The 517,083-nt window shown below is 32.5% G+C and overlaps 6 protein-coding genes across 7 annotated transcripts; 3 read left to right on the top strand and 3 right to left on the bottom strand.

Annotated features, from left to right (window-relative positions):
* Positions 1 to 7,730: 7,730 nt before the first annotated feature.
* On the top strand, positions 7,731 to 45,978 carry LOC140443841 (chitinase-like protein Idgf4). 2 transcript variants are annotated; one of them, XM_072535318.1, is made up of 8 exons: positions 7,731 to 7,939; positions 28,422 to 28,681; positions 31,577 to 31,709; positions 31,788 to 31,958; positions 32,021 to 32,189; positions 35,649 to 35,911; positions 36,908 to 36,949; positions 45,662 to 45,978. In XM_072535318.1, the coding sequence occupies exons 1-8, from the start codon at positions 7,828 to 7,830 to the stop codon at positions 45,868 to 45,870; spliced, it is 1,359 nt and encodes a 452-aa protein (XP_072391419.1). In that variant the 5' UTR covers positions 7,731 to 7,827; the 3' UTR covers positions 45,871 to 45,978. The 2 variants fall into 2 exon arrangements, with proteins under 2 accessions (XP_072391419.1, XP_072391420.1); XM_072535319.1 differs by lacking the exon at positions 36,908 to 36,949 and having other exon boundaries at positions 7,741 to 7,939.
* A 5,882-nt stretch (positions 45,979 to 51,860) lies between these two features.
* Positions 51,861 to 83,559, top strand: LOC140443842 (chitinase-like protein Idgf4). The gene is made up of 7 exons (XM_072535320.1): positions 51,861 to 52,053; positions 75,108 to 75,367; positions 77,777 to 77,909; positions 77,975 to 78,145; positions 79,375 to 79,543; positions 81,881 to 82,128; positions 83,302 to 83,559. The coding sequence occupies exons 1-7, from the start codon at positions 51,948 to 51,950 to the stop codon at positions 83,517 to 83,519; spliced, it is 1,305 nt and encodes a 434-aa protein (XP_072391421.1). The 5' UTR covers positions 51,861 to 51,947; the 3' UTR covers positions 83,520 to 83,559.
* A 12,068-nt stretch (positions 83,560 to 95,627) lies between these two features.
* On the bottom strand, positions 95,628 to 104,710 carry LOC140443828 (DCN1-like protein 2). Its single transcript, XM_072535301.1, has 3 exons — positions 104,552 to 104,710; positions 101,353 to 101,946; positions 95,628 to 96,022 (listed from the first exon to the last, which is right to left on the bottom strand). The coding sequence occupies exons 1-3, from the start codon at positions 104,657 to 104,659 to the stop codon at positions 95,834 to 95,836; spliced, it is 891 nt and encodes a 296-aa protein (XP_072391402.1). The 5' UTR covers positions 104,660 to 104,710; the 3' UTR covers positions 95,628 to 95,833.
* Positions 104,711 to 106,186: 1,476 nt separating this feature from the next.
* On the top strand, positions 106,187 to 123,493 carry GluRS-m (putative glutamate--tRNA ligase, mitochondrial). Its single transcript, XM_072535300.1, has 8 exons — positions 106,187 to 106,420; positions 107,594 to 107,828; positions 108,322 to 108,517; positions 111,858 to 112,072; positions 113,017 to 113,248; positions 114,537 to 114,697; positions 117,242 to 117,551; positions 123,326 to 123,493. Exons 1-8 carry the CDS (start codon positions 106,309 to 106,311, stop codon positions 123,422 to 123,424), a joined length of 1,560 nt encoding a protein of 519 aa, XP_072391401.1. The 5' UTR covers positions 106,187 to 106,308; the 3' UTR covers positions 123,425 to 123,493.
* Positions 123,494 to 168,476: 44,983 nt separating this feature from the next.
* Positions 168,477 to 445,269, bottom strand: LOC140444605 (diacylglycerol kinase eta; the record flags this gene model as incomplete). The annotated part of the gene is made up of 21 exons (XM_072536367.1): positions 168,477 to 168,542; positions 169,375 to 169,680; positions 174,481 to 174,965; positions 175,857 to 176,044; positions 180,598 to 180,970; positions 182,577 to 183,012; positions 187,557 to 187,771; positions 187,830 to 188,048; positions 204,236 to 204,720; positions 208,417 to 208,609; positions 210,538 to 210,686; positions 214,797 to 215,037; positions 222,269 to 222,504; positions 234,842 to 234,987; positions 302,556 to 302,752; positions 317,906 to 318,108; positions 338,685 to 338,776; positions 386,041 to 386,236; positions 423,198 to 423,340; positions 433,543 to 433,623; positions 445,231 to 445,269. Coding segments are annotated over 21 exons (4,689 nt in total), but the record flags the coding sequence as incomplete, so codon positions are not given.
* Positions 401,091 to 412,770, bottom strand: LOC140443825 (uncharacterized). Its single transcript, XM_072535295.1, has 2 exons — positions 412,364 to 412,770; positions 401,091 to 402,515 (listed from the first exon to the last, which is right to left on the bottom strand). Exons 1-2 carry the CDS (start codon positions 412,679 to 412,681, stop codon positions 401,151 to 401,153), a joined length of 1,683 nt encoding a protein of 560 aa, XP_072391396.1. The 5' UTR covers positions 412,682 to 412,770; the 3' UTR covers positions 401,091 to 401,150.
* Positions 445,270 to 517,083: the final 71,814 nt, after the last annotated feature.

Below are 517,083 nucleotides of genomic sequence, written 5' to 3'. Positions count from 1 at the left end.
TTTACCTGGAGTAGTATCAGCTCCCTGAAGTTATCCGTTATCGGGTTGAACTTTAATATCTAATTTTCCGTCCACTGTATGCTACAGCACCTCTTGACTTATTGGTGTTCTCATCTACTATGTTCTTGTACACAAGGCACTTATCTGAGTCTGTCCTGTGGCCCTTATTACATATAACGCAATGCGATGTGTTTTCGCACTATCTAACATCGTTTCTCTTTTGTCAGCATCTGGGAACAATAACAGTACAGGTTATTATTCCTACCATGATCCATTTTTTCCTTGACAGAGTCTCTGCTGCATTAATGTTAGCTGTGTTGACAATTATGTGTCCATCATTTAAGCCCCCCTTTTGTTTATGCTACCAGCCTCCTTTTTTCTCACCGATCTCTTGTGTATATCCATAACTTCGTTCGATGCCATAGTTTTGTCGACATCATTTATAATTATTAGTGTCTGCTCTGGCAGGAGTTTACCTCTAGGCCAGTTTTTGTAGCGATCTCTACCGATAGACCCTTTAGGTTTTCTCTCTCTCCTGACGATTCTAATTTTTTAGTCCCCTGTGCTGGTCTTCTTCAATTTCCTTATGTCAACCCCGCTATTTTTGACGTCAATTTGCTTCCTGATCTCCAGGACAAGCTCTGCGTATGTTCCCGTCTCCCTTTTATAAATGTATTTCCCTTATCTGTCATTCTTTTGGAGTTTGGAATCACCAGTGTTATGTTAATTTTTGAATTCCTTAGGGAGTACTCTAGTGCATTTCTGTATTTGTCCCATGCCAAGTTTTCTCCTATAACGCATATTGGTTTTTGGTCCTCCTGCTCTTTCTCCGTTACAGGACTTTCAGGCTCTTAATGCCTCCCTCCCCGATTGGAGATTGACGTAGTCTGAAGTTGCTTGTTTATATATTTTCCATGAGTTTATCTAGGCCTGTGTGCCCATTTACCCATTGCGTGACACAATTATCTTCTGTGAGCTCATTTGTTTTGTCTTGGGCTATGATCGCGTTATTTTCCCCTGTTGGGTTGTTTCCCTTCTTTATGAAAGCTAGGTTGCTTTAGAGCTTGCTTCTGGCCACTTCTCGTCTTCGTATTTGACGAACTCTTCGTCTGCCATGCCCTTTTCCAGGGAGGAGATGATCTCACGCTCTATTTTATCTGTCTTATTTCCATGTCTTTCTCGAGGTCTTCTATGTTTGCCTGTGTTCCGAGGTGTCTTTTCGTTGACGGTGTCGAATATCGTGTCATCCTGGGTGTCTGACAGCATGTCCTCCTTTTTTTTTAAATTTATTTGTCTTCTAGTTGAGTAAAGCTGATCCTGCTGTACTGCAAAACAAGGTTTGCACTTCCACGGGTCTTTCAGGCCGTGTTTTACTTGTCTTTTTTAAGATGTCACGGTTTGGAAACTCAAAATTTCACTAAAAGATTCATTTATTTTTATTTGAAAAGATGCTCCTTTATTGAACCTCAACCACCGTATCTTAAGGTATCTTAACCCTAGAACCACAAGGTGGAATTTGCGGAACGTTAGCAACAAGGTGGCGTCATATAAGACCGATAAACTCGCTCTTTATGTTTCAATCCCTGCTATTTATAACTTTAGTTGTTACGGTAAAAAGTGTGTTTAATAGGTATTAATTAACATTAGATATTGAATTTAAGATTTATCAACACCAAAGTTATAACAGTTATTAGAAAATTTAAAAATATACCGTATTCGTAACTTAAACTATAAAACTAAAGAAAACATTGCGTCACCAAACGTTTTTATCAAAAAGTGTGTTAAAACTGGTAAAATAAAAAAGATGATAGAGTTTTTACAAAAAAAAGTCATTTACAATCTACACAAATGCTAAGGCGATGTTCGGCGCATACACTTTTATGGCAATGTTCACATTTATTTCGAGCCTTTCTGTTCTTTTTTGGGGGACAGTCACATCGGCCTAATAAATCATTTGTCTTTCTAATTTCTCTTGGAAGGCGTGTATTGGTCATTCTTTGTTTCAAATAATCTTCTACAAGGGAATATGATAAATCTTTCAGAAAAGCGGACCGTTTCTGTAATTTTGTTTTGCAGTTACATTTGTATATCACATAGGAATTGAATCCAGCATATCATAGCATACAAAACGAAGTGGCCACATGTGAGTTTTCCTCGAGACTGTCGTTAGATGACAAAGTTGATCAAAAATATCAAGGCCGCCTTTTGTTTCATTGTAGAACAAAATTATTTCACGCTTCTTTGTTTTTTCTTCAATATCTGCTGTCGTGTGCATAGTTGATAACAGTATAACAGTCTTGTTTTTCTTAGGCACGTAAGAAACTGACGTGCTGTTTCCTTAAAAAAAAAACAAAGATGAATCAATATGTTTTCCGTTTGTTTCCACTAATTGCTTTGGAATATCAGGTTTTTTTTTTCTGATTGTTCCTACTAGCGTTAAATTCTTTTCCTGTAATTTTTCTGAGGCTTCGTACGAGGTAAACAAATTGTCCGTAGTGCAATTTCTATTTGTCCCATGAATATCTGTTGTAAGCTCAAGCACGTATTGTGTTAGAATCGAACATTGACTTTTTCTTTCCTCCTTTCCAATATAAGGTTTAGCAGAGCACATATAATATGTTTTCGCATCACACATCGTAACGAGTTTGAGACCATATTTATCGGGCTTATTTGGGATATACACCTTGAAGGGACAACGGCCCCTAAATCCTAAAGGCGTCTCATCAATTGTTACATATTCCGATGGAGTGTACATTTGTCTACAGGATTTCTCGAACATATCCCAAATATCCCTGATAGCTGCAAATTTATCAATCTTTCTTCTGTCTTCTCTCGTTTCCCTATTATCAAACCGGAAACAGTTGATCAGAAGTTCATTGTACCATTGCTCGCTCTTATATCTAATTTTCTTTCTTTCGATTTCCTCATTAGTGTACTTTACAATTATATCCACCATCACCTACGCCCATTTTTAGCATATATAACACTTTTTGTTTTGGACTTATTTGTACTTCCTACTGCAATTTCCTGAGAGACATCAGGATTTTCTAGAATTAAGGCATCAAATTCATCATCCTACGTATCCTCTATATCTATGTTGTCTTCAGTTTCGCTCTTATCGCTTTCTATAAACTCATCTGAGTCTCTACAACCTTCGTTCGCCAATTGTTCTAACTCTAATTGCGTTAAAGGTCGTCTTCTCTTATAGCCATTGCTGCAACCGGGTATAGCTACATCTAATTTAGGCCTCTTTGACTCCATCCTTATAGTAAACACTCTGCAACAATTGTAAGAAATAAATAATTTCAACAAAACCTTCATATTTACCGTCGTAAAATTCCAAACGTAAATAACAAGGTGGCGTCGTATGCGACCACTATCGTAAATCTCAAAACTGACAGAAACTGGTGCACTAACCTACTCCACGCGACGATCAACTGGTAATTAAAAATGCGAAAGGTGTAGATAGATGCTAAGCTGCGCCCGGATAATGAAATCAGTTTAAGAGCGGATAGTAGGATTCGCCGGTCGCGGGCGACGCCACCTTGTGGTTCTAGGGTTAAGTCAATTGATTTGCCTACCTTCAGTGTCCTTTTTCCTGTTTGTGATTGAATCTTCGAGGGATTCTGTGCTCAAAAACTCTTCTCGTTGTAGTTTTACAACGTCAAACTGAGGCTTTTTCACTTTTGCAGTTTTAATGATGTACCAGTCATCAGGCACATTGATGGTCCTATGTTTCTTCGCTGCACTCTCTATTATACCGAATTCAGTATCATTGAAAAGGAATGAGTGGCCTGGTATCATACATTTTAAATCAATTGTTTTCACATTCGATAGAGGGTCTTAAACAAGTTCAATGGAGTAAGGCTAGTTTTTATATTCCTATTTTGCCTAGTGCATGACTCAAAAAACATAACAACGTGTTTGAATGTCCTGGCATGTTTATACAAATGTTTCCTAAGGCATGAAACTAGATGTCAAGAACCTCTTCCACAATTAGTCTTATCCCAGAGGTGCATATAGGCAGTGTTGTTATTAAACAATTAATGCCAAAGTTGTAGACATAAAGCTTAAAGTAGGCGAGTGCAGTTGTGATTTTGGGAAAAGACAATGCCTTTTGAAGGTTAAATGCGCAAACGTATTTATCCTGCGAGGCTTCCGCGGCATCTTTTTCAGTTCTGCTCACTTTTGTTCTGCTCGCCTTAAGTGCAGTTCTCTTTCTGTCTTTAAGTCAGTTGTTTTTTTCTTATCAGTTTCAGCACGGATTTTTTGAAATAAATTGTCACAGTTGCTGCAAGTGTCCTATGAAGGAGGTTTAAAGTGCGAGTTAAATTTTTGGCTGAAGACTTGATAGTAATATTTTTCTTTTCCAGGATTTGTGTTCTCACTTTCACATTTCTTTTTGTATAAATCATACATTTTTTTTAATATTTAATTCTGGATTTAAGTATCTTTTGTTCTCATTGTTCTTTCTTGTATAGTGGCTTTGGTAGCAGGGAAATGACTTTATATGGTCAACAACATCTGAGTCCTCAATTTTACGTGATGAAACACTCGGATGATTATTATATTCATCTGGAATAACGTACTGATACATCTTTGATTTTGCTTTTTTTGATGATCCGCCTCTTGTCCGATGCCCACTGACAGTTAAGACAATAACTAAGCCCCGCAAAAATAGTTTTGTTTTAAGTAGTCTACCAGTTATGGTAGTCTAGGAATGCAAGGTTATGGCACACGAAATGAAAGAGGAGAAAAATTTATGCCATGAACACACTCTTCAAGAAACCAGCAAACCGAAAGTGGATGTAGATATCTCCCGATAAAAAGACGAAAAACGAGATCGATTACTTCTTTTGTGGGAACAAAGACATTTTTGAAGATGTAACTGCTCTTAATCGATTCACAACTGGCAGCGATCATCGTATTTTAAGCGCAAGGACGATTTTTATTAAACAGACGTTTAATAGCAGCGTTTTATTAAACAGACGAAAACCAGTAGAAACACGTCACATAATTATTGTAATCAGATAGATCAAACTAAAATAAGACAGAAGGGAGATGAGTACAGAGAAGTCTTAAGAAAAGAATTTGTAGAACATTATCAACAAGAATATTCCGACATTAACACAATTAATAAAGAAATGCAACAAAAGCTCTTAAAACCAAAGAAAACGAAAAATAAAGAAGACCGAATAAGTAAAGGAATAAAAAGAGACGCACGTTTCTAAGCGAAAGAAAGCGAAACACCAATGGTTTCAAAGAATTGAATAAACAAATAAAGAAGGGAGTAAATGCAGATTTAAGTATCTATAATCAAAACAATGTAGAAAAAATAATAGAAAAGAACCGAGGCCTAAAATGCTTAAAATCAAACTTAGGAAAGCCTATAATAATCTCATTGAAGGATAAAGATGAAAAATAAATAAGAGAAAAGAACGAAATCCTAAAAGTTACTCAAACATTTTACCGTGATTTATATGCCTCAAACAAGAACCCAGATAACACTGCAAAGGAAGATCTCAAGAGAAAGATAATGAATGTCAACTCAGAAATACTCCCTAACATAGAATCCTTCGAAAAAAAAACAAACTATGGCACAACTAAAGAACAATAAAACTCCGGGCCCAGATGGAATACTTGTAGAAATGTTGAAGGGGGGGAGTGAAATTATTATTCTCGAAGAATTGAAAAATTTTTTAACGAATTTCTTCACAGAGGAGAAGTCCCAGAAAATTGGAATGAAAGTTTGACAATACTTCTCTTCAAAAAGGGAGACAGGGGAGATCTGAAGAACTATAGGCTAATCTCCCTGCTGTTCCAAATGTACAAACTGTTTATGAGAGTAATAACTAACAGGTTAACGTCGAAGCTCGATAGCTATCAACCGATAGAGCAAGCAGGATTCCGAAAGGGTTACAGTACAGCGGATCATCTTCTTACAGTCAGAACTCTAGTAGATAACGCCAATGAATATCACTTGAACTTATACATTGGCTTCATTGATTATGAAAAGGCATTCGACTCCATAGAACTTTGAGCAATAGAGAGAGCTATGAAGAACTGCAGGATAGACTCCCGATACACAATGCTCATACATAATATTTACAAGAAAACTACAATGAAAATACAAATAGATGCAAAAACCAAAGCTATACCAATCAACAGAGGAGTTCGCCAGGGAGATGTTATCTCACCAAAGCTATTTACACTTGGACCGGAAGACGTGTTTAAAGACATTCACTGGGCAGATAAAGGAATAAATGTTAATGGAAGAAAACTGAGTCATTTAAGATACGCTGATGACATTGTAATATTCGATAGAAGTTTCGAAGAACTACAGACCATGATGACGCAACTATTTCAAGCTTCGGAAAAAGTTGTCTTATGCTGAATTTGGAAAAAAACAAAAATAATGACAAATACACCGAACATTAGAGAAATAACGTTGAACGACAGAAATTTAGAAACAGTAAGCAAATACATCTACCTGGGACAGATAATGAAAGTTAACAAAGAAAATCAAACTGCCGAAATTACCAGAAGAATAAGGTTAGCGTGAGCAGGATTTGGAAAACTGAGTTGGATCTTGAAAAGCACTAAAATAGAACAATATTTGAAAACCAGAATTTACGATCAGTGTATCCTCCCTATACTCACGTATGGTTCACAGACGTGGACACTCACCACGTCTAATATGGATAAAATAGTAAAAGCACAAAGAGCGATGGAAAGATCAATGCTCGGGGTGAGACTTATAGACAAAAAAACAAACAAGTAGATTAGAAGCAAAACCAAAGTAAAAGACGCAGGAGAACATGCTGCCAAATTAAAATGGAGCTTCGCAGGACACAATGCCCGACTGAAGGATAAGAGATAGAACCACGCAATACAACCATGGGGACCATGGTTAGGAAACAGAAGCAGATGAAGACCACAAAATAGATGGGTTGATGATATTAAGAAGATCGAAGGACATAACTGGAAGCAAGTGGCGCAGAATAGAAGACACTGGATTGATTTGGGGGAGGCCTATGTCCAAAGTTGGATTACTTAAGGCTGAAAAAGAAGAAGAAGTCTGCCAGTTTCCAAAATATATTAATAAATGATGTATCTCTAGAAGAGAACTTCCCACAGTACTTTTTGGGGCATTTACAGTCATATCAAAAAGGGAATATCTTCGCTTGCATTACTGCGAGATGTGTACTCTTTACTGCTGTTACGATTGAACTTCCTTTTGTTAACTTTCCTGTTTTTAAAGTTTCTCAGGCGCTTTCTGAATAAAAAGTTCAGAATTAACTTCTGGTTCACTTCTATTCTGAACCCTCCACTTAATACTCTTAGTGTATAAATTAGCTCTTTCAAAATAGTTTGTATTTTGCATTATTGCTAAGCTAGTAATATTCTTATTGTTAAGTGTAGCATCGAAATGTTAATGTGACCTTTTGTTATCGCTAAAACTTTTCCCCTTTGTACTATCAACATTGTCATATAAACAGTATTATAACCTAAAGTATAAACTATTTATGTACTAGAATATTTGAGATAAATTTATTAATTTATGTGATCTTTTAACACCAGTTCGATAAACAGTAAATACCCATATTCTGGAAACTGATACGGCGGTACCAGTTAATAAATAAAAAAATGTATAAATAATACCTAGAAAAGTAATATACTTTTTCTCAACAGCAATAACATTTTGCTTAAAAGTCCCCTCCTAAATTTGAATACTTGTTGGCGCGCAAGTCCACATTTCGAAGACATTCGAATCAAATGTTCTTGAGGTCGTTTTAGTTTTAGTTGGATAAAGACTGACCAGTAGCAATGGCTGCCGGTTTCAAGATATTTTTGCTTGTGCTCTTCTCGTACGTCTGTTATACACAGGCCAATCCTAAGGTGGTTTGCTACTATGACGAAAAAGGCAACTCCCGACAAGGTAATTTTTTCCCAGAGTATCCATAATGTGCTTTATTTAATTTGCAATCTTAGTTTTTGTATATATATATATATATATATATATATATATATATATACATAATGTAGAATTGATAGTAGGTATAAATTATTAAGGATTAAATAATGTCACAACCTTTTAGAAATCACAAATTAGATAATGGTACATAAAAGTTTGTTATTAACATATTAGGTCTATTGTTATATTGATCATTGTCATGTGCTCACATTAAACGTAAGAAAATTATTTCGAAGAAACCTATTTCGCAGAATAATTATTATTATGTAATTTATATGACAATTATTTTGCAATAATTCATTTTAATGAATTTTTGGTGGATTTAAGTTGAAATATTATAGAAAATATTTTATACTTTATCTTTAAGTTTTTATGCCTATACAATAGTTTTAAAAACTTGACATTTTTTTAAAGTCTAAGTACTACATGTCGTATGTTTTATCAACTAATTTATTGAAATACATATTAATTTTAATTGCCATTCTCTTGTAGTAGTCCCTTGTGTCGATTTGCATAGACTCGATTTTATTCTTATTCATTATCGCTCCACTCTCCTTTCCACTTTTTGAGGGGGAAGGAGGGTATGTAGGGTTTATTTTCAAAATTTTAAACTTATTTAATTTTATTATTAATTTAATTTTTTTTAATAAATAATTTTTAATAAATTTATTTATAAGATCTAATTTATTTATTAGAACATTATAGTACATTTAAAGAGTATTATCTGAAATTTTGTTACAAAAATATTAAAAATTAGGAAAATGACAGTTAATTGTCAAAGATGAAAAAAAAAAAGATATTTTGGGGTGTTCATCGTAATTTATAACTGGATCATCTGTTGACAAAAAACCAAAAAGATTTAGTTAGAATATGAGTTTCCCTAGGTCGCAACGCCGAGATTTTGTTCGTTTTATCTTCTTTATGTGCCGTGTTCTACCGAAGGTTGGCGACCATCAAACGATAGGTTTCTCTGTTTTGTGCCGCATGTATTATGTTCGCAGCTTCTGGTAATTAAAACCATTCTCTCAAGTTTCTCAGCCAGGATTTCTTCTTTCTGCCCAAACCTCTTCTACCTTCAATCTTGCCTTCCACGACAAGCTGCAGCAGACTGTACTTATCATTACGGAACACATGGCCCAGGTATGACGCTTTCCTCCTTTTAACAGTTGTTAACAATTCCACCTCTTTACCCATTCGTCTTAATACCTCTGTGTTGGTCACTCTGTCCGTCCAAGGTATTCTCAGTATGCGTCGATACAGCCACATTTCTAAAGCCGCTAACTTCTTTATAGTTGCTGCTGTTAAAGTCCACCCTTCAACTCCGTAAAGTAGCGTAGAGAGTACGTAGCATTTCGTGGCGCGCCATCGGAGGTTAATGCTTAGGTGGCGGTTGCTTAAGAGCTTTCTCATTTTGATGAATTTGGATCTTGCTATTTCAATTCGTTTCATTTCAATTCATATACAGATATTTAAATCGGTGTACTCTTTCAACACGTTCGGCTTCAATATTCAGGTCGATATGTTGAATGTTCTTTTTACTGATCACCATAAATTTAGTTTTCTTTCTATTAATCTTCAGTCCAAATTGGTTGTCAGTTGTATTTACTCTATTTAGCATCATCTGTAAATCTTTGATGTTATCGGCCAGTATCATCATCTGCATATCGAAAATTCGTTCGTTCGTTTTATCGTTTTTTCAAATTTTAAAAGTAAAAAAGACAAAATATTTGAATTTTTAAAAATTTTTTGTTAAAATTTAACAAATTTGATGTTGTAAATTAATTATAACAACAAAATGGACAATATATCGAAACTTGAAAAACTTGAAAAAAATTATTCCGAGAAAAACGCTGTTAAAAAAAAGCTTATTTTTTTTATACTCACACAGTATAGTCTATTCCTTGCCCATAGAGCGACATGATTCCTGCTAAAATATCTAGAGCATTTTTTGCTTTCGACGAACTCTGCCTTTTTTTGTTGCGTCTGCAGCCATTTAATCCGCTCTAGTAATTCGATATCGATTGTTATATTATGCCGCGTGTGTATAATTATGAAAACTTGACACTGTACTTATTCCAATTTTTATGTGAGTGCTCACTGACCTTACTCACTCATCTCACTAACACACCAAGTTCACTAACGTTACTCACTCACCTCACTCATTCACGTCACTCAGTCACTCACCTCAATCACTTACCTCACTCACTCCCCTTACTCACGCAGCTCACTCACTCACTCACTTACCTCGATCATTCACCTCACCCACTGACCTCACTTACTCGCCTCATTTACTCACCTCACTCACTCACTTGACTCACCTCACTAACTTAACTTGCTCACTCTTAAATGCCTATAACTCCATCAATTTTGCTCCGAACACTCTGAAATTTTAGCTGGATATTCAAAAAAAAAACGGAAAAATACCCTACCCCCCCCCCTAAGTAAAACTCTTTTACTGTGATATGTATTTTTAACTCATTTTCAATAATGTGAGAAATTTGTTGCATATATCTGTAGTAACTGTCAAATTGTAAAAAGGTTAATTAAAATCTAGCTTATAATTTTTATATAATACATAAATACCTATACAATTCAATCCTTACTCTATGGTTTAGCTCATGAATGTTTCGATTAGCCATATTTTCCATCGTTTAGGGTCGATTGCTAGATTTTCTGCCGTTTGCCAATATGGGCATTCCATGTTTTTCAATACCCATTTCACTTTGTTAATCCATGCATACCTCACTCGTTTTACTTTCCTGTAAATACCTGTTTTAAAATTTTTTTAATTTGTGTTGTATTGGTCATACGTTTGTCTTTCTTGGATTATTGCTGTAATGTATCTTATTTTTTTAAGGTGAATTTTACTTTTAGAGTATATCATTTAGAGTTATAGCCTAGCAGTAGCAGTCATATAAGATCGGTAGGTATACAGTACTTAATATTTTAACTTTTGTTTCTAGGAGGATTTCTTTTACCTTATACTCCAGTCGTCAGAGACGAAAATGCCACTGAACCTCTAAAAATCATACGAATAAGCTGAATTTTGCCATAAATATTAATTTTAGGACCCCAAAAAAGATGCAAACAAGCTTACGACTTTTACCCCCGGGCTTCCCCCTAAAACTCCCCTCGCAGGGGGTAAAAACGCAAAAAAATCGATTTACCAAGAATCTGTACACCGTAAAAAAAATGTTTCAAATAAAAAAATGTAGTAATTTTAAACAAAAATGTTTATAAGCATTTTTTGTGTAGAATAAACCGCTCTCTTAGAAACAACGCTTGAAACAACTGTCGATTTTGCATGTCAGTTACGCGCGAAATCAATGTTCAATAAAATTTGTATCAGCTGGACGTAAAAATTCGATATCTTTTGATTCAAGTGACCTATCGACAAAGATCAAGATGCGTTTTAAAGGTAAATAGTTCAGCTTTCGTATGCAGTTTTCGTATTTTGCCTCAAAGAAATTCAGATTTTATACAGGTGTTAAATAAATAAACGTGGCGCGATTTTTGCCTTTTTTTATGATTCTCACGAGATTTATACAATCTATCCCTTTCATTGACCAACTACTATGAAATTTCTATGACTAGAGCATAACCCTTAAAACCTATAACATGACATTTTAGTTTTGAGTTTTGGCAACAAATGTAAGGCATTTGAAATATGTTTAAAAAACGCTGGATTTAAACTTTCACACAAAAAACAATCTAAAACATTTAAAACTTTTTTTTAAAATTGCACTAGTACGTTTTTCATAAGAACAAAACTTCTGCAATAAACTACACCCAAAACCGGCTTCTAAAATGCATTTCCCGTGACCTGTGATCGTTTATAATGTAAAACATTAAATTCTGCGTTTTTTGTTCATATTTCAAATACCTCGTATTTGTTACTACAACTCAAAATTGTAATTTGATGTCATAGGTTTTAAAGATATATCTCTAAGAATGTAAATTTTACTACAATTGGTCAATGAAAGTGATCAATTTCATTCTCACGAAAATCATAAAAATGGCAAAAATCGCTCCACATTAATTTATTTAACATCTTTTTAAAAACTGAGTTTATTCTCGGCAAAATACAAAAACCGTATACGAAAGCTGCACTCTTTGCCTTCAAAGCACTTCTTGATTTTTGTCGATAGGAGATTTGGATCAAATGATATCTAATTTTTACCGTCGAGCTGTTACACATTTTGTTGAACATTGATTTCGCGCGCTAACTGATATGCAACATCGACGGTCACTTCAAACGTGGTTTCATTTAATTTTTCGAAACTTACAGTCCTTTGAAACGAAGGTCCTTTCGAAAGATCGACATAGGAAATTGGAGGAGATAATTGTTTCAGTTCCGTTTTTTTTTCGAGATCGGAACTTCAAATTGAAACAAATAGGAAAAATTTACATTATCTCTGTTTCCATTGCAGCTAGAAGCCTCTTTTTTTTAATCTGGGATAGCTCGTCGAAATATGAATAACTACATAGTTTTCACTGGCCGGGAAATATGGAAAACCTCGGAAAAATTGAGTCCATTTAAAATTCACCGTAAAAACTTACTTTTTTTTTAATTTGGCTGGAATAGAATGTTAATACTGCGAATATCGCAGTATTAATAATGATGACATAATTTGCACCCCACCGAAAATCTCGGAAAATCCCAGAAAATCAACATATATGTATTTTTTCTTTTTATATCAATGATGTAATAATACTTATATATTTTATAAATTAAATTTCAGGTAATTTTTTACACATTATATTATTATATTCCTTATATTAATTATAATACTGCGATAGACTATTCCAGCCAAATTAAAAAACAGTAAGTTTTTACGGTTAATTTCAAATGGACTCAATTTTTCCGAGGTTTCCCATATTTCCCGGCCAGTAAAAACTATGTAGTAATTCATATTTCGACGAGCTACACCAGATTAAAAAAAAGAGGCTTTTAGCTGCAATGGAAACAGAGATAATATACATTTTTCCTACGTGTTTCAATTTGAAGTTCCGATCTCGAAAAAAAAAAAAAAAACGGAGCTGAAACAGTTATCCCCTCCACTTTCCTATGTCGATCTTTCGAAAGTACCTTCATTTCGAAGGGCTGTAAGTTTCGAAAAATTGGATGAAATTTACAGCTATAAGTTTCATTATAAGGTTTAGATTTTCATTCAAAATTTGTGCAAATTTTACTTCTTAATGTTTATACAGTCTTAACAATGGAGATATGATTTTTTAAAAAATAGTCCCTAACTTCGTTCCTATTGATCATAGAAGGTTTTTTTAAAATGTGAGTTTTTTTACCATCCATCCAATGGTTGTACGTACAAGTCTGTAGCATAAAAAATATAGAAGTTATTACAATTGTTTAAAAGTAAAAAAACATACCCCTTTTTCAAACGTTTATTTTGTAAATAATTTCGATGAAAACGCAATATGCATTTAACTTCTGAGATAGGTTAAGTCTTAAAGAATCATATGAAGTTTGCTTAATGTGTCTAGCATCATTAATAGAGCAAGTTCAATAGTTTAAATATTTAGCCTCAGGGATAAATAAATTAAATAACTTTTTGACCAATCGGGGGAAAATTTCGCACAAATTTAAAAGACGGTAATTCCTCGATGTTCAAATGTATTAATAACATTTTATTTTGTTAATAAAAAAATTAATAAAATTTATAATTAGTGCAAAAAACTGCTTTTTTTTTATCAAATGCAAACTGCAAATTATTTATCAATTTTAATTTAAAAAACGGGAAAATAAAGATATTCTTGATATAAAAAAATGATAGAAATATTGTTTATGTAAAATATAAGGGGAAAAACTTATAGACAAAAAATCAAATTGTGATCAAAAATTATTGTTTAAAAAAACGCAAGGTAAAAATACGAGTACTTTTTCATCTATTCGTCATCTAGTAACCACCATCTATGTCTTAAAAGCTTCAGATATCTGCGAAAAATTTTCAACTTTTTTTTAACCGGACTGGGCTATTTGGTCTTTTCTTCATTTATGTATATCCCTTTCTTTCTCGCTTTCGCTTCTAGTCTTTTTAGTATTTGTTTTAATCCTTGTTTACTTCTGGCTATCAGTGCTGTGTCATCAGTGAATGCTAGGCATTGGTGATTCCGTTGAGATCCAAGTCCTGTCATGCTTATTTCCGGCTTCTTTGACGACAATTTTAAGAAGAATACTGAACAACAATGATGACAGTGTTTATCTTTGTCGCACCCCCTCTATGACTTATCTGTTTCTTTTTAATTAATTTAACCTTATTCTCTGTTTTTATGAGTGTTACTTTTATCATTCTTACTAATTTTTTACTAATTCTCATTTCACGTAGTGCCTTGTATATTTCTTTTTGTTTTACTCTGCCAAAGGCTTGTTTAAAGCCGATGAATACGGCCACTGTAATCTCGTTAACTTTCCGCTTGTATTTCACGCAGCAAGAAAATTTGATCTACTGTGCCGCACTCTTCTTCTTCATGTGCCGAGCTCGATTATCGAGCGTTGGCTATCAAATTAGCTATAGTAATTTTGTTGACGGCAGCTCGGAAAGAGAGATGCAGAGGATCTGTTAAACCAATCTCTCAGGTTTCTAAGCCATGACGTTCTTCTTCGACCTGGCCCCTTCTTCAGTCTACCTTGCCTTGTATTATTAAATGGAGAATATTATATCTCTCTGGGTGGCGCATAACATGGCCAAAATATTCAAGTTTGCGGTTTTTAACTGTTTTGACGACTTCCGTAACTTTTCCCATCCGATGCCAAACAACTTCGTTACGAACTCTATCCACTCAACTTATTCGTAGGATTCTCCGATACAACCAGATTTCAAAGGCTTCCAGTTTCTTGAGAAGTGTATCCGTCAAAGTCCAACCTTCGACACCATACAAAAGAGTAGAGAACACATAACATCTCACTAATCTAATTTTCAGACTTAAAGTAATATTATTTCCACATAACAGTTTCTTCATCTTAAAGAATGTAGCTCTGGCCTTCTCTATCCGTATTCTAATTTCTTTGCTCATGTCCCAGTTCTCATTTAGATTACAACCAAGATAAGTGATACTGTTAGTTCTCTCCAGTTGTTCACCATAAGCTGTTACCACTTCCGGTTGTATTGGCGTTTTACTGACGACCATCACCTTTGTCTTTGCGGTGTTTAGCTTAATGCCATATTCATCACACTTTGTGGTAATCTTATTAATTAGATGTTGAAGTTCTTCGTAATTGCTTGCAATTAACACTGTGTCATCATTATATCTCAAATTATTAATATTGACGCCATTCATTTTTATACCACATTGAACATTATCCACTGCTTTATTGAAAACGAACTCAGAATAGCCCTGCCTTACTCCTCTTCGTATTTGAAGCTCTTCAGAAGTGTCCCGGCCAATCCTGATGTTTGCACGTTGATGCCAGTAAAGATTTTTAATAATGCGTAGGTCTTTATCATCAATACCTACCTGCTGAAGAATGGTTATCATTTCAGTATGTTTTACTCGATCAAAGGCCTTCTCAAAGTCAATAAAACACATATAAACTGGATGTTCGACAACTCTGCATCTCTGTACCATAATCTGAATACTAAATAGTGCTTCTCTTGTTCCAAGGTTATTGCGGAATCCAAACTGTGTGTCACCAAGTTGTTGTTCTATTTTTGGTACATTCTAGAGTGCAAAATTCGTAGAAATATCTTTAAAACATGACTCATCAAGCTGATGGTTCGGTAGTCACTACATCTTTTTGCATTTGCTTTTTTAGGTATCATCACAAAAGTCGACAGCCGCCAATCCGTTGGCATATAGCCAGTTTCATAAATTTTATTTAACAGATGAAGGAGAGATATTTTACCTAAACTTTCGAAGAGCTTTATTATTTCACTCGGTATTTCATCTGGTCCCGTCGCTTTTCGGGTCTTTGCTAATCGTATTGCTCGTTCAATTTCGTCCATAGTTATGTCAGGTCCTGTAACTACTTCGTTAATTTCAAGCTCGGGCCTTTCATCACTAAACAGTTCCTCAATATACTCTTTCCATCTGTCTATTTTATGCAAATTAGTGATAATTAGTTTTCCGTCTCTATCAACGATGTTATTTGCTTGTTTTTTGTTCTGACCTGTCAGTTCTTTTATTTTTTATACATAATAAATTAATCATGTTTTCCCTGCAATTCTTCAATTTCTAAACATTTGTTTTCGAAGTATGTTTGTTTTGCAGCTCTTATTTTAGTCCTTATCTCTTTATTAATTACTTTATACATTTCGACGTTTTGGTTCTTGAAATTGCGTCTTTTTTCCATCAAGTTCAAAATCTCATCGTTCATCCACTGTTGCTTTTTTTTGACTGCTCTATTTTAAGTTTGGAGTTGAGTTGCTTATTAATGTTACTTTGTCTGCCTTTTCCTATCTTAGCATTAAGGTCACCCATCAGAATGGTAAGATCTCTAGTCTTGAGTTGGTCAGTAATAGTCTTTACATCGACGTAGAACTTTTCAAGTTCTTCTAGTTCACTTTCCGCTGTCGGTGCATACACTTGTATTAAATTTATATTTCTGGGTTTCGCGTTCAACTGAATCATTATGACCCGTTCAGATACCTGACATATCGCCCTGACACATTTGCTAACCTCCTTTGAGACTATGAATCCTACACCATTACGATGATAATTACTGCCTTCTCCTGCTTAATACACTTCATGATCATCCACATGACATTGGCCAGATCCGGGCTATCGCATTTCACTAATACCCAGAATTGATATTTGCAGTCTTCCCATCTCGTTTATGGCATTGTGTGTTTTTCCAGGTTCATATAAACTCCGCACATTCAATGTGCCTATTCTACAGCTTTTTTCGATATCAAATTTGACCAAGCGGGAGATTCTTCGCACCTCTGCCTCATTTAAGAGGCGCCCGTACTCGGGGCCATCGTTTAATTCCTCAGCCATATTGATAAACCTGGGAAAAATAGTGTAGTAGTCATTCCTTTGGCTTTCTATACCGCTGTGTATACGCTGTTTAAGTGGTTACCACCGCACCGGGTTCTGTTATGTATTGACCGTTCTGGCCTACATGACTTCCGCTCAATACAAATACTGAAAGACCAGCTGCCGCTTTCCAGGTTCGATTTTATATAAACCCTAAAACCATGGAGCTCCACCTCCGCCCTCCAGTCCGTTGTGAAGCCCTTCACCCTGGATGCCGTTGTGGTCTTCATCCATGACCCTGGACAAGGGACCCTTAACAGGTACTAGTTTCCCGGGCCAGGAAACACCTGGAATCTGCGGAAGGCAGGGATTGATTCACTTTCCATGATAGGACTGTCCAAAAAGGAGTTCCTACTCGCTACCCTAAGTTCCTACTCGCTACCCTATTCTGAATGTGCCGCACCCTCTACTGAATCTATATTGATATTCTTTTATATCATTATCTATTTTTTGTGATATCTTATCTGACATGAACTTTATATTTGTATTATTTTTTGTTGTCAAGACAATGCACTAATGTTTTAATCTTGAAGATGTAAAAAAGCTTTAATCTATTCTTGTAATGTTTAATGGAATTTCCAGAAAATGTTATAATCCATTTAATTGAGAATCTTTTGTACTGTTAATTAGCGCCAGTCAACAGGTCAAGTACTAACTTAAAAATAATTATAGCAATCAATTGATATTATTTTTAATTAAATCTTTCCGTACAATAAATAAGGTGATAACTTAGATGACCTTATTTCTAGAAGATGTTTTTAACAAGGATAAAAATAAAATTGGAAGATATGTGATTATCATGCTTTATAATTATAAAGAGTAGGTATAGAAGAAAGTTACATAGATTACATACAAGTTACGGCATAAGATTTTAAAATTTTAAACGTATATTTTCACATATTTTCATCATCTTTGTTTCATCGTAAATATATTGTCCCTTTTGCCCTATTCATAAAAAGTCTTTTAATGTGTACAGTTTAAAAGAGTTCTTCAAAATTGCGCAATGTTTATTTATTTAACAGTTTTATAGAAACTGACTTTAATTGCAGCAAAATACAAAAATTGTATAAGAAAGCTGCACTCTTTACCTTTGAAATGCCTTTTGATTTTTGTCGATAAGACGCTCTGTTCAAAAGATATCGAATTTTTACCGTCGAATTGATTCAAATTTGATTTAAAATTGATTTCGCGCTCGTAACCGCGTCGCTTCAAGCGATATTTTTGAGAAAACGGTTTATTTTACACAAAAAGTGCTAATGAACATTTCTGTTCAAAATTGTTTTAGCTACATTTTTTATTTGGAATATTTTTTTCCACGATGCACAGATTCTTGGTAAATCAATTTTTTCGTTTTTTCCCTACTGGGGGTGGTGGTTTTAGGGAGAAGCCGGGAAATAGAAATAGGAAACTTTTTTGCATATTTTGTAACTCAAAATTAACATTCTCAGAATAATTCAACTTGTACGAATGATTTTTAGAGGTTCAGTTGCATTTTCGTCTGTGATGACTGGGGTATAAATTAATTTATTTATAACAAAACTAAGTCTCTGGCATTTCATAGCGTCGTCTACTTCGTTCCTCCAGGATCTTCGGGGCCGTCCTCTTTTCCTCCTTCCTATGGGGCTCTATTCGGTTAATCTTTTTATCAATCTGCTGTCGCTAGTTCTTCTTACATGTCCATTCCACTTTAGTCTTTTTTATTCTAGATATGTCGGATTCCTGTTCTTGTTTGTCCTAATCTTTGCTTAATTTCTTCCTCTGTTGTTGCCTTTTTCGTGATTATAAACCCCAAGTATTTGAATTTCCCGTCTACTTCGTTCCCGTCCTCTTTTCCTCCTTCCTATGGGGCTCTATTCGGTTAATATTTTTATCAATCTGCTGTCGCTAGTTCTTCTTACATATCCATTCCACTTTAGTCTTTTTTATTCTAGATATGTCGGATTCCTGTTCTTGTTTGTCCTAATCTTTGCTTAATTTCTTTCTCTGTTGTTGCCTTTTTCGTGATTATAAACCCCAAGTATTTGAATTTCCCGTCTACTACTACTACTTCGTTCCTGTCCTCTTTTCCTCCTTCCTATGGGGCTCTATTCGGTTAATCTTTTTATCAATCTGCTGTCGCTAGTTCTTCTTACATATCCATTCCACTTTAGTCTTTTTTATTCTAGATATGTCGGATTCCTGTTCTTGTTTGTCCTAATCTTTGCTTAATTTCTTCCTCTGTTGTTGCCTTTTTCGTGATTATAAACCCCAAGTATTTGAATTTATCCTTTCCTTTGATTTTTACGTTGTCGCCAATCTGTAGATCTTCTATATCTTCTTCACTTGTAAATAGATACTCTGTTTTCGCGAGGTTAATATCTAGGCCAACCTTGGTATATTCTTCTTGTAGTTTCTTCATTATGTAACTGAGGTCTTGTTGGTGTTGTGCAATCACTACTTGATCGTCTGCAAAGCTTAACTTATATAGGTATTCGTTTCGTACCGGTACTCCTATGCCTTCGCATTTTCTTTTCCATGTAGTCAAGGCTTTCTCTAAGTATATTTTGAATAGGGTTGAAGATGTGGAACAGCCCTGCAGGAGCCCTTTTGTTGTGGTGAAGTCTCCTATGAATCTTGTTCCCATTTTGATGGACACTTTATTTCCTTTCTACAGAGCTTTTGTAGCTTCTATGAGTTCCGTCTGTATTTCTAATTTATACATTGCCTCTCATAGTTCTCACCTTGGTACAGAGTCATACGCCTTTCTCAGGTCCACAAATGCCAAATGTATATTTCTATTTTTTGCTTTTTTCTTTTTCAACAGTTGTTCTAGTGTGTATATGTGGTCTATGCATGATCTTCTTGCCATGAAGCCTGCCTGATCCTCTCCGATTTTGTCTTTTATCGCTTGCTCTATCTTTATTCGCAGTATCTTCCCATATAATCTTCCTATTGATGATATTACGCTTATTCCTCTATAGTTTTCGCATCGTTTTCTATCTCCTTTCTTAAATATATATATATGTCATATATGCCTCCGTCCATTCCTTTGGGAGCTGTTCTCCATTTATGGCTTTCTGAAATATCCATTTTATAATCCGGTATATTTTTTTTGATCCGTACTTTATAAGCTCAGGTGAGATGACTCCAGGTCGTGGTGCTTTCTTATTTTTGATTGCTTTGATAGCCTTTTTCATTTCCCTATCTGTTATTTCTATTTCTTGTTGTGGGGATCTGCTTCGTCTTCGCCTATTTTCTTTTCCAATGAATTGTGGTCTTTGTTCTGTTAACACTATATATATATATATATATATATATATATATATATATATATATATATATATATATATATATGTGATATAAATATCTTAAAGATATGAAAATTTTTATCGAGAAAGAACTCCAAAATAAAAATATAATGGTTTAAAGATCCTATTGTTTATAACTTCGTCGCATATGCCGGTTAACTTTTGACCTGTTGTATCTCAGAAACCACTACTCGTAATTTTTTAAAAACTTTTTTCTTTTATATTATCGGATGCCATCGCTGCCTCGGGATTTGTGGTTCCTTAGTTTTTCTATAGATATTTTCACTTCATCTACCGAGGGGTGTTCCATAAGTTCCTCATTTCGGTATTCCAGCTCTATATTGTTAGTAGGTTCCCCCTCCAGCAACTCTAGAAAGTGCTCTACCCGTCGTAACAGGATATCCTCTTTGTTGGTAAGTAAGTTACCTTCTTTACCATTACAATAGTTGATTCTCGGTTTGAATTCTTTTCTAATAATATTTATTTGATGATAGAACTTTCTTGTTTCTCCGTGACTCATATGGCTTTCGAGTCGTTCTAATATGTCATTTTCTGAGTCTCGTTTCTTTTTTTTGGTGTATGCGTTTTCCCTCTCTCCTTAAGTTTTTGTATCTATCTATTGTTGTCCTAGTTTTCCGTTGTTGCATGGTCCTAAATGCCTCGTTCTTCTTATCTGTTATTTTTTTGCAGTCTTGGTCGAACCAGTCATTTCTTTCTTGGGTTCGGGATATTCCCAATGTGCTTTCGGCTGCTAATTTCAGAGCCTCCTTGCAGTTGTTTCACATTTCCGTGCTTGACTGGTCGACTGCCCAGGTGTGTTCTAGGGTTTCTTTTATATGTTACTGGAACTGTTACTCTTTGTTTTCATTTTTTAGCATATGTAAATTATATTTTACTTGTCTAGTGCCCCTTTCTTTCTTGGCATTGGAAATTCTTTGTCGTAACTTGGCCCCTACCATGAAGTGGCCTGAGTCAATATTTGCTCCTCTGTAACTTCTGACGTCCATTAGGTTTGTAAAGTGCCTTCTGTCAATTATAACATGGTCAATTTGATTTGTTGTGTGTCCATTTGGTGATATCCAAGTTGCTTTATGAATATTCTTATGATTAAAACATGTACTTCCCACAATTAAATCTTTGGAAGCTGCCATACTAATAAGCCTTAAACCATTGTCATTAGCAACGTCGTGAAGACTGTGTTTACCAATATAATCTTGGTAGCATATCTCTTTTCCTATCTGGGCGTTCATGTCTTCAATGATTATTATCATATGCTCTTTCGAGGTCTTCGTAGAATAGATCTTTAATTTCTTCGTCTTTTGCCTCAGTTGGCGCGTGCACGTTGATCAGGCATATGTTGAAAAATTTTCCTTTTATTCGAAGAATGCATAACCGATCATTTATGGCTTTAAAATCAATAATAAATTTTTTTATTTTCTTTGATACTAGGAACGCGGTTCCGAACTCATGTCGGTTCGAGTTGCAGCTGTAATATCATTCATTATGGGTCCATTCCCAATATGGAACAATAAAACTCCTCTAACGTTGTAGTTCCTTTTAGCCCTCTTCTTTTTTGGACAGAATCAATAGCCTACAAATTGTATTGGTTCATTTAGTTACAAACGTAGCATTGAAAAAAACTTCATTCTTTAATTAATCTATTTTTAATATAAAATAATAACAAAGACGACATTACTTTCTTGTGAATCCTGTATAGATATTTATTGCATTAATTTAATTAAATCTATTTTGGGATTTACTACAGTGTTCAATAACTTTTATTGTGATAAATGTATCAATGTCACATTTAAATGTTATCAAGGTAAGCAAGTTATTAAAAAATTTGAAGAGTTCAATGTTAATATTTATGTAAAAGACATTATAATAATTATTCTGCGGTTTTTTAGAATTATTTTTTATTGTAGTTATATAAGCAGCAACGTTTTTAAGTAAGATAATTTACTTGGATAGTCATTTAAAGTACAAAAAAAAACAAATATTTAGGATTCGTTCAGAATTATTGTTGAAACGCGAAAGAAGTAAAAATACTAACTTAAACAATTTATATAAAGTTTTTTTAGCAAAAAAAGGTTGACTTCAATTAGTGCGGTCGTAAATATTATTAAATTTATCTGACTTGGCCTATTGTTAAGACCGATCCGAAGCGATAAGCAAACGAAGTAGACAGAGTTGGTCTTTTGACAATTAACACTGACTAGACGGTACTCCTATAATAAAGCAAAGGATCCACAAAATTTACAATAATTACGACGACAAAAACAAAAAAAACGGATGTAAAATATATTGCATTGCCTTATATACCCGAAAATTAATGTTTTCAAATGAGTTTTAAAGTAAATTAAATCTATTTTAATTGATAAAATTATAGAAAAACAAACATTAATAATAATTTTTGGTTCTGAAAAGAACCGTTTTTTTTTAAATCGTAACATTTGTAGATTTACTTTGATCAGATAAAAGGCATATATCGAGCACAGTTTAATTAAATCTTGCCCAAGTACTTTCGATCCCTAGATCATCTTCAGGGGCATCTGAAATAAGCCAAGAAACGTTTTTTTTATAACCAAAGAAATTGAATAACTTCGATAAAAACTCGAAGTTTTATGGTTGAAAAAAGGTTTTTTATATGATTAACGTTTATAGACTTACTTCGTCAATTGTGGCCTATCCGGCAAGAACAAGATGTCATAAACATAAAATTGTACATTACACTACACTACAAATAGACAAACAAACACTTTAAAATAATTTAAGGGAGGCTACATTGCTTGAAGAAGTCGGAGACAGAATGGCTCCTGATCTAACGGAAATGTTGGGGTGACATATGACAAATGACAACTTGGATGAGCAGTCACAATCATAGATATGTGATCTGCACCTTTTACAATTCTATGAAACTAAGTATTGACCAAAAGTCCAACTGACACTACTATAGGAGATCACTGATGAAATATAAAATTATATAGAATATTTTTAAGTAAATTGAATAATCCAGATCTCACACTCAAACATGTCTGTAATAATTAAGGTGTTAGTTTGAGAGCAACTGAAATAGACGAAAAGTAAGAATGCAAGAAGCGGACTAAACAATATGTTAAACAGTGGGTGGTTGACTACAATAAAATGGTCTACCAAGCACTATCTGTAATATAGAAAGGAAGAGATCTGACTATGTAATTAAAATACTAATAATTGAAAATCAAAATGGAAAGCAAAATATATAAATGGGGTGTAATCCAAGTAGTTCAGTTGAACCCACAGTCAATGGTATAACTATAAAATTACTATGGATGTGCTCAGTGCAGGAAGTCTAAACAGTCGAGCTGGGTCCCCTACGAGGTGAAGCTGTAATAAAGTTTTTAAAAATAGGTTTAAATTTAGTACAATTTAAATTAATTTGAGTATTAAGACAGTGAGAGTTTTCATTCGTTTCCCTTGTAATTTCCAAATCTTCCAATAAATCCAACTCCATATAGTTTTTCTTTCTACTAATGTCATGTAAGATATTTATTTATTTGTAGATTTGATGACAGTATCATTCCACACATAGTTCTGTTTCGCTATCGCTATTCTCATCTAAATTAATTATGATCGGTTCAATTATATTATAATCTACATGAACATATGAATTTTCTTTACTTATTACGTGTTTTACTGAATTTCTCCAACTACTTGGAAGAATATCATTGACATATTTTCTTATTAACTCTACTACAGTACTACTTAACGTTGGAGAAATATTTTGTGACTACGTTAGACTTCAATTCGTGCCACATAATATGTTCTATCGGATTAAACATACAATAATAGGGTGGAAGCCGCAGCACTGTATGTCCCATTTCCTCTGCCAATGTATAACAAACATATACTTTTTTTATCGAAAATGCCTTTATAACTTCTAAAAGCTCTTGCTTGGTGTAAAATTCTTCAAAATACATATCATTCGTCTCCATATAATTTTGAATTTCCAATTTAGTATTATTCAAGTTTGGAACCTTACTTAGTTGGCGACTGTGATAGCTTGCATTGTCCATTACTATCACGCTATTCTAAGGAATATTTGTCATAATATTATTTTTGAACCATTCTTCAAAAAGTTCTGCCGTTGTATCTTCATGATTGTCGACGCAGGAGTCTTTAATATTCTTTGCAGAAGGCCACAGGGCATTTGGAACTCAACCATTTTCTGATCCAGCATGTAAAATCGTTATTCTTTTCCTTTTATTTGACGGAGCTTTTGTATTACATTTACCGGAGGAATCGGCAAATCCTTTAGGTTGCGTTGAATGTGTGTCAAACCATGTTATCGAAGTTATATACTCATAACGACGTTTTTGTAATCTATGAGATTCCATAATTACTTGTCTTTTGTCAATTATACGATATCGAAAGCCCATAATTTTCAACATTTTCCATAAGCTGGTGAGGCTACAGCTTATTTGGGTTTTATCAACATTGGGCCGTTGCTTCAGACCTCTTAATGTAGGTATGCATTGCTCTTCGTACATGGTATACACTTTTTGACGTATCAAGTCCTTCTCAGCTTCGTCCATACATTTGGTGGAACTGGAATCTTTACGTTTTTTTTTGTTTCTATGGAATTGGATGTAATTTTTTTTACTGTGGTCAGAGATATTTTCGTCAAATCGCATATTTCACTCGTAGCGGAAGTTTTGTCAAGTCCTCTTTTAAGTAAGGTACTTACTGTATATAGTTTTTACAATCACTATCCTACTAGAAGAAGCCCCATTATTATTATCCCATGGATGCCACATAATGATAGAAAACGTAATGAATAAAATGAGTAATACTACTTAACACTTCCCGTGATACATAAAGACAAACAAATTTGATCAAGAACTCGTATTTAAATACTGGTTGGTGTTCAGTTCCATAAACTTATTATATAAATACCTGAAAACCACTTAACAGGTGAATAGCAAACCCTTCGCGCACTATCATCGAATTCCAAAAACCCTCTTATCAGTACAGTTTCGTCAATATAAGCTTTATCTGTATTAATGAAATTATAATGAGTTTGAATTATTGTACTTAATTAAATCAACATTAAGAAATGAAGATTGACAAATTTTACCAGAAAACATTTAAATTTTACCTGAAACCGGGCTTTTTATACTATTATCGGTTAACCCAGGATGTTTATAGTAGGTACTAATTGAAGTCAACCATTTACTGCTAAACAAACTTTACATGCCACACCGCATAAACCGAATAAACCGTAATAAGTTTAAAACCATAACATTTTTCTACACTACATGATCTTTCCACACTATTACCCATGTGATTCGCACATTGTTCATCACTAATCCTCTCCAGTTCTATCCATTGCTTTCTTTTTCAAGTTTGGCGGTTAGACTTCTAGTCCAACCGTCAGTGCAATTCTAGTTTAAGTAGCAGACTATTTAGACTGCATGGTATACTGTTATGTTAGCCTTTTTGCTTTCTGGCCAGGATTTGAACCATTTTGCAGAAAATCAGTATCGCTGCCAATGTGGGCGACAATAATTAGACGCTGTCCCTTACCTGTCGGTGCTCGCAACCCTGTCGATAACCCTTCAACAATGGTTTGCGGTGTATTTGTTACAGTTGTATCTTGCCAAACTTTGGCGACTGTATGTTCTGCGTTAACGCAAGTCTTGTCAAGGTAAAAAATGTTTCGTTTTGCCGCATAATATTCACGAATTGAGCGTAGATAATTACGTCTCCATGATTATTATTTCCTCCTTATCTGGGAAAATGGAATTCCGGCATCGTTTTATAATATATCGAAAGTTAAGATCTTGTAATGTTCTTCGAAATAATTCACGGGTCATTTTAGGAAAATTATAGATTTCTCCTATTTGACTTAATACATATTTCAGAGATGGAGTCCCATTTTCAAAAAAAAAAAAAATAGCGTCTAGTTCTGTGAACGCTATTTTTTTGGGCTTCATCCAACGTAACAGATTTTCGTCCGCGGTGATTTATATACAGGGGTTTAAAACCATGTGTAAGTTTTTTTGTGCACAATACGTTCAACGGTTACCACTGATACTCCTGTTAAAAAAGAACAGCGACTAACAGACTAAATCATCTAACATATTTAACTTTGTTATAAGGTTCGCGTGGTTCCGTGTTGTTCACATGCTCTTTAACTTCATCGCATACTCGTTTTTCAGCCCCATTTTCACATCCATTGTTGGATATAGGCCTCCTCCAAACGTCTCCAGTTCTCTCTATCTCTAGCTGCTGCAATCCAGTTTGTTTCTATTCTCCTTAGGTCGTCGGTCCATCGGGTGGGTGGTCTGCCTCGACTTCGCTTGTCGGCTCTTGGTCTCCACTCCAATAATCTCTTCGTCCATCTTCCGTCTTCCATTCTAGCAACATGTCCAGCCCACCTCCACTTTTGTTTATTGATTCGCAGTATAATATCGTCTACGCCAGTTCGTCGGCGTATCTCCTCATTTCTCACGCGATCTTTCAAGGTCAGGCCCAGCATTGATCTCTCCATTCGCCTTTGTGTTACCCTCAGTTTTTCGGCAGTAGCTTTCGTTAAAGTTAGGGTCTCTGCTCCGTAGGTCAAGACTGGTAAGATGCATTGGTTAAATGCCTTCCTTTTCAGGTGAATTGGGGTATTTGTTTTAAAAATATCTCTCATCCTTCCATATGCCGCCCATCCCAACGTGATTCGTCTATTTAGCTCGCAGGTTTGGTTGTCTCTGGTTATTCTGATTTCATGACCCAAGTATGTGTATTTATCGATTAATTCTACCTTGTTGTTATTGATCTGTATCTCTTCGCTGGGAACCATATTGGTCATCATTTTGGTTTTCTCGAAATTTATCTCCAGCCCAGTTTCTTGTAGTATGTCATTCAGTTCTTGGAGCATGTCTTTGATTTCTACCAGATTATCTGACAGAAGCACGATATCGTCCGCAAAACGTAGATGGTTTAATCTTTCTCCATCGATGGATATTCCTTTCTGTTGCCATGTTAGTCTTTTAAATGCATACTCAAGAACGGTAATGAACAGCTTTGGTGAGATGGTATCACCTTGCCTGACTCCCCTTTTTATCTTTATTTTATTAGTTGCTGAATGTAGACTTATGGTTATTGTGGCATTTTCATATATATTGCACCCTGCAATCTTGTAGTGCTCTTAAGATGGACGGTAATTCCACTGTATCAAACGCCTTTTTAAAGTTTACAAATATCAATGCCAAGGGACGGTTATATTCGTTAGTTTTTTCTATCAGGGTTTTGAGGCACTGCAGGTGATCGTTTGTGCCGTAATTAGGGCGGAAACCGGCTTGTTCCCGAGGTTGGTAAAAATCCAGCTTTGTCTCTAATCTGTTCGTTATTATTCGGGTGTATAATTTATAAAGATGGTTAAGGAGACTGATTGGTCTGTATCTTTACAGGTCTGCTATATCTCCCTTCTTGTGTAAGAGTACAGTTATTGAATTATTCCACTTTGTTGGGATATTTTGATTCCATAGGCATAGATTAAAGAGCTTTTGAATTTTGGTTATCAGTACTGAGCCTCCTATCTTTATCGCTTCCGTGACGACACCGTCCTCCCCCGGAGCTTTGTTATTCTTCATCTTTTTTAGAGCCTTGTAAATTTCGTCCAAGGAGATTACTGGGATATCTTCGGAACCCTGATTTTGAACCTTCCCCTGCTGATATTCAACTTATCTAATATCTCTTATCTTAATTCTCAATCGATGTAGCCTATGTTGGAAACCAGTTTTATCTGGTGTTAGAAGTCAATGGTTTGGTGTGATCTAATTAACTGCCTTTGGTTTAATGACAAGGCAAGAGCTGCGCAGCTTGTGGTAAAAACCATATACCGCACCCAGTCGCGCACAGTTGTTGGTAACTGATATTCGCTAAAGCGTTCTGATTAGTATATAATATATCTAGTTTTTGTATTAAAAGGATATTAGCTCAGTATTTGAAGAGCTCTGCAGTAATGCCTTCGATTCCACGAATCGGTTATTCGTGAGACGTTTTATTGCATCCCTTACAGCACTAAAGGGAGTTCTATTTTGGGAAGAAGAGAAAACATCAAGAATCAATATTATGCAAACAAAAAAAAAGTAGTCTTACTAATAAACTATTTAAACCAATTTTTGTTTCAGGGCAAGGCAAATTCGATATTGCCTTTTTAGAACCAGCTTTACAATTCTGCACACATTTAATTTATGGGTACGCAGGTATTGACCCAAATACTTACAAAATAAAGCTGCTAAATGAACAGCTAGACCTTAACCAGCACAACTTCAAACAAGTTACTGATCTTAAGAGGAAATTCCCTGGTCTTAGAGTTTTCCTTTCAGTTGGCGGTGATAGGGATGTTAGTGGAGAAGAAAATGAGAAAAATATGGTTTACAGGAATGTGGTGAGTAATTTTTGGTTTTAATATTTTTTAAAAAATAATTTTTTATTACTGGAAGTAATTAACTTGTATCAATAGAAAACAATTGGTAAAATTGGTAAATTTATTTTATCATTTATTTACTATTACTTTTTACTTCTTCGTTATCATACGTTAGGTCTATGACCTGCATTTACTTGAGTAATATTTAGGTTTATTTGTAATTCCGAAGACCAGCTATCATCTCTTTGGTCGTCTTTCTTGGAGCTTTCTTTCGTTTGATTTCCTATTTCTTAAACATTTTTGCAATTCTATATTCTCTTATTTTTTCTCTTCGCCAATTCCTGATTTCTTTATTCCATCGGCCATCCTTAAAACGTTAGTTATGTCCAGCCCATTTCCATTTCAATTTAGCTGCCTGTTCGACAGCATTTTTTACTTTTGTTCTATTACGAATGTCTTCATTGGTTTTATTGCCTTTGAGTGAGATATCCAGCATCTGTCGTTCCAAGGCTCTCGGAGTTTTTCTGATTTTCTCCATGTTTATTTTAGTGAATGTCCAGGTTTGAGCTCCATATGTAAGTACATGTAGGATACAGGAATTAAACACTTTGGTTCATAGTCTTTGAGGTATATTTTTATTTTTAAGTACGTATGAGAGTCTTCCGAATGCTGCCCATCCCATTTTTACCTGTCTGCTTATTCCGGTAGTCTGATTTTCTTTGCTTACCTTGACATTTTGACTCAGATATGTATATTCATCTACGTGTTCTATCTCTGTCCCTTAAATGTTTATCATAGATTTATCATCTTTATTTGACAGTTTAGTTTTGCTGAAATTTATTTTCAGTCCTTTTTTTAGGGATTCTGTGTGTAGCTCCTCAATCATCATATTCAGTGCATTCCATGTGTCGGCTATTAGTACTACATCATCTGCGTATCTAAGATGGTTTAAATATCTTCCGTTAATAGGGATTTCCCTGTTTTCCCAGTCTATTGACTTAGATATCTTCTAGGGCAGCTGTAAATAATTTTGGAGATATTAAAAGACTTCTGTTAGTTTTGATTCTCCCCGACAGCTAGCCAAGATTTCGCGTACAAAAACACAGACGCTGTCGAACAATAAACGGTTATTATACAGTGTTGCAATGAATTGTTCTGTTCATTTATACATTGTATCTTAACAATGAGGCATAGAAAAATGAGTGTTTTTGGGAGCGTAAACTTGGAAAACACAACTCTTGAACTAACCACAGTTTTTCAGTCAGTAACAGAGAGTCGTTCCCTCCACTAGGGGTGGAGGCTGCTAATTCATCGAAAAGACAAGTTCCATCGCCCAAGCAGGACAGTCGTGTCTTAGTAAGGGGTGGAGTTATGCTCCGCAATCAACTGTCAGTCGAAAGGGAGAGTCGTTTCATCCAGTAGGGGTGAAGGCTGCTCCGACATCATCAATACTTTTGTGGTTTCTGTATATCGTAGAAGACGTCGTTTTCGATAGCAGGTGGTCCTATCATTCCATTGGGATAAAGTACAACCTACATAATTTGTTACCAAAACTATTTGCTGCTATGTCCATTACCGTTTACTGGTATATGCATTATTGTTGCTGTTATATTTAAATACGTTCATTCATGAACTCTATTGAATCTTGTGTCGCGACTCGAGAGACATTTTAATTTTTATTATTTGACTCGAGAGACATTTTAATTTTTATTATGTATTTGGAACATTTAAATTTAACTTTCTCAGAATATTTTACGTTAATTTAAACACGTATTTACTATATTTTATAATAGTTGTAGTTTTGTTTTACTATTTGGATCTTTATTATAGCTTATAATATAATATTATTTGTCTTTTATATAAGATCATCCTATTTACGTTACATTGACTAGACAAGCGGTTAGTTTGTGTGATATAGATATTCAAGACATAGACAATTCGTCTCAGAATATTTAGTTTTCAAAGCAGCTGTGTTTTTACGCTAATTCGTTCATCTTTTGTAAAGCAATCTAGGCTTTGAATAACTTCTTTTTTGTATCTTTACCATGCATATTTTAATATGTAAATATTTTTTTAATGGCATAGACATTAGTCATTCGGCCAGAATATGTAAATATAAGGGATTTATGTAATCTTTATGTATATATTTTATTGATTTTAGTAGAGTTTCATATAGTTCTCCTGCTTTTATTTTCTATGGTAATGCGAAAAGGAGAAAATCAGCGAGTTTTAGATCGAACATAGACATTTTCGTCACTTTATGATGGCTTTATATGTTATATAAAGGTCATCGTATGTTCAGAAAGCAACACTCATACTGTTGCTAAACAAATTATGACATCGGCTCGTTTTAGCCCCTTTAAGAACATATTGTAAAAACAAGTCTCATTTTCAGTAAAGATTTTATGTCCCAAAATGTTGCCGCTAGACGTGAATTTGTCAAGGAGCACTCGTTAGGTTTCAATTGTTTAGGGAATATTTGATCCAGTATTAAAACGTGTTTTAACTGTAATCAACGTCATAATTCCGTGCTACATATGGAGATCAGGATCACTCCTCTGCTCACTGTCCACCATCAAGGTCTCTCAATCTTCTCAGGTTCTCCTCAGAATTATATTGCTCATAGCTCTTTATGCGGTTACACTGTCAAACTTCGTTTTAAAAACTTAGAACAATTTAATAGTGTTGTTGAGTCCTGTTGAAGTATATCTCTTTGACAAATATGGCAAACGAATTCATTCAGTTATGGCAGTTGAAATAAATAGTCGGCATCTCCATTTGATGTTTAACTATGAAATACCGATCTGTAGAAAACCAGCTCCACTCATTTCTGTAGATAATGTTTTAGTATTAAATTTAACATCATTACCTCAATTTATAGTTACTTTGAAAATATAATAAATATTTTTCTTGCAGTTAGAAGCAGTAGACCGTAGATTAACTTTCATTAACTCTGCCAAAGATCTAATCAAAAATTATGGATTCGATGGAATTGACCTTGCATGGGAAATGCCAAGAACTAAACCAAAGAAGATTTTCGGAGCTGTTAGTAAGTATATTCTTCATATTGATTACATTCATTTAGAGTCGTGATAAAGTTTAATTATTTCATGAATATAATTTCCAGAAAACTTTTTCGTCGGATTAAAAAGGAAAATAGTTGGTTCCTCAGTTGTCGACGATAAAGCAGATGAACATAAAGAACAGTTTACTGCCTTCATTAGAGAATTTAAAAATGCTCTTCGTCATGATGGATTCTGGTTGACTCTTTCTGTTCTACCTAACGTTAACAGCACAGGTAATACACATAAATTTAAGTTTTATGACTTATTTTAAAAATATAATAATATTGCTTTACAGTTTATTACGATCCTCGTGCATTGGCTCCACATTTGGATTTTGTTACCCTTCAAAACTTCGATTTTTACACTTACGAACGTAACCCCAAAGAAGCAGATTACTCATCTCCATTATACAAAATTTTTGACAGGAAAGATGATGAAAATGGTGACTTTCAAGTTATGTATTGGTAAGTATTAGTTTGTTCTGTTTCATGTAATTCTCAAACACCTGATAAATTTATTTAACTTTATTTACGCTTAGAAGAAAAATAGTATTCATAGAATTTTATGGTATGTGCAATGTATTGCTCAGAAATATAAGATGCTCGTATTCGATATTCTCAAATTTTGGGAATATAATCCAGGTTCAAGTATCTTCTTCTTACTATTCTAACTTGGAATAAAATAGAACACGTAATAGATGTAGTCCTTTTATTATTTATTTCCAAGTAAAGTTATAGAGCGATTAGTATATACAAATGACCTTCGACGGTTCAAAGACAGTGGTGCGAATAAGGAAAGATCTGACCATAGACATATTAAGAATTATGTCTATTGGTCTAATAGAGGCATTTAGTATTTAAAATGAGGTTAGGAAGGGTGATACCAGTAGAAGGGTAGCCACTTAAAGACACTTTGACCTTTGACCTCTGACGTCACAAGCCCCGTCCACATTCATCTCCACTTCACGCTCAAGCCGTTTCGGTCATGACAAATGCTTAAAATTTGTTAAAGTTGTTCAAGACCTATTCAATACCTGATCAAGACCTATTCGAGACCTGATCAAGACCTATTCGAGACCTGATCAAAACCCGTTCGAGACCTGATCAAAACCTGATCAAGACCTGTTCGAGACCTGATCAAGATCTGTTCGAGACCTGATCAAGACCTGTTCGAGACCTGATCAAAACCTGTTCAAGACCTGATCAAAACCTAATCAAGACCTGTTCGAGACCTGATCTAAAACTGTTCAAGGATTGATTGTGTACCTACATTTTACGATGAATAAAGATTTGAAAAGACAACTTATAACGAAACGGAGAAACACCCAAAGTAAATTTTTCTTCTTCTTCAAGTGCCATCTTCGCGACGGAAGTCGGCAATCATCATAGCTATTCGGACTTTTGAGACGGCTACTCTGAAAAGTTCATTTAATGTACATCTGTACCACTCTCTCAGGCTGCGCAGCCATGACATTCTACGCCTCCCTATGTTTGTCTTTCCTTGGATCTTTCCCTGCATAAACAGTTGAAGCAAGGTGTATTTCTCTCCATGTGTAATATGTCTGAGATATTCCAATTTTCTTGTTTTAATTGTATTTAAAATTTCTATTTTTTTATTCATTCTTCTCAGAACCTCTTTGTTTGTGCCGTGTTCTGTCCACGATATTTTCATAATTCTTCTATACACCCACAGCTCGAATGATTCCAGTTTTTTTATTGATATCGTATTCAAGATCCAAGATTCCATTCCATAAATAAAGTCGAAAAAATATAGCACGTCGCCAACCTAACTCTTAGTTCCAATTTAGTAAAGTAAATTGAGACAACTCAAACAAGGACAAATATTTCAAAAATATTTATTCATCTTAAAATGTAGGTATACGATCAATCTTTAAACAGCTTTAAATCAGGTCTCGAACAGGTCTGATGCCTCCAGCTTTCCCTACCTAGGCACAATATTAAATAACAACAACAACGTCAGTCAAGAAATATGAGTAAGGATTCTTAGCAGTAACTGCTGTTATACTTATAAAGATTTCCATCCATCCTATGGCTCTACAGCTCAATTCGAGTCCTGGCCTACCTCAGCTAACCTCTCCATCCATTACGGTCTGTAGTCATTCTCCTCTACAATCAACTGCCAAGAAGATTTCTGGCGTTCTCATCCACATTATTCTTCCATCGTTTTCTTGGTATTCCAACAAGAATGCAATCCACTGCATTCTTGTATTCAGCAGTTTTTTTTGAAGCCTGTTTAATTCCATCCTAAATACATGGCCTGTCCATTGAAGACGCTGTAGCCGGACATGCAGAGATAAGGTGGTTCTTTGTACATATGTATATACATATATATATATATATATATATATATATATATATACATATATATATATATATATATATATATACATATATATATATATATATATATATATATATATATATATATATATATATATATACATATTGTTATGATTTGCTCAAATGCATGTTTTTACAATTTTTTAGATCTTATCTCTACTTGAGCTTACCTTTACAAAACAAATATATTTTTTATAGTTGCCCTTGAGGAAAGAGTAGACAATAGGAAAATAAATTTACAAAAAAAAAACTATAAAATTATATCGCAAGTGTTATATATTTTCAAAATAAATCAAGTAATATAATTTTAGAATATCAATTAAAAAATTTACCATACACGATAATCAGAATAATGAAAAATCAAGCATCCATCAAATTATACACCCAAAATTATCAATAAAAAATTATATAAACTTATATCAAAATCAAAGATCTCTTGTTTTATTCTTTCGTTTACTTTTTTACTAGTAACTAAAAAAATTTATGTTTACTTTAATTTTCAATTAAGAAAAACAAACAATTAAAAATAAATAACTCTAATATAAATAGATGGTCATGGTTGATAGTCTCTGTTAACTAAATGACAAAACTAACCTTTTGTCTTCAAAACGGCTGATTCCACCTTATTCTCCTTCAATTGTGACCTGGCAACCTTGCTTGTACGTCCCAGTTTCTCCAAATACGCCTGCTCTCTCCTCTGCCTATCGTTTTCGATAAAACATTTATACAACTGCATTAATGTTTGCCCAACTCCTCACTTCAACTGCTAACTCTAAAAACAACTCCTTGCCTTCAGACACAAGGATATCTCAGCTGATCGACTTGGTCAAATATAAACTATACATACAGTGGTAAAGTATGGATGCGAATATCAATTGTGAATATTTGGGCGAGAATATTAAGAAAAATATTTGAACCAACCCATTGTATTGGTTTTACAAAGTTGAACTTTGTAAAACATGAACCCAACTTACTCATTGGTGACGCCAATCTACGAACGAAACTATAAAATTCCACATTACTGAAAACATTTATTTGGCTGCAGTGCGTTCTCATAGCAAGACAGAGTCAACCTAATTTTTGCATTAGTAAACTAGTTGTAGTATATTCTTTTTCTTCTAACAGTCCCAAGGAATCCCCAAGGAGATATAACAAGAGAAAGACCCTATAAAAGATGGATCGACGATCTAGAGGAGGACCTTAAAATCATGAATATTAGGCAGTGGAAAACCGTATAGTAACAGTAACAGTAAAACAGTAACCGATAAGGTAGAATGAAGAACATTTTTAAGCAAGCCAAAACTCATAAAGAGTTGTAGCGCTACGAGAAGAAGAAGGAGATTTAAGATTGACCTTTTCAACTTTCCAAATCTAGACTGTCCATCTAGGACTAGAGAACGATAGAACTAACGTGTAATTGAAAATCGTTTGTAGTTGTTTGTTCTGTTGTTAGTAATTTTTTATCAAAATTTTGAATTAGTATCATACTTCTTAATGTGTTCTCTTTGACTAATAACTTAATTGAAGTGAGTAAAACGCATCTTAAGTACATGTTTTGTTTAGGCTCAACAACGGTATGCCAGCCAACAAAATACTTTACGGTATCCGTACCTTCGGTCGCAGCTGGAAAATGACTGATGCGTCTGGTTTAACTGGAGTACCCCCATTAACTATCGAAGAGGCTCCCGGTGAAGCTGGTCCTTACACTCAAGAACCAGGCCTACTTAGCTACAACGAAGTCTGTACCAAAATTGCAAATCCAACCGAAATCAAAGCAGGCTATGTGGGAAAGCTTAGGAAAGTCAATGATCCCACCAAGAGAATGGGTAAGTTTTAATTTATTTAATTCACGGGGATGCACTAAAAAAAGACAATTTGCGCTTAAAATGAAGTTATTAGTGATTGGTCCTAATTTAAACGCCGTCCTAAATAAAAAGAATATTTAAAATGTGTTTTATTTTTTCGATAGTTAGTATCAACAAAAATTCTTTATCCTTTATATATTATCTTAAACGGGGTGTTTAATATGTTCCTTGTATTTGCAGTGTAGCGCTGTCCGTATTGTATGCATCAGAGACTTGTGATTTGCGCAATTTTATGCTTCTTCTTTTAATACAAAGAGTTGTCAAAATCCAAAAATTTCCTAGTTTTCTTTAGTTTTGCTAACTGGGCGAAATTGATTTTTTTTTGTTATTGGAACCAAGGGAGTGGTTTCACTTATTTTCTAACTTTAAACAAATATTTATACAGTTTTTCCGTAAAATACAGTGGTTGGTTAAGATACCTATATTTTTCCAAAGTTGATATTTTTCGGTATAAAAAAATGGTCAAACTAAAAAAAACAGTATTACACATTACACATGGGTCTCGAGTTAGTATCAGACAGTTTGTTAAAAAATAAACATGGTATTTCCTCTAAATTGCTCCGTTTATCAAAAAATTTCATATTTGGAAAAAATTCAACCCATACCATTGAATTCTACGTAAAAAACTGTACAACTAAAAGATTTAAAAAAAAATCCCCTTGGAAATCTAGAAACGATTTACTGTGGTATGGCCAAATTGTATTTGGTGCCAAATCATAATATCCCCTTCCCCTTGGTATATTTATCCCCAATCCCAGGGCCGCATTTACTTGCCCATTCTGTACGTAGTGGAATCGGCGAATATGCGTCGCGTATACACTTATTTATACACAGCAGATATGTAGAAGAGCGATATAATGATGAAATTGGGTATGGTACATTAAGATGTTTTGTATTTTTAGTGCATCCCTTTTTTTTAAACATGCATGGGTGTAAGATGCTAATATTTATTTGCAGAAATTGAGTATTGGAATACTACTGATGTGTCAAAACGTTTTGGTAGGTAAATTTTAAATTTTTCAAAATTGTGTTTTAATACATTTGGCACAGTATAAATATCGCACATGATTGTTAATTATGTTGGAGACATGCGAAAATATGAAAATTTGCTTTTATGAAAATATCATAAAATATCATTATCATCTTATTTTAAAGTTTTTTTTGCAAACGCCCAAATTATCTAGAAATATATTCCTCACATATGCAGATATAATTGCTTAATTACAATATCTAGCTAGTTAACAATTTATTCTAATCAACTATAATAACCATGCATGCTGTACAATTATTGCACGTCTAAAATATCCCTCCCCGACTAAAGAAGTTCGTTCATTTGGCAAGCAGTACCACCTCATTTGAGTCGTTTAGTTTCAAAACCAGATACATCACTATTTTCACGAAATTAAGATTAAGTCGTTTTTGGCAAGTTAAAGGCTACATCCATGTACCTAATAAATCTTACGCTTCAAAAACAGATACTTCTCAATGATTTTATGATGTTATAATAAGTCCCGAAGAGTACACCAAACTGTTTTCCGAATTTGCAACTGTTATACCATTAACAGGAATAAATTTTGATAGGAAATCCACCATTGGAATGTTTCTGCGTCCACCAGGGTCGTGGCATTTTCAATTTAACCCTGCTAAAAGATTCATTTTCAAACGAAATATCAAAAACAATAATATTCTTGTTAAGGGTGAAGTACATTACAGAACGGATTTGGGTAACTACCAATCTGTCTGCAAGAAGGGAAAGAAAATCAAGGATATTACTCCTCCAAATCCTGTTAAAGTTGGAGTAAAAGTATCACCTTTGAAATTACGAGACGTATCTGCCTTACTTACAAAGCATTTTGGAAAGGACTGGCAGAATTTGGTGTCGCTGTGGTACTACAAAAGCATAATAATTCCAGGTCAGGATGAACACGTTGGTCAGCAAGAGAACATAGAAGATGAAAATGAGAATGAACAGTGAATGATGCAGCAGGAAAATATAGGAGATCAACAAGAAAAAGAAGAACAGTGTGAGAATCCTTTGGAAGTTCCCGATCTAATTATTTAGTTTTAACTGTTTCTTTAGTTTATACCCTAGTAGTTATTTGATTGAAAACATTAAACAGAAATATTTTTTATTTGAAATAAGACATTTTTTGATATGTACCAAACATTTTTCTTATTTTTTAAAAGTATTTAAATGTGTATATCTAAAATCTGTATTTAAAGTTTCAAAATAAAAGTTTAAAATAATAATTTAAAAAAACCCTTTAAAAACCAGATGTATCTACAATGTTTGGTTTCAAAACCAGATACATCCATCTAAAACACAGTCATAACTTCTTTCATAGAAACATTTCATGACCCTAAATATGGCAAAATCATACTATCCCCCACCTCTAACTGTTACCAAAATTTAGATGTGGTAATGTTTTATCTTCAAGCCCTAATCAATTTTCGTGTTTCCTGTAAAATTTAAATTTCATGATGTATCTGGTTTTGAAACCAAACGACTCATTTGAAAGCCCGTTTTAAGTTATATTTAACAGTTTTACGGCCATTATCACTCTCAACCCAAAACCCCAATACGCAAAACAATTATTGTTAAGGTGCTTTTAAACGAGCAACATTTTTACTGCAATATGTGGCTCCAATACTGCCAACAGTTTTTATTGCAGCAGATGGCTGGGCAATAAATGTATATTTCAGCAACAGTGTGACCCTTAAAATTCGTAGACGGGCAATACAATCGGGTAATGGATGACAAAATCATACTCAATGGAAAATTTAAAGAAAAAAAAAAGATTGCGAATTTGACCTTATCTGAACAGGAGTGAAACTTTAGATAAGATAAACCTAGAAGTAAATCTTGATAAATTAAAAACTTGTAAAGAATGTCAAATAGAAACAAACGTTATTGCATCGAAAGCAAATCATTTCACTGGTTTACCACTAACACTACCACTTTTAATCTTTTTCCCCTATTTTCTTGCATACGGCCTTAAGATTCTGAATTTTTTGTACGCTTTATCATTTGAAATCTTAATTTTTTTAGAGGCAACAGCCCATCTGTATTTTTTTGCATTTACTTCTTTATATTATATATTCCGATTTTCACATTTTATAACTTATGGCCTAAATTTATTTTAATTTACATTCTGTCTCCGGCTTCTTCAAGTAATGTAGCCTTCCTTAAATTATTTTAAAGTGTTTGTTTGTCTATTTGTAGTGTAGTGTAATGTACAATTATATGTTTATGACATCTTGTTCTTGCCGGATAGGCCACAATTGACGAAATGCCCCTGAAGATGATCTAGGGATCGAAAGTACTTGGGCAAGATTTAATTAAACTGTGCTCGATATATGCCTTTTATCTGATTAAAGTAAATTTATTTTGTTAATCAAATTTATAATCCTTTCATTTTCACAATTGTTAGTCATTTTATTCCACCAAAGTTTCGCAAAACAACAAATAATAACCAAAACAAAGTAAATATTCCAAGTATTTTCGCTCCCCAGCAGCGATCGTTCGTCAATACTATTATTGTAAATAGTCCAGTAACTCGTGTGCAAAATAGGATCTTACCTCCCACTTCTGTCGGACTGCATGGATTTAGCTGAAAATTTGGATTTAAGTTGTCTTACCCTCCTTTGCCAAAGTTATATATGGGAGAAGTGTGCTTTTTGTTTTTAAGGGGTTAAAACTACCCTAAACACGTATTTAAGCGTTTTATGCATTAAAATCTTATTGAATTAAGTAAAATAAACATATTCAATGATGACTTGTACTTTAATACATATTTTTGACCCTTAGAAACCACTGTTTATAACCCAAATAACCTCAAAAAATAATGTTTTACGATGAAAAATGCTTAACTTTTGAATTAAAATCAATAACAATTCATTCATCGCCTGTGAAATATTTCATTGGTTTTAAGTTTTTAAGCCTTATAAGAGGTTAGAAATCATAAATAAGAAAGCATCCCTTTATGCAAAAAAATACTTAAAGAGCCTATTTATAGTTTAAAATGTTTTAATTTTTCATTTAGATCACTAAAAATTCATTCCCCGCCTATGAAACTATATTTCTTTAACAAGGAAAAGACAGTTAAGATTTTATTTCACGTATAGGGAGCTTGCGCATCCGTTTATACGTATTTCAGCCCAATAGGCATCATCAGAACGGCTTTCGCAAGCGCTCTGAACGTGAAATAATTCTTCTCTGTCTTAGGAAGCAACTATAACATGGCTTCGTATAGACGCAATGTAGCGACATCTGATAATAAAATCGTAGACTAATTTTCGAAACCAAATATATTTCTATTCGAAACCATATATATTTCTTTAGTTTTAAAGACGACTAAAAGGTTACAAATAGTTTTGTACACATTAAAATTCTAAACTTATGTATTTAAATCAATAAAAACTTGTTCTTTGCTTATGAAACATTATTTCTTTGGTTGCAACTTTTTTAACCCTTAGAAACTACCGCTATGCCAATAACAGTATGAAGCACTCAATATTATTTGTTGGTGCCGAGATATTTATTTACAAAACTATTATGCTAGTACTTTAGATATGTGAGAGCTCCAAAATATATACATATATTTTTCACGTTCCAAAATTATCTCCCAAAAATATCATTGGGTTTTCTCTAATAAGTCAGTTAATTTTTAAGCTTTAATACATGTATATATAGCCATTTGAAAGGAAGGTAATTTCAAGGGCTACAAGGCTAGGTTCATTAGAAAGCCAAACTATCCTTCAATTTTGAAAAATTTAGGTTTGAAACACTCGAAACAGGCGATGTTCACACCAAGACCTACATTTTAATCGGTGATATCTCCATTGTTTTTTACGGTACAGAAGTTTATAAAAAACGAGAATATTTATTGAAAAAAGAACTATATTTTGTACTGATCATTGTTTACGTATATACCTATTACAGTTTTTAAGTTATTTTGAAAAAAAGAACGATTTTTTAGAAATTTTCAAAATGAACGATAAAATTTAATATAACGTTTTATAAAAAATAATGCATTTTAAACCAGCCAAACTCCTATATCTAATAAAGAACACTAAAATAACATGCATTGTAGAACGAAAACGATTAATTTTGATTTTGGTGGATATTAGGTGAATTCTACTGCCTTTTTTTCCTTAAAATATTCGAAGAGTCCATCTTTAACGAGCTGTACCTTACTCAGTTTACATGCAAATACCTTTTTGTAGTACTTATTTTAAAGGGCTTTTTATGGGCTATAAAAAATTGTCCCGAAAAATTAAACCTTTTCTTACAATTTAACGTTGAGTACATTGATCCAAATATTCGCAAAAAATGTCCCTTTTCGCCGACCATTATCTGTATTATATCTACAATCTCTTTCAAAAATAAATCTCATTCCTCTTTTATAAGCTTCATTTTTTGCATACTTTTTAGATCAAAGACATATTTTTTTTTAACTTTATTATTATTTATTAAGAGCATTATTTAGAGTTATTGATAAAGTTAAAAATGATAAAGTTAATGAACCGTTATAAAACTTTTTTCAATGAAAATTCACTGTTTTCAACCATAAATAGCTCAAACAGTACTGACTTTCTAAAAAGACTCTATGGATCAAAAGTTGCTTAGAATTTAATCCTCTGTCGATTCCCGTGATTATTTTGAGCAAAAAATTTCTACCTCCGAGAAGAGGTCCCCCTGGGACGTAAGCACACATCAGCCTTATACAGTGTGACCCATTTAGTTTGGAAACACCTCTATAAAATTTGAAGTTGTTAACCGATTTTAACCAAATTTTTTTTTAATGTCATGTAATAAAAGGTCTATTGCGGGACAAAATATGAAATATTTAGTTAAATTTTCAGGGCATTCTACGATACTTTTTCTTCGTCGAAAATGGAGAATTTGTATTAGCGATTTTTTTATTAAAAAAATTTCTAAGCCATTGGATTTACAGTGGCTTCAAATAGCTATGACAATCATTTCATTAAAAAATATTTATTAATAACGAAGTTATGACAACTTAAAATTTTAAAACTCACTAAGCTGCGAGTCAAAAAAGAACACCCCGTATCAACAGATAACCATAAAACCATAATAATAAACCACTACTAGACAAAAAAAATTTAAAATAGCATAAAAATTTAATGCAAGTAACGCACTTACATTATTATTAACTTTACATGCTACAACTTAAATCTCAGTTACCATGACAACGATATTACTGTTTGATATTATTTGTGTCATACAAATTTCAGTGCTAGCATAAATTTATGCATAATATCTGCAACAATATTTACTTCAAATTCTTTTAATAATATTTTGTGTCATAGCTGCAAGATTAAGTTTGAGAGAAAAAATTGAAATTATACGTCTTTTGGGAGATAACGTTAGAAGTGCCAGGGAAGTTTGTACAATATTTAATGACAGACATGTCGATCGTCCTAATATTAGCTGCGGTACGGTAAACAAAATAAATAGAATATTTAATGAATATGGTGCAGTATTAAAACTAATTTTAAAAAATAACCCGTTACAAAGAAGAAGAGGAAATGATAAAATCATTTTAGATCATTTCAGAAATAACACTAATGCCAGTTTAAGGAATGCCAGTTTATATTTGAATGTGCCTCGAAAGAGTATTCGACGATGTCTTAAGGTAAATAATATTAAACCTTACAAACCAAAATTCTTACACACATTCCAAGAAGGCGACGAAGCAAAACGTTTAGAATATTGTTTATGTGCCCAAAGGGAATATTTAAACAATACAAATTTTCTAAAAAACGCGTTGTTTACCGACGAAGCCACTTTCACTACAAATAGAGTAGTATCATCACAGAATTGTCGCTATTGGACAGCAGATAATCCCCATTGGGTAATAAACTGTAAAAGCCAGTATTCCCAAAAAATCAATGTCTGGTGTGGTATACTGAACGAGCGAGTTATTGGTCCTTTCTTTTTTGAAGAAAACTTGAACTAACGGAACTTTTTAGAATTTTTAAACACCGGCTTGTGGGATGCTATTCATGAGCTCCCAATTAATGAACGATTAAATTTGTATATCCAGTTAGATGTTAGGTGTTCTGTTCATTACGCCAGAACCGTGAAGCAATGGTTAAATGAAAATTTTCCGAACCGTTGGATAGGCCGGGGTAGTCCGTTGATAGATTGGCCCTCCAGATCTCACAATTTTAGACTTCTTTCTCTGGGGAGTTATCAAACAAAAAGTTTACCAAACCCGTGCAAGAGACGAAAACGAACTTCGTGCAAGAATCCGACAGGCATGTGCAGAAATTACTCCCCAAGAACTAAGAAATGTAATTAGAAATATTCATAAACGCTACGACAAATGTATCCAATTAGATGGTGGATTGGTAGAGGCAACTAGGATTAAACTAAAATCCATGTTTCTGTTAATACTGTTTTTTTAGCGTTAATACAGAGTGTTTTTTTCTTAGTGAGTTTTAAAATTTTAAGTTGTCATAAGTTTGTTATTAATAAATATATCTTAATGAAATTTTTGTCATAGCTATTTGAAGCCACTCTAAATCCAGTGGCGTAGAAATTTTTTTAATAAGGAAATCGCTAATACAAATTCTCCATTTTCGACGAAGAAAAAGTATCGTAGAATGCCCTGAAAATTTAACTAAATATTTTGTATTTTGTCCCCTATTTTGTAATAGACCTTTTATTACATGACATTAAAAAAAAATTTGGTTAAAATCGGTTAACAACTTCAAATTTTATAGAGGTGTTTCCAATCTAAATGGGTCACACTGTATAACTTTTATTATTTGAGTACTTTCCCATCAACTCACCAAATTTCAAGTGAATCGGTTCAGTCCGACAATATTGGGAGGTGGATAGCCCGAGTGACTGGAGTAAAAACAATACTGGCGATAAATGTGTGGTTATTACTGGCTGTACAGCCGAGATACAGCCGAGGTGTTGCAGTAAAAATATTGCTCGTTTAGAGGCACCTTAAGTATTTATAAATTACATTGGCATAGAATATTATATACTTTGAAAGTGCAGTATATAATTATTTACATCTATGTTCGCCAACATAACTTTTGATTTGAACATTTTCATGCTTTTTATTTATAATGGAATTAATTTTATTATGTTATTATGATGAATCACTTTGTACAAAAACGAAATTGTCTGCACGTGCTTTTAAATTAGTCCAAAAAATAGGATACATGACCACGTATAGTCCAAATTTTAAATAGTGTTTACGAGGGCTTTTATAATCTTCATAAAAGTTATGAATGTACATTATAATTTAATTCAGTGACTATTCCACCGCGACCTTTTCAGATCTATTGTGGTCCTCTAGTCCTAGATAACATTCTCTAGCCTGACCCTTTTTAAAAAGTCTAATAGCTTCGAGACTCTACCTTACATGTAGCTAATTGCCGATGGATTTTCTTCTCCTAATGCAAAGAACCGCACATTTGCCAGACTGTCACACTGACATAGAATGTGCTCTGCTGTTTCTTCTTCGAGGTGACAGAATCTGCACAGGTCATCATCTGATAATCCCATTAGCTTCAAGTGCCTATTCAGCTTACAGTGCCCTGTTAGAAGACCTACTATGACTTTGACTGTTTTCCTGTCTTTGCTTATTAGGTCTACCGTAAATTTTGGCGAATGTTCTGTAATGAACTGTTTCGCCTGTCTTTGTCCTGGTGAATTCCTTCACCATTCCAGAGATTTGTAAGCTACCCACTTCCTTGTAGAGATTCTTGTTACTGTCTTTGCAACGCCGCAGAAGGGTTCCGGTCCAATGAATGGCATTGATGCGCCTTGTTTGGTCATTTCATCTGCTTTTTCATTGCCCTTATGACCTCCGTACCCCGGTACCCAGGGTACCGTAACCTTGCTACGGTCTCTGATCTACAGAATTGAGCGCCTTAAGCGCTGCCTGACTATCTGTGAAGATGGCAACTTAACGGAACGTTCTTTCCTGCCGTTCTATTTCTTCCACGCAGTGATGGATTGCCGTTATTTCCGCCTGGAACACTGTCACATCCTTAAATAGACTTACCGGAAAATGTATCCCTTGATTTGTCCCTACTATGCCGGCTCCCACACCCTCCGATGTTTTTGAGCCATCCGTGTACCAGGTAGCAACAGCTTGTATGGGTACACCTTTATTTCAGTCTTCCCTGCCTGGTATCTTAATTGTGAACTTATTGTTAAAGCTATATCTCGTAATGTAAGTTTTATATTATTGTTTTAGCTAATATGTTGAGGAGTGCAGACTCTAGACGCACTTTGTATGATTTACAAGATTGTTATTTTTTATGTAAATAAAATTTACTTGTTTTTATTGTAACCTGCATGGTCATATACAATTAACTTCTAAAGAGTTATTAATAGAACTTAATAGTTTTACTAACATACCCAAAAGTTTATCAAGAATTTTAGTGTCATACTTCAGTATAGTTCAGGGCTGGACTGGTTCAAAAAAAGGCGTTAACCTTAACTCTAAACAAAAGGCGCCAGGTCCCCTCTCCTAAGCTTGTTAAATCAAACTTTTTTAAAATCCTAATGCATGTAAAGTAACAATATATGTATTCCACATAGAACCCTATATTGGAGATTTCATGAATCAATTCAACATTTTCAATGTTTACTTTTGTTGTTATTTACATTTATTTTTTTTTTCATTTTTTCTAATTCATTATTTATATTTTCAACAGGAACTTATGCTTTCCGTGAACCAAAGAACGGCCAAGAAGGTATCTGGGTATCTTTCGAAGACCCCGACACAGCTGGCCAAATCGGTAGCTACGTCAAAGCCAAAGGAATTGGTGGAATTGCCCTAGTAGATTTAACCTTGGACGATTTTCGTGGACTGTGCACTGGAGACAAATATCCAATTTTGAGAGCAGCTAAATTTAGGTTGTAATATGTAGTTTTGTTAGGATGATTTACACATTACTGACGAGATTGTTGATCAAATATTTATGTGAGCTTGTTGATATTTTCTATTAAATAAATTAGTGCCTACACAACATTTGATGGTATTATTTTGAATATTTTTTTATTTCCAGATTAAAAATAAACTTAAAAATTGCTTTCAATAGTGTTCAGAAAAATCCCGTATAAAAAAATCAGGAATCAAAGCCTTCAATCAAAAATTAGATACCAAAAATGCTCTAAGTATATAAAATTCTGCATAACGAAGCCCTTTAACTAGAAGGAACAGTATTTCGAACAGATTCGAGCCACGCAACGAATGAAAATGTTAATAAAAAATACCTTAACCTAATACCTTAATACCTTACCTATTGGGGGTTGAAACCACAGGTTCAACCCACAGGTTTTACCTACAATTTGTCTGCAGTTCTAGAAGAGTCGCGTAGCCATGTTGGTTATGTTATTAATATGAGTGCTCCAATTAAGTTTAGAATCCAGAGTTACCTAGATAGTGGTTATGTTATTAATATGAGTGCTCTAATTGAGTTTAGAATCCAGAGTTACCCCTAGATACTTGATCTCATCGGTTTTTTCCAGTTCCTTTCCAAATAATTTCGGCTCACTCAGTCCAGTAAGTTTCCTTGTATTCGTAAAGACTACTAATTTAGATTTAGAAAGGTTTACAGAAAGGTTTAAAACAATTCCTTATAGATCGAGTCACTAGAGAGTAATAACGGACTAAGCATAAATACATCAAAGACAAAGTTACTTGTGGTTAGTAAACAAGACCTTGGCGCTATACAACTAATTGTCAATAATGAACCGATAACAAAAGTTAACCATTTTAAATACCTAGGACGTTGGATAAACGAGACACTAAATCCGGATGAAGAAATTAAAACTCATCACATCATGAATGTGTTGCTTGTGCGAGTCCATTTCAAAAGGTAAAAGAAAAAATAAATTAGACTTACTCACAATCAATTTAATTTAACTATCCAGACGACCGGTTTCGCTTTCTACAATATGCAAAGCATCTTCAGGTCTCGATACAAAGTTAAATAAATGATGCCGGTACTCTATTAATAATTGATGGTTGAAAGAACATGGTTCAAACTATCCTGTATTGTTGATTGGAGAACTTAAGTCTGCTATTGTAATTGTTTGACAGTAAACGGGGAAGTTCTTGAGGAGACAGATTTTATCCAATGAAGTAGAGATAGGTGTAATGTGATCGTTTGTTTGATGAAAGTAATGTTCTATACCATTGAGTTCTTTAAAAGTTATTTATATTTATTCTAGACATATATTTACGAAATGTGTGTTATTTATTGAGATTTTATTTTATGAAGGTGACAGTTGTAAGACAATGAATGAGATTAGATGTACAAATTGTGTGGGTGTGCAATTCTTTCAACTTGCAATTATCAAATTTCTTTGATAAAGTTCTATTGAAATATATGGCAAATGATTGTAAAGTCAAGTATTTAAAGTTAAAAATTAAAAATTAAGGACAATTTAAGACACACAGAAAACACTTAAAAGGGGGACGAAACAAACATTAAATTTAAAAAGGGGGAGGACTTGAATGCACTACAAAATTAAAACTCATATAGAAATTGCAAGAGGAGGGATTTATAAAACTTAGATCTATTCTGAGCAATTCTCAGCTGAACTTACAACTGAGAATTAATTTCCTAAAATGTTACATGTATCCTGTATTACTGTATGTATGTGAAACCTGGATTATAAAGGTTAACATGATAAACAAGTTAGTAGATTTCGAGACGTGGTTATATCGTAGAATGCTCAGAATATCATGGGTTCAACACATTTCAAACAGAGAAGTCTTGAACAGAGTAGGTCAAGGTGAAGACGACTTAATAAAGATGATAAAAAAGAGAAAACTCGAATATCTGCAACATTTCTGGGAAATTTCCTCCTAGCCTTTCCAATTCTCAGCTGAACTTACAACTGAGAATTAATTTCCTAAAATGTTACATGTATCCTGTATTACTGTATGTATGTGAAACCTGGATTATAAAGGTTAACATGATAAACAAGTTAGTAGATTTCGAGACGTGGTTATATCGTAGAATGCTCAGAATATCATGGGTTCAACACATTTCAAACAGAGAAGTCTTGAACAGAGTAGGTCAAGGTGAAGACGACTTAATAAAGATGATAAAAAAGAGAAAACTCGAATATCTGCAACATTTCTGGGAAATTTCCTCCTAGCCACTATTACAACATCGTCTTTAAAACACTGGACTCAGATGTTTATAAATCAGGCCATCAACGACTATATTTCATAATATCAGTGACAATACACCCCCTTGATGGCACGTTTACTTATTCTCAGATCTATGGCACTCATACGTATCTGTAGATACTATTATGCTCAGAAGCATCTAACTAATCCACTCGCATGTTGTTGTTGATTTTCTTCCGATCAGAGCACTTTGTATTGACTCAATAGAGGTATTATCAAATGCACCTTTTACTCTAAAAATGCAACAAGGGCGACTTCTTTCTGGTGTAAACTCCTTTCGATTTCCGACACCAGATTATGTAGGGTGGCTTTAACTGCTTTCCCTGCGTAATACGTCCATTGCCGCTGGTATAGTGCGTAATCTATTTTTCCTGGTTTTTCTCCAAGCTTTGAGAATGTACCATGGAGTATGGCTACCTCTAAATATTTGAAATAGGGGACATATAATTATTTCCAGTTTCTCTTGTTGGAGTAGCGTGGGATGCTAAAAGAGACACGTAAACTAAAAAATCAAAGTAGCTACTCTCAATCATTCAACACAGGATGAAAAATGAGTTAAGATGATGTTCTGGCATACCAACATTTTAGTTTTGTTGAACTAAACAACTGAGGTACAATATTTAACAAATCGAGCCAAATTGGTCTACGCAGATGATTCAGATTTTGTCAAACATTCTATTAACTACATCCAAGAAGATTTTTCATTCTCTCTTTCAATGCAGTAGAGAATATAATACCTTCATAAAATAAAATCTCAATAAATAAAACACATTTCGTAAATATATGTCTAGAATAAATATAAATAACTTTTAAAGAACTCAATGGTATAGAACATTACTTTCATCAAACAAACAATCACATTACACCTATCTCTACTTCATTGGATAAAATCTGTCTCCTCAAGAACTTCCCCGTTTACTGTCAAACAATTACAATAGCAGACTTAAGTTCTCCAATCAACAATACAGGATAGTTTGAACCATGTTCTTTCAACCATCAATTATTAATAGAGTACCGGCATCATTTATTTAACTTTGTATCGAGACCTGAAGATGCTTTGCATATTGTAGAAAGCGAAACCGGTCGTCTGGATAGTTAAATTAAATTGATTGTGAGTAAGTCTAATTTATTATTTCTTTTACCTTTTGAAATGGACTCGCACAAGCAACACATTCATGATGTGATGAGTTTTAATTTCTTCATCCGGATTTAGTGTCTCGTTTATCCAATGTCCTAGGTATTTAAAATAGTTAACTTTTGTTATCGGTTCATTATTGACAATTAGTTGTATAGCGCCAAGGTCTTGTTTACTAACCACAAGTAACTTTGTCTTTGTTGTATTTATGCTTAGTCCGTTATTACTCTCTAGTGACTCGATCTATAAGGAATTGTTTTAAACCTTTCTGTAAACCTTTCTAAATCTAAATTAGTAGTCTTTACGAATACAAGGAAACTTACTGGACTGAGTGAGCCGAAATTATTTGGAAAGGAACTGGAAAAAACCGATGAGATCAAGTATCTAGGGGTAACTCTGGATTCTAAACTCAATTAGAGCACTCATATTAATAGCATAACCAGTATCTAGGTAACTCTGGATTCTAAACTCAATTGGAGCACTCATATTAATAACATAACCAACATGGCTACGCGACTCTTCTAGAACTGCAGACAAATTGTAGGTAAAACCTGTGGGTCGAACCTGTGGTTTCGACCCCCAATAGGTAAGGTATTAAGGTATTAGGTTAAGGTATTTTTTATTATCATTTTCATTCGTTGCGTGGCTCGAATCTGTTCGAAATACTGTTCCTTCTAGTTAAAGGGCTTCGTTATGCAGAATTTTATATACTTAGAGCATTTTTGGTATCTAATTTTTCTAATCATTAGTGTATTCGTATAGTTCAGTTATAAGCAAAATTAAATGTTGTGGTACGCCTACTTCTTTTAGTATCTGCCATAAGTGTTGCTATTTGGCCCTGTGGATAATGAGCTTTGCGATAATCTATAAATAAATGTATAGTGGGATGTTGAATTCCCTAGATTGTTCTATTATTTGTCTTATATTCAGAAGGTGTTCTCGAGTTCGTCTGTCTCTACCTTTGGTAAATCCAGTTTGCTCTTGGGGTATTTCTCTTTATAGAAACGTTTTCACTCTCTCATTGATTATGTGTAGCATTATTTTGTTGGTATGTGAGTTAAGGCAGATGGTTCTATAGTTGTGGCATTTAGAGAAGCAGTCTTGTTTATGTATTGTGGATATTGTAGATTTTGTCCAGTCGTCAAGCCATTACGTGGAATGTCATATTTTGTTACAGAGCAAGTGAAATAATTTTATTCCATTCTCGTCTGTGGCTTTGAATACTTCTTCTGTTATCACATTTGAACCTAGCGCTTGTTATACTTGTGTTTACTGATCGCCAGTATTATTTCTTAGGGGGTTTATTGAACATGTATCTATCTCTAATCATCTTTATATAGATCCCGGCAATATAATCTCCATATCACTGCTATATCTTCCCTTTTGTTCTTATGGTTTCTGTTGTCAATGATCCAAGTTATGGCTTTAAAGCCTCTTGTTATGTAGCGTGTTTTTTTAAATGGATTTCTCGGCTGATTGTTTTGATCGTGGATCCCAATTTCTTTACATATATTGTGATAGTACTGTTGTTTACCAGCCTTGCATCTTCTTTTCATTTCTTTTTTGAGGTTTCTTAAACTAGCTTTTCCCTTTCTATGTACGCCAGTTTGACAAAAATTTCTTCTATTCTCAATTATTTTAAGGGTTTCGTCTGTTATCCAGTGTTTTTTCTGTTTCACATGATTTTGAGCTTTGGCCGATTAATTCTTTTTTGCACTTCTTGGAGAAGATCATCTTAGCTTCATATATATATACATATATATATATATATATATATATATATATATATATATACACATATATATATATATATATATATATATATATATATATACATATATATATATATATATATATATATATATATATATATATATATATAAATTTACACACAGTAGGACATTGGCACATGGACAGTCTCCGAAAGAGTAGAAGCAATAACCTAAGCACAGAGTTCAGGTATACATATAATAATTATTATAAGACAGGCAATTCGTCTATTGGTTATGCCTTTGAAAATGTTTGGATGTATCTCTCGAAGATTTGGTACACTTATATATGTAGCTTTTTAGCTACATATATAATAGGCTGTTGTATATGCTGTATAGGCTGTTGGTCACGATAACTCAAATATATAGTAACTTGAGTCCTTGAGTTACCGTGACCAACTACCTGTTACCATGCTGTTTCTGAATAAGCTGCATATAAATCTAGCGAAACGTCGCGTCAATGCACATGGTCTTTAAAACAAGACATGATCCAAATATGGGAGAGAACTAATTAATAATTCTGACTCGTGGAAGCCTATCATTTCATTTCAGAATTTAATTTAATGCTCAGGGTTTTAAAAAATATAGAAATAAGGAAACCGGCAGATAAATTTTGAGATTTGTCTTAAGAAAAAATTCAGTAACATATTCTATTGTAACCACAACATTTAAGATAACTTTTATCACAAATTTGAGTGATATTTTTAAATTACATTACCAGTAAACAAAAGTGACCTTATCCTCTCAATGTCACGGCAACAACTCGGATTATTCTGAAATCACCTTAATTTAAAGTCTAGCTGTGATTGGTGAACATATTAAATAAACTGTGTACAAAATCGGAAGCAAAGAAATAGAAGTTGTCAGTTCTATCAAAGAACACTAAGGCGATGGGTTCGTTAACTTTATCAGTGATATTTTTATCGTTAGCGGCTTTTTCAGTCGCTGAAAATATTGTTGTGTGTAACTACGAGTCAAAGTCCCATTTAAGAGATGGTAAGATATAAATTTTGTTTGTATTAGTTATTTTATTTTTAGCACTTACGTATTATGAAGCTTGTTATAAATTCTGTTAATGTCGCAAGTTGTTTTTTACAATTTATTATTGGTTCTAAGAATCGTATAAGCCTTTTAAGAGATCGTTACCTTAAATTCTACGAAATAATTATGTAATATAATCATTTGCATTAAATACGTGTTAAACTTGTTTATATTTACCTTGAATAAATGCAATATTTACTGTGTTCAAATAATTTGTTTCGCACCTCGACCGTGATCTCAATTTTATTTTTTCTTCATCATATTGATACCGTAGAAAACATTTGTCAACAACTAAGACAACTTATCTTAGCTCATTTACCTATTTTACTAATGTGTACTCGATTCTCTATATTCCCTATTTGTTTAGAATGTCAATAATTATCATTATAGCTTGTAACTTGTTGACTGTTGCATAAAGTAGAGATGTATTTTTTCCAATGGTATTACCAGAAAGAGATGTTTATTGCTTTAAAGATTTATTTTTAAACTCAAATAAGCTTACAACTAAAATAGCTTCTTTACTGTAAGGCCCCTCTTCGTACATTTTTGTTTAAAAATACTATCTGGAGCACCCAGCAGTAGTCTGCTATTACTTTTGTGATCCATTATACTTGGAATCTTCTTTGCATCTCTATCTTGATGAAAACGTTCTACTCATTTTTCACTCACATCCCACAACTTCCCAGGAAAATAGTCCCGAAGAAATCGTACCTTTAGACTACCGAGACAACCCAAGTCTTAAAAAGACGTAGGTATTCTTTTGAATATATTTTTGAGGGAACAGGATTTTTAATATTGCCCAAAAATGTCTTCATATCATCCTTAAATGCGAACCATTCTTCTATCTGGAGATCTGTCATTGTATTGGGAAATTCTTAATCCGCTAGAAATCTTCTGTTATCTGGCCCAACAAATATACATTCTTGCAATTTCGCCTCAATGAGACCTGGAAACTTTTTAACAAAGTATTTGCAACATTTTCGTCATTTTTGGGGGAGATTTGACAAATTGTTTCGTAAGAGTTTATATGAAGGGGAGAAAGGAGAATTGTTTTTTCAAACGTAAACGTTCTTAATTCTCCATTGACCAGTTTCGGTCTCGACTGTCCCATAGACATACATAAAAAATAAGAAAATTTAGTGTAACCAGCTTGTTGCTTAGGAAGCATGCACAAGATCTTCAAATCTTCATATTTACGTTGATGAAGAATCATTGTTAAGTTCTCATAGGTCTGTATCAAGAACACAGAACACTGACATTCCGGAAACAAGAGTCGGCTACTTTGGACACAAATATTTATTCATAGAGTCCGTCCTTAGTATGTTACATCGTTGGTACCTCCGCATTTCTGATGAAACTAGCTGTTTGTATGTATATATATATATATATATATATATATATATATATATATATATATATATATATATACACACAAATTAAGGAACACTCGAAGAGTGGTGGGTTTTTCGGTCAAAGTGGAGAAATAAGAGACAAAGAAGGTGGCTACTTCATCTATTTATTGAAGACGTTTCGCTTTCTGATCAGAAATCATCATCAGTTCATCTAAAAAGAACAATATGAAAAACCAAACATCCATGGGAAAGTTATTATAATGGTTATATCTATGGATGTTTGGTTTTTCATATTGTTCTTTTTAGATAAACTTATGATGCTTTCTGATTAGAAAGCGAAACGTCTTCAATAAATAGATGAAGTAGCCAACTTCTTTGTCTTTTATTTCTTCACTTTGACCGAAAAACCCACCACTCTTCGAGTGTTCCTTAATTTGTATTGGATTGACGGTCGTACTCCTTTTCTCGATATACAGGGTGGTCCGTAAGTAATTGTACAAAAAGAAACAGTAGATGCTACACTTTAAAATATTACGATTTAAGCCAAATTGATATAATAAAATGTTGATATTAAGAAAGATACAGGGTGTTAAAGTGCAAATTTAAAATTTAATTTTTCGTTATAACTTTCATGTTTGTATACATTTATGTATAAAAATTTACAACTGGGTACTTTTAAATATGAGAAATTATAATTTGATGCACACTTTGATGTACCTGATAGAGGGCGCCGCATATGCTACATATGTGGTATAAATTTTCACATAACTTTTTTGCTCTTTAAGATACCTGTATTTGGGACAAAAAATATTAAAGATACATTATTTTAACCAAAAAAAAGGTATACCTGTTAATAACTTCAAAACTCAACAGTTTTCGAGATAATCGCATTTTACAAATCAGATGCATAATTCTGATTTAAGGCAATTATTCTAGGCAACGAAGAAAAAATAGACAAAAACATTAATACTTCTGAATTTTGGTATAAAATACCTTTAACTAAAGTTAATAGTTAACGAAATATTAAATAAAATAAATGTATCAGCAGGATAATTAATAATAGGATTTGACAAAACAACAGAATAATAGGATTTTACATAAAACATTTTAGGTTTTATGTTAAATTAAAGTCATAATCAAAACATTTTGTTTACAAACCAAATTAAGAAATAGTTAAACTAAATAAAATAACTTTTTGCCAAAGTAAGTGTTCGATATGTCCACCATTTTCTCTAATTCATTTGTCAATATATTCCATAAAAGATCGTCTCATATTAAATAGCATCATTGGTCCTAAAGAAACTGCTGCAGTATTTATTTTTTCCCATAGTTGGTTGCGAATGTTTATGGGATTCTTATAGACACGTTGTTTTAATGCGCCCCATACACCAAAATCAAGCGGATTATATTCTGGGCTACGTGGTGGCTATAATGTATAATGGATGAATATATTCTTTTGGATACATATCCAAATCTTATGGTATATTATGGAACTACATCTTATTTATCGCAGCGGTTAAATAATGTATTAAACTGTGATATATCTCGTTCATTGGTTACTTATATACACACGGAATAACCTATCGATGACATTACTTATTTATATGATTACGTTACAGCTTACGAGTAACTATAACTACATCTCGAACAAATAGACTATTATGATTTACTAACGAATTAATATTATGCTGAACTAAATTGCCTGTGTGTTTACTATATATACGTAATGAATAATAAATATGCTTTTCGGATTTTTTATGAATTAAATAATTATATCAATATTTCACCACATTGCCAAGGAATATGAGTACCACGACCAATCCAACGTTTAGAAAAGTTGTATTTAAGTATGTTCCAACTGCCTTCTGGTGGTGTACCATCTTGCATAAACCACATATTTTGGGTTTTCAGCATTTTACAATGGAGAAAAAGTAATACAATGCCATTATAAAAACTTAAGAAGCGATAGAAAAGGGAAATTGTAAACATGATGACGGCCAACGTCTGAATACGGAAACGGCACCTAAAGAAGAAGATGAAGAATCTTTTCTCCAATAAGACATTTTGTGATGTTACATTATCATCTTTGAGTTGTTTTAATAAGAATAAACTATGAATTATGCTTATCTACAGGTATTCAGTGCTTTACGGCACAAATATCAAACTAAGAATTATTATGCAGCTGACTTATAAAATGCGATTATCTTGAAAACGGTTGAATTTTCAGGTTACTAACAAGTATACCTTTTCTTTGTAAAAATAATGTATCTTTAATATTTTGTAACACAGATCAAGCTAACTTAAAGAGCAAAAAAGTTAAGCGCAAATTTATGCTACACATGTAGTATATGTAGCGCCCTCTATTAGTTACATTAAAGTGTGTATAAAATTATAATTCATCCTACTGAAAAGCATCCAACTGTAAATTTTTGTCCAAATTATTTACAAACCTAAAATAAAATTTTAAATTTCCACTTTAACACCCTGTATCTTTCTTAATATCAACATTTTGTTAAAGCAAGTTGGCTTAAATCGTAATATTTTAAAGTGCAGAATCTACGTTTTCTGTTTGTACAATTACTTAAGGACCACCCTGTATATATATATATATAAATATATATATATATATATATATATATATATATATATATATATATAAATATATATATATATATATATATATATATATATATATATATATATATTCTGTGGGTATATTTTATGGTATATTTTGTTAAAAATCCTGACGTCCTACACATTTTCTGATAAAATTTTAGTTTTCAGCACATCAAATTACATAATAATTAGTTGAAATTATTCAAACAGCTTTTTTATTGCAGACCTGTGTAATTATTTCTTTGTTAAAGCTTAGAGTGTATATATCAATTTTTCAAAACATTCACCTTACCTATTGCCTATAATAGCTTGTGGGCCTGTACACACGAGGGCGTTAGACTCCGCGTCGAGCGCAAGTTAGAAAAAAGTGGTATCGTACATATAACAGCGCTTAACGCCGCGGTTTACCAGCATGTCTGATCTGACAGCCAGTAGAGTTATGGAGTTAGCATGTATTTGGTCGTTACACTGTAGATTCAGAGCAAGGAAAAGAAGACGAAGAAGATTATGGGTTCACCCTTTAATAAATGATAGATTGGCCATGGGCTATTTTGTGACTATAGTCTATATAAAAATTACCCTAAACATTTTTTTTAACTATTTCCGAATGAGTCTAACATCTTATGATGAACTGGTAACTTTATTAAAGGAATGCTTATCGCCATGTGAAAATTCAGTAAGGGTTGGGATTTCACCCGATGAACAACTCGTTATAACAATAAGTTATTTATTTATATTAATCATTATACATATATATATATATATATATATATATATATATATATATATATATATATATATAATATTATATATACAATATATATAATATTAAATATATATACAAAAGGAACATTTTTATTCTCGAGAGAGGAAGAGAGAGAAAATATATCTTCTGTCTCTCTCTTACTCATTATCTTACATATGTAATGATTTCACCGATTCATTCCCGTACAAATTTCCAAAGTGGAGCGCGCGTATAGAAGTATAACTTCAAAAGTATTTACTTTCTATTCTATTTATCTTTTAAACTATATATTTTTTTGTAATATTCATATTTATCCTAAATTCCTGTTATATATTTTTAATTAGACTAAATATATTTTGTCTACGTTGCTTTAGTTTAATTAATTCGTTATAATTTTCTTCAAGTTTATTTAGAGTATTTTGAAATAAGATGCATACGTCACCATAATATAGAAAAACCCCATCACCACTAAGTAGAACATTTCTGATGAAAAATATTATTAATCAACAACAACAAATAATAAATATTTTGATTATATTTATTAAAATTAGAAAAACTTCGCTTCAAATATTTTGATTATATTTATTAAAATTAGAAAAACTTTACATATTGGTTTGTTTAAGTAAATATTGGACTTTAAACATGTATTTCGCCAGAAATAATAATCAAAAGTCAAATGGATATAAACTTGATATTATAACAAGCAGATTTTACAAGATAAAGATAAAGCGTTAACCATATAGGTTTAGATAAATACTTTTTCGATAAGTACCTAATATAAATAATAACATGCTGTGGAAAATAATAAAAAAGGAACTTAATTGTTCTTGATCTTATTTGTTTGAATCTAATTCTTATTTTCTGAAACTATCTACAGAGTGGACGTATTTGAACCTTGTTTTTCTGACCATCGAGCTCGATTTTTATTTATTGACTCTAAGCATAAAGTTGTTGACACTAATCAAACATTTCAACGGTCTATTACTTCTTCTGGTTTACAGAAGCTTAAACGTCCTCTAACTAGTACCAATATGGACGTTTTCTATAATGATAATGATCCTGATTTTTTTAAAGTCTTTCTTACCGAAACTTATAACAATTTAATATTAAAGCATTTTCCACTAAAAGAAGTACGACAAACTGCTGAAAAAACACCCGTCCAATGGTTTAATATTGAATTAAGGTCTTACAGATCTAATCTTTCTCTTATCAAACACATTATAGATGCCACTAGGGATCTTGATTTGTTCAAAGTATATAATCAACAAAAATTTGAATATAATTGACAATTACAAATTGCTAAAAAGTCACCTTACTATAATTTTATTACTAATTCCAAAAATAAACCTAAAGACTGCTGGAAAATAATATATTTCGAAAGAAACAACACAAGATCCATTTCGGTACAACCTGATCTACCTCCAGACGAAATAAATTAATTTTTTACTACAATTGCAAAGAATATAATTACATCTCTTCCCACTATTAATGTCTATGTTCTTTTCAATTATAGAAATTATCCTTCTCCGAGCAAGTCCTTTTTTTCGTCCCGTTGTGGAAGAAGAGGTCTCACATAATAAAGTCTCTTAGTAATTCTAATTGTAGGGACGTTCACGAAATTAATAGCAACATTTTAAAAGAAACTTACCAAATACTAAAATAATAAAATACTCAAAAGTACTACCAATCTACAAAATAGGTGATTTCTCAAAAACTGACAATTACAGACTAAAACGCATTGTTTCTACTTTTGGGAAAGTGATTGAAAAGGTTATCAAACAACAATTTTATTCCTATTTTGAGTCAAATAATTACTTTAGCAACTCACAATATGGATTCAGAAGTGCTCGTTATACTACGAACGCGGTATTTAATGTTGTGAGCGAGGTTATCGAGGGGCTTGAACGCAGCAATCGCATAGCAATTTTTTTTGCGACTTGACGAAAGCGTTTGATTGCGTTTCACACGACATTTTACTCCATAAATTAAATTACTATGAAATCAAAGATATTCCTTTTAAGCTTATTACTTCTTATCTATGTGGCAGACACCAGGCGGTAGTGTCAAAAGGTCATCTGAGTCATCTCTTCGATTTTATATCCGTAAAACTTGGAGTCCCACAAGGTTCGGTCTTAGGACCTCTTTTATTTATTATTTATGTTAAAGATTTCCCTAAATTCATATTTCCGTACAAAACCATACAATTCGCAGATGATACGACATACGTTATGTCAGAAAAAAATAATTTAAACATGTCTCATCAGGAGGTTTTTACTAAATCTAGCTCATGGTTTGCTGCAAACAAACTAAAATTTAACTTTGATAAAACGCAAAATTTGGTTATATCTGCAAGTAATTTAACAATGATCCAGATAACAAAGATACTGGTAAACTATTGGGAATAACCATAGATAATCGACTCAACTGGTCGGCTCATATCTCACAACTTAAAAAAAGCAATCAAGTTCATTATTTATTATTCGCTAACTAGCAAGGGTTGTCAACTTTGAAATATTATTAATGATATATTTTTCCTTATTTTATTCTCACCTAAACTATGGTGTTATTATATAGGGCAATTCAACAAATGCACTTCAAATTTTTGGAGTACAAAAGAAAGCTGTCAGGAATTTAGCAGTGGTTAGTTATCTAGAACACTGCAGACCTCTTTTTATCAAATTCAAAATTATGCCGCTACTTTCTCTGTTGATATTTTAAGGTCTAACTGAAATTCACAGAAAATTGCCGTAGATCTTCCTGAAAAAAAATTGTCTTAATAATAAGTATTACAATATTTCACAAAAAAGTATTAAACAGCTAAGTTGCAACAGTTTTAATAAAGTTATAAAAAAATATCTTCTAAAACGTTGTTTTTACTGCTCAGAATAATATGTGACTCATTGCAGAACATGCACTGAACTGCTTACCGTAACTTTGCCATAAATCTTTTCTGTTTAATATGTGTTCTTGCTTGTATATATTTAAGTTACGTTTTATATTCCTTTTCTATTTACTATGTATTTTTTTTGACTTGCTACAAACAATATTTGTATCTGTTATATAGTTAAATGAATACTCTACTCTACTCTTCTTTCTTCTTGTGCTCGAGGAAATGTGTACAAAATGACATAAAGTGTTGTTTTTGTATCTTAAACTTTAATCGGTAGTTTACAGTACATCCATAACTTACATTAATAAATGATTTTAGCAAACAATCTGTGAAAAAAAAAATCAACAAATATTTAACTGAGATTAGGTAATCATAATCATAACCATAAACATAATCATAATCATACATATAATAGCTATAAAATTATTGGCATATTCGCAAATGAAACGCTTAGTTCTTCTTGGAACATCAGCGCAAGAAGCGTGAGCCCAAAGCGAACTTTGTAAGCACCAGTCTTCTCCGGGCTTAGATGGTATTAAATAAAGGTCGTTACAGTAAATGAAAGCTCAATTATCTTCATCGTCATAAAAAATATTAGGAAAATCTTCTTCCTCATAATTTTCTTCAAATATTTTTTTGGTGGCTTCTCGTTTTCTTTACATTTTCTTTTCAACATAATAGGGTGTTGTCTTTCAACGGTATGTTTGAGGTTTCAGCGGGCTCGTATATATAATCCGGAAATGTATCATGATTCAGTGGCCATATTCGAGTTCTTTTAAATTCGTGACATGAATTTTGCACATTTAGCTGCCTTCCGTATGCCTCGTTGAACAAGCAGGCGATCTGAAAATGTGTAACGACACGTCCAGGAGGCCTTCAGCTATTTAGCAATTTCTTGGTTATAGTAGGTCTTCAAAGGCCAAAAAAGAGACGTTGAGGTTATTCCTAGCGTCGTATAACAACCTTCAGTAAGAGGCTTAGAATTTGCGGTTCACCCAATTTGATATCAAAGAGAGGTCTCCCGACTTCTTGTTACATCGTATAGATGCCGCTGCTAGCGTACCAGACTGTTATTTTAATTATAATGGCCAAATATACTAGACTGCATTTCATTTCAGTTTGAACTTCCACAACTGTTGCTGATGAGTAGTTCAATAATTCGAAACACGTGTAGAACAATGGTGGAATTCGAATTGAAATGAAATGTTTTACTTTTATTTTAACGTTTTTTCTCTACGCAAAGAACTAAAAAGATAATGTTTTTCAAGCGTGAACCGTAGATGCATGTCGGAGTAAAAGGTTATTTCTAGCGTCGTTTAACAGCCTTCAGTAAGAGGCTTTGAATTTGTTTTGGATTGTTTTGTTTGGAATAATATTCTATTAATCTCGTATTTATCTGATTGTATAAATTCAGTAAATTATGTGAATTTTTTTAAATCCTATTGTTTATTGAATAATGTTATGCCTAGAACCACAAAGAGTTATGCAATCTCTGCTGTTTCCGATTTAATGTATCGATATACCTATTTCTTCGTTCACAAATTTTTGAGAGCACGAAATATGCCTCAAACTCATAAAACGGTCGTAAATCATAGGCGTTCCTAAGGTGTTTATTCATTAAATAATAATATAATGTTTTAATACTGTTATATATAATATTGATAATATTTTAATACTAATATATTTAGCAAAAAAACAATTAAAACTTTCACGACTAATGTTGGTTATTATATTATATGTATTAATAAAAATAAGAATTTAACCATTAACAATTTTGTAAATAAGAATACCTTATCTCTTTGGATATTTCAATACTAATCTTCGCGTTTAATCACTTTACTAGAAAATCCTGGAATTCATATCCGAAGGTACTATTCGTTGCAAGATAATTAAGATGGAATTCCATAGATTTTTAATAATATAATTATATTCGAAACTTAACTTGAAAGGATGAAGTTATTACGAACGAAAACATTTTTTTTGTTTAGTACGTTTTTGATCGCATGTAATTTACGGCTCGTCGGTGTTTCCGCGTCTACGGCAGTAATTAGCGTCTCGAATATTTCTTTTGCGAATTATATACAGTGCGTGAGTGATTTTTTATTCCATATACATACGAACATATACGTACCTTGCGCTCGTGCTCGTTTTGTTGGATTGTTTGTGATGGCTTCATTATCAAGTTTTACACCGGTACTGTTGCGCACAGTCAGTAAGTCTGTCTATTCACCAAGAGAGAAGACTATTGTCCTGAATGTTCGCGATGCTCTGGTTTCTCAGAATCCCACAAACACTGTTCGCAACATAGTCGAAAGTTGTGCCAACATGACTGGCGTAGGAGAGTCAACTTTATATAGGTTCCTATCAGAAAGAAAAAAACACGGTATAGCTAACCCAAACACAAACGAACACTTAAAGAAAGGGAAAAAGCCTATTGAAATTGATGAATTTGCCAAAAATGGTATTCGAAGGAAAATTCATGGATTTTTTTTCAAAAAAGAAATACGAAACCTAAACAAAATTTTACGAGAAGTTAGAGACGACCCGGATTTGCCTCATATCGGACGAACTAAATTGTGGCAAGTTTTAAAAGAATTAAATTTCCGGTGGGAGAAATCAGACCGAAAATCACTTTTGATTGACCGGGAGGAGAAGATGATGTTGGAGAAGAAATTATCTAAGATTCATCCGAAAATTCCGGGCTGAAGAAAGGCCCATCTTCTACCAGGATGAAACGTGGGTAAACTCAGGTCATACTCTAAAAAAAATTTGGTCAGATAAAAATATATTAAGCTCCAGGGAAGCCTTTATGGAAGGTTGGTCTACTGGTATCTCCCCACCTTCTGGTAAAGGCAGTAGATTAATAATTTCTCACATTGGCAGTGAAAAAGGATTTGTTAAGCATGGTTTGTTGGAATTTCATTCCAAAAGCACAAGAGACTATCACGAGGAGATGACAGCTGATGTTTTCGAAGAATATTTTGAGCAAATGATTGAACACATACCACCAAATTCAATTATAGTATTAGATAATGCACCTTATCATTCACGACTAGTAGAAAGACTTCTAACGAATGCATGGAAGAAAGAGGATATTCTTGACTGGCTGTGGAATAAGTATCTGCCTTACGAAGATGGAATGGTAAAAGCAGAACTTTTAAAAATTGCCCGGCAACACAAATCTAAGTTCAAGAAATACGTAGTTGACAAAATGGCGGAAAGGCGAAACATCACAGTCTTTAGACTTCCACCCTACCACTGCGAAATAAATCCAATTGAACTCATTTGGGCACAAATGAAAAGTTATGTGGCTAGAAAAAATACGTCATATAAAATACAAGCTGTACGTGAATTGTTATACGAGTCTTTATAACATATTACAAAACAAAACTGTAAAGATGCAGTAAGACATGTAATAGAAGAAGAACAAAAAATGTGGGATCTTGATAACATAATTGATGCGACCGTAGAGATTATTAACCTAATTATTACCCCTCAAGAAGACTCGGATTCCGAAGTTGATCCTATTTATTTTGAATTTGAATAGTTTTCTAATCGTAATTATATAAGGTAAGTAATAGTAGTTGTAATCGTAAGGTATTAAAGGGGAAAGGCGCAAAATGTCGCCTGTCAAAATGTTCAATGTGTTTTAAATGTATCCATTTTTTTTCAAATCCTGAGAAAGCTAAAAAGCATTTTTGAAAAATTTAAAGGCAGAGTGAAATATTTTTTAGAATAAATAAAAAGTTTCTTTTGCATGCAATATTTTCAATTAAAAATTATACTATATTTTCTCTTTTATTTTCACCCCTGTTACATAACATATTAAAATAAACATTGTAGAAGTTTTCAGGGACTTTCTGTCCTGAGTAATAATGTAATCTTTCATTCTGCGTTTAAATTGTTCAAAAATATTTATTAGTTTTCTCCGGATTCGAAAATAATGGATATATTTAAAACACATTAAAAATTTTGCCAGGCGACATTTGGCGCCTTTTTCCTTAATTAAATAAATGTATCTTTTACAAATGGCAAGAAACTTTTTATTTTTGAATAAAATAAATAAGTTTTATTAAAAAATACAATTTACATAAGTACAATTTAAAAAATATATTTATTTAGTTCAAATAAATGTTTCAATCATATACTCTACGACACTGGTCGTTCATCTCTAACCATTCAAAATACCTCCGTAATAGGATTATAAGGTATTGTATTCCTTCAGATATAAGGTGGGTTAGTCGAAAACGTCTTAAACCGTCAGTTTTAGGTTGGTTTTTACTATTATATCGTATTGCCTATCCTCTCTGTATTTCAGTTTTCTAATTAGGGTTAAACTTGTAGTGAGCTATCAACAAATTGTGAACCGACTTATATTTACTTGTATTCATGGTTCTTCTAAAAACTATTATTAGTTTTTGTTTCTAAATAGTTGAACTTTTATGTTGTTTTGTATAGTATTTTACTGGTATTATTTTATCTACAGCATCTTCTTTAATTTTATAATTTTTAAAAATTTATTTTGCTTCTAGTTTTTTGTTTGAAAATTATTATATTTTTTGGTGGTATGTATATGTGGTGTATGTTTTTTCTTTGTCTATCCCAGGGGTTCCCAAACTTTTGTGTATCACGCCCCCTTTTGTTGAAATGAAAGTTTCTCGTGCCCCCACCCCTTAATAATAAATTGTATGGGCCTAGAAACAAAACAAAAACAATTAAGTATTACATAGAAAACAAAACATTTGTTTATACTGCCATAAGATACAATAATATCAGTTTTTATAAGCCAATATTACTTGGGTACAATGTTTTTTGAAAGCCACGCTTAGTTCATTTTGCTTTTGCTGTTCCAAGAAGGTGATTACTTCATATCGAAGGTTAAATCATCTTGCCAAAATGTTTTCTTTCGAGAGCCATCGTACTTCTGTATGAAATAGCAGTGTTTTGTGATCACTCCCTATATCTTCACAAAGAGCTGTAAATAGTCGAGTATTCAACGCACTGTTTTTTATGTAATTCACTACTTTAATACACAAATTTAAGACAGCATTCAGTTCATTTGAAAGAGTTTTTGCTGAAAAGGCTTTTCGATGTATAACACAATGTATCCCAGTCACATCAGCATTTTTCTCTCTTACTAATTGTACAGATCCTGAGCGCCATTCGTATCTACACCGATCAGTTTTTGCCAAGAGAGTTCATGTTTGTCAAAAAAGTCTAACACTGCTTTCATAACATCAATAGCTTTTGTCGTGGTCTCCAACTCTTTAGAAAAGAGTAGCTCGTCTTTCATTTTTTCGTTTTCAATATACTGAACATAAACAATTAACTAAGAATATTGTGCTATGTCTGTACTATCGTCTTGCTGAATAGCAAAACATGGCGATTGTTTTACTACATCAACTACCTGGTTTTGTATGTTTTCGGCCATATCATCAATGCGACGTTTCACAGTATTGTCAGAAAGAGGTATTTGAGATAACTTTTGCTTACTTTGCGTTCCAAGAATAACATCAGCTGCCTTTAACAAACACGGTTTAACAAGCGTCTCTCCAATAATATGGCTCTTCTTTTCTTTAGCATTCAGAAGTGATAGCTCATATGAAGCTTCAAGCACTTTTTTAGATGACTAAGCCGTAGAACCAGTACTATCCAACTTTAAATTTTAAGATTTTGTAGAAAAAATTTCCTTGGTTTGTCCTTAAAAGAGTTATGTTTGGATGACAAATGTCTTTCAAGACGATTAGGTCTCATTGCATCATTGCTTAATACTTCATAGCAAATTATACACTAAGGATGTTCGACATTATCTTTACGCGTACAAATGAACCCATATTTGATATAATCATCATTATACTTGCGTTTCTTTGCTGAGCTCACCTTGACTACGATAACTTCTCTCACTCAAATCAACGAAATCAATGAAAGTCAACTACGACAATTAAAATTTCACAACACGTACCTACGCTTTTATAATGCAAAAATACGTGGCTAGGCCGTGGTATCTCTCTGGCGGCATGGGGGAAGGAGGGAGGCAGTGTTTGGAAACGCTCGGTTGTCAAATGCCACATTCACAAATGTCAAATTGACACATTGAACGGCTCTCATTCCATTATTTCAAGCATTCGATTTCAAATTTATGTGTAAAGTCAGATGTTACAGTGGTTTGTTTTAATTTTATAAACTTCATGGATAATTTAGAATTTTAGAAAGACTACCTAAATTTAATTTCATTTTCGATTTATCTCGCGCTCCCCTGGCATCTCCTCACGGCCCCCCCCCAGTTTGAGAAACCCTGGTCTATCCTATATCGTAATTTGGTCTTCCTTTCTTCAAGGCCCTAATACTATAACTTTTACCATGGATTCCACCACTTGATTTTGTAATTCTTCCTGGGTTCATCCTGTTGATGTTTTAATACATTATTTGAGTTAGATAAATAAATATCGGTTTTATTTTTGAATTTACATAACAATATCTTATAAATAAAAACAGGTACAGAATCATGTAAAATGTAAGTCATAAACCTTGTATATTTCAAGGTAAATGCTGTTTAACTCTGAATCATAACGATAATTGAATAACTCGTTTGAATGAGTTCAAACATATTAAAATGGAATGATGATTCACAAGTATATATTATAAATGAACACTTTTAGTGACATTGTCTGAAATGGTAATTTATTCTATTCTTTGTTATATAAAGTACAATACCAAATATAGGATAGATAAACAAAAAATGACTCTAAAACACGTTTATAATAATTAAATATATTGCAAATTTTTGTTACTTAGTGAAAAATTCTTCTAATAATTTAATTTTATCTGACTCATTTATATTGACAATTCAGATATTTATTATACATTTTAAAGTAGACGACTTTAAAATGATATTGCCATTATTGTTGAGTTGCGCTCCTGGACGACGAGCAGACAGTTACTGCTACAGCGTTGACTAGGACCTAGGAGGCTGGCAGTTGTTGATGGTACCATAGTTTCACCTGATAAAGTACTCAGAAAATTATTCAAACAAAATTTATCATCTTGTGTACCTACTACGAGCTCTTTATTGGACGCAGCTTATAGAAGACGACGCTTGAAATTCACTCATGCTCAAGAAGGTTTTGATAAGAAAGATTGAAGAAACGTTCTGTTTACAGACGAATCTCGGTTTATGAGACGTTTACCTGATTGTCGTCAAAGAGTGTGGTGATGGCCTGTAGAATGCTATGCCCAATTTTGTTTCTGTCCTAGAGTACAGTTCGGTGGTGGAGGTGTAATGGTATGGGGTGGCATTTCTTTGGGTAGAGGTAGCCTTAATGTTGTTAGTTACAGGTTTCTTATCCACTTGTTACAGGTTTCAATGCCGACACTTACACTTTTCTCACAAACTTGTTTTCATGTTCCCACTCACGTTTTCTTTTGAACTTTCCCAGCCATCTATTACAAGCCCTGAAATAGGCCACTCCCAATGATTTAGAGTATATTTCGGCTTTTTCTTGTAACAGTGGTCCACTTACACGGATATTTTGGCTCCGACACTGCTCAAACGATTTTTATTATTGTTGACATTGACTCATTGGTAGGCCAAATTGTTTAGCAACAAGTTTCTTCTTTTGGGGGCTCTTCACAACTTCAGCTTTTCAGCGCGACTTAAAGTTTTCAGTTTAAGTTTAACAGCACTCATGTTTTAACAAATTTATTTTATAAACTATTGTAAAAATTGATGTGTATTGCGGTAGAACCAAACTACTTTTGAAAATTTTTCAATCTACAACAAATGACTTGCTTCGCTAAAGTTCAAATGAAATCAAAAATAACTAAATTAAACACCTGACATCAAGCAAGCACTTGTTAACGTGAGTCATAAATTCCTTAAGTGGTAATCCTATTTACTGTATACCCGAAATTGCTATCAAAGCAACGGTAAGTAGACCATTGTTGACTATTACAACACCATGGCAACAATAGTGTACTTACATTATCGGCAAATTCTTAAAGTCGGTAACTTATTTTTCTTTAAACTATAGAGTTAATAACTTTGAAATAATCGAGTTGAAAATTTTTAAAATAAAGAGGTCAATTTAATTTTTCGAGTTACAGAGAGAATAGGCACTAAAATAGCTTGCAGGGACTCACGTTAACACAGGAATAGACTAATATAGAGTTGAGATTTTAAGTAAAGGAGATTTTGGGACTTAAAGGGAAGGTAACAAAACATTTTTTCGAGTTTTGGAGGTTTTCGACTTGTCGAGGTTTGATTTAAAGAGGTTCTACTCTACAAGCATTGAAAAGTTGGTGTAGGGCCGAGGTATATCTATGTTATATTCGATAGTTTTTTGTAGAATCTGTTTTACGATAAAGAAATTATCTATAGCTATCCTGGTATCCTCAAATTGCTTGTTTCGCATATATTGTCAGTCTGTTGGAAAATAATTTGTATGTTGTATTCGTATTTAACAATGTAATTGAACGATAGTTTTTGCATTCAAGTTGGTTGCATGGTATTTGCTTATTTTCCCAGATATTGAATAATATTTCATGTATAGTTTTTAATAGTGAATTGTAAATTATTTTTTCTTCAAACGTCAAATAATGATGAAATTACTTATCTAACTTGATCCTGTCAAAGTTTGATGTCTCCACCGGCAGCAGTTTTTTTTCCCATTTCTTTACGGCGGAGGGAAAAATGTTGTCATGGCAACAATATGAAACATGTCACAAAGCAACAATACAAATGTCATTAACAACAATTAAACATCACTTTTATTTATAGTAATATTAAAAGTACAATTAGTTAATGAGGCATTTTCAAAATTGAAACCGTGCAAAAATGTTCCCGACTCTTGATACGCATTGGTAATTGTTGATGATACTGATGGTCGAGAACAACTTTCAGCAATCATTTCCGATGTTGGCGGCTTGCGAACAACAATAAGCTGTCTTTAATAATTGCAAACAACTGTAACCAGGGAGACGCAAATCCCACCGACGACTTAATTATTTTAATTTCTTACATCTAGACGTCTTTGATAGTTGTCACAGTTAATTTCGAGTAAAATAGCGTATGAATTGTACTATTTATGGTTGAAAATTGCTACGTTTGAAGAAAAAATAGTATACTTTATTCGGCAAAGAAGCGACTTTTCTTGACTTGCCCTCTATTACGCGCCGAACGAAGTGAGGCGTCAAGAAAAGTCATGCTTCTCCGCCTCATAAAGTAATATGCTATTATTAGTTCCATAGCGATTTTATCTGAGCTAGGAGACTTATTTTTAAGACTATTGGGTGCTTGTCTATTGAGAGAGCTTCTTCCTCTGGTTCAGGTTTGATACAGTATTATTTAATCCTCATTTGACTTAGGTATATAATTACTGCTAAATCTTTTCTTAAAAAAATTCGGTTCATCTTTTTAAAATATTTATTTGGGCTGTTTCTATTAGATAATTTATATGCTTAGATATACTGGATTAGGGTTAAAAACTAGAAATTAAAATCCAAATATTCATATATCATATTTCTGTAAAGAATATTCTTAGAAAATAATGTAATTTTTTCTCTACACTTTCTACTTGAATTATTTAAAAAATCCGAAACCTTTATTCCGAATTTTATAATATTTATCAGAAATATTAATAAATCTTGTTGCTTTTGTAGACCCTGTAAAATATCCTGTTTTTCTCATTCGAAATTCTGACAAATTGGACAAATAGGTTAATTGACTCATATTGACCTAATTGATATGAAATGATGGTCACGTAATACAAGTAGGAAGTGAATTAAATTGACTTAAGGACTAATTCGATAATTTATGCATTTATAAAATACAAAACAAAATATACGAAGGTCAAGAATAAAGCGAAGATTGAAAAACAAATTAAATTAAGCACTTAAGCGTATTAGGTACCTACAGGACACATTAGTTGGTAGAGAAATGAATAGGACCAAAGATATATTATCGGTTAAAAAAGAAAGAAAACTAGTAATTATCAAAATAAAATTCTTCCAGTGTTGAATTTTTTTTGTTCTAATTTGGAACCAAAATGATAGGACAATTAAATATATTGTTATGTCTTTATTAATTCTAATTTATTGTTCTTATTTTAATTTACTAAAACACGATAATTTATATCAATTTATTAAACCACTGTACAACAATTTATTTGACTAATAATTTACATAATTTACCTATCGGACGTTACATTTGAAACGCGTCGCGATCTTCTTTTCTGACTGCCCGTTTTCTCCAAAAAGGTTCTGTTATATACCCAATACCGTTAGACTAGAAAAGTCGATGGCCTTCTCGACTCGACACAGCGGCGAATGGCTCAAAACTGGTATTTTTATATCGGCTCGTCTCCAGAAAGTTCGATTGTTGTTTTTATAGCGGAGGGAGACCCATCGTGTGTCAGGTAGATATTACCTAGAAAATACGTGAATGAATGAGAATATTAGTAATAAATATGTTTACGGTTTTGGGTCAGAATTTATCGTAATAATATATAGGTACAAGTTGATCCAGCCACGGTTTGTTGTGGCTTGGTTATTATACGACCAATATAATGTTCAATTGAAATTTCTTGAAATTCATGATTTCATCCCTGGTATATCCAGAGAATTTAAAATTCTTTTCGATAATTGACGGCTTCGTCTTCATTAACAATACTGTCGACCGATTTAAAAGACGTCAGATCACCTGGTAACAACTGTTGAATCTGGAAGTTAATTTCGTTAACGTCAACATTTTTCGCCACCAAAACTGCGCGCTCAATGATCCAATTTTAATTCAAGTAATTATTCAGTGTAGCCGAGAAGACATTTACAATTAATTCATGTTCGGTCTCAATAAAATGCTGAAATTATCTAGAAGTTTAATGCATTGTGTATTTGGATGCAGTTTTATTTGACCGTTTCCAATATTTAGCAAATGTTTGGAAAATATTTGCGCTGATAGATCTTTTGCACCTGTCATAATCATCAATCTGTATGCGTCCACTGCTGGACATAGGTCTCCCTCAGCTCTTTCCATCTGTCTCTATCTTGTGCGGCTTGCATCCAGTTATTGCTAACACGCTTTAAGTCATCAGTCCATCTGTTGGGCTTCCTCTGCTCCGTATTGCTTCTTGCCTTAGTCTCCACTCTGAAATACGTTTTGTCCATCGGTTGTCTGATAATCTGGCGACGTGTACTGCCTAATTTCATTTTAACGACGCAATTTTTTCGATAGCGTCTGTTGCTTTTGTTCTACGACGTATTCTCCCAACGACCCAACATCTAGCGCTTCATAGCCATCTGAGTTACGCGAATCTTATTAACTCCTTTTTTTGTGAGTGTTAATGTGTCCGCTCCATAAGTGAGTACAGGTAACATACATTGGTCAAAGATTTTTCTTTTGATGCATATGGGTAGATCCGATTTAAATACATAGTTTATTTACCAAACGCTGCCCAGGCTAATCCTATGCGACGTGGGAGCTCACATGTCTGATTATCTCTGCTCAACTGAATTTCATCTCTTAGGTACTTATACGATGTAGTCTGCACAATATCCCTTCCATCAACAGCAATATTTCGATTAAGTATCAGATTAGTCATTATTTGCGTTCTGTTCATATTATTCTTTAGTCTGACCTCCAAGGAAGCGTGATATAAGTTTTCAAACATTATTATTACATCTTTCATACGATCGGCTATAAGGACGATGTTATCTGCAAATCTTAAATGACTGAGCTTGCACTTGTACTCTTATCTTAATGGTCAATCGAACTGTTTTGACATTCCGCCATTAAAACGATTGCGTTAATAATATATTAATCTCATCCGCATATGGAAAGAGAGGAATAACCGATAATGTCTGTCGGAAGTGACCAGCCACTAGTAATACAGTATCACCGAATAGTTTGTCGTTGCCGTTTAAATCTTGCATACTTCTATGTAATACTTCGAGTCACTCTTTATGAGCCGTAGTACATTTATTCCAGATAATAACTGAACTCTTTTGCATCACAGCAACCATTACACTTCTTTTTTTAAAGGATCAAATTGCATTTGGTTTGCTATCAACGTCTAATGGCAGCTTGAGTGCTGTTCATACACCATCTAACAATTTTCTAAATCAACAACTGTAAGTTGCTTACATTTGGCAACTCAACGACTGTAAATTATCATAAATTACGATTTAAATATATTACGATTACGATAAACATATATATGGAAAATTTTATGGATTTAGTATACTCAATTAGGTTTTTACATTTTTTAACATTCTCAGTATATTTTAAAATTTAAGTTTATTTAGAATCCTTTCATTAAATTTATAATTGTTAAAATGTATTGAACTAATGCACAAACTTATATTTTTAACTTTATTGCAGAGAAAATGCTAAAAAATCGTTTTTTATTGTAAACAAACAATGTTGAACATTTTAAAATTTTTTTTTAATTCTAATCATACATACAGTAAAACCTCCCTTAACCGAAACCTTTTTAACCGAAACCTTTTTAACCGAAACATCGTTTAACCGAAACGGCTGACAGTTTCAATAATTTCGTCAATAAAAAGTAAATGTTTGTCGCAAAACGTAAACAATTCCGTTAATTTCACTCACCAACTGATGTCTATGTGTGTTGGGAAATCACAAAAACCAAGAGCTCTAAAAGATATTTCCGAAAAGGCATTTTAAGCTATAGAAGCCAAAAAAGTTCATGGATGTCGACCACTTTATTTTTAGAATGGTTTGAAAATGAATTCGTCTCAAGTGTAAAATCCTTTTTAAAATCAAAAAACCTTCTCATCAAAGCATTGTTGCTTGTTGACAATGCGCCCTCACCCTAAAAATCTACAAAATGGTGACAATTGTCAGATTTTTGCCACCGAATATCACAAGCTTAATCCAGCCGTTAGACCAGGGAGTCATAGAGACATTCAAGAGACATTATAGAGAAGCATTCTTAAGACATCTGTTATTACAGGAGACGAATTAATCCAAAAGTGTTCCCGAAATTCTCAAATATTTAACAATAAAACATTTTTATTGGTGAGCTGAGTCGTGGGCCAAAATCAAATCTTCAACTTTGGAAAAATGCTGGAACAAACTTTTTGATAAGATTTTGATTGACGATCCTGAAGAAGAAAATGGTAAGAAAACGACAGAAGAAATTAAACCTTTCTTAAAAAATTTGCCGGGACATGACGAAATTAACTAAGAAGAGATACGTGACTGGTTAGCAGCTGATGACTAAGAACGTGAATTCATCGACCAGGACATCATTGATATGGTTCTTTATCAAGACAACCTGAGCATATCAGATGACGACCCAAGAGGCAACAGGCAGCACAAGACCGTCGACGAGATTTTCAATGCTTTAGAGGAAAGCATTTTATACAGTAGGCCTAATTAGTTAGGGACACGACTAGATTCTTAATTTTTGTTGTTTTGTTACATAAAGTTTTGTCCTTTTCAGATTGCTTTACGTTTCGTCGAACAATCGAATGAGGCAAACTCATGACGTTCTGCAAATTAACGATGGAGGGAGAGAGAAACATCGTTGTCAAACGAAAACGCAAAAAAATAGCAGATTTCTTTAAAAAAGCATGTTAAACTTGTTCATTTTCCTTAATTTTATTACTTTATTTTGGATTTACTTATTAGAAAACATTATGAAATCAACTCATAGTATTTTTTAATACCAATACTTTGATCAAGAATATTATAAAAAACAATGTTATTTTTAACCGAAATTCTTGTTATCCGAAACGGCCTCCCCCCCCGATTATTTCGGTTAACGGAGGTTTTACTGTAATTCTGTCAAAAATAAAAATATTTTACTCTAGAGTATAACCATGTTTTTCTAAAACACTTTATATATAACTAATTAAAGTTGGTATCTGATGGTATATGGTATAGATCAGTATATTATAACTGTTTGTATAAGAAAATAAAATGCTTTTACTATTTTCTCAAGTTTATGCGAAATGAAAAAAGTAAATAGACGTAAAGTTACTTTGTTAAATTTGACTTTATGTTTAAATGAACTACCACTGTAGTAGAGATAGAGTCTTATAAAACATTTTTTATAAGGGTATGATGTAACTGTTGTTATGGGAAAATAAATCGTTGTTTCTACTATTCTTATAATTTGATCATATTTTCACACCTATTAGAAGTTCTTAGGACTTCAAATAATTATTTTAAATCAAAAATAAGTCAAATCGATTCAGTCGTTTTCGATTTATTATAAAAAAAGTTATAAAAATATAAAATGACGTTTAACAAACGGATCAAATGAACTAAAACTGTAGAGGCGAAGTCGTATAAAACATTTTGAATTTACAATTAAAAAAAATAGGGGTCATTCATCGAGATAAAAAGTATCCTATCTCTTAAGTTGGACCAACAAATACACTTTTACGCAATTTTATTGCAATCGGTTCGGTGGTTTTTGAATATTAGCTTGGACAAACATCGTGTGATGAGATTTTTGTATATAAAGATATATAATAATATACACCATTTATAACTCAAGAACGTCTCTAAGGATTTTAATGATATTTAGTTTTTTGGATTCTTCTCTCATCCGAAGTGGTACCTAATCATACGGATGTGCTTTTTAGTAAAGCTCTTACTACAGCATTTAAACAAACAATGCATCCGATAAGTGATGAATGCTACTTGCGCTTGTTACTGATGAATGTTCGTGGGTCAATATTATTTCAATACTGTGAACTGTCAAATGTGTAATGTGCCCATCATTTAGTTTTAGTACAGCATGCCAACAGCTCAATTTGTTTGAAAACGGTAATCATTGGGACATGAAAATCGTTGAAGCAATTCCAAGTCAAATACGCTTATTGTTTGCAATCATTATTTCGGCACGCCTCCTATCTAATTCACGTGAACTGTGGAAGAGGTACAAGGATGACATGGCTGAAAACATTTTACATCGAATTTACGTCAGTTCAAGGAGTTCCAATCTAGAGGTGAATGGCGAGATACATAACCAGACTTTCATTTTGATAGAAGACATGTATTATGTTATATGTGGCAGTTTGTTAATCAAATTAGGAATGCATAGCTAAATCTTGAATTGAGTAACGCTTTCGAAGTGCACGAAATTGACCTTTTTACCCACAGCTTGGGCTATTAGAGTAGGATATGAGACAGACATATAACTTCTTCCAGTATACCGCTATGCTTCACACTCAAATTATGGTCTTTATCATTCCCTGAGTAGTTATAAAATATTTTTATGGTTACAATGATTTTGTAAAGCTACTCAAATCTTTTGGATTTGTATTTAAATTTCTTGTTATTTGAACTGACAGGTACTACGATAACATTCATAGAAGAACATAGCAAACACATTTTAAGTTCGATGGTATCTTATATAGTGACTTTTGTTTACAGGAGAAGGAAAATTTGATGTTTCTAATTTAAACGAGGCTTTACGCTATTGTACCCATTTATTATATGGCTACGCTGCAATTGACGACAACACGTACAAGTTAGTTCCAATGAATGAACAATTTGATGTGATTAAAGAAAATTACAGACACATAACCGATTTGAAGAAGACACACCCTAAACTTAAGGTGTTACTTTCTGTGGGAGGAAACGAGGATATCAGTGGCTCAGGTGATGAGAAAAATGAAAAATATAGAAAAATTGTAAGTATATCGTGTTTATATAATCCATGTTTTTAACACGTCTGTGACGACGTGTACCACGGGCTGTGTATCCACCGGCTGTACAAGATGCCTTTCTATTTCTCAACAGTCTGAAATCTCAAATTTAACAGATATATTGTATATATTGAGTACATTTAAAGTATTGTTTCAAACTTATGAGTTCGCCATCGTCTGGATATATTATAATTTGTTAATATTATAAAAGTTTTGAAATAATTTGAATATAATACAAAACTAGGTGTATTTGTGAATTTCGTTAAAGCAAGGATTGCTCATCGTTGGTTTATCCTCAAATGTATCGCAGTATGTACGTAGACATTCTTTTTGTTTTTGTTCGGACTGCCTTTGATCCTTTTGCATCTTAAATTTTCTTATAACACGAAAAGCTTCTTGTTTGTCTAGCACTTCCTTCATATTTCTGTAACTTATGTTCTCCTAAAGCAAATTTTGGTTTTTTCCCTGGACGATTATCTGGTTTACGATGACTTTCTGCGTCTTCACTGTACCTAATAATCCTTCAATAATTTTTTCTCGAATACAAACCTATTTAATGCGTTAAGGTTACTACTATAATTATTTAAAAGAACTCACGTATTTACTATGCATATGCTATTTTGTTTGCCATATATATTATGCCCTATTATCAATTTTTTTTGACACATATTTTTTAATTGAATCTGAGGGTTTCGCAAACATAAGTTTTAGACTGAAGAAGCTTTTACATAAATCTACACTAGTACCTATAATAATTATCAACATATAGTGTCCTTCCTTCATACAGAAGTAATCAAGTAATTCCATGCAAATATTGTATGAATGTCCAAAATCATGTTCAGGTTTATTTGAACCATTTTTGCCTGCTTATATTTCTAGGTTATATGTATAGACTTTGTACAATTTTACATCATAATTATATCTTTTACCTGGTGTGTATTGACGAAGATTTAATTTACCTCTCCAAGGCACCATACTCTCATCAATTACCACATTTTCTTAGCATTTTTGATCAAATTGATGACAATCATATTTACTTTCTTTAGTTTGAATACTCGGTCTTGGCTTTCTGCTTAATTTTCGATATTATTTGCAAAGTGCAAAAATTTCTAAATGCAATCAAACTTGTCTTTCATACTACTTTAAAAAAATTTATTTCCATATATAACATTGTTAACCAGAGCACATATTAGGTAAAGGACATGCCCCCCTTATGAGTAGTATCGCTAAGAACTGCTTCAGCTCACTACGATCTATATTACTCCATTTCTGAACCATAGATTTTAGACAAAGTATGTGTGTCCTGATATATTCAAAAGCGTAACGATCAGTTTCCTCAACTATAACGTCAAGCAATTTATCAGATATAAATTTTCTTATATACTGTATGGATTTGATAAGTCCACGCCATTACATTTTAGCCTACTGCAATTAACCGCCTCATGACTATCGACAGTTTCATTTTCTACTATGGACTTCTCATCTGAATCACTTCTGTATAATAGCTCTTTATATTCATCATTGCTGTCGGAAGATCGATACTTCTCTTTGGAAAATGCAATGCGATCTGATTTTTGTGAATCAGATGAAAAGTAATATGTTTTTGGATCAGTTAATTCCTTAATGAACTGTCTGATTGATTACAAAAAATCGGATTATTGTATTCAACTTCATTTGATAGTGGCGAAGATTCAGGTATTTGAGAATTGCTAAATTGCTAAAATTTTAGGCTGATTTTTAAAAATGGACTCAGTCGAGAATGTACGCCTGAAAAAAAAACCAATACACTAAACTGACTACTTTGATACATTTTTAGCATCAGAAATATTCCTGTGATTTACACATATAATAAATATAATTTCAAAATACTCACCAAACGTTATCATATAATGTAAATAACACAAACTAAAGTTGAACAGGTCCTGTGTATACGTGTACTGTCGCTGTCGTACCGATACCACAGCATAGACACAAATTTGTTCCTTATGCTGTGCCGACACTTTCGTCGAAAAAACCATTACAAATACAACAAAATGTCACGAGACTCACGAGTTCACATCGTGTACGCCGGTGGTACATGATTATTAAATAATTTTCACTCCAGCCACGGGTAGTAAACGCAAAAAAAAGCTTTTAGATAGAAAAAAATTGTTTTAAACTCCTAAAAATATATCTTTCTATAATAGTCAAAATAAAAATCGTTAGTTAAAATATTATATAAAAAAATTACGACTGAAAGGTAAAATCTCGGAATTCTACGTGGTCGCGAACATTTTAATGATAGTATATATACTTTCACTCATTCACTGATAGCAGGAACCATCTTGAAAATATTATTTTCCAGTCACAGTACCTTATAAAAGTGTGTTTACATATTTTCATCAATTTTTTTAGTTGGAATCTACCGCACACCGGTTAAGCTTTGTTAACTCTGCATACACTTTATTAAAAGCTTATGGTTTTGATGGACTTGATTTGGCTTGGGAATTTCCTGAAACTAAACCCAAGAAGATAAAATCAGGAATTAGTAAGTCAATAACATTGTTGTTTCGAATAAGAAATTTTAATTAATTAGCATATTTTTATTTTTAGAAAAACTGTGGAGTTCCATCAAAACAACAATTGCTGGTGAACATGTTGTTGACGAAAATTCCCAACAACATAGAGAACAATTCGTAGCATTAGTTAAAGAACTTAAAAATGCTCTTAAAGCTGATAACATGCAACTGTCTTTGACAGTTTTACCCAACATTAACAGCACAGGTAAGATACGAATTGACATTAGTTTTATTCTAGTCTGATAATTTTTAAACTATCTGCTTTAAGCGTGCTATTTTTTGTTGGGAACCATTTGTTCTACCTCTATTTAACATGTAGTTTTGAAACCATTTGGCAATAATGCTAGCTGTTAATACTCGTAATGCCATGATAAGTAATCTTTTGGATTCTCTTAATATATTGAGTACATAGACATATAATACAAATAGATTGAGCGCTGCTATACAGCCACGTTCCCCCAATGCAACAGACAAAACTGACACAAAGCAATGCCTTCATCTTTTTCTAATTTGCCGGATTTATCGACCACGTAACCTAAATAACCAATGATAAGGTTACGTGGCCGATAAGCCCAGCCCGTTAGAAAGAGATGTAGGGACTGCTTTACGTCAGTTTTCACTGTCGCACTGGGAAATGCGTCTGTCTGTATTGCAGCACTCGAGTATATTTCTATTATATGTCTATGATTAGCATATCATATTTTATTTTAAGGTTATTTTCCCCCTCAATTTTCACGACATCGTTCGCTTGGTTCAGATTCTTTTTGTTCCGCACATCTATATAATTTCCTTGTATTGTTTGTTTGAATTGCTCGTCTCTAACTTTTTGTATATAGATAATATATTTCCCGCTTCTTTCTTCTGCACATTTTTGTTTCCACTCTCATTATATTGTTGTAATATTCCGTGTGATTTCTTGTGTTTTATTCTTGTTTCATCTTCCGGCCTCTTAGTCAATCTGCATTCTCCGTAGAACCATTCTGCGTTGCGTTGTTTGTCCTATTCTCCAATTCCATTGCTACTATTAGTATGCAATTCAATGTTTCTTCAACAACTCTTTCATGTTCTATGTTCCTATCTTTATAACCATAGTCTTCTCCTTGTCATTTTGCATAAGTCGTCTCCGTGATATACACCTGGTATTCTTTTGTTGAACATGCGTCACAAGACAAGCGTTGAACAATTTTATTTTTACAGAAGCTGGATATTAGCCTTCTGCTCAATGCGTTCATTATCAAGACACTTTCTAAGTTTTCATTACGGTTTATTATAGTTTTATTTCCACTAATAAAATATGGATATGTTTTTAAGTAATAAAATATAGTAGGATTATAAAAAAATATAATATCAACGAGAACTTATACCATATAAGATGGAAATTGATATTTGAAAATAATTGTGTAAAAATAATAATTTGAAATATCTTTATTACAGTGTACTATGATCCCAGAAACTTGGCCCCTTATTTGGACTTCATTATTCTTCATGCATTTGACTTCTATACACCTTCACGTAACGAAGAACTGGCCGATTTCCCTGCACCTTTGTACGAATTAATCGACCGTAGAGGTGATGAAAATATTGATGCTTGGGTAAAATACTGGTACGTACTCATAGTTAAATTTACATTATATTTAATGATTTAATTGTTTAATATTATATATACATACATATATATATATATATATATATATATATATATATATATATATATATATATATATATATATATATATATATATATATATACAGGGTGTCCAGAAACTCTCCCTACAAACGAAAACAGGAGATTCCTAACATAATTTTAAGACGAATTAATTTACCTAAGTCTAAGGGAGCTAGAGCTCTTTAAAGATGACGTCTTGTAAGTAGTTTTGTTTTAGTACCTCCAGAACGCTTATATTTAGAAAAATAAAAACTGGTACGATTATTTATTCTCCAGAGTTGAATCAATTCCATTAATTGCGAATTTCTAGTACCGTTTGCTGTGTCCTATGCGGTTATTGATGTTTTAGGGCATAATACCCGATATTAGACAATATTGTTCAAGTTCACCCGTAATTTTTTTTGTTTTTATTGTTGTAATTGTAATTCGTTTCGATATTATACACTTTTTTCTTTTGTAGCCTTCTAATTAAATATTTATGTTAGGGAATCAATCAGTAATGACCATTTTTTGTTTTAAAAATGAAAGATGTTGAGCATGCAATATGAAACAGTGCATAAAGCTTCCAATGAATTTTTATTTTCGGAAATTTATAGGGTGTGCACTTTTTTTGCCGGTCAGTGTATTTACAGTTCCATTTCAAAAACTTCTTTCTCTAATATTGTTCTAAAAATGACCTGGACCTCCTTCCTTGGATCTGCTCCCAAACACTAAATCTCGATCTCTCGTCCTAATCAAAACTCCTATCCCCTCTGGATTCTAAATTCTCCCGATACAAAGAAAAATTTTGTTGTACTTACAAATACTGTTGCCATCAAATGCTCCACTCCTCTGTAGCAACATACAGGGAAAACATTTGTAATAAATAAAAATGACGTTTGGTGTCAGTAATTTGAGAAAAATTGCAATTCTGATAGAAAATTTTTTTTTGCAATTAGAAGTTATCATTTTTAATGACACCTCCCTGTATGTTGATTGAATTCGAAAGAGAAGAAGAATTGTTTTGAATATACGCTGTACAAAAAGCGATAGATGGCGTGAGAATGCGATTTGTCTGACGAAAACCAATCTCATTAATTTGATACATTAACCGTCAAAATAGGTCCAATAACAACGGAGGTATGACAGTACTGCCATCTAAGTATAAGCCATATAAGTCCTTTTGACAATACTGCCATCTTTATTTTTATGTTAACATATTTCCTCTCCCCTTTCATTTGACACCTCGAACGTCACGATCGGAAATAACAACGGAGATACGATGTAATACCATTTTGACGATGTCTTTGCGTTTGTTTTTTGTGATAACATATTTATTAGTCCATCCTCTTTCCTTTACCGCTTCATACGTAGTAATTGAACCAATAACAACATAGATACGATATAGTGTTGTTTGGGCATTGTCTTTGCTTTTGTTTTTTGTCCTAACATATTCATTACCACCTCCTCTTTCCATCGATACCTTGCACATTGTTGAACGTTGAGCAGTTTAGATGTAACAAGCGTAGTGTCCTTTTGGCAATGCCGCCTTCTTTGTTTTCTGTGTTAACATATTCGTTACCCCCTCCCCTTTCAGACGATACCTCACACGTCACGATCGGACAAATCGTCGCGCATCCACCACAAAAAGCGTCAAAAATGACCAGAATGGACCTTAGCGATTTCTTATGGGATTTAACATGGAAAAATACGCCGAACTGTTGCTGCCCTTTTACTTATATAATTGCATATTAAAACATAGTTTTTAATTCTAAACAACTTTTCTTAATAATAACTTCCGATATTGTGAAATATAAAGGTACTTAACTCTTGAGCGAAATTCATATTTTTTAGATACCTCGTATAATATTGATAACATTTGATATCTGATATTTGGATATTAGGTCTTGAGGCACGCAGAGCATTTTATGAAGAATAACTCTTTTTTTAAACTTAGGGATATGTCAAGCTTAGTTTTTCCTTAAATTTTATTGTATATTTGGATTGCGCGTCAAAAATTAAACACTAAACAAACTCTATTACATGGTTCCTGTAGTGGTTCCGAAATATTTTAATTTCTATAATATATTTCCCACGATAACCACACTGAAATAATATTCTTTTTGCACTCAATACTCAAATCGTAATCTTTTTGAAATACTAAAGTACTGGCCGAGGTAATACGGCTATTTTCAATGTATTTACCAGAAACTGGACAAAATATTATTGTATATTATCCTGTCATACCTTTTAAATTCCTTATTACGCTGTATGTCTTATTTTTACTCATTCCAGGTTATCAAACGGAACACCATCAAAAAAACTTCTCCTTGGCATTCCCACTTACGGTAGAACTTGGCATTTGAAAGGCGCTGCAAAAGTAGACGAATTTCCAATAACCGATTTGAATGGACCAGGTGATGCAGGACCTCTTACTAAGGAAGCAGGTCTTCTCAGTTATCCAGAAATCTGTAACAAAGTTACTCCACGAACAAGCACTCCAGGAGGTTTAACCAAGATTCCTGACGGAACTAAGCGAAGAGGTAATTTTTGTTAGATACCTAGTTCTTATAACTCCTTATTTCTAATACTATCCAGTCTTGTTACTCTACAGCTTCTTCTCATGAACTTCATTTTGGTTGCTGTAATTTTGGACCTGTTTCGTTTGTTCATTACCCAATTCTCTGCTCCGAAAGTCATTACTTTAAGTAGCAAGGTGTTAGATATTCTCTTCTTTGTAAGGTCTCAGTGGTTCTATTATTTGAAATTATGAATAATAAGTATTTGAATTGTGTGTCAAATCAGTGTCGTTCCCTATCTTCGTCCATTTCCAAGTTCCTCACTGGTTCTTGTTCTGTTATTAAGTATTCGGTCTTTTCTAGGTTTATTTCCAATCCATTCTCTGTGTATTCCTCTTCTAGTTTTCTAAGCGTCTAGGATAGATCTTCTTCATCTTGAACCGTAACCACTTGGTCATCTGCAAAATTAATATGTACAAGAAGACGTCCCTTATTGATATTCCCATTCCTTCACATTTCCTTTTCCATGGCTTTAATATTTGTTCTAGGAATACCTTTAACAGAGATGTAGAGCATATCTGTAGTAAGCCTTTTGTGGTCTTAAATTCATTGCGAGGACTTGTTGCCGATTTTAACTCTTACCCTGTTGTTGTATAGGTTTTTTTCGGCTTCTATTAACATTTGAGTTATTACGAATTTCTTCATCGATTTCCAAAGTATTTTCTGGGAACGTGTCATACGCGGAGCATGTCATAACCCTTTATTAAATCAATGAAAGCCATGTGTACCGGTCTATTGTTTACTATTCTTTTCTCATTGTATTGTTGGAGTGTATATATATATGGTCTATGGACGACCTGTCTTAAATCCTGTCTGATCATCTCGGATTTTATTTAAGATACAATTTTCCAATTTTTCTTTTAGTATCTGCACATACATCTACTATCACACTCAATGGGCCGGGTTTATCGACCACGTTGCCTTCTCATTGGTCATTTAGATCACGTAGTCGATAAACCTGGCAAATTAGAAAGAGATGCAGGGATTGCTTTGCATCAGTTTTCTCTGTCGCACTGGGGGAACGGGCTGGTATTGGAACGATCAGTTTATCTTGTACTGTATGTCTATGATCACACTATGGTTTAATTATAAAAAATTACGGTCAAATTTTAAAAATTAGTAACTACAAATTTTTAGGAGTATACGCATACCGCTATCCTGACAAGGACGACAAAGGAGGTATCTGGGTAGGATATGAAGATACAGAAACGGCCTCTACCAAAGCACAGTATGCCAAAGCTAAAGGACTTGGAGGTGTTGCTATTGATGATCTAACACTTGATGACTTCAAAGGAGTTTGCGGACACAGTAATAACAAGTTTGCCATATTAAAAGCTGCAGTAGCTGCATTGTAATAACATTTTAATTTGTAATTAAAGGTATAGTTTGTAATAATTTCCTAATTTGTTCATTATTACACAGTTACAGCTAAGCAAACAAAAAAGAAAAACAACAGTAAATCAAATTATAAACAACTCAGACTTCAAAGAAATTATTTCAAGGCAGAATTTTAAAAATAATGATATATTGATCAATCATTATATAAAAAAATATATAAAAGTGAAACCTTTTGCAAATATTAAAAACCAAATGTCGTAATTTGGATCGAGAGAAGAGATATATGGATTTGTTTTCAAGCGCATAACAAGAGTGTTCGTAATAAATAAAAAAAAATGTAATCGAATTCTTTTACTCTTATGGAAACACGTTTGACAGTCTGCCTTCAAAGAACCTCATTATCTTTTAAAAACAATACTGGAAATAATCTCCACAAACAATGATTGTAGAAGTAACTTAATCAAGAAAAATCATTGGATGGAAGAAGACATTTTGAAATTGATGAAACAACGTCGACTTATAAAATCCAATGAAACAGAATATAGACATCTACAGAAAAGAATTAAAAGAGAGATAAAATTAGCCAAAGAAAAATGGATGTGATATCTAGGTACGGATTTTTTAATGTGCACAAAAAAGTAAAAGAAATACGCAACATTTAAAAAACGAGTTACCTCTGTTCTAGTTGAGAATAACAACAAAAATATTGTAAATGAGAACGAAATAAGAAGAGAATGGCAACTGTATATATCAGAGTTGTTTGAAGATGACATAAATAATATTACCAGATTCTACCAAAATTATTGTACTGACGGCCCAGAAATTATGAAATCAGAGGTAAAACACGCTTTAAAAAATGCTAAAATTAGGAAAGCTTGTGGTTCAGATGATACATCAACTGCGTCGCTGAAGCTGAGAGATGTAGACAACATAAGAATACTAGTAAAACTTGTAATGTAATATATAACACTGGAGTGATTCCAGCAAACTGGCTCAAGTCCATCTTTGTTACAGTACCTAAAAAACACAATGCTAAAAAATGCTCAGAATATTGATAAATAAGCATGTTAGTTAGATGTCAATGATTAGCATTACCTTAATCAACAGAAGATGAGAGTGAAGACAACAAAGAGGCTAACTATCTGTTTTAGTGCACCTAAGGCTTCATTCCAAGTATATCCTTCGGTACTTTCTATTTACTATATAGGTTTAATATTATAATTAGATATCAAATTAATCTCCAATATCTCAGTAGCTAAGCCGTTTTAGAGTCTCTGTGGTTCAGTAGTAAGGGCATTATCTTACTGGGCGTAAATACTCGAGGGTTTGTGATTCCGAATCCGGCCAGGGTGGAAATTTCTATAAGAAAATATTTCTACCCGTTCGGATATAACAGGGGACTTTTTGTAAAGACGATGAAGTCAACTTTATTTAGTAACAGGGCATTTAACTAACACATGCGTACACACATACTGCAAATTACAGTACGACAAGCGAGTAGTGAAATAGTAGCCTATAGGGAAAATAAGTTCCCTTATAAATCTAAAAAAACCAGTATCCAAACTAAAAATTTATCAATTTGACTAGGGCTTGTTAAGTCGATCCATTATAAATTTCATTTGGCCAGAATATAGGATTTCGTTGGGAAAAAAACCAAAAATAATAGACACATCCTAATGAAAAGGTACGAAATAAGACTAGATTATCCCAGAAAATTAAATAATTACATGTCATTATTAGATTTTAAAAAATTAAAAGATTGATTTTACAGATGAGACATACTTGCATTCGGATTGCGTAAAAGGATACAATTGGAGTGATAACAGTTGTAGCGTTCTGAGGAAGACAGTTTTCAAAGGACAAAGGTTAATTTAGTATGTAATTTTGAATTTTTGCCTTTTTTCACTATTTTTTTTTAATTTACATTAGATTTGTATACTTTTGTATAATAGGGCGCTAAAATTTGGAATGATCTTCACATATCGGTGAACCCATTATCATCGGCATCATCTAACTGTTTGTGTAACTCAAGTGATATAATGTTATCAGGGGTGGAGTAACGCCTAGGCAACTTAGGCACATGCCTAGGGCCCGTAATTGTTGGGACCCAAAGATTAGGTTTTTACTTTTTAATTTTTATAATTAATTTTGTTTTTATTTAACAGAAAAACGTAATATTCATAATTATTGCGTGAACGTGTCTAAATTATATCGAATCGTTGATTGAGAAAGTCGACAAGGTTGGATAAACATTCCCGTGCTTACATAAAAAATTGTCACAGTATGAAAACTCACTAACTGTCGGGGACAGCGTTATGATAATGCGTTAAATTTGTCAGGTAAATATAAGGGACTCCAATCCAGAATAAAACATTATAATTTTCTGCCCATTTCATACCATGTGCCAATCATTCTTAAATTTAATTGAAAACGCTAATGCCGAAATTTTCATGGTCAATGAAAATATTCACTTTTTTCAATATGGTTCAGGAATTGTACGTATTTTTGTGTTCAAGCTCTACACATAAGTGGAATGCATTACAAAAATTTTGTAAGGGCAAATACTTGAGAATTAACCCTATTTGTGACACCATATTCGTTCCGATGCTGTAAAATCTTTAAAGAAGAATTATGAAGAAATTATACATTGTGTACGTCATTTTTCCTCAAACAAAGATGAAAGACCATTAAAAAGGTCATAAACTTGCCAAATCACACAAAAAACTTTGAGTATGTACTGTTACTTACTATGGGGGAAAATATTTTAGAGAAAATAAATGCCTCAAACAAGACTTCAACAAAAAGACGAATAGCTAAATACAGCAGTTTTAATATATAATTCATTGAGTAAGATTCATTCAAAAGAAGCAGAAAAGGTTAAAGATATTGCATAATGATAAAATGATAAAAAACAGCAGAAAATACGAAAACTAAGTATTTTGTGATGCAATTCCAGAACATGAAATAAGATTAACACCGGGAGGAATTAGACAAGGCGACAGTTTAAGCCCCTTCTTGTTTAACCTACTCATGGGCAAAATTATAAACAAAGTAAGATCTCTCAATCTCGGATACAGAATGGCCAACAAAAGAATTGGTATGGTGTGTTACGCAGATGATGCAGCAATTATTGCCGAATCAGAAGATAATCTTCAGAGACAGCTCTTTCAAATAAGTCGCCACTAAATATGACCATTTCTACCAACAAAACTAAATGTATGACAATAGCAAAAGATTCGCTCAGATGTAAGTTAGTGGTTAAGAACAACCCCATAGAACAGGTGATGCAATTCAGATATCTGGGCATAGATATATCAAGTAGACACGACCCAGTAAAGGACCTAAGGAGTCAGATCAACAAAGCATCCGCATTGTCGGGATGTCTGCGGGAGATAGTCTGGTCAAATCCGTATATGCGCGCAGATAGTAAAATTAGAATCTACAAGACTTGCATACGACCGATCATGACATATGGCATAGAAGTGCGCGAAGATACCAACAAAACGAAACAAGTGCTAAGGGTTGCCGAGATGAAAACCCTAAGAACAATAGTGGGCAAAACAAGAAGAGACAAGGTGAGAAATACAAACGTTAGAGAGCAGTGCAAAATTCAAAATATTGTAAGATAAGGAAGGCAGCGTAAAAGGATGTAGTACAGTCATGTAAGACGAATGGATGAGAATAGACTCCCAAAAATTGACCTAGAAAACAACCCGCCCAATTCAAGACCTCCCGGAAGACCACCTAAAAGATGGAGGGATAGTTGGCAATCTACCTCCCAGGAAATTAACCAGAGGCAGCTTCGGAATTAAACAGATCGAAAGATCTCCAAGAAGTAGAAGAAATAAGATTCAGTGGCAAACAACATCATTAAAGCTAATATTTTTGTTGTTTTGTGTGATTCTTATTAATAGCATAAATATCTGAGCGATATAAAACTATTAACAATAAATTCAAAACAATTTTTCGTGATAGTGATGTTAGAGACTCTTTAATAGAGGATTTAAAAGGACATGAACAAGATTTAAACCAAGCAGAACTGAAAAATTAGGTATATATTACAATTTAGGGCTTTTGAAAAGTAAAGAAAATATTATTTAACCTGTACGAGTATCCATGTAGTCATTTATTCAGGGAAATAATATTATTGCAACATTCCCAAATAGTCATAGTATTTGCATTAGTCAATCAAAGGATATAATTATTCAAGTCTTGTCCTGCTACTTCAACACAATATTCAATACTACTAGAACTGGATTCGTCCGCATAATATATCACGTTTGCTGATCACCATGAATTGTGTTTCCTTAATATTTATTTTAAGACCATAGTTTTGACTTAGGAACTGTAACTCTTTTTCATCATTGGCAAGGGGCACCGTGTCGTCAGCATATCGGATGTTATTAATAGGTTTTCCATTCACCTTTATTCCTATTTTTAAATCTCTTGTCCTCTTATAAAATGGATTCAGAATATAAAATAAACAGGGGTGGCGACAGTATACACCCCGGTTTGACTCCTTTGAGAATTTGAATATCCGATGTCATATTCTGACTTTTATGTGAACTGACTGGTTTCAATACAAGTTCTTGATAATCCTTATGTCTTTAGTATATATCCCAATTTGTTTGAACAGATTTATAAGTTTGTCCTGTTTCACGTTAACGGAGGCCTTCCCTCAATCTATAAAACATGCGAAGACATTCCTCTGCTGCTCGAGAATTTTTTGGATCAATATTTTCATTGTGAAGAAATCATCTCTGGTGCTCATATCATATCAAATCATATGGTGCTCATATCAAATTGGCTTTCACTTATGTTTTCATCTATCTTTTTACAATTAACTTGCTCAAAAACTGCGTTAGTTAATAGTCGGCCCTGGGACCCAATCTACCAAAAAGCCTCGGGCACTGAATAGGTTAATTAGACAATGTCTCCTCTTAGAAAAATAAAAAAAAATATCGGATTCTGTATCTTATCGAAAAATTTTATTTTATCAGATGCTTTTTATACATTTTTAAACACAACTGCTTATTATTTAGTACATTTTAACATATACATATAATATATATGTATAGTACATATTATATACATAGTGATTCATTAAGAAAGGATAATGTTTAAACTGAATACACAACTCTACAAACCGCGATAGTTGGAAAATATGTACACAATCTAAAACAAAGGAATGATGATGAGAGATACTTATACCATAATATACTTGAAAATTTGAATATCATGTTAAATCACGCTTTTTTGTATTTTATTTACGAAATAATTTAACTTGTTAATTTTTCTTTATTAAATCGTGTACTTTTATGCTAAGAAAAGTTTTAAAATGAAAGGAAAACTTCATTTAGGTACGTATAATAATGATCTGTCTTGCATGCCCTTAATTATTTCATCAAGACTAACTGCCCAATAGAGCATAACATTGTACTATAAGACAGCAACCTTCCCATTTTATTATTAAAATATTGGACAGTTACAAACCCCTTTATAATTCGATGACTGGGAAATATTTAAGTCAACTCTCAGTATTTGGGTCAAATCTTTACTAATTTGATATGCAAAAATCAAAACAGTTTTCGAATGTAAAGCCATCGAAAAACCCTAATTAGAGTAAGTCGGAAAATTAAATATGTCATATGTCAAACGTCAACGATGCTCAGCGTATCGCTATATAACTACGTAGAAAAGCCGGTCAGCCGGTGACGATTTCGACTTTCCCAATTTTTGTTGTCGGTTTTTCAACTCACAAATTTTTGTGCCAACAGTGTTTCTATATAAAAAAATATTTTTCTTTATCGCTAATTTCAGTTTTAGTAAATTATATAAATGTTTATTTATACAACTTTAAACCTAAGGCCTGTGAAATCCCAGCCAATTTCGGTACTTCCCAAAATATCACGAATTTGAGTTGTACAATTCATTTCTTTACTTTGTATTTGAACAGTACGCGCGTTTGTGTATATTTTTGATGTACATAAATTATTAAAATGGACGATATTATACCAAGTGGCTTAAATGCAAAAAGAAATTAGGATTAAAAAAAATATTATAAGAAAATTTGAGATTATTAGATGAAAGCGAATTTTCATTCTTATCATGAGTTAGAGAGTAAGTATTTACTAGAATCAGACAATGAAATTGAGAATTACATATCTACATTTACTGAAGATCATCATCATTCTCTTTGCCTCTCAGAATCAGACGATGAAATTGGGAATTACTTATGTACATTTAGTGAAGATCATCATTTTCTTGGACTTATAAGGACACATATTTTGGTTTCTAAACCAGTTGTCTGTGGCCCTGGCCGTAAGAGAAGCCGTTGAATAGAAGACAAGCTGTTGAAAAATATAATTACTGCCAGCATTTAATTTTACAATACTTGGCAGTAGGCTATTTTGAGGCATTTGTTGATATTTCGCAGCATTTACGGTACACTCCGTAAATTAAAAACATCCTAACCCTGAAACTACCAGACAATCGCAAATCATTGTTCATTTAGGAAATTTTAAGGTGCATTTCAAACAGTCTTTATGAAAAGCCTCATGCTTAGTGTGAATAACTCGTGTTGACTTGACTTGACGTGTTTTTGCAGAAAGATATCCAAATCGACCAAATTCAACTGGTGTTAGTTTACGGTCTCCATTACAGATTGTGAGAGGGATCTTACTTTGTCGACGAGAACAATTCATCGCATTTAAAAAACACACAAATGAAAATCATTTTCATATCATTTGTTGCACCACTTATAAGTAAGTGATCTTTCTCGAAGAGTTTCATTCTGTGAATGGTTTTTAATAACGAAAACTTCATAAAAAAAGTTATATGGTCTGATGAAGCAAAGTTTAGCAAAAATGGATTATTTTTTAATCGATATGATTCTCATTTTTGGTTTAATGAAAATTCACATGTTAACAGAGAACGTTATTTTCAAGATAGTTGGAGTTTTAATGTTTTTTGTGCAATAAAAGAAGATATTGCTACCTTTTAGAAGCAGCCATACGACCGGCGTTACAATGAGACATGGAGATGAGACTTCAGATTGGTATCAGCAAGATGGAGCATTTCCTCATAACTTTGAGCCTGACGTTCAGCATCGTTATGACAATGTTTTATGATAGATGGATTGCCAATCAAGGTCCGTTCGGCATTTGGGGTTACATTAAAAATTAGGCATTTTCCCAACCTATTACGACAAAGGAAGAAAAGAACAAAGAGTCTTATTTGCTTTTAGTTCTCTAACATCCGACCATCTTTCTAGAATTACAAAACATAACTTACTGAAAAGGATTGATAAATGTTTAGAAGTAGATGGTGCTAATTTTGTTAACAATTATTATAAAGCTTTATTTGTTTAATATTATATTTAGTTATTGTAGTTTGTAAGTTATCTAATTAAATTAATATAAAATACCTAGTCAACGTTTTTAATGATACAGTAAAACCTCCGTTAACCGAAATAATTGGGGGGAGGCCGTTTCGGATAACAAGAATTTCGGTTAAAAATAACATTGTTTTTTATAATATTCTTGATCAAAGTATTGGTATTAAAAAATACTATGAGTTGATTTCGTAATGTTTTCTAATAAGTAAATCCAAAATAAAGTAATAAAATTAAGGAAAATGAACAAGTTTAACATGCTTTTTTAAAGAAATCTGTTATTTTTTTGCGTTTTAGTTTGACAACGATGTTTCTCTCTCCCTCCATCGTTAATTTGCAGAACGTCATGAGTTTGCCTCATTCGATTGTTCGACGAAACGTAAAGCAATCTGAAAAGGACAACAAAAATTAAGAATCTAGTCGTGTCCCTAACTAATTAGGCCTACTGTATAAAATTATTTCCTCTAAGCATTGAAAATCTCGTCGACGGTCTTGTGCTGCCTGTTGCCTCTTGGGTCGTCATCTGATATGCTCAGGTTGTCTTGATAAAGAACCATATCAATGATGTCCTGGTCGATGAATTCACGTTCTGAGTCATCAGCTGCTAACCAGTCACGTATCTCTTCTTAGTTAATTTCGTCATGTCCCGGTAAATTTTTAATGAAAGGTTTAATTTCTTCTGTCGTTTTCTTACCATTTTCTTCTTTAGGATCGTCAATCAAAATCTTATCAAAAAGTTTGTTCCAGCATTTTCCAAAGTTGAAGATTTGATCTTGGCACACGACTCAGCAACAATGCTTTGATGAGAAGGTTTTTTGATTTTAAAAAGGATTTTACACTTGAGACGAATTCATTTTCAAACCATTCTAAAAATAAAGTGGTCGACATCCATTAACTTTTTTGACTTCTATACCTTAAAATGCCTTTTCGGAAATATCTTTTAGAGCTCTTGGTTTTTGTGATTTCCCAACACATATAGACATCAATTAGTGAGTGAAATTAACGGAATTGTTTACGTTTTGCGACAAACATTTACTTTTTATTGACGAAATTATTGAAACTGTCAGCCGTTTCGGTTAAACGATGTTTCGGTTAAGGGGGGCTTTACTGTATTCACAATTCATTGGTTACTTTTCAGAATTAATAACTTATAAAAAAATAATAAAATATCACCTTCAATAATGAAAATCATGGCCTACCCTTTACTAATTTGAAATAATTAAATGATGTTATGTTTTAACTTACATAATGAAATATCTCAAAAGTGGTTATATTTAGGTATAGGGAATACCCATACCAAACGAATTTGCTTAAAAAAATATAGCGGAAAATGTAATAAAATACAGAGTGTTCTATTTAAAATAAGCAACTTATAAATGATTTAACTTGTGCATGTTTGCGTCTAGTTTAAAACACCCTGTATGAAATATCAATGAGTTGGACATATGGAGTTAAAGGGCACTCGCTTGTTGTTTATTGGTTACAACTTCACGTCACTAGTCTAGTTATTAATGAAGATATCGTTATTCCATATGACCGATATTATAGACCGATTGCTGATACTATAAATCAATCTTTAAAACAGTACGGACGAAAAATAATTAGAAATATATATATATATATATATATATATATATATATATATATATATATATATATATATATATATATATATATATATATATATATGTCTGTAATTCATTTTAAAGAGGAGGATATTTATTTATTTATTTAAAGAGGTATTATGCGCTAGAAAGCATGAATGTCTGCATTTTCTCTCTATAAGTCTGCCTTCGTTCACACTACGACATGACATGTTTCGTCTTTATTGAGAACTCATCAGGTAGAGCTAGAACCGAAGACAGACTGATATAAACAAATAACGGTATGTAAGCAGATTTCAAACTTGACTAGAGTGTACTCTAGTTTAGATTAGTCTAGATTAGATTAGATCTAATTAATATAACAGAAAATATACATTACTCTGTGTCTACGAGCTATGTAGCGTTCGCTTTGATACTTAAAAATACCTCAAGTTCTGTGCAAGTTTAAGTAGCTAAAATCGGAAAAAATGTCAATTTTATTGCACAGACTACTCTAGTTAGGTTTGTTTTTTGATGGCTGATATTTGTAATAAATTAACGAATTTTATTGCATACCCTAATGATCTGGACCTGATTGCTCACACCGAGAGAAAAAGAAGCGATAGCCTCTTTCTTAACAATAGAAACATTGGTCAAGACTTTAGCGTGGAGAATTGAATTTTGAGATTCTAACCATATCCCATATACCTAGTGAAAAGGTGTTACTTTAAATTAAGCAAACACCGAAAGTACTGAAGCTAAAAGCTAAAGTCACTAATTCTATCGGACTGACTTATCGGTCAGAAAAACATCGGTTCAACCATATTGGTACAATATGTAAATAGGATATCAGATAAATGCGAGTCTGTAGCGAATGATAACTATCCTTCCAGATGAATTCTAATGTCGATGCATGTTGGAAATTAATAGACACACACGGGACAGTCCTAGACTGAGTTTGAAGGATGATTGAGGATCTAGGAAGATTGGCGCGACAAACTCGCAATAGTTGATAATGAACGACTGGCGAAACACATTAAGGAAGGTCGAGGTTCAACTAGGGCTGTAGTACTATTAGTCATTTAATGAATATTAAAGTTTGTATTTAAAAATCGTATTATAGTAAAACCGAAGCAAAGTTAAGCGGAAAATAAACATTTGGACAATTAAATATTTTTTTATTAAATACATTCCTAATGTTTGGTGTGCTCTTCCGCACTAATCCTGCGTATATCGTCCTTACCATTTCCACATATCGAATGTGAAAAGTGGTTCTTTTCAGGAGAGGAAGATAACTCTTTTTTAGAGAATCCTACATTAGCGTCTTAACAAATAAAAAATTTTTATATTTTTTATATTTAGTGTTTAATCCTTGTTAGATTCATAAAAAAATTAAACTGCTTATGGTTTTTTTCTTTCCAAAAAATCACATTCGTTACTTTGCTTTTTGTGTTAAGCAATGATTTGTTTTGGTCCAATGTTTCAAAATTGCGAATGTGGCATTTTTGACAGTTCATATTGGTATAATTAAGATTCTTACAAATCATTTAATTAAAAATTGAAGTTGTGGGATAAAACGGAAAAATTATGTTAATATTAGAAATTATTAAAAGTATTTTTATGAAAGTACATATTGCTAGAAAATTAATGTAATTAGAAACGTAAAAACATAAAAGTTAAAAATAATCACAATACATTAATTATGGAACTTCACGTCCTGTAGATACCTCAAGTACTCAGTCATGGCCCTCAATTGTTGTAAAATAATGGCAAATTAAAAGTTTTAAATTTTGAATTAAACGTTATCATTGTCTTGAGTTGCGTCAGGTTCTGGAAGACAATCTCTGGCAGTACTAGATGTTGGTAAAGATTGGTAATATTGGTGGTATGGCCTGGGTATTAAGTTTTTTTTTCGCATCCGTGATTGGGAGCCTTTCTTCGTATGCTTTAACGGAGTTTATACTATTTTGTTTGCCTCTTTTTTTGTTTGGTTTCAAGAGATAAAGAGTTTCCGTCAGCGCTAATCTTCATGAAAAGTTTATTTTCATTTTTCCGATAATGGTACCATATACCAACACTATATTTAAAATTAGTATTTCCATTACTTGTTTACTCTTCATCTTTTACTTCATTTTCTTTTTCATATTGGTTTTGCTTGTTCTTTGGTTTTATTTTATTTTCTAGTGCAGTCACCTTTCTTTGGTTAAAATCTAAGAGTTCGTCATGAAGTAGGTATATCACTTCAAACGGGCATGGGTGTAGGTATCCTTCAAGGGTGTATACAGAGGAATTTTTTAACTTAGATTCAATTTTTGATCGGACAGAATCGCATTCCATTTCTGAGTGACCCGGTAAAAAAACACATGGTCAATTGTTTTTAAATTTGGGTGACAATTAACCACATATTGACACGTAGCAGAAAAATTAAAGTTATTCTGTTGTCCACCTCAAATGTCGGACATCATTTTGACATGTTCAATATCAAGGTAAGACATGATGTATTTAAATATACATGTAGCAGTTTCAGTACTACCGCGTTCTCCCTCGGTTTCATCCCATATGAAACACTGAACGCTTCCGTCTCCTAAATTATAAATGGTCAAATTATAAATGACAAGTTTTCTCATATAAAAAAAGATCCTGCAGCTTCTTTAGGCGTTGACAAAACAGATTGCAGATCGAAATTAAATGCTAATATTTTCATAATCTCCAAAGCCGACTGTTTATCTTCATTCCTTTTTTTATTAACTATCAATTACAACACTGTTGTACAAATATGCCTTTAGTAATATTTATACGAAAGAAAAGTATCGAATATTCCATTTTCGTCAGTTTGCAGTATATTCGATATTTTGACCAAAAAAAAAATGACAAAATGTTCATACTCGATAGTTTTAACAAAATATTTCCCGCGTTCCTTATCAAGCTACAATTTAGATATTTTGCTGCAAGGTGTATCACGTCTAATGCAAGGACAAGGTATCGAATCTGAAAAACCCGATTTTTCACATTCGATAGTTGGAAATGGTAGGGACGAGATGATTGAAAAATTAAAAAAGTAGTCAACGAAGAAACAATTGTAAAAGCAGTTTCGGTCGTTTTTATAAATTCAAAAAGCAAAATTTTCAAACAAGGCAAAATCAAATAAATACACAAAAACTTATTTTACTTTACTTAGTTAAAAATCTTTTCGACTTTATTGACAAAGTACATTCTATCACTAGGTCATACAAGAAAAAAAAAAGAATCTCAAACCCTTTCAACTGTTTTCTTCCAAGATTAGTGCTACCTTTTATCGATTAACAAACTTAACGTCATTTGAATTTTCTTATAAGAAATAAAATTGTTGGTATTTTTACTCCAGTTGACTTGTACTGTGTGGCTGATTTTCCTTAGTTCTTGTTGATGCCCATTCTACGAAATCGTCAATTAACACTGGCCATGCGCCTTCTTCGTCGTAGTTGCTCATATCATCAGCGATCTGCTGAGCAAAATCTAATAGAAGATTCCAAGTATCCTTAGGAATAGATCGTTTATGGTTTTCCTAAAAATATATCATGATCAACATTCAGAAATAAGTAATTAACTTACAGATAAAAAAGGTATTAGGTTTTGTTCGTAAAACTTGATAGAAAATAGGGTCACTTCATCAAAATAATATTTTCGTTGTCATACACACACAAAATTCGCTAAAACAAATCGTTATTAAAAATTTAACTAATGAGATATGTTGTGGAATGCAATTTTAGATTCTCCATTTCTCTAATTACATCTTTATCGACGTCTGTTTTGCCTTGAAATTCTTAGAAGGCACAGATTAAAGCAAAAATCTGAATTTGGTTTCGACAATTAGAAATCTTCGGATTTCGAGTTTCGTGATTTATTATCAGATGTCGCTATTGCGTCCATACCGAAGCCATTTTAGCGTTGCTTCTTTTACGACAGGAAAAATTGTTTTCACGTTCAGAGTATCTGTAAATAGGCGCTCCGAAGATTCCTTTTAGGATGAAATACGTATAAGCGAATATCCAGATGCACTATACGTGAAATCAAATCTTAACTGTCTTTCCTTTTATTTCGATATACTCTTTATGAGTATATCGAAAAAAAAATACAAAAATTACAAAAAAATTACATAAGAAATTTATTTTTTGATGAGAGAGAGAACCAGCCCCCAATACCTACGGAAATAGGACCACCTATACTAGTGGCAGAAATAAGAGCAGCCATAATATCACTAAAAGAAGGTAGAGCTCCAGGACCAGACGGAGTACAATCTGAATTTCTTAAACTTCTTGATGATGAATCTTTAAGAGTACTATGTAAAATCTTCAATAATATCTATGACACAGGCAATATCCCAAAAGATTGGCTACTTTCAGAATTTATTACCTTACCAAAGAAACAGGGAGCAAAAAAGTGCGGAGAATATAGGCTAATAAGTCTAATGAGCCATACATTAAAACTTTTTCTTAAAATTATACATCGTAGAATATACAAGCTATGCGAAGAGAGAATACAAGACACACAGTTTGGATTCATGAAAGGCGTAGGTACAAGAGATGCACTGTTTAGTCTACAAGTATTATTTCAAAGATGCAGAGATATGACTTGCGATATTTACACCTGCTTTGTGGACTACCAAAAAGCATTTGATACAGTTCAACACCAAAAAATGATGGATATTCTAACAAAAGCCCAAATGGATGATAAAGATCGGCGTATAATACAAAATTTATACTGGAACCAATCAGCCACAATAAGAACGAATTTTGGAGGTGAACCAACGGAAATGATCCAGATTCTACGAGGCGTTAGACAAGGTTGTATACTTTCACCTATATTATTTAATCTATATTCAGAGGAAATATTTAGTGAAGCCTTGGAAAAATGCGAACATGGAATACTTCTAAATGGAGAACGCCTAAACAACATCCGTTATGCAGACGACACCGTTATTTTTGCAGACAGTTTGAACAGTTTACAGCAACTAATAAACAAAGTAAATGAAGTAAGTGAAAGATTTGGACTTCAAGTAAATATAACAAAAACTAAATTTATGATCATCAGCAAAAATAAAGTTAGAGACGCTCAACTACTTATCAATAATACACCAGTGGACCGAGTAAAACAGTATAACTATCTTGGAACAACAGTAAATGAACAATGGGATCACTCACAGGAAATAAAATGTAGAATAGAGAAGGCTAGGAGTGCATTCAATAACATGGCCAAACTCTTTAAAAGCCACAATCTTAATCTGGAGATAAAAGTAAGGCTCCTACGATGTTATATCTTCTCAATATTGTATTACGGAGTTGAATCCTGGACACTAACTGAAGCAATGGAGAAAAAACTTGAAGCCTTCGAGATGTGGCTATACAGGCGAATTCTAAGGATATCATGGACAGACAAGATAACCAACGAGACCGTATTACGAAGAGTGGGCAAAGAAAGAGAGGTGATGTATACCATTAAAAGGAGAAAGTTGGAATATCTCGGACATATAATGAGAAACAGCACTAAATACAGATTACTGAAGGTAATCCTACAGGGTAAAGTATTCGGAAAGCGAGGAATTGGGAGAAGGAGAATATCATGGTTGAAGAACCTGAGAAAATGGTTCTCCACAACAACAACGAATCTATTTAAAGCATCAGTCAATAAAATAATTATAGCCAGAATGATTGCCAATATTCGGAACGAATAGGCACTGAAAGAAGAAGAAGACTCTTTATGAGTACTAGAAACCAATTCGCCAGTGATTTTTGCTTAGTTAAGGAGATATGTTGTGGAATGCAATTTTCGATTCCCCATTTCTCTAATTTTCTTCTCTAACTTCTTTATCAACGTCTGTTTTGCCTTGCAATTCTAAAGCTACGGTTTGTTAGAACAGTGCGCAGCGCACAGCATACACGTACAGCAGAATCTGTTGTACTCGACTCACGGCAGTTTTGGGTGAGTCGGTTTGTTAGATTAATTGGCATAAATATTATGTCGCTCTGAAAACAAGTTTAGAAATTAGTTTCACGTTTATTCTCGCAAAGGTTGTACGTTTAAAAAATGAATTCTCGCAAACTTAACGCAATAATTTTATTACTCCAAAAAGAGGAGGAAGAAGAAGAGTTGATAACGTTAAATCTAAATAAAAGAAATAAAAATGTAAACGAAATTTTTTCCTGTCTTAATACAGAAGGTGCTTTTAAATTAACAGTCAAAGAAAGATTGTTTCAAAACGAGGAAAAACTGCGAGAATATTTTACACTTTCCAGGGATATATTTGGAACTATCTTACAATTTGTACTAGATCCACTAGTCTTTCATCTTCCTCGGGAGAAAATTTAGTAGACATCACCTAATTATTACAATAATAATTACTATATAAAAATACAATTATAATTGCGGTATAGATGTGTACGCTGTGTGTGTTCAGCTCAGCTGAAAGTTTGCGTCCAAATCAAATCGCAGTTGATTCCAGCGCACACAATCGACGTACACGGCTATCGCTCTGCAGTGCGCGCAACTCAGCACAACCTAACCTAATCCCATATGTGCTCAATGGGATTCATATCCGGACTCATTGGAGGCCAGTCCATTGTTATATTGGTGTTGGCCAGGTAATCTTTCCTAATCCGCACTGTGTGACATCGAGCGTTATCATGCATTAATATAAAGCCGTCGCCTATGTAGCCGGCCCAAAGAACAACTAAGTCCTTGGTCTTGGAGAATATCCTTAATGTAACGATCAGCTGTAAAACCCCCTCCGCGACCATCGCCCGGCACGAACACAAGCTCTGTTTTTCCTTATAAAGATATACCACCCCAAAACATCACGAAAAACCTCCATAGCTCACTGTTTCGACACTGCAGAACTGAGAAAATCATTCTCCGGGCCTGCGATAGATCCGTCGTCTTCTGTCATTGTTAAACATACAAGCACATTCGACATCAGATAATAAAACTCTGCTCCCTTGGCCAAGGTCCCAATTGACGCGTTCTCGGGTAAAATGTGCGTTCAATTTGGGCCTTATGTTAGCTAGTCTGCGAGTCAAAGTGGCAACCTTAAGTCTTCTGGTAACTGTGCACTGAGTGACGGTGACACCTCGTACATTCCTCAAGGATTTTTGACACATAACCCCTGTCGCGTGTCGATTCCGCAAGGTACTTAGGACAATGAATCGATCGTCCCTCTCTGTCGTTGCACGTCGCCGACCCGAAACTGGTCGTTGACTAGCTACTGGTCTCCTGGTATCGACGGTAAGCCCTTGAAACTGCAGACTGCATCATAAGTAGGCGGCCGGCGACAGTCCTCTAACTATAACCCTCTCGTAATACTGAAATTACCTGGACCGCCTTCACTGGTGAAGTATCCAGTTGTAAAATATTCACTTACTTCAATTTGAAATGTACACGCAGGTCAACGTTTGAAAAGCGACTGAGACGACCTCATAGAGGTCTACATTGGGTAGAACATGCCCGGTACAATGTTTGCTGCATTCTTTGTACCATAAATAAGCAGGCAACTTTTACAACACGTTTTACACGTTTTACAACATAAACTGCGATTTTTTACATAAACTGTTTTACAACATAAATTACTAAGCATAAACTGCGATTGATCAAGTGAATCGATTGTTTGCTCGCAAGTATAGATCAACTATAGTTGCAATGTTCATAGCCAGACAAACTAGAAAACATTGGAATATAACAAACATGCCTCGTGTGTTTTGTAGATCTAACTAAAACCTTTCACTGCGTTAGATTAGAATATAAATGTGACACTGTAAATGTAGCTTAAGTCTACTACTTTTCAACTCCGCAATGGACAAAATCGTAGAAAAAATTAAAAACCCAGAACAGGATACAAGCTAGGTATGACACAAATAAAAATCCTTTGTTAGGCAGATGATGCAATCCTAGATAAAGAAGATAACCTACAGCGCTTGGTACAAACATTTAAAACAACAGCTGAGACATACCCTATGAAAATATCTTTATTTAAGATGAAATTCCTAGTGGTGGCAAGAGAACCCAAACGATGCAAAATTGCAAGTTAAAATTATTATTGACTACACCCGAGCTTGGTTGTATAGAAACTTCCAACTACTTCCAGTTGAAGTCCAAATTTGACCAATATAGCATGTGTAATCCCAAAATTCATCCACGGAATTGATGATATGCCTTATGCTATTCATCATCATTTTGGCTTTACAACCCTGTGTGGGTCCTAGCCTCCCCAAGAATTTTTCTCCAGTCGTCCCTATCCATCGCCTTCCTCCGCCAAGCATGTATTTCCATATTTCTCATGTCTTCATCGATGTTATCTAGGAATCTTGTTCTGGGTCTTCCTCTTCTTCTTTGACCAATAGGTCTATCAAGGAGCGTTTTTCTAGCTGGGTCGGTTTGCTCCATCCGCATTACATGGCCTACCCACCTCAGACGTCCTATCTTTATGTGTTTTACGATATCTGGTTCCTGGTATATCCTATAGAGTTCGAAGTTGTTATGCCTTATGCTATTCACAGCTATTTAAAGTAACGATATTGACGACATCAATGACATTTTTTAAACAATTTGAACTTATCTGAATAGGGAAGTTGAAGGATTACCAATTAAATCAATTCACTATTTAAAACCTTCCAAAATACACAAAATCCTATTCCTAACCTTTTGGTGTTAGAAATATCGGTTTGCTGTGCAAATTATCATTTACTTTTCTACATTTCGATCGCTCTCCTAAATAAAATATTAACAAAAGTGTGCAATTATAAACTGTTTATGTATAAGTGACGTCCATGTGTGTTTACAAAACAAAAATAATGAAAAATATTAAATATTAAGAATTCAAAATAAAAAAAAATAGAATAGTCTTACTTGCAAAAAGGTACACCATAAATTCAAAAATTTGAACTTTCCCTTAAGTACGATATTCCAGTACGCAATTGCCATATCAAGATCTAATCCTTTCTGTCCGGGATTTTTGGCATAATTGAAGGTAAAATGATAAAAGTCCTTAAACTTATAATTATCCCTTAATTCATTTTCTAAACTGGGCAATCGCGCCTTCAATTTGTCTATATTATCACAACCTAATTCTGTCATTCCATTTATAAACTCATCCCTGGTGAACTCGCACTGAGTTGCTGCTTTGAACTTCCAAGCTATGATAAGGACGAGCTTTGATTCGGGCGGGAGACCAAGATCATCTAAGAACTTCATGATACCATCTACTGTGATTTTATCTGGTTCAGTGGGATCTTTGTATCTGTTATATAAAGATTCTAGTTTCTTTTTGTCTACACTCCTCGGTTCTTTGTAATATGCATCAGGATTCTGGAAGTAATTATCACTAGCTAGATCTAGTTTCCAATCATTCTGAGTAAGGCAATATATGGCTGTGTTCTCACCAGTTTGAGTGAAAGATATAAATTTTTTAACTTTTTCTCTCTGTGAAGATTTTAATTTGTGCTGAAAGTCATGTAATGAATTAATACTTTTTTAATAAACATGCAAAGTTAATAACAAATTAAAATACAATAACATTTGAAAAAGTAAAGTTTGATTTTTTTTCAGGCTTCTCTTTAAAAATTTAAAGAAAAAGTTACAAGAAAGGCACATATATCACATTATCACATTACAATTATTAATAATTGTATGATGAAAAGAAATTTCAGTCAAAATTCACATCTGACCCTCTATATTATTAAACAATGGGAGCATACAATTTTAATGGTCTCTTTAATGGGTTTTAATTCCCCATAGGGGCCTCCATATGTCCATATGAGGTAGTATTATTAGTAGTAGTATTATGTACAGTTCCTTATGAGTCATCCTGTATAAAAACAAAACTTGGATGAACTTTTTAAATGGACTTTAATTTCAAACGTAAAACTATATAAGAAAATATATAGAGGAACTGTTTGATGACGAAAGAACAGAAATTCAAATTGAAAATATATCGACTGCTCCAAACATAAGCTTCAATGAACTGGAAACAGCTATACAACTATCAAAGAATAGGAAAGCAACCGGTCCAGATGAAATTCCCAGTGAAATAATGAAACTATTCGATGATAAAGCCAAACGTTCCCTTCTAAACATCGTCAATAAAAAATACCAAACAGGGCATATACCAACCGACTGGCTACCGTCAACATTTGTAATCATAGAAAAAAAAAATAAATGCTAAACAATGTAACAATCATCACACTATCAGTCTGATGAGCCATGTATTGAAACTTTTTCCAAAAATACTGCATTTGAGAGTTTACAACAGAATAGAAGTACAACTGAGCGAACACACAGTTTGGTTTCAGAAACAACATTGGAATTAGAGAAGGATTATTCAGTTTGCAGCTACAGGTTATGGTTTAAAGATGAAGGGATATAGAACAATCAGTGTATATGTGTTTTATCAACTTTAACCATGAAAAGGCCTTTGACCGGGTCACCACGCTAAACTGATCAAACTGAAAAAGAGTACAGAAATAAAAAAACAATAACAATTCGAAACAGGTATAAACATCAGGCATAAACATCCAGACAGGTATAACCTTCTACATCTCATAATCCAGAGCAAGATTGCTGGAAGGAGCAGCAACTAATAAATTAGAAGTAAGGCTGAAACCATATTCTTTAAACTCTTGCAATTCTTGGATCAAAACGCCTCTTAATACATTCATAGTAACTTTTACTATTGACACTAAGTGTCTGCACTGGTCTTTGTAAAAATATAGACAGATGATACCTTTGATACAGAATGTATGATATAGGTCTAGGTCCAGTATTGGGCAAATGATTCTAACAGAGGTATATAACTTAGTAATTTAACAATTAATCAAGCTAGTTTAGAATGGAAATAATAAAATTAACACTATTGATCAGAAATTTATATATGACATTCAATTATTCAAAAAGTTACAAACCTTTAGTTTATACAGGAATTTAACAGTAAAATGATATTCTGTAAACTATTTTCTATAGCAGTTCATATAAATATTTAAATGCAAGAAAAAAACTGGGTCTGAGGAACACACTTGTCTTGGCCTAAAATTTATTGGAAGAATTTCCAATAATTATTATTATACCAATTATTGCAACACAGCTGTATGGTAAGAAATGGTTTTCTCAACAAATCATAAAGAAAAGTTTACTTAAGAAATCTTTATTAAAGTTGAAACAATTACTCCATTTATTGCATCTATTTGTCTCTATTAATTTAATTTCATTTGCCAATTGACATTTTGAAGTTAAGCATTCATGTAAATATATAGCAATATCTAAAGATTTGATAAAAAAAAGAGGACTGAACTTTATAAGTACTTTTATATTGCAAATTACTATTTTTAAATAGATATTTTCAGAAAAATTCAAATCTGAAACCATCCAAATTACAATTTATTTAGAGCAAAGGTTATGTATTCCACTGCAACCATGAAACTTTGGACAACTTTTAATTTAAAATTACTAACAATAATACTATGTCTGAACAAAAGGGAAAAATAACAACTGCCCACAGATACATACAGAGTATACAATAACATGGATACCAAATATACTATGGAAGGTTATCAAGATGTAAAATGCTTCCTTCTTACTCTCTTATGTCAATATATTCTTACATGCACATACATCCTAAAAAGGGGAAGAACAAAGGATGGTTCTAGAATCTATATTAGGTTGACAAAGTACAAATAGGTTTCATGTGTTAATATTCATGAACTAATGACCTAGCATATATCTGATTAACTATATCAAATATTTAGCAACTTCAACTATAAATTTATTGGTTGCAAATCAGGAATACAAATGTACTGCTCAAAATTAAAAAGTTTGTCTGCCAACTACAGAAGTGTTTACTAATTTATGGTAGTACCACTAAACTAGTTATTTGTTTCTACGATGTACTCATACTAAAAATCCATATTTTGTACAAAAACTAATGCCAAAGAATAAAAATATTTAATATTTTTCAATTAAAATAAGGTTAGATTATTTAACTAAACTTTGACAGCTTTTCAAAGGAAGTACATATAAATAGTATTATTTTTAATTATAATTTATATATACTTACCATCGTGAAAAGTAGAGGATTTAATACCAAACTATTGACAAAAAGAAACCATTTGAAGATAATTTTTTTTATTTTTGCAGAATTATGAAAAATAACCTCAAAATGCATAAACAATTCTGCCACAACACCAATGATGCCAGATGCACAAATGTGTGTGTTTTCAAAGCATCAACGCTGTCAGAATTGAAATTTAAGGTGGCGTTATTGGGGATGCGCGGACGTTAAATCTCAAGTTTAAAATTATTTTTACACTTGTGATTAAATTACATTCAAATAATTAATTATGTAAAATTACACATTAAGAGAGAAGATACTAAAACTATATTATTTTACATATATTTAATACCCTGTGGAAAAGTCAAAACGATGTAGATTCGCTTGTAATATACATACATATAATATATAATATTTTATATATTATATAAAATATCACAACATTACATTATTACGTTACATTACAATATTTTAACTATTACAGAAAGACTCCGAGTTACGGAACTATACATATTCAGTTAATGACATCCTGAAGCTAGAGCTAGAGTTAGTTTTAGCAGTAAATTTAGTTAATTAAAGATTTTTGTGGCAAGCAGCGAGTTTTTAATTTCAATTTACAAATACCTGTAACACAGTTTAAATCGGATTAGAATTTCTACTGACAAATTTAATAGTATAGATTAGGTGTTTACTACATAAAAGTACAAATTACAGCTTAAATTTTATGGGCTAAATTGTTATGTAGTAGAACCATGTTTTAAATTATGGTATTATAGTATTATAGAACAATGCGGCGAGAAATCTTCAAATCCCGTAACAATTAGCTCTAACTAAATAATATATTCAACTTCTTGGGAGAAGTAGAACTGCGTGAGCAACTCTAATTACTACCATAACATCATAGAAAGTCAGAAAAGGGGGACAAAGTGCTGCTGAGCTGCTAAGAAGAATAACACTGGGATGGGCAGTATATGCAAGACTGCGTGATATTTTTAAAGGTGATATACCTATCAGCTTAAAAAGAAGAGCCTTTAATCAGTGTGTGCTGCCTGTCCTTACATATGACGCAGAGACACTTACCCTAACAAGGACATCTACACGAAAACTACAAGTGACGCAACGTAGAATGGAAAGATCATTGTTAGGCATAACGTTGCGAGATAGCGTAAGAAACGAAGAAATCCGTAGAAAAAGTGGTGTAGAAGACATTATAAAACACATAGCCAAAATTAAATGGAGGTGGGCAGGACACGTCGCTAGAATTAAGGATAATAGATGGACCAAAAAAATTTTGGAGTAGAGACCGAGAGCGGATACACGAAACTCGGGAAGACCAATCACAAGATGGACAGACGACATAAAGAGGATTTGTAAAAACTGGATTGCAGCAGCGCAAGATATATCAGAATGGAGGTTTTTCGAGGAGGCCTATGTTCAGCAGTGGACGACTATGGGCTGATGATGATGATTTGGGTATATACTCTGATGACAGTGAAAAATCCTTCTATATGAATGAGTCTAGAGTCTATATTCTTTGCCACAAAATCTCTACCACAAATAATGTCATTGAACTTCGAATTAAATTTCAGATGGGGATATTTAGACATAACTTTTAAAAGGCATCAAAAAGAAGACGATGTATACTAACCTGTATATATATATTACTTAACCTCATTCATTATTTTCTGTTTAGATATTTTATAAAATAAGCTGTTTTGTTTGGATAATAAGCTGTTTTTGTTTGGTAATGTTAACCAAATAAAATGTTATTGTCGCTTAAAGGAATAGTTTCTACACAGTTACTTTGTAAATTATGTATGAGAACATATAAAACACAAAGTTCTGTCAGAGTTCGATTTGCTCCTAGTCCCACAGGTAAAGAATAATTTTAATTTATATGTAATATGACAGCCTTTAAATCCTAGAATACTAATTTAAAAAATTACTGATAATCTTGTTGATGCCATTTTGTCGATAGTAGGATAAACTTATTTAGCAATATCTTTATCCCCTTCATTCAGATATGGTGTTCATTAGATATTCACTGTATTAACTTTATTTTTCAGGCAATTTAATAGTTGCCTATTAAGTTGTCTGCAAAACATTTGTACATTTACTGGGTGGGGATGGTTTTCATATAATCAGTTCTCAGGGATAACTCTGGGTTGTCTATCAATGATCTTGGATAATTTATTTCCAATCTTCTGCCTCATTACATAATTTAAGTATATAAGACACACACTTTGTTATAAAAAAACCTGCAAGAGTAAATTTTACAAAATACTGCTTTCATAAGTTGTAGTTTTTCAGTTCTATGAGATAGGTGATCCTTTTTTAGTATAGCGGCATTATTCCTGTTAATTTACGAACATTTATCTTTTTATGGTTCAGAATTAATTTTATTATATAAAAATATAGTATATGGTAGACAATACTGAACACTGTCATATTATTTATATTATTCCGATCCTGTGTTTAGTCAATTGTATTCTGTTTTTATTTATTTATCTCATTATTGGTATTTAGCTTTCTAATTGTTTTCTATATAGTTGAATGCTGCGTAGACTGAGATTTTACTAAGCAAAGTGAAACAAATTGATTTGTGTTTAAAGGAGATACCTAATTTTTCTTCCAATGCTGTTCTCAGTTCTCATAACATGTTAAAGTTTGTTTAATACCTTATTCATGACAAAGAACAGAAAATAATCTGTTATCCAACAAACATTAATTAAAATACTATCTGAATATAAGACCCAAACGGCCCACCTTCAATAGTGTCCTAAACCAATCTAAATGTCTTGATTTCTATTGAGCCAGTCCAGATACTTTTCATGTCATTTTCAAATGTATCATGAATATATATTTAAGGATGATATCAGGATCCAGGCATGATAATTTCTTGACTATCTAGACTTAATCATATTAATACTATCTGTTACATGAGGTTCGTTTAACGGTATACAAATTAATTAATAATATTGTATCTTTTAGCTAAATAACTCAGATTCCTCTTGGCAATCAATTAATAGTATATTTTTAATTTTGTAGGCTTTCTTCACTTAGGAGGATTGAGAACAGCTCTTTATAATTTTTTATTTGCCAAAAAGCACCATGGGAAATTTATTTTAAGAATTGAAGACACTGACCAAACTAGATTAGTTCCAGGAGCAGCTGAGCAATTACAAGAGGACTTAAAATGGTCTGGAATAGACATAGATGAGGGTCCTTTGCAAGGTGGAAATTTCGGTCCATATTTCCAGTCTAAAAGACTAGATATATATAAGTAAGGATCTACCCCAATATTTTAAGTTGAGATTTTTAGTAATTGTGAGGAAGGGAGGAGTATAAATACCAATATAAATTTTTATTTCCCTTTTGTCATATTTCTCTTGTAATATTCTAGACAAATCTAGGAAACTAGAAATATCAATTACTTTCCCAAGTCTAATAAAATATACAATATTAATTTTTAGTTTTTGATTGTTGTTAGTTTTTTAGACTATTTATTTCATTAAATATTAAGTATTAATATATTCTTTAGTTTTTGTATGTGTATTAACCATTTAACTGCCAGACCCAACTAAAAAAAGTTACTCTTAGTTACTTGCAATATGTGTTTATTACAGCATACAAGTTCTTAATGCCTTTTTAACTTATTCATATCATAAGTAGCTCAATGTTTAACTATCTATTTATTTAAGTATATAAACTTTTGTAAAATCATTATCTTCATCCCTTAAATATTACCATTATTTTAACTTTTATGTCTTTTTTAGGGATCAAGTTCAAGTACTTTTAGAAAATGGATCTGCTTATCATTGCTTTTGTACAGATAAGAGATTAGAACTACTAAGGAAGGAAGCACTCAGGAAACAAGAAATCCCCAAGTATGATAACAAGTGTCGACATCTAACAAAAGAAACCTTGAAGAGCCATTTGGATAGTAAAAAACCATATTGCATTAGGTTCAAAGTTGGTAATACTTCAATATAACATTTTTTCTGAATATAAATCACTACTTTTAGTTTTTCTGTTATTTTTTTATACAGATTTCTCACAATTTGTCATCATGTGAATCTAGTTTGTGTCTTTTCAAACTGATATTATGTCAGTACTTAGCAAAAAGTAGTCACTGCCACAGCATACCTCTCTGCATTCTCTCATGTCTTTTTCTTTCAGACAAGTCTTTTGCTTTAATAGTTTGTGATTCACTTTAAATGTTTTGTATCTTGAGTCCACAAATGTTTGTGGATAGTTTTGTTTAGAAAATATATATTCATATAGGTAATGGATTTTGACAAGAGCTATGACCTTGTAAATAACAGGTAAACTTGTGTACTGCATCAGCATGACTCATTGCTCTTGTCAAAATCCATTACCTCTAATTCTAAGTTCATTTTTGTCTCACACATCATTCAATTATTTACAGTGTCTTATCCAAATGTATGTTATTTTTTCAATATTTTTTTTACCTAACCTACTAAGTATTTATATCTTTTTAAATCATCAACTCTTTGGCGTTTCCAAATATTATGACCTTTTTACTTAATTGTTCGAAAAATTGTATAATAGTCATAATACCATCAATTGTTGATTTGTTTTTGGTATGCACTTACAGAATCGTCATTTTATATCTATGATGCTTTCATTTATGTTTTCCCATGATGTTATCTACTCTCGTAAGTGTCGGTGCACTATAACTATGTTTCTTTGTTGGGCTCTGCATTCTTTCGCAATTTCTGTATAGATGGCTTTTTTTTTGGTTTCTTTGATCTCTAAGTCGGCCTTTAATGTTTTTAATTCTACCAGTACTTCCTGGCGTTTTAGAGATTCCTTGGACATTCCATATCACATTCATTAACAGTTTACTTTGCATTTGTCGTGTTACTCCCTGATTCTGACATTGAATTTTAATTGGATTGAATTAAAATTTGTGTCAGGGTTTATTCCCTTAGCAAAAGTGTTCCAGTTCTGTGTCATCAGAAAGACTCTCTTTCTCATATGCTCTATAATACACACTCATTGTATGGAATAGGCACGCAATATACATATCTAGGCACCAATTTAAATAGCCAATGGGACCACTCAACAGAAATTAAACAGCGAATAATAAAAGCAAAAGCAGCATTCGTTAGAATGAGAACTATTTTCAACAGTCGAGACATATCATTAAAAACAAAATGCCGTCTATTGAACTGCTACATATTCACAGTTCTGCTCTACGGAATGGAAGCATGGACACTGACTGTTGCATCTATGAATTGGCTCGAAGCTTTCGAAATATGGTGTTATAGGCGCATCTTACGTATATCCTGGGTTGACAGAGTTACTAATGTGGAGGTCCTGCGTAGAATGGGGAAAGAATGTGAAATTCTCATGACCATCAAAACTAAAAAGTTGGAATATCTAGGTCATGTAATGAGAAATCAAGAACGTTACGGCCTTCTCCAGCTGATTCTCCAAGGGAAAGTAAATGGTAAGAGAGGACCGGGAAGAAGACGCATTTCCTGGCTTCAAAATTTGCGAAAGTGGTATAACACGACTACCACTGAACTGTTCCGCGCTGCAATAAGCAAAGTGAAGATAGCCGTGATGATCGCCAACGTCCGGAACGGATAGGCACTTTAAGAAGAAGAAGTATGGAATAGAAGTTGTAACCCGTTGTAACTTCTTAGTTTTATTACGATTGGTCTTTGTCAACCTTTCTCACTCTCAAGATTTATCTTCTTAAGGCCCCTTATTCATTTACTGAATATTGGCGACAATTCTGGCATACTTATTTAGATCTTGTGTGGTTTGGAAAAGTGCATGGTCTTCGAGGTTTGTCCATTCCTGTATATTCTTTAGCCCCGAGAATTTTTCTCTCGATGGATCTTTTTCATTAAGTTTTCCCCCTCATAATCAATTTTTAAAAATTGGTACCTGGAATTTCTTAATATGTGACCCAGGTGGGCGGCTTTCCTTCATTTCACTATTTCTCTCCCTATTCGGTGCAATATTTCAAAGGCCTCAGTCCTATTCAGGATGTTAGCCTTTATTGTGCAAGTCTTCACCCCATACAGCAGCACTGAGTAAATGCAGCATTCTACAATACAGTACTGTATAGTTAAATTAAGACTCTTATTGCTAAGTAGAGTTTTCATATCCACAAATGTTACTCTTGCCTGTTCAATTCTGCTATGTACTTCTGTGTCTGGCTCAAGATCCTCAGGTATCCATTCTCTATGTCTCTACAGCCCAATTCGAGCCGTGACCTCCCTCATCAAACCTCTCCATCCATTATGGTCTGTAGTATTTCTATTCCATGAATGACTGCCAAGGAGAGGCATGCTCATCCACATAGGTCTCTCAGCTTTCGAGATATGTGAACTTGTAGACTTGACAAATATTATTACCATTCACATTTATCCTTCTGTATTTTGTATCTTGATAACACATTGTATTGGTTTTTAGATGTCAGCTATTATGACTGTGTCATTGGTATAGTTACTAACAAACTTATTCATCTTTATGCCATGCTCAGTATTTCTCAAGTCTCTTTTGAGAATTGCTTTAGAGTAAAGATTGAATGGTAGGGGAGACAAAATGCAACCCTGTCTTAAGCCTTTCTCAATTGGGAAGTTCTGTGTAGTTTCATTCCCCCTTTTACCAATGCTGGTTAATTTAAGTAGAGGTTCTTAATGAATCTTAAAGTCATTATATTCTATTATTTCACTTTATAGCAGTTTTATTAGCTCTGTATCACTGTTAAACTCTTTCCGGTAATCAATGAAGCATAGAAAAATATCTTTGCGCTGATCTTTGCATTTTTGAAGCAATACAGTCAAACGGAAGAGTGCTTTAAGTATGCCGAAGCCTTGCCTGAATCCAAACTGAGTAGACCTAATGTCATTTTACATCTGCTATAAATTATTGTATGTTCTATCTTCAAGAACAGTTTTAGGACTTGACTTATATATAACATATTGATCCTTCAGAACTGGTCACAACTGTTTGTAATAGTTTTTTTCGGAATAGGCACAAAGGTAGACTAGAGCTAGTCCTGCGGTATTTTGCCCTGTCTCAAAGACCTATGTCAGTACTTAATCACTCCTCCATCAAATTATGTGTGAAATAAATAAATTTCCAAACATGGTTATACCGAAGATTATAAGGTTTTGATAATACATATTATTTTATCAATACAGCCAGCCTGGATAAGTTTTTGTAATAAAACTCAACATTTGTTTTCTATAATACTATTACACAAAAGTAATAAACATTTAAGTAATAGGTTCACTTTCCAATAGTTAAAAATAAAATTATTTTTTAGATCAGCGATAAAGAAGAGAGTTTTGATGATATGATTTATGGTAAGATAGCCTATAATATTTCGCTAAATGAAGGTGATCCAGTTATTTTGAAATCCGATGGTTACCCAACTTATCATTTTGCCAATGTAGTTGATGATCATTTTATGGAGATATCACATGTATTGAGAGGCGTTGAATGGCAGATATCTACTACAAAACATATTCTCTTATATAGGTAAAAAGCTTAGAAACAAAACTAACAAAAAGTATAAAATAAATTATTACATTATGTCATTATTATAATAATTATTCAATGAATAGTTCTTTGATTTTTTTTATTTCGACTTGAAAGATATTTTGTTCCAAGACATCTTCATAGAACCTTTAGCTTTAAAGAACACCTACAAAGAACGGCAGCAAAACTAAAAACGCGAAATAATATATAATCCAAAAGCTATGTGGCACCACATGGGGTTCATCAACCTCTGTACTCAGATTATTCACTCTCGGACTTTTATACTCGGCAGCTGAATATGCTTCCCCGGTATAACTTAATAGCAAAAATACTAACATTATTGACACCTAATTAAACTAGAGACAATGCGAATGATATCAGGTACAAACTAGATCCACACCGAACTATTGGCTTCTTATTCTGAGTTCCCACGCGCAGCTCCTACCGCCGAAATTATATCTAGTGCCGATGTCGTTTCTAGAGCCTAGTTGGTTGTCGCTAATTTCATTATTTCAAATCACTTTCTATAAATTCTATTATGGATTATCCTCAAGAACACCTTCAACCCATGGCTCATCAGTGCAATTGTAGGGTGTTTGAACAATCTTTCGCATTATGCTTATTAGGAATTTTTGTGAATGTTGATACTAACTATTTTTTGGTATGGTGCCTGTGCTATAAATATCGTACAGATCTACCAAAATGTCTACCATTTTCTCATAGACAAGTTCTTCGATTCCCGTCGCTTTCTTCACTTTTGTCTGTTTTATTGTATATTTTACTTCTTGTCTTAGAATTTTTGGATCTACGGCCGTCATTCGGTGTGAAAAAACATGATATATATCATATCAAGAATTAGTCATTTTTACGTGTATCAACAAAATAGTCTTTATGTATGTCTATAATATATGTACCATTTAAATTTAACCAGCATTTTGTTTCAGAGCATTTAATTGGGATCCACCACTCTTCGGACATTTGCCGTTATTAATGAATGCGGACGGAACTAAATTAAGTAAACGCCAAGGTGATATTAGAATATCACATTACAAAGATACTGGAGTTTTTCCTCAAGCATTAATTAATCTTATTGTACATTCTGGAGGAGGCTTTTCTAAAGATTCTGAAAGACATTTAAAACCGAAATGTTATAGTATGGATGAATTAACCGAACAGGTAATTTATTGTTATTTCTTCCTTTTCTTATTTCCTTTCAACCTACAACTGACCTTCAAAATCCAATGCATTTTTCTTTTTACTTTATTCATCATCACCATTCTTTATTTACACACAATTTGTTATAATTACACTATAGGACATTATTTAGCGTATGGCTACATCACAGTTAAGTTTTGTGCATAAGTAAAGAGGACAATACACTACAAAGGTAAGATTAGCTATTCTGATAGAAGGAAGAATTCTTCTTGGTAGAAGTGCAAAATGAGGCTGAATTTGCTGTTTGTGCGTACATGGGTTGCTACACCGTAGGCTCTATCGTAGGTAACACCAAGTAGATCATAGCCTCTTGATTTTCCCTCTTGAACTCAATTGGACTTCGTTTTCTGTATGTGTTTCTTGTATTGCGATCAGGTCAATCTCAGTTTGTTTTAAAAATCTGTGTAGAATTTGGCATTTTGCTCTACCTATGCCTCCTATATTAAGTTGACAAACTCGTACAGTTGGTCGTACAATTGGTCTTTAGGTCAGTTTGTTGGCAGTGTCTATGACATATGACTACAGGACATGTCCCAGTGGTCTTCAAGATAAATTTCTTTTTCTTCACATTTAACTATCAATCGTTTATCTCATTCCTAATTAACTTACTTCCTTTTGTTATTATATATTTAATCTCTATCTTTTTCGAACGTCAATTCAAAAAATATAAACAAATAAATAAAAATAATAACTACTGTCTTCATTTTAATAAACTAATCTAATAAAAATTTTATATAGACTTCAACATATGGGTCCTTGACCTGGTTTACTTTTTAAAAACCAACTATCAATCTCGTTCTGAATGTCATTGCCATTGAAAACAGTCAATTATTACTTCTGGAATCTCAGGTTAGTTGGCATTTTCCATTCCGACAGTTTGGTTGTAGAAATAATTTTTTCGAGAAGTGGCTTATGTTCCCGGTTGGTAATCCAATTTCATCGGGATACTGCCGTATAATTTAATACTGTCAAGTATGGTTTCATCAATGTAAACCCAACCATTGTTTGTTTTTGCGGTTATTTAAACCACATCTTTGCATATAACAGTAAAAATTTTACCGTATGTTATATTAATTTAGTGAGATTACTGGCTTTTAGGTTCACTGAAGATGGACTGACTAGTCCGAAAACGTTCTGAACTCTTAATCCATTTGGATTTTTATATTTAATTTTAATTAAATATGCCACTTACAACAGACGGGTTTTACTTCGATGTTCGAGTTTTTTTTAATTAACATTATCTTTTTAGTTTGATGTTTCAAGAATCAACTCACACTCTGGGAAGGTAATGAATGAAAGGCTGTTACAATTTAATAAACTAGAACTGGAAAAGAAAATAAATGATCCTTATGAATTAAATATTTTGGTGGACAAAGTTAAGGAGTTATTAAAAGTTACATTCCCACAAAGGTATTTAACACATTTTTTCAATTCTTTTACTTTTACTAACTTTTTTTTTTGATGGCCTTGGCCGAACCAATCAGCCAGATAAATTGAAAGACAAACAATTTTTACAATCGGAGAAATTTTTCTGTATTTCTGAATTATTTTTTTTTTTAAATAAACATACAATCATCCATACCTTTTTTAATAAATTACAATTACAATTTTTATATATATATATATATATATATATATATATATATATATATATATATATTTTTTTTTTTTTCTGCTATAATTTAATACAATGTCGAAATTGACATTCGACTCAAACACAAAAACGATATTGAAGAAGCTGTAAAATATCTAACGGAACAAATACAACAGGCCGCTTGGAAAGCTACTCTTGTAAAGGAAAAAACCATTGATGAAAGGTATAGTATACCCCTCCACATTAGAACACTAGTAGAAGAGAGAAGAAGAGCCCGTTGCAAATGACAGAGAACAAGAAACGCGATAGATAAATCAAATCTAAACAGGCTCACAGAGACTTCATTCCGCTATCCAAACAGACAAAAACGAATCATTTGAAAGATATGTCACAAACCTTTCTCTTAACGACAACTCTCTTTGGAAAGCCACAAAGAAATTCAAAAAGCCGGTAGTAATGAAATCACCAATTAGGAAAAATAATGGAACCTGGGCTCGATCAGATATAGAAAAATCCAACAGATCTGCAGAACATCTATCAACCGTCTTCTCCACTCCATAGGCCAACGATATTAACGACGAGAAAATTAGAGGCTTCCTTAATGCACTCTGTCAGCTATCATTACCACTAAAATACTTCTCACCAAACGAAGTCCGTAACGAAATCAATCTGCTTAACCCTCATAAAGCTCCAGGATTTGGCCTTATAACTGGCGAAATCTTAAAAAACTCCCAAGAAAAGGTGTCGTCTTAATAACCATTATTTTTAATAGCCTCCTGAGTCTATGCTATTTTCCAGTGCAATGGAAGTATGCACAAATTATAACGATACATAAAACTGGTAAACCTCTAACTGAAGCCAGTTCTTACAGACCAATAAGTCTCCTTCCCACTTTATCAAAAGTCTTCGAACGGTTAATACTTAACAGAATAGAAACAATTATACCTATAGAAAACCTTATCCCAGATCATCAGTTTGGTTTTCGCTCAAATCACTCAACCATACAACAGTGCCATAGATTAGCCAACAAAATAAAAGAGAGCATAGAAGGGAAACAAATCTGTTTATCAGCATTCCTTGATATACGGCAAGCATTTGATAGAGTGTGGCACGAGGGTCTTCTCTTTAAAATAAAAACTCAGCTAACTGACCAAATCTACCTACTCCTTAAATCATACTTGTCCGACAGATACTTCCAAGTTAAATACGAAGGTGATCTATCCAACTACCACCAAATAAAATCCGGAGTACCTCAAGGCAGTGTACTTGGCCCATTCCTTTATCAAATCTTCACTGCTGATATTCCTATTAGCGAAAATACACTAATGACAACATTTGCGGATGACACTGGTATACCAGCATCAGACATCAACGAAATATTATCATTTAACAAATTGCAAAATCATCTCAATTAACTAGAAGACTATCTTAAATGCTGGAAAATAAACGTCAACACAAACAAGTCTTGTCAAGTAAATTTCACAAATCGAAGAATTAGATGTCCACAACTACACCTAAATAATTCACCTATACCAATAAAAACAGAAGTAAAGTACCTGGGCCTTCATCTAGACGAAAAACTTACTTGGAAATCACATATTGCAGCCAAACGACGACACCTCGACCTAAAAGTTAAAAATATGAGCTGGCTAATCAACAGAAGATCGCAACTTTCATTAGAAAACAAACTGACCATCTATAAAACAATACTCAAACCAGTGTGGACATACGGAATTGAGCCGTGGGGCTGTACTAAACCATCCAACACCAAAATACTACAGACATTCCAGTCAAAAACTATTCGTATGTTAGCCAAAGCCCCATGGTATGTGTCAAACCAAACCCTTCATGCAGACCTCAACATCCCCTTCATTAATGATGTGATTGCTGACCACTCCAGAAAATACATAAATCGCAGCGCAGACCATCCAAACCATCTTATAGACGAATTATTCAACCCCCCACTGGTTGACAGACGTCTAAAAAGACTTTGGCCACAAGACCTAGCTGCTAGGTAAACTCCAGAGAGTCGTCAATGGACGACACCTGCCACAAGCCAAGAACATACATCATATTTACTTATTACTGTATTGAAGTAGATTGTAAATTAGCAATAAATAAATAAATAAAAAAAATCTGTTAATTTATTACATGAATATGTATAGCTACAACCAAACTTTAAAATTCTATGCACTTTATGCACACTTTTATAAAAATATGAAAAATTTGACATTTTTGCATTTTTTATGCATAACATGCAAAATATGTATGCAATTTGTATATTTGCCCAACTCTTATCCTAGACTTTTATATGCAACTTCAAAACTTTTTGCTGTACTTTTATAATGTTATTGTTTTAGGATACAGAATAATTCTTTACAAATAAACGATGAACAAATTAAAGATATTTTATGTTGGTCTGCACCTAGAATCAATCAGCTTTCAGACCTTGTGTCCAATAAATTTAAATTTGTTTGGTTTATACCAACACATACTACAGTAATTAATAACGAAGTCGAAATTTTAACACTATTTAAGTCCAAACTTGAAAATCAAAACGATTTGAAAATGGACGAAGTGACTGGTGTGCTGAAAGAATTTTGTCAAGATAATGGCGTTAAATACGGAGAATTTATGCAGATGTTAAGGCATGTTTTAAGTGGTTTGAAGGTAAGAGGAAGTATATTTCTGTAGACTAGAATAAGCTCTGTGCAAGATTTTTCTTCAAATCAGAATATACCGGGTGATTGATTAGTGTGAGGAAGTTCAGTAAATCTGTTATAATAAAAGGTATAAAAAAAGTTATTTACAAAAAATGTAGATAACTTTAAAATCAATATTTTAAAATTAGTTTTAATCTTAAACAATCTTACAGGGTGTTTCAACGGCATGCCAAATCAAAGTTAAATTTTTTAAACGGAACACCCTGTATTTTATTCTAAATTTGAAATGTGTTTCACTTCACCTGAAGTTGTAACCTTTTATATTAGGTATTTAAAAAAAATGTAAGAAATATTACATAAAAATCATATTAAGTTTAACGCTCTGTGTTTGCAATTTGTAGAAAACCAGAAGTTTTCGCTACTTTCTACAATCTTGTCTATACATTTCGGTAGTTCCAACAAACTGCTGACAAGAACGACTGTATTATTAGCATATCTCATATTATTAATTTTTTTGCCGTTTATTATGATTCCTGCTCTATTATCTTTAAGAGTCTCTGCGAAGATGTTTGCTGAGTAGAGATTAAATATAAGTGGGTGCAGTACACATCCCTGTCGTACAACTTTTCTTATGGGTATCTCCTTCGATCTGTTGCCCTCCACCCTTATTTGAGCTATCTGATGACAATACAGTTCTGTAATAATTTGTAAGTGACCCATCTATACCCGTTGTCCTGCTAGTTTGAGTATTTCTGCTAGTTTTTCGCATTGAACGCAATCAACAACATTAGCTCCGTACAACTGAACAGGTGTAGCCCTCTATAGGTTATTATATTATCACCATAAGATTTACACCATTGAAAACATTTATGAATCTGCAGTAATAAAATCAAAATTTTATAATTAATCGTAGTTATTGTCTATAAATTAATTATTTATGTATAACTAGCGTTATCGTAGTATTTATATATTACAAAGAGATTTGTTGAAGTTTAAATTTGGATGATAATTTTAAAAGAACAGTAAGTTAAATTGATAGATTATAAACATTTTACTAGCTTATTATTTATATTTTTGAACAATAATATAATACTAATTTATATATTTTATATTTATATTATACCAATTTATATATTTACAGAGTTTATCTGTTCTAAACGTTGCCGTTATGCTAATTTCAGTACTGATTTCAGTACTAAAAATATTAGTTAGTTGCGCTAGTCGATTTAGTATGAAAAATGTGGGTTTGTGTTTGCAACTCAGTTAATTTTAATTAGCATGTAGGCATGCGCTCAACCAATTTTGTATTGATAATCTAACAATGAAGTTTGTTTTATGCTTAGAGTAAACAAAACACACAGGTAAATAATGATGGTGAAAAAGAAGTTAAAATTATGTGCAGTAGATTTAATTGCAATAATGATGCTTAAGAAAAAAAAAAAATAATAATAAACTTTTAAAAAAAGCTTATGTGGAGTAAAAAATGGATCGAGAGAAAAAGAGGGTTATGCAAAGGAATAGGTATTTAATAAATTGAATGAAGAATTATTAGTAGAAGACCTTTTGGCATATAGAAACTTTTTACGAATGAATAATAATTTGTTTAAAACATTGTTAAAACTAGTTGAGAATAACCCCACTTTTAGTTAATATTTTATCATTTTTAGTAAAAGAAATTAGGACATGCTCTAATTTTTAGTACCTACTGAAACGGCGCGCGCATCTAATTTGTAGATACAATATTTTTAGTACTAAAAATTCAGTACTGAATTTAGCATAATGACAAGCAGACCTAAAAAGAGTTTAAGTAATTATTTGAATAATGATTTTTGAGATCCTAATCCTAACCTTACTTTTTGTACAATTGTAAATACAGATTTACTGTTTTCAATATAGAAATTGAGTAAATTTTTTCTTTTTTCGATTATAATTTAATGTCATTAAGAAATAATATTAAAAACTGAATTTTTCTTTAAATTTTAAGACTAAAAATATGGATGCTGCAATTCCACAGTTTTCATTGATGCTTTTTATAATTTTTACGCGGAAATCGATAAAAAGTTCAACCACGTTTACTATTACTGTAGCAGTTTGCGATGCAACAAATATTGCCTGCCATCGTTTAAAATAATTATATGTATAATATTATAAGTTATAAAAATCTTACGGTGATGATAAATTTGACCGATATGAGCGCTTTAAACGTGATGTATATCTCCTCCCGTCAGCTGCACAGAACGAATAAAGCAGGCGCATATTTCCACATTTATATCACGGACTCTCTGTAAAAGTATATTGAGTGCGAATAAAGCATCACGAGTTCCCACACCGTTTCTGAAGCCCAATTGGGTGTCGTGTCTCTTGTTGCTCGCACTTCTTGTATATACGGACGTATATGACTTTCAAGAACGTTTTTAGTACATGAAACATCAAGCCTATCATGCGACAATCGTCACATTTAAATACATTAGTTTTTTGGGGCAAGATGAGGAAGGTTAATTTCAGCCAATATGAAGGTATTTTTCCAGTTATGTAGATGGTGTTGAACAAATCTGTCAAAAGACATAACACCAAACCGTCTTCGTTTGCCAGGAACTTTGGATTTTTGGCGTGTACCCCATCATGTCCTATGGCTTTACCATCTTTCTGTAGTAGGACGGCATGTTATACCTCTTCTTTAGCGATGACAGGTTTCTTTGTTTCTTTTTATTGATCTCATTGCCATGTGGGGGTCGCTGTAGTCGTTCGTCGTTTCACATATTCATAACATTCAGCGAAAAACAATAATAACGGAATCTGCAGAGGAAACTGTCGGAAAAGCCAAAAAGCAAATAAATGCGGAATGGTATGATGATGAATGCAGTACTGCAGTAGAGGAAAAAAGGCAAGCTATGCTTACCCAACTTCAAAGAAACACAAGAAATAGCCGAGAAATTTATAACGAAAAGAGAATACAAGTGACTAGAATATGCAGAAGAAAAAAAGAGGGACTTAGAAAAAACAAGTACAAGAAATCCTAGAACATAACAGACATGAGAGCAGAAAATGCTATAAAAGAATAAAAGAAAGCACACAGTAATTTAGACCAAAATTGATAATATGCAAAGACAAGGACGGAGAACTACTAACAGAGAAACAAAAAATTATAATGAGATGGAAAGAATACTTTGAATATTTGAATACTTTGAAGAATACAAATACGACATAGAACTATATAATATGTATAAATATAGAGTTTAAACAAGCTTTTGATAGTGTGAAAAGAGACAAAATGCTAGAAGACCTCCGAAATCTAGATATACCAAAAAAATATATCAGCCTCATAAAAATGACGTTGCAGGTTTCAAAGCCGCAGTTAGAGTAGATGGAGAACTGTCTCCCCTGTTTGACATCAACATGGGGATGAGACAGGGACACGCACTTTCAACCATGCTGTTCAACCTAGTTCTTAAAGCAGTCATCAGAAAAACCAATGTAATCGGCCATATAAACACCAAAACATTACAAATTACTGCATATGCAGACGATGTCGCTGTTATTAGTAGAAGCAAGACACGACTAATGGAAACGTTCAAGGAAATTCATCCTGAAGCACAAAAAAGAAGGCTTTAAATTAACCGAAACAAAAACTAGTACATGACCATCAAAAGAACACCTGAGAATGAAAATAATATAGCAATAGACAACTATACTATTGAACGTGTGGATGCCTTCACATATCTGGGCACAGAAATCAATCAGAAGAATTCCGTAAGTAGAGAAATTAATGCACGTATTTCCAGTGGAAATCGTAACTATGCTAATAAAAGATTGATGACATCGAAATTATTAAACAAAAGAACCAAAATGACTCTCTACAGAACTTTGATTAGACCCGTAGTAACATATGGTTGTGAAATCTGGGTAATGACGAAAAAAGAGGAAGCCCAACTCAGGATATTCGAGAGAAAGATACTGAGAAAAGTATATGGTCCGGTGCAAGAGGAAGACGGCACATGGAGAATCAGGAGATACGACGAGGTTAACGAACTGAATGAAGGGTATGACATGTAAGGTTTGTGAAAAGTCAAAGACTGTCATGGCTGGGATATGTTCAGCGACAAGAAGACACGAAAACGATAAAGAAGATGTTACAGTGGAAGCCGGTAGGAAGGCGGAAAAAAGGAAGGCCCAGGACGAGATGGTTGGATGACGTGGAAGACGACCTGAAAACCATGAATATAAGACAATGGAGGAGAAATGTCCAAGAGAGATCTGAATGGAAGGATATAGCCAGACAGGCAAAGACCCATCCAGGGTTATGATGCCAAAAGAAGAAGAAGAATTCTTTCCAGCGAATATTTTCCATCACTTCCTATAAGGATCTGACTGTTATTATTTTTAAATATTCCTCTGGTATTTTTGTAATTCCTGCCTGTTATTTTTGTCGATTTTTTTATGTACGTTTTGTAAGTCGTATTTTTGCTGTAGTTGTTCAATTTCCGCCCATCTCTCTGCCATCCATTGTTTTTTGCTTGTCTACACTTTCAACAAATGATTTTATCTAATTTCCTGTATTTATCAGTATTTTTTACAACTTGTTATAATAAGGGGATAATTCGAAGTCACGTTCAAGTAACTAATACATTTTTTATCTAATTCCAAGCTCTTGCCTTTTCTTTTTAACATGTGCTATCCACCTGAGTCTTGCATCAAGAGTGATACTCCGATATTTTGCAGTATTCTCACGTGGAACCTGGACTGTGATATGAAAAACTGAAATCAGTCTAAATCGATTTGATTTTGTTCACCATGATTCTCCATGATTTAGTCCAATTGTTAATCTGACATAAGGAGTTCTGCAGAGTATCTTGATTACACTCAGAGGTTTGTCTGATGTAATTATTTATTAAAATATAACTCTGTTTAAATTTAGCGGTGTTTTTTTACGCTGAGAAGTTCTCAAATTATCATCTTGCATAAGAACATCTTTTCGGAACTTTTACACTCCTTCAAACAAGTCTCCTTTATAAACATTTATTTAAATATTATATTGACACATTAATAATGCATCGAAATTGTTCAACAATAATAATATTGCAGCTTAATTGGCTGGTAATTTACTAAATGGTTTCTGATACTCCCTCATATTGGTTTTACACACGAATATTATTTCCTTTATGACCAGAAATGATGCTATACTTAAAAATGTGTGCTTCAATTGAAAGAACCACAATAACAAGAAATAGATATGGTTACTGTAATTTGGTGAACAATTCCTCAGTCCTCTCGCATTCTTTTATAGTTCCAATTGAAGTAGTTTTGTTCTAAAATTCAATTTTTAAATCATTAAGGAATATATAGGAACCTTAAGAGTGCAGGCGCAAAATTTCGGGCCATTGCTTTTTAAATGCATTCATTTTTTTCGAATCCTGAGAAAACTAATAAGTATTTTTGAAAAATATAAACGCAGAATGAAATATTACATTATTACTGAGAGCTAAAAGTCGTTTAAAAATTCTATAATATTTATTTTAGTAAGTTACAGGGGTGAAAAAGAAGTGAAAATTAAGTGTGATTTTTAATTTCAAATATCTCATTCAAAAGAAACTTTTTCTTTACTCTAAGGGACTTTGGCCCTCGGCAATAATGTAATCTTTCTTTCTGCGTTTAAATTTTTCAAAAATATTCATTAGTTTTCTCAGGATTCGAAAAAAATGAATGGATTTAAAAATCATTGGCCTGAAATTTTGCGCCTACGCTCTTAAATGAAGGTTAAATTTATCATTTCTTGCTTTTTAGGAAGGACCGAGCATAGCAGAAATGATGGTAATACTAGGCAAGAAAAATGCAATAGATAGATTAAACTTATACATAAATCAAACAAAAAGCGTGAGGTAAATATATACTTTATTGGTGAAGGTATACATTTTGTTACCCAAATTTGAAATAAACAATTTAAATAGAAAATCTTAATAAAAACATTTCTTAAATTCCTTAAGTGCTTTCGCTGTACTTAAACCTTTCCTTCCTTCCACTTATACAGTAAATATTTTCAATGTATATTTCTTTGTTCATGTCAAAGAGAATACGAATTTTCGCAAATATGTTACGAATTAAATAACCAAAAATAAAAAAAATATTTTATTTTAAAAAATAATTTCCAAAGACTGAGGTACCAGGATTTTATAATAAATTACAGATTTATTTACAGATTAAAAAAAAAATGATTACAAAACGAAAACAATCTTTTTATGGACAGATCAAAAATTATTACGCAAATAGTAACTCACAATAATTTGGATAAGAAACATTTTTAACATGGTTGACTATATTTTTAATTCAGTTTTATAAAGAATATAACAACTATAATGAATCTACAATTTTTATTTTGATTTTGGCAATAGCAATATACCAAAAGTCCTCTTTTCTACCCTTTCTTTATTTGTATGTCCTGATTTCTTTTTAACCAAAGTTTGTTCGTTGATTATTTTAATAGCTATTGCATTATCCACGGATTATTTTGGTATTATCACTCCTTTTTACTCACAAAATCATGAAAGTAAGCCGTTTGACTATCTACAATGAATAAATAGATCAAACAAAAACAGCAATATGACGAACGACGATGATTTATAATGGACACTTTCAGTTTTGACAGTGTTTTGTCAGCATGGTTGTGTACAATTATATATAAATATATATATATATATATATATATATATATATATATATATATATATATATATATATATATATATATATTCTCTTTTTTTTTAAAGAGACTTAAGAATAAGTTTACGCTTGCCACTAACCTGAGAAACATTCTGGAGATGTTTGTTGGCTTTGTGTTGGAGTTCGTATTCAGCTATCCGTTACCTGACGGGATCAAAATGAGATCGAAATGATGTCATAGTACGATGCTGTTACCGAATTAAAACACAAAGACTGACAAATCGTACGCAACAGTAGAGATATAATTTCAATCGATATTATAGTAAACCATATTCTTTCGTGAATTAATTGTAGTACTAAAGTAACTGAATTAAACATGTTAATGCACATGAACTGTATATCGCACTTGAAATGTATTTGTCATAAGTGGAAAAAAGACAAAATTATATTTCATAAAATTGATAAAAAACAACAATATCCTAAATAAGATTTATTTTATGGAATAAATTCTTTACAAAACTTAAACTAACTAGAGCAAATTTGTAACTAGAGTATTCTGAGTAAAGTTTAAGTTGCTTGGAAGTATTAAAAAAATTCAAACTGGAAGAGATCATTAAAACACCAAAAATTAAAATATTCGTCCATTATTGAATTTTTGGCGGTTGGCTTACTTAATATATCTTTATTTTGATATATTGATGAAATATTGATGTAAACTATCCTCCAGAGTCTATTATTGGCTTGTCTGTTTTATATTTTAACATGTGATTGAGTATGAATCATACTCATATCATTTATATTTAGTATTTTGTCCGCTCTGTAGGTCAATACTTAGCCCATACTTACTTTTTTTGTCAGCAGTGTAGCCGTATTTAAATTCAACCACACTACGTCCAGAAAATTTTCAAATGCCCTAATATAAAATCTGAAATTTGAATTTGATGGGCATATAGTGAATAGTACTTTGACTGCTTCTGGAAGGCAAGACTCTAGAAAATTAAAACATGTTTATGTAAAATTTATATTTTTCTCTATGGTATAACAGATTGTTCTTATTGCAGATAGATTCTCTCATAAATGGATTCAGACATGGCAGACTTAATAACCTTAATAAATTGGTAATAATCCGAACACCCATTTTTATTGTACTTATTTTATTTCTGTATGTTATGTTAAAATTTATAGACAGGGTGAAATTTTCATCAATATATCACTTACCAGCATATTTGATAGAAAACAAAAATATATACATGTATTTTTAACGATATATCTTTTCGAAATTAGAAATAGCTTAAGGCTTTATAAAGTACATATTTCTGAGCTAGACAAATGTTAATGTTGTTATAGGTTGTATATTTTATATCCAGTGAACTTGAAAGTTCACTGAAATATTAGTTATAAAATTGTATTATTGTTTATGTTCCAATAAATATAATTAAATACCCCAAGGCAGTAATTGAAGCTTTGACCAACCAAGGCATTGACAAACCGTAGATAGAAACTTTAGCAATACCGACAAGCAAAAGCTCAGGTAAAAATGTGTGAAAACGCTCCAGAATTTCCCACTACCAGAGGCGTCCGACAAGGAGACGCAATATTACCAAAGCTCTTCACTGCAGCTCGAGAAAATATATTCAACAAAATGAACTGGTATAACAAACGAATATCCATTTATGGAGAATACCTCAGCCATCTAAGATTTGCCGACGACATCGTTCTGCTTCCCAATAATCCTGCAGAACTACAAGAACTATAAGCGACCTAAATGCAGCTAGCAATGAAATTGGCTAAAAATGAACTTGAGAAAAACAAAAACCGTGTACAACGACCTAGTGGTTGTCCAAGATGTAATAATAAACAACGCTGCAATTGAGACAGTAGACGAATATGTATACCTAGGACAATTAATACATAAATCTGGCTCCTTACTTCCAAAAATCAACAGAAGAATGAAACTAGCTTGGACATCCTTTGGTAGAAATATTCTATAGTAGTTATATTCAAATCGAAGATGCCAATCCACCTGAAGAAAAAAGCATTCGATCAGTGTATACTACCAATCATGACATACGGCTGCAAAACTTGGACACTAAAGAAAGAGATAATATCGAAACTCAAAGGTTAATGGAGCGATGCATGCTAGGTCAAAGAAAGATCGAAAAAGAAGAGAATGGATCAGACAGAAAACCAAGGTTATTGATGTAATCCATAGAATTAAATCTTTAAAATAAGCTGAAATTTGAAATATTTATTTTGTATGACGTTCTGTTCACTTTATAATGCTCTAAAAATGTTGGTTTCTATATTTCAACGCATATTTTTTCGGTAAAAAATGAAGATGTGAAGGAAAAACAAAGATTTATGTCTTCTTTTAAAACTATAACTTTTTTTCTCCGTCGTTTGTTCTGTCCTGCAAAAACCTCGACCCCGAAATCTTTAAATGTTAATGACTATCTCATGCGGGTACTTTTGTACTCTTTAAATTCTTTAGACAACTGAACGATTCTTCTGTGGAACTGCTAGTACACGACATAGTCAAAATCAAACGTCCATCTATAAATCACATTAATGCGTATCCAAGTTGAGTAACAGTCGTATATAAGTTGGATATTCTTTGAACAAATAATGCGTTAGTTAGATATAACGATTACCACTACCTACGATAGACGGCAGTTAGCTTCCGAAGGTAAGTTTAGGTTTATAATGTCAACAACTTAATATAATTTTTTTCAAATCGATTCGGCTTTTAACTAACACTAAATTTGAAAGGATGCACCACTCATATCCATGTACACTATGGTCTTGGACCAAGGTTTCTGTAAGAAATTTACGGATTATAAGTTTTTGTTGCCATTAATACAAATTGCTATACTCGGTTCGCTGATCTCAGTCCCGACTGCTTAGTAAATCTAGTAATTATTTTTTGTTTATATTCTTTAAACGTAAAGAAGTTCGAACATCGTTGTGTCAAGTGTATAGATAATGTGTAATAAACGGCCACTTTATTTAAATTTTCCTTTTTATTTTGTAGGTTAAGTACTTATTGGACCACCCTCGTATATCATACTTTTTTTTTTTATATATTTTTTAATTTTGAATGCCAGTCGGATGGCTTCTTCAGGCTTCGTCAGGCAGAGTCAAGTAGATTGGGGTCGGACAGGAGAAATATTTTAATAGTTCCTGTTTAATGGAGTATTTCTTTGTTTTACATATACAGTGTAAAAAATTACCGGAAAATGGGAACATGCAAACATGAAAGAAGCAACGAAAAAAATAGGAAAGGAAAAACTTGATCAACTCAGTTGCAACAATACGGCAAATAGTACTTCAACAAACTGTTATTTATTTACCTAAAAGAAAGATGCAAATTAAGAAATTAAAAAATAAGAAAAATATTTAATAAACGAATTTAAAAAGAAGGTCTAAGAAAACATAAAATGTTAAAATATTTTTAAATTTGATAAGACCAGCAACCAAAAATAAAGCAAATGTTAAATCGTTAAATAAAATTATTTGAACGTAAAGTTTTCAAGAAGACTAGATTCAGTGTTCTTCATGCCAAGATAGCATGAAAATTGTGCCAACTTAGAGTAGGAGAACCATCAATTTTACATCTCTGATATTTGCACCAAAGTTGACTGATGGATACGTCGACCTAATATGTTAAAAGCCAATTTTAAATACTATTAACCATTGTAATAATTTTGTATTAAAATCACTTCTTTTTTATTATTTGTATCTAGGGTTTTTAATGGGTCCAATACCACTCAATTTTAAAGACCATTAAGCATTGTATTAATTTTGTATTAATTACAATTCGTTCTTTTTATTTGTTGTGTATTGGATTTGTAACAAAAAAAAACATTATTTTGTATTTTTCTCATTATTTGTGCGTGTGTCCAATATCACTTTCCACGTTTTCAAATCAAATTTATATTAAATGATTTAAACATATTTGTATAAATTCTTATTAGGATAATCTATGTTAAAAAAAACTTAAAATGCTATGTACTTTTACCAATTATTATATATAATAAATAAAACATTTATTTTTTAACGCATCGAAGGAAATCTTGTATCTCATGAAAGGTAATGTTTTATGTATCTCGTCTTTGTATGTATCTCGTATATGTGTATATATTTTTATTTTGAATCTCATACTGTATATTCTTAACAAGCTACATCATTGTGCTGTTAATCAAAATACAGGTGCCATTAAATAAATTACTATTTAAAAAAATACATTTCCATTGATGGGATTTGTCGCAAGCTATGTCGCATGTTAACTTAATTTTAATCTATTCTACAAATCAGTCAACATATTGTGGGGTTCAAAATTAGGTCATCCAAAGTTATTATTGGAAAATTTAAACAATTAAACGACTTTATAGTACAATGGTTGATTGTTTCAGGAATAAGTATCAGTATATTTGACCTAGATTCTCAGCCATTTAGTATTAGGTAATTTATTTATCACACGATAGTTAAAATAATCCACAGAAAAGAAGATATCAATTTATTACAAAAGTTCTTAAAAAAAAATCTTAACACAACAATCGCAACATAAAAGTCACAACAACAGTATTAAGTAACCTTGTCTTGTAAACTGCCCTAAACGTTCTTGGGTAATAGCTGCCTTAAAATATTGAATATATGACAAAAATAATGTTTTATTTGTATTTTTTTTATGAAACCGTGAAATATTTTATGGAGGGTTTCGTATTTTGCATCTATAAGACATAAATACATTGCCATTTCTGTCTAAAAGTTCGACGTTTACCTATACTACGCCGTAAAGTATTAAAAACTCTAGCGATTTGTATTTAGTTGATACAGACAAAGTTCTTTCTATGTTTTGTCATTCTTTTATTTATGTAAAAACAGTAGCCAGGATTGAAATAGAGTTGTTATTATTGTAAATAATCTTACATTAAGTCGACCAATAAGACTACCTGTTATCTCCAAAATATTTGAAAGACTGCTACTACAAAGAATAAATGCTGATCCTGATACTCAAGGATGGATAACGTATGGTCCTAAAGTTTTGGGAAAAATTTCAAAAGCATATAACTCTGACCACAATAATCTTATATTTTTATTAAATTATTCAACAATTTAACTTAACTATCCTTATTATAAATCAAAATTCAAATGACAGACAAGGGACCATTATTTTCGATTTGCCTAATAATTCCCCTGACACGCGTCCCTGACGCGTCAATTTCTCTAATTTTTGTATATATGCGGCGTCTTAACTGTTCCTGATTTTGTGCTTCCCATCGGTTATTATAGACTTTCCGACTTAATATTGCCCAGAACTCTTCAATTGGACACGCCTGTTGGGGGGATTGTCTGCTTTCGGTACAAAGGTAATGTTGTTAGTTTTGTACCAGTCCCTTGTGATCCTTGCGTAATGACATGAAGCAAGATCTGGCCAAAAGACTATTTGATCATTTGCACGATGTGTGTTCACAAACTGAAGCAATTTAGAGAGACATCTTTGAATATAAATATTTGCGTTTAAGGCTTCGCCTCGAACAACACCAATGTAGGGCTGTGAGATAAAGCCAGCCTCAGAAATTGCACACCATACCAAAATTTTGTCCTCAAATGTTTTTTTACTTTTGAATTTTATTTCATCAGGTACATTTTCGTAATCGTTCGTGTAAAACCCATCGTTACGCTTCATCTCAGAGTTGGACAAAGTAAAATATTTTTCATCGCCCATCACGATCAACTTGTTGACGAAATGCACTCGCCTTAACGCGCGGCAGCATCTCGGAATTCTCTCTAATTGATCCTCTGTGTATTTTGGAGCTTTCCTTCTTTTCCGGTAGATAATATTGTTACTCGATAGGGTCCTGTATACTGTAGTCTTTCCAACATGAAATCTTCTGGCCAGTTTTCGCTGTGAGACCCCAATTTTGTTCTTAGCTGCTTCAGGCTTGCGTCTCTTATATGGTTCAAAATCCGCGGTCGGCCACTTTTACGCAAAACACATGGTATCCCTTCTTCACATTCTCTGATTGTGCGATAAATTGTCGATTTGCTTATGTTTTGATCTCGATAAATATTAACAATATCTCGTTTCGACATTCGCCCAACCATATTATAAACACCTCGACGAATATCAATTTTATAAGATATTTTGCAGAGCACAAACCAAAATATTCTGCTTTGTTGATTAAATGTCAATAACTGATGACATTTCAATTCCATGGCCTTCTTTGTTAAATGCATTTTGCTTCTCAATTAGACCAGGTGAAATTTTTCCCAAAACTTTAGGACCATACGTTATGAACTCACCAATTTGGCTATAGAGAGAAACACTTAACTGTTAAACAAGTCCACAGAATTATTTATAATATATACCAAGGATTAAAAGACAAACATGCATCACCGTATTTCTAAATGTCAGTAAAGTCTTTGACAAGGTGTGGCACACAGGATTGTTAGTTAAGGTAAAAAAGTATCTTTCCATCTTCTTGTAGTGCTTATCCGTTTCGGATGTTGGCGACCATCATGGCAATCAGGACCATCATGTATTTTGCAAACTGCGGCTCTAACATGATTTGTGGTTGTTGTGTTGAACCAGGTACGTAGATTTTTCAGCAGGAAAATCCTTCGCCTTCCTGGTCCCCGTTTTCCCTCTACTTTTTCTTGAATAATTAATTGCAGCAACCTATATCTTTCGCTGTTCCTTATGATGTGACCGAGGTATTCAATTTGGACTGTTTTTCAAAAATGGTTGCAGAGGACTTGTCGATGGAGAAGGCCTTATCACATGTGCTCTTAAGTCAACAGATTAGTCTATACGATAACATTGTATTCTGATTGTTAATTCTTTACCAAATGAAACTGTATTAATAAGAATAAATAAAGATAACGAAATACTAACAGGCGTTAAAACTAGAAAATTAACGGATTTTTTCGTATATAATGTGATATTTGAAAAGTACGGCTTTTTACATCTAGTGACGTAAGAAAAAATATTCGATAAACGTTCAGGAAGAAGAATATTGGGCTTAGAAACCTCCGACACTGATATGCACGAACAACCTAATCTCTTTTCCGGAGATCAGGTAATGTGAAAAATATGAAAGCTAACGTCAGCTAAATGGATACATCAGTCCAAGAAGAGGTTATCCAAAATAGATGACACCTACCTACTTGTGTTGTATAAATCTGTTGTGTACGCTCCTGCGATGTAAAACATGACTAAATCATTTACTTTTGTATCTTCGCGTTTGTCTTCAATCTACCACTATCTGATAAGGTCCAAGGCGACCTAACATGTTAGTGTGGGTGGAGCACAAGTTTTTAGATAAAAATGATTAGGCTTATGCCTTCTAGATACGTACCTAATACATCGCCCTCTATAAAACTCTTTACAGAAATTGTTTCTGGAACATTTGAGGCATTCAAATAATTTTCTTTATTAAATTGTTACAATATTTAACTAGATGTGAATAATAGTAACTAATATTCCTAGCAGAAAACTGGAATAGTGGAAAAATGTGAATTATATACTGGAAGACAAAATTATTTACCTTACTTATTTTCGGAGTATTGAAAAATAAAATGAACCATTTTTGTGCGATAAATCTTTTTAAATGAATAAAATTTTGTTAAATAAATTCTCTGAAACCATCAAGTATGTACGTCGCAGATTTCGAATCTGTTAAATGGATTACAATAAACTCTAGATAAAATGAGGTTTACATTAAGACAACTAATTAATTTAATAATTATTAATTAATATTAATTATACCTATAAGTCAATTCTAGGTTTTTGTTCAATTCCAAAAGTAAAATAATCTTTCAAACTTTAACCTACCTATAACCTACGTATAACTAAGTTTTATTAAACATGGTTATCGTTAATAGTAACATTTAAAAAAGCATAAAATAATAACAACTTTTTAACGTAAAAGGTTGCGTTTTTCTCTAAGGGATAACATTCTATCAATCTACATAACGTCTAACGGCTATATGTCTAATTAAATGTAAACAGTACAAAGTAAACCTTTCAAGGAAGCATTTTTAGATTATTGATTAATGAAATATGAAAATTATACATATAGAATTATTTTATATAAACTGAAAATATACATCCTCAATGAATAACAGACTTTTATTAAAACATTTTAATCTATTCGGGTTAATTAATCAACGGTAGGTATAGAATACGATAGCTGATAGCCATTTACTTCTGACACTGTAAATTTTACTACAAACATATTTATAGTAAAAACAATCTTGTATTAAAGTTTTTACTTTCTCATCAAAATTCTCTGACAAAATATGTAACAGATGTTAAGAAAACTTTCCTATCCAATTGATTTATCAGAGTTTGTAAAGTATTTAATATTTTTCTAAAAGAAAACAACAAAAATGAAGAGAAATGCAAGAACTTGTACAAACTTGTACAAATTAATACTAATAACGGATCAGAGACGAAAAAATTCTATCAAAAAGTCAAACAAAATACGAAAAGAGTTCTTGGCTAGAATAATAATAAAAGGCCAAGAAGAAATCCTGAAAAGAATTCAATAACGATTAAGTAAGACCAATAACGAGGTTATAATTCCTCCTCAAGTTATAAATGACCACAGAGAAGAAGATACCGCCAGAATCCCACACATTAGATATGCTATAACAGGGGGCTGAACACATGATGAAAGCGACACAAAATGATTACTGAAGTCTGGATTCAGACATAAATATCAGATTAACGCCGTTACGGAGTTATAGTACCGATATAAAAAAAGGAAGTCCAATGGAATGTGATAATTACCGAGGCATTTCCTTGTTACACCCTGCACCACGTGAAATAAGGAATTTAGAGTGAAAATCCAAGGGAATCTAACGTATTCGTTCTCGGCAAACACCGACGCCAGACAAGGGAACTCACTGTCTTGTGTTCAATTCAATTTGGTTTTAGAATACATTGTAAGAGACTCAGTCATAAAATTAAGGGACGCAATAGTAAACAAGATCATACACATTATGGCATATGAAGGTTATGTAACGTCGCACGTAACAACAAATGCTGGAGTCATCCCCCCTGCATAGAAAGATCCGCCATGAAGATGGGACTATACATAAATTTTGATAAAACCAAATACATGCCAATAAATAGTAGGCGAGAAGCCACCCAATTTCAATAATGGTAGAGAAGCATGCACAAGCGTTTCAGAATTTACGTACCTGGGATCCTTAATCTTTACAAGACAAAGACAAAATCTATCTAGCAAATTGAGCGTACAATGAACTTTTGAGATATCTGAAATCAGATATATTCACCAGGGAATCCAAATGTCGGGTCTATAAAACTTTGATCATACCAGTGCTCACCTATTGGATCAGAAACCTGGGTATTGACAAAATGGGACGAATCTCAACTGGCAATATTTGAAAGAAAAGTCCTTCAACATATAGTATGTACATATAGTGTAGTGTACGCGAAAATGTCATTTGGAGAATATAAATTTTTGAATTGTATCAAATCTACAGAGACCCTAATGTGGTAAATCTGATAGAGGTTTGGTAGGCTGAGATTGCTAGTTCATGTGGAGCGCACGGACCCCCTAAACCAGCATAACTCAACAACAAATGGTGGAAAGCGACCCAACAATCAGTTAAAATTATCCAAATAGCTTTTCAAAAGCTTTTTTGCAGACCTATTATGATATTATTATCGCGGCAAAAAACCCTGACAGAAATTTGAAATCAAGAGAGTTAGAACTGCAGACAATCAGATTGGGAAATATAAATCTGAAGTTTAATCACATCTGCTTCACTTATGCCTCAGAAGGTAGTAAAATACACATTACAAATAAATACTTAATGAAATTTTTATATACTCAATATCCGTTATATTGAGTGTATTCATTCTCCGTTAAATATACTAATATCCGTTAACTCAGCATCATTTATGACAATGTTTCTTTTGAGCTTTAATTTCATTATTTTTTTTTTACATTTTTATGTCATGTTTTCAACCCAAATCATGACAACTATTGTGCCTAAAATATTTCTCATAAAATCGATACTTCACTACCGTTCTCTACATATGGCACAAGTGAGAAAATCGTTGCTACACGTAATTTTTTGCAAGAAAAATTTTATTTTCACAAATATGGGCACGAGCCAACTAAAAATTTTGCACAATTTTAGGTCTCCCTAATGTAAATTTTATCCTTCAAACTTTTCTCAGAATCATTCATACAACGGCAGATATTACAAGAATTGCGAATATCAGATAGATAACACGCAGTTCGGATTTAGAAATAGATTGGGGGCCCGAGAAGCTATTTCTCTTTAAACGTACTTACATAACGATGCAGACATGAATGTAGATATATACGAATGTTTTATAGACTATTAAAATGCGTTTGATTGTGTTAACCATCACAAGATGATCGAAATTTTAAGATCAACCGGGATTGACGAACAAGATTTACGCGTTAACATAGAAGTCTACTGGCACCAAACGTTAACAGTCAAATAGAACAAACATCATCGGAAAATATACGAATTAGAAGGGGAGTGGAACAGGGATGTGTCATATTTCCACTGCTGTTTAATCTGTAACTATGATTAACATCACTTATCTCAGTTCAAATATAAATGACAAATACGATATGAGCAAAGCGATAAAAATCCGCATTGAAATGGCCAGAGCTGTGTTCTTCCGAATGAAAAAAGAACTATGTGCACGGAATATTTACAATAACCTGAAAATAAGACTGATCAAATATTATATCTTTGCAACTTTATTGTGTGGAGTTGAAAAATGGACGCTCACTAAATCGCTGCTAAATAAACTTAAAGCTTTCGAAATGTGGGTGTATCATAGCCTACTACGCATAAGCTGGGTTGACAGAGTGACAAACGAATCCGAAAATTTGAGTATTTTGTCCATATCACGCGACACCCAGAACGTTATGGACGCCTGCAGCTTATTATTTAGGGCAAAATATGTGGAAAGAGGGGTCCCAGTCGAATAAAAACATCACGGCTTCCTACGTGAGTGTTTTAATCAGTCTTCCTCGTCCCTCTTCAGAGCTGTGGCAAATAAAATTATGATATCCAACGTTCCGTAATGAATATGGTACGGAAAGAAGAAAAAGAAGAAGATAAATATAAGATACGTGTAACAATAACGTAATAGCAAACAACGTACCAGAGCTCGAAAACATAATAAATTTTTTAGTATCCAAAACCAAAATATAGTCAAAGCGAGGAAAATGTTCATAATAAACATGAAGACATTTTTTATATCAGACCTTAATCTAAAGCTTAAACTCGGACGATTAGATGATACGTAAACAAACAATAAGAAAAGGAAAAATGGTAGGATGTCTAAAGACAATATGGTAAAACAATCATTAACATCAAAAACCAGAAAAATTATACTGCAAATAACCGAAATGAATAAATTTCGTAGGAAAGCTGGAAAATCACTTCTACGACATTGAAAGAAATGAAAGCATGTATATACAAGAATAGAATGCTCAATTAACACATCGGATAGGTGAGAATTGCTCGAGGTAAATCGTCAATGAGATATCGGAGCGTATGCCATCTCGAACGAGGTCAAGCGATCACCCCAGTATCAGAAAGTCAGGTTTATGAAGATTAAATAGGTAATTGGTTTAAAATGAAGAAGTAAGAACAATAATTTCAGTGATACCATTTTATAGGTTCTAGTTTATTGAAAATGACAAAGTTTTAAAGCATTGTAGGATGGTTAAGTAAAATCAAGGTAAGAAATTATTTAATTATTAGCAACAGACAAGGGTAGATACAGAGAATTATTTATTTTTATATTTTGACGATGACTAGTATGCTTGGAAAGTAAAAACTTTAATAAAAATTAGTTTTAAAATTTCAATTCCAAACATTACTCATTTGATGTTATCATTATTTAAAACGTACTCAGGATGACATTTTTATTGAGGTAGAAGTGTACTTTATAAAAATTCATACTTAAAAATTAAGGTAATCACCTACTTGCGTACATTTTTTTATTTTGGAACTTTATAATAAAAATCTATAATTCTAATTATATTAATGTTTTATTTTAAAAATGAACCAGTTAGTGACAAACATTATTAAATAATATCTTAAGTGGTACTCACAATATTTGTGCATTTAACTAGAGAATTATAATTTTAAAATATTTTAAAAACATTTGTACGTGATTGAATTTCATTCGTTGTGCGATATTGTTAACGCAAGTCAACAATTTAATAAAAAATTGGTTCTTAAGGTTGGTCCCTTTTATCAAGACTTATTACCAATAAAATTTTATTCCGTATGGTAGGTGGTGTGCGTAGGTACTTACAAGAAATAAATTGGAACTAATTTCTTGGTGAATATCATAGATTAATTTGATTAATAATACCTATTCAATTATATGCTACAGCTTTTATTTGTTAATATTAGTTTAGTATTTCTGAATTATTGGGGAAAGTTATTCGTATTTTATTTCTTGCTTTTTTTCCTGTCTGGTTTAAAAGTAAAAATTTTAGAAATGTGGACATTAATATATTTCATAAAATCTGTACATAACATAAATAAAACAGAAAAAAAGTTAAGTTTGTTTAAAAATAATTATTGTGTTGTCAAATATTTGTATTACAAAGACTTGTTTTGTTATTGCTTTATTGTTATTCTTTTATTAAACAAAACAAGCCTAATTACTTCTGATCAGATATCTGCCAGAACAGTGAACTTATCCCGGGCCCACCCCCTAAAGCTCATACTATTCAAACTAGCAAGAACTTAACTATTTAAAAGGAAATATGAAACAAAGACCGTCTCTCGTAGAGTTTTAGCATGGAAGAGGTTGAAACGGCAACGACAGATTTAAAAACAAGTGCATCTCCAGGATTTGATGGACTACGTAACGAATTTGTAATTAATATAAGACATAAAGCTGTTTTCAAAAGTTTTCCATAGTAGTAATCTCCACAAGGACTTCCAAATGTCAAAGATAATCACCATTTTACAACCTGACCACTGGTAATGACAAGCTAAAGAATTTCAGACCCATTACGGATCTGTGCCTATAAGCAAGCAAGCAATTTGATTAAACCCAGCCTGAGAGACTTGTTCACCCCTTGAAATGACGTTCGGATGTAACAATTCATTGGAGCGAGGTGTATTAATTCGTGTATAAAACAGGAATCACTCCACCGCGCTCCATTGCTCCAGACCATCCCTTTCTCCCCTATAGAACTCTGATGCGCGATAGGGGCACAGTATCAGCCAAATGATCTTCATGTGGGAGTCCTGGGTATAAGAACTCCAACATGGTTCCCTAACCGAATCAAATGCAGGCTTTATTCCTGCTATCCTCTTGTGTGCCTATCATCATTGAGAGAAACTTATTTATAACAGAACCGCTGGCAGAATCTTACATAAACTACAAGTGTACAGAAATATCTGAAATCACGAAGATCATTCAGGTAGCAAATCAAAAAAAGGGACTTCAATTGTACGCGTTGCTGCAAAGAGTAAACATCCATTTAAAAAGCATTGTATACGAAATCAGGGGTTTTGAGACATTGTTAGATAAAATCGTTGAATAGTTGTTTATTTAGAATACATTTTATATGACAATAAAACACTGAAAACTTTGTTTTCAAAACTTCCCCAAAATTTACTATAATGGTTTATCACTACTGCCGTTTCGGCAGAGTGCCTTTCTCAAGTGATTTACTTTTGGATGTGTTTACAATTTAAAGTCTTTAACGAAATAGGTTGACGAGGAGAGAACTGTTTGTCTCAAGTTGGTCATTCAAAATTATGTATGTGTTTTTTAATTTGTTAATTTCCATATATTCTAATAAAGTTAGCTTAAGGCCTTTATTTTGGATGTGAAGAATTTGACATTCATCATTAAAAGAATGAATATGATCTAGAAGGTGAAGTGCGTATGTAGAATCGGTTTTCTTATTATTGAAAGCCCTTTTATGTTCTGCTATACGTTTGTTAAAAGTTCTACCAGTTTGATCGAGCAGTCGCCACATTTAAGTTTGTATACACCACTGTGGAAGTACTTTGTCTTTTGGCTTTTGTTGTTTTTAATATATTTGTCGGTTGTTGTTTGTTCTAAAAGCTGGTGTTATTCCTTTCTTTTTTTATGTGTTTGGCTATTTTTGTTGTTATTTTGCCTGTATATGTAATCGAGCAGAAGGTACGGGGTTTTTTCTCTGGTGGTGGAAATTTCCATATATAAAGATTTATTGTTGTATAACATGTCAATAATTAAATCAAACACTCATCTTACTGAACAACAGGTTAAAACAGGTTCCAACTATGAAAAAGATTCATCGAAAATTCGTAGAAAAATTAAACTACAAATGTAGCAGAGAAAGTATGATATAGGAATTTTACCAGATTGGGTTTAGTTGAAGAAATACATCAAATAATAGAAAAAGATTGATTGAGAGACGCGACATTAGTCATTTTAGACTGCAGTATCTCAAGAACATTAAGTGTATTATATGATCAATTTTACTATGAAGCAGGTAACAAATAAAACCGAAATACTCTTGAAACCCGATTGTACTGATAACGTTACGTAATCAAAGGTTTCCATCGGTCTGAACTTGGCGATTTCAGATAATTCTGTCGACCTTTACCTGCGGAGTAATCCAGCTTTTAAATCCATTCGAAGCTGTTATGACAAGGTAACAGCACTAATAAACGATACGGGCTTTCAGAATCAATCCGTGGCAATCAAAAACATCCGTGGCAACAGCAGCTTATGATACAGTGTGGAAAGAAGGACCCCGATGCAAGTTCTTAAACGTAATACCTTGCAAAGCAACTGCTCGATTAATCAACCAGATGCCGTGCGACAGAAACGTTATGGATGACAAAATATTTACAGACAGAAAACTGAACAATGTGCTCCTACAGGGCTCAGTCAGCATGTATATTTGGGATCTTCCAGATTATTTCATGTCAATTTTGCTAATGCGGATAAGTTACTACTTGTGACAGAAGAAACCTCGGTTTTAAATAATAAGGAAGAGTGTTTGGAAGAAAAAATGAAGACTGTGCCCTAATGCAAGCGAAGACACTCAAAAATGACCAGTATCCTATGAATTACACTAGACCGTATCCTCTCGTGTAAGAAATATCTACAAAAATCTCTGCAAAATTGAAAACGAGAAATAGTGTTTTTGAAAAACTTTGTGGGACAATTGGAGATCTCCAGCTGATACCGGTGTATTCTGTAGCAAAATATTCTGCTTTTAGATGGACGAACACACGATATGTCGATACCCAACTTGACAGTACTCTTTGAATGATAATTGGATCGTTAAGATGCATCACACTCTAATGGTTTCCGGTTCTATAAAGAATATTTCCAAGGAAGTTATCAATAATCTGTGCTACGCTGATGATACGGTTATAATTGCACATAATTTCAATGATTTACGGAAAATGGTAGAACATCTAAATGACACATCAATATCTATACAATATAGATGACTTAAAAGAAAACAAAATTTATGAAAGTCACTAATCATTCTTGAAACAGCAAGGATGAAGTCTTAACAATCTCTAATACAAAAATAGAAAAAGTGGGACAATTTAAGTATCTTGCCGCATGGCTAACCAAAGACGCAGAGCAAGTAAAAGAGATAAAATCCCGGATAAACATGGCACAAGCCACCCTGTTGAAAATGAATAAGTTACTAACCGATAGAGCTGTATAATTAGAATTAAGAGACTATTAAGATTCCATGTATTCTCCACATTATTGAATGGCCTTGAAGCCTGGACGTTGAAAAGATTAGACCTACATATATTAGAGGTGTTTGAAAGGGGGTGCTACCGTAGAATGTTATGTATAACACGAATAGTTCGTATTACAAGAAGTCTCGTGAAGAATCAACAAAAAAGAAATAATGCCAACAGTGAAATAGAGAAAATTTGAGTATTTTGACCATATAATGAAGGGAAGCAGATATGCAATGCTACGACTGATGGTTTAATACGAGTTCCACTCAATTATTCAGGACAGATGTGAATAAAGTGAAGTAAGCGGTGGATTTCGGAGTAATTTGAGTTTGAAACAAAGAACGTAAAAACAATACTTCCTTAAATTTTTTATCACTTTGTATAAATGTTTATTAATTTTCCCCTAATTTAATTAAAAGGTATTGGAAGCTAATTTTAATTCTTGCTGAGATATTAAAACAAGAAGGTAATAAAGAAATTAGACCACCCAGAGCAAGATTTAAAGACCGAATTGAAGAAAACCTAAGAACATTAGAAGTACGAAACTGGAAAATAAACTAATGCAATGAATAGGAAGGAACTGAATCGATATTGGAACAGACCCTGACCTACAATGGGTTGTAGCGTCAAGAATGATGATGATGATGATGATAACTAGAAAGTTATTGATGTTATTAAACTTTACGCCATATCTCACATATTACATCGATAAACATTTATTTGAATGGAAAGCAAAATTTATAAATCTTAAAGTATCATATTATTATATTGTTACTAAAAGTAATAATATATAGTTTTTTATAACTTTAGGGTTGCATCACAGTTTATACAAACTGACGTCACTTGTAGTTAAAATTTCCATGACATCAACCTTTTGTTTTTGAGTTGAAATATTCTTAAAATATTTTTGATGTGGATGATGAAGTGTAGAAGAACTGATAAAAGAATCTGTAAAAGTAGAAAGTAGAATCCGGATACAAAATGAATTAACGGAAACAATACGCCAGGGAGACGCTCTATCATGCATCTTGTTCAACATCGTACTCGAGAAAATAGTGAGGGACACAACAATCAATACACGAGGAACAATCATTAATAAAAGCGTGCAAATACTAGCATTTGCAGATGATGTTGACATAATCGCAAGATCAAGAAGAGAAATGATAGAGGCATACAACCAAATAGAACGAGCTGCACAAAATAGTGTTCTTAAAATTAATCAGACCAAAACAAAATATATGCAGGTAAGTAAAAACGCAGAAATAAGGCAGCCACAAAATATAGCAATAGGAGAATACAACATAGAGGGGGTAAAAAACTTTATATACTTGGGATCCCTAGTCACGTCTGATAATAACGTTACGGAGGAAGTGAAGAGGCGAATATTTATTGCAAATAAATGTCACCGTGGCTTAATTAGGCAACTAAGATCAGACAACGTCGCAAGAAAAACAAAATGCCAAATATATAAAACCCTAATAAGACCGGTACTCACATATGGCTCAGAAACCTGGACACTCACTAAAAGAGAGGAAACGTTGTTAGCCACCTTCGAAAGAAAAATCTTGCGACACATATAAGGGCACAAAAGAAAACGGAATATGGCGAAGAAGATACAACTCTGAACTATACAAAATATACCAGGATCCGGATATTATAACATTCATTAAAATAGGACGGCTGCGTTGGATAGGACATGTAGAAAGAATGGAAGAAGGCGAAATATCAAACAAAATATTCAAACAGATGCCAGTAGGAAAAAGAACAAGAGGAAGACCGAAACTGAGATACTTAGAACAAATAGAAAATCATATAACAACCTTAAAAATAAAAAACTGGAGAAAAAAAGCACGAAACAGATCAGAATGGAGAAGAATCCTGGAACAGGCCAAGACCCAAAAAGGGTTGTCGAGCCAGTGATGATGATGATGATGAAGTGTAGAAATCTTTTGAAATATATTTTATAGCCGAATTTTCAGATTTTTACACATTCAATCTAAGCTTAAAATAATAGGGTTTAGATTCTTTATATTATGGTTTATTCAATAATTTTTTTATACGTTGTAGCTGTAATAAAAACTTTTATGAAATATCTTAATTTTTTCTTAAGAATATAATTAAAAATATAATAAATACATATTACAAAGTTGTATTAGTAAACTTCCTTAAAAGATTTTAGCGGTACACGCTGCTTACTTAAATTAATATTTTAAAACTGGATTTTATACAGGGTCACTACATTCAGTATATATTTAGAGATTGTCTGCGCTAAAAGTTAAAAGAGCTCTGGGCAGCGTATTTTCCTCAAAAAATTTAAAACAAGAGAGGTTATGTTAATAAATAGTTACTTAATAGATTTTGACATTTTGTTTGTTTTCAATTTTATGTAGTATATCTAACATTTTTAAATTAAAATTTAAGTAGTCATACTTTCAAAGCCTTCAGAATTAAGTTACAAAATTTTTATGGTGAACGAAGTTTTGACGAGAAAACGTGACGTTTTGACGAGAAAACGTGACGTTTTGACGTAAAAACGTGACGGTTTGACGTGAAATGTGACGTTTGGCATTTACGACCGGGGTAGGGACTGTATCAAGTAACTAAAGAGATTCGACATAACAGAACAGAAAAGCCAAATAATTATCAGACAAATCGTATTTTAGTGTAAAATAAGGAATTATGACACCTTGTGAGAAGTGGGGATTTAGGATATGCTAAAATGAACATGAATTCGATATGAAAAAATCAGCGTTTTCAACTAGGATGACAGAATTACGAATTACGTGCTATTTCTAAGAACAAGCAAAATAAGATAAAGAATTTGAATAAAAAAAAATGATTTCAGAGATTACCGAAGATTGCATTTCGCCGTACTGTCTATCCCTTTACGTACATCTTTGATTAGTTTTACGCTAAGGGCAGAAAACAATAAACGATTATTTATCGTTCATGAGTAGATGTGCTTTGTTATGCTGCTATTTAACTGGGAAAGTAAACAGATAGGTGTAGTCGGTCTCTGGATTTGGGTTTGTACACACTGGTGTATGTCTGATGATAGCCAATAAGCTTGAAATCGCGATAACGCACTAATGCTTACGAATTTAAATTAAAAGATGCACAAAGAGCTTTGATCATGAGACATTGCAGTGCTGGAGCTATCAAAAGATAATGCTAAACGTTTCATTATTATTTTAATTTAGAAAAGTCATGTCTTCCTTACGTCATTATACGATATTATATTTTGGTGCCATAATGTTATTTATGGTGTCAAAAATAATTAAAAATAAACGTTAGCTTTATTAATTTTTTCATATCTGTTTATGTGGTATATTTTAATTAATAACATGTGTTTTACTTAATTTTGAGGAAAATCAGCTTTTGTAAATCAAGCAAATGCAAGGTATATGAAAATCTATTCGGAACATTTAAGCGGTATTAAAGTAGAGATAGCCGTTTTACACAAAGTAGTCTTAAATAAGAAGCATTTACCATCAGCTGTTTTCTGTAATTGTATGACGTGTATTAGTAAATTTTCGTATAAAGTTAGATTTGCTTTATAGAACGTAATATAAAATTGGTTATTAATTGAAATAATAATTATAATAATTAAATAATTATAATAATAATTGAAAAATACCAACAATCTAAACCAAAGAGATAATGTTCAAAGGCTTCCAATAACATGAGATGGTGTGTTGTTCCCAACTTTATTTAAATGTCTATCTGGAAATAATATTTAATGAAGCCTTGGAAAATCAATGTGGAGTTCGAATTGGAGGAGAAACTACCAATCATATTAGATATGCGAATGATACAGCGATCAATGTTAGAAGTATCGAAGATCCTCAATTTCTTATATATCGACTGACTAGAGAATGCTCCAATAATCATGCTGTCTAAAAGAGCTACCCGTCAGAAAATGGAGAGGATATTAACTACCTAAAATTTGCCGATAACATCGTTATAATATCTGATCTTCTTCTTAAGGTGCCCTCTCCATTGCTGAACGTTGGCTATAACTACAGCAAATTGTTCTCTTTCTTGAGCTGTTCTTAATATTGAATGTGTGTCCATGTCTGTCCAGTCTCTTACATTTTTCAGCCAGGAGCATTTTCTTCTTCCTTCCACTTTCCCTTCCATTATCAGTCGTAGGAAGTTGTATTTTTCTCCTCTGTAAATATGTCCTAGATAACTCGTTTTTCTGGTTTTTACAATATTTAGGAGTTCTCTCTCAGACGCCATTCTTCTTAGCACCTCGTTGTTGGTCACGTGCTCTGTTCAAGAGATCTTCAGCATCCTTCGAAAACCCCACATCTCAAATGCTTCTACACGTCTCGTATAATATCTGATAGAGTTGATAAAGCTACAAAAATGCTGGAAACGCTTTATGAAGTGTTAAAAATAATTTTTCTTAAAATTAGCACCTCAAAGACAAAATTTATGAGCAAACTTATAGTTAGCGATAAAATTCAGATTGAAATCCATAGCATCGACCAAGTAAAAGTTTACAAATATAGAGGGCATGAGATTCACTTCGGCTGAGATAATCAGATAACTATGGGCTGCCTTGGGTAGCAGCATTTGGGTAACATTTTCAAGTCTAATATTCCAATTTGTTTAGAAAGAAAGGTTTTTAACCAATGTATTTTACCGGTTCTTACATATATGGTGCAGAAACAGTAGAAACACTAACTCTGGCAAAAGGAATAATAAATAAAATAAGAGTTACACAACACGCTCTGGAAAGATTAATGTTACGTATTACCATTAGAGAAAATGGTATATCGAAACACATGATACCACCGACTAGATGGACGGATGACATAAAGGGAATCCCAACAAATTGGATGCAAGAAGCTCAAGGTAGAAATAGGTGGAACATTTTACGGGAGGCCTACGTTGATCAGTGGACAAATATAGGCTGGTTGATGGTAATGATGATTTTTTAAATGTAAATTGCAAAGAATAGTTTTAATTCCATAAAACATACTGTTGGCTTTCTCATTTCTAATACGCATTTCTTTAGTTGCATCCTAAATATGTCAAATTCTGAACTACTGTTAGTTTTACTGTTTATGAAGAAACAGTAATTTACATTATGATTTTAGCTGATTATCATTATTTTATTTATATCTATATTAAGGCACATTCCACAATTTCTGATAAGGTATATATAGGATAATCTCAATTTGATAAGGTTAATTAGACTTTAAAGGCCCTTTGAACTAGATGCAAGTAGGAAAGTATCATCAATGAACCCATAAATACTCCATCCATTCTCAGTTTTTACCATCACTTATCTTAATGTATGTTCAGAGTAGATCATAAACAGTAAGAGTGACAAAATAATTCCCTTCTAAACTTCTATCTGGATCCTTCATTTTAGATGCTGCTGCCTGAAGAGTTCGATAGATAAGTATCTATACGATTCCCGCAAGTTGCACAGTCATGAAATTCTCCTTCCTACAATTTCCCTTACCTGGATTTTTCCTTGCATAATTAACTAAATCTAACCTTAGCTAATCTAACCTAACTCTTAAATGCATCTGAAGATCCCTTGTACAAAGCACCTTACTCAGTTTGTTTAAATGCGGCGTGCTTTTTCTATGCGGACTGTAATTTCTTTGGAGTAATCATTGCTGTAATTAATTATGATGTCAAGATAGTTGTAATTCTCTATAGTTTTTTGCCGTTAACTGTTTACCTTTCATCATTATTTGTTGATGATTTTGAAATCTTCATAAATTTTGTTTTCTTGATATTTATTGAAATGATATTTTCTTTTCCCTGATCAATTATCTTGTTTATCGGTCCCTACAAATCTTCGAAATGTTCTGCCAAAATAATAATATCATCGCATACCTAATGTTGTTAATTGGTGTTCCAGAAATTTATCTTTTAAGAATCCTTCTCCAAATTTCTTCAGAGTATGCATTAAAAAGAAGCGGTGACAGTACACAGCCCAGTCTCACTCATGTTTTAATTTCTGGACAATGAATAGAAATGAATAGTAGTAAAATTGCAAAAATATTTAAATCCAGATGAAAAGAACAAGTGCAACTGCAACTTATCAACACTAAAATTAACGAATAAAAATAAATAAGAAATAAATATCTAGTATTAAAAACAAAAATGCTGCTAAATCAGGAACAGGAAAACAAGATATGTTGAGATACGGAATAATTCATTGTGAGTCTAGGATTACTAGAGTTCGAAAGAAAAACTAGATTTTTAGGTAAATATACAACTTATAGTAAACAAAGTATTAAACATATGTATTAAAATTACTAATAAGGTTTATGAGGTTACCCTATTTTAGATCTATCTTTAAATATTTTAAAACAGTTTGTATGGCAAAATTGGGATTATATATTTCTTCATATTATTTTAAATTACAGAAAACAAGCCTCAGTAAATGCACATTTTGTATAAATCTTATTTAGCGTAAAGTGCTGCATTTATTTTTATCTGACCCTGCAGCTAGAGAAATTTGTAGTAGGTTCAGGATTTTAGCATTGCTTGGCAACCAGGCACTTCTTAAATAGTGTTTAATTCTTATTATATTTGCCCACTTATGTTTGTCTATTTTATTGCATAATATAAAAGTCGTATTATTTCCTGAATTTAATTCTTAGTCGAGTTTCTTCCTATTTTTTTTATATGTCTTAAAAAAGCAAGTTATACCGTTTGTAATTTGCCCTATAATAATTATTGACTTCAACAAAACGTATTGAAAACTTTTTATTAATATTTATATTAGAACACTATTAATAATTGGATACAGAGTTTGTTAAATTGCATCACCAGTTTTTGCAAAGCTGGTTTAAGAGCTGCTAAATATATTCAAGTCAGTTTTTGCCATATACCTACTTTAATTTATATTTTAATGCTTAGCTTGTTGCCAAATTTGTTTTTATTCCATTTAATGCATATAACTCGACATTTTTATTACATTACATTATTAAATGTTATTAATTTTTCCATATTTTTTTATATTACAATTAATATATTTCGTTATATGATCTGTTTTCAACATTTTTTATCGAGGATTATATTCGTCAGTCATATGTTAGGTATGACTACCAATGATAAATTTTATTAACCACAAATAATTTTAAAATAGTAATAGTAAAGATAAAAATGGAGAAGGAAGACCTAAACATCATCGGAGTACCTATACGGACCAGGAAATAACAAGCCTCAAACAACAAGGGAAGCGTTTTATGACCAATTACAAGTAGTAAATCAAGTCAGAGGGAAGATGATAATATTGGGGGATTTTACCGCTCGAATAGACAATCAAGTAATACCCGAAATTAAGCAAAAACATAACGAGGATGTCAAAAACGAAAATGGAGAAAATGTCAAATTAAAAGACGTTATTCACTTACTGTCCGCAAGAGAGATACCTCTAGGAATAATCAAACGATCGAAAATATCTACCAAAACAACACAATAAAAATAAAAGTAGAAGAAGAACTAACGGACCCTATTGAAGCTGGCAATGGGATAAGACAGGGAGATTCCCTGAGTCCTCTATTGTTCAACCTGATTATGGATGAAATAATAAAAAAAGTAAGAACTAAAAAAGGATACCAAATGGGAGAAAAACAACTTAAAATAATCTGCTATGCAGAGACGACGCAATACTACTCTCTTAAAGTGTAGATGATTTACAACGTATGCTGCACCAATTTAATATCACCGCCAGGAAATTTAAGATGTTAATTTCCCCAAAAAAGACAAAATGCATGGTTACAACAGCAAATTTACTAAGACGTAAATTGGAGCTGGAAGGTCAGATAATAGAACAAGTGATGGAGTTTAAATTTCTAGGCATCACATTATCTAGTTATGAAAATCTCGAAACTGAAGTGGAAGATAAAGTGAATAGAGCAAACAAAGCCGCAGGCTGCCTGAATGAAACAATATGGAGAAATAAAAATATCAGGAAAGAAACGAAAGGCAGAATTTACAATACAGTCATCAGACCAATAATGACACACGCGGGAGATGAAAACACTTAGAAAAATTGATGGTAAGATACTATGGGATAGAGCCAGAAGTACAGATATACGTCGTAAGAAACTAGAAAACGAAAGAGTAGAATGGAACGACCATATAAGCCGAATGACAACAAATAGAGTAGTAAAGATGGCAAGAGACGGTTCCCCAATAGGAAGACGATCAGTAGGAAGACCACGAAAACGATGGAACGACAACTTACTGAAAGCATAATGAAAAACAGACAGAGTCATGTCTACATAAAAAGAAGAAGAAGAAGAAGAAGAAGAAGAAGACAAACAATTTTTTCGAGTGACTAACGATACCGTTTCTCCCACGGATAAAAGAACATTGATATAAATCCAAGATCTATCTCTTTTTTCTAACCAGCAACGAAATATGATGAATAAAATGAAATATTAGGTAGGTAGCTAGTGAAGTAAGCTGATCTCATGCAAGGTGCTTAATATCTGGTGTACGAGAGAAGAACTTTCATTAAATCCTAATAAAATGATACTTGTTTCATTTACTAATTAAATTTTTTTTTTTTTACTAAAGACACAGAAGTGTACTTACATTAAAATCTGGTCAGTAAGACCAATTATCAATTTGTTTCTAACTTAAATTAGTAATGAAATAAGATCTGTAATAATAATTAATACACTTTAAGATCTGTAGCACCGTGATGAGGCTCGTGACATTGGAATAAAGACAAAATCTTCTTAAAGCAATCCAAGATAGTGTAAAACTTAAAATCAGATTGCCTATATTTTAAATATAGATATACAAATAACTAAAACTTAAAAAATAATAATATATTTATCACTGAATTACTTTTGATCTGTATCCAGTTATTAAAGTGACACCGAATATAATAAATCCATCAAAGTACGCTATATAGCACATTAACTTACTGGTCCCACGTCTTTGAGATAAAAATATACAATAAAAAGTATACAAAAAATAAAATTTTTATACATATATGCCACATTTTTTGAAGACCAATTGCACTGTCATTTGCTGTAAAAAATAATTAAATAGCTCTTAAAATAGTTTTTGTCTTTAATATTCAAAGGATTTTATAATTATCACTGTTTTCTCTGACCCACTCATAATTTCGAGTCTTTTTTGTACCAGTTTCCTCTTCCTTTATCTTTTTCCTAAGAGAATTCATTTGTTTTATTTATGGATTTGCTTTTGACCGCAATCTAATATGCCTAGATTATTTTTCTTCTTGCATTCTGTGAAAACGATCCCAATTATTTATATATTAGTGTTTAATAGATTATTATTTTAAAGTGCTTCTATTACGAGCACACAAAAAGTTCAATTTGAATCTACTGCTTTTACAGTTGTGCATTTGTATTTTTTCACAGAGACATTGTACCTTGTCGTAACTCATTGTAAAACTAATCAAAATAAGAATTAATCTGTTGATGTATTTAAAGAAAAAAATAAAATCCAGTGAATTCTCTTTTAAACGGACAGCAGTCGTTCTGCTAAAATGTTCGGTCGTTCGTTTCGCAGAAAAGGGAGGCGTTCGTTGAAGAGAGGAAATGAATACTTACTTGAAGACATACAATTAAAAAATATATGTATATGTATATATAGTTTATCTTCTTCTTCAGGTTCCCTGTCCGCTGCGAAAGTTTTCTTTGTTTAATTTTCGTTTCCAATTCTGTGGATTGCCTCTATGTTAGTGACATGTTTGGTCCAGGATATACCAAGAATGTGTCAGTACATCTACATTTATAATGCTTCTAGTTTTTTTATGAGCGTCTTTGTCAGCGTCCAGCCCTCCGCACTATATAGTAAGATCGGGAAAACATTTCACCAGCATTTAACTAGTCAATGTTTTAGAGATAGAGACAAATTCATGTTTATAAGGATCTTTTTCATATTTTTTTGTGCTGCTCGAGCTCGTTCGATTCTCGTCTTTTGATGGCTTGCTCTCATTTTGCATTTACTGCCTTGGTACCACCGGTACCAACGTATACGTAGGGTTGTACATGGTCAATTAGTATGCTGTTTATCCGTAACCGTCGAGCAGGTTATTGCTTTTTGCATATCAGTATCCATTTTGGTATGCCTTCTTTGTGTAGATTATATACGTTGTTGAAAAAAACTGGCGATTTGTTTAAAGCTAGTCAATTTATGTTTTAAAATTTGAGTGTCTACCGAATCTACAAGTTTTGCTAAATTAGAATTTCCCTGTAATACAAAAAATGTTTTATTTCCTAAGATTTCTGTACGCTTCATTAATTTGTTTTATATTCGAACCATTAATTTCTTCATCGTCACTCACTTTGACTTTATAATAACGCTGCAATAATTTCGTTCACCTGAAACTCGCGTATACACTCTTGGATATCAGGAATATCAGGATTTTCAATCAGCAAGGTTCCAACAACTTTCGTGTAACTTAATAAATCTGTGCAAATGTCTTTGTTTATTTTAGACAATTCGAAAAGAGGCAAATCGTCCTCAGAATCTTCTTGTTCAGGTTACATATATATTTGTGTACCGAATCCAGCTTTTAAAAAAGCAATTGTTGATTATAAAAGTAGCTAAAGGACTAAGACAAGGATGCAGTGTATGTCACCCTTACTGTTTAATTTATATATTGAGGCAGCCCTCCAAAATTGGAAAAACCACTGCCAGGGAATGAGAATCCCCATAGGAAATGACGTACTGTTCTCGATGAACTTTGCCTCTCCCTAAAATTTATGATAAAGTGTCTATACAGAAAATATGTAAAATGAGAGTTACAAGCCAGCATGAAGAAAACGGAATATTTTGGTTATCAATTCAAATGCAAGGTTTGAAGTGTTGATAGACGAGGACGTGGAAATCAAACAAGTGGAAACATTTAAATATTTAGGTGCACTCATTGATAAGAACGGCTTGGGAGAAACCCAAATTAAACACCGAATTAATCAGGGTCGTAAAATTGTAGGATGTCTGAACTATTTAAAGTGGGATCGCAACATTTCCAAAAGGAACAAAAAAAGAATAGGGCAAACCATGGTTGAATCAGTTCTTTGTTATGACTCTGAAGTATGAACAATTAAAATGCAGACCTGAAGAGAAGATGGTTGGCAGTTGAAATGGATTATTTGAGAAGTGCTAGAACATCAAGTCTGGAAATTAAGACCAACGAATCTATAAGAAATAACATGAATGCTACAGAAACGGTCATTGACAGAATAGAACGAAAGGGTTTAAAATGGTTTGGACACCTATTGAGAATGCCTGACGAACGTTGGCCCCAAAAACTTCACAGATGGAAGCCCCTTGGAAGAAGAAAAAGAAGTAGACCTCGACGCTCATGAAACGAAGCAATTAGAAGAGCGATGGAATCGAGAGGTTTGGAGGGGGAGCATGCCTTGAACCGGGAGGATTGGCGGAGGAGAACGGGAGTACGGCGATAGCCGTCTCCAAAAAGGTATTGTATTTACAAGTTGGATTCTGTAATATATATATATATATATATATATATATATATATATATATATATATATATATATATATATATAATTGTTGATTGTTTTCGGATGCACTTTCTCTCTACGGTAACAGTCCAAATTAAGGCGTTGGCAATGTTGATAAACTTCTAAACCTCCTTTATAGAATCATGACAGTATCATTCAAATAAAAAACCTAGATTGTGAGTCTATCTTTGAAAAGCTTACCTCCAGTGCACATGGCTCCTATAAGGGTATAAGTTTTGTTGGGTAAAGCTTTAAAAAGTAATTCTGTCTCATTCGATTTAAAAATATCTCGCAGAAAGTATGCTTTCATTAAAGTGACTAGCTTTTAAAATATATAATGGGACCACGACAAAAATACTATTATATCCTTTACATTAATGTTTATAAAAACGAAGACATTATTATAATAGCTATAGAGTTATATAAATCAAGTGCTAAAATGGTATTAATTAAATGCATTTAGTGCGATAAAAAATTTCTTACAGATAAATCAAATTCCTTGATATGAAAAAGATGTGAAATTTATGATCCATAAAAAGTTTTGTATAAAATATACCTTTAGTTACTACTAATCCAAAGTAGCTTTGCCGGTAGGTAGTACGTATTCCGTTCTACGTGTCCGTCTGGCCAAGCTAGCTTGAGAGAGTTGTAGTTTACATTTTTTGTAGTGGTAGGTAAAATGATATAATGGTTTATCATAATGTATATAAATATTATTTCTAATATTGCTTATGTTTTTAAATTGAATAACACTATAGATTTTTAAACAATGCTTTAGAAAGTCAGAAGAGCCTTGTACCAAGTTTAGCTAGGTAGCTAAGAGTGAACAATAGATATATTATATTGCTAAAGGGATAGATAATTGCTTCTCTAATTTAGAATATAAGTTATAAAATACATCTTTATCAAGCGGTTGTGGTCACGTTTTTAGTTTGTTTCTCCGTGGTAAATAGTATTAATAACTACAAACTGTTTTTTATCCGCAAGGAAAATGAATACGAAGAATGTTTGGGCTACATTACAGAACGTTTTTAGAATCACTATTCCATTATCAGTGCTGCTACCTAAGGTTCTTATAAAGACTACGTCTCAGGACCAGTAATCCCAGTTTGGGAATCTTACGTTGTCATGAAGTGAATTCTATTTAAAAATTTAACATTCTATAGCATTATCAGCCAAAATGTAATATTAAACCAATTTAATAACATTTAAAGGGTTTTTACCTATATATTTAGTGGCTTCACATATGTATACCAGTAGCAGCACTGATGATGGAATAGGCATTCCGAAAACGGTCTATGATTAAGCACGAAAGGGTTGTTTTAAATAAATAAACCGTTTTATAAAGGATTTTTTAGTTAAAGTTTTATTTGTTTATTTTTTTAGTTTGATTTTTTTATTAATCTGTGATGCATAGCATTGGTGGTGCATACAACTTGTTCTGTTGGTGGTGTTCTGTTCAGGACATACACAGAATTCTTCTGTAGACCCACATTTCGAAAACTTCGATCTTACTTGTATCAATTTTTTGTGCGTCCATGTTTTATCAGCGTATGTAGCAATGGGAAAAATAACGGCATTGTCCAACCTGAGCTTAGTATTCCTTGTTATTGTTCAGTCTTTCCATATTTTAATTAATTTAGCTTTTAGATTTCTGAGGAGTTATCGCCATTATCGTTATCAGGGAACCCAACTGTACAAATCTGTCTACTACTTCGTAATTCGCCACTAAATTTACGTGGGTTAGATTTTTTTTGCATTATCTACAATCAATATTTTTATTTTTCTGGTGTGGATTTAAAGTTCAAATTCTTTGCTTTTCTGGCTTAGAAGTTAGGTGATGGTAGTAATTTCGACTTCGTTCGCTGCTAGTATAAGTGTGTCATCTGCGTAAGCATGATTTTTCTGCCAACTGCAGTGATTCCTCCATCCCGTTCGTCTACCCCGAATATATTCCGTGTATTTTAAATTTGGCTTAGTTTTCATCTTACAAATTTCTCATTAGGATAACTAGGTATAAGATTAGAAATATTCAGGGTTAAATAATTACAATTGATTCTATTCTAACAGATCCTATGTCAATAACGTCGCCTTTATCCGTTGACAGAATCATTGTCGCAAAAAGGGAATCAGGATTTTTACTTCATTCAAACTTTTGCTTTTTCTTTTAGTTAGGCTCTCCCATATTTTTCATTATATCCCAGACGGGTTCCGTTTTACTAAATCGAAAATCTCAAAGTTTAGCTTTATTTATCTTCTTTAGTAACAGGGTAAGCTCTGTTGTTACTGCAACTCTAACGGCCCTTATTATGTTCCTTCGTATAGTGATAATTCTTGTTGCGTTTATTGATGCGATCAGGGCAGAGTTGAAATATGGAATAAGAATCAGCCTTTCTCTCTGATTATATTCTCGGGATAAAAAAATGGTGTTTCAAATTTCGAAAAAAGAAACTATTTTGACTACAAATCCAGATCAGAAATATACCATTAACCTAACGGAGTCCATACCATACTTTTGGTTTAAAGGGATTTTTTTTCAGAGAGAGGACTTCAAGAATTCCAGGAACATATCAGCAATAGTGAAGATACACTAAATCCCATTAAAATGTCTTGGAGATCGACCGTTATGAGTGAAATCAAGCGAATGAAAATATTGGGGTAGTATATTGGCGAGTTAACAGTATTATTAATAGTGCAAAGAAGTAACTCAATTTTCAGGGACAGATAGAATTCTGGGACAGATAGAAATTTAAAGAATTTTAGACTTTTTAATATCATTATGGAAATTCGATTGTTAAAGGTAAACAAATTTTACTTTTGACTGTAAGGGTTAAATCATCACGATTGATCCTATTGTAACATATCCTGTGTCAATAGAGACGTCTTTATCCGTTGGCAGAATCATTGTCTCAAAAAGAGAATCGAGATTTTATAAACTGCAAATTTATCTGATGATCATTATCAATTGTTGGATGTCATGTTCGCTACCATATTACCATATTCGATATCGTTTAGTAGTTCCAAATAATAGTCGATTTTCCGCAGTACTGTCCTAGATTTTTCAGCGATGATGTTCTTCTACCAGGACCAGGTTAACCTTGGATCTTTTCCTAAATGATCAGATGCAACAGTTCATATTTTTCAGGGTGTCGAATGTGATCGAAGTATTCCATACTGCATCTTTTTATTATATTGACCAGTTATATTCTTTGGTGCAGCCATCTAAGTACCTCCTCATTTCTAACTCTATCAACCCAGGTTATCCATAGTAGTTATTATATATCCACATATTAAAGGCTTCCAAGCGTTTAAGCATGGCTTCATCTAGAGATCTAGAGAAGTGTGTCATTCGAACGCATAGGTGAATATTAAGATCGTGACTGCAAAGTAATGTTAATTTCTACGGTTGGATCCCTGCTCTCATTGATATTACTGCCGAGATACACGAGTTTTTCCACTCTGCTCAGTATGTAATTTTGTTATCATATATTTAGTTTTCATCACTACGGTATTGTCGCCATTCACACTATTACCTTTTGTTGTCTCCATTAAGGCTTCCTTAAATATTTTCTTTACATACAAGTTAAAGAGTAGAGGCGAAAGTATACAGCCTTGTCTCACTCCTCTTTTTATATTGTTTCCTAGCGAATTCACGGCCGGGAATATTAGAACTAGAGGGTTGGACATTCGGCAAAATGAAAACAATCCAGATCAGCTGAAATTGTAGTTTAGTTTAAAATATATGAGTATAACTTATGTGCATTTAACATTTTTTTCTTAAAACGACAATTAGAATTTACGTATTTATAATTAAATAAATAAAAGTAATAAACAACACACACGTTGGAGCCAATATTTGTGCTTTTGACTAGTATTACAAGTTTGTTCACAATTGTCACAAGAAACTTATTAAAGAATTAAAAAAAGATACATGTAATCGACTATTGCTTTATGTGATATATAATTTAAACAAAACTCATAAACACAGGAACTGTGGATTTCAAAAATATCTGCGATTACATGTTGCTTATTGCCAGTTTGTAGATTTTTATTTTCTTTAATTTTAATATACAAAATTTTTTACCACGAAGAGTATTCATTGCCTGTTTCATTACGGCATCATGTATATGTACAAAAATAGAGTATAAAAACGTGACACAATCTGGTACAATTTTGATTTGACAACATTAAAATATATGATTTTTGGTCAACAAACTATTCATTGTCTCATATATATTTGAAACGTTAATATTCTTAATTTTAGAAGTTCTTTAGGAAATTTAGAGGATTGTAAATAAGCGAATAGAGTGAGCACACCCGTTTCGAGATTAAACTTTAGCAGATTTTTAAATGCAGAATAAAATGAAAAGTTGAATTTCTTTTATCGAATTCAAACAAATTGTTCTATTAAATTTTTTTTAACTAAAAAATATTTTTAATGAAATCATTACTTCAATTTCTAATTCTAACTTTTTGTAGTTTCCAAAAAAAGTATACGAAGTGACGTACATCTTTCTTTTGTACTACAGTACTACATAAACGTCACATCTCTATTAATTTATATTTAAATAATTATTTCATTTTAATTTGTTTAATAATTTATTGCTGAAGATCTCTTGGACAGAGCACGTGACCAACAACGAGGTGCTAAGAAGAATGGGTACTGAGAGAGAACTCCTAAATATTGTAAAAAACAGAAAAACGAGTTATCTAGGACATATTTACAGATGAGAAAAATACAACTTCCTACGACTTATAATGGAAGGGAAAGTGGAAGGAAGAAGAGGTCCAGGAAGAAGAAAATGCTCCCGGTTGAAGAATGTAAGAGACTGGACAGGCATGGACACACATTCGATACTAAGAACAGCTCAAGATAGAGAGCAATTTGCTGTAGTTATAGCCAACCTTCAGTAATGGAGAAGGCACCTTAAGAAGAAGAAGATTAATTTATTAATTACTTTAACTTCATTTCTCTTTTTACTATTTTTTATTTAAAAAGTAGTTGGCGCCCTCTGTTTTTCTTTTCTTCCTCTGTCCATGTTGACAAAAGCTACTTCTATCGTATAGGAACGTCCTATGTCATCTGTGTTAACATTTCAATCTCCCACTTAGTTTCTGTCTGTCAACTTCTCTAATGTAGTGGGAATATAATTTTTTGCCTCTTTTTGAAATTTATAAAAGAAGGCAAACATTATTATAAGCCCCATTTTATGGTCTACAAAATTCTTTTGGGTTTATTGGGTTTTTTTGGCGGTTTTATTCACAAGACCATATTTTATTGATAACATTCCAATTTTATTGACAAGACCGTATAAAAATTTATCGACCACATTCGAGTTTATTGGCTGAATCATGAAAATTTATTAACCAGTGGAGGTCTTAACCTAAATTCTTAACACAATATGGAAATTTATTGACCATTAGAGGATCTACAACACACAAGCAGCCCATTGAAGTCATAAGTATCAATAATTATTGTTAAGCTTTGGCAGGGTGGATTATTGTTTGTTTTTTATTCTTTTTAATGAATATGTTTAGTTAAAATATGTCTTATTTGCTATCAGCTAAGAGTTCAGGTTCAATCCCTAGTTTAAGACAAGACGAACTCACACTTGAGATACTGAGCTAAGCAAGGCATAGACGATAAGCTCCCATGGTTGATTGAGGTATTCTTTTTATAATAGTACTTCAATTCTCTTCGGTAGTCTTATCGTTACAATTTTTTGAGTAGTTCAGTAAGGAAGTTCAGAAACAGTTTCGCAGCAGATACAATTATTATTGTATTAATTATGAACAGAGAGCGGCATACCTATATGCAACGTGCATATACATGCATATATTGCATATTTTTGTCCATTTCAAACAACATTGCATATTTAAGCTACACTCGATTCTTCCTGTCTTCCCTTGGTCCCATTACTAACCGAATTTAATAATTATGGGTTTTTCAAAAAAAGGATTATTTTATTAGCGTAGTAAGTCGTAAGTATCTACTTGATTTTACGGGTATAATTATTTTGTGATTTGTCGGTAAACATTTGTTTAAAGTAAATGTTATATCGCGTAAGTGTTTGTATACATTAACTTTAAATTAGATCCCCGTATGAAAATTGTTTTTCTACAGATTTTTTGTGGGAAGAATTTTTCAGTCGACTAACAATTAAAAACTGCGACTCATAAGTTGAAGCTTATGAAAGAACTAAGAACCGTTCAGCAGTCGATTCATACATCTCTTCAAAATGTTCAAGATCAAAATGATTCAAAAAAGAAAAATATTTGTTTAATCAAGACCTATGCAAAGCTCAGGTGGCAGCAAACATTCCGTTAAAAAATTGTAGAATACACATTACAGTTAATTTTTGCAAAAGTCAAAACTCAAGGGCAATGTGAATGCATTGTATGATGGAGTAATTGAGAAAATTAAAGTTTCGTTAAGCGATAACAACTTTTTTAGGGCCACATATCAGATTTTAGTATATTTTTAACAGCTGCATAAAGTTGACGTGTTTGGAAAAATGACACCTCTAGGGAAAAACGATTTTCTTGAAGGAAACAAAAGAAAAGCTGGATAAATATTATGAAATTAGTGCTTCTTCAGGCTACTGTCAAAATTTGGTTCCGAGAATTTCAAGTGGCCGTAATAGGATAAACCACGTAATATGACGGTCCATCGATGCACCGGAAAATGTAAAGAAAGTCGATGAAATGGTTTTAACTCACGTACAGTAAAGGTGCGTGAATTGACAGATGCCACAAGAATTAGTAAAGAGTGCACTAGTTATATTTTGAATGAAGTTTTGAATATGAAAAAAATATTTGACCATTGACTAAAAACATGATCGTATGACAACTTCTCAGCAGTATTTGAACCTTATAAAGCGCAATCCGTCGGAGTTTTCTCATCGATTGACATTCGTTGATAAAACATGGATCCACCACTATATACTAGAGAACAAGATAAGTCGGTAAAAGTGCTCCGAAGCTGCCAAGAGTGACTGAAGGAGTCGAAAAAGATATAGTTACTATATTTTGGGATTGGAAAGTCATAGTTTTAATTGACTATCTTGAAAAAGGTAAATCTATCAATAACCAATATTATTTTGCATCATTGGACACATTGAAACAGGAACTCAGTGATAAACGGCACCATATGTAGAAGAAAACAGTGTTGTTTTTTCAAGACAATGCACAGGCTTACAACAGCGTTCTGACAAAGTCATGTGTTGGACTTCGAATTGTTTCTCATCCGGCTTATTCTCCTGATCTTGCCCTCTTTGATTATCTAGTGTTTGCAAATGTAAAGATTGCTCTTAAACATAAAAAGTTTTTATTAGATGAAGTAGGGCCTTAAATGTAGAATACACAACACACTGAACTCGATTTATCGTTGATATGACTAAATAAGTCAAACTCATGACTTTCTTACTGGTATTGTTATTTTGAAAAGTAAGTTCTTGTACATGTTAAGGCAAGGATACATTTTGTATTCGCTCATCTTTAACCTGTACCCGGAAAAATCTTTAAACAGGCGTTAAATGACGTATAAAATTCAAGCCAATAACAACTTGCAATGCGATACATACGATAAGTGAAGTACGAGTATGCAGTAAAGTTAAACACCAAGAAATGTAAGGATACTTCAAAGACCAGCAACTTACCGTATAAAAATAAACTTCTTCTTCTTCTTCTTCTTTATAAGCAATTCTGCTTGTTTATTGGCGAATTAATACCTCTATGGAAGGTTGTCACTCCATCTTTTGCGCGGTCGTCCGATACTTCTTCTGCCGATTGGTGACTTATCTCTTGATATTTTGTCGATACGGGTCTCCGCCATTCTGCTTATGTGGTTATTCCATTCTTTTTTTATATTTTGTGTTCATTCTTTTATAAACTGTACGTTACATTTTCTTCTAATCTCTTTACTTCTCTTTCCATCTCTTAGCGTATTTCCTGCAATTCTTCTCAGTACTCTCATCTCTGTGTCTGTTTTGCCATATAGTGTTATTAAGGCATCCTTGCCCGTCTGTTTGCTTTTTGTACTTGATCTGTTACTTCTTTGTCCAGGTCTCCATAGCTAGACAGTTTAATTTCCAGATATTTTATTTCCATTACTTGTTCAATACTGATGCCATCAATTTCTATTTTACATCTAGTTGGTTCTTTGCTGACTACTATTGTTTTAGTTTTCTGAAATGAGATTTTCATATTAAAGTCTTTTGTTCTTATGTTAAATCCGTGGACCAGTCTTTGTAGACAATCTTTATCTTGGGCTATCAATATTGCGTCGTCTGCGTAAGAGAGTATTTTTATTTCTTTGTTACCCATTCTGTATCCTATTCCTTTGTTAACGCTTTTGATGATTTCATCCATGATCAAATTAAAGAGCATGGGGCCCAATGAATCTCCTTATCTTATGCCACTGCCTATTTCTATAGGTTCTGTAAGTTGTCCATCTATTCTGACCGCCATTTTGTTGTTTTAGTAGATGTTTTCGATAGTTTTTATAGTATTTAGGGGAACTTCTCTATTATAAAGAAAATGGATTACATCTTTGAGTCTTACTCTGTCAAACGCTTTCTTTAGGTCAATCAGACACAGAAATGCTGGTCTATTATACTCTAGTGATTTCTCAGTAATTTGCTTTCTAACAAATATTGCATGTGTACACGATCTTCCACTTCGAAAACCCTGTTGTTCATCTGCTAAACTTATCCTCTGATTTATTAGCACTTGTAAAATTTTAGTTGTAAGTTTTAGCGTAGTATTTAACAAGTTTATATCTCTGTAGTTTTCTGGCGGTTTTTATCTCTTTTTTTTGAATAGTAGAATTAGTTCGCTCATTATCCATTCTTTCGGTATTTTATTGTGTTTTATAATTTTATTACTTAATATTGTTAATTGTTCCGTCATTGCTGATCCCCAATATTTCAGTAATTCGTTTGGTATCCCGTCTTTACCTGCTGCTTTTCTGTTCTTCAGGTTTTCAAGTATTTTTCGAACTTAATGTACATTTATATTAAGTTCTTCATCTATGGTAATTTCTGGTGTTTCTGGTTCTAGCGTTGTTTGTTATTCCTCTGCATAGAGCTTTTTATGTAGTCAATGTAGTTCTATGTTTTTTGGTTCTATTAGTTCCTTTATCTCCGTTTTTTGATCTTTTATGAAGCGTCATATTTCCTTTTGCATACCGTAAAAATCATGTTCCATTTCTTTAGAAAAGCGTTTCCAGTGATCATTTTTTATTTTTCTTATGTGTTTCGTTTCTAATTTTGTGTAATTATGGTATACCTCTTGTGTTTTGGTTGACATTTTTTATATTTCTTTCACCAAGAACTTCCTTGGCCGAAGCTAAGATATTAGACTTAATTTTTGCTCAGCTTTCTTCGACTCCATCACTTTCCGTGATATATGTGTTTCTGCTTTTTTCAGTTATTCTTTTTTGGAATAGGTACTTTGTGGAGTCATCCTGTAAGCTTTCGACTTTTGTCTTTCTGGTGTATTCTGGTGTTTTGTTATCACATACATGTGTTTTTATTTGGATTCTGCACAATACCAATTTATGATCGCTTACTATTTCTGCTGATGTTAGTGCTCTTACATCCAAGATTTAAGAGGGCTGTAGCTCTCTATTCGACAAAATATAGTCTATCAAAGATCTTTGTCCTCTACTGTTTTCAAAAGTGTATTTGTATTGTTCTTTGTAAAGGAAATATGTATTATTAATACGTATTTCGTTTATGCTGCAGAGGTCCGTCAGAAGGTCTCCGTTTTCATTTCTGATATTTTCATTATATCGCTGTTTTATTACTGGAACTATATCATTGCCAACACGGGCGTTAAAATCACCCATAATGATTAAATATAAAAATAAACGAAAAATAAAAATAGATTGAGACCAATATCTGGAAATTGTTGTCGCATTACAACAACCAAAAAAAGAACTTCTGAACATTTAGTTACCATTGTAAGTTAAATCTGTATTAAATTTAACTCTAGTAGAATTAGACGAAAGATAAAAAAATATTAAAAAAGTAGGTAGAAGACAATACATTGTCAGCACGATATAAATATGAAACTAAAGATGCCATCTATGGTGTAGAAGCGTGAACTACAATGGATGTTAGCTTAAAAACTCGGAAATTTTTGAAAAATAACAGAAAATTATGAGAAAAGAAAAGATTATGTAATTAAACTATGCTAAACAGAATGAACAAGGTAAAGAAATCATATAAACCACTAAACCACAAAATTAATGTCTTTTACGCAAGTAATAAGTCAGAAAAGTATTATAGCTTGGTACATCCAGTGGCATAAAATATTCAAAAGGAGAGGTCCTGATATAAAGTCGTACGTGATGACTTAAAAACTTAAGACTGTGTTATATACAAATAATATACTCCTTTTACAAACTTTAATTATGTTAATTATATATAAACACGACTTTTAATAATTCAATCATTTTGTTACTTTAAAAAGCTGTGCACGTCTCGCATTTCTGGATTCACACAAAGTTCTCTCTTAGTATATTATATTTACTTTTTTATTACTGTTATAAGTGACACTTATCTTGTGATATCTTATGAAGAAATAGAAATTTATAACATGGAACTTGCTAAAGTTTAGATACTCGAAATGTGATGTGCGATATAATAATTTGGTAAACATCTCCAAAAGATGCAAAAGATTTGTTTGGTTGGCAGATACAGTACATTTTTAACATCTACTTAAAAACTAATTTTATTCTAGTCGGAAAATCACAGTAAGTTGTAAAGGTATTACATGACTTACAATATCAGTACATTCATACAGGTATACTTAAAGTTCGCCGTAGGACAATATGTTTCCAATTTAATTACTTCATTTGTAAATATATTTAAGTTATGGCGAGAGTCTACAATATCATTTATAAGAACTAGAAGGCCAGGAAGACAAGTTATTAAAAAATGTTTCAAACTTTAGTTTAAGCATGAGTCAGGTAAGATTCTAATTTTTTTTTATTTAATTTTGGAATATTTTTTGTGCAATAATCACTGACATACTAAATAAAAAACAATCATTAAAATAATTTGGTGGGTGGGGCATAATTTTTAAAAGCGTCGTATATCTACCAGTAGTAGACGGATAGCGATACGGCATAGCAACCATTTCTATGCTTTAGTCTAAAACCTTTGATTGAACATTCAAGCAACGCTAAAACTCGGGATATTTTAGAATCTATAACGTAGCTTTATAACTATTTATATGCAAGTATGCTAACAATGTCCAATAATAATTTGTCATATAGCTGGTTTGAAATGTATAGCTTTCTCTATGCGGTGTCAGGTGAGAATTATTATACAATACACATTCGTCACAAAAAGTACCGTATCATGTTAAAAATGCTGTAAAAATTTAAAAATAAATACTAATGTTAAGTTTACGTTTTAAAGAAATTGGTATATCGCTTTTGCAGATGTCTTTGAGTTTTCCATAGGCTGCCCATGCTAGGTTTATTCTTCTTCGTAGTTCACATGTTTGGTTGTCTCTTGTGATCTATATTTCGTGTCCAAGATATATATATTTTCCACCAGCTCTACTTTGTTGTCTCCAATATTGATATTTTCGCTAGGTACTAGGTTTGTTATAAATTTTGTTTTTATAAATCAAGTTTTTTTCTGAAGACGTTTCGTTACTATTTTTGTAAGGAGTTTGTATAGCTAACTAAGAAGACTTATAGGTCTGTAGTTTTCTAATTCACCGGGATCTCCTTTTTTGTACAATAGAATTACCTCAGCATTGTGCCATTTGTCGGATATATTACTGTCCAAAAAGCAAATGTTAAAAAGGTTTTCTATTTTCTTAAGTAGACATGTGCCTTCGATTTTGATTGCATCAGTAACTACACAATCTTCGCCTGAAGATTTGTTATTCTTAGCTTTTCTTAGGGCTAGTTTTATTTCGGTCTACTGTGATTTCCGGTAGTAGTTCTGATCCTTGGTTGACAATGCTCTTTTTCCTTGTTAATATGTCTGGTACTTGATTTTTTCCGCTGTTTGCTTTGTGTTGGCTTGTGTATAGCAATTTGTAGAAGTCTTCAACTATTTTAAGGGTTATCTCTCTGTTGGTTGTAAGATGATCATTTCTATCTTTAATTTTTATTATCTGCCTTGTCCCCGTTCTTAGTCTTTTTCTCAATACTTTCATACTTCTATTGTTCTCAATGGTATGTCATACCACATACCATCGCGACAATATTTTGTTGAATTCCAGCATTTCTAGATTTTTAAGAAGGTTTAATGGACTTAAGGGTTACAATAGAATGCAATACTAAGACTTCCTAGTTGCACCAACTCAGGATATTGATAAACAGAACCCACCATGGGGCATGTTCAAGACTCGCAAGAGAATATATTATTTGAGATTTTGACGAGGAGCTCCCTTCCGAACGGCGTGAGCCATTGCCGTGTTGGAAACGTTTTTCAAGCTCGTTTATAGTCGGTAGGTTTGGGAAGTAATCACAAAGGAGTGGAGCCTTGTTCAACGGTAAGTTTAGGATATCTTAAACATGAGTACAAGACGATACCCAGGTTTCATTACCTTCTACCAGCACGCGGGACTCTGCTGGGCGTGACTATCCATTTCCTAGCATCTTATAGGATAAAATTGGTCCAATAGAGGTCCAGTGTCCGAGCATGAGGGTTGTAGCTAGAAAAATGTTTGAAGGAAGGCTTATTTCAAAAGTGGCTCGACAATAGAAGCAAAACACTATCAAAAGGCCATAAACATAAATGCAAGCCCATAAAAGATCTATCAAATCGTAGTGTTAAAAAGTCTACGATGCCAAATACCACTTTATATACAATCGAGAAATGACTGGGCTGATATTTCTTTTACAGACAAATCGAGTTCTTAACCACACTATCCCGCAAAATTAACCGGACACTTGAAATTCCAAACTGTTCTTCTTTTACTACTGCATTTTTTAAAAGTTTGTCATTTTTTGTTGTTAAAAATAATGTTTTTGTCAAGGGGCTCCCGATAAATCGAATATTTACTTATAAAATAATGCTTTCTAAGTGGATAGGCGAATGAAACCATAGGTTTCGCAGTCAATATCCCAAGCACGCACACAAATGGATTGTATCCTTTTTTGGTGTATTGCTGGCTGTTTTTTCGGAAAAAAGGTTTTATTAACAAAGAATAATTTACAATGAGACCAGCTTTAACTAACACAAGCTGTAGCATAATGATCAGTGCTCCATTCGATATATCTAAGAAATACTTAGCCTTCCACAACACGTAAAGTATCCGATGCTTTACAAAGATTTCAAGAAACTGGTTCTTACTCAAGAAGGCCTAGACAGGTAAGACCGAGAGCAACAAATGTAGCAGAAGATCGGTCTGTTAGACTACTAGTACTTTGAGAGCGGACAGTTACAGCTACAGCTATGACTAATTGACTTGCAGATGTTCATGGCACAATAATTTCACCTAATATCGTACGTACAAGATGAAAAGAACAAAATTTATCATCAGTACAGCTGCGGTCAGTGAAAAGTTTACACCTTGACTGTACTGTAAAATCTCAGTGTCGTCCAAAATGCCTAAAATACATTTAAACGATACACAAAACTAGATCAATTGCCAAACTCGCAGATGGTTGCTTAATAAGCAAGTTATTGCAGATTTGATCTTAAGCCATATGTGCATACGAAAAATCAAACAAAGATGGGATCATTTTCACTTTAGAGCACGGTTGGATAGTTTAAGAGGGCAGAAGACTCCCACAGAGCAACAAGATGAAGTGTTAGTAGATTATCTAAAAGAAGTTCCTTTTACCACAGCTCGAAAAGCTAGTGGAGAGACATCATTTCGTGGCAGCATTCGCATACGTGTAGAACGATTAAAGCAAGTGAATTGATAATTTGTGCAGCTGCAAGGAAACCTTTTTAACTTAGTATCATAATATTAGACGAGTTGCATTTTGTAATGAATTCATAAACCGTGAAGACAACTTATGGTATAACGTCGTGGCATTTTCCGATGAAAAAGAGTTTCAATCATATAGCAATGGTCGAACAAGATTTTACAGGATGAAAAATGAAAGGTTTGATGAACGGTATACTTATTATTTAAGAAATAATGAAGGATTATCTGTCAACGTATGGGGATAACTAAAGGAGTGCTGAAGGCCCGTGCGTTTGTTTTCATATAGAAGAAAAATTCATAGGAATATATTTCATATTTTTGAGAACATAATGTTGCCATCAGTGATCCAGAGATTTCAAAATAAAAACTTTATCTTCGATGTATCGGTGCATACGAGTAGAAATGTTCGAGAATGGTTAGAAGAAATTCATGTTATCAATGTTCCAGTGGCCTTCCCTGAGTCCAGACCTTAACCCCATCGACAATGAGCAAGCAGAGTTGACAAAGAAATTTAATGAAAAAGAAACCTTAGGCCACAGAATAGAATTAAACTATGGAAAGCAATTAAGCAGAAATGGGAGGAGGAGAAGGAGGAGCATATATTAACCATAACATGAGGAGATTGGTACTATCTATGAACAGAAAATTGCAAAGTTGCATTGACAATAACTTTCACCAAATATTAATTATGTTACTGTTTATCATTATTTAATATAAAATAGATTTAAACTAAAATGGATATTTTTAAACCAGACTTCCTTATTTTCGACATTAAGAACATAATCAATTTTATTCAAAAAAAACTTTTCCAGCTTCCATTTTGTTACATTTTGTAAAATCGATTTTTTTTATTTTGATTTTTTAATTTTAATCAATCTATTCTGGGTCTGCCACTAGTAATTAAGGTCACTTTGACCTAAAATTTGCGTAGCTACCAGATATGTAAAACCTTTGTTAAAAAAACTAAAATAGTACTTTTCGGCAGTCTGTAGAAATACTGCAAGGAAGCTAAACTATCACCAGTAGCAAGATATCGTAATGTTACTTCTACTTTTATTTGATGAGAAATAATACTTCTCATCCATTTTTCAGACTTTGTAAGTTAAGGTTCAACTAGTTTTAAAAGTTCTTAAAACTATAGGTAAGATAACCTCATAGAATTCCTATAAGAATGGAAATCTTCATGCTATATATCTATATCCTTTAACAGTCATTCTGATCCACCCAGAGTAGTTGTTCGCCTTATTGAATCTCCAATACAAACTTGTTTTTCCTGTTTTTCTTGCGTTGTAACATAACTATTAAATTATTGGCAATTTCCCTTGCCAAAACATTGACAGCAGCACGCACTACGGCATTTGGAGACATTTTCTTTTTTAATTACTAGCAAATAAACTTGAAAATATGTAGACGGATACTCACAAGCAAGTTTAGTGGCCTCAAGAACTTTTAACCAGTAAACTTGCCAAGTGTAAATGCAGCTTAAGGGTGTAAACTATTCAATGGACGCAACCGTAAATATGACGTGAAGGTTTCTGAAAGACATACACAATGCATCGCATTCGAAAAGTTTTAAAATTATCTTCGGAGTGTTGTATTTTGTATTGATTACCATGCATGTTTTAATTTTTGTAGGATAACTTTTATTTTTATCATTTTGTCTCTTATTCTTTGGTTATAATTTTAATTAAATAAACTCATTTTAAATATTCATAAGCCTAATTACTTTTCCAAAAAGTTCAAATCGTTTGGGAGTAAAAGTAACAAAAAGAAAAAGAATTATTTACCTATCTAATGTTCATGTAGCTAATTAATTGCTTGTATAATATCAATTATTGTATTTTCTTATATTTAAATTAATATCTTCGCATTGTTCTAAGTTGCAACATATTGTCCGACAACGTCGAGATCAGGGTAAAACATTTATCAGAAACTTACGTGCTAAGTAGGTATTTATAAACCTTGTGTCAAATCCTTAATGGCTTGCAGTATTCTTTTGACGTGACCCACCTTTGTGACTCCCAAGTCCTTGAGATCTCGTCTGGCGAGGGTGAGCAGCTCACGACCGCGAATGTCATTTTTCTCGAAACTCTCCACGTATTCGGAAAGTTGTAACGTTTCCAACCACGTAGCCACTTCCTGAGTGCTCCAGGAGGCGACCTCCCGCTTTTGGGAGGATTGTTGTTGGGAAGACCCGGAACCTTTAGCTCGGAATTTGAGCCAAAATAATCCCTTTCTTTTATGTTCCTATAAATAAATTTAGAGTTAGGTCTCAAGTAAATTTTACAAACCAAGTCGGTATTTGAAACATTCTCTAATCTTCTAACTAAATTAAAATAAATTAAATTATACATTATTATATATAACTGTGAAGGCAAGGGCATTCTACTAAACGACAATAAAACTCTATATACAATGTGCTTCGCAGATCATCAGATGGTAATGGCACAGTACCACCACGACGATCTGTAATACATGACAAGGAAGCTAGTAGAAAAATATAGCAAATGTACCTATACATGTATACATTTATACAGTAATAATACATTTTTCCATTTACAATACTTATTTCATGAAGCTTTGGCGATGATTGAAGACGATTAAATAAGTGGTGAGACAATTACCTTATTACTACCTAACAATGGAGCTGATTACGTAACTGATGAAGATTCGGGCGAAGATAATAAAGTGGATATAAATAATATACCTGCTGCCCAAATGCAAAGCCACGTCGAAATATTCTCAAAACGTAATCAAAATGATTATGATATAGATACACAAGATGATTTGCCTTTATCCCAGCGTAAAGATAACAACAAAAAAAAAAATAAATAAAAAGAAAGAAAAAGAAGAATAGTATAATTATGTAAAAGGAGATATATTATTATTTATTTAAAACCATTTTTAAAAATCCGTTACTTCGTCTAAAAATGCTCTAATGCCTAATGCTAATATTTTTTCCTTATTTTTTGATGACGAATTTATAGAAATGCTTACAGAAGAAACGAATCGAAACGCATCACAGAAGAACCAAAAAATGCGCATCGACTGACTAACATGAGATGTTTTATAGGAGTGTTTTTTTCTCAGTGGTATAATTCAACTTCCTAGAAGGAGAAAGTACTGGCAGCGGTCAAAAGACGTCTACAATGAAATTGTTGCTGAAACCGTTTCTAGAAATAAATTTGAATTTATACAATTTCACATTTATTGCCAAGACAAAAACACATTGGACAAATCAGACATAGCTAAAGTTAGACCAATTTTTACATAACTAAATAAAAGGGAAGACACGGATATAAGCAGTACCTCCATAGTAAACTGATGAGTTATGGATATAAACAGTGGGTTGGTACCACGCGACAAGGCTACATAAATTGGTACGAACCCTACCAGGAAGCTTCCATAAATATTAGCAAGAAATATATAGATTCTTCCGTGCCTCTGCTTGAACATTTAACCGATTAAATTATTTTTGAGAGTGGTAATATAATGGAAGACGGTGATTATAGGAAAGTAGCCGACAGGAACATCATATTCACAAAATGACAAGATAATAATATAGTAACTTTTGGTTCGAATGCTCGTGGAGTAAACAATTTATGTTCAATTAAAATGTACTTTCAAAAAGAAAAGAAAATTATTCAAGTAGACCACTCCCTTATCGTAAAATTGTATAATAAAAGCATGGAAGGGGTCCACCGATCTGATTAGAACATTAGTCTTTATGGTACAGACACAAAAGGTAAAATATGGTATTTTCCTCTAATAGCCCACAGTGTTGATCTGGCAATTCCATAATGCTCGGCAATTATATAAAGACACCGGTGTAACAATGGACCAGCTTTAGTTTAGACGTAATATTGCTAATGTATTACTTGTCCAAAATATTAAGAAATACATTGTTGTTTTTACCTAAATATCAACAAAATTACCACTAAATACTCTAGAATATCTTTGGGTACACCTGAGCTAAATAAAATTTATTACAAATGAAAAAATTACTTGATCTCCTTGAAGAGGCTGTAAGAATACCAAACTGCCCGAAGAAGTATCGTACATTACACATTTTCTCATTTCCAGTTCCGTATTCGCTAAACTAGCGCTCAGTTTGTTTTCGAGATCGTCCCTTAATTTAAGCTTATCTCCTCTATCGTGTAGTAAGCAACAACTTTCTTCATAGAGATGTTTGACAGCTGCTACTAATTTGGTGAATTCTTCTCGCAGCTGCGGCCCTTCAAGTATCTTACCGTTGGGGTGGATTTTCTCCAGGCAGGAATCGACGTTGTTAGCAAAAGAATAAAGGTCGATCTAAAAAAAAATTATATTAATTATAAATACTATAAGCTTATAAAATCAGTAAATATATATTTTTAGCTTTCATAGTACATAGCTTTTCAACTCAAATGGAGAACTCATGGCGAATCTCTGTATTTTTAAAGAACTAAGAATCTATAATACATTTTTCGACCATAAGCTCCAGTATAAATATAGATTTGAAAACTCCAGGGGGCACAAATCTATTATTGACTTTATAGTCACTAATACACAAATCCACCCAAAGCAGATTCTAGATATCCGAACCTTAAACTCAGCTACAGTGAACAAGAAATAATACTAGCAAAAATAAGAATAAAAAAATTACCAAAACATTTTCTACAGGAAATCACCTAGGAAAAATTCAATGTAGAATCACTGTGGAACGACTTTACAAGAGAAATGTACCAAAGGAGGCTAGCACAGAATATACAGCTAAAACAAATAGACGACATCGAAGATATAAACGCGAACTGGGAGAAAATTAAAAACAACATTGAAGAAGCAGCAACAGAAAGAAACAACAACAATACACCATGGTTCAGAAAAGAAATAAAAGAGAAATGTAAAGAGAAACTAGAGGCCTACACGAAGTACAAAACATCAAATATTTCGGAATCCTGAGACACCTATAGAAGAACATAACAGAAAACGAATGGGAAAGATACCCGACGGAACTGTTTAAAGGAAAGGAAAATAATAATCATCACAATAACATACCTGAATTAAGACATGAAAGAGAAATCAGTTTTCAGGAAGTAGAGATAAATTGCTAATAATTGCTACACTCAAAAATAGAAAGTCACCAGGACCAGACGGAATAATCAACGAGCTTCTAAAACACGGAGGAAAAAATATAACCATAGGGATGACAAAACTTATACAAAAACTAATATTGCACTGCAAGATACCAGACGCATGGAGAAACAGCATAATAATACCAATATTTAAGAAAGGAGATAAAGAAGACCCCAATAATTATAGAGGTATAAATCTACTGAACATCGCACTTAAGCTTACCACAAAAGTCCTAACCAACAAAATCAATAAAATAACAACTTTATCAGATGAACAACAAGGATTCAGATCCGAAAGATCCTGAGTAGACGCCGTATTTGTACTAAGACAAATCACAGAAAAGGCCATCGAGTACAATAAACCAGCATATTGTTTTATAGACCTGACAAAGGCTTTCGATCGCATCCAAGTCGAAGACGTCTTACACCTACTGTATAAAAGAAACATACCAATTAATATCATACAAACCATCGAAAACATCTATTTCCATAATCGAATACAGGCAAAGATAAATGGAAAACTAACACAGTGTATACCATTACACAGCGGAGTCAGACAGGGTGACTCGTTGAGCCCACTTCTCTTTAATATAATAATGGACGAAATAATACAAGCAGTACGTAAAGGTCATGGTTACAGAATGCGGAACAAAGAAATCCAAATATTATGTTATGCAGATGACGCCGCATTAATCGCCGAGACAGAAGACGAGCTCCAAATATTAACACATATCTTCAATACAACAGCCAAGAAATACAATATGATAATATCAGCAGAAAAAATCAAATGTATGACAACATCTAAATAACCACTATAATGTAAAATCGAAATTGATGGAAACATAAAGCAGGAAGCAAGGTTTAGATATCTGGGAATAGCCATAACTAGTTACCGAGATGTTGAAGAAGAAGTATGACAATAAAGCTTAAAAACAAGTGAAGTCGTGAGATCTCTTAATGATACAATCTGGAAGAACAAACACCTAAAACAAGATACAAAAACAAGAATCTATAAAGCAGCAATTAGACCTATATTAACATACACGGCGGAGACAAGACCTGACACATCTAAAACGAGACGACTACTAGAAATAACAGAGATGAAAATACTTCGACGTCTATCAGGGAAAAGTCTGTTGGATAGGGAGAGAACCGAAAACATAAGAAGAGCATGCAATATAGAAGACATAAATGGTTGGACAAAAACAAAACGGAAACAGGAGTGGAACGATCACATTAGTAGAATGGCAGAGGATAGGATAGTACGAATAGCACGAGATAAGTCACCAAATGGACGAAGAAGTATTGGCAGACCAAGAAAAAGATGGTGCGATAATTTAAAAAATTTAGGAGGCTAATATTGAAGAAGAAACAGACTTTAAAGCCTACATACAAGAAGGAAGAAGAAACTTTCATAGTTTCATGTAATATTTCTTACGTGATATTCAAATAAACAGTAAAATAGTTTAGAAATGACGTTGGTGAGGTAAGAAATCATTTCTACTTTACAATTTTTGTTTATTTATTAAAATTTGTACGAATCTCTTATCCATTTTAACATATTAATGTTAATATATTTAAAATTATTAACACCTTTATTTTAGGTCGATAGTTATGTAAAAGAGTGAACTCATAGCAAGAGTCTGTTATGAGTTGAGTGATTTATTAGTCACGCTCCTTAATTTCTTGTCAGAATATAGGGTAACTGAATTCTTTAATATAGTGGAACTTGGTTATAGCATTATTGAAGGGTCCAGTAAAAAAATGAGGCTATATCAGAGTAACGTTATAAAAGAAGTAAAAAAAAATGAAATTTTAACGAGGCAAAATTTTATTACAGCATTATTTATTTTATTGTTTACAATAATAAAAAAAAAGAAATAAAACATATCATGCATATGAAACTTACATTTTCTTTTGTATAACCCTTTCCGAAAAATAAAGTTTTTCTGTAGTGTCTTTAATAATCTGAGCTGCTTCTTTGGTAGTTGTGGACTGAACTAATAAAACTAATAAAACCTGAACTAATAAAACCTGGATATGGTCTCACCAGCTCCCATTGCTTCTTGGATTGTAGGACAATCAACGCCGTCTTCTTCTTCTTCTTCATTATCTTCATCAACATCCATTTCCACATTTTGCACTTGTTCCACAATTTTTTTATTACTTAAAGCTTGAAATGTTTTTACCTGATTGGTCTACCGAAATGTAGAAGTCAAGATCAGTTCCAAACTCTCTTTGGTTTACATTAAATTTTTGTACCCACTCTGACAAAGGCATTTCGTCATCCTCGACAACATCCTGAACATTGTGAGAAACTACAATCAGTTTAGCTTGACGAAAGCACTTACAAATTGTCACTGACGTAACCGCAATCCACGCATTGTCTAAAAACTAAACTGCATCAAGGATGGTAATGTTCACGGGTTCTCCATGGCCCATACAAAAAATCATCCTTTTCAAAAGCTGTTTCCGATAATGGCATTTTAAAATTTTTTCGACTCCTTGGTCCATAGGCTGCAAGACACTAGTGCAGTTGGCGGGTAAGAAAACTAGGTTGATACTGGTTAAATTAAGCTTAGGATGGACTGCACAATTGTCAACTAAGAGAAGAATTTTATTTTTTTGAAGAGAGTTCCTTGTCCCACTTTCTCAATTCTTCTTCAAAAATAATAGCAGAAGTCGTCCACGCTTTTTTGTTAGCTATGTAGTTTGCAGGCAGTATTTTTATGTTTTTCAAACATCTAGGATGTAAGCTTTTCCCAATAACCGAAAGCTTTCTTTTCTCTTTACCTGTCATTTTCGCACAAACAAAAGCAGTGACTCTTTGTTTTGAAAGCTTTCCACTGACACATTTTTGATTTTTGAAATTTAGTTGACACATTTAGTTTTGTCTGACGTTAATTTGTAAAAGACACCAGTTTCTTCGCCATTGAAGATATCTTCATCCTTGTACGGTTGCCTTAATTGTGACCATGTGTTTTGTAACCAATTACCTGTCACGTTCTCGTCCACACATTTGGCCTCTCCAACAATTTTCGCGAAGGAGATTGAGTGTCGTGCTTTAAACCGATCTAGCCAGCCGTTAGAGCATGTGAAATCTTCACCAAACAGTTTTCCGAACTCTGCAGCTTTCTCTTTTAAAAGTTACCCGGACACAGGAATATCAGAACTGCGACACTGATGGAACCATTTGAGTAGAGCTGAATCTACATCACCACGAATGCACTGGCTAATATTTTTAACATGTTATCCCTCCTCATTAAATAAAGGCTTTTAAAATTTTGTCCTTGTTTTTTAAGATTGAGCCGGCAGTCGAATTAACAAGTTCAAATTGCCGACATACATCAGAAATTTTTCGACCACTTTCAAATGCTCTTATAAGACGCACTTTATCTTTAATAGGCAAAGCCTTCCTTTTAGTACTACAACTTGCAATATTAAAAAATAAAAAGTTAATTACTAAATTAAAATCTAAAAACAAAACGAACTAAATACAATTTCACTGTGGCGAAAATTTCTTAAACTGACTGTTCTCAAACAGAAAATTTGATTGTTAGGATGGCACTGATAAATGAGAAATCATAGAACTGTCAAGGTCACATAACTGTACACAGAAGGAATAATCGGACTTTCTCACATTCTTGGACGGAACAATGTTGCAAAGCCGGAAACGCATTGCACTTTATAAAATAAAATAAACATAAAATAAATTTAACATAATAAAAAACGATAACCTACTGTAAAATTTTATGACGCTATAGAGGAGGCTTACTTTATTTTTAGCCGATCAAACTGGGTTTTTAATAATGTTATCGAATTGTTTTTGGCCGGACCTATTAAAAATTGACTTTACAACCGAGATGACGTAACTACCGAGGCCGTAATATCCAAGTTCCACAGTATATGGTCTGCACTTAAAATAACTTACTCTCAAAATTAAATTTAACTATAAAATAAACGTAAACAAATTAGTATATAATAATATTATACTTACTTCTAATTGATATCTTATAGCTAGTATTTTTATCCATTTCGTAAGTGTCGTTACGCATTCAATAAAATTGATTAGTAAATAATGTTCTTCCTCACTAAATAGTAAATCGGGCTCAGCTGAATCTATCGGCTTGTCGACAAATGTAACTGTTAATTTTTCCTTTTCGATATGTTGAGTAGGTACAGCTCCACTAAATGAGTGTTGCCGAATTTTTTCGATATTGACACCCAAGAAAGATTTCTCGTGAGCGGGCATAGATTGCCTAGTAAGACTTGAACGCCCTTTGTCGTGTGATATTGATGGGCGAGGTTTAGCCCCTTGAGCTGATAAACTTTGTCGACGTTTCTCTTCCCAGCTTTTTAGTGAGTTTTCAAGGGAACGATTTCTACATAACATTTGCATTCGGTTTTTGTGCAGAATGCGAATGATGCCTGGAGGTTGGATCCAAGCCTCACCGTCCACTTGAATGGGAACACCTTCGTCTCCTGTAAATTTAAAAGGACAATGTAAATCTTTGTCAACAACAAATTATTTTAAACTTAATGTTTTATTTATATAATTTATAAAGTTTTCTTATAAAGTAAATTGTTATTTATACAGCGTTTTTATTTTCAGACATTTTGAAGTTTCCACAAAAGATAAAATAATGCTATATGTTTGGAAAGGTTAGGTAAGGTAAGGTTGATACAAGGGTCTATTATAGACATATAATAAACAGACTGAGAGCTGCAACATAGACCCGTTCCCCCAGTATGACAGAGAAAAATAATGCAAAGCAGTCCCTTCAACTCTTTCCAATGGGTGGGGTTTATTGCCAAAGTGACCTTTCCACTATCAAACACAAGCGAGGTAACAACTTAAATAGAACTTACATATTTGAGTAACAAGTCGAGTAGTAGCTACGCGGTATTGCTTCTGCTTTTGGACCTGAATAATCGGGCTTCGAATCTTCCACGTAAATCTTTCAAATAATAAATGTGTGTATATATCTTTAAAAATAGTTTATTATAATTAGACATTAATAATTAAAAACTTTTTATGTGAGAATGAATATGTTTACAGTAGTGGGAAGATTATGTGGGCAATAAACTCCGCCCATTAGAAATAGATGCAGGGATTGCTTTGCTTAATTTTTCTCTGTTTCACTGGGGGACCGGGTCTATATTGCAACGCTCAGTTGAGGTATTATATGTCTATGGGGTCTATTATAGACACTGGTCTGTAATTGTTTGTTCAGGGAGTGACGGAAACGATAGAAGTTCATATCTATGTCTGCACACAAACATCAGCAACAACCAATTTCACATCATGGCCTATAAACGTCAGCAATAATCTACAGCTTTAATTAAGGTATGATAAAATGTTTATATACATACCTAAAATGTTAATTTGAATGCTTTGACACTGAGCTATTCGGTGATGCTGGAGATTTATTAGCCGAGAAGCTGCCATTTGTACGGATCCAAATACGGCAACAACCTCTAGTATTTTGTCATCGAAAGAAGGCGCCAAAAATATATCACCCTCTTTTGTACCTCCCCAAAAATTTATTCCACCCATAAAACTAGAACAAAATAAATCACTCGTTAATTAATCATTAACTAATTAATCACTTTACTCACATAAATGCATTAAAATTGATCTTTTGTTTTTCATTAAACGTAAAAATTTTAAATTTTTAAAAATGATCTATTTATCAATAGTTTAGGTTGATATATTATTATTTGCTATATTTAATAACCAGAATTTCATGATGTCTCGGTTTCTACTTTAAAAATCATTCTCGAAATAATAATTATAATCCAAAGTGGAAATCGAAACGTCAAAATAAACGTATTTTCAACCAAAATTGAGGTTAATTCTCATTAAAGATAGTAAATAATATTAAATGCCACAAAAATAGCTTTCAAACAATATTTATATATTATATACGAATATAAATTTATTCTCGATATGCAAATGCATGATTTTAGCACAGATTTTATGATAGAAGATTAGAAAGGTTTTAATCGGGACTACTAAAAGCAGAAATATTTCTGTACAATTTTTCACATGCGAAAAACATTATATTTTTCTGTATCAAATCCCAAATTCTTCTTCTTTGCGTGCCATTATCCGAATTATTCGACGTTGGCGATCACCATTGCGAAGGCTTCTCGATCTTCTGCAATATGGAATAATTGTCCTGCATTTGATATCTTTTCTATTCACGAATGTTTTTTAACCAAGACACTTGTTTTCTTCCTACACCTCTACGGCCCTCTATTTTGTCTTTAAGGATCAGTTGTAATATTTTATATCGACTTCCATTTACTATATGTCCCAGATAAGACATTTTTCGATGTTTAACAGTATTTAGCAGTTCTCTATCTTTGTTGACGCTCCTTAGTTTTTCTTCATTAGTTTTCCTTGCTGTCCAAGATATCTTCAGCATTCGTCTATCAACTCACATTTCCAATGCTTCAATTTTTTTCATGATCAATACATTTAGCGTCCACACTTCTGCACTATACAAAAGTACGGACCAAACATAGCACTTAACCATTCTTTGTTTTAGTTCTAAACTGTGATGAATATTGCAAAGAAATGACTTCATTTTTATAAAAGTAGTTTTAGTCATTGCTATTCTACGTTTCATTTTTATGTCTGGATCTAGTTGGTTCGTTATCACAGTTCCCAAATATGTCATTTTGTGAACTTTCTCAACCTGGACTCCGTTTAATTGAAGCTTTGCATCTGGATGTAGGTCACGACTAAACACTAAAAATTTGGTTTTGTTTGAGTTTATTTTAATGCCCATGTCCTCTCCTACTTCGTGAATACGATCAAGCAGAATTTGGAGACCTTCAATATTATCTGACAGAATTACTGTATCGTCTGCATATCTAATCTCATTAAGTAGTTTCCCGTTGATTTTTATTCCATATGGTTGTCTCTCAAGTGCCTTTTTAAATAACTGGTCCGGGGAACCTTTGAACAATGTTGGCTACAAAATGCAACCTTGTCTGACTCCTCGTTGTATGGAGATTTCATCGGTGTAGTTATCTCCAATTTTTACGATAGCAGTTTGATTCCAGTACAAATTTTTAATGACACGAATATCCTTGTCATCTATTTCAATATTTTTCAGTATTTGCATTAATTTTACATGCTGTACTTTATCGAATGCCTTTTTGAAGTTCACGAAACATGCAAATACATTTTTTGTTTGGTCACGGCATTTTTGTAATAGGATGTTAAGCGCAAAAACAATATTATATTTTTCTGTATCAAATCCCACATTACCACCCTCAATTTCAAATCAATACTTAAGCCAACCCTTAGTATTACTTTCTAATACCTATTTGTACCCCTACCCAAGTACAGACATTCTTGGACAATGCAAACGAAAAATCTATCTCGCCCTCTTGACTATTGGCTCCCGTAGACAACAGACGATTTTTTTGCATCTCTTTCTGCTTTTGTCGCCCATAACGAATAGACAACTTTTTCGTCTCTCTCTGATATTGGTTTCCACAGATAACAGACGTCTTTTTCTCGCTCTGTAAGTTTGATTGCCATAACCAATAGACGCTTTTTCCGCCCTCTTAGTGCACGACTACTCACAAAGAAACAATACCGTGTATACAGTGAAAAAATACCGTGAATGCATTATAGACAAACACCGCTAATCTGCTATTATAAGACAATTAAAAGTGGTACGATAATCCACGCCTATGATGACTATCAGCCTAGTGCATATAACTGTAATATTGTTTAGCTTTTTTATAAACTTGATTCAGCTATTGTCTGTATAACATTTAATTACCTCTCCTAATGATAATCTTTTATATGTAAAAAGATTATATAAGTAACGAAATTATTGGTTTACCTATTCAAATTACTGCAACATTCCAGACAAGAGAATTTCAAAAAGGTATGTTAAAAACGGAGCTGTGTCTGACAGCCATACTGCAAATTGTTTTAGTGTCAGCTCTAATTAAATCTAGTTGCAATTTAGTATTACATTCTCAGTTATTTGAAACTCCAAAACATACTTCCTACTGACATGTTTATCTTGATGTTGTTCATTAAATTACTTAGCTGTCATATTGACATAAAATACAACGAAATGATATCTACCCTTTCCGTAATAGAATAAACTATGGTAATAAACTTTCAAATAAATACAATGCTGACAACTTATATTCATAAGAGAATCCTTTAATTTCAGGTTACACATCTATTCACACTATTAAGGACTTAAAACGTCACCTAGAACTATTACATCAAAAATCTTGCGCCTAATGACCATTCGCTAAGACCAACCAAAATAGTCAAACATCACATTGTTACAATACATCTAATTATACAAATTTATGGAACTGGGCCAGGTCCAAACAAAAAAAGGAGAAAGATTATGCAGAGCACCTCGCAAAACGTTTTCACTCCAGTAGACAACCAGGATGATGAAAACATAATTACAACGATGCGCCTTGCCAATTGTCTAAAGGCCATTAAGCAAATATAAGCCAATTGTGACATAATTGTGGGCATTTGAAAAAGCATTTGATAAAAAAAACTGTACAAACATTTAAGTACAAAACACTGAGAATGATGGCAGATGCTCTGCAGATGATGGAACATATCCATGAGCATATGAGAATACCAGTTATAAACAACACACTTACGCAATTAAATACCAAGATAATGGAATACCAACGCACCACTAATAGTACCATGGTCGTCCAGAAAGGAAAGACCGATAGCGCATCACGTGCTGCAACGATCCTCCACCGCCTCGACTTGGTGCGCGCCATTTACCATTGTCTATCGTATCAGTGTGAGCCAATTTATTATTACTGTGTGGTCATGCGTCTTTGTTATATAACATTTTGAAATGACGGCGCCCATTGAAAATCCCTCAGTGAAGTCAGTAGTGTGATTCGGTTTTTGAATGGGCAAAATGTTCGCCCTATCGATATTTATACGCAAATCTTCTTCTTCAAGTGCCATCTCCGCGGCGGAGGTCGGCAATCATCATAGCTATTCGGACTTTTGAGACGGCAGCTCTGAAAAGTTCATTTGATGTACATCCGTACCACTCTCTCAGGTTGCGCAGCCATGACATTCTACGCCTCCCTATGCTTCTCTTTCCTTGGATCTTTCCCTGCATAATCAATTTATAATCCTATATACGCAAATAAAGGCTGCTTATGTAATGAAATGAGTGAATCTTTAATAAGAAAATAGTGTATTTTGTTCAACCAAGGAAGAACCAGTGTGTGCAATGAAGAACGGAGTGGTCAAAGTAGAAAAATCGAATCTGGACACAAGAAAACTGATGGCAACTGTTTTTTATGACAGTACAAGTTTAACTCAGGTAGAGTTTATGACTAGGAGTGAAACAATAAATTCAGAAGCCTATTGCGAATTCTTTCAAAAACTAAAACGTAGAATACCGAATAAACGACGTGATATGTTGTTGACGAAGGTATTTTTGATTCAAGACAATGCTCGACCCCAAGAATCGGTAAGAAATCAGCAAGGTCTTCAACGTCTACAATTGGAAATTTTTAAGCACCCTTCCTACAGCCCAGACTTTGTGCCTTTCGATTTATTATCTGTTCTTGAATCTGAAGAAATTTTTGAGAGAAAAGAAGTTTTTAAACGATAAAGAGCTCAAGGATGAAGTGGTATCCTGGCTCAGATGTTTGGCGTTGGAAGACTACATTACCGTTATCAAAAAACTGATGCTATGATACAATAAATACTTTGACAACCAAGGCAACCACTTTAAAAAAAGCGCCTAAAGTACTGTTACTTTGTAAATACAGTTTTGTGTTAATATCTTTTGTTTTTAACATTTTATGTCAAAACATTCTTTACTTTCTGAACGACCAATGCATAGGACTCAGAACACAGTTGGCTGAAGAGTTAAGTGAAATAAAGTGAACCAGCACTGGGTGTCAACTCTCATACAGTCAACAATATCAGCAAATTCCCTTAATACAAATATATTGTATTCCCTATATACTATTAATCTTTTATTTATTCCTCTTATCAATTAAAAATTATCTTATTAAATCTTATTAAAATGTTTTACAGTGCTAACGAAAAAGGATTAAAATAATTTACCTTGGAATGTTTAGTATTACAATTCCTTGAAGGCTTGGTAACGGTATTCTTTGACCATCGCATTCAAGTTGAACCCTTTGCTCCAAATTTTTGTAAGTTTTCTGCAACCACTGTTTACTACCCAACACCCCATACCACATATAATTTTTAGCTCGTGATCGACATTTCTCGGGATGTTCTTCCCGTTTATGATGAAAATCTAAAGAAATTTTTGCATCGATACCTATTCCAAAGTAATTGTTCATGACGCAACGTTCGTAGAAACCTTCCGAAAGTGTCTCGTCAGGATCGATTAGAGGACTCACAGCTGCACATAATGTATCCGCATTGGCTAGGAGGCACTTGCTGATAAATCCGCCTCCAGTGTTAACATCTAGAACAGATATATAATAATACAAAAAAGTAAGAATTTGATCTCTATATAGATATCGAGCATGTTTTTAAAGAAGACATCTTTTAAAATTTAACCGCAAAAAGCGACGCATTTAGCATTGACAGCATATGCTTTTTTTATACGCTTTAAAGCAAGGCGTATTTCGGAAACATTCTACCATTTACGTTTAATTGTTAGAGGTTAAAATTTCTTTTGCCTTAGATTTTAAAGATTATTGCAATTTAATATAATTTGTTTTCTGTTAAATTTATAAAGCAGGCTTCATCATCATTAAATCAGCTAAATTTGCGGAAAAAAGGTTATGATTTCGAAAATCGCTGTAAAAATGATCATAATGAGAAACAAATTGATGGAAGATTTAGAATACTCTGAGTAAAACTCAATAAAGACAAAAAAGAAAATTACAACCAAACGATTTTCGTATGCTGAAAGACCCTGTTACGAAAATAGAGGTCCAAGCCACGTTAGAAGAGCAAGTCACTGCGATTCGGGGTGAAATGGACAAAGAAAAAATGATCAAACACAAAGAAATAGAGGCAAAGAAAGATGCGAAGAAATTGAGACTCTACAGTTAAAACACGATAGTTACAATATACATAGAAAAGATAAGAACTCACAAGTGGACTGTGGAGACCAAAGGGAAATCTAACTAATTCTGATAGAAACATCATCTTGGACAAAAAGAGTAAAATAAGACCGTAGAAAGAATACTTAGAGAAACTGTTTGAAGACCAAAGAGATACCTAGAGACCACCTTTAACCTAGAAGAGGACATAAATGATGGACCAAGAATATTGCAGCAGGAAGTCCATTCTACAATAAAAATTTATTTTGTCTTTTGCTCTTGATACCGCAATACATTATTCAAATATTGTAAAACATGTTTGTTTGTTGAACGATTAAACTCATGTGTAACCGAACTCAAGATATCATGGAATCATTTGGATAAAATAAGTTCTTTAACCTTTGCATACTTCTAAGATAACGTAGAGTAACTATCACTTTTTTCTGAATTTGAGGTATCTGCTTATTCAGCGCCACATTGATGACGGATGACGGTATATCAACTGCATCCCCGCAGAGCTCATTAAATATGAAGGTCACACCGTTATAAATTAAATTTATGGAATCATTTGTCCACTGCACAAAAAGGAAAATTTGTTGGAATGCAAACATTACAAGGTTATAACCCTTCTGAATACAATATACAAAATATTCTCCAATACCCTATACAACCGTTTAAGTATGTACGTGGAAGAACTCCTTGGTGAATACCGAAGTGATTTTAGGCCAGGTATGTCAGTAATTGACCATATTTTTATGCTACGGAAAATCTTAGAACAAACCAATGAATACTTGATGCTTTTTATCTCTTTGTGATAACGTGCTAAGGGATAAACTATATGAAGTCATAAATAAAAACATTCCCCATAAAGAATAAGACTTGTAAAATCAACATCAGTCAAGCAATTTCCAGAGTTCAGAAGAAGAAGAAGAAATATGCTTTATTGTCACTGAAAATTGTATGTAATCCAATATCACCGTTTGATTTTTTAAAATAATAAAAAAAATTATATATACTTACTTGGCCAAGTTGGTAGCCGTACTAGCGGATTGATGATCGGCAACTTTCTGTTTTCCTTTTCTTCTCTTTTGTCAGGATCCTTCTTTTCTGAAGTCGCCTCGTAGAACTTACTAGTGGCGGCTGCCGCTGCCAAAGCAGCTGCTTCTGCAGGATTCAACATACTGCAGCAGGAAATCCTTCTCGTTGCAGCTGGGGATCTCGTAAGAAAATTCTCAGGACTAATCCCCAAAAGGTTGGAGTTGGAACTGTTGTTACTGGTACTTTTGTCGCTTATTTTGTCGCTCAGTCGGTCAGCCTTAGAACAGAGCAGCTCAAGGTCGGGATCTAGTTCGCCATCGATTTCTACGCGAATATGCTCCAAGCGTTCGGAGCGTATTTGTTCGGTGAGGACGGGAGACGGGGGTTCTACTATTACGCTTACTTGGGGAAATTTACACTGAAAGGGATGCTTTTTTCAGAATATTTGCACTATTATAGCGGGGAGTAGCATGCTTGGTATTTCTAGGTTTATATAAAATATAGATCTGTGATGGAATTTATTTTAAATATTTCATTTATCACAGAAAATTCACTGTAATGGAAAAGTTACTGTATAATTATAAACGAAACCTGAACTTAAAATAAATAAAAATAAACAGCCTACTCACGATACTGTTTTTGGACACGTTGGAAGATTTGCATCATCATTCCCTTTGCTTTTATTCCTATTTGTGTTGGCTTTCATTAACTGCATTTTTAATGAATCTTTAATTTGGGTCATACTAATATCAATTCCCTTTACAGACATGTCTTACCTAAGCGGCTTCCACCAAGCCTTCCGACCATCTTACATTTGATTCCCTCATTTTGGAATCACTTGGCGCCACCTCTACAGTTCCCCTAATACATTAATTCTTAATTTTATACTTTTAGTCACTCCACTCATCTATTTAACCATTCTCATTTTTGTAACATAAGTTCTTTGTTCTTATTTATTTTTAACTACCCAAAATTCAGTTATCTAAATCACAACTCGCAAGTACAATCAATTAGTTAGTACAATCAACAAGTTAGTGATTGCAAGAGCAATCACTAACACGCAAGTACTCCAAACTTTAGACAAAAGATGCGAAATTCTAAATGAGATAAAAACTAGAAAGATGGAATACTTGGGGCATATTGTGAGAGGTGAAAAGTACGAACTTTTAAGAAATATCATGCAGGGCAAAATTAAGGGCAAAAGAAGTGTGGGAAGAAGAAAAATATCGTGGCTTCGTAATCTACGTGAATGGTTCGGGTGTAGTTCGATTGAACTTTTTAGGCGCGCTGCTAACAAAGTCGCAGTGGCCATGATGATTTCCAATCTCCGCTAGGAGTGGCACGAGAAGAAGAAGAAATCACAACTTTACTTACGGCAGATGTTGCTTATAGTTCCATTGCATTTTTTTTGTTACACAACACACAACTCACATCACTCCATTTCATCCATTGACCTTGTCTGTAACATGGATCTCCTCCATTTATTTTTCCATTACTCTGTAATACCAATAATTCTGGTTTTCAATTAAAATTAATAAAATTAATGCAATTTCACTTTACTTCAATTTTATATACTGAGTGGCCCAAAAGTCTGGAAACGGCCAAGTATCTCGTAAATTGCTAGTCATAATTGTACAAAATTTAAGGTAGACCTATTTTGGGATATGAAGATTCCATATTTGATATTTGCAATGTTGCGAGATTTGCCGTTTGTCTTATATTATTAGTAACTTTGATTTTTAAAATTCATCACCCTGTATATTCAGTCACTATTGGAATCTCCTATTCAATACGAGTTCAACCATGTATGTAACACTTGTGATTTTATGTAGTCTGGAAGGTCTTAAATACAAAAAACAGAAGTCTGGCAACGCCTAATTGTCTCAATAAATTTTTTAATACTAACTATTTTTAACTACATTAAAACGTAACAATTGATAGATTACAACATTTTTAACATAATGGTTACTTTATCAAGTATTCAAAAATGTGCTCCATTTGTGAGTTGACAGTACCCTAATCGATGGTAGAATGCGTCTACCACATTTCTCCATAATTTAGATATTTTCGTTAGATAATTCATTGCCTTAGCTCTGCAATCTTTAGGATTGAAATCAGGTGAACGTGGAGGCCATTCAATTCTATCTCATCTAAAAATCCATCGCCCGAGAAATAACTCATCTAAATAACGCCGAACATTTACAAAAAAAGAACTGGAGATCCATCTTGCTGAAACCATATCTGATTAAAATTGGCCCCAAACAAGTTTCTCAGTGTAGATATAATTTCATTTCTAAGTAACATTTCGTAACTATCTGACGTTAAATTTCCTTCGATAAAAAATTACCCCATTTAACTGAGTACCTACTATACGTGACCATAAATTTAATTTTTGTGGTCTTTGAGTATGGTTTTCACGCATCTAGTGTGGATTTACGTCACTACAGTACATTAAATTGTGTCGATTTACACTTCCACATATTCTGTTATCGAAATTTTCATCATTTTCAATTTTATCCATCATTACCTCAGTAAACTCTAATCTACGATCGAAGTGATCTTCACTTAATTCTTGCAATAAGTTAATTTCCAAACATTTCCAACATCCAAAATAAGTTACGCATGATATAATATAATTACTTGAGATATGCGCTAAATGAACATTGATATCGTAGCCTTGAAATAAAATGATGCATTGAGATAGCCAGAAGAGCTTTTAATAAGATGAAAGCAGTATTATGCAATGAAAAACTGGGAATAGAAATTACAACCAGAGTATTGAGATCTTACATATTTATATAGAGTTGAAGCCTGTACAATTACGGACGCAACTGAAAAAGACTTGCCTGCTTTAAGATATAGTGTTATCGAAGAAGGTGGAAAATATTATGGACACAACACGTAACAAATACGAAAACATTAAGAAAGATGAAAAAAGAAAAAAAATACTAAACACTATAAAGAAAAGAAAAATGGGCTACTTTGGTCACGTTTTAAGAAACGAAAAATATGAGTTGATGCGATTGGTTATACAAGGAAAAGTGGAAGGAATAAAAAGGACCAAGGAGACGATGCATGTCCTGGTTAAAAAATTTAAAGCAGTAGAGTGAAAAAAAAAAAAACAGAACTCTTCAGAACTGCTGCAGACAGAGTAAAATGGACCGTAATGATCGCCAATGTCCTTAACACCTTGCCTGCCACGTCACCCAAAATTGACTGACAGAAATTTTTTGCTGTAGGCCATGTCGGTCATATATTAGTGACAACGTTGTTTCACTGGGGGCCACAGGCATTTTCTAATAAAGTTCGTGGGAGGCCATAGCAAAAAAAGAAGATATAGGGAAAGGTTTTTATGTCTAGATTATCATATTTTCAGCAAAAGATTATTGCATTCCCCTGGCACCTAAAATAATGTCTCGAAACAGATGTGATCTGTTGCTGAAGTTTATACATTTTACAGATCCAGAGACACCTACTATAAGTCGTATTTATAAAATCAAATCTTTGGTTGATGTATTGAATACAAAATATCAAAATGTGTACACCCCGAGAACTACAAGCATTTATGAAGGCAAAGCAGAAACATTTGACACAAATTTAGGTTTGGGTCATCATGTGTGTCTAAAATTGTCGCAGGGCCTTCTAAATCAAGGTCGTACGTTATTTGTTGATAACTTCTACACTAGTTACCCCTTGGATTTATCGCTTTTAAATCAAAATACGCATTTAATCGGTACTGTTATGACCTGAAGAAAACATTTTCCAAAAGAAGTTAATGAAAAAGCTGAAGAAAGGTGAATCTGTAAGTAGAGAAGACGAAAATGGAATAGTAATTCTCAAGTGGAGAGACACTTGTGATGTAAAATTACTGTCTACCAAATATGCTCCTGACTTGATCGAGACCTCACAAAATAAATAGAACACAACCACATCGACACCATCAACCAGTAAACAATTTAAGAAAAAGAAGAAAAAGGAAACTAAAATAAAACCAAGTATGGTAGTAGCTTAAAATCGAGGAAAATCTGGCATAGACATATCTGACTAAATGTCTTCTTATGCGACAACTTTACGAAAAGAGGTAAAGTGGTTCAGGAAGCTGGCCATGAAATATCTCCTCGGCATTAATGTTGTCAATGCTTACCTGGTAATGAAAATGGTTTCAAAGAAAAATAAGATGCAAATACGAAGGTTCAGAGAGCAGCTGGTTCAGCAAATATTAGACATAGAACCAAGAGAAGAACCTATAAAAAAAACAGGACGTGCATTGACCAAAGATAAAAAAATTCGTCGTATTGGCAAGCCTTGTTACAGACATTTGATTGGTTCTCTAGGAAGATCGGAAGCCAGAAAGAAAATGAAAAAAGTAATGACTTATTGCTGTGATTGTCCTGATCAAGCTTACATGTGCATGGACTGCTTTAAAAATATTCATACGTAATAAATTTATATTCTACTGTTTTTGTTTCACTTTTGTATGGCAAAAATAAAAACTATTTTTTTCTTTCAATTTTTCATTATTTTTTCTTGGAGTGCCAGCAATGTTTTAATGAAGATCACTGGACACCACAGCAACAAAATTGCATATAAAAGTCCATATATCTTTACGTAATTTTGAGTGATAGAAGGGTATTCAAAAGCTATCGTGTCAGTCATATATGACTGATGTGGCCTCACCGTAAAAATTTCCGTCAGTCATATCTGTCTGTCATGGCCTCCAAAAATTGAACCACTTTTTTGGTGTGGCGCCCCATGAAACTTTATGAGAAATACGTGTGGCAGGCAATGTGTTAAAGGATGGGGCACACGCAGAAGCAAAGTAAAATTTGATTTAGAAAATCTTCTACACTAACGTATTGCTAGTTTTAAAATACTTAAAAATAATTTCGATGGCTAAAAACAGTTTATCACAGATCTATATTCTTATTAAAATTTTAATTCATGCCCGATTTTGAAACTTACCGTCTCGTCCTTATCTTTATCGTCTAGCAATGTTAAACTTTGATTGGATAACTCTTTTTGGAGCTTATTGAGGCTAGTTTGACTAGCTCTTAAACTGGGTGAAACAACTTCAGTCTCCTCTAATAAAGTAGTTTGTCTGGTAACATTAGCTTCAGTCTTAGATATTTTAGTGGAAGATCGATGTCGTTTAAATGACCTCCGGGCGATATCATTACCTAAAATTTAAATGTTATAATTATAGAATAAATAAGGACAGTTTATGTTTACCTTTACCTTCTACAAACTGTGCCAAGCTACAATACCGTTGCTGATCAGGCTCCAATTTATTGTCTATGTAGGAATGTTGTGGCATGAACGCTCTATTTTCAAATCCAAACTGCGTGTCTTCTTCAACGCTTAAAGCACTTTCTAATTTAGATTTCGAAGTACGACGTTTCCTGTCCATGGATTGCTTTCGTTCTAGAGAATCCCTCTTTAAGCTCATTTTACGTTCTTGAAAGTAAAGAAGTTTTATCCAGTTAATAACGCAATATCTTTAGATTTTATTTTTGATTAAATAAAAATTATTAGTTAAGATTTCATTATAATATTTTTATCTAATTTTAATTTTAATTATAGACGAACAAGAACGAATAGCTCATATCGAATCTGTTTACTTGTTTATACAGTGTTGGCCACTCAACATAGTCCACCCTGATATTTGGTAATATTTATTAGATTTTGTCAAAATGCTAAATGTCGATTTCTATTCCAAATGGTATTCCAAAGTGTTTTGATAATATAGATATCTGTTATTTGTCAACTCCCTCCCTTTCTGTACCGAAAACCTTTAATTTTAAATAGGGAATATATATTATATTGGATTGGCACATGATTAGACAGCAATTTCGGTGAATAATTTAGGAATACATAATTTTTTATATCAACTGTTGTTGCGAAAAAGGATCAGTTTATTGAAAGTGTTACATTTCTTAAAAACCAAACGTAACGTCTATATTTTGCTGGTGTTAATTTCATATTTTTCACTTCATGTTACAAACTATATTAAAATGAAATTTGCAACAATAATACAATACAATAATAACTTAATTTTAAATTAGTAAGTTCATACTTCAAAACAGTTTACTCGTCAGCCATAGTTATGTAATTAAATATTCCAATTGGGTCCACCAATGTATCTCTTTCTCTCTATCTTCCTCCCCCATGGCACTACTGCCCAATTCAAGCCTTGGCCTCTTCCAAACTATGTCTCCAACGTAGCTGATCTGCGCCGATTCTTGCCAGTTTCTTATCTCTAGCAAATTTTGCGCATCCGCTGCCACTTAATCCACCTTTTTCGTGCCTTTCTTTTGGTCTCACGCCCTGCACTTTACTATCTAGGGTTTTTTTTTTCTGTCAAAGACTTCCAGCTTTCTTTTTGTGTTTTCTGGAATTAGCCATTTCTCGTATCCATAGCATAATATTGGTCTGATAATAGTTTTGCAGACTCTGATTTTCGACCTCCAGTGTTAGTCCAGGATATGGCGATTTTCTACTCAGAATTCATGAGAAATCTTCAGAGTAAGGTCAGAGTAACTACTGTCTGTGTCAAGTTAAGAATTCATAAAGGAGCCTTATGGGAAGCGGTGATGCCAGAACTACCGATAGACTGAGATAGGCGAGAGTAGTGGAGTTGCAGCGAAAAAGCAGGGCCGAACTGCATGTTATATTGCACATTAGACGTTTTTTCACTTAGGTAACTTTAAATTTTTTTTGTTTTTTTGAAAAATAAAAATTAAAGACATGTCTTTTTCTCACAACAGTTATTTATTAAATTTCGGCTTAGGTCATCATCAGACTCTTAAAAATATTCTTAATTGTTTAATGAACAAATTGAGTGAGTATTGTGGTAGATATTATTAGTGTCAGTAAAAAACATAAAAAAACAATAAAAACTTCTGTATATTTTAAAAAAAATACAACAGAACCATAGAAATGTAACAAATTATTTGGTTTTTTAGTTTGACATTTATATATTTACAATATTACAATTATCAAAAACTATGTACATTCTTCGTCCATATCCAAATCGGAATTGTCACTACTATCATATAAATCTATAACTATGGGAGTTACGTCTTCCATTAGACCGTCCACTTCCCAAAATTTTTTCTCCAGAGTCATTACATGTTGAATATAGTTTTTCCAGTTATCAGACGTAACATTTGAAAACGCTTTTTTTATGAGGTCCTCCATATCCTTCGCTTTGAAGGTGCTGTTATTTACGGCCACATGCCTTTTTACTTGGCTCCATACCATTTCAATTGGATTTAATTCGCAATGGTATGGAGGCAAACGAAGCACTTTGACATTATTTTGTTGTTTACAAAGTTCTTCAATTTTGTAATTATCAAAATTTTGTTTAAATTGCGCGACTACCTCCAAAAGCTCGCACTTCAGATAATTTTCTTCAAAAAATATGTCTTTTTGTCTTAACCAGTCCATAATGTTATTCTTATTCCACGATTGGTTAGGCAACAACTCGGTTTTTACACTATGATATGGAGCATTGTCCATAACAATAACCGTTTTTCGAACTAAGTTGGGCAACAGTTTGTTTTCAAACCAGTTCTCAAAACACGGACCGTCCATTTCGTCGTGATAATCAGCGCTGTTTTTTTTTGCAAGGAAAAACATTTCAGCACCGTTTACAAAACCATTTTCACTTCCGGCATGGACAAGGATGAAACGTGGTCCACGCTGAGTGGGATGCTTTAGTCCAGTACTTAGCCCTTTTATGAACGCATCTCTTGCCGAGGTGACGGTTTTGTCTTTCCATTCTCTGGAAACCGAGTGCCCCACATTGACCCATGACTCATCCAAATACACAATGTCATAGCCCTCAGCCCGATATTGTTTAATGGCCCTTAAATATCCATGCCTCCATGCAATTATATCAGGACGTTCTATTAGCACGGCACTTTTATCACGTTTTGCATAAACAAAGTTCATGTCTTTTAACAACCTGTACATTGTACTGCGGGTAAAATTTGGCAAGTTTTCGTCTTGGTTCACTTTTGGCAGAAGACGATTCAAAGTAGGAGGAATGTTTTCAAAAAAAAAACTATGCACTGTTCGACGAACGCCGATACGAACACCTTCATCGTAAGTATAGTCTCTGGAGTTGTTTCGGCAACGGGTTCTTTTTCTGTTTGTTTTTACCTCAGAAAGCTCACCTTCTTTGTCTTCCTGTACGATTTTTTGAATCGTACGAACTGACACTCCTGTCATCGCGGATACTTTGTCGAATACAATACGTTGACTTTCATCTCGAAGCAAATTAATGTGGTATCTCACTACGTTTAAGATCACTTTTTTAGCACTCAGATGTAAAATTTGACCACTTTTAAACGGCAAAACTGGATCCATTTTAACAATATAATTTTTTACACTTGAGATTTGAGTGCGCGATGGTTATGCCTTAACCCTTGTCCGGGCAGAAGAATTTAAAAACGTAATCGGGCAGTTTGGGCTTATGTATACAGACAAACATATAATCTCCACTTCACCTAATTACACTATTTTGAAAAACATACCGCTCATTTATCTATAACTCATAAATCTGTCTGCTTTCCAAATGTGCTTTCCAAATGACACTATTGTTTGGAATGACTAAGTACATAAAGAGAATTAGAAAACTATTAATAGTCAATTATAAAGTAATCAATATTGTTTACTGTTAGGGCCTGTTAGCCCGGCTTGCCCGATAATGGAAGTTTAAGCACAATATCTTAATTATTATTGCTTTCTATTTATTAACTATTGTGAAAGTAATATTTTATAAATAATTTTGAGAGTTGACACCTAAGCTGTCAGAATTACCTGTGCCATAATAATTAACCAATTGCGTAAAACCTAATATTTTAACCACTAATAAAGACATTTTTCTAATAATCTTTAAAATCACTTCCCTGAAAATGTAACCATATTTATAAGTAATTGTAGTCGTTAAGCTTATTAAATAGATACGTACCTATCTTTTTAAAATAAATTTGATTAACATTGGAAAATATAAATAAAAATTTGAATATAAATAAAGAATGGGTTATTTCGGCCGGCCCTGCATAGTCCCGTGAACTATTGGCAACATACGCCCGTAAGAAATGCACTGGCCTATCTGTTCAGTTGTGAATTCTTAACTTGAAACAGTCTGTAGGAGCTCTGACCTTACTAAGAAAAAACAAATCAAAAAGTTTCAAATTTTGTTAATACTAAAAACCGTAAACAGAAACAAACAAGTTAGTTTATAACTTTTCAAATCTGACATTGGATGAAGCCGCGAATAGTGTTCTCTCAAAAGGTTTCAAGTTTGCTATTACACCTGCACGAATTCCCGTATAAAATATCATCACCGAGCTTGAGACTACTATTACCAATCTCCGAACAGAAACATACGCCAAGATGTATCAAAAATATTAAGAACAGCCAAACCATCAAAAAGTAATTTACCTCACAAAAAAAAAGACGCCTTGCATAATCTGAAGAAAAAGAAAGAAATCATTGTGCTACGGGCTGACAAAAGCAATACGACGGTAGTAATGAATATTCAAGACTACGAAGCAAAAATTAACGACATCCTAAACGATACGACATATCAAAGAATATCGTCGGACCCCACAACATATCTAGAAAAAGTAACAAAAGCCAAGATCAAAGCCTCAAACATCAAGAAACAACGTCAGTAACATCTCATACCTAGAGAGAAGTCGTCAAGATGTCCAAAAATTTACGGCCTACCCAAGGTACATAAGGCAGGATTACCATTGCGACCAATAGTTAGTTCTATCGGATCTCCTCTACAACCACTGGCAAAATTTATGGCTGAACAGCTACAACGATATGCAGAAGAAGGGGATTCTTACGTCGAGAATGCAAGCCCCTTCATCAAACGTATAAAAGATTTGACTCTTGAGCAGGGACATTTGTTACTCAGCTTCGGTGTGGTTTCACTTTTTACGAATGTTCCTATAGATGAATCATTAGAAATTATAAGCAGAAAGTATCCAATACTACAGGATACTCTAAATCTAACAAAGCACTGCTTAAATAACACATATTTTATCTATATGGAGCAAAGATGAAGGAGCACCGATGGATTCACCACTGTCACCGGTAACAGCAAACCTGTTTATGCAAGAAATGGAACAGCGAGCACTAGGAACAGCCAAACACAAACTTAAAATCCAATTTACTATGGAACTGGAAGAAAACGAACAACTACTATTTTTAGATGTGTTAATAATAAAGAAGGAAGATGGGCCCATAGGACACACAGTATACCGAAAACCAACACATACCGATAGATATTTTTATGCCGATTCACATCACCATCCTGCACAATTACATTCAGTCATTAAAACCCTGATGACAAGATCCGAAAGACTGACAGATGAAGAACATATGATGATGTACTAAAAAAACCGCTTTTCAACATATACCATTGAAAATGCTCACAATGCTCAAGTACGAATGAAGGACCCAACAGAAGATGAAAAACCGATTGCAAAAGCCATTCTACCATATGTAAAGGGTACAACAGGGAAAATAGGGAGAGTGCTAAGAAGACACAAAATAGAAACGATATTTAATACCGACAGAAAAATTTCAACCATTTTGTGATTCGCCAAAACAAAAATATCGTTAGAAAATCAAGGAGTTTACGAGATTCTATATGAGGACTGTCACAAATCGTACATCGGACAGACCAACTGAAGAATCAATATTAGACGAGAAGAAAATCGAAATGCCATCGAAAGGAGAGAAAAAACGTCGTCCCTTGCACAACATGCCTCAAACACAGGACATACAATAAACCTGTACCAAACTACGATGCTACCTAACATTGAAATTAAAAGAAAACGCAAAACCAGAGAATTAGAGAAATGGAAAAAAATCTCAACAGTCTAAACCAAAGAGATGATTCTCAAAGGCTTCTAACAACATGGAAAACGGTATTAAAGAAAAAATCAAAAATACATCAGACCACAAGACCGACTAGTAGGACCTCCCCTACCTATACACATAATTTTAAACAAAAATTTCTATTTGCACTTTTTCTGTAGAATTAACTCTGAACCTGAGTATTAAAAGGGCCAAAGTCCATTTTTGCATTTATTGAGTTAGTATCACCACAAAATTATAATATCCAAACTTTCAATACAAAAAGGCCAACCTTCTTGTATGAATGGTTTCCGATTTCTTAATTTTAATTTCGGGCTTATCTTCAAATCAGCTTAAATTAAAACAGCCAAAGTGCACATAGAACTGCTCACTCTACTTAACTAAAGGGTCAATATCTAGTGAGCATTGGACTTTATCTTTTTTATTCTTAAGTCATTGGAGATTGGCCTTTACAAAAACATAACCTAAAAAAAATTGTTGTAATTTTGTAATGACCGGTGAAGCCCTTCTGTATTTTATTTTAAGTGAGTTTACTGCAAGTAAAACAAAAAAATGTATTCAAGCCAAAGTAAAAGGCTCTTGTCTTTAATTAAAGACTCCGGACAAGTTGGTGACAGAAATAGAAACGAAAATGGTAAGAACTAAAATTAAATAGGTATGCAAATTGCATTATTTTATTAATATAAAAAATGGGTTTAGATTACTCTACTGAAGAATCCATATCAACTTCTTTTACCCAGCTTGGATGTAGTAATGCTACTTTTATCGTGGAAATGATCCCACAAGATGTAGACATGTAATTTCGGGCATCTGACAATATTGTGATGGACTCGGCAATGTATCAATTAAGAAACTCTGTAGAAGGTGTAATGGGTACCTAGATACTGATGTCGGTTTTAAAAAATAGGTAGATAATCCTTAAATTATCTAAATTGTTGCAATCTTTAATACCTACTGGTTTAATAATAAAGTTATACGTTTTATTACCTTGCTGTTATATATTTTGTACCCATGTATAACGCTTAGGTGGTTATAGTTTTAAAATGTCGATTCATTTCTTTTAAAATATTCCGCCGTTAAATTCAGTGAGTTTTCTTGAAGAACAACTTAATGAAACGCATGAAAGCAATCAACAAAATGAAAAAGCAAAAAAGCATGAACTTACTTTAAACGTAAGTGCTTCCAACATACTAATTTGTGTCTTTAACATTCTTCAAAAACCTTAAATGACTTTTTTCAAGATCAAGATCTTAATTATATTCCAGATGAAAACGATAGCGAAGAGGATAAGCCTATTTTAACAGTAAGAGTAAAAAAAAATAAATCAAGGAAACGAGTAAAACGTATTCAAAATTGGAAGCAACACAAAAGACAGGAACACAAACGTAAGCCTATGGCTCCACGAGCGACAGATTGTCGCTAGCAGTAGCAGTAAAATGTAGCGTGATAAATGAAAACAACAGCAGTGATACTAAGTAGATTGATACGCTGTAGATTGTCGCTTTGTTTCGAGAACGAGAAGCGTCGTTAAGGTCGTGTCGCGTTCGAATAGGTCCGGACCTATTTTTTAGGAGTAATTTGCAGCGCGTTTGTGCCTCCACTAGCAGTAATTTGTCGCTTGTAGCGGTAATTGCCATTTAATTGGATATTTTTGTTCTTGTTTGTTTATTCGAAAATCAATGGATGTTTTTTTAATCCCAATTAACCTTATCAAACTGTACTTTATAATAGATGCCATTATTAAACAAGAAAAAGTTGAATAGAGATAATAAACAGTTTTTATTGATTTCCCGAAAATCTATTTTTTGGATTTCCTTCTTCGAACTGGTGATTCATTTCTATATAAGTGGTTGTCTAAACATAAATAAAATTTTAATATTTGTTTATAGTAAAATTTTATTACTATTCAGTACTAATGTTTCGTTTTCGATAGCTTGGCGTGATTCATAAATAAAGAAATGTAACAAAGCAGATTTTATGTCGCATCAGAATTTTTTTAATTATTGTAACATAAAAAAGCAATTTAGATATTGGAAAAGAAAAATTTGGTGGTGGCCCCTTTTTATCCTAATGAAAGTTAAATAGTTAAATATTTTGTTTTTTCTTTTTATTTTTAGGTAGATACATGTATAGGATTATAAAATATGTAATTTGAAATCTTACCTTAAGGTAATTGCTAATTTTTTTTCTGGGCTTAGGCTATCACGCATTGATGTATCCTGTTTTCGTATGACATCTTCTATTCCACATAATAAAAAATTAAAAGAAGACACTAACATCCTGTAATATTTAAAAAACTTGTCAGGATATTCTTTTAATTTGTTGTGTAAAAGAACAAATTTTCCCTCTGTCTGTCTAGGCACTAGAATAGGGTGAATCCACCATTTCCGTTGTTTTTTAACCCTACGTCGACGTCACAATGCCAATATTAAAGCAACTTTTTGTTGAAATGATAGATTATCCATACTATATTATTGTATTATCGGTCTGAATTTATATTACTTATTTATTTATTTATTTTATCTGCTATATACACGGACAAGATACCACTGATTGTAGCTGCGTCATATTAACGCTCATGGAGCCACTACAAGACCAAAACGCGGCGATATGCGCGCTGTAAACTGTCGCCCGTGGAGCCGTGATTTTACTGCTTTACTGCCGCCGTAATTTTACTGCTACTGCTTGCGACAATCTTTCCCTCGTGGAGCCATAGCCTAAAGCCGAAGAATATAAAACTAAAGAGGGGAAGGTAAATAAAGCTAAAGTATTACAGTCAACATGCCATTGTAGGCGAAAGTGTTATGATAAAATTGATAATGCTCAATGACAGAATATATTTTTGCGATTTTACCAATTATGTAGATATGTTCGAGATCAAGTGTTAGCGGAAAGTGTGGAAGAAAAACTCAAAGATAGGCAAAAGCTGACACCATAGAAAATGGAAAGCAGGAGATCTTTTTCTAGAAAACATTTTTTAAAAGATTCTACCGGAAATCGAACAGAAGTTTGTCAAAACATGTACCTAAGCATCTATGACATTTCTATTAAAAGGATAAGAGTGATTGTAGAGAAAAAAATGGCCCATTGTGGGGTGTGTCCACCAGAAGGAAGAGGATGCATAAAAACCAAACCATCATTGCTGAACAGTTGAAAGATATTGTTCGCGATCACATAAGAAGTTTTCCATCATATACCACTATTCCCGTGAAAAATCTTCTAGGCATTATCTCAGCCCAAATTTGAATATTTCAAGTATGTGTAGACTTTATACTGAAAACTGCAAAGAAATGAAAGTTGCAGCAATGAAGAATTTCAGTACAGAAAAATATTTAATGAATAATTTAATCTTGATTTTCATCATCCTTCAAATGATACATGTGCGAAGAGTGATCGATTAAATCTTCGCCTTAAGTCATATTAAAATAAAACAAACCTTACAGAAAATGTGGTACACGAAAATATTACAATAAAACAAGATTTAATTAACCATTTGGAAATGGCTTAAAGCTGCTATGAAAATAAGAAGAAAGATAAAGGAATAAGTAAATTAGATCCAAGTTATGTGACTGTGTTGGAAAAATGTTTACCGATCCCCTTCTTGAGAAATGGTGTATCGTTTTACTAAAGATAACTGTGGGTCTACAATCTAACTCTTTATACATAACAGATCATATTGGCAATAAAGGGATTTATTTTTTATTTAACGAAACTATAGCAGGACGTGGTCAAGCAATAGCTTCTTGTTTAAGAAAGTTTGTTTTGAATATTTGTTCAAAAGACATTAAAACTTTTAACTTTGTTCTTTTGTTCTAAATGTTCTTTTAATATTTCTACAGCGATTCATGTTCTGGGCAAAATAGAAACAGTTATGTTGCTACAATGTTCTGCATGATTTTAGAGGAGTTACCAACACAGACTCATTATTTGAGATAAACCACAACTTTATGGAGCTAGGGCATACCCATATAGAGGCAGATACGATATATGCATCCATTGAAAAAGCTAAAAAGCTAAAAAAACTGCCATGGAAATCGAAGTGCCACATGACTGAAAATTTTATTAAAGCAGTTTACAGAAAAACAAACATAGCGTATTTGAAGTTGGCCAAGAAAAATTTTTAAATTATGGAGATGTCTTTTAGTGCACAGAAAAACAAATGAAGAAAGGGATTTGGTACAGTGGATGCAAATCAATAAAATTTCAAAAAAATCTTCCATTAGTTTTTGTATAAAACTGACTTTAATGATGGTGATTTTAATAATGAGGATCTTAGAAGGAGATTCATGTGAAATCGAGAAAGTCTTACATTTTCAGAGTAGGTAAAACCTTTAAAAACTTTTAAATCTTGAACAACTACCAATAGCCAACTGAAATAGCCATAGAAAAAGTTATACTAAACATTTTTGTTTAAAAATATCTCTTGTTTAAAATACATTTTTTTAAGACATACAGGTTCTTGGTATTCCGTGTTTCCCACCTAAGAGGGTGGTTTTAGGGAGAAGTCCGGGGTAGGAGTGGCAAACTTTTTTGCATCTTTTTGGGATCCCAAAATTAATATTCTCAGAAAAATTTAGTACGTTCTCATTTTTAGAGGTCAAATTTCTGAGGACTGGACTATTCGTAGAAAAAATCATGTTTAAAATATAAAAACTTGTTACAAAACGCAACAAAAAAACTACTAGCTTTTGTTACACAAGGAGATACTATTTATTTAATAAATATTTTGACAGATACATTTAATGTTCCTTTGTTTCAAAGCATACCTTCTACGTTCAAAGAATATAGGTACTTACAATAAAGTTTTAACTGATCTTACTCGTCAACTAAAGGAAAGCCATCATATATTCGTTTATTTGCTAAAAATTACTAGGGTACAGATTACGATTGATTTTTGATTTAATTTATTAATTAATTCATGGATATTTATTACTGTTATCGGTATGGTAAACATTATTTTGTAACATGATGAGTTATTAAATTCAACTAATTTTTGATAGCATAGATTTTTCTTTTAGTTTTTGATATGTTAATGTATGGTTATAAAATTAGATTAGAATTCTTATATTTGTTTTTTATTAGACAAAATACAATTGTCTAAAAAACATTTTTTAATAAAAAACCCGTAGAAGCAATCCATAATTCTTTTTGAAATATTTACAAAACGAAGAACGCTAGACATGTATAACTTATACCAAAAGAACGGTTGTAGTATTTTCTACAAAAGACAATGTTAATATGTAAAAGATATTAAGTTTTTTTAAAAAAGACAGAACACTAGAAAAGCCTTGACATGTCATTTACATTTTTAATACTTTAAATTCCGAATATTACCACTTTTTTCAATAAAAGTAAATATTTTGAAAATTAGTAACTTCAAACCTACAAAATCTTGTAAAAACTCTTCATATTTTGAAAATATTTTTCAAAAATTATTTAATATATATAGGGTGTCCCTAGTTTTTTTAAAAATATTTTTTGTATACTCCATAGTTTAGCCATTAAAAAAAAAAGAAAATGAGCGGTTTGGCACACCCTTTATATCTCTATATATCTATAAATAAAAAATAATATATTTTTTTTTAATTTTCACAAAATTATATTCAATTATAATCCGAATATAATTATATATGCAGATTTATCAGAAAAAAATATCATATACATGCTATCCGATTGCCTTTTAATTATCTTATCTTGTGATACCATAACAATGTTAATGATTGTATAGTCATTTTTGTCTTGTAAATAGTACAGCTTATTGCACTCACGATCTAAGCTTTCTAAATCAACGTGCAAGTAATGCTCAGCCAACATGCCACATTAAAACCTAAATGTAAACACTTTAGTCTAGCTAATTATATTTAAAGCATTGGATGTATATATTTATTAAAATTATTATTTTAATTTAAATTTATTATATATAAATAAAATATAATTTATTTAAATTCTTAATTTAATAGTTTCGACAATGATTGCACAACATCTTAGGTTAGTTATACTAATAATGGATAATTTTTTTAATTGATCACCAGCTAACCACTGTAATCCGTTCACAAATTGTTAAGAGCACGAAATGTACCTCAAAGTCATAAAATGGTCATAAAATCGTCATAAAATTTGTATCATCATAGGCGTTCCTGAGGTGTTTATTAATTAAAATTAATGCGTTTTACATTTATTTTCTTTTCCAAAATGTTTATCAATATTAATAATTTTTTAATACTAATATATTTAGCAAAAAACAAAACTTTCACGGCTAATGTTGGTTATTATATTATATTAATAAAAACAAGAATTTAACCATTAACAATTTTGTAAATAAGAATACCTTATCTCTTTTGATATTTCAATACTAATCTTCGCGTTTAATTACTTTACTAGAAAACCTGGAATTCATATCTTCTTCTTCTTCACGTGCCATCTCTGCGACGGAGGTTGGCAATCATCATGGCTATTCTGATCTTAGATGCTGCTGCTCTGAATAGTTCAATTGATGTGCATCCGTACCATTCCCTCAAGTTACGCAACCATGAGATTCTTCTTCTTCCTACACTTCTCTTGTCCTGGATTTTCCCCTTGTATAATCAATTGAAGTAGGTTGTATCTCTCATTACGCATAACATGCCCCAGTATTAATTCATATCCGAAGGTACTATTCGTTGCAAGATAATATATAATGGGTATAAAGATGCCGGCTTTGGCCACGTGTCTCGTCTGTTCAGTTTATATTCGAAACTTAACTTGAAAGGGTGAAGTTATTACGAACGAAAACAATTTTTTTGTTTAGTACGTTTTTGATCGCATGTAATTTACGGCTCGTCGGTGTTTCCGCGTCTATGGCAGTAATTAGCGTCTCTAATATTTCTTTTGCGAATTATATACAGTGCGTGAGTGATTTTACCTTCGAACATATACGTACATTTGGGCACAAATGAAAAGTTATGTGACTAGAAAAAATACGTCATATAAAATACAAGCTGTACGTGAATTGTTATACGAGTCTTTACAACATATAACAGAACAAAACTGGTAAGATGCAGTAAGATATGTAATAGAAGAAGAACAAAAAATGTGGGATCTTGATAACATAATTGATGCGACCGTAGAGACACAACCGCTAATTATTAACCCTCAAGACAACTCCGAAGTTGATCCTATTTATTTTGAATTTGAATAGTTTTCTAATCGTAATTATATAAGGTAAGTAATCGTAAATGTAATCGTGAGGTATTAAAAGGGAAATGAAAAAAATACCTTCGTAATCGGATTATAAGGTTGACTGCTGTATTGTATTCCTTCAGATACAAGGTGGGTTAGTTGAAAACATCTTAAACCGTCAGTTTCAGGTTGGTTTTTACTATTATATCGTATTACTTATACTCTCTGTATTTCAGTTCTCTAATTAGGGTTAAACTTGTAGTGAGCTATCGATAAATTGTGAACCGATTATAGATGAAATATATTGCCATTCAACGTAATCAAAAGTCTAATAGAGATACTGTATTTTATTCAAACTCTTTAAAATTTTTTTATCCAGGGACATTACTTTGCTATTTTATTAATTTTATGCTAATTTTGCTAATTGTGGGTGAATTTGAAATCATTTCTTTTTGCTGAGATCCTCTTCCAACTACCATAACTATAAACAAACAGTTTACTGAATAAATGACTAAAATATTTAATCTTTGTCACGGATAAAACTTCCCTTACTGTTTCTTGTGTTAACTTATTACACAGTAGATACTTTCATATTTATTATTCTGCCGATCATTAATATTTTGAAATGTACCAAAGGACGAACAATTACATGGAAAAAGCAACAATGATGAAAATAGGATACATATTATTGCTGAATAAATAGTTCCTTTTGGTTTACAGAAATCGTAGTTCAAATATTAAAAATCTAATGTTGTAGCCGAACTATTATCAAACCTACATTTTCTGCAAAAATCTGCAACGTGTTATAATACTCTGGGCTGTCGAAATCGTTTGCATATATATATATATATATATATATATATATATATATATATATATATATATAATATATATATATATATATATATATAATATATATATATATATATATATATATATATATATATATATATATAATATGTATATATATATATATATAATACTCCTTACGCTTACAGGATGACTCCACAAGATACCTATTCCAAAAAACAGAATAACCGAAAAAAGCAGAAACACATATATCAGAGAAAGTGATTGAGTCGAAGAAAGCTGGGCAAAAATTAAATCTATAATTGTAACCGTTTCAAAAGATTTAAAAAAAAATCATTATAATTTCGATTATTTTTTTTAAATAAAACTACTAACCCCATCTATCTGTCGAGTACTTGTAGCCGACTCAAGGATTCTTCTGTAATTCCCAAATATATCCGGTAGATGAGCACGTTCATCAACTTGTCACTCACGCCCAGATTCAGAGCGCCAAGAATAGCGTCTCCCTCTTTTCTCTTAAGAACGTCCAACCGTTAAGACGTGTTTCCGAAGTGGGTCTCATTAGAGACCCTTATTGGAGAGGCTAGAATGCTGATATATTTCTAATACATGTCTCAAGATAATATTGGTATGGAGTTATTCCAAATCCTGGTCCAGTAGCCGTATCTCTTTATGGTGTGCCTAAGCCCTCTTATCTCTGATGGTGTGGTGGATTGATACAGGATGGAGCCGTATCAATGGTTTCATTGGATTGATTGATTGATTGATTGACTGATAATTATGAACTCAAAGAATGAAAATATAGTGAAGTGTTTTAATTTTATTTAAAGGTTTAATTTCTCTATTATTCCTAGTTGATAAATAACTATATTATTTTAAATGTAAACAAATTTCGAAATTTGGGGTTAATATATATATATATATATATATATATATATATATATATATATATATATATATATATATTCATTTACTTTATAACTAATTCTTAATTTAATACGATACAAAGTTTTTTTGTTTATGGTAATGTAAACATAAAATGGCATTTTGGTATCCTTTTGGGATGACATAACTTTTAATGTTTTCTTTTTGTTTATTACGAAAAAATAATAAAGTATAGTTTTTTTGTAAACCTTCTATAAATCTTAATTTTTTCTTTGCTCGTCCCCTTCGACGATAAACCACGGGTGGCGTCCAATAATAAATTATAATTTCATATTATCTAATTGTGCTTGGATTTAAGATGGTCCTTTAAGAAAGAGTATTTTAGAAGGTATGGTACTTATAACAAACCAGTACTAATGAATATAGAGGCATCTATATTGGTTTATTAATAGGAAGATCTCCAACACGATGGGAAGAATAGATGAAGATTGCTGAAAAAATCCCTACATCAAGTTATCCATCTGGTACAGGATTACAGCCAATGGAGACAGCAAGCTAGCAGTATTTAGAGTGTCCCCGCCCAGACTCTGATAAGGTCTTAAGGAATGGCGAGGAGGAGGATGTATGTTGGCAATACTTTACCAAAGAAAATTATACAAATAAACCAGTGTCAGGATATCTGTGTTTTATTTTGTTGTTTTCGGGACTTTGGTTTGTTAATGTAATGGAAAAAATATATATTCATAAAATAATAAATAAAAACTTTCCTGTACCATAATTTATACTCTCTGTTTGATATTATGTTATACATTTATATATAAAAATGAGTAAGTGTATACTATATTTTTGGACGGAGAGAATATTTTTTTTGGCATAGAATAAATTTTTATTTTATGACTATATTTATTTTCCATTAAAAGCATACTTTTTGAATTTTGGCGCCTAAAATTCAGAGCATATTTTTTGAATTTGTGGGTAAAATTCAGAACCTACGTTTTGAATTTGCCGCCAAATGAAATTAGTTTCGGCTTTTCCGCATTTGGCGCTAGAAACTCTCTCCCAAAACTTTCTATAGGAGTTACCTTACTAGGGCGATATATACTCTGTTTATCGACTAGACAGTGCAACGTAAGACCCAAAAGTTCGGTTCTGCTTATTAAAAAATCAAAGATATATATTTATTTTGCAACATTTTTTCTACTCTTCGTTCTTTCCTGATTATTACATATATAGCTACAATAAACTGAGGTTATGACTTACTGAATGACACTGAATTATACCTCAACCAACATAAAACATTGATTTAAAGAAATCGATACTACAATTTTTTTATATTTTATATCTTCTTTCTTTACTTTAAACATTTTTATTAAGTTTTTTGTTGTGTCTTAACTATTTATCTATTTTAATTATTCATTTTACGTCTCACCTGAAAATCACCGTTCAAAATAACCTGTATCGATTTCTTTGTGTAACATATAAAACAACTAGACATAAAACATTCAAGCATTATAGAAACGGTCACTCAATGGCATGGCGTTATTGGGGAGCGGTAAAGGTTTCAAATCAGTCATATTCGAAAGATTTTTTACGTTTGGCCAATTATAGAGGTGTAAAAAGTATGGAATCGTAATTATTCATTTTTAACTAAAATATCAGAATCTATTCTCTTATGTTTTGACTACAGTTTGTACGTTTTTCTTCAAAATTTTTAGAACAACAAAAATGTAAAGGCGTTTTTATTATTTTCGGTGTTTGCATTTCTTAATGCAATAATTGTTTTTACATCTCTTTGAAGTTACTAGATTTTAAAAATAACTGCGATTCCATATTTTTTAGAAATTATTAACCTTCCGCGTATGACTAAATAATTTTCTCTTCCTTACCTATATCGCTCGGAAACAACGTCGTGTCGTCAGTATAAGTATTCTCAACACTATCCATTCCGTATCCATACACTTCACCTAACATGGAACTAATATCGTCCATTAAAGACTCACCATGGATCACATCCGATGTGGAATGGTAAGTGTCAGTTTCTGGAGAATCGATGTGGCAAATGTGTCCGTTCATGTCTTCGCCTTCACTATCTTTGCGCGGTATAAATGATTTTTGGTCCAGTATCTCAGACGTAATGCTTACTTCCTCATTAGACATAGCCGACAAAATGCTACTGCATTCTTTTTCGTCATCGACTGCAGCAGCATTTCTTTCAGCGCAATCAACTACATCTGGTTTTGATTTCTGGTGCAAACATCTTTCTTCTCTTTCTTCTTTTTCTTTTTCTTCTTTGATTGTGTTTTGTTCCATTTCCATTTTCATCAAAGTCGTTGCTGTTTCAACGAGTATTTTTTCTGTAGTTGGTTCGTTACTATAAATAAAGAAAAATAGTAAATTGATTTAGGTTAAGTGTGTAGCCAACAACAAATAGTTAATTCAAAACAAGAAACAATCTTATAATTTAAAAGGAAATTCTCAGTGGTTAGCTGTATACCATAGTTTTAAAAAACTTACTATAAAGTAAAAACTTTTTTATAAAATGGAATAACATTTAATAAAATTTTTTAAAAATGATTCAAAATGGATTTATAAATTTTCAGAACGTTTTTAATCCTATCAGATCATCATCACTGAAAAACCTTTATAAATTAATTGGAACTAGCCACATAATGAGGTCAGATGATCGTTCAATTACATAATTAAATGAATGAACTTTGTAATTATTAAGACATTAGGTCGATGATAAGGCATTACATATTTTGAGGGAACGCACAAATTCCTGGCTCTAACAAGACCATCCAATAAATCATAGCCATGAAGTTTTCCTCTAGCAAGAATTTGCTCTTCGTTTTCTACGTTGGTTTGCGACCACTGAATTGCAACCACGTTAATATTATTTTCAGTGAGAACCTTTTGGAGGTACTACTAATACCTTCTATATTTCATTGGCAGATTCGGAAGCTTGATCCGACTCCTTTTGTTACTTTGTCCTGAGAAGGTCTGTTTAAATTGTCCAGAGATTCTAGATTATGTGGCTGCCTATTGTGGCATTGTATATTGAAACTACGGTATTTAGGTATAAGAAATATCCAGTATTTTTAAGGATTTAAAAAGAAGCAAAAAAACTAGGTGATCCATTTAAATAACGAAGTTTATTATTCCTCCACAAAAAAGAAAAATATGACAATAATGTAAATAAGATTGGCCATATTAGAATACCCTCACAAACTTGCCGTTCATAGATCTTTATTGTCTACTAGCGGACCCGATAGACTTCGTTCTTTCAAATAGATTTGGAATGAGCCAGTTTATTTCTTTAATTCTCGTGAACAGAACCGTCACCATGATATAGAGCGGTGTGTCAGGGTCAGCTCGGGTGACCTAAGTATCTTCGTATCCACAAACTTTGGCCACCCTTTTGGACCCACTAAAAACCCCGACTGGGATGTCTGCCAGAGGGCTTTAAACTAAAAGGGGAAATTAAGGTTCAAACCTGATTGAAAAATAATCTAAAGGGATAGTGGGAACCTAAAGGTGACAAATATTTATAAAGTGGGTGCTTCAATGACAAAACATAGAGATAATTAATTATGTATTATTATTATTATTAACATAGGGTTAATAACCGATGTAATAAAAAATAATGAAATAAAACGTATATAAGAATTTTTAAGATGATGACAAATCTTGTAGTCAGCAAAGATATATGCGTAGGAACAAGATCCATAGACCAGGTAATGGCCTATAAATACCTAGGTCATGAGATTCGCATAGGAAAAGATAACCAAACCGTTGAGCTTCTCCGTCGTATAAGACTGACTTGGGCAGCCTTCGGCAAGCTGAACCATATTTTCAAATCGTCTGATGTACCAATATGCCTTAAAAGAAAAACGTTTAATCAGTGTGTTTTGCCAGTGTTAACTTACGGTGCCGAAACGTTGACCATGACAAGGAGAACAGTTCAAAAGATCCGTGTGTGTCAAAGGGCGATGGAGCGTGCTATGTTGGGCATTTCACTACGAGACAAGATCCCAAATCGCCAGCTACGACAAAGAACAGGAGTGGCTGATGCAGTAGAGAGAGTAGCAACACTAAAATGGAACTGGGCAGGTCACGTGGCTCGAATGACAGACAATAGATGGACAAAGCGGATACTGGAATGGAGACCAAGAGATGATGCCTACCGAAGTAGAGGTCGTCCACCAACACGTTGGACTGACGATCTAAAACGTTGTCATAGGAATTAGATGCAAGAGGCACAAGATCGAAATAGATGGAAAATGATGAGGGAGATCTATGTCCAGCAGTGGATAAGCAAAGATTGAATGATTGAATGATGAAGAATTTTTAGTAATCGCTTTATTGTAAATCAACTGAATCATAATTATTAACAAATATCTGTTTTATTTTTATTGTAATGCTTTATGATATACAATGTTTTTTGTTTGATTATCTCGTGACTATACAAACAAATCTGATGGTTTTCCAACACGGGAATAGGCAACATACAATTGACCATGTGAGAAACATGGGTTTTCTAGATTAATACCACAAACACCTAATGATTGCCCTTGGGACTTATTTATGGTCATAGCAAAAGCAAGCCACACTGGAAACTGTAGTCGTTTAAATTCAAATGGTACATCAGTTGGAATCATTGGGATGCGTGGTATCAAAACGTCTTCTTCTTTATACTTTCCTTTCAGTATAGTTGCTTCTATCACATTGTTCAATAATTTTTTTATCACTAATCGTATACCGTTGCAAAGACGCGGTTGGTTGATATTTCTCAACATTATAACTACCGATCCAACCTTTAATTGAAGATTGTGAGGTGGCAATCCTGGTAAATCCAGCGAGTTTTAAATTCAGGCGGATAGTTGACGACATCATCTTGGTTAGTAGCCGAATCAACTGATTTATATATCCTTAATTCGCCTGTAATTTGTTCTTGAATTTTAAAATTAAATTCATTTACATCTATGTTTTTTGGAGCCAATATAGCCCGTTTGCTAAACCAATCATAGTTTCTGTAATTTTGAGCAACATCTGAAAACACCTTTTGAATAAGTTCATCTTTTGATCGAGTTAACTGACAAAAACTTTGAGGAAAGTTAATGCAACCAGTCAAGGTATCTATAGGAAATTTGCCATTACCAATGTCAATGATTTGTTTAAAGAATATGTCTCCAGATTGGTCATTTTGCAATTCGACACGCATATTCTTGCTTAAGTGTATTACCTTGACATGTTTCCACAAATTGGAGGACTTTAAACATGCATTGAGTTCATCAGCTGGCGTTGATCGTGGAATCACTGGCAATATTTAACGAAAATCTATGTAGATCTACTGAAGATCTTGTAAGGTTCTATCTAAAGCCTTCAAAGATTTTTTATGTGCCATCGTGCATTCATCCCAAACAATCAATTCACATTGCTGCAAAACCTTTGCCATTGCAGAGTTCTTCGAAATGTTGCAGCTTGGAGTTTCGTTGCTTTGTATGTTTAATAACAATTTTAGTACTGAATGGGCTGTTCAACCACCTTCAAACAAAGTTGCTGCGATTCCCGACGAAGCGAGTGCAATTTTATCTTGTGAGCGAATTGTTGCTAATATCAATGAAATCAAAAAAGTTTTTCCTGTACCACCAGGTGCATCTAAGAAGTAAATCCCTCCTGTTTTATCATTTGTTACTTTTATAAATGTATCAAATATATACTTCTATTGTTCATTCAACAGTGGAAGATTTGTTTGAATTAATTTTTTCAAAGTGTTCACCGGACCGAACAGACCGCTCCAAAAATATTTGTATGGGAAAAAGAAAAGGTTTGTTTTAGGGTTTTCCTGTAAATTATGCGAATTTTTCTCGCCGTAAAAACCATTCTTAGATGACGTCATCACGACGTCCTAGTGACGTCATAACAGTTGTTATTATTCAAAATAAAAGCCAAAATTCAAAAAATGACTTGTCTCGGCACTTCTTTGTAATATGTCGCATCTCTGAAACATTGAGAGCGGGCCCTTTTCACAGGCACAGTGTATATATTTTACAAATTAGGTACTTACTTTTGATGTTGAACTTGGCTTGCTCTTCGGCTATCTGCGAAACCTTCTGGTACGGGTAGTGTAATTAAATCTGTATCTTCTGCACCAAAAGTGGAATCTCTTCGAACATCAGGCATTGGAGAAATATTGGCCAGTCTTGCCGTTAAAATAGAACTTGTCGGAGAAGGACAAGAACTAACATCAGTACTGCCACCTAAAACAATATATTATATATATATATATATATATATATATATATATATATATATTTATATATATATATATAATATATATATATATTTTATATATATATATATTTATATATATATATATATATATATATATATATATATATATATATATATATTATGGGATTTAGAAACAGACATAGAGCACTTGTAGCTATTTACACAACTTTTCTGAAAATGATTCGAGCTATTTAAACAATATTTAGAAAAGAGGAATGGAATTTAATACAGAGTGGGAAGATAGGAATTTTTGAGTAATTAAGCTAGAACAAGTAGCAAGAGCGATTGGTGCTGCGATAAGGCAATGCTCATTGGAGAGGCCAGCCGAATCCAATTTCTACAATAACTATTTGATTAGACTGAGTGTTGATACGGGTTATATATGTACGTAGTAGGTTTCAATAATATGTGGTGCATATTTAAGATTAGATTTGGTTTAATATATTTTAATGATATACCTAGTAGCGATGAGGATACGCAACTGTATGATTTGTGTAATGCATTCTATAAGACGATCAGTTCATTCAGTACTAGGTGGCTCAGGAAAGGACAATTGGAAAGTAAAGAATATTTATGTCATAAAAGGTTTAAAAGGTTGAAATGAACTACTGGGATATAAAAGAGATGGTCTTTTATTATAATTAAATTATTCGTCTCATGACGTGCATGTTAATGTAATTTACCAAATATTATTTTTGACGTTTCGACTTCCAATGCGGAAATCGTTTTTAAAAATTTCATTAGGTGTTGTCACCAAAGAGAAGTCTTCGACGAACAGCCCCGAGTAAACACTAGCAATACGTTACTTCCTTATATAAGATTAACGAAGTAAGATAGGCGTCTTAGGATTGAATATTGTGCACGATTTTTGGCAATGGTGTACGAAGATCCAGATTTAGTGTGCACTGTCAGGACAAGGTTTGCTAGGTCCGAATATAATTTAGGGTGATAAGGTATACTTCTGACTTGTATAGAGAAATGTTATAGGAAGACGGTAGTTAGGCAGTATATTCAGGATTTGAATAATATGATTAGAAGGTTTTCTCATGCCAGGAATATTCTGATGAAGAGACAATGATTTTAATAAGACAAAGCAACCTGCATCATTGTTCGACCCTGCTGTAACACACTTTTTTTGGCGTATCATTTTCTGTAGGACTTACTTTCTCTACTCATTACATTATTTCAATTTGACAATGCCTGATGCTTACATCTAGGTAGTGGGAAAAAGTTTTTTCCAGCTAGCTAAAACCACCCAAAACTGTGCCTTAAATTGCGCCAGAAAATGGACACGTCTTTTAGGACTTTCAAACAACCCATTTTTCAGGATGTGTGTTAAAATCTGCATAAACATTATAAACATTGTCTACAGCAATGGGTCTTAAAGAAATATATGGAACTAAAATACTAGTCAACTTACAGAACCTATAGAAATAGACAGCGGAATAAGACAGGGGGGGACTCATTACGCCTTATACTCTTTAATTGAATCAGGGATAAAATCATCAAAATGGTTAACAAAGGAAGAGGATACAGAATGGGAAACAAAGAAGTAAAAATACTCTATTACGCAGATGACGCAATAATGATAGCCCAAGATGAAGATAGTCTAGAAAGACTGGTCCACAGATTCAACACAAGAACAAAAGAATTTAATATTACAATCACATCTAAGAAAACTAAAACATTTCATATAAATACAGTTCAATGCTAATAATCGTTTGTGGTTGAAGCGAATTGTAAATATAAAAAAATACTTCCAGTGGAAACCACTACACTTTCATGATATAAGCTTATATTGGAAAAACTATACCTGATTCAATTGTTGGCATTGGTTTTAAGGAATCTCGCTTATTATTAGGCGTCGGTGAATTTACTTTATCCAGATCACTACTGAGGGATATTTTAACTGCAGGTATTGCTACAGATGATTGTCTTGTTTGTTCATCGACCACTTGTTCAGTGTGCTCGACAAGATTTCGGATTGCCCTTTTAAGGCTATTGGCTCGATGAATTAAAGCGTCTTTTTCACGTTCCATAAACCTAGAATATTATACATAATTAATTATATACATAGATAGATACACTGTTTTTATTGTTCTTTAATAAGTATTTATTTGAAAGTTGAAAGAAAACGCGTTGAAAGATGAAACAATTCATTGACCATTCGACCAGTCCATTGTCTAATGTAACGTAATCAGGACAGTTGTTTTCTTCTAATTGATCAGTTAGGACAAAATCTTCGATTTTGCCCTAACTGATCAATCGGAGTAAGTGGTATTTTGGTCCTCCTACTCGTATTATATGATAGAAGTATTGAACATAAGATGTTGATGATGTTGAGTAATTTTGATGATGTTGAATAATTCTCGCTCTTTGGACATGGTACCTAGTACACATTCGTTAGATATGTGTACTGTCTATAGAATTCTTATTATATAATTGTTACATAAATTGTATATTGTTTGCTTTCTGTTTTGTGTGAGTTATTTATTGAATAAAAATAATCTTATACAAAACATATTATCTTAGTAGAAATTTTATGAATGTTGTATTTCATTAAGAAAATATATTTCTATAATATCACATTTATTAATATATTCATTGCATATTGTTATAGTTTATATTTTTTGTTAGTTACTAATTGAATCAAAATAATTTAATATAAAACCCAATACTATAAGTAGCGGGTAGGAACTCCCTTGAACAGTCCTACCAGGGAAAGTGAATCAGTCCTTACCCTCCGCAGATTCCATGAGTTTCCTGATACGGGAAACTAGTACCTGCTTAGGGTCCCTTGTCCAGGGTCACGGATGAAGACCACAACGGTATGCACGGCAGACAAGAACATCTTCTGTATGGTGTGTATGGCGGAAGTGGCAACAGCGCCTGACTAACTCACCAACCCGCCTGGCAAGCGTGGTGTTTTAACTGCCATTACCCCCCCCCCCACTTTTATCATGGCGAATAATAAAACAAAAGGAAATGGTCCCCAGGTGGGTAAGAAAATTTCTGAATCCCACACTTCAAAGGTCTACCTCACGGTATCTGGGGGAGGCAATAATTCGCTTTTGATAGATAAAAACATTTACTAAGAGGAGCACAGCATAATTCAAAAAAATCCATCAACCTGTCAATAGGGACATACAATATTAGATCAATGCCCACGGATGAAAAAGTACATGAACAGAAAGAAGAATTAACAAAAATAAAATGGGATATTATAGGCCTATCAGAAACTCCACGAAAAGAAGAAAACCGAATACAGCTAAAATACGGTAATCTACTGTATTATAAAGAAAATGAAAAGAATAGTAAATTTGAAGTAAGATTTATAATAAATAAAGCTATAAGTAAGCATGTCCAAATTATCAAAGGTATATTAGATCGTGTCGCCTATGTCATACTTAAAATAAGAAGAACATAAATTAAAATTATCCAGATATATGCCCCCACGACAGCTTATGATGACGAAGATATCGAACTATTTTATGAAGATATATCAAAGGCTATGGAAGAACATAAAAATCGTCTTACACTAGTAATTGGAGATTTCAATGCCAAACTGGGTAGAAAACTGAACAAAGAAGAAACTGAAATAGGAGATTTTGGGTATGGTCAGAAAAATGATAGAGGTGCTACTTTGATGAACTACCTAGAAAAAAAAAGCATCTATACGCAATGAACTTCTTTTACAAAAAGAAGCCCCAACGAAAATGGGCATGGATCAGCCCTAATGGATCCACAAAAAATGAGATCGACTTCATACTGTCCACGGAACGATATATCATTAAAGATGTAACAGTTTTTAACAGATTTACAACAGGTAGCGATCACAGGATGGTCAGAGCAAAAATTAGTATTGACGGTAACTATGAAAAGAAAAGAAAAATAATTAGGAACTGGGATCTAGTAGATAGAAACAAACTAGGGTAATATAAAGAGATATACAAAGACTTAAATTAGACAGTGATGATAAATATATAGACGAAATAGACAACATACTTACAGCAACGATGATTACATCAGGAAAAGAAATAGCAAAAAAGGATCTAAAAAAGAACAACTATATATCAACAGATACAAAGAAGCTTATGGATAAAAGAAGCAAGCTGAACGAAGAAGGCAAAAGGAAATCTATAGAATATGTAGAAATCAATAAAACAATAAATGTAATGATAAAAGGAAATAAGAGAAAAGAACAGGAAATAAAAATAGAAGAAGTAATACAGAACAACAAAAATATGAAATGCTTAAAACCGAAATTAGGTAAGTGAGAAATAAACAAAATAAAAGATGTAAACCGAGTAGAAACAAATATTAAAGAAGACATCATAAATATAATCCACCATTTCTACTCAGAATTATATAACACAAAAAAGGAACCACCAGTAGAAATTAAAAACCAACTTAAGGCTAAAATAAAAAATGTCAACTCAGAGCTACAGCCAGAAATAAGCAAATCAGAAATAAAGAAGGCATTGAAAGGAATGAAAAACAACAAATCGCCTGGACAAGATGGAATAACTGCAGATATTCTGAAATATGGCGGAAAAGTGGTAATTAATACACTACATTCTCTTGTTAACAAGGTATTAAAAGAGAAAAGAATCCCAAACAACTGGAAGGAATCCGTAACCATTATCCTACACAAGAAAGGGAATAAAGCAGATATAAAAAACTACCGTCCTATAACACTCCTCAATGTAATGTATAAACTCATAACAAAAATTTTAACCAATAGATTGACGACAAAATTCGACGGATATCAGTCGAAAGAACAAACTAGTTTTAGAAAGGGATTTAGCACAAGTGACCATTTACTAAGTATGAAAATACTTATAGAACGAGCAAATGAATACCACATTCCTCTATATATAGCGTTCATAGATTTCGAACAGGCTTTCGACAGTGTCGAACATTGGGCAGTGAAAAGTTCTTTGATTAACAGCAGAATTGACCACAGATATACGGAACTAATAGCCAATATATATAAGGAAGCCAAAACAACAATTAAAGTATATTAAGGAACAAAATCAATATAAATAAATGGAGGCGTGAGACAGGGTGACACAATATCACCGAAACTTTTCAATCAGGCTCTGGAAGATATTTTTAAAAGATTAGAATGGGAAGAAAACGGTATAAAAATTTGTGAATTATTTGCAATATTGAAAGAACTGGACGTAGAAGTTGGAAAGATAGGCCTTAATATGAATTACAGCAAGACCAAAATCATAACAAATACAGATGAAGACATCACAATGAGGATCGGACAAGATGAAATAGAACAAGTTCAGGATTATATAATATATCTGGATCAAACTATAAAACTTAACAAAGAAAACCAAACAGCAGAGATAAAAAGACGAGTTAGACTGGCATGGACGGCATTTGGCAAACTAAGCTAAAAAGATATCCACAGCATCTTAAGACCAAAGTATACAATCAATGCATACTTCCTGTTCTTACTTATGGTTCCCAAACGGGGATATTTACAAAAGCAAACATGGACAAAATCATAAAAACCCAAAGAGCAATGGAAAGACAAATGTTGCACATAAGACTAATGGATAAAAAGAGAAACGAGTGGATAAGAGAGAAAACAAAAGTGAGGGATGTTAGACAAGAAGTTGCAAAATTGAAATGGAGATTTGCCGGACACAATATAAGACAAAAATAAGACCGATGGAACAAAATTATTATAAGTTAGAGACCGTCGGAATATAAACGAAGCAGAGGAAGGCCCCAAATGAGATGGACAGATGATATCAAGAAGCACGTGGGCTCTAGGTGGATGACTATAGTAACAGACAGAGAAGAATGGAGAAGGATTGGGGAGGCCTATGTCTAAAGATGGACCGAAAAAGGCTAATTGGATTGGACTATAGGAACAAGAATTACGAGAAGAATACAAGTTTGAAAAAATATATGGGGTGTCCCATTTAAAAAATTGAATGTTTGCTATACCATGTAGTTATTAATCACCCTGTAGAATTCCACATATTTTCCAAGTATGGAGAGTATTATTGCCTATATTTTTTCTAAATAAGTTTTTTGGATATTCTATACCATAATGGAATTATCGACCGATGTAGCACTAAAAACGACATTGCGGAACAATATAAATAAAACAACATTAAAAAAAATTACCTAGAAGTTCTTCTATGTTTTCTAAAGTTAAAATTACTTAGGTCCTTTTCGACCTTATCCGTTTTTATTTTGTCGTAAGAAATTTCGCTGTCGGTGTCTTCAGTTCCTCTACTTGTTCCTTGTGAATCGTCGAATGATTGAGTTATATTCGTTGCGTCTATCTGTTCGCTTGTTAGTGTCTTTAATAATAACTCTAGCTTTTGTTGTAAAATATCACACTTTTTGGCTAGTTGGTCATCACCTAAAAAAGTTAAAAGCAAAAAATACATTAATATAAAATTTTTAATTTTTTAAATTAAAATTATTTGACTTTAATTAAATTTTTTTTTACATTTTTGTTTAAAAAGAACAAGACTAATAATAATTAGTCTTGTTTTGTTTCTTTTTTGAGATACCAGGTGACTTATTTTCAGTTTAATCTAAAGGCTCTTATCTCAGAAAACGAGCTAATGTTAGGATCATGTTATGTTTTTTAGAGGCATATTTCAAATGCCACATAATTATTGCCAAAACTCAAAATCGAAATTTTATGTTATAAGCTTTAAATATATTTGATACGATGATGACAATGATAATTCAACAGCGACCGATTATTAAAAGTGATAAATTTTATTGATCTCATGAATATCGTAAAAAAGCCAAAAAAGCGTGACGTTTATTTATTTAACAGCTTTTTAGAAACTGACTTTACTTGTAGACTAGGCGGGATCTGTAGAAATTCAGACCATAATGGACATTTTCCATAGGAAGCTATTTTTTTGCTGGAATCCCTTCAGGATGTGCCCAATATCGATAAGCACGATATGCGCCAGTCGCAAACTCTGTGCTAAATTTTTTATCTAACAAAATCTGAAAACAATTGAAAATTTCTCATTTTTTTGCTCCTATTTTCGTTTTTAATTCGGAAAATATTGTTCCTAGAGAAAAAATTATAAGAAGTTAAAAGTTTCGTTATTTAATTTTACACAATATTTCGTTAGCTGGAAATTGAAAATTTAATGTTTATTGTTGAAAAAATAGCAATATTTGGAAAAAAAGTACCAAAAAATGAATTTAATCCTTTAAATGTTTTCGACTTTCTAAACTTGAGTTACAAGCTTCATATTCCGCCTAGAAAAACTTTCTAATATGTTTAAAACGTGTGCTAAATTTTGTTAAGATCGGTCGGATAGGTTTTGCATAATAATTTTGCAATCCAGCCTACTAAAAAAAATCGCAAATTTTCAAATTTATAGTAGGCCCTAAATAAGGCTCTCAGATAGTTGCAAAATTTTTTACATATAAAGGAAGGCTCAAATTTTCAAACGCTTTTTGTAAAATTCAAATCGGTTCACTAGGAGAGCCTAGAAATTTTTTTAAAGTTTTAAACATTTTTTAGGTTTATAAACAAATTGAATATTTCCATTGCAAATGTAAAAAACTTTGTACAAAAACATGCAGTTGTATTAAACCTGGTCTCAAATATGGATATGGAGTCGATGGATTCCTTAGATTTTCTAGAGGCATAAGATAAAGCTACAGATGAAGGAGAAGAAACATTAAATTTACAGATCGATGATGAAGATATTCAAATGGAAAATGAAGGTTTACCATCACCTCTCATGCATTCCGAGCGACATTTTACGCGAAAACGGTTTTTTATTTGTCTTTTTTATGGATGTTGCCATGAAGCGCATTACGTAAAACTTTTCATATAAAAAGTACTTGACAAGACGAGGGTATTTGTTTAAAAACGAACCCTCTATCACTTATGGTTACACATCAAATGTATGCCAACTTTGACCTTCAATATCTCGGCAACCAGTAAGCCGAATGTATCTTTTTTTTTAAGAAGCAAAGAAGCGTCTTTTAATGTTCTTTAAGTGTATAAATTTTGAAATTGATATGTTTAAAGCTCGTAAAGTTATTCAATTTGTTTATAAGCCTAATATATATAAAAAATGTTTAAAACTTTAAAAAATTTTCTATGCTCTCCTAGAGAACTGATTTGAATTTTGCAAAAAGCGTTTGAAAGTTTGAGCCTTCCTTTATGTGTAAAAAAATTTGCAACTATCTGAAGGCCTTATTTAAGGTCTACTATAAATTTGAAAATTTGCGATTTTTTTCCAGTTGCAAAATGCAAAATGCAAAATTATTATGCAATACCTATCCGACCGATCTTAACAAAATTTAACACACGTTTTAAACATATTAAAAAGTTTTTCTAGGCGGAATATGGAGCTTGTAAGTCAAGGTTAGAAAGTCGAAAACATTTAAAGGATTAACTTCATTTTTTTTGTAGTTTTTTTTCCAATTATTGCTATTTTTCAACAATAAACAATAAATTTTCAATTTCTAGCTAACGAAATATTGTGTAGAACTCTTAACTTCTTGTGACTTTTTCTCTAGGATCAATATTTTCCGAATTATAAATGAAAATAGGAGCAAAAAAATGAGAAATTTTCAATTGTTTTTAGATTTTGTTAAATAAAAAATTTAGCACAGGGTTTGCGACTGGCGCATATCGTGATTATCGATATTGGGCACATCCTGAAGGGATTCCAGCAAAAAAATAGCTTCCTATGGAAAATGTCCAATCCAAAACAGATTCCGCCTAGACTATTGGTGCAAAATGCAAGAAGTAACCGTTGCGTCGCATTGATACAAACTTTATTTAAAAATTTGATTTCGCGCGCGTTATTGACGTTTAAAACTGTCGGTCGCTTCAAGCTTTGTTTCTGAGAGAACGCTTAACTCTACACAAAAAGTACTTCGTTAAATTTTTGTTCAAAATTATCCCAGCTACATTTTTTGTTTAATATATTTTTGTCTACAGCGTACATATTCCTGGTAAATTCATGTTTTCTGTTCCCTGCCCCCCGTATGATTTTTAGAGGTCAAATCTCTGACGACTGCACTAAATGTTTATTTATATTTTTCCATCTATATTTATTCTACTTCTGAATATAACTTAACTTGAGATATATCATACTTTACAGTACTGATCGAAACTTTGTACAATTAGGACGTTAATTTTGCTTCGTTGTAAACAGAACCAACTGGTTTTTCGGCCTACCTGCGATTTTATTTAGGTGTTTGTAAATAAGCATATACATTTAAAGTTATACACTTGTTTCCCTCTAATGGGGGTGTCTAGTGACCCGAGAACTTGTGCGGGTATGTTTTTGATAACGATGAGCTCAATGCAGTTGAAAATCAAATTCATACTAGTAATGTAGAAAGGGACACGGATATAAAGTCATGGCAATCAAAACTCGCCTGTTTTCAATGTTTTCTCATTGTCAAAAAGTGTACATACGGTGTGTGTTGGTTTTAATTTTGATAACGATAATTAAATTAAAGGTTTTGCTGGAGAAATTAGATTGTTTTCGGTTTCGCAAAGATAATCTTTTATCTAAGAAATGGGTACAATTTTGTCGCCGGTCTGACAAATTCAATGTGATCACTGTGAAAATGTAAAAAATAAGAAGATACGGTTACAGCGGGGCAATGAAAAGACTAATCTCTTCGTACTTGAGCAATCGTAGTTTCAGAGTTCGGATAGGATAAGTCCTATCCGAACTCGGGAACCCAAAGGCTGGAGTGCCACAGGGAGCGGTACTGTCACCTCTACTGTACACAATATATACAGCAGACATACATAGAACACCAAGTACAATATTAAGCCTCTATGCCGACGATACAGCGATAGCGACCAAACACACAACGTAGACATAGCGGTAAACAACTTACAAACAGCGCTAGATGACCTAGAAGAATGGAGTTTAAAATGGAAAATCGCTATTAACTCCGAAAAGTCACAGGCTGTACTTTTAAAAAGAGGCACCAACAACCAGAAGAACAAGTGACTGTGCAAAATAATCCCATTGAGTGCAAAAGCGAAGCAAAATACCTCGGAGTAATCATGGACAAAGGCTTAACGTTTAGTAAATACGTAGACGCTACAATACAAAAAGCCAACATGGCAAAAGCATCAATAGGCCTAGCAGGAAGAAAAAGCAAACTTAGAATAAAAACTAAAATAAGATTAATAAATAGTATAATTCTTCCTATACTAACATATGCATCTCTCGCATGGGGACACATATGTAACACAACAAAAAAAAAAAAATACACGCGGCACATAATAGCAGCCTAAGAGAAGCAGTCAATGTACCGAGATACGTTGCAGAAAGATTCCTCTTCAGAGAATTACAACAAATTAGAGTGACTTATATATTGGAAAAAGCAAGGACAAAGTTCACGGAGATAGAGAATCATCCAAGTCACATATTGCGAGAGATCATTAGATCAACAAACAGACGACTAGAGAGAAGACAAAACACCAGAGAGAAAACACTACAAAAAACAACAATAACAACGCACAAATAGGATCGTTCGTAGCTCAAAACACTCGTGGACAATCGCAAAGTACAGCGTGGGCCCAGTTGCCTTAAGTCGACAAACTATATATTGTCATATTGTCACATATTAGCATATATTTTTTAATATTATAGTATAGATATTGTACTAATTATGACTTTTTGGTTCAGGCAACCTACAAAAAAAAATAAATAAAAAAATACACAAAAAACGGCCTCGGCTACCAAAAAAAAATTAAAAAAAAACAATAACAAAAACCGGCGCAAGCCAACAAAAAAAAACTAACATAAACCCCAAAAAACCAAGGCACGTAGGGCCCAACCCCTTGAGCACCAAGTCGCCGAACTGAGCCTAGTTCAGAGCGGAGACTTGAGGCCCAAGTAAGCAATTTTTAGTTCGAGGATAAGCCACAGTAAGATAACAGGATCATAGCGACAACGCTCTGTCCTGAGTTTGATTTGGGTTGGGAAACCATGTTGGAGTTCTATTACACACGACTCCCACATGAAGAACATTTGGCTGATAGTTGTGCCCCTATCGCGCATCAGAGTGTGATAGGGGGGAAAGGGATGGTCTGGAGCATTGGCGCGCGGTGGAGTGACTCCTGTTTTTACTTGAGTTAATACACCTCGCTCCAATGAATTGTTACACCCGAATGTAATTCTTAGGGGTGAACATGTCTCACAGGCTGGGCTTATTTAAATTGCTTGCTTGCTTGACTGTAAAAATGTATTCTGTACATTTTACTAGTGATGATTTTGAACGAGATTTCATTATTTATTATTAGAATATGCCAGTAAGAATAGAGAAATTTTAAAAAAGGATTTAGTACCTTTCCTTTTTGGAAACAGATTAGAGGAACCCTGTGAAGAGTACGTAATGAGTAATAAAGTACGTGTTATTAGAGAAGGAAACAACGTAGGTATTTTGTGTAACAATTTTGTGTTTCTTAATTTTTTCTGAATGTTTTTAGGTGAACTATAGAAGGTGAAATGCCGGGAAATGATTCCCGAAATTGCTGAAAATGTCAATCTGAAAGAAAGTGTCAAATAGCTTCTTTTTGGAAGTCGTTTGTATTTCAGAATTAGAAAATTAAATACTGAGTAGAAAGAGGTTGCCAGGACACGTAAACGAAAATTTAATAAAATAATTTAATGACTACAAAAAACACCAGTGGCCGTTATTTTCTATTCAGATTACAGTTATTTTATTAGACGTTTATTTTAATCATTGATTCTCAGTAGTTTCATCACCGATTAATAATCCAGAATAGTCATCAAGAATTAATTCTTCATTAATTTTAACCGTTTGAAAATATTTTGATATTGAGTTGTTTAAGAGATAATTAATAGTTATTTAACCAACAAGTGTATTAATAAGGGCGATTAACAATTGAGATATTTTAACGCGTGAGCGAAGCGAGCGAGTTAATGTTCGAGATTGTTAATCGCCATTTTAATTCACGAGGTCGTTACAAAACTTTTCCGTTGACCGTACTTTTCAGAAATAAAGAGATCTTAGTTTAAATATTTATTTACTTAACGATAAACAACAATTTTTTCACCTTTCATTGACTTTATTCAAAGTTTCCTTAGTGGTAGTTTTATTATAGTAAACATTAATATTCGAAATGGTACAATTACTGAAATTAAAGAAAGATATTAATAAATGATTATCTGCTGTATAGCATTTTGACAAATTTATATTTAAGTCTTCTTGGACCTCTGTAAATTCTGTGATAGAAGAAGTTAAATTCTGGTGGGGTTAAATTAAACTCTTCGTCAATATCCATCCTTTGATTTTTCAAATACACAGAATTTTAAACAATAAAGTAAATAATGACATACAATGACAGATAGTACTAACAGCGGCTACTTCATTTTAAATTATTTTTTTAGTGGGAATATAAATAGGTATATGTTTGGTCGCCTACACCACAGGTCACTGCCAATCACAGAGCATTTAATTAATTTATGCAAGCAATGTATGTTGTGTTGCCTATAATAAAATCGTTCATTAATAGAAAATCATTCATTAATACGGGTCATTAATCAATGATTTTGAGGGTGTTAATAGTTATTTAACCAACAAGTGTATTAATAAGGGCGATTAACAATTGAGATATACTAACGCGCGAGCGAAGCGAGTGCGGTGATGTTCGAGATTGTTAATCGCCATTTTAATTCACGAGTTCGTTACAAAACGTTTCCGTCGACCGTACTTTTCAGAAATAAAAATATCTTGGTTTAAATTTTTATTTACTTAACGATAAATAATGACATACAATGACAGACAGTACTTACAGCGGCTACTTCATTTTAAATAATTTTTTAGTGGGAATATAAATAGGTATGTTTGGTTGCCTACACCACAGGTAACTGCCAATCACAGAGCGTTAAATGTGGTTAAATTAATTTATACAAGCAATGTATGTTGTATTGCCTATAATGAAATCGTTCATTAACAGAAAATCATTCATTAATAGGGGTCATTAATCAATGATTTTGAGGGTGTTAAAATTAATCATAAATGGACGGTCGACGGAAAAATTGATCATAAATGGACGGTCGACGGAAAAACATTTTAATATTTAAAAAAATAAAATCTTAATGTACCAACTGTACCAACTAAACGATATCATATTCTTAATATGTAATTATTTTAATGCTTAAAATTTGAAATACTACCAAGTTTAAAATTTATATTATTTTTTTATATTATACTAGACAATCTTTATCCTGTTGTTTAGAGATTAATCTTCCTCGTATGTCATTAAATAAAAAAAACTTACTTTAGATTCAATACAACCTAACGATTTTTCCAGTTTAAGTAGTATGGTGTTAAAGATTCATCGTACTATCCCTTTGTGTGTCATAAAATTACATCGAAACATATTTTCGACAAGTAATAAACTGTTTTAAAAGCAGATTGCATTAAAATATAGTATTGGATATATCAGGCGCCGCAAATTTGCATAATCATATGTACCAAGATTAGAAGCGGTTTTTAGCGGTAGCAAAATTGCAGTTCGTTGCTGCCAATTACAAAGTTATTTGGCATAAGCGGCAAGAATTGTCAAACATATTTCAATTTAAATTCAAGGTAATTACCTTGCGTAAGTGAACTTTCCAGCAGTTGTGAAGCAAAATCTTTAACCGTCTCACAGAGACGTTTAGCGGAATTCAAGATAACGGAAGTTTCGTCAGATTGGAGAATATTCTGCAGATGGGTGACCAGTGAGTCCTCGTACTGGCTAATTTGGCTGTGTAATTGACCTTCGGGTATACCAGGGGTTAAGGATAGTTTAGGCATAGCAATTGTTCTTTCAAAAGCCATGATGCTCCACCTAAAAATAGATTAAATTTTATTCATGTAAAAAAGCCTCAGTTCTATCGCAGTAAAATACTTAATCTCATTTTTTTAGTTTTTGTTTGTTTTATCAGAGGGTCTTTATTTTTTTTTCGAACTCTTTTGAATAAATACGAAATTAAATAAAATAAGCAGTCCGAAAGACAAGTACATTTATTAAGAAAATTAGTTTTTTGTCACCGTGTAGATTATATGATAATATATAATTAACAATACACTCTAATATTGTATATTATACAATATTATAATAATATTGTATATTATACAATATTATACCGTAGCAAAAATTTTGCGAAAAATGTTAGGATTTCATACTATTTACCATGGAAATATTCATGATTTCGATGGATTCATATACAAAAGATGTTATTCCCATGTTATTTAAATGAATAAATACTTTATTGACGTGACAACGTCTTAAATTAGGTTGTGGCTCGGTGTCATTCATGAAAAAGTGTAACGCCCGCTCACGTCTGTTACAGTGAGTCACCGAACGAAAGAGAGGCCCGCCGGACCGGCAAATGCCTTGCGTCTCTCTCCCACTCAAACATGATCGGTCCGCTGCGCGCGCAGCACTAGAGAATTAGGCGCGTTGAATCGGTGCGTGCTTCCGTGCTTGTGTCTCTGTCTTTCTCGAGCGTTCTTGGCGTTCAAGACACATTACAGCAGAAACACTTCCTTTCATTTCATATTTCTCCTATCATCGTCCTATCCTCAACAAAATCACTCAAATAGAAATTAGTTAAGTTTAAGTTTACATGTACAATGTTTTAGTAAACAAAATATATTTCTATAGTTAAAATTTGTGTAATTCTTATTTTCATTCAATTCCTTGTTCCTATTGTGCAATTTAATAATATTCATATCAATAAATATTCTACCGAGAAAAAGACGTTGTCACGTAAAATCTTCGCCCGTAAAACCGACTTTACAGGCAACCGATTTTTTTTTATTATATATTAATATTATTATATTATTTTATTATATATTAAAAAACGAACAAATTGATAAACATACTAAATAAGCGAGATTTGATCAACGTACTGTTACGATAGATAATGACGTGTCATATGACTCAAAACTGTAAACATATTTATTACTAATATCCTTCTCATTCAAGTCTTTTCTAGATCATATACCAGCCGGCAGAAGCCGCTATAAAAAACCAGTATGGTGTGACCTTCCAGTCTTTTCACCAAGGGTCAGGAAGGCCGACAAGTTTCTAGACGTATGGGTCCCCCTCCGATATAAAAAAACCTGCTTTGGGTGGAAGGTCATCGATTATTCGCCGTAATTCGAGAATAACTGTTTTATATATATATATATATATATATATATATATATATATATATATATAATATATATATATATATATATATATATATATATATATATATATATATATATATATATATATATATATATATATATATATATATATATATAATATAATATAATATAATATATATATATATATATATATATATATATATATATATATATATATATATATATATATATATATATATATATATATATATATATATTTGGAATATATTCAATGGTTGAATAGCAGAGGTTTTATCGGTCAATAATTGGCAAATAAAAGACGCCAACTACTTTATTGCTTTATTCGAATACGTTTCGCTTTTATTTTTAAAAGCATCATCAGTTCACTACAAATAAAAAAGATTTTAGAATATAAGTAAACAAACCAACAGGGTTCATACTTACAAAAACAATTTGTAGGGTTTTTTTTTTAAAGATGTTATAAAAACTCTACGATAACTTAACATTAAAGATTAAAAACTAAACGGGAGAAACGAAACAAAAAATACAAGTAAAACTGTAAGAACATTAGTTTATTTAATTTTAACCGATGGCTTCATTTGAACGTTGGTTTAAGCTCTTTCGAGGGTCAAACCACACTAATCTTTTCGATTGTTTTGGATCGGCTCTACATAATTTTCACATGTGGCTTGTTATCGTTCATGTGTTTCTTTGGAATGCATGGTGCAGATTACGATTCTTAAGGGAAGTATCAAGCGGAACAGGGACGGACCTTTTTTTTAAAAACGATTCATTAATTCCTTTTTCTTTAAAAAACAAACAAACAAAAAAAAAGAAGAAATTTGGAAAGAAAAATAGGATTGAAGTTACTGTCTTGTAAGGGTTTTTTTTTATTTATTTATTTTGTATGATGAGGGAATGATATATCTGACTCAAGTTGTCGATGTCGGTTCTCTTATTTAGGGAGGATGGATGTTTAAGAATTTGACACATTTCAAGGATGGATCACTTATGATGATTTTGTTGTTTGCACAGTATTTTGGTATTCATGAAGTCGATACTGTGTTTGGTTGAAATGGCATGCTGTGCAAGGGCACAAGATGGTTTAGAAATCCTAATGTCGCTTTTGTGGGACGTTAGTCGACCTTAAAGGGAGCGGCTGGTCTGGCCAATGTAGCAGGAGTTGCACTCTGCACAGGGTACTTGATAGACGACATTAGTTTGTTCTAGAGGGGCCAATGGAGTTTTTGTCTTACCTAAGGTTACCTAAGGTTACAAAATAACTTACCTAAGGTTCTGGTATTTTTTAAGGCTATTTTAACAGGTAAGTTTTTGAAAAGTTTGTTAAGCTTGGTAGTGATTTGTGGGAAGTACGGGAGCGAAGTATATTTAGTGGTTTGTTCAGGAGTTAGGGGGGACTTATTAATCTGTATTTTGTTAGATATGGACGCTAATGTTAGCCCATTGGGTGTTTCGGTAATGGACTGCCCATAGCTTTTGGAATATAGAAATTTATTGATGAAGGATGCCGGATAGGAGTTATCTATGAGAATGGACTTCAGTAGATTAAGAGATTCTTCTTTGTAAAGCGGGTGTGTCAACATTTGTACTCTAAGGCTGAAGGCTTGTACCAGGTTAAGTTTGTATCTGATTGGGTATCCATTCTCATAGATAACTCCTATTCGGCATCCTTCATCAATAAATTTCTATATTCCAAAAGCTATGGGCAGTCCATTACCGAAACACCCAATGGGCTAACAGTAGCGTCCATATCTAACAAAATACAGATTAATAAGTCCCCCCTCACTCCTGAACAAACCACTAAATATACTTCGCTCCCGTACTTCCCACAAATCACTACCAAGCTTAACAAACTTTTCAAAAACTTACCTGTTAAAATAGCCTTAAAAAATACCAGAACCTTAGGTAAGTTATTTTCTAAGACAAAAACTCCATTGGCCCCTCTAGAACAAACTAATGTCGTCTATCAAGTACCCTGTGCAGAGTGCAACTCCTGCTACATTGGCCAGACCAGCCGCTCCCTTCAAGGTCGACTAACGTCCCACAAAAGCGAAATTAGGATTTCTAAACCATCTTGTGCCCTTGCACAGCATGCCATTTCAACCAAACACAGTATCGACTTCACGAATACCAAAATACTGTGCAAACAACAAAATCATCATAAGCGATCCATCCTTGAAATGTGTCAAATTCTTAAACATCCATCCTGCCTAAATAAGAGAACCGACATCGACAACTTGAGTCAGATATATCATATCCTCATCATACAAAATAAATAAATAAAAAAAAACCCTTACAAGACAGTAACTTCAATCCTATTTTTCTTTCCAAATTTCTTCTTTTTTTTTGTTTGTTTGTTTTTTAAAGAAAAAGGAATTAATGAATCGTTTTTAAAAAAAAGGTCCGTCCCTGTTCCGCTTGATACTTCCCTTAAGAATCGTAATCTGCACCATGCATTCCAAAGAAACACATGGACGATAACAAGCCACATGTGAAAATTATGACGAGCCGATCCAAAACAATCGAAAAGATTAGTGTGGTTTGACCCTCGAAAGAGCTTAAACCAACGTTCAAATGAAGCCATCGGTTAAAATTAAATGAACTAATGTTCTTACAGTTTTACTTGTATTTTTTGTTTCGTTTCTCCCGTTTAGTTTTTAATCTTTAATGTTAAGTTATCGTAGAGTTTTTATAACATCTTTAAAAAAAAAACCCTACAAATTGTTTTTGTAAGTATGAACCCTGTTAGTTTGTTTACTTATATTCTAAAATCTTTTTTATTTGTAGTGAACTGATGATGCTTTTAAAAATAAAAGCGAAACGTATTCGAATAAAGCAATAAAGTAATTGACGTCTTTTATTTGCCAATTATTGACCGATAAAACCTCTGCTATTCAACCATTGAATATATTCCAAATTTAATCAACGGTCGTATTTTTTACTATATATATATATATATATATATATATATATATATGTATATATATATATATATATATATATATATATATGAGACATTTTATTTAGAGAAACAGTTAGTTTTTGAACGTCGCGTCGAGTTTTTAAAATGTAACGCACGTATTATAATAAATGTAGATAAATTATATGATTATTAGTTTGAAATAAATTAGTAATAAAGACTTTAATAAATTTGTAAGTGTTATAAATAGAACCTTTAATAATAAATAAAGACAATAAATTAGATTAATAAAAACAGTTCAGTACGAAGAGGGAAATATTGAAGGCAAGAGAGAAGTATGTCGCAAACAAATGTCGTGGCTACGGGACATAAAGAACTGGACAGGCATAAATAACGCTGGCGATCTTTTGCATGCCGCAAAAGACAGACGTCTGGCCTGAAGATAATTTGCCAACGCACTATAGGTGCACGGCACTACAAAAAGAAAAAAAACTAAATAAGTTAACAGCAAAAAGAGTAAAGACATTTAAAATAGAAGCAATTCGTCAAATGAATAAAAAATATGTGCGCTCAAAAATTCCTTTAAATTTAGTTTAAAGGTTGTCGTGCTCTTACACAATTTTACATACACTGGTAATATGTTTTAGTTCCATTATACTAGGAGACCTGAAATATATAGTCCCCTGCACATTGGGACACGTAAGAATATCTTTATATTTAGTATATCAACATAACGAATAAGTCAATCTTAAAGGTGAAGATATTCAGACAACGGTGTTAAACGTTAGGACCAAGAACTATGACCTGGCAGTTATTGGCTTACATAGTCCCTCAAAACACAATATCAAAACTAAAAGATATACAATAAATCTGCTGTTAACTAACACCTTTCCACAACGGAAACCTCAGCTGAATGGACAGTTTTTAGGTTACCGAACATTTTGTATGTGGGTAAATAGGAAGACACCTCCGAACAACGGACCCTCTTCACGACGACTCCGGACAAAGTTTGCCTTTAGGTTTTCTAAGAAATTATTGTAATTTTACCTGCCAACAACAGCTACTCAGGTAAAGGTGATTAAAAGATTAAAATTGGGCTCTAGAAATCCAAATATGTACATAACTTATTGAAGCCATAAAACTAATAATATAAGTAGGTACTTATGGTCATAAAACTAGGTACTTTAGGTACATCGAGTTTATCCTTTGTACACATTTCTAATTTAGTTGCGATATTCTGATCTAAGGGTAACAATGTCTTCGACTAAAAGAAAGTTTTTAAGTTTATAAGATTGGTGATACAAGCATCCCAAAAAAATAATTATAGTGTTCGAGTTTTGGCCGAAAAGTTTCAAATAAGAAACACTTAAGATAGTGACATTTTAAAGAAAAGGGCCGATTTAAAAAAATGGTATAATGAAAGTGGAAATTTTTAACAAAAAAGGAGGATTAAAACTGAAGGTGTTGCCATCGATACTGTAGTGTACGATTGGTTTTATAAAGTGAGAAGTAAGAACATTCCATTATTTGGACCGATAATAAAAGATAGAGCTTTAGAGGCGGCAAAAGAACTCATTTGAGTTTTAAAGCTTCCAATGGTTGGCTTAAAGTTTGTTTAGAAGTAAACGGTAGACTTCAATTAGTACCGAATATAAACATCTTGGGTTAACCGACAATAGTATAAAAAGCGTGGTTTAAGGTAACAATAATTTACCTGAGGTACAAGGTCTTAACAATGGGCCAAGTCAGATAAATTTAATAATATTTACGACCGCACTAATTTAAGTCAACCATTTTCTGCTAAACAAACTTTGGTTAAGACAACATTAAATTTAAAGCAATTTCTTGAGAAGCTGCAAATGTTAAACTTAACGTAGGTATTAACCTAAAGATATTTATAACTGGTCTGTATTATCGAGGCTCCAAGTAAAACTTTTACATTTCGTAATGACAAGTGCACTGGGGGTCAATCTGATAAGGAAAGGTATTATGTGTGCAAATTTAAATGGGAAAAAAGAAAAACCTTTGGTGATTGGTAAAAGTAAAAATCCTTGATGTATTAAAAATTTTCATGTTGATAAACTCCAAGTCGACTGGTACTACAACAAGAAGGCCTGGATGACCGGAGATATCATGACAGATTGGCTGCATAAATTTGACAAATAAATGCAACGTCAAAAAAGAAAAATTCCCTTATTCCTAGACAACGCAACATCCCATCCGGATATTCAGTCAGACTACCATGCTTATAATATTTTTATACTGATCTCGGTCTTGCGCTACGTGTAGCAATTGGTCCGCTGTCAAACCTGTCCACTGCCGTAAATTCCTCAACCAAGAGAGTTTCTTTCGTCCTATCCATTTCTTTCCTTCGATTTTACCGTTGAGAATTAGCCGAAGGAATTCATATCTTGGTCCTCTGATTATATGTCCAAGATATTCTAGTTTACGCCACTTAATAATATTTAATAGAGTTCGTTGATGTCCCATTCTTCGAAGAACTTCTTCGTTTCTAGTTCTGCTAGTCCATGGAATTTTTAGTATCCTTCGATACAACCACATCTCAAACGAAACGCCTCGATTTTATTCATGATATCGGCGTTTAAAGTCCAAGTTTCACATCCATACAAAAGTAGAGACCACACGTAACATCTTGTAAACTTTTCACGGATTTCCAAATTTAATGAATTATTGGATAATAGAGGCTTGAATTTTTAAAATGAGTTTCTTGCCTGTTCAATTCTACATCGAATTTCGAAGGATGGATCTAGATTTTGGGTAATCCAACATCCAAGGTATTTGAATCTCTGAACTCTCTGCAGCGGTTGTTGGTTTAATATCAGTTGGGTTGCGCCGATATCCACTTTACTGGTCACCATGTATTTAGTTTTATCGATATTTATCGACAGTCCCCAATTTGTGCATTCCATGTCAACTCTATTGATTAGCTCCTGCAGATCGTCGATGTTTTCAGCTAGAATCATAGTATCGTCGGCGTACCGTATATTGTTAATTATTTCTCCTCATATGATAATGAAAAACTTTAAATCCCTGTATAGAAAGTTTTTGATGGGAATAATTTTATCATCTATAGAATGTTCATTATCGACGGCTAAAGTGGAGAACTCCATAACGATTGCTAATGCCTTAATTTGGATTGTGGCAGCATGGAGAGAAGTTTCAACCAAAGCAATTATGAAATGTTTCATTAAGTGCGGTTTTTTAAAAAACGATAGTAATGGAGAAGAAGTCACTTATGCAAATGCCTCCTATAAGAAATAAACAAGGAGTTTGGGTGAAAAACAACGAACAAAAAGCATTAGTATTTACAAACCAAACTATCTGGAAAATGTTAACTAGGTCTGGCACGAAGGATTGGGGGATAAGGTAAAAATGGCCCTTACTATCCAATACTCAAAGATCTAAATTTCATATAGAGTATAACAGAGATACTTAAGTATAAAGCAAGAAAATTCTTATTCTGAACTAAGGAAAATTAGTGCAGGGGTACCACAGAGAAGTGTTCTGGGACCAGTCTTATACTTCTGGTACACTAAAGACCAGCTAGTTTCAGAGAAAAATGTTGTAGGTACGGTCTGACACTGGACGCTAAATTGAGATGGAAAACACATGTTAAGAAAAAGCAAGAAGAACTCAAGTTGAAGTACAAAATATTGTATTGGTTATTTGGTCGATATTCAAGCTTATCATTATATAATAAGCTACTGATTTAACAACAAATCGTCAAACCGGTGTGAAATTATGGTATCCAATTATGGGAATAAACCAGTGGAAGCAATGTAAGTGTAAGATTCCAGAACAAAGTACTTCGAGGCATAATGCCCGCTGGTCTGTTCGTAACGATAACCTCCATAAAGACTTAAATGTAGAAACTTTTATTGAGATAATAAAAAATAAGCTAAGGACAATGAAAAAAGGCTTTATCAGCACGTAAATCTAGAAGGTCGTTAACTCTTACACAATACTGACGTAATTAGACGACTTAGATAAACAAAACCACTTGATCTGGCAGAGTAACTGTTAAACTGAAGTGCGAAAAGGTGTTGTGTAAAGTGTACAAGTTAAGGTGGTGTACTAAACTAAGATAGTAAAACTAAGAACGAGCTAAAGAGTGTAACTGACGTTAATAGATTCACTGCATGATACTAAAACAAGGTATGCTCACTTGCCGTTCTAATTTTAATCGACTTTGCGCATAACGTCATAGCGAGATAAAGCCAGGGGACTTGTGTGGATCTTATTTTAACGATGCATCATATGGCAACGTTGTTCCATTACTGTAATGAACAACTTCGAAACTTAAACGTTAACGGTACGTATACCTCGATGCCATATCTTGCACTAAGAAGTCATAACTAGTTACTTTCTGTGAAAACGTGGTTTGAAAATTAATAAGTAATTTGTAAAATTAATTAAAGACATATATGTATCTTCGATTTGATTGTGTGTATTACAAACAAAATAGATATTGGTACAAAACATAAATTAAATATAAAAGGCCGGTAAAATGTAAAGAATTTGAAACATAAGGAAAAGCAGATCATACTTCACAGTTTATGAATATCATTTAGACATTTATTTTACAATCTTCATGATTTTTCTCTTGCGGATATTGTAATTATCTTTAATATTTTTATTAAGAATTAGTATTTTATAATACATTTTACATATAAAAAAAGTAATTTTACATTTTCGCTAACATTTACATATTTTGCAGTTTCTATCAGGTTTTTTAAATAATTTTTAGTTATTTTTAATGCGTTGCCATTATAACTACGAAAAATATGTTCCAGTTCACTACATTTAGTTACAAATTCCAGTGTTGGTTTGAGTAAATCACCCTCAGAAACGTGGTTTATCCAAGTAAACGATTTATCGTTAGCGTCCGTAATATAGTTATCCAAATATTTCTTTTTTTTGTAACTTAAATGCAATGAAACCGGCTAAATTTTCCAATCCATCCCATTCCAGGTCTTTTATATTCGAATTAATAAAATCTTGATGAATGTCAATTAAATCTTCACCACTAGGAAGGTTTAGCGAGGAAAAGATCTCTTCAGTGACAATTTCATAATTATTTATACTATTAGTAGTAATATTCCACTGTTTGTCAGGCAATATAGGGAGGCAATGTCAGGCATAGTTTTTCTTTTAAACAATAATCAGATTCTGTACAATGTTTTGGTCATATTCTCGCGGTTTCTACATTAAATTTGTCTCGCTGAAAATACTTGAAGACCCATACTTTACGCATTTGTTTGTCTCTAGGAAACATAAAAAAACGACACTTCGAAAAAGTTTTACTTTTTTTATTATAATTGTTTAAACAACCCACCACTGCACAATACATGATGGCAACCAAATAATTAGTCTTCTTTATAAAGTAGCTACAGGTAGTTGATAAGAAGTTGCGTACGATAAATAAATTAGGTGATATTAACACAGTAAACTGAATGTTTTGACCACAAAATTTATATAACAATATAATATACAAAGTCTTTACTACATCAATAAATAAATAAAAATCTCATTCACTACGTTTTGAAGCACACATGATAGCAACAGATAGAGCATTTAACTTGGCATCATTAAAGTTGTCTCTGGCTTACGTCACAGGTGTGCGAGAGAGATGTAAGAACATGCGCGTTGACTTGTCTTGTTAGTTATAGTATCATAGATTCACTGTACAAATGTCCACTGTCTCAAATTTTTTAACCAAGAAATCCTTCGTCTGTGGGACGAGAGTTTTCTATGTTTTACTATGCCATCAACACCAGTCTACGTGACGTTAGAGATGTGTCTCTAAACAAAGAATATTAGAATTATCAAGGAATTCTCTGGAGATCGTTTTTAAAGTCATAAAATACCATCAATAGTCATTTATTCAAGTCAAGTCAAATTTATTGATCACATGCGACATTATACAAAGTACATGTATGAGACAAGTCAAAGTTACATTTTAAAAAAGTTATCTTAAAAGTATATAAATTAATAAACACGATAAAACATACTTAAAAGTTATTTTTAGAATATGGCTCTAGCTCACAAATGTATTGATGTACACACCTCCGAAAGTTTGGCTGATGTAAATTCATTCGTATATCTATTGGTAATTTGTTAAAGAAACTTATGGCTGCATAATGTGTGCTACTTTCCAACAAAACAGAACGATGTTGTGAAAGCATAAAGTGATTGTCTCTGAACCTTGTTGAATAAACATGGTTAAATTAAAATTTATTAAATTCATAAAATTTGCTCTGTAAATACATTATACACGAAAATATATACAGACCAGAAATTGTAAAAATATTATTTTGTCTAAAGATGCCTCTACAAGAATCTCTAAATTTCATTTTATACATTATCCTAATAGCTCTTTTCTGAAGTACGAATATCTGCTCTAATTCAGAGGTACAACCCCAGACTTCAATGTCATATTTGGCTATTGAGTAAAAATGGGCAAAGTATACTGTTTTTAATACTGATGTATGAAAGAGACGTGAAAGAATTCTCAATGCATAACATGCGCTCCTTAATCTGGATTTCAAATTAGAAATGTGGTTTGACCATTTACAATTACTGTCTAGAAGTACCCCCAGCAACTTCGTGCAGTCTGTTTTATCTATTGCTGCTTCTATAGTGGCTTGATGATTTAATAAATTATTTGACGTGAAAATCATATACTTTGATTTCTCTTTATTTAAAACTAATTTGTTGGATAAGAAATAACTGTTGATGGTGGATAGTATCTGCGTGGTTTTATTTTGCAAATTTTGATCAGACGTTCCTGTGACTAGAATGTCAGTATCATCCGCATAACTGATGATGTTAACCCTAGTCAGTAAATTAGTTAACAAAGCCATATCATTAATAAATACTATAAAAAGTAGAGGACCCAATACACTACCCTGAGGGATACCATAATGGATATCCAATGTGTTTGATTCGTTTACAAGTTCATTAGATGTTATCTCTACTTTTTGTCTTCTATTCTCTAGGTAGGAAGTAAACCATTTTACGCGTTCATTCTAGTATAAACCAGAGTTTTAATTATCTTTGGAAACACAGATAAGAGACTTATGGGACGATAGTTGTTAAGGTCATCTTTATTACCACTTTTGAATAAAGGGATAACAATAGATAGTTTAAACATACTAGGAAATATTCCTTGTTGAAAAGAGGCATTACAAATATCCGTCAGTGGATCTGCGAGAGCATGAATGCATTGTTTTAATAACTTAGAGGAAATCTGATCAAAACCACAACTGTGTTTGGATTTAAAACTTTCGACTATACTAGTTATTTCCTGTGGATTAGTTGGATATAAAAACATAGAACAACTATTATGGTTTTTTGATGCTGATGTAAACCTAGCTATTTTATTAGGATCCAAAGCGGCAAGTAACTTTGGAGCCATTTCAACAAAATGGTGGTTAAATTTGTCTGCTAAATTACTGTTATCATCACTAGGTACTTTTGAGTTATTTTGTTTCCCGACTGTTAAGTTTACTAAATGCCAAATACATTTCATTTTATTTGATGATTCGTTTAACTGTCTCATGAAGCGACTACTTTTCTCGCGGTTACAATAAATAATTTAAAACACACTAAAATCATGTTAGCCGCCAATATATAAATACCAATCAAAAGGTTTCGTTTTCCGTTTATAACTGGTCATAACATGTTTCTTTCAAGCGTCTAAACTGCTTGCAAATTGTTTGGAACTCTTAAAAGGGCAATAAATATTTTGACTTTATTGTTTTATATTATGCATTTTCTTTGTAAACATAAGACAAAAATGGTTTATTTCTGGAATTATAACCCACTGTTATTATTTCATTTTTCTAATGCCTCACAGGAACCTCACTTTAATGAATAAACTAGCTATTTTTGATATTTCCTACTTAATCACTCATATAAACATATTCTTTAACTTAGACATGTCACAAAAAAACAGTTTCAGAACCTTTTTATATACTTTTACATTGTTTTTTATGTAAACCAAAATTTAAAATGTTTAGTATAAAAATATGCCAAAAGAAAATAGTTCTAAAATAGTTACCTGTCAAGCATTTTTGTACTGGCTTTCTCATACTTTTCCAATAACTGCGGTAGGTGCGTATCGTCGTCACAAGAAGAACCCCAGCCTAGCACTCGGGCTAAGTCGTTGCCTGTTCCCAGGGGTAATACTGCTACTTGGCACTGTTTCTGAAAAAAAAATGTCCTATTAAACTTTTTTTGACAACTTTTAATACGATTATAGATACAGTAAGGTCTCTTTTTATGCGGAATATTTTTATGCGATTGTAAACTTGTGCGATATGTATATGATATAAAAAGAAATGTATTTCATAATATCACGATCACAGGAGAGAGTGATATAGCAGATTAAGCAGCAGCAAAAACATTTCCACAGGAGCTAGCGAAAATTATTGAAGATGGGGACTATTGTGCCAGAAAAGATTAGAAGACCACACAGAAAGGCACTAATTTAGAAAAACTTAGAAACAAAAACATACGACAAGAAACAGGAGAAGAAATAAATAAAAAACTTTGTTTAGTGCAGTAACAAATTAACCATACAAATAACGTTAACCAAAAATTAAAGTACATAAATACAGCCATACAAACAGCAGGAAAGAAACATCTTACAAAAACAACAACAAAGAATAAGGGGTAGATGACACAAGATATACTAGACTTGATGGAACAAAGAAGAAAGATGGAGAATTACCTAGACAAATACAAAGAAATAAACAAACATATAAAAAAGAGAATAAAAGAAGTAAAAGAGGCGTGGATTAAAGAACAGTGTGAAGAAATGGAAACGTATGAGAAAAAGTACGATGCGTTCAATATGTACAAGAAAGTAAAAGAGATAACAGGAAGCATAAAGAAATGCCAAATAGGTAAACTTAAAAAAAAAACGATGGAAATCTTATTGTAGATCTAGAGAATACAATAAAAACATGGACAGAATACCTGAATGAATTATTTGAAGACGATAGAAACAAATTAACTCAGATAATCAATGCAGCAATGGAACAGTAAATGGACCTTTTGAAATTCCTACAGAACTGTTGAAGCTTTTGAATGATAAATCCGTAACCATAATATTACATCTATTCAATACAATATACAGTACTGGTATAATACCTCAAGAATGGTTGCTGTCTACGTTTGTCACCATACCGAAGAAAACTAAGGCAATGCAATGTTCAGATCATCGAATAATCTCCTTGATGAGTCATCTGCTTAAAATATTTCTTAGAGTCATCCACAACCGAATCTATCAAATGTTAGATATCGATATTAACGATACACACATAGGATTCAGAAAAGGATTAGGTACAAGAGAAGCTCTCTTTGCCTTAAACGTCCTAACACAGAGATGTCTAGATGTTAACCACGAGGTACACACCTGTTTTATAGATTTTGAAAAGGCCTTTGACAAAGTACGCCACAATGAACTCAAAGAAATCCTGGAGGGTAAGAACATCGACACCAGAGACATACAAATGATATTAAATCTGTACTGGAATCAGCGAGCTAATTTAAAAATAGAAGACCAAATATCGGACGAAATTGAAATACGTAGAGGAGTACGGCAGGGTTGTATAATGTCACCGCTCTTGTTTAATATCTACAGCGAACAAATATGCCAAGAAGCTCTCTAACATGCAAACGAAGGGATAATAGTCAATGGCGAAGTTATCAATAACATTCGACATGCTGACGATACTGTGATAATGGCAAGAACAGCGGAAGATCTACAACATCTAGTTGAAGGTATGAATGAGATATATAATAACTACGGCATAAGGATGAACGTAAAAAAAACCAAATATATGACCTTCAGTACGAATCCAATACATGACACTAGTATCGCAATAAACGGTGGTACCCAACTCGAAAAAGTAAGCGAATACAAATACTTGGGAACTCTCATAAAAACAGGTAACCAAAATCACGAGACAAAAGGACATATTGAAATTACCAGGTCTACCTTTATAAAACTGAAAAAATTATTTTGTAATCGTGATATTAGTATTCAGCTACGAATTAGAATATTAAAATGCTATGTATTCAGTACTTCGCTTTACGGTGTTAAGGCATGGACTCTCAAACAGAGGAATGTTAAAAATCTTGAAAGCTTTGAGATATGGTGCTACCGCCGTATACTAAAAATAAGTTGGGAGAATAAAATTAGAAATGAAGAGGTAATACGTAGAATAAATAACGATCCAGAAGTTATACTGAATATAAAAAAGAGAAAACTTGAATACTTAGGCCATTTGATGAGAGGACAAAAGTACACATTCCTACAAAATATAATGCAAGGAAAAATCCAAGGACGCAGAAATTCAGGCCGTAGAAGAATGTCCTGAATGAGAAATTTAAAAAAGTGGTTTGGCTGTACCACTAACGAATTATTCAAAACAGCACTAAATAAAATTAGAATCGCCTTAACGATATCCAATCTCCTAGAGGAGAGGCACTCAAAGAAGAAGAAGTGCCGATCAAGTATTTAACGCTGATGAAACGGGACTGTATTGGAAAAAAAGCCTAACCGTATTTACATCGCAAGGATAAAAAAACTGCAAGTGGACATAAAGCAAATAAAGATCGAGTAACATTATTACATACTTTGCAGCAATACATCAGGAGATAGGATGTTGAAACCGCTCTTAATAAATAAATCTTTTAGACCACGTGCTTTAAAAAGCAATGTTTTACTTTACAAGTAAAACAAGAATAAGCAGTTGATGTTAGAAAATTGATAGAAAAACATTATGATTTAAACTGGAAAGAGTATAAAAGAATTAAGCTCTTTTAAATACGGTTTAGAACGACAACTTAGGAAAACATTTACCTTCAGACGAAGTTCATAAATAATTAGTTACTTTCAACAATAATACCAGTAAAATAAACATGTTCCCCTGTTTTCCTGTTTATCGACACGATATTTATAATATAAAAATGAATCGCAAAATGTGTTGGTAAGCGCATAACTCAACAACGCATGGACCGATCTTAACAATTCTTTTTTAAAATGTTCCTTGGAGTCTAAGGATGGTTTTTACGGCAAGAAAAATTCGAATAATATCCGAGAAAACCATGAAACAGCCCTTTTCTTTTTTCTCTATTGTAAAATTCTGAGGCGAGTATTACGGAAGAAGCGCTACGAGAAAGCGTCACGAGCAGCTTCACGAAATAATGGTCTTCATATCGATTTACTAAACTATAATCAAATTTTATTTTTAAACGTCTTATTTATTTTATATAATAATTAAATTTACTACCAAATGAATGATTGAATATCAAATTTATATTTCATTACTAACTTAATATTTAGTCTCACTTTGACGGGTCTGTATTTTATTGATACATTAGCAGGTGGCGCTACTAGCAAACACAATTTATTAAATTATTTTAATATAATATAATTTGTTTAAAATATAAATAATAAATAATAAAATTACTTTATTAAATGTTAATATTAACATTTAAAAATTAAGAAAACATGGTATGAAGATTGGCGCTAGTGAATAAATAGTCACAAAAACGAATAGAAATATGGATAAGTTTTGTCCTGGTATAATACCAAAGTATAACTATTTAACTGGGAATAAGCCACAATTAAAGGTTAAAATACGTTTATTGACGTTTCAATTTCCACTTCGGAAATCGTACTCAAAATACAAACATTAGTATATTGTAGGGCGCCTTTGAATGGTGACAATCTAACTTAATGTTCACAGTAATATGATACTTTCCAAAAATAACAAAAGAAGTCAAATTCTTTGAACTTAAAAACGGGCTAAATGTGGTTAAGCCAGTTTAATAATGATATTTTACTAAATAATAGAAAACAATATATTTTAAAGCAAATGAGTTTGAACATACCATTAAATAAGATCACATTATAGTACAGTAAAAGAAAGTGAAAAAAAATGTAAAATATGAAAATAAATATTAAATAATCATGAATGTGTTGCTTGTGTGAGTCCATTTCAAAAGGTAAAAGAAATAATAAATTAGACTTACTCACAATCAATTTAATTTAACTAATCAGACGACCGGTTTCGCTTTCTACAATATGCAAAGCATCTTCAGGTCACGATACAAAGTTAAATAAATGCTGAAAATAATAAGCCCATATGAGGGTGTTGTCTAATAAAGATAAAACGAAGATAGGTGATATAAATTATATAAATTACAGTAATTATGCCAATATTACATGTCTGTGGTTTTTCAAAATGAATAAAATGTTTAAGCAGACAAGGTAAGACCCACAAATTGGTAAATTAGTCTATTAAACTGTATTGAATTAATAAATAAACAAATAAATAAAACATTACTTACATGCCGGTACTCTATTAATTGATGGTTGAAAGAACATGGTTCAAACTATCTTGTATTGTTGATTGGAGAACTCAAGTTAACTATTGTAATTGTTTAACAGTAAACGGGGAAGTTCTTGAGAAGACAGATTTTATCCAATGAAGTAGAGATAGGTAAATGTAATTGTTTGTTTGATGAAAGTAATGTTCTATACCATTAAGTTCTTTAAAGTTATTTATTTATATTTATTCTGGAGATATATTTATGAAATGTGTGTTATTTATTGAGATTTTTATTTTTGTTTTGGAAGGTGACAGTTGTGAGACAATGAATAAGAATAGATGTACAAATTGTGTGGGTGTGCAATTATATCAGCTTGTAATTATCAAATTTCTTTAATAAAGTTATGTTGCAATATATGGCAAATGGTTGTAAAGTCCAATATATAAAGTTAAAATTAAAATTGAGACACTTTAAGACACACAGAAAACACACAGAAAACACTTAAAAAACGGGGGGACGAAACAGACATTAAATTTAAAAAGGGGAGGATTTTAAAAGAACTACATCTCTTACTTGGAGACAATGAGTTTTTTATGTTATATATCAGATTTTAGAGGTAAACTTGACAAATGTAGGTTAAAGTGTGACAGTTCTTCTTCTATTTTAAATGCTGTAAGTTAAGATGTAAGTTAAGTTATCTAGTTTTATGAAATAAGCTGATATTAATAAATGTCTAAAAATTTTTAATTTTAGATATCAAAGTTATTTGATGTGTTAATATTGGCATACTTTAACAAACTTTAAATAATTAGATTTCAATGTAACAATATAAATAATTGTAATACATCTTCTAAATAACTTTAAAGAACTTAATGGTATAGAACATTACTTTCATCAAACAAACAATTACATTTACCTATCTTTACTTCATTGGATAAAATCTGTCTCCTCAAGAACTTCCCCGTTTACTGTTAAACAATTACAATAGTTGACTTGAGTTCTCCAATCAACAATACAAGATAGTTTGAACCATGTTCTTTCAACCATCAATTAATACAGTACCGGCATGTAAGTAATGTTTTATTTATTTGTTTATTTATTAATTCATTACAGTTTAATAGACTAATTTACCAATTTGTGAGTCTTACCTTGTCTGCTTAAACATCTTATTCATTTTGAAAAACCACAGACATGTAATATTGGCATAATTACTGTAATTTATATAATTTATATCATCTATCTTTGTTTTATCTTTATTAGACAACACCCTAATATGGGTTTATTATTTTCAGCATTTATTTAACTTTGTATCGTGACCTGAAGATGCTTTGCATATTGTAGAAAGCGAAACCAGTCGTCTGATTAGTTAAATTAAATTGATTGTGAGTAAGTCTAATATATTAAATACTTTCTCAAACAATAGTCACACAAAGGAATAGAAATATGGACCAGTTTTTTTAAGCTTTTGTATGAATTTCTTTCAGATCGAAGTAATTTATCATGAAGCCTATTTCTTTTAATTTCTGGAAACCTTTTTGTTTTTGTCTTGGTTTTATATAATTTTAGAAGGCTACGGGATGTATTCCTACTTTTTCAAGGCAAGTAATGTCGTTTTTCATGCAATTTTTTTATACGCGTTTTTCTGTGAAACGTATCTACCGCATAAAACAAGACCTTCTTACTGTACATACATCTGGATAATATCCAACAATATTATATTGTAAGTAATAGCAAGATTCAAAATTATTAAAAATGGTGGACAGACAGATTTAAAAATTATATAAAGGTGCGCATCCGCCACACTTAATTATTAGATTATTGAAGTGAAGAGATTTTTGTTTTAGAGGACAATAAAGCATTGTATTATGACGTAAAAATTGGAGAAAATGATATTACTTATTTTAATATTAAATTATTATTAATAACGAAATATAAATCAATAACCAAATATGTCTTGGCAATTAAAAAAATCTCATATATCCATTATTTCCAGCAATATAAACAATTAATCCAGTAAAATAAGGCAAAAAAGGGGGCAAACCTCGAAATGAAAGATAATAAGCTGAAAATTTGCATACGTCTTTATTTTGATGGTATAAAACTTACCTCAAAAGTCTCATATAATCACGTGTCCGCGACTTGAGATATTAAAGGTCAAAGGTCACGAAAATGAGTTTTCTGCAAATATCTCGTTTCCCTTACACTTTATGACATTTAAGGTGGTAAAAAAAATTGTAGAATGAAAAATTTTCTTCAATTTTTTTCTTAAGTACTTTTATATACCTTCAACCCTTCTTAAGATAGAGCGCAAAGAGTGGGGGACCGCTTACCTGTGTATACGGTAACGCGAAGTCAGCCAGTAGGATTCTATAAATAATAAGTTATATAGTTAATTATTCACTTAAAATACTATTATTATCATTAAATTTTTAGTATTTATTATTTAATAAACTATATTTAGAGATATTAATTATAAAATATATATTTTTTATATAATATTTATTTTATTTTTAACAAACATACAATATTACATAAAATACTTTTCGTCCATATTACTACGAATATTATATCTCGAAATACAAATTTTCTTGTACGGCGGTTGCTGTTTCTGCGAAGCTGTAGCAGATGCTCCTTTGTTATATATGACCTAACCGGTTTTTTTTTAATATGACTTTCTACACACCGTGGCGAATGAGTTTGGGACTTCTATGTATATACGCACAATAGCGGTGGAGGAATATTTCACTTGATGATGGAAATGGTAGGGTAGAGCTATTTCTCTGCGTTAGTATTTCTTTACCGAAAAAAAATTATTTTATCGTTCAGTTGAAAACGACATCTTAGCATCGACAGACGTATAATTTTGAGTGAATATTTTTAATTGCAATGGCTGATTTGTGTTTTATTTGTAACAAGTTAATATCAGAAGGTGTCTCTGTGAGTGTTGTGCATGGCTTACAAACATTAAAAACTGCAAGTATTAAAAGAAATGACGGTCACATAAATTATTTAAATACTACAACATATATTATCGACGGTGGATTTCTTTTGCACCGCGTTGTATGGAATAAAGATGATACTTTCTGTAATATTTTACATAAATACGTCAGATATTTACAAACACATTATGGCTCAAGTATCGTTGTTGTATTTGATGGTTACTCAGACTACACTAAGAACATTAAAGCAATGGAACAACTAAGAAGAACTGCCGGTATTTCAAAATCTTACGAACTACGTTTTGATGAAACAATGAATGTGCCTATCAGCCAAGAACAATTTTTATCGAACACATCTAATAAAAAAATCTTTATAGACATGCTTATCGACAAATTAAAAGCTGCTAATATCACTACAAAACAAGCCAGAGATGATGCTGATGTTCTCATTGTACAAACAGCTATTGCAGAGTCTGAACATGTAGGAAAAACTTCCGTCATTGTAGGAGAAGATATTGTTTTGCTAGTTTTCTTTATAGGACGAGCTCAATCACATCAACAAGAAATTTTTTTTAAAATAATTGGTAAGGGTAATGTGAAGACAAAATAATATTCATCGAAAAGTTTTGATAAATACCCTCATTCTAAGAAACACATCTTATTTTTACACGCGTTTAGTGGATGTGATATGACTTCTGCGATTTATAGGAAAGGTAAAATATCGTTTATTAAAATGTTCGAAAAAAATCACCATTTACATCAGTCACCTCAACTATTTCAACAAAAAAACTGCTCTGTACAAGAATTATTTGAAAATGGAGTACGTATTTTCTTAGCAGCGTATAATGCTCCAACATCAGAAGACGGTATAGACTCTTTTCGATACACCCAGTTCATCAAATCAACAAGACTCAACAAACCAGTGCAGTTATCAAGTCTTCCACCTTCAAGTGCAGCAGCTCGTCAGCATATCATTCGTGTCTATTATCAGACCCAAATGATTTAGAACTCCAAGAATTCGGCTGGGTAATGCAAAATGAATTTCTGAAACCAATAACAACATTATTACCGCCAGCACCAGAAGAACTGCTGAATACAATATTTTACAATTGCAAGAAAGGTTGTGGTTCTAATTGCGGATGCAGGAAATCAGGACTGCAATGTACTTTAATTTGTGGGCAGTGTATTGGACAATCATATCTAAACGCTTCATCAACTTCAGATGATTTCAATGAAAAAAGTGAATATGCACCTGATATTCTTGAATATTTTTATTCTGATATTTTAATAAACGAGAATGATGATGATGAATCCGATATTGAGTAGTCAGAGGAAGAAGAAGAAGAGGAAGAAGAAGAAGAAGACGATGAAGAAGAAAATTAATACAAAAATATTAACCATACATAATAAAAGAATATATATTATATTTGTAATTTTAATAAATCGGTTATTGGATTAATAAATAAATATATAATTTAAAAAAATAATAAATATAATTTTTTCTGTATTTAATTAAATATAAAAATGATTATTGTTGAATTCTGCACTTGACCTTAATTTATCGTATATACAGCTGTTAAAAAAATCATTAAAGCTCATTTGAAATATTTCATTTAATATTGTATGTTTGTTAAAAATAAAATAAATGTTATATAAAAAATATATATTTTATAATTAATATTTATAAATATAGTTGATTAAATAATAAATAATAAAAATTTAATGATAATAATAGTATTTTAAGTGAATAATTAACTATATAACTTATTATTTATTGAATCCTACTGGCTGCCTTCGAGTTACCGTATACACAGGTAAGCGGTCCCCCACTCTTTGCGCTCTATCTTAAGAAGGGTTGAAGGTACATAAAAGTACTTCAGACAAAAATTGAAGTGAATTTTTCATTCTACAATTTTTCTTACCACCTTAAATGTCATAAAGTGTAAGGGAAACGAGATATTTGCAGAAAACTCATTTTCGCGACCTTTGACCTTAAATATCTTAAGTCGCGGACACGTGATTATATGAGACTTTTGAGGTAAGTTTTATACCATCAAAATAAAGACGTATGCAAATTTTCAGCTTATTATCTTTCATTCCGAGGTTGCATCCTTATTTTACCGGACTAAATTTAGTATTCGAAATCGGATTTAATTATTTTATTTGTATTACTATTTACTTAAAAAACGTTGTTCAGCATGCCTAAATCCATCCGATAATTCCTCAGCGATGAATAATTTATAACACTGCATAACCCAAAGCCTATCGATTGCCTTTAATCCTTTTATCTTTAAAACGTTTATCGCTTGTAATTTATACAAAGAAAATACCATTCAGTCAATATTAGAGTAAATAGGATCTAAATTGATGGTTTGATTAATATTGATTTACTATCTTTCCCTTTGGAAACATAGCATTGTAGTAACAACTCAACAAAATTAATTCCATTATAGATAAAACGCATGGAAGTTTCTGATATCAAAAGTTATGATGTCATACGTGGATGTCAAAAAATTACGTAACTTCGTTTTTAACGTAAATACCGTATACTAAATTAATTTTGGGTAGGTGTCAGCTAGATTTAAGTCCTTAGAGATTTGGGTTACTATTAACACGCAATTTTAATTTTTAAGTATTGTCGTTTGTTTTCAGAAAAAATATAGTGTATCTTGTCCTTGCTCTAGATTTGGACTTTTTATAGTTTTTATCTCTTCCTTGTATAAAAAATAAAATTGATCTAATAAATATAATTAAATGTAACTGTAATTTACTACCACTAGATGTTCCATTCATCACCACCTTTATTAATTAATATTTTTGATCGACTGCGATTAAAACACTGTTTATCTGAATTCAGGAGATTTAAAAAGTATCTACTTGTTTTTCATATTGCCAGTGCTTGTTAATTTTTTAAATTTATATCTTCTGCATAATTAATAAATATGATTGATTTACTTTTCAATCTATTTTCCTGTTTTATATAATCTATTACGTGTAAATTTTTATTCTTTGGTTACTTTTCTGTTTTCACGCTTTAGTTAAACTTTAAACTCACTGGACTACACAGATTGAAGTACAGGTTCGCAGTTTTTTTTCAATTTATACGTTTAATATTCATTTTAAAATAGAATGTCTAACAAACATTTGCAATACTTACTTATATTATCACATTTTTCTTTAAATATCCTAAACATTGTATAAACGTTTAAATGAGCTTCTACATATTTTTTCGCTATCCTTCTTTGACTATAATGTAATTCATCACATGAATCAGCCAATATATTCTCAGGAATACTGTCTTTTACCTTAATTTTTACTTTAATAATAAATGACAGCTTTCTTCGTTCGTTTGTCGCATAAGCTGGATTTTCACAGATCCGATATCCGATGACACGAAGTACGAAATTTTTTGTACGAATATATTTGATTGTCGTATCCGAAATTGTTTGACATATATGTCATATATATGTATCATGTAATCATGTGTTAGATTATTGAATGGATTAATATTTATTTCAATTAACTGTTAATACATGTTATTTGTTTTATTTGATTAATATATATATATATATATATATATATATATATATATATATATATATATATATATATATATATATATATATATATATATATATATATATATATATATATTGTTATGATGTGTTTTTTTTTGTTTGAATGATGAGCAATGAGTATTTTTAATAATATAATATATAGGGTTTTTATCGCGGTTCTCAAAGAATTAGCTTGTAAGTACTTTTTTAAATTATCTTTATTATAACTATTATGAAACACACATATATATCTAACCTAGCCAATGTAAATTTAAAATAAACTATCTTTAAATTGATACTCTTATAAAACTAATTAAATTCTATAGACAATGTAAAATTTAAACAAACTATCTTCAAAATTGAAATTGTTATGACACTAACTAAATTATATTAACAAAATTTTGTACCTTTCTTTCACTGAATGCCTAAATGAACTGTTTTCCACTATATATATATTCTAATCACCATTGAAAGTCTTCGTACTTCGGTTATCCTTGTTTTTGTGAAATTTCTTTTTCCAATTATCAGCTTCTACCAATTTAAGATATTATATTTTTCTTCATCAGCATCTATACACCACCAACCAAACCAGCAAACAGCATTTATATTTATTCTTCTTTTCAATATACCAATATCCAATTATTATAAGTTGATTTATACTAATCTCCAACCATAATATAATTTAATTTCTTCCAATATACCTTTTTTTATCTTCAATAATTATTTGTGTATAATTATAAATGTGCATTAAATTATATGCATAATTTTTAATCTTCATTTAACTCACTATATTAAACATTTTGACTATTTGTACTTGATTCACTGACTCCAACTAACTTTCATAATAAACTGCTTGACTTCTGACTAAAAACTTCTAAAAACTAAAAACTGCCCATCTTGAATCCAAATCACGGGTATTTATATGTTTTTGAATTTCTAGAACCATCTCGTAAGATATCATGTTCCAATTTGTTCTATTTAATACTTGTCTGAATTTTCTGGAACAAACCATTTCGCAAACATGGCCATCTCCGGAGATCCAGAGAATTCCATTCTTTTCTATTAATAATTTTGTTTACATTTAGGCTTTTCAGATCAGAATATATAATTAAATTAGTAACTTAACATTCTAATTTAATAAAATACACATTTCAAACAATATATTATTATAACCCACTTTATATTCGTAAATATTCTTAAACGTCACTTCAGAGTATAAATATCTGTCAAATTTCGAGAGTATTTTTGGTTGCCTAGGCACATGGCTCACTTAAATCTATCTACCACATTATAATTACTAAAATACAACTTTTTACACTTAATTATATGCTAATTTATTAAAAATACCCTCACATAAATATATTTTTATTAAATTCTCTAGTATATAACTTATTTAAAACAACCAAATATCTAATATTATGTAGTATATAACTTATAAATTATTTTCTATAAACCGTAATCGTATCAATACCCCAAAATAATATTTAAAATAAATAATTTACTTATTATTTTTTTAAATATTAATTTTCTCATACCTTATTAAATTTAATAAATTAATAATTCAATTTTTTTTTATTATTTAAAGTGTGTTAAATACATCCCTGTTCGCTGTCTATGTCAAAACAGAGAACAACGGATCACAGTTCGGCTATTCTATGGTCAAACTGTCATGTCAAATGGAGAGAATAAAATATAACCTTAATTAAAAATATAATCTATATTGTGTTATGTTTATTTATAGACAAAATCTAGGAATTATTTCCATTCAACAGGCTTTTATCCATATGAATTGGTAAGTTTTACACTTTTTATAAAGACATTTACACAATCAATTCTGTATCTAACCCCAAATTATGATTTTTAGGGTACCAAACAATTTCCATATATACAAAATTCAACAAGTATGATGTCAAATTTATTCACAACAAAGAAATCTACCATCTATCTATGAAATGGATCTATCAGTAAGTTTTTTTTTTTACATTCTTTTCTTTGTTTAGTTGACATATTGGGCATTGGGTAGTAATTTCTTTTGCTATACTTATGTCATTCTTTGCAAAATAATTGTCCCTAAATAGCATCCATAGCTTTCTTGAACCAATATGCATATAATTGTTATGTAAATTTTTCAATATTTTCTTTGCTAAAGTTCTAGTTATTACATATACTTCTATGCCATTTATTATTTTATAATATACTCCATCTTTCCTAAGGACTTTTTGTTTTTCACTCAAATTGATCTGATCTCTTATAATTTCTTCTTTAGAATATAATCCAGTACTTTCTACTAATTGATTTAATCCAATTTTTATTGTTCGCTGCCCTTTTTGTGGTGTATTTTCTAACCTTGATAAAGCATCTGCCACTATATTGGATTTTCCAGAAATGTATTTGATTTCAAAGCAGTATTCACTAAGTATTAGACTCCACCGATGTATTCTACTGTTTCCATATTTGTTATTTAATATAGATGTTAAAGCTTGGTGATCTGTTTCTATTGTAAATTCATTACCCAACAAATAAAATCTTAATTTTGTGACACAGTGTATTATACTTGCTAGTTCTAATTCTGAAACTGAGTAACCCTTTTCATGTGGCTTTGTAATTCTTGAAATGAATTGTATTGGGTATTCGATCCCATCATGTATTTGTAACAATACCCCTGATAATCTCTCTATTGATGCATCTGTTCTTAATATGAATGGCTGTGTGTAGTCAGGATAGTATATTTTCAAATTTGACAGAAAAATGTTTTTAATTTCTTGGAATGCTAGTTCTCTTCTCTGATCCCATCTCCATTTTACACCTTTTCTCAGTAGTTCAAGTAATGGAATTTCTTTTATACTTAGATCTGGTATCATCCTTTTATAATAATTAATTATTCCAATAAATCCTCTTAAAGTTCTTAAATTGTGTGGTGTTTTATATTCCTAAATGACTTGTGTCCGTTCTGGATCCATTTCGATTCCCTTAGTGTTAAGTTTATAACCTAGATATATTACTTCTTTTTGAAAAAATGTACATTTTTCTTGATTTATTTTTAGTCCAACTTTGTCTAATCTATTTATTATAATTTTTAGGTGTTTCTCATGATCTTCAGCCGTTTTAGGAAAAATTAATATATCATCAATGTAGTGAATTACAAAATGTTCATATTGATCCAGAATATCATGAAGACATCTACATAGAGCACTGCAAGATGATTGAAGTCCAAATGGTACTACTTTGAATTGATATACTACTCCATCTATCTGAAATCCTGTATACTGTCTACTTTTTCTTTCTAGAGGTATTAACCAAAAACTATGCTGTAAATCGATTTTAGTGAAAAATGACATTCCTGTAATTCTTCCTAATATTCCATCTATACTCATTGGTGCTTCACATTGCTTTTCAGTAATCTTGTTAATATTCCTTGCATCCAAACATAACCTGATTTCACCTGATCTTTTTCGTACTACTACTATGGGGTTAATAAAACGTGTGTCTGCCTTCTCAATGATCCCATCTTCTAACATATTATTAATTGTTTTGTTTACTTCTTCTCTGTATTTATATGGTATTGGGTATGATTTTGTTTTAAAATCTTTTTCTTCTTTAACTTTTATACTATGGATATAATTTTGTGCAATTCTATTTTCTTTATTGACAAGTCCCTTGTGTTGCTGCAATATGGAAATGACTATTGATTTATATTCTTCAGGGCAATTTAAAACTTTCATCATATCTTCTTCTTTACAAATAACATTATTCTTCATTATGTACTCATTATTCCTTGCTTCCAATTTTACGCACTCCGCCTCGTAGGCATCCATCTGCTTAAAATTTCCATTCCTTAAATATTCACTACAATAATTATTCTTTACATTCTTTTGGGACATATCCCTATCATCAAAATACATTTCTTCTTCATAAACAGCACTATTTTCTTTTAATAATATCCTATCAACTCTTATTCCTTCTTCCACCTCATCTTTCTGCATAAATTTAATTATTTGCCCTTCCAAAGTTACCATTTTTTTTTCAAAATCTATCTTTACTTTCTTCTTTTCCAATTCATCATTTCCCATTAATATATCAACACATAAATCCTTGACAATAAATCCTTGCATATTAATTTCTTTATTAAGAATATTAATTTTAAAATTGGCTAGTTTATCAATTTCACCCAACTTCTTATTATTTGCACCAACAATTTTAATTTTTGGAATCTTTATTATATCTGATAATTTTAATGTATTAAAAATAAAATTCTCCGAGACTAAAGTACTTTCTGAACCAGTATCTATCATAATCTTAATCATTTTATTTTTGGCCAAAGCATTTATATAAATTAAATTAATAGATTCAATAATTTTATCTTCATCTAGAGAAATAAATTCAGAAGGTTTTTCATAATAGCAATGGCCTAACTTGTAATTCAGAAAGTTTACTGCACAAAATTTTGATTATTAGAATTGTCAGATTGTATCTGACCACTTGGATCTGATGTCCTATGTCTTTCCCTACTATGACTTCTACTCACATTTTCCTGACTTGTACTACTTCGTTCCCTGTCTTCGCAGCTTCTATTCCTTCGAACACAATTTACCTGTCTGTTATAGTTAGGTCGCTCTGTATTTCTTCTATTGTTAAAATCTTGTCTATTATTATTAGTACTGTCATTAAAATGTTGTCTATTATAATTAGTATTATTATTAAAATTTTGTCTATTATAACTAGTATTATTATTAAAGTTCTGTCTATTTGGATTACTGTTATTATTATTAAAATTTTGTAAATTATTACCATACCTAGTATTAATGTTATATGATTGTCTATATTGTTGAATATCATTTTTATTATATTGAAAGTTATTATTGTTTTTTCTGTTGTTATTATTACTTGTCATATTGCCTCTTTGTATTCTTTGAATAAAATTAATAAAACTATCTATTGTTTGAATATTTTGTACAGTTACGGTTTGCACAACATCAGCATCAAAATGTCTAGATACATTTAAGACTGTTTCATCCTCTCTAAGTGGTGGTTCTAAATATTTTGCAACTGTTATCAATTTCAATGCATAATCTACCATATTTGATTTTAAATTTTGATTATACTTTCCAAAATATAGAATTTCTCTAAACTTTGCTTGCTCTAATTCACCCCAATAATAATTTAAAAATTTATTTTCAAATGTTTGAAAGTTATCTAAATCATTTTCAATACTAGCAAACCAAGTTGCTGCATTGTCATTTAATGTCATTCTAATATAATCTTTAATATCATTAATATTATTCACAGATCTTAATTTATGTTTTAAACTATTTATGTATACTCTAGGATGCAAATTTTTTATATTACCAGAGAATTTAATCCCAGTCTCATTTGTTAAATTTAAGTAAGGTCTCCCTATGTCTCTCATTTGTGAAATATCATCTATTCTCTGTTCCACATTTCTTATTTGATTACAATTTATTTGGATATTTTGTTGTATATCGTCTAATTTTTCTTCTGTGTTTCTCCTGTCTTCGTTAATTTTTACTTCTAAGTTACATTTCTGTAACTCTATTTTCTGTTCTATATCTATCTTATTATCTTGAATAATCCTCTTTACTTCTGTCCTCTCATTGTCTATCCTTTTCTTGTAGTCATTCCGTATACTTTTTATTTCATTTGCTACTTTTTTCTCTGCAGCTTCAAGTTTTTTATCCATTTGTTTTACAATTTTATTATTATTATCTTCTATTTTCTTTTCTAATTTTCTATAATTCTCTTCCAATTTCTGTTCCATTTTTTTCATGTCTTCTTTGACTTCTTTTGAATTCTCTTCCAATTTTTTCGTATTCTCTTCCATTTTCTGTTCCATTTTTTTCATGTCTTCTTTGATTTCTTTTGAATTCTCTTCCATTGTCTTGTTCATCTGCATCATTAATGACATCAAAGCTGCCATATTGACATTTTCCTCTCTTTCTGGATTCATTTCTGCAGTATCTTGTGGAACTTGAACTAAACTCTCCTCTTGTATAGGTTGTGTTTCTACTTCCACATCTTCTTCATTCTTTTTGCTTCTTGTACCTTTCTTTCCTTGAGACATTTTGAGACTTTACTTGTTCAAATATAATTAAAAATAAAATCTATAATTTTTTCTTTCTACTGATAATTAATTTACTTATATGAGAGCACTTATCTTCCCAAACTAATTCTTTTAAATAGAGAGCCACCGCGTTGGGCGCCAAATTGTTATGATGTGTTTTTTTTTGTTTGAATGATGAGCAATGAGTATTTTTAATAATATAATATATAGGGTTTTTATCGCGGTTCTCAAAGAATTAGCTTGTAAGTACTTTTTTAAATTATCTTTATTATAACTATTATGAAACACACATATATATCTAACCTAGCCAATGTAAATTTAAAATAAACTATCTTTAAATTGATACTCTTATAAAACTAATTAAATTCTATAGACAATGTAAAATTTAAACAAACTATCTTCAAAATTGAAATTGTTATGACACTAACTAAATTATATTAACAAAATTTTGTACCTTTCTTTCACTGAATGCCTAAATGAACTGTTTTCCACTATATATATATTCTAATCACCATTGAAAGTCTTCGTACTTCGGTTATCCTTGTTTTTGTGAAATTTCTTTTTCCAATTATCAGCTTCTACCAATTTAAGATATTATATTTTTCTTCATCAGCATCTATACACCACCAACCAAACCAGCAAACAGCATTTATATTTATTCTTCTTTTCAATATACCAATATCCAATTATTATAAGTTGATTTATACTAATCTCCAACCATAATATAATTTAATTTCTTCCAATATACCTTTTTTTATCTTCAATAATTATTTGTGTATAATTATAAATGTGCATTAAATTATATGCATAATTTTTAATCTTCATTTAACTCACTATATTAAACATTTTGACTATTTGTACTTGATTCACTGACTCCAACTAACTTTCATAATAAACTGCTTGACTTCTGACTAAAAACTTCTAAAAACTAAAAACTGCCCATCTTGAATCCAAATCACGGGTATTTATATGTTTTTGAATTTCTAGAACCATCTCGTAAGATATCATGTTCCAATTTGTTCTATTTAATACTTGTCTGAATTTTCTGGAACAAACCATTTCGCAAACATGGCCATCTCCGGAGATCCAGAGAATTCCATTCTTTTCTATTAATAATTTTGTTTACATTTAGGCTTTTCAGATCAGAATATATAATTAAATTAGTAACTTAACATTCTAATTTAATAAAATACACATTTCAAACAATATATTATTATAACCCACTTTATATTCGTAAATATTCTTAAACGTCACTTCAGAGTATAAATATCTGTCAAATTTCGAGAGTATTTTTGGTTGCCTAGGCACATGGCTCACTTAAATCTATCTACCACATTATAATTACTAAAATACAACTTTTTACACTTAATTATATGCTAATTTATTAAAAATACCCTCACATAAATATATTTTTATTAAATTCTCTAGTATATAACTTATTTAAAACAACCAAATATCTAATATTATGTAGTATATAACTTATAAATTATTTTCTATAAACCGTAATCGTATCAATATATATTATATTGAGCTACGTTCTCGTCATTTTTGCCTCACATAGTATAGAAGATCCAAAAGCAACTCTTTATTCATTGCATTTGTATAATAATAGGTCTTTGTTCCATTTTAAATATATTTCAAATAGTAAATATAAACACTCCACAAAGGTAAGGTTAAGGTTCAAGTTAGAATGTCAACAATGTCAAAATTCATCCGATTTTCGTGCAAAAGTTAAAATATTCTTAACTTCTTCCGACTACTTTTAATTTCGTACGAAAATCCCACCTATCATTTTTCAACCAATGAAATTCGCTGAAATTTATATCGTATCATCGTACCGTCGGATATCGGACCTGTGAAAATCCACCTTAGACAACTCCACGATTCTGACGTTTTTTAAGTGCACATATAGCAAAAGATACAGAAATATCTAGAGTACGCAGAAAGAACATAGTGCAGATTTAAAATATCTCTTTTTTGTTTGTTTGTTTGTTGTTTTACGTTTCTTCAAAACAAAGATAAAAAACTGTGTTTTCTGATTTATGGTTATTTTATGATTCTAAAACTATTGGTGAATTTGTGTTCACCAACCTATAGGTTAGAACCTAAGAATTTCTCGTTGGATTTTAAAGGTTCTCTTACCTTACTTTTCTGCCTACTTTTTAGGGTTCAAAGATTTATATTTTTGGCCTGCTATCCTCTTTGTTTTTTTGTTTATTTTGTTGCCACCTATTTACGTTCCTAACATATTTTTTTCTTTCCTCTAATTGTCAATTTCCAAGAAAGTCGATTTCCATTTTTATTTAGATCTTCACCTTTATTGGTGATTTTAAAATGGTTGTCAGTACTCAAGTTAATACTACCAATAAATGAACTTCTAAACGCATATAGGTATACCATGGAATTCCCATCTTATCATGCACAGAATTGTAAAATGTACAGTTTCGTTAAATTTTGTGAACTGAATACTTTGTCTAAACTGCATTATGTGTGACAATATTTTGCGGGACATTTAGAGATGCATTTCGAGATGCATTAAAGGAAACTAGTATGTTAAACACACAAAATAATCTAGAAAAAATGTGAAAAGGTTTCAAAAATGCCATAGAAACCTCTATAGAAAGAACCAGAACCGAAAAAAAAATCATTAAGACCAAAAAACCACTAAATGACAGACAGAACGCTGCAACTTCTCGAAGAGCAAATGAGAATCAAATTTCTCATATATTAAAACGACAGCAACAAAAACACATAAGCAAGTTTAAATTAAGAAATTAAAAGAGCATGCAGGGATGATAAAAATAAACATATAAATGAAGAATGCAAAAAACTAGAGCGACATGCAAACCGGAATGAATCCCATTAGCTATACAACAAAGTCCAATATCTATCCAGGGAATCTAAAGCAATTACACAAACAATAATGGATCAAAACCAACATATTATAAATGACGAGAAAATGATTGCGGAGGGAGGTATGGAGAAAATATTGTCAAACTCTATATGCAGATGGTCCCCAGAATGCAAATCACGACGAGTTCACTGCAGAGAGAAAACTTAACATTCTAAAGTCAGAGGTAGAAAAACCAATCAATAAGTTAAAAAATAGAAAATCTCCTGGTGCAGACCAGATCACCGCAGAAGTTTTAAAAGAGACTGGAGATGTTGGAGTAAATGTTATGCATATGATTTGCAAAATGATTTGAAACACCGGAGAGTGGCCCAACGACTGGACAACATCCACTTTCATCCTTATATTCAAAAAAGGAACTCCGCTAGATTGCAGCAACTACAGAACGGTAACCCTAATATCCCATGCAAGCAAGGTTCTACTTCATGTAATACATGAAAGACTAAAAGCTTTTCTATTGCCTCAGATATCAGAAGAACAAGCGGGATTTATCCTAGGCAAAGGCACAAACACATCCTTAATGTCAGAGAGCTAATCGAAAAAACTTGTGAATTCAATACTCCTATGCTTATGTGGTTTGTGGATTACACAAAGGCCTCCGATAAGGAGTGCACAGTAAAAATAAACAACACCCATTCCGATCATTTCAGAACAGAGGCAGGTGTTAGGCAGAAATGCATAATCTCGCCAAATCTGTTTAATATCTACAGCGAACACATTATGCGAAAGGTACTAGACGGATTTAAGGGTGGCATATCAGTAGGAGGTCAAAAAATCAGTAACTTGAGATATGCTGATGACACTTTAATAATCGCAGCAAATCAAGAAGAAATGGAAGACATAATGAGATATCTGGAGAAGAAAAGCAAAACATATAAACTAAAGCTAAATAGGAGTAAGACAAAGATCATAATAGTAAACAGAGCTCGAAATAATCTTTAACACATTAAAGAAATTGGGAAGTAAATAGTTTCATATACCTGGGGTCCCTAATAACAAATGGAGGAGGGTGTGACAGAGAGATACGTAGAAGGTTGACTATTGCTAGAACAGCTATATTATAACTGGTAACAATTTGGAAAAATTCTTGCAAAACAATACACACAAAATTAAGGCTGGTAGGGGCACTCATTTTTCCCATAGCCACATATGCATCCGAAACGTGGATATTAAATAAAACGGATAAAAATAAACTAGACGCTTTTGAAATGTGGGTATACCGCCGCATGTTAAAAATATCCTGGATTGATCATCGCACTAACGTATCGATATTAGAACATTTTAAAGTAAAGGATAGATTGCTTAAACAAATGCAACAGAGATATTTGCAGTATTGCTAGAAGAATAGGTACGATGAAAAAACTGATAGTCGAGGGTAGAGTTGAAGGAAAGAGACCTAGGGAAAGATCTCCAAGCTGTTTGGTAGATCAAACAAAAATATTGATTACCCAAGGGTTACATGAAGCCGAACAACTAGCCCAGGACAGAGAAGAATGGAGGAAAATCGTGAAAAAACTGTAAAGGCCTGATGGTGTAACCACATCCCAAAAGGGATTAGGACTGAGGAGGAGGAGAGGGACAATATTGTTTGTTGAACATAATATAGTTTTTCCCTGCAAGATATACACCATTTTGAAACTAATACATTTAAAATACAGAAGATACTGTTTTGACCTAAGCGCAATTTGGACTTAAGCTTCTTAATGACAAGAGGGCGAATTTTCGAGCTAACTTCCTCCTTTTCCGTTAATATTTTTGTTTTTAGTGTACTTACAAGGTTGTCTTCGTAGCACATTTTTTTATAAGCTTAAAAGGCAAGATCTTTTTCGTGAGTAAAATGAATAAACTAATACTGAAAGTGACTGCAAAGTTTGAAATTATTTAAAACTAATAAATGTCATCATTTTTAGAAGAATATAAAAACTGTGTGTAAGTAAACGGGCAGCACGACTACGAGCTCAAAAAAGGACTACTTAGGTGCGGAACATTATTGTTTATGATTGGCATTGTAGCATTAAATGCTTTTGTGATATGGGTTCATCGCAATCCGAAATAAAAATGTCAAGATTTTGATGAAAAGAACATGTTTTTGTTAGACTTAGGCAAAACCTTATAGAGCCACACCTAAAAAAAAAGAATATCCATTCTCGTCTACTCAGCAAAACAAACGAGAGTATTAACTAGAGATTGACAGAACTGAAAGAACATTACAACGTAGAAGAATCCATTGAAAAAGTAAAGAAAGGTGCCAGATTTGCCCAAGGAAGAATTGTAAGCATTAAAGCAAATCTTCTAAATGTAATAATATCGTGTGTCCATCACACAGCAAGAAAGTTAAAATATGTAATAAAAGTAAAAATTGATTTGTTAATTTAAAAATTTTGTATAAAATTATATTTCGCAATGTTTAAATTATTTCTATAATCGAGCATCAAAATTGTAGGCAGTAAGTTCTTAGGAGTAATAGTGAAGTTTCAGTGCTACTGTAGGTCTTGTAATGGCGTACGAAAAATGTCACAAGAAGTTACGACAAAGCTACCTGTATTGAAGAATAAAAATCGGTTGCCTGTAAAGTCGGTTTTACGGGCGAAGATTTTACGTGACAACGTCTTTTTCTCGGTAGAATATTTATTGATATGAATATTATTAAATTGCACAATAGTTGTTTGCAGTTGAAACGCGCTGTTTCTTCTCAATCGACTGAATTACGATTGATTGCAGAGTGATTTAAACTAATAATTTACTTAACACTATCAACATTTGTCAATAGTATGACATAACCTATAAACTCAGTTTCTCAACTTTTGTGTCAATCTAACAATTAATCAATCAATCATAGTTTACGATAATGAAATATTAGTGTACAATTATTTACCTTTATTGTTGTAGTTGTTGTAAATGACGAATCTAAGCACTCCACATTTTCACTACAGACACAGCTGACGATACTTTAACCACACGTGTGAACTTGTATTATGACGCTTTCTCAGTTTTCCAACGCCAAGAACGCTCGAGAAAGACAGAGACACAAGCACGCACCGATTCAACGCGCCTAATTCTCTAGTGCTGCGCGCGCAGCGGACCGATCATGTTTGAGTGGGAGAGAGACGCAAGGCATTCGCCGGTCCGGCGGGCCTCTCTCTCGTTCGGTGACTTATCGTAACAGACGTGAGCGGGCGTTACACTTTTTCATGAGTGACTCCGAGCCACAACCTAATTTAAGACGTTGTCACGTCAAAAACCTATTTATAATATGTGTGACGTGTGTAGAAATATGATTATTATTGACATTTGGGTTAATTACAATAAATAATATTAGGTTAGTAGGTAATAGTTAATTCTCCCTAAAACCCAAGGAATACTGAAAGTCGTAAAATTTTATTACATCTCTGGTATAAGATAAAATTCTGAAATCAGTCTAATTATTTCATTAGATTATCGAAGTAGTGAATACGTACTTTAGTATTGTGAGTAATATGGAAGACGAGAGCAGCAAAGTAAAAGATGCCCAAATTTTTCGATGGGAGAAGAAATTATTATATACAACGTATATTGTAAACTCCGTGAAAGGAATAGAAGTATGTTGGTCAACGATGTAGTTACTCTGTGTAGTGATTTGAATAGATGTCGACGAGAACCGTATACAGAATTCTAAAAAATTTTAAACAAGGTGAAGGCAAGTCGGTTAATGCATCTCTTGAAAACATTAGAACCAGAGGTAGAAAATGCATCGAGTTTAAAGATCACACCAAATTTGCAATTCGAAGGAAACTCCACGCTTTCATGTTTTGGAACGAAATCCCAATCTTAAAAAAGTTAAATAAAATTCGAAATAAATTCCAATGATTCAATATCCAAAATATCACGACGTGTTTTATTGCGCACATTAGTGCAAATAAAAAAGATAACATTAGGGCAAAGTATCGTCGTGAAGTCAGAAAAGTGTACTATTTAGATTAAACTTGCAGAATCAAGATCAGACTGTCTAAAGGTGTGGCAAGATTTTGAAATTAAAAGTAATCAACAATCTTCATTGAACGGTTTTTGAAAGGTTTAAGGTTTACCCATACACCAGTGGGTAAAGGACGAAGGCTTATAATAACACATATAGGCAGCGATTTGGGAATTTTGGACAACGGCTTGTTACTAGTCGAATCCAAGAAAACCAACGATTGCTAGGAGGAAATAAACGCTCAAAGATTCAAAGGTTGGTTTTTAAAGATTATATCTAACCTTGAAGCAAATTCTCTTTGTTGTTATGGCCAGGCAGTTGTTGGAGCCAACACCAACAAGTGTTTGACGAAAAGGTGATCTCCTCAACTGTCTCTCTTAAAAAAATATTCCATTAGTTGACAAAATTTCGAAAATACAATTATTAAATCTTGCAAGGATACATATACCAAAATTCAAGAAATATGCTGTCGACGAAATGGCTCGTGAAAACAACGTAATTGTACATCGCTTTCCTCCGTATCATTATGAGCTGAACTTTATCGAGCTTATATCGGCCCAAACAAAAAAACAAGTGGCAAGAGAAATCTTGGGTTTTAAAATACAGAAGGTGAAAAGCTTATTAGCTATTGCCATAAAAGATGTTTCCACCTAAGTATTAGAAAAATTGTATAAGGCACACTATAAAAGAAGAAGATGGAACGTGAGATTTAGATACAAGAGTGGATATTTCGGTTGACCATTAATTATCAATGTAAATAGTAGTCATCATGATAGCTCTTCATCAGTTGACGAGTTGTCTTCATACGATGATTAATATTTTGACTTCCTGTGGAGGTCGAATTACTTTATCAAGATTACGTTGATATATAAATAAATATATTTTGTTATGTGATATTTTGATATTTTTTAAATTAAAATACTCTTTCTCTAACTCCAATATACTTTACTCTTTTTAAAATGTTAAGTAAGCCTTATATCGTGTCTGCTATTGAATGCTAAACTACGAAATCAATGAACAATGTATCTCTCTCTATTTTATGGCAATGTTGACTACTATTTATTTCTACTAGTACTAAGAACACGACGTTGGTATTTATGACTTTTGCAGCACAGAATAATAAATTATTGCACTTTGAGATGTTTTCTATATATAAATATTGTATATAAATATAATATTACACATATTAAAGATAAATATAAGATTTTATTAAAAATCTTAACCAATACAAAACGATCATTAGTCTATGACAACTTTGCTGCATGTAAAATATAAATTGCTAGAATATCTATCATCACCAGCTGGTAACGATGTCGTCGCTTTATCGCATTCACATTTCTGAGAATCTACTGCCTACAAATTTGAATCTGAACTGTAGTAGTAGTTATTGGTAAAACTTTCTTCAAAATTATAACATTTTAAAATATTACCGCTATATCATTTTAAAAATAATTTTGAATAAATATACTTGTATAAAAAAAACTGGGAGATAATTCAACCCACCTGGTACTAGGTGTTTTAAAATTTAAAATTAAAAGTGAAACTGGAACAAAACCATGAAGTGAAGATATCCAGGAGTGGCTAGTATACCTGTTGAATACAAAGTATGTGGTGTTCGTGTGTATCAAGGTATAAAAAAATGCTTATTAAAAGCTTAAAACTTTTATTTTAAAGAAGATCTTTTGGAAATTGAATCATTCCATCATCGGTTTAATAAAAAGTTGTTAGAAAACATTGTTTGGCCACAGAAAAACACTGGAAGGACATCAGTAACAAGAACAATCCTCATGGAATTTACAAAGGTAAATGCAACGGTCTATTAACGTTAACGGTCTATTGCATTTATCTTTGTAAATTCCATCAGGATTGTTTTTGTTACTGATGTCCTTCCAGTGTTTTTCTGTAGTCAAACAATGTTTTGTACCAACTTTTTATTAAACTGATGATGGAATGATTTAATTCCGAAAAGATCTTCTTTAAAATAAAAGTTTTAAGCTTTTAATAAGCATTTTTTTATACCTTGATACACACGAACACCACATAATTTGTTTTAAAATTTACTTGGTATTAAGAAGGTTAATTCTGTTCATCAAAGGCTAAGTATTTTGGTAGTTTTCCGTTTAAACAGCGCCAATATATACCAGTGCGCAGAATTTTAATCTGGTTAAGCTAAAAAAGTACAAAACTGAAATTTTGGGCTTAATACATTGAGGTACGGATAAAATAATAAGTACACCATCCAAATTTAGTTTCAAAATCACATACTGTTAAAGGTAATGATAAAATCTCCATAAGTGTAATATGCAGGACTTGAAATAATTTTGAAAATTAAGTCACTTAATGGAAAAATGACATGTAATTTCAAAGTGGTATAAATCGATGCTTTTTGGTAGTTTGTAAATACTAATTTTACAAATAAAATTTTTTTAACCAAAAATCTTTCGACTGCAATTAGAGATTTTGTTTTATATTTCCTATTCTACCTCAAATTTATTCGAGATATTAATACCTTATAAAAAACTTAATCTACTCAATCAGATTATACCGGTAAAATCCGACTTAACGCTTTTAAAAGATGAAAATTGCTATCGGATGAAACATCAAACGAACTCGTAATTTATCTGATACTATTGGTTTTCTCTTTAATCCAGTTTCAAAGCCAGAGTTTAGTAAATAAAACGAGTTCTCGAACAAATTTCGCGTTAATCTAGATGTTAAACTATGATAGATTAGCGTGAATTGCAGTTCAGAAATTGTTGAAAATTAATTACAGGTAGTAGGTTTTATGTTATATATATATGTATATACAGTAGACTCCCTCTATCACGAAAACTAAAATGGCAGATGCATTACCTCGTTATAAGCTATGTAGTTTTCTAAAACAATAACTTCCTATAGTGAAGCCATTCGGAGTAATATAAGATACTAAATATTGTTTGAATAGCGTTTTTGACAAAAAGTTGTATACTTTTATTTTCAATGAAATACATTCAAACAAAAAAGAGTTGTTTACCTTTATTGTTAATGATATACGTTAAAACAAAAAATCTGTCCTTGTCAAAAAATCTTTTCCAACTACATCATGAGCGTATTTTCAAGGATAACATAAACTATTCCTTCTGTAATTGAAAGAAGTCTGTCATTTTTGACTGCTTTAAATTGTCCAGTATTATTCTATCTATCAAATTTTCTAAAGATGTGAAACAGTTGTACGCTTCTTCATTTGCGTTTTGTCTTTGGATAAAGTTACAACGTTTAAAACACTTTCCACATCTTGTCTATTAGGACCTTCTTGCGTAGATTCACCGCGATTGTTTTCTCCTTCTTCATCACTTTCGTCACTGACGATAACGCGCTCCGCCGGCGGTTTTATTACTTCCGCGATAATTTCACTATTCGTCGAAAGATTATAAACAATGACGTCATCATCAATAGCAATGAATTTAGTAAACTCGTCATCATTGTTCAGTTGGGTTAGTTCTTGACATTGTTGTTGTAACCTCAACCACTTTGCTACAGGATATTCATGTTATTCGTTTTCTACCTCAGTCTCTGTCAACCCCGCTTAACCGAAACATTTTCTGATGGTTTTTTTATCTACGAGTGTCCATGCTTTGTGGATGAAACTTATGTCATCTAATTTTCACACTAAAACAGGGCATTCACTACGGTTTTCCACATTATTCAGGATCCGCTTAACTAAAAGTTTTCTGTAGTGAACTTTAAGGGACCTTATGATGTTCTGATCCATCGGTTGCAGAACAGATGTGCAATTTGGAGATAAAAAACGAAGTTAAATGTTTTTTAAACCAAGATGAAGTTAAATTTGTCGATAGCAATTAAAGTAAATTGTCTACTCACGCTTAATCAAGCCATTAAGAGCGATGCTGGGAATATTTATATTCCACTATGCATCAACAATTTTCCCATATAAATTACCATCTTTCTTGTACTCATTGCGTCGAGTAACGACGATAAATATACGAAAATGGTTGCGTTTCGATTTAACTTGAGTCTCTTACCACTCCCTAACACGTGTTTCTGAGTCTACCCGTCATCAGAAAGAGTTCTTACAAACTCTCTTACAAAGTCTCCAAATGTTGCAACGAATTAGCCGCAGCTATGTCGGTTCACTCAGCTTGGGAATATTTTAACAGTCATTGTCGGAAACACACAATACAAAAGTTCCTAACACATCTTATTAATAGCGAAAATAAACTTACTGTTCGGGACTTATTACATTGGAATTAGATGAATTATTATGAATATTGGAAGTGTACATTCATTGACTTTGATTAAAGACTTTCTATTTGTAGATACTTATTCATAAACGACTAGAACATTTTAAAAATACATATTTAAACCTTTGTTTTAGTTATTGCAGTTTTATTTTATTAAACTGCATGTACATTTTTGGAAGGATAGCTTTCTTATCGTAGGCTACGGATGGAACGGTGGGTCACACTGAGGTGTGAAAAAAATAAAACTGACACTAAAAACTGTAATAACTGTAACGACACATCGCGCGACCATACACTCCCTGGAGTAGTAAACGCAGTTCCATGCGTGTTTTATAATAAAATAATGCGTCTCTATTAAATAATATTAATAAAATATAATAAAATAAAATTTATCGATTAAACTAAAATCATAGATGATAGAATTACATCAAATATCAAATCGAATCAAATCGATTATCAAAACGAATCGATTATCGAATCAAATTGAATCGATTATTGAATCAAATCATTATAGAATCGATTATCGAATCGAATCATTATAGAATCGAATCGAATACTGAATCGAGTCGAATACTGAATCGAATCGAACCGATTATCGAATCGAATTGATTATCGAATCGAATCGATTATCAAATCGATTATCGAATCAAATTAATTATCGAATCGAATTGAATATCGAATCCAATCGATTATCGAATCAAATCGGTCTCCATTTGGCGATCACAAATGACTTCGATGTACAACGACGCCGTGTCCTGAAGCTTTTGTACAAACCTACTGTGCAACATAGTTGCAAGGAAAATAATAATGTTGTATATGGAAACTACGGGGTGTTTGGGGAGTGGCTCGCCGAACGTCAACAGATACATATTATTATGACTGTTATAATTAAGATGTTACGGATAGGTGTGTCGACAGAAACAAGGGGCCAGCTCCTACAACTTCTTTTTACTATAGTAATGTTAGAGAAAATCAAAAAGCCTTATGTTTCAGCAGAGCAAAGAGAATAAGTAACCGTTAAATTTTTTATAACTCAAATTGCAATCAGGTTTAGCTTGGATTGCTTATTTTATTATATACAAGTAGTAGCTAACTTTTCGTAGATATTACAATAATATAGCATTATCGTAGTTATGTAAGGCACTCTAATAAAAACTAAAAAAGGACTCATATAAAAACTACAGAGGAATTTCATTAATCCATACTATATATTTCCATTCTGCGAAAAAGATTACTACTCGACGCCGAAGAAATAGTTGGGGACCACCACTGTGGCTTTAAGCGTAAAAGGTCAATTGATCAAATATTTACCATTTTACAAATGTTTAAAAAGTGTTGGAGTCTAATCAAGGCGCAGATGCTTTTTGCGTAAGCTCTGGACTATGAAACTAAGGTCCACTGTGCCCATTGTTATTTTACCTAGCATTGGAATATGCCAGTTTATCTGAAGATTCAACCTCATGGACATAGCTGCTCAGAGAGCAAAGATAGTTCTCACCTCTTTTGATTCTGTAGATGAATTAGCACAGTGAATAGTGGAAGATAACAATTTTTACTTAAGTTTTAAATAGGCTGGATTCAATGTCGGTCTAAATATAATAAAAATTTATAAAGCTCCTGTCGTTAGAAGTGACCAATCACGACGCAGATTGTCACTCTGGCCGGCCAATCACAAACAGTTTTATTAACTGCGTTGTCATTGGCCTCCCGGCGGAAGATCGCTGCTAAATTGCAAATACAAGGTGTATTAAAAGGCAGCACATCTTCCGACTGACGTCGAAGTGAAGACGATTCCAAAGCTCTTTAGTGTTTGAATGAATACGAAGCTGTGTGGCTACATCATTCGAACCACAAGAGATACAAGCCTTTTGTCGAGGTGAAGAAAAGTCTGGTAACGGACTTATAATTACCTCGCAGAAGCCGGCTAGCAGCTCGGAAAGAACGTTCCCTGGTCAGATAGACACGATCTTTGAGTTAGGGAAAAGACAGCTATTTCGGATCGTGTCGAACTAACACAGTGTTCCACCAGTCCACTGACGCTCAGAAGTAAATAAAAGCCACAAATGTGCTTGAAATCACTCGGTGGCCGAACTGCGGAAACACTTCGCCGCCAGAAACCTTTACAGAAATAGCAACCGTCCTTACGGGACTACAAATTGTTTCTTGGGAGGTGGCAATACGGAGTGAAGGGCCGTCGAAGAATCAACACTGTCGACGTTCCTGTACCTCTCGAGAAGTGTGAACGTAGCCGCACGGCGAGTTACGAAGTGCCGGCATCTCCGTAAGACTCAAGACATACACTGTGCCCAGAATACTAAGCAAATATTCATGCAAGACAAATTAATGTAAGAAATAAACCTCGAACTGTTAAAGTATTCTGTTGCTGGTGGCACCAGTGGCCAGTTGCTGGTGGCACCTTGTCGACCTCAGAATCCCCGGTAAACTTCTCGCTAAGCGGAAGCCTAGATCACATAAACATCCCAAACACGAGGATAAAGCCGAGAAACTTTCGATCCTCCTCCAGAGCGGCGGTCGTAGACCATCCACAAACCCACCCCGAATACCCTGGGAGGATGCTACGGCCGTACGACACTCCACGGACCTTGAAGGCCTAGGACTGAAAAGTTAATTTTTTTTTACAATTAATATTTGCATTATTTATAGTATTATTTAATATTCCTTCTAGTCTCTCCATACATTTCATTATCACTTCTTTTCATTCATTTCTGCTGAATGCTTTTTTTTATCAAGAATCAAGATGATAAAAATGCTGTGCTCTCCTTTCTCGATCACTCTAGACCGAAACTAAAACTCGTAGCTATACTCACTGGTTTACAGGGGGTATATACTAAGTTTTGCTGTTTTTTTGTGTAAATGGAATAGTCATGCAAGAGATAAACGTTACATAGTAAAAAATTGGCCAAAAAGAAAGTTTAACACCTGGAGTTAAAAATGTATCTCAAAAAGATCTAGTGCCACTAGACTAAAAGTTTTTATGCCCCCACATAATGCTGGGACTCATGAAAAATTTCGTAGAAGCTATGAAGAAAAATGGTAAAGGATTTCAGTACCATAAAACTCAATTTCTCTGAATCAGTGAAGCTAATTTGCAAAAAGGAATTTTTGTTGGTCCGAGAGTTTATACGAGAGGTATGACAGTTGGAGCTTTTAACTTAATGTTAAACAGAGCAGAAAAATGAGCTTGTGCAGCTCTAGTAGAAGTGTATCATACTTTTCGTGACAATAGAGAGCGGACACCTACGGAAAAATCATTCAAGCAATTCTTTTTGTTTTGAAGATCTAGGATGCAAAATGTTAGTCAAGATACATTTTTTAGATTCGTACTCGTAGATTTTTTTCCTGAAATCTTCCTGAAAATCTGGATGCTGCATGAGATGAGAACGGTGAAAGGTTTTTCGAGGATATATTGCACAATAAAAGAGGCTACAATGAAAAATGGCCAACAGAAATGCCGCCGGACTATTTGCTGTTGGTCGATTTACCAAAGAAAATTAAATCAATAATAAAAAAAGAATACTCCAAAATAATTTGGATCACAATGAGATAGATTTGGTGAAATTATCATGACCTATACATAAAAAAATAGTAATTTTACTATAAAACTTGAACATAGTACTTTATAACTCTTTTTATAGTTCTTACGTTAATAATATCGTTTTTTGCTTATATGAAAGGTAAAGTGAAAACCAAAAAGAGGAAAAAAATGGTGGTTCGTCTACTAATGTAAAATTATCTAATACGTATCTACTTTTTTTTAGTAAGTGATGCGAAAGACAACATACATTTCAGGCTTGACTTGTTGACATGTTCTATTCCTATTTGCTAGAAAATGAGTATTTTTTTGTACTAGAGACTACGTTCTTCTAGTATTTTTGATTTCAAAGAATGGCGCTTAGTCGAGTTATTAATAACTCTTTGTGTCAACCTTTAAATACGCTAATTTAACAGCATACAATTTAGGTGAATTTTAAATAAATTTACCTGCTTGTTCCGCATCATCGTCAACCTGTATGCGTCCACTGCTGGACATAGATCTCCCTCAGCTCTTTCCCTCTGTCTCTGTATTGTGCGGCTTGCATCCAGTTATTCTAACATGCTTCAGGTCGTCAGTCCATCCTGTTGGTGGGCGTCCTCTGCTCCATATTGCTTCTTGCCTTGGTCTCCACTCTAAAATACGTTTTGTCCATCGGTTGTCAGATAATCTGGCGACTTGTTCTGCCCAATTCTATTTTTACGACGCGATTTTTTCGATATCGTCTATTGTTTTTGTTCTACGACGTATTTCTTCGTTTGGAATTCGGTCTCTCAGATAAACACCTAATATCTGGCGCTCCATAGCCATCTGAGTCACGCGAATCTTATTAACTACTTTTTTTGTGAGTGTTAATGTTTCCGCTCCATAAGTGAGTACAGGGAACACACATTGGTCAAAGATTTTTCTTTTGAGGCATATGGGTAGATCTGGTTTAAATACATAGTTTAATGCGACGTGGGAGCTCACATGTCTGTTATCTCTGCATAACCGAATTTCATGTCCTACATAGGTACTTATACGATGTAGTCTGCACAATATCCCTTCCAGCAACAGCAATATTTCGATTTAGCACCAGATTAGTCATTGTTTGCGTCTTGTTCATATAAATCTTTAGTCCGACCTCCAAGGAAGCGTGATATAATTTTTCAAACTATATTATTGCATCATTTATACGACCGGCTATAAGAACAATGTCATCTGCAAATCTCAAATGACTGAGCTTCTTTCCATTTATGTTGATACTATGCTCGTTTAGATGTACCTTCTTACAAGTATGTTCTAAAAGCGTCGTGAATAGCTTTGGAGAGACTGGAGAGACTTACGTTAGCTGTGGAATTTTGGTAGATATATTTGATTATGTTAAAGTAGCGATGGTCTATTCGGCATTCTGTCAATGCTTTTAACTTTTTTTGATGACTTATGGTATCAAATGCTTTCTCGTAGTCGGAAAATATCAGTGCCAATGGTTTGTTCTATTCTGCAAACTTCTACAGACTTCTTTATCACTAGTAAGTGGTCGTTAGTGCTGTATCCCGATCTAAATTCAGCTTGTTCTCTAGGCTAATAGAAGTCTAATTTAGCGTTCAGTCTTTTTTTGATAATTTTTGTGAAAAGTTTATTGCTATATCCTCCATTGAGAAGGAGCTTTTTTTTGGTACATGCATTCGGTGAAAAGCTTGGCCAAAGCCTGAATAATTTTATTTCCACCTAGTTTGATCGCTTCAATCACTACTTCGTCATCGCCATTTTAATTTGGTATGGAGTAATTTCTGGCATTAATTCTAATCCCTGGTTTGTGATTTTGGGCAAGGGCTGATCTTGCCTTTCGTCGGTGCTTTCATACATTTGGCGATAAAAGGATTCGACAACCTCAAGGATTTTTGTTCTATCAGTAGTAATGTTTCCATCTTTGTTTTTATTTTGTACATATTTTTGTTGCATATGTTGTTCGTATTTCGCCTCGTGCCTGATAACTTCATTTTAAATCAATTAGATATTGTGATAACGGACATTTTTTATTCGTTATGACATATTTTGTACACCGGTCATTTTAAAATTATATGCAAACATAATTAGTGTACACACATGCATTACTTTATGTAAATATGTATAACAATGTAGGCAATACCTTTAAGCGAAAAATCTCCGATTAAAAGTTCTACAGAGTTGTAAAAACGCGAAGCAACTTTCTTTTTGGGAAAAGTCGAGAGGAAAAAATTAATCGACATTCCTTTTAAGATACGGCATTCCTAAAACTTTTTCTCTCGCACTAAATAAACTCCTTTTTTCTGCTAAATCTCATTATTTCGTCCCTAGCATCTCGAATTTCATACCGTACTTTTTCTAAACGAATCGTGCAGGTATTAAGGTATGTCAGTAATATATAGCATCAGGTTGAATAACAATGCGAATGTAGTGGAAACGCAGAAAGTTTAGGGAGAAATAAAATGGTAGTTTATTGTATAATAGTCCAGAGAGTTATGTACTCGCTTAAATAATGTTGAAAACCGAATAATAATTTTAAACATTTAAAAAAAGGTATACAGGTTGTAAAAGATAGGCAAAAAATCTTTTGAGTCTTTTAAGTCATATAATTTTTGCTATGTGCGCTAGTATATAGTATATTATACTGCATTTCCATAAATTTTGCCTTACTATCATTTAACAATTTAAAGGATCAACGTGTTCAACCCAGATGTAGGGTTCGATGTAGTGAGACGACTCTGTCACGAGTGTAAGACTGTGGCGCAGCCAGTATGATTTTTAGTGTTTCTCCCACCCCATAAAGTAAAAAACAAAGAATATTAGAAAAATGTAACTTTTCTTTCACACATAATACAAAAAATCCGAAACTCCAATTTATTTATTAAATTACCATCAGCAAAGGGAAGAAACACGGACATTACAATTAATTACCACTATGTGTAGGATACGATAATTATTGTATAAATAGACAATCATTATTATCGTGTATTTTTATATTGTCAGAAAAAACGCTTAAGTAATAAGCTTTGGCAATTTTATCAGCCGAATAATTACACAGCAATAAAGACGGGAATCACTAATTCTCATTTAGTTTTACATTCTTTGCATTTGCATAAAAAATAGTTTTGCAGAAGTGTAACATAGGTATACAAGACTAAATTGAACTTATGTGTTTGCGAGATTTTTGACTTTATATTAGTTAGTGGAAGTTTGCATGGTATGTCATGTATGTAATTATTACATATATGTAATTATTGTTTTATTTAAGGGTACACACTCCTCAAATCTCCAGACGACACTGCAAGGACAGCGCTGGACTGGAATCGTCAAGACCGACGGAAAATAGGCAGACCCAAAAAACTTGAAATCGGAGAATACTAGACGAAGAGAAAGTACTAGAAAAATGGAAAATCCTAGCTTGAAATCAAAGCGAGATGGCCTTTCAGGCCTCCTTACCAAATCAATAAAAGCGTCGTTTCAACGATTTTTAAAGATGTCAAATGTGCCATATATTCTCTGGAATTAGAATTAAGATCATTTACACTGAGTCTAAATTTTTATTCAGCAAAGGCTTATGATTTTGTACAAAGAGCATTTACTATTATACTACATATACAGTGATGAGTGCCATAAGATCCGGCAAAATAACGCAAAAGATAGAAAACATAATACGTTGTGAAATAAAAAGAGATGAAAGTAGTAGAGGTGGGAAATTATCGATTGAAACCTCTAATTTACATTACATTACATTACATTACATTACATTAGGACTATCGATAGTTTCCCACCTTTAGACGTTAGCTTATGAGCTAGTTGACTTCAGTCATAATATTACAAGTATGACGTCGAACATTAACATTTTTTAAATTTCGCATAAAGTAAAAACTGATTGAAGGCAATAAACCAAATGTAAGTAAACAGTTTAATTAGTAGTAATTTGATAATTAATTCTGTGTTGACGAATACAGAATAACAAGCTAGGATAATTCTGTATTGAGAAGAGTGTATGCGACGTCTCAAATCACAGTTGATTATTGATCAATACTTTAATTTTGGATAAAAACATACTCGTACTTAAACTGTTTTTACTTACATTACGTGATACGTATTACTATGACTGAAGTCAACCAGCTCATAAGCTAACGTCTAAAGGTGGGAAACTTTCGATAGATCTAATATAATGTAAAGTAAATTATAGGTTTATATCGATAATTTCTCACCTCTACTACTTGCATCTCTTTTTATTTCACAACGTATTATGTTTTCTATCTTTTGCGCTATTTTGCCGCTTCTTAAGGCACTCATCCCTGTAGATGTTGTACCTATCACGTAAAATAAAATGAAATATTTATTAAATTGTGTGCAGTAATTGGCTAATTTATATACTAATTCTGCGCAAAATATTTTATGATTGTTTTTTGTATATTTTTTGTTAAAAACATATAATTAATTTATGATTTGTTACAAACTGATTGGTTTTTAATGCATAATAATAAAAGACGAAGTTATAATTCAAAAGTTTGCTTTGTTTGCACTTAAGTAACCTATTAATTTTCTGTTCCAAAAATATCAAAATTTCCTTCACACTCAAGTTTTATCCACAAACTTTAAATTCTCAGGTAATAAAAAGGGTAAAATGTTTACATTGTCTTGCAAGTAAAAAGATTAGATTTTTATTCAATAGGTAAAATTTAAATTTTTCCTATTTTCCTGTTAAAATTCAGGAAATGCTTAGAAATTAGGGATAGTTCTGCAGGCCAGAGGATTTATACACTTTTGTAAAACAAAAACTAATTTTAATGGTTAGCTAAAGAAGGAGATGTTAAGTTTTGTATAAAAAAAATGAACATGGGGTAAAGGTTTTTGAGTGGATTAATTAAGTTTTGTGGAAGAAACGTGATTGTTAGGCTCATTTTAAATGGGAAATATTAACTTTTAACACATGAGACTTACACAAGATCTAAGGCAGACCAAACTCTCGAAATTCAACAAAAAATGTATTTTAGCTAGAAATGGATTTATGCAGTTTTGTAAAAAAGCTCTTCATGTATTGTGTATAATTGTAGATGATATGTCTCCGACTCTTTATATTGTACTCTGTGTTTATTATTTCAGGCATGTTTGCAGATCTGATACTTGTCGAATTTAAAACCAACATTTTTTCAAAATTATTTATTTAAAATTTTTTAACATTTTAAATCCCATTAGCGATTTTTAAATAAAGTGAATTTTAGCTGGATATTGTTTATTATTGGATGTTATTATTGCAATTGAGGTAGAAATAGCACGGGTAGTACGGTTTCACGAAAAAATGGTTCATATGACAGAGATTTTTATAAAGTCTAATTTTAAAGTGATTTGAAGAAGGTACTATCAATTTTTCCCGTAAAATTGACCGTTTTTTCGTTATTTTAGGCTGTTTTAAAATTTTGCGATACATACCAAATTATCACTTGATTGAGTTATAATTCGGTTAGTATTAGGATTATAAAAAGATAAATGAACGATATCTTTGATTTTTTACTAAAAGCTTCATTTCATTAATTAACAGTTTTTCCATAAATTATATTTGAGTTATTCGTAAAAAATCGATTAAAAACATAACAATTGAAACTTTCAATTACTAATCAATCTAAAAGTATCGACTTTTAGAAAAAACTCTATAAAACATTTTTTGCTTAGAATATATTTTTGTATCGATTCGTGATGTTATTTTTAATATAAAAGTTTCAACCTACAAGGTGGGGTGGATTCCATCCCCAAGGTAAAATACCACTTCAGCATAAAGTAGGTTTTGCTTGTTAACGCATTGCATACTTACTGTTGAAAGTTCAAGAAAATCGATGCATTTTGATGGAATTCTGAGTTAAAATCCTTGGTACACTAAACTTACAGAAATTTAAGTGGCAAGTCTACAGCGGCCTAAGGCAAAACATTTTATCAGATTTATTCTTATTTTCATCATTATGTGTGAAGTTTCTCCAAATATATACATTAAAAAAAAGTTAAAATCAGTTTTATGTTTAGAAAAACTTACACTCTTTTGTAAGCACACTCAAGTTTTGAACGACGCTATAGTGTTTCGAACACATTTTTAAATTTATAATGAGGTGCTCTGGTATCAAGTTCAAGGGGACAGAATATAAAATCAACTTCATGTCGCTTCAATTTTAGTTTTTAATATATGTCGTGTGTAATCTAAAGGTTATTACACCTTTTCAAGTGGACAGTTTCAATTGCTTTGTATTCACTGGTGATGGTCTTATAAGAACGAAAACGTTCTTATGAAAATGTTATCCATTAGGAAAATTTCAATTTTTTATAAAAACAATTTTAAAATATGTACCATTTCACACTAGAATTTCTTCACTTCAATGTAATTATGTTTAAACTATGACCTATAACCAGTCACTGAAATTGTCCCCGTTTGTTGTGATGTTAATAAGTATAATATATATTAATATATTATTATATATTAATATATACCTAGCGGTGGTCAAACGAAGTAGCTAAATGCAGAAGCAGATGTATATAAAAAGCTATTAGCCAAGTCTGGTCAAAAAAAACTAGATGACGAATAGATGAAAAAGTACTCGTATTTCTACCTTGCGTTTTTTTTAAACAATAATTTATGGTCACAATTTGATTTTTTGTCTATAAGTTTTTTTCCTTATAACATTTTACATAAACAATATTTATATCATTTTTTTATATCAAGAATATTTTCCCGTTTTTTAAATTAAAATTGATAAATAATTTACGGAGATATTTGCAAACAAGCAGTATTTTTGCACTAATTTATATATTTTATTAATCTTTTTATTAACAAAATAAACTGTTAATACATTTGAACATCGATGAATAGCCGTCTTTTAAATTTGAGCGACGATCGATCAAATAGTTTAAAAGGCATTTAATTCATTTCCCCCTGAGGCTAAATATTTAAACTATTGAACTTGCTCTATTAATGATTCTAGACACATTTAGCAAATTCCATAGGATTCTTTAACACTTAAACTATCTCAGAAGTTAAATGCATATTGCGTTTTCATCGAAATTATTTACAAAATAAAAGTTTGGAAAAGGGGTATGTTTTTTACTTATAAACAATTAAAATATCTTCTATATTTTTCAAGCTACAGACTTGTACGTACAACTATTGAATAGCTGGTGAAAAAACTCACATTTAAAAAAAACCTTCTATTCTAGGAACGAAGTTAGGGACTATTTAAAAAAAATCATATCTCCATTGTTTATAAACATTATAAAGTAAAGTTTGAAAAAATTTTGAACGAAAATCTAAACTTTATATTGAAACTTATAACCATAAAATTCATCTAATTTTTCGAAACTTATAGCCCTTCGAAACATAGGTACTTTCAAAAGATCGACATAGGAAAGTTAAGGGGATAACTGTTTGAGAATGAAACTTTTTGAAAAACTCCGTTTTTTTTTCGAGATCGGAACTTCAAATTGAAAAACGTAGGAAAAATTTACATTATCTCGGCTTACATTACAACTGGAAGCTCATTTTTTTAAATCTGGGGTAGCTCGTCGAAGTATGAATAACAACATAGTTTTCACTGGCCGGGAAATATGGGAAACCTCGGAAAAATTGAGTTCATTTGAAATTCAGCGTAAAAAATTACTTTTTTATTTTTTTAATTTTGTATTAGTTGTATTAATTAATAATAAATATAACAATATAATGTGTAAAAATTACCTGAAATTTCATTTATAAAATATATAAGTTTTATTACATCATTGATATAAAATGGAAAAAAATTTTTCGGGATTTTCAGACTATTCCAGCCAAATTAAAAAAAAGTAAGTTTTTGCGGTGAATTTCAAATGGACTCAATTTTTCCGAGGTTTCCCATATTTCCCGGACAGTGAAAACTATGTAGTTATTCATATTTCGACGAGCTACCCCAGATTAAAAAAAAAGAAGCTTCTAGCTTCTAGTTTCAATTTGAAGTTCCGATCTCGAAAAAAAAAACGGAGCTGAAACGGTTATCCTCTCCACTTTCCTATGTCGATCTTTCGAAAGTACCTTTGTTTTGAAGGGCTGTAAGTTTCGAAAGATTGGATGAATTTTATAGTTATAAGTTTCAATATAAAGTTTAGATTTTTGTTCAAAATATGTGTAAATTTTTGCTTCTTAATGTTTATAAACAATGGAGATATGATTGATCATAAAAGGTTTTATTTTTTTTTAAATTGAGTTTTTTTAGCAGCTATCCAATGGTTGTACGTACAAGTCTGTAGCTTGAAAAATATAGAAGGTATTACAATGTTATAATGTATAATATAATGTTATAATGTATAATGTATTACAATTGTTTATAAGTAAAAAACATACCCCTTTTTCAAACGTTTATTTTGTAAATAATTTTGATGAAAACGCAATATGCATTTAACTTCTGAGATAGTTTAAGTCTTAAAGAACCCTATGAAATTTTCTAAATAGGTCTAGCATCATTAGTAGAGCAAGTTCAACAGTTTAAATATTTAGCCTCAGGGATAAATAAATTAAATAACTTTTAAACTATTTGACCGATCGTGGGGAAATTTCGCACAAATTTAAAAGACTCGACTTCGATTTTAAAATGTATTAATAACATTTTATTTTGTTAATAAAAAAATTATTAAAATTTATAAATTAGTGCAAAAAAAACTACTGTTTTGCAAATATCTCCGTCAATATTTATCAATTTTAATTAAAAAACGGGAAAATAAAGATATTCATGATATAAAAAAATGATATAAATATTGTTTATGTAAAATATAAGAGAAAAAACTTATATACAAAAAATCAAATTGTGACCATAAATTATTCTTGAAAAAAAAACCGCAAGGTAAAGATACGAGTACTTTTTCATCTATTCGTTATCTAGTAACCCCCACCTATGTCTTAAAAGCTTCAGATATCTGCGAAAAATTTTGCAGTAAAATCGATGATTTTTGCATTACCAGACTGGGCTATATACAATCAATCGGATACCAGAGAGGATAAATCAAAGATATGAAATAACCAAATAGGTACAAAAAAACAAAGAAACTGTTTTAATCATATTAGATGTATCAGGAACGAAAATAATAAAATATTTTGGCGAGAAGGACGTCAAAAAGCGAAGGAAAAAATACTTTTAACAGTATATTAAATAAATAATTTAACATAAAACCAGTTGAGCTGACAGACACAGTAAGAACAATGATCACCAAATAAGAAACGAGCAGTTTTTCAAGCATTTGTAACGTTATAAAAGTCACATGGTTGTTGTTGTTCTTCAAATAAATATTTTGTTTTAATTTATTTTGATTTTATTAATTTGTTAACTTTGCCTTTTATTGTATTATTTTTATTCTAAAAATAGTTGGCGCTCAACTTTGTATTTTGTAGGCAACCTTTTTTATGTACATCTAATATCTATAAAAGACATGTTTCTGTCCAAAATTTATTTATATCGTTATATCTTCTTTTTGTCTAGTCATGCTCTATTTTTAACTTATTAACTTTATTAGTTGTATATGCACGTAGGATCGTTATTTTAACTAATTTATTTTAATAATAATTAGATTCATTTAATTATCCTTCCCATTAGCACAATGTTTTGTCAAAAAACTATTTTTATATAAATACTATGCTTTAATCATTATTTCATATTCAAAGATAAATTTCTAATTCATGAAAAAAATTTTTAAATATGGCAATATTCTATAATAATATGTGTCTGATTTAACTTAACGTTAACTTGTTAAAAAAGGGTCATAAGCAGACAAATGTTCTCATTTGCAATCTGTTTCTCTTTTTGACTTCATGTAATTAAGAGGAGAAGACCAAAGAAAACAAATCGCGCTATAAACATTTGACTACTTAGTAAATACTTACCTACTAAACAGTGCCTTCAAACAATATATAATAACTCTTTTTAAGTTACTAATTTGATAGTGCTAAAATATAGACCGTCTGGAGAGATATATTATAAATTACGCTTTGCAGATGATTTTAAATTACTATAGCAAAGAAAAAACAATAGTATACAACGATGTAGTGTGTTACAGTTACCAAATTTGTATACAGAGAGACGAAAAATATCAAAGAAAAAGTATATGGGTCTACAAGAACTAAAAAGGAGGACTACGAGCCTGTTCCCATATCAGTTGGGCCACCTATGGAATTTGCAGTTTAAGTCGATTAACATAAACAAATTATACTCTGCATGTTTTTATAAGTTCCCATATTAATTAATATGGCATTTTTATTAATATTTATTAAAAACATTACCCTTATGGTTTTTTATTTATTTTCAACAATAAAAACATTCGCTAAACCCTTATTAAAAAAGTCATCAAAACAATAATATTGCAATTAATGTCAAATGCTTTTAGTAGTATTGTTAAGCTTTTTGCCGTTTGTGGATTGTACAATGGGTCGAGGTAAAGTTATCGATGAAAAATTTGTTCAATCATTATTAGATTTTTTAATTCTGGAAAATCCAATTCGGAAATAGAGAATATATGTTACAATTTACACGCTATAGTGTAAGAAATATAGTCAGAAGATACAAAACTACAGGTTGGGTCGTCACAAACCAAGAAATGTATGAAAAAGGAAAATAACCGAAGCAGATCGAAGAGCATTAAGACGCATTATAGTGAAAAATCGATAAGCAAATTATATGGAGTTAAGCGTTTTATGGAGTGACGTTATTGGAAGACACGTTTCTAGATCAAAATGTTACCGAGAGACCCACAAATTAGGATTTGGTACTTACAAAATAAATGATTTAATAAAATTAAGTGATGAGTCCAGTTTAAGGCAAGTGTGTATTGGAGACAATCCAGTTTCCAGTAGTCTTTAGTAGTCGTTCGTTAAAATCGAAGCTTTCCATCCCGACTGTCTGAAGAGAAAAGACAAATTTCCTGTATCTGTCATGATCTATGCAGCATGTCGTCTAAAGGTGTGGGAAAGTTATATTTTATCGATGGAATTGTAAACAAGGATAAATATTTGAATATTTTAGAATAATCTCTTTTACCGATTATGGAACACTGTTTAACATCAGCGAAAGATTTTGTCTTCCAACAGAATGATGCAGGTTGTCATACCTCAAAAAAGAGTTTAAAATGGATTGAAGACATGGCATGCCACTTCTGGGATGGGTTTCTAATAGTCCTGGCTTGTCTCCGATAGAAACTTTGTGGCGCGAAATGAAAAAAGCTCTCAGAAAACATCCTGCCAGGTCCGTCAACCAATTGAAGGAAAAATTGCAAGAAATATGGAAATCGCTTACATTAGAATTTTGGTAAAAACTATGCCTCGAAGAATTGTGGATGTCATTAAAAATAAAGGGGATATAACTCAGTGGTAATCTTTCACATTTTTTTTGTAAATAATGCATATTCTATGCGTTTTTTTTTAATTTATTAATATTCTGTTTATTCAATAGTTTTCATTACGTTCTAAAATATTTTTTATAATTAGTAAATTCCAAAATGTTGTTCGATGCATTAAAACTTCTAAAATTTACGCTGCGCTTTTATTTTTGTGCTCTAAAATTTAATTTTCTTATCAATCTAACTTTGGGCCAACTGATATGGGAAGGGGCTCCTATTCCAGTGGATTTATAGAATTTTTATTCACTACCCCATGAATAAGTAAAATTGTTTCAAAACTTAACTACCTAATTAAGAAATTAAGTATTTTTACAATATATTTTCTAATGCAATAAAAGTGGTGAACTCGAAATCCGTTTTTTATTTTTATCTAGAAAAGAGGCTTCTCCTAAAAATAATGATAAAGTTATAGTTTATCTCTAGTTTTTATTAGTTTTACACTGACGCTTATTTCGAGTACATTATTCAAGTGAATTAATTATTAAAATTCGAAAATTTATTGTAGATTATGTCTTGTTCATATATTTCTGATTCCTGTAAAATTCATGATATTGGAGTTATCTAATATGCGATTAAGGTGACTTATAACTATTAATCGACGATTAATTAGTTGAAATTAAACACAGCTTAGTGATAATTAGGTAAAAACCTTCACAAAAAATACATCCTTCAAAATTAAAACCATTTTTCGATACGACTGATATCGCCATGTAATATTGTAACGGAAAGACGTCTTGTTACTCTGACTAATGCCTTCATCTATCATAAATAAAAAGGTGGTGTTACGTTATAAGCATTTATTGATTTTTTAAGTGACTTGACGGATACTGGGTTAAGGCGTGATAATATAAAACCTTTTTAGCCGCTTTGTAGTGGTGAAAAATCTTCAACTTCATCTCTTCATATAATAATAATTAATTTGCAAATATTAATAGTATTTTTGAAAGTAATCGAAATGCTGATGTGTTATTAATTTAATTTATTTTATTATTAACTGATAATTCCCACTTTATATGGTATATAAAAAGAAAGTCTGAGGTCACAATGGGCGGGGATTTTAAAAACCTTTCCAAACATTTCTAATTTGTGTGTATTTGACCCATAAGAAGTTGGAAATACTGGTTTTTTTATTTGCTTGAAGAATAAATAAGGACTTTTGGTTATGAACATTCATTCTCTGCGATTGGTATTATTTGTTAATATTTACTATGCTAAGATATTTACTATGAATGTCCAGATTTTTAGGTTATGCTATTGTTTGATTCGGGTTTGATTAAAACTTTAATTATTTTTTACTGTGTTTCAAGGTATTTTGTTATCGTTTTTATCAGGGTTATTTCAAAAATCAATAAAACATTAAATTTTTATTTACAAGATTGAAAAACATTTAAATTATTGTTTTATTATTTTTTATTTGCCAGTGATTTTATCCTGTAAAAGACTAAAGATATTCGTTTTCTCGTAGTTTCAGTAGCAATATAACATTCTGTGGCAACCTTTCTATCAAATTGCCATAACGAATGTTTAAAAAATGTTTTTCGAATGTTGTAATAGTTTATGAGTTGATTTTTTAGATCTATGCATATGTTGATTAGTAAACATGTGTTGAAAATATCCAGTATTACCGAATTTTTCAGTAATAACAACAAAAATACTATTAACTATTTAAACTACGAGAAAACGAATATATTTATTTTTTAGGGGATAAAATTACTAGCACTTAAAAAAGAATAAAACATTAATTTAAAGATTTTTTAACTTCGTAAATAAGTTCAATGAGTTATGGATTTATTTTGAAATAACTCCAATACAAACAACAAAATACCTTAAAATATAGTAAAAAATAATTGAAGCTTTAATCAAGCAATAACATAACCTTAAAATATGAACATTTATAGTAAATATCTTAATACTTTGATATTCTTACCTCACAAATTCACGAACAACAAATAAAACCAATCGCACAGAATCAATGTTCATAACCAAAAGTCCTTAATTATTCTTTAAACAATTTAAAAGACCGATATTCCCAACTTCTTATGGGCAAATACACACAAATTAGAAATTTTTGGAAAGGTTTTCAAAACTCGACATCAAAACAATTCATTAATTTCGAGATTTGATGGTGGTCAGTACCTCTCGGTTCTTATTCATTCTCCTGACGACCTCCTCATTTGTGACCCGGTCAGTTCACGGGATCTTAAGCATTCTCCGATATAGCCACATCTCAAATGCTTCCAAGCGAAAACATGGGCAACAAAAATATATACAAAATAAAAAACAAATATGGAAACATTACTACTGATAGAACCAAAATTCTTGAGGTTGTCAAATCTTTTTATCGCGAAATGTATGAGAGCACCGACGAAAGGCAAGATCAACCCCTGTCCAAAATCACAAACCAGGGATCAGAATTAATGCTAGAAATAACTAGATACGAAATCAAAACGGCACTTTTAGAAATGAAAAATAACAAATCTCCTGGCGATGACGGATTAGTGATCAAAGCGATTAAACTAGGTGGAAATAAAAGTATCCAGGCTTTGGTCAAGTTTTTCACCGAATGCATCTACCAAGGAAAAACTCTTTCTTAATGAAATAATGCAGTCATTACTTTATTACACAAGCAAGGAGACATAACAGATTTTAAAAACTACCGTTCTATCAGTTTGCTTTCACACAGATATAAACTTTTCACAAAAATTATCAAAAAAAGACTGGACGCTTAATTAGACTTCTATCAGCCTAGAGAACAAGCTGGATTTAGATCGGATAACAGCACTGCCGACCACTTACTAGTGATAAAGAACCTGATAGAGAAGTCTGCAGAATTTAACAAACCATTAGCACTGATATTTGTTGACTACGAGAAAGCATTTGATATCATAAGCTATCAGAAAATGTTAAAAGCATTGACAGAAGGCCGTATAGACCATCGATACACTAACATAATCAAATATATCTACCAAAATACTACAGCTAGCGTAAGACTATTTCAACAAGAAACAAATAAATTTTGTATACAGCAAGGAGTACGAAAAGGAGACACAGTCTCTCCAAAGCCATTCACGACGCTTTTAGAACATACTTGTAAGAAGGCACATCTAAACGAGCATGGTATCAACATAAATGGAGAGAAGCAGTCATTTGAGATTTGCAGATAACATTGTCATTATAGCCGATCGAATGTCTCATGCCTAAAAAGGAAAATCTTTGACCAATGTGTGTTACCTGTACTCACTTATGAAGCGGAAATATTAACACTTGGTCGCCTAATTAACAGACAACCGATGGACAAAACGTATTTTAGACTGGAGACCAAGGCAAGAAGCACTACAGAGCAGAGGATGCCCACCAACTAGATGAACTGACGATTTGAAGCGTTTTAGCAATAACTGGATGCACGCCGCACAAGACAGAGACAGATGGAAAGAGCTGAGGGAGACCTACGTCCAGCAGTGGACACATACAGGTTGATGATGATGATGATGTTTTGAAGAATAACTTGACGTTTTTTTTATATTTTTTGGTGCATAGATATTATTTTTTAAGAGTTTCAGACTAAAAACCCGTTAGATAATCTGTTATTAACAATTTAATCGTTTAAATGACTGTATCTCCTAAACTATTATAGATATTTAATTTTACCAAAATGAAAATTGTTTCTTTAGACAAAATTAACAAAATGACGTTTGGGTGACTTTGACCTAATTGTTAGAACCGAAATTATAACAAATTTCGTGAAAAACAATTGCAAAATAGGTATCCGATGGGGTTATTTCAAGTATAACCCAGCTTTGGTTATGCCAAAAATTAAAATCCCCTCATTTTAAAGTTAATTGTTTCGACTTTAAAATAAAACTTGTAAAATTACTTTATTTTTTTTAATAAAAGAGATATACCTATTAAACATTAAAAATTTCACTAAAAAGATGCGAACTAATTTGTTTACAAGCGATTTAAACAAAATTAAGCTATAAACTTTAGAAATCTGGCTAATAGAAGTTATAAAAAACTTAAAACGAACATTTTAAACAAAACGAACATTTTAAACATTTTTTGTTAAAAAAAAAATTAAATACATACCTACTTATGTTAAGTTTGATGTAATATGTATAAATCTTTAGGATATAATGTATAAAACTTTTTATTATAAAGGTACCTAAAATAAGAAATCTAAAAACGAAAATCGTTAGAAAAGCAGTTTTAAAAATGATGTGTGCTTTCTGTTACAGACGGGTTTTTGTCACTAAGCTCTGGAGTTATTACAATTTATGAGATCCCAGAGGACCCATGGACCGCCTGTGTCAATGGCGAAACGTAAGTTTTGACTTAATCGTAATTTACAACTGTTTTGTAACGAGAGATCTTTTTATTGTAAATGATGGTCCTATTAGATTTCGTGATAATGAAATTACTGAGGGTGACCTTTGTTTGCGTATATGTATTTGGGTTTATTATTAATGAATACACCGATCTACATTTAGCAATAAATTTCATTTTAAAGCAGCAACATCCTTTAAGAAATACAAATACACTACTTTACAAAAATCCCAGACACTTGACTTTTTAGTTTGTGTCTATAATTGCTAAAAATATAAACCTAACATGGTGTGGAAAAGATTGATAAAGCAACATAAAAATGTGTGAAGAGATAAGATTGGTGATATTTGACTGAATCCATTAGACATAGATTTTAGAAACAATGACAGCATTGTCGTCTAGAATTCATAAAAATAATATTAATTAATAATCTAAGATGACAGTAAAAATAAAAGAAAAGTAAACTGAAACTACATTTCGTACTCTTTACTAAAACAAGATATTTAACGAGTTTAAAGAGTTATTAATGCAGAGACAATTTGATCTTAATAATCAGATCAATTCTCAACCAGAGAAACGGTTAAATATTTCGCAGACCAATAGTTATTTAGCCTTACGACCCGATGGCGCCACTATTGCAAGAGCAATTTACCATATCATGTAGTACATTCTCGTAGACAACTATTTTTAAAATGTTAGCCGAATCTGACTCGTAGTTATATTTTTGAACACGTATGGAAGCGGGTGTATCCGCGGATTTTCGGAAAATTGAATAAGGGCAATATTGGTCAGTGATTCGTCAATAAGTAACGTCAATTTTTGGCGAGTCTCCAGGTGCTCCGAAAACGGATACCATGGAGGATAAAGTGACAAAAATCTATGATCTCGTATTGGCAGTCCGATTGAAGGTGCGCGAGATAGATGAGACAGTGGGCATCTCAAAAGATTGCGTATGCCATATCCTGTATGAAATTTTGGCATGAGAAAGCTGTGGACGCGCCGGGTGCCCCGTTTTCTGACTCCGGATAGCAAGCGTAACCATCAGAGCACTTCGGAGCAGAGTTTGATGCTGTTTAAGTGCAATCCGAAGGAGTTTCTGCATCATTTCGTGACCTACGACGAAACGTGAGAACTTTTTTTTTATTAAATTTTTTATTAATAAATCATTTACGACGTTTATTAAAAAAGCATATAATAATCACAGAAATTTATAGTTTACAATAAAAATTGCTTTAAATATTATTAAAAAAATAAAAAAAAACTTTAAAAAATTGTTTAAACATGTAGCATTTCTATTTCCTTTCGTATGTATTAAAACACCAAAAAATATTCTTAATGTTCTTGCGTCGCTGAAATTGATAATATAAACATTTCTAGTCTGTGTTTATAATAACATTAATTGCATTTGTTTGATGTTGATTGCTAGGGCAGTTGGTTTCGTTGTTTAGTCCGGATTTTTTTTAAATTCGTTATTGGTTATTGGATTTTTGTTATCGGAAATTAGTTAGTGGAAAAACAGTTAGAAATAGATTTAAATTTGGAAGAGATAGCTTTCGGATGTAGTCTTTAAAGCCGGCAAATTTTTTTTAAGTTTAGAGGTGAATTTAGGCTCGAAATTCGATTTGACAGTTTTTGTTGAGTTAATCAACGATTGTTTGTGCTGTGCCTTATTTGAGAGATTTGTAAGACGGCGTTTCCAATCATTTGGGAGGTCCACATGGTTTAAAGAAGAAATTAAGTGGTCGAGTTTTGAAGATTGCAGTTTGTTGTCATCCAGTATAATCCGAAGCCCGAATCAATGTCCAACTTCCAAAGAGTTTTTTGTGTTCCATGATCACTTCAGACCAATTCGGCTTGGGTGGGACACAGTTGTGAGTTTCGGGTTAAAGTTGTGTCGAGTATGGCTGAGACACAGGCATACTCGACACTGAGGAGTAGGCAGATTGAGACCTCAGTGGCGAGAGACAGTTCTTGCAATACAGAACACGATACTGGTACGTCTCGAGTGAGCGGAGTAGGCAGATTGAGACCCCGAACTCGAACCGAACTGTATCACTCTTGATAATGGCTCCAAATGGGTGCCGAAACGTCGAGTAATAAATTCTCAACGCGGTTCTTTCCGAGAACTAAGTAATGTTCACATTATATATATATATATATATATATATATATATATATATATATATATATATATATACAAGTATTTAAATTTCTCGTTTTGAGATGTCGTTTCGACGGATGGCGACAACTGGTGCATTGGCCGCAACCGGTACCTCTACCCTAGATACGTTTCACAAGGTTAAAAATTCACTGCATTAGAAGTGATACGAGTAAACAGATGCGGAGGCTAAATTTTGGATTACATCAAGTGATTTTAAAAGAGTTTTATTCAAAGAGTTATAAACAATGGATCCATAATCAAGTTTTGATCTGAGTAAAGATTTGTAAATGAGTATTAGATTTGAATAGTCAGCGCTCCAATTTCCTTAAGCAAGTGACGGCAGTAGATTATTCCTTGTTGACAAGATCTCTTCACTGAATATGCGCTTTTCATATTAGTTTTTGTCAAAAATCGTACCGAAAAATCTGGTTTCGTCTACGTATTCAAGAGTTTTTAATTTTAAAGGTAATTAAGTTTATTGCTACCAAAAACCAAGTTATACTGTTTTATAATTGTGTTATGCCATTTTCTGACATTTTTTTTGAGAATAAATACCATCGACCCGTATTTGAAATTTTCTGTTATATATTTTGAGATATACTTCAATATGCTACCTCGTATTGGCCAATCGCTAAGTATTTTTACCATTTAATACTTGCAGACTGTATCGTAGGTTTTCCTTATGTCGAAGAATATTCCATTGCATTACTATTTAATTTCTAAGGTTAGTGCATAACTCAAGCTGTAATTATATTATATATTCAAAGAAAATTACATAATAGCGCAACCTTTTACGACTATTACGTAATATACCACTTCAAACTTTGGTTTCGTAATGTATCATTATGTAAATCCATATTTTAACCTTAAATTTAATGCGAAGTTTTGCGATTAATAAAGTAGTGGCTGTACTATTTATTTAATTTCACGTTCATTAACATGCCCCAAAAACTTATATGAATGACCTTGGATCATTCCCCCATCACTTTAACCCCTTTAACCTCATAAACACTTTAACCAATCATTTATAGTTTATTTCACGAAAAATGGTTGAGTGCTTAACGATTGCAATAAAACCCAACCGCAAGTACCCCAGCTTAGTCAACATTAGTTAAGCAGGTAAGTATTCAGGTAAAATTGAAGCTACTGTGGAGTGTCGTTATCTTGTTTGTATAATATTATAAAAACGATTAGAATACATTTTGTTTCATAAAGTTGTAAACATTTTAACAGTGAGTTTCACTATCAATGGATGATCTTTTAATGACCACAATAAATTTGTTGATCGTTAAGTATTTTCTGGAATAATTATATAGGTTCCTTCTATTCTGTATAATTTGTAAAAGTATATAAAACCGATAAGAAATTTTTAAATATACATTTTGTTTCACTTAATTAAAATTATTACAAGTGTTACCAGTGTTATACCTATTTATACCTATAAAACAGCATTATGTGGCGTCCGTAGAAAAACATTGATTATGCTTCTTCCAGTGTTCCAGCAAAGAAAAAGCATTTATCCGCTGACGCTAGAAAAATCGTAAAAACAATATATAGTTCTTTACTTACAAGAGGACTTACTGCTAAAACTGTTGCCAGTGAAATATCTGATTTAAAGAAAATACCTCTAACCACAGTGAGAAGAATTACATCAAATCCCATTAAGTCAAGAAGGAAGCGTAAGGATGACGGTTCTACCAAATGTATTGACGAAAGTGATAAGGACTTAATAAGACGAAAAATTTACACAATGTACGAAGAGCAACGGATACCTACATTAGATGCTTTAAAACAACGGCTTACTAATGATGATACACAAATAAACTGTAGCCGCATTAGTCTTTGGAGGATTTTATCTAAAATGGGCTTCAGATATCGTACAATTGACAAAAGGCAAGTGCTTATGGAGTCCCATCGTTTACAAAAGTGGCGTACTGAATATATAACTTCCATAAGAAAGTACCGTACAGAAGATCGACCAATAATTTATCTGGACGAGACATGGTTTGACACTCATGAAACACCATCCAAAGGATGGTCCGATTCTTCCAAAAAGTGTCAAACAAAAGCTCCATCAAACAAAGGGAAAATAATAACAATTTTACATGCAGGATCAGAAGATGGTTGGGTCCCAAATGCCTTATGGCTTTCTGCAAAAAACATTAAAGACTCCTGCGTGGACTACCATGAGGATACAATGGCAGAGCTTTTTGAGCAATGGTTTAAAAATTGTCTTATACCTAACCTTTCTCAAACTGGTGTGATAGTAATGGACAATGCAAGTTACCACAGTCGTCAATTACATAAGTTTTCAAGTGCAAATAACACGAAAATTGAAATTCAAAACTACCTGTTAGAAAACGATATATATTTTGAAGAAAGTAATTTAAACAATGAACTGTTAGAAGTGTTAAAATCATTTTCTATTAAAAAAGTATATGTTTGTGACGCATTGCCCGAGGACATAGGACCTACAGTGTTACGGCTTCCGCCCTACTATTGTTTATTTAATCCCATAGAGCATATGTGGCATCAACTAAAGTCAAATGTTAGGTCACAAAATGTTTCTCCGCCTTTAAGTGGTAGTGTAGTCGAATTAATAAGGAAATGTGTTGATAATATCTCCGGAAAAAGTTGGAAAAATTCAGTACGACATGTAATGAACGTAGAAAATTCATGTTACTTTTAATCACATAATTAAACCAATTGTTATTAATCTTGAAGAGGAGAGCGACAGCGAAAGAGAATTAGGTATTTAGGAATTCATAAATATATTTTGGTTATTTTGGGTATTTTTTTTGTAAATATTAACTATTTTTTGTACATTATGTATTCGTTTGTATGTATATACTGTAAATAGAACTATTATTACTGTACATTTTTAACGATATCCGATTAGGAAGAGCAAAAACTTTTAAAGACGCCAGTTTTTTGCTGACAGTCCTAAGCCTGTAAAAAGTGTGAAGGAAAGTACCTTTCTGAATTTAGATCCATATACTACAATTATTCACGTAGAACAAAAAAACTACTTTCTTCATGTTAAAAATTGTTTAATTATCAAGTATATTCACTTGAACAACCTGAAAATACCATATGAAATAATTTAATAAATTTGTATAATCGTGTATTACACAGCTACCAATGAAATATATTAAATAACAAACTTTCTGAAGTGTGACCCTGTGTACTTCGGTAGTTTATTGAGAGACTCTTGTATACACAATAGGATCAACTAATGTATAATAATCAACATAATCAAACGAAGCTTATTCCGCAATATCAATTCTGTCAAAAGTAAGGGCAGAATTGCGTAGATAAATAGTATGCAGAATTGTTTGTTTACAAGCTTTCAATTTTATTTTATTATTCTTAACTTTCGTTTGCATTTATTCTTAGTAATTTTAATTTAAGTTGATTACTTAGTTTTTAAAGTTTAGTTTTAGTTACCTATTGTAGCAAATAATTTTTGTGTTGTGCTATTAAAAAAAAACTAAACATGGTGAATTATTGTATCGTTCCGTTGTGTACACATTATTTTGGTAATAGTAAGTTGTCAGGAAGCAGACAATAATAGTATTTAACATTTGTTTCTGAAAATATCAGTGTAATAAATATTATGTAATTAGTTTATAACTGTTTTATCTTAAACAACAAATAAATATACCTATATCTTGAAAAAATTGTGCATTTTATATATATATATATATATATATATATATATATATAACAAATGTGCACTCGTAAGTGAAAGGGATATTTTCGGTCAATTTGGAGATTAAAAAAGAAAAGAGTTGTGCTACTTTATCTTTTTTATTGAATACGTTTCGCCCACTGTTCAATGGGCATCGTCAGTTCATCTAAAAGAATGGTATTAGCGATACATCTAATATAAAAAACAATAAGTAAACGATCTTACCTTTAAAAGATCTGTAGCATTAAGTTAATGCTACAGATCTTTTAAAGGTAAGATCGTTTACTTATTGTTTTTTATATTAGATGTATCGCTAATACCATTTTTTTAGATGAACTGACGATGCCCATTGAACAGTGGGCGAAACGTATTCAATAAAAAAGATAAAGTAGCACAACTCTTTTCTTTTTTAATCTCCAAATTGACCGAAAATATCCCTTTCACTTACGAGTGCACATTTGTTATATTAAATTAAACGGTCATATTCCTTAAAGATATATATATATATATATATATATATATATATATATATATATATATATATATATTTCAAGTAAATTTTAATTAGTAACGAAATAGCCCGCAAGAGGCGCTAAAGGGTATGTATGTAGGGGTGTCTATTTGAATTTCCCGCCAAAAGATGATTAGTAATGACCCCAGTCGCAAGGGGTCCTAATGAACGAAATTTATACATTGAGTTGCCTATCTATTTCTAATATTATATTATTTATCTATGTTCAATTAATTTTATCGAAAAATACCAAATCTAGTTATTAGTAAAATCTATATCAGTTTCAATAACTCTTTGTTTAAATGATTGAATTTGATGTATTTTATAATGTATTAGTTTTTGTGTTTCCTAATATTCATATTCTGAAAATACATGTGATATTGTTTGTTATATATGTGTAGGTACATTTATATATGTAACATACTTTTAAATTATTTGAATATTTGTATCAAAATTTGTGTTTGTATTGTATCAAATTTTTAAACTGATTAACAACAAGCAGTTTTCTTCTTTCAAAACCAGAACATTTTTGACAATAGAAAACATTTCACTCATTCAAAGTGTTGTAAAATCAAGTTGATATAAACATAAAGTATAAGTCATGTTGACAATAAATGTCTAATCTTAGCGAATCTACTGGGGCGTAAAATAATGGAGATTGGTGATGAACTGATGAACACCATTTAGCACTTTATATGAGTATCTAAAATCTAATTTTCGCCCTTTCAAACACCCCTTTCCAACTAATTTAATATCAATGAATGACGAACTAAATATAGCCCAGTCATTATTGTTCTCTCTATTAACAAATCCAGGCCGTGTAATATAGGAACATTTGATATACTTGGCTAATAATAAATGTAAATGTATTTAAACAGTTTATTTATAATGTTATTTTTCAACATAAAGGGACTTGGTTTCATCCACACGTACTATTAACCTGATTTCATAATTACAAATAACTACATAATGTTTCACATATAATTACATACCCTGTGAACCTTAATCAAATCAAATTATTTATATCCAATAAAAGTTTAATTTTATACAATTTAACTAACACCCAAATATACTCTACAACGTCTCATCTTACCGTATAATAGCTAATAAATACTTCTCATTAAAATGAAAAAGACAGTCAAGATTTGATTTCACGTACAAAACGTCTATGTATCTGCTTATACGTATTTCGCCCTAATAGGGCTAATCAGAACATCTATTCATAGTCGTTCTTAACGTGAAAAATAAATATTTTCTGTCTTTAAGAAGCAACACTAAAATGGCTTCGAAATGGACGCAATAGCAACATCTGATAATAAATCCGTAAAATAGTTTTGAAACACAATTCAGATTTCTGCCTTAATCTGAGCCTTCTAAAAATTGCAAGGCAAAGCAGACGTTGATAAAGATGTTAATAGAGACATGGGGAATCTAAAATTTGCATTCCACGACATGTCTCCTCAACTAAGCAGAAATCATTAGCGAATTGGTTTCTTGTACTCATACAGAGTAGATCCGAATACAATGAAAAAGACAGTCAAGATTTGATTTCACGTACAAAGCGTCTATGTATCTGTTTATACGTACTTCGCCCTAATAGGGCTCATCAGAACAGATATTCATAGGCGTTATCAACGTGAAAAATAAATCTTTTCTGTCTTTAAGAGGCAACACTAAAATGGCTTCGAAATAGACGCAATAGCGACATCTGATAATAAATCCGTAAAATAGTTTCGAAACACAATTCAGATTTCAATGATTTCTGCTTAGTTGAGGAGACATGTCGTAAAATGCAAATTTTAGATTCCCCATGTCTTTATTAACATCTTTATCAACGTCTGCTTTGCCTTGCAATTTTTAGAAGGCTCAGATTAAGGCAGACATTATAAGGACATTCCTTAGAGCCAAAAGGCATATTAATAGATACGAATTCCAAAGGAATCCTGTGAGTGGCAAACATAGTCTAATACGAATTTATTATTGACTGAGATGTTTTGGACTGCAACGGAACAATTTCAATCCACTTTTTGAGATAATTTGTTACGATTAAATAAGATACTCCTTCAAATTCACAAATATCAGCTGCTAGTATTTGAAATGGCTCTTCTGGAATTTCTCTTAGTATTAACGGCTCTTTAATATTATATCTCTGATATATCTCACAATCAACACAATTTCTAACCAAATCTATGTCCTTATTCATATTTGTCCAGAACAACAACGGACTTGCTCTTTGCTGTGTTTTTGTAACCCCAAAGTGTGTTTCATGAATCAACTTTAACATTCCATGCCGCAAAGAATCCGGAACTATAACTCTGTCCTTATAAAATATCAAATCATTAAATGAGTAAACGTCATGACTAATATTAAAATAATCTTTCACTATGTAGTCTCTAATAGTCTCTAATCATTTGTTTCTAAGTTTCCAATCCTCTTTAGTTTCAGCTATAAATTCCTCTCTTCTTTCTTCTCTTATATTTAATGAATACACTATTTTCGTTACAAAAGTATCATCCTATACCTTTTCCTTCAAAAAATTTCGAGACAACAAATCAGCTATTAGCATTTCCTTGCCTGGCTTATATTCTACAGTTAAGTCATATTTTAATAATTTTACCTTTATACGTTGTAGTCTAAAAGAGTATACTTCTGCTATGCATTTTTTCATTATCTAAATCAATGGCTTATGATCTGTGAAAACCTAAACTTCTCTACCATGAATATAATTATGAAAATTAGTACAAGAAAGTAGAATTGCATTTAGTTCCTTTTCAATCTGGTTTCACAATCGGTTAAATATCTAGAAGTAAAAGATCCTACTGAATGCGCCATGTAATAATGTTTAAGACTGACTGTTGTATGTCAGTCCTGTCAGGACTTTACTTCCATGAGCTATTTAGTCTCATGACAGTACCTTTTATAAAGGAATTTTTAAATAACTTTTTGTGATACATGACATACAGCCAACTACAGGAATTTAGTTTCCTTGTGTAATTTAATAATGTTTTATATTTTGTGAACGATTTCAAAATCGTTACGAAACATCAAAATATATTATTTTAAATAAAATTTGGGGCTTATTCTCAATAAAAATAGTAAATTGTAATAAGATGTCACAAGAAAATTGCTTCAGAATAATACCACTGTTACAAGTGTCCACGTAAGACAAATCAATGGCAAAATTTCTGTTGTTTAATGATGAGATATTCCAGTATTATATAGTATACATAAATTCAACCAAATGAACTATTTTAATAAATTATTGCAATGATTATAAATCTGATTAGTAATTTGCAATATTACTTTGTTTCAATTTCAATACATTTTAGATATTGCCTGTTTACACAAATAATGCATATGTTTTTATCATATTTAATATGTTAAATAATAACAGACACGTTTATTTACATAATTAAAATTTCTACTATTGGCATACAACGGGGAAATGACAGATGTTATCATTGATTTACTTTATAACAAAAATTGCGATTAAATAAATAAATTACCTACATGAAAATAAATATAGTCGGTTCGCTATATTTACGCGGGTTTCGGATTAAAAATTTTATTGTAAGTACCCAGTTTTAATTACCTGCTCTTTGGGGAAATATCAACTGGTCAAATGAAATGAAAAATAATCCATAACTTTTTTTAATTAAATAATAATGGAAAATCTTTTATATAATTGACAGTATAATAAGGAGAATTACTTCATTAATGGAGTCTAATGTGGCTAATATAAACCTAATAATAATTTTATATTACACTTCACACAGAAAATATGGCCTATGCATATTTGTTCCATGGAGAAAATTTCTAATGAAAAATAAAAAAATTTAACTTGCCAACAAAAATGAAATTCAGTCATTATCATCAAAAATATCATAATCGTCATCATCATCACTGTCATCACCATTAATTGTTATTATGATTGGACTTATTTCGTTTATTTTATTTTTACGAGTCCACCAATCTTCTATTAGTTTCTCGCACTTGAATATACAGTTGCACCACACTTCTGGAGTTACAATTGAAAGTGCCTTTCGCCAAATTTCCCGAACTTCGTCGTCGCTATAACCGTTAGGCCCAATATGGTTGTCATAATATTGTTTTGCTATTCCCCATATATATTCGATGGGATTAAACTGGCAATGATACGGTGGCAGACGTAAAACTTGATGACCGTAACTTTCAATAATCTGATCCACAACAAAGGTTTTTGGTTTTGCGTGGATATTTGCCAAGCGTAATAATTCCGATTTTAAAATATGTTGTGTAAATGGTATATGTTCCTTTGTCAACCATTCTTTAATTTTATTAACAGTCCAAGAGTTGGACTTTTGTTTAATACTTCAGAATGGTAAGGTGCATTGTCTAAAATAATTACGCTGGGCTCACTTAAACCTGGGAGAAGTTTTTCATGTAACCATTTTACAAACATTTCTGTGTTCATATTATCGTGATAGTCACTTGATTTTGATTTAGATGAAAATATTAAATCAGCACCTTCTATAAAACCTGATTTCCCTCCTGCATGTAAAATTATGTGTCGCTTCCCTTCTCCATCAGTATGTTTGATAGACTTTACGTTATCATCTTGCCATATTCTCTTGGTTGCACCCCTAGAACATATCCATGTTTCATCTAAATATAGAAAATTTGCCCTTTTTGCTTTTAATTTAGAATATTTTCTTAGAAAGTTAATTCTTTTATGCACAACAGAATTTCTTTCACAAAGGGCTTTTCTGTTATCCTCCTTTTGAAATTTGAAACCCAAATTATGTATCACTTGCCATAGACTTGTTCTGCCAATTTCGTCAAATTTTCTATCTTTCAATTCAGAGAGAATTGTATTTAAGGTCACATGTTCCTTGTTGGCTCGCATTCGATAAATGGTATCACGAATTTTAAATTTTTTTCGATCTGGAATATCTTTCGTTTTCAATGATAGGCGAGTTTTTCGGTGATCTTTTTTCGGCCGTTCATTATTGCGATTTTGTAATACTCCTCTTAGTTTGGTTTCACTAATTCCTAGAGCATCACATACGCGTTGTTGAACAGACATTACCGATTTTAAAGGACCGCCATTTTCTTTTTCATCCGTAAAATACTTATGTACACTACAAATTAGACTATCTACATCTAACACACTTCTAGGCATTTTTAAATATTTCCACCAAACATACAATGTCAACACTGGCAAAGAATCAATTCAACTGCAATATTGTAACAAATTTATACCTACCCTAATGTTATTTTAATGTATTTTAAAATATGACCATCAATGCAGTTTTTACCTAATTTTCTGGGAAGTCGTTTACTGCAACTTGTTATCAATGAGTCATTAGCATAATTTTGTTAATCCGAAACCCGCGTAAATATAGCAAACCGACTATAGTAAAGCAGAGTAACTATCTAGTGCAGATATTTTTGTTAGAACAGAGAATAAAGCTAAAAAAGTGAGTGAAAAAAACAGACTTTAGAGAAAAAGAATACTGGAGCTTTAAAATCAATTATCAAACAACATTGATTTAATAGAAATATAAAATCGCCTAAATATGTTCACAAAAAAAGCAAACTAAAAACGTCTCTTTTTAAGCATAAACAGGCCATTCACGTTCCGATTTTTAGTCCCACTAGTGGTCCAACTTCCGCAGTTTGATCTAAAATCGGACCGTGAGGGGGCTGGTTGGATTAGTTGGACAACTAGTGGTAGTGGTACGAGTCGGAACATCTAGACGGATGACTTGAAGGTCCGACTTCCGACTGGCGATGAAGTGGGAGCGTGAATGGTGAAGTTGGAAGTCGGATCACAGGTCGGATTGAAAATTTCCTCAGTCATTTGGCCTTCGGTACCTGTTACGTATGAGATTTTTATAAATTACTTTACACAAAGATTCCTAGTTCGCAAATGTTTAATAGAAAATAAACTTTCAATTGCACAAAAATTACCCCTAATAAAATACACGATTCTTCATCCTCATCTACTTTTTGTTAGGGCAAATCATTTTCCTTTCTGTAGATCTATTTCGGACACTCCCACACAGGTACAATTTCCAACACTCCGGATTGGCTACAGAAGAATTATCAACAAACAATGAAAATTAAATCATAGTTGTACTGAAATTCGAAGTAACGGTTTCTTTATATTCTTCTGAAGTTATTTTCTTGTAGCTTCTTATGAAAATTTACTATTTTAATTGAAAATAAGCCTGAATATTAGTTAAAAATTAAATTGATTTGACGCGTCCACTTCAACTTTGGAATATTTTGATAACGATTTCCGAAGTGGAAGTCCAAACGTCAAATACATTTAATTTCTAACTCATATTGTGGCTTATTCCCAATTAAAATAGTAAATTTACTACAAGATCACTTTGTAACTGATATTTCCTCCCTGTATACAATTTGCTTACAATATCAGCTCCAAACAAAATCTCAATTTTATTGGTGCTGTCTGTCCGTTATCGATGAGCAAAGACCCCTAGTTCGCAAATAAATAATAGAAAATTATTATAGTTTCTGGTATCACCTTTCGCAATAGTTGTGGAGATATTTTACAACGGAACTTCAGATCCTCTAATGACCTTCCAGTGGCCAGAAAACGTAAAGTTGCTATAATCCGTTGTTCAGTACTGACAGATTCACGCATGGCGGTATCTTTTTTGGAAATGAGTAGACCATTTTTTTCCAGCAACAGAGAAAAATTAAAGTTTTCCATTCTGAGGTAGTTTTTGTAATCATTCTCATCAATGACATTGAGCAATTTCGTGTCACAATAGTTCACACGATCAATAAATAAATTCTTCATCAACGGATAACAAAAGATAACAAGCACAATGCTGCCTTTTTCTTCCTGCTAATTATATTTTGCGTAGTGTTTACTCGATAGCAAGTCGCAGCGTGAGTGGAGACAAATATCCAACTAGTAGTCCTACTAAGTGGGACCGTAAGTCGGAACGTGAATGCCCAGCTGTATATAGTTCGTCCCAAACCCTTCTTTCAGTGCGTCATAGTTGATCGAATTCTCTCTAACACATTAAGCTAGAAGTGACCGAAAAAAACGTGAGTCTGTGATTATTATACATAGAACTTAGAAAATTATTTATCGTAAAGCTAATTCTAGTTGCTGATGTATAATTGGTTGGAGTTTAGAATACGCTAAATAGATATCCAATCAATGATGCGCATAAATATAATTTGACGCAGATTGTCTCGATCGTGACAGTACTTGACTCACAATGTCAACTGATAAAATGATAATTGTCATTACAGGTTAGTATTATCAGACATTTTACAGTGAAAATTTAATTTTGTATTTATTGTCATAAAAATATTTTAAATATGCCGAGATATATCGAAAAAGAACAAAGACTAATATTAAAATTATTAAATTATTTTCAATTAGAAAAAGACAGATTACCATCCTGCAACTGTCAAATTTAACTAAAATGTCAAGCAATAATTCTCGACATTCTTAAAATCCTATATGACGTCAAAATTAGTGACGCACTGAAAGAAGGGTTTGGGACAGACTGTAGTCCGTATAAAACAAACACGTAAAAAGTATAAAATAATATCAAAAAAATATCACAAAGTAAAAAATTCCTTGTGATACAAATTATCTTCGGCAGATTATTAAGTTTACATAAGTAGGATAGGATAATGCTCCTCAAAAATATCGACAATATAATTTTTAAGTGCTCTACTTTAATATGTATCTGAATTTTTATTATGCATGAGGCAGAAAACATTAAATTAGAAAACATTCTTTATTACCAAGTAACAAACCGGAATAATTTATTTAATTTATATTTTTAGAATAATTTTTTGATTTGTGGGAAGCGTCTACGTCTTTTTTCAGCAACCATACTTCTTATCTTAGTTGAGTTATTATTATCTTTCGTTGTTTTTTTAATTGTCGTAGTGTGCCCACACACTTCCTTCCAGCCCGTTATTTGTTTTAGAAGGTTTAGACAGTTCCCCCTGAATTCGTACTCTACATTCAATTTTCAAAAGTTAATTTTGTTAAATTTACGAACTGATGTGGTATTCCTAGTTCTTTCATTGCTTTGAACATTTCTCTTCTATTCACAGAGTCATAGGCTGCTTTGTAGTCTATAACTATGTGATGAGTATCAATGCCATATTCTAGTACATGCATTCCTTTTGTATATCTAAGTTTAACTGTTGTCAAGCTGACGCTCAGTTATATTCTATTTTATAAAACATGTGCGAAGCCTATCCAATCCGTATTTTTGTTAAATAGTGTAGGATTTTCTTTTTTCCTAATTATATCGTCATTATTACCGAGGAGTGATCTGATACCATATCTTTCCCTTCTTTTATTTTATTATAATTTTGTAACAATATAGAAATCAAGTCGCCTGTCGAGTAAAACAGTTATGTTTCCTGGCTGCCAAATATAGTTCAGACGCTTGGTGTTGATCAGCCTGAAGCCTCAGTAGGTGTGCTTTAAGTTAAAATCTCCACAAAAGATAAATTTTTCACCAAGACTTTATATCAGTTCATAAGTAAACTTAATTTTTCAAATTATAATTTTAATAGTTTGTAATTTACAATATATATATATATATATTAACAGGTTATATTGCATTTGTTTCGTGTTTATTGAAATGTCTTTATGGTATGTATTGTTTTGCTTTATAGCATTTAAGATGTTTTACGATATATGTTACTGCGACTATAGAACTATGGTGCTGTAGACCATTAGCATTCTAAGCTATTAGTTGTCTTCTAGAGCCATCTTTATCTCACTATGATTAACATCATAGGTCTCCCGTAAATAATTCCATTGCATCCAATCTTGAGCACCTAAAATTCAGTTATGCTGAATGCGTTTGATGTCGTCCGACTACCTTGTTGAGGACGTCCTCGATTACGAGGTAGATTACGAAAGATTACTATTTCTGAGGAATAGATTTAACATTGAGTTCTTCATTGTTTTCTTTGCTACATGTATCTTATTGATTACTTTTCTGACAAGAGTAAATGTTTCTACTCCATACGTTGGAACTGAAAGTATACATTGATCGAAGATCTTTCTTCTTAATCAAATCGGAATATCTGATCTAAAGACTTACCTACGTTTTCCGTAAGCTGCCATGTTAGTTTTATTCTCTTGTTTACTATTTTATTTGATTATTTTTTCCCAATTTCTTCTCTGGACCCAGATACTTATAATCATCATAGTCATTAACATCTTGACCGATGTGTTGTGGTTCATTATTAAGCTTCAGCAGCTCGGGTAGTCTGATCAATGATACTTCTCCGTTGGTTGAGAAGCTTTTTCGTGATGTCTGCCCATCGCTATGTGAACCTGTTGCGTTGGCATTAACTCTGAGACCTTCTTTGGACCACCAACTACTCCGTTGTACGATCATTTCGATGTACATGACTAAAGAACTTTAGAATTCTAGAGTAAACAGTACTAGAGAGACGCTAATTGAGTTTAATTTCATTTAGAACCGAGATGTTTATAATACGTCGAGCTGTCCATGGAATTTGAAGCAGTGGTCTCCATGTCCCCATTTCAAAAGCGTCTGTGCGTCGTCTGTCAGATACTTATAGGTAAATACTCTTTTAATTTGCGTGCCATTAGTTAAAATGATTTTGCCAAGTACAAGGTTGGTTATGTATTGTGTTTTAGAAAAGTTAATTTTAAGGCCAACTCGTTTACAAAAGCTCTGAAGGTTTTGAAGAAGTTGGCAGATATGATTTACCTGGTGTGCAATAGAGATTATGTCGTCTGGATACCTCAAGTTGTTCAGCAACTTCCCATATATGTTGACTTTATTAATTATTGTTTTTCATAACACTCTGCAATAAAGTGGTAAATAATTTAGGAGATATGGATATCCTTGAATAATATCTTTCTCCAAAAAAGTGTGTTTGTGTCGGCATAGTACATTCTCACTGGAGCTGTTGCGCTATTATATATATATATACATATATATATATATATATATATATATATATATATATATATATATATATATATATATATATATATATATACGAGTAAGAAAAAAGAAGTACTTGTGACTCGTTGGGAAAAAATATATAAATGTTTTTGATGGGTTGGAGTCAATAAAAGGGGCTATTGGTTAACTATTTAATATCTCAAGCTTTCAATTGTGTTTACAATTCTTATCAAGAGCTGCTAAAAAAGACAAAATATCTTACAAAGTTGAACTATAAAGAAAAACATTTTTTGTTAACTCACCAAATAAAATTAGTTTTGTTAATAAAAATTGCTGCAAATACATGTCAAAAAGAATTAATACTAAAATGCCCTTATAAATTCCTGCACTATTTGTTATATTAGCTCTTCCAATGAAGCTGGAATGGTATTATAAATCTTGCTTTTTAAATAAGGAAGCAGTTGCAGGAAGAAGTTTAAGAAAAGAATTCCAGGAGGGTTAAATCGGTGATCTGATTTTCCGACCAATAAGCTACCTGGGCTTCTTCATATGGGATTATTTAAAAAGTAAGATTTATAATACTATTCCAGCTTCATTTTAAGAACTAAGATAACGAATAGTGCATGAATGTAGTGTAGTAACGCCTAAAATGTTCCAAAATATTCTTGGTAATTTCGAACAGCGACTTTATAATTGTATGGACGTTGGTGGATCATTTTGAACATTTAACTATTTAAGTAAATAGTTATAGCTGATGAGTAAACTGTTTGGAATTATGAATTTATTAATTTAAAATTTAATCAATTTTATTTACATTACATTTAATAAAGTTTCCTGGTAATTATGCAAATTTAGTTTTAATGTAATTTTTCACATGTTTGGAAATTACTAAAACATAGGCGTTACGTATAGTGTTTAAGAGGTGTAACACTTTCAATAAACTGATAATTTTTTACAAGAATAGAGTTAACATAAAAAATTGAGATGTTTAAATTCTCTAGCAAAATACCTGTCTAACAATGTGTCACACATGGTATATTACCTATTTAAAATTTAAGGGTTGGGGTATTGGAAGGGAGGGTGTTGACAATTATTATCTGGCTACCGAAAAGACGGAGTAATAAAAATGCATGATCTGCACGTGATCGTTGAAAATCGACATTCAAATTACTTTCTTCGCAGAAGTTGTATGGGTCAGTTATCGGTATTGTATACAAGGGCGTGCGTTAAGGTATTTTGAAGAAATATTGTGCTTTGTATTGTGTTATTGTGTTAATTGTATTTATTTTATATGTTAAGACTTATATTGTGTATTGTACATTTTTGTGTTTTGTAAAGAAATTAGGTAGGTACATATACTAATACAGATATTGGTCAAAAAAGTATTTTGGATGTAATCACGCAGTATAAATTATTTTATAAGAAACAGGGACGCGCCAAGTAACTTCCAGTAAAATTACCAGGGTAGAACTATTATAATCAATCACTCCTTCACATTTCAACGTGAAAACTATGAAATTTTTTCTACATCTACCTAGATTTTTTTAAGGAACAATCAGTACACAGTACACTTAAAAAATACTACATTAAACACTAAAATATCTTGCACAATAAAACCGAACAGAATAAAAACTATGTTAAAGTTATAAAACCTTACTTAACTCTTTGCCGCTTAGTGGCTCCACGCCTAAGAATATATATTAAAAAAACCGTCGCACCATTAATTATTAATCTTAACGATGATTCCGAAACTTCCACTTCCGACAGCGAATAAAATTCCTTAAAATCGCAATTAATCGAGACCGAACATTCTTGCCCTTTGACAAGTGAAGAAATAGAGATCGCCCTTAAAGACGTTTCACCAGGAAAAGACCCAGATTTCGACGGCATCTACCACGAATACATACTCAATTGCATTCAGAATCCCACGGGAATTTAAACATTCAAAATTCATAGCAATACTAAAACCAGATAAACCAGCTGATCACCCAAAAAGCTATCGACCAATTTCTTATAATATAAATCTTATACTAGAAACTACTTAAAAGAGTAATGTTTAAAAGAATTAGCCCAATGATCTGCAGCTTTCAACACAGTCTGACCAGTAGGAATGATTTATAGACTCTTACGTACTCTGCCTTGCAAATTCACCGCTAGACTAATAGAAAATATGCTCACCGACAAAGTATTTCAAGTAATTATGGGATCCGAAATAAGCACCCCCAGAAAACTCAAAAATAGTCTACCACAAGGCTCGGTACTCGCAATATTGCTTTATAGCCTTTATATCGCAGACATACCGACAACATCAACTAAGTTTGGCTATGCTGATGACTGGGCTTTATTAACAACAAGAAAATCACAAAAGAAGCTGAAGAGATTCTGACGGAAGACCTAGCGATTATGGAACGTTACTTTCAAAAATGGAGACTTTGCCCCAATGCCTCTAAAACTGAAGTATCCTACTTTCACCTAAACAGCAAACTGGAGTCCAGAATACTACTTAACGTATTTTTGATAACACATGACTCAACCACAATAAACATCCAAAATACCTAGGCGTGGTTTTTGGGCACAACGGTAAGCTTTTAAGCTTTTATTTAAGTACAGTTGCTAAAAAACTAAAAACCAAAAATAACATAATTCAGAAGCTCTGCGGCACAAAATGGAGGCATCGTTATCCAGACTCACATCTTCAGGCTTAGCTCTTGTTTATTTTATAGCTGAATATTGCATACCAATATGGATCAACAGTACTTACGTTCAGAAGATTGATATCCAGCTCAATAACAGCATGAGAATGATAGTTGGAGAATCAAACCTAAACCAACCCATTGGCTACCAATGCTGAGCGATATTACATCATCACACCTTCGCTGACTCAATCTGCTGACCAAAGAATATAACAAGATCCTTAGCAACACTGCGCTGCCGATTCATAACTATATAAAAGATGCAAACCAAGGTCGACTGCGCTCCAGAAAATCTCCAATACAAACCGCAGAATTAGCTACGGCTACCGAGTTCAACATGATCACCAAATGGATCCATGAGTGGTCGGAACCTCAACCAAATACAGTTATACCTTGCATCACAGAGACACCTCCTGGATTTGACCTACCACGTAAGACCTGGCACTTAAGACACTTAAAAGCATCAGAACTCAACATGGTCGATGTTGCGTAGTTGCGTATATGTGGTACAAATGGTGTAAGCTACCATCACCTACACATTTAAATTTGCATGTATATAATGTCCACATAGCCTATAGTATTTTGATTCTTATTTCTCCCCATTTGTTAAAGACACTTCCAGGTTTTATTGTTTACTTTTTAAGGAACTTCTATTATTTTTGTATTGCATTGAAAATTTTTTAGTTATAGTGTCAGATTGAGGTTATATTTTAAAGTTATATTTTAAAATTGTATTTTCCACTCTACCTCAAATGTTAAAAATTGTTTAAAATTAACGCTATATACCTATATTTCCCGTACAGTCAAGCTTGCGTTTCTTACATTTTAGCGGTATCTCAAGCTTTTATAACGCTCCCAATTAATCCTATTGAAATTTACGTTTTCTTTATTACGATGTACATAACGTATGTTTTTATAAAATAATCGTTCATTTCAATTTTTGTCTGTATAACTTTTTATTTTATTTTTCTGGTACGTCACTGGTTTAATGCGAACACGGCGGTATCAATAGGTTTCTTCGAACAAGCGGCCAAACCGTCCGAAACTATGAACGAATAGTCGACCAGCGCGAGTAGGAAGGATAGCACTAATGACAGTATTATTGTTCTCTCACTGATCAACTGTTTGCCACGAATTCTGACTAGTTTGACTGTTTGTAGGAATGATTATAATATTTCATGAGTTCACATGGTATTCACGTGATAACTCCGTCTGTTGGGTAGACAGATTATAGCAGATATCTATATCGTTAAAAGATGACATCTTTAAAATAAAAATAGACCTGTTTTAGCATTTTCACAAAATCCAATGAATATTGCCAAATTTCAAGGTGGACTCGTTGACTGGCCAACCCTGTATATGCACTGTATTTTGTTATGTATTTTGAAAAAAATCTTTCAATCGTTTATTTATTTTTATTTCAGAAGTTTATTTATTATCATAGGAGTAGTAGTTACTAAAATATAAAAATTATATCATACTTACATGCATATCTAACTTATCAATCTCGGAAAGGACCCAGCCTACAGAGCCGTCTCCACTACAAACTAAAATTCGGAATGGATCGAAGTGTCTAAAAAGTTTAAGGCCCAATCGCGGACCCGTAGATATGAGGTCAAACACCTGCGCAGGATTAAGTAACTGTTTGAACTTTCGAAGGAATTTGACACCCTGGTTATCACCTATAAAGAAATTCAAAACTTAAAACCAATTTAAGGGTAAGAATACACACTACAAATGTGTACCCCGGAGGTAAAGGACACTATGTCCATTTTTATCGAAATTTAGATTATTGCACTTTTGAATATAACTTTTCTGGCTCTACACATAGGTAAACCATACTATGTCCAGAGACAATTTTACGGCAAGTTACCGACTTTTTAATAAACACCAAGTCCACTTCCAGTCAGAGGTAAACAACACCCTGTGGACTTGGTATTGTTTACCTCTACTATATGTGTGCACCGTCATTTACCATCCGGACATAGTGTTATGTACCCTTGTACACTTCCCGTCATATAAAAATGGTACACTTTTTTTTCCCAATGTAAACCAGTGTTCAGACCAGAGATATATAAGAGAGCCTCTCTTACATATCTCTGGTTTAGACTGGAGACAGTGGTTGGTGAAACAATTCAGTGTTGCCATCACAGATAACTGAATTGCACTAAATCTAAATAAAAAAAATAACGTTCAAAAATGTGTTTAGATAAATATTATTTTTATTATTAACAACAAAAAACGGTATCTAATAAATTTAATAACCAGAGAGACGGTTGAGTTAATGTCCAAAATGTTTGAAGAATTTTTTAATAATGGAGATATGACAAAATACTATTATTTTAGCAGTTTCGAATTATAATACATATATTTAAATTCCAGACTTGTTCACTGTAAAAGTTATTCATTTTGTATTAATTTCAAATTAAATTTTTAATTTTTCCAGTGTTTTATTTACTCTAGTATGCCACAACTCAATACAGTTTTGTGCTACACTTTACGAGAAACGAATGACAGCTCTCGATTTGAAATTAAACATAATAATTTAAAGTCATGTCTAAATTTTTTATTTTTTAACATTATTTTTGAATTAAAATATTTTCATAAATTATAATAAAACACGATTCAAGTCCTTCTTTTAGCTGGTTTGATATGATATATTCGTTATAAGAAAGAAGTGGACGTTATAAGAAAATAATAATTTGTTTGGAGATGAAAATTTGGATATTGATAATATCTATGAGCCTCTAAGTGGTGAAAGCTCAGAATCGGACGACATTGATATGAGACGTATAAGTAAACCAGCGAAAACAAAGGTAAAAGAGAAAGCTATTATTACTTCTACGATTAGCGATTAGTGGGGCAATAAAAAAAATCTTCTTTAGGACGATTTATCCCTAAGCAGTGATGAAGGCAATTTCAATGAACATTATGAAATTATTTTAGAAGACGAGTTAAGAGAAAAGTGTTAAAAGAAAGGTACAAAATATAACTAAGTGCAAACAAAAAGTTAAAAAACGTGTAGTAAATGAACAAAATTGGGCCTGTAATGTTTGCAAACGAAAAATAGCTGGTGAGAAAAAATATCTCAGTAAAAGAGGCAAAGACATGCCTGCAAAAATGTTAAAGCCTCCTTGCATGTGTCGCATGAAATGCTCTGAAAGATTACCAGAATACGAAAGACAAAAAATTTTCAACTCATACTGGACTGAGACAAACGTTTCAGATCTTAAAAAGCAATTTATCTTCTTATGTATCGACATCCAACCTACTCTTCGATCAAGAAAAAAAGATCTAAATTCTACCAAATCTAAAAATAATACACTACACTACCATTTTACAGTAAACAATTAGCTATTGAAGGTGTGCAAGGTTATGCTTGTAAACACACTTTGTATATCTAATTTAGTAGTAGTAAATATGTTGAAAAAAATTAAGCCAGGAGGTTTAACAAAAGCTGATCAAAGAGATAGACACACGCCAATCAATAAAACTACTACAGAAACCATAAATAGTATACATCAACATATTAAATCATTCCCAAAATACGATAGTCATTAATCCAGAGAAAGGAGTAGGAGAGATTATCTGGACACAGAACTTACAATAGAAAAGATGTATAAACTGTACATAACATTGATGAATGCAATGAAAGACATGTAGATCCAAAGCTCAGAGCAAAAAAGTGGTTGTACGCAGATATTTTTAATAAAGACTTCAAGTTGTCGTTTAAACCGCCCGAAAGAGACATTTGCGATACATGCAGTACATTCAACTCTCAATTAAAAAAAAATCTTACTGCACATGAACTAATCAGTGTACAGTCTGATCATGATGCTCACCTAATTAAATCTAAAACTCGGTATAACTTAAAACAATTGGACTTTATAATAGCTAAAGAGTCACCAAAATACAAAGTACTATCTGGTGATTTTCAAAAATGTTTGCCTTCACCATTAACAAACAATTGTATTAGTTTCTACAAAAGTAGTCAAGTAGAGGACATCACTCTTTGGACCGATAACTGCTATGGACAAAATAAAAATATAAGTATTATAATGTGCTATTTTTGGATACTGCAAATAAAGACAATCACTCAAAAGTTTTTACTGAAAGGGCACACACATATGGAAGCAGACACTGTACATGCTTTAATCGAAAGAAAAAGAAAGAAACTCTCCAATTTGGCCATTTTAACACCATGGGACTGGCAACAACTAGTTAGGCAAACAACAGGTAAATACACAGTGCACAATAAGGAACTTGCAGATTTCAAAAACTTCAAAACGCTGTTCGATAAGAATTTGTCATCTAATCCTCCTTTTGTAAGTAAAAAAAATGTTAATAAAGACCCTGTTCTACTGTCAACATGTGTTTTCCTACAAGTCCAACAAGAACACATTGGAAAGTTCTTTTATAAGACCGATTTCAATAATCAAAATATGTATGAAGTGGACTTCATGATTTATCGAAGACAGCAAGTAACGTTTCCAGCACAATTAAATCAAGTCTCAGTAATCCCATTACCAATCACAAAACAAAAGTACAATGACTTAATTGCACTACTGCCTTTTGTTCCGTCAGTTTGTCATGCGTTTTATCAAAATTTAACACATAGCGATGTAGCCAGAAACGATTACCCACAAGAAGATGAAGATGATATGAAGCATCTTTAACAATTTTGAAACTTGTCGTCTATAATTTTACTTAATTATTATAACATTATAATATTTACCTTTAATAAAATAATAGTATAGGCTGTTTAATGTGTTTGTATTGTTTATTTCGTAAAGACCTTAACATGCAATGCCACATTATTTAAAAAAGTTGTTAAAGGTAAACAACACTATGTCCAACTACACATTTTTAAAAAAAATTTAAATAATGAACGGTAAACCTCAGGTATATAACACTTCATTGAATGAAAAACGATTATACACACCATAATAGTAATATATTAATCTTGGTTAAATATAAGAAACATTGGAGTATTTACTGATTACAAATTTAAAAAATTTTAAAACTGCTCTCCTGAAAAACTAAAAAAATGGACATAGTGCCCTTTACCTCCGAGGTACCGATAATAATATGAATGATTTTTCGAACATTATTTGTGTTTTTATTCGCTCCGTGCGTGATTGACGCGACACCTACCGCCTAAATGTAGTATTAAGAACTGGGTTTCTAAAAATTTATCCTAATTTATCTTTTCAACCCCAAACGGAAAAAAGGGACAAATCTAGTACTGGCAAATCACGTTTGTCATGTGGAAGAGCATGTAATTAAAAACAATAATAGTAAAAGTTATGAAATAAAAGCTCAAGTCATCAGTCAGGCTGCAGTTAGCTTGAAACTATGTGAAACATCAATAAAGGAATATAATTTGGACTAAATTCATTTTTAAGTTTTTTATTGCCGATAAAATGAGCACTGCAAATTCGATGATAAGATTTTGGAGTCCAATCTGACTTTTAGTGCTGACCCGTCAGCAATAAAAAATAAAAAACAACTGTGATATTTACTTTTTCATATTATTAGCATAAATCCATCTTCTTATTTTCTCTAAATTATATGTGTATAACCTTTGGAAACCTATAAAAACTACATTTACTATTTTTGCTATCATTACCATAATTAAATACGCAACATATATTTGCACCAATTTTTGATAAAATTTATGCGTAAAAAGATATGTCCAATTTTGTCATATTCCGCAGCTAGGTACGCTGGCATCGTTTCAAGGTACCCCTACCATGGTTACACACGGAGCGAATACACTACACTAAAAAATACAATTTATAATATTTTAAAATTTAAGATTTATATTAAAATTTAGTTTTATGTCGTACATATTTGCGGCATTGTCAGTTGCACGTTAAAAAATTTATTATACCTCTATCATTATCCAGCCTCAAAAGTCCACTGCTGAACATAGGCCTCTTCCTCGTGTTTTTTACCCCATCTATCTTGCGCCACTCTCATCCAGTTTTTATTTTGTCTTTTTAAATCGTCAGCCCTTCGTGTAAGTGGTCAACCTACACTTCTCTTATCTTCCCTTGGTCTCCATTCCAACAAGCTCTTTCTCCATTGCACATCCGTTATTTTAGCTATGTGTCCTGCCCATCTTTGTTTTAGTCTGGCTATCCTTTCCATGACGTCAGTCATCCTGGTTCTTCTCTTGACCTTTTCGATTTTTTATTTTGTCTCGCAGTATTTCTAACATGGATCGCTCCATTTTTATCTGTGTAACTTTTAGTTTGGTAGCCGAGGTTTTTATTAAAGTAAGTGTTTTTGCTGCGTATGTTAACACTGGAAGACAATGGCAGATCAAGAGAGGGGGCTATGGGGGCCATGGCGCTCCCGAGAATTTAAGAAAATATAAATTTAAATGTTTGTAGTTCAAATATTTTTAGTTTCAAACTTCAAACACATATCCCGCTTGCCACGAGAAAAATGTTTTTAGTTTTGAGGGTAATAAAGGTTGTACTGAAAAAGGTAAAGTGTGAGGAAACCTAAGCTATGCGTATATAACACAACCGTGCTCTGTTGGAAAAAGCAACAGACTGAGCGACTGTGTCTGCTGTCCCCCTTCCATCTTTCCATCTCTGATGCTGGCCTTCTGCTTCTGGGCGAAAATGGTGGAGGGGCAATCAGGGGAATTTCAGAGAATTGTTAATGTTTAAAATCGCATCGGGAAATGAGACTATTAAACAACACCTATCCACAGCATCTTCCCGAGCAACATACATTAGCAGCACCAGTCAAAATCAATTGATAACATGTTGTGGTAAAGAAATAGTTGAACAAATAATTATTACTCTGTAATATTTGACGAAAAGACCGACGTATCCCATGTGGAACAGCATTCTTAACATTTGAGAAACATATACAATAACAACATTCGTGAATACTTTGTCAAGTTCATTGGCGCTTATAAGAACATAAAAATAATTAGAGAAAACCAAGAAAGAGGGGAAGAACAACGCCTGACAAGAGAAGCCTTTATAAAAATAGTATTAAACTTGTTGAAAGAACTGCACTTGGATCCGAAGAAATGTGTAGGAATCGGTACTGACAGTTGTAACGCAATGAGCTTTAAAGCAATCGCTGCAGTAACAGAAATAAAAAAGGTCGCAACAAATGCAGTTAGATGTCCTTGCCTGAATCGTATTTTAAACAACTTCCTTTTAACTTCTATTAATGTTTCGTCGATCAGTAGTTTACCGAAGTTAAAGAATTAGCAAACGAATTGGATGTTGAAGTTAAGTTACTTGGATTTGTGGGTAGGCAGTCTTACAGAGCCAATTATTTAGGTGGCTCAGAAGAATATTAAAGATTCAATTCACATTTTATTATTTTTTAGTCAGTGTGGCTACAGCAGAGAGGCCTTTCTCTACGTTAAGAAGAGTGAAGTCTCGACCGAGAGCAAGGATGGGGAAAACCCGGCTTACGGGTCTTTGCTCACCATATGGGTCTCATATTCACCCAGACCTTGAAGTAGACACTAAAATTTGCACATCAGTGAGACAGATGACTCGAATTTGTTGTATGAGGTTTAGTGTACAAGAATAATTTTTGTACTAGACAAATAAAGTAAATTGGCCAATAGTATTCACCTTTTATTTAACCTATATTAATTTCATAAACTAAAATACATTTCTTTCTTTGCACTTGTACCTTATAGGGTTTTAGGTTAAAATTTTTAAGATTTTTGGTTACTATCCAAATAAAAATACAACAAATAACTAATAACCTTCACCTTAATAACTATAAAATTTAAATGTTTTTATGGCATTCAAAAGTGCGTGAAAAGTGCCTTAAAACTCACCATTTTAACCCTAATTTTTAAAAAAATTTCCCCAGGCCCCCCCCAAAGCAGTTTATGCCCCCCCCCCCCGAAAATCGGTCCTTTGTGTACCCTTGCTGAGAGGACGCATTGATCAAATACTTTTCTGTTCAGGCATGTGGGCAGCTCACTTATAAAAGTTTCTCTAAGTTTTCCAGATGTTGCTCATCCAAAAACGATTCTTCTCTTCAGTTCAAGAGTCCGACTATCCTTGCCACTTATAATTTCATGTCCTAGATTATTATATTTATCTACGAGTCCTATTTATTGCCCACCGATACTGATGTTCTGGTTGAGTACCAAATTTGTCAATATTTTTATTTTAGATATGTTTATATTTAAACCTACATTTTCTGTAGCCACAAGGAGTTCCTCTACCATCTCCCTTGCCATTTCTAGTTCCTCAGCTACTATGACTATATCATCAGCGAAACGTAGGTTGTTTAGATTTCTCCTTCTATATTTATTCTCTTTGTCAGACAATTGAAATTCTTAACATCATGTTTCAGCACAGTATTAAAAAGTTTAAGTGACATTGTATATCCCCCCGTTCTATTTTTATGTGATTACTCTTAGTATGTAATTTGACAGTGGTTGTTGCCTGTAGGTATATATTGTATAATCATTTTGTAGCCTGAATTCTTTAAACGCCTATAGTAATTTGCTTAGCTCAATTGTGTCAAATGCTTTTTGAAAATCGATAAATATTAGTAAAAGAGTTTTATAGGTAATAGAGGTTTATAGGTATATATATATATATATATATATATATATATATATATATATATATATATATATATATAGCAGAGGTTTTATCGGTCAATAATTGGCAAATAAAAGTCTTTGAATACGTTTCGCTTTTATTTTTAAAAGCATCATCAGTTCACTACAAATAAAAAAGATTTTAGAATATAAGTAAACAAACCAACAGGGTTCATACTTACAAAAACAATTTGTAGTAAAACACACTAATCTTTTCGATTGTTTTGGATCAGCTCGTCATAATTTTCACATGTGGCTTGTTGTCGTCCATGTGTTTCTTTGGAATGCATGGTGTGGGTTACGATTTACGATTCTTAAGGGAATTATACGTAAGATGCGCCTACGTATAATTCCCTTAAGAATCGTAAATCGTAACCCACACCATGCATTCCAAAGAAACACATGGACGACAACAAGCCACATGTGAAAATTATGACGAGCTGATCCAAAAGGCGCATCTTACGTATATCCTGGGTTGACAGAGTTACTAATGTGGAGGTCCTGCGTAGAATGGGGAAAGAATGTGAAATTCTCATGACCGTCAAAACTAAAAAGTTGGAATATCTAGGACATGTAAAATGGAAAGTGAATGGTAAGAGAGGACCGGGAAGAAGACGCATTTCCTGGCTTCAAAATTTGCGAAAGTGGTATAACACGACTACCACTGAACTGTTCCGCGCTGCAATAAATAAAGTAAAGATAGCCGTGATGATCGCCAACATCCGGAACGGATAGGCACTTTAAGACGAGGAAGGGAATTATCAAGAGGAACAGGGACGGACCTTTTTTTTAAAGAAAAAACGGGAAGAAATTTGGAAAGAAAAATGGGATTGAATGTGTCAAATTCTTAAACATCCATCCTCCCTAAATAAGAGAACCGACATCGACAACTTGAGTCAGATATATCATTCCCTCATCATACAAAATAAATAAAAAAACCCCTTACAAGACAGTAATTTCAATCCCATTTTTCTTTCCAAATTTCTTCCCGTTTTTTTTTAAAAAAAAGGTCCGTCCCTGTTCCTCTTGATAATTCCCTTAAGAATCGTAAATCGTAACCCACACCATGCATTCCAAAGAAACACATGGACGACAACAAGCCACATGTGAAAATTATGACGAGCTGATCCAAAACAATCGAAAAGATTAGTGTGGTTTGACCCTCGAAAGAGCTTAAACCAACGTTCAAATGAAGCCATCAGTTAAAATTAAATGAACTAATGTTCTTACAGTTTTACTTGTATTTTTTTGTTTCGCCTCTCGTTTAGTTTGTAATCTTTAATGTTAAGTTATCGTAGAGTTTTTATAACATCTATAAAAAAAACCCTACAAATTGTTTTTGTAAGTATGAACCCTGTTGGTTTGTTTACTTATATTCTAAAATCTTTTTTATTTGTAGTGAACTGATGATGCTTTTAAAAATAAAAGCGAAACGTATTCGAATAAATCAATAAAGTAGTTGACGACTTTTATTTGCCAATTATTGACCGATAAAACCTCTGCTATTCAACCATTGAATATATTCCATATATATATATATATATATATATATATATATATATATATATATATATATATATATATATATATATATATATATATGGCTGAGGAGGCTAATCGGTCTGTAATTCTCTAAATTTGCTTTATCTCCTGCTTTATGTAATAGAATCATAGTAACGTTGTTTCAGTCTGTTGGAATATTGGCGTTGTGAAGACAGATGTTAAAAAGTAGTTTAAGTAATAGATCCTTTTCATTTTCTCCAGGGCAGGACTAAATATTTAATTATGGCTAGAAGTAAATAGGAGATGGTGCCATGATAAATAATAGCACCTAACGCCTTTATATCCAAATATATTAATATTTTCAAACAAATGTAAGATAACACCTTCACCTAGAAAAGCCTTGAATTATTGATCATGTAATGTGAAATTCAGCTAATCAGGCAAATGGTAATCAGCGTCGTTATAATATTTTTTGATAATGAGTTATTGCCAACTGGCAAATACATAACCAAAGGGCATTTTTAATAGAATTAAGATTAAAAAACAGTAAAACGATATACATTTTATATTACGCATATCTTAAAAATTAGTACTTTTGTTAAAACGAAGGTTTCTTTTGTGACGTCATTAGAAAAAAGTTTGCCACAAAATTATGAGTCAAAATTCTGGTATAATCTACTAATAAAATGTTTTCGTCTCTTCGGGTCACTCAATCCTAATGGAAATACATGCTTTTGTGTTTGAAGTACGCCCCTTTTAGTAATTCCTTTAAATCAGTCAAATATGAGAAGATTACATGCTCGCTTTAAAGCGGATGTTACCATTACACACGCTAAAGCAGATCATTAACCGTGATACAAAGGGTCGAAAATTACTATGTGATTTTGTTCATCAGTAACTAATGCTGAAATCTACTGAACAGTAACTTTTTGATAACTAATATGCTTATTTGGGGATAAATATTTTTTAAATTATAATATATTATGCAACAAAACTTGTAATTTCATTATACACAAAATATAATATTGGACTTGAGTGCAGTGGCATTTTATTTATGTATTTTTACACATTGCAAACAATGCCATTAAACGTTATCAGAAGGAAAATTAACAATAATACAAATGGCCCTTCTCAGGACCTAACGACTAGAAGTACCTATGATCCGAATTTGTCACTTAAATGTAGGAAGCATATGCTATTCAAAGAGCCAGTAGTTAACAAAATTTCTAAAAGATAACGACATCGACCTGGTCGCTCTACAGGAAACACACTGTGAAACGAAACAACAACTGCAAAAAAGGGGAAAAATACCTGGCTTCGAACTACTGGGTGCAACGCACCATCGATCATACAGCACAGCAACGTACGTTAAACATTACAAAACATAGAAAACGGCGTCTTTGTTTCCAGGTGTACTAATGATGACATTCATAATGTTGTTATAAAAATTGGAAGCATCACCGTTACTAACACCTACAAACCACCAGCTATATCCTGGCCACCTCAAGTCATCCACACACATCCGCACCCGTCAATATACCTGGGGGAACAACAACAGTCACCATAAGCAGTGGAAATATAAACAATGCAACAGCAATGGGAATGTACTAGTAAAATAGGCGATCTAAACTTAAGTGTTTGATGCTAAAGACCGACCTACATTCATGTCAGCTGTATGAAAGAAGGAGTACAATCCTGATCTATGTTTTGTCTCTACTAATAAAAACTGGCAAGCTCTAGTAGTCTCTCGAAAAGTAATGGACGACTTCCCACACAGCCAACAACGCCCAGTGATTATAAAGGCAAAAACCCAGATTCCTATAATCACATCCATCCCTCGCTCACGGTGGAATCTAAAGAAAGCCATGTGGGGTAGCCTTTCTGCGGAACTGGACAAGACTCTAGGCTGGATACCCCTACCATCAGAAAATACAAAAGATTCGTTGAAGCCGTAATAAGCACGGCCAAAAATCATATACCAAGAGGCTACCGAAAAGAATACATGCCTGGTTGGTCCCATAACAGTGAAGAACTGTACCAAAGTTTACTTGAAAGAGGCGATCAAGAATTAGCCGATGAACTGCTCCATAGCCTAGATGCAGCGGGACAACAAAAAGGGACGGAAACTGTAGAAAGTCTTAATTTTCAAACATCAAGTAGGCAAGCATGGACACTACTAAGAAAATTAGGAAGCGGAACTACCATAACACGGAACAAAATAACAGTTAACCCAAAAACGATCGCCTCAATCTGGTATCGACATCTAGGGCCCCGAAAGACAATCCACACATAATTAAGGTAAAACGAGAGCTCAAAACTTTAAAATTCCAATTTGCAGAAACCAAATACTCCCGCCCTTGACTTGCGAAAAAGTCACTATAGTTCTCAAGGACGTAAGGCCAGGTAAAGCCCCAGGTTTTAACCCCAGGTAAAACCTCAGCGGCAAATATGCGAGAGAATAGATGGCCAACTTTTTCACAGACATTATAAAGACCGGTACCATACCACAGGAACTCAAACGATCGAAGATTATTGCCATATTAAAAGAAGGGAAACCTTCTTCTTCTTCCTATGCCGTCCCCATTAACGGAGGTTGGCGACCACATTTTTAAAGGCTTCTCTATCTTTTGCAACGTGGACTAATTCGTCTACAGTCATGTTTGTCCAGTCTCGAATATTTCGCAGCCATGACTTCTTCTTTCTACTTATTCCCTTTTTGCCATCGACTCTACCCTGCATGATGACCTGCAGAAGACTATATTTATTATTTCTTAGTATGTGTCCAAGGTATGCAGTCTTGCGTACTTTTATCGTTCTCAACAATTTTTTGTCTCGACCCATTCTTCTCAGCACTTCCTCATTGGTGACCCTGGCAGTCCATGGAATTCTCAACATTCTCCGGTATATCCAAAGTTCAAAGGCTTCAATATTTTTAACTATTTGCGCTTTTAGTGTCCATGTTTCTACCCCGTACAATAGTTGCGACCAGACAACCAGGGGAAACCAAATGATAACAATTCTAAGAACTACAGATTAATAGCCCTACTATCGCCGACGTTCAAGCGACTAAAACGACTTATCTACAACAGAATTAGTCCAAAGCTACTTGAGTCAATACCGGTTGATAAGGCAGGTTTCCGACCCAAAAAAAGCTGCACAGATTCTTTCACTTACCACATTTATTGAGGCAAAGTTCCAGAGAAAACTGCAGCCGCATTCATAGACCTAACAGCGGCCTACGATACAGTCTGGAGAGAAGGCATGATATACAGGCTCCTCCGTACAATTTCTTGTAAATCCACAATGGGAACAAGTCATGGGAACCTACATCAGCACCCCAAGAAAACTGATGAATGGACTGCCTCTGGGATCTGTCCTAGTTCTTCTTTTCTTCAGCCTGTACATCGCTGATATACCAGAAACCAGATCAAGGAAGTTTGGTTATGCCGATGACTGGGTTCTTGCAACAAGGTGTAAGTCATTAGAACAAACAGAAGAAATCCTCACGGCGGACTTGCACACAGTGGGAAAGTATTTCCGTAAATGGAGGCTCCAACCAAACGCTACCAAAACAGAGGTTTCCAGTTTTCATCTAAATAAAAAGCTTGCAGGAGGAGCACTCAACATAAAATTCGAAAACACCACACGCGTCTACAATTAAACACCAAAGTACCTTGGGGTGACTCTTGACAGAACTCTATCTTTTAAGGAACATCTGTCAAAAACAGCGGAAAAACTTAAATTCAGAAACGTCATCCAAAAGCTGTGCGGCACAACATGGGTAGCATCGGCTTCCACCTTGCGATCATCTGCCCTGGGCCTTGTCTTCTTAAGTGCGGAATACTGCTCTTTAGCCTGACAGAACAGTCCACATATACACAAAGCAGATGCCCAATTTAACAATACAATGAGAATGATTGCTGGTGTTATCAAATCCACCCCTACGCAATGGCTCCCAGTACTGAGCCACATTCCATCACCCAAACTATGGCGCATACACTCCATCACTAGTGAGTACAGAAAGATACTTAGTAACGAGATCCTGCCAATCCATCAAGATATAGATGCTGCCAACGATAACCGACTACGCTCCAGACGATCGCCAATAAAAACAGCACAGACTGCTGCGGAAAATGAGTTTAACTTACCCTGCATCACACAAAAACCACTAGGTTTTGACTTACCACGCAACACACATGAACTATGCTGAACCGAATCAGAACCCAACACGGCAGATGCGGTTACATGATGCACAAATGGGGTAAAACGACCATCCCCACTCTGTGACTGCGGACAACCACAGACCATCTGTCACATCACAGAACAGTGTTCCACAAGATTCTATCAAGGCAGGTCAGAGGATTTTCTAATGACGACTCCAGACTCGATAGACTTCATAAGTAAGTTAGATGTTCGTTTGTAAACATAATGTATTATAAAAAGAGGTTAGTCTTTGTATGTGGGTATATTTTATTTTATAAAAACCCTTAAAAGGGTAACATTAAAAACACGAACGTTTTCGGAACAACCGTTCCATCATCAGGTTAAAATACCTAAAATAAGTATAAACCATTTAATTACAGCAAATGTGGTTTAAAATTTTGACTAAGGTTAAAAAAACAAAATGGGTATACTTACAGGTTACCATGCCTGAGCCACCAAAATATTTGGTTAAAAACCCTTTAAAATGTAATGTATTATAACACATTAAAATGACGGTAGGATTTTGATTGGAGGGTGTAGCGGAAGACATTTTCTTTATAAGAGGTCTCCATGTCGAATTTAACCGTATGCCGTTATCTTTTTTGTTGAGACAATTTGGCCTTTTTTCTAAAAAATACACGTCTTTACTCTGGTGCACTTCATTTAGCAACTTATTAAAGTACTTATACCATCTTTGCTTTATTTTAACATCAGTTCTGAGTACTTGTCCCTTGCTTTAGAAATGCTGTGTAACCTTTTCATCCTCTCGGGTGTTTTCAACTCTTTATAGAACTGGGCAGACGATCTTTACTTAGCACTAGCTACAGCGCGTTTTGCTTTCCTCTTTGCCACCTTGTATATATCCTTATCTTATTCTCTTTTAGACCTGTCATACCATTTTCTAGCCTCACTTTTCTCTCTAACCTTCTGTCGCATCTTATCGTTCTACTACCCAGTTTCTTTGTCATTAGGAGGCCCTTTACCAGATGTTTTTCCTAGCACTTCCTCTCTTGGCTTTCCACCATTCATGTACCGTATCTTTTTCCTTAAGCTCTTTCAGCACTCTACTCTTAAAGACTATTGCCAAATCCTTGGCCTTTAACTTCCACCACTTTACTTTCTGGTGTCGTACTTGCTTTTCTTACTTTTATTATCATATTCACTCTCACCTGTCGGTGTTGACTAGCTACACACTCACCCTTTATCACTTTACAGTTCGTAACCTCTTTTACACAGCACAAAATCTATCCCCCGCTACTATAGGTAACATACTAGTCTTTAGTCTTTATCAAGAACGTATTAATGACAGCCAAATCCCACACCACTGCAAAGTCAATCACACTATTTCCTTCATCACTTCTTATTGCCATCCTAAAACCTCCATGAACTTTTTCTATTTCCAGATTTTCTATAGCAGTATGTCCATTCAAATCACCTAAAATAAAATACTTTCCATCTACAGGAATCTCAAGCATCTCGCAATCAAGGGCCCTCCAAAATTCTTTCTTTTTTCTGTTCTTCACATCCTAACTGTTAGGCGTAGACACATAGGATGTTCACGTTGGTATTGCTTATATTCCGTTGCACACTCATTATTCTATCACTTCTTCTGGTTACCTTTACAAGATATTCCTTTCATTTGTTGTTCAAAATAATACCTACACCATTTCTGCCGTGACTGTTCGAACTACTATATATTACCTTGCATCCATCTACAAGATCTCTCGACTTATTACTTTTCAAACGAGTTTACTGCACACAAAGTGCACCAATTCTTCTCCTCTGCATGAAATTTGTGAGCTCTCTTTCTTTACCTGTCATGCTTCTGACGGTGAGAATTACAACTCTCAGGACTACCTTCTTTGGCCCCTTCCGTCCTCTAAGGGGTAGCCCTAGATCTTTTCGCAGGGTTCAGGCGAAGCCGCAACTCCGCTCTCGTTTACGGGGAACGCCCTAGCCTCTAAACTATTTTCCATATTCCTGCTTTCTATGGTTTTAGCAAGGTTTTTACTGCCAGATGCTCGTCCTTACGCAAACCCTCCTTCTTTATCCGGGCTTGTTACCGGCATTGATAGTTACAGAACTACTCAATTCACCCAGCAACTACCAGAGGCAGAGTACTTGGCAATCTAAAAATAATAATTTATCAAAGAAAGATTTTTGGAATTTGTTTAAAAAATTGTTTAAACAATTTCTGCCCAAAAATTTCTCCCAACATACTTCTGATTTGTTCAAAGTGAACATTTTGAACAGGAAATCGCAAAGAAACCGAATCAGAAACATTTTTTCTACGGGAGCGGCCTCACAACATGGACTATAGGGAGAAATAGAGATATACAGATAGACACAATGTTTATTAAGTGGTTTTTCTTTGCAGTAGTTTACAAAGAAGTTCTATACCCATATAAATTATCTTCTTTTTTAATTTAATTTAGATAGCAGATTTTTTTCCATATTTTATAGTCGATTAATCATAAAGTAATATATTACATTCAATTTTTTTAAATAAACTAAACTTTACCTGACTTAGAATTAACGAATACTAGAAGAGGGGAAGAAGCTTGGGGTCTAACAGCCTCCCAAGCTTCATCCTGAATAGAATGCAGAGCAGTGGGAGGCACTACGCTAACCCGTGCTGGACCTAAGGGACACCATGTTTCGATATGGGGTCTACATTGTGTGTGTACAGTCATTCGACACCACAGGCATCGCCAATCTTGTAACCTGAAACAAAACAGATAATATTAACGCTTATTAAGTTTTTTACTATTTTAATACTATTGGATGACTGCAGAAATGCTATCTAGTGACATGCCAGACTTGTTTGCTTTATATGTCTACTGGTAAGTGTTTCATTAGTTTTCAGTTAATGCCTGATTCAAAAAATTAATTAAGGCGCCATTTTCTTTAATTATTGCTGCTTATAAATCCGAGCTCTGATTATAACTGATTTCGTTTTACTAAGCTAAAATAATTTAAGACTCATTTTTTTTTTAATTCCTTAACTTACTTCAAACAATAAAAGAGTAGTCTTTATATTTTTATTTTACCTTGTAGTTAGTAAATTTTAATTAAAATCAATAATTAATTGAAATTCTGCTGTTAATTTATGTGCAACCGTTGAAAAAATTTAAACTCCATTACTCAAAAATAATATTAAAAGAGATTGATGGATTTGCCTCTATTGTACCCGTGACAATTATAAATGACTAAATGGTAATTACCTACGGAAAATCCTTAACGGAATGAATATTTTCATTCTTCAATTATATATGCAAAATAAAAGGAAAAATAGTTACCATTTCTATCGGTATACATTTTTATTTTCTGAATTAAATGCCACATTTCTCATTGCAAATTTTTTTATAACAACTTTATGGAATGGCAGATTTTAAGTCACTATGGAAATAAGTGTATAATAATTTAATAGTTCATACTATTAAATTAATATACGTAAAATATCCAAAAATAGAAAAAATTGATAAGGAACAACAAAATATGAATAAATCCTAATTCATAGCGGAAAGGAAAAGTAAGCGACAGCACATGAAGGGTTTGGGATTTTAGTACCCAAAACATGTAAACGCAGTCTTGAAATAAAGGAATATATTAGTGACAACATTGTAAAAGTCAATGACGTATAATAAAGAGACTCAGTGAATGAATACTACTCATAAACATGAATACCTCCGTTGATGTTATTGTTCCACGTGGATTGACTACCTAAAAAAGCTGTATGCAGAAGAAAAACAAACAACGCTAGGACCGGAAACACCAGAAATTACTACAAGTGAAGAACTTAATATAAATGTATAGGAAGTTTGTAAAATACTTGAAAAGCTGAAGAACAGAAAGGAAGCAGGTAAAGACGAGATACCAAACAAATTACTGAAATACTGTGGAGCAGCAATAAAACACAATATAATACAAGAAGAATTGAGAACGAGCGAATTGATTCTGCTATTCAACAAAGGAGATAAAACAACCAGAGAACAACAAAAGCGTAAACTTGTTAAAAACTATCCTAAAACTTTACAACTAACTAAAATTTTCTTCTTCTCATGGCGCCGTCTCCTTTCGAAGGTTGGCGATCCAAATGGCAATTGTAGTTTTGGAAACTGCTGCGCGAAAGATTTCTGTGGATGAGCGGTCGATCCATCTCCTTAGGTCTTTCGGCCACGAGTTCTGGCGTCTTCCTACTGATTTTTTGCCCTGTACTTTTCCTTCCAGTATAACTTGAAGTAATTCGTATCTTTCGCCTCTCAACACATGACCCAAGTATTGCATTTTCCTCTCTTTAATTATTCTTAGTAATTCTTTTTGTTTACACATGCGACAAAATACCTTAACATTAGTAATTCTTCATACCCATGGAATTCTCAACATTCGTCTGTAGATATATACATCTCAAAGGCATCTATTCTTTTTTATATTTCAGAGTCCATTGTCCAACTTTCACAGCCATACAGTAAAACAGAAAAAATGTAACATCTGATCATTCGGATTCTAAGCTGCAGACTAAGGTCTGATCTTATAAAAAATGTTTACATGCTCATGAATGCTTTCCTTGCTTGGTCGATTCTTGATAGGATTTCTTTTTTTGGATTACACTGACTATTGATATTTGCTCCCAAATATTTTATGGAATTTAACTGTTCTATTATTTGATCATTGACATTCACATGTACGTTTATTGGTGTCTTTGAAAATACTAAATTTTAGTTTTGGAAACGTCTAGATGTAAACCGAACATTTCGCTGCGGTGAACTACTGCATTTATTATATTTTGTTGTTCTAAAATTTTACAAGTACTATTAAATCAAAGAATAAGTTTAGCAGATGAACAACAGGGGTTTTGTAGTAGAAGATCATGTACAGATGTAATATTCGTTATAAAGCAAATTACTGAGAAATCACTAGAGTATAATAGACCAGCACTTCTATGTCGGATTGACCTAAGAAAGCGTTTTACAGAGTAAGGCTTAAAAATGTAATCCATCTTCTGTATAATAGAGAAATTTCTTTAACCATTATAAAAACTATCGAAAATATTTAACAAAACAACAAAATGGAAGTCAGAATGGATGGACGAGTTACATAACCTATAGAAATAGGCAGCGGAATAAGACAAGGGCGCTTATTGAGCCGCATGCTCTTCAATTTAATCATGGATTAAATCATCAAAAGCGTTAACAAATGATGAGAAAACAGAATGGGAAACAAAAAAATAAAAATACTCTGTTACTCAGACGACGCAATATTGATAGCCCAAGATGAAGATAGTCTGCAAAGACTGGTCCACAGATTTACCATAAGAGCAAAAGAATTTAATATGACAATCTTATCTCAGAAAACTTAAACAATAGTAGTCAGCAAAGAACCAACCAGATGTAAAATAGAAATTGATGGCATCAGTATTAAACAAGTAATAAAAATAAAATACCTGGGAGTTACACTGTCCAAAGGTCACTGACCTGGACAAAGAAGTGAGAGATCAAGTACAAAAAGCAATTATACTGGTGGGATGCATTAATAACACTATATGGCTAAACAGACACATTAACACTGAGATTAAGTCAATCATTTATAAAACCAATAATGACATATGCCTCAGAAACAAGATCCGACACAGCCACAATGCAACGGCTACTGGAAACGGCAGAGATGAGAGTACTGAAAAGAATTACAGGAAATACGCTGAGGAATCGAAAGAAAAGTGAAGACATTAGAAGAAAATGTAACGACCAGTGGATAAATGAATGGACACAAAACAGAAAAAAGAATGGAATAACCTCATAAGCAGAATAGAGGAGATCCATATCGACAAAATAGCAAGAGATAAGTCACCAATCGGCAAAACAAGTATCGGATGACCGCGCAAAAGATGGAGTGACAACCTTCTATAGAGGTATTCATCCGCCAATGAACAAGCAGAATTGCTTATAAAGAGGAAGAAGAAGAAGAAGATGTTATTGTTATGATACGAAGTTTTACAAAGTTATCTTTGCATATTTAGGTGAGAAACAAACTTTATTTTAAATTTTTGAGGGTCATTTATTTAATATTTTCGAAAAGCCAAACATCACTTTTCAGGTAAGTCATTTTTGAAATGTATATTTTTTTAAAAATATTAGGGTACATGTTGATAGTCAGTGAAGGTTTTGTTTTGCTTATTTAATCAATAAATTATTATACATTCTACAGAATACTTAAAAATTTCAATGAAATGTTTTGTTTTTTGTTATTAAAATCATTTAAATATAATTTTTCTAACTAGGTTTTTTCATAGATTTCCTTTTAACAATGAAAAATAAACTTTATATACAATAATCGAGCACGCCAGTGTTATAGTAAATAATATACCTTTAAGTGGGTCTTTAGGACACCCGATTATACTTATATCAAGTATAGAAGGCTGCAAAGTCTATTTATTGTACGTCATTGGTAAAAGTCTCCAATACAGCACATCAACATTGCATGAAAACTCCATATTAACAAGTGGGGAGAGAGTTTCTAGAGCCGCAAATACTCTCTCGTCGTCTTACTGACCCATTTCTCCATTGTCTTGTATGACAAAAACTTTCGAAAGAATTATCAAAAATTGTCATAACTAAACAATAGTACACTATAATCTTTTGCTAAGTACTCAGTAACGATTTCGATTTGTTATTTCTAGGGTGCTCGGTAAAAGAAGTATAAGTCAATTCAGAATTGTTATATTTACCTATTTTACTTTGTAAATACTAATCTTGAACAAATTATATTTTTTTTTGTAAATAAATAAAAATTACAAAAAAATGTAACTTATATTATTTGGACCACACGTACCAAATGACTTTTACTGTTTTCTTTAGCCCAAGGAAGGTGTTGTTTATTAAAAATAAGTAAATAAAACATGTTTATGCAATATTTATTAAAAAAAACATAAAAACATAAAAATAATGTTAATATGGTTTCGGCAGACCAATGGCTACGTCCCTTAAAAGAGAAAAGTATTGCATTTTAACTCTGTTTCAGATGAATCTTCATCTTCTGGAATCACATCAGCAGCATCAGTCGTCTTTAAATTTTTATAAAAATCGTGAAATACTGGACTTATCAGAAAAAGAAGATCCAAAATATCCTTTTACTTCTGCATTGATATAGCAAGAGTGCTTTTATACAAATTGCTGGATACCAACCAAGCATTAGTTTGTCCTCTACGTAGTACGCTTAGGGTCTGAAATGCCTCTTTTTCATCAAGTGATGTTTTATAAAGAATAATTCCTCCCTTTTTTCTTGTATAACAAAACCAGTTCATATCAAACCAATTAAAAGGATTTCGACTTGCATCTTTTTTACGCATTAGAGAGTTATTTTTCAAAAGATCTGAAAAATTTAAGAAATCACCATGGTAAAGTTCTACAACATTGAATTTTTTTTCCTGAACTTCTCAAAATCTGATACTAGTCATATAGTTGGAATCAATACTGGTATTACCTGATTTTGATCTCCTTTCTGTATTTTCAGACCTAGAATTTGGAACAGATTCTATTTTTTCTTCAACAGCACTGCTACAGTCACTACTATCCGGCATATAGTTTTCATCCTCTTCACTACAATCATCTACATGTGGACATATGCTATTAGAACCCAAAATAGTTCACAAACTCGAAGTGTATAAACAGTATAAATTGACATAAACTGTTTTTACCAAATTAAACGTTCCTTTAACTAGTTGTACTAAAAAGACCAAATAATTTTATTTAATTTATTAGCATATTGACTTGTTCGATTGATACCAAGGTAAAGATATAATAGTTTTTTATAGTCTTATTCGGCAAAAATAATATTTTGATAATTTTTGACTTATACTCTTTTTACCGAGCACCCTAGATTTATCCCTAGATGCAATAAGTCATTTAACACACTTAACAACAGATATCCAACTCAACTTTTCTAAAAATAAATATTTAGCAAGTTTTTTTTCTAGACCTTACAGGCGCTTCTGCTTACAGGCAACGCTGCTACATTCGTAGCTGTTAATATCACATAATCTTCTATATGCCCAATGACTGAGTTTAGTAAAATGTTACTATTTTTCATAACCACCAACTTTATTATAAATTGTAACTTTTATTCTGTATATTACTTAATTTTCCAATTTATAATGATTTTAAATTGTCAATAAATCTCACTGCTAATAACCATAGAGATTAACTTTACTTAAAAAAATATTAAGATAAACAGCTGTGAATTGGGAACACCCATAACGAGGTATATTATTTACCTTTACAACATTTAGATAAAATAATATTTCCCTATTATCCGCCAAGGTATTAAGTTCTCTTTGTCGTTTAAATTAGTGTACAGTTATGTCGATTAGAGCTCTGAGATTTATTTAAACTGCTGATTCTATTGTTTGCACAATGAATGTTTAATCCTCTCCTCTATTATCTCACTTTGTATTCTTGCTCGATTACTCTGTCCTCAGAAAACACAATTTAATTGAAATGTATCCTAAGATCCCAGAGTCTTGGAAGTCAACTTAGTTCAGCTTACAGATACCTTAATAAATAATAACCCTAACTACTCAATAAATAAGTGAGTCTTGTCGTATCTGAGCCCTTAGCGTTTAATAATATTAAAGCATTAATTACTTTTGCCAGCAGCTGTGGCTAAGAGTTTAAAACATTTAGACTTAATTTTAGATTTTAGAATATTATATACATATGCCCTTTAAGAACAATTTATCGATAAATTCTAATAAAAAGTACCTATTTAAATTAAAAATCATTATGTGCTTTATTTTATTACTGACAAATTAAAAAAAAAACCGCCTGCGGTAGTAGTGTAGCTGACTGGGTGGATTGAGTAGCTCAGGAGGCTGCATTGTTAACACTACCGGTCTCAAGCTCAGATAAAGAAGGATGGAGTCTTCAGAAAACACTCTAATATTGGACTATAAATACTTTGCTCATAGAGACAAAGTTATGCCTCGGAACAGGACGGATTTAAAAATAATGACCAATACGAGAAAAAAGAAGAAGAAAAATACTCTTCGAATATGTACATGGACCGTAAAATCACTAACCAAAATCAAACAAGAAATAATCAAAGAAGGTAAACAGAAGAATTTATATTTACGTAACCATAATAACAATCAAGAGTTAGTTATCAACAACAAAAATCTGCCTACTCCCCTCACTAGAGATGTACCAGTATCGTGTTCTGTATAAATAGAACTGTCTCTCGGCACTGAGGTCTCAATCTGCCTACTCCTCAGTGTCGAGTGACAACCGGTCTTATCCTGGGTGGCTTCCTTTATTCTCGCTGTATGCGCGGGAACGGTATGCGGTGACGTGATCTGAACTGACGTGGCCTGAGCGGTGTGGGCGGGAGGTCGCTGAAGCAGGGGTCGCCATGTTGCCGGAAATCGTTTCGCGTCATCGTGCGTATTTTAGCTGTTAGGCCGTTTTTCGATTTCGATAGCTTCACGAATGATTCTTGATTTTAAGGAGCGGATGGGGGCGATGGTTTTTGCTTTTTCGAAATCTATTTTGTGGCCTGTTTGAATATGATGTTGGGCTAGGGCTGAAGTAGTATCGGAATGTTTGACAGATATAGAATGTTCGTAAATACGGTTATGGATTCGTCGGTTTGTCTGTCCGATGTATGTACGTGGGCAACTGGAACAAGATATCTCGTAGACACCATGGTCTTCATTAGGGGTTTGGTCTTTTACGGATCTGACAAGATTGGACAACTTGGAGTGAGTATTGAAGATGGTTTTGATATTTAGAGGAAGAAAAGTTCTACTAATCTTATCAGTGACACCTTTAATAAAAGGTAGAAAGATTTTGGGTTGATCCGGCGGCAAGGTTTCTTTTTTGGATGGAATGGGGTTTAGATGTTTTTGAATGCTCTTATTAATTTGGGTTTTGTGGTAGTCGTTTTGTAAGAGTATTTGCCTTATTGAATTTATTTCGGATGACCTATGATTATTGTCGCTAAGTCCTATGGAACGAGAAATGAGAGTGTTGACAACCGAATTGAGTTGGGCGGGGTGATGATGTGACTGGGCATTAAGATATCGGTTTGTATGAGTGGGTTTCCGGTACACGGAATAGGAAAAACTTTGAGGTAAGTTTTTCTGAATAAGAACATCAAGGAATGGCAAAGACGCTTCAGACTCAACTTCCATCGTGAATTGAATACTAGGATGTATTCCATTCATGTGGGAGAGGAAGAGATCTAACGCGTCTTTACCATGACGCCAAATGACAAAAGTGTCATCAACATACCGTAACCAGCAGGTGGGTTTGAGATTTGATGAGGACAGGGCTGCTGTTTCGAAATGTTTCATGAAAATATCAGCTATTACGGGAGAGAGGGGAGATCCCATTGGGGCACCTTTGATTTGACGATAGAAATGATTTTGGAATGAAAAGTATGTATTAGACATGCAGTGTTTTATAAGAGATAGTGTGTCTTGAGGGATTTGATGTTTAGAGTCCAAGATGGAAATGGTTTCATTGATGGGAATGTTGGTGAACAAAGAAACAATGTCAAAACTAACTAGTATATCTGAGGGTGAAATAGAAATATTTTTCAGAAGATTAATAAAATGAAAAGAGTTTTTGACAAAAGACGAAGCTTTTTCGGCTAATGGTTGTAAGGATAAAGCGAGATGTTTTGCCAATTTCTGAGTGGGGCAGTTGTATGCACTGACGATGAGTCTTAGGGGAACATTGGGCTTATGGATTTTTGAAAGGCCGTATATCTTTGCCCAAGGGTATGTCCAATGAAATGGTTTTTTAGTGGGATTACTTTTCAAATTAATTATTTTTGAGAATATAACAAATATTGATGACAAAAATTATAGTATTAAAATAATTTTTTATTAATACGATCTCACAGAAATTTCGAGCCAAAAATAGATTTCGTTATAAAAATATTCTTAAAAATAATTCTCTAATAGGTTCTTTCGAATATTACAGTAATGTCGTTTTTCATTTCTTATGTCAAACATATTGCTTGTTTCTCGAGGTGCAAATAAAGGAGGATCTTGAAATAATATTACGCTTTCGTTTGAATGAGGATAATGTCTTCGTTGTGCTCTTTCCCAGTCATTCCTGGGCATTAACAAAATTGAAGTTATATAGGCAGATCTAGCTTTATTCTTACCAGTTTTCATAGACTTATTGGAAGGAATCTGTTTCATGTGTTTACAGGAACAATGGATTTTATATGATTTGTTAAAATCATTATTGTTGATAGACATTTCGTTTGCAGTTATTCGGAATTTTAGATCGATAAAATATGTCAAAAATGTGACAGAAAAGTTTCATTTTTATTATTGCTATTTATTTTACTCTTCTTTTTATATAGCGACTAATAAAATGCAATTGAAAATAGTACCAGCATTGAATAGAAAAAAGAAAATAAGAAAGTAAAATTAAATTTACGTACAAAAATGTTGTATGATTTTGTTTAAAAAACAAATCTTCGTAAACGTTTTCAAGCACTTAACGGAGAGACCTTGGAAACTAAACAGCCTACCAACAACATTAATGAACGATACAACAAACCACCACCAATAGCAATGCGCTAAATTTTAATGAGATTTTAACTGGAATTAATTTTATTATTAAAGATGGTTTTTTTTGCAAAATCATGAAAAATAAATCATCAATAGGTGACATGAATGCAAGAAAAGGACGAGTTTTTATGCCCAGTATAGAAAGGCGTAGCCTACACAACATCAGTAGAGATAATGGAGTATTGGTAATGGAGAGTATGACTGATAAACTTAGCAGCAGCACTTAACATGACTGTTGCTAGCATCTATTTTGAACATCAGAATATACACAAGGTAACTTGGACCTCTCTTGGTGGAAAACAACGAGTTAGCATGATCACAAATCGGGAGAGAACAAATCGTAAGAAGATCAAATAAATATAAGCACAAACAGGACTATTTTCAATAGCAGGGAACAATACATAACGTACGCGGATGATGTGGTGATATTAGCGAGAACAAAAAAAACATCTAGAAAAAGTTTTCCAGAAATTTGAAGAAAAATCGAGAAGATACGGATTAATAATAAACCAAACAAAAACGCAATATATGAAAATGAGAGAAGACATAACAAATATATCAACATGAAAGGAGCAGAGACTGCGACGTCAAGAAGCAAGTCTTCTACAGCTAGCGCCGCTTCTCGCATCCTAATTTCCAGCGTTTTCTGTCGAAGCAATCTTCAGTTGTTAGATCTCTGGCGGTCATTGCATCGTCGACATCGTCTCTCCAGGATCGTCTTGGTCTACCTCGTTTTCTTCTAGTTGGCGGAGTCCATTCTTCAATTTTTTTTTGACCATCTATTTTCAGGCATTCTCTGAAGGTGTCTATACCAGTTAAGTCTTTTGGCTTCGATTGTGTCTATTATGTCTAGATCGATTTCCATTTCTCTCCGAATATCTTCGTTTCTCACCCTATCAAGTCTAGTCAGCTGGCAACATCGTCTCCAGTAGTTCATTTCCATGGCCTTAATTTTTGATTTGTTTCTTTGGTTTATTTCCCAGAGTTCGGCGCCGTACAGCCCAATACCTTCTATTATTGTTTTATAAATTCTTCTTTTATTTTCTTTTGTTATTTTTTTATTCCATAATAGTCCGTGTAGCTGTCTGGTGGCTGATCTTGCTTGGCCAATCCTGGAGTGTATTTCTTCGCTACTTCCTGCTTTTGATGTTATTTGGACTCCCAAGTATTTAAAATTGTCTTTTGGTTTTATAGTTTCCGTTTCGATTTGTAGGCTTTCTGGTTTTTTCCTACAACTAAGTACTCAGTTTTTTGTATATTAATTGTGAGGCCTTATTTGGTATACTCATCTTCCAGTTTTCTAAGCATGTAGCCTATATCACTCTCGTCTTCAGCTAGAATGGCTTGGTCGTCAGCGAAGTGTATCGTGTACAATCTATCATCTCTGATTGGGATGCCCATATTGCAGCACTTTCTTCTCCACCCTGAGAGTGCCTCATTTAGATATATTTTGAAGAGTGTAGGTGCTATGCAGCAGCCTTGCTTTAGGCCCTTACTAATAGGAATTTCTCTAGTTAATCTATTTCCAGTTTTAATGTTTGCCGTCATATTATTGTAGACCTGTTGTACTGCTTGTATATTTTTTTTGCTTATTCCTTGTTTTTCCATTGCTACCCAAAGCATTGAAAGTGGTACACTATCGTATGCCTTTGTCAGATCTACAAAGACTATATGAGTTGAAAGGTTGTGGGCTTATCTTTTCTCGATAACTTGCTTCAGAGAGAATATACTGTCCATACAAGATCTGCCTGCACGAAAGCCATTCTGTTCTTCAACATCTGTCATCTCTTTTTCAATTTTGTTTTTTATTATTTTTCCATACAGTCTTGAGAGTGAAATTATGACACTTAGCCCCCTGTAGTTTGAACAATTCTTTCTATCTCCTTTTTTGTAGATGTTGTTAATATGTGATTTTGTCCACTCCGGTGGTAAGTCGTGTCCATTATAGAATAAGGTGAAGACATACGCCAGTAATTCCTGTAATACTTGTGGGCTATGTTTTAATAATTTATTTGGTATACCTTGTGGTCCGCATGACTTCCGATTTTTTAGAGTTTGTATTGCATTCTCGACTTCCTGTACTGTTATTTCATCGTCTTCACTGAATTCCAGTTTATATGTTGTTGTACTGATGTTCGCGAATTGAGGTCTTGTTTCAGTCAAAAGTTGTGAGTAGTGTTCGATTCAAGATCTTTCTTCTATTAAATCTATTCTACTCGTTTCTTTTCTGTTTGTTCTCAGATTTTTTACCATTTTCCATGCTTCTCTTGATCTTGTTGACCCTATATATTTGTTAAGTTCTTTGCATTTACTTTCCCAGGAAATATTTTTTGCTTTAGTTACTAAATTTTTTACTTCTCTGTTTGATCTTGCATATGTTCGTCTATCATCTGGATTATTTGTTTGTAGCCACTTTTGATATGCTTGTTTCTTGTTGTGTACTGTATATATATATATATATATATATATATATAAATATTACAGACATATCGAGCAATGTATATTATGTACATTACACTGCAAACGTCTGGTGACGGGTGATATTGATTCGGACCCGTCCAAAAATATACAGGCATACCGAGCGATAAGAAGTAGTTACTTCAATAGAAAATAAATAGTTTCTTACTTTGTACATATTTTAGACTTGAAATGTTTTGCGGCAAAAATCATACAAATGCTACAACCTGCACTATACATGTACGATTGTTTATTTCGATCTGATTTTTGTAAAATTTTCGACCTCCCCATTTTTTTTGACACATTTTATTAGTCTTAATGAATTCTCTAGATAGGTCCGAACAACCTCCGTCTTACATATGTAATGACCACTTACCATTCACATCAGATGAAGTGGAAAAAGCAATATCACAACTAAAAGATGGCAAAGCTCCTGGACCTGGCAATGCTTACGTTGAACTCATAAAGTTATTATGACCGACGGTACTCAAAAACTAATAAAAATATTTAATGACATATATTTAAACGGAGTAATACCAAGATCATCGTTGAAGTCAACATTTATTGTTCTACCAAAGAAAACAAAATCCGTATCCTGCAATGATTTCCGGACCATCTGCTTAATAAGTCACATTTTAAAGTTATTTCTAAAAATCATACATCAAAGGATAGGTATATAGACTATGCGAAGAAAAAATCAGCCGTACACAGTTTGGTACGGAGATGTGAATTGCGATATTTATGCATGCGTCATTAAATATCATAAACCATTTAATGCAGTAAAACACGACAAGCTGATGGAGATATTAACAAATATTGGAATAAACACTTGTGATGAATTATTAGCAATCCAATCTTTACTGGAATTAAACATCATCTATCCGTACAGAGGCAGAAGAATCCGATGATATTAAAATCAAACGTGGGGTCCGACAAGGATGTATACTATCACCCTTGCTGTTTAACATATACTCTGAGGAAATCTTTCAAGAAATAGTAGAAGATGTTAAAGCCGGAAGCCGGCTGACAGTTATAAATCCCTCCAGGAGTTAATGCATATAATCACAGATATGAGTCAGATATATGGACTTTCACTGAACATTAAAAAAGCAAAATGTATGATATTAATCATACAGAAGAACAGCAAATTGAAAGAATCAGTGTGAATGATCAACCAATAGAAAGAGTAAAAACATACACCTATCTTGGTACGAACGTCAAAGAAAATTGGGACCATTCCCTAGAAATAAAATCTAGGATAGAGAAAGCAGAATCTGCATTTCAAAAAATGGCTAAGCTATTCAAATGCCACGATTTATCAGTATTCATAAAAATCAGGTTACTACGATGTAATATCTTTCCTATACTGTTGTAAGGAGTTGAGTCGTGGACTCTCACAGACGCTACCTGTAAGAAAATTGAGGCTTTCGAAATGTGGCTTCATCGTAGAATCCTGAAGATACCTTATACCGACCACGTTACTAATCAGAAAGTTTTATTAAAAATGTAAAAAGGAAAAGAGTTGTTAAATACAATAAAAACAGCTGAAGTTGAATACCTCGGTCACATCATGAGGAACATCGAAAGATATTGGTTGCTGCAATTAATTCTTCACGGGAAAGTAGAAGGAAAAGGAGGAGGAGGAAGGCGAAGAATTTTCTGGCTGAAAAATCTACTTACGTGGTTCAACACAACAACCACAAATCTTTTCGGAGCAGTAGTTTGCAAAATACAGATTGCCATGATGGTCGCCAACATCCGAAACGGATAGGCACTACAAAAAGAAGAATTCTCTAGATACTGTAGTAATTTTTGCTGATAAAATGCTTTACTTAATGATAAATATGCTGCTCATATTTATCATTAAGTAAATCATTTATTCACTTTAAATTTTTTTATTTTTTCGTTTTTGTTCTGATTTCTAAAATTACTTTATTTGTTATGATACTGTAAACTAACTATAACGAGAATTAATCGTTTTCGTAATTTATGACAAACTAAAGTTTATATAACTTCGGTTCGAAAGTTATGAATAAACTATGTCTAGTGGGTGCTTTGTGGCTAGAGGTCGCTAATTGATTAGATATTATTTCGAAAACTACTTTAGAAAGTAACGTAATTGCGTTTAACTGAATTAAGTACTAAAATATCGATATTGCATAACCTTTATACTTTATAATCTATCTATCTATCTATCTTTAGATTGATATTTTTTCTGTTTGGTAAAAAGATCTATTTTTAAAATTCATGTGTAGATAATATACAAATATACAGAGAAATCTAAAAGTCGTAATTACAGTCCAGGAAACAAAGCACTAAACCTACCAATTTTCCTCAGCAGGATAAATCGCTGTGCAAATTTTTACATTAGATCCGGGAAAGTGTCAGAGAAGTTTGTGAACAAAATTCATGGTGATAAAATAAAAATTATATTTATTGCTAAGCAAAATTAGAAATTTGTAATTAAGAAAATGTCGACAGAAATGAGTTTAACTTTGTTACTCGGGGTTATCGAGGTCGCTGAACACGAAAATGATAATGACGATGGTCCTCGAGTTACCTGGTATCCAGGCTGGATATCTTCTCCTGAAGTATGTTAAATTCATTTTAAATTAGTGGACAGTCATAATTCGTGGGTTTTCGAAAAGGCAACTAAGTCAAAATACTATATTTTTCAGGAGAGAGAAAACAAAATTTGAAACGATAAAAATCCTATGCTTCTTTTACATTTTTAGCTAAATATTTTTATATATTTAGTTCAATATGTATTTTTTAGCTGTACTTATCTGGAATAACGTAATGATTGTATTATTATTTCGTAGTTAGATAGTTTTTATTTAAATAAAATGTGGAGTTGGTTCTTCCCATGAACATACTAAAAAAATTATTTCTTTTATTTCGTAAGGCAATTTTACATCACATTACAAGAACAAACCAAGCTACAAACTACTGACTAAAATTAATCTGATTTCTAAAAATCGCTTTGATTGTCGAGAGCATCATCGGGCTCAGATGGTAACTCAGATTGATTGGCAAAAAGAAGTTGGCTGTAGTATTTTTTAGATCCCTCTTCTTCACAGAATTTCATTAGAACTTTTAGATCAGCTCACTTTTCTTTGGGCAAAGGTATAAGCGTTTGGTAGAGCTGATTGGGTTAAAGATCGGGTACCTTTGATTTCCCCTTCTGATTCTTTCATTGATCATTTACTAGTGACGACGTGAAAGATCCGTTTTATGTTTTCCTGTGATCCACGGTTTTGCATATTGTTTCAAGAAACATTAACTGTTAAAAGACAAAAATGTACCCCAATCTTTAAAAATAATTTATTTACATGATACAACAATAAACGGATGTGACTTGATTCGCACGGCTTCTATAACCTCTCTCCAGCCATCTGGGGTTTCAGCCTTTGCACTTTTGGGGATCAATCCCATGTTTTTGTCCGGTTCCAAGAAGGAATTGGAACTGGGCTCACTGGGTAAGTAATTGTCACAGTGTCAAATCTTTTTATCGTAGCAGTTACGTTGTGGAAGAAATGGATGATAGTGTGATTTTTGTTTTGTTCTCCGCAAGAGTCTCAAACACATAAAGTTTTTTAGCAGAATCCAAGTAGGTTGAAAGGTAAGTTAAAAAATGATAGAGCATTGAGGGAACGTCATATAACCCCTTTTTTGCGATAGTTTGGTCATACGTGTAAATTATTGAAATACCTTTTAACAAAATATGAATATTAGAAATATAGAATGACAGCGGTATTCTAAAATACACTCTAGCATACGTTATATTCGGAGTAGAGAGATTTTTTGAGAAGTCTATAGTGATAGTCTCTACAGTTGATGACTTTCTAGCTTTAGTTTTTGCACGCCTTTTCAATTCATAAAACCAATCAGCCTTCTTCAAATGGGGTCTTTTTAAATTATAGCTTTCTGATATCGTTCTCTAACTTTACTTTTTCGTCATTACCTTTTGAAACGGCAATTTTCCTATCAAGCTTAATCATTTTAGCATTCTGCTCGTCACACCAACAGCACGTTTCAATTCGTGGGTAACCGAAGGAGATGTTAAACTCTGACACAAATATTTGCATGAATGTTTCATATCACATCTCAATATGGGTATGTTCAGTCAACAATAATTCAAGAAGCTTTTAACATTCATATCTTTCGGGAGGTAAACTCTGTTGGAGTCCTTTAAACCGTATTGTGCTTTACGTCCCTTTAATGAGCCAAAAAATTGCAATAACAATTCACGAGTATGTTCATCTACCGTATGAGGACTATTGGTATGCTTTCCCCTTCTATCGATTGAAACCTTGCCAGTTGTTCTTAAATATGTTTTTATTGTATGAATCGAAAGGCTTTAATTCCAAACAGTGATTGAAATGTTTTAAAACATACTGGTACCTCTACTGCACTACCATTTCTAATAACTCTTACTTTGTAGCTGTAGCAGCTTTCATTCAATCTAGCATCTTCTTCGTTTTTCCTTCGCCTTCGTTGAAACACAAATCGTAAGTCCAGATAAATAACTATTTTGGGCATCTTTACCATTGTAACTTACACTGACAGTCTTCTCCGGCTTCAAAGGTCATAGTTTCTCGTAGTTTCTTAGCAACATCTCTAAGACGGCCATGTGTTTTACGCTTTGCTTTTTCGTTGATTTTTCTTGATTAAAACATGTATTTTCATCACTGTCAGACATTTTAAATACTAAAACTATCAACAAAGACTCTTAAAACTGAAGAATACTGAATACTTCTTAACAACTTAAAGAACAAGCTTGAATATACATATTGAAATAACAGCTGCGATGACCGGCGTGAGAATAATATCGAATTTTATGGACTGTAGGTTATTTCTATGTTTTATGTTGACTATGTTGGTCTTTCCCTCGCAATAGATATTTAAAACCTTGAATATCTCAGGACTACGTTTGTTGTTTCCCTTGACGATTTGTCAAGATAAAGTACACGGCAAACAGAAAGTGTGGAAATATAAACCGGATTTTTTTCATTTTTAGACTATGGTGGTTTTCCCTCTGTATCCTTCAAATATGATAACGATGATGGTCCTTAAGCTACCTGGTGCTCAGGATAGACCTCGCCTTCTGAAGTTTTACGATATTTTCATTCGAATCAGGTAAAAGTCATTATTCGGGTGTTTTCGAGGTCGATGAACACGAATATTATGACAGTGATGATCCTCGAGCTAAATGGAGCCAGATTTGGACCTCCTGCGGTTCCTGCAGTTTAATGTTATTTTAATTCGAATCAATGAAAAGTCATTACTTGGGTATTTTTGGGGTTGCTGAATACAAATCTTACGACGGCGACTATTTCCAAGCTATCTGGTGCCCAGCGTGGATCTCGTCTCCTAAAGTTTTTTTATTAATTTGTTATTTAAGATTTTTAAGAATGTGTTGTAATTAATACGAGTTAAAATATGATTTCTTAAATATAAATAATAAATTTTTTTATAAAGTGAAGAAGACGATGATGAAATAATCATATAATTCAAATTTATTCCTTCCTCATCTTTTTCTGTATCAGATAACTGATTTTCTTCATAATTCTCCATATTCGTGCCATTTTCATTCAACACAATTTTTACTTGCCAAATTGCAAACCAAGCTATTTTTCTTACATCAACATTTTTATATAAAAAACAGTGATTTTCATAATAATTTGAAATAGAGTGAGTACTTTAAATATGTAACTTGGAGGATTACAGTACGTGTGAGAAATCAGTATAAGAGCAAATGAGAAAGTAAAAAGCAGGAGCTGCTACAGAGGAGATTATAATATGTATCGCCTGGCACTTCATTAGTGCTACCAACTGCTTAAAAGTGCAAAATTAAAAAAAATAATGTTCTGGATCATTTTTTGAAGTTTTATATAAAGTTGCATGAGGTATTCTTAGATCATTAATAGACGAAATATTCAAAAACCTTCAAGTAATGACTGTCGACTGATTTAGAATGAAATTAACACAAAACTTCAAAAGACGAGGTCACCCTGGGTACCAGATATCTTGTAGACCATCGCCGTCATGATATTCGTGTTCGAGAACCCCCGAGTAATGACTTTTGATTGATTTCGAAGGAAAATAACATAAAAATCCAGGAGACGAGGTTCACTCTCTACTAGATAGCTCGATTACCAAGGACTCGTTGCTCAATTTCGGAGCGTAATTGGGGTGGGTATAAATATGAATAATAGTTGGTTAATATATCGAAAACAGTTTGACCAAAAAATCAAGAAATTATACTGAATACATTTGCAAAGATAGACCCCAATCAATCCGGAGATTTATAAAGGACTTAAAATCGTTAATAAAGGTATATCAAGTCATTACTCAAACCAAACTATTCATATTAACCTGCTTTTCTATGTAAAGCAAAAACAATAGTCAATAAAATAAATTAAAAAATGTATTTATTCATTACAACAAAAAAGAGGAATGTACTGGCAACAATAACCTAATATCTAAATAAATTGCGGTACTCGATCAAATTGAAAATAAGCAATTCTCCAAAAAGTAATTTAATTGTTATTTTAAAGTTCATATAAATAAGAGGTAGCGACCACAATTTGTCAACCGAAAAAGCTATTTGGTTTGTACACAATGTTTCTTAATATAAATTATAGATAATATACTCGTAATATTCTTAATAAAAAATACGTAACTTATTAATAATCGTAAGGTACACAAATGTAATGATAAGGTCTCTTAATTTAATATTTACACTCTCAACTCAAAATCAGCTACTCTGAGTAAACCCAAGTTATTCACTAATGGAGGCCATATGTTCTAAAGCAAAAAAGTAGCCCTCACAAGGTCCAAATCTCTCCTTAGCTAGTCAGCAGCAGAAGGATTGGTGACATAATTACGAGAGCAGCTCCTTAAATGCAGCCTAGCAATAGAAGCAGTTAAAAGATCTGTCTACATTTTATGAATAAACAATAGTAACCAAGATTTACTATAAAAATGTGAGTTTTTGCTACAAAAAACTGTCTTTAACCTTAATTTAAGGTTGGGTGTGGTATACCCAGACAGAAATATCGATCAATATTTTAATAGTTAATAGGTATTACGCTTCGTGCACCAGAGTAGCTGAGTAAAATGAAATAGGGAAGCGTCAACTGCCACTGCTTTAGTCGATTTCCACCCAGCGAATACCGTAGAAGAGGTTAAAGCTGTCAGCGGGTACGTAAAACCCACCTTAATCTACTTGTAACGAATTTGAACAAATACATTTTTATTATTTTTGTTACTGTATGTATTGTTTTGCTTTATTTTCATGATAAAACTCTAAAATATCGTACGAAGATAACCAATACAGATTGTTACTTTTTTTAGAAGAAGCTGAAGCCAGTTCTTCTGGCGAATCTGGTAGCAATCAACATATTGATAATCTTAGTAAAAGACGCTTTGAAAGTTAGACAGAGCAGGAGTTGAATGACGGGGAACAGTCTGTAGAATCTAAAGAGAATCATAGTGAAGTTAATGGTAGCTATTTTTTTGGGGAAAAATGGAACTAAATGATTTACGGTACCAAACAAGTCTAATGTCAAAATATTGTAAAAGAAAGACAGGGTGTGGGATCTATTAAACAAAAAGCCAAAAACGCTGCTGAGTGTTGGAAGCTATTTATTACTAATGATATTTTACAAGAAATAGTGATTCACACAAACTTTCAAACAAGTATCAGGTGAGCGATATGCCAAAATAGTCACACAAAGAAATTTATTATGGCTGATACCACGACATCATAATTAAAAGCGTTTATTAGACTATTATATTTAGCTAGGTGTTTTAAATCCAATCATCTAAATTTGAAAGATTTATGGAGGAATGATGGATCCGGAAATGAGATTTTTAGAACTACGATGACTTTACAGAGGTTTCAATTTGTTCAGCATTGTTAACGATTGGATGACAAGACTACACGTCAAGAACGAAAAAGTATCAACAGTTTGGCAGTCGTTCGTTCCATTTTGAGAAGTTTGTTCCATGTTGCTAGTCAACATATTCGCCATCCAAGTACAGGACTATTAACCACTTCCTTCATTATGTGGCCGCTGCAGTTTTCAATCGCAATTTCAATCGAAACAAAAGCCTGTAATGATTACGTTTTACAACCAAACTGAGAGAGGTGTAGCCATAGTGGACCAATTGTCTAGCAATTATGATGTTTCACGTAACACAAAAAGATGGCAATTGGTAATTTTGTATGCAATTTTAAATATGCCAGGAATAAATAGCTTAATAATCTATAAAACGAATAACAACTCGTCAGTGAAACGTCGAGATTTCATTAGAGAGCTGGAAATAGAATTGATTTTAGAACATTTACGAAACAGGAAGAAAAATCTACATTTACCCACAGAAGTTCGTAAAAGAACCTAAGATCATGTGGGTAAATCCTCAAAAGAACCACCACAAAAAGTTGCCAGATCTATAAAGAGATGTGAAATATGTTTTACAAAAAAAGATAGCAAGACTAAATACGTTATTTAAAATTGCAGCCGTTATCTATGTATGGAACATACCATTTTTGTCTGTAAAAACTGCATAAGATCTGAAGATGAATAAGAATTTTTTTATTAGTTGTATGATGCAGTAAAAGTATTATTTTATTTTTATGTTTAGTCTATTGAAGAAATACTTTATGTTCTTATTTTTATATTTGTGACAAAAGGTGATAAACAAACATCTTAACTTATAAATGTAAGTTTGAATTGTTAATTTCATAAATAAAAAACTAATTATTTAAATAAAGACGTATGTGTCAGTTTAGTATCCAAGAAAATAAGTATTAAAAATAATATTGTATTAAAACATATCAATTGAGTATCTGTGTATGCCACACTCATCTAGCGCTTCATGTTACATATTCTAACCTTGCGCTAGTCGGGTTAAAGGACTAATTACTTAACGTTGACAGCCATTGCTACACCAAACTAAAAATAAATCAAACCTTGGCGTCTGAATATTATACACTCTATTGCCAGACAACTAAAAAATGTTCATATAAACATTTTAATAGATAAAAGTGTGTGAGTCTGTGTTTATAATACATAACTGATTTTGTGGCCGAAGTGCTCGTACTTTTTAACAATCTAAACACAGAAGAAATTAACTGTATTAGAACTCAATATACGGCGTATCTTGGTACAGCTCAATTAGGATTTAGAGGGCAGTTATCGCTTAAATAGCGGAATTAACAATTATTGTTTATAAAAAACTAGACTTAACTTACCTAAGAACTGAACCACAATTTTTATCACAAACAGCACATTTGGCTGAAACAGGTAGATTTCCTTCCATCCATTGGTGGGGCATTGTTATACTCTGAAAATACAAAACATAATCTAAATTCTTAAAATAGTTGGTAGATATTTTAAATTAAATTCGAGAATTGATTATTAATATTTTGTTTATTATAAAATATATCGCATACATATTCTCTATCAAAAATATTTTATTAATGTTGTAATTTATTTAAAAATCGGAGATCAAATTTGGATAAATTTATAGATATGGACTGAAAATTTAAAAAAAGCGGTAAGAGGATAGATAAAATAGAAATGTAGAATGGTAGAATACAAAAATCAGATAAATAGTATTAAAGTAAAAGATTGGGAAACACTATGGATAATTATGGTTCCAAAAAGAAATAAAGTATCCATATTATGTAACATGCAAGACGTATAAAAATTAGACGAAATTGACGTAAAAAAACTGGTACAATCAACAAAGAGTGGAAAATTAATAGTGCTAGGCACGTGAATCTGGAGTTTGTGTATGTGTTCCGTGGTTGGTGTGGATGCGTGTGTTAAACTTCCACGGAAACAAAATGAAAATAAAAATAATATTGAATAAAACGTAGAAAAAAACTGTTAATATATTTATTTTAGTAAAGCGTAATTTATTCTCGAAGGGAAGGTATTTTTTGTACATGTATCGCGGACCGATGTAAATTATGTCTCAATGATTACTAAACTTAAACTAAAAACATTCTTTGTTTTTAAAAGCCAGACGATAAAAATACCTTTGAGAAATCAGTGTAAATGGTGTCGACTTGAATTATATTCTCAAATGCACCTAACACTACTGTTGGTAATTGTCAAGGTTTGTTATTGTTGACTTTCCCTTAGAAAACTCATGTTGTTCATCAATAATTATGTTTCTGCAAGCCCAGGTGAGATTTATCGATATAAATTTGTAAAGAAGTTTCGAGATTACTGATTGAATAGTTACACCTCTATAATTATTGTTAACACACCCACAATTGCCAGATTTATAGATAGGTGTAAAAAACTATTTTGTCAATATTGTGGAAATACAGATAATGATAATGATGAATTAAAAATCGGTTGTAAAGGTTTACAAAGGGAAAAATACAGTTTTTAATAAGTACTACAGGTATACCATTAGGCCCTAAAGAATATGCAGTTTTAAACTAATAATTCCCTCGAAAACATCAGTAAGACTAAATTTTAGAATCTGGAAATCCACACTATAGTCTCAATATCATTGTATGCACCTGAAAAATAAGTAGCAAATAAATTGACTACATTATCACCACTTTGAGCTATTACATTCCCCCCTTTATTTGATTGGACATTAGATTAGGATAAGCACTAGATTCACGTGTAGCACTAACACGCCTCCAAAAAGAGCGGGGATTACTTGAAAGATTTGCTTAAATATTTTCTCAATAGTTCTTATAACATACTGATTGTAATGATTTACATCTTTCCCTTAACACCGAAAATTCCTCATATGAGTTGTTTGATAGGAACAAACATATTGATGGCATCATATAAAATATGGTAAACGTTTTCCATATAGCAATTATTATATGACTGATCTAATACGTTGTTCCAAGGAATTGAGTCTAAATATTCATTTAAAACTTAATAATTAAATTTTTTTTAAAATATAAGACATCATATTTAAGAAACCAATTTAAATCGGCTGCATGTAATAATCAAGTATAAGCTAAATGATGTTGCGAAGTATTAAAAAGAATATTAGTTGAACCGAATATGGTCAAATTAAGCTATTAAGGTTAAAGTAAGGTTGGAGAGTAATGCGGCCACTCAATTCACATTTTTAGTTATTTTTCTTAAGAACTTTTTTATTTTCCATTTATTGTAGACAATAAATGATAACAATATTTTCTTATATATATTTATATATAATATATCCCTTTGCAAATGGAAAGGCTCCAAGACCGGGGGGAGTACCCATTGAACTGATTAAATATGGCCCTGATAAACTATTTCAGCTATTGGCTTATACTTTTAGTTTATTCTTGAGAGGAGAAGAGCTACCCCCAGAATGGAAAACTGCATATATCAGCAATCTATACAAAAATAAAGGCTGTAGAGTCTACGGGAAGATAATTAAAAGCCGAATTGAAGATTGCTGGGAAGACGCTGAAGATCAGAGTGGCTTTCGTACTGGTCGTTCTTGTATAGACAATGTGTTCTGCCTAAAACAAACAATAGAAAAGCGTTTGGAACATAATATGGAGACACACATGGTATTTATAGATCTTCAAAAAGCGTATGACAGTGTCCCATTAGCCAAGCTATGGCAGGTGCTAGAAGACAAGAATATTCCACCGATTTACATTAATGCTGTAAGGGAGTTGTACGATGATATGACGAGTGTAATAAAGATTGGACAAAAAGTGACAAAAAAGATAAAAGTGATCAAAGGACTTCGCCAAGGCTGCTGCATTGCACCTACACTCTTTAAGATTTATTTGGAAGGGGTTTTGGATATTTGGAAAAGAAAATGTGAACCTATGGGTGTTAAAATTGGAGACCATACACTGTACAGCTTGCATTTTGCTGATGACCAAGTAATACTTGCAGAAGATCAAGATGATATCCACTACATGTTACGAAAAATAGATGAAGAATATACTAAGTGGGGCTTATCAATTAATCCATCAAAAACAGAGTACGTAGTAGTGGGAGGTGAAGGAAAGCACTTAGAATTAGGAAGCAAACAAATTCAAAATACTGATAGCTATAAATATCTCGGTGTAAACATTACAAACAATGGTCGGAATACAAAAGAAATAGCTACTAGAATTGGTCAAGGAAATTCAGCAATACGTCAACTGAATAGTATACTTTGGAATAACCACATCACCGGAAACACAAAAATTAGGATATACAAAAGTATCATAGAAAGCATTGCTACATATGGTTCAGAGCTTTGGGTAATAAATAAAAATGACATCCAAAATAAAAGCAATGGAAATGAATTATTGGAGAAGATGTTGCCAAGTCACTAGAAGAGATAGAGTAAGGAATACTGAAATCAGAGAGCGTATGGGCATAGACATTGACGTCCTGGAAACTATAGAATGCAAAAGGCTGAAATGGTATGGCCATGTAGAAAGGATAAATGATCAACGATGGCCAAAGAGAATGTTTCAGTGGATCCCCACCAACCGCAAGAAAAAGGGAAGACCAAGAAGATCGTGCAGACAAGAAGTAAAAGGTGCAATGGAAGATAGGGGTCTACAAGTAGATGACTGGAACGATCGCAAGCGTTGAAAGCTAGGTTGCGAGAAACGGCGGTAGCTGTAATAAACTCGTTATATATATATATATATATATATATATATATATATATATATATATATATATACATATCCCTTTGCACCCATTTTCCAAGACGGCGGCAGGGGCAAAAGGGTTGCCACTTCCCAAACATAAACTTAAGCTTATAATTACCGCCTTAACACATCAAAAAGATAAAATTGCGTTTTCTGAAAAATTCACGCTAAGGCCTAAAAAATGTAAAATTTCAATGGACTATGAGTAATATCAAGTAATTGAGATTATCAATTACTAGTATATGGTACTATATTTACAAACTACTTAGTGAATATTAAAAACAAGTTTAAATCAATAATCGCCTTCCATCAACTAAAACAGCAAGCAGGATGGGCAGGATATGCTTCTGAAAATATTTACTGGACAATTACTCAATTATACAAGCTTAAATCTGAAGTAATGAAAAATTCATAAAGAATTCTTTGAAATAAAAAATGATCGGAAAATTTATATGCAAAGGCGGTATAAAGAAGGGCATAAATGTTTTTAGTATCACTAAAAATGTGAGTAAGTAAGAAATACCATAAAGTAGGATATTTTTTTACCTTTTTCTAATTGTAAAATTATATATTAGATCGATTATGAACAAATTTTTAACATTGCTTCTCTCAACTTGTATCAGATACTTTTCTCCCTGAACGCGAAAACACCCTAAAAACTATTTATACAATAATTTTAGCAAGTTTTACACAAAACAACGAAAATTAAACTTAAAAGCAACACTGGTGAATAGTTAATTAACTCTCTTTAAGCTGTGCCCACGGATGGTGGGGGATACTGTTTCGGTGATTTTCCTAGTCCATTGCACAATTAAACCTGTCCATACGGAGCTAATTGCCAAAGCTGCCTTAAACGCATTTTAAAAAATCATGTATAGTCCAGTCGTCAGAATACTAAAGTCCTCTAAAAATTATACGAACAAGCTAAATTTGACTGGGAAGGTTAGTTTTGGGACCCCAAAAAATATGCAAAAAATTTTACCAACCATACTTCCGTCCTCAAATAAAACGTGGTATGTGCAGCCAACTTAAAACCATGAACTCGGCTCTCGAAGTTTTTTCTCAGGACTCTATATGTTTTGACAACTTGTAAACGCAAAATTTTATTTAAAAATATGTTCTTAAAAAAAAGATCATGTTTTTATCAAAACTGTAAATAAAACATACCGCGTTTTAATTGAGCAGCGGACATTTTACTGGATCAGAAATAGTGCCGTATCTGCATTTTATTTACAAATAGGATTTTTTACAAGTAAGAATAGCCACCAAAAAAGAAAAATAAATAGCTTATAATTGTTTATTATATACGCAAAATACCTAAATGTTCTAAAAGTTCAAAATATAAATAATCGGTATGTTTTAAAAAATGAAAAAATAATTAAAACAATTATGTATCTCTCGTTGTTAGTACCGTCATCATTTGTAAAGTCCGGCAGATTTTCCCAAAACAATTTTCAATTTTCTGGAAAAAGAGTTCTTAATTGTTTACGAATGTTACCTCATTTTTCTCTGGGGAATCCTCTGAGTTTTTCTAAAGAAGGTATGGGTTTAAGAAGTTCTTTTGTTTCATCTCTTTATTCATTAGAAAATCCAAAATATAAAACTGCCCATTAAAACTTTTCTTATATTTTAAAGTGTATTGGCCACGCTCAGTCACAATCTTGAAATTACTGAAAGGTAAGGTTGGTTTCCTAAATCTCTCTATTTAATTTAGTTTTCCACGTCATATTTTTCCAAATATAGAAGTTTGTAAAATTCATTTCTTTAACCTATAAATTTCCTTTACTTCCAACTGCATCAATAAAATTGCTAAAATCATAAATTTTTTTGCTTTATCCTCATAGAAAATTCGATTTAGTGATTTATTTATTTAGCGTATGGCTCAATATATGGAGTAAATGCAGTAACAATAATTGTAAAAAACGTAAGTACATAGTTCAAAAATACAAACATAAGATTATATAAAAACAAACATAGACAAAATACAGATAAAATACAAGATAATACAAACAGATAAGGTTATAACTTTAAGTCAAGTTGAGCTATATATTCAAGGCTTACAGGCGTTGTTTTGAAAAAGTCTTTTGGGTCCCCTTGATATGCCCTCACTTCACATGTCTCCACTATGTGTTAGATGGTGTGATCTGGAGCTCCACAGTCGCAGCTGGAGGTAGCCTGTTTTCCCCATTTCTGTAGGTTGTGTGCGCATACTGCATGTCTCGTTGCAGTTGCAAGTTACTATTTAATTTCGAATACTCCGTTATCAAGGCCTTTTGTCTTCATAGAATAAGCGTAGGAATATGGCTAAAGATCTGAAGCCAATATAGTGGAGTAGTCTTGATGCAGCCGCTAATCATTTTCATTGCTATATTAAGCTGCGTATCAACTATTTTCACATGACGACTATTTAGCCAGACCGGTGCACAGTACTCTGCCATAGAATAAACCAAACTTAGCAGACATGTTCGCAGTGTGTTCGCAGATGCGCCCCAGTTGGTACCAAAAAGATTCTGGATAAGGTTATTTCTACTACTTATTTTTTGTGCAGTTATTTGTAGATGTTTTTAAACGAGAGAGTCCTGTCCAAGGTAACCCCCAGATATATTGGGTAGGGTTGGTAGGGTAGTGCTACATTTCTCATTTTGACCTCTAATTTTTGGTTTGCCTGTTTGTTATTGAGGTGAAAACAGCTTACCTCAATTTTATTTAAGTTGGGTATCAGGCGACATTTTGTGAAATATTCATATAGTTTGTTGAGTTCGTTTGTCAGCACGTTTTGAGTAATTTCAAACTGTTTATGTTGTACTGCTATTTCTAGGTCGTCAGCGTAGCCAAACTTTCTTCAATCAGTGTCAGGTAGGTCCGATATATATATATATATATATATATATATATATATATATATATATATATATATATATATATATATAAGTTGAAAAGCATCGGAGCAAGGACTGATCCTTCGAGTACTCCATTATTTAATTTCCTCTGTTTGCTTATGTCATTACCGTGGATTACCTGGAAGTAGCGCTCAGAGAGCATGTTGTTTGTTAGTTGCAATATCCTTTGACATGAGATTAGTTTGGTTAGTTTATAGAGGAGTTCCTCCTTCGATACTATGTCGTAGGCAGCTGTCAAATCCACAAAGACTACAGCCGTCTTTTGTTGCTTTTGAAAGCCTGCTTGTTCGAGTGGGATATTTGTGGGTCTATTCGGTTTAGGATAAGTCGTTCCAGCAGTTTATAGCAGCAACTGAGAAGTGCTATAGGATGGTAGCTTTCAACTTTATCGTAAGGTTTATTGGGTTTTAATACAGCAATTATTTTGCTCTTTTTAAAAGCTTTTGGTATCTTTCCAGTTCTAAGGATCAGTGAATAGAACGCAGCCAACCATTTTCTTGTCCTTTGACGGCATTGTAGTAGAAACTTAGGATGTATCCCATCAAAACCAGGCGCCTTGCCAGTTTTCATGTCTCGGAGGGCTGATGTTATTTCTTCGTTGGTGAATTCGTGGGAGAACCTTGGGTTATGTCCAGCTGTTTGACGTAAGTTGTTGAGTTCCTTTTTTATATATTTTGTATGTTCTTTGTCACGTGGAGCCCTAGATAGGGTCACTATTCTGCTAGCTATTTGGTCGGGGGACAAAAAGTGGGGTTTTCTAACGGGCGGGGCACTTCCCCCTAGCTTTCTAAGTAGGTTCCAAGATTGTCTGCTTGATCTTTTAAAGTCTATTTTCTTCCTTGTTTTTATCCATTTATCTCTCCGGGCTTCATTTAATGTTTGCAATAGGTCATTAGCAACTTCTGGGTCACCATTCTCTATATAGTCATTGTAGAGTTCTTCACATTCATTATTTCAGCCTGGGATATACTCTTTGCGGTAACCTCTTGATACATACTTTTTTGCAGTTAATATCACTGAACCTACAAATCTATCGTAGCTTTCCGGTGTGGCTGGAACCCATCTTATAACTTTATCAAGTTCAATAGAGAATTTTTGCCAGTCTGCCTTCTGAAAATTCCATCTTGGTCTGGGAGTGGATCGGACTATCGGGACCTGAATACCTACTTCATATATTATTGGGCGATGTTGGCTGTGTGAGAAATCCTTCAGGACTTTTCTTGTTATGTTGACAGGTTAATTTTCAGAGTTTTGGGTTGAAAACAGAGGTCTGGGTTGTATTCCTTTCTCCACGCTGCGGATCTAAATGTTCTCCTGTCTTTTGCATTAAATATTATACTAAGGTTGTCTTCTTTTGCCCACTCTAGAAGTGGTTCGCCGTTCTGGTCATTGCTGTGATATTTCCACATCGTATGGTGCCTATTAAAATCTCCCATATAAACTGCCGGATGGTAAAGATGAGGCAATACTTCTGGAGGCCACTGGGTTTCTGGGGGCTTGTATATATTAACAATTGTAAGTTTTTCGATTATTACTGTAATGATTTCAATGTTTCCATCGGTACTGGTGTCGTTGGTACCGATTTAGTGATGAAAACTATCAGCGGACATAAAAGTAGGCCCAGGTTCGAAGTAGTTAAAAGTTATTTTTTCGGCTTGTATTTCGTTAGAATTTAACATTTTCACTAAAAGTAAACAATGTCTACTTCTTATTCTGGCTGGCACAGTTGTCCATTTATATTATTATAATATTGGCGTCCCTATGAAACTTCCGAAAGGCGTAAAATGTAATAATAATATCTTCTTTCGAACGTTTACTAATTCCTTCATGCCAAACAACGGCAAACGGCTTATTATATTTTGATAGTTTGCTCAGAGGGACAAAAGTTTCATTAAAAGCCAATTAACCTTTGTAAAAAAATAACTTTTTTAAACGTATCCATTCTTGGCAGCATGGTTATTGTAGATCGCAAGAAGCACATTTTGTTTCAGAACCAAATGTAGTTTCTGATTGTTCTCTATATAATTGACGTGATTCTTTGGTACGATTTATATGGTTTTTCCAGAAAACACATTTGTTACACGATTCTTGAAAACTTTAATCGTTATGCCCATGAAGTTTGAATGATTTACATATGTCGCATTCTTCATGTCCAAGCTTAGTGGACGAGATATTTTTAGCTTTAATTTTTATTCGAAATAAGTAGGTACACAAAAAAATCCTTGATTTACTTTTAGCCAACTAACCGCATATATATATAATAAATATTATTCTAGCTGGGTTAAGCGATCGCCATAAACATAGTAAATTTTAACTATCTGTGAATTTATTTACAGATTTACCTCAAACATATCCTCTTGTAAACATAGATCTCCATTTTTCTCCAAAGCCATAGATAATATATATTTAGTTCTATCGTGAGCCATCTCTTGAGCAATCAAATCTCAAAAAACATTTGCAAATAAACATGACTCTAAAAACTAACACAAAATACCACAAAATAAGCCCCAAATTGAAAGCAAAATTTAAGAAATCTTACACGCAATGCAAATACGACTGAACGAATATTAGATTTTTACAACACGAGTCTCGATAAAAACGCGGTAAATGCGCTGTGCTTATTAAAATGCGGCAAGTACATGATACTCGTTAGCACATACCGCTTTTTACTTGAGTACTCTCTAGATACCTCATTTTAATTAAGCAACTATTGAAATTTAGCACATACGGCATGTTCCAATTTGTTTATTTTGGTAGTAAATAAAATGATACGGTTTTCAGACATTGCAGAAATGTAAATAAGGTCACAATCAAACCATATATAGCAAAAACTCGATTTTCAATTCTTTTGCAGATACCGCGTTTTAATTGAGGACAGCAGCATAGCACGTGGTTGGAATATTACATCATAATGAAAAAATCCCAAATAAATGAAAACATTCGGTGACAATTGTTCTTCATAAGAAAGGGGATTTTAAAAACTCTAGGCCATCGGTGGCTCACTCAACCACCTATACAAACTTTTGACGTGACAACGTCTTAAATTAGGTTGTGACTCGGAGTCACTCATGAAAAAGTGTAACGCCCGCTCACGTCTGTTACGATGAGTCACCGAACGAGAGAGAGGCCCGCCGGACCGGCGAATGCCTTGCGTCTCTCTCCCACTCAAACATCATCGGTCCGCTGCGCGCGCAGCACTAGAGAATTAGGCGCGTTGAATCGGTGCGTGCTTGTGTCTCTGTCTTTCTCGAGCGTTCTTGGCGTTGGAAAACCGAGAAAGCGTCATAATACAAGTTCACACGTGTGGTTAAAGTATCGTCAGCTGTGTCTGTAGTGAAAATGTGGAGTGCTTAGATTCGTCATTTACAACAACTACAACAATAAAGGTAAATAATTGTACACTAATATTTCATTATCGTAAACTATGATTGATTGATTAATTGTTAGATTGACACAAAAGTTGAGAAACTGAGTTTATAGGTTATGTCATACTATTGACAAATGTTGATAGTGTTAAGTAAATTATTAGTTTAAATCACTCTGCAATCAATCGTAATTCAGTCGATTGAGAAGAAACAGCGCGTTTCAAATGCAAACAACTATTGTGCAATTTAATAATATTCATATCAATAAATATTCTACCGAGAAAAAGACGTTGTCACGTAAAATCTTCGCCCGTAAAACCGACTTTACAGGCAACCGATTTTTTTTTACTCAAACCTTGGCCAACTTCAGTGCCTTAAAACTTTAGTCAAAAAGTCTATCGAGTATAATAGAACTCTGATTGTAATAATGTTTAATATGGACTGTTGCACATCTTTATTATTATTACTTTCAGTAATACAGTGTCATCATAACCTAATCTAAAGTACCTAACCTCTATGTCAGCCATGAGACCATGCATGATACTATGATTAAGAAGATAAGATATTGCGCATAAGTCGTGACGTAATTGGAGAGTTGCACGTTTGTAATGTCAATGTTTTGCATGTGTCAATAAATAATCTTTAATAAATAGTTTGGAGATATCCTTCTGTGTACGATTATTGTAATTATTAAACCTTTATTTAATATTATTATTTTGCCAATTGAATAATTTCATCACAGATTGCATACAAATCCCATTTAACTTTAACAAGAATTCAAATTCTACTCTAAAATGACGGCATGCGCGAACACGACCGATTTTGTGCTACAGGAAGATCCTATCTTGTTAATCATAGTATCATGAGACCATCTGCCCCCTGTCCCATGTCATAGCCCTGTCAGGACTTTACATTCATGAGCTATTCAGTCTCATGACACTGATTGTTATTTCCATTGATTTATATTCGTATTTTCAAATGAAAAGTTTATAATTTAAATTAATGAATAGACACTCTCATTATTCATAACTTTTTTGTTTTTTTTTATTAAAATAAGGGTGCAACAATAAGTTTATTGGGGTTATTATTAATGAGAGGAGGAATGTTTGTGTTGTATATTTCCGACACTAAATCTAATAAAGTATTCCTAAGCAGAGTAAAATGATTAAATACTGCTTCGTTTGACTCATATTTTTATTGATTAGAGTTATTAATAATATAATAGTCTCCCGTATTATACCGCTTCGCGGCTTTGGGAGTATAGCAGGGTAGTCTGCTATATCTAGGGCCTACGGTATACAAGGAAGGTAACATGGCCAGTGCTACGCTTCAACCGTCTATTATTACCCCTGGTTTTACCCAAGGTACTCATTTTATTCAGGCTGAGTCGACCTGGAGCCTATAGACATTTTTAAAAATGTCTAGTTGTTCTTGCCGGCGGTAGGATTCGAACTCCGGACCACCGGCACGGGAGGCAAGCATCCTACCGTTTGCGCTACGCAGGCCCGATTAGAGTTATTACTAATTAAAAATATGATTGATGATACGGGTAAGACGGTTTATTTGTTTGAAATTGTATAAAGTTATTTACTAGTCTATTGGCTTTCGCTTTAATTAGTTTTTTTAAAAGAACTAGGTGTCATAAATAATATTTTCTTCGCCAGCAATAATCCTAAATCTTTGTAAAGATAAGGTAGATGAAATTTAGGATCAAGGAAAGTAATTTCTTGCGGTGTTGCTATATTGAATATATATCAAAACTATAAAGTCAATTAAGAGTTTGGGAGTCTATATTCGCTCCAACTTTCTAATTTTTTAAATGGTATTATCCTTTCAATCCAAAAATATACATAATATTATATTGAGTTAATATGATGATTCGGATTATACGGAATTAGGTTAGATTGTGTGTAATTCAGTTGGAAATTAATTTGTATTACACTGTGTTAAATTAAACTAGATATTAAACAGTTTATACTCGGTTTAGTTTGATTAACAGGACTAATATCCATTTCAAGGTAATTTCTAATTTTTGCAGTTTTAAAATTTATTTACAATTTTAAATATTAGACTAATTGTTGATATGTGGACACACCAGAAAGTCTTATATTTTATTTAGAAATTTTGTCGCTCTGTGTATATGTTTGCCCTGTTTAAATAAGGATATGAAGTTGCTCGATACGTTTAAAAGAAAAATAATACAAATTCCTGAAGAAAAAAAGTGGAACCAACAAAGAAAAAATAAATTAGGAAAAGCAACATTATAAACAAATATAATATGGTATAAAACCTATTCCACTAATTTTAGCACAGACACTTAATGATATCTTTCTTACACATACCCTTCCTCTTTATCCCCCTCCATCTCCTCCTTGGATCATGTCCACGCTCAAATTTAACACCTCGCTCACCAACTTCGATAAAAATAAACATCCCAAAGGGATCATTATAAATGCATTTAAAGACATTATAGATACAAATAAATACGACCTAATATTATACACGGATGCCTCAAAACATGACACAGGAGTAGGCTGCTCTGTTACAACCTCTCATTCACTAATTAAGTCATCACTTATACCAGCCGTCAGCAGCGTTCATACTGGCGAATTATTTAGTATATTGCAAGCTTTTAACCATATATCTCCACCTAATAAGCAGGTTGCCATATGCACAGACTCTTTAGCATCAATCCATTCTATCAAAAATATATTTACTTTTCATCCAATCGTCCAAAAGATCCTAGACTCTTACCAAATTATCTTGTCCCAAAACATAACAGTTACCATAATCTGGCTGCCATCTCATATTGGTATAGAAGGCAATGAAATTGCAGATTGCTATGCTAAACTTGCTACAGCATCACCTGAAATCACCGATAAAATTCAAATTTGTAAGGACCTAAAATCATATACTAAAAGAAGAACCAGACTCCTTTGGCAGCAGCATTGGAACTCTAACCGTTCGATCTTACACGAAATACAACCGTCAATAACCAGTCAGCCTACATTTGACTATTCAGCCCTCTCAAGACGAGATCTCATTGTGATAAGACGACTTCGGATAGGACATTCAAAACTCACACACGGCTACCTAATGTCCTCTAGCATCCGTCCCTCCTGTCAAATCTGCCAATCATATTTGACAATCAAACATATTCTCACTGAATGTTATCAACATTCGGCCAGAAGATTACAATACAAACTCAAAAGTGAAGTACGAGATATCCTAAACAACCCTGACCAAATAAAAGCTGTGCTACAATTCCTTAGAGATGAACACTTATATCAAAAAATATAATTAGATTTTAATTTAGACATTGTATAACATATTATTATCATTCCGTATTATCGTAACATATTCTTAATGTAACACTTAATGTTTGTGTAATGAAAATTCATGTTATAGTACCTGTGTAAGTGGCCATAGTAGCCGAGCACGTTAAAGTTGAAATAAAAAAAAAAAATATGGTATAAGTACTGGTAATTGACAGATACTTTTAAAATGTTGCCAAAAAGAACAAAATAAGGTATCAAAAGCTAGAGTCGAAAGATACAAAAATCAATACGATGAATGATACGATCGTGGGAGGAAGGAAGATATTTAATATCCAAAGAAAAAAAAAATAATTTAATCGGAAAAGGCGTATCTGAGGAAAAAATTATAAAACATTGATGCACACAAAAATGAGAAAAAGTGAGCAGAAATAATTGTCGGCCATTTTGACAGCTGTCAAGGGATCTATGTTAAGTTGGGTTTGGCATTTCAGCATAAATAGACTTGACGCCTGAACAACGCTTCCAAATTGTACAAATTTATTTTGAAAATTGTGGTTCTGTTCGAAATACGTATCGCGCACTACGTCCATTTTATGGTCAACATAATGAACCACCAGAGTAAGTAAATAAATTCACCATGGAACATTTTTGCACCACGTTTGCTCTAACTGATAATTTGCATTCACAGTCACGTCGCACAGTGCCTACAGAAGAACTTGTTGCTGCTGTAGAGCGTAGCATACAGGAAGACGCGAATCAGTATATCTGCCATCGTGTAGAGCAGTTGGATACGTGTCCATTCACTTTATGGAAGATAATACAGATAATCACAGAATTACAAATAGTCTATTTTTAAAGAAAAACACATCACCAGGTCTTGATAATATTAACTTTACTATGTTAAAACATTTACCTGAAATAGGGCTAATATGGCTACCAAGTTTATACAACAAGGTTAAAGAAGGTGAACTAATTTCTAATGAGCGGAAAACTCAAATTATTATAGGTATTCCTAAGAATAACAAAATTCAAAATTTTAATTTAAGAGCAGAAAATTATGGGGCTCTGGGACTTTCATCATGTGTAGTAAAACTACTGGAATCAATGATTAAAAATAGGATGGACTGGATCGTGGAAAATCAAAAAACCTTTAGCCAATTTCAAGTAGGATTTAGAAAAGGTATGGGAGTTAATGATAATTTAAATTATTTAAATACTTATGTTCAATTGGCTTTCTCACAAAACCAATATGTAAATGCTACTTTCTTAGATATTAAAGCAGCTTTCGATCATGTGAATATTTACATACTATACAGACTTCTTAATAATCATATTCCAGTAGACATCAATAACCTTATATTTCAATTCTTAAATATAAGGTCTATAGGACTCTATATGTTAAAAATCATTATCACGAAATGATTGGACCATTGCATAATACAAGGATCACCTTTAAGCCCAATATTCTTTTATATTTTTCTTAAAAATATATACACAATAATACCTGAAAATTGTGTACTTCTGTCATATGCGGATGATCTAATTATCTTAACAAAAGGTAGTAATTTTAACCATATAGCAAATCAGGTAAACTTTATCCTCTATGAATTATCAAAATGGTTTGATACACATAATCTTGAACTATTCTCATCAAAATGCGAGACTATGTAGTTTAAAATGAACCGAATGAACTGACCTATTAATAATCCACCAGATATAAAAATTAAGTTAAAAAGAAACTATACTATTTAAATAAATATGGGAAAGATATTGGATTATGTTGGATTCCTGGACATAGTGATATCAAGGAAAATGAAATAGCTGACAAACTGGCAAAGATTGGGGCCGAATTAAATATTCCTGCTAAAATTAAATTAAGTACCTTGGATATCATGCCATTATTAAAAATAAAATATGTTCTATGCATAAAAATAATTGTTTGAATTTTTTTCAATATAAAGGTAAGTGGTATAACAACATACAATTTTTTTTTCCTAATAAACCATGGTTAGACACAATCCCATACATAGATAGGCGGCACATTACTACCATTATTAGAATGAGGAGTGGTCATTGCCTGACAGGAGTACATTTATATAAAATCAACATTCGCGATAACCCATACTGTGAATGTGGGCAAATGGAAACACTAGAACACATATTTTGGGAATGCCCAATAAACAAAATAAAAGATTATGACGTCTATCAGGAGCTGATCAAAATTAATATTAAAACACCAATTAACATACCAATGCTTCTTTGCGATATTAACCCTAAAATTATCAAAATTCTTCTCAGATTCCTACAGATCAACCATATAAAATTATAACCTTTAAATATTAATCTTATTAACCTATCCAATATTAACATTTAAACCAATTATAAGAAAACAGAAAACATAAATAACATGTAGATATGTAGATAAAATGTCTATATTCACTGATAATTGATAATAGGGCATGAGATATATTTTCAGACCCACGACAGTCTCCCAAAAATTAACAAAACAAATGTACTGGCTGATTATTCAGTAGAATAAAAGCCAAAAAAAGATCATACAGCTTTATATAGGTTGTGACAAATTATTAATTACTAGTAGGTAGGTAAAATTAAAAATATAATCTAATTTTCATACTGTTTGCAACTTAAAGTTAAATGTGACAGTTGTGCACTGAATATCGTGAATTCTGTGAGTACAAAACTGCATTATTAATAACCTTAAAATCAGAAGTTTAAAAGGCAAAATATTTTATCGATTTCAATTCAACTTATCGATTAGGTATCGACAACAACTTTTTGTTGGTTCTTGCTTCTAACAAGTAATTAGGCTAGACTGCTGTTCAATTTTATTAAGTGACCAGGTCCGGCTTCAGATCTTCTGTGCCAATGTACATGTAAATTCTCAGCGGGAAGATGGATGAACCGGAATCAGCTACTACCTCACGAAATATACCCACTACGTCACATATATCTTACTCCAATGCATTAAACAGTTTAAAATATCCTTCAAAAGACCAAGGTATTATACTTTCAACCACAAAAGGAATAAAAGTTTTCGAATATGTAAAAGCTGTTGGATCAATAGTACAGCCCAAAAATGTTGTTTGGGCATCAAAAATAGCAAACAACCGCGTCTGCATCTACCTTTCCTCTAAATATGTAGTTGATCAATTACTTAGCTCCCACAAATATATAAATATTGATGGTAACCAGATTGAAGTAAGAAGACTTATAACCCCTGCCCAGAGACTCATCATATCTAATGTATGTCCTACTATACCTAATAGCATAATTGAAGAGCACTTAAAAACTATGGGTATAAAATCCGCCTCCAACATGACGTTTCTACGAGTAGGCATGCAAGACTTAGAATACAGACTGACTGTCCTTCTTTATCATCATCAAGCAACTCAATTAATCAAATGGTAACTGACCACCACGTGAATATACATAACTCTACCAATGAAAAATATAATCAGCTACAAGATCAACTACGAAACCAATACCAAGAAGAAACATTAATGGAACCAGAACCCAATACGATACAAAATCACGCATCAGCTACAAAGGACCAAACCACTTCCTCACAAACAAACAATGAATTACAAATTTTGAATCAACCAAAAATATCTCAAGATAATTCCTTACTAATTGAAAGCGACAGAAAAACCACTGAAATTACTCCTGAAACTAAAAGACAAATATCCTCTCCTGAAATTCTTGAAAATGACCTACCTCCTCCCGATACTCAAAAACCTAAGAAAAAGCCTAAAACCCAAGAAGATATTCCAATTATTCAAAATCAAATTAAAGAAAAAATTGAAAATAGAAACCCTTCCTTTACACTTACTTTTTATGAAATATGTGATTTTCTGGCAAATTCTCTTCACTCAAAACATCCTGAACGCATTGTTAAAAATTATTCAAATGAAAGCCAAGAAATAAAAGAAATTTTAAACTTTATATATTCTCAAATACAAAATAAAACTTTAAAAAACAATATCACCAGATTGAAGAAGAAACTGCTTTTCAACAGTCCTTCTTCTACTGATGAAACTGACTAAGAATCAAGTTCTCAACAATAAATAGTTAACACATAAGGAATTAATGGCCAGCACATTCATATTACAGTGGAACTCCAAGGAGGCTACTCCGATGTGTACCAAGTGCAACACTCAGTTGTCAGTAAAACATATAATTGTTGAGTGTCCAGTGTACCAGAACGAAAGAATCGCGTGTGCCCTTAGTGATAATTTAAAAAGTATACTAACGGCAAATTTACAGTCTTTATTAAGTTATCTTAAAATGACTAAACTATATACCAGATTGTAAAAAAATATTTTTTTTATGTAACAATATGTATCTTACTGTTGTGAATGTCCCCCCGCTAATAACCCTTAGTGGTTGATGCGGGTATATTTGTTTAAATAAAAAAAAAGCCAAAAAGGAGAAGAAGAAGAATGGGTTATCCATTTTCCCGTAATTTTTTTAAATAATTTATTTTAAAACGATTTCCGGCTTTGTAATTGAAATGTCAAACGTTATCCAAAAATTTAATTTTGATTACAATCAATTGTGGTCTAACTACATATATATAAATTTAATTGTTGCAAATATGTTTACTTCATTTTTAGAAATATTTTGTTATAACTCTAATCACAATAGTTCAATGCTATGCTTGATACTTGACAGGAATTTGTGGGATTATAATATTTCACGTACGTAATTAACGTTATTGTGTTCGAACATTGTTTAAGTCCTTCTGGATTAATGGTCCGAATTCAGGTTAGGAGCTTTGTATAATATAATATCGGCATTGTTTTGATAGTTGTTAATAAAATTATGCAGTTTGGGTGAACATCTTTGCATATAAATATCTGTACCACGTAAAGCCCCTTCTCCAATTTGATAAGTAGAAAATTCCGTATTTATTTTAAATAGGGATGTTCACAAATTTTTAAATATAGTTAAATTCAATTAAATTCAATAGATTATAAAATATATAAAAATATAGTAAACATGAAATTGTTTAAAAATATATATTTTTTAAGATAAATCAATTCTTAATTTTAATTTTGATGGAGGCTCGAAAAACAGCTCCTCGCAGCGAGGCTACGGTGTGTGACGTCAGCAGTCGTATCGACAACTTGTTGTGTATACGTATTTACGAAGTGTAACCAGTTCTTTAAGTATTTATACAATGATAATGAAGCCAAATAAGTGGTGTTTGCTACAAAGAGAGGGAAAAACTAGAAAAGGCTGTTATTATGCAAGTTAGAAAAAAAAAAATAAATGCAAATATCTGTACCTCGGAAGGAATCAACACTATGTTCATTTTTAAAACTTTACAGGAGAGCAGTTTTAAACTTTTTTTCACCAAAAAGTATTATTGCTGCAGCTCTTTATTAAGACATTGAAACAATATTTTACTATAGAACATTCTGTTTATTGTTATATACATAATACATTTGTTATAATTAAAAACAAATTTGTTCCTGTGTTTTTTAACTCTTTTAACGGACATGGTGTTGTATCCATCTAATAAAGTTATTGTACTATAAGAATTTGTATGGGGTATTCAATAACAACTACAATCCTATTTGACTTTTACTGACAAAATTTATTTAACCATACAATTTACCTTTACAAATACAAATATGTATGTAAAAATGGCATTTTAGGTACAAACCACTCAGTCATTCTTAAGTAAGTCTCCTTCTGAATAGTCACTATTAGTATTACTAGTGGGTATGCTTTAAGCTTTGATAAAAATCATGACAAAATGTAGGAACATTTGACAGTAATGCCAATAGATCGTTATACTTTTGTTGTGATATAAGTATTGGACTTTGTGATACCAGTTGCAAATCTTTTGGCAATGTAAGGTGTCGCCTTCGAAACCTAACAAGGTCAATTTCCTGGTTTTCGTCATGAAAATTACTTTTTAAAAACATAGTTCCAATGCTGTTTTGTTTAACTTGCAGTTAAACACAGTTTGACAGAAGAACTTGTTGTTTGTTAATGTCTCTTTTCTATTAATCAAAGGCGGATTTTAAGATGTTTTGACATCATACAAAGACCTTAAATTTTTAAATTCTTCTAGTTCCATAGTATGTACGGTATATTTCATTGAGGTTTATCTGACTAACGGCTGCCAGTCCCAGGGCGTGTAAATAGAAATGTTAAGTTTTTTTTCTTTCGCTCTATTAGCGCATGGACAGTGTCCGCCTCCATGTGGGTATTACTCTTTAGTAGACACTTCTGGATGATAATTTTTACTTTTCTAAACAAGTATTAATGCTAACATTTTTATTCTGGCCGTAACATTTGTAAGACCGTAGTATGATTTCTTCTATATTACTGTCAGGAATGACGGTATCTGCCCATTTTAGTAATGCAGATCTTATTTCATTTCCACTACGAATAGTTTATCAGAACTTTTCTCTATATCAGACTGATCTTCGTTATCACAACTCAAGGCATCTCTAATAATATGCTCTTCATTTAAAACATCATTGCTTGGTGTATTATTTGATTCTGAAATTAAACAAGGCGTATAATATTGGTTGTAAAAGATTTAATAATATTGCTAGTCTAAGGTTGGTATCAAATCACTACATTATCCTTTTGAGGTTATGTTTTTTAATAATTTAAAAATAATGAGCAAAAAGGTAGCTTACCTGTAAATGCAGTAGAAGAATTCGCAGAACTTTTTAGTAGGTACTTCAAGAATTTTTCTCCTAGGAGAATTATTGTTCATTGTTCTTATTATTAGTAATAAACCACTGTAAACATACCATAAATAGCAAAAGTATTATTATTAGATCACTAACAGTCTACCTCTCATCACAGAGATATGCGCGGCGGTAATTCACATGCGTAGAGAGACAAAACGTTAAGTCCACATGGTGTTTTATCCCTCTAAGTAAAAATGGACTTAGTGTTCTTTTAAAGGTCACTTTCTTTATCAGCAAATGGTTTAGGACCTAGTGCTCTATTCCCTTAAATAAAGATATAAAAGTTAATTATTTGTTTGTAAAATTGTCAAAATTGAAAAAATGGACATAGTGTTGTAGAGTATCCCTCCGAGGTACAGATATAAAAACCTGTAATTGGATAATTTTATGTGAATATTGTGTTAAATTGTTTGGAACTGTAATAAAAATCTTCTCAGAATTGTTTTTAGATGTATTTAGACACCCAGGAACAAAACACCACTTAATTGGCTTCATTATCAGTGATTAAATATTTAAAGAACTCGTCACACTTCGTAAATACGTATACAAAACAAGTTGTCGATACGACTGCTGACGTCACACACCGTAGCCTCGCTGCGAGGAGCCGTTTTTCTAGCCTCCATCAGAATTGAAATTAAGAATTGATTTATCTTAAGAAATATAAATTTTTAAACAATTTTATGTTTGCTGTTTTTATATATGTTATAACCTATTGAATTTAACAATATTTAAAAATTAGTGAACATCCCTATTATCTTTATTCGAATAGGTTTAAAAAATATTTAGACATCGATACTCAGTTAATTTATCACAAATCTGTATTTGAGTTTCACGTGGGAAAAAATTTCAGATGTAAGTATTGTGCAACCATTTTCTAGGATTTGCTCAAGATTAAAGGTGCTAAAAGAAAGTTTTTCCTTATCCCTATGTATTAGTATAATATTTCCTTTGCTATCTAGGATATCCCTGATTTCCCTATTTAAAATTTAAATCTAAAAATAAGTTAAGAATTAAAGAATAAGGAAGCTGCCATCAGTACTAGTCTGGATATATAACAATAATATGAAAGATTGCTTCGTCTAGTAAACCGATGACGCTCCTGAAAATCGACTTTAAAATGTTGTAGAAAAAAGTTTTCAAGTGTTATTATAATTAAGTGTAAAGTGCGGTGATCTCTTCTATAACTCTTGTTTTAAAAGAGACTGGAGTGGGAACATACACTTTATTTATAAAATCCGAATTGTTTGTTGTTGTAATTATAAAAACGAGATTAAGGTTGGCAGATTAAATCCTTTAAACTAAATATTGCCACGGAGAAAACTACTCAATTCATGGACGCTGAGCTGTGACCCGAGGGAGTAAAATTTAATTATTTCCGGAATCTTCGACGTCTACTGAACAATGGGATTCCACCTAACTGTTCTCCACTTAAACATACAATCACTCAGAAGCAAAATAGGCGTATTAGAATCATGTACTGGAGACATAAATGTGAACATCCTTTGTATTACTGAGCACTGGCTAACAGAGGAGGAAATCCAAACAGTCTCAATTGAAGGTTATCAACCGGCTTGCTTACAGCCAGCAGGTCCCAGAATCGTGTAGGAGGTACTGCTGTATATGTCAAATGTTTTATTTGTTTTAATGTTGTATGTAATTACTTATTTTTAATTGATTTTTGTAATAAATATTGTTGTGTGTGTCTTAAAGATTTTAAGCTCATTATGATAGCTATATACCACAGGCCCTCTGGCCATTTTGACACCTTTTTAGAATTCATGGAGGGATAATAAGCACTCTTAATCCACCCTAGGCTCATCTTTATTGCTAGGGATTTCAATGTTTACTTTCTCACTGAAAATACATCTGGCGGTAAGACACAAGATTTTTTAAGAGTTTTAATTTGGTTAAAACCATATATCAACTAGAGGCAATAACTGCATTGACAATGTCTTTTTGGAGTCTGAGCTCCGCTCGACTGATGTAATCGATGTAGGGTTTTCGGATCACAGGGAGCAAATTGTTGGGTTTGCAACTCAGAAAAGGGCTATAGGTTATAAAGAACAACCAAGGCTTAATCGACCTATAACTGAAAAAGGTAAACATTTATTCTATAATTGTCTGTCTGGGATATACTAGTGGTTTGTTTCTGACAATGACACCCCTATACATTTAAAGTTTAATAAGTTAATGGACATTCCTGTTTGTTTCTGTTTCTCAGAATCCTTTCCTCAAAAAGTCTTTAAAGTAAGGTCAGAAAAAACTGGGAAAATTACGTGGTTCTTAAAAAAATTAAGAGCAATGAGAAAACATGTCAATTTTTTAAGTAAGTATTACAGACAATATAAAACTGACAACAACTTACAAATAGTAAATGATTTTAAAAAACTGTATACAAATTAAATAAAAAGAAAACAAATGTTAATTCTAATGATAGAATCTTGACTTCAAGAACTTCTTGACCTAGTGTCCCCAATCTTCGAACCTTTTCATAGGATGCAATTCAACACTGTTATGTCTTGTGATTTAAGTAAGACGTTTGATTGTATGGACCATGGGATACTCCTGAAAAAACTACAGAGGTACATCTGTCTACAGAGTGTCAAGTTGATCCAATTATACCTCGAGAACAGAGTACAGTCTGTGAGGGTGTCTGAGGGTTTGTCAGGAGGGAGTGTTGTTAATATTGGTGTTCCTCATGGCTCCACCCTCACATCCATACTCTTTCTAATATTTATTAATGACCTTACAAGCATTGAATTAATTAAAAATTAAAATTAAACACTTTTCGCCGATAACACCACGGTTTTTTTCGCAGCTGACACAATTAAGGACTTAGAGTTTCTAGGTATGCACTGTTCGATACCAAAGAGTGGTTCTGTGTTAACAATCTCCTGTTTAATGAAACAAAGACCACCAGGGTTGTTTTTGCTCTTAGGGATAACCAGGCTGAAAACACAGAAGTTCCTTAAGATACACCAGGACCCCAAGCTTTAATGAGGTCAACATATTTACTATATGAGTAAAAACATATCAAATAACTTATATATGCTTAAATCTAGCATCTGACGTTTCACACAAGGTTTTATGAACAGCTTATTATGCCATTTTTCACTCTCATTTAATATACGCAATCTTGGTCTGGAGACATTTGGCGGGAATGCCGAGAGTCTTTGTTTTACAACGTAAGGCTATTGGAGTGCTTGTATATCTATGAGAACCCTCTTTGTATATCTATGAGAACCTTATGTTTGTTAAGAGGAGCGGGGGCGCTTTGGGACCCATGCAGAGGTGCACGGTCAAAACACTAGACACAGGTGTGATCTTGTTCTAACTTATTGGAGGTTAAAGAGTTGTCAAATTGAATATAATTAAATTTTATAACAAATTGCCTGAAAACTAAAGGGTCTTCCCACAACTCGATTTTAAAGTAAAATTGGGGAAATTAAAAAAAAGTATTTCTGTGAGGATTATTTGAAATTTAAATTTTAAACTATTTTAACTCAAACTAATGTGTTTTTGTGTAATTAGAATTTAAGATTTTTTAATAAAACTATTGTTGTGATTTTATTTTGACGTATGTTAGGCTACTTGCAAAATTACATTAATCAATGAATTTGAGTTTGAATCTATTCAAACAACACGGTGTATTCCAATGGCTAATAGGAATTTGTAACGATGTGCATTGCCAGCTATTGCCACCGTCCCGCTAACGCTCCATACACACGCAGTCCCACTACACATACTTCTATCGATACAAGCTAGCAGAGATGAAAGGCCGACAATGGTGTGAAACAAGATCTGCTGAATGAGAGAATCGAGTTCTATCAAAGTTTTGATCGGGGAACAACTTCACGGGTCCTAGGGTGTTAACCGAAAGTAAACCTCTTCTGCCCTTGTGTTGATGTAGTGGCAGCTCTAAACTAGTCTTAGAGTGTTGATCTAAGACATATCTGTTCCGTGACTAAGTGTTGATTAGTTACTTTCAGCTTTTTGCATCGATTCAAACTCTAATCCATTATTCCTTCTCTTTGGCGTGTGTGTATAAACATACCGTAATTTCTTTTCGATTTTTATGACAATAATTATATTAAAATTTTTGCAGGTATTAAATAGTGGGTCATTGAGTGGCGAGTTTTACTGATCCTGCTATCTAAAATATAAATATTCTACAGCTATATAGTACCATAAAACAGGTCTAAATAAGCTTACACCCAATAAACATTGGGTATCAATTTTGAACATGACTTAGGTAGTGCAGGAATGTAATAACTGTAGATTTACGTGTGAGTGTGTGTCATGAGTGAACATGACACACACTTACACACAAATACTCGCTCACAGACATACATATCATGCGGTCTATATGTAGGGAATAAATTCATTTTTAGCGTTATTATGTACTCTCTGAAAAAACCTAAAACAGGTCGATTTTTATTCTTAAATTGATAATTTACAATGAAAAAGACAGAAAAGATTTTATTTCACGTTAAAAGCGTCTATGTATCTATTGATACGTATTTCGCTTTAATAAAGCTCATCAGAATAGTTATTCATAGCCGTTCTTAACGTGAAAAACAATATTCTCTGTCTTATTAGAAGTAACAATAACATGACTTCGTTATGGACGCAATAGCGACATCTGATAGAAAAATCGGTAAGATAGTTTCGAAACAAATTCAGATTTCTGCTTTAATCTGGAGCCTTCTAAAAATTGCAAGACATGACCAGACGATGATAAAGATGTTAAAGAAGACATGGGGAATCTAAAATTTGCATTCCACGACATGTCTATTCATCTAGGCAGAAATCCTAACGAATTTGTTTCTCGTACTCATACAGAGTAGATCCGAAGAAAATGAAAAAGACAGAAAAGATTTTATTTCACGTTAAAAGCGTCTATGTATCTATTGATACGTATTTCGCTTTAATAAAGCTCATCAGAATAGTTATTCATAGCCGTTCTTAACGTGAAAAACAAAATTCTCTGTCTTATTAGAAGTAACAATAACATGACTTCGTTATGGACGCAATAGCGACATCTGATAGAAAAATCGGTAAGATAGTTTCGAAACAAATTCAGATTTCTGCTTTAATCTGGAGCCTTCTAAAAATTGCAAGACATGACCAGACGATGATAAAGATGTTAAAGAAGACATGGGGAATCTAAAATTTGCATTCCACGACATGTCTATTCATCTAGGCAGAAATCCTAACGAATTTGTTTCTCGTACTCATACAGAGTAGATCCGAAGAAAATGAAAAAGACAGAAAAGATTTTATTTCACGTTAAAAGCGTCTATGTATCTATTGATACGTATTTCGCTTTAATAAAGCTCATCAGAATAGTTATTCATAGCCGTTCTTAACGTGAAAAACAAAATTCTCTGTCTTATTAGAAGTAACAATAACATGACTTCGTTATGGACGCAATAGCGACATCTGATAGAAAAATCGGTAAGATAGTTTCGAAACAAATTCAGATTTCTGCTTTAATCTGGAGCCTTCTAAAAATTGCAAGACATGACCAGACGATGATAAAGATGTTAAAGAAGACATGGGGAATCTAAAATTTGCATTCCACGACATGTCTATTCATCTAGGCAGAAATCCTAACGAATTTGTTTCTCGTACTCATACAGAGTAGATCCGAAGAAAATGAAAAAGACAGAAAAGATTTTATTTCACGTTAAAAGCGTCTATGTATCTATTGATACGTATTTCGCTTTAATAAAGCTCATCAGAATAGTTATTCATAGCCGTTCTTAACGTGAAAAACAAAATTCTCTGTCTTATTAGAAGTAACAATAACATGACTTCGTTATGGACGCAATAGCGACATCTTACATAGACGCTTTTAACGTGAAATAAAATCTTTTCTGTCTTTTTCATTTTCTTCGGATCTACTCTGTATGAGTACGAGAAACAAATTCGTTAGGATTTCTGCCTAGATGAATAGACATGTCGTGGAATGCAAATTTTAGATTCCCCATGTCTTCTTTAACATCTTTATCATCGTCTGGTCATGTCTTGCAATTTTTAGAAGGCTCCAGATTAAAGCAGAAATCTGAATTTGTTTCGAAACTATCTTACCGATTTTTCTATCAGATGTCGCTATTGCGTCCATAAAGAAGTCATGTTATTGTTACTTCTAATAAGACAGAGAATTTTGTTTTTCACGTTAAGAACGGCTATGAATAACTATTCTGATGAGCTTTATTAAAGCGAAATACGTATCAATAGATACATAGACGCTTTTAACGTGAAATAAAATCTTTTCTGTCTTTTTCATTTTCTTCGGATCTACTCTGTATGAGTACGAGAAACAAATTCGTTAGGATTTCTGCCTAGATGAATAGACATGTCGTGGAATGCAAATTTTAGATTCCCCATGTCTTCTTTAACATCTTTATCATCGTCTGGTCATGTCTTGCAATTTTTAGAAGGCTCCAGATTAAAGCAGAAATCTGAATTTGTTTCGAAACTATCTTACCGATTTTTCTATCAGATGTCGCTATTGCGTCCATAACGAAGTCATGTTATTGTTACTTCTAATAAGACAGAGAATTTTGTTTTTCACGTTAAGAACGGCTATGAATAACTATTCTGATGAGCTTTATTAAAGCGAAATACGTATCAATAGATACATAGACGCTTTTAACGTGAAATAAAATCTTTTCTGTCTTTTTCATTTTCTTCGGATCTACTCTGTATGAGTACGAGAAACAAATTCGTTAGGATTTCTGCCTAGATGAATAGACATGTCGTGGAATGCAAATTTTAGATTCCCCATGTCTTCTTTAACATCTTTATCATCGTCTGGTCATGTCTTGCAATTTTTAGAAGGCTCCAGATTAAAGCAGAAATCTGAATTTGTTTCGAAACTATCTTACCGATTTTTCTATCAGATGTCGCTATTGCGTCCATAACGAAGTCATGTTATTGTTACTTCTAATAAGACAGAGAATTTTGTTTTTCACGTTAAGAACGGCTATGAATAACTATTCTGATGAGCTTTATTAAAGCGAAATACGTATCAATAGATACATAGACGCTTTTAACGTGAAATAAAATCTTTTCTGTCTTTTTCATTTTCTTCGGATCTACTCTGTATGAGTACGAGAAACAAATTCGTTAGGATTTCTGCCTAGATGAATAGACATGTCGTGGAATGCAAATTTTAGATTCCCCATGTCTTCTTTAACATCTTTATCATCGTCTGGTCATGTCTTGCAATTTTTAGAAGGCTCCAGATTAAAGCAGAAATCTGAATTTGTTTCGAAACTATCTTACCGATGATAATTTACAGTATGAAAATATTATCCTCTTCCAACACTCCCTTTAAATTTTAAGCACTCCTCGAACATTTTAAATAACAAAGGGGGTCGTGTAGCACCTTGTTAGAAAGGATTTTAGTCCTCTGTTCAGCAATACAAAGTTTTTTGAGTTTGTGCAATCATAACTGAGAAAATTTATTTTGGAATTCTCGTACAACATTTTGTATGACCTCGGGGGTTATATTGTTAGTTTCTTCCGTTATCCAAATTTTTAACTCAGCAATATTGCCTGGTCTGTTAAAATATACTTTAGCAATAATCAGGTATTTTCGTATCTGTTCTGCTAAACATTAGGGAAAAAACTTTAAAGATAATAAAATATTAGTCAAAAAACCAAATAAACAATTGATATGAATCTAGTAGGCTGCTGTCATTTAGGTATTTATAGTTACTAAACGACGTCAGTATAATATTTGTGCGCGTATTAAATTTAATTATGGCTCATTTGTCCGAGACTCAAAGAATAGACATTTTAATTATGATTGGTTTTGGTAATAAAACAAGAACTCAAAAGGAGGTTTGTGAAATGTTTAATAATAAATACCCTTGTCAACAAGTTTCGCAGTCTACAGTTAAAAAAATTTAAAAGAAGTTTCGTTATACTGGACATGTAAAAATATAGAGAAATGGTAGAAATATTAAATTTACTAATGAAAAAAAGTTAGATGTACTAGAGATTGAGGAAAATCCGCATAAAACAACTCGAAAACTAGCTGCCGTCAATGAAGTAAGTAAATCATCTATTTTGAGAGTTTTGCATAAAGAAAAATACCACCCTTACAAAGTTCAGTTGGTTCAGGACTTAAATGAAGACGATCCTGATCGTCTTCATTTAACTCCTGAATTCTGGGGCAAGAAGGCAAGAATTCTGTGAAATGATGATGGACAGAATGAACGCAGATGTGTAGTTCATAAACAAAATAGTTTTTTCTGGTGAAGAGACTGGGTTTGAGACTCACGCAATATCCTAAAAAAATTAACATTTGGACTGGTATCATTAACAATAAAATTTATGGTCCTTATTTTTTTTGAAGGCACAATTGATGATGAGGTTTATCTAGAATTTTAAATTAATTTTTTAGTGCCTACATTACGAAATTTTTTTCCTGATGTCAATAGGTGGATTGGAAGACGTGGACCGATCGAATGGCTCGCTAGATCCCCGATTTGACTCCTCTCGATTACTTCTTATGAGGTTATTTAAACTCTAAAGTATATTTTAATGGACCAAACAGTATTGATGATTTAAAAAATAGTATAACGGAAGAAATTAACAAAATAACCCCGGAGGTCGTATAAAATGTTGTGCGAGAATTCCAAAATCGCCTCGGCTATTGTCAAAAAGTGAATAGTGGTCATTTTGAACATTTAATTTAATTGAAAAGTACATTGAAAAATGCATTCTAAATATTATGTGACATTATTATCTTCATTCAACCTAAAGTTTTGTGATAGAGATATTATCAAAATTTTATATGTTAAAAATCAATTTTCTTAGTTATTATTGCACGAAACTTAAAAAACTTTATATTTCTGAATAGAGGACTAAAATCCATTTCTAACAAGGTGCCAAACGACCCCCTTTGTTGTTTAAAATTTTCGAGGTGGTGCTTATAATTCAAAGGGGGTGCTGGAGGGGTATAACATTTTCATACTGTAAATTTTCAATTTAAGAATAAAAATCAACCTGTTTCAGATTATTTTCACATAGTACATAATAACGCTAAAAATGAATTTATTTCATATATATGGACCGCATGGTATATCTACACTATGCTTAATAAGCAAATCACCAGTCAGTCGCACCACAATAGACTCATTGTACGGTGAGATTTGTTCTGCATCTATTGCGCTCCCCAATGCCGAGGTTTAACACCAACTTGCCCATCGGATCAATTGCAAAGGGATAAAAGTATAGCCCATACGACGACACCCCAGACAGCTGGCGAACTCTGGAGGATTATAGTTTTGGCACAAAATGTTCTAAATAAATAAATATAGATAAGTTGTCGACAAGAGTATAACCAAAATAGCATATGATATTATAAAATAATATTGTATGAATTGTAGAGTTTCTAGATCATATTATTATTATGTTCTAAATATAAATTACACAAAATTAATACATTGTACCTATTTATAATAGTAATTTTACTGTTTGGTTTATCAAATGGTTTATCAAATATATTATTACCTAATTAGTTTATGACCTCATCTATCTGAAAACACAAATAAATGAATTATTTGATGTTTATAATATGTGGTATTGGGTTTATTTATTTTTTATAATTAGTGTGAGTTACTATATATTCATGGCCAGTTTCGAAATACTCTTTAACAGATACGCTTAACAGATATGATCGCTCTTTACTTTTTGATTTCTACTAAAAGCTTCCAAAATAATCCAATGCTGAATAATGCATATTTAATGAGTTATTCGCATCAACTTTCTAGCATACACATATTTATCATATTGGAAAATGGCTCCCCAGAACAAATACTTTTGTTATAATTTCCAACAATGATAATATATTTATATATGATAAACAGTTTACAATTAAAAAAAATTGTAATTCAAAAATATATTTTTAAAACAGTTAATTTTTGACACGAGTTTTTATGTATTAAATTATTGTGTGATCATAAAAAAAATGGGTGGTCACATGTTTTGAATTCGTCAACTACTCATAGTATACTTTTGGGTATATGGGTATACATAGTATACCCATATACTTTTTTTATAATTTCCAACAATGATAATATATTTATATATGATAAACAGTTTACAATTAAAAAAAAATGTAATTAAAAAATACATTTTTTGGACAGTTCATTTTTGACGCGAGTTTTTTATGTATTAAATTATTGTGTGATCATAAGAGAAAATGGGTGGTCACATGTTTTGAATTCGTCAACTACTCCATTTTTATCTATATTTACAGCAAGATCTTGTTATTATTAGATGTGTCCAAACGGTCTTGCAGAATTGTCGTTCGAAGTTTCGATTTTATTATGCTCAGATTAGAAAAAGTTTTTTCAAGTACGACTTGTTACAGGAATGGTAACAACTTTTACCATTATAGTTGTTTAAATACTGGAAACATTGGCTTTCTATTAAGTTTTATATTTAAGTTTAATATCTTGTTTATTTAATATTATTTAAAACTTTATATATTATAAAGTTATAGCTCTTTCTAGAAAATAACAGTCTGAATTTTGCTGAGAATTTTAATTTTAAGAACCCAAAAATATGCAAAAATGTTTACTAGTACTATCCCACGGCTTCCCCCTAAAACCACCTCCTTATAAAGGGGAAAAACATAAAAATGTATTTACCAAAAATTTGTACGTCTTAATAAAATATTATTAAATATCAAATAAAATTAAAGCTATATTATATTAAATATCAAAGATAATTTTTAACAAAAATATTTTAAATAAAATTTGTGTCATCTCGACGGTAAAAATTCGATACCTTTTGATAAATATGTGTACTATCTGGGCTGATATCGCGCACAAAATGACTACTCCCTTAATGCTATAACAAATAATCACTCTTAGTCTTTCGTTACATTAGGTTCAATTTTAAATTCTATCCAAAGTTTAAAGGTACTTTACTAAATGATACAAAGTAGGTGTAGTCAGGTACGTATTTCAATTTAATTTTTGAGGCAGTAGCTCTAAAAAGTTGTTTTGAGCTGTATCTAAACCATTCTCTCAGGTTCTTGAGCCATGAAATTCGTCTTCTTCCGATGCTTCTTCTGCCATCTATCTTTCCTTGCATTATGAGTCGCAGGATGCCATACTTCTCGCCCCGCATCACATGTCCGAGATACTGTAGCTTTCTTTCTTTAACTGTTAGTTCAACTTCCTTCTCTTTACCTATTCTTCTCAGTACTTCATTGTTCGTAACTCTATCTACCCAGGAAACCCTCATAATTCTTCTATAGGTCCACATTTCAAAGGCGTTAAGTCGTCTCATTGTGTCTAGATTTAACGTCCATGATTCCACTCCATAGTATAATACACTGTATATATATATAATACACTGTATGTATTTTGGGTTTTACTACTTCTTTGTGCTCTTAATACATCAACTACCAATGTCCTAAACCGTCAAAGCGATTGATTAAACTTAATTACAGATATAAATAAAAATGTTAGACCTGGGACGAGAATTCGCCCCACCCGGTATTAGGAAGGTTAATCATATTTACCGAGTAATTAATTCATAAAAATACAGAATTCCGAGCAAAATTATTTAAACAGTAAAGTTACATATTTTTTCTTGGGTCTTCTTTCGACAATGGTTAAATCAGAAGCAATCAAAAAGACGGTTTTTTAACATAAGTGACACGATCCACTGTGTACGAACTTATAAAAGACGATCCAGTATTGCAAAAAACAGAAAGGATTCTGGTGCCCATCGAGTATTACCGATTTTTCATTTATTAGCTATACGGGAAACAATATATCATATTGTACTCACTGAATAATTAACCAACTTTAAATAAACTTTTGAGTGCATGAACAGAAACTTCAGGCGCGCGTAAAGAATAAGAATTCGTCTATTATCTGGCTTCAATGTTGCATTCAAAGAGAAGCATTAGCTAATAGCTACTAAAAATATGCCTGACAAATTAATAACAGTATTAGACGAAGTAGTGTAAGCCGTGAATTTCATTAAACTCAGTTTTTTATATTACCGTATTTTCGGTATGATTTGTGAATACATGGGAAGCATTCACAAGTATAGAATTTTTCATGTAAAAAAGAGTGCACGTCATTTAAGGCTGTTTTATCGGTGCACCAAAACCTAGGGACAGTGTTTTCTCTGTTATTTACTGACAAAATGTCTCGAAATTTGGAAACGTTATTCGAAATTATGTTGCCTTTAAACTGATGGTTTTACTTTTTTTATTTTTTTGAAACTTCTGTTGAAAAATTGAAATATACTGTTTAACGTTCTATTATAACCAAACTTTTTACGCCCATCACTCGAAAGAGTTTTTTTTTCTGTAATCATTGATTTTTGTTTCACCTTTCTGTGTCCAGTAATAGTCGAGAAAAGCGTGTTCCAATTTTAAAGAAAATTGCTAAAAAATACTGAAATCTAATAGTGAAACGTGTTACTCATCATTGGGCTTAGTTTCATCGTTATCGCCTTCGTGACGTCAAATCTCATGAACGTACGGTCAGTTAGTTCGTGTTAAAACTAATTTGAATGGAGAATAATGTATTTGTTGTCATTAAACTACCCGTCGGCCGGCGGCACTGAGTAAAGATGGTCTCGCGTAAGCAGTGTAGAAAAGTAAGTGATACGCCCATTTCAAATCGCAGTGTACTTGAACTGCTAAAACAGCCTTAGATTTACGACGTTAGAACCCCACAGCGTTGTCAAAACATCAGAATATTTAATAAGTGAAGAATTTTCAAAACATTAATTGAATACACTACGCTGCCTAAGAATTACAAGGTTATATGATACAAAATGTAGAAACTGAGAAAAATGACTTTGAATATTTTGACCATTAGATTTGGTATACAAGAAAGTATATTTGCTTTTGTTTTAAATATAATGGATGAAAGTCTACTACAAAAGCACATTAAAAAAAAAGAATAGAAAAAAATTTATTTTTTCCATATTTTTATTGAAAAAATAAAATAACATAGAACTTCGGGACTTAATAAAAAACGAAAAATGCAAAAACATGTAACATAAGTCATTGTAACATTATCTTCTGATCAGCAATCTCAGTTTTACTGTTTATGTTTAGACATGTTGTAAAACATGTGAACATAAAAGTTTCTGTTTACATCTGGCATCCACTTGTACATATATTTCAGAGCTTTCACCTTTTTTTGAGCCAAGGTGACTTTAATATCAGTTTTGTTTATTGATATGGGTATTTTGTTATTTTCAGCTGCAGTCCTCGCATTTCGTTTTCTTAAACTGATCATTTTGTATTAACGTGCGTTAAAAGTGGTTCGGAAACCGACGTCATAAAAATCTGTATAAAATTGTAAACAAACCACCTTAGAAAATGAAACTGCAGTATAACTCAGTTTTGATGAATAGCTTGAAAAATCCGAAAAATCTTGATCTTTCATTTGAAGTATGGTGTAAGGCTTTCTTGTGTTTACTGTCAAAAGGACTCTTAATATCGAAAGTGGGGCAAAGTATTCAGAGTTTGTCAAACTGCGTTCAATTGCAATGTGAACAGAATTAACCTCTTGTATGCAGTAATGTCCAGGTACTGAAAACTTTATTTGAATTTTCTGTATTAGTTCTTTTTGAAAGTTCGTATTAGTTTTTAAAATATCGACGGTGTCACGACAGAAAGGCATAAGCGCCATTGACAGTTTTTTTCAGGAGACACAAAAAACGTTTAATATCGCTTAATATTTCTTTTTTTACATTTTTTGGCATTTTATTATTATCGAACTGAGGCATTCTGACTTACCATATGTTATTTATAAAACAATTATTATAAACATGAGATATTTAACATTTTGGTGCTTACGCCTTTAATGTTAGGTTTTGTGGTGTTTAAGCCTTTTTGAAAGGCGGTTACCATATTTCGAAAAAAGTATTTTGATCAAAAAATGTCGCTTAGGAACTTGTACGCCTTTTAATTTTACGGAATTATAACAAAAATGGAGAATAAATCTTTTCATTTTAAAGCATAACAATTAAGTAAAAATAATACAAATTAAACAATACACAATAATATATTTATGAGTTTCTTAGAGTTGTATTGGTGTAAAAAAATACAAAAATAAAGTTAATATAATTATCACGTTATATTAAGTAAAAAACAACAAAAACTATTAAAGCGTACCATTTTTTCTACATTGATAACTAAGTAAGTTGTATTATAAAACTAATAGAAATAAAATGCAAATCAAAATTTGATAACAGAAAATAACATTTATCAATAACAAAACAAACTAATAGAAACGAAGAACCGATATAACAGAAAATTGAACCAGTTGATGAGCTAGAACGTAGTGAGCTAGAACTAATGCTGTCAATTTCAGTCTCATTTTTAAAAAATACTGTCAAGGATGATCAATCTGATTCGGAGTTTAAAGAATCATTTTGTTGTATAAAATCATTACAACCTATCTTATCATCAACTAATGAACTAAATACTATTGCGGCATTATTACTACTATCATCAGTATCATCACTATCTAAGTAAGGTACACGCTTTTTATCACAGGTTAATAAATCACTCTCTTCTTCTTCGGCAGTTTCATCAATATTCGAAAATAAACGGCTGTCAATATTCAAATTTAGACTTGAGGAAAACTGAAATCCACAATGGCATCATCATCTAGAACAGAACTAGGCATTTGGAGTTTTTGTACATGGTCTTTTAGTACAGGCTCTAAAAGAATATCATGCTTTAGCGCTTCATTGAAGACCTCATTTTCAGTGGAAAATGAACCATGGTTTTTATTATTTCCGCTGGATTCCTGCACATTGCGTTTCTGATATTCCCAAATGGATTGCAATGCAAGATTCATTATTTTATGCCCCCGAGAAACCATTCTAAAAACCATTAAAAAAAGAAGTAAGCGCCATTCAAATGTTAGTTTTTTAAAATAATATTACTACCAAAATATAACTTTAAAATTAAAAAAAAGAAAACTATACAACAAAGTCAATATATATTTTATTTAGGTTCAAACCTTATTTAAGTCGGTTAAGTAACTTTTTTATGGCAAATCTAAGTCATAGTATATTTTAAATGGCCAAATGGCGGTTAGATAAACGAAAAATTTTTTTCTGAAAAGGCCTAACCGACAGTCGGTAAAATTGTACATTCTTATGGTATATTATGATTTCTTAAGATAAATAATCTAACTAAACGCTTAACAAAACATTAAATATTAATAATATTTCAAATTATTGTTTACCTTATTGATATAACCACGTTTTCAGACCCAAGACGTAAGCACCACCTTCCACTAAGGATCTTGTCGCTTACTGATTTCGATATCTCATCTTTTAAGAAACTCGTTTGGCGGTTAGAAAATTCAAAGCTTGTTTTAGTCGAGTTGGAATTTTTTACAGCTGCGTCATTTTAATAGTCGATAGGACGTAAAATGTATTTTATTTTGATACCACAACATAAATTTATAAATTTTGGCGCTTATGCCTTTTTGTCGTGACGCCATCGATATGTGCAATAGCATAACTAATAAATCTAATGAGATTTTGCGGAACGCAACTATTATTCCACAAAGTCAAATCCTCCAATAACGGATAGTCTTCTACAACCCTTTTCAGGATTCTGTATACAGCACTGGCAATATCATTCCCAGCCCGACCATGCAATGCCTCTGACCAAATCGTGTAATAAACAGTCCGGTTTATGAAAAAGTGAGCTGCCATGTTATACACATTTAACTTACTTTTATAAAAGAAGTTTTTGACGTCTCCTTTTGGACATGTCAGTACATATTGTAAGTCAAAACACAGTACTGCGTTACCATTTTCAATATCCGTCTTTTTCTCTTCTCTCATAAAAATTTTTTCTTGCAAGTGTTTTTCATATTCCTTTTTCTTTTCTCTGGTAAGGGTGTTTTCTTTCTTTAGGCAGTCTATTTCAGCACAGAGGTCACATACATCTTTTGAAGGTTTATTAAATGAATAATTGAATTCAGTGCAAAATATTTTGCGATAAACATTAAGTTTTAGTGAAGTCAAGTCTTTCTCCTATATGAAATCCTTGTATATATTGTACATTTTTTGCAGTGATAGGTCACTGCCTATATAGAATATACCAAGAACCTGATATCATAAAAAATATTAACATAGGATGTCTGAGATGAATAGGGCATGTAATGCGGATGGAACAAAATGACCCAACTAGAAAACACTCCTTGATAGACCCCTTGTTTAGAGAAGAAGAAGAAGACTCAGAACAAGGTTCCTTGATAACATCGATGAAGATATAAAAAATATCAGAATACGTGCTTGACGGAGGAAGCCGATGAATAGGGACGACTGGAGAGAAATTCTTGAGGAGACTAGGACCCACGCAGGTTTGTAAAGTAGGGATGCCGGTTTTCGGTTATACCGGTTTTTTTTTGGTTACGGTTTAACCTGGCGGTTATAACCAGCCAAAAAAAACCGGTTTTTGCAAAAACCGGTTTTCGGTTTTTTTAATCTAATAGTTACAAAGTTACATTTACAATGCACTTTAGCTTGCGATACTTCATTCGACTCGATATCAATATGATCAAAATTAGTACTATCGAAAAAACATTAATATCAATATAAATAAAACACAACTTTTAATAAAACCATTTTATTCTATTAATTATTATATTTATTTATTATTTTATTATTAATATATATTTAGTGATTATTATTAAATATAATATAGCGTAAGATTAATATATACATATTGCAATAATATACAATAAAAGAATATGAAGTAATATTTTAAATAAAAAAGTATAGGTTATAAGGTTACAAATAGGTTATATTATATGAAATGGATTTATCTTATGTTGGCCAGTATTTTTCATGAAGCCTATTGAGAAAAACTCGTTCATATATATGTTGGTCGGTTAAGCGGCTTCTCTCATCTGACACAATATCATTCAATGATGACACCAGTCTCTCTGATGCCACCGAACTTCCGACCAACGACATGTATTTTTTAGGTATAAAAGCCAAGCCTGGCATACAGGTTCTGTTCTGATCCCAGAATGAAAACGGATCACTTGGCAGCAAAGGCCGCTGTAGATATAGAGTCAGTTCATTTGAATCTGTGTGTCCTGAGAACTTGAACTGAAACCACTGTTCACCAACTCCAGATCGTGTGAAGACCAAAGAGGGTTTGATTTTAAACTCACTTTGGCTTCTTCATTCTGGAAGGAGCAAGAAGGAGAAAGTTTTCCGATTTCGGTAAGGTACGTCCTAACTTCCGAGCCTAAATTGGATGTGACTGTTTCCGCTATATACGGATTCAGATATAGTTTTTTGAACCTCGGGTCCGTGATTGTAGCATGGAAAAGCAGGGGATTTCGTAAAAGCTTAGTGCTTCTCTCTTGAAGGCTAGTTATAAGGTTTTGGCATAACTTTTGAGCTGTACTAAGGTTTGGCTTGAGGTTTTTTAAAAATCTTTCGATAATAGACACAAGGGGGATAACAAGGCTAGCAGTAATGTACTGGGAACCCGAGATCTCCTTTGTGGCCTCATCGAAATGCGATAAAATGCTTACAATTTCAGTGATTAGTTTTATATCTGAACCAGAAAGCATCCTTGGTGCTTTTTTAATCGAGGGATCTGCCAATATTGCAGCTATATATGGGCACATTATTGTGAATCTTTTAAGCATATGGTAGACAGAATTCCATCTGGTTGTAGTCAGATGCAGAGAGCAATAAACCAAAATTATTATACTACTGCTCAACAGAGAGCGCTAAAATAATTCAGGTTCTATTGTCAATGAATATAATGAGAGTAGAATATAATATGCAATTATTGTATTCAATTAATGATGCAAATTTAATTTACCATTTGAAAATATAATCCTCTAATTTACCCACCAATTTTCCTTTCCTCCCAAACCCAAAAAATTCCCCACCCCAACCATTTCAACTTAAAAAATTTACTAGACTCTTTCAAATGGGATTTAAAAAAAATAATATCAACATAAATATTTTACTTAAATATAAATTGAATAATGTTAATAATCTTTTATTTTTACTACCACTAAAAAAAATTATCATGTATTACTTTTAAGACGTTTGTATATTTGTATAATGGGTACAACATTTTAACTCATTAAATACTTCCTGTATGGGTGTATCGTTTTGAAAACGTAGGGAAATCCTTGGAGATTCGTATTCGTAATCGGTAATTCGATATTTATAGTCAGAACATTATTTTTGGTAATCAGAAACAGCCATTCACTCACCCACTTTCAATGTCAAGAGTCAAGTGTGAAAAATAGATGATGTACCAGATCACTTCTTATGTAAATATTATGATTACAAATAACTTTTCAACGAAATATTATAATAAAACTTAATTGTTTCTGGCTGATGAGAGTTTGCACTTTCAGTTTGCTTCTGTATTTATAAAATAAAATAAAATTTGAATTATGGTTTTGTTTGGAATAATTACTTGAAAATAATAATTATGATTGGAATCCTAACCTAACCTAATCCTAATCACCGTAAAAAGTAAAGTTCGTGTAACCTTCTGGCTAAGGTCTAGTGTTAGGGTTTTCAGGTCGCGCAAGCGCCCCTAACATGACTTAACGACTACTTTCGTAGCCGGGACCGACGGCTTTACGTGCCCTCCGAAGCACGGTGGCAGCTCAGTTAAATTAGATATTGAAAATTTTTGTCGGTGCCGGGATTTGAACCCGGGCCCTTTAGCTTGTTAAGCCAGTAACATAGCCGCTGAGCTACGGCTGCCACCGTAAAAACCGTTAATCACCGTAAAAACCTAATAACCGGTTTTTACTTTAAAAATAAAAAACCGGTTATAACCGGGACAAAAAAACAACCGATAAAACCGGTTATTGCGAAGTAAAAAAACCGGTTTTCGGTTAAAACCGGTAGGTTTTTCCCATCCCTATTGTAAAGCCAGAATGATGATGTTATGGAGAATTGAAAGTAACATATACTCATCAATACCATTTGGATTTAAACATGTATGTTTAACAGTAATTAATATTACTAATTTAGATAATCTTCAATCATTTCTTGTTGCTTCCCAATATTGCTATTTTTGTTAGATCCCAATAATGTGCACGCATATCTCCTCCTACTATAACAAGAGCTTTTATTTGAGAAAAACTTTATCCCAATCATTTGTTTTAGTTCAAGTTTTTTGCTGCTCGATAAATCGATAAAGGTTTGAATATTTTCCATAATTCGCATTGTAATGTTAACGATAACATTTATTTTGAAAATATATAGGAAATGTATAAACAAAATCAACATCTTCACATTCTCTTTTCTCTTTTGAGAAAAAGATATTTTCCTTAAGTAGCCTTTTTTCCTTTAACAATAAAACTTTAAATTTACCATACCTTTGAGAAAACCTGTCGGAAAGCGAACGAGCCCATTTATTTAATGTTTGTTCGTAATATTACGGTAAAAGGATCTGACTTTTTTGAGTTGACCTACTGACATTTCGGTAATTTATAAAAAGATAAAATAAAAGAACGCACCTCTGGTAGGTAATATTTTACAACGTAGCTACTTTTGATATACATTACCGATTGCTAGAAACTGTAAAATGTGTTATTAAACCCTAGACAGGTCGATGTTTGACCAGCAAGCGAGAAAGACGTGTTTTAGGCATTCATTTATCGTACTAGTTAAATAGTAATTATTGAAGTAGATTTAAAAGTAATTAAGTAAAAAACTATGTGAAAGGGATTTGTATACTGAATATTGGAATCGTGAGTAGATAAAATATACTTTTTTCATCCATTTGGATTTAGATATTTAAGTAAATCACTGCAATTAGTTATAAGTATTATTAAATTTCCATAAACTGGTATCACAGCGAAAGCTGTAAAACCGCACTGGTTTTAGTCGGATTTTAAATCCATTTCAAAGATGTCAGAGATTTCAATTAGATGTAACAGTCCTAACAGAAACAAAACAGAAAGGGAAAGGGACAGACGAGTTTAAAGATTTTGTTCATTTCTATAGTGGAGAAGGAAAAGACAGAAGAGCAGCAGCAGGTGTAAGTATATTGATAAAGAAAAGGCTGTCACGAAATATTAAGAACTGGGAACAAATAAACGAAAGGCTAATTAAAGTTGAGATGAAGCTAAAAGGACGTGACATAGTGGTAGTGGGCGCATATGCACCTTCTGAAGATGAAAAGGACTAGGCAAAGGATAAATTTTACGACGAATTGACGGACCTGGTAGAGAGTATTGGAACTAGGAAGGAAGTAATTCTACTAGGTGACTTAAATGCTAGAAGCGAAAGAAAAGTAAATAGCAAAGTGGTCGGTCCATTTGGAGAAGAAAAAATAAATAAAAACGGTGAGAGAATAATAAGTTTCTGCGATCATATGAATTTAAAGATAATGAATGGATATTATCAGTACAATGATATACATAAATTCACGTGGATTCAGCCAACGAGGAATTTGAAATCAATAATCGATTACTGTATATGCAAAGAAAACTCCACAATAAAGGTTAATAACGTTAGAGTCCATCGAGGAGCAGAATGTGGATCTGATCACCATTTGCTTAAAGCGTCAATACTATTTACATTTAAAGGAAGCCAACGACAAAATGAAAACGAAAGTTCAATGATACTGCAAGACATTTCAACAAAGAGATATAATCTACAAGGTTTTGAAAATGAGTCTACCCAGTTTCTGTATAGAATGAGGTTGAATCTGAAATTGTACGATGTTTGTTACTCCTCACCAATTAATACGTACAACGAAATTATGAAAGCTCTTTAAGAAGCTGCAATGGAAGCTATTGGAGACGTGGATAGCATAAAATATAGAAATAAATGGTGGAATAAAGAAATAGAAGATCTTGTGAGAAAGAGGAAGAATATGTATAACAAATGGCTAGCAACAAAGGACCCTTACTATCGACAACAGTACATCAGCTTAAACAAAGAAGTAAAAAAAGAGGTAAATAAAGCCAAAAATGAGATGTGGAATAAAGCCTGCGATAACGTAGAAAATTTTATGGGTACAGCAAGAAGTAAAGAAGCCTGGAAAACAATTAAAGGTAGTAGAACAGATAGAATAGAATGCAGTAGGTTAACTCTAATAGCCCCAGAATTATGGGTCGCATATTATGAACAAATGCTGACAGAAGATCGAACAGAATTCCAAGATATTGGCTACCAAAAATATGATATTTCCTACCGCGAAGGAACTGAAATAACACCAGAAGAAATTAAAAAACACGCCAACGCTATGAAAAATGGAAAGGCTCTAGGACCGGGGGGAGTACCCATTGAACTGATTAAATATGGCCCTGACAAACTATTTCAGCTATTGGCTTATACTTTTAATTTATTCTTGAGAGGATAACTTCTTCCCCCAGAATGGAAAACTGCATATATCAGCATTCTATACAAAAATAAAGGCGACAGAAAAGATTGTAAGAACTACCGACGGCTTAGTGTAACTAACTCAATCTGTAGAGTCTACGGGAAGATAATTAAAAGCCGAATTGAAGATTGCTGGGAAGACGCTGAAGATCAGAGTGGCTTTCGTACTGGTTGTTTTTGTATAGACAATGTGTTCTGCCTAAAATAAACAATAGAAAAGCGTTTGGAACATAATATGGAGACACACATGGTATTTATTAATGTTCAAAAAGCGTATGACAGTGTCCCATTAGCCAAGCTATGGCAGGTGCTAGAAGACAAGAATATTCCACCGATTTACATTAATGCTGTAAGGGAGTTGTACGATGATATGACGAGTGTAATAAAGATTGGACAAAAAGTGACAAAAAAGATAAAAGTGACCAAACGACTTCGCCAAGGCTGCTGCATTGCACCTACACTCTTTAAGATTTATTTGGAGGGGGTTTTGGATATTTGGAAAAGAAAATGTGAACCTATGGGTGTTAAAATTGGAGACCATACACTGTACAGCTTGCATTTTGCTGATGACCAAGTAATACTTGCAGAAGATCAATATGATATCCACTACATGTTATGAAAAATAGATGAAGAATATACTAAGTGGGGCTTATCAATTAATCCATCAAAAACAGAGTACGTAGTAGTGGAAGGTGAAAGAAAGCACTTAGAACTAGCAAGCAAACAAATTCAAAATACTGATAGCTATGAATATCTCGGTGTAAACATTACAAACAATGGTCGGAATACAAAAGAAATAGCTACTAGAATTGGTCAAGATATTTCAGCAATACGTCAACTGAATAGTATACTTTGGAATAACCACATCACCCGAAACACAAAAATTAGGATATACAAAAGTATCATAGAAAGCATTGCTACATATGGTTCAGAGCTTTGGGTAATAAATAAAAATGTCACATCTAAAATAAAAGCAATGGAAATGAATTATTGGAGAAGATGTTGCCAACTCACTAGAAGAGATAGAGTAAGGAATACTGAAATCAGAGAGCGTATGGGCATAGACATTGACGTCCTGGAAACTATAGAATGCAAAAGGCTGAAATGGTATGGCCATGTAGAAAGGATGGATGATCAACGATGGCCAAAGAGAATGTTACAGTGGATCCCCACCAACCGCAGGAAAAAGGGAAGACCAAGAAGATCGTGGAGACAAGAAGTAAAAGGTGCAATGAAAGATAGGGGTCTACAAGTAGATGACTGGAACGATCGCAAGCGTTGGAAGCTAGGTTGCGAGAAACGGCGGCAGCTGTAATAAACTCGTTATATATATATATATATATATATATATATATATATATATATATATATATATATATATATATATATCTATATATATATATATATATATATATATATATATATATATATATATATCTATATATATATATATATATATATATATATATATATATATATATATATATATATATATATATATTTTTTTTAGTGGATTTTCTTGGGCTTAGGTTCATAAAAAAATTTGATTTGATACTAAGGCATTTTTATATATTTTTTCGACGTTTCGGCAGGAAATCCATGCCTTTTTCAAGAAGTAATATTGACTAAAAAACATTTTATGATAGACATAATAAGATTTAAAAGTTAAACTTTTGACTTACCAAGCATGTAAAAATTTGTTACTAACAAGTAGACGTCACAATTAAAATAATATTAAAAACATAGGACATACCCACTAAGTCACTACATGTAAAATATATTTTAGATCTAATGTGTTGTTTATTGAAGTTAGTTTATCGTTTAAACAACCAGTTATTTTAACATCATAGGCGTTCTGAGATTGTCTTTTTATGTGTTTTTAAATTAAGTTAAAATATATTTTGTTCAAATTTTTGACATCTTTTTTATCATTTATTGCATTATTATTTTTTTTTATTTGTATAGACTCTAGAAGCTTTCTCTTTTTCCTGTTGGGTTCACTTTTTAGGATCTTGGTTTTCTCAAAATCAAATTTATGTTTTTTTTCGTTTTCATGTTTTGTGAGGGCGGTTGAGTTTTTTTTGTCATATTTGTGGGAACGTATTCTTGAGTTAAGTAGCTGACTGGTTTGTCCAATATAAACTCCATCACAATTCGAGCAGGGAATTTCATATACAACATGCGATCTTTTTAATAGAGGGGTTTTTGTTTTTAATCTTGTAAAATTCTTTTTCAAAAGATTGTGCCCTTTATGAGCAACCATAATATTATGTTTGGACAGAAGATTTGCAATTTGTTCTGATAATCCTTTTATATAGGGAAGAGACATATAGTTTTTCTTTACCGTGTTGGTTTCATTGTTATTATTGTTATTGTAAAATTTATGCAGTCGCGATTTGAAAGTGTTGTCGATAAGGTGGTGTGGGTATGAATTAAGTGTTAGTGCTGTTTTTTCTTTTTTAATGGCCTGAGGTCTATTAATAGGATCGGATAATCTAATAGCTCTATCGGCGAGTCCGATAACTACTGATTTCTTTTGAGACAGGGGATGATGAGAGTTGAAATTCAGATATCTCGATGACCAGGTTTTTTTGGTGTACCATGAAGTAGTTATAGTGCTGTTTTCTCTATGTAAGGTCAGGTCCAGAAAATTAATTTGATGATTTTTTTCAAATACAGATACAAAAGTATCATAGAAAGCATTGCTACATATGGTTCAGAGCTTTGGGTAATAAATAAAAATGTCACATCTAAAATAAAAGCAATGGAAATGAATTATTGGAGAAGATGTTGCCAACTCACTAGAAGAGATAGAGTAAGGAATACTGAAATCAGAGAGCGTATGGGCATAGACATTGACGTCCTGGAAACTATAGAATGCAAAAGGCTGAAATGGTATGGCCATGTAGAAAGGATGGATGATCAACGATGGCCAAAGAGAATGTTACAGTGGATCCCCACCAACCGCAGGAAAAAGGGAAGACCAAGAAGATCGTGGAGACAAGAAGTAAAAGGTGCAATGAAAGATAGGGGTCTACAAGTAGATGACTGGAACGATCGCAAGCGTTGGAAGCTAGGTTGCGAGAAACGGCGGCAGCTGTAATAAACTCGTTATATATATATATATATATATATATATATATATATATATATATCTATATATATATATATATATATATATATATATATATATATATATATATATATATATATATTTTTTTTTTAGTGGATTTTCTTGGGCTTAGGTTCATAAAAAAATTTGATTTGATACTAAGGCATTTTTATATATTTTTTCGACGTTTCGGCAGGAAATCCATGCCTTTTTCAAGAAGTAATATTGACTAAAAAACATTTTATGATAGACATAATAAGATTTAAAAGTTAAACTTTTGACTTACCAAGCATGTAAAAATTTGTTACTAACAAGTAGACGTCACAATTAAAATAATATTAAAAACATAGGACATACCCACTAAGTCACTACATGTAAAATATATTTTAGATCTAATGTGTTGTTTATTGAAGTTAGTTTATCGTTTAAACAACCAGTTATTTTAACATCATAGGCGTTCTGAGATTGTCTTTTTATGTGTTTTTAAATTAAGTTAAAATATATTTTGTTCAAATTTTTGACATCTTTTTTATCATTTATTGCATTATTATTTTTTTTTATTTGTATAGACTCTAGAAGCTCTCTCTTTTTCCTGTTGGGTTCACTTTTTAGGATCTTGGTTTTCTCAAAATCAAATTTATGTTTTTTTTCGTTTTCGTGTTTTGTGAGGGCGGTTGAGTTTTTTTTGTCATATTTGTGGGAACGTATTCTTGAGTTAAGTAGCTGACTGGTTTGTCCAATATAAACTCCATCACAATTCGAGCAGGGAATTTCATATACAACATGCGATCTTTTTAATAGAGGGGTTTTTGTTTTTAATCTTGTAAAATTCTTTTTCAAAAGATTGTGCCCTTTATGAGCAACCATAATATTATGTTTGGACAGAAGATTTGCAATTTGTTCTGATAATCCTTTTATATAGGGAAGAGACATATAGTTTTTCTTTACCGTGTTGGTTTCATTGTTATTATTGTTATTGTAAAATTTATGCAGTCGCGATTTGAAAGTGTTGTCGATAAGGTGGTGTGGGTATGAATTAAGTGTTAGTGCTGTTTTTGCTTTTTTAATGGCCTGAGGTCTATTAATAGGATCGGATAATCTAATAGCTCTATCGGCGAGTCCGATAACTACTGATTTCTTTTGAGACAGGGGATGATGAGAGTTGAAATTCAGATATCTCGATGACCAGGTTTTTTTGGTGTACCATGAAGTAGTTATAGTGCTGTTTTCTCTATGTAAGGTCAGGTCCAGAAAATTAATTTGATGATTTTTTTCAATTTCTAATGTAAATTTTAGTTTTTGGTGAAAGTTATTGAATTCATTTAGTAAAATATCCATTTTATCCTCTGGTGCTGCGCTCAAGCAGTCATCTATATAGCGATAGAAAAAAGGTATATCAAAATCTATTTTATTTAAAACAATTTCCTCTAGATGCTCTAAAACTAATTGAGCGATGGCACTGGATATGCTAGCACCCATAGCACATCCATCTGTTTGTTGGAAGATTTTGTTTTTATATAGGAAATAGGTTGACTTTAATGTTGTTTCGACTGCTAGCAGAAATTCTTCTAGAGGGATGTCTGTGAACGCTTTGATTGTGCGATATATATATATATATATATATATATATATATATATATATATATATATATATATATATATATATATATATATATATATATATATATCAAAGATGTCATCTTCCAGTCAGCTACCACAAAATGCAGCATACTCAAAAGCAGTTAGTCAACCACGTAGTATATTAATCCCAAACAGGGATCAAGCTATTCTATTTAACACTCTAGAGAATTGTACAATAAAATTAATGAGTATCTTAAAGGATTGAGTCAGTATAATAGAACCAAAAAATATAATTTTCGCATCCCGTATATCAAACGGTAGAATATGCATATATCTATAATCTAAAAACCTAGTAGATAAATTCATAGCAGAAAAGATAATAATAAGATAATAGTAAGATAATAGTAAATGGAAATATACTAGAAGCGAGAAGATTAATAACTCCATCAGTCCTCTTAATTCTGTCCAATGCATGTCCAAGCATACCTTCTAAATTAATAATGGATGAAATAATAAAACTAGGTTTAAATTCTCTCTCAGGCATATCATACCTACGCATAGGAGCAACCTATCCTGTCTTCAGTCATATGCTAAGCTTCCGAAGAAATATTTTCGTTTCACCTTTTTCAGACAACTTTGTACTACCTGAATCTTTTATCATCGAATTGGAACAAACATCATACCGCATATTTATAGCCCAAAACGAAACATGTTTCAAATGAAAATTAACTGGATACCAGGCAGCTAACTGTCCAAATATTTCACCTTCCAACTATCCTTATAATGATAGTGCAATGCAAACAGAAATGAGACAAAATTCATCAATAAATCATACTCAACAAGATAATCTACAAAATACTTTCACAATCTCAAAATAAGTGAGAATAGCACGTTTCCGGATGGGACACAGTGATTTGATATATAAATGCCTCTTTGCGCAGACTGTGTCGCCAATGTGTGAGAATTGTCAAGTAACACTCTCCGTGGAGCATATACTAACTCGGTGAAAACATATGAAGCAGCAAGAGAAAAGCACACTATCCCAAATAATATAAAGGAAGCCTTAGGAAAAAACATGAACATTAAAAAACACAAAGTTGTTATTACTTACTTGAGTATTGGTTTATATGTGATTCGTGTTGGGTAAAATAACCATCTAAAAATGACCCATGGGCTTGTAGTCTATTCATTAAGGTCAGCAATTCAACACCACAAAAAAGAACAGAGAAAAGGTTGAATCACGGTATTCTTACTTTTATACGAAGAGGGGGTTGTAGCTATTAAAGAAGGTACCCATACGGTTGTTCAGGATATGTAGTCCTAAATAATGACTCCGTAAAAAAATATTTTTTTAAATTATTTTAGATTCCATTGAAAGTTTGTAGAATCGATGGAAACATTATTACGCAGGTAACAAGAAATATAATATCAAAGGTTTTAAACAATTTTTTTTTTTGGGTTTTTGCTACAAGACATAAAAGCCTAATTAAGTTATAAATATTTTTCTAAGAACAGTATCTTAAAGCACTTCTTCACCTTAATAAATACCAACAGTACGTTTTCATGAATAGCTACTTACCCCATCCTGGTTTTCTACAATGTCCTTGCCAACGGAAGCTAGCGTTGTCCATTTGCAGTTGTTGATTGCTTTTGCAGCGCATCGCTTGTGTACTTTGCATTTACAAACCTCGCAGGACAAGCCGTGGCTAGTGACTCCGCTAAGAGCCTCACGACAAACATTGCAATATGTTGGGCGAGCGTGAGATGTAGCATACCTGGAATAAAATATTATTTTTAATTCAGGAAATAAATAATGGATAACAGATTGTTTAATAGATTAAAGAGAACACACAAAGCCAACGATGTAATATTCTTGATTTACACGGTGGGTACAAAAAGTAATTTAACTTGCTAATATTTCGATTATTTAAATTTATAAATAATATTTGTAAAGTTTTTTATGAATAAAGGTGTCTAAATTAGTAAATTAGACATATATAGGGTGCGCCATTAATCCAAAATAACGGAAAGATATAATTTTTTATATCGTAGACTTTATATAATTGAACTCTTCCATTGTCGGTACCAAGCTCGAATGAGAAAGGAACGGATGGATTGTTAGTGGACGGGTTTTTGTACCAGTAGTAGCCGCTATCAATAAAAGCCAAGAAACGTCCTAGTCAACATAGATTAATATCAATAGCAAATCTTACATAGAATGATATGGGTGAGATTAAGCTCCCAGCGCTTTAAATCTTGCCCCCTTTGATAAGGTATGGCAGCCCCAACAAAAGTTGCCATACCTGGTTCTTCAGGTTATTAGTTGGGTGTAAAGTTAACAACCATATTCTTTAAAAATCACCTTTAAAAATTCCTATGAGAGATCAAGGAGAAGAAACGGGACTGACAAAGCGACGACGACTACACGAAAAAAAGATACATGACCTACAGATTGCGACTTAAAATATTCGATCTCTATGCAGTCCAGAGACTTACAAAATTTACTCAAAATATTACACAAGCATAATAAGAATTGTTATACCAAAGACCGTGTAACAGGCACTGTCTTCTTAACAGTGGCGTAACAAACTCCGTCAGGACCTCCCCGCAAAATTATAAATGGGGCCCACTTTAAAAATTACTAAATGAGACTTGTGTAACAAAAACTTATAATTATGTGTTAGTGTATTGATGCACTGTTTATAACAACTAACATTTTTCATCCTTATTGGTATAGAATAAAATAGAACAAAAAATAATCAATGATTACATTATTACATAATATTAATCTATGAGATAAACAACTTTCTTCGTGCACTACTATCAGCGAATATATCTACAATTTTATTAATTTAAGTTTAGAAAAAGATCTCTCTAAACTAGCGGTCGTGATGGGTAAAGTTAAAAATAAGATGTACGCATGACACACTTCTGGTATGCAAGCACTAGTGCAATGAAAATCTATGAGAATAATTTTGGCTGTATCATAAATAGAGTTTGTTGATTCCAACTGTGTCCTTATTGATTTTCTAACAAATTGCAGTTGCTCCAAAAAATCACTACTTAAATCTGACTGGTACGCAGCAACTAATTTACTGGCTTCGGCAAAAAATTCTGGATCCAATTTGAAAAGATATCCACTTCTAGGTTCTAGGACTTATCGTCGTTTACTTTGTACATACTTAAAAACCTAGCTTGAATTTGTTGAATGACTACATCCAGATTTCCGAAAAACACGCCTATTCTATATCTTTCTTCAGGGTTTGAGATGCGTTGATCTTGTAATAATTAATCGAAATGCTTCTTAACTCTACCAAACCTTTTGATTTTAAAAGTACAGGGCAAGCCAAAATAAATAAGTAGCAAAATCTTTGGATTTCTTGTAAAAATGACATAGTTTTGCCTAAGATTTGATAAAAATTCTTTACAGTTATGTAAAAGTACTGTTGTGCGTGAGAGATCCATATTTTTGGACTGCAAAAGAGTGACAGCTAAATTTATAGATTCCAAAACTTTATTTAGTAAAATAGTTGGAAAGACAAATTCAAACTGTTCCATTTTACTTCTTAAATTATTAAATGTCATTCTCTCCTCACGATCTGTGGTAGGTAATATTATTTTAGACAGTGTTTTTAAAATTGTTATGTAGTTCTGCTTTACACCAAGCACAGTTTGAAATCTGGATGACCACCTAGTCACCGACAATGTTTTTAGAGTAAGCGATTTTGGTTGGAAATTTTTCTGCATTGTTAGCAAATGATCCCATTTTTTAATACTTTTGCCGAAAAAATTATAAATACTTTGTATGATATCGTAATAATCGCGGAGTTCTAATATATTATTGCTTGTGTCCTGCGACACCAAATTTGAATTATGAGATGCATAATGGACGTATGCAGCTTGGGATTGGACGGCTTTAATTTTCTTTTTCACTCCGGAGTAATGGCCACTCATATTTGCTGCACCGTCATAACCCTGTCCGCGACACTTTGCAACTGATATACTATGTTCTTTTAAGAAAGATAAAATTAAATTTGAATTATCTTCTCCAGTTTGGATATGTATATCACAGAAACCTAAGAATGATTCAATAATTTTTATATTACTAGGAACATCAGTAATTGGATCTCTTTCAATAGAAACTTACCTAATTATGATTGATAATTGGTCTGTTTTAGAAATGTCCTGTGTTGTATCTAATAATATAGAAAAAAATAAGCTTTTTTGAATATTAATTATAAGCAAAACTCTAATTGAATTTCCTCATAAAATTAATAATTTATTTTGAATTTTTGGACTTAAATATCTTGTTTGATATTTCGGTTTTTGTATTAATTCACCTAAGAACTTATCGTATTTAGCCAATAAATTAACTATTCCTAGAAAATTGCCACTATTTGCATCACTAACTATTTCCCTATGTCCTCTAAATGGTATATTCATAAGTGCTAAATTTAAAATTATATATACTATCCTAATTAAAATATTTCTCCCTAAAAAGATTTTTTTCTTCTAAATTCACTCTCCATACAATACTCTAAAGATTTGTTATTTTTGTTCATGTCATAAACAACCGAGGCGTAGAGGTAAATTAAAGATTTTTCAAGAACCTTAATTTTTTTTGACCCTGCCAATCCTTCACTTCTTTAATCCATGCGGAATTATATTATGACTGTGCTGTTCTTTTGGCAAAAAGCCAGCAATGCTCGCAATATGCAACATCGGTTTTTGCGAGTAGCACAACCAGTAACGCAGTAATTCAGTTCCAGCAGGAGATTTAAAACAATAAAAGTTTTCCGAAAAAGAACGGTTATTGGCGTCTTTTGGGAATGGCGCTTTAGGTTTAGATGGCCCCTGCTGTAGTATTTGTTTTTTTTATAGCAAAATCTTCAATATTTTCATTATACAGCCCCTTATCGGAAAGATGATACACTTCATGGGAACTAAAAGCATTTTTTTAATTATTAGTCTATATAATACCCAAATAAAAATGAAACGTTACCTGGAACTACAATAAGCGTAATTAATCTGCTCGGCGTAATTAATCAATTCTACTTCTGGGTTGTCATTTTTATTTTGAGTAGGATTAGCAATTATTGTTTCCTGACTAAGACCAAATGAATCTTTTGATGCTTCACCAGCTTCACTAGGCTGCTGTTTTAATTCACCAGTTGTCACAAAAAATGAAGAAATTTTTGGTAATTTTTGTTTTTGTTCGGATTTTTGAGCACGTAGCTTTCGATTTTCTGAACCACTTTTACATTCCCTCTTAGCACTTATTCTGTCTCGTGCAGATATATTACAATAAGAACGTTATTACATGTGTAAGTGTTATAATTTCCTTATCTCACCGTTTATCTGTTGAGAGATTGTCCAATAGCACAAGTCATCAATAATTCATAAATAAGTGCGTACCAAATTGATGCAACTAAACCGTAAAACAACACAAATAACACAAAATTCAAACAACCAAACAATGTAAGGATATAATACTACTGCCGAATAACGTATCGAAATACTAAAGGTAAACAGAAAACGCATTTCTAGATCTAGAAAAATATTGCTCTAAAATTCGCAAAATTGCAATTCTCAAATATTTCAATAGTCACGTACAAAACATTATAGTTTATAGTCGTCATCATAAAAGGTCGGGACACCGGAAAGGATTAAGTTTATGTTTATGGGAGTAGCAGATATAAGATGATAGTTACCGAAATGCCGAATATGCCTATTTAAAAATTTGCATTCTTAAATTTAAACTTACAGGTTTTATGTTAGAATGTTTTTATGTTTATGTTTTTAAGATTTCCAGGCACTGTTTAAAAAATGTTGCGTCTGCATGCGTAAAATAATACATTTTTACATATATTAGACGATAAGATGGGGACACTGATATATTGGGGCCTCCCGCAAGCTTCATGCCGCGGGGGTCTCTGTTACGCCTCTGCTTCTTAATAAATAAAAAATCAAATATTTGGTAGAAGATTTTAAAGCGATAAATCTCCGAATGAAACTAAAAGAAACATTTTTTAATTATATCCCATTAAATTTGCATGCCGCAAAGAAACGGATGATAAAATCAAGGAACAATTGAACGATGTACTTTAAGTATTAAGTTTCTACAAAGAAAATACCAATTAACGATCAATAACAGATAGGTAAATTATATAAATTGGAGTTATTTTGTGAAACCGATCCTGGCAGCTTAATTTACTGGGATAATTTTATTAATTTTATAATAAAAGAATATTTCCTATAATATTTTTAACTAAAGACTTTTTGACTAAAGATTTTCCTACTTGTAACCGAATCACTGTTTATCACGAGATGAACTTCAATGTAAGAACTATCTGGAAATTACGTGGCTGAATATAACCTTTATAGCCAAATTGTTGAAGATTTGATCTCTGAAAACGAGACGAACGAGCTGAATTTTGCTGAGAATGTCAATTTTGGGGCCTTAAAAAATGCACAAATGTTTACCATACCTACTCCCAGCTTACCCCTAAAACCCCCCTTCACTCCACCCCTCGTAGGGGGAATGACTGAAAAAATCGATTTATTAAAAATTTGTTTGCCGGATAAAAAAATGTTTCAAATAAAAAATGTAGCTGAGATAATTTTATAAAGACATCTTAAACATATCTCATAAACAACGCTTGAAGCGACCGGCGATTTTTAACGTACGCGCGCGAAATCAATTTGTTAAATAAAATTTGTATCAACTCAATGGTAAAAGTTCGATATTTTTTCAGAGTTACCTATTGAGAAAAACCCAAAATGCATTTTAAACGCTTTTGTCTGCAATTTTTACATTTTACTGCAAGTGAAATGAGTTTCTGTAAAGTGTTGTCATATAATTATTACATGATTGTTGTCATATTTTACGATTCTAATGAGATCAATAAAATTTGTCACTTCCATTAACCTATGGAATTTGAGAGAGCCTAATTTTTAAAATCTATAACATGAAATTTTGATTTTGAGTTTTAGCAACAACTATAAATCATTTAAAATATGCCTAAAAAACTCTGAATTAAAACTTGTACCTTACAAACGATCTTACGTCATGAGAAATGTCCCCACCAAGACGGCATTCGGTTGAATTTGTAAGTATAGTTGTGTTATTTCAAAAGTCGTACTTATATAATCGACAAAAAGGAGTTTTAAATGCTTTAGATCACGGGTTTCCAACTTACAAGGTATTGAGGGCCAAACTAACGCCACCGATAATAATAATAATATGATCAATGAATACAAAACTCCAATTTATTTGCAATAAGTGGGATAAAATAGTTTTTTGAATAGTATTAATGACAGCAAAAACAAAACTAATTTATCTTAAATGTAAGCAAAAAAGTAATACTTACAAAAGTAGACAATAAAATATAAATAATTTATTATTTGAATTAGCAGAGACCATGGTATTAAGGTACGTAACCTAAACACAAACAGAATAATATCATACAAAGAAAAGTAATACTTAAAAAAGACAGATTAATACAATCTACATTAGAAATTTCAACAAAAAAAATTTCAGTTGTTGCTAATCTTAAAAGATGCAACAAGGAGAAATCTGTAAGAGTACACATCAGATAACCACTCCTTACTGCTGAAGTCCACAAAGGTGATTAGTACAATAATAACTGACTAACATCTGACTGGTCAATACTTTCATCAAGCCACAGTGAAAAATATATACAATCTTTGATGATATTGATAAATTAATCAATAATGTTTCTACTTGTTCCCCCATATTTCTGACCCTCCTCTGTACAGTTTGGTTGGAGAACTGATTTAAATTTTTCTGCCATTCTAGTATCTCCGAAAGCCTTCGTCATTTCCATAGCACACTTATTAACCAGACTTCCTTCGGTAAATGTTTTTCTTTTCCTTTGCAAGCTCAAGGTGACAATGAATAGGAGGCATATGGGGCAAATGATTGATTCTGAATTACTTTACTAAACATACCTGTCTGCTGTTTTAATTTCTTCTTAAACTCAATGACTAGAGTATGTCGAGCTTCTCCATTATACATATCATACTTCTTATCATGCATTGTTGAATAGGGTAGCTTAACAGTGTACTCCTTAGGTTTAGCAACAATTAATTTGCATGTACACCAAACATTGTAGCTTTCTATGGTTATTTGTAATTAAAAAGTTCGTTTCGCAGATTTCTTTGTAACTTCTGTTTTTATTTTCAATTTTATGCTTCTTTGAGTTTTACTTAACTTAATTTAACATAACCTAACCTAACCTAAGCACAAAAAACCGAACGTCTACGATTGATTATGTTCGAGCGGAAGAGACTGACATACATTGTCAGCGGTGAGACTAGCCAGCCAGATTTTGAGGCAAGTCTATTATTCCGAGACTAAAGGCGGAGGTTAGTTTTTTGCTGTTGTCATTGCACGAAATAGTGATTTGTTAGTAATTTACTTTTATTATTTATTATCTTCGTATTTATTATGCCATAGTGAACTATTGAACATATTATTAAAATATATTTCTTAGTTTTGTAAATACTCTTGGTGGTCGCAAAAATATGCTTCGCGAGTCGCCTGTTGTAATCCCTTGTTTTAGATCGTTTGTAAGGTGAAAGTTGAAATTCGGCGTTTTTCAGGCATATATCAAATGCCTCATGTTTGTTGCAAAAATTAAAATTTTATTTTATAGGGTTTGAAGATTAGGTTCCATCAATGAAAAAATTTCATGGTGATCGGTCAATGAAAGTGCAAATTTACTCGAGAATCATAAAAAAATGAAAATCGTGCAACGTTTCTTTATTTAACAGCTTTAAAAGCTACGCTCTCTACCTTTAACGGGTTCACTGCCGTAGCGGTCAAATAAGCCGCTTGTGCGACTATCCCCACCCGCCATGGCGGTCATATAGGGCGCTACGTCATTTGACAATAAATCTAGCAGAAACACTAGACCGCCGCTTCCATTTAAAATACACATGAAATGTGACTGCTTGGCGTATATGACAATCTGAGTTTCCATATTAAATCGAGACTCGAGTCTTCTTACAAACTCTCTCTGATGACGTGTATACGCAGAAACACGTATTAAGGAGTGGTAAAAGACTCAAATTAAATCGAAACTCAACCGTCTTCGTGAATTTGCAAAAGGTTAAACGTCATTTTTTACTTATAAATTATATATAAACTATGTAAAATCGCTATTTGATTTTAAATACTAAAGGTGAAGAACAGTAAATTATATAAAAAGGTGAAACAATTTTATTGAAAAATCATAGAAAGTCCTATAGAACAAGGGTTTTTAAAATTATTTTTAATATTCTGTTGCTTAATTATTACAAAAATAAAAAAAAAGTCGACTTCAAAATTCGACTTTTTGAAAATTAATAACAATTTCTCTAAAAATGCAAAAAAAACTTTGATTTTGTGAGAGAATGAGGAAAATATCACAAATATTCAGCTCTAAAATTTTAATGAACTTTTACTTAGTAGTTATTGCAAAATTTAGATTGTTTATCCCAAGTTATGCTTAAAGTATTGGGTCTGTATGAATTCTGAAAGCACCAAATTAAAAAAAAAATACATTATCAAGTTAAATCATTTAAAGATTAAAAGTTTATGTTAAATACTGCAAAACAGGTTTGCAAAAATACTACGATTATAAGATTATAAACAATTAAAGTAACTCAGACGCAATAACATGTAGAAAGTTATTTTTTGATTGTCTTTGTGGACATTTTTAGACGAATAAAAGAACATAATTTCCTACCATCCTTAAAACCCGAGTTAGCTCTTTTTTTTTCAAAAATTCACCGTGGCTTTGTTTATAAACAATAAGAAATTTAAAAAGAACCATTTGAAGGATTAATAGTTAAGTTTAGAAAAAAAAAAAAAAAATTAAAAACAGTTTCTTTAAAAATAAGCCATCTATGATGCGCAAAAGATAAATGGGAAACTTATAAATTCAAAGGGTACCCCCCGTTAAGTTAGGCAAAATTTCCTCACTTCCAGAATTCAATTTTCTTCATTTTTTTACGTGATTAAAAACTAAGCCTCAAGGCAATTTTAACGTGCAACCACCTTTCTCCAACCCTACCCTCAAAAACGTAAATTTTTGGTTTTTAGTTTTTTTTAGATGGGATGCAATAAATTTAAAAATTTCAAAAAATTTTATAGACCCGCAGGTTGTGTATAGTAAGAGAGTATAACTTTCTTTTCGGGATATTTTCTCCATTTTATAGTTTTCAAAATAGATCAAATCAAGGTTTAAAAATTGTTTTTTAAAGGTTTATGTATATTTTAAATTAAATGAGGCCTTTAGGGCATATAAAAATTGGACGAAACACCTTTACACCCCCAAAAAACTATGTTTTTTCACGGTTTTTGAAGGTTTTTGAATGGTTAATCATATTACGTTTGATATAATTAAAAATAAAACAGGGCAATTTTAGCTTGTCACATCCTCCCCCTACTCCTAAAACGCCATTTTTTCGATTTTATTTTATTTTTTTGGTAGGTTGCAATCAATTTAAAACTTTTAAAAAATCAGACGCATAGTTAAGGCTTTTAAAAAACTTAGTCTAGTTTTTATATACCCGTAGATAGAGTATACATAACCTAAAAAAGCTTTTAATTTTTTAATACCTCATAACTTTTTTTGAGATGACTTCAAGTCCCATTTTTTTGTCTATGTATGTAATGTATGAGCCGACTATGCATTGAACATTAAGCATTGTACTAATAACGTACTGTATATGCCAAGAGCAACTGGAGAAAACCAATAATTAGTCAGTTGAATTAAAAATGTAACCCAAGAATATAGGCATTAGCGCGATAATATTTTTTTAAATCATATTTGTCATATTAGCAAATATTATAACTAAATCCAAAACAATATATTTCGCTGATTTTTTGTCAGCTTCATCAGGAGACAACTGAAATATGGTTAAAATGTATATAAATATCAGGTGAAAATAAACAATGATTTACTTACAGATTTATAGTTAAAAATATTTAAAAATGTTGTACATAATATATTCAAAACAGTACTGACAATATTGGTTAAAGCACCTAGTCACTAGTAATTAAATTAAATTTTTTTTATCAAAAAAAAACAACTAAGAAACAATTAAAACAGAATAAAATTACACATTAAAAATATACAGGGTGATTTAAAATATAATTGTAAACAAAAATTATTTGAACATACTAAGAATATTACAGTAGATATTGCTCAACTGTCCCGTGTCTGCCTTATAATTTACTGCATATTTTTCTTTATTAATATTTCTAAAAACAATCTTTTTTTGTAATTGTTCTCTTGCTGTAGAACCCTGACATTAGTTTTATTTACAGTTGGTATCTTGTCTTTTACTTTAGAAAACAGTTGTCGGTTTTCTAATAAATTATATTAAACACTTTTAATGTTGATAAATTGTTTAAATAAACTGGTCACAGAAAGTGATAACTGTTTTATTAATGGTAGTTTTTTATATTGGATTGTTTGTACTGCTCTGATATCAGCGGGACCGTCAAAGTTAATCGGAGTTAAATATCAATTTTTTAAGGATATGTTTTGGGTATCCAATATTTTCAAAGATGTTTAACAGCAAATTTAAGTTTCTGTTAATGAATTTATCATCACTAATATGCCTTACCCTATTCTTCATTGCAATCACTGTTTTAAACTTTTGATGAGTAGGATGATTTGAAAAAAAGTTTAAATATCTTCCAGAATGTGTTGGCTTTTGATACCAATCTATCAATATTTTGTTTTGTTCAGTTCTTATTAGTTTGGTGTCCAGAAATGATATCGAACAATAATTTTCAATCTCTAAAGTAAATTGGATATGTTTGTTAAAGTTATTGAAAATGTTCAAGGTATTTTGAATTTGTGAAGTAGCAACACAACATATAAGATCGTCTACAAATTTTTTGTCGATAGAATTTATTATTAAAGCTAAAATAGGTGTTCTCAAAAACATAATTCAGAAGTGTTAAAAAATTATTCTCAGAAATAGTTGTATAATTTTTCATCTAACAAAATTAAAACATAATCTTTTGGTAAAATCAACTCTCTGACATTAACAAATGAAAATGTATCCTTTGCATTATAGTTATTCACTTCGTAAAAAGCATCTTTAATAATGTTGGCAAGAAATTTGGATAAGTCATAAGTTACCGAATTTATAGAGCTTACAATAGGTCTCAGTGGTATACCTTCTTTGTGGATTTTTGGTAAGCAGTAAAGTTTTGGACAAGATGCATTGTATATAGTCAGTTTTTTTGGCAAATTCTTGATTTATTTCTAAGTTATTCCTCATATAGTTTTTATAAGTTCAGTATAAGAAAATTGTATCGTCTCCTGATGAAGCTGACAAAAAATCAGCGAAATATAGAGTAATAAAAGAAAAAAGAGTTTTTTTTAAATAACAAACCGCATACCCGACACACCAATCCAATAAATTGTTATTTACGTTTCGGTCGATATTCCTAACAGTTTTGCTATATATATATATATATATATATATATATATATATATATATATATATTATATATATATATATATATATATATATATATATTTATATATACATATATATTTATATATATATATATATATATATATATATATTTATATATATATATATATATATATATATTTATATATATATATATATATATATATATATATATATATATATATATATATATATATATATATATATATATATATATATATATATATATGTTCCTACAGCTTCTGCTGCTTCTCGCATTTCGACCGTCATCGTTTTCTGTCCATCCGTCGTCTTCTTTGATGGCTCCTCATTATGTGCCGTACATTTTCTTCCCAGTCAACTGAAGGCCTTCCCCTTCTTCTTCTTTGTCGTGGTACGTAATTTAATAATTTAAAGCTTTCTTTGGCCATCTATCTTCATTCATTCGCTTCACGTGACCATACCACACTAGTTGTCTCATTTCAATTCTGTCTACACTGAAATATACAGTATTTGTCCTCCTTCTAATATCTTTATTCCTGAAATGATCTTTTTTGGATACACCACACGCTCTCCTTAGAAAATCCATTTCTACTACTTCTATTCTTTTTCTATCTTTTTTCGTGATCTGCCAAACTTCTGCCCATAAGTCATAATAGGCTCTACCAAGGTTCGATAGATTGTCAATTTTGTTTCTTGTCTAATATCTTTAGACCATAGTAGAGAGTTTAGAATGTTTATTGCCTTTTTTCCCTGCTGCGTTCTGTTTTCTATATCTCTTTTGTTAGTGCCTTGTTTAGATACTATAGATCCGAGATATTTATATTCATTACATGTTTTTGTGTTTCTAATTTCTAACTCTGGATCTTCTTCATCATCTCCTATTTGAAGATACTCTGTCTTTGACATGATTTATTGATATGATTTATTAAATCGAAAGTACCATTTTACACAACTCGTACCGAAAATAGCGACTAATTTTGTCACTATCGGGACGATTTTGGGTAGCTAGCTAACGGTTTTGACAATAACATAAACTTTGTATTTTATTATGACAATGCTTGTCATTTAAGATTCGTGTATTTTCACTCAGTTTTTCGTTTTTCAATTCCAAGAAATGGAAATCAGCAGTGAAAATGAAGCCAAAATTATTCCAGATGAGATTAGGGAAACTGCTAAAGCCGCTATTTATGAATTATTGCCGATAATATTGAATTCACGAGAGTAACTTTAAAGTTTTTAATAAAAGTTCATAAGTAAAGTTTATCCATATATTGTTTTTAACGTACAAAACGGCTGCAGAAAAAATATTGTACGTAACACGATCCAAAAGTAATTTTACGAGACTCGCAGGATTCAAAACTTCCTACTCGTCTCGTAAAATATCACTTTCGGAATTTGTTACGTAAATTACTATTTCAGTACTAAAATCCCGTACGTAAAATATTCTTACAAAGTATTTAATTAGTCTAAAACTGTATATAATGAATGTAGAAAATAATTTTCACAATTTTTTGTTTAAATAAAACATGTGTATTAGCTCTTTTAATATTATTATTAAAATATTAGAGTTAAAATTTTACACTAAAGGAAAGCCAATAGCGATATTAAATCCGCTCATTATCTAATGCATACATACTAAATTGCACAACAGAAAGTAATCAAAAGCTGTATAAAACAATGAAATCCAATTACCGTGTATTTGACACATACGTGGTGAACAACAGAGCAACTTTAGTAAATTGGTAGGCTTGTTACAGAATTTGGTATAATTGATGTTTTACTGTTTTACTAAACTAGAAAATACGAATATGAGAAAATTATAAAATTAAATGTGTAGTTGAATATTGCCGTTCTAAAAGTTTACTGTATTATAATTTTTGATAACATAAACATATTTTTTTTACTTAAGTCCAGGTTTCTCTAAAATAAAACCCTTTAAACGCACTACTAACTTAATAGAGTTAGCGGCGGTTTATTAAAATTTCTTTTATTTAACAACACTGTGTTTATACCACTGAAATCTGGTCACAGTTGACCAATTATCAATTCTTCTTTGACTTAAATTACTAAATGATACTTAAATTCTAAGAACTTAAGGTCCGCGCGCACTTGTCCGGACCGGCAAGCAATGGAACACACCACGATAATCGGCAATTTAATATGTGTCTTTATGTGTCTTTAAATGACTTAGCGCGCACTTTACAGAAACAGAACACACCAATCGAACCGGAAAAAATGGACGAAGACAAATTAATAATACTCGTTAGTGGGTACAAGGAATTGTATGGTTTGGTGACAAAAAATATCGTGTGTAAAGCATAAGATGCAGGCAATAAGTTAAGATATTATGTTGACTGTTGGTTTCTGTAACCTCTTCGTACCATTTGCGTTTTTCTCCACCTTACGTCAACGTCGTATATCTGCACTTCTAGCTCTGTCCCATAGTGTTTTGCTATCAACTTTTCCAAGTATTTTTATCTCTGCTGTTTCTAACAGACTTTTTGTCCTCGTTGTGCCAGGTCGTGTTCCAGCCGCGTATGTCATTATTGGTCTGTAAATGTAACTGTTTTGTAAATTCTGCCTATATTTTTCTTCCGATATTTTTATTTCTCCATATTGTTTCATTCAGGCAACCTGCGCATCTGTCTGCTCTATTTACTTGACCTTTTATTTCCGTTTCGAACATACATACGTTTCCAAACGTTTAGAACAAATTCGTGAACACTTGGAAATTAGTCTCTTTATAAAATAAGTACATTATTTGCTTCTTTTTTTTTTGGTTAAAAAAAAACTATAGCGATAAAACACAGTCAATAAATATAGAGCGTACGAATAGCATATACAAGGGGCTTGCAAAATATAACATTACAATGGAAATTTTTATTAACGCTAATAAAATATTTTAATATTTCAAAGTGGTGCGTTAATTTCTTGGAGAAGTGTATAATATATATATATATATATATATATATACATATATATATATATATATATATATATATATATATATATATATATATATATATATATATATATATAATAAATTAGTGAAAAATGGGTGAAAAAAATATTACATGGGTTAAATTGGATTCCGCTCATTTGTCCCCCCTAGCTTAAGGGTCCTGTCTCATCTACCTACGGTAAAGCAGTACGGCAAGCGATAAGGGTTTGCGGCTCGATGACATCCTCCATAGATCCATGTCGGAAGGGCGTGGCGCCTAAATACCGTCGTATATATATATATATATATATATATATATATATATATATATATATATATATATATATATATATATATATATATCACATCAAGATGCTGAAATTAAAAGAAGAACACAACTGGCATGGGGCGCTTTCGGCAAATTCGGCAAACTAGCATATATCTTGAAAAACACCTCCATTCCTGTAAACTTAAAGAAAAAGGTGTATAACACATGCATACTACCAGTTTGTACTTACGGCTTGGAGACAGTAGCCCTTACCAAAAAATCTACTAAAAAATTAAAAACAACGCAAAGAACAATGGAACGAATCATGCTTGGAATATTACTAAGAGACAAGATGAGAAACACCGAGATAAGACATAGAACGAAGATTAGGGATATTGTGGAAGAAATTACAAAAATGAAATGGCGCTGGGCAGGTCACGTAGCCCGATATAATGACAACAGGTGGACACGGAGAATTCTAGAATGGAGACCAAGGACCACAACAAGAAGCATGGGAAGACCTCAAAAAAGATGGGTAGATGACATAAGAGCAGTGGCAGGCAAACAGTGGATTAGATTGGTGCAAGATAGAGAAAGTTGGAAGCAATTGGGAGAGACCTACATTCAGGAGTGGATGGAAAATGGTTGACAAAGAAGATATATATATATATATATATATATATATATATATATATATAATATATATATATATATATATATATATATATATATATATATATATATATATATATATATATATATATTTGGTCTAATGGGCATATTTTGGTTCAGATAACTTGATTTTAGTATACGTCTTAATAGGTATAACTCACCCTATATAAATTTCCCATCATCTTGTTCATAAGAATAGTCTATATTGTTATATGAAAATATGGAAGATTTTACAAAGTATACACAAAAATTCAAATTTTGTTAAGTTTATTTTTCAGCTATTATAAATATTTATTACCAATTATAAAAAATCTATTTGGGTTATTTTTTGAATTTGTACTTTTTTCTTGGTGGTGGTGGAGGTTTATACTCCATCTCAGCCAAATTTCGTAGAACAATTTCAGCACTTTGCTTCTTAATATCATCACGAGTTGGCACACGGGCATCAGTAAATATGGTTTCGATAAGCGACTCTTCACTAGCGGCAACATCGACTTCGATGATTTTACTTCTATCACGCATAAACTTTTCGAACATTTTATACCCTCTTTCCAAATTACTGTTGTCAATTAATTCTTTTGAATTGTTGGCTAGTTTTGTAAATTTAGCAGTCAGTTCGGGAATGATCTTTTCACTATCGATTTCATCCTCTTCTGGACGTAATGGAGGATCACTGTTATGTCGGGGATATACCACCGGTTTTGTAGAAGTGTCCGTTAATACTAATTCAGAAAGATATTGAAGATGCTTTAAAGACATTCTTACTTTAGCTAAAATTTGATATCTGAAATTGATACGCTCATCATATTGTTTTGCTTCTAGCTGTTGTTCCTTAATTTCTTCTGCTAATTTAATTTTCGTTTGTGTATAGTGGCCAGTACCTTCTACCATTGTAAATTCTAAAGTAGATAGCAATAACTTTGCAGAATTAGTTTTTTTAAATAGATCATTTCGGTTTTGCTCGTATTTATTCACTAGCTCTGCTAACCGTTCCTTCTGACGAAGCTGTTCCCTCAAAAATGGATAGAGCTGATCCACTGAAGGGGTAAAGAAGGCATCTTTTAAAATTTTTAGTTTTTGTTGAAGACTGTCAACTTCTTGTTCAAATACGCTATAACTAGGACTGTCTTCAATTTCTACTTTTCCTAAATTTATGTCGCTATCATGGCGTATAAGGTTTTTTAAATTTTGTGTAAAGTTTTCAACATTTTGTTGGACTAAAGCCAAGTCCTGTTTTCTACTCATCATATCATTTTTAACAATTTTTTCAAGAAACTGAAATTCTTGTCTTCTATCATCCAAGTATTCTGTTCCAAGTTGACCAAGCTTTGTTGCGTTTATCATACATTTACCTTGACTTAACCCATCCTCTTTAATAGACAATAGTATTGCGTCAAAATAAATTGAATCCTTCTTCATAATGGCGATCATTTCTTTATAAGAATTTCGTATATAAATTGCTGCTTCTTTTTTTAGAATAGCGTCGTGGACCTTTCCTGTTATAAGATGAGCTTGCTTTTCGCAGCGCAGCATTGGCTGTAAAGCTTCGTACTTCAAGTTATCTTCATATTTTGCGCATCTAAGCTTGAGATCAATTAATAAATCTGATTTCAATTTCATTCGATAGGCTAGCATATCTCTCATTTTACGCTTCGTAAAATTTACTTGATGTACGGTATCAATTACCTAAAATAAAAGATAAAGATAAACATACCAAATATACTAATAAGAAAAATACTTATGATTGCATTATCTGAATAAAAAAAATTTATTTTTTTAAATATAATGCTGAAAATTATCTTTTTCTAGTTCATTCCGGATAAATAATATGCGTTGGCACCAAAATAACTTAAAAGTAAATTAAACCTTTTTTGTACATCACTAATTGAATCGGTGAGTTGAAAAAGGTACACATTCCACAATGGCTATTTTTCAGGAACCAAAAAAAACTGTTTATCTGCAAAACTAAATGTTACAGAAAATGTTTCAATTATGAATTTTCACAAGTAAATAGAAGACATTAAACTGTTATGGTTATTTTGATTTTTTTAATACTTTGTGTAATATTGAAATAACTACATGATCCATAAAAAAGTATACAGCACAATAATTTAGTTTTAGTTTTCATCGGGGGTTTCACCTTCTGTCATTGACCAAGTGCGACGTTCCTCATAAAAGGGCAAGTATTCCCCTGATGAATGTATTTGATAAGTTTCTTGACATCATTGATCTTGCTTGCCTTAATAGATACCTTTCCATCATCGTAAGTCTTACTTGAAAGAAGCACTACATCTTTTTTGATATCATCTTATAATTTATATTTTATCAGGATTTTATAAGTTTAAAGGTGTGTAAGAGAAAACCATTAATGAACGATGACGCTACCACGTATCCTTTCCGGTCACTTCTGTGAATCAGATAACTGTATTTGCTATTGCAAATTTCATCTTCAAGGCGTTTTGGTAGTTTAACAAAGTAAAAAGTCCATCACTTCTTACAGGCTAGTACATCTTCATTGTTTACTTCTTTTCTTTGTAAGTTGGTTGAACCTTTTTGGCGTTTTCTATGATGGCCTTATACTGGTCTGGAGAATAAATGCGATCATAATTTCGTACTGCTCTCTTAATAACTACAAAGTTTCTATCGCATGGCAAAAATCTATGTCCTCGTACCGAGTAATATAGATGTATTTATGCAAATCGACCGTTCATAGTAAGAGCTGAAAGTACCCTCACCATAGTGTGGTTGCGATTTTGGCCACCACATGTATCACTGAATTTGTGGAGTTCTGTAATCTCTGCAGGTAATTCATTTTGAATAAAATCTAATACAAAAGAAGTGACCTCATCTGATCCTTTGTTTGCAACACTTTTGAGGTATGTGTAGAATACTGCACTGTCATTTTAAAGATCATAAACATTAAATACATAGTACAATAACTTTCTCAGGAAAAACATTTCTTGTACGGGCAAACTAGGTAGCGGTAAGTTTTGCATATAGCTAAAAACTATCCCCATCACATTAGGTCTAGATTTACTCAACTCTTTTATTTAATTGAGCTTAGTATAAAATTTCTTTGCACATTTTTTACGCACTATTAACTATGCAGCAGCAGTACGTTTAACGGGTCTTCTCAAGTTGAACATACGTCGACTTGTGGCTTCCCAAATCTATATCCGAAATTCTCTTTGAAGTATTTTAGAAAAAACTCGTACTTTACTTTTTTTTCAAGGTCAGGATGTTTTTAAACAAACATATACATTTTCAGTACATCTAGCTTAGCATCCAAATAGGTTATAGGTTGCTTAGTGTAATGGGTAAAATATTTAGGATATGAATCGATATGTTCACGTATTTTGGTAGCTATAGTGGTTGGAATAGTATTAACACGATTTAAATGCTTGTCACTCATGTCAACAGGAGACATTCTCTTAGCCAAGAGATTTGTAAGTCTGATAACTTACTTGTGTGAAATTGCATGTAAACTTATGAATACTTTGTGACATACTTCTGAGCGATTTCCAGACACAATCACATAATACTTAAATGTGAAAATTATTTGCTTTGTATGATCAACTGTTGGTCTGTACTGTTTGACATCGAATCATTTAATACACACTAGTAAAAAGGTGTCTTGTTCATTTTTTGACTGGTCAGCTTAAAGTTTTTCTAAAATATGTTTTTTGTCTGCATCTAATAGCTTTGTTATGCACTGTTTCCTACATTGACAATCAGAGCCACTTTGTTTAGCTTCAATTTGTTTACCAGATGACGAAACAAACTCTTCACCCTTTCGTCTAGCAGTTTTTTCCCATCTCTCTGACATATAATTCTTTATTTAACTTCCCCTTCTTACCCTGCATCTCCACTCTCTGAAATTGACATCACAAAAGAACAGCCACAAATAACACACTATTACGATTAACTGTTAACTGTTTACGTTGTAACACAGCTCAACACTAACTAAACAACAACAGATAAATGACTGGCAGTTAATGTGTAGAAGCCGGATATGCGCAGGCAGATAGTTGTGCGGACTCCCACTACACTAGCGCTGTCCGATACGCGTTGAGTTGAAGAAGGTACACATTTCAGGAATGTGTCCCTTCTATAACTCAACGGAATATTTTGACCTCTGTATAGGTGATGTTGTATAATGTAATGTGTACCTTTTTCAGCTCCATAGATGGAACTTGACTTTAGAAACAAAATGGCTATCTTAGTTTAAATTCGCATATTTTGGAAGGTGTACCTTTTTCAACTCACCCATTAAATTTGTATACGGAGTGGTTCCTATTTTAGTCAGATATATCCTTCATATTTGAACATAGTAGTTGTTCTTCTTCAGCCTGTATTCGTCCACTCCTGGACATAGGCCTCTTCCATTGATTTCTGCTCTTGACAATTCTCATCCACTGCTTGCCCTCAACTTGCTTGATATCATCTGCCCACATCTTCTGTGGTCTGCCTACTTCTCGCCTGTTCTCTCTTGGTCTCCAGTTTTTTAATCTCTGTGTCCATTTTTCGGGATTATCTCGGGCAACATGTCCTACCCATTGCCACTTGAGCCTTGCTATACGTTCTGCGACATCAGTAATATTTGTTCTTTCACGAATGTCGATATTTCAAATCCTGTCTCTCAAACTATTCCCTAGCATGGCTTTCTCCGTCGCTTTTTGGATTGTACTGAGCTGCTGTAAGGTTTTCTTTGTAAAGGCCGTGGTCTGCAGTCCATATGTAGTTACAGGCAAGATACATTTGTCATAAACTCTACGTTTTAGACACATTGGTATATCTTTATTCTTCAAGATCAAGCTTAACTTGCCGAAAGCTACCCAAGACAATTGTATGCGTCTTTTGTTTTTTTAGACGCATAGTAGTACCCCCTAAAACCTCACCTCTTAGGGAGGAAAACGGAAAACATTGATTTACCAAGAATCTGTACGATGTAGGAAAAAATGTTTTAAACAAGAAATGTAGGTGAGATAATTTTGAAAAAAAAACATTTATCAGCACTTTTTCTGTTTAATGAACTGTTCTCTCAGAAATAACACTTCAGGCGACCGGCGATTTTGAATGTAAGTTACGCACGCGAAATAATTTTTTTAAATAAACTTTTTATCATCTCGACAATAAAAATTATTTTTTGATTAGAATGTCCTATCACCAACAATGAAAATGCATTTTAGAGGTGAAGAGTGCAGCTTTCGTATACATTTTTTGTATTTTGCCGCAAGTAAAGTCAGTTTCTTTAAAGCTGTTAAATAAATAAACGTTTTGCGATTTTTCTCATTTTTCACGATTTTTATGACATCAATAGAATTTATCACTTCTACTGGACCGGTTTTTCCACTTGAAATACTCAGAATTTAAACTATCACATTACAAACGATCTCACGTCACGGTAAATACTTCCACGAAGACGGCATTGGGTGGAATTTGTAGCTGAAGCTGTGCAGTTTTGAAAAACATACTTCTTATATAATCTTAAACGTTGAAACTCAGCGTTTCTTAGGCATATTTTAAATGCATCGTTTTTGTTGCGAAAAAAATCAAAATTTCATGTTATAGATTTTTAATATTAAGCTCTAACAATGAAAACTTCATAGTGAACGATTATTGGAAGTAATAAATTTTATTAATCTCATGAGAATCGTAAAAAATGGCAAAAATTGGGCAATTTTATTTATTTAACAGCTTTATAGAAATTTACCTCATTTGTAGCAAAATACAAAAATTGCATACAAAATCTGCATTCTTTACCTTTAGAACGCGTTTTGATTTTTATCGATTGAACACTTTGATCGAAAAATATCGAATTTCTACCACCGAGTTTATAAAAAAAATGCAGTTTTTGTAATAAGACAAATAAAAGAAAAGACGCTGGAATACAACAAACCAGCATATATGTGTCTGATAGATTTGAAGAAAGCGTTTGATGGAATGAGAATTCGGGACGCGATACATTTATTATATGAAAAGGGAATATCACTGGATTTAGTAAAAACCATTCAGAATATATATAAAGATAACATAGCTATGGTAAGATGTAAAGGAAAACTATCGCAACCTATCAAATATGAAACAGGCATTAGACAAGCAGATTCGCTGAGCCCATTAATATTTAATCTGATAATGGAAAAACTCATAAAGAAAATTAAAAAAAGAAGAGGATATAGAATGGGAGAAAGGAAAATAAGGATAACATACTACGCCCACGACGCCATAATAACAGCCGAAAATGAAGATGACCTACAAAGATTAATTAAAGTATTCGAAGATACGGCGCTCATATACAACATGGAGATCTCAACAAAGAAAACTAAAACAATAGTGATATCAGTAGAACCGAGACGATGTAAACTAGTCGTAAATGACAAAATAATAGAACAAGTGATGGAAACTGAATACTTAGGAATAAAACTGTCAAGCTACAAAAAAGTGGAAGAAGTACAAAAACAAGTGAACATGGCAAACAGAGCAGCAGGATGTCTCAACAACACAATCTGAAGAAACAAATACCTCACAACGGAAACGAAAACCAGGATCTATAAATCAACAATAATACCGATAATGACGTACACAGCAGAAACAAGAGCAGATACGGCGAAAACACAAAGACTACTGGAAACAACAGAAATGAAAGTCTTACGAAAAATAAAAAACCAAACTCTAAGAGACAGAATAAGAAGTAAGGAAATACGAGCGAGATGTGGTATAGAGGAAATAAACGCGTGGACCAAAAGAAGAAAAGTGGAATGAAATCAACACATCGGAAGAATGACAGAAAATAGAATAGTACGAATAGCAAGAGACAAATCGCCAAATGGAAGAAGATCATTGGGACGACCGAGGAAAAAAAGGTCAGACAACGTCAATTGAGGCTAAAAACCGAAGTAAAACAGGCATTAAGCCTATTTATAAAGTAGGAAAAACAAGAAGAGTTTATACAAATTTTACCTAAAAATTGGTTTTTCTCCCGTAACTTCAAGCAACGTAGCTTTAAGCGTTGTTTCTGAGAGAACGATTCATTCTACATAAAAAGTGCTAATAAACATTTTTGTTAAAAATTATCTCTGCTAGATTTATTATTTGAAATATTTGTTTCTTCTTCTTCTTCAGTGCCTTATCCGGTCCGGATGTTGGCGATCATCAAGGCTATCATGGTTTTGTTGACTGCTCTGCGAAACAGCTCCGCAGATGTCATCCCAAACCATTATCAGAGGTTTTTCAACCACGAGATACGACGGCGTCTCGATCCTCTCCTGTCAAATACTTTCCCTGCATAACGAGTTGAAGACTTCGTTATTTTTCTCTGTTCCGCATCACGTGGCCGAGGTACTCAAGCTTACGTTGTTTCACTAAATTAAGCACTTCTTTTTTTTGTCATACGCTGTAGGACCTCAACGTTAGTGACATGATCCACACACGATATTTTTAGTATCCTCCTGTAGATCCACATCTCGAAGGCTTCAATCCGCTTTTCTGTGGCTCAAGTCAGTGTACAGGCTTCAACTCCATATAGTAACACTGGAAAAATGTAGCACCTTACTATCCGCATCTTTGTTCCCAAACTAAGATCAATGCAGCACAGCAAGGATCTCAACTTGATAAATGTAGACCGTGTTATTTCACTTCGGGATCTAATCTCTTAAGCGTAGTCCCATTGTGAGTTGAGGGTAGTTCCGAGGTCAGTGAATCTGTTGACTCTCTGGATCTCTTTGCTACCTGTCATTAGTACCCCGGGATGTAAATTAAGACGGCTGACAACCATGAATTTAGTTTCATTAATATTAAGGTCTAGTCCGTATGTTACGCTCACAATTCTCACTCGGTCGGTCACTAGGATCACAATTCTTCACTAGCTAGGTCATCTGGTCTTCGACCTTGACTTGAGCACGCTGGTTCCAGTAGAAATTCAGGATAATTCGAATGTCCTTCTCATCCAATCCTACTCTTTGTAGGCCGAAGACTATCTTCTACAGCGAAAAAATTCTTGGTATTTCCGTTTATTAGTGTAGCTGTAAATTTAATTACTATTTTTATTGGCAATAAGACACAGTTTAAGTTTAAAATAAGTTTATTGACGTTTCAATTTCCACTTCGGAAATCGTTCTAGATTTCAAATTTCGAGAACAATTTCCGAAGTGGAAATTAAAACGTCAATAAACTTATTAACAAAAAAATAGCTTCAGGACAATAGATGTAAATTTAGTGGTAATAGGCAATGCGATGAAGCAATAAGCCTACCAATTTTCTGCAGTTGGATGGATCTCAATGGACCTTGCTACACTCGATTCCTAAGAGCATTAGGAAATTTTGTGAACGAAAGTGATAATGTCGAAATGAAAATTGAGTTACTGAACAAAACATTGCATTTTTCAAAGTGCACTTCAAAGTGATAAAAATGATAAATTTGTAATTCGGAAATAATTAACGGAAATGAGTTTACTATTAGTACTTGGGGGTATCGCTGAATACGAATAATATGACAATAATGGTCTCAAAGAACCTGATGCCCAGGATGGCCTCGTTTTTTGAAGTTATATGGAAATTTGATACAAAAATTCATATCCGTTTTCTTGAAATATATACATGTATGGAAGCGCCCAAGAGTCTTTTACTTCCAGCGGGATCTCTTACCGATGCAATGGTAGCGGTATGGTAACATTTTTAATGGTAGCGGTATGGTAATATTTTTAATGGTAGCGGTTAAAGTCTTATATACGGGACATAGCGCGTATTGTACTTGAAAATATATTAATCACATCTTACTTTCAGATTTCTGCACGGAAGATGTGATTGCAGCTCAAATCACTATATGGGAAGAAGCGGACAGAGAGGATATAGTTGTATGCTCTGCATACTTTCCAGGTAATAAAGCAACAACAAATCCTACTCCTATAGATATTAAAAAAGTAGTAAAACACTTTAGATTAAATGGACTATAACTCAGCATCGGCTGTGATGTTAACACATCACATGGTATAGGGATGCAAAAGTACTGATGAACGAGTTAAGTACCTTTTTAACTATATTCTAGGAAAAAAGCCTATATTGAATAATAACGTTAATGAACCTACCGTTATTAACAAAAAAAGTCAAAACAGTATTGATATAACTAAAAGCACTGAAAAAAATTAGTAACACAATTATTGTTAACTGGCATGTGTAAAAAGAGCCTTCGAGCTCGTATCACCGGCATATTGACTCTACCTCATACATAGACAAACATGCACAAATTGTTAAATATGTCAAAGCGATTTGGAAGCAAAGATAGAAAATATAATTAGTAGTATTAAAATATGTTTAGATTTTAAAGAGGCGAATGATCGAATCAGTGAAGCAATTCTAACATCATACAAAGAAAACTTTTCGACCAAAGCCAAGACAAATAACCGACAAACGCCTTGGTGAAGCAGAAAACTGGAAAATAAGTACGGAGGCTATCGAATAAGGGTTCAGAATTAGAGAACTATGAAACATACATTAAAACACTTACTAAATACAACAAAGAGATAATAAGGTCGAAAAGGGAATCTTGCCAGAGAATATTTCGGATGTATCTGCCAGTACTAGAAACCACAACATTCTTTCCAAGGATGCGGCACAGGGACCAGGTCTACTTAAACGAATTGATGGCAACTTTGCCGAATCTAAAAAGGAAACTCTAGAGATCTTACTACATAATCACTTCCCATTATCAACAATTACTAATGTGCAGAATCAGGCTAAAAGCCTAGAATGACCTTAACGTCATAGTAAAGAAGACTGAGAATTGTATGCAATAAACATTAATCTAGAGAATGTAAAGTGGGCCACAAGCCATTTTGCTCCATTTAAATGTCTAGGGATGGAATATTTGATGCCCTACTACAAAAAGGACTGGACGTCGTATTCTCCTTTCCAAATTTTTTTTAGGCTAGCACTACACTAGATTATATACCAAAGTTTTCAACAACTGTAAGATGTACATAGACAAACTAGGACGACAAGATAACAGCCTACCCAAATTCTACAGGCTGATCATTTCCGTTAAAAACAATAGAAAAAATTCTTGAAAGACATATCAAGGAAGGGCTATTAAGGAATTATCCATTGCAATCTCAATTGCAATCAGAATGCACATCAAGAAGAAAAATTACCAGAACTAGCACTAGACCAAATACGTCAGGAAATCAGTAACTCCATTGATAATGGAGATGTTGCATTATCCGCCTCTCTAAATATAGAAGAAACATTAAGTAAAGCACTAACAAAATTGTTATTATGGTGCAGCACCATTAAAGGGGACAACCGCTACCTTGTGCAACTGGATCAAAGAAATACTTAAAATAGATTGATAACAAGCCTGCAAAAAGAGGAGATTGTGGACAAAACAGCTACTAGTTGTCGTCAGGGCAGAGTACTGAGAGTACGGGAGAGAGTTAAAGAAAAACATAGTAGTATTCTATTCAGCATACTCCAAAGAACATTAAATAATTACCAAGTGGTGCGACAGGAAAAAACTCTCTGCTAATCTTAGTAAAACAGAACCAGTCAGTTTTACAAGAAGAAGCGGCTCACATGGAACGCCCATTTGAAAATAATAGCCAACAAAGCAAAGCTTTTTCTTTGGGCATGTCAAAGATATGTGAGAAAACATGGGGTTTGAAACTCAAACAGGTGTACTGGCTAAACATGACTATAGTCAGGCCTATGATAACGTATAGCGCACCAATATGATGGTCTCAATGCCAACAAAAGGTCACGAAAGAGAAGTTTATTCAGCTTTAAGACAACCATGCTTAATCATAACAGGAGCGATGTTGACTACTCCAACTGCCTTCATGGAGGTCATACTTGACTTCCCTTTTTTAATATATGGATGGAGAAGGAGGAGAAGGGAGGAGCACATACAAAAAGGATAAGATGCCTTAACTATGATTAAACATAGGACAAAAGATTAGCGCGATCAAATCTGGAGAGATAATTTTAAAATCACCCAGGGTTGGAAATGATACCAGATGCAATGCAATCTAAATATAATTTCGAAAAACCGTGTACTGTCCTCTTTTAAGGAAGTGATGAATAAGAGTCAGATATAATAATAACGGATATCATAGTAGCAAATCAATGCTGGCTCACATATTTAAACCGACAACTAAACAGTAACAGCACTAAAGTAACAGTACTAAAATCGATGAAAGAGTTTAAGCTGGAGTATACGAAGGGAAATCAAGGCTGAGCCTTTCTGAAATCCTAAGTAATGACTCTACTCTCTTTCAAGCAAAAATTTCTTAATTTTTGCTATAAAGATGAAAAGCTGTGGCTGCAGAAACTAAATAAAGAGGAACTTGGAAAGAGAAAAAGTAAGTAAATGATTGGTGAAATACTTGGAAAGATCTAAAACTTTATATAGAAAAGTTTGACATAATGGTCTGGTAATAACTATAGTGGTTTTCCAATCTTCGTTACGGATAAAATAACAAAAAAATTATATTTTGTAAAAATTAGCTACTTGCCGAATATTTAAATCATAGTTTTATAACTACCTTTTGGGGAGCAGCGTCTTGAAAAGTTAGTTGGAGTTCTCGATGATCAGCTAAAGTATTTCGCAACTTTTGTTTATCTCCTCGTATAGCATTATCTAATTTCTTTCTATTAATTTCGATTTCTCTTTGAAGACTTTTAAGCTCCCTGGCCTGTCGTCTTCTAGCTATTGCATTATCCATCTCTATTATGGTCTTGTCTCTTGTATACAAATTAATCAGTCCCTTGTATTGCGTAATTTTATCTTTTGTTGTCCATTTTGTGGAAGTCATGCCGTGCAGCTTGACTTTATTTGCTGCTAACATATTTGTGCTATTCATGATTATTTCTGTGGGAAGTTCTTTATGGGAAAATTAATATTTCGAGATTTAAAATTATTGTAAAACTTTTATTCGTTAAAGTGACATTGACGTATTTCTCTTCTGTTTTTACTAAATATAATTGTATGAACACTTAATTTTTTACACACAGCCAAGTTTCATGGATTTCCCAATGTTTTTACACGTTTTGGGTAAGTTGGTTCAGTTCCATTCTAAAAGCAAATTTAAGCTATTTTATATTGCATATTTTAAAATAAGTCTTTGATTTTCTATATATTATAAAAAAAAGTTCTTCTTCTTCTTTCTACTTTATAAATAGGCAAAATGCCTGTTTTACTTCGGTTTTTAGCCTCAATTGACGTTGTCTGACCATCTTTTCCTCGGTCGTCCCAATGATCTTCTTCCATTTGGCGATTTGTCTCTTGCTATATTGTACTATTCTATTTTCTGTCATTCTTTCACTGTGTTGATTCCATTCCACTTCTCTTCTTTTGGTCCACGCGTTTATTTCCTCTATACCACATCTCGCTCGTATTTCCTCACTTCTTACTCTATGTCTTAGAGTTTGGTTTGTTATTTTTCGTAAGACTTTCATTTCTGTTGTTTTCAGTAGTCTTTGTGTTTTTGCCGTATCCGCTCTTGTTTCCGCTGTGTGCGTCATTATAGATCTTATTGTTGATTTATATATCCTGGTTTTCGTTTCCATTGTGAGGTATTTGTTTCTCCAGATTGTGTTGTTGAGACATCCTGCTGCTCTGTTTGCCATGTTCACTTGTTTTTGTACTTCTTCTTCCACTTTTCCGTAGCTTGACAGTTTTATTCCCAAGTATTCAGTTTCCATCACTTGTTATATTATTTTTTTATTTACGACTAGTTTACATCTTCTCGGTTCCGCTGATATCACTATCGCTTTAGTTTTCTCTGTTGAGATCTCCATGTTGTATATGAGCGCCGTATCTTCGAATTCTTTAATTAATCTTTGTAAGTCATCTTCATTTTCGGCTGTTATTATGGCGTCGTCGGCGTAGCATATTATGCTTATTTCTTATTTTAACTTTCTTTATGATTTCATCCATTATCAGATTAAATATTAATGGGCTCAGCGAATCTCCTTGTCTAATGCCAGTTTCATATTTGATAGGTTGCGATAGTTTTCCTTTACAACTTACCATAGCTATATTATCTTTATATATATTCTTAATGGTTTTTACTAAATCCAATGATATTCCCTTTTCATATAATAAATGTATCGCGTCCCGAATTCTCACTCTATCAGACGCTTTCTTCAAATCTATCAGACACATAGGGGTAGGGGGGGCAAAACGGGGTAGTGTGGCAAAACGGGGTACCCCTCTTATTTTCCAAACCACTAGTGCAATTGAGCTACATCTCCAGGAATTTCGTGTTCACGTGGTACGACATCACCTTATGCCGCCGTTTGGCTGTACAGCGCGCCAAAGTCGATGAATTCGTTGAATAGTGAGGATTGATAGTGGTATTGCAATATTTACATATTTCGTTTACAAAAGTAAGTAGACTGGAACTATATTCACTCAATAGCTATTTATTTCATGTCATTGTCTAAGGTGTGAACTTATAATTTTGTTAGTATTATTACGTTTCAAGTGTTATTAAATTTATTATTGCACTATAATCACAAATATGCAGCTGGGGCAAAACGGGGTAGGGCAAAATGGGGTACTGCCCCATGAATTGATATGTTTGGTGTTTAATTATTCTAATTACATTTTATTTTTCTTCAGATAATAATGGTAAGAAATTATAAAAGAAAAACAGATCGACAACAAAGTTGGAGTGAACAACAGATGCACGAGGCAGTGCAACTAGTTATAGATGGTTTCATGGGATATAAGAAAGCGGCTGAGCAATTTAATATACCCCAAACAACATTAGAGCGCTACGTTAAAAAAAGCGAAACAATTCCGAATACAAAATTCAGAAAACGCTTGGACGTTATAAATGTATCTTTTCAATAGAACAAGAAGCAGAACTAGCAGTTTATTTGACCACCGTGGAAGCTCAACTATTTGGTCTGACCATGAATGAATTAAGAGAACTTGCTTTTGATTTAGCAGAACGCAACAATATTGTTCATCCGTTTAAAAATTCAAAAGCAGGTTTAGACTGGGTAAAAGGATTCTTGAATAGGCATCCTAATCTTAGCTTACGAAAGCCAGAAGCTACCTCGTCAGCTAGAGCAATGGGGTTTAATAAAGTCGCAGTAAAACAATTTTTCGACCTTCTTTCAAATATTTTGGATACCCATCAGTTAACAGGGGATAGAATATATAACTGCGACGAAACGGGCTTAACAGTAAATCCTAAAGGTCATTCTAAAGTAATTTACAAGAAAGGACGTCGTCAGGTCGGAATTTTAACTTCAGCTGAACGAGGTCAAATTGTTACCGCTGAAATTTGTTTCTCCGCTAGCGGGACATATGTTCCCCCAATGTTAATTTTTCCCAGAAAACGCATGCAGCAAGAATTCCAGACTGGACTTCCATCGGGTGCGTTTGCTGAGGTTCAGGAGACTGGGTGGATGACCAAGGAACTGTTTGTTGTTTGGTTTCAAAGATTTATTTCTTTTACCGGAGCCAAAAAAGAGAAACCAATTCTGCTTGTTTAGATGGACACTCCACCCATACCAAGAGCTTGGAATTAATTGATCTTGCACGAGATAATGGGGTAATTTTGTTGTGTTTTCCGCCCCATTGTTCTCACCGACTTCAACCACTAGACGTGGCATTTATGAAACCGTTAAGTAAGTACTACGAGGATGAAGTACGTAAATGGTTGAGATGTAATCCTGGAAAAGTCGTTACCTTGTTTCAGATAGCTTCGGTATTTGGGGCCGCTTTTATACAGGCTGCAGCGATGAGCACAGCTATAAATGGTTTTCGAAAAACTGGAATCTGGCCATGTGACATGAATGTTTTTAAAGATGAAGATTTCTTACCTTCTGCAACGACAAATATTGAACTTTCTCTCAATGATATAAGGGAGATGCAAGTCCAGAGTACTACAGCTTTCAAAGATTCTGCCCAGTCACCTCCAGGCCAGCAACATCTAACTTCCATCCATCTAACTTCGTCCCAACCATCCATGATTGTACAAAATATTTTCAGTCCATCGACTTCGGCACAATTTTCCATTTACTCAACTTCTCAACCAGATCTGAATTGTAGTAGTTTTAAAGGTGCTAGTTCCCAAATCATTTTGCCAATTCCCAAAGTATCACAGACAAGTAAAAGGACTACCAGAAAACGTGGAAAAACTGTGATTTTGACATCATCGCCATATAAGGACGAGTTGTGGAATGCTGAAAATCAAAGGCAAGGAAAAGCAGACCAAACCGTAAAAAGAAATCTGCTTAAAAATAAAAAAAAGGCACTGTTAAACCAGCCAAACAACAAAAAACATTATCTACTATTCAGAAAAAAATGCCAATTCCTACTTCTGCTTCATCTGATAGTGAAGAAGAGGCTGCAGAAGATGAGTGTCTATACTGCCATGACTTCTCTGAAGAAGGGTGGATTCGTTGCCGATCATGCTCCAAATGGGCACAAAATCGTGTGCAGGAGTTGATGAAGATGACGATGATGCTACACACTTATGCGCTCTATGCGAAAATAATTAAAGATACTATGTATTTTATTGTTCAATACTTATGAATACAAAAATAAAGATATTTTTTACCTTCTGACTTTAGCTTTTAGGAGGTACCCTGTTCTGCCCCATAGGTGGGGCAAAATGGGGCAAATGACACATGCGTCAAAATATTAGTATACATCAGAAACGTCAAAACTACTATGTCACGCAATATTATTTTTTTACTTATTATTTCATAGAGATTACGCTTACAGCTTGAAACAAATAATTTTTAATACCGTGTATGAAATATGTAAGTTCAAATCTTACGTACCCCATTTTGCCCATCTTTCCCCTATATGCTGGTTTGTTGTATTCCAGCGACTTTTCTTTTATTTGTCTTATTACAAAAACTGCATCCGTGCATGATCTTCCAGTCCGAAATCCTTGCTGTTCCTTTTGCAGAGATATTCGTTCGTTTATTTTTGTTGTCAATTTGTATTTAATAGATTTATTGCTCGATAATTATTGGGGTCTTTCTTATCTCCTTTTTTGAAGAACATCACCATGATCGCTCTCCTCCATTCATCTGGCATTCTGTTCGTGGTGATTATTTTATTAATAAGAAGTTGCAATTGTTGTACAAGATGATCACCTCCATATTTTAAGAGTTCATTTGGTATTTGATCTTCTCCTGGTGACTTTCTGTTTTTTAATTGGTTTATTCCAAAAAAAATTAATATTATGATTATTAATAAAAAGGATTAGGTATATACTCTATTCAATGAATCCAGTCCCAACAGTCTACTAAATTTAGTATTTAATTTTTTAATAGGTTAGTTAAATTTTAACTTCGACTGGAAGGGGCTGGAAGTTACTATACAACCAAGCACACGTGGTTATAATCAATATTAATTGTAAAAAATATACTAAGGATGGAACGTGTTGATATTTGTACCTACATGTAGCTGATCACCGACCATCGAGCAAAAAGACAAAAGAGGGAATGTAAAGGTAGTGGGGGCAAAAATATTGTTAGAGAGGAAGAGGCCAAATTGAGAGGCCAAATTAAACAAGGAAAGAGAGTCTTTCCTTGTTTAAGAAATCAAATTTAGTTGGGTTATGTTATTATTTGTCCCAACTGTCACATGAAATCTTATTTATATTGAAGTTTTTTAACAATTGTTTTACATTTTAGACTGTTATCGTTAATATTTAATTAAAATTTTCTCGTCTAAGACACATTCTGAAAACTATTTTATAACTACTGTTAATAAGTGTCGGAAAATTTAAATTTGGCGCATTCGCATTTCCGGATATGTCCGCCATCAGAGGCCACTTTTTTGGTCGCCTTTTCATAACGATTAGATTCCCTCTTTTGTCTTTTTGCTCGATGTCACCGACAGAACTGACGTCACATTATCAACTACAATGGCCGACGTAAATTTGATAGATAATTAATGTGAACATAGTAGTTATCCCCGATATTTTAATGTTAAACAGGTAACATTATGTGTTAAGTCAATAATTTACGTATTCTTTTTGGTAAATCAATAAATTCATTAAATTTTTAATATTTTGTATCCATTCACATCAGTGGCGCGCGATGCGCAACTACGCACCTGTAAAATATACAGGGTGGTCCTTAAGTAATTGTACAAAAAGAAACCATAGATTCTGCACTTTAAAAATATTACGATTTAAGCCAACTTGCTTTAATAAAATGTTAATATTAAGAAAGATACAGGGTGCTAAAGTGAAAATTTAAAATTTTATTTTTCGTTATACCTTTCACGTTAGTAAATATTTATGGATAAAAAATTATAATTGGAGGCTTTTGAGTAGGAAAAATTATAATTTTATACATACTTTAATGTAGCTGATAGAAGGCGCCACATATGCCGCATATGTGGCATAAATTTGCGCTTAAGTTAACGCTATTTGTGTTAAAATTTATTAAAAATACTTTAGTTTTATAAAGAAAAGGTAAACTTGTTAATAACTTTAAAATTCAACCGTTTTCGAGATAATCGCATTTTATAAGTCAGCTGCATAAGTCTTAGTTGTGATATTTGTGCGTTAAAGCACAAATTAATAATAAGTTAATAAGTGGATAATCAAAATTAGTATAATAGTTGGTTTTTAATAAAACAACTCAAAGATGATAATTTAAAATCATGAAATGCTTTGTTATGGCTGCTAAATGTTTTATTCGAGAGAAGCTTCTATTAGGTACCGTGTCCGTATTCAGAAGTTGGTCATCAGGTTTACAATTCGATGGCTTAATCTGCAAAAAAGCCAACTCCATTTAGGCAAATTGTTCAGTATGAACATAAAACCTTTCAGTTCTAAAATAATTATACTTACGGTTAATTACTAAATCTAAATTCTTTATTTTAATGCTTCATGTTAATAATAATTAATCAAAAATAACTTTGTTTCACCTAAAACTTTTTTTTGCGCTATAAGAGGAGTTAGCTTTTTTACATATTCAGTAAGAAATAGAAAAAAGGAGTTAGTCTGTTGTTTTTAACATACAAAATCTTGATACAAAAAGTATCAAGAAAAAATAAAATAATACAGTATAAAAAACTTAGATTGTTAAAAATAATGTTTATTTATGAGGTAGATTATTGTAGTAGCAATGATAATCAGTTGGGATGGAGGTTTTTAGATCTTGAAGATCCTGGAACTTTCTGATGGTTAATGGAAATCTATCAGAATGGAAGTTCGGCAGCTGAGCAAACTCCTTTGGATTAGTAATTTTTTCACGCCGTTGGGGAAGTTTACTTTATAAAATTTACTTTATAAAATACGTATATGTCAGGGCTCTGATTTCATTGACCTTGAAAAGTAAAATTAAAAATGTTTACTACCTTACCTGTCAAAGGCGAAGAAAAAAAATTTACCTCGAGATTACCCTTCATTTTTTCAGGTCGAATGGATTTAAGAAATTTGACATCATTAAACGACTTAAAGAATGAATGTGCTTAATATTCAACGTAGTATGGTTTTGGAGTTTTGAGAGCACTTCAAATTGAGAGAACACTGGAAAATACCAATGTATTCAGCAGGTACATTAATAATGTTATTTCGAGTTTTTTTTTTCGATGGAGGCATGCATAGAATCTACCTCCATCTATGTGTGACCTACTTCAAGGTACTTCTGTTCAATAACGATGTGGTCATCGCCACATTTATCAAAACATTTGAGGCCATAACGTTTCGATTTTAAGCTGCGCATACGTCGCTGTAAATCACTACTTTTTTGTCTGTGGTGTCCAAGATTTGTGGTAGAACTTTGTCTATAAGGAAGTAAGAAATAGAAGCAAATTCTTCAGCGGAAACTCCACCTTCTGTATCATTCCATAAAAGCCGTATGTTTCCTTAGTTTTTAAATCCAATGCACAAAAATTATGCACATTACTTAACTTTAGATTTGTAATACAGTGATGATACATTAGATTTTGGTGCTGTAGCAGAGTTTTTATGCTTTTCTTTTTCAGCACGAGCCTGCTATTTTCTTGTTGTGTGTTTCTTGTATTCATCTTCAGATACAAAACCCAATATATATGACGTGCATTTTTCGCAGGCGTCTTTTTAAGGATGAAATAATGATATGTTTTCCGTATCTAAAGTGTTATTAAATTTTGCCACCCATACAGGCAATACGTTGTTTGTAGAACACCAGTCCAAAACATAATAATCATAAAGCGACTGTTTTGATAACAACCGTATGGGCACGATTCCACGTTTAAACTACTTTCTAACGCATAGAGGTAGCTTGTGTTTGGGCAGGCTATTTGAAAGGCTTACGATAAAAATTAGAAGTTAGCAGTTTGTGAACTGATATATAGCTGGATAAAGAAAGCGATACACAAATAAAACGATATTACGAAAAAAGTGGAGTTAGCTTCTTTGCAGATTAAGTCATCGAATTTCCTTTTTCTATCGCTTCTATAAGTTTCTATAGTGGCGTTGTAATACTTTTTCTCTATTGTAAAATGTAACGTTATTTTACAAATCTTTCATTTTGTAGAATAACGAAGACCCAGAATTCATACGAATATATTAGTTTAAAGTATAATGTATAAGTATAAAGTATAATGTCGGTATCTCAGGAATGGCAACTTTTAGGAAAAATTATAAATTATTTTTGTAGAGAATTTTAAAATCTACAACTTTGGTTTAATGTATTTTTTGATAAATTTTACTATTTTCGAGAAAAATCCAAAAAACCTCAAATTTTGACCTTTGTCCCTTTGACCTTTGACCTCCCAGAAGGCAATATCTTATTCTCCATTTATCTAGAGGGGTTACGAAGTCAACAAACCAATTTAGCATCTTGTGTAATTAGACACCTAAATCGGAAACTTTGATTGTTGGTTGTTCTGTTCTCCGTAAATCAAACGACGTTATCGGTTTTGTCAAGAAACTATACACCGGTTGTGTCTGTTGGGATTATGAAATAGTGACTAAAATTTAAGAGTTTCGGAGAGTTTGATATACATTTATTCTATAAGTTTTAGAGTAGCTTTTGTGCTCAGTTATTTAAAGATTTCGGCATATCCGTTTATGCTATATAACTTGTCAACGTGAACGCAATGATGGACTGAATTTAAAGAGCTAGAAAGCATTCGCATCAGTTACAATAAAACCAATTGTGAGTAAGTCCTTTTTCTTTTTTAGTTTTTTTACCTTTTGAGAAGTTAGAAATTTATAAAAGAAATGGAACGTTTATATTTGAACATTTATGTTAAGCGAATGTGCCAAAATAGATCTACTTTAATGTGTCAATTAACTCGACGGATTTGCAAGAACTATATTTCTTTGGTAAAGCTATGAATTTTGTGTTAATCCATTTCTTTGGTATTACGCCACTTTCATATGTTATGTAAAAAATATGTGTTAGTAGTTTTATGTTGTTATCATATACATATTAGCTTTATTACATCTATTTCTATTTCGTCTGGTTCACAAGTTTTCCAATTCAGTTCTTGTTTCAGTTGTCAGATTGAGGTGCAGGTAGGCCAGAGATAAGTTTACCAATATCTCGGGGTCTATTTTAAAACCCCCTAATTTTATGGCGGCGATGAGTTTGTACTATGTACGAGGGTATTTATGCTAATTGGTAATGAGTTTACGTGTACCCTTCTTGGTCTCTTAACGCCTCTTTGATACCACAGTGTCATTCTAGTGGACCACCTATTGTCAGTTCTTCTCGCTAAATGTCTTGCCCACTTCCATTTTAGAGATTTAATTCTATGGATTACATCAATAAACTTGGTTTTCTGTCTAATCTATTCTATTCTTTTTCTCTTTGTTATACCTAGAGTACATTGCTCCATTGACCTTTGAGTGACTGTGAGTTTCGATATTATCTCTTTCTATAGTGTCCAAGTTTCGCAGCCGTATGTCATGATTGGTAGTATACACTGACCGAATGCTTTTTTCTTCAGGTGGATTGGCATCTTCGATTTGAATATAACTGCATTTCTATGAAAAGATGTCCAAGCTAGTTTCATTCTTCTGTTGATTTGTAAGAGTAAGGAACCAAATTTATGTATTAATTGTCACAGGTATACATACTCGTCTACTGTCTTAAGTGCAGTGTTGTTTATTATTATATCTTAGACATCCACCAGCTCGTTGTACGAGCAAAAATTCGATCTAAAAAATTTTTTTCGCCGACAGCAACTGAGAAGCTTAAGAGTGGTAACTTCATTATATATTTTTTTAAATATCACTAGAATTCAATCTTAATCGGTTTAATAATATTACCTAAAGTTAAAATTAAATTTAACTAATAATCTACTGTTGGAAGTGCATCTGATGATCTTTTTAGTTCTCTATAAATTAATGTTTTTTACCTAAGTTTTTTACACATTTTTTATATACATGTACAATTACCACAAGTCTTTTGCTGTGCTAAGTTTGAGTTAATTTGTAAACTGTATTCAGTTCCAATTAATTGTTTATACATCATAATATTGTAATGTCCATTGTCGTGAGCTTCTTTACACATTTAATATCTTTGACTGCTACTTATCTTTTTAAGATGAACTGATGATGCTTTCTGATTAGAAAGCGAAACGTCTTCAATTATAGATGAAGTAGCCACCTTCTTTGTCTTTTTGTCTTTTATTTCTCCACTTTGACCGAAAAACCCACCACTCTTCAAGTGTTCCTTAATTTATATATATATATAATTGATGAGCTACTGAGAAAACACGTCCATGAAGTGTTAAGACTACCTGCTTATGACTGCGAATTCAACGCTATTGAATTAGTTTGGTCAAACTACATGTCATATTACAATAAGTTTATATGAAAAGATGGACATTATGAGAGTTCCTTCAGAAATTTGGAAAAATTTGTGATACAACCTCCATACGCCTAAAATTATTAAAAATCATAATATACACTGGTAATATGAGTAGCTCAAATTCTAAGACTGAAGAAATCTTAAATTTATGGTAGTATACGATGCTTAAATAAATTTAATATTTAAAATAAATTGTTTTTTTTACCCAGCATCTTGAAAGTTTTCTATTGTTCAATTTATTTTACATCGGTTCTTTATTTGAATTTTATTGTTGCGTTTATTTTTGTAGGTAAAAAAATAAACATTTTGTATGCATAATACCCGTTATGAGGCGCGAAGCTCTTCGATCTTAAATACATCAATCTCTTAAACCACAGTAACAGCAAGGTCAATAATTAATTCTGAAAACAATATTTAACGTGAATAAATATAATGATCGAGATGATGGGGCCCTGGGGTGGATTTCTATTTAGTTTTCTAGATTATAACTCATCTATTTGCTTATATGCATTGAAAACACTTGTATTTCTGATAACTACGGTTTAGTTATTTATTTAATGCAGATCTTATTAAACGACTTACCAATGATGTTGTCCCGAAAGGCAATCCGGTTGTTCTGTTTCATTATACCGGCGCTGAGAAGCAGCAGTAAGAGCACCAAGCCACTCTTCCATCTCCCGTCTAGATTCACAGCAAAGCACCAATGAGCGGAAAGGAGTTATAACCTTAAACAATAATATAGTGCATTACTTATAATACAAAAGATGTATTATACATACAGACATATAATACAAATAGACTAACTGCTGCCATACAGTCGCGTTCCCCCAGTTCGACATAGAAAACTTACGCAAAGCAGTCCCTGCATCTCTTTCTAATTTACCAGGTTTATCGACCACGTGACCTAAACGACCAATAGGAAGATCAGGTGGTAGATAAAGCCGGTAAATTAGAAAGAAATGCAGGGACTGCTTTGCGTCAGTGTTCTCTGTCGCGCTGGGGGAACATGATGGTAAACTCCATTCGCTTAGCTCGGGCATATTTTGACAGATTCATTGTCGGAAACCTACAACACAACAATTCCTACTTTTCGGTATTAATAGCTAAAGTATCCTACTATTGCCTACTACTTTGTTTAAAAAAAGAAGAATTATTCTAAATAGTGGAAGTGTATACTAAACACATCAAATTTTGGGTAGTGTATATTTAAAAAATATATTTCAGTTGTTATAATTTAACATAACTATTTATTATATGGTGCAGATAAATAAATATTGATTGTCGGTAATTCGTATTGGTTGTATAGTAATTTCCAGCCACTTTTAGTCTGTCAAAAAGTAACTAACTTCGCAAAAAAATAATTACTAAATTCACTAGACAGTTCGGACTGGGAATAGAGAACCGAGCATATTGCAATAATCAGTATATTTTGTATTGTATGTCTATGGGTGTAAATATTAATATTGACAGCCAATAGTAATGATGACAGATGATGCAATGTATAATTTGTCTCCTAGCTTGCTTCAACAGGAAAGATGGGCGTTAGATTTAAAATTAAATATTAGTTAAATATTTAAGTTAAAACCTGTTTATATAAAAGATTAATAAAGAATTTTAGCTAAAATTGCCGATGAATAAATTCACATTAAATAGAGCAACATATTTTATATTATTATTTTTTTAGGAATCTTATATAATATTTTTTATAATATTTAATAATATATAATATATTTTAGAAATCTATATATTAATATCATAAACGAAAATTTTTGTGGTCAAATTTGCAAAAAAGTATACAATGTAAGTAAATAGGCAAATTAAATGTTAAAATTCAAAAATACGAGTAAAATCCTGGGTTGGGTGCAAATCTTATTAAGCAAAAAGAGTTCATTTTTGGCAAGTAACAATGTGTTTTATGTCATTTAAGTCATAAAGATGTTTTTCTCACATTTTGTTATAATTAAAAAAACTTTCTGACTAGACGTATCACTTCAATACTCTTAGACTTGTGGTCAATGATACACTTCAACTGCACAATACAGAACAGAACGCCAGTTAATAAAGTTTTTCGTGCAATTTCTATTCTGGTCCAAATTTCCTCACTGTCAACCCTGCAGTCAATCCAACTACCCAGATATCTATAGTGTTCTCCCCTTTTCAGGATTTTGTTATCTAATTTTAGTATTGAGTCTTCGATATTAATTTTTGACCACCATCCATTTTGTTTTCTTTGCCTTGATTTTTAAGCATTTTTCACTGCATTCGTTGTTTACAGAGTTTAACAGAGTTTGAAGGTCTTCTGGACTCTCTGCCATTATGGCGGTCTCATCTGCGTATCTGATGTTAATATGATGTTAATGAATTAATGGTTTTAAAACCGATTTTAACACCTTCGCGACGATTATTTACCGCTATGTTAAAGACTAGTTCAGTGTAGGCATTAAACAACATCGGTGACACAACACATCCCTGTCTGACAGCACGCTTAATGGAAACTTTAGCTGAAACCTCTTGATCCACCTTAATACAAGTGGTCTGATTGTAGTAAAGATTTTTAAGCAATCTAATGTCATATCTGTCCAGATGAACTGAGTCCAAGCATTAAAATAGTAGTGTATGTGTTACTGTAGCAACGGCTTTTTCGCAATCTATAGAACATACGTAAATATTTTTCCTAAACTCAATGCTCTTTTGTAAGAGTATTCGCATGCCAAAAAGAGCCTTCCGAGTAGGTACCCAAACCATTTCGGAACTAATCGGCTAAGATTTTCCAGGTAACCAAACCGCCCATCACCAGTTATTCCCTCACAGAGTTTATATATGAGATAATGCGATACTTTTATAAAAATTGTAAGCGTTTGACTCATTAAACTGATAAGTCTATAGTCGCTACACTGTCTGGCAGTGCTTTTCTTGGAAATAATTATAAATATTTATTGTAACCAGTGGTCTGGTAATAATTTACAGCTTCTGTATATCTCGTTAAAGAAGGAGGTGATAATCGCAACGCTCTCATCATCTAATAGTTGTAACAAGTCTGCAGGTATTTCGTCAGGAGCAAAAGTTATCTTCGTTTCGCTTGGTCGATGGTCTTTTGAACTTCTAAGATTAGAATCGGTGGCTTTAGGTGGATCGGTGAATTAAAACAAGACTGAGAACACTAGAATGTTACATATCGTTCCTGCTTTTGTATGGCTACGAATCATGAACATGTAAACAAGGAGACATCAACAAGATAAACGCATTTGACATGTGGCTGTACAGAAGAATGTTGCGAATAAATTGAACCACAATAATAACCAACCCAAAGCTGTTATCAAGGATGAATACTTACCCACATTTATTGAAAATCGTTAAGGAAAAACTAAAGAAAAAAGAAAAACGTGGTATAGGAAAAAATAAGAAATCGTGGTTCCAGTGACTGGACCAGAACTAAAGGAAACGCTGTCGTACACAAAGCCCACAATAGAAGACAATTTATTAGAGATGGTACATAGAAGGGGGCGAAGTGGATGGACGAAATTAAAGTAGTCCAGAAAAATCCCAATAAAACTTAAATACAATTGTCTTTTATTCCCATTGGTTATTAGTTTACTTTTATTTCTTCGCTTACTACAATTTTCTTATTAAAAATACTATTAACTAAAAATAGCAGTAATATTTCAAATAAATTAACAAAAGCTGTTTGTAGCAAAATATTTACTGAAGAATACATTTATTATATGCCACAACCTTATTTCACCCGAGGTTGTTTAAGCTTTTAGTTATCCTTAACTATACATTATGCTCTACAACATTATTTCTCTTTGAATAATTCTGCTACACTTAAAGTTAAATGGATTTGCAGTCGCCTTTACAGCAGACACACATATTATAGTACAGTTTTCTGTAAATTTCTCTTCTCTACTATAGCACATACAGTTTAAATATTTGAAAAGGATACCTCAAAGGGTTTTAGGTAAGTTTTAACAAAAAGATATTTAAGGCTTAAATTAATTTAGCTTTTATTTTTAATAAACATTGACGAGGTTTTTATAACTGCAAATGTAAAGAAAATACAGTTGTTTTTCATCATTTCAAAAATCCAAAGATTTCTACTTGTTCGAAACCAAAATTCAAATCCTTACTCAAATCTGTGCCTTCTACGATTTACAAAGCAAGCAGATGATGAATGGACCGACATGGGGAATCCAAAATTTCATTCCATACCATATCGGTTCATCTAAGTAAGAACCTTTTATGAACTGGCTTCTAATACTCGAAATACGTGAAAAAAAGAAAGATATAGAAAAGACAGTTAAGATTTGATTCCAGGTATAGTGCCTCTACAATTAGTTTATACGTATTTCGTCCTCTCAGGACTGATCAGGGCGACTCAGTAAGAAGACCTAAACGTGTTTTCCGCCAAAGAAAGTAATAATGAAATAACTTCCTAAAGACACAAACGATGAGATCTAACAATAAAGCAAAAATAAACATCCGAAGATTTCTACTTGTTGGGAATCAAAATTCAAATGCTTACTTGATGAATAGATATGATGTGGAATGCCATTTTAGATTTTCCAGGTCGGTCTATCCATCGTCTGCTTGCTTTTTAAACGTAAATCGTACAAGGCACAGCTTTAAGTAAGAATTTAAATTTTATTTTCGAAGGTGTATCTTCAGATTTTTACTTTTTTATTCAAATGTATGATTTTCTTTAAATTTAATTGGAGCGACCAATTTTGTAAAGCGCAATATGTATTACGAATGACTCTAAGGGATAACTTATTTGTTTTTTGATGACTTTCCTGGTCTTTCTCTTCTTTCTTTTCGGTTTCACGATAACATTTTTTTTGAGATTCTGTGATTAAACACTTTCTTTGGATGCATGTACCACATTAATTGTTTGGTCAATATTTCTGTGAGATCTTATTGTGGTTCCATTCTTTTGCCATATTATTTCTTTTATAACCCTTTTCATTTTTGATTTTCTCGCAGCTTATATTTAGTAATCTATCACTGAGTCTCTTATCCACTCTTCCATTTGTTAGCCATATTTCTCAGCTCTACTGTATTATTGTGATCTTTAATCAAGTATATATATTTTTAGTTCTGGTTATTTATTTATCCATCCTATTAGACTTCATTTATTAAGGATATTGCTTTTCTTCCTTTTACGTTTCTATCCCATGTTTTTACATAAATTATTTCTTTTGTCTGTTGTCGATTTCATCCTTAAGCATTTATACAACGATCCGTATATAATATTCTATATTCTTGACTTAATCGATGTCGTGTCCTCGTAAATGTACTCCGATTATAAAGTTTAGCTTAAATTCCTATACAAGCCAAAATATCTTCTATATCATGTGCTATAATAATTTGGTCGTCAGTAAAAGACTGTGTCATCATCATCATTCTCAGCTTGTTCTACCAATAATAATGCAGCCTCCCTTAAATAGTCTTTGTTTATTTTTGCCTACTATTGTCTAATATTTGCTTTTCTCTGCCATGTTGTACCAACTTGTTTCCTTATATCTTATCTTATCCTTATGTCTTATCTTAAATAAGGACGTCTTCTTGATGTCTCTTGGATACCACAATGTAATTCTAGTGGACCATCCATTGTCAATTCTTTTCGCTCAATGTCTCACCCACTGCCATTTTAAAGATTTAATTATATGGATTACATCAGTGACCTTGGTTTTCTGTGTGAGTTATTTTATTCTTTTTTAATTTCTGTTTGTTATACCTAGCATGAATCGTTCCATTGACCTGACTTTGAGTTTCACTATTATCTCATTCTTTAATGTCCAAGTTTCGCAGCCATATGTCATGATTGGTGGTATACACTGATCGAATGCTTTTTTCTTCAGGTTGAGTATCATCCTGGATTTGAATATAACTGCATTTTTACCAAAAGATGCCCAAGCCAATTTTATTCTTTTATTAATTTCTAGGAGTAAGGATCCAGATTTATATATTAATTGTCCCAGGTATACATACTCGTCTACTGTCTCAAAGTGCAGTGTTGTTTATTAGTACATCTTGGATATCCACTAGTTCGTCGTACATGGTTTCTGTTTTTGCAAAGTTCAGTTTTAGGCCAACTTCATTACTAGTTGCATTTAGGTCGCTTATAAGTTCTTGTAGTTCTGCAGGATTATTAGCAATCAGAACTATGTCGTCTGCAAATCTAAAATGGCTGAGGTATTTTCCATCAAAGGACAGGCTTTTTCTTGCCAGTTCATTTTGCTGAATATATTTTCTAAAGTTGTAGTGAAGAGCTTTGGTGATATTGCGTCTCCTTGTCGAATGCCTCTGATAGTGGGAAATTCTGGAGTGTTTTATAAATCTTTATCCTAGCTTTTAGTTGTCAGTATATATTTCCATATATCTCTTTACGGTTTGTCAATGCCTTGGTTCGTCAAAGCTTCTATTACTGTCTTAAGAAATATATAATCGAAAGCCTTCTCAAAATATATGAAGGTTAATGCTAGAGGTATTTAATATTCTTTAGCTCTATTCATTAGTTCTCGAAGAGTATGGATGTGATCCAGGGTTCTGAAACCACTTCTGAAGCCAGCTTGTTCTCTTGGCTGTGAAGCAGCTAATGCATTTGTTAATCTGTTGTTAATGATCTTTATAAATATCTTGAATGTGATTGATAGTAGACTTATAGGTATGTAGTTTTTGATATCTTCTGTCCTACCTTTCTTATTAATGAGAATTATGTTTGCTGTATTCTGTGGTCTGGTATACGTCTTGATCTTAGGCAGTTCGTAAATATGCATGCTAAGATTTTTCAGGTTTTTTGCCGCGTATGTAAGAAGTTTTAATATTATGCCATCTATTTCATCCATTGCATAAATGCAAGTAATTGCCGATTCTTCCTCTTCTGGGAGGACTTTTGGTAATCAATTTTCTTGGTTACTCATTGCTTCGTCAAGCGTTTCATGTGCTTTGTATAGTTCGCTGTAGAATTTATTCACGAGTTGTATTATTTTATGTCTGTTTGTTATTCTGGTATTTTCGTTTATAAGAGCAACGATTTGTTTCTTTCCAATGTTAAATGCGTTTCATGTTTTCTAATATTTGTAAAATAATAAACGTCACATGTTTGTTATTTTACTTTAAATAATAATTTTACTTCAGTTTCTTTTGATTTTTTTTATCTATTAACTTTATCTTTTATTTTACTATTTTTATTCTAAAAATAGTTGGCACTCAACTTGTCAATTAATTTTTTAATTACTAAATATTCCGTCATAATCTAAATTCCAATTCCACTTCAGTCGAAAAAGTATATCTGTCAGTTGGCAACTCTCGACTTCTGTCAGTTGTACTTCAATTTCGAAGATAGGGAAATTGTTGTTCATCTATAAATAGACATGCTTCTATTAACAATTCATTTATATCGTTAAAACTTTGCTGGGGTAAGTTGATTTCTGTATATATAATATTTAACCAATATCTAGGGTCTTTTTTTGGTAACTTTTTATAATTTTTTATTTGACTGAACCTAAAGATACACACCACGTTTAATTCTTCAATGATTTATTCCCATATGCAGTTATAATCTTTAATCTTTATAATCTAATCTAATTAATAATATTTATATTTTATATAAGAATTTATATTCATTTAATACCTGCCATTTTGCTATTTTTATGTAATATTGTCTTTAAATTTGTAATTATTTGTAATCTTCACATGCGAAGGAAGTACTTAAACAGTTATGATGTTGCTAACGCAAGGTTTATTATTTTCGTTTTTTTTTGTCCACCGTTTGGTGTGACATATGCACCACAGCGCATAGTCGACCATGCAATTAGAACTAGAGTTACTATTCAAAACTAAATAGCCACCTGAAGATACATACATGCAAGTATGTAGATTTACCTACACCTGAAACCAACAACTACATTCTACAATTCTGTCCAACTACTTGAAGACAACAATTTTTGCTATAAGTATCATTTTTAAAATCTTTTTGTAAAGGTGTAGGCAAAATTTGCTCTGTTTCTTAATTTAATATTAAAATTTCATTTTAATTTTAATAATTTCATTTTTTATAACAATACGACTTTCGGAGGAAGTTGTATTGTTATCCATTGGCACCCACCGTATCTGATAGGTTGTTGCTATATGATAGAAGTAGTAGTAATGTACTGAACAAAAAACAACGTACAAATGAAATGATCTGGTTGCTCATTACTTTTTTGATGATAATTTCCCAGTTTGTTTTTATCCTTCCTTGCATATCTCTCTGTGTTATTTATGTGATTTTATATTGATCTTTCTAATCATTATTTTTACTTTTGGACTATGTTAATACCATTTCAGTTGTTGTATTTCTACGTCCAGTATAGTTGTCTTAGTAACCGAGATAATTTCTAATATAGTTTAGAGTCTAACTCTGCCTCTATTGGATATTCATCATGATTTTGGTCATATGTATGTTTTTATGTTGTGAAAATTGACGACGAAATCCGCTATACAAGTACCAATCGTAGGCTCTAATTACATAGAAGATAAAAAAGGAAAAGCGGTAAAGGAGGAACACTTCTCTAAAAAACTAGAGTTCACCTGGCCTGCGAGTATATCGTAGCTATATGAGAAAAACATATAATTGACATCGTTCGGACAAGTAAAGAGGTCGCCAGAAGACATATGGTCCCAAAGAATATGAAAAAAAAGAGAACTTCCTCGAAGAAGTGGGCGTGACTATATCAATGAAGCAATGGCTCCAAGAGACAGAAGTTATGTATATTTAATATTAAATATAGAGAAGGGATTACTTAAAGTTGTACACATATATCAGAAGAACCAGTATTGGAAACCCATAGGTAGGAGGAAGACAGACCTAGAAAATCTTAGAGTTAGTAAGAAAATGGTAATTAAGGAAATACTTACAACAATTACAGTAACAAAATACTTACATCCAACAATAACCGATTTAACAATAAGAGCAAAGTTAAATACTTTTATAGTGACATGCCGTGCTAAACACAATTTTAGAGTTTATTGATTTTAAAATAACATACACCTCTTTCAACAATGTCTAGGAATCAATACACAGAACGACGTTAAAAGTAATAAATTGCTTTAATCATTGTTTACAAAAGAAGCGTGATGCACAATATTATTCGTAGACAAATACAATATCAACCAGCTAAAATCAATAATTGTATTAAACTTTAAAAGAGAGTTTTAAAAAATATAGAAGAAACAGTTTTTTACTATTGCTACCAAGTGAGAGTTGTTTAATTATTAAAAATGAATATTTGTACTTAGTTGTTAGATTCGTGATTAGCTGATTACCCAAGATATAATCTAAGAATAAAATTCATATCTAGTCAAAAATATTAAATAGTATATATGGAAAAAATGTGGTATGCCACATCAAATGAAGGCCTAAATGGATAAAGGTGTGATGTCAAATTATGTCCATAGTACATAAAAAATAGTAGTGCAAGAGAGATAGGACAGCGGGGAAGTCTGTTTCGAGACAATTATCATATCTTGAGAAGTTCGAAGAGTGAGAGAGTGAAGAGAAGTGAGAAGAGTTCTGAAAATATAGAGCTGAAACTATGCAGCTACTGAGAGCGGTGACGATAAATAACGAACGATTCGGATCTAATCGTAAAAACTCGAAGTGGTCCGTCTGACAGACCGAATGTTAGTCACGGAAGGTTAAATCATTTTTTACCCACCAATGTTAATGTGATGACAAATTTTATTACATCTCAATGATATTACTTACCTTTTTGTTATAAAGTTTTATTAAAGGTTTGATCTGTTCAAATAAAGACATAACTCTATGTTTGTCAAAGGAAACCTTTCAAATAAATATAATTCATTATATCATTCTAAACATTCATCTTTTTCTCTTCTTCTGGGTCATATTCGTTGTCCGGCAAGATTCGAATAATTATAGATTGACAAATTTCTTTAATGGTATTATCAATATTCCACAATCTTTATTCCTCTTTGTTTACGTGGTTTATGGCATTGGTCCAGTTATTTTTCTTTATGTTTTTTATGGAATTTAATAAATGTTGTCCTTTAGTTTAAAAATTTTGTGTTTTATTTAGCCACGTCACCTTCCACTTGAGCCCATATTATCTCCATTGGACTTGGTTGACAATTATAAAGTGGCAAAAGTAATACCGTTATTCCTTTTGTTTTTATCATTTCGTCAATGAAATATTTTTTTTATAAAACCATTTGCATTGCCTTCCAATTCGAAATTGCAAAAAAATTCGACGTTTTAAGCATAGTATGATATTACGGTATTGTTTTGCGTTGGAGCCAATCACTTATACCTACTCTTTTTCATGGGACCGTCGGTAACTTTTCCACTTTTCCACCAGTGGGGGCGACCTAAACTCAGATATCTGGAGGATGTGCAGGCCGATTTAAGGGAGATTGGAGTATGGATATGGAGAAGACAGACACTCAACCGGGAAGAATGTTTTGAGGACGGCCAGGGCCCACGAAGGGCTGTAGCGCAAACTGATGACGAGAAAAACAAGATTTCCCAAAAAGGTTGATTTTTTTTAACCTTACTAAAGACGTATGATATAATCGTGATTTCCCAAAAAGGTTGATTTTTTTTTAACCTTACTAAAGACGTATGATATAATCGTGATTTTTGAAAATTATTTTAAAATAATAGCACTGTTACAGTTTTCTTATTGTTTGTTTATGTAATATGCAAAAACATAAACATCAGAATTATATTCACAATATTACTGAAATAAAGGCTACATACTGATTAATGCCTCTTGTATATCAAAATCAAAACCAACTTTTATTTACCGTGCTTATTTACCATTTTTTTAGACAGTTTCAATAGATAATTTTTCAAACTTTTTGATTTATAAACCTAAAAACGATTTGCATTTGGTTATAATGCATTAATTTTTTATGTTTAACATACCTGAAAACTGTGATTGACGTTTTTTGTTGAACACTCGGCTAGGCACAGGTCGGTGAGTTCGATTTCATCGAAAATCACAGCCTAGAATAAAACAAAAACTGATTATTACTCGTTTATTGTAATGATTGTAACTATCTAAACAAAATTATTTAATTTAGGTAAACAGTTTCAATATTTAATTAAGGCGATGTTAATAAGCATTTTTTTGTTTAAAGGGAATCACTTTATTATTTAATATTATTTGCAAATTTACTATTTGCAAAAACCGCAAAAGTAATAAATTGAAAAGAGGTAGTAAAAGAGAAATAAACGATATGGAAAAACGAAGAAATCTCACAAAGCGAAAAAATATAGAGGAAGCTTAAAAATAAAAATATTGTAGATCCAAAAGAATGACACATAATAGTATCGAAATATACAGGGTGAGTCATAACTATTGGGACATAGACTAAGGACAGGTTATTTGGACCAAAATATGCCTTAATAAAATGTTGCTGAGAAAAACGATACAGAGTGTTAAAGTTAATTTTTGTTTTTCGTTTTTTGCTAATAGTTTCCCTGTATATTTATAAATTGCTATCAAAATTGGCACAGAGGCAGAATCTTAGACAAGAAATAGTATTTTATTTACAATTCCACTATCAAATACCAAACTAATAAACAAAGTTGCAACTAACGTAAGGTTTCCGTTTTGACGATAAATCAAAACTAAACACACTTTAACTTAAAAGAACTCACAAAAACTCAAACTAAATGTTCTACATGATCTCCTCCGATTTCTATGCCTTTTCTAATTCTTTTTATAAAGGATTTTCGGACGTTAAAAAAATATTATTCTGTCTCCTTATAAGATTAGCTGCATTTTGAATGTATCTCCAAAGTTCGTCTCGTATATTAATTTCATTGGCATAAACTAAGTACTTTATATGTCCCCAAAAACAAAAATCTAGCGGGTTGTACTCAGGACTTCTTGGTGGCCATTGAAAATCACTGCCTCTGCCAATCCATCGTTGAGGAAATACGTCATTAAGATGATTTCTAACAGCTAATGGAAAATGAGGTGGCGCTCCATCCTGCATAAACCACATTTTTCTTCTTACATCCAGTGACAGATCATCTAAAATATCACTAAGAGTATTTTCCAAAAAGAATAAATAAGAATCTCCATTTAAATTCGGAGGAAGAACATAAGGCCCTAGTAGTTGGTTGCCTATAATGCCACACCAAATATTCAATTTAAACTCATGCAGAAAATGTCTAGCTTTAATAGCATGCGGGTTTTCTTCTTCCAAATAATGACTATTTCGCCAATTAAAAACCCCTCGTCTGGTAAAAGTTGCTTCGTCGGTGAACATAATATTCTTAATAAAGTGTCTGTCATTGCGATGTTTATTCAGAATACGTTGGTAAAACTGTAACCGCCGTGGAAGATCTGTTGGAAGTAAATTTTGAACAGGAGTGAAGTGATAAAGATGGAGGTTCTCTTATTTTAGAATTCTAACAATAGACGACTGACTTACTCCTGTTGCTGCTCATAGATGTCTTGAACTTATTTCAGGATTGTCATCTACTTGAACCAAAAGTTCATCTTCTTGATTAGGTGTGATTTGTTTCGGTCGACTACCCCGATTTTTAGTGTGAAATGACCCAGTTTCACCTAAACTACGATATAATCTTGCAAACGTTTTGTGATTTAGTTGCCTTCTGTTTGCGTATAACATTCCATACCTTCTGGCTACCGAGCGACCGCAAAAATTTTCTTGTGCGTATACGCAAATCATATCTCGCATTTCTTTATTAGTAAAATGATAGTGACGAGGCATTTCAATCAAAAAAAGTAATGATTACTTTTAAAAAATGCAACATTACACTACACTGTCACATCAAAAATACTTTACTCTGAACAAATGACATTTACCAACAACAATTATCTGACAGTCCAAAGCATACTTTTCATAAATGAAATAATATTTGAAATCCTTTTTTAAGACTCTAAGCAGTTCGACTGCGTTTTTATCGAAAACGACTGAAATTATCATGTTTAAACAAGAGTACCAATTTTACGTAAAAATGATGTTTACGTCATATTTTCTAATAAAAATTACTAAAAAGTTTCATCAGAAAAAGTTTAGACTTAATTTGATCATTAGGAATAATCCACGTGGCGCCCTCTATGACAAAATGTAAAATTGTAAATAAAATACTATTTCTTGTCTAAGATTATGCCTCTGTGCCAATTTTGATAGCAATTTATAAATATACAGGGAAACTATTAGCAAAAAACGAAAAACAAAAATTAACTTTAACACCCTGTATCTTTTTTCTCAGCAGCATTTTATTAAGTCATATTTGGCAACATAGCCATATTTTGGTCCAAATAACCTGTCCTTAGTCTATGTCCCAATAGTTATGACTCACCCTGTATGTGAAAAAGTCAAACGAAACTTCTGGTATTTGGATCGTCAAAAATCTCAAAGCTTTTAGTACAAAAATAAATCTTGTTGCTGTCATAACGGAACGGAATGTATCACAACCTGTACCACAGTCGCAAAAAGAGAATTTATATCTTCATTGTAAGACTTGAACATGCCAGCCAAATACAGTAGTCGATAAAAGCTAATATTTCGGTTTTATCACCGTGGCTTATAATTTGACAGTTAAAAGCATACATTGTTTGTAATCCTGTAATTTTTCGTTTGTATTCTCAATAATATGGTAAATAATTGTGTCATCGAGTAACAGCTTCACGACTTCAGCAGGCGTTGCCGGCTTATTTATTCATGCTAGGTCATGCACGGTTACGCCTTGAGGCAGGAGCTATTTTCGACCATTTTTTTCCTATGTCTTCCATAAGAGTTATTTCCCTTAGTTCCCTCTTCATTATTACAATTTTCGTCCTCACTACTCAAATCACTGGACAGTATTTGATCATTCCTCACAGTATTACCTTAGTCATTATCACCAAGTTCAGAATAATTGTCAGTATCATGATCAGTAATAAATGTTTTGGCGTCAGAAATATCATCAATGTCAAAAAAGTGTTCAGCAATCTCCTCTAACTACTCCTGGGTTAGAGGTTTCTTTTTATCTTTTGAATTGGCCATTATTCTTTAAAAACTAGGCACCGAAAAAATCTTCTTACATGTCTTCATTGTTCTCCTGTCTTTTAGGGCCACCATCTACTGTATTTACCATGATAGCAAATTCCTCTCACAATTGGGCTACTTTCTTAGCCTTCCTATTTTGCCAGTAAGCACCTCACAGTATCACCTTAGTCATTATCACCAAGTTCAGAATAATTGTCAGTATCATGATGAATGAAATGTTTTGGCGTCAGAAATATCATCACTAGACTTCGGCAAATATGCAAATAAAAATGTAGAAAATATGCGCATAAATATGCACGTGTTTACCCGAAAATATGCAAATATTTTACAAAATATGCATACAAATAAATAAAAAAATCGTAAAATAGTAACAATTTTATTTAAAAAAAAAGTGTACATAACTAAATATTTCCTACTATTCATTAAGATTTACATTTATTTTAAGTAACTACATCATTTTTAAGTATGAATAAACTTATTTAGAATTATGGTAACAATAAATGACCAAGTGGTGTCACAAAATTTTCTAAAAAAAACTTGTGGCTTCTGTCTGAGTACATATATTTATATATGGAAAAACTTCGTTCAACATCAACTGATGTAACGGGAGCATTTTTCAAACTAACCAAAACATTTGGTTCTAAATTAATTGTTTCCGAAATATTTCCAGCTAGAACACTGACTACTTCAGAAAGAATATGGTAACCTTTATTTTTTTCCATATTAGCTTCAAATTTTTTTAAAATATCTTTTCCAATATTACCTCTAACGTTCCGACAACATGACGCAAATTCTTTTATTAATGCTGTACTTTCGAACAATGACAGTTTTGGTGATTCTAACTGAGTAATTGTTTTTTGAACAAAACTAAAATTTGATTTTATAAATGAAAGTTCTTGTTGAAGCAAGTTACTCTGAAAAGTTTGTTTAGAATCCGAAAGAGATTGGGAACTTTCATCTGTTAACGTATTAATTATGTTCTTTATTTTAACAAAATGATCTGCATAAAAATTAGCTGCTTCTAACCATGTTCCCCATCGCGTTAAAATAGGTTGTGGTGGAAGAGGAATGTTAGCTAGCATTTCTTTATAAAGTTGAATTCTTATAGGAGATTTAAGAAATACTTTTTTGACACTGGATATCATGGTATTTACAAGAGGAAACTTTTTTCGTATTTCCTCTGCAACTCTGTTTAATCCATGCGCTACACAAGTAACATGTATTAAATCTGGGAAAAATATTTTTAAATTTTGTCCTGCTTTCACCATATAAGGAGCAGCATCCGATAAAATAAGCAGTAATTTATTAGAAGGAATAGTTGCTAATGTTTCTTGTATAAAACGCGAAATTGTTAAAGCATTTGTTTTCTCAAGTTGCTGGCATGAAATAAGATGAGATTTTGGTAAGGTATCTTCTTTAAGAACACCAATCAATAAATGAGCAATATACTTTCCTGAGGAATCAGTGGTTTCGTCTACAGATATGTAAAAATAATTATCTGCAATTTCTTCCTTAATATTAATTAACACCGACGAGTATAGCCCGTTCACATTATTTCTTCTTAGAGACCGATCACTTGGAACATTAAGTTTGCAATATTTTTTTAGAAACGAACTAAAATTTACATTTGCTAATTTTGAAAGCGGTATGTTTGCAGACACTAATGCGCGACACAAGTCTTCATTAAAAGTTTCTTGCTCATCTAATTTGTTTGAAGTAGATTGGAAACATTTAGCCATTGAAGTTTGATGTTTTCCTCCTATTTTTCCTTTTTTTGCAATGTGTGAAGCAGTTCTCACATGTTGGTCTATCTGAAATTTCTTCTCACATGCTATCTATAAATAAAAATAAAAACCTTTATTTTAACCCAACCTTTAAAATATAAAAATATACAAGGTGTTTTTGGTTAATCAAATAACTGGTTTGGAAAAAAAACACTCGCTAAGTGTTTTAAATGCAGTATTAATCCACAAATTAGTTTTTGTTACAAACCATTAGTACATCATATAACTTATTTTAAAATTCAACAAAAGTTTTTTTGTTTTTGTTAATTCAATTACAATAAAAATAATTGTGTTTTAGAATAGCTGACTTCATAAAAAAAAGTAAAGGTGAAAAATTTTTCTAAATACACACCATTGTATTGTACCATGGACAATTTTTTCTCACTAAAGGAAGCTATTTTTCATTTAAAAACAACCTACGAGTACTAAATTTCAAGTAAATACGTTTATTGGTTTTAAAGTTATTGTTGTTATTAACTAAAAGAATTTAATTTATTTTTAATTTTAACACCCTGTATCTCGAAAAGTAAATAAGTTTGACCCCTCATTAACTATATCGTTTTGTTCAATTTTTCGAGAAGTATCTACAGTCAAACGTTGTAAGTGTCATTTGGAAACACCCTGTATGTATGAAATATTAGATATTTAATAGAAAATATTAGATACTTACAATTTTGCCACAGACTGAACAGTAGATTTTTCCCATATCCATAGACAGCTCTTTATAAGGTTTAATCCAAGTTGAAGCACTGGTTGTCTTAGGCATTATAAAATCACAATCTTCCTTTTTGTTACGCACAACGAGTGTTTACGCTTTGAATATCAAAACAAAAATGATTTACAAATCTGAGCATTAAATTAGAAATGTTTAGGTACCTAATTCAATAAACTGGGAGATTTTGGAAAATCCCTAAATTAGGAACAAAACTATTAGCCGTTTACCTGCTGTTAAGATACAATAAATTGTAGATAGATTTGGGGATTAGATCATAAAATGCAAATGAGCGAACCCTTAGCGATTATCCAATAACTGAATGCCTCAGTGACCGAGACTTTCTAAGAATGTTGAGGGCTACTTAAATTGATCTTCTTTGAAATTGTAAATGTTTTGTACCTGTAGAGATTACGTACTTAGATCATTTCTTGATTAAAATGACTACAACATTTTATACAAGAATTGAAATAAATTGGTATGTTTAAAAATTTTCAAATACAGTATAAAAATCTGAACTTTTATGCACTTTATGCAAACTTTTATACAAATATGCCAAAATATGAAATATTTGCATAAAATATGCACAATATGCAAAATATACAATATGCATATTTGCCGAAGTCTAATCATCACTGTCAAAAAAGTGTTCAGCAATCTCCTCTAACTACTCCTGGGTTAGAGGTTTCTTTTTATCTTTTGAATTGGCCATTATTCTTTAAAAACTAGGCACCGAAAAAATAACACTTAAAGTATGGCTGGGTCAAATTTGTCCCGATCAACGTGTAACACCTAAGTGGAAAGTTAAAGGCGACTACCGTATTCGGTGTCGTAGGGGAAGATCTGTAAAGCGAGATTGGGGCGTCCTCTCGTCTTTCTGAGAATTAATAAACACTTCAATCGAGATCAAAATTGTCCCCACAATACCAATTAAGGGTTAAGCTTAAGTATGTCATTAACAACTCAAAAATGAAAAAGTGACAACGTCAGAGAACAGTGCATGATAGTTAATTACACAAAGTCGTGAAAGCGTACTATACAAAATATTTATTAAAATCTGAAATCACACAGAACCAGACGAACGGCATCTCGGACTCATAGTACTCATATTTAAAAAATAGGACCCAATCAAATACGACAACTACCGAGGCATCATCCTGTTAACCCTAGAATACTAACGTTCCTTTAAGATGTGTAAATGTAACTACACGTAAATTTTACGTACACACTGATTTGGGCCTAGTATTTTCTTTTTATATCAAGGCTAATTAAAACAAAATGGTTTATTTCAAGAAAATTTTATTTTCTTGTTTCTTTATTAAAAAACATAAAATAGATACTTTTGGCACATAACAGTATGTAATCTTGTAATATGTACACGATAATAACCAAATAATAACCATTACAAATATAGAAACCTTCTATTGATGTGCACATTTCATACAAATTTTTATTTGATGCTCGCCACACAAGGCACTCCCGCACTTGTAACATTTAATAGTTGTTATTCGTTTCTCTGCTGTAGGGCATAAACTACAGTAGGTCCGTTTTCCTTTTCCTTGAAGACCTCGGCGGTTTTCAGCAAGGGCGTGCATGATTTGGACGCTAAATTTAAAATTCGACACTGAAAAATAAAATTACCTGTTTCTGCATACATGATTTGGACGCTGGGTGTAATTGAAATGTAAATGGAAAGTCAGGTAATAAAATTCTAGAGATTAAGCTTGATAAGGTTTATTTGTCACTTTGAAATAAATACGACATACATTTTATTAAATGGAATCGATCGATACAGTTAGTTTGATACTCATGTATCCTATTTCTAACGAACATAATTTTTTTTCTACTCTTTGGATCTTTAAGTCTATTACTTTCACTATTAAAGACACTATTAAGTTTAATGTAAGTTTCAGTTTGAAAATTTTTTAGAACATCAATAAAATGGAAAATATTTGGATGAGCATTGTAAAAATTATCATTAAAACGCGAGTGGAACGATTCACAAGCATTAGTTGTTAATTGTAAACTCTCACTCATCGCAGCCCACATCTCCGACGGAAATGTTGCGTGGTCGCCAATGTAGTTGTCCAATAAGTAGTCGGAAAACTTTTCAATTTTTGAATCCTTTGGTTGAATAGCCATAAAATCATATATGAAAGATTTTTCGACTTCTGAGGGAGGTAAAAATGGCAGCCCAAAAATATATTTCAGCCATTTAGATATTTCACTGTCTGCCAATTTATATTCCCGAATTAAGCCACAACCACCGATATTACGATACCAAGCTTGCATAAGATGAAAACGGCACCCTTTAATGTGCACATTTGGAAATTCAAAACGCGCAGCATTGTGGATAGCAATTTCAAAATCGGAGAAAATGATTTTTGGATTGAATTTTAGACCAATTACTTCACATTTGCGTTTCAAAACATTAAATAGTTTTATATAGGTTTGTTCCGATTTGTCGGGAAGTAAACAATAACACAATGGTATATAATGTCCATTGATAAATACATGTATGGTAAAAAATTGCTTGAAATATTGAGCACAGTAACTAAATGTACCGTCCATATAAATCGTTTCACTGTCGCACAGAAAACGCATGTTAGTGTTACACGAGAAGATGATAATGTTAGAACTTAGTTTAACCGCAAATATAAAATTCTCGTCTTTAAGTGTTTTGATATTCATAATATTTACCGCAGCAATAGTTTCTTCTTTACTTTTGGGCAGTTTCGGTTGAGCCATTCGCCGTTCACTGTATATTTGATTTCGTATTAAATTAACGTCTTTAACAGACATGTAGCTCAAGCAATCTACATTTTCTTTCAACGTACTATGTATGATTTTGGACGGCCTTTCGGTCAAATTATCCTTAGCCTTCCTTTTGGCACTGTTACGCACAATCTGTCTATTAAGCGTCTTGATATCACACTCGTGATTATGTTCTATATTACTTCGGATCACTAACTTTTCTGGCCCTTTCGTGAATATCTTCGCTTTACACGACCGTTTTACGCACCTCCAATACGTTTCTCCCGATTTTAGTACTTTATCTTGGGAAAAAGTAAAACTGTTCACTTAGAGCAAAATTTTACCACGATTACTTACTAACGTTGAAATTTCCATGTTTACTTTATACTATTCTCTGATAAACTAATAACTAGTAACTAAGTAAATTTCAATGATCATCATTAAACCCTAATTATATCTAATATCTGGTACCTGCGATAATCCTTCCGACAGCGTCCAAAACAAGGGTACTTTTAAGACCCTCAGGTACTTCAGCGTCGAAAACATGCCCGCCCTTCAGCAATAGGCGTTAAATTTAAAAGCATGGACAGACTCTCTTTAGAGACTTCTTGATCAAGTTGGTACTGTTTGGAGCCTTATTTGTTGCCATAGCTTCGTTAATTGTTCATGAAGTTTCAGTTTAAAATTCTGACTATCATATTGTAAAATATGCATAGGGGCTACCTTCCAGTGTTTCTATTACAGCAAATATTCTGAGACATTTGGTCAAACGTATCTACAGCATCTTTAGTTGAATTGTATGTATGGATTATTTCGGGTTTTGTTGTTTCTCGATTATTGTTTTCAGAAAACTGCATAGATAGAAGTAGAAGAATTATCTTATTTTGATTAGGTTAACAATATAATAAAATCATGTTTTCATCGTACACAAACATACTTGAACCGCACTACCAAGTTCTATGTAGCAGATTAGGTTAAATTTAAAATGCTGGTTAGTCTTAGGATTAGGTGCATAGTTAATTTAATAATAAAAAACTTTCAAGTTTTGTTATCGAGCAATTCAGGAGGTATTCCTCCTTTATTTTTCCGGAGTGTTCCAACCCCGTCAAATTGTAAGAGGTAGATAATAATTTATTCCCAAGAGGAATGTTGGAAAAAGGAGTGCCGTTAGTTACAGTAGATTTGGCTACATATGGTATTGCATTTATTACGTATTTTTATGCCTTATTTACTAGGTTTGTTTGGCTTATACATGTGAAATAGACACCTGCCATGAAATCCTAGGAGTTTTTCGTCGATGGTAACATACCTACGAACTAGCTTTATAATTTTTGATACAGTTTTCAATAAACAAGTTCCAAATATATTTTAGATATTGGAGCAAAACTACTTTATTTTTTACGTTCTTCTCTTGTCAAGAAGTTATCAAATCGTAAAGAATTGATCAAAAAGTTAAACCTTTTTTACTCATCGTTGCTTCATATCTATGGCCACAACAAGTACCATCAAACAAAACATCAGCTGAGAGGTGATTATTTTTTAAAGCCGTAGATAAAAACAACCAACCTAACAGTGCTTCCAGTTCAGGCAATGTCGTTTTTAAAACAGTAGCTTTTTTTATCTGGTACTATTCTCGTAACTCTGCAATTTTTTCGTTTGTACGTAGCAAAACTTCTTCCATAATCTGATCAGTGAAAAATAAATTATAATCATCTATAGGTTTCATAGCATCTTTGGCTAATTTGGTTTGACCTGGACGAATATAAACAACATTTCTGGATGCGACTTTACGACCTCCATCATGTATTGGCAAATTACTCCACTTATAACCGTTTTTTACGTACTAAAGACTGTTTATCGCATATTATAACAGACGATTTTGGTTCAATACGGTTATCAGTATATGTTGATTCTGATGACCTTGACTGCGTAATTTTATTTCTTTTACGAGAGCACGTATTTCTGGTTTCTTTGGGAGTTTCTGCTGGTGTAACTACTCAGGTGTTACATAGTTTTGTGAAGACATTTTATTCGTCCTGTGCAGGATAATAGTCTCTATGTTTAATGCTATCGTCCCTGTCAAATAGATTTTCTAACTCCTCTATATCATCTTCTGTATCACTTTAATCATGAAGTCACTTTTATTTATAATTTCCTCCAATTCTTTGTCAGTAAGGGGACGCTTTAGATCAACTTTTCATTTTGCAGACATCTTATTTATATGTTAAGAATAACAACACGTCACAATTACGTACAAACCTTTTTACGCGGATACTAACCACACATGCCTTTTTCATACAGAGTGTTATAAATACTACCATCAAAGCCTAACCCAAACTAAAATCAAAGCGACTATTTATTTGTTTTATTGACCATGAAGTGAGGATAGCGTAGCCGATGCGGCTAAGCATTCCTACGTTTAGTTTTCTTTTAGTATCTATCAGATTGAAATCGATACGTAAAGTTTACGTACGTTAGTACTCTAGGGTTAATATAACATACAATATTTTGTTAAATGTAATATACTAAACACTGCATTCGTACGCAGGGAAGACAATCGGAAAATATCAGTGTAGCCTCTGCAGGCACCTTATTGCTTAAACAATAAATGCTTTAAATTTGATGTTGAAGTTTATCAATTTTTTGTAGATTTTAGCAATGCGTACAATAGTATAATTTGGGACATACTATATACAGCAGTTTATCAAACCAAAGAGTTTTCAGCAAACACTGACCCTAGACAAAGCAACGCACTACCTTGCATTCTATTCAAGCCAAACTTAGATTACATTGTACGAGATTCCAACAATAATTTAAGTGGCAAAATAGGTAAACAAGAGCAAACAAATCATGGCATATGCGGAGACTAGAAATATAGTAGCAACGAGAAATGCTGCAGTTGAAAGGGAATGTAAAACATGTATAAATGTATTGCTGTATAAATAAAAAAACTTATTAGAATATCACGTCAGAGATTCCTAATAGATAAAGATAACAATACAAAGACGGGAACTAATCGTAAAACCTATCTAAATAATATATATATATATATATATATATATATATATATATATATATATATACAACAACAGAGAAAGTTTATCTGGGATGCAACCCTGTGCTAAGGAAGTAATAAAAAACGAGTGCTTCAAAGTGAGTGTCTTTCATTTTTAGCTTTAGCTAGGCTTTCGTCTCATGTTTTTAAGCTTCGTCAAAACTATGCTAGAATGGAAAAACATTTTTTACAATAAAATACTATAGCATTTCTTATGGACTTTCTTAGAAAAATATTGTGTACAATAAAATACTATAACATTTTTTATGGACTTACCCAAATGTTGACACTGTTACTTAATGGTATTTTCGGAATGTGTGGCAAATAAGAAAATTAATTTCTAAAGAATTCAATTCATTTTTTATAGAAACAATAGCAATTACTCCGTTAAAATTATTATTATTAGGTATTATTAAAAAACCGCCATTTCCATTTCATTGCATCATAAATCTGTCAAAAAGTTTAGACGCTCCAACTGACATATGTCACAGCTACTTCGTCTTTTTTATTATACACTAGTGGCTAAAATTTATATATATACATATATATACATATACATTTACATATACATATATATATATATATATGTATATAATAAATAATGTCATTTATGTATTTAGAATAATTAAGTGTTTTTGGATGTACAGTAATTTTTTAAATTTTTAAACATAAAAATAGGTTTTGTATATTAAAAAAAGATAAGAGACTGTGATAAATTTTATCAACATTATATTACATCTTCGTTGAAACAACCTCATTAAGTTTGTAATGAATTGTAGTGAAATTTTAGTGAATTTTTAATTAATTATACCAACGCCAACAATTTATTCATCACATTTGTAGCTCCCTGATGAAGGACATAAACAATGTCCGACAGTTTGGAATAAAGATTTAAAAGAGTACACGTTTCATTTTTTATTGCTGCAAACCCAATATTTAACGTTTACTTCCTTACATTGTCAGCAAATACTTCTGATTCATTATGTATATATATATATATACATAATTATTTAATAAAATATGAAAACAAATTCAAGGAAAAGCCTATAATACGAGATTTGTGAATGGCAACATTGGCAATACTATATAGCGTCAAGGTTTTGCTAGTAAGTCAACGACCCAATTGGAAGCGTTTAGTATAGTTTCGTGAGACTTTCAGTGTTTATTAGTGACTTCACGTAGTTGTTACTAAGGTGAAATTATTTAACTATCAGAGAGGAATACATCAGTGTCGATTCAACGAAAATGGCTCCAAGAAACCCAAAACGTTTTGACTGGTCGCCAGGAAAGAGAGCCAAATCAATTATCCTTCGAGAAGAAGGTTACACATATCACGAAATAGCAAACAAATTGGGTGATGTCGCCCCATAATTAGGTATAATGAAAGTTTGTAAACGTTATTATAACACTGAAATGACAAAATCAGCAAAAAGAACAGGCAGAAAGCAAAAGAAATCATTACTATTATCAAATCAACTATCTTACAAATATCGGACCGCACTATCATAAGAAAGTTCTGTGAAAATGGATTGCGAGCACAAACTCCTAGAAAGGAGCCGTTCCTGAACAAAAAACAGAGGCAAAAACGCATTGGTTGTGCTTTGGCACACAGAGGGTGGACAGAAGAACAGTGGAGTAAAGTAATTTGGAGTGATGAAACCAGAATCTTGATCTTTGTGAGTGACGAAGAGATGTTTGTTCGCAGCCGACCGGGGGAAGACCTTTTGCCCCAGTGTACTACGGTCACTTTGAACTATCCTGTGAGTGTCATGGTAGGGCTTGTATGACCACTAATGGAGTTGGACGTTTAGCAGTAATAGAGGGCAATATTAATGCAAAAAATATCAGGAACAGATAATGCACCCCAAACTGCTGCCGACTAACAGAGATTTGTTTGAAGAGGATGCCCAACAATGCATCTTCCAGCAGGATAGACCGCCTTATCATACGGCTAAGACTTCCATGGAATGGTTGAGAAACCATGACGTTACTGTCCTGCCTTGGCCTGGAAATTGTCCTGATCTAAATCTAATAGAAAATTTATGGTCAAGGCTGAAAGTGTTGGTTTCACGCCGAATCCCAAGTAGCAATAGAGAAAAGAGAGAAGCCATTATTCAAAACTGGTTTAGAGTTATTACATTAGAAGATTTGGCTCGTCTCGTAAAAACTATGCTTCGCAGAATCGAGTCTGTCCTAAAAAAAGGTTATCCCACCAGATACAAATTTTCTTGATAATAACAATTATACCATTTTTTTTAAATATATCTACTAATAGTTAACGGCTGTTGTTTTATTTATTTTTAAATTTTTAGAGGGTTTTTCCTCTTAAGATAGATCGCAAATATTAAGTAGAAACATAAAACGATGCCATAAAATTATAGATAAACTTATAAATAACAAAAGTCTTGTGAAAATGAGGAATTCTGATGACAAAACTAAAATTTTTGTAAAGTTTGCAGAATTTTGGCCACTAGTGTAGAAGAAATAAATTGTAAAGACAGCACTGTAGTGATCCTTTCCCAAGTTAAGATGCTCCTCTTCCCTCGTCCCTTTCTAGCTGCACTATACTGATGCCAACCAAACATTCAGAAATACTTATTTACGGTTGCCTTCCATAGATGTACCTCTGTGGTTTATTGTTTTTTTGTTTTGCGAGACCTGCCATTATATTTTACCTTATTATTCACTCTATTATATATACACACTATATATTCACGACATACATATATATATATATATAGTAAAAGGTTAAACGATTTTAAATTATTTATTTTTATCTATACAGAACACCATTTTCCTGTGGAATGGAAAAGAAAGATATATTGCTTTACCCATAATTGAAACTGGCAGAATCCCACATTTCCTTGAATTATGTAAATGGGTAAGGTGTGGTGTAGTTATTTTTAAAGAAAGCATTAGATATTCTATTTTGGTCCCCCGTTCGTTTAATAGGTTTTGTTTACCTGTCTGTAGGTAGTATATTACCCATGTACAAATTTTGCATATAAATATAGGGTGTTTCATTCTACATATTTTTCTTTGAAAAAGTTATGGTTTATTCATGATAACTATATTTAATCAGGTTAAACTACCACTTTAATAGGATATACGTTATTGTTATTAGATGTTTCGATTTTCTAACATGGAAATCGTTTTTCAAAACGTCAAATACAACAATTTTTAAAGAAAAGTAAGTACAGTTAATCAAAACTATTACAAAAATCCAGTAATTACTATATACAGGGTTAGGATAAAAGATGGAACCAAGTAGATATCTTTGAAACGAAAGAAGACGATACTAATGAAATTTTGCATGCAAGTACAATGGCATATAGCGAATCTGATGCCACATTTTTTTACTACTTTTCCACAGTTTTACAAGAAATTTTATTTTAAAAAATCAATTTAAATGTTGCCCACCGTTCACCTCCTAACAATGTCTTCTTATTGCGCCGTCTCCTTTCGAAGTTTGGCGATCCAAATGGCAACGGTAGCTTTGGAAACTGTGTGCTTCATGAATTCAATGAGATTTCTTATTTGACGATTACCTAGAGTTGGCGTATGGCGGTAAACTGTTATATTTATATCACTGCCGGTAACATACGAAAACAATGTGAAGTCATGGATGACATCAAAAATTTTTAAAAGATGGTTACGAAACTGGGACGCTGAATTGAAAACAAACAATAAAAACTTTTACTTTTAGATAGATAGATAGATTTAGGGAGGTGGTCGTTTGGCCTATTCCACTGCGACCTTTTCAGATCTTTTATGGTCCTCTAGTCCTAGGTAACATTCTCTAGCCTGATCCTTTTAAAAACATTAATAGCTTCTAGACTGTACCTTCCATGTAGCTATTTGCCGGTGGATTTTCCATTCCTAATGTAAAGACCCTCACATTTGCCAGACTGTCACACTGACATAGAATGTACTCTGCTGTTTATTCTTTGAGGTGACAAAATCTGCACAGGTCATCATCTTATAATCGCATCATCTTCTAGTGCCTATTGAGCTTACAGTGCCCTGTTAGAAGACCTACTATGGCTTTGACCGTTTTCCTGTCTTTGCTTATTAAGTCTGCCGTAAATTTTGGTGAATGTTCTGTAATGAACTGTTTCGATTATCTTTGTCCTGATGAATTCCTTCACCATCCCAGATATTTGTGAGCTACCCACTTTCTTGTAGCCGTTGTTTTTACTGTCTTTGCAACGCCGCAGAAGGATTCCGGTCCAATGAATGGCATTGATGAGTCTTGTTTGGCTATTTCATCTGCTTTTTCATTGCTCTTATGACCCTCGTGTCTCGATACCCAGGCTACCGCAACTCCCCGTACTAGCTTAAAATTGACCTTTACAGAATTGAATGCCTTAAGTGCTGTCCAACTATCTGTGAAGATGGCAACTAAACGGAACGTTCTTTCCTGTCGTTCTATTTCTTTCACGCAGTGATGTATTGCCGTTATTATAGATTTACCGGGAAATGTATTCCTTGACTTGTCCTTACTATGCCGTCTCCCACACCCTCCGATATTTTTGAGCCATCTGTGTACCAGGTAGCAGCAGCTTGTTTGAGTACACCTTCATTTCAGTCTTCCCTGCCTGTTATAATAATTGTAAACTTATCTTAGCTGATATTGTAGCCTGTTATAATAATTGTAACTTAGCTTTCTGTTGTTAGCACCATGCATCTGACTTATATATCGCTGACTGTGGATTAATCTGTGCATCACTGATCTGGCTTCACCCTGTATCAAGATATGAACTTATGAAGTGCTGGTAGATTCAGCATGACTTTCAACGCTGCTGTAGAAGTTGTTTTTATGTCCCCTTAAAACACAGGCATGCTAGCCTTTGTGTATCACCTAGCAGCCTTATTGCTTCCACTTGCTGCGTCTTTGTTCACCATGTCACGGAGGTTATCATTGGTCTAATAACCCTTGTGTATAACCATATAGTCATTTTGGGGTTAAGTCCCCAATTCTTACCGCACATTCTTTTACATCTGCCTAGGAACATATTAGCTTGCTGTGTGGTTTTCAGAATTTGAGTATTCCATGTAAGATTATGATCAAAATACATCCCAAGGTATTTTATTTCTTTGGCAAATGGGATCTCTGTTCCTCCCAGCACCGGTGGTTTTAGAGCTTGGAGTGGTGTTTTCTTTTGTGAAGTTGACGATTTGTGTTTTCTGAGCATTGACCATCAGTCTCTCTTGTTTACACCAGTCGTCAACTATAATTAGGGCTGCTTGCATTTTCTCAGAGACCACCTGGGCAAACCTGCACCTGACAACTATTGCTATATCGTCAGCATATCCTAAAGAGTAAAAGCTTTCTGTGGACAGATTTCTGAGGAGATCATCTACCAAGGTTGCCCAAAGTAGAGGGGACAGAACTCCTCCTTGTGGACAGCTTCCACCTACTTTTGCTTTGATGGTTGCTTTACCCAGAGTGGATAATACTGCCCTATTCTCCAGGGACGCCCTTATCCATTTGCATATTACCGCAGGTGCGTCTCGTCTACTCATAGCCCCTATCAAAGTGCTGGTACTAAGTTGATTAAATGCCCATTTTATATCTAAAAAAGCGGCCATTGTCTATCTCTTTGTCTTCCATTGACTTTGAGATACATTTTTACTTTTAGTTGACACTTATCCTGTTCATGCGCCTGTTACTATCTGACATGCTAACTGATTCAAACACGCATGTTGTAAAGACATCTTAATAATATCCTTAGTTACATTGACTGAGGATAATAAAGATAACAATATTTCTTTGGTTTAATTTTCCCAAAATAGACGACCTTTTTTATCTGTTGGTAAAGCAGAGAAGTTCGCTAAAATAGATAACTCTATTGAAATTTGTGCACAAGCTATAGAGGAATATATTGTACAAGAAGTTTAAAAAGAAAATGACAAACAGGAAGACATTGAAGAACAATTTACAGTATAACTTTAATGCTATTAGCGTATTATGAAAGATTGTTCTTTGTAATAAAATTTTCACGTACAGGAATTATGACGATACGATAATTAAAATCCAACGTTAATTACAAAATACATATTTCTGCACGATTGAGTTGTTCTAAACAAACTAAAATTACAGCTTTTGTACATATAGCAAAATGATATTGTTATTTGCCATTATACGTTTTATGTGAAATAAACAGAATGCATTTTAATTTTATATATGAATATATTTTTCGTATCACTACCTATGGATTTATATGTATAACTACAAATTAAATAATAACACTTCATCAAATAAATACTTTTTTATTTATTATTTGCTGCAACCACAGGGGTGATAAACGGCAAAAGATATAATACAAGTAATGTTACAATGACTTACATAAACCACTGTCTTTAAATGTGCATCATCAATGTGCATCAAAGATGCACATTGATGAATGCTAAACCAGTTAACCTTTCCTCCATAGTTCTATTTCTAAACCAAGTCTTTAGACGCATACATATGAATATCGCAGTTTTCTAGTACTTCTCAAATATAATCAGAAAGTTTTCTATTATTTTGCATGACTCTTTTCCACTTTTGAATCCACAGTGAAAACTCTTGTTCTACCGTGGAATAGGTAGTAGATTGTCCAATAATATCCTGGAAGGTGTCAACAATTTATATTAATACAACTCTATCTTCTGGTGTGTGAAGATTAAATAGATTCATTACTTTCGGTGAAAGTCGTTCTTCTAAATCAGTTAAGATATTGTCTAAAAGGGGTAAATAAATAGATCTTCAGAAATATTCTTCGCAAGAGTTAGCAGGTTGGTTTTGACGACATGTTTGACGAGAAACTATACGAGGCATCTTCAATTCAATATCTACCTGCTCAGCTATTTCCTTTACTTCATAGTAAAGTTTGCTAAAATAGATTCAGTATTTGATCTTTTATTTAAAAAAATGCATTAAGTGTCCTCTATGGCCTCAGTAGCCTTCTTTAAACCTAATGTTGGTGACTGAAAAAGACGACTAAGTGATACAGTTGTACCTAAAACATCACTAAGACAAACTACTGAAATGAGAAATTCTGGGCTCCTAATAGTTTGCATTATTGAAAATGCATGCTGACATTTTACTGTACTTCCACGATTCCCCCTGGAACTGAAGATGACCTTCATGCCTTTCAACCCAAAGAGTTTCACAAATACCTTGGACAGCAGCCCCAAGTTCCTTTATTTGTATTCACTAACGTAACTATTAGACAGAGCTAATGCAACAACAATATTTACTTTGATATTTATTATAGATAAATTATAAAATATAGCGCACAGTCTCAACAATTAATACACCTTCAAATTACAAACAACTATAATTCGCGAAAAGTCATGCCATATACATTGAATGAGCAATAATGTGTGGGCGGTAATTCTACCTCATCATCAATTCGCGGAAGTCGGGGTAGCGTTAGTCGAGGTATTACTGTATTCAGAATTTTTGTTTTTAAAAAAGCTTACCCCTAGAATAAATGAGTTTGAATCATTTTAACTCTTGACTTCCTGCTTATAGGGTACATGGGTTTTAAATTATTTTTTTAGGATTATTTGATTGATATTTAATTTTGTTTGGGAAAGTCATGACTCCCCTTGGATACACTACACGCACTAAGCACTTTAAATTTGATTTCAGATCTTAAATCATAAGAAGAATTTCCGTTATTCTGTGACTTGAATACTGGCTGAAGAATGCTGAGTGGGCTAATTGGTCTGCTTCTTTATTTCATTTTATACCGGAATGGGATGGGATAAACATAAAGTTGACGATGATCTTTCGTTCGTTTAGGTTCACTATTTCTAATTTGATCTAAAAGACGATTGGATTATTTGTATATAAATGGTTGATATTGTGAAGCGAGCTTAGTGAATCGATAATTAAAAGAGACAGGGATTATTTCGACTCTTTTATATGGATAAGCGCTTGTAATATACATACAACTCTGCAATGTATGATGAAGTAGTGGGTTTGAATTTAAATTTGAAGGCCGTATTTAATATGAGAATGGCTGCATTAAGACCGTTTGATGATTTGCATGAGTCAGTGTACCTATAGGTATATTATGGTAATTTGGATAAGCTGAAACTAACGCCGCGTTGTACTACGGAGGTCATATTTATATTTTCTACTCGCCTCCCCCACTGGTTTTGGCGTGGGGCGTGTCGTCGTTTGTAGCTTTTCTTTTTTCGTGATTTGCGGGAAGGGTGTTTGTGGATTTTAATATCGGTATCCATGTTTTGTTAATTCTTAGTCCTTCTATCCGATTAAAATTATTTGGATGCTTATATATTTCCACTGCTTCCCGATACAACTGTGGGTAGTACTGTGACGTTTTATCCAGCATCTGCGTTTCTTCAAACAGTATTCGATGTTCTCCGCTTCCCAAAGCGTGTTCGGCAACGGCAGATTTGTCGATATGTCCTAAACGACAATGGAATGTTCGTTTATCCTTGTGTTTGTATGTCTTTTTGCGGTTCCCAGATATACCATTCCACATGTGCATCTTCTTCTTATGGTGCCCTATCCAATTAGTGAATCTTGGCGACAATTCTGGCATACTCGTCTCCGTCTAGTGCGGCCTAAAGAGTGCATGGGCATCGAGGTTTGTCCAATCCCTTAATGTTTCAAGCCATGAGTATATCTTTCTTCCGATGGGCCATTTTCCTTCTATCTTCCTTTTCATAATAAGTTTTAAGAACTGGTACTTGGAATTTCAAAATATATGACCCAGATAAGCAGTTTTTCTTCTTTTTATTATTGGCAGCAATTCTCGTTCTCTGCCCATTCGATTTAATACTTCGACATTTGTTGTGTTATCTGTCCAGGGAATTTTAAGTAGTCTTCTAAATACTCACATTTCAAAGGCCTCCAATCGGTTAATCATATTGGCCTTTATGGTCCAGGTTTCTACACCATATAGCAGTATGGTGTAAATATAACATTTTAAATGTTAGCGATATCGAAGCGTTAAGTTAAGGCTGCTGTTGCTTAGTGAGGTTCTCATATTAGTAAATGCTGTTCTGGCTTGCTCAATCCTGCTACGTATCCCTATGTCCTGGATCTAGAGATCTTCAGTTATCCACCTACCGAGATAACTGAACCTAGGGACCTTTTGGATGTTCTTATTGTTTATTCTTATATGTAATTGCATATTTCGTATTCTGCTAACCACCATTACCTTCGTCTTGTCTGTATTAATTTTCAAGCCCAGTCGTTCTCCTTCAGTGTTTATTCTATCTATTAGTCGTTGTAGCGCTTCTTGGTTATCAGCTATTATAACTGTATCATCAGCATAGCGAAGATTACTAATAGTCTGTCCGTTGATTTTGATTCCATCTTCAGTGTCATTTAAGGCTCTATCGAAAATCGTTTCAGAGTAAAGATTAAAAAGCAGGGGTAACAGAAGACAACACTGTCGTACACTTTTTTTAATAGAGAAATATGATGTAGATTCCAGTCCTACTCTCACAGATGCCACTTGATTCATATAAAGGTTCTTTATGATTTTAAGGTTATTCTTATCTATCGTACGTTCCTGGAGCAATCTTACTAATTCTGAATGATTAACACAATCGAACGCTTTCTGGTAATTTATAAAGCATAGGAAGATATCTTTTTGCCGATCTCTGCATTTCCAAAGTACGACAGTTAAGCTATAAAGTGCTTCTCTTGTACCAAATCCTTGTCTGAAACCGAACTGTGTCTCTTTCACATCTGTTGTATATTCTTGTGTGAATTATCTTTAAGAAGAGTTTTAGGATCTGGCTCAAAAGGCTGATCATTCGGAATTGGTCGCAACTATTAGCGTTTGGCTTTTTTGGGATTGGTATAAAGGTTAATTGAAGCCAATCCATCTACCTGTTCATAATGGGTTTTACAGATTTTTTTGTTAATCGTGGCAGAATATTTCGGAACCAGTTTTCAAAGACATTAGGATCCATAACCTTTGATAAGTAGTTCTCTTTCTATTTCACTAGTTATTCTGAGTTATTCATATATTTCTTTTTTAACATAAATAAAAGCTATTTAACAATTCTTAAATTGTGTTTAAGCATTAAAAACAAAATCAATGTCGTTTCTAATTGTATTGTAAATTGATGTGCTCTATAAATGTCTGTTATTTTATGGTTTGCATGGGCCAAAAATTTCCAATTTTTTGATAAGTTAAAATTGAAATTGTGTGTAAGTAAATTCCTAGAAAATTTTAAGTGTAACTAGCTGTTTGATTGAATAACTTTGATGTTGAATCTTTTCTTTGCTACAAAAAGTTGATGAAGAAAATTAAATAGTGACGATAAAAAGTTAATGTGCTGATAAGACTAAGTGGTTCCAAAATTTTGATTATAGTCCAGGAAGTTTTCTATATTTTTTGTTCTATATTTTAATAAATAAAATGGATACATGCGCCGTGTGTAATAACCAATTTGACTTAAATCAAGTTTTTGCTTGTGATGCATGCAGAACTGTGCTTTGTATGGAATGTGGTAATCTAACAGCATCTGAAGTTAAATGCATACAGTTGAAAACAAAACGTAAACTGAAGTTTTTTTGTGAACAGTGTGAAGTGGGATTTCAGAAGGTACCAGCTCTTTTAAAAGAAGTGAGTGAGCTTAAGGAAAGTATAAATAAAATTTTACATAAGGAAAATGTCGCATCTGTTGCATCAGATATGGAGGATATTATTTCCGAAATGCTGGAGAGGCAAAATAGGGCTTCAAATAAAATTATATTTAATGTTAATGAATCTGTTAAAAATAATCAATCGGAACGTAATGCAGAGAACAAACAAACAGTACTAAATATTTTGATTGGTTTTAATATTAACAAAAATAATATTATACTATTTAGATTGGAAAAATTTGCTAACAGAACAAAACCCATTAAAGTAATATTAAATACAGCTGAAGATGCTAAAACTGTTTTTTTATTTTATCTCTAAAAATTTTATCTCAAAAAAACTAGTAAGTAGCCCTAGTTATTATTTAATATTGATGTTTTATATTTAAATGCACAGAGCTTGTTAAACAAAATGGACCAAATCAAATTAAGTCTGCTGTGTTAGTGGTTAGCGAAGCTCGAGTTACAAGTGAAACTGATGATTCCGAAATTGCTTTGTGTGGGTTTAATGTGATACGCTGCAATTCATCTATAAAACGAAACGATCTACAGTGGGTGTTATGGGTACAAGTACTATATACTTATGATAAACTTGTATTGCCGCTAAAACTTTTGTTAAAGAAAATAATTTTTGGTCTAAATTTATTAAAGTAGATATAAGATTATTTTGGGCGACATGTATTATTCACCTTCTAGTTCTGATGCAGTATTTTTAGAGAACTTAGAGCATATTTTTGATAAATTATTTAAAAGTAATGTCAATGTTATTTTACTTGGTGATGTTAATTTGGATTTTTTAAGTACTAGCTTCTACATCCAGAAAATTAAAGCAATGTTTTTACAATGTGAAATTAAGCAGTTAGTAACTGAACCTACTAGAATTACGAGTTTTAGTGAAACCTTAATTGATTATGTTCTTGTTAATAATGATCTGGTTCGTTGTTTTGTTCATTCAACTCCCAAATTGAGTGATCATTCAATAATATCGGTCAGTTTTAGTAATAGTTTTCACAATTTTAATGTCTCTAGAAAACGTTACAGATATTTTAAAGAGGAAAAAATATATCAAATCCAAATGAATTTACTTTGTTGTGATTGGAATTTAGATTCTACTAATGTCAATACTATTTAAAATGAAATTTTATCAAACAGTCAGTCTGTCATAAATAAAATAGCACCTATTCAAACATGTCAGATCAAAAGTAACATACCATGGTTTGTTATTAATTAAAATTAGGTACAAATTATACAAAGATTTTAAAACTGCTAACATAAGTGATAGAAATGCCAAATGGGAGGATTTTAAAAGATCAAGAAATGTGGTAGTTAATATGTTAAAAGCAAAAAAAAAGAACAATAATACTTTGATAAAATAGATAGGTATAAAAATAACTCTAGACTTATGTGGAAAACGCTAAAAACACTAATTAACAATAATTGTCAAAAATTCCCATATCGCATTGAATTTAAGGTTCAGAATCAATTATGCATTCTGAGTGACCAAGTTGAAATAGTGCTTCAGTTTGGTGAGTATTCAGCAAATTTTTGAAACTATCAAGTCTGAAGAATTATGGAATTATGATAATCAGAATTTGTATCCCAGTATATATGAATTTCGGTTACTATCACTGGGTTATTGGCAGTCATGGTTAAGTCTTTGGATAATAGAAGTAACATTAATGAAATACTAAACTCCAAAATATTAAAAGAGTTTTTTGTAACTTGTGGTGACATTATCTTAAGTTTTATAAATACTTCTCTTAGATCATCAAAAATTCCAGATTTATTAAAAATCAGTACAGTTGTTCCAATATTAAAAAAGCTAATAATACTTAAGGCGGATGAATTTAGACCTATAAATATACTTCCGCCCATTGGGAAAGTATTAGAATTGGTAGTTGGTTTACCGGTTTTTATTTGCTAACGATTTAACCTGGCGGTTATAACCGGCCAAAAAAACCGGTTTTTCCAAAAACCGGTTTTCGGTTTTTTTTTAATAAAATAGGTTACAAAGTTACATTTATAATGCATTTTAGTTTGCGATACTACATTCGAATCGATATCAATATAATCAAAATTAGTACTATCTAAAGAACATCAATATAAATTTAAATAAAACACAATTTTTAATAAAACCATTTTATTCTACTAATTATTATATTTATTTATTATTTTATTATTATTATATATTTATTGATTAATATTAAATATAATATAGCGTAAGATTATTGTATATATATATTACAATAATATACAATAAAAGTATAATATAAGTAGAATGAAGTCATATTTTAAGTAAAAAAGTATAGGTTAGAAGGTTACAAATAGGTTATATTATATGAAATGGATTTAGCATTACGTTGGCCAGTATTTTTCATGAAGTCTATTGAGAAAAACTCGTTCATATATATGTTGGTCGGTTAAGCGGCTTCTCTCATCTGACACAATATCATTCAATGATGATACCAGTCTCTCTGATGCCACCGAACTTCCAACCAACGATATGTATTTTTTAGCTATAAAAAATACTAATATTAAAAAATAAATGGTAAGAGAGGACCGGGAAGAAGACGCATTTCCTGGCTTCAAAATTTACGAAAGTGGTATAACACGACTACCACTGAACTGTTCCGCGCTGCAATAAATAAAGTAAAGATAGCCGTGATGATCGCCAACATCCGGAACGGATAGGCACTTTAAGAAGAAGAAGAGCTATAAAAGCCAAGCCTGGCATACATGTTCTGTTCTGTTCCTAGAATGAAAACGGATCACTTAATCTCGGCAGCAAAGGCCGCTGCAGATATAGAGTCAATCAGAACTGGAACCACTTTTCGCCAATTCCAGATCGTGTGAAGACCAAAGAGGGTTTGATTTTAAACTCACTTCAGCTTCTTCCTTCTGGAAGGAGCAAGTTTTCCGATTTTGGTAAGATACGCCCTAACTTCCGAGCTTAAATTGGATGTGACTGTCTCCGCCATAGACGGATTCAGATATAGTTTTTTGAACCTCGGGTCCGTGATTGTAGCATGGCAAAGCAGTGGGTTTCGTAAAAGCTTAGTGCCTCTCTCTTGAAGGCTAGTTATAGGCTTTTGGCATAACTTTTGGGCTGTACTAAGGTTTGGATTGAGGTTTTTTAAAGATCTTTCGATAATAGACACAAGGGGGATAACATGGCTAGCAGTAATGTACTGGGAACACGAGATTCCCTTTGTGGCCTCATCGAAAGGCGATAAAATTTCAATAGTCATGTAGAGAACAGTAAACCAAAATTATTGTACTACTGTTTAACAGAGAGCGCTAAAATAATTCAGATTCTATTGTCATTGAATATATTATGAGAGTAGAATATAATATGCAACTATTGTATTTAATTAATGATGCAAATTTAATTTACCATTTAAAAATATAATCTTCTAAAATACCCACCAATTTTCCTCTCCTCCTAAACCCAAAAAATTCCCCACATCAACCATTTCAACTTATAAAAAATGTCCCAGACTCTTTCAAATGGGATTTAAAAAAAATATATCAACATAAATATTTTACTTAAGAATAAATTGGATAATGCAATTCATCTTTTATTTTTACTACCATCAAAAAAAATTTATCATGTATAACTTTTAACACGTTTGTATATTTGTATAACAGATACATTTTAACTCATTTAATACTTCCTGTATGGGTGTATCGTTTTTAAAACGTAGGGAAATCCTTGGAGATTCGTATTCGTAATCGGTAATTCGATATTCATAGTCAGAACATTATTTTTGGTAATCAGAAAAAGCCATTCTCCCACTTTCAATGTCAAGAGTCAAGTGTGAAAAATAGATGATGTACCAGATCGCTTCTTATGTAAATGTTACGACTACAAATACCTTTTCAACGAAATATTATAATAAAACTTAATTGTTTCTGGCTAATGTGAGTTTGCACTTTCAGTTAGTTTCTGTATTTATAAAATAAAATAAAATTTGAATTATGGTTTTTATGGAATAATTACTTGTGAATAATAATTATGATTGGTATCCAAAATAATACCTAACCTAATCCTAATCACAGTAAAAACCTAATAACCGGTTTTTACTTTAAAAATAAAAAACCGGTTATAACTGGGACAAAAAAACAACCGATAAAACCGGTTATTGCGAAGTAAAAAAACCGGTTTTCGGTTAAAACCTGTAGGTTTTTCCCATCCCTAATTGGTAGTATATTATCAAGTCATGGATCACATTGATAAAAATAAAATATTAATGAATACTCAGTAGTAGTAGTATTCCTTGATTTAAAAAGATCTTCTGAAATTATTAATTATAATATACTTCTCACCAAAGTAGAAGGCTATGGTATTGGAGCAAATGTTCTTGAATAGTTTAAAGATTACTTATTGGATAGAAAGCAACAAGTGAGGATTGATGATATTACTTCTTCTGCAATTTCTCCTAGAAGATTACAGTTTTTAATGCAATTATTCAAGCTCACTTCGATTTTTGCGTATCGGTTATTTTTCTCTTTAATTTAAATCAATCCGCTCAGTTGCAAAACTTACAAAATCGTGGAATGAGAATCATTCTTGGTGGAATCAGATATACACCTATAGGAACAATGCTTAGCATGCTGCAGTGGGTTTTAGTTCAACAAAGGGTCTTTTACCTTACAATGATGTTCATTTATAAAATTTTAAATAGTTTGCCCCTGCTTACTTTTGTGAGTTTATTACGCGGAATTCACAATTACCCTACTCGAGGTAATTGCAATTTACAAATTGTGAAAACAAAAAAGACGGCTTCAAGAAACTCTTTGTTGTTTAAGAGTTTTGATCGTTTTAATAAGCTTTCTTAAACAGTTCAAAGTTGTTCATCTGTACAAATGTTTAAAAGCAAATTAATGGACCATATTAAAAGCACCAATAGTTAGGTAGTTGTGTTGTAGTCATGTTTTATGTTATATATTATTGTTTTATATTTTTAATTAAAATATATAATTTAATTTCAATTATATATTTAACAAATATTGTTTATTTTAAATTTATTTGTTATTTTTATCTTATTATGTATTAATTTTATAAATTGATTACTTTTGTATGTATTAGGGCTTTCCTATTTTGAATAAATAAACTTCTTCAAATTTCTATTACCAATGTTATATCAGACTGATGAAATCAATTAATTTAAATATTCCAAATTACCTAAAATAGCATTGAAAATATTACAATTACTGTTTAACATTTTTCAACAAGTTTTCGAGCAATGAAAAAGTATTCAAATCTATCGGAGTATTTCTCGTTAGAAAAGAAAAACGTCATACCGTTTATATCTCTAAATGGAGTTCAAAAGCGAGTTTCAGAGTAGAATATTTAATCACAAAATACCAACGAAAAATCAGTTTCACAAGAATGAAAAAAAAAATGACAAACGAAAAACTATATCAGGAAAAAACCTAGTTATATTTAATGTTTATTACAATTGTACAATGTTGTTTTGAAGTCATTTTCTTGTGGCATCTTAATACAATTTACTGTTTTTACTGCTAATTAACCACAAACTTAGTTTAAAATATGTTTATTTGGATGTTTTGATTTTCACTTCGGAAATCGTTCTCAAAATACAAATTAAACAAATTTTGTTTTTGTTACTTAGTTATACAAAAAATTTTTACTAAACACGTTAAAGTATTTCACTTTAAAATGATACTGACAATACTTTGAGTTGCTTTCCATGGAAAATTTTATTAGAAGATAGTTTTGTTCTGAAGCCATTTTCTTGAGGCATCTTAATACAATTACTCTTTTTATTGGGAATAAGCCACAATTTAAGTTTAAGATAACTTTTTGTGTTTTGTGTAATTTTGTTTTTTGTTACTTGGTGAAAAATTCTTCTAATAATTTAATTTTGTCTGACTCATTCACATTGACAATTCAGACATATATTATACATTTTAAAGTAGACGACTCCAAATTATGATATCCACAATATTGCTGCGTTACGTTCCTGGGACGACTTTATTGTAAGATAGTTCATTTGATTACATGAAATCAACTTGAGAATATACGTCAGAAAAATCATAGCATGTGATTCGTCTTTAAAAAGACAACCACATATAGATGAAGAAAAAAACCTCATAATACTATCCCGACGTGGTAAGTAAGCACCGTACATATGACGACCAAATAGCCAGAAATACGTATTTACGGTTGCCTTTCATCGATATAACTATTTTTTGGTTTTCCTTTTTTTATAGAAAGGTCATTACATTTTACTTTCATTATTCACTGGCGATAACCTGATGGTATCATAATGAAAACAACTTTTGGTTAATAACATCTTACTATTTTTAAAATAATCTTTTTTGGAAACTCTTTCAAGAGTGGATATAAAAACTTCAAATAAAAATTAAAAAATGTGTCTTGACCCACGATTAGTTTACCGTGAGATATATTTACTGTAAAATATTATTTTATTAAATTAAAATAATATACGACGACAATTTTCATAGAACTATTTTTTATTGCTTGCTATAGATGTTTACAGAACTGAGTTTCGTTCAATACTACCAAAAATACATTACAAATGCCTAACAGGAATCGCTAGTAGAGGAGAGGGCGGTACTAAGAACTATATAATTTTACCTTGGGGTAAAAACGTAAATTACAAAATCATTCATATTGTTCTTATTAGAACCATATACAGACGCAGCGGATGCGACAACAATAGCCGACGGATTTTCCGGGTCCATAATTTCTAAAGGGAGGGATTTTAATCGACAAATTTTCCCTAGAAATATGTAAAACTAATGAATATTTTAATCTTTTAATAGATTTTTGAAAACTAAAATTTACCCAAAACTTTAAAATTTACAACTATGAATTTACATAAAATAAAATCGAAAAATAATATGAACTAAATTATAATGGACGAAACAAAATGTAATATTTATAATATAATAGGTATATAATATATAAAAATATAAACATTTTTGGATCATACTTTTATATTTTGACATACTTCCCAAAAATTATTCTTCATTTCATACATTTTAAATATTTCAATCATTCCTATTCGAAAAGCCAACGAGTCAACACCTCGGCTTCTTCAAATAGTATTTCTTATAAAAAAAAAACTTGTCAGTTAATGTGTTTTGTTATCAAGTAATTATTGAAAGTGAAAAGTTTTTTGTGAAACAACTTGGTATGTAAACTTTATAATTGATACAAACACAATAAATAGGCCAGGCATTGCGCCTGATTTTCATTAAATATTTTGGCATCCAGAATATTTAAAAATGCTTCTTCAACCCACCACTCCAAGCTACGCAGCTGTTACCACATCAAAAACAACTAAACCTACACCAGCGACCACATCATATCCTAGCAGAAAGCAAGCAATAGTATTAAATGCTCTTCCGGATACAGCTCTCTTCGATTACATTAAGGCGATCGGTGAAATCGTAACACCAAAGCGTATTACCCACGCTTCCCGCATATCTAACCAACGCATTTGCATCTTTCTTGCTTCTATTTCTGACGTCGATATTCTTCTTAAAAATAATCCCACCGTTTCCGTTAAAAATGAAATTGTCCACATCCGCAGACTCATTTCCCCAACTAAAAGATTGTTAATATCTAATGTATGTCCATCGATTCCAAATCAACTTATCGAGCAGGCATTAAAAAACGAACTTGGTCTGCAACTAGCCTCACCTGTATCTCAGATTCGTACAGGCTCACCCGATGAAGATTATTCCCATATATTAAGTTTTCGACGGTCTATCTACGTAATACCAGATAAAGACAATTTCGAAATACAAACCTCCGTATTAATACATTTTGAAGAAACTTCCTTCCGAATCTTCGTTACATCAGACAAACTAGAATGTTTCCTTTGCCAAAAAGCCGGACATACGGCTGAAACCTGCCAAAACCCACCGGATACCACTACCCACCCCCGTTTCGCCCAAGTACCTAATGAATCCACCAACAATAGCCCCACCGCACCTTCCGGCACCTCTCACACTTCTGACCCAAATTCTGCCTCCGACAATGTATCCAACATCACACCTCTACCTTTAGATCAACCTCAACCTACACCTCCTACTATCGCCCTCCTGAAAAGAGCCCATTCAACTGACTCAAGCCTCGATTCTCCCCCTGTAATTTCCATTTCAGATCCTACTACTCACACTCCAATAGATCCACATTCCCTCGATGACACCTCCTTCCGGGCCCCCAAATCAGCCCCTAAAAAAAAATCGAAAACCAAAGATACAAAACCATCAGCCACTATCAGCCCGTCTGCCCGCTTAATCATAGAAAATCTTATAGCAGCAAACCCATCATCCTTTTCAATTAACTCGCTACAATTAATTGCTTTCTTGGAAAATTCTTTCGACTGCCATGACCCCTTAGCTGAAGCATACCAATTTACTACGAACATTAACGCCCTTCTTGATGACCTTAAACAAATATACCATAATATCTCTGACAGATCACTTAAAAATCGTATAACTCGCCTACAAAAAAAAATTAAGGCTACGATGAATCTAAATGATGTTATTGACACTGTTAGTCTTGCATCTGTTAGCTCTAATGACAGTGACCCATCCTTAGACAAAACCGACCTGCCTTAATTTATACCTTTTATATTCACTATAATTCAATGGAATTGCGACGGATATTATCCGCGCTTAGAACGTCTGCAGCTACTGATATCTCTCCACCACCCCACCTTCATTTGCTTACAGGAAACTAACTTCACGTCAACTAATCTCCATACACTCAAAGATTTTGAAGGGTATCATTACATCAGATCTGTCTGCTCCAGAGCTAGTGGAGGTGCATCTATATTTGCTTCTAAAGACCATTACTCCACTCTTCTTCCTCTGACTACCAATCTCGAAGCCGTCGCCATCACTACTTACTGCCCTAAAAAACTTACAATATGCTCTATATACATCCCTCCTGACTACATTCTAAAGGAAGAAGAACTTCTTGATTTAGTATACCAACTCCCCCAACCCTATATAATTGTAGGAGACTTCAACGCCCACAACACTATGTGGGGCTCCTCGCGTACATTCGGACGTGGTAAAGTTGTTGAAACTATTCTTGATTGCACTAGTTCATGTATCCTTAATACGGGATCACACACCCACTTTAACATTGCTTCAGGTGCTTTTTCTGCCATTGATCTAAGCATATGTGATCCCAAATCGGCCCCCAAATTATCCTGGCAAACAGCGGACGACCTTCACGACAGCAACCATTTCCCTATAATTATACGTGACAACACCTATGACCAAGTTTCAGTCAGAAGTTATTGGCGCTTCAACAAGGCTAATTGGCCAGAGTTCTCCAAAAAATCGGAATCCCTAATATGTAAATTACCTAACTCTAATAATATCGATGATTCCATAAAACTATTCTCAGATGCCATAATTAAAGCAGCATTAACTCATATTGGCAAAACTACAATTAGCTCCCGACATAAAGTTGTTCCTTGGTGGAACTCTCAATGTGAACTCGCAATTCGACAATCAAAGACTGCGCTCAATCAATACCGCAAACATAAAAGTCCTGAAAATCTAATTAAGTATAAAAAGCTGAAAGCCAAAGCCAAATACGTTGTCAAACAGAGCAAGAAAACATCCTGGCATAACTATGTATCGTCTTTGAATGATAACACAAATCCCTCCCAAATGTGGAAAAAAATCCGACAAGTTCAGGGACAAAAAACCAACACCAAAATTACCCATTTAATCTCAAACAGCACTTCTTCTAGCAACAGCCAAATTATTTGCAATACCCTGGCTAATACATTTGAGGAACAATTTCACAACAAACTCAAACCCCTAATTTCATCCTCTACACAAGAACCGCTCTCCTACAACCTCACTTCACAGCACTTACAAGATATCGACAACATTAATTCTCCTTTCTCACTTTCTGAACTTACATCTGCTTTATCCTCATGCAAAAATACTTCTGCCGGCCCTGATGATATCCCTTATATTTTTCTTAAAAACCTACCCAACCGCTGCCTCACTTTCCTGTTAGACATATATAACTCTATCTGGTCTTCTCAAATATTTCCTACTCAATGGAACACATCCGTAATTATACCTGTCCTAAAACATGGCCAAACACCAATCTTTCCTCAGTCCTATAGACCGATTTCTCTCACTTGCACCATGTGCAAATTAATGGAAAAGATGATAAACAGACGTCTTTTATGGTTTATTGACAAACACCAAATTTTACCTAAAGAACAATCCGGTTTTCGCCGACATCGTTCCACAAGCGATAACCTCGTCCTCCTTCATACCCACATCGCCGGAGCTATTAATAACAGTCAAGAAGTGATTGCCTGCATTTTTGATATTGAAGCTGCCTTCGATAAAATACCTAGACAGGTTATTCTCGATAAACTATTATTATATGGCCTTAATGGTAATATTTTTAAATTCATCAAGCACTTTCTTAGCTCTAGATCTTTCAGAGTCTCTGTAAATGGTTGTATATCATCACCACACATCCAACAAGACGGAGTCCCTCAGGGCTCTGTATTAAGCCCCACATTGTTTATTTTATCAATTAACCATATATGCCACAGTCTTCCCTCCCCAGTCAAATTTACTTCATATGCTGATGACCTTGTAATTTATTGCCATGGTGTTGCGACCACTACTACTTGCAAACTTCTCCAAACATCTGTGGACTTATTACAAAATAGATTGACTGCCATCGGCCTGTCCCTCTCATCTACAAAATCACAACTCATTAAATTTACCAGAAAAACACTCTCCACTGCCCCTAAAATCTTAGTGAATAACCACCCTCTCCCAGTCGTTGATCACCGCAAAATTCTAGGACTAATATTCGACTCCCGACTTTCTTGGAAACTACATATTCAGGAAACTAGAGCAGAGTGCCTAAAACGTTTAAATATTATTAAAACACTTTCCCACTACCAATGGGGCGCTAACGAATGTACACTATTAAAAGTATATAGGTCTCTCATTCGCTCTAAACTCGATTACGGCAGCTTTATATATATGTCAGCATCCAAAACATCTTTACAAACCCTTAATTCTGTGCATAATACTGCTATCCGCCTCTGTTTAGGAGCTTTTCGTAGCAGTCCAGCTGAGAGCCTCTACCGCGAAGCCAACGAACCTCCTCTTTGGCTTAGGCGCCAATATCTCCTCCTTTCTTACGCTGCCTCTACTTCAGCTAACCTTTCTAATCCAGTACACACACTGCTGACATTACCCAACTATACTAGTACTCACCCTCCTGCTCCACGCATACACACTATCGCCCTCTTACTTCCAACTTTAATACCACATATAAATTTATCCCTAACTAACCCTCTCCCGATCCCGCAGAACTCTCCTTGGACCAAAACTTTACCGAAATTTAATGTGTCACTTACAAAGTTTAGTAAGGCAGAAACCAACCAGGATTTGATTAGGAAATCCTTACTAGAAATTCTTAATTTTAAGAAATTCGATCGGGTACTCTACACTGACGCATCAAAGAGCGAAACGGGGGTTGGTTGTGCCGTTACCACTACGGAAACAGTCGTTAGTTCATGTCAAATACCTGCCACATGCAGCGTTCACACTGGTGAACTGTATGCTATTTACCAAGCCTTCAAACTCTGTACAGCACCCAATCAACATATTGCCATCTGTACAGACTCCCTTGCCTCTATCCAGTCCATCAATAATCTATTTACTAATCACCCTCTTGTTGAAAAAATCCATGATATTTACCAAAATCTTATCATCCACGACATCCATATCACTATCATATGGATTCCCTCCCACATCGGGATTATGGGTAACGACAACGCCGATCGCTTTGCCAAAGAAGCTGCTGTATCCAATTGTACACCACGTAATATACAAATTGCCAGTGACCTAAAAACTAGTATAAAGAAACTCGTACGAAATTACTGGCAGAATCATTGGAACCAATCCACTACATTTTTACACCAAATAGATCAGACGATTGAGCGGTTTGTTATCCCTGGTATAACTAGAAATGAGATGGTTGTTGCTAGAAGATTGCGTATTGGTCACACCAGATGTACACATGGTCACCTAATGAATTCTGCACCTAAGCCAATCTGTCACTATTGCCAATCTCCACTAAGCGTTCTACACATCCTTGTGGACTGCCCTCACTACAATAAACGACGCCAAGAACTGGGCATGGAAGGCGACATCAAAGATATATTATCGAGCCAGAGCCAAATCATCACAGCTATCCAGTTCCTGAAGCTAGAAAACTTATTAAATAGTATATAACCATAGTATATAATATGTAATTGTACCTTTATAATTGTATCCACGGTACCTCGTGCTAATGGCCGAAGCTGTCACAAGCACGTTAAATTAAATAAAAAAAAAAAAAAAAAAAATATTTCAAACTTTCATTTCAAAGTTGTGTTGATGTGTTACTGTCAATATTTTGTCTTCTAATACTGTTTTTTTTAATTGGTAGTAATTGATAATTGATCACATTGAACCCATGATGTATTTTCCGGAAAGGATTTGGTTAGCTTGCTATATTTATTGTAAAACTTATTAACATTTACATTTCATAAACAGGAATACTTTCGATATCTTTCTGTAAATTGCGTTTAAAAATGTCTTTTTTTGTCCAATATTATTTTCCTTACAGATTCTATAAATTAGAGATGCAATTAGTGCGAAATACATATTAACTTTTACGTTAAGATATTTTTCAACTGAAAATTCATATGACAGCATTAGAGAACATAATATATTTTTTCTACTCTCGTACTAGTAAATTGTATATTACCTACTATTTGGATGCTAAGTAAATACATCAAAACAGATACTGACCCGTAATACTTGCACGTAATAAAAAAATTACGATTAAGTTCTATAAAAATGTGTAATATCACATAAGCCTTGTAAATCAGTTGGTCGAGTTACCATGGAAACGAATTAACAGACGTTATTTTGACAAATTAAAAATTATTAATCTGTCAGTGTAAATATAGTGGTAATTTAAATACAGATAAATAAAATGAGTTCATCTAATAGTAAAGATGAATTTGGTAGCACACCACCCAATATTACGCAGTTATCTGCGAATACTACCGAGAACCTATTACCAGAAAAATCTAGAGGAAGATATGAAAAGGTATATCAGCAATTTATGGATTGGCGTACAACAAATAATGTAAATTCATTTTCTGAAAACGTACTCTTGGCTTATTTTGAAGAAATCGCTAAGAAATTTAAACCATCCTCATTATGGGCAATATATTCTATGCTAAGAAGTGTTATAACTTTGAAAAATAATGTTAATATTGAAAATTACCCGAAATTGCGAGCTTATTAAAAAGGCAATCAGAAGGTTTTAAAAAAAATCTAAAATTTTACATCCTGATGAAATAAAACTTTTTTTAAATGAAACTCCTGATGTACAGTATTTGTTAATAAAGGTATGTTATTTAAAAGTATAACATAAATGTGCCTACTTATAATAGTTTTATTTTAAGTTTATTGCAATTATTGGAATATGTGGAGCTTGTAGGAAACAAGAGTTAAAAAATCCTTAAATTTGTGACATTGATAATTTAAATACCATGTTATTGGTTAAAATTCCTGATACAAGAACCAAAATATGTAGATCTTTCGTTATTTCCGGAAATTTCTATAAAATCTGCAAACAGTATATAGAAATTCGACTACAGATTAGCGATCCGCAAATAAATCAATTTTTTCTTAATTATCAAAGAGGTAAATGTACGAAACAGGTGGTAGAATTAAACAAAATAGGCGGTGTTTCTAACCAAATAGCCGAATATTTAAAGTTACCAGATCCCAAAATGTACACAAGTCACTGTTTAAGACGAACTTCTGCCACTATTTTGGTAGGTGCCGGTGGTGATTTAATGGCTCTTAAATCCACATGGCGGATGGAAATCTTCAACAGAGGCCGAAGGATATGTCGATGAGTCAATAAATAATAAGACGTCAACAGCCAATAGAATTATAAATTCTATTGAAAGTAATTTACAGCCCTTTACATACACTGAAAATACCAATCTTTAAAACGAACACACCGTACAGTTTACGTCATCTCACCATTCACCACGTATTATTGAACAACCGCCAAACTCGGATAAGGGTATAGTTATAAATAATTGCTAAAATTTTACAATTAATTATTATAAATAAATGTTTAATTTAAATTGTTCCCGAATTTTGTTAAATAAATAAAAGTTACTTGTTATACTTTTTATTTATATAAATGACAAGAATCGTAGAAAAAGTATAGTACACAACTTGAGTTGTACGCTTATTACATGCTTGTAAAATTACTGCGCTCGCCGCTACGCGGCTCGCGCGCTACTTTTTTACTCGCATGTAATAAGCTTCTTATAACTCTCGTTATGTAATATATTATTATGTCATACAAGTTTATTATTGTTTTTATTGATTAGTTACCAACTACGTAATAGTGTACTTTATGCCCGCACGGGCGTAAAGATACAAACAAAAAGATAATTTATTACAAACATCTTTATTTAACAACATTTTAAAATATTACTTAGAATTCACACAAAACTGGCGATTCTGAAAGGATCCGGTGATATTTACATTACCCGCGGCAAACGTTGACTCATGTTTCATAGCTTGGGTGTCAAGTTTCTGTAAGGAAACGCCGGATCCAGAAGGTATGCCTGCTAGCATTCTTGAAACCTCATTCTTTGAAGATATGCTGTCCTCGAAATATCTTTCAGGAACCGACATACTCTTCCATCCACCATGGCGTTTCAACGTGTTCATACTGGCTCCAGCTTCTGTCAGAAGAGTTGCCGAAGTCCAACGCAGGCAATGACCTGCGTACTTCTCAGAACGGCTCTAACCCAGATATTTGGCAATGGTGGACAGAATTTTTACAACTGGCTGTACAGTACAACGACCTTGTCTGTAGGTCAAAAAAAGCCTTTTTTCTGAAGAACCACGGGGTCGTAAAGGCATGTAACCCCGTACTAACTCCAAACTCTTCAGTTCATCTTCGTCAATAATTGTAAAAACACGCTGTTGATTGGTTCTTGTCGGTGGTACCTTTATGACGAAAACTGATTTTTTATCTTCTACGTGAGTATGTTGCCGAGAGGGGGCATTTGGGCCTGTAGGACCCATCGCCGGCTCTTCGGGCTTCTTCCTATCACCGGAATTGGATCGGGTATTCACCATCTTTGGTTTGTCGCTGGTAGAAAGGTTAAATACTGCTACTGGTATAAAATAACGGTTACCGTGACAAGTATCTGTTATAGGTAACAGTTCCAAGGAGCAGTTACAAAATAACAGAGCAAAAATGGAAAACAGATAGGTAAAAATGATCTAAGTATTCCTTGACTTACGGAAGGAATAACTTAGTAAACAATTAAATTAAATGGTATAAAAATATAATGCAAAGAAAAAATGTTTCTAAGTGTTTCTTGACTTACGGAAGAAACAACTTAGGACAGAAATATAGATAAATGAAATATGTAAATGTGAGAGTAAAATATGGAAATATTTCTAAGTGTTTCTTGACTTACGGAAGAAACGACTTAGAGTGGAAAAATAAAATACTCAAAATATAAAACGAGAAATGCGAAAATGAAACAGATTATAGAAATATGTCTAAGTGTTTCTTGACTTACGGAAGAAACAACTTAGAACAAAAAATAAACAAGAGAATCAAATATAGTAAAATAAATGCACAAATAAGTGTTTCTTGACTTGCGGAAGAACGACTTATAATAGAAAATAAGAAAAATCAAATATAGAAAAGATGTGGAAATATTGCTAAGTATTTCTTGACTTACGGAAGAACAACTTAGCATAAAATAGAAAATGAAAGAGACAAATGTATTAAGTATTTTCTTAACTTAAGGAAGAAAATATCTTAGATAAAATATCGGAAATAATAATGCAACAATGATTATGAAAATATTTCTAAGTGTTCTTTTGACTTACCGGAAAAGAACGGCTTAGACAAACAATTAAAATAACAAGTCAAATATTCAGAGAAATATTTCTAAGAGTTCTTTGACTTACCGGAAAGAACTACTTAGACAAAGTACAAATCAAAATATAAAATAGAAAAAGCAAGATAAATATTTCTAAGTGTTCTTAACTTACAGAAGAACAACTTAGACACAAAATACAAGAAAAATAAACAAAAATAATCAAATAAAATATCAAACAATCAGTACATGAACAAATATAGATCAATGTAATATTCTAACCTGAAAAGGTCTGAATATACAATAATGCTAAAATAAAATGGTATATAAGAAATCAGAAATAAAACAATAACTTAGTAGGAAAAATAATAGCACCGACTAGGTCTACAGTAGAAGAGGCAAGCTCGACTGATCGATGAGAGAAAATCTACCTGCTTTTATGTAAAACAAATCCTTTGTTTTACGTAGCAAAAGTGGAATTTCCCTGCATCGAATCAATTAGAAATTTGGATTTGGCCAAACTTGGAATTCCCAAGTATTTTGACCGATATCCAAATTCCTTGATGTGTCCGGCACGGCTGTCGGCTCCCGGCTGACACGCCTCCGGAGGACAAGTAACCAACATATTCACAAGTTATTGTCGTCGAAACCCACAAAATATACCAAATATTAATGTTACTTTGTTTATTAAAAATATTTCGTTCGGTGCTTCGTGAATAAATTTTAAAACATTTTCTCTAGACAACACTCTAGACTTTTTTGGCTGGTAGCCTTTCGAGCCTTGCTTTAAATATTCGGTCAATTTATGGTAATTGGCAATGTGAATATTCTTATTTACGATTAAAGTCTTCTTTACCATTGATTATTTGGACCACAAGGAACACGGAGAAAATGTTTCGGCGAGATCGGCAAAGTATACAAATAGCACAGTTTCACTAATGTGTTCTACATGGTTCTCTGTCATCCAGTGCTGTAATTTTTCGTATTCCTTGTCGTAGGCATCTCTAGACTTATGTGGTAGTAACTATTGCAATGTTTTTTCCGCTTTTTTTAAAATTTGGTTAGAGATCTCAAAAATATCTTGCATTTTCACGGTTTTAGTTTGACACGTTTGACAACATTTCCGTAGGGTAGCAATATAACACGGAAGATAGAATGTCTACTAGTAAATATATTTATATTGTCAAAATGAAATTAAATTTTCGGATTTTTTAGAACATATTTATTTGTAGATGCAATAACGAACTAGCATGACATAAAAGTTTGTATGCACCGCGGGTATTAATAGATGTATATGCCCTCGGGCGACTTGTCACCCAACATCGTCGCCCTCCGGGCATAAACATCTATTTAATAAATAAAATAAATAAAACTTGGTATTTTTTTTGCTGAAAATCACATTTATACAAAAAGAATTAAACAAAACAAAATACGCACATTAAATAAATTGCCATTCGATTAAATTGGGTTTGTTATAATTGTTAATATAATTTCTGATATTTTTTTGGTACTGTTATTTCTCGTTTATACAAATCGTTGAATAAACCGATCGTACGATGAGTTGAATGTTTAGTATGATTAATTTGTGGTCAAACTCGGTTGGATAAACGGTTTGTGGATACGATTTCAGCGCAGTGAGAAATAATACAGTGCCAGAAAATATCAGAAATTATTTAAATAATTACAAAGCCAATTTAACCGAATAACAGTTTATTTAATTTGCCACTTGTTTTGTTTTATTTAATTCTTTTTGCATAAATATAATTTTTAGCAAAGTACAAAGATTTATTTGACAAAATATTATTTGAATGTCGTATTGTTTAAAAATAAATATCGAATGTTATCCTATGAATTTACAGTTGCCAAATATCGTAAAGTAACAGTTAATAATCTTTCTTTCATACTAATTGCATCTCTATTCTAGAATATATACATATATATATATATATATACATATATATATATATATATATATATATATATATATATATATTTATATATATATATATATATATATATATATATATATATATATATATATATATATATATATAGAGTCCGCTAGATGCAAAACTTTGTATTTACTGTATAAGTCAAACTGAGTTATTTGCAAAAAACCTTAGACATAATAAATGGCACTTTTTTGTGATAGATAAATGCTTTATTAGGTAAAATACAATGATTTTTTTCTTAGAAAAGTTATTGGGTTTGCTAGAAAAGGAAGAAAAATTTGAAAATACCGAGTTTTGCAAGTGAACTATGTAAATACAGATTTATGCAACTAACATTTGCAAATACATGATAATAGTCAACCATTAACGATATTAGTGGTTGTTATATTAGTCTGTTTTCTAAACCTAGTGTGTTAGGAATACGGAAGAAAGCATGTGGAAGTAAACTTTTAGTGAAGTTTATTTTTATCCAAAGTACAAAAGGTATTACAAATTATAATATGTATATATTTATATTAATTCCTAAACTCTAAGTTCCTCTGGGCCATCATCATCAATATGATCATTTTCTGCAGCACTCTCGTTATTATTTGCTTGTACGCCAGTATCTATAATTTTATAAAATTTGAGATGCGGCTGGTCTCTCCAATTTTCACCAAAATGGTTTCTAAGGAGAGTGCCTATGGACGATTTATCTCCTTTCAATGAACATCCAATCTGTTGTAACTTTGGTTTCAATAAAGAAATCTTTTTCCCTTTTCGTATTATAGACTTGCTGAACCCTATGTCAGAACGATAAAATATTTCCCCCCTTACCGTAGCCATATAATCTTTGTCCTTAGAAAATATAAATCGTTTCGTTGCATTACATTTAAAATGCCAATGGGAAGGTTTTTTAACAACAACGTCACTCGTCTTTCTCCAGTCTGATATCTGCCAGTCTTTACCAAGTCTCAGCACCTTTGAGTGTTTTCCAATTATGTCTTCATATTCTTTTCTGTTTATTACAACGTTCTTCTTTTTTATCTCCCTTTCTATCATACCGAAAATCCTATCTGGTGGCAAAAAGGAATGACCAACAACAGGAAACGTAAACTCCACTTCCTTGATGTGACCAGGTGCTTCATAAACCAACCAGTAGATTATCATAGACATCATCGTGCTATTTTTGTTCTGTCCACCACATCCATCTGCAAATAGGTGAACTTTTTCGATTTGATTTTTAAAGTTGAATTTTATGAGAGTATCATGTACAGCAGAGGCAACAGCATTTGAATCTTTTGGATGTTCTAACTACAGCCACACATATGACGTCACATTTGCAGAAGAAAGATGGGAGTTCGAATTTCCAGCCACGATGGTGAAATTATAAAAATTTATTTGCTGTGAGAAATAAGCCGCCTGGTCGGAAAGCTTTGGCAAAGAAAGATTTTTTGACAATCAAAAGAAAATATTTGTATGTTATGATTTGATTCATTATTTAACAAAGAATAAAAGGCTTTAGCTCTTAACGTATGAACTCTCTGCTCTGTTATAACCTTTAACTTTTCTTCTTCTGAATTTTCTTTTCTCAAAATTTCCTTCGCTCTGAGACACGCAGAACAAGCATCTACTAAGGGAGTGCCGAATGATATGTTGTAGTGTTCATTAACGTATGTTCGGAAATATGATAACTTTACGGAATGATGTGGATGACGTTGACAATACATTCTGTAAAGCTTTGTAAAATTCAGATCACATGTTAAATACAATCTAGTCGATCATCCTCTATTATAATGACTCTCTGCGCCGTTCAAACGCCCCATAAATGTTTGGATAGATAATTTTATTGGATCAAATCTACCTTTTGTTGTATCTCCCCCTCTTCTCTCTTTTGGTATTTCACCCCGGATAACAAACGTTCTTACAACACGCTCTATTCTTTCAGAACTTAAATGAGTTATTCCAAGAAATGCTGCCTTGCATACTCTTAAAAGTCCACCCTCTACTGTAGGAACAAAATATGAAATTCCATGTAGGTTTGTATACCTGATCTCTTAGGCTTTTGACCTTCACAAAATTTCAGCAAAAAATATCTTGTTTTATTTTGTTAGTTGTTGAATACAGATTATTATGGAAACGCTGAATGTCTCGCATCTTTAAATCTATACAACAATACACTTTCTTTGTATGGTTACAGGTGGGAAAACCGGGTAAATCCTTAGGTTTATGCCTAAAAATATTGACAATAAGTCCCAAACCTATCTAGTTAATTGTAGACATCTCTTACCTCTTAAGTTTCATTACATTTCGTTTCCATTTTTCTGTTTGTACAACTCATTTTCTCCCTTTTCCTTTTTCACAAGGTCTAATATGCACATGAAGATCCATAATGTTAATTATTTGCAATAAACTTGGTGTTTTTAGTACTCAAATAACAAACAGTAATGGCGAATGATGGAATAATTGACATGTGCACATGAGACGTGTCATGTGACTCAAACAATGTAAGCGATTGGCCAATTGCAATTACACAGTTATGCAACTGGCATAGGCTGACAAATACAGAGTTGTGCGTCTGATTCAAGATTTCTAATGCCTTTTTCTTAGTAAATACCTTACTTTGCTGCTGAATTTCTACATCAGCAGATAGCTATAACATGTGACAAATAACTGTCAGCTAAAACTCAATTTTTACAATTTTTGCAAATACAGAGTTTTGCATCTAGCGGACTCATATAATATATATAGGTAAAATAATATTGGACAATAATAGACATTGTTGGACGCAGTTTCCCGTAATGATACATCTAATGAGTATTCCAATAAACATAAACATAACCCAAGTTAACGAAATTATTTTAAATAAATTAGAAACATCTGTGGCCCTTTTAATTCATTACATGGATAGGGCTCTTAATAAAGAGTCTACCTACTGGTAAATTTAATGTTTAAGTGTTTAATGTGATCTTTTAAACATTTCTATGTTTAATATTTTAGCTAATAGTAAAAGAACCATTAATTTATCATGTCGAAATGGATCAAGCAATCCAAATCCATTAAAAAAAGTTTTATAAGTTTGAGGGTATTATGAACAGAGAAAATTAGCAGACTAATATAATAAAAATACTACTTGGTCATTTTTCCAAATATTCTTGTTTACATTCCAAAATATTTTATTACCGACTACTATTATTTACAAATGATTACATTTTTAGTAGTCAACATTCACCAACATTATATAAATAATGACATAATGGTATAGGCACATAAATGGGGCAACCCGTTTCCAGTCGATAAAATTTTATTGCTGATCTTATATTGTCTTTTTAGCTTTCGTGGCAGTTTTAGTATATGTAGGGTTTCCTAATAACAGTCATAAATTTAATATAGTAAGCCATTGTTAACGCAGTTTTTTAGATTATTTTTCGTAAATGTTTTGAATAAAAATTTTTAATTTCAAAATTAGTAAAAATAATATTATTTTTATCTTTCCAAACAGCTACCAAAAATAAACTGTTGTAAGAAACTAGGTGCGCTGTTACAATTTATGAACACTGAAGTCCTACCCAATTATATCGTGGAAGCTCATACATTAGAATATTTGCATATGCTGATTTACTGTGCAGCAACAGTAATTGTTAATGTTATGGGCATTAAGATCAGAACACGACGGGGTACTAATATCGAAAGGACATATAACAGAGTTGCACCTTGGGAAAACGGCTGCTTATTAAAATTGAAGCATTACGTAGGGACATTGGTCAAATCACGGAATATGTCCGAGGGACAACAAGTAGAAGAGTAATCAGAAGAGCTGAAGAAATAATGATAACCACCGCAAGGCACTCACAATATAATCCAGCAAACAACACAGCACAACAGTGCCTGGATAAATTAAAACAAAAACTTTCCGTTTACTCAGGCCGACTAAGGAGATACAAAATTAGTAACAAACGAAAATCCGACAATATGCTTTTTGAGAATGCCGAGAACACGTTCTATCGGAAACTCAATTCTACTGCAGAAAGTGCCAATAAATCGTACCCAAGCCAAGAAGAAATCCATGAGTTTTGGGGAAATCAACTTTCCACACCAGCTGCTCTTAACACCAATGCTGGATGGATTGAAGATACGGTGCACAACTCCCAACACTATGTTACTGCTTCCTACGAACCCTTTACTACTGAAGAAGTTTCAAATATTATTAAAGAGCTTCATAACTGGAAATCTCCTGGACCAGACGGCATTCAAAACTTCTGGCTTAAGACGTTTTGGAGTATTCATGAGTGCTTATCAGCATTAATTAATCACAGTATTTCTAATCCGCAGGAAATACCATCTTTCCTAACCCAGGGAACAACTTATTTAATACCAAAAGATCAAAATAACACCCAAGATCCAACCAAATATCGCCCAATTACTTGTCTTCCAACTCTGTATAAATTGCTCACATCCTGTGTAGCCCGGCGTATCTACCAACACTGTGCTCTAAATAATATCATAGAGCCCCAACAGAAAGGGTGCGCTAAGGGTTCCATGCGCTGCAAAGAACAACTAATCATCGACTCTGTCATTTCTAACCAAGCATATAGCAAAAAAGGAATCTTTTTACTGCTTTCATCGACAAAAAAAGCGTTTGATTCAGTGCCGCATGAATGGCTTGTAGATATATTAAAAATATATAAAGTCGATGATAACATAGTGACCTTTTTAAAACATATAATGTCAGATTGGAAGACAAAAATTCACCTCCAAATACCTGGTGAAAACCATATCGAAACTGAAAATATTGCAATCAACCGGGGGCTATTTCAAGGAGACTCGTTGAGCCCACTGTGGTTTTGTCTAGCAATGAACCCCCTATCCCAGCTACTGAACTCAACTGACACAGGTTTTAGCATCAAAAATAACACTACTGTTGTGGCAAAGCTTAATCATCTATTGTATATGGATGATTTAAAACTATTGGCTTCTACTCGATGCCACCTGGATCAGATGCTGAAAACAGTGGAAAATTTCTCTAATGACATTAGTATGCACTTCGGCCTTGATAAGTGCCGTGTCTTAAATATAATTAAAGGAAAGGTTCAGCCCGGTGGATTCGATATGCAAAACGGCCAGAACATCGAGGCCATGGGTGAAAATGATATGTATAAATACCTCGGAATCAAGCAAGCGCGAAAGATTGACCATAAGCAAATGAAAACTGAGATAACAACTGAGTTTATACGAAGGGTAAAACAGCTGCTTCGTTCACACCTTAATAGTAAAAATTTGTTTAAGGCACTAAACACCTATGCATGTTCCGCGCTTAGCTACTCGTTTGGTATTGTTAAGTGGACAAAAACGGATATAGAAAATCTTCAGCGAAAAGTACGAACACACCTCACAAAGGCACAAAAACACCATCCTCGAAGTGCAGTAGAAAGAACGACATTAACGCGGTGTTTAGGAGGACGAGGACTTATGGATATAAGTGAGCAACTAGAAAAACACATTACTAATTTAAGAACTTATTTTCAGGTGCAGGCTGAGACATCTACTCTACATCGCGCGATGGACGCAAAAATGCGCACCTGGTTGGGTAAACCTCTTCACGGGCGACATCCTAATGAGGTCAGTCAAGACCACGTCGACAATAAAGCGTCGAACTATTGGCTGACATCAGGAAAGTTGTTCCCTGAAACAGAAGGTTCATTACTCGCCATTCAGGATCAGGTTATACCAACAAAAAATTACCTGAAATATATCGTCAAAGACCCTCAGGTCCAAAATGACAAATGCCGATATGGATGTCAAGCTCAAGAAACCATCCAACACATTACCGGGGGTTGCCAGGCATTTGCTGTAACTGAGAGATAGCCATCAAACTGGGACTTCTCCAAACAAACCAGCTCCCATATTATCAATACGTTCCTGAAAGTATACTTGAGAATGATAACTACAAGCTATACTGGGGCCGCACTGTGCTCACAGACCAAACAGTGGCACATAATAGACCAGATCTCATACTAGTTAATAAACTAAAGAGACAAACAACACTAATTGATGTGGCGATACCCAACAACAATAATCTTCGTATTAAACAAAACGAAAAGATCGCCAAATACAGGGATCTGGAAATTCAAATACGAGGACAGTGGAGAATGGAAAGTACCCAGACAATACCTATTATTCTCTCTACTACTGGAGTTGTTCCGAAGAACCTCCTAGAAAATGTAAGAAAGCTAGGTCTGAATGAACATCTCTACAAGACCATGCAGAAAGCTGTACTTCTCTCAACATCCAGATGTGTACGAAAATTTTTGGGAGATACTCCAGCATACCAAGTCACCTAGGGCTCGTTAACACGGAAAGAGTCCCACCAGAGCTCAATCCTTTTGATACCGTAGGTATCTGGGATAAGTGAATTTTCCCCTTAAAGGGAGTGAGAGCCGCATGGCTAAATCTGGAATATATTATAGCTGCAATAAAAGCCAACACATGGATGGAGTGGGATTTATTGTAAACCAAAGAACAAAAGGCCTTATTATTGACTTTAAAGCCTACAGTCAAAGAATGTGCTATTTGCGCTTAAAAGGGAAATTCTTTAGTTACAGTTTGATCAGGGCACATACCCCAACTGATGACAAACCAGAGCAAATAAAAGAACAGTTCTTCGAAGACCTACAGCAGATTTTCCACACTCAATTTTTATTCACTTCTCCATAGATTTGCCTTAGTACTTTTTTTTCAAAATATCCTAAAATGTTTTTATTACTTTTTGTTAGAGTCCAGGTCTCTAAACCATATGTTAGAACTGGGCGTATTATTGTTTTGTGGAGTTTTATTTTCGTTTTTCTCGATATAATTGTGAATTTAAGGAGAAGATTGAGAACATCTGTTGGCCGCGCAAATTCTGCAGTTTATCTCTGCGGTAGTATTATAGTATTATTTTCAGTGCTAAGGAGCACTCGACATGTACACAAATTCATTCACTGCATCGGTGACGTCGTTTTCTATAACAAGTAGTCGTAGGATCTGTGGTTGCGTTTTTTATTTTTATATACTTTTTTTTGTTAATGTTTATTATTAAACTCATTTGTAGCTGATTCTTTTAATGCAACATACGCCTCTCGTACAGCGTTTTACGTTCTCCCAACAATATTGATATCATCAGCATAGGCAAGGATTTGCACTGATTTATTATATATTAAACGAAATAGTTGTGATTTGTGACATACGTAGTACTTTTTCCAGCACCATATTGAACAGTATATCCCAAGCGCAGACCATTATTTATTTTAAAAGGTTTAGACAGTTCCCCGTGAATTCGTACTCTACATTCAACTTTTTCAAGAGTTAATTTTGATAATTTTGCCAACTGATTTAGTATTCCTAGCTCTTGATGAGCATCTATGCCATATTCCAGTGTTTTTTTCTAAAATTTGTTTCAAGGTTGCAATCTGATGAATTGTCGATTTACCATCTCTGAAACTAGCCTGGTATTTTACTACTATCCGTTCTGCATATGGTGTCATACGGTGACATAGTACTGTGAAAAATATTTTATACGGTGCATTTAGGAGAGTAATTCCTCAGTGGTCTTTTTTGTGTATGGTGCAAAGTATTCCAATATTCCAATCATTGGGGAGTGATTTCTATGTCGATATTTCTTTCATAAGCTGCTGTAATGCCATTATGGTATCTTCCCCACCTTCTTTAAATAAATCAGCTGAAAGATTATCTATTCCGGGTGATTTGTTTCTGGCTAGTATTTTGACTGCATTTTTAACTTCAAGAATCATTGGTGGTTTCTCTTTTCTCTCGTCTGTTGTCCTTACCTCATCTCTCGAAAGTAGTCGTTAAGTCATGTTAGGGGCGCTTGCGCGACCTGAAAACCCTAACACTAGACCTTAGCCAGAAGGTTACACGAACTTACTTACTTACCTCTTCTCTCTCGTCTTCCAGGTTTTCTTCTTCATCCTCTATATTAAGTGTCTGGTTAAAGTATTTCACCCATCTATTCTACTCCACACCTTATCTCCACACTATATCCACCCTGAAAGAACGTTTAATAAGAAATGGTTTTTCCCTGGAACAGATGACAGACACTTATCCTACACAATAAATTATACCTCCCTGGACTGATAATACTTTCACTTTTGATATATCATTCACGACCTATCCTATCCAAAAAGTACCACATACCACCCATAATGATTAACAATCTATATTAAGAATATATATCAAAATACATTGGCTATAATAAGATTTTTACATGCATCAAGAAGAACTGAAATCGGATATGCAGCGGCGTCTGTACTAGGAAATACTGAATATGCAATTCAGATTGCTCAATTCTGTAGCATTTTTACGGCATAAGTAATCGTCGTTTTAAAGGCATTAGATGTATGTTAGACTCAGGCAAGCTCAATCTTTGTTTTCATTACTTTTTATTTGTTCTTTAGAGCTAAATATCGTCTATGAAAATAGTATCGTCTATTAAAATATTATCTCTCTCTTCCGCTGTGTTTATTTGTCATCACCGAACTACTCGTGACCATATATGGAAATTAGTGACTCAAGCCAATCACCGTATTAGAAATTGACTGTGACTTCACAATGTCATAACAGAACTACCAGGATTTCATCTTAAGCTGATTAGGACATTAGGAAGTTAGTGACTTAAGCTGATCAGCGTATTAGGATAATAGTGTGACTGCATTAAGGCAAGTATATCCAGCACATACTATCCTGCAACAAATACAACTTTCACTTTACCACCTGCAAAATAGACACGCAAACATTAAATTTCTTTGGGTACTGTTACTCACAAGTATCGCAGAAAATAAAAAATGGATAAATGGGCAAAGATATCTGCAAATGAGCAAACTGAAATCGTGACAATTTCATTTAGTAATATCCAGCACAATATTAAACAGCACTGTATAAAAAATTTACAACAAATTTAAAAATGATAAAACTATAATCAACACTAAACTGCAAATTCCAAAAAACAGAAGGCAACAGGTGATTATAAACCAATTAAGAATTGGATATACAGCATTTACTCACCAGCATCTCATAACGAAAGAATTTCAACCTGAATGTTCCTACTATGAATATTTAATAACTGTCCAATATATACTGATTGAATGCCCTCTTTATTCTTACGAAAAAGCCATCAACAACATACCAGAAAAACCAAATAAACTTAAAGTTATTTTAAACCGATACAATAAAAATTCCTTATAACATTTACTACATAAAATTTAATAGTTATATATTATTTTGTTATTTGTAATTTGTAATTAGTATATTTAGTAACTGTAAAATTTGTGAAACCAGAAATTAACCTTTAATGGTTTATGCGGCAATTAGAACTATTAAAAAAACTACGTGATTTCTATAATAATAATCTCGTTTACATATAATTATATAATTTTAATTAACGTAGTTTTCATTAATTTGGTGAAAACGGTAACACAACAAATTACAATTTTGAACATAAATCTATTATTCATCGGCGCCATTGAAAATAAAATAGAAATTGATGATAAAGAAATAACAAATATTATTTTCGGTCAATTCTCATATGTCCGCATTTTTTGATGAAAGTAAATTATATACTGGATGATCTACTTTTGTTTTGAATCCATATATATATATATATATATATATATATATATATATATATATATATATATATATATATATATATCTACGGCATAAAGTGGACTCCGCCCATGTTAAAATTCAGGTTTAATTGAGCTCCGTGGTCAAGTGGATACCGATATACGGAGCTCACTTGACCATTCCATAATATTGGTTCTGTCGATTCATCAACATGTAGAGTTTAATAATTTATAAAAATTTTTTGGAGTCCGTAAATACCCCTGTATCATAAATGTATATCGTTTAGTTCACGAGTATATATTATAGGGGTCGTTCAGATCTTTTTCATTGTATATTTGAACCATACGTTTATCGGTTTAAGTAAGCTCTGAGAGTTTGGCAACTGTGCGATTATACCGTATATTTTCAACATATACCCTGAACGGTTTATATGGGCTCCTTATTTTTATCTACTATTTGTAGACAGTGTAATGTCATATGCATTACACTGTGTAACAGAGGATATCTTATTACCTGGTATAACTACGTACTAAAAGGTAACTGGTTCTTTAAAAAACAGGTATATAGATACAAAAGGATTTCGGCTTATTATTTAATGAAATGTTCGCTTGCATAGAAAATTTTATTTTTTCTGCATTTTTAGAAATATTGTTTTTTTATTTAATATAATTTATTAGTTCAATGCCGAATTCGATGTTTTTTTTTATTACAGAAATTTCGTAATGTATTTTGTTTACGTGAGTATGTCTTTGTACGTTTTATGTAAGCACCCGATTAATAAAAACTACTTTTATTTCATCTACTCTTCTGCGATATCTTGTATAAAGCTTTTTTATTATTTTAGTTCTGGTCTTATTTGTATACTCGATATCTCGTATACTATATCTCGATAGAAGGTTATCTCAAAATAAATATGGTTAAGTGCTGCAATAGATATTTTTGTGTTAAAATGGGTAGTAGTGTTGTGCACAAAACGAAAGAATGGTTAATTTGTCTATCAAGGTATATTCGGCAGCAGAAGCATATAGTGCAAGCGTCTATGTTTTAAAGGCGGAAGGACGTACGCCTCATTTTTAGCTGACAAGCTTGCGAAGAATATTATTTCTGGTCCTCAATTTACCTTTTAGTTTTAAACAATGATCTGTGACTGATCCCGTGGGATACAAACTATTTTCAAGAAATTTATAGGAAGTCTACAGTTCAACAATTTCATGACATTATTGGATGTTCAGTTTGTGAAAGCGTCTATGTTAGGGAAATTGAGGAGCGCACATGAGTTTTTCAGGGGTTTTGGCTGAAAATTGATTCATAGTTTATTTTTATTGTGCAATAATAGGTGTATGGTCTTTATAATATTAGCCCTATTAATTAAACCAACAAAAACAAAATTTGTTTAATTTACTAATGTTTGTATTTTGAGAACGATTTCCGAAGTGGAAATTGAAACGTCAATAAATGTATTTTAACCTTTAATTGTGGCTTATTCCCATTTAAATATTAATTAATTTAAAATGCCACAAGAAAATAGCTTCAGAACAATATTAGCCCTATTATCTACTGGTATAAGTTGATCGTTTGGGTAAATGTTATACAGTGTAGGTGCTTTTATGCTACCCCAAGCGAGACCGTTCTTCATCTGCTATTCTTAACATTGAGTGATACAAAAAATATTCTCTTGTGTAGGCATACGCAAATAATATAAGTGAGTTTGTTATCTAAGGGAATATCATATAGTTTTTCGAGAAATATTTGGTAATTTAAGGTGTCATAAGCGGCATTTAGATTGAAAAATACCACCCCTGATACCCGATATTTTTCGTACCCGTCTTTGATGTGTTGGGTAAGATTTAGCATTTGTAATGTACATGATCTTCCCTATCTATAGCCACCATTGTCTTTTAATTTGAGATTTTCTTAAAATATCGGTGAAATCATATTAACGATCTTGTGCAAAAGTATTTTAAATAGCTGATAAAATAAAGATATTGGCCGATAGTTTTTGTGTTCGTTGGAGTTTTTGCCAGGTTTAAGCGAAGTAACAACTTTGGCTTGTCTCTAGATTTTGGGTGTTTCCATAATTTGAATACAGTTGTTCATCATCCGGATAAGCCATTGTGGTGTTTTTGGTCTAGATTTCGTAATAAGCTTTGTGCTCAGATCCTCAATGTCGGTAGTTGTATTATTTTTCATTAAATATGTAAATGGTGGATCCAAGCTCAACATCGTTGAAAGGTTCTCTGAAAGCTGACTGGTGTTGTCCTTTCTTACTTTGAGTTATTCTTTGCTTTTTTTCCGACAGAGATAGCATGTCTATAATTATAATGTGGTTTTTAGCGATAAGCTTTATACCAAATACCCTACGTTAGGCCCTATATGTGTTTCCTGCACTATAAATAAGTCAGATTCGTGTTTAGCGCATATGTCTGATAAGTTTAAGTAAAGCAAAGTTTCTTGATCTCTAGATATACCCTTAACAGTTATAAACATATGTTATTAGAATAGTTGGTCCTAAAAAGGACCAATTTAACAAAATCATATTAAAGGGGTGACTGAAGAATTAGCCGATTAATTATTTAATCATTACCCTGGGTATGCCCGATTGTGGTGATCTTCTTAGTACTTAAATTTTCGTAAAGGCTCGTTCTTTGAACCCCATAAGTAATGCCTAATATTTTACTTTTTATTGAAAATTTAAATTTTACATGCCGTGTATTACTTTTTGACGATATTTCGAATCAGATTTGTATAGTAATAATTTAAGGTATTAAAGAGCCTGTTTGTGGTAAATAAATAGGTTTGTGATATCGTTCGTAACTCATATATAGATAATAAAAAAATAAACAGTTAAAATAGGTGTAAAAAATTTCAACTTCATACATCGGCGCCATTGTTCAGGTGATGAATTTATCACAGATATCAAAGGTTACATTTTAATTCAAGGTTCTATTTGCGTATTTTCAATATTATAAGAGTAGGAAAAGACATGTTTATGCTTTTATTTTTTTTTTAAATCTATTCTATTTTCTTTCTAGAGTTCCGTCTTTTTTGAACGACCTGTGGTCTTTTTTCAATTGGACACTTGTCTAAGGCTATGACAAATACTCTGTCCTCTGCTATTCTACATTAATATGACTGATTCATTTTCTCTTTCTTGCAGCTATTTTATTGTTTATCTTGTCAATCCTGTGTATCTTTTTCTTCTTCTTCTTCTTCTTTTTATATAGACATGACTCTGTCTGTTCTTCAATGTGTCTCCAGTAAGTTGCCGTTCCAGGGTTTTCGTGGTCTTCTTACTGATCGTCTTCCTATTGGGTAACCGTCTCTTGCCATGTCTACTACTCCATTTGTTGTCATTCGGCTTGTATGATCTTTCCATTCTACTCTTCTATTTCTTAACCAGTTCTTGATGTTCTTCACCTTGTATCTACATCTTATATCTGTACTTCTAGCTCTGTCCCATAGTGTCTTACCATCAATTTTTCTAAGTGTTTTTATCTCTGTTGTTTCTAACATCCTTTTTGTTCTCTCTGTGTCAGGTATTGTTTCTGCTGTGTATGTCATTATTGGTCTGATAACTGTTTTGTAAATTCTGCCTTTGGTTTCTTTCCCGATATTTTTATTTCTTCATATTGTTTCATTTAGGCAGCCTGCGGCTCTGTTTGCTCTATTCAGTGGATCTTCCACTTAAGTTTCGAGTTTTCCGTAGCTAGATAATATGATACCTAGATATTAAAACTCCATCACTTGTTCTATTATCTGACCTTAAAACTCCAATTAACATATTAGTAAACTTGCTGTTGTAACCATGCATTTTGTCTCTTTTGAGGAAATTAACATGTTAAATTTTCTGGCGGTTATATGAAATTGGTGTAGCATACGTTGTAAATCATCTTCACTTTGAAAGAATAGTATTGCGTCGTCTGCATAGCAGATTATTTTAATTTGTTTTTCTCCCATTTGGTATCCTCTTTTATTTCTTACTTTTTTAATATTTCATCCATAATCCGGTTGAACAATAGAGAACTCATTAAATCTCCCTGTCTTATCCCATTACCAGCTTCAATAGGGTCGGTTAGTTCTTCTTTTACTTTTACTTTTATTGTGTTGTTTTGGTATATATATTCGATTGTTTTGATTATTCAATAGAATTGACATTAATTTGATAGTTTTCATTTTATTAGTACTGATGGTATATAACTAGCATCTGTTGGTACTATATATCAATTTGAACATGTGGAAGTACGAGAACTCTCTTGTTAGTAATTTCGGTGTAAATTATGATGAAACCAGAAATAACCCATAATATTATCCCACACCTCAAAGGTCTGCCTCGCGGTATCTGGGAGACGCAATAATTCGCTTTTGATAGATAAAAACAAAAACCCACTAAGACGAACACAACATAAAGCAAAAAAATCCGTCAAACTGCCAATAGGGACATACAATATTAGATTAATGTCTACGGATGAAAAAGTACATGAATTGGAAGAAGAATTAACAAACATAAAATGAGATATCATAGGCCTATCAGAAACTCGACGAAAAGAAGAAACCCGAATACAGCCTATGTCATACTTAAAATAAGAAGAACATCAATTAAAATTATCCAGGTATATGCCCCCATGACAGCTTATGATGACGAAGATATCGAACTATTTTATGAAGATATATCAAAGGCTATGGAAGAACATAAAAATCGTCTTATACTAGTAATTCGAGATTTCAATGCCAAACTGGGTAGAAAACTAAACAAGGAAGAAACTAAAATAGGAGATTTCGGGTATGGTCAGAGAAATGATAGAGGTGCTACTTTGATGAACTACCTAGAAGAAAAGCATCTATACGCAATGAACTCCTTTTACAAAAAGAAGCCCCAACGAAAGTGGACATGGATCAGCCCTAATGGATCCACAAAAAATGAGATCGACTACATACTGTCCACGGAACGATATATCATTAAAGATGTAACAGTTCTTAACAGATTCACAACAGGTAGCGATCACTGGTTGGTCAGAGCAAAACTTAGTATTGACGGTAACTATGAAATGAAAAGAAAAATAATTAAAAACTGGGATCTAGTAGATAGAAACAAACTAGGGCAATATAAAGAGATATACAAAGACCTATTAAAAGAACAACTTACTTAAAAATTAGACAGTGATGACAAAGATATAGATGAAATAGACAACATACTTACAGCAACGATGATTACTTCAGGAAAAGAAATAGCAAAAAAGGATCTAAAAAAGAACAACTATATATCAACAGAAACAAAGAAGCTTATGGATAAAAGAAGGACGCTATAGAATATGTAGAAATCAATAAAACAATAAGCAGAATGATAAGAGAAAATAAGAGAAAAGAACTACTACTACTACTAAGGATTTCCACAGTTTTCACTGTCTTCCTTCACTCAACCGTTTTCTCCAATTTTCCCTGTCATTCCAGTCTCCATCTCGCAGGGTTCTTTTCTCCATAGCCTCGTCGATTTCATCTCTGAATGACCTTCGGGGTCTTCCTCTCTTTCTTCTTCCAATCGGGCTCCATTCTGTGATTTTGTTTATCCAGCGTCCTCTGTCCGCTCTTCTGACGTGGCCGTACCAGGATAGTCTCTTCTCCTCTATATAGTCGATTATGTCTGATTGCACTCCCATTCTCCGCTTAATCTCTGCGTTTTCAATTCTGTCTCTTTTTGTAAGTCTACAGCTTCTCCTCAGGAACTCCATTTCTACTGCTCTTATTCTACCTCTATTTCTCTTGTTTATTGTCCAGTTTTCGGACCCATATGTCAGGATACTTCTTGTCAGGGTGTTATATATTCTCTTTTTTGTCTTTATCGTAATGTTCTTATCCCACAACACTGAGTTTAGTTGTCTTATACAGTTTCTTGTTTGTCTCAGTCTGTTGTTTATATCTTCTTCTGTTGTTCCCTGGTTCGATATTATGGTTCCTAAATACTTGAATTTATCTGTTCCATTTATTTGTCTTCCCTCGTCTATCTCTAGGTTTCTGATATCCTTGTTTAGAGAAAAGAACAAGAAATAAAAATAGAAAAGGTAATACAAAACAACAAAAATATGAAATGCTTAAGACCGAAATTAGGTAAGTGTGAAATAAACAAAATAAAAGATGAAAACGGACTAGAAACAAACATTAAAGATGACATTATAAATATTATCCACCATTTCTACTCAGAACTATACAAAACAAAAAAGGAACCACCAGAAACAATTAAAAACCAACTTAAGGCTAAAGTAAAAAATGTCAACTCAGAGCTATAGCCAGAAATAAGCAAATCAGAAATAAAGAAGGCATTGAAAGAAATGAAAAACAACAAATCGCCTGGAAAAGATGGGATAACTGCAGATACGCTGAAATATAGTGGAAAAGTGGTAATTAACACTCTACATTCCCTTTTTAACAAGATATTAAAAGAAAAAAGAATCCCAAACAACTGGAAGGAATCCGTAACCATTATCCTACACAAGAAAGGGGATAAAGCAGACATAAAAAACTACCGTCTCATAACACTCCTCAATGTAATGTATAAACTCCCAACAAAAATTTTAACCAATAGATTGACGACAAAATTCGATGGATATCCAACAAGCTGGTTTTAGAAAGGGATTCAGCAAAAGTGACCATTTACTAAGTATGAAAATACTTATAGAACGAGCAAATGAATACCATATTCCTCTATATATAGCGTTCATAGATTTCGAAAAGGCTTTCGACAGTGTCGAACATTGGGCAGTGAAAAGTTCTTTGATTAACAGCAGAATTGACCACAGATAAGGAAGCCAAAACAACAATTAAAGGATATGAATAAACAAAATCAATACAAATAAATAGAGGCGTGAGACACAATATCACCGAAACTTTTCAATCAGGCTCTGGAAGATATTTTTAAAAGATTAGAATGGGAAGAAAAAGGTATAAAAATTTGTGGACAACGCTTGAACCATCTAATATACGCTGATGACATCGCATTGATAACAGATAAATGAGAAGAATTATTTGAAATGATGAAAGAACTGGACGTAGAAGCTGGAAAGATAGGCCTTTTTATGAATTACAGCAAGACCAAAATTATAACAAATACAGATGAAAACATCACAATGAGGATCGGACAAGATGAAGTAGAACAAGTTCAGGATTATATATATCTGGGTCAAACTATAAAACGTAACAAAGAAAACCAAACAGCAGAGATAAAAAGACGAGTTAGACTGGCATGGGCGGCATTTGGCAAACTAAGCTACATTCTTAAAAACAAAAGATATCCACAGCATCTTAAGACTAAAGTATACAATCAATGCGTACTCCCTGTTCTAACTTATGGTTCTCAAACGTGGACATTTACAAAAGCAAACATGGACATAACCATAAAAACCCGAAGAGCGATGGAAAGACAAATGTTGCACATAAGACTAATGGATAAAAAGAGAAACGAGTGGATAAGAGAGAAAACAAAAGTGAGGGATGTTAGACAAGAAGTTGCAAAATTGAAATGGAGATTTGCCGGGCACAATATAAGACAAAAAGAAGACCGATGGAACAAAATTCTTATAAGTTGGAGACCGTGGGAATATAAACGAAGCAGAGGAAGGCCCCAAATGAGATGGGCAGATGATATCAAGAAGCACGTGGGCTCTAGGTGGATGACTATACCGACAGACAGAGAAGAATGGAAAAGGATTGGGAAGGCCTATGTCCAAAGATGGACCGAAAAGGGCTAATTAGATAGGGACAGATTCTCCCCGTGTGATCTTAGTATTTCCGTTGATTGAATAGTATAGGGTATCCAATATTTTAATTAACGGTATGTCAGAGTTTTATTAATTTTTATATATATTTGCACAATGAAGAAGAAAGTTCAGTACAGGCAGTTAAACAGCTGATCTGTCAATTTAGAAGTAAGAGCAAGTACCAACTTGCTGAAAAGCATACCATACACAAAAGGGATAATAAAATGTACTGCACAAACTATAGCGATATAAGCTATATATAAGCTATATATCTATTAATTATTAGGATATACAATATTTTTTCTAATACACCTGGAACGATTGAGTGAATAATCAATTATTGACTATTAGGCAGTTAATTAGAAATGTTGGGAATACAAAAAAAAACATTAAATTAGTTATTTATAGATTTTAAACAAACACTGATATAATCATAAGAATAAAACTATGAAATACCATGGCAGAACTTACTGTCGACTTATTTTCAAATGTATTGCAAAGAGCTTTAAAAAATGTGAACGAATTATTAACAGCTGTTTTGAAAACTAAATATTATGAGACGAATTGGGGATATTATATTACACAAACTAAACCGCTTGCCTACAAAAATATTAGGAAAATATGATACGACGCGAAAGACTAATGACTTTACAGCTAATTGCCACATAAGTATCAATGTAACTATAGCTCGCAAAATGGGTTCAATTACATTGCAATTTTTAAATTTTTCGTGATAAAATGAAGTGATTGATTGTTGTTTTGAAAAGGTAAGTTGTTTTTTATTTTTGTATTCCTATCATCTGATATTGTAATATCAACAACATTTTTCATAATATATTCTGAAATGCGCTTTCTCTTACTGATAACGAACAAAAGTTTTATAAACTTCTCGTTAATATAATTATGAAGGAATTTAGATTTTTATCTTGTTCTTACTATAGTTCTAAAGCACAAATGTAGTCATAGTCTACCGTATATTTTTCATAGTGGTCATAGTTTTTAATTGTAGTATAGCTTATGTGTTTATAATAACTAGCGCATAGAAAATAATAAAAATTTTTACCCTGTGCTTTATGTTTATTATCCTTTATTGTATTGGAACATCTAGAAGTATAGCAATACATTTTAATTGTTGAACAAAAGAGAAAATAAAAACACTTTTTGTGGTGTGTCACTTAACCATACACAAAATTGTACACAAATAGTCAAATGGTAGTAAAAGTTTCCGATATAGGCCGCCAAACGGCAGAGGCACCGCCGCGCTCTATGTCTATACTATGAGATGTTTTTCATACAGTTTTCGGATCAGATTTTTTCAAAACATCAAATTACATCTTCTTTTTGCCTTTCTTTATTTAGGCTAACCGCTACTGTTTTTTTCTTCAGCGTTTCTTCTTAATCTACATTAATGTTTATATTTACAATTCTTTCTGGAACGAGCTATAATTTTTCTTAAATAACCATTTTGTGTGGTTTAGTCGCCTTAAGGTTTAGCATGCTTTATCAGATGCTCTTTAAAGTCCCTTTTAATATTAATATCGTTTGAGAAATTTTTCCCAGATACTTATATTTCGTTTTGATTTTCAATCTTCTTTTAATGTTAGTTTAAATGGTCCAGTAGTGTGTTCGTACAGTTCAATTATAAGCAAAATTAGGTGTTGTTGTACACCTAATTCTTTTAGTATCAGTCATAAGTGTATCCATTTGACTCTGTCGAACGCTTTACGATAATCTATAAAACAAATCCATAGTGGGATATTGAATTCCCTAGACTTTTATACTTTTTTTGGACTATTAGAATAATAGCTTTAAAATTAAATGTTTAGTGAAAATCTCTACGCGACTTTAATGCATTAAATATTTTAATTAAAAATCGACATATCTATTGAAATTAGGCAGTAAAAAAGTATGTTATTAAAGATAGATTTATAAATTATTGTAGTTTAAATTCAACTACGCTATAAAACAAACATTGCATGTCTTAAACTGCAGGAATCCAAAAATTACAAAGATCTTCCTATTGTTTGAGTTTTCTTTAATTATATTAATAGGAAAACAAGCATTATAGTCCTACCAAAGGGGCTTCTACTTTCATAAACTGTTACACGATTACTCTATCCGATGTACGTACATTTATGAACTAAATGTTTTAGTGACAATGCCTTTTAATAAAAAATACTAATTAATAAAAATGGAAACTTAACTTTTCCACGTTTATAATAGACATTTTCTTATGTTTAAAAATATATAAAACAAGTAATATAAATTACCGCCTTGTTTATTAAAACTAAAAAGTAAAATAAAGGTATATGTCGGTTAACAATTTATATTTAACTACATAAATTAGCCAAATAGTCCTCAAATTCCTCCATGATTAAATTAATGGATATTTAAATAAATTTCCAGTTCCAGAATGTACCTGCTGTAAAATTTGAAAATCTACTACTAATACAATTATTGGCAACATCGCAGGAGTTTAGAAGTATATGCAATATCGTAAATACGGATCCCACAAATGGTTTATCCTTTTGTGGAGTCCACTTAATCCTACGTGTTGGTCGGAGTCTACATAAAGCGCTACTCAGATAATAAAATACACGGTGTATCTTCTACTGGAGTTAGTATAATACCGTTTTAGAACGGAGCTTACATTAACCGCTAGATGTATATATATATATATATATATATATACGATATATATATATATATATATATATATATATATATATATATATATATATATATATATATATATATATATATATATATATATATATATATATACGATATATATGCGATGTAAAATATATTTCAATATTTACCCCTTAAACTTCTCTCTCTCTCGACTGTCAACCGTCCAGTCATCTGACAATTTTTGTGAGTTTTATGGACCTTAACAACTAAACTTTTTATGTTTTCTGTAGAGAATTTGGTGAATTTTTTTAAATTATGTGCAATTTGAGGCCAAAAATGCACCCCCTTGAGTAACATCGCTTACCAGTCAAAAATAAAGCGTTTTAAATAAACTTTCAGGTAACCAATCTGAAAAAATACATTTAAGCTATAAAGTTGCGATGTTAATTTACTAATTTTGTATGCAACAAAATGTATGTAAAGTATTTTCCGCCTAAGAAAACCGCTTTGCAATTAAATTCTGGTAACTTTATTAGTAGCGGACCAGATAAGCGGTGATAGATTCTACACTACCTTTATGAATAACATTTTACTGTTTTACTGCTCTGTTGTGTCAATCAGCACTGCTCAATCAATAAGTTATCGTTTATTGGTTTTATTTAAACAGTGAATTTATTACATGTTAATTTTTTCTTTAATTTCTTCTGACGTATCGTATAAAGTAGGTTTACCCAATAATCAAAGTTATGTCTTTACAAGAACATATTATTTGAAAAATAAGGAGTACCATGTGTCATAATAATTTTAATCTCCTTTATACACACTTTAAAAATTTGTTTAGTAATGTATTTCTCAGATTCACACAATCATTGAAAAATGATTCATGCTATTTAAAAATTTCTTTCTGTTAACGACACTGTTATCAACAAAGTAGATCAAATTCAAACTTGCCATATTACACTTCTGTTTATCTTTAAAAATTGATTGATGGTCGTGGGTTGTATTGGTGTTATTTAATAATTTAGCAAAATACATAATCAGCAAAAATCTTACCTATTTTTTTATAGTGGTGTAGTGAAGCGGTACTTTAAAGTAAAATGAGTAATTTGGAAGAAAATAAAATACAGTCGAAACGTAGAGTGTTATCTCCGGAAGAACGGCGTTTAGTTCTAAAAGTCGAAAGTTATTTCAATTTGGAAAAAAATAATATGGGTCTATTGACATCTCTTATGGCAGTTGAAAAACGCACATGCGATGCTTGCGGTATCTCAGAGAGGACATTCCGAAGAATTAATGACATAAGTGAGGATGAAATAAATAAAGCAGGCAAGAGAAATCGTCGACATCCAAAAACTTTAGATTTGCACCATATGCAATAAGGTTGTGGTTGACAGAAAAAAAAATTTATCACAGTGACATATTTTTAAAAGTCAAGTTACTTCAAAGGTGTGGAGAGCACAGAATTCAAAAGAAATTTGTTACTGAACAAATGGCTCTTAAATATAGCCATGAAGTACTGCGACTTCCGTCCTATCATTGCCACTATAATTCAATTGAGTTAGTTTGGGGTATAGCCACAAATTTCTATGATACACGTGCATCCAAAACAACAGATGATGTTAGCGTTCTTAGTTTATGAAAAGAATCGCTAGAACAAATAAAGGCAGAACAATGACAAAATTTGTATAGAACATACGGAAGACATAATGGTTAAGTCTTTTTAAACCGAGCGAGTTATAGATGAGGTCCGGCCTCTAATTATTCGGATAGACATTTCAGATAGTGACGACTCTGATAGTGAAATATTAGACAGTGAATAGGACAAATCGTTTGCTAAAAACTAACAAAAAAGTGTTTCGGGAATTAAATTCGGACTTTGTGGTGTGTTTTAGTTAAATGATAAAGTACCTTCGGTCTTATTACTGGACTGCAGACTCCCAATAGCTTTGGTATTAATTACTGGACTACACGTATTTAAACCTTTTGTTTTGCTGAAAAGTCGGAAGTGATTTAGTGCCAATTTGTTTCAAGGTTATATTTACTACAGTGTCTGTAGAAAGTATTGGATGTATTTTATTTAAATTTGGTCATACCAGCAACTTGGCAAGTATTTTCCAATTTTACTGCATATAAAACCATTCGTATAATTTTCACTATACGCAAAATAGATACTTATAGAGACCTCGATGAACATTTGATGTCGACAAATAATTTAGAGTATTAGAAATATTTTGTCCCCCTTCTTTTAACACGCCCTGTATATACATATTATATTCATTTTATTTACCTTTGATACAGTAAAATCCAATATTATTACTGAATATAAGATACAGGAAATTAAATATTTTTACTTGTTAAGCGATCGGAATTAAATATTAACGCCCCACTGTTTAAGGCCCACTGATCATATCTTAATTGCATATCGGCCGTCATAGGGTAAAAGGACTTTATCTAATACATTTTTTAGAGAACTAATTGAGGTATCAAGCAGTGGCGGCTCGTGGCTTTAAAGACAGGGTCGGCAAAGTTTTTTTTGTCTCCTCAAGTAGATATACCGTCTAATAAAAAGGCTTCTACCATCATAGGAAATTTTTTGTTTTCTTTCCTAATTTAAGACGAGCTTGACATTATTTCTTGTATTATTGTGTTTTGACAATACGTCTTAATTCTTTTGAGACAAGAGAAATCCCGTTTATTTGAGGCAGAAGTTGATGGTAATAATTTAAAAGAGAATTAATGACAATAATTTATTAATTTCTGAAATAGTTTATTGTAATGAATTGTAGTATATAAAATTATACATATCTTGTAACTTATCCCACCACCCGAAAATATTTGGTTCAGCATATAAAACTTTTAATTCATTTTCTTATTTTATTTTAATAAAGAATGATGGATAATTTTTAATTATCTTGTCTAATGGAAATTCATTGACCTGACTTTTAAATTTTGAATCGACAAGGAAGTCAAAAATTTGCAAATCTTTAAAATTATAAAAACGAGTATCTATTTGCGTAATTTCAAAATTACAAATTTCCAAAATTTCAAAATATACTCGTTTTTCGAGATCTGTTGTTTATGTTATGCTTTTGTTTTTTAGGGGGGAGGTTCCGAAATATCAAGAGAATCCAGAGCGTCACTGCATATATATTGAAAATTTATTATTACGAAAATCTTTGAGATCTTGCACCAGATTTATTATTCTATTTTTTAAATAAATAATGTCAGTTAGCTGATTTTCAACACTTTCTTTAAAATAGTTAAAACAATATTAAAAGAGTAATCATTTAATAATGTTTTTAAACCGATTGCTTTACGGATCGAGATATCATAATTTTCAAAATCGTTTCCTTCAATAATAAAATCAAAAACTTTTAAAAGCTGTTTACAAAAATCCTCTACAAATTTTTCTAAAACATTAGTCCGTTAGGGGAGCTAAAGAAAAATGAAGCACATCTGACTACTGGCAAAAAAAAAGACGAGATATTTTAATTTTTTTTACACGTATCCTGCAAAACTAAATTCATTTTATAAGTATGGCAGTGAGTAAATAAAGCTTGCGGTGAAATAGTTTCACGGCAGCGCCGTCATAAGTTTGCCCTACCAATTCATCTTCGATATTAATAGTTATTTAACCAACAATTGTATTAATAAGGGCGATTATCTCCGAGAAACAATTATGGTTAACAGTAACATTCAACTAATCATAATATATACTGGTAATATGAGTAGCTCAAATTCTAAGACTGAAGAAATCTTAAATTTATGGTAGCATACGATGCTTAATAGTTATTTAACCAACAAGTGTATTAATAAGGGCGATTAACAATTGAGATATATTAACGCGAGAGCGAAGCGAGTGCGTTAATGTTCGAGATTGTTAATCGCCATTTTAATTCACGAGTTCGTTACAACACTTTTCCGTCGACCGTACTTTTCAGAAATAAAAATATCTTGGTTTAAATTTTTATTTACTTAACGATAAATAATGACATACAATGACAGACAGTACCTACTTACAGCAGCTACTTAATTTTAAATAATTTTTTAGTGGGAATATAAATAGGTATGTTTGGTTGCCTACACCACAGGTAACTGTCAATCACAGAGCGTTAAATGTGGTTAAATTAATTTATACAAGCAATGTATGTTGTATTGCCTATAATGAAATCGTTCATTAATAGAAAATCATTCATTAATAGGGGTCATTAATCAATGATTTTGAGGCTGTTAAAATTAATCATAAATGGACGGTCGACGGAAAAAAAATTTAATCTGTCCTTTAAAAAATCAAAAATATATTCTGCCTTATAGCTTTTCAATAGCTTTAAAAATTCATTCTGGACTGTTTTAGATACGCCGCTAAATGTCTTCGAATCAGAAAATTTTTACCTTGATTATAGAGAATGCTCCGATTCATCGTGTCCCGTAAATGATAGTTCGTGACAAATTAATATCAATTAAACGGCATAAAACAGCGTGATTATTTTTTACAATTTCGATATGTTAGCATTTTCACGTTGGGCATTATCTAATGAAACATAGACATTTTGTTTTCCAAATCAATCTAATTTAATCGTTTTGTCGAAATCTATTTGTCGAAAATAAGATTCAAGCCCAACAGAAAAGTTTGTTTTTCATTTTGCTCCCGGTAAGCCATGAGTACTTGCTGTACCAATTATCAGAAAATAATCTATTACTTCCCTTACACCCCGAACATTTTAGGCAAAGGACGTCCTTTATTTTTATTATCAATTTATTCTTCGTATGGAAAAGATAAAATCCTTTTTGCAAAATTTAATTTACAGTATCAGATTTACCAGTAGGTACTTACAGTTTCTCGCATAGCTTGCATTTTTAGGTTAATTTACCTAAATTTGTTTACACTTCATTTTTTAAAAGAAAAAAATATATCAAAAAACCCTTAAACTATTTACGGCAGCGATAACTTAATACAGTATTAGTTTAAAAAATCAAAACAAATCAATTCAAAACGAATTGATCGATACGATATCAGGAAAGCCAGTCAGTGCATTACTACTACTTACTACTTATCCCGAAATAACATTTCGTCTTGCGCTCGCAAGGTAAGTTAAACTTTGCGCCTTGCGGCCAATGCAAATGAAGCATCGGCAGATTCAAATTTCTCATACCTGCCGTTTACCTGTGTACGGAGAGAAATGTATATTTGGTTGATTATCGACTAATATTCCATGATTTTTACATGCTAATCGTCAGCCTGGGTCTTATAAGACGGATTTACGTTCCTGGTGGAAACGGATCTTATAAGAATTCACCACAAAGTCAGATGAATGGCTTGGATAAATAATTTGACAAGTGTCTTGATGCGCAGGGATCACTTAACGCTGGGATTGCTCGAATTCTTTTAAAAACAATGAATAAAATTTAGTCTCTATTATCTCACAGATATTTATTTTATTTCACAGTAACAAATGATATCAACTTATCACCTACAATAATTTTTTTATTGAAATACTAACCAAATTAATTATTAAAAAAATATATAATATCTATAAATGTATGGGTCAGCACTGCCTACCCTGACAGGCCGCTACTGGCCTCATAATTATAATTATCTCATAAGGATACATTTTAATTTCAGGTACATCAAGGGAAGTAAAAATTTCTGTAAAAAGAGTACTTTTATGGTAATAAATGTAATACTGGATAAACAGCTGCGTATGGTTTTGATTGTATAACTGTTTTTATTTTTCTGCTACATTCACCCAATTACAATTTTTATATTTTTTAATAAACCTACATAACGTGATGCTGAACCTTTGAGTTATGTGGAATCATAAAGGCACAAAAATAAAATAGCAAATATAAAAAATAAAAGAATCTCTTTAGCAAAATATGTAACATTGTGGAAGACCAGGCAAAAATAATCTCCCTACGGTGGAAATGTTGATTCAACGTAAAATTTTATGTTAGTTAAAATAATCGTAAGGAGATTCGGCATTTAGCTTTATTTAGGTTTAGCGGACCCTAATATATTATTGTGGTGAATATTTGCCAATTATATTACCTTACTCGAAAATTTTGTTTAACATTTCTGAAAATATTTTTTAATGTATATGGGTTGTTAGTAGCAGCAGTATTGTTTTATATAATGCATTTATTTGATGCATATTTATGCGCATTATTTTTTTGCATATTAACATTTACATTTTACATTTTTTTGCCTATTGATAATCATTTGAACTTTCTGTGCCGTCCCGTTTAGCAGGTATCAGCAGTTGCTTTTAGCCATCCGTCAAAATAAGTATATAAATGTTTGTAATCTGAAGAGAATTTTCATATTAGTCCAAAAGTGGTTTATAACGTCTATATTTTGCTCAAAATTTAACTGTAAGTCCATCATAATATCTATTTTCGGAATTTTTAGCATTATAATTGATGAGCGTCTACAGACGGTCATGGTCATAACGACTTAATTCAAGTTATTTGTTGTAACTTATTTTTTAAAGCAACATTATTTTTTACTTTGATTTTGCAGATAAATATCACCTAATGTATTTTACAGTAAATATGGATTGCCAGTGTATAAACGAGAAATTAGTCTTAAAGTATAGGTATAACCTTTCTAAAATGACTGATGAAGAACTATTTTAAATATAAGATTTAGTAGAAATGACTTTTCATCTGAAACTGATAGTGACTTTGATGATTCGGTATAACCCAAATATGATGACACTACTCAGTCCGCTGTATCTTATTGTCTGAAAAAAATGAATACTGCAAATTCCACAAATACCTTTATAAATGCTAATTTATATTAATGATAACGAAGCTATTCCATCAACATCATCTTCTATTATGACTGGTGCAGCCATGCCATTAACGTCGTACTCTGCTAAGAATGCTACAGAAACTTCATTTGTCGTGTTGAGAAGTCCTATGAATTCAGAGACATAACATGACGAAAAAAAAAGGAATTCAACTGCATGTAAATAAAATAGTTTTCCGTGGTGACAGCTCTTTATCTAGAACATTGTAAAACACCAACAATCGGTAAACACCAATGTAATGTTTTACTTATCCTTTTACTCAGAAATATTTCTACATAATGACTGAATAAACAAATAGAGCTGCCCTTTAAGACAATATCAATTCCACGTTTTGTGTGACTGAAGTACAAATTTAACAATATATTACCATGTTACGGTTATACTTTTATAAATGCCTTTGTACAGATATCCACGTTTAGAAAGCTATTGGAGCGCAAACTCATTTGAACGGAGTCGCAGTAAAATAAGCTGTAGGCAATTTAAGAGTATCAAAAATTATTTATGTTTTGCTGACGTACACCAACATGCAAAAAAATGCGAACGAGGTTATGATCCTTTGTTTCGAATCAGGAGTATTTCGCAGAACATAAATGAACGTTTTGATTACGTACGAAAATCTTTGCGTAAATGAACAAATGTAAACAAAAGTGCAACAGCGTTAGTAAAGGGGTAGCACGGGTTCTGCGTATGTTAAATCTCATAAGAAATCGCTAAGGTCCATTCTGCTCGTTTTTGACTCTTTTTGTGGTGGAGGCGCGACGGCTTATCGGATCCTGACGTACGAGGGATCGTTGGAATGGGGAGGAGGTAACGAATATGTTGAAGCACAAAACAAAGATGGCGACATTTCCAGATATGCCAATACATGCCTAATGAAGCCCATAAATTGGGAATAAAATTATTTGTCCTATGCCATTCGTACGGATACTGCTACAGATTTAAAAATTACAATGGAGCTGGTGATAAACGTCATCTTATCAGGAAATCCTGATATTAATGCAGCGTAAAATATAGTTATTTGATTGTCTTAGACTATCCTGAATTTTAAAAACAACATTACCTACGTCGATAACTGTTGGATAACTGGGTATTTATTTGTTGGGAACTATTGAATCCAATCGAATTAGTAACTGTAAATTACCAGCTGATAAAGATAAACAACTCACCAAAGAAGAAAAAGAAAATACGTGTAATTATATGGGGATGGCATATGGTATTAAACTAAGTACTGTGCTTTGACGAGATATAAAAAGGTACGTCTAGATTCCACTTATGTAGGACATAAGTTTGCAACCATGCAAACGAGCACTTAATAAACAATATTCAAAGCAGTTTATTATGACTATTATGACAGTTTATTATGATAAAAAAGCGGTACATTAACGTGGACTGTCCACAGATCGTCAAAGAATACAAGAGTTATAAGGGTGGTGTCGATTTTATGGACGGTCTAATGGGCAGGTATCACATTCAACTGAAGACTTAAAATCGCATATTAAGAATATTTTATCATCTGATTGAAATAATAGTGATCAACACCTATCTTCTTTATCGTATAATTGATCATCAACCTTCTGAAAAGATATTGCTTTTCTGCAAATATGCACCAATTCGTGCTGTAGAAAGATCCTCCAATCGGACAGCTCAATTAAATATATGGACCAAATTCGCTTGGTCTACCAGATGATGTGCGATATGGGGGTATAGATTATAATCCAGGTATGCATGGCAAAACCGCAAAGAGAGAGTGCAAATATTGTAAGAAGTCTTATAATCAGGTGTATTGCATGAAGTGCAATTTGAATTTATGTATTGAACCAGAAAAAAACTGTTCCATCACTAGTTAGTTATAGTTCACTATTTTTTTATATTTTAATTTTTTGTATTGCTTTACTTTCTTATTTTTATATTTTGTTACGTTTTTGTTTTTTCGACAAAAACAATTATTTCTTAAGTTATATATATATATACAAGGATTTCCATAGTTTTCACTGTATTCCTTCACTCAACCGTTTTCTTGAATTTTTCCTGTTTAGCCAGTCCCCTTCCTGCAGTTTTCTTCTACTAATTGCTTCGTCCACTTCATCTCTGAAAGATGTTCGGGGTCTGCCTCTCTTTCTTCTTCCTATCAGGCTCCACTCTGTTATTCTATTTATCCACCGATTTTGGTCTGCTCTTCTGACATTTCCGTACCAGGTTAACCTCTTCTGTTCGATGTAGTCTATTATGTCGGAGTTCATTCCCATTCTCCTCTTAATCTCCATGTTATTAATTCTATCTCTTCTTGTTACTCTGCAGCTATTCAAATTCAATTCTTTAGTTATGCTATTGAAATAACACCTCTTCTAATTTTCTACTCCTTACCGTTATGACCTTCCAGAGACGATATACATTCTTTTTTATCTGGATGTCAAACTATAATAAATATTAAAAAAAAATTAACATGAAATTAATTCTAACACTCAAATTACCTTAATTAAAAATTATTAGATATTTTGAACAATTTAAAAAAACGATAAGGGGTTAAACTAATATACTAATATAATACACCATTTAAACAAATAAAGTAAGATCCACAACAATGTTGACAAATTATTCTATATTTTAGGCCTTTCTCAGTAAATCGTTTGATCCCAAGCCTATCCAGTCTCGTATGTTATCAAGCCAGGAGCACTGTCTTTGTCCTGGGTTACGTCTGCCCTCAATATTACTTTCGATTATGAGCTGTAGAAAATCGTATGTTATTTCTCATTATATGTCCGAGATATACAGTTTTCCGCTGTATTATTTTTAAATGTGCTCAAGTTCTGTACTCGTTTGGTGAAAAATTTCCAAGTTGGTAGTGGGAAAAGCCCAAGGTATTTGTAACATTCGACTGAATACCCAGATTTGAACTGCCTTAAGTCGGTTTAAACTTGCAACGTTTAGGGTCAATACTTTAACTTCATATAACAGTGTGCAATATACATATATGTAACACAAAATTGGATTTTATTTGCAGTTTGAGTGACCTATTGCATAAGAGGCTTCACATTTTTACAAAAATTCACCTAGCCATTTTGATTCGGGCTACGATTTATGTCAGGATTTAGGTATTCATTGATCCACTTGTCCAGGTATTTAAACTTAAAGACTGGTTAAATAAGTTTTGTCAAGTAGGTGATGTAGACCTTCAAAAATATGTACCGTTGTAAAATGCTTTAGTGTAATCTATAAAACGTAGATATAATTCCTTCTGCAAATCTCGGCACTTTTACAGCATTACTGACAGCGCAAACAAAGCATCTCTGGTTACCAATCCTTGGAAGCTCATTTTGTAGTTCGCTCAGGTCTTGTTCGCATTTTATGTGTATTCAATTATGTCGTTACTTTTAGAAACAATATTAATACTTGACTCATTTTTGGCACCTGGTCTTTTAGGAATCACGATATACTATTTAATTTTTATAAATATCAGTAGTATTCTGTGGCAAATAGACAAGTTCTAATGCCATCCACTATCTACACACACACACACAAATATCAGTAGATACTCTCAAATGCCTAATGAAACCAATAACAAACTCATTAGTACTAAATTAAAAGTAACTTTATTAAGTATTGTGACTCACTTAGTCCTGTTTTCCACAGCAAAGATTTTTAAAAGAAGGTGTTGTTACAAATAGCTACTCTTAGTTCTTTGTCTTTATTCAGTCGAAACCTATTTTTTGATCAGTTTTCTCTTGTCTTCAACGGAGAAAAAGTATCATCTACTCCCGCATTTCCAGTTTTTTTTTGTTTTAAATTATTTATTACATTTTTACTTTTTTAAGCGTATTAATACGCTTACAATATTATTCTTCTTTTTTTGTTCTTAACGATTAGTATTAAATGTCGCAATATAAATACAGTTACCAATTAAATAGTTCTGTCTTTATAACTTTGTTAAAAAAATTACACAAATACAATTTTATACATTTATAAGTATAATCTAATAAAAGAAACATAATATAATTTGTTCCAGTTGGGAAGTCACGCTAACAGAACTAAGTATGTTTAGCGGTTGATTAGGCCACGATAAGATGAAAACGGTTTGACCCATGCCAAGATGTTGACTCGCTATTTCCACAAGATTAATATCTTTAAAGATAAATTAAGTTCGCTGCTATTCTTTTTTCGTGTTAAACATTTATATTATATAATTTTTAAGGAAATATATTATTACGAAAATAACTATATGATAACACAGGTCTTCAAATTTTTTTTGGAAAATCTGTTTTGATAATATTTACTGATTTCTATGGTCTGTGATGTGCTAAATCCATGCGCTTTATGCATTAAAATCTGATTGAATTAAGTAAAATAAACATATTTAATGATAATTTGTACTTCGATACAAATTTTTAACTTAACTTATGAATTCAAATCAATTACAATTCATTTATCGCTTGTGAAATGAAGTTTCATTGGTTTTCATTAATCAAGTTTTTAAGACCTAGAAAGCATCCTTTTAAACATAAGAAATACTTAAATAAGACTATTTGGAGTTTGAAATGTTTTAATTTTTTATAACTAAAAATTTATTCGTCGCTTATGGAACCATATTTCTTTAGTTTAAACTTTTCCACTAAAAATCACCTCTGAAGACGACTACAACGTTAAAAGTAGATAGATTTCAGTGCCAATTGCATCTTTAATACCTTTTTAAGTTGCTAGTGCCGATGTACACTATTTCAGTGACTTAGACGGACTAAGGCCTCGGCAACCTATATAGCCTCGGCAATATTAATAAATGTTGGGAACAGCGTTATGATAATGCCTTAAATATGTCAGGTAAATATAAGGGACTCTAATCCAGAATAAAACATTATATTTTTCTGCCCATTTTATACCATGCGCCAATCATTCTTAAATTTAATTGGAAACGCTACTGCCGAAATTTACATAAAAATGAAAATCTAAACTTTTTTCAATATCGCTCAGGAAATGTAAGTATTTGTTTTTAAGTTCTACACATAGGAGAAATGCATTACAAAAATTTTGTAAGGGCAACCACTTGAGTATTAAACCTATTTATGACACCAGGTAGTCTGCTCTTTCCGATGCTGTAAACTCTTTAAAGGAAAATTATGAATAAATTAAACATTGTGTACGTTATTTTTCCTCAAACAAAGATAGAACACCATTAAAAAGGCCATACCAAAACAGCACAGTACGTTTTGAGTACGTACAATTTTGGTATAGTCCTTCTCAGAGCCTTCTTTCAGTGCGTCATTAATTGTGACTTCATATACTGCATTGGATGTGTCGAGAATTATTTCATGTAATTATTGAGAATTGTGACAGATGCCAAAACCGTACTTACTTTTATTGCAAGGTGGATTAAATAATAGTAAACAATATTGTTTATTAAATTTATAAATATGGAAACATTTAAAAACGACAACACAACTATCCATTTATTGTTTATTTTATAATAGTATATAATACAAGTGTAGTTAGTTCGTTTTCTAGTTATACAATTAAATATTTGCCGCCATTTTTTTATAAAAGCAAACAAATACTGTTTTCAAAAATGTTTTCTACGTAATTTATAAATTAATTACATAATTAGGGTATAATTCTAATCATAAAAACAATTTATTCACTGATGCCTAATAATAATGCTTTATTGAAGACATTGAAAAGTAGAATTTGGATATCAATGAAATATTAAAACCTTTCCTGTATATTTTTTCGATAATTATTTCACGACAAAAAACTAATGATATATCTGTATTAGGAGAATTGTAAGAGAAAATCGTGTACAAAAAAGTCCAGTAATGGAGTCTAAAATTGTTTGCTTCCTACAATTCTGGAATGGGTTAATTACTATTTAAATGGGAATAAGCCACAATTAAAGGTTAAAATACGTTTATTGACGTTTTAATTTCCACTTCGGAAATCTTTTTTTTTCCGAAGTGGAAATTGAAACGTCAATAAACGTATTTTAACCTTTAATTGTGGCTTATTCCCATTTAAATAGTAATTAATTTAAAATGACACAAGAAAACAGCTTCAAAACAATATCTGAAATGGGTGTAGTAGATGCGCATTATCAGTGCATATCGTTATATCGAATAAGTTTAAAAGGTAAAATGTCATGGTGGGTTTTATTTACGTACTTTCCTGACATGATCAGTGCCAATGCCTGGAAACCTCATTAAATTTATACTGAAAATATGATGTAAATAGTGAGAATTCCGTCGTCATATAGACTGATTATTTAAGAGATGGTATCACTTCAAGAACACTAAGAAATAGAATAGCTGGTTCCAGAATTGAAGTCACCTAAAGGCTTTCATTTTCCAGGAAAACTGGATGTTTTGAAAAAAAAACCATACAAATACCTAAACCCATTTGAGAACGCCCTTGAATTTCAAAATGTTTTTGTATGTTGTGTACCTATGTGTACAACTTCATATGTTGTGTACCTATGGGTGTCTAATTAAGGATATCTGTCAATTTGGAGAATGAAACAACAATGTATGCTGCTATTTCATATATTTGAAGATGTATCGTTGCCTTTCGTGCAACAACATCCGTTCGTCAATATGCTCAATTAGATACCCATAGGTACACAACATACAAAGTTACATAGTTAAAACGTATAGAACCTTACAACATATATAATATATATATATATATATATATATATATATATATATATATATATATATATATATATACAAGGATTTCCACAGTTTTCACTGTATTCCTTCACTCAACCGTTTTCTCCAATTTTTCCTGTTTAGCCAGTCCCCTTCCTGTAGGTTTCTTCTACTCATTGCTTCGTCCACCTCATCTCTGAAAGATCTTCGGGGTCTGCCTCTCTTTCTTCTTCCTATCGGGCTCCACTCTGTTATTCTATTTATCCACCGATTTTGGTCTGCTTTTCTGACATGTCCGTACCAGGTTATCCTCTTCTGTTCGATGTAGTCTATTATGTCGGAGTTCATGCCCATTCTCCTCTTAATCTCCATGTTATTTATCCTATCTCTTCTTGTTACTCTGCAGCTTCTCCTTAGAAATTCCATCTCTGTTGCTCTTATTTTGTTTTTGGTTTACTTATTTATTGTCCAATTTTCACACCCATAAGTGAGGATACTTCTTGTCATGGTATTATATATTTTTTTCTTTGTTTTCATGCTTTGTTATATATATATATATATATATATATATATATATATATATATATATATTGTTATGATGTATTGTTTGTTTGAATGATGAGCAATGAGTATTTTTAATAATATAATATATAGGGTTTTTATCGCGGTTCTCAAAGAATTAGTTTGTAAGTACTTTTTTAAATTATCTTTATTATAACTATTATGAAACACACATATATATCTAACCTAGCCAATGTAAATTTAAAATAAACTATCTTTAAATTGATATTCTTATAAAACTAATTAAATTCTATAGACAATGTAAAATTTAAACAAACTATCTTCAAAATTGAAATTGTTATGACACTAACTAAATTATATTAACAAAATTTTGTACCTTTCTTTCACTGAATGCCTAAATGAACTGTTTTCCACTATATAGATTCTAATCACCACTGAATGTCTTCGTACTTCGGTTATCCTTGTTTTTGTGAAATTACTTTTTCCAATTATCAGCTTCTACCAATTTAAGATATATTTTTCTTCACCAGCATTTATAAACCACCAAGCAAACCAGCAAACAGCATTTATATTTATTCTTCTTTTCAATATACCAATATCCAATTATTATAAGTTGATTTATACTAATCTCCAACCATAATATAATTTAATTTCTTCCAATATACTTTTTTTAATCTTCAATAATTATTTGTGTATAATTATAAATGTGCATTAAATTATATGCATAATTTTTAATCTTCATTTAACTCACTATATTAAACAATTGGACTATTTGTAACTGATTCACTGACTCCAACTAACTTTCATATTTCTTACTAAACTTTTCTGACTGACTTCTTGAAAATTCTGAACAATTTACTTCACTAACTAAATGTGTCTACTAACTTTCATAATAAAACTGGCCTGACTTCTGACTAAAAAATGCCATCTTGAATCCAAATCACGGTATTTATATCTTTTTGGATATTCCAGAACCATCTGGTAAGAAATCATGTTCTATTTAGTTCTATTAAATACTTGTCTGAATTTTCTGGAACAAACCATTTCGCAAACATGGCCATCTCCGGTGATCCAGAGAATTCCATTCTTTTCTATTAATAATTTTGTTTACATTTAGGCTTTTCAGATCAGAATATATAATTAAATTAGTAACTTAACATTCTAATTTAATAAACTACACATTTTAAACAACTATAACCCCACTTATATTCGTAAAATTCTTAAAATGACACTTGGAATGGAGGGTATAGGGTGTTGCCTAGTCACATGGCTCACTTAAATATATCTACAAAATCATAACTACTAAAATACAACTTTTTACAATTATTATATGCTAATTTCTTAAAATGCCCTCACATAAATATATTTTTATTAAATTCTCTAGTATTTAACTTCTTAAAATAACCAAATACTTGTTATATCTAAAATTATCTAGTATATAACTTATAAATTAATTTTTTAAACAATATCATTTCAATATATATATATATATATATATATATATATATATATATATATATATATATATATATATATATATATATAATATATATATATATATATATATATATATATATATATATATATATACCATGGTGCCTATAACGTACCAGTAACTTCCTACAAATATTTATATATTTATTGAGAGACATATTAAATACATCTACATTCTACATTCAGGTTGTTTAACAAAGATAAGTATCTATTCAGTGGGCCATTGGCCCATGGGTTTTTCTATAAAATGGAACATTAAAAGTACATAGATAATGCAAATCATGGTAATATGATACTCTAAGAATACTCTAACTCACAAGAGAGGGACAATCAATTCTATCATTTGTCAATTTAAAAATCAAAGTTAAACCAAACATCACAATTTTGGTGTTTTCCATTTTTTCCATGCTAGTTTCTTTTTAGATGTTAATGGGTTAAAGTAAGTAAGAACTAACAACCTAATATCTAAAAACCATAAAAACACAATAGACTACAATTATTAATTGATAATAGAATATACTGTACGTACATGATGTAAAATGTACGTTTTAAGTACGTACACTGCGGTACATACCAGTACGTACAGAAGAGTACGTACTATTACGTCTTAAGTATGTACCATGAGAAAGAAGAGCTAAACATATTTATTATGTTAGGTTATGTTAATCTCATCTAATTTGTTTGCTTAGGAATTTTCCACCTCAAGTACAGTTTTGATGTGATAATTCATTGCAAGACAGTTTAATTTAGATTTTTTTTTACTTATTTTTGGTGTTCGTGCTTTTAGTGTGGTTTCCTGTTATCTTATTCAGTCGAGTGTTTTTTAACGTATATAGTCATACTGAAAAATGTATTTGGGGAAGTATATTTAAAACAAAACCATTTGGTAAACTTTAAGATTGATAAGTTTTGCTTGTTTTTGTACTTCAAATATGAATAATAAAGATATATTCACCTATATTTACTTTTATTTACGTAAATCATCATAAGTGTGTATAGTGTGTACATAATATGTATATACAGTATGCACTAGGTATATACCTTCAGTATGTACTAGGTACGTACCTTCAGTACGTACTAGGTATGTACCATAAATTGGAAAATGTACGTCTTATGTACGTATTAAGTACGTCTTATGTACGTATTAAGTACGTACTTCGTACAGCAAAGTACGTACATTGTACATACTTTATGTCCCATCAGTACGTACTTAGTTTGTCTTATGTACGTACTTGTGCTTACTGGGTAAGCTGCCAAATCACATAAAAAATTTAATACATTTGAGTATGTACTGTTACTTACTATGTGGGAAAAGATTTTAGAGAAAATAAATGCTTTAAACAAGATTTCAACAAAAAGACGAATATGAGTAAGATTCATTCAAAAGAAGCAGTAAAAGTTAAAGATATTTCAGTTAAAGATTATTAAGCATATTTTATACTAATGATAAAAAAGGCAGAAAATAAGAAAACTATTTCGTGATGAAATTCCAGAACATGAAATAAGATTCAGTGGCAAACAACATTTTAAAGCTATAATTTTTGTTTGGTACGATTGTTTACTGATCGCATAAAGATCTGAGGGATATAAAACTATTAAAAATAAATATAAAAGGATTTTTCGTGATGGTGATGTTAAAGACGATTTAAACTGTACGAGTATCCAAGTAGTCATTTATTCATGGAAATGATATTGTAATATTCCCTAATTAAAACACAATTAGTGAGAATGAAACAAATGAAACTACATACTATATGCTTTAAAACTAAACTACCAAACGCAAAGTATGTATCACGACTGAAAACAGGCTCGGATTTATAATGTTGCCTAGGGCTCGCTTTAGCCTTGATCCGCTACTGTCCAGGGTACAACAGCTTAACGTGGCCTCCGAAGCAGCATGAACGGTTTGTATTATTTAGAAATAAAAATGTCGTTGTTGGTGCCAAAATATTCATCTACATAACTATTATGCGTACTTTAGATATGTGAGAGCTCCAAACTACGTATATTTTTTACATACTAAAATTATCTCCCAAAATTATCATTGGTTTTTCTTCAATAAGTCAGTTAATTGTCAAGCTTTTTTTTTTACCGCATCAACCCCTAGGGTTATTAGCGGTGTGGTATATCTTTATTTTAGAAAAGTTACACTTATTATATTATTAAAATTTACATAACAGTTTTGGAAAATACAAACATTTTATGTTATGTTACAGTTTGTTATACAGTTTACTATTTTTGATAAAATTTATTGTATTGCTGATGTCTTCTTTTAGAGTTTCTTTTAAATTGTGTTTTATTTTTGCTGTCGATCTTGCTGTTGAGTACACTGGACAGTCTATCATTATATGTTGCACTGAAAATGGTATTTGACAGGTGTGGCAAATCGGCTGAGGGTCCTTGGAGATGATGTATCCATGTGTAAATTTTGTATGACCTAGCCGCAGTCTGTTAATAACTACTTGGTCATGTCTTTTAGCTGGGAGCGGTAGTAAAGCAGAAGTAACATCTAGTTTGATACTTTTTAATTTTGCTTCTGTTTGGTTCCATTTTACTTGCCAGGTTTTGTTCATGTAAGTTTTTATTAATGTTTTTTGGTCTGAAATTGGTATGTTTTGCATAATAGGAATTGTCATGTTATTGATAGTTTCTGTTGCTGCTTTATCAGCTGCTTCATTACCCTTTATCCCAACATGGGATGGTACCCATAAAAATGTTATAATTTTACCACATGTTTGGGCATTGTATAGCATGTCTTTTATTAATGCTAAATTGGCATGAGTAGGATACATCTGCGTGACACCATTTAAGGCACTTAGAGAATCTGATATAATAAGAAAGTTTGTATCAATGCTGGTACATTGGTTCAGTGCGTTGAAGATTGCCTGCAGTTCTCCAGTATATATGCTACACTCCTTGGCTAGACGGGTGACAGAGGTGTTGTCTTCAAAAATAGCTGCAGCAGCTACACCATTACTGCTTTTAGAGGCATCAGTAAAAATTAGTTTGAAATCAGGGTATCTGGAGATGGTAGACCGGAATTGTTGTTGATTGTCAAGCTTTGATATATGTGTAGTTACCCATTTAAAATGATATTTAAACGGCTACAAGACTACGTTCATTAGAAAGCCAAACTATTCTTCAATTTTATAAAAATTAAGGATAGAAGCACTCGAAACAGAGGTATTCACACAAAGATATACATTTTAATCGGTGATATCTCCATTGTTTTTACGTATAAAAGTTTATAAAAACAAGAAAACGATTGATTTTGATTCTGGTGGATACAAGGTTAATTAAACTGCCCTTTTTTTCATAAAATATTTGAAGAGTTTATCTTTTACTAGCTCCAACTGACTCAGTTTATATAAAAATGACTTTTTGTAGAGCTTATTTTAATATTCTTTTTATGGAATATAAAAAACGGACATCACTATTCTAGAAAAATTTAACCCTTTTTTACAATTTAACGTTAAATACATTAATCCACATATTTGAAAAAAAAAATGTCTTCCTTCACCAACCATATCTCACTTTATATTGTACCTAGAATATCTTCTTCTTCTTAACATGCCATACACCAAAGTGCGTAGGCGACTATCTCATTACTAGAATTCCGTGACACAGCTCGCCTGTATTGTGTATTCCTGTCCATTCTTTAATATTCCTTAACCAGGATAATTGTTTACGGCCGGCTCCTCTCCTACCTTCGATCTTCCCTTGTAGGATTAACTGTGGTATTTCATATTTTGCTTCTCTCAATATGTGCCCAAGGTAACCAATCTTGTGTTTTTTAATTAATTCAAAGAGTTCTCTTTCCACGCCGGCACTCTTAAGGACGTCATCGTTTCGAACTCTATCCACCCAAGGTATGCGCATCATTCTTCTCAATTACCACATTTCAAATGCTTCAAGTTTGTTGATAAATGTTTTTTTCAAAGTCCACGTTTCCATGCCATAAAGCAAGATGGACCATATATGTAGCACTTGACCATTCTGTAGCGTATTTCGAAATTTAGGTTTTGATTACATAGGAGCGGTCTGAATTTCACAAAAGCTTGTCTTGCCATTTGTATTCGGGTTTTTATCTCTTGTTGTGGATCCGATTTGGTCATTGATTGTGGTGCCAAGGTATTTAAAAGTTTTCACGCGTTTTATGCGATTGTCACCTATGCATATTATCGGGTTTTCTGGAGGATTTCTGCTAATTACCATATATTTCGTTTTCAAAATGTTGATTTTGAGGCCATATTTTTTACCTATGCTATTCACCGTATCAAGTAATAACTGCTGATCTTCTAAATTATCAGTTATAATCACTGTGTCGTCCGCATAGCGTAGGCTGCTAATTGGTATGCCGTTCACCTTAATGCCTAATTCCATGTCTTCTAATTCCGTATATTGGTCTTGATTAATCCTCACCTTTGCCATTTGGTTCCAGTATAGATTCTGAATAATTCTGATCTTCTTCTGGTCAATGTTGGCCCTATGTAGTAGTTCCATCATGATATCATGTTTAACATTGTCAAATGCCTTCTCGTCGATGAAGGTGAGGTAGACATCTTTTCGTTGATCTTTATACAACAGTGTTGTATAAAGGTGTTCAAACATAAAATTGCCTCTCTTGTTTCTAGTCCTCCCTTAAAACCGAATTGTATTGACCCGCTAAGTTCTTCTAGTATCTTGTACATTCTTGAGTGTAATATCCTAAGGAAGAGTTTCAGCAAGTGACTCATTAAACTGATTAAGCGGTGTTCATTGCATTTTGTGGCATTAGCTGTTTTTGGGATCATCACAAAGGATGACTGCAGCCATTCTCGCGGAATGTAATCAGTATCATAAATTCTATTGAACAGCTTTACCAAGATTTCAAAATTCTCCTCGTCTAGTAGTTTTATTGCTTCTATATTAATTTCATCTGAACCTGTTGCTCTATGCAACATGTTGTGTATGTGGTTCTAACTGCATATTCTATTTCACTTCGCATTATTGATGGCCCTGATAAGTTTTCGGAAGGAAGTTTGTGCGTTGGTTTTGTTGGTCTTTCGTCATTAAAAAGTCTTTGTGCGTATTCTTTCCACGTCATTGCTATCTGCTCTTCTGTCTCTATGTATTCGTTTCTGTCGTTGCGTATTCTTGTTCTGTGGTGGCTTTTGTGTATATTCGATATTTCTTTGATCTTCTTATGTAGTCCAAAACTATCTCCTTTTTCCTGCAATTGTTCTATTTCGTTGCACCTTTCCACCATCCAACGTTCTTTTGCTTTCTTAATTTTCTGGCGAATTTCTTTGTGTATCTGTTTGTATTTGTCTTGATTACGTTGTTGTTTATGTTGCCTTCGCTTTTCCATTAGATCCATAATTTCGTCTGTCATCCATTCGTTATGTTTTCTCTTTCTGATCTGTGTTTTAACTTCCCTGTTTACTGCCAGAATCGTTCCTTTAATATCATTGACCATCTCTTCGATATCATCATTTTGTTCTATTATTCGCATTCTTTCATTAATTTGATTTGCATAACTCTTCTTCAGATTTTCGTCTCTCATCAGTTCTCTTGTATTTATAGGCGTGCTGGTGTTTGTATTTGTTCTCTTAATTTTTGCTACTTTTAACCTCACATCTGCTATTAGCGGATTGTGATCGGATGCAATATTAGCACCTGGATATGCTGCGATTCTTTTGATAGCGTTACAAAATCTTCTGTTTATTAAAACGTAGTCAATTTGGTTTCTAATTATTCGATTTGGACGGTCTCCTGGTGATTTCCAAGTATATAACTTATGAGGTGGGAGCTGAAACCATGTGTACAAAACCGTTCTCCTGGCAGAATTCACACAGCAGGTCGCCTCTTTCATTTCTAAGTCCAAGGCCGTACTCTCCAATTATGTCTTCATATCTTCCTTTACCCACCTTGGCGTTAAAGTCGCCCATTATTATAATTATCTCCTCTTTCTTTGTTAATCTTATTGCTTTTTCCAGATCTTTATAGAACTTAGTTATTTCTTCTTCTGACTTATCTGCTGTTGGTGCATATGCTTGTGTCACAAATGTCTAGAATATCTGGTAAAAATAAATCTCATTCTTCTTTTATAAGTTTCATTTTTGTTTTACATATGCGATCAAAGGCATATTTTTTAGTTATTCATGAAAAACCGTTAAAAACGTGACTATTTTCAATTAAAATTTACTATTTTCAATCATAATTAGCTCAAACAGTAATTATTTTGAGCAAATGAATTTTCACCCCCGAGAAGAGCAACCATCACTGAAGCAGAAGCAAGCAAAGCACACACTTTTCCATTTACTCACTAAATTTTAAGTGAATCTGTTCAGTTCGAGAAAATTGAAAGGTGAATAGTTTAAGTGACTGTAGTAGATGTCAATGGTGAAGGTGTAGAGAAAGAATTTTTGCCTAATTTTGGTTTTTTAGTTGAGTTCTATGTCCTGAAACCGGCCCTGTCTCAGATAATTAGTTTAGCTTATCAGCGTTTTAGACAACTAAAATGGATTCTTGAACAATTAAAATGGATACGTAAATTTAACTTAAATGTTTATCTTTTCCACGGAAAATCACTCCACAATTATTATGCTGTTTACTGTTAACAACTTAAAAATACTGATTTTGTGTAGAGTGTAATTTAAACAAATTTGACTGAACTGAACGCATGTTCGAAAGGGGATCTTACCCAGTTATCTGAAAGATTAAAGTATTTCTTGGAAACAGAAAAATCTCTTTAGGCGTTCACTAGAAATATTTCATTTTTATTATCTCCGCGAATTTTATAAAACACGTACACGTACACAAAATTGATAAAAAAACTGAAAACCACGTGCTAAAAACAAAGGGAACTCGACACCCTTATTAGTATAAAAACTCCTTTTATGACGATAAGAAATTTCAGGAAATCCATTCTTCGACAGACAATTACCAGCTGAAGTGAATTGGAATAGCTTCATTATTTTTGAATGGAAAATAACATTGTGATTGACAAAGCCGTATAGGCACAAGCAGAATTTAATAATGTGTCATTGTAAACCAGTATAAAATTTAAGATAAATAAAAAAAAGAATATTAGAGATATGTTAATGTAGCAATACTAAATTATATTAAATTATATTCTAAAAAGGCATTAAATTAAATATATTTTTTTTACTGTTGTGATATTGGTACTAGATTTATTAAGACATCTTGCGGTAGGTGTAATGGGAGAGCTTCCTTAATTTACATATAAAGATATTTTACACATCGTTGAAACAAAATTAGTTTATTGATATTGATGTTTTAAATTACAATACTCGTTACATAATTATTAAAAGTAGGCGTGATATCTATCCTTGATAAACACACAATAATAATTAAAGCTTGACATGCGAATTCCAATGTATATGTGATAAATCGGTCAAATATTTCTGTCTAATTATCAGATTAGCTTGATCGTGGAAACGTTTTAAGTGAGAATGAACAAACACTTATTTTTATAACAAGGGAGTTGTTTAAAATTCCCTGTCCCCGATCAAAAGAAAGACACGTGTATACTTCAAACCTCCTTTCCAAAAAAAAAGGAAATCTTAATAATTTCCTTTGATCTCTTAATAAATACAAACCATTTTTTATATACAGCTAATCTACGATAAACAATTATGCCATACCTATATAAAACATATTGCCTATGAATTATAAAATACCAAATTACTAATGGTCTATGAAACGTCGAAATAATATTGATTTTCATCCCTAATACTTCTATTCACTTATCACTACAAGTTACAATATTTAGAGGTAATGGATTTTAACAAGAGCTATGAGTCATGCCAATGCAGTACACAAGTTTACCTGTTATTTACAAGGTCAGAGCTTTTGTCAAAATCCATTACCTTTACCTCCAATTTTACTTTTTTCTATCTAACCATTATACAGATTAACATTATTTTTATGGATAACTACATTTTTACTATTTTTAACTAAGTATGATAATGTAAGGTATAGTCCCACCAGAGATCTAAGCGAGTCATTATTATTTATTATCGATAAGTGTCTACCGCAAGGCAGCGGGGAATCGCCTCTGGACAAGATCGTACTTTTATTTTCGATTTGCATTACTTATTCGATTAGTAGG

This window comes from Diabrotica undecimpunctata, chromosome 6 (genome assembly GCF_040954645.1).
Source record: "Diabrotica undecimpunctata isolate CICGRU chromosome 6, icDiaUnde3, whole genome shotgun sequence".
NCBI classification, from domain to species: domain Eukaryota; kingdom Metazoa; phylum Arthropoda; class Insecta; order Coleoptera; family Chrysomelidae; genus Diabrotica; species Diabrotica undecimpunctata.
This window is presented reverse-complemented; position numbering and strand designations above follow the sequence as displayed.

Coding starts and splice junctions, on each gene's coding strand:
- LOC140443842 (XM_072535320.1), top strand. CDS start 51,948: ATGGGTTCGTTAACTTTATCAGTGATATTTTTATCGTTAGCGGCTTTT. Junction 52,054..75,107: donor AAAGTCCCATTTAAGAGATG/GTAAGATATAAA, acceptor TTTTGTTTACAG/GAGAAGGAAAATTTGATGTT. Junction 79,544..81,880: donor GATGCTTGGGTAAAATACTG/GTACGTACTCAT, acceptor TACTCATTCCAG/GTTATCAAACGGAACACCAT.
- LOC140443841 (XM_072535318.1), top strand. CDS start 7,828: ATGGCTGCCGGTTTCAAGATATTTTTGCTTGTGCTCTTCTCGTACGTC. Junction 31,710..31,787: donor GAAGATTTTCGGAGCTGTTA/GTAAGTATATTC, acceptor TATAATTTCCAG/AAAACTTTTTCGTCGGATTA. Junction 32,190..35,648: donor GACTTTCAAGTTATGTATTG/GTAAGTATTAGT, acceptor TGTTTTGTTTAG/GCTCAACAACGGTATGCCAG.
- LOC140443828 (XM_072535301.1), bottom strand. CDS start 104,659: ATGCATTTTGAGGTTATTTTTCATAATTCTGCAAAAATAAAAAAAATT. Junction 101,947..104,551: donor ATCCTCTACTTTTCACGATG/GTAAGTATATAT, acceptor CATGACTTTCAG/CACAAATTAAAATCTTCACA. Junction 96,023..101,352: donor TATGGTGTACCTTTTTGCAA/GTAAGACTATTC, acceptor ATATATTTTTAG/GAAAACCATAAACGATCTAT.
- LOC140443825 (XM_072535295.1), bottom strand. CDS start 412,681: ATGAATAGCACAAATATGTTAGCAGCAAATAAAGTCAAGCTGCACGGC. Junction 402,516..412,363: donor AAGACGCTGCTCCCCAAAAG/GTAGTTATAAAA, acceptor CTTTTATTTTAG/GTAATTGATACCGTACATCA.
- GluRS-m (XM_072535300.1), top strand. CDS start 106,309: ATGTTATTGTCGCTTAAAGGAATAGTTTCTACACAGTTACTTTGTAAA. Junction 106,421..107,593: donor ATTTGCTCCTAGTCCCACAG/GTAAAGAATAAT, acceptor TTAATTTTGTAG/GCTTTCTTCACTTAGGAGGA. Junction 114,698..117,241: donor AAAGTTACATTCCCACAAAG/GTATTTAACACA, acceptor TTATTGTTTTAG/GATACAGAATAATTCTTTAC.